This window comes from Antechinus flavipes, chromosome 1 (genome assembly GCF_016432865.1).
Source record: "Antechinus flavipes isolate AdamAnt ecotype Samford, QLD, Australia chromosome 1, AdamAnt_v2, whole genome shotgun sequence".
NCBI classification, from domain to species: Eukaryota; Metazoa; Chordata; class Mammalia; order Dasyuromorphia; family Dasyuridae; genus Antechinus; species Antechinus flavipes.
The window spans coordinates 451,257,482-451,745,068 of NC_067398.1; the positions used below are offsets into that span (position 1 = coordinate 451,257,482).

A 487,587-nucleotide genomic window follows, 5' to 3' on the forward strand; every position below is an offset into this window, starting at 1 on the left:
ATGAGAAAGAAAAAACAAGCAAGCAAACGACAACAACAAAAAGATGAAAATACTATGCTGTGATTCATATTCAGTGTCTGCAGTCCTCTCTCGGCAGGCAGATGGCTCTCTCCATCACAAGTCTACTGGAATTGGCTTGAATTACCTCATTGTTGAAAAGAAAGAAATCCAGGGGGCAGCTAGGTGGCGCAGTGGATAGAGTACCAGTTCTGAAGTTAGGAGGATCTGAGTTCAAATTTTACCTCAGACGCAGCCAAGTCTTCAAAATTGATCATCTTATAATTTTGTTGTGCAACTTAAATTCTTAGAGTTACCTGGGACATCAAATGTTAATAATTACCAGGATTACATAATGGTTATGGGTAATAGACCCTCTTTTTTCCCCCTATGTTATCTAATTTGATGCTCCCATGAGTTTGCAGGGGTTCAATTATTACCTGTATGTAAAGGATTCCCAGATCTACATACCCAGTCCCAAGCTATCTCCTAGTAGTAGTCACCAACTATTTGGACATATTTGGACATTACAGCTCTTTGTGCCATAGACATCTTAGACTCAGAACTCATTATCATTACCTGCACTGCACCTGCCTCTCCTCTACTATCAAGAATACCACCATCCTTCCAATCACCGTTGGTGTGGTCCCCAACTTTTCACTCTCCCTTGCCCCATGTATCCAATTGGTTGCCAAATGCTATTGTTTCTACCACCACAACATCTAATCTATGTAATACGTGCCCCCTTCTCTCCAGTTTCACAGCCCAAACCCTAGTTAAGGTACTATCACCTCTCACCTGGATTATTAGACTATCACCTTCTCACTCTTCTTCTCACCTGAAATCTCACTCTACTCCAATCTATTCTCTATTTAGCTGCCAACGAAATTTTTCTAAAGTTTCATCATCATCTCTCTCTTACACACACACATACACATTTTAACTTTGAGTTCTATTATATGCTTAAACTTCATTTAAAACTCTTTTTTACCTGATCAAGTTTTCTTATAGTTCATGCCCTCTCTGTAAGATACTAAACAATATACTGGCTTTCCATTCTTCAAATATGGTACTCCACTTTCAGTGCCTTTGAAGCTTCTATTTTCATGCCTGAAATCCTTCTTCTCTTCACTCCCTCCCTTTGGCTTCCCTGAATTTTTTTTTTTTTTTTTTTTGCTGAGGTAATTGGGGTTTAAGTGACTTGCCCAGGGTCACACATCCAGGAAGTATTAAGTGTCTGAGATCATATTTGAACTCAGGTCCTTCTGACTTCAGGGCTGATACTCTATCCACTGCTCCACCTAGCTGCCCCTAGTTATGAAAAGCCAGGTGAAGCATATCATCTCCAGTCCTATTTTCTGCAGGAAGTCTTTCTCAGTTTTCCCCCATCCCCATGCTCATATATTCCTTAGATATCTTTTCTCTATTTTGTTAATTACATATGGTCTCCATCATTAGAATGGGAGCTTTAGAAGGAGAACTGTGACTTTGTCATTATTAGTACTGATTTTCTTTGCAATGATAAAGCACCTGCTATGTGCTAGTCCCTGTACATAGTTTGGCACGTAGTAGGTGCTTAATCAAGGTTTGTTGACTTGAACCCAGATCTTCCTGGCTTTAAGGCCATCTCCCCATCCACTTCTCTACCCTTCAGATGTATAAATGCAAAGAAAGACAAATTCAAAAGAGCTGATGAAAGGGATGCAGCTTCCTTTATCCATTAGCAGGGAGGTCTGCAGAGTTCTCCCCCCTGCATCTCTCTGGCAAGCTTCCCTGATGTCTGCATGGAGGAAGCCCAGACTGTGAGACTCCTGGATGGCAGAAAGAACTGCATTAGCTTATTAGGTGATAAACTAGCTGACAGGTTTTACCCAGCATGAGTCTTGATTTGATTTGAAATTCACAAAATTGTTGCTGGCAAATCAGGGCCACTGAGAGGTTAAGTGCTGTGTACAGTGTCTTAAATGTGCTCAGTTCATCTTCCTTTGCTAGCCTCCACCGGGACAAAAAAGGTTCCAGGATCAAATTGTGTTTATACAGTTACAAATCATGGAGGAAAAAAAATCATCAAATGGCAACAATTTTATCTCTAATGAAATGAAATTATAGTGTTCAGAGTAGAAAATGAGCCTTTACAAGGTCACTGCATTCCCTCTATCTGCCTGGTCACTCCTAGAGGCGATGGCCAGACGTCAGCTCGGCAACAAAACTGATTATTGCCAAGGAGATGGCCCAACATCCCCAAAGTGGCTGCTGCTGGTGGGGAGTGACAAGCATGAACCGTGCGTCCCAGGCTCAGAGCGCTTTAACACTTTAGCAGCAGCAGCTCCCCCAACTCCCACAATTCTGGGCAGCTGTAATTAGTAGGTAGGTGTGGATTCTTACTCTCCCGTTGGACTGTGAGGTTCTTGATGGGGAGAAGGGATGATGGAAATGGTTCTCTTCTCGCTTTCTTCCTTCCCATAAGACTAGTGCAGCAATAAACTAGGAGCCACCAGGGATGCAGGAAATACTGATTAACCTGGAGAAATGGGGAAATCAAACTCCATGTTCTTTCCTCACCCCCATTCTCTTTCTTCCCTGCATTGAACTATACAGGTCTCCCATATTTTAAATGCCCTTATTTTTCTTTTCATCTCTCTTTTCCCCTCAAAAATTTGTGGGTTGAGAAGATTAGTGCAAACTAATAAAAAACTTAAATCTATTTCACATAATTATATACTTAGCTGTCTTTTCTATCCAAAAACTTGATGTATTTGTTTTTAAAAAGGAGGGTCAAATGGACTTAAATAAAGCTTCAGCTTTCCTCCAATTTTGAAAAACCCCTAAGGAAAAGTATAAGGAGTATATAGTGCACGCATAAAATGGATAGGGCACATTCAGCCCACACTCTATTCATGCAATGATGGATATCTTTAGTCTTTTTCCAGCCCTTTCCCTCCCCTTCAGACTTCTTAGTGTAGGTAACTAGGGCTGCATCCCATGGCTCATGTAGAGGACTGTGCTAATGCTACATAGAGTAAAGCTTCTTAAACTGTGGGTCATGACCCCACATGGGGTCATGTAACTGAATATGGAGGTCATGAAACATTTGGCAGTAGTAAAAGGTATCAAATACTGTGCCAAGATTTAATTCTTTATGTAAATATAAACTAGCATATCCATTTCATCCAAATGAAAATTTGCATTTTTTTATTATGGCTTTTTATTTACAAGATATTTGCATGGGTAATTTTTCAGCATTGACAGTCGCAAAATCTTTTGTTCCAACTTTTCCCCTCCTTCCCCTCACCCCCTCCCTCAGATGGCACGTTGACCAATACATGTTAAATATGTTAAAGTACATGTTAAATACAATATATTATACATGTCCATATGGTTATTTTGCTGTACAAAAAGAACATTTATTTTTAATAAATGGCAAAATTATATGAAACCAAAGAATTGTTTTAAAATAAACTTCTTTGTAATTTACTATCAGGAGATGTTTGATTTGTGTACTTATGTACTTGTAGACCTGGGGTCATGTAAAAATTTCTTGAGAAAAAAGGGGCTGAGAGTGGAAAAAGTTTAAGAAGCCCTGACCTAGAGTGTGCTGGAATTCACTGAACATTCTGTGGATATGTAGAATTCACCTCTTAATAGATTTTCCCAGGGGATCCCCTTCCTCCACTGTAGCTACATGTGTTGAAGAGTAGAGGAGTGATATGGGGAAGGGGGCAAGTGTGAGGTATAGAAGGAAGAATTTTATCCCAAGCATTTTAACGACTCTTCTAACAGCTTGTGTCTTTCTCAGATTATCTTGCAATTTACTAACTAGTTACTACATGTTGGTCTTCCTCATTAGGCATCTAAATGGTGAAATATATATAATATTGAAGTCAGGAAGATTTGAGTTCCTATCCTAACTCAGACAGTAGCAGTGTGACTCTGGCAAGTCACTTCCTCTTAAGTTCCAATTTCTTCATCTTTATTGGAATAAAAATAGCTGTTTCTCAAACTTGGAAAACATCTTCACAGTTAAAGGTTCTGATAAAGGCCTCATTTCCAAAATATATAGAGAACTGACCCTAATTTATAAGAAATCAAGCCATTCTCCAATTGATAAATGGTCAAAGGATATGAACAGACAATTTTCAGATGATGAAATTGAAACTATTACCACTCATATGAAAGAGTGTTCCAAATCACCATTGATCAGAGAAATGCAAATTAAGACAACTCTGATATACCACTACACACCTGTCAGATTGGCTAAGATGACAGGAAAAAATAATGATGAATGTTGGAGGAGATGCGGGAAAACTGGGACACTGATGCATTGTTGGTGGAGTTGTGAACGAATCCAACCACTCTGGAGAGCAATCTGGAATTATGCCCAAAAAGTTATCAAACTGTGCATACCCTTTGATCCAGCAGTGTTTCTACTGGGCTTATATCCCAAAGAGATACTAAAGAAGGGAAAGGGACCTGTATGTGCCAAAATGTTTGTGGCAGTCCTGTTTGTAGTGGCTAGAAACTGGAAATTGAATGGATGCCCATCAATTGGAGAATGGCTGGGTAAATTGTGGTATATGAATGTTATGGAATATTATTGTTCTGTAAGGAATGACCAGCAGGATGAATACAGAGAGGACTGGCGAGACTTACATGAACTGATGCTGAGTGAAATGAGCAGAACGAGGAGATCATTATACACTTCAACAGCGATACTGTATGAGGATGTATTCTTTTTTTTTTAATGTTTTAATAACTTTTTATTGATAGAACACATGCCAGTGTAATTTTTTACAGCATTATCCCTTGCACTCGCTTCTGTTCCGATTTTTCCCCTCCCTTCCTCCACCCCTTCCCCCAGATGGCAAGCAGTCCTTTACATGTTGAATGGGTTGCAGTATATCCTAGATACAATATATGTGTGCAGAACCGAACAGTTTTCTTGTTGCACAGGGAGAATTGAATTCAGAAGGTATAAATAACCCGGGAAGAAAAACAAAAATGCAAGCAGTTTATATTCATTTCCCAGTGTTCTTTCTCTGGGTGTAGCTGCTTCTGTCCATCTTTGATCAATTAAGGCTCTCTTTATCAAAGAGGTCCACTTCCATTAGAATTGTATGAGGATGTATTCTGATGGAAGTGGATTCCTTTGACAAAGAGACCTAACTCAGTTTCAATTGATAAATGATGGACAGAAGCAGCTACACCCAAAGAAAGAACACTGGGAAACGAATGTGAACTATTTGCATTTTTGTTTTTCTTCTCGGGTTATTTTTACCTTCTGAATCCAATTCTCCCTGTGCAATAAGAGAACTGCTAGGTTCTGCAAACATATATTGTATCTAGGATATACTGCAACATATCTAACATATATAGGACTGCTTGCCATCTAGGGAAGGGGGTGGAGGGAGGGAGGGAAAAAATTGGAACAGAAGCGAGTGCAAGGGATAATGTTGTAAAAAAAATTACCCTGGCATGGGTTCTGTCAATATAAAGTTATTATAAAATAAAATAAAATTTAAAAAAAATAGCTGTTTCTTCATAGGATTGTTGTCAAGATCAAGAGATGTCATTAGTAAAATGCTTTCCAAAACTTAAAGTGATATATCAATGATGCATATTATTATTAATTGGATATAAATTCCTTTAAAACATGGAATTGGTTTTGTACTTTTTTATTTCTAAGTGCTTAGCACAATGTCTGGACCCTTATAAGCATTTAATAAATGGAATAGCAACTAGATGAATTTCATTTCAATAATCATTTATTAAGTATCTATCGGCACACATATATTGTATCTAGGATATACTGCAACATATTTAACATATATAGGACTGCTTGCCATCTAGGGGAGGGGGTGGAGGGAGGGAGAGGAAAAATCGGAACAGAAGCGAGTGCAAGGGATAATGTTGTAAAAAAAAATTTACCCTGGCATGGATTCTGTCAATATAAAGTTATTATAAAATAAAATAAAATATTATAATAAAAAAGGGGGAAAAAGTATCTATCGTATGTCAAATATTAAATACAAAGACAAATGCATAAACTTTTGATTTCAAATTTATATTGTGCTATAAGAAATAATGTATAGGCAGCTAAAAAGATACAAACTACATAACATATAGTGATTTGAGTGAGGAGAAAGCTAAAAATCATAATCAAATCAGGGAATCAAAAAAGGCTTCTTTTTTTTGCTGTTCTGTAGTTCGTGATGTCCAACTCTTCATGACCTCATTTGGGGTTTTCTTGGTGAAGATACTGGAGCAACCTGCCATTTCCTTCTTTAGCTCATTTTAAAAAACGAGGAAACTGAGGCAAGTAGGGTTAAATGACTTGCTGAGGATAATATAGGTATTAAGTGTCTGAGGGCAGATTCGGACTTTCGTTCTGGCACTTAGCCTCTGGAGAAGGTAGCCCTTGAGGAGAGGATCTAGGTCTCCTCAGTTCTGACCACAACTCTCTTCCTCCATTTTTCCTATTACTGTTGTAGGGACTACCATCCTTTCAGTTCCTCAGGTTCACAATCTCAGTGTCATACAAGAATCCTTCTGTCATCTTCCTCCCCTCATCCTACATATACAATTAATTGCCAAATCTTGTTAATTCTTTCTCCATCACAGCTCTCAGATTTGTCTTCTTCTCTCCAACCACACAGGTACTGTACTAGTTAATGCCCTCATCTCTGACCTGGACTACTGCAGTAGACTTCTAATTGGTCTCCCTGCCTCAAGTCCTTTCTGCACTCTAATCAATCCCCCCCACCCCTCATGTGCCAAAGTGACAGTCAGTGGAAAATGAGAAAAAGACTGTGTCAAGCTCCCTACTTAAATGAGACCCAAAGCCCTGCCCTCTAGTCAGAAGGTGCAATCAGAGGGCGGAGGATACTGATGAGATATGATTGCTAGGCTTGTTCAGTCTCTCGGGATTTCCTAGTGATTCATTTCCTGGAGAAGAAAGGCACGACGACGGAGAGGTTCAAAGAGGTCCAAAAGCAATGGGAGATGGGGAGAAGATTGTTCTAAGTCCCCTTCTTAAATAGAAGCCCGGGAGCTCACAGGTTATGCCCATGTCCTGACACAGACTTAAACCTTAATAAATAAGTATTGATTGACTGACTGTTCTCATGAAGGGTCAGATAATCTTTGATGAAAACAGATGTTATTTCTGGGACCACCTTTTCAGATGCAGGCAATCTCCCATCAGAACCTGAAAGTGTTTTGAAATTCTCTTGATGTGATAAGCAACAAAGGTTGCCTTCTTGTTGGTTGTAGCCAATGTGAAATGCAGAACACATTTGAGAATCTTGTTACAGCATGTTCCAGAACAGGTTTTTACGCACTCAGTGATGCTCTTGAAATGGCATTTTGAAACATAGTTCCTATAATGAATTCAAACTGGGCATGATACATAGCACAAAGTACAAAGGTGAAGAGGAGCTAATAAAGAGATGATCACAGCTAACTTCTGGCACAATACTTTTATTTTTAAAATGTATTTTTCCTTGTTCCCTTTTAAATTTTTAAATAATAGCTTTTTATTTTGAAAATACATAGAAAGATAGTTTTCAGCATTCACCCTCACAAAACCTTGTGTTTCAAATTTTTTCCTTCCTTCTCTCCATCCACCTCTCCTAGACAGCAAGTAATCCAACATAGTTTAAACATGGGGCACAATACCTTTAAAAAATAAGTGAAACAGAGCAACCAAGTGGCATAGTGGATAGAGTGGTGAATTTGGTGTCAAGAGGACCTGAGTTTAAATCTGATCTTAGATATTTACTAGTTGTGTGACCCTGGACAAGTCACTCAACTCTAATTGCCTCCCCAAAAAGAAAAAAAAGATGATGATGATAATTAGGGAACAAGAATAAATAAAACGAACTATATTTAGTCCTTTCAGTATGATTTTCAGAGGAACTCTTATTCATAAAGGGAAATAATAGGCACTAGTAGGTTTTGTTTCAATCATGTCCTACTTTTTATGACCCTATTTGGGGGATTCTTGGTAAAGATGATGTAGTGGGTTTGCCATTTCCTTCTCCAGTTATTTTTTTTATAGATGAGGGAACTGAGGCAAATAGGATTAAGTGATTTGCCCAAGGTGCAAGGTTATAGAGTGGTGCAAGGTTGGCTTTGGACTCTGGATTTGAGCTTTGCCTCCTATACATGTTTTCTAGCTTTGTGAATCTGGCAAATAATTCCACCTCTCAGAACCCAATCAACTCTAAAAATCATTTAGTTGCAGAAAAAGTTACAATCTGCATTGGTGACACACTATGCATTCTAGGAGCTCCCCAAACTAATGAAATAACAGGTTCATACCAAAATATACTGTACAAAACTAAAAAGCAATAAAAGTTGTAGTACGAGAATAATGGTAATGCAGAGAGTGACAAGTGAAGTTTCTTCTTGGCATATATGAAAAGACAGCCTAATTAAAAAGATGTTTTCTGTTAATAATGGGGCAGCTATTTATTAACAATGAGTTGATTCAAGGCAATTCCAATAGACTTGTGATGGAAAGTGCCCTTCATATCCAGAGAGAGAACTATGAAGACTGAATGTGGATCAAAGTATAGTATTTTCACCCTTTGTTGTTGTTGTTATTGTTTGTTTGCTTATTTTTTTTCTTCCTCATTTTTTCCCCTTTTGATCTTTTTTTTTTCAGCATGATGACTATGGAAATATGTTTAGAAAAATTACACACATTTAGCCTAAATAGATTGCTTGCTGCCTTGGAGGAGCAGGGGAGAGAAGAAAGGGAGCAGGAGAGGGAGAAAAATCTGGAACACAAGGTTTGGGGAAAGTAAATGTTGAAAATTATCTTTCCATGTATTTGAAAAAAATTAAAAAAAAAAAGAATGGGGAAGCTAAGTGGCACAGTGAATAGAATGCCAGATCTGGACTCAGGAAGACTTTCTGAGTTCAAATCTGACCTCAGAAACTTACCAGCTGTGTGATCTTGGGCAAATCACTTAATCCTATTTACCTCAGTTTCCTCATCTATAAAAAAATAACTGGAGAAGGAAATGGCAAACTACTACATCATCTTTGCCAAGAATCCCCCAAATAGGGTCATAAAAAGTAGGACACGACTGAAACAAAACCTAAACAACAGCTCTTAAGAGTTATGTACTTGTGAATGTAGAGATAAAGAAATAGGCAGCATAGTGCAAAAGAATTGGATTTGGAATCAGTGGAGTCAGATCCAAATCCTGGCTCTCCCACCTACTTCTTAGGTGTTCATAGCAAATCATTTCATCTTTCTTGGGTTTTAGCTTTCTCACCTGTAAATGGAAGAATTAGGAAATAGTTACCCCTGCCACATCCTCATCATATGGAAAAAAAAATTTGGACCTCCCTTTGTATTAGAGAAGAAGTCTGATTTTTTTCTTTTCTTTTTACAGTGCCTTATCTTAAAATCTGGAGTAAGTATTTTGATATAAGTTCTATGTTGTCTGCTAGTCTTCACATGTCATCTACAGTTTCTGCAAAATTCTTCCCCAAAAGTCCCATTTAATTTTGTATGCCAACTTGTGATATATCAAAACCACAACAGGAAAAGTCATGAAGTGAAAGGGATTACTGTAGCTATAAACTATATGGTGTCTTGTAGCTTTAAATTTATAATCTTAAAGAATTGGGTTATAGGTGATTCCATGTCTGTAATTGTACATTCCCACCATTGGGGCAAATTCAGTTGATCAAGGTTGGGAGATGGGAGCCTACTATGTGACTATTCCTGAGTATGCTTGAGGAAGATTGGAGATGAAAGCCATAGGATCTCAGGAGGCTGAGGACCTGGAAGATCAGTTTATCAAAGGGGACAAGGGTGGAAATGGAGAAGACTGGGATTCAGTTACCAGACTTATTAGGATAGGGGATAATGACCTGGAGATCTATAGCTGACAGAGCCAAGAAGGAGTGTTCCTTAAAGGAAGAGAGTTGGTTGCAGGGTAGCCAAAATGAGTATCTGAAAGTAGCTCTGGGGAATGTAAAAAGTATGTCAACTTATCCTTCTAACCTTGATCAGGAGATTGAGAAAAGCAACTTGCTTGGAGAATGTGGCAAGAGCTGTGAGATTTTCTGAGGAAAGCAAACTTTCAGTGGGCATCAGAAGATGAAAGCAATATAAGAGGACAAGCTAGATTGTGTTCATGTCAGAAGAGCTCAGCGCTCCCTCACAGCCCTGCAAAGGTCTAAAAATGGACCCGAAGCAAAAATGATAATTAAAACTAAAGAAAAAAAAGCAATAACCTATTCTATCTACTCCATCTAAGAAACCTGCCATAAACTTGTAGAGACAAGCCAAAGGAGACGGAAGCCAGCTGAAAAAAGGATTAAACATCCACACCCACATCCAACGGTCCCCAACAAGATCGGCCCCTACTGCACACTTTCACACACTCAGACGAGTTTGATGTAAAATTACATTAAATTCATCAAGCAAACAGGCAACAAAATCAATGGAAGAATGGAGAGTTTAAGATGCAGGACAAAATCAGAGGGAGTAAGTTACATGTAAAACAAGCACCAGTTTTAAAAGGACAATTATAAAAGGAGACTATCAAGAAGGAAGGAAAATATAAGAACTTGACTTGGTAAAAATAAGGGGAGCAGAGGTATAGGCGTAGACCACTTCAGTTATAGATTGCCAATGCTAAGCAGATTCCTTCTTTTTCTTCTCTTCACTTGTTCCTACTTTATTCTGTGTGTCATGGATCCCACTGGCAGTCTGTTGAAACCTATGTTCACTTTCTTAGAATAATGTTTTTGAATGTAAAGGAAGCCATTTTCAGCTATCAAAATTTATTTTTTTTTAATTCCACACTCCAAATCTAAGACTTTTAATTTTTTCTTTGCAAAGAAAGGGTAAGAAGGAAAAAAAATAAGATAATATAATGAAAGTATAAATGGGATGAGCTCACCCATAAAACACAAAGAATGGCTTAGAAAGCATAATCCAGTATTTGTTGTTTGCAGATGTAATGTCTACATAGGATGACCCCACAGTATATCTCTTCACTCTGGGTATCTAGTTTCCTTCTTCCAGAATTTACTACTCCACCCAGCCTGTACTCTTATTGATAAGTATGAACCACCACCATGAGGCTACAACTCTGCACTCTTTTAGGTTGCTAGGGGTAACCTTGTTGTGATTTGGGGAAAATAAAATTCTATTTGCCACTGTATAGCTTCCTATTTACATGAAATCAATCATTCACAATGATGGAATCATTAACTATTAAATATAAAACATATACTAAACAATAATTAATTTATAAATATGTATCATACTTAACAATGCACATAGTTTCCATAACTGGGCAAAAATTTACAGAAAACTAGCAGGGAGGAGTCTTGGTAAATTTATTCTTTCACAGTTCTAGACCATAGGCCTTTATAATCTTTGTCTTTTGGGGAATAATCTTCCCCCTACAAAACATCTTGCTACTTCCTTTCTGGTCCTTACCTTTCTCCTGCTGGACAAATCAACTCTTCTACTCTTCAGGTCATAAAGAGGGCTCTTTTAATTCATAATCACTCTTAAAAGGATATTGATGAAGTATAAAGCTATTGAAATGATTAGCAGTTCCTTAAACCAGAGAACTGCAGTACTCCCAAAATCAGATATGTGAGCAATGCAAAAAAAAAAAAAAAAAAAAAATCCCAGACAACTGTTTTTACTAAAAGGATGGTAGTTTATCCAATCAGTTCTCAAATTTACTCTAATGGAAAAGAGAATGTATTGTTCACCTTCTGTTTCTACCTATCAAGTCAGAGATAGCAGTCGAAAGCAACTAGCACGTTGAAAGATTTCTCTCTCAAGAAATAAATGGTATTGTAGAGAAATAAGCACAATTAAGGTCTCTTCCAAAGAGCTTCAACTTTTCTCTAGCCAATAAGCAACTGCCAGAATCACAACTGAACTTTTCTTATCAAATGAAGCTCCTGCTGTCCTTCTAACTACCTCTTACTGGTTTCTCAATTCAGATCTTTCAAGTTAGTTCTTCCACTTTAAATGGCTCAAGTTAGTCTTCAGAAATAAAAGTTTTTTTCTTTTTTTCTTGCTGAGGCAGTTAGGATTAAGTGACTTGCCCAGGGTCACAGAGCTAGGAAGTGTTAAGTGTCTGAGGTCAAATTTGAATTCAGATCCTTCTAATTTCAAGTCTGGTGCTCTCAAAAGCAAAGCTTTAAAAATCCACATTTCTGTTCGTTTTGAAACCAAGAGTATTTTTTTAGCCATCAAATAGTCTCTAAACAGTTATTTGGTTTATTTGTTTTGTGAGTTTTAAACTCTCAGATTCTCAATGCAATATCATGTACAAATGAATTTAGAACACAGTTCTAGCCTCAAAGATGTCTTCTAAGTTTTCCATTCAGTCCTCCTAATCTTCTATTTGTCTCCTTTTATCCAAAAACTTCCCTCATACTTGAATTTTATTTTTAATAAATACAAATTGTTCTGTCTTTTTTTACAGCCAAACTAGTTATACATAAAAGAAGCTGACATTCTTCAGAAAATGATTTAATGCTTTTTCTTCATGCAAAAGTTAATTGTTGTCCCCAAAGTTCATTTCTTTTCCCTTTCAAAAATCAAATTGCTAGCACAGAAATGAGACAATAGTTTCTAAAAGAAACATAAGGAGTTAAAATGAGGAACTAGAAAAGAATGTATTAAGCTTCAGGCAATTTTTAAACTTAGGGGAAACAATCATGATTTTAGATAAGGCAACAGTAAAAATTTTTTAAAAGTGATTTAAAGAGATAAGCTAAGAAAATTACATTATGCTTAAAGGCACTATAGATAATGAAATAACATAACCCATATTATTATCCATATCCATATATGCATATGTACACATTATAACACATAAACATATATGCATATATTGGTACATATATATATGCACATCTATACATCAACATAGTACCTAAGTACTTAAAGGAAAAATTAGTTAAATCACAAGGTAAAATAAATAACAAAACTTGGATAATTGAAGACCTCAATATGTTCTTTCAGACCTAGACAAATTTTTAGAGGAAAGTAAAAAAAAGAAAGAGAAAGAGAGAGAGAAGGAGAAAGGGAGGGAAGGAAAGAAGGAGGGAGAGAGAAAGAGGGAAGGAAGAAAAGAGAAAAAGAGAGAGAAGAAAGAAGGAAAGGAGGAAAGGAGAGAGAAAGTTAAACCTACATTAAGAACCAGAATATTACTTTCAAAAAAATAGACATGATAAATCTTGGGTAATTATTCAATGAAAATAGAAAGGCTATGCATATTTTTCCTTTATGCATGGATTCTTTATAAAAATTAATTATATGTTAAAGAATAAAAATTTCATAAACAAAGGCAGCCATATTAAACATAATTAATCTTAAACACTGTACAATAAAATCTTAAACACAGTACAATAAAATTATAATTCATAAAGGGTCTACAAAAAAGTATTCAAACATTAATGAAGACAAAATAATTAAATTTAAAAGAATTTCTGGATCAAAAAACAAATCATAGAAATAACAGATAATTTCATCAAAGAAAATAGTAATGATTAGACAAAATTCCAAAATGTTTAGGTTACAACCAAAGCATTTCTTAGTACAGAGATATTAACTTGGGATTCATGAACTTGGTGCAATTTTAAATATTTCTATACCTATTTTAACATAATTGGTATCCTTTATAATGCTATGTATTTTATTTTGCATAAATTCCCTCTGAGGAGGGAATCTTTGAATTTTACCAGACTGCCAAAGGAGTCCATGATACAAAGAAAAAATCTTGGGGATTATCTTGGAGAAAATGTATATCTCTAGACACATTCATTTTTAAAAAATCCTATCAGTCAAAGAACAATTACTTCCAATAATACATAAATTATTTGTAAAAACAAAAGGTGAAAGGAACTACTTTTTCTTTGAGATAAATATAATTATGATATCTGAACCAGGGAAAGATGAAGCAGAGAAAGAAAACTCTAGACCAATGTGTTCTCTGATGAATTGTGATGCAAAAATGCTAAATTAAATATTAGCAAACAACCTTCAACAGCATATTTAAAAGCATATACAATTAGATGATCTTAGATTTTTATCAGGAATTTCACATTAGTTTAATACTAGTGAAGCTGTAATTATAATACACCATCTGGAAAATGAGGTAGAACTAGAGATTAAAGCTGTGATTTCATTGGTATAAAAACAAAAACAATGAAAATTGCATGGCTATATCAGTCTATTCAGGAAAAAAAAAACATTTTTACTAAAATAAAGACAGATAAATAGAGAGATTAATTGCTTTTGGCTGGATGCTATGTTAAAATAATAATCCGGAAACAGGATTTGTAAAGGAACAGCTAGATAGCACAGTGAATAGAGTGCTGACCTGGAGTCAAGAAGATCCATCTTTCTGAGTTTAAATTTGGTCTCAGATGCTAACTAGTTTACTGTGTGACCCTGTTTACCTTAGTTTCTTCATCTGTAGAATGAACTAAAAAAGAAAATGGCAAACCACTTTAGTAGCTCTACCAAGAAACCCCAAATAGGGTCATGAAGAATCAGATATAACTAAAAAATGACCAAAACAACAACAATTTGTGAAAAACATCAAGACTGAAAATGATCCAGGTAAACTCACAGAGTTTGAGGGTTCTAGAAAGGGTTTACATACCTACTATGTTCAATGCATTGTGCTAAGCCTAAGGCCAAAAATATAAAAAAGGCATGAATGCAAAAATGATAACAGAAAGAAAATAGCAAATCCTTAATAACTGGAAAAATTACAATTTTAATTTTTAAAAATAGAAGAAAACAAAAGTAATTGGACAGGAAGCCTGTAGCCAAATAATGGACATCAAAGAATCCTAGATTTAGGACTAGAAGGAATTTTAGAGGTCACTAAATCCACACTACTCATTGTATGATTGAGCATGTTGAAGCCAAGGGAAGTTGTGACTTGTCAAACATCACTCAGGCATTAATTAATAGAGTCAGAATTCAGACTCAGATCCAAAATCAGTACTAGGTGAGGGAAGGCCCTAAAGACAGGGTTAATAATGCTATGGGCAACAGAGAGGCAACTTGTCAGATCAGGAAGATCTGGCTTGAAACCCCACTTGTGACTGGTATTGTAACTCTGGGCACAACCCTAAATCTTTCAGAGACTCTGGCAACTCTGCAAAATTAAGTTTCAGAGAAGATGCTAATCTGCCTTAGGAAAAGGGGCTTTCTCGCTAGTGAATTCACTATACCAATGAAATCATAGGTCCAATCCTTATCTCTGATCCCCTTATATTTACTCATCTATCTACATATTGTATGTCTCCCCAGGAGGATGTATGCTCCTTGTAGGTAGGAATTGGTCCAGGGTCCAGCATATCCCATAATGGTTTATACTTGAGATACCTCTCCCCACTCAGTAGCCATCAGTAGTATGCAATCATAGAGAAGACGAGGATTTTCCTCAATTCTTTCTGTTCCCAGGTATCATCATTATCTTAAATGTACTTATTTTTGTTTGGCTTCAAACATCAGCTGTTCTACATAGTGATCAGATTGCTTCTGAAATTCTTGGTTTTATAGAGATCTAATTTTTTTTTCTTTCACTAAAGTTTCTTAAGATATTTGTTTCTCTACAGTTTCACACAATTGGAGAGCCTTTGACTATGTATCTATTGTGTAAATACTAGCCTACCTCAAAAAAAAAAAAAAAAAAAAAAAAGAGTGAGTAAGCATGAGTAAGTATATCCCATGGTGTGAAATTCTACAGTATAATTCAATACAGAAAGGAGAATTTCTTCATAATCCTGATCAAAGAGATCAGATACCCATGAAAGCATTTAAGCATAGATTCTGGTGATATACTTTCCCACATAATTAAATGCAATCTGTGCAGAAGATAACTAATGGCTACTTTATTTTCCCATCTGATTTTAGACTAGAGTCTCTTAATAAAACTACATCAACAGAACTTGAATTCGATAATGCAACTTTATTATTAACTTTAAGAGTAAAACTATTTCTAAACCAGCACTAATCTAGCACTAATCTCCTTCCATATGAGACTTTGTACACAGTCACCCATGTAATAATTTTTATTGTTGTTCAATTGTTTTCAGTCATGCCCTACTATTCATGATCTCACTTGGGGTTTTCTTGGCAGAGATATTGAAGTCATTTACTATTTTCTTCTGTAGCTCATTTTGCAGATAAGGAAACTGAAGCAAACAGGGTTAGGTGACTTGCTCAGGGTCACACAGCTAGTTAGTGTCTGAGATTGGATTTATATTTAGGAAGATGAGACTCTGTGATTCCAAGTTCAGTGCTCTATCTATTGCACTATCTAGTTGCCAATATAATAACATTAGCTGGCATTTATATAGCTCTTTAAGATCTGCAAAGTTCTTTATAAATGTTATATCATTTTATCCTCACAATAGTCAATTTAGAAGGTAGGTATTATTACTATCCCCTTTTTACAGGTTAGAAAACTAAGACAGACAAATGTTAACTGATATAGGTCATATAATTAGTGTCTGAGGTGGGATTTGAACTCAAGTCTTTCCAACTCCAATGCCCGGTCCATGGTGAGCTCTAGTCCTGCCTCTGACACATATTTAGGCTAGGTGACTCTGTCCAAGTCAGTTGGTGTCTCAGTGTTCTGAACAACTCTATAAGACAGGGAGAAAAGAGACCAATTTAGATTGGTTGACGGAGTTTCTTATATGAAAGAAATCACAGAGAGAGTTCCTATCTCTATCCCTATCCTAATAAGCAAAACAAGGAGGTACTGAGGTTTTCAAATATAGTGATGGCTGTCCAGTTTTTAAGAAGATTATTTTGACAGCTTAGTGAAAACCTAATTATGCAGGTCAATTAGCATGCTATTATAATAGTATAGTATTAATCCTGATGATTCTATCCTACTCCCAATCCTAACAATTGGGAGAATTATTAGGATATTGTTAAAATAATTTAGGGCAGAAGTAATCAGGATATTGACTGTATGAGTTAAAAAAAGATGCAAAAACTTATTATGGTATTAGGTGACTAAAAAGCTATATATAGGCAGTTCTGAATCACAAGCAATCTACAAATGAAAGATCATGTCACCTTAACTCTGTACCATGGAAATCAGATCATAGACCTAGAATTGGATTGTGGTTATTGTTGTTCTGTCCTTTGTTCTTAAAAAGGACCATGACATCAGGAAGGTGATACCATGACTTGCAATGAATTGAATTTAAATGAGATAGGGCTGTGCAAAGTCAACAGCCTTGCTCTCTCCTCTGAAGCTTTCTGGTGCAGTGGCATGACATCTATCAGGACAACTGGAGATGACTAGAACTGGAAGCAACCTTGGAGATGGCGTAGTCCAATCCCTTTATTTTACAGATGAAGAAACTAAGGAAATTAAGTCACTTGCCAAGGTCACACAGGTAATAATCATCAAAAATGGCTTTTGAAACCAGGTCTGCTTGGTTGTCTTGTTGCTAAAGTTTCCACTCTTTTCCCATTTTACCAGCCCTAATCTTTCTTCCTAATTCTAAGAACTAGTTGTCCAATTAGTAGTCAGGAAGAATCTGAGGTTCTAACTAGTATCAGTATTGTTACAATTACCATCAAAGCTGTATTACGGATTAAATAGGCATTTATGGACTAGCCTAGGAAGACAGCCATGATATTTTTTTTGTTTTGAAGTGTTTTTATGTAAATAGTATCTTATTTTTCCAATTACATGTAAAGATAGTTTTCAATATTCATTTTTATAAAATTTTGAGTTCCTAATTTTTCTCCTCCCCTTCCTCTTCTTTCCTCTGCCCATGATGGCATGCAATCAAATATAAGCTATACATATACAATTATGTTACATATATTTCCACATTAGTCATTATAACATTGTTTTTTATGATAGAATGCATTCTGAGACAATTGATTTAAGAATTTTGGAGATGTAAAATTATGAAAGGGAGGGATGACTTATATAGGATTCATTTTTTTTTAAATCTCAGTAACTACATAGTAAATTGGAATATATATATGTACAGATATATTTGTTACATGTGTACTTAGTGCAATAAATATATGTAACGCCCTTGCCTTTTTTCCCAGAGAGACAACCCTATTCTAATCTATTCAATTTCCTTGACTACTGAGATTTTTTGTGTGTGATCAGTATTTTGGTGAGAGGGAATGAAATTGATGATACAAAGTGAATTATTTTCTTTGTCTTGAGGACAATCAAGGAAAGGGGTATTTATCCTGGGCTCCAAAATATTGTACACCCTCGACTTATACAAAATATATTTGAAGTATGATGGATATATATAATTCTAGCCCATTACCTTCTTGTTTATAAATCAGTTAAGGAATTCCATCAAAGCCCTCCTGTTTCTCTCAATTTGTAGTCTTCCTTGAAGGGGGGGGGGGCAAATCTATCCATACCACATGTGAGTTAGCCATCTTATATATATTTATACAGCACATACATATATCCTAAGATATTATCAGTGAAGGTATATGTAATATGTACATATGTATAGGAAGTAAGTATATATCACAGAATCTTAGGAACTTAGGAGTTAGAAGGAAACATAAAAGTCTTCTCATTTTACTGATGAGAAAATTGAAGTACAGAGAAGTTGAATAACTTGCCTAGCAATGTCTAGGTAGTAAGTGTGAGAGCCAGAATTTAAACCTGGATCTTCTTTCTTTAAACTCCACTCTCTTTCCACTGCATTATGCTACTAAAAAAACAGATAGCCCATAATAACAGTGCCCTGCTGATATAGTTGTAATAACCTCTCTCTGTTGAATAATCTAAGTCTGGCATCTACAGTTTAAATGGAATTTAGAAAGTTTGGAGAGCATCCAAAGGAGAACCACAAAGATGATTAAAGGATTGGACAAAAATCCAATGTGGGTCTCCACAGATTAAGAAAATTTAGGCTCTCTCCCTGTAATAGTCACTCTTTATTGAAAAAGTACCTGATTGTGTACTGTTTGAAGAACGTGTCTCGCTTGCTAATTCACCATGAAACCAGAGAACTGAAAGAAATCTTAAGAAACTTAGTTGATCCTCCAGTCTTCTGGGAGGACTATAATCTTTACCAGTCAGTGGAAAGGCATCTAATTTTCAAAGTCATCCACACAAGAAGATTATGCAAGTTTTCTTCCCCTCACCTATTCCAGTTTTTGACAGTCCTCCCTTCTGTCTTATCTGTGGTGCTAGATCTATTTCCTCACATGTCCTTAATAGAAACAGAGAGTAAACAGTCCTTATGTTCTATATAAAGTCCACAAAGATCATGATTTGCTGATATTGAAGCAAAGAAAAGTCCCTAACAACCATAAGGCATTCACTGACTCACATGTCCTTTCTTTAAGATCATGCTTCTACCAGTTCATTAAATAAGGAAATTTGTCTTATTTCCCCGGTGAGTCAAAGGTCCTTTGTAGTTAGGATTTTTCTGATCCTTCATTATTAGTTGTAGTTGGAAAAGATTTGTAAGTGGTAGAAATGCAAGGAATATGGCGATTTTGTTATATTTTTAAAAATGCTTTGATACTCAGAGAGAATTTGGGTTTGGAAAGTAATTCTGTTCAATTATCCATGGTTTTTGTCATCTAAATAAAGGGGAAGAAGCCTGCCTCTCTATTTCTTATTTTTCAAGAAATTTTCAAGAAATTGTTTCAAAATTAAAACATATTGGTATGTTTTAAGTGAGTAGCTGGATTTTTATCCCATGTGCTCATGAGTTCCCCACAAGTCCAATAAAGGGATACCACCTTAATGTGTCACAAATCAATCAGGACATTATTTGATTCCCCCAAGTAATCATTAACTATGACAAATGAAAGGAATTTTCATAAAAGGATATTCTGGGTCAATGAGTGAAGTGAAATATTGCAACAAAATCCCTTAGTATCTGGGATGATGAGTTATAATGTCTTTTAGATTTTTATGCTACTAACAAAGTCAAAAATTCTTTTAAAATGTACAATTTCTTTCCTATTTATCTCATTCTCTAAATTTTTTCCCTTTTGTATATGTTTTATGATGATTATAATAAAAATTAGTGAAGGCACAAAATAATAAGCAATATGTAATTCAGAAACTTATTCAGATAAGAGGGTGTGGAGTGTTTTCTTCGTGCCTGAAAAGGGAATCAGAAACATCTGAAATGCTGATGTCTCATATGTTGTGATTTATAAATAAATATACAATTTTTTGGTTTTTTCTTTAGTTTTTTTGTTTGCTTCTTTGTTTTTTTACTCATGCATTCAAATATTTGGAGATCACTGGTTTGTGTCACTTGGTCCAGATTCTTTTTATTGCAATGTACCTGTCCTTCCCATTCCTTTCTAAAGAAGCTAAGTACTTGGCTCACAGGCTTCCTTTCCACTCCAATCCTTGCATTTATAAACAGTGACTTAAATACTTAGCCTAAGTGTAGCATCAATTATGAAGCTTATTTCTCCTCTCTCCCTTAACTCTCTCTGAGCTGTTTTACTTACTCCAGCCCACAATCATACTTGTATGTCTAAGAGATTTTCCCAGTGGTGAGGGCAAGTAGATGGTAAGTGATCAACCACAGCTATGACTATACTGCTCTGATTTATTCCTCAGTGTCCTAGAATTAACTCTGGCATGTTGGAAGATACATTCCTGCTGTTTGCCATTGTAGCTTCAGAGCCCACCTTTTAAACAAAATCTTTAGTCACAAAGATATCTTTGACTATTAAACATGAAATATTTATTTTTAATCTAAAGCTTAAAAAATTAGCAAAGGTGTTAAAAAAAAAAAAAAGCAAAATGTAATTCAGAAACTTTTTCAGATAAGGGGATGTAGAGCGTCTTCATTGTGCCTAAAAGGCAATGACAGGACATTCTGGAATAATAGAAAGAATAGGGGAGTAGATCTTAACAAACTTGGGAAGCTTCAAATTTAGGCTTTGTTCTTATCCTTTTTCTACTACTAAAAGCTGCTTTATCCTGGGAAAATTCTAAAATATGAAACATCCATTAAAGAGCAAGTCAAAAGCAATAATAAAGATCACATTTACTCAATAGATTATAAAAAGAAGAATAATAAAAATATAATGGTCTACCCATAAACCGAGGTCAAACTCTTCCACTAATACAAATAGTGACTGTGGGAAAGAATAACCACACCCTCATAGGAACTTGGCAGAAGAGGACTTTGAGTAAGGAAATCCATTTGTCTGGGACAACTGAAAACACTGGATTTAAGATCTTGATATCCTTAGCCTTTCAAAGAATTTTAGAAAACTGCTTGCATCACACATCACTTTGCTACCCAACATATCTTCTCTATTATCTGCTCCTTTTGTAATCCTTACAAATCTACTTCTTGTAAAGTGATAAAGTTGTAAAGTCTACTTGCTTCTCTGCTACTCTCAGTGTCTTTAAGGAGTATCAAACTCTTTTAAAACACAGTCATTCTTGTGGTGGCAATGAGACAGCATTATACTCTTTTAAAAATATATTTTTAATGTTTAAAATGGTTGTACATGTATAACCTATTTCAGATTGCTTGCTGTCTTGGGAAGGCGGAGGAAAGGAAGTAAAAAGAAAAAATTTGGAAGTTAATATCTTACATGAATGTTTAAAACTATCTTTACATATAATTAGAAAAATAAAATACTATTAAGAAAAAAAATTTTTAAACCTTATACTTCTAGGTGTTCTCCATGTTCTTGCTTGATCAATTCAATAGGGACCATTAAGATGCAAGCAAAATTATTTACCACTCACTCAAAAATAAAGGAAAAAAAGATGTTTTTAGCATCACTCCAGCAAACCTTTCTTTCTCTATATGCTTTCTCTTTCTTTTTTAAAATTTTATTGTATTTTTGGAGGTTTTTTAACCAAAGCTTTTTATTTTAAAATACATACAAAAATAATTTTCAACATTCACTCTGGAAAAATCTTGTGTTTCAAATTTTTCTCCCTACCTTCCTCCTATTCCCCTCCCCTAGACAGTAAATAATTCAATGTATGTTAAACATGTGCAATTCTTCTATAGTTATTTCCACATTTATCATGCTGCAAAAGAAAAATCAGATCAAAAAAAGGAAAAATGAGAAAGAAAAAGAAAACAAGCAAATGATGAAAATACTATATTGTGATCCACATTCAGTTTCAATAATCTTCTTTTTGGATACAGATGGCTCTTTCCATCACAAGTCTATTGGATTTGGCTTAAATCATCTCATTGTTGAAAAGAGCCATATGCTTTCTCTTTTTGAGCTTTGGAGAGTAGAAGAGGACAACACAGACATCCCTAAGAAGTCTCTCCTCTTAGAGATATGTAAAAAAGAAAATAAGCTCAGACAGTTCTTCAAATAGTAGAAAATTCTGTTTTCTTCCGATCAAATTTAGCAACTATAGTGTTTTCCTTCAATCAAATAGCTCCCTCAATCCACTATTAAATATGCCTGTTGGTTGTGCTGAACTCTTGTCCACTTCTTTATTCTGTCTTGTTTCTCATGAGCCTTTCTCATCACCTTCTGTATATTCCGTCCCCAATTTATAACTTCCCTTTCATTCAGTTTCTTCTCCAGCTTCATCTTCTACAGCCATCAATTCCCTTTTTATTAATCAAGGTCTGTCTATGTTTAGTAACTCATGTAAGTAATCTTTTAATATGAAACTCAAGAAAATCTTTTAAAATCTAAAATTATCTATCAGGTACAACTACAAGAGTCGTTATATCACCATCCTATAATCCACCATTATTTTATTATATAGTTTATATTATATTTATTATTGTATAGCTCTTATTTAGTTTAAAATAATTATTATTTAGTATAAACTATCATATCACTTATTATTATTATTGTATAATATACAATATATGTAATATATTATATTATGGTGGGTTTTTTTAGTTATAACCTTAAAAAACCTGAAAATAGTTATACATAAATGAGGTGATGGATAATTACTTTAAAGACATTCTCATATTCATTAGGAATTATTTTTTCTCTGAAAGTAACTCATTCAACAAAAACAGTTAGTTGATAAAGATTTAGGTATTGCTGGTGATTGCTCCAGTCACTATGCTAAGCCCTGGAGATACCATCCCCTCCATCCCCCAAAAAAAGGTAAAAACAAGATCCCTACCCCCAAAGAGCTAACAGTATGAGGGGGAGGTAATATATAAATTAAAATGTATATTTACATAAGAAACACCTTCCCAAGTGGAGGGAGATAAATCCTCTGAGGAGAAAGCTGCAGCTTGTTTTTATAAGGAATGACAATAATAATACCTAATATTTATATGGATGTTAAGGTTTCCAAAGCTCTTTACAAGTATTATCTCACTTTATCCTCATGAGAACCCTGGGAAGACGTTAACCCCATTTTAGAGTTGAGGACACTGAGCAGACAGAAGGTAAGTGAATTGTGTAGGGCTAGTAAGTATCTGAGGATTTGAACTCAGTCTTCCTGACTCCAAATCTAATGCTCTATCTATGGTGTCACCTAGCTGGGGTATGGTTCCACAGAAGAGGGATTAGGTGAGTCATTATCCAGTAAGCATCAGAAGAAAAAGAAAAACAAGTAGAGGACTCTATATTTAAGATAGAGGCAGCTGCAATGCAGGAGGCAGCTAAGGGTGCAGCTTAGGAATGAGGGGGACCTGAGCTGAAATCTAGCTTCAGGCACTTACTAACTGTGAGACCCTGGGGTTCTTTAACCTCATTTTCTCATCTGTAAAATGATCTGGAGAAGAAAATGGCAAACCACAAATGGAAATCCCAAAAGGGATGTGTAGAATCAGATATGACTGAAATAATTGAAGAAAGGATTTGATGATTCCCTGTGATTTTCAGGCATTATCCTAAATCAGAAGGGTCCTAACCCTATATGAATGACACCCTTCGTGTCTCTAGGTGACCAGGAAGTCACAGACAAGACCAACTGAAAACTATGTCTAGGGAAATACAGTTTGAACCTCGCCTAATGCCCCATGCCAATTAAATCCTGACTGCGGAATTCTCTTATTCCATATTGTGAGGAGAGGAGGGAACCCTCAGAGGTATTAAATCTATTACAATTTGGCTACAAAGATTCAGCTCAAATCCTATCCTTAATGTTAGTGCTTTCCCTCTGAGATTACCTACAATTTAATCTACATATATCTAGTATGAACATAGTTATTTGCATAGTCTCTCTCATTAGAATGTTAATTTTTTAAGGGCAGGGATGGTTTTTGCCTTTCTTTGTATCCCCCAGCATTTAGCATCATTCCAGACATATAGTAAGTGCTTAATAAATATTTGTTGACTTGAAATCTAGAGAGAATCTAAGTATTGTTGCAGATCCTGTTGTCCTGGGGATGGGTCATAGGGGAAATAATATGAAAACCTTAGGGACACAGGTAGTTTTAATTATTGGTTGTTATCTCAGGGAAACACTTCAGAAGATAAAAAGTAGAACAGCTAGTTAAGAAGATAGGATCTGAGATTACAAGTTGGATTTCTAGTTCTTAAGTGAGAGGTAGTTAGTTAAGTGAACAACTAGGTAAGAAGATAGGATCTGAGATCACAAGTTGGATTTGTAGTTCATAAGTGAGAGGTAGTTAAGTGAACAGCTAGTTAAGAAGATGGAGTATGAGATCACAAGTTGGATTTCTAGTTCTTAAGTGTTAAGTGAACAACTAGGTAAGAAGATAGGATCTGAGATCACAAGCTGGATTTCTAGTTCATAAGTGAGAGGTAGTTAAGTTAAACAGCTAGTTAAGAAGATGGGATCTGAGATCACAAGTTGGATTTCTAGTTCTAGTATTCTAGGTCAATAAGAATATTGGAGTCTTACAAAATTAATCAGGAGTGATTTTTAAAAACTAAAAAAATCAGGAAAGAGAGAAAACTGCCTATGTACATTCACTGAGCTAGATGTCAGAAAGAGCATCCACAATATGAGAATAGTATATAATTCAAAATGATAAAAAAAAAATCAGGGAGGAAATTCCACTAGCACCAATATATTTGCAGCAGGATTTTTTTGTGATAGCAAAAAAACAGGAAACAAAATAATTGCCATTGATTGGGAAATGACTGAACAAATAGAAATATAGGAATACAATGGAATATTATTACAGTGTAACAAATGATGAATATAAGGAATTCAGAAAAACATTGGAAGACTTGTTTGAAATGATGCATGGCAAAAATAAACAGAACAGAATAATAAGCACAATAACTAAATAACATAGAGGAAAACAACGCCTAAAAATACTAACATTCAGATCTATGCAATGACCAATTGTGATTCCATAGGACTGATGATGAAACAAGCCTTCTCTTGATAGAGAAGTTTTTGTCTTTGTAACGGTAAAAAAACTAGTCTTTTTTTGAGGACTCAGCTTTCCGAGCACCCACCCACTCAGATTTGCCCTTGGCATGGGCAATGTTCCCTATCTGATTCCAACCAAGTAGGTGAAGCCTATTTATCACCACAAAGGACTAAGGAGTTGGAATCCTGTAGTATCTTTGCATTGTGCCAAGCCTTGGAGAATCAAATAGAAAAATAAATAGTCTTCTGGCCATTTATAAATTGGTGAGTCACTTGTATTCTTGCAGATTTTACAAAGTTCTTTATATATTTGAGATGAGACCTTTTTTTCTGAAGATTGTCTATAAAAACTTTTCCTAATTTTCTGCTTTACCTCTGATGTTCCAGAGAAAGAACTGATAGATAGAAGGTTATACAGAATAATTTTACATATATATATATATATATATATATATATATATATATATATATATATACGCAAATAAATATTTGGGTCTAATGGCAGCCATCTTTTGGGCAGGGATGGAGGGAAGAAAAAAAGGAAAAAAAGTTAGATGATAATTTTATTATATATTTTAAAAGGAATAGCAAGTTGTACATAATAGATTTGCTGTTTCATGTGCAATCATTTTTATTTTCTTTTTTACTACATAATAGAGAAGCTTATTTTATTAAGTGTAGAGTAAAATAATACTTTTTATAAAAAGAAAAAGAAAAATCGATAGTCCCTGTCCTCAAGGAGGCACTTCAAAAAGGAAATTGAAAAGAGGGGTACAAAAACTAGCTCCCCAAACTTACTAATGTAACCCAAATTAGATTAAAATGTAATTGGGAAATATTTAGCAAAATAAATAAAATACAATATGATAGAGATAATGTTAATTTGTGGGTTTCCTAAAGCCAATACATGACTTGCAGGATTTCATTTGAAAGCATACAGAGGAGCAATGAGGTGGTACAGTGGATAGACCACTGGCTCTGGAATCAGGAGGATCTAAATTCAAATGTGACCTTGGGCACTTGACACTTACTATTTGTCGTCATTTAACCCTGTTTTGCCTCGCCAAGGAAAAAAAGCCCACTGGACTTTCAGGAGACCTGAGTTCTAGTTCTGTCCTTTCTACTAACTGTCCATTGGAGATGAGTTATTTCACCACTCTAGAGGACATTTTCTCATCTATTAGATTAAAGAGTTTGACTCTGGGATCAGTTAAGATTATTTGCAATGATAGCAATTTCCAAGTCTATAAGGTAAGATAATTTAATGGTACAGAAATTATACTGAACTTAAAGTCAGTAAACCTATCAGCAAACTTCAGCTGCAAATTGGAAATAATAATAATTTATTACCTCACAAGATTGTTGTAAGGAAAATACTTTATATACTTTAAAGCCCTACTGTGTAAATATGATTTATTATTATTATCTTCATTATTATTGTGACATGTGTCCTCTGGATATATCCATCACCCCTCTGAAAGACACTCTTGTGGGGAGGGGTTGAGGAGTAGGCTCAAAACTTAAAACTCTGGTCCTTCCAACTTCATGTTCACATGACCATGGCTACCAGGTGAGTCCACCTGGGCTGGGGTCCCAAAAGTTATTCCTTGTTCCCCAGAACATCAATGTTGTTCTGGCTACAAAATCTGATTCCAGGGCACCTTCTGGAGCTTTTGAATTCACAAGGTACTTTTTTCTTTTTCTTTTTTTTTTTTTTTTTTTTTTTTTGCTGAGGCAATTGGGTTTAAGGGTCACACAGACAGGAAGTGTTAAATGGCTGAGGTCAGATTTGAACTCAGGTCCTCCTTGACTTCAGGGTTGGTGCTCTATCCACTGCACCACCTAGCTGCCCCAGAGATTTACTATGGTTTTTGAATTTTTTTTGTGTGAAGCAATTGGGGTTAAGTAATTTACCCAGGGTCACACAGTTAAAATGTATTAAGTATCTGAGTGTTGATTTGAACTCAGGTCCTCCTGACACCAGGGCTGATGCTATACCCATTGTACCATCTAGCTGCCCTTGCAAAGGTACTTTTATGGACCTCTACCTATATAATGGAAAAGGACAAATAGAAATGCCAAAGCCTGAGCCAATGAGAGTTTGGGGGGAGGGAGGAAAAGATGGAGGAACTCAGTTGCTTCTCCTTTGCACATGATCTCTGAGGGAGTAGTTAAAAGCAGACTCAAGTATTCTGTCCATGAAAAAATGGCAGGACCTCACCATGTGAGAATCACAGAATGTCTACACAGGCCCCACAGGCTATCCAACTTTCCTTATACCTCATCCTGGTCCTCCTCTGAGCCTTCTCCCTAGCATCCAAACCGAGTGGTTCTATAAGCTGAGCAAGCTGACCGTTGGGCTGAGGGCCAGATTCATATTATGCAATTACTACTGGGTCATCTCTAAGGCTCCTTTTAGCTCTATGATTTCCAAAAATAACAAATATCTATAGAAATTCCAAGAAAGTAAGTTAATTACTTCAGAATAGTGTTGAACAGATTGAATATTAACAGGGTCCTGGGCTGACTAGGCAATGCTATGTGCTATAACTTGAGGGAAGTTCCTCTGACTCAATCCTCTGGAATGAACGTTTATAGACTTTGGAGGTAACAAGGATATCAGGTTGAATTATTCTAGTCTGGGGATGATGGGAAAATCTAAGTTCTCATACCTTTGTTAGAAAGGAAAGGGAGTTGGTTTTGTTTGAGTTTTTTTGGCTGAGGCAATTGAGGTTAAGTGACTTGCTCAGCGTCACCCAGCTAGGAAGTGTTAAGTATCTGAGATCACATTTGAACTCAGATTCTCCTGACTTCAGGGCTGGTGCTCTATCTACTTCGCTATCCAGCTGCCCAGAAAGTGAGCTTTTTATTAGCTAAATAATCATATGGATGGTTGGGTGATACAGTAACTAGAGAACAGGAAGTTAGGAAGGCTTGAGTTCAAGTCCAACTTAAGATAATTCCTAGTTGGGTGACCCTGCACAAGTCACTTAATTTTGTTTGCCTCAGTTTCTTCATCTATAAAATGAAACAAAAGAAAATGGCAAACCATTCCAATATATTTTCCAAGAAAACCCCAAATGGGGTCATGAAGCCAGAAATATCTGAATCAACTGAATAACAGCAAAATAATTATATATGAATATAGGAGGATTACTGAAAGCCTGATGTCAATCTCTGTGATTGCCTGAGATTATAGAATTATAAATGAGCTTGTTCTAGGAGCTTGGATAAAGTAGACCCAAATAGGCAAATTCCAATTCAACATTAGGCAATTATGTGTTATTATCATAAATAATTGGATTTATATGATTTATGTATGGATTTATTTCTGGATTATGTATAATTATCATAAAACAGCATTACAAATCAATGTCATATACAGTAAAACAAGTATATATATGTCATATGTAAACAACTAATATCTCTTAGAATAGTTTATGACATATAAAAGGTGCTGAAGAAATGCTAGTTGATTGAGTAACATTACTCCCAGGTTTACATAAAAAAGACCAAATATAGAGATTATTCCATTGTGAGCTTCTTGAGGGCAGGGACTGCTTCATTTTTATTTTTTTATATTCAGTGTTTGTCATAATCCCGAGAATATACTAAATGCTTAACAAATGCTTGTTGAATTAAATTGAATGAAATAGACAATACACAGCATCACATCACACATATGGAGATTAGATATAAAGTAAATTACACATATATATTACATATAGTCCACTAGAGGGCACATTCTAGTTATATGTGTTACTTTCCCTACACATTTGCACTATAGTAGAAAACTACTATGTGATTTTATATTTTATGTTTCTACATATGATTTATTTGCCAAGTCTAGTGTTGGCAATTATAATGTAAAGTTATATATTATGAACCTACATATGGCTTATGTATCTGAGATTATTGCCTGTGATTATGCTGTATGTGAATTAATGTTGTTTATGATGTGTGTCTAAGGATGTACCTATGTGCCTAATAAAATTTATGGGGACTTCAAATTTGTTTGCTGAAAGGAGGATGTTGTATGAACCAGCATTGCCTCTGCCCTTCTTAGAGCATGATTTTTAAGTGCCCAAAATGGAGAAGCAAGACTAGGATTCATTGGAATTCCATCAGTCTTACATCTACATGCAAAAACTGCATCAACTTGGAAAAGAAGATGGAAGTTTGCATCATCTGGGGAATCCTGGAGCATTCTTGGGCTGCCGTGGAATGAGGTTTATTGAGCAGAATATGCTAATGCTACAGCCTATATCCATACCACAGACCAAAGAGGACAAGAGATTAACCACTTGGGTAGAGATCTGGCAAGATAAATCCAGATGCAAGGAAATGGAGTAAGTTTCCATTTCAGCCTTGAAGAGCATATTGAGAGGAGATTGAGATGGGGGGAGGGGAGAGTTAAGGGAGGAAACAATCAAGTTTTTCCTCACTTAATTTATCCATATACAGGAGGGATAGTTTAATTATTCCCAAAAGAGGGTTTTTTTTCCCCCACCCATCTACCATCTTAGAGATCTAGGAATTATATCCACTTATGGAGGAGGGAGAAGAGAAGAGAATGGAGTTTTTTGTCTGATTATTTCTTCCTTGTTAATGAAATGTTTTCTTATTATATTAGATTTAGGGTTCTTAGAATATGGTCTAGGAATAGAGAATATGGTGATGATGGGACAATAATTAGCATACTTTGACCACCTAGAAACACTTCATATTCAACTTAGAATAAGTAGCAAAGGGTTCCATGCCCAGAGTTCTTAGGTAGAATACATGGTAACAATTTTATATATATTATCACATGTGATGCTTCATTTCCCATCTCTGTGCCTTTACACTGCATATTCCCAATGTCTAGAATGCCTTATCACTTTTCCTTTTTAGAATCTCTAGTTTTGTTTGTTTTTTTCCAGACTCAATCACTTCATTTTACATGAAGTCCTTCCTGCCCTCCCCCATATTTATTTTATATATACTTATATATAAATATATTGCAAATTTCTTAAGGGCAGGGACTGTTTCATTTTTATTTCTGTATTATCAGTATCTAACACAGTGCCTAGAATATAGTAGGCATTTAATAAATGTAGGCTGATTGCTGTGTAGTGTTTTGAATAGAATTCTTTGATATTTTAAATTCTTTATTGTTTCATCTGTGTGGGCACTCTTTCCAGAAATACAGATAACACCTCCATACCTTAGCAGACTGTCCTTGTTAATCATTGTGGTCAAAAATGATTCATTACCCGGTAGCCAACCTTCTGATGAGATTTTGTGGAGTAGAAGTATTCAGTGTTCTTTATAAGATTGTGGGGAGAGTTGGGAGTGAGAAGAAAGGAAGGAAAAATGACTTGAATTAGGTAATCCACATCAAAAGACACCAAAGTCAAACTGATCTCTTTCACCTTTTTTTGCCTAGCAGTGGCTAGGCAAACGTGGAATTATTTTCAGTTTATGTTCAGTGAACATGAGAAGAATTCAACTGAACAGCAATTTTCAGAGCACCTACTATGTGGCTAGTAATGAGCCAGACACTATAAGGGATACACATCAAACAAATCCACTACCATCTCTAAAGGATCTTATAGTCTTCTCTGGAGAAGAAAGGAAAGTATAAAGCAACAAAAGCCTGTTAACTTCCCCGATTACAAATTGTACAATTATATGCAATTGTTTTCATAGAAAAGACATCAGAATTCCTCAGATAAATTATTTACATGGACATTTTTACGAAACATTCACGTGAGCAGTTAGGTGGTACAGTGAATAATGTCTAGAGAACTTGGAGTCAGGAAAACTCATTTTTCTGAGTTCAAATCTGTCCTCAGACACTAGTTGTGTGACCCCTGACAAGTCACTTAACCCAATCTGCCTTAGTTTCTTCCTCTGTAAAATGAGCTGGAGAAGGAAATGGCAAATCATTCCAGTTTTCTGCCAAGAAAACCTCAAATGGGGTCTTGAAGAGTTATATATGACTGAAAACAACTAAATAATAACAACATTCACATAGCGTTTGCAAGATTGCAAAGATTTTTTACCAGAAATCTCATTTTCTCCTTACAAGAAGCTGGGGATTTAGGTGCTATTTTATAGATAACCTTTTATAGATGAGGAAACTGAGGCAGACTGTAAGTGACTTGCTCAGGCTCACTAAATGTCTAAAGCTGGGTTTGAGCACAGGTTTCCCTGATTCTGGAGTGCTTGATTTACTGCACACACACCCCCCTTTTTCTGATGCTATCTTCAGATGTTTATATATGTGATAGCAAGAAAAACTGGGATCCTCCCTATAGAAACAAAGGGACAAAAAGCCTTGAAAAGTGAGCTAGCTATATCACTAATATCTGCCTTAGAAAAGAGTTTAACTGACAAGTTCATTAATGTTACTTTCAATTACCAGAACTCAAATATGTGACCTGTACAGTCGGTCATGGCCATCATCACCATGAAAAATTGGTCCTCCCTGTGAATATACTTCTTGTTTAAACAAACTTTAGGAAAATGTGTAGTGCCAGATTCTTGGAGCCAGAGGCACAATGCATTTTTTTCTTAAATGTTTATGTTGCGGAGCCTGTAGAAAGTAGTGCAACAAAGATCTTTTAGTTGAAGGTAGCGACATGGATGAATGGGGTTTTTGTGTGCTTGTCAAATGTTGGCCCTCCAAAGAACAAATCAAAAATCCATTAGGAATAATTCTGCTTTACCCAGTGATGGACAGAAATCATGGAAAGAGAAAGGAGGAAATTATAGAGGACATTATTCTAAAGAAGTAATAGAATCAAATGTCAAGGAACTCTGTTAAACTAAAACCAAAACCAGATTAGTCTGATTTCAGCTGTGAGCTCCCCCGCCCCTCCTTCTCTCCACCCTACCCCATCCCCCTCTGCCACATCCACACATACATACATTTCATCCCAAGTGGAATTCATCCGTACAGTTAAAGCTGCTGCAGCCACATAACATTTTGAGTTAAGATTCTGTGAGCTGCAGTTCTTGAAGTTAACAAAAAAGAAAAAGAAAATTTCCCCAAATCTTTGGGATTAAATTCTAAAAATGCAAAGAAAATAAGCTTTGTTAAAACTTATGTCATGCATTAGTCATACAAGCTGAGAGGTGGGCTTTGTTTAAATTGGGGTGGGTGGAATTTCAGCATTTGCCATGTGGCTATTTTAGGTAATCCCTCTATGTTAATGCATTTTCCCTTCCTACCCTCAGACTGTACAACATAGGGATTGATGAGAGGCTACTTTAAAAAAGAAAAAAAAAGAAAAAAAAAAAAAAACAGAAACAACAAAAAACCTTATTTCCTCCTCACCTCCCACTCCCTCATTCCCTAGTGCACATTTAAGCCCAAGGAGTAGAAAAATGAATCCCAGATATCAAAGTTGTAGAAGGCCTTTAGCCAATCAGTATTCATCTGAGAACTTCATGCTAGTGAAAGGAATAAGGAGGAAAAAAACAAAACAAACAAACAAACAAACAATAGAAAGTGTTTCCCTAAGTATCAGCCTCAACCTCAGCTCTCTCCTCCTTAAAGCCAAACTAGGTTTTGAGAGGAGTGGCTCTTGGAGGGAGTGGTGATAGCCACAGCTGTACCACATAATCAGGGCTTGGGGACATGGGGGATTGCTGTTCTTTCTTTATTTTGCTACAAACCTGCAATTTTTTTTTTCTGAATTGAATTTCTCACTAAAATATAGTCTCTTTAAAATGTTGGTGAAGAGTTGATGTGTATCTCTGAGCTCAAGGAAAGCAGGATCAGTGTAAGAAATCTATCCCTATAAAATGGACAGTAACAAGAACCATAGTACCTACATCCATCCTACAATAGCTCTCACTCTTGTGCATACTTTACATTCCATCTCCATTTCTTTGTACTGACCAGTTTTCAATCTTCTACCTATACCCTGCCCCCCACTCCACCTTCCACCTTTATTAACCTCTCTTCCACATAACTGCCCCATCTTGTCCCAGAACGATGCAACAACAACAGCAAAATTATGTAAGTAAAAAGTAAAAGGATATTGAAAACCTAGTTCAGTAATGGATGCAACAGGTCCATTGAAACAGTCATATTTGGAAGTCAACTCTAAAAATAAACCTGTCCCTTTCCCTCTATTCTCTTCATTTTTTTTTCTCCTTTCCTCCTTCCTTCTTCTCTTACTCTCTTCTTTCCTCCCTTTTACTAATTTCTCTGTCTTCACCTTCTGTCTCTCCTTTCTTCTCCCCTCTCCTTTTCTTCTTCCTTTTCCTTATCCTCTTTGATTTGCCTTTCTTTTCTATCTTCATCCTCTCCTTTTGTTTTTTCTTTTTCTTTTTCTTTTTTTTGTTCTCTTTCCCCCTTTAAACCCTTTACTCTTACCAATATTTTATCAAGAAAATGTATTCCAATGAAAAATTCAATCTAATGTATGGAAACAGCTCATTAAATCAGTCAATTGTCCAAAACTCACATAAAGTTACCAAGAAAAGGCTCTAGTCCTGCTATCTTTTGTCAGATAAGAACACCTCTATTGATCAACCAATTGAATAATACAGCACATTGAACTAAGTGAAACAACCAAGTTAATCCAACTGGGAAGTAGAATGCTTCTAAGGGACAGCTATGTGGCACAGTAGATAGAATGTTGGTCTTGGGGTCAGGAAGATTCATCTTCTTAAATTCAAATCTGTCCTGGGATTAGCTGTCACTTAACCCAATTTGCCTCTCTTTCCTCATATGCAAAATAAACTAGAGCAGGAAATGGCAAACTATTCAGTATCTTTTTGTCAACCCCAACAGGAATTGAACAGGATTGGAAAATGATTGAACAACAATCAGAATGACTCTAAATAATTCTACCCAAAAAGCCTATTGGTATTGACAATTAGAGAGTTGGTCAATGACTTATGGGTTTAGCATAAAGCAGGAGGCCAGTTTGTAATCTGAGCATTCAAGTACTCAGACAGCTTGGTGATTGATAGGGATCATTCTAGCCAAGCCTTTGAAAGGAAGTCACTAGGAAAGTGGGGGGGGGGGGGGAAGTCTCTGTCTCTTCCCTCTCTCCTCTTGAACAAAGCAAAATCTTGTGAGCTCTGAAAGTTCCAGAAGAATTGCCTTAATCGGGTCCCTGGAATAGCAGATAACAGTTTCTGCCCTGGGAGGTAAGGATAAAGTAGCTAGTTACATCGAGGAAAGTCAGCTTTGGGTCTCCATAGAATGTGAACTCCTTGAGGGCACTCACTGTTTTTGTCTTTCTGTGTGTGTATCTCCAGCATTTAGCACAATGCCTGACACATAGTAAGTGCTTAGTGAATACTTGCTGATTAAATGAGAAAACCACTACACCAAACCTAAGGGGAATTTTATGAGGACTTCTTCAAGGAGAGTCAAGGACTTCCAACAAAAGGATGTCCAGGAACTGAATGTTCTAAATTTGTCACATGTGCTCTAAGTTTCAGCCCTAAACATTTCTTCTTGGACTGACTTTATCTGTCTCTGTCTGTTTGTCGGTCTCTGTCTGTTTCTGTCTCTGTCTCTCTATCTCTTTGTCTCTCTCTAATTGTATCCCACAATTGGGGAAGGAGGAAAAGAAAGAGGATGTTTACACATGATTTTAGCATATTCCCCTACAAAATCCCGCTAACTAAAAGTTAATTTAGTCAATTTATATCAATTGATGAACATAAGGGAAGCATACAAGTTGGGGTTTATTAATTTATAGTGCAGGAAAAACAAGCCTCCCCAATTTCTCAGTTAGTCCCTAGAAACTTGAGTGGAGAAGTAATAACCTCCTTCTGGGACCTACATGGAAATAGGGGTTTGAGAGAGTTAGCTCCAGAGTCTGAGCTACCCCAGAAATTCAGATCAGGAGCAAGGAGTATTAATAGCATTTCTGTGAATCACATTTTAGAATGTGACTATCACAATTTTACACTTTTCTAGCATGGGTGTGATTGTAATCAAGACAGAGCATGAAGAATAGGCCAGTAAGTTGCTGGAATCAATGGAAAACTCTGATGTGTTTAATAGAAAGCAATTGGGAAATGTTTTTTAAAAATAGAAATATAATACAACATTTATAAAAGACTCTGTGAATTGAAATGAAATCCTATTTCCTATAAGAGCAAGAAAAGGTACAACAAGAACCTAGCCTTTAAAAATACAGTTTGTGACTTTCTTTGTATGTATTGACTTCCTCTTAAGAAAAAGTTTCTCTAGATATTTCTTCCTATGCATAAAATATTGAATGTTGTGCAATGTAAAAATAGTTCAGACTACTGTCAGAGAAAGTCTTTTTCATTTTCAAACAATAGAGTTGAAGAAATATTAGGGTTCAAGTTTAGTACGCTAATTTACCAATTGAGTAAACTGAGGCCCACAGAGATTTTTTTTTTAAATGACTGAAGTCATTCAAATAAAATCAATAGGGAGTAAATCAGATCAACAAATAGTTTCAAGCACATAATGTTCATTTCACATTGTCCTGAGAATCCATATCCATTAATATTTAGTGTGGCTATCATCCTAAATTTAACCTTCATCTTAGAAAATTATCTAGGTGATCGATTAAATCCATAGCAATAGATTTCTATGATAAGATTAGGCAGAAAATGTTGATTATCATTTGAACTTTAACAATTATTATCTGCAAATTTATGACATTTCTCTTGTGGGGTTTTTTTGTCCTGAAACAGTTTCCTTTATTCCACTATTATCCTTTATTTAAAAAAAAAAAACAAAAAACTTTTTTTTCTTGATCAGACATTCTTCATTAGACTTAGGAGAAAGTATAATATAAAAAACAAGTGGCACAATAGATGGAGTACCAGTTCTGAAATCAGGAAGATGAGTCTTACTGAGTTCAAATCTGACTTCAGACTCTTTATTAGGTATGTGACCCTGGACAAGTAAGTCACTTACCCCTGTTTGCCTCAGTTTCCTCATTTGCAGAATGAGCTAGAGTAGGAAATGGTAAACCACTCCAATATCTTTGCCAAGAAAACCCCAGATGGATTCAAAAAGAGAAAGAGATGACTGAAAATAGCTGAACAGCAGCTCTATAAAGAAGAAATATTCTAGTCCCTATTCTGCTACTCCCTTATTTATTTCTTTGTAAATAATCTAACTGTCCCTTAGTTTCCTTACCTGGACATTAAAAGAATTGCATTACATTCTTCAATGTCTCTTCCAGTTTTAAGATTTTTATGAGTATGGGGAAGCTAGGTAGAGTAGTGGATGGAGCACCAGCCCTGAAGTTAAGAGGATCTGAGTTCAAATCTGATCTCAGACATTTAATACTTCCTAGCAGTGTGACACTGGGAAAGTCATTTAATTCCAATTGCCTCAGATTAAAAGAAAAAAAAAAAGATTCTACGAGTATATGAAACGTATATCACCCTTTTTTTTCATGAATTTTGACACTTAATTGTACCTTATAAGCCCTGAGGGGACTGTGTACAGCAAAACAGAAAGAGGTATATTGAGGATCCTCTAAATATTCTCATTGATTCTCAACACTTAAAATTTAGCCAGTACACTAAGAAAGAGAATTGTTGCACTGATGTGTTTAAGAGTTAAGTTTGTTGGGTCCTTAAAAATGTAAATGGAAAAAGAACTTTGTTTAAAGATAACCAGGAATCCTGATTCTTAGATATAAAAACATAAAGTGGTACTTAGAAAATCATTGCTATCTTAATTCTGCCATTAGCTTCCTTAGTTTTCAGTATTACTAAAATCATTATTTTGATACTTGGAAAGTCAGCATAAAGGCAACTCCCCCAGAACTGAAACATTTTTTAAAAAACTAACTCCCCTCTGAAATATAGTGAAACACAGAGAAATCATTCATAATGGTTCCTCAAGCAAAAATTCTTCAACTTTTCTGACACTTGGGGCAGGGGGAGGGGAACACAGAGAAACACTGTTCACTGTAGATTCCATCTAGCACTTGGTAGTTGAGTGTCACCACCAAAGCAACTAACAGGTCACAGGCTTCTCTGAATGGGTTTTTGTCCCAGTGGGGTGGTGGTATAGATGGGGGAGGGAGAGAGTTGGCCCCACCAAAATTCATTACGCTGACTTGTTCAATATCTGGGCAGCTGTGGTGAAAAATATAAGCTGTCCACATGGTCCCTTGAAGAAGCTGGTTAGAAGATAATAGAAAATAAAAATGGAAATACTAAAACATAGGTGTCTTCATGTTAGATGATCTAGACATAATGCAACAGCTGAATGTATGACAAAATGTCCTGTAGAAAAGGGATGCTCACGTAAATCTAAGATTGATCTAAGATCAATAATCATAATTAATAATAATAATGTAAGATCAAAATCAAACAAAGAACAGAGAACATTAAAAAAAAACAAGCCATAGTAAATAAAAAAGATGTTTTACACACACACATACACACAAACCAATTTTACTAAAATAAGAAGAGAAAGTATTGATCAGGAAAATACTTTTACATTAAATATTTCTGATAAAAGTCTAGGATATGTAACAAATTTATATATACATATGTATATACATATACATACAATGACATGTTGGTAAACATTTAATATACATATAGTGGCATTTTGGTAAATGTCTACACTTTTTTTTAAAAAAAGAATGTATGTATGACACATTTAGAACTTTAATCTTCATTACTAACATTTTTTTTTCCTTCACCTTAAGTCTAGACAATCAACAAAACAAAAAATCAAGGCCTGCTCTGTACAGCACTTTGTAGTATTTGCCAATTTCTGATGTGCTAATATTCCCACCAAAAATTCAATATCATGAACTAGTATGAGCTGGCTCTAGCACCTCTTGAATATATAAAAGCAAGAGCTATTCCCCCAGCAGATAAGTGGTCAAAGCATACTAGTGAAGCATTTTCAAAAGTAGAAATGGAAAATAAGAAAAAACCATACTGGATCATTAGTAAGAAGAGAAATGAAAACTAAAGCAGGAAGTGGCAGTTCCAATTCATCAAAAAGTTAATGTTAAAAAACAGAAATAGTTGTACTAATAGACCATTGAGTGACATTTTCTAGAAAACAATTTTATACCAGAAAAGTAATGGAATTGTTCATATCCTTTGATTCAGAATTTCCACTATTGGACATATACTCTAAGAAGATCAAATATAGCAACAAAAAAAAAAAGTCCCAAAATTTTCATAGCACCATTTTTGGTGAAAGCAAAAAAAAAAAAAAAATCAAATCAAATCAAAACAAAACAAAAAGAAAAAGACTGAAAAGTGTTTATCTTTCAATTAGGAAATAATTGAACAAATTATGGCATATGAATGTGATGTATTCTTTATTGTAGTGTGAGAAATGTAGAATTGAGAAATTCAAAAATATTTAAGAAAACTTGGTTGAACTGATAAAAAGTATAAATATAATGCAAGTAAGCAGCATCAAGAAAGGAACATATGTAGATATAAATATGTATATCTACATGGAAGTAATCACAGTAATAAAATCAAGAAAAATGATTGTAAAATCTATAAGAATTTATATCAATGCATTGAATTGTCTGGATTCCAAAAAAGGAATGCTAATATCTCTCTCATCTCAGCAAAGAAATGATAAACTTTGGATGCAGATCAAAGCGTTCTCAGTTATGGTCAATATATTGGTTTACTTTCTTTAATTATTTCTGTGTTTTAAGGGAAAGATCTATAGGAAGAAGAAAAATATTGAGAAGTGACTGCCATGTAAAATAAACTGCACTAATAAAACATTTTAAGAAGACAATGAAAGTCCAGGGAAAAGAGTTTCCATTTGGGGTGAGAAGAAAGAATATTCTTTGAGTCCAAGTGTGGTGGTAAAATAATGTTAAAAGAAAGAACATAATCCTGAATATTATTCCAGTTACAATAATCATGAATTATTTTGAAGAGAAAGTAGGTTAATATTTATTTATTTATAGAAAAAGAAAAAGGGACTTTTATTGGTGCCTTTTGTTTTCACATCTATCTATAACCCTGTTCATACGTACTATACCTCTCTCCACTCCAAAATTGAATTCTCCCTTGTAATTAAAAGCAAAACAAAACAATTAAACTGATGCCGTGATCATCTCTAAAAGTATGCAATGTTCTATAACCATAGTTCCCTATCTCCTTACTGAGAAGAAGGTAGTAGGTTTCATTGTTCTCTGATCAAAATTACAAGTACTATCTCTCAGATTGGCTAAGATGACAGGAAAAGATAATGACAAATGTTGGAGGGGATGTGGGAAAACTGGGACACTGATACATTGTTGGTGGAACTGTGAACGGATCCAACTATTCTGGAGAGCGATATGAAACTATGCCCAAAAGGTGAGCAAACTCACCATACCCTTTGATCCAGCAGTGAGTCTACTGGGCTTATATCCCAAAGAGATCTTAAAGGAGGAAAAGGGACCTGTACATGCAAGAATGTTTGTAGCAGGTCTCTTTGTAGTGGCCAGAAACTGGAAACTGAGTGGATGCCCAATAGTTGGAGAATGTTTGAATAAGTGATGGCATATGAATGTTATGGAATATTATTGTTCTGTAAGAAACAATCAACAGGATGATTTCAGAGAGACCTGAAGAGACTTATATGAACTGATGCTGAGTGAAATGAGCAGAATCAGGAGATCATTGTACACAGCAATATCAATATTATATGACAATCACTTCAGATGGATGTGACTCTTTTAGCAATGAGATGATTGATGCTAGTTTCAATGATCTTGTGATGAAGAGAGCCATCTACACCCAGAGAGAGGTTTGTGGGAACTGAGGGTAGACTATAATGTAGCATTTTCACTCTTTTTGTTATTATTTGTTTGCATTTTATTTTCTTTCTCATGTTTTTCCTTTTTGATCTGATTTTTCTTGTATAGCACAATAATTGTATAAATATGTATACATATATTGGATTTAACATATTTTTTAACATGTTAAACATATAGAATTATTTGTCCTGTAGGGGAAGGGGTAAGGGGAAGAGGGGAAAATTTTGTTAGGGTCAATATTGAAAAATTATCCATGCATGTGTTTTGAAAATAAAAAACTTTAATTTAAAAGGGGAAGAAAGAACAAAATTGTAAGCACTCTAGTTGTCAGTCAACATTTATTCAACATTCACTTTTTACAAAGTGCTGTATTAAGCTCTACAAAAAAATAGAAGATAGAACAAGATGATCCCACAGTTCTGAGCTTAGAATGGGGAAATGGATGTTTCAGAGGAAGAAAATAATGGAGTTATATAAAGCACATAGCCCAAGGAAATAGAAGAAAAGAAATAATAGCATTTAAATAAAGGATGGGAGAAAACTGGGTCTAGAGGAGAAATTAGACACAATAAATAGCATTTTCTGAAAAGACCACATACAATAAAAGTGCACACAACTTTTAAAAAATACTATTTATATAAAATTTTTTGTATCTTTAGTAGAAATGAATGAAGCTCTAAAATATAATCATATTTTAGGTCTTTTAAAGGATACAATCTCAGAATTTCAAAAGTCACCTAGCCTAAAAAACGCTTAACAGGAATTCTTTCCATACTATACTTAACATGGGATAATCTACTCTTTGATAAGGAAAAACCCACTTACAACCTCCCTAGGTAATCCATTCTAGTTTTAGAAAGCTACTTGGTAGAAAAATTTTCTTTACATCAAGTTTAAGTTTGTCACTTTGTATCTTTCACCTTAGTTCCTAGTTATACCCTGTGGAGTCAATGAGAACAAGTCTAATCATTTCTCTCCTACTTGATAGCCCATCAAATATAGGAAAACAGCTATTGTCTCTTTTTAAGTGTCCTGTTCTCCAACTGAAACATTGCAATTTTCTTCAGTCAATTCTTGTGCAGCATGATCTCAGGATACTTCAATACAATGGTCACTGTCCTCTGGGGATTCTGCAATTTCTCACTGTCTTTTCTAACATGTGGCACATGGAACTATACTTAATACTCCTGATATCTGTCCTTCCTATAGTCACAATGCTTCTCTTAATGGAGCCAAGGATTACATTTGTTTTTATGACCTTATGAAATACCCTTGATTCCCAATGAGATGAAAGAATCCTTTTTCATTTAAATTAGAACCCAGTCATGCCTTCCTTATCAGGATATTGATATTGTGGAGTAGATAATAGGAAGACAAGTGTGGGATTTTGATTTATCTCTACTAAACTTTACCTTATTTCTAATATTCTATCCCATTGAAATTTTTGTGGATCTTGACTCGTCAAGATCCTTTGAATTTCACGTTATCTGCAGGTCTCAAAAGTAAGCCATTTTTATTTTCGTCCAAGTCATTGCTTTTAAAAAATGTTAAATAATATAGAGCCAAGGATATATTCCTGTGTCATCCAGTCAATACATATTTATTATGTACCTAACATTGTGTAACGCAATGGGGATACAAGATAAAGCAAAAGACAGCCCTTATTCTCAAGAAATTAATAGCCTAATAGGGTAGATAGCATGCAAATGGATGTACATAAATCACATACACATATATTCATATACATACATATATGATAAATTGGAGATAATCAACAGAAAAACTGCATTAGCATTAAGGGGGAATGAGGAAAGGCTTTTCATAGAAGGTGGGATTTTAGCTGGAACTTAAAGAAAGCCATTGGAGCCAGGAGTCATAGATGAGGAGGGAGAGAATGTCAGGGTAAAGGCCAGGGTAGAGTGAAAACACTCCATGATTCAATATGAAAGGGGTAAAGCATAAAAAGACTGGAAAGGTAGAATGGAATTTTGAAGGACTTCAAACACTAAGCAAAGGATTTTGTATTTGATCTTGAGTCACTGGAGTTTGTTGAGGAAGAGGGCAACATGGTCAGATTAATGCTTTAAGAAGATCCTTTTTTTTTTTCAGAGAATGGAGGATGAACTGAAGTAGTTTTGTGGCAGATAGACTAACCAGGGTATTGCAATGGTACAAATGCAAGGAGATGAAGGCCTGTACCAAGGTGATAACAATGTCAGAAGACAGAAGGGAATTTCCGAGAAAGATATGACAAAGGCAAAATTGATGGGACTTAGCAACAGATTGGATGTGGGGCCATGTCAAGAATCAAGTATGATGACTATATGATGGTACTCTTTATAGTAATGGAAAAATCAGTAATAGGAAGAGGTTTGGGGTAAATAGAATGAGTTCAGTGTAGGACATGTTCAGTTTAAAATGTCTATGGGAACCCAACAAAGTTAAGCATAATCCTGAATGGGGAAAAAAACATTCAGTGAATTGCCAGATTATTAGGATTTTATTGCAAAAATTATAGAAAATTTGACATAAAATATCCAAGATAAATATCAAAGGCTAATTACAAAGAACTCAAAGACAAACTGTTTATGTTAATGCATGGAAATGTAAACTATATGTTCAAGATTGTCATTGGTATTTGGGTAGTTTGAAAGAAAAACTGAGGTAGAAGTGAGTATGATGTGATTCTAAAAAGCAAAACAACGTAGGAACCACAGAGGAATTAAATTCAGGGGAAGGGCTGGTACCTCTGGAACCCTCCTCTCATCAGGAAGGTTTAAAGATGGAATAATTAATTTATATTTAGAAGGGTATAAAAGTCTTCTAAATTCAGAAAGAACTAAGAGGATAAACGGATAAGGAACAGGGAGAAGATAAGGGAGGGATGCTGGGGGAGGGGGTGTGGGTAAGTTAAATAATATCAAGGCCAGGTAGCAGGTAGAACAAAAGCAGAGGAATCAGGAGGGATAGGAAATAAGTGATACACTTTACAAACATAACAATAATGATGATCAGAAGTAGAATTTATCAGGAAAAAAAGGCCAGGATAGTAATCATTGATTTATGTCAGACAAAGTTAAGCTAAAATAGATTGAATCAAAAGAGAAAAAATAAGAAAACTAAACTGTATGTCAGACATATTAATCAAAGTTGTTTTAGACTATTTAAAATAACTAGACAGCATAAGGTTGGAATATTGCTGTAGGAAATGACGAGTTGCTGGATCTAGAAAATGTGGAAAGACTTGGATGATATTTACCTTCAGAGAAACAGAGGACAAACAAGTAGAGTACAGCTTTACATAGATGTAAATGAATGTATGTGTGTGTGTGTGTGTGTATGTGTGCGTGTGTGTGTGTGTGTGTATGATTATAGATACTTATGGATATGTATGTGTGTATAAGTATATCCTTGTTTAATTCTATCTTTCTTGGGAGAGGTGAAGGAGAGGAAAGGGAAAAAAGAATAAAGTAAAAAGTATTAGAAGAGAACAAAAGAAAATCTATAAGAAGGCAAAGATGGCAGTTCTATACATAATATATAGAAATATAGTTCTTGAAATAAAAATATATTGTTTCATATTTTGAATCTACTCTTATGTTCTGCTATGTACATGGCAATGTTTTTTTCTATTTTTATTTAAGTTTTTTTAAATTAATTTTTAAAAGGATATCTATATAGCAAAAAAAAAAAAAAGTTGTACAAAAGGATATCCAATTGAGAGAGAGTACAACTGGATATACAAGTTTAGAAGTTGGGAGAGTGGTGAGTGCTAGATAATTGAGAATCATTAGCATAGAGATGATTTCATAATAAGAATTGAAAAGCTTGTGAAGTGAAAAAATATAAAGGAATAAAAGAAAAGGGCCCAGGACAGAGCTCTGTGGGGATACCCACAGTTAACTATCATTGACCTAGGTGAATTATCTAGCAAAGAATGAACAGTCAGAAGAAAAATGGAAAACTAGAGTAACATCACAAAAATGTGGGGAGAAGACAGTAACAAGTAGAAGAGGGTAATTGACTGTCAAAGGCTATGAAGACATCAAGAAAGATGATGATTGAGAAAAAACAATTTAACAATTATAATCATTTAGAGAGAGTAGTTTTGGTTTGAAGTCAGAAATCATACTATAGAGAGTTAAGAAGAAAGTGCAAGGAAAGGAAAAGCAGGTATCTATTGTATACAGTCTTTTCACAGAATTTATCTATAAGAGAGAGGAGACATAGGATGATAGCTAGAAGGAATAGATGGACCATATGAGGGGTTTTTAAGAATGGAATCACTGATGGAACTAGCTCTTTTCAACAATTAGGTGATTCAGGACAATTCCAATAGACTTCTGATGGAGAGAGCCATCTGCATCTAGAAAGAGGATTGTGGAGATTGTGTGTGAATCACAGCATAGTATTCTCACTTTTATTGTTGTTAGCTTGCTTTTTTTCTTTCTCATTTTTTCCTTTTTGATCTAATTTTTCTTGTGTAGCATGATAATTGTGGAAATATGTTTAGAAGAATTGCATATGTTTAACATATATTGGATTACTTGCTGCGTAGGAGAGGGGGAGAGGGAAGGGAGGGAGAAAAACTTGGAACACAAGTTTTTGCAAGAGTAAATGTTGAAAACTATCTTTGCATGTATTTTTGGAAATAAAAAACTGTTATTAAAAAAAGAATGGATTCAGACATGGGCATGTTAGAGAGGGAGAGATTAAAAGTAAATGAGACAATGGAGATGATGGTGGCCATAACAATCTGCTGATAAGATGGTGGAGTGGTATTATTTGTGGATTTTGAGGGTCTTGCCTTGGCAAGAGCAGCATCATTTTTTCATGAGGATGAAAAAGGAAAATGAGGAAGTGCTTGCCAAATAGCCTAATTTTTTTGAATGAAATATGAGGCAAAGTTGTTGGCTGAGAGGATGGGAAATGGGGGAGCTGTGAAGTTTTAGGACAAATCTAAATGTTTAGAAAGACCAGTGTTGTGAATGGAATAGTGAGTGGGACTATCCCACTCAATCAATTAGGGAGATATAAAAGTATTTCCTCATTTAATAAGACCTACAGTTACATAGCATACATTTATAGTAGATCCAGTCACTACAGTTTTGTGGGTTTTCTCCATTTTCATTTAGCCTCTCTTGAGTAATAGTAAGGACAGAAGATGGTAGGAGTAATTCAGGGTCAAGGCTTGTCAGGGCAAAATCAATGCTAGAGTAAAAAGACATGGGTCTCAAGAGAAGCAGAAGGTGTAAAGTTGAACTAGTTCACCAGTGGGTCAAGATGGGGAAGAAACGGGCATAACCAGGATAGGGCTGATGGTCTGAGAAAAAACTAAGGTGGGGTAAAGAGAATAGCAGTCATATTGAAGGGTTTGAAATTTCAAGGCAGAGAGAGATGGAATGAAAACAATGTAATCAGATAAGAACATTTCAGAGTTCATGAACATGGAAATTGTACATTTGTGGGTGATGGCAAGATCTTTTTTTTGCCATTTGGTATGGTGGTCTCTGCATGTATCTCAAGTGAAATGGAGGGGTAGGTCATGTGAAATGACTAAGTTGGGGAATTGTAAGGTAAGAAAATGTATGTTAAAGTCCCCTAATATGAGAGCAAAATTTAGGGAGAAAAAAAAAATTGTGAGGCAGTCACTGAATTCATTGATGAAAGAAGGGAAATGTCCAGAACTTTGATTGGGTAGTAGATAAGGATTGAGTGAAACTTCAAAGAAGGGGAGTTTATTGAGTGATGGTGGTGAAAGGAGAATCTACAAGAGGCAATGGAGAATGAATGTTCATACTTGTCCATTTCAACCAGTGAGTGGAAGAAAGGAATGAAAGGGCAACCAGAACAAGAAAGGATGGACAGAGAGATTGTGTCATCAGGAAGGAGCCAGTAAGAACCAAAAGATGAAGGGAAAGGAAAAGGAAAAAAAACTTAAGATGAAATCAAGTTTGTTACCTATGGAGAAGCATTCCAGAGGACATAGTAGAAGAGGTTGATAGAATGTTGGTAGAATTACATTTAGATGTGATATTAGGAGCTAGAGGAGGTTGAGGGAGATGGAAATAAGAGAGGGAGCAATGGGACATGTATATAAGATGTCATCTTCTAACCTGCTGTTGATCCTAACTAGTCATATAAACAATTCCAAATCTATCAGATTTGCTACCAATTAGACCACATCTTTTCATTCTTTCCTCAAAAACAGCATAAGAAGAAGGATAGTATATTGAAAAGAGGATTAGACGTAGATAGAGCAGAAAGGTTCATATTCTGTATTCAACTTTTATTCATCTTGTAACCATGGGCAAGTCTTTGCTCCTTCAAGTATAATATAAGCATAGTATTGTATGTAGTGTTTACTTCATAGGCGTATTATAAGCTCCAAATGAGCAAAAATGTGCAGAACACTTTACAAATCTTAAAACATCACACAAAGGTCAGCTATTATTATTGTTAAATCTTTGTCAAAATTTTAGTACTATGTCTACAATATTTTCCTACATTACTGGTCTTGTAACCCTGTCAAAAATTTAAAAAGGTTACAATGATATAGCCAGTTCTTGCTAAAGCCTTGTTAGTCCTTGATAGTCCCTAAATCTCTTTCTAAAAAGTAAAAAATCATTCTATATTTATTGCCTACTGAATCAAAATTTTGAGACTAGAATTCAAATCCTCCCACTATCTGGCCCAGCCTATCTTTCCTGCCCCTGGGCTATCTCCAACCATCCTAATTTTTGTCTTGCCCCTGGACTTCCAGGACAGGAAGAGACAATGAGACTGATGATTTTGCACAGCTCTGCCTCACTTCTCACTCAGGTTAAGACTTCACCTGTGATGTCACGGGTCCTCTTTGAAAATGGAAGACAACCATCACCACAACAAACCATTTCTTTAAAAATAAATAAGATACCAAATTTTGCGAGGCACCAAAGTCAAGTACACAGAACTATAGTTTTTAGACTCCAATCTCTTTCCTTATTTGGAAATTTACACATTTTTGACAAACAGAAATCAAAAAGCAGAGCCTCTATAAGACAGGTGGCCAGAAGTAGTTGTTCAGAAAGTTTCTAAATCAATTAAGGAAAAATTGGTTTAGGAAAGGAATGAGAAAGTGGGAGAAGGAATTAAAAATAAGTAAATCAGAAGAAGAATGAAGTAAAGTATTTTGTAAACTTTGAAGCCATTGGAATTGAACATAAGATCCAGAGAAAACCAAAAATGTTACCAGTTAGCTTGGTTCATCTAGCACAGTATGCTTTCTTTTGGCAGTGGACTTATTTCTAGTAACTAAATTCCAATAAATTAAAACAACAACAACAATAATGAGTTGTTGTTGTTGTGATTGTTTTTATCACAGACTTTAGAGTGGGTATGGAATTTAGAGATCCCTATTTTTGTAGCTTGAAACATTTAAATGACTTACCCTGATAGAAAAGAATTTGAATCCAGATTTTTGATTCTCAGTTCAGTAATCTTTCCATTCTATCACATAATTTTATTTGCTTTAGGCAAAAATTAGGAGATGGAGAAGAAATTAAGCCTTGAATATAGGATTAGTAACTTTTTTTTTTTGCAAGGATAACGATTCTTAAGCATTGAGCAAATTTAGCACTTGAGCTCTGATTACAAAATGATGAATAAGGATTAATTTGAGATTAGCCATGTTTGCAGGAAAATGTTTCTGTTCATTCCAGGTATTAAGGGACAAAGGTGGGAGATAGTTTAGTTGTTCTCTGAGAGACCTGTGAATTGAGCAAAAATGGAAGGCAAGTAGGTTTGAGTTCAATTTAGGTAAAGAGAAAAAACACTGAATGCAGAGCAAGATATGTTTCAAGTTTCCCTGACTCATTGCATGTTTCTGCAATTTATCAAGAAAATGCACAGATGAATATTTTGTCTGATAGGAACAAGGAGATACAGATACTATAACTATGATGGGTATCTAGCAGCCCTCAATGGGTTAATTAGAAAATTCATCGGTGAAGCCCTATGTGGTAAACTAGCATGTTTGCTATTTAGACAGGTGTAGAAAGGAAGTTTAAACTGAGAGCTGCTTATGCAGATGACATACCACTGTTTGTATGTGCTGATGAGACTACACAAGCCATCTCCTAAATTTATGAAACATATGTTAAAGCAGCTGGTTCTAAACTCAGAAGAAGAGTTGCTCTTGGGTTTGATTGAACTGATAAACGGGAACAGGTGATAATCTTGGAGGAGGCTGGTGGTAAAAAAAAAAAAAATCTCAGCAACTGTGATTCTAGGAGTCTTATTTTAGCATCAAAACAATGAAAAATTAAACAGAGAGAAAAATAGAAGCAAGCAAGAAGTTAGGGCCCCTCTGGCAGATTTGGAGGTTATTTTATTGGAATAGGAGTATTGTTAATTAAATCATTTTTTCATCTCCTAGAGCCATATGGAAATGATTTACTATATTTTTCTTGCTGTCCATTTACAAAATTATGTTAGAAGCTGGCAAAATGCCTACTTTTGGTTTTTGTTTTGTATATGTGTTTTTAAAGCTTATCTATATAAAGATGCTGTAACAAAACAGTAAAAGAGGAAGCTCTTAGCAGAGGTCCTGTGGAGGCTTTGGCAAAAAGAGAGAGAGAGGGAGAGAGAGAGAGAGAGAGAGAGAGAGAGAGAGAGAGAGAGAGAGAGAGAGAGAGAGAGAGAGAGAGAGAGAGAGAGTGTTTTATGAGGAAGAATCTAAGAAAACTTTCTTCTAGGCAATTCTGTTATTTAGCGACATATCTGGGAATAGCTGTGCATCAAATATACTGATTTCTTAATTTTTTTTGCAATATTACCTATCTACTCAATATAAACAGCAAGTAGGATTTTGATAGTCCTGTGAAAATTTTAATATAGAAGGTATAATGTTTGAAATGCAACTGTTAGAAGGAAAAGATCCATATGTATACCAATATTTATAGCAGCAATTTTTGTAGTAGCAAAGAACTGGGAGGAAAGTGAATGTACATTGATTAGAAAACAGTTAAACAAATTGTGGTATGTGAATATAATATAATATTATTGCATTGTAACAAATATGTGAAATTCAGAGAAACTTTGAGAACAGTGGTGCGAATTGATGCAAAACAAAATAAGAACCAAGATAACAATTTATATGATCACAACAGTAAGGTAAATGCAAATAACAATTGAAAGACTTCAGAACTCTGAAAAATGCAATGCAATTGTCATTTCAGAGAACTAACAGTCAATCAACAAATATTTACTTAGCAGTTACTCCAGGTCAAATTTACTATGCTGAGTGTTGGGGATAGAAAGAAAGTCAAAAACAGTTCCTGCTCTCAAAGAGCTCACATTCTAATGGGAGAGACAACATGCAAATAACTGTGCATGTGTGTGTGTGTATACATACAAAAAATATATACATATACACATATATAGCATGCATATATGTATATACAGTGTAAGTGGGATCCTAAGAACCTTAGAGTCACCAAGCCAGGCCCTTTTCTCTACAGGTGAGAAAATTGTGAACTAAGGCCACACAGTTAATAAGTGGCAGCGCTGAAATTTGAGCCATTATTTTCCCTATATTATATTGACACTGCAATTTAAATGCAGGAAAGGAAAAGATGGTTAATAACTTATTCAATAGGCATATTCATTATTTAATTAGAATTTCTTTCCCCCCCTCCATATTTAAAGCAGAGGAATGATAATAAGTATGACCAGTTTCTATGAAAATTGATTTTAAATCCTTCAACATTAAGATTTCTTGGATTATTATAAAGTTAATTTTAGGACAAAGTAATTTCTGCTTCTCCTAGATCAGGCTAACCTTGTTCAGTAGATTTGGATCATCATTGCCTTTATTTTTTGACATTTCTAAACTGAGTTGCCTTTGGACAACTTCAGTTCTAGTCAATGAACAACCCTCTCTTCCTGGTAAGCACAGATAACTAGAAGCAAAATTCTTTTAGTCATGGATAGGAATCTCTCCAAAGTCAAAGGGTTCTTCTCGTAGAGTTTTTGCCCTTTGGAAATTTCCATTGTCCTGAGTCTAAGCTTGTTTTCCTAAGAGTTGAAGCACATGGGAGCACATGGAGGGGGATGTCCATTATTTCTGTTGCTTTGTTCCATGCCTTTCCTAGCTCTTCACTTGAGGGTCAATTGGATAGCGAGCTCACCATTGAAGTTCACACCTATTTTTTGTTGTTCAGTAGTTTTTTTTAAATAGTATCTAACTCTTGGTGATCCCATTTGGGGTTTTCTTGGCAAAAAATAGTAGCATGGTTTGTCATTTCCTTCTCCAGCTCACTTTACAAAAAAGGGAAGGAAATTGAGGCAAACAGGGCTAAAGTGACAGCTAGTAAATGTCTGAAGTCAGATTTGAACTCAGGAAAACTAGCCTTCCTGACACCAGGCTCTATGCTCTATCTGCTGAGCCACCCCACTTACCTGTAATTTGAAATACCCATTTCTACAGATGCAAAATAAACCAACCTTCTGATTATTCCTCACTTGCAAATAAATATCTGAGGTGAGATTTGAACTCAGGTTTTCTTGATTCTATTTATTATACCACCCAGCATCCAATGTCCCCTTTCCACCATCCCATCCCCCATCTCTGTCCTATCTGACCCACTTATGGAATATGTTCTATTCACAATGACACAAACCAAATAAAAAGAGAGAATATCCATAATGACACTTGGCTGTAGCATTGTAAGAGCCAGGCTAACACTATGAAAACATAGACAGTTTATCCAACCCCCTCCCTCCTTCTCCCCTTCCCCCTTTCCCCATCCCCACCCCCTCCCATCTATCCTGTGATTTCATCATTTTAGAGAACTCTCAGTAAAGTACTCTATCTATAAAGGCAGATCACAGATTGGTACCTTCTTTTTAACCTACACTCTTAAAGAGAGGCATAAATAAATATACACTTTTGTTTGTTTATCTGATTCATTTAACCCTTGTAAAATTAGCATAATCCTCCTCAGGGTCAGTAACCTATGTAAATACATAATTGATTTGTGAATACTAAGTATAAAGTCAGATTCAATGCAGTCAGGAATTCCCTTCCAGAAGCCTTTAGATTGGGGGAAGGGTGTTGGAGGAGGGAGGAGATGATCATTTTCATTGTTTCTCTTTGGGAGGCTAAAGCAGATCTCCTACTTGTACCATTTGTGTTTCCACTTGGGTCTCTTCCTTGTCTTCATCACTCCACCTTTGGAGGGAAAATGATATAAGTAAAAGTCTGCCTCAGAATTGCCATCTATGAGTAAATGAGATGTCTAGCCTGGGAATATTCGAGAAATGTGGGCCAACTCTTCCAGGAGGGGGTTATTAGCTGCTCCCCAACCCACCCCCACAAAATCCTGACTTCTTCAAATAAACACTTTCTCCACAGGCTCCTAAACTCCTGCTGGAAGTGGGGAGGGGGGAATTGAGGGAGAGAGTGGAGGTGGGCAAGGAAGGGAGCTTGTTTTCTTTTTTAATGTGAGTCTTCCAGTCTATGACACATCCATGTTCCTGTTAAAATATTTTAAATAAATCTTCCCACTATATACAACGTTCTCCTGCAAGCCTTCTGTCTACACAAACCTCCTCATTAAAATGTACTACAATCCACAGAGCCTGTATTTATAGAATGCAGCCAGCATGCTCACTCCCTTCTCTTTTCCATGTACTTGGAAATATTTACAGTAAATTGGATTTTTTTAAGCTTAGTCTATACAACCTTCTCTCTAGTAAGTGGATATTTGTGGAGAAGATGGGCTAATGAGGTAGCAAGTGTTAGGAAGAGGCTTCAGTTTAAGCAGGGAGGTCTGGATCCTAGTTCTGCCTGGGTCCCTAACTAGTTGCGGCCACAGTTGCTGTCTTCTGTGAAAGGAAGGAAGCTAAAAATTGCTGGCCTACTTCCCTGAGATGAATCGAATGAGAAAGAAGGAATGAGGGCATTTTGCAAAAGTTAGCCTAAGGAATTAGTCTAATACACTGCCAAGTAAACAATCACAGACTGTGCCAAAATAACACCAAAATATCCATTTGGGATTCATGGGTGGGATCCCCAATCAGCTAACTAGGTGGTTTTGCTTCTTGAGGTCAAAAAATCAGTTTGACTAAATTTTTAACCCAATTAAATGAACCAATTAGATACTCTTGTCATGGAGACAAACACAATCTAAGTTTACTTCATATCTTCCCTTCTCAAATTTCTCACAGTACTTTGCCCTGGGCTTTCCTTCCCCCTCCCTCCCTGTATTATAATTAGGGGAGTACATGTCTGCCCCTCCTTTCTTAGAGCATAAACTGCTTGGGAACAGAATATCCCCAGCACCATGCCTCGCACATAGGCTGAGCTTAATAAATGTTAAATTTATCCAATTGTTACTGACTTGAATTGAAACTCAGCCCTTTGCCAGCAAGCAAAGTTAGAATCATAAACTACTTTTGCAAAACTCTAAGAACAGTGTAGCGTAATGAGAAGCACCCTGACTTTGCAAGGAAAAGCAGAAAATTTGTCTCTGCCCCTGCAGTAGCAGAACAATCTTGGCTGGGCATTTAAGCACTTTGAGCCTCAATTTTCCAATCTGTGTTAATCTCAAAGCCCGTTGGGGTAGGATTCTCCCCTCTTGGGTGGGGATGAATGTCCTTCCCTGTTGTGGGAGAACTCCAGCCTTCCTGAGACATCTTTGGAACTCTTCAAGCTTTGAGGTGCTTCAGGTGTTGCTGGCTTCCACCTTTGAGATGGTTAGATGGCTAACCTTATTTCCAGTTGTTGAATGAAAAGATTTTGAGAAGACATTAGAGGAGATGACAGTCACTATCACATTCCTGTCCCCAGCTATCTACACTAGAAACTGGGGAAGTTTCCCTTTGGGTTAGGTCTGAGACTCTGTCTCTCTCAGTTAAGCTGAACTTCCAGAGGTTATATTTTGTCTCCTGTTTATTTCTCCTGTGTATACCTTCTCTGATTTCTCTTTTTCTACCAATTTGAATAAACGTGTTTTGTTTTGTTTTTTGCTATTCACTATAAATATACATTGTGGAAATGGAATTTGATATTTGGGAAGAGAATCAAGCTTTGGGTATAAAGCTTGAGGTCATCCTCCTATTACAATAATAACATGGCAATCAAAAGTTAGCTTGAATCTGATCACACCCCATAGACTAATAATATTTAAGGGAACAGATAGAGTTCTAACTCAGCAATCCCTTTCTGAAGAGAGCAGAGTGGCCTCTGGCCCCAACTTCCTGCTTCCAGTCTTGGCTGGAATGAAAGTCTCTCTTGGAGAAGGGTGGGAGGAGAAGAGGTGAGACATGTCTATTCAGCCTCCCTTCAAGCCACATAATGACACCTTCCACATTCTATGTGAGGGACAGTCCTTCATTATAATTGCATTTACCTCACAGAGTTGCTAATGAGGAAAGTGGATGTAGAATTCCATTGTAGCAACAAGAATTAGCTTTGGGCTTGTGGGGCTGAGGCTTTTGCTCTCTTGTTCTCCACTAAAGATTCCCTCATTTCTCTGGTCCCCAAACATGGGGACCAGGTTCGGACCTGGGAAATCTGACTCTGAAGAGAGAGGGAAGGCTCTTTTTTTTTCCTTTTACTTTTTAGAACTTTACACCTTCACCCCAAAACTCCAGGAAAATTACTTAAAACTTGCATTGGCTCATTTCGAAGCTCTTCCCCACCCCCCAAAGAGAAAAGTAAAAAGGCCTTTTATTGCACAGTGTAAATAAATCATTTCTTCCCTCCACACAAAAGAAATACTTAACATAGGAGACTCACAAGGCAGCAGAAGTGACATAACTACTGGGATGCTCTCCTCTGATGTTAAGATTTAAAACCATCAAGCACAAAGCCATTTATAAGACTGCTGAATAGGCATTTTATATTTAACTTTGGCTCAGCACTGTCCAAACAATTCCCTTAAGAATGTCTCCTGTCGAGCTGGAGCAGAGGTGGAGCTCTTCCACCTGCTGGCGATTATCTTCTCGGAGGAGATTGCAGCTGCAGAACACGCCTGCTTGCCAGTCACATTTCTCAACCTCTTGTGCTTAGGAGGCTGCCTCCCAGGATGGATGGACACACGCCTTGGGATTTGGTCACTTATGTTTGGGAAAGGAACACAAAACAGAAGTGGCAGCCAGGGGCCCAGGGCCAAGGCTTGCCTAAGCCAACAAAGGTGCTATGGTTGCCATGTGCTCACTGTGAGTGTCACATTTCTGCCAGAGTCGAGGAGGGATAGAAGCTTGCTCCCCCAACCCTCCATTGAGAGGCTCCCAAGTTTAACAGATGGGGAAAAAAGATACAGAAGAAAGAGCTTTTCCCTTAGTAAGGTCCACTGAGTCAGCAGCTCATTCTGCTCAGTAGTGAATGAGGGGAATTGCCTAGTTATCTCAAAGTCCAAGCCCTTTCAATACTGAGTCACATAAGTGGCCTAAAGTTGCCAGGGGAATTGCACTGAACATTCAAAGGAACGGTCTCTATAAGTCCATCCCCACACATCCTTCAATGTACAATACCCCCACACCTCTCCCCTTTCCTCTCTATTTAAATACATACACATGAACATTGTCATTATCTACATTAAAGTAGATAATAGTTTATCTATTAAAATATATATGTAAGTATGTATATAAATTGTCCCCTTTATGTAATGTGAGATGCTGAGAATTGCTTAAAGGAAGGCACGACTATATATCTCTAGCATCTCCTCTCCCAATAATTCTTCCCTAGGAGAGACTTTGATTCCTCCCAGGAGGGGAAACAGGAAGCAAGGGGTTGGGACCAGGGGCTATCACTTTGCTTTCCTCAGAGAGAGGGAATACCAGTTTAGAATAATATCTATTTATTACCTTAAATATTATTAATCTAAGGCAAGGCTTCTTAAACTTTTCTCACTTATAATTTCCTTTCCCCCAAGAATTTTACCTATATACTCGAGGGGGTATATAAAATGGCATACAAACCATTTACTGATAATAAAATATAATTTTGTGACCCCTATATTCAGTTATAAAACCCCATATGGGATCAAAAGCCACAGTTGAAGAACTTGGGGTCTAAGGGATATAATTTTATGATTCAAGTTAATTTTCAGAACACTTCATTAATGGAGAAAGAGGATCCAAGCTCTAAATCTAGGACTTGACTCCCTTCCTAACAAATATCAGTTTCACGATGAACACACATAGCAAATAGGAAAGACTGATCCACATGTATAGCAAAACAGAAATCAAAGGGAATATATATATGCATATAAGCCAGACAAAACAAAGTGAAGGAGCTCTCCCATTGGAGTGAGTAAACTTAGATCAGTCAAGAGATTCCCAGATCTCACTCAGAAGAAAATTCCCCAAAGTCTCTTACATGAACATAATTCTTCATGTCAGCTTCTTTCCAAAATTTTTTTCTCTCCTCATGCTCCTGAAGAGAAATTGGAATCCCTCACATCTTCTTTCTGGAAACGCTAAGCCAGAAAAATATAAAGAGCCTGGATCTCTTTCTTTCTCCTCCTCTTTCCAACTTTGCCCCACCCTTCACACAAGCATGGGATGTTGATCTTCACCATTGAGGGGAGAGTCTCATTTCACTAGATCTGTGGGTACACACACACATAAATGTATATACATCTATCCATATATACACACGTATATGTGTTATTGAAACTAGAGGGGGACACAAGAAGGTACAGAAAACAAATTATTTAGTGATTTCATCTAACATGTCTCATATGAAGAGTAGCCATTCTCCATGATGTGTGCGTATTTCTATTAGTTTTGCTATAAACTATGACATCTTTTGCAAATGTGAACTGTGTAGATGTTTCTTTTAAGATGGGCTGGAAGCTGAATGATAGAAACAAGATGCCCTTTACAGCTCCCTGATATTGTGTGTCTGAAATGAATTATCTATGTTATAGATGGAGTGAAAAAAGTGGAAGTGAGTCCTAAGGGAAATGGGCTTCAAATGAGGAAGAAAACATGAACTTAATAAGAAAAAAGATGAGGGGATAAAAAAAAACCCAAGAGGAGGTAAAAACAAGTTGCTACAGAGAACAGAATAATTGATAGAGACTAAAAGAATCCAGACAATCAATGCTAGAGAGAAAACTTCTTGTATGAAAGTGACCTGGGGCAGTAGAAGAAAAAAAGACTAATTGAAAAGGCTATGATCATAATACAGGAGTACAGACCGTCAGCTCATAGCTCCAAAGTTCCAATTTCAAGATGGAATATAAGGTTGTATCTGGCTTTCAGGCAGAAAGGTCCTGGTTTTACCAGTACCTGGGTTCAGAAATAGCCAACCAGCCTAGAGGGTGAAACATGTTGAAACAAAAAAAGCCAGACATGTATTAAGCTGTGCCAAGAATCTATGAATAAGCTTAGTGCCTGCAATTTAACTATCTGTATATAGTTTATACACCTAAATTCCTCTTGTTGTGGTAAAGAATATTTTACCCTCTAAGTAGCTACCTTATTGTATCATAATGTACTATTTACTCACTCGAAATGATGGAGAGATTCACAATCCTAATACTATATAGTCTAAAAAAAATTTCTCAGTCTCTTGATTAAGTAGCATAGAATTAATCTGAGTCAATTGTAGTAGGCATGAGAGTTGGGGAATATATTTGAAAGTATCCTGAGTGATTTCAGCCTCCTTGGCTGGCTGAGAATCTGAAAATGGTTTTACTTTCAAAATTAAATAAATCCATGATAGGAATTTATTTCATTATCATTTCTGCATTCCTTTAAAAGAAATATTACCATATTACCCCTCAAAATGAAAAATTACAGGTAGTTGAAGATTCAAGTGAAACAAGATTTATTATGTAAAGTTTACAAGAGTATTTTGATATTATGCTAAGATGTAGGATGCCATCTTCTATTCTAGAAGGCTAGTTCTCAAAATAAGAAACATAAATTAACAACAACCATGTATATAAATATTCAGAATTTCTAATAATCAGGGAAATGCAAATCAAAATGATTTTGAGATTTTGTCTAACACCTATCAAAATGGCAAATCAATCTATTAATCACCAAGCATTTATTAAGTGCCATTTATCCACCAGACTATGCACCAGGTATTAGAGATTCAAATACAAAGAACAAAATAAGTCCTATTCTCAAGGGACTAATAACCAAGAGATTGAACCTCGGATTTTATTGGGAGGAAAAACTCTAGACTGAAGAAATTTCCTCTAGCAATGTACAAAGACATTTCTAAAATTTAAACATTTGACCACAACAGGGGGAAGCAAACTTTTTCTATAAAAGACCAGATGGTAAATATTTTAGGCTTTGTAGGCCAAAAGGCAAAACTGAAGGACATTATGTAGGTACTTATGTAATAAGAGAAAAAACAAATTTCCACAAATTTTTATTGACAAATTTCAAAATATAGTCATAATAATTGAATATCTTTTTTTGTAATATAGGTATACTAATGAGAAGAATGACATTCTATTTTTGAGAATAATATTTCACTTAATGTTTAAGTTTAAAGTTTAATATTCAGGAGCAGCTAGGTGGCCCCGTGGATAAAACACTATCCCTGAAATCAGGAGGATCTGAGTTCAAATGGAGCCTTAGATAATTAACACTAGTTGTGTGATACTTGGCAAATCACTTAACCTCAATTGCCTCCCCTTTCCTCTTCCTTCCTCCCCCAATATTAATATCATCCATGGGCTAAAACTGTAATTAAGCATATTCATTGCTTACAATACATTTACAGAATTCTGTTAGAATCTACTTTTGATATTTGTCTTTTAGCATGTTATTACATTGTAGATTAATCATTTCCAACTGAAGATTAGGTGGGAGCTCCTCAATTGTAGTATTAATTAGATTTTGAAATGTGGAGATTTTTTTAGAATTTGCATTGAGATTAAAAAAAAAATACTGCTGAAACTACAGTTTGAATTCAGAAAATAGATCTATTGCAAATGTATGGGAATCTTGTTGATGTTCAGTCCTGTCCAACTCTTTGGAATCCCATTTGGGGTTTTCTTGTCAAGAATACTAGAGGTTTCCCATTTTCTTCTCTAGCTCATTTCATAGGAAAAAGATTCTTCCTGATTTTGGTTCAGTCCTCTTCTATCAGTACTACCCAGATGACTATTGTATGAAAATATCTACTGCAAATTTATGTGAGAGATATCACTTATTATTTCAGCTTTCAGTAGCATGGGAAATCAAGTTTGATTCATTACTTGTGATTCAAACATATATTTTTTGCTACCCAATTAATGTTACTGCAATATAAATTTTGCATTTAAACATTGTTTTGCCTTGTAATTTTAGGCTGAATTCATTAAGATATATTATCGAATCCATAGCAAAAGCCAATTTCCAAAACTATTCAGTGGTCAATAATAATGACTGAAGGCAGTTCTAGTTCAGAAAAAAATCATATTAAGTTAAAAAAATCATATTAAAATTTTTTTCTCTTCTTTTCTTTTTTGACATGCCCTGGACTTTTAAAAAATGTCACAGTATGGCAATAAACTTAGCCTTTGAAACACTGTAGAGTTATAACCTTGACCTTCCTGAAATCACAGCAGTGCCAAGTGCCAAGAGTGCTCTCTACCCTGTCTTTCAAAAACTACCCAAGTCTGTCATTTGTCGTGTGAAAGCAACAAGAGACAATATCTAAACATGGCTGTGCTTCAACAAAATTTTATTTAAAAATATATTTTTAAAACTACCTATTCTTAGTTTACTTTACCCCAGAGCACCGCGAGTTTAAATGATTTTTTTTCTGGTCAATTCGTCGTGTCTGACTCTCCCTGACCCAAATGGTTTGTCGTTTCCTTCGCCAGCTCATTTTACAGGTGAGGAAACGGAGGCAAGTTAAGTGACTTACCCAGGGTCACATAGGTAGTAAAAATCCGAGGTTAGATTTGAACTCACATCCTTTTCACTCCAAACCCAGCACTCTATCCATTGTGTCACTTAGCTGCCCAGTTTTCTAGCATATATCAAAGATTAAAGCCCCTCCCGGAAAGGCAAGGGACAGTATCTTTATGGTTTGGGAATGACTTTTCTTCCTCATAGGAATCTAGATTGTTGTGCCTTCCAATTTAGCTCTGCTAGCAATTACTACTTGCACTCTGGTTGTCTTTGATGCATCCATCAATTGTCTTCAGATCTGGCTCATGCCCCATAAGGGTGCACAGGCTGTCTATTAAAGACTTAACATAAGTAAGCAGCTGGAGGGCATGAGCAGCTTGGCTCCATCCTGATCACTATTCTCTCACATTGCTATTAACCTTCAAAAGTTCCTGTGGGTTTTTTTGTTAATGACTCACGTTCTTTCAGGTCTGTCTGCACCTACCTGTAGCCACAAACAAGGAGAATGACATTGACATCAGCATCTCAGGAGTACTGCTGGGACTGTTATACTTGAGCCCAAGCAATCTACTTCATGAGGATGAGATGAGGGAAGCACAAAGCTTGACAGCAGCTCCTCCGAAAAAAGCTCCTGTGGTTTTAGTGGAATGCAAGCTCAATATGAGTCAACAGTATGGCATGGCACCCAAGAGAGTTTATGCAACTGGAAGCTGTATTAAGAAAGTCAGTGTCCCTGACAAAGGGGTGGTGGTTCTTCTGGTCCGAGCAAACAAACTACTTCTAGAGTATTGGGTTCAATTCAGTTTTTCAGGAAGGATATTGAAGGAGGGAATAAGCATTTATGTAGCACTAAATTAAATGTTTTGTGCAAAAACGATCTCATTTGATCTTTGCAGTGATTTTTGAAGAATGGGTTAGGTGCAATTAATACCCCCATTTTACAGTTAAGGAAACTGAAGCAAACAGATTAAATAACTCATCCAAGTTCATGTAACCACTAAGTGTCTGAGACAGGATTTGACCTCTAGGTCCAACATTTTATTCAGTGCACCACCAGCTCCCTCTGATAAACTAGTTTAGAAGGAAGGCTACAAGAATAGTGAAAGGTCCTAAAATCATATGTTATATGAGGATCTATTGATAGAATTGAAGATGGCAAATCCAGAGACTTAGATGGGACATGATAATTGTGTGGCACAGTGAAAAGAGACCTGACTCTGGAGTCAAAGGAACTGAATTCAAATCCTGCCCAGGTCCTTCCTACTTGGATGACTTTGTACAAAATCTTTTAGGCCTCCATTTCCTCATCTGTAAAACAATGGAATATAGTACTCTATGGCTCCTTCAGTCTCTTTGAGCTCTAGATCCAAGATATTATGGTGCCATAAAAGCTGTCTTCATTTTTAAGTTGGAGAGGAATTTAACTTGTTGAACTTGGCCCTACAAGACAGTCCAAGGAGCAATGAATGATAATTCCACCTCCCATGCTTACAAAATAAGAGGATTAGACAAGATGATTTTTTCAGTCTTTTCTATTTCTATAAATATGATCCTATGATCATTTAAAGTTGCAAAGCTTTAGTCTGATGTAAGGGAAAATGCCAACAATTAATCAATTTAATTCATTCCAATAAAGTTATTAAGTATGAACCATGAGCAATGTGCTGGGTTAAATGTTCAAGCTTATTCAAATAACTTACATTTATATATGCAGATAAATAAATATATAAATATGGGGAGAGAGAGAGAAACAGAGAGAGAGAGAGAGAAACAGAGAGAGAGAGAGAGAGAGAGAGAGAGAGAGAGAGAGAGAGAGAGAGAGAGAGAGAGAGAGAGAGAAAGAGAGAGAAAGAGAACTCAGAAAAGGATTCCTATAGGACTAGAGCCTGAATTAGACATGTAAGGGAGCCAAGGACTCTTATTTGGTGGAAAGAGAGATAAAGTGTATTCCAGATCTAGGCTCAGAGAGAGAGAGAGCAGCATGTAACTATGGTAACTGAACATCCCTGTTTGACCTTAACAGAGAGTACATTGAGGGAAGTAGTATAAAATAATACTGGAAAAGGAAGGAGGTATAATATTGTGAATAAATAAAACTACTATTGTGGGCATTATCTTATAGACAAAAGAGAATCACTGAAAGTTTGTGAATAGTGGTAGGACATGGTCAGATCTGTTTTAAGCATATTATTATAACAGCTATGAGGAGGATAGATTGGGAAAAAATAGATTAGGCATCTATTTTAATATTGTAGGTGAGAGATGATGATAGAGCAGCAACTATGTGACTGGAGAGGAACAGACATGGATGTTGTAGGTAGAATTAATAAAACTTGGCAACTGATTGGGCATAGAAATTGAGGAATTAGTAGTCCAGGGTGACTTTAGGATTTTGAATCTGGATGTTGGAGAGAACAGGGATATTTTTAGCAGATAAAAGGAAAGTTTTGAAGAATTGGTATGAGAAGAAATACACCAAATTTCATTTTGTTGAGTTGATGTGCCCTATGGTCCTTCCAAATGTAAATGTTCAACGAGCTGCTAATAATATGGGATTGTGTGTGTGTGTGTGTGTGTGTGTGTGTGTGTGTGTAGATAGATTTGAGTCTTTTGATTAGATATGACGATTGAACCTATAAAAATGGATGAGATCATGCAGGAGAGACAGAGAGAAAAAAAAAGGAAGAGGGCTCAGAGGAATAATCACATTTAGTAGGTGAGAGAAGGATGGTGAGATTGAGGAGGGGTAGTTAAAAAAAAAAAAAAAAAAGAACCAAGAAAATCCAGCAACATGGAAGTCAAGGGGAGTACTGGGAGTCAAAGGAGTACTATTCAAGAAAGATAGCAGTGTTGACAATATCAAAAGCTATGGAGTGGAATGAGCACTGAGGGGGAAAAATCACTAAGGTTAATAATTAAGAACTCATCAGTAACCTTGAAGAAACTAATTTCATTTAATTGTTGGAGTCATGGGAGCAAGTGGTTGAAAAGAGAGTAAGAGATGAGAGGATGGAGGCAATAAGTGTAGACAATCATTTTGGGGAGTTTGGCAAAGTTAAAAAGAAAAGATAAAGAAGGATATCCTGAGGGGAATAGCTCAGAACTATCCTACAGTGGATTGGGCTGCCAGAGGAGATAATGGTTTCTTTCTGTGTAGTAAGGGTCACTGCCCATTTCCCACCCCCACCCCCATCCAATTGATCACTCAGATCAATCAGAAAAGGCAAAAAGAAATTTATTGTTTTTTTCAACGAGAGAGGACATCCCCAGTATCGACTAAAACTGAGTCAGTTAAGGGAGGGCAAGGGTGAACAGTTCTCAGCAGGTTTATATAGACCCTAAAGTGGAGTCCCTCCCCCACCCCACCCCTGCCCTTTAGAGATTCTGTCAGGAATTTTCCCCAGCAATAAGAGTCCACAACAGAGATGTTTGCTTAACAGGTAGGGAGACATCAGTTTCGCCCTTCCCCCATCCCCAATGCATCAAGAAGTCTTTTACAGAGTAAAGAACAGAAAGGTTCCTCTTAAATCTCAGACCACACCCCCATCACAAAGCCCAATCCTTGCCTCCAAGGAGCTTGCATTCTTACATTCTTTTGAAAGAGATAATCTCCACTTCTATTACCTACCCATGTCCCTGTGGATCTCAGTTTTCTAATTTTAAGTTTCATTTTTCTGATTTAATTTTTATAATTGGGGAAACCAAACAAATATTCATCCATTTCTTATATTCCACATTAGAGATTTCTAGTAAATGTTGAATGACCCCCTTATTGGGGATTTTGTACAGGACAATCCTGTTTAGATAAAGGTTGGATTGAATAGCTTTTAATGTCATTTTAGAAATCATTTTTAATTGGAAACTTGCTAATTCATAGAAATATGGGAATACATATTAAGTGATATAGAGATTTTTCCTAAAAATTGGTCTGCTTTTGTAGGTGGGACCCTCTGTCATTGAAGACCACTAACAAAACCTTGGGGTATTTTAGATAGGATTTTTATTTGCGGGTACATTAGATTAGAACATATCTTAAAGTTTTCCACTCCTGTCTCCTTTTACCAAAAAATTTTTTACACAACCTTGGGTATACAGATATATTTACAGATAATAAATCATAATTAGTTTAAAACAATTCTTGGATATACAAATAATTTTATCATTTATTAAAGATGAAGGCAAATTTACATACTAATGTGATGATGTGCTTACTTATTTTTACATAAAAAATTAAATCTTGGCAGAATATTTGATACCTTTTACTATTGCCAAATTTTTCACGACCCCATTCAGTTACATGACCCCATATGGAGTCACAATTCAGTTTAAGAACTTTGGATTTGAGGATCTCTGAGAATTCTTCCAATTTTTAAAACCTGTTATTCTTTGCTTCTGTGAAGAAAATAGAATTTAAAAAAACATATATAATGACTATAGCTATGTAGTAAGGTCAACAGTGACAATAAATTATATACACTTACTATATTCCCCTGTTAGGAAAAAGTTCACCCAGCTATTATCAGATATAACCAATTCCCAGACTATTCTGTCTGTACTGAGTGATTGTGGTGATGGAATTCTTTTGTCTATCCCTCAAACCTTTGTGCATCTTTAAACAACCTTTGAGATATTAATTAACATATACTTAGACAAGTCTGGGACCTAGTCTGCAGGGTGCATCCCATCTGGCTCCTTGAATTCCCCTACCTTTGAACTCCCTGGTATTTCCTCTCTTCCTTGATTCCTCCCCCCCCCCCCTCCCGCCACTTCTTGAGTTCTAGTCTTTACATCTGGAAAACTCACAAGGCTATATTTCCCCTATAAAGAATCTGCTTATGATGAAGAACTTCGCTAAGTTTTTTTCAGAAGTAAATCCACCATGAGTTACTCTCTCTCTCTCTACCTCATAGTCCCTTTTCTTTAATGGTTCTTTTCTCCTTATTCTAGCTAACTGGTCAATCTAACTTCCCCATCAATGGCTTACTTCCATCTCACGGGAGTATTTCCTTTAATAATTGTGAGTTCCCCTGAGGAATTGTCTTTTTCCTTGCTAACTATATGGTCTCCCGACTTTATTTCATATTTGCCACTCCTGGTGTCTATTTTATTTTTTATTTTTATTTTTATTTTTATTTTTGTCTATGACCTAGTACCTTCAATAAACTTGCCTTTTGCCAAAGAGAATGACCATTGTGAATTTGTCACATGTTTATTTTGAATTAGGAATTGCTACCCTAACCTTATTATATATTACATGTATGTGTCTACATATGTGTACACATACACATATGTATGTCTCAGTATGCATATGTGCATATATGTTTGTGTACATATGTATCTATATCTATCTACCACTTATAGGAACATGGATATGTGTGTGTGTGTGTTTGTGTGTGTGTATATATTTATATATGGGATCCACAGTATGACCTCTTTATAGAAAAGGAAACCAAGAACCAATATAGGAGAAGTAACCTTAGAATCATAAAGAAATTGAAACCAAGAGAATCATGAGATCATGGATGTAGAACTTGAAGAGACCTTAGAGGCCATTGAATCCAAACATTTTATGTTTGATAAGATGAAGATTTGAAAGCCATGAGAAGTTAAATCAGCTCGCCCAGTATCACATAGCTAGCAAGTTTCTGAAGCAGGATTTGAAGCCAAGTCTTCCTAATACTAAATCAAGAACTTTATGAACAATCCCTTCATTACAAAGTGCTTTCTATAACTTCCTTCAGGGTATCATCAGCCCTCCCCATTTTACAGATGAGAAAACTGAAATTCTGAACTTCATGACACACATTTCATGATCACACAACTACTGAGAATCTGAAGTAGGATTTAAAACCTAAAGTCTAGCAAGCTTTCCATGATGGCATCCCATTTTTCATTTCTACCATTTCCAGCTTTGTGTCATCACATTTGGAATTATATTTCATATATAATGACTGCATGCTCCTACCATGCAAAGAAAAAGAAGAAATGTCTGAATGCATTTCAGTTTTTTGGTACAATAAAATGAGGGATTTGTAAGTGTATTATTGTTTCTGTAGTTTTCTAACCAGACTGGAAAAATTGAGTTGTAAGGCAAGTTCTTCACCTTCACTCAGTTTCTCAATTTCTAGTGGCCTCAGAAAAATAACATTGTTCAGCAAATATTCAAGAGGGCAATTTTCCTACCCATCATCTCATCTTCAGAATCTTCCCCATTTCTGTTTACAAAACAGGATTCTCAGGATACATGTTTTAAACCTGTCTTCAGAGCTTCTATTTAGGAGTGACAAATATCTCCTGCTCTTCAGAGTAAATGTGTGACTTGGGATATTAAAGTGAATTTCAATACTTTCCAACTCTCAGATGGCTTTTCTGCAGGTAGAAAACAGACATAGGAAATAACCACAAAGTTCATTATTTCTGATTTCCTGAGCTCTCTCTTCAGAATTTCATAGAACAGAGAAATGTGACTCTCATTCTTTAGTCTAAATGCTATAGATTTGAAATCCAATAAAAGGGATGTGAATATGTGACCACCTTTTCTTTTTAGGGACATAGACAATAGAAATCCAGAGCAACCTTATTCTTTTTTTTTTTAAGCATCAATAGTTTTTTTTTTTTTATTAAAGCTTTTTATTAACAAAACATATGCATTCTCAACATTGACCCTTGCAAAACCTTCTGTTCCAAATTTTCCCCTTCTTCTCCCCACTCCTTCCCCTAGATGGCATACAGTCCAATACATGTTAAATATGTTAAAATATATGTTAAATACAATATATTTATACATATTTTTACAGTTATCTTGCTGCAAAAGAAAAATCGAATCAAGAAGGAAAAAAAAACCTGAGAAGGAAAACAAAATGCAAGCAAACATCAACAGAAAGCGTGAAAATGCTATATTGTGGTCTACACTCGGTTCCCATAGTCCTTTTTCTGGATGTAGATGTCTCTTTTCATCACTGAACAATCGGAACTGGTTTGAATCATTTCATTGTTGAAGAAAGCCATGTTCATCAGACTTGATCATCATATAGTCTTATTGTTGCTGTGTACAATGATCTCCTGGTTCTGCTCATTTCACTTAGTATCAGATCATGTAAGTCTCTCCAGGCCTCTCTGAAATCATCCTGCTGGTCATTTCTTACAGGACAATAATATTCCATAATATTCATATGCCATAACTTATTCAGCCATTCTCCAATTGATGGGCATCAATTCAGCCTTATTCTTATTAAAAATTTCAATACAAGAATTAAAAATCTGTTCTACTATCTGAATAACCTTAGGCAAATCATTTAACCAGAGTTTTCTGAGCCTCAGTTTCTCATCTGTAAAGTAAAACAATTGGACAAGATGAATTCAACTCTAAAGGTGTATTCCTTTATCCTTCTAAGCATGTTTTATATGATTGCACATGTATAACCTTTATCAAATTGCTTACCATCTTAGGAAGAAGGAAGGTGAAGGAAAGAGGGAAAAAATTGGGAAACAATTTTTTTAAATGAATGTTAAAATTCATCTACGGCTCTACATTTATCTTTTTAGGTTTCTTTTGCTCCCATGTTCAAGAGGAAGTAGCCTTCTTACCCTTAAAGATCACTGTTCCTGTGATCCTTTCCTCTGACTGATCACTTCCAATCATCACCCTCCTCCCCATCACATCCCCATCTCCATTTCAAGGAAAATATCCAGGACAGCCTTCTGGCTTCACTCCTTCATTCCTCTTTAGATCTGCTCTTGCCTCGTTAGACTTTTTTCTCTCCTAAAGATAATTTCTTTGTTGGCCCCTCCTACCCTTTCCAGCTTCCTTGTCTTCTCCATTAGAATGAAAGTTCCCCAAGAGAAGTCTGCCTTTTTTATTATGTTTGTATATCCATCACTAAGCATATAATAAATGCTTGTCTTGATTAAATCTATGATAACATATTTCATTTTTTTTCTATTTTCCTTGAGGGGTAGGCAGAAATTTGAAAGAAGGAAGAACAAATCAAAAATAATAAATAACAGGCCAGTGACTTTATTTTGTAACATAAATGGACAGGTATGGTTTAGATCCACAACCTAGTATTTACAAAGAAAAATACCAGTAGACTAAACTCTTCATTTGTTGAGCCTCAGTTTCTCCATTTGTAAAATGAGGACAATAATAACACCTCTCCCATAGAATTTTTTGCATTAAATTATATGTATAAAATATTTGCAATATACAGTTAAACAGAGTTAAGATAAGAATTTTAAATCTGCAAGGGATGGGAGAAGACATCTCATTCAACAAGTAAATCTCAAAACCACCATCCAAGCTTGGGTTTTCTTTCTAGCTCTGAATTCAGTATATTTTCCTCTTTAGCACATTGCACATGCTAGATATTCAAAGTTTGCCAGTTGTTCAATTGTTTCAATTCTGCCCTCATTTTGGGTTTTCTTGGCAAAGATACCAGAGCGGTTTGTAATTTCTTTCTTTAGTTCATTTTACAGATGAGAAAACTGAGGCTAACAGGATAAGTAACTTGCTCAGGATCACATAGCTAGTGAGTATCTGAGGCTATTGTTGTTTGTCCTTTGTTCTTAAAGAGAAATATGACATCAGGGAGATGATATCATCACTTGCAAGTGAATTGGATTTAAGTGAGGGAGGGCTGTGCAAGGTCACCTGCCTCACTTTCTCTTCCAGAGCCATCTGGGTTCAATGGCAAGATCAAGACGACTAGAGATGGTTGGTATTAAATGAAAATGAATATTGCAGACTACAAGCCTAGTACTCCATCCACTTCCATTTTGCTTATGAGAAAAATCAAAACAAAACAAAAGAGAGATTACATTACATAGGATCAGTGAGTGGATCCTATGTGTTAGACCTGGAATTGGGAAAATCCAGCTTTAGACACTTAGTGGCTCATGTCACTCCCAGACAAGATAGTTAACCTCTATCTACCTGTTTCCTATTGTAAAATGGGGATAATGATTAATAGCAGCTCCCTCCCATGGTTGTTGGAAGGAGAAAATTATACAATGTTTGAAAAACATTCTGCAAATGCTATATAAATGATAGCTCCTGTTATTTTTATTATTATTGTTCCAAAGGATGGAATTCTTAGCCAGGTTTTAACATACGCAGCATCCTAGATTTGCCAGCAGGAGGAGTTAAATGTTCGTTTCAGTCTGAGTATGGGAGTAAAGACGAGAATGACTGCTAAGGCTTTCGTTTTCAGGCTTGGGTGTACTTATTATATTGCTTTGCGTCCATTTTCCCTTCATATTTGAAGGGAAAGGGGGAAAAAAGCTGTTACTGAATAAAGACAGATCACCTGAAGATGCAGCCAGCACTGGGCATATTTTATTTTCTTAGAATCTCCTCTCTCAAGTTCAAGGTATGTACTACATAGAAATCAAAAGGATTTCTTTTTTTAGCTAGTTCATCCATATAGTCCTATGTAAATTTTGTAGAGAACAGGATATTATTACTTGTATATGCATGAGAGCGCTGAAGCCAGATAACCCAAGAGTCCAAGGCCATATATGTCTATGGGAAAATCAAAGGGAACAGAATCTCTCTATAGTATTATCTCTATGAAGCTCTAGCATCGTACTTTGCACCTAGACGTGTTCTATAAATATTTGTTAAATGAATGAATGAATGAATCCCTCCTCGTTGTTAGCAATGAGAAAACAAATATAGAGAAAATAAGTGACATTCCTAGGGTTATTACCTAAACTAGAAAGTCTGAAATACGAGCTGAAAATAATATCTATTTCTTTTTTATAATTTATTATTTATAGCATTATAAACTCAAGGGCTTGAAGGAGTTTTAATGATTATCCAGCCTAGTACTTTTTCTCTTCTGTCCTCCCCAACCTACACACTTTGTTTATTTGAGTTTTTTAATGTTCCTTTTTTTGTATTTCCAGTACTTAATAAAATGCTTGGTACACAGTAGGGATTAATAAATATTTGTTGTCTAGACAGCTGACATAGGTAAGGAAATTTGAGACAAATTTGTCCAAGGTCACAACAATTAGGAAGTATCAGATCTCAGATTTGAATCCAGATCCTCTCATTCAAAATTCATTGCTTTACTAAGGACAGAAATTCATTGCTATGATCTAAAGTATCTGTAGTTCTGTTCATAGAAGATGGGAGACCCTTTTTCTTTTCTTTTCTTTTCTTTTCAGATCAAAAGTACTAAGCTAGTATGAGGAGGCAAATTTTGGCTTCAATTCAATAAATGTTTATTAATTTGGACTATGTACACTGTGCTAGGTTGTTAGGTCACTGGGGGAAAAATGGAAATAGTTCCTGCCCTGAAAAAGATTACATTCTAGTGTTAAAAAACAAAGGTAACATTTACTAATAATGTGGGCTGTGAAGAAAACAACCTAAGATAAAATTGTTGACTAGCCAAAGAAATTGGAGACCATTACCCCGTGAATTACAGAGAGTAATTTGCGGGGATACCAATAATAGCAACCAGAGAAATGAAATGTCCTCTTTAAATCATGGCACTTTAGTGTGACCTAGAAGAAAGCTGGAGATTCAAAGAGATATTACTGAAAAAGAGCATTGTAGATAGGGAGGACAGTCTTTGTAAAGACCTGGAGATAGGAAATGCGTTTTTGTGTATGATGAAAGGCAAGTAGGCTGGTTGGGCTGAGATGGAGAGTCCAAAGATAGGTATATCATGTGACATTATATTATAGACTTGAATGCCAACATAAGAGTCTGTATGTTTACTCTTGAAGCGAGAGAGCTGTGGAAATTTCATGGATAGAAGAGTGAGGTGGTGAGATCCGTGCTTTAGATATATCCATTTGTTGACTATGCGGAGGAGGAATTTGAGAGGGGAAAGACTGGAAGCAGAGATGGCTATTGAGGGCTATTGCAGGAGTCCAGATGGGAGGTGATGAGACCAGCAAGAGAATGATAACAATAGGCCTGGAAAGAAGGGTGGGTAAATGTGTAAAAGCTGTTGTGACCTTAGAAGCAACAAGATTTGAATGTTGATTAGATGTGGAGGGATAATGAGGAGAGAGAGTGGAAAGGAAGAGTAGAAAATGATTCCAAGGTTACAAACACTGGTTGGTGTTGCTCTTGAAAGAAAGAGGGAAGTGAAGATGAGAAATGGGTTAAGAGGAGGAAGGATAATGAATTGCATCTCATTCCCGTTTAGATTAAGATTCTTGTATAACACCTGGGTGGAGAGGTCTGACAGGCAGTTAGTGACAGGTAACTGGAGACCAGGAGAAAGATGAGGGGTAGGTTCAAATATTTGGTAGACTATGATATGTTGATATCATAATATGATATCATGAAATTATAATATGATATTAACATATCAGATATGAAATAATAACTGATCTAATTATCATCATAAACTTACTTGGAACAAAAGAGAAAAGGGGCTAAAAGAGAGCATAAAACCTTGAAATACACTCATATGTAGTGGACAGGAATAGATAAGGGAATGGTTTTGCGGTCAGGAAGAATTGGATTCAAATCTTGTCTCACACACTTACCAGCTGTGTGAATACTTAAGTTTCTTCATCTGTAAAATTAGGGAGTAGGACTTGTTGGTCTCTAAGGGATCACTTAGGTCTAAGTCTTTGGTCCTCTGATGATCCAGGAAAGGAGATTGAGTCAGACAAACAATAAATATGAATGTCAGAAACAGGAAAAGAGCAATGTCACTTAGAAATGAAGGGGAGGGATCAACAAAGTTGCAGACTGGCCAAGAAGCAAAAGATGAGAATATTGAAAAGGCCAGTGGACTTAGCATTTGAGAGATCATTGGTAGTTTTGGAGAAGACCACTTTGTTTAGACCTGGAGTTAGAAGTCAGATTAAAAAAGCCAGAAGTGAGGAGGGAGGCAGGAAGTGGCGGCAATCCAACATGGGCTGCTTTTTCCAGGAGTTTGGCCATGAAAAGATAGAGATAAAATATAATAACTCAAGGAGAAGGGAGATTCTCTAGAAAACAACTAAGGTGATGAAGAATTTTGAATCACTCCATAAAGCAGCAGCTCTCAAAAAGACATATGGAGACTCTTGAAGTTCCCAAGACCCCTTCAGAGAGGAATCTGTACTGTCAAAAATAATGCTAAGACTTTTTTTTTCATTCCAAATACAATCAATATCAGTAGCTATAATCCATGTAAACAAAAAACTCTTTCCCAGGAGGAGAGGTTGACTTCAGTAATTTTCAAGAGGGTTAAATAATCCTGAGAGCTAACATTTGAAAATTGTTGCCACAGAGAATCAGTTGAAGAAACTGGGTGATATTTGCCTAAGGAACAGAAGAGTTGGGAAGCTACAATAACTATAGTTATTGTTGTTCAGTCATTTTCAATCTCGCCAGACTCTATTATGTGATTTTTTTTTGGTGGTGGTGGTTGTTTTTGTTTGTTTGTTTTTTGGCAAAGGTACTAGATTGGTTTGCTATTTTCTTTTCTACTTCATTTTTACAGATGAGGAAATCTTTTTACAGGATTAAGTGAGATGGCCAGGGTCGCACAGTTAGCAATTGTCTGAGGTCACAAAAAGATGAGTCTTCCTGACTTCAGGCTGGATGCTCCATCCACTGCCAAAAATCTTAGGAACAATTTTAAACTGTAATAGTTTATGAGTTTACTAGCTTAAAATTGCCCTAAGACTTTTGGAACACCTTGTATGAAAAGAATGTGAATAGTTATAAATGTAAAGGATTAAATTTTCTCTCTTTGGTCCCATAGGACAGAACTCAAAGCAGTGGTCAAAGTTGCAAAGAATTTGATTTAGGCTTTATGGAAGAGAATACTTGCTAACAATAAGAGCTATCCCAAAGTAAGGCAGCTAGGTGTCTCAGTGGATAGTTCTGGAATCAGGGAAACCTCAGTTCAAAACCTTCCACACTTATTAGTTGTATGACTCTGAGCAAGTCATTTAACCCTGCTTGCTTCAGTTTCATGTTCTGTAAAATGAGCTAAAGAAGGAAATGGTAAATTATGTTAGTTTCTTTGCCAAGAAAACCTCATGCAGAGTCAGATGTCACTAAAACAACCAAAATGACTTGAGCAACAATGTGGACTAGGCTATCTAGGAAAGTGGTAGGTTTCCCTAATCTGTGGTTTTTCAAATGTAGATTAGATTGCCACTTAATGGGTATGTTGTAGAATGAATCCTTGCCAGATCCAGGTTGGACCAGCTGGTCTCTAAGGCACTTTAAGATTCTGAGACTTAGGACCATACAACCTGCTGTCTGCATCTTCATCCTTGGCAAAACCACGCTAAAGTTTCATAAACCTGACTTCTGACCATAATGGAACTGTGATGAATTCTTAGTAAGATAGTTCTTCCAGGCTGTGGTTTAGAAACTGAACATTTCTTGGCTAAAGCATTTGATTTGTTCAATATCACCCTTGCATAATGAGTGCATGAGCAGGTTGCAACACATAAATGAAGAGAGATTTAGAAAGAATGAAAACAGAAACAGGAGTCATCAGGAAAATGTGGCTAGAAAGTGAAAATGAGCTGGTCATAAAAGAGGAAAAAAAAGAAGAATTTACAGCATATTAAATAAATCTCTTGTGACAAAATTATAGAAAGCTATACACGAGTCACAAGATGGACAGGCATAGATAGATTTCCATCTGCACTGTTGGAGGGAGCATCTACATTGATAAGATTATGGATCCATTTGAGTATTTGAATATTTTTTATCATCATTTAATAGCACACTGAAGACAGTTAGATGTCTCAGTATATAGAGTGCTGGGCCTAGAGTCAGGAAGACCTAAGTTTAAAATCACCAACTTAATAGCTGTGTGAATCTGGGTAAGTCATTTAACTTCTGTTTCTCTCAGTTTCCTCATTTGTAAAATGATCTGAAGAAGGAAATAGCAATCTACTCCCTATCTTTGTTAGGAAAAAACCTATGATTTTTGCACAAACAATGCAACCAAAAATATAAGGAAAGCAAAAAGGAGAGAGGGAGAGGAATTTGCAACAATCTCTGATAAAGGCAGCATTTCTCAAATAGAGAACTATGTAAAATTTATAAAAATACAATAAAAAATTCCCCAATTGATATATGATCAAAGGATATGAACAAGCAATTTTCAGACAAAGAAAACAAAACAATCTATAGTCATCTGAAAAATGCTCTAAATCACTATTGATTAGAGAAGTGGAAATTTAAATAATTCTGAGGTTGTCTCACACCTATCAGAGTGGCTAATAAGACAAAAAGGGAAAATGTTAGATGTTGGAAGGTATGTGAAAAAACTGGGACACTAATGCACTATTGGTAGAGTTCTGAACTGATCCAACTATACTGGAAAATAATTTGTAGCTATGCTCAAAGGGCTGTAAAATTGTGCATACCCATTGATCCATTAATACCACTCCTAAATCTATATCTCAAAAATGTCAAAAAAAAAAAAAAAAGAAAGAAAGAAAGAAAAGAAAGGGACTTATTTATACAAAATATTTTAGAAGCTCCTTTTGTGGTGGTTAAGACGAAGATCAAAGGGATGTCCATCAATTGGGGAATGGCTAAACAAGCTGTGGCATGTGATTGTAATGGAATATTATTGTATTATAAGAAATGAAAAGCAGGATGATTTCAAAAAACCCTGGAAAAACTTACATGAACTAATATATAGTGAAGTGAACAGAATCAGGAGGATGTATACATTGTTAGATGAAAAATTGTGAATGACTTAGCTATTCTCTATGATTCAATGATCCAAGACAATTCCAAAAGACTAATGATGAAGCATACTATCTGCTTTCAGAGAAAGAAGTACAGATTGAATACAGACTGGAGCGTGATGTTTTTTCCTTTTTTTTTTATTCACATCTTTTTGTACAAAATGACTACTAACATGGATATGTTTTATATAATTGCACATGTATAATATATATCTGATCACTTACCATCTAAGGGAAGGGAAAAAAGGAAGAATAGAATTTAGGACAAAATTTTAAATAAAAATGCTTAAAAAATTAAAAATAGATTAATTAAATGAGATGGAAAAGGGAGAAAAAAAGAAAATTGTGGTATAGTCCATAAGGTCACGAAGAGTCAGAAATTAATGAACAAAAATAGTACAAAGATAAAATAAAAAACATAGAGAACCAGAATAGCATCTCGCTTCATATGTGCACAGAATAAAATTCTGGGAGATACAGTGGATTGTGCCAGGATTGGAGTCAGAAAGACTATCTTCCTGAGTTCAAATCTGGCCTCAGATGAATACTATTTGTGTGACTCTGGACAAATCATTTATCCTGTTTGCTTCAGTTTCCTCATCTATAAAATGATCTGGAAAAGGAAATGGCAAATCATCCTAATAGTTTTGTAAGAAAACTCCAAATGGGATCATGGAGAATTGAACATGATTGAAATGACTAAACAACAATAATAAAAAATAAGAGAAGTTCTTACCCAAAACGTAAAGATAATTTGGGTAAAATTGGTTTGAGGGCTTGGAAAATTTTTTCCACTCCCTATTTTCTTTTGCCCATTGTACAGTACTTTTCAAGGTCCATTCTTTTGTCCCAGAATCTTAGTTCCACTCAAATCAACAAACATTTATCCTAGATTTACTGGCATATAAGCACAAGGCATTGCCAAAGATTCCACTTAATTGTAATCCCTCAGACATTTTGTAGCTGAAAACTATTAAAAATCAGTTAACTCAAGAAAGCTTTAATAGTCAGGGCATAATTTCCATGAAGAAGAAGAAAAGGATCCCTTTGGAATGAACTTTTAATTGTATCTCCTTTTCAGTTTTAGACATTTTGTTTCTCTGGGGTCTACTCCATGATGGGCTGGAGAAGGGAGGAGGGGCTGGAGGGAGGAGCAGGCTCTTATAAACAAAGCAGGGGTGGGGAGCCCTACTTCAATCAAGGGTCACCAACCAGAGAGAAAAACTACTTCAGGGCTATATAAAAGGCAACTTTTGTTTGCAGTAGCTATTTCAAAAGTAAATATACAGAGTTGGAATACTTTTTATCTTCAAGTAACCTGCAACAGGATATGGTAACTGAAGAATAAATGGAAGGGGAGGAAGAGGAAGACCTGGGAAATTAAGACAGAGAACATGAAACAGAATCCAATAATGTTACAAATAGTATTTTAAAAACAAACAACAAAACAACTTCACTTCCATATTGTGCCTGGTTAAAGCCCCAAAAAGGGAAGGAAAAGGGGAAAATATGAAAATGAAGACAGTCTGAGGAAAAGGGAGGAAGAGACCAACAGAGAAAGTGAAAGGCCTGTAACCATTACCTGCCACCATCCCTAACCCCACCTCCACTTCTACTAGTCAGAAATCTGTTGCTTCCCTGGCTGGCATTGGATTGAGTACTGGGTGCCCCAGGCCCTCTCTTGGCCAGGACCCAAAACCACCCACTAGCAGGATCTCATTGTCATCTCACTTTGAAACTGCCTTAAGCAAGAGCCTTCCTCTTTCCTACCCTCAAAACTCTCTTTCCGGACTGCACAATCTTATTGGTTGATCTCTTCATTATTTATTTTTAGAAAAGAAGTAAAAGTTGTCTTATCATCCTGGACTTATACATGAAATACCCCTGATTAAAAAGCTTTATATTAAAATCCCCCCAAATCAACCCCCCTCAGCTAGAGGTTTGATAAATCCTGAAAGGCTCAAGTTTCTCTAGTAACTAACAACATACATAGAATGCAACAGAACCTCCTTCATTTCAGCTTCACCCAGAGAAATCCAGGATAAAACGACAGCTCTTGGTATAAAGAAAAACAATGAGACAATTATAAAGAGTTCATCAAAGCTATCACTAGCTTGGCTAAACTTTTAAGTATCTGGTGGGTGATTCCTGAGAATCTAAGCTAATATTTATGTAGCTCCAAAAGGTTTGTGAACTACTTTCCACAATATCTCAGTGAGTTCTCTCTACATCACTGTGTGGTGGGTGCTGTAATTTTCCATTTTATAAGAGGAAGCTTAAGCAGAGATAAATTGGGTCACACAGCTAATAAGAGCATAGAGCATCATTTGAACTCCAGTCTTCTAGATTCTAAGCCATGTGGCCCATCACCCTCCTCATAAAATAACTTCAAATACTTAATAAGAATATGCCAAAAAGAGGAGAAAAGTCATAACATGGTAAGTGTACTGGAAAGTGCACTTGGATAACCAAAATGTAGCTTAAATAAAGCATTTAGCTTACACCTAAAAGATTTCAGCTAACCCTGACCATTTTGAGCTAGACCTAGTCCTACATCTAACCATAGATAAAGGGAATGCTGTGGATAGGTTTTATCTAAATGTTTAACAAAGTTTTTGATAAAATAACATGCTATTCTTATAGAGGAGATGGAATATCACGAATTAGCTAATATAATTGAATGGACTCAGAATTAGATGGTTATTTGGTCATACTCAAAATGTATGTTGGTTACAACATACAACAAAAATGTATGTTAATGGTTCAGTGTCAATATTCCAGGCGAAATATTCCAAGAATCTGCGTCTAGACCTATACTGTTTTTTAATACTTTTATCAATGACTTGGATAAAGGTACACTCTGCTGATTTCATTTGCATATGACACAAAGGTGGGAAGAATAACTAACCTTGTAAATCACAGTTAAAATCAAAAAGGAGATTGACAGGCTAGAGTGTTTGATTGTATTATGATGAAATTCAATAGAGGTAAATTAAATTCTTACACTTTAGGACAAAAGCATAAAATGGAGGTACCATGAATAGATGCAAGTTGTTCTGAAAAAGATCTAGGGGTTTTAATGGACTTCAGTCTCTATGTCAGCACTATGATGGAGTAAACAATAAAAACTAATTTTATTTTGAACTGCATTACTTGGGACATAGGTTTCAAGAATATGGAAGTGATAGTCCCACTCTTCTCTGCCTTTGTCAGATCTCATATGAAGTGTTATGTCCAGTTCTGAGCCCCACGGTTTTAAGTACATTCATAAACTGGATAGTTTCCAGAGGAGAAGTAGCATAAAGAGAGGCGCTGAGTCCATGGTATATAAGGATCAATTGAAGGAACTGGGCATATTTATTTAGTCTAAAGAAAAGATCTGGAATGAAAGGAAGAAGAATGTGAAATCTGTCCTTAAGGATACGAAGGGCTAACACCTGAAGGAGGATTCCTCCCTTAGTGGGAAAAAAAAAAAAAAAAAAAGTTCTATTGTCTATCTTTGCCTGTCTATCTCAATGGATACAATTTCTCGATCAAAAAAATATTTATTGAGCCTCTATGTAGTAGGTACTGGACATCTGGGGAGTTAGGGAACAATTAAACCAGTTTCCTATTCTTAAGAGTTATACTAATTGCCAGAAGTTCCCAGAGTTTGTATCCTCCCCAGGGCCTCACACCAACTCCTACACATAGTCAGCTTTTAATAAGTGCTGATTTAAATTGACTAAATCAGATGAATTTATATTCTAGTTAAAAGAAAAACAAAACTAACACAGTTCTGCCCTGGAGCCCTGCTATTTTGATTGGTGAGAGTCTCACTCACATAGCAGCTGACTCAGCCGTCCTTCACTTGACTCATTAGCTTTGTTCTTGACTGTCTCCACTGTGTGCTCACACTCCAAAGACCTTCCTTCCCCATCCCTCTGCCACCCACCTTTCTACTTATGGAACCCTAATCAAATTAATCCTGCCTTATCTATGAAAAGGTGTATCAATTCATTGTCTAGAGCTCTACTCCTTAAACAGATGAAGAGCAACCCAAAATATCTTTCCAAGTCTCAAACTCCCCTATAATGTATTCTCCCCCAATTAGAATGTTTCAACCTGAAATAAAAAGAACCAGCAAAGTAGTAACAACAAGGTCTTTAATGGAGGCAAGGGAATTACAATTAGGGAAACCTCATGTCACCAGAGTTCACATGCTCCAAAAAAAGCAGCCGGCAGGGTTTAAATGCACATCCGCAGAAAGTTCTGAGAGGCAGCAAGAGGGAAGAGTTAAGGTATTTTGCAAAAGAGCCAAAGACTGCCGAATGATTGACAGTTGGTCAGAACTACAGGTCCAGGTGTATGGAGTTTCCAGAGATATCACAAGATCTGCTCCAATAAATTGGAAATTAGTATGGCAGAAATTAGGCATGGACCCACACTTAACACCATATACCAAGATAAGATCAAAATGGGTCCATGACCTAGGCATAAAGAACGAGATTATAAATAAATTAGAGGAACATAGAATAGTTTATCTCTCAGACTTGTGGAGGAGAAAGAAATTTGTGACCAAAGATGAACTAGAGACCATTACTGATCACAAAATAGAAAATTTTGATTACATCAAATTAAAAAGCCTTTGTACAAACAAAACTAATGCAAACAAGATTAGAAGGGAAGCAACAAACTGGGAAAACATCTTCACAGTTAAAGGTTCTGATAAAGGCCTCATTTCTAAAATATATAGAGAACTGACTCAAATTTATAAGAAATCAAGCCATTCTCCAATTGATAAATGGTCAAAGGATATGAGCAGACAATTTTCAGAGGATGAAATTGAAACTATTACCACTCATATGAAAGAGTGTTCCAAATCATTATTGATCAGAGAAATGCAAATTAAGACAACTCTGAGATACCACTACACACCTGTCAGATTGGCTAAGATGACAGGAAAAAATAATGATGAATGTTGGAGGGGATGCGGGAAAACTGGGACACTAATGCATTGTTGGTGGAGCTGTGAACGAATCCAACCATTCTGGAGAGCAATCTGGAATTATGCCCAAAAAATTATCAAATTGTGCATACCCTTTGATCCAGCAGTGTTTCTATTGGGCTTATATCCCAAAGAAATACTAAAGAAGGGAAAGGGACCTGTATGTGCCAAAATGTTTGTGGCAGCCCTATTTGTAGTGGCTAGAAACTGGAAAATGAATGGATGCCCATCAATTGGAGAATGGCTGGGTAAATTGTGGTATATGAATGTTATGGAATATTATTGTTCTGTAAGAAATGACCAGCAGGATGAATACAGAGAGGCTTGGATACACTTACATGAACTGATGCTAAGTGAAATGAGCAGAACCAGGAGATCATTATACACTTCGACAACGATATTGTATGAGGACATATTTTGATGGAAGTGGATTTCTTTGACAAAGACACCTGAGTTTCAATTGATAAATGACGGACAAAAGCAGCTACACCCAAAGAACAAACACTGGGAAACGAATGTGAACTATCTGCATTTTTGTTTTTCTTCCCGGGTTATTTATACCTTCTGAATCCAATTCTCCCTATGCAACAAGAGAACTGTTCGGTTCTGCAAACATATATTGTATCTAGGATATACTGCAACATATCCAACATATAAAGGACTGCTTGCCATATAGGGGAGGGGGTGGAGGGAGGGGGAAAAATCGGAAAAGAAACGAGTGCAAGGGATAATGTTGTCAATATAAAGTAATCATTAAATAAAAAAAAAAAAGATCTGCTCCAATCATGGGGTTAGTGAGGTGAAGGTAGCCCCTTCTGATGACTCCATTTAGCAAATGAAAGCTCTTTGAGAACAGAGATTGTCTTTTATTTGTATCCTCAGTGTTTAGTGTTTAATAAATCATTCATTCAATTTAATAAAATAGAATTCAAACAGGATGAATGTATGGTCTTACATTTTTCTTCAAAAAATAAATTTCTTAAATTTGGCAGAATTGTCATTAAACAGCACTTCCCTGAAGAAGATTTGGTGTTTTAGTGGATCACAAGCTTGCTAAAAATCAGCAATGTGACAGGCAACTCCCCACCTCCCTAACAGAAAAACAGCTAAAAGGAAAATTCATCATAATTACTCAGGCAAAATTCAAGAGAAGAGAAATAAAGGTGTTTATTCAAAAAATAATAATTCAAGGTAGCAACACATTGATAGGCTGATCATTAGAGATCATCAAGGGATAACTTTTCTAATAAGATAAAAATAATTCAGATAGATCCAGACAAGCCCTTCCCCAAGGGCCAGTATGTGAAGGCTAACAGGTAATAAGTGACCTGGTACTTGACAGATAGCAGGTAATACAAAAATTGCAGACTGGGTGATACCTCTCTAACCAAGTCCTCCTCCCTCCTCACCCCCCAGTATTTGACACAGGATTGGGAACTAAGGCAGTGTAACTTTCTTATTTTTTAATAGTATTTTATCTTTTTAAAAATAAGACAATTTAAAATACTCATTAAAAAAAATTCAAGTTCCCATTTTCTCCTTCTTCCCTAAAATTGTAAGCAATTTTATATAGGCTATATAATGCAATTGTGTAAAACATATTTTCATATTGGGCATATTGTGAAAAAAGAAACATAAACATACACACAATGAAAATAGTATACTTTGATCTTCATTCAGACTCCATCAATTCTTTCTCTGGATGTGGATAGCATTTTCTATCATGAGTCCTTAGGAATTGTCTTGAATCATTGTATCGCTGAGAAGAGCCAAGTTATACGTAGCAGATCATCATACAATATAGTTGTTACTTTGTAAAATGTTCTCCTGGTTCTGCTCACTTCACTCAGCAGCAGTTCATTTTGAAATTTAATCGTCAATCATTTCTTATAGCACATAGTATTCCATTACATTCATGGACCATAACTTGTTCAGCCATTCCCCAATTGCTGATCATTCCCTTAATTTCCAATTTTTTTCCCATCACATCAAAAAAAGCTGTTATAAGTATTTTTGTATATATAGATCCTTTCCCCCTTTTTTACAGTATAACTTTCTTCTTTTCAGATTCAACAAACATCATTTATTACATGCCTACTATATTTAAGGCATTGTACAAGACATAATGAATCACAGTAATCAATTTATAAATCACAATATAGAAATAAAATTAAACTGCTATACTATTATATCCATAACATGAATAATCCTTGAAAGAAAAATACTTACCAATGTCATATGACATTGTAGTGTATGCTGATGATATTTCACATGTCACAAAACAAAGAGTATGTAGAACAGAGGTGAATTTTTGACTCACTCTCACCTTCCTCTCTTTCTAATCATCATCTACTTTCCAAGAAAAAAAGTCACTGATCCAAATATGCCTTTTTTAAAACTACAAATGTTAAATTTTAAAATATCTCTTCCTTTTAAAAATTATTTGGCAATTGTAAATTAAAGAAAAGACAAACATCTGTTTAACACAATAGACCTCTTAATGCCTAAATTTTATAGTTATTAGATATATAAGACAGGATATTTCAGAATTTTCATTTATTAAGTACAATCACTGATTGGTCTGTGAGTAAAAGGCAAAAATCTTTTTCATAATATTGTCAAGTAGCATTATAGCACTTTTACCTGGGGGGGGGGATATATATATGGATTTTTTAATTTGTAAGAAAATATTGGAAATCCATTGGGGCACAACTCTTCTTGACTAAAAACTACGTACAACATAACTTTCAATAATGATCTTGGGTTATGTGGAGAAGCTATGCTTCTAGGAAAAAGGAGATAATAGTTTCTTCTTATTCCACCTTAACTATCTTTGTCAGACTTAGCTGGACTACTATGTTCAATTTTGAGTGACACAGTTTAGGAAAGACACTGATGAGCTAGAGTTTCCAGAGGAGAACAATTAAGATAGTAAAAGACTTTGATATTATGCCAAATTAGCATCTCGCTAAGGACTGTGAGGAAAAAAGAGTTTGAGAAGCTAGATAGCTGTCTTCAAGTGGATAAGGGACTGACGTGTGAAAATTGTATTAGTTTGGTTGAAGAGTCTATTCTGCTTAGCCTGAGGTCAGCAACATGTAGAAGATGCAGAAGGGCAAATTTTGTCTTGGCATCAGGAAGAACTTTTTCTTTTTAAGCAGAAATTGGATAAGCACTGGTCTGATAAATTATGTTGGAAGGAAGAGCAGGTTCTTTTTGTTTTATTGATTGGATTGAATGGCCATTGAGAATCTTTCCAACCCAGTATTCAAAGAAGACCAATGCCATCATGGGATGGTATCTTGTCTCTTGTGTGAATTGGATTTAAGTGAGGCAGCATTGCACTGTCATCAATCAAGAATTGATAATTAAAATTTAAGAGGAAAGAGAAGAGCTTCTTGGGAAGGTGAACAAAAAACAGAATAAAGCTTAAATGTCTCCTAAGGGATTTCATTATTTTGTTTCTTATCACCAAATTTCCCATTAGCCTTATCCACATACCTCTTTTTAAACCTGTAGACTTGTTTCTTTCATTCAGAGGCTGACTTCAGCATACAACTTTCACACTTTATTCTCCTAGAGTAGATTTCCACTTCAAGTCAAGCATCCTTCACAGCAGAATTTCCTTTCTTGAAAACCCTACTTAAAATGGGCTCTTTGGGCACATCCTTCTCCCCGGATTTCCTTATGACTAAATCACTTAAGAAGTTCTATGTTTATTAGGAGATTAGAAAGATAAGGCAAAAGAGGAGTTTTCTAACAAGTTTGGGTGAAACTTTTCAGCCCAGGGATGTTCCTCAGAAGCTAATTTGATCAGAATTCATTGTGTCCATTGTGGTATACTCCTGAGATAGAAAGACAAAAACTGCAACAGATCTTGACCCCAAGGAATTGATTCTGGTTGGGGTAGGAAAGTGATAAAAGAGGGGAGTTTATCATAAGTAATTTACATTGATGCAAAATAATACAAAGTCAATTCAATAGATTAAGTACTTGAGAAAGTTCAAGGGAAGATTGGTCTAAAGAATGCTGACAGCTAACATTGATAGAGAGGTTAAAGTTTGCAAAAGGCTTGACATATGTTATTTTTCATTTGACTTAATAATAACCAAAGAATAAAAGCTCTTTGAGACCAGGGACTGGTTTTGGTCTTTGTATTCCCTAGTTCTGAGGTAGCTGGGTGGCTCAGTAGATACAGCACTGAGTCTAGAATCAGGACAGACCTGAGTTTAAATCCACTCTCAGCCACCAGCTGTTTCACCTTGGACGAATTGTTTAACCTATCTGCCTTAATCCACTGGAGAAGGAAATGGCAAACCACTTCAGTGTCTTTGCCAAGAAAATCCCATATTGGAGTACTATGCTCCACAGGGTCATGAAGATTCAAACAACTAACAACAACAATCCAATAGTATAGAAAGCATTGTGCTTCATCGTCTTTTATTGAATTATTAGTTGAAGTGACCACCTTCGTTTTAAAATAGTGTTTAGGTTGTTAGGTTTTTAAATTACTTTTTCCCCCTATTTTTAAACTTGAATATTTTCTCTTGTCTAGTATGTTTTAGGTCATAGGTTGACAAAATATGATCTGAGAACTCCTCTCAGAGAATACACAAGGTGAAAATTATTTTTATAATAATACTATTATTAATAACGCTAATAAATAATACACTATTTGCCTACCAAAATATTCTTTTTTCAACTATATAGTTATAGGAGATTGAGTTTTATTCACATAATTCACACAAAACAACATATTGGAACAAATTGGATTCAGAAGCATATATGAAAATTCAATCATCTTTTATTAAGATAAACACTAACGAATACAAAAATATTAAAGTTTTCTCATTTTTTAATTTTGAAAAATATCTTTTTTCATTTAACATGCTACTTAATATGTAATAAATGTCATTGTTATGGTAATGAATTAGTAAATAAAAATTTTATCTGTTTTAATTTATAACAGTAAAGCTCAATAGCCAATAGTAAATTTCCAACAGAGTAAATATCAATAACCTATATTAACAAAAGATCTTTGCATTTCTTAATCATTTTCAAGAATGTTAAGGAAACATAAGTCCAAAAAGTTTGGGAATATGGTTGTTTTAGATGATTTTTCAAGGATTTAGACCACTGTTTTCTGATCTGCTGGGTAAACAGCAATTCTACTTCAAAAGGGAATTATCCTTGACCATCTTGCTCTCTTGACTCCACCAGATTAGGAAACAAGCAGAGATAAGTACAGATGTGGTAGAGCTTTGTAATACCGCAAGTGAGGCCTGAGCAATAAATGTTAGGTTAAGTACAATTCATCAAACAAAATGTTGTGGGGGAGAGAGAACAATCCTAAAAAAAATTATGGCTTACATTTCTGTGGTGCTTCAAAATCTACAAAGGACTTTTTCTCCCAATAACCACTACATTATTACCCCAATTTTACAGATGAAGTAATGAAGGCCCCAGGAAATTAAATTACTTGCTCTAAGTCATATAGCTACTAAGTAGCTTCTTATAGGAAAATTTCACATAAGTATCTTTTAACAACTGAAAAATGTTATAAGGGAATTTTATCTAATATTTGAAATGTTCTTTCTTACACTCCCCCCCCCCAACTATGTTTGTCTTATTTGGATCTAAAAAAAGGATTTTTTTTCACCTTTCTAATGCACTTCTCATTGACCCATATATATGTCAAATTCCCATTCTGAATTGAAAGTTTTGAGGTCCTATCTTAAATAAACTTTGCACTCTCCTACCCCTTCCTCGTGCCCCACACAGAGCCTCAGTACCCTACACGTGGTAACCATTCAATGTTTGTGTAATTAAATTGAACTGATTCCTGATTTTAAAAAATAAACTCGCTGCCAAATTGTTTCAATTTATTTTTAAGTTTGTGCTGAAACATTTTATATAGTCCAAGATGAAGTGCCTTGTGGTTCCCCATATTCTGCCCCAACTTGAATTGGAACAGGTTGTACTATATACTGTGTCTTGTTACAAGAAACAATTTGACATATAACTCAGAATTTTATCAAAGATATGGAGACTTTTTATTAAAATTCCATCTTTCATCCCTGGCTTCACATCTATTAGATTCTTGGAAGATCCATGAGAATTCAGAATCTCAGGTTAGCAATCTCTAATCACTAAATTGAAGCTACTGGGGAGAAAGGAACAGGAATTTTGCTTCAAATCTGGGTCAGAAATCTCAAATCTTCTCATTAATACTAATTGGTCACATTTATTTAGTGCTTTGCAATTTATAAAACCGTTTCCCTCACAACAACCTTCACACTGAACATTTACACCTTTACTAATTCTATCGAGGTTATTACTTACAGTGCCCACCTTCTCAGAACCAAGAAATAGGACACATAGACTGATAAAGGGTTTTTTTTTTCAGAACCTCATTAAAAGTCCATTTTCTTTTCTTGAAATCCTGGTTTCAGCAGACAAATGCACAAAGGAGCTTACCTCACTCACTGAGCCTATTTGGAAGAAATGGATTCTAACCTCAAAAGCACTGAATATATATAACATATGATCTACTATCTGTTCTTGCCACAGGAAACCTATTAATTGAACAAAAGGAGATTTTTTTGTTGTTTTGAAAAATTATATTTGGGGAATGGTTCAAGTGACTCCTAAATTCTCCTCAGACACATCAAATACCCCCACCTCATTAATTTCATGACTCCACAAAGTTGTCATTTCATCTTCTGATTTTCTTCAGTGAAAAATACAAAGGAATTAAAAAGTAAGGTAAGATGCCATATAATATGAAATTAAATTTTAATATAGCACATGTGTCTTGATTTAGTTTGAAAGGAGGCAGGAATAGATACATCTCTTCTTTACATCTTTCTCCAAGGGACACTTTCATTCTTGCCAAGAGGGGAAGCAGGAGATTGAAGCCAGAGAGCTAGAGTCCAGCAACTGCTTTGCTCTCCTCAGAGAGAAAGGGGGTACTGGACTGGAATAATATTTATCTATTCCCTTAAATATTATTAATCTAAGTAATGTAGTTTTAAGGTTCAAATTAAACTCCTAGTTACGATTTCTTAATGAGGAAAGAACTCCAAGCTCTATATCCAAGACTCGACTCACCTCCCAACAAATATTAGTTCCATAATGAACACACACATAGAAAATAGCAAAGAAACTCATTTATCCAAGTAAAAGGCAAAACAGAAATCTGAGAAAGTATGCATGGGAGAATATATAACAGCCAATAAAGAGTGAAGGAGTTCTTTATGTTGGGAGCAAGGTGACTGGCAAAAAGGTAACTGTGTTACATCTAACCTCTCAGAACTTTATTATCACCCAGAGTCTTAGAAGAGTCTAATTATAAAGAAGATCTAGGTGTGAGTATATTACATTTGGCAATCTCTGAAGAAGAATGTAAAGGTGGAGAAGATATATATATATATGGAAGGAGAGGAAAAATGAGAGAAATTACCTCACATAAATGGAATGAATAGTTTTTACAACAAATGGGGTGGGGGATGAAGGAAAGATACTTGAACTTCACTCTCATCTGAAGTGGGTAAATGAGGGAAGAATATACTTACACACATAATTAGGTACAGAAATTCATCTTACCTAAGAGGGAAGTAGGAGAGAAAGGGGTTAAGGGGAAGAGCAGGGTGGATAGATTAAGGGAGATAGTAGGCAGGAGCAAAGTAGATGTAAAGGAGAGACATTGGGGAAAAGTATGAAAGAATAATGTGAAGAGAAATATACAGCAATCATAACTAATTGTGAATGGAACGAACTCGCTCATAAAACAGAAAAGGATAGTGGAATGGATTAGAAACCAGAATTTAACAATATGTTGTTTATATCAGAGATGTTAAACATGTGGCCCACATGCAGCATAATATCATGTAATATTTCTTGTAATGTTCTAAACCAGATTAAAATATAATTAGGAAATATTTAACAAAATAAATAAAAATAAAATAAAACATTGATAATGATATGTGGATTTTAATAGAATTTTATTTTTCCAATTATATGTAAAGATAGATTTCAATATTCATTTTATTTTTTATTATAGCTTTTTATTTACTATATATATATTTTTTTTATTATAGCATATATGCATGGGTAATTTTTCAGCATTGACCCTTGCAAAACCTTCTATTACAACTTTTCCCCTCCTTCCCCCCACTCCCTCCCCTAGATGGCAGGCAGATCCATACATTCAACATTCATTTTTATAAAATTTTGAGTTTCAAATTTTTTCTTCCTCCATTACTTCCCCTCTCCCAAAGACAAGGAGTAATCTGATATATGTTATATATGTATGATAATTTTGAACATATTTCCAAATTTGCCATGTAGTAAAAGAAAAATCAGAACAAAGGGGAAAAAACAAAAGAAAGGAAAAGTAAACAACAACAAAAAAAGTTGAAAATGGTATGATTTAATTTGCATTCAGTCTCCATAGATCTCTCTCTGGATGCAGATGACATTTTCCATTCCCAGTCTATTGGTATTATCTTGGATCATCACATTGCTGAGAAAAACTAAATCTATCTTAGCTGATTGTCACATAATCTTGCAGGAAGTGTATACAATGTTCTCCTGGTTTTGCTCAGTTCACTCAACATTAATTCATTTAAGTCTTACCAGGCTTTTCTGACGTCAAACTGCTTAGCATTCCTTATAGAACAATAACATTACATTACATTCATATGCCATAATTTATTCATACATTCCCCCATTGATGGGCCTAGACTCAATCTCCAATTTCTTATCACCACAGAAAGAGCTGCTACAAATATTTTTGCACATGTGAGTTCTTTCCCCCTCTTTAAGATCTCTTTGATACAGACCCAATAATGACATTGCAGGACTAAAGGACATTAGTTTCAAATTGCTCTCCAGAATGCCTGGATCAGTTCAATAACCCAATCTACAATGAATTAGTGTCCCAGTTTTTCCACATCCCCTCCAACATTCATCATTATTTTTTCCTGTCATCTTAGCTAATCTGACAGGTGTGAGGTTTTACTTCAAGATATTTTAATTTGTATTTCTCTAATCAATTGTGATTTAGAACATTTTAAAATATGACTATAGAGGACTTTTAATATTTTTATCTGAAAATTGTCTGTTCATATCTTTTGGATATGTAGTTTTCTAAGTCACTATGTGACCACAGGGATCCTTAGGTATGGTTATTAGTGGCCCTTATGTCTATTTTAGTTTGACATTATTGCTTTACATAAAACATACTTGAAACAGAAACATACACACAGAGTTAAGATAATGGGTTGGAACTGAATCTCTAGTATGCTTTGGCTGAAGTAAAAACCACAGGGATAGCAATCATAAATCAATAACAATAATAACAACAACATGAAAATAGTATGCTTTGATCCACATTCAGTCCCCATAGATCTCTCTGAATGTGGATGGCATTTTCCATCACAAATCTATTAAAATTTCCTTGAATCATCTCACTGTTGAAAAGAACCAAGTCCATCACAGTTGATCATCACATAAACTTATTGCTGTGTACAATATTCTCATGGTTCTACTCAATTCACTTAGCACCAGTTCATATAAATCTTTACAGTCTTTTCTGAAATCAGTCTGCTCATCATTTCTTTTAGAGCAATAATATTCCACTACAGTCATATACCATAACTTATTCAGCTATTCCCCAACTGATGGCCATCCACTCAATTTCCAGTTCCTTGACACTACAAAAAGGGCTATATAATTTAAACTGTCCATAGTTATTTTAAATGGAATTGCTTTATCTTCTCCTGCTGGGTATTATTGGTATATTGGTAATAATATGCAAAAATGTGGGTGATTTTATGGGTTAATTTTATATTCTTTAATATGCAAAAAATGCGGGTGATTTTATGGGTTAATTTTATATTCTTTGATTTTTGCTGAAGATGTTGACTATTTCAATTATTTTTATTGACTCTATAGGCTTATCTAAGTAAGTCATCATATCATCCACAAAAATTGATAGTTTTATTTCTTCTTTGCCTGTGCTTATTCCAACAGTTTCTTTTTTTCCCTTGGTTTATTGCTTTAGCCAGTATATTTAGTCCAATATTGAATAGTAATAATACTGATAATGGACTTCCTTGCTTCACCCCGGATCTTATTGGAAAGGCTTCTAGCTTATCTTCATTACAGGTAATGCTTACTCTTGATTTTACATAGATTTTGCTTGTTAATTTAAGAAAACTTTCATTTATTACTATATTTAAAAAAACAAGAATGGCCTCTGTTTTTTTGCCAAAAGCTTTTTTCTTGCATTCTTTGAAATAATTATATTATTTTAATTGGTTTGGGTACAAAGCATGGCACATAGAAAGCTCTCTATAAATCTTAGTTTCTACCATTACCGTCACTACTAGTACTACCACTACTTTAACTATTTCCCAAGACATATGCTTCACATACACATGCATTATATGAGAACACATACAGAATATTCTTCACACAAATAAAGATTGATTTAAATAATGGAAAATATTAATTATTCATAGGTAGATTGAGCCAATATTAAAAAATGATACTATCCAAATGAATTTACTTATTCAGTGCCATACCAATAAAACTATCAAAAAATTACTTTTTAGAGCTAGAAAAAATAATAAAATTCATGTGGAAGAACAAAAAATTTAAAAGAAGGGGAATTAGCAATAACTAGTCTACAAATCTAACACAATTTGGTATTGCATAAGAAATAGGCTGATCTATGGATCAGCTTAAATACACAATATGCAGAAACAAATGAGCACTATAACCTAGAATTTGATTAATCCAAGATCTCAACTTTTGAGACAAGAGATTACCATTCAAGAAAAACTTACAAAAATTGGAAAGTAACCTGGAAGAAAAAAGCAAAATAACAAATGCTAGAGGAGATGTGGGAAAACAGCTACATTAATGCACTATTGGTGGAGTTGTAGATTCTATAGAGCAATTTGGAACTATTTCCCCAAAGCTACTAAACTGTATGTACCTTTTGGCCCAACAGTTCTGCTACTAGATCTGTACATCAAAAATATCAAAAAAGAGGAAATCATCATACAAAAAAATATTTATGGTAGTTCTTTTAGTAATGGAAAAGAACTGAAAAATGAAGAGATGCCTAATAGCTGAGGGATGATTGAAGAAGTTATGATATATGACTGTGGGGGAAGATTGAAAAACCCCACCCCCTATTGTTTCCTGATGCCAGGCTTAGTAGTGCTGATCAGAAGTGATCCCAGACTGTGGCTATGGGTGAGGAGGCTTAACACCCACAAAATATAGTATCACAGAGATCAAGAACAGTTTTGCGACAGTGTGCTAGGGACCATAACTATGGCTTAGGAGATGAGAGCAGTCTTGAGATTGAGCTCCAGACAAAATGCTGAAAATGGCATATTTGACACAGAAATATCACCACAAGGAATATTTTCAAAGATGATTATGTAAAAAGGAAAAGAACCTAAATGTTCTGAAATGTTTATTGATCCTCAATTTGTGTTGGCAAAGAACATGAAATTGCAGGGATGCCCATCAAGTGGGGAATGGCTGAACAAGTTGTGGTATATGATTCTGATGGAATTGTACTGTGCTATGAGAAATGATGAGTTTGATGATCTTAGAAAAACATGGAAAGACTTGTATGAAATAATGATGAGTGAAATGAGCAGACCCAAGAGAACATTATATATAGTAAAAGCAATATTGTTTTAAGAATAACTTTAAGCAAGTAAATTATTTTGACTATTACACTATCCACTTCCACATTAAGAATTGATGGACTCAGATTACACAATGAGATATTTCTTCTCTCTTTTCTAATTTTATTTTTGGACATGGATAATGTAGGAATTTATTTTGTATAACTATACACACTTGTAATGAGCTATATTTTCCTTGCATTCTCAATAGTTAAAGAAAAGAGAAATAGAAGGGAAATATTTTAGAACTTTAAAAATAAAATAAAAATGAACTTTTTTTAAATTTTAGAGGCAGCTAAGTGGTTCAGTAACTAGAAAATAACTTGGTTTCAGGAAACATTAATTCAGATTCAGTCTCAGATACTTTTTAGTTATGTAACTTTGGTCAAGTCTACTCAATCTCTCCATGACTCAGTTTTGTCATATGTAAAATGTGATAAGATTAACACCTTCCCCCCTCCAGGGTTATTGTGAAGACAAAAAATGATATCTGTAAAGGGCTTTGCATACTTTAAAGCATTGTATAAAGTTAGCTGTTATTATTTTTTTTAAATAATTTTACTGATATTTTATTTCTTACATTACCATGTATCCCAAGTTGAGGATGACAGTTATCCAACATGAAACAGTGGATTTTTTTAGAGGAAAAAAATGGTGAAATTGATTAATACTTTTTAAAAATCTGATAACATGTGAATTGTATAACACTTGTGGACTCTCACCTCCACCAAGTAGTGAGTGAAGGCATCTTCTCATATCTTTTCATTTAAGTCCCACTTGATTTTTACAATTTTGTTGCATTGATTCTTGATTTGTTAGTGTGTTCTTTCTGTTTACATTTCTATTTTAGGATTTCTATTTACATGCAGTTATCATATGTGTGTGTGTGTGTGTGTGTGTGTGTGTGTGTGTGTGGTGTTTTTCTTGGCTTGTTTATTTTACTTGGCATTGATTCATGTAGATCTTCCAGGCTTCTTTATATTCATTGCACATACAATTTCTTACAGCTTAGTAATATTCCATTATATTCATGTACCACAATTTGTTTCTAGAAATTACTCAGTTGGTGCTTTGTACTAGCTGTAACAAAAAGGTACTTATTATTATATTGTATTTTACTTACCTAAGAATCATTTTTATGGTTCTTTATTAATCTGAAAATCATTATCTTCCTTGATAGAGAAAACAAAAAGTAAATAAGACTTCTACCTCTAAATAGAAGTAGTTCTGCCTTCTTTCCATCTTCTGTGACTATTTTGCCATCAGCTTCAGGCAAGAGTTCTATCTTTTCCCTGATCTTCTTGCATTTAATAGATTTTTGAAAGCCCCTTTTGTTGTCCTTAGAATTTACTTCAAATCACAGATCATTTTAGGCTTTAGTCTTTCTGATATTAATTTATTTTAAGCTTACACATCAATATAAAGAAATAATATGAAATCAAACTTGTCAGTTGTAATCTTGATTATTGTCATTTGCTAAGCAATATCTGCATTTAAAGTTATAATGTTTCTTTTTTTCATCTTTTGGGGTTTTTTTGCAGTGGGGAGGGATTGGCCATCATTATAGACTTGGAGATGAATAGTGAAACTTCTAGGAATGTTACACATTGGAAATTTTCATTTCACAATCCTATGGATCTCATTTCTCTGTTTGTGTGGATATATGTGTGTTTTTTGTCAATTGTGAGAAACTTTCTCTGATGGTTTTTCAAATTTCAATTCCAATTAATTTGTTTTTTCAAAGTTCTATAGAATGTCAGAAGCTCTGAGATTATTGCACTAGGATCTATCATCCAAATTTACCACTTAGTTTTATATTGTTAACAATTTGGACAATTCACTGATTATTTTTTGAATTCATATTTCGTGCTGCTCTGCATTGTGTGTACTTCAATTTTCTGCTGTAGTAAGTCATCTGTCAATAACTTTAATGAATTTTGGAGGGTTTCCATTGTAATTGTATCTTGTTTTTTCCATTAATTCTTCCTGATATTTTATTTAGCATCCTTTTTTGTTTATGTTTGTTTGCAAAGGAACTGGGGTTAGGTAACTTACCCAGGGTCATATAGTTTATAAATGTTAAGAGTCTGAGGTCAAATTTGAACTCACATCCTTTTGACTTAAGACCAGTGTGCTATCCACTGCACTATCTAGCTGCCTCTATTTTTTTCTTTTTGGCCAGGCAATTGGGATTAAGTGATTTTCTCAGTGTCATACAGTTAATAAGTATTAATTGTCTAAGGCTGGATTTGAACTCAGGTCCTCCTGATTTCAGGGCTAGTGCTCTTATCTATTGTACCATCTAGCTGCCCCAACCTGTCCCTATTTAGCATCTTTTAATTCTAACTTGAGTTCTTCTTGTGATCTTTTACTTTCTTCAAGGTCCTTTATTATGTGGCTCTGTGAGTTTTCTAATCAATAACAATTCTTGCTTAGATTCTTGTAATGTATCATTTATCCATCATATGTCTCTTAGGATTGCTTATATACTTTCCTCATACCTTTTGCTTCTGATATTTTAGCTCATTCAGTTGTTCTATGGAATTTTAAAAATAGTATCAGAAGTCTATTTAATTCATTTAAAATTTTGGTTGACGCGTTTTCTTATGTGTATGTTTGTGTGTGTGAAAGAGAGAGAGAGAGAGAGAGAGAGAGAGAGAAGAGAGAGAGAGAGAGAGAGAAAGAGACAGAGAGAAAGAGAGAGAGAGAGAAACAAAGAGAGACAAAGAGAAAGAGAGAGAGAGAGACAGAGAGACAGAGAGAAAGAGAGAGAGAAAGAAAGAGAGAAAGAGAGAGAGAGACAGACACAGAGAGACAGAGAGAAAGAGAGAGAGAGAGAAAGAGAGAAAGAGACACAGAGAGAGAGAAACAAAGAGAGACAAAGAGAAAGAGAGAGAGAAAGAGAGAGAGACAAAGAGAGACAGAGAGAAAGAAAGAGAGAAAGAGAGAGAGACAGAGAGAGACAGAGAGAGAGAGACAGAGAGAGAGAGAGAGAGACAGAGAGAGAGAGAGAGAGAGAGAGAGAAGGAGAGGGAGAGGAAAAGGGAGGGGGAGGGAGGGAGAGAGAGAGAGAGAGAGAGAAGAGAGAGAGAGAGAGAGAGAGAGAGAGAGAAAGAGGGGGAGGGAGGGAGAGGGAGATGCTTTTCTTTTCTTTGTCATTTGTTTGTTTGTTTAATGGTGAGGTATATAAAGACCTTGAAATGAATCTTCTCTATCAATCTCCTGGTCTGAAGAAATGTCAGTAACTGTTGCACATGCAAGACATAATGACAGGGTTCCCTGACTTTTTAAAATTAAAATTTTATTATTTGAAATTTACAAAACTAAGTATAAAAGAAATTTAACTAAACTTTCAAGAGATGTTTATAAGTTTGTAACATTTATTCATATTTCTAAAGTTTAAAACTACATCAAGTATACTGGGACTCACATATTTGTATATATAATATGTATATATGAAAAATTAGCTGACCAGAATTAGTTCCAGATTATCTTCTCATGATCCATGGTCTTTCTAAAGCTTTTCTCTTACATATTTTTCCCATCTCTCTATAAAGCAACGTTTCCAATACCCACGTATGGGAAAGTTGCATCAGCCTTAAAGGCTGATGGACTTTTGGCATTCTTCAGACTGCATTACACATATTCTGTACAATCAGTAATCTGAAGCCATTAATAATATTATTGTCTCGCTTTATGAATTTCTTAGCCTTAAATTATTGGCATCTCCCTTGCTATTCTCTCTCTAAGTCATATCTATATGGGTAATTTTCTCCTTTCTCCTTCATTTTCAATTTGAATCATACAGATTTCAAGGCAAATATATTCTTCCTAACCCTTGTTAGATAACAATAATTAATATTAATAATAATTTTATGACTAATTAAAGGTTACAGTGAGTTTTGTTACAATCCTTTGAGATATTTAGTACAATAATTTCATACCTCCTTTTATAGAGAAGAAACTTGCTGAGGGATACATAGTTAGAAAGAGTCAAAAAATAGGTGCTCAACTTTAGTATTCCTGACTTCAGGTCAATTCTTTTTAAGATACTTTTACCAAGCTATGGTCAAGAATCCATCATTCCTTTATCTTAAGTTCTATAATCTCTTTTAACTTCCAAGGTCTACCTTCAGTGGGCAGCCATGGTTGACATATTACCATTTGAATTCAACAAACATTTATTATGTCTGACCTTTATGTCAAGGTATTGTACTTAGTTGATGATCATACAAAAAAAATGCTATGGTCTCCACCCTCTAAGAGCATATATTCTAGAGATGGCAGTACAACATGAACACAGGCAAATATAATGCAAGGTAGGAAGTATTGGGGATCAGAGAAAGATCCAGAGAGTGTGATCAAAGAATATTTGAAGAGGGAGACAGCATAATTTTAGTTGGGAATATCAGGGAAGACTGCATGGAAGAAATGGTCACTGAGTTGAGTCTTGAGCAAAGATGAAAATTCCAGAAGGTGGAGAGGAATAGGGACTGTATTTCAATCCTGGGGAGATGCTCAGAGGCTGAAGAGGCAATTCATTTGCCCAGTTTGGCTAGAAAGTAGAAGGTGTGGAGTATTCATGTGAACAAATCACAGAAAAGATAGATGAAAGCCAACTGAGCCTTAACATTCAGTTAAGGATGAATTTAATAGATATCAATAGAGATCAAGAGCTCTTAGGAATATTGTGCAAGATATATTTATGGGATTTGGGGAAGGAGAGGACCATTAAAAGGGAGCGCAAGGGTGCCAAAGACTAGTGTTACCCACAACAAAGTCTTGCTTATCAAGATTTTGTTTGATCTGCTAAGACCAATATAGAACTAGGCACGGAGGAGTCTTGTCCTGAGGAACTACAAAGGGTCAATGCTTTAACAAACTCTCTGAGCAAAGAAATCCTAACTACATGAATACAAGTGATAAAGGCTATAGAATTATCTGGGGGAAGTTTGGAAAATAACATTATTTCTCAAGAGCTCAGTTTGTGTTATTTTTTTCTTCAACCACAAATAGAAATTTTCTTCTTTAAGTTTTGGGACCTATGGACTTACAAAGAGAGGTAGCAACAATAATTTGGATAGGATCATATCAATGAATTTCCCAAATTTTTTATTTCTACTTTCTCCTCGTGTTCTATCACTCCTGGACAATTTTTTGGATTATTTCCTGAATTATTGTGTCAAGATTCTCTTTTTGGTCACAACTTTCTTACAATCCAATTATTCTTGTATTTTCTCTTCTTGCTCTGTTTTCCAGATCTGTCATTCTTATAAGATGTTTCACATTCTGTTCTATTTTCTTATTCTTTATAATCGCTTTTATTATATCTTGGTCTTTCATAACTTCACTGGCTTCCCCTTGTCCAATTCTGATTTTCAAAGAATTATTTTTATCTTTGAGACCCTGTATCTCCTCTTCTAATTGGTTAACTCTTTTTTCATAATCTTCTTGTTTTTCTTGTATGGTTTTTATTTTATTTTTAGTTTTTCTTCAATGTCTCTCATTTAATTTTAAAATTCTTTTTTGAGTTCTTCTATAAATTTTCTTTGGGTGGGGAGCCATTTCATGTTACTCTTTGAGGCAGAAATTTTTTCTGAAAATTCTTCCTCATTTCTTATGCCACAATAATATTCCATCACTATCATATGCCACAACTTGTTACTCATTCCTCAATTGATGAACATCCATTCAATTTTTAATTCTTTGCTATCACAAAAAAGCTGATATAAATTCATATATATATATATATATATATATATATATATATATATATATATATATATATATATATATGTTCTTTTTCTTTTATTTTGACCTCTTTGGGATGGTAGTGATATTGATGGGTCAAAGGGTATACACAATTTTATAGCCCTTTGGGCGTAGTTCCAAATTATTCTCCAGAATGGTTAAACCAATGTAAAACTCAGCCAACAGTTTATTATTGTACTTATTCTCCCTAATTCACTCCAGCTTTTGTTGTTTCTTATAGGTGTGAGGTAGTATCTTAGAGTTGTTTTAATTTCCTTTCTCTAATTAATAATAATCATTTCTTCTTTTAAAAACTGCTTGTTCGTATCCTTGACCACGGACAAATGGGAAATGGCTCATTTTTAAAAAAATAAATTTGACTCAGTTACCTATGTATCTGAGAAATGAGACCCAATCCAGAGTAATTTGCTCCTAAAATTTTTGATATTACTTCATTGTCTATGGTAGTTTTTAGCAAAATGTCATTTCCTTGATAATCTTTTTAAAATAGGTCTATTTGACTTTTGCTTTGTTTTATATGAGATTGCTACATTTAATTTTTTTTAGGTCAACTGAAGCATATTATATTCTGCTCCAGCCTTTTATTTCAATTTCGTGTATCTGTCTTTCTGTTTCAAGTGTTTCTTTTATAATTCTGGTTTCTGCTGTGTCCATTTTATGGATTAACTCATCCTATTCATATTCACAGTTATGATTTCATATATATATATATTTATATATACATATGCTATTTTCCTCCATTCTATTTTATCTTGTTTATCCTTCTTTCTCTTTTTATCTTGATCCTCCTTGAATGTTTATTTTATTTCTGATCACTGCCTTTCATAAGCTGCCCTCTCTTTTATCACCTCTCTCCCCTGTATCTCTAATCTATGTCTCCTCCTATTTCCACATTGCTAAGATAGATTTTTATAACAATTGTGTGTATATGTATGTATATGTAATGTATATATATATGTTCACGTGTGAATCTTCCCTTTTGAACTAATTCCGATGAAAGTTTTAAGAATGACTTTTCTCCCTCCAGTCTAAAAGCTCTTTTTTATGTACTTCTTTTATAGAGAAAATGTTCATTATTCTATCTCCCCCTTCCCCATTCTGATACATCCTTCTTTCTCATCCCCACTTTTTTTTTGAGATCATCCCATCACAATTAATTCATTCCCATTCCTTCTGATGATGTAGATTCTAACTGTCCTAATAATAATAAAGTTTTAAGAATTATATATATGTATATATATGTACACACACACATACAAAAAGATATATATGTGTATATATATATATATATACACATATATATCTTTTTCCCATTTAAGAATGCAAACAATTTAACTTTATTGAGTCCTTTATGACTATTCTTTCATGTTTACCATTTTATGTTTCTTTTGAAACTTGTGTTTGAATATCAAATTTTCTATTCAAATCTGGTTTTTTTTTTCATCATGAATGTTTAAATTCCCTCTATTTCATTAAAATATCCATTTTTCCCCCTTTTTGGACAGCTGGGTAGTGCAGTGGATAGAGCACCAGCCCTGGAGTCAGAAAGACCTGAGTTCAAATCTAGATTAAGAGGCTAGATACTTACTACCTATATGATCCCCAATTGCCTTGCTGAAAAAAATCAAATTCATTTTTTTCTGAATAATTATACTCAGCTTTGCTGAATAGATTATTCTTGATTGTAATCCTAGCTCCTTTGCCTTCTGAAATATCATATGCCAAAGCCCCCTTTCTTTTTAATATTAAAGCTGCTAAATCTGATCTATTGCTGACTATGCCTTCATGACATTTGAATTATTTGCTTATAACATTTTCTCCTTGTTCTGGGAACTCTGGAATTTGATTGTAATATTCTGAAGAATTTTTGTTTTGGAATCTCTCTCAAGAAATGATTGATGTATTCTTTTAATTGATCAAAGATATCAAGGCAGTTTTTCTTTAGAATTTCTTGAAATATGATGTCTACTTGTTTTTTTTTTCTTTGACTACAACTTTCAGGTCCAATAATTCTTAAATGATTTCTTGTCAATCTGTTTTCCAGACCAGTTGCTTTTTCAATAAGATGTTTCACATTTTCTTCTGTTTTCTCATGCTTTTGACTTTATTTTATTGTGCCTTGAAATCTCATGGAGTCATTAGCTTCCACTTGCTCAATTCTAATTTTTGAAAAATTATTTTCTATATAGTGAGTTTTGTACCTGTTTTTGTACTTGGCCTATTCTGCTTTTAAAAGAGTTCCTTTTTATTGTGATTTTTATGCCTCTTTTACAAGCTATTAATTCTCTTTTCATGGTTTTTTTTTTTTTTTTAGTATCACTCATTTCTTTCTCAATTTTTCTTCTGCTCATCTCTTTAATTCTTCCAGGAATTCTTGTTGGCATTGTACCTAATTGTCATTTTTTAAGACTTTAATTTTGATCTTTTCACATTGTTCTCTTCTTTTAAGTTTATTTCTTGGTCTTCCTTGATACTGTAGTAGCTTTTTATGGTCAAGTTCTGTCATTGTTGGTGTTGTTGCTGCTGCTGCTGCTGCTGCTGCTGTTGTTGTTGCTGGCTCATTTCCCACCCTATTTCTTCACTTTAAACTTAGTTGGGCTCTCTTCATGTAGGGGATGGAGAGGCACTGTCCAAAGCCTTAAGCTTTTTCATGCTGCTATTTTGGGGTGGAGTGGGAGGGATCTGCAATTTTTCAGGGCTTTCAAGATGGTATGATCCAAGGAGAAGTATGGTCACTACTCTCCTGGTATGTACTATGGTCTTTATTCAGAAAGGACCCTTGCTCTCCTGTAGTTGCAAACATCAGCACTCCTCTTGGCCGTGAAAGTGCATCCAAATCCCCTGCTCCCTTGTGATTGATCACAAGTGCTCCTCTCTGCCCTGCAACTTCAGCTCAGAACTTCTTATGGACAATAAGAGTTGCCAATCAACACCAGCTGCAGCAATGACAGTATATCAATGTAATCTCTTTCTAACCAGTTGTCTGACCCCTTATTATCTGTGGACTGAGGTCTTCTAAAGCTGCTGTTGTTGCTGTCTCCAGGAGTCACTTTGGTGCTGTTGCTATGCTCTGAACCAGAATCCACCGTGCTGGGTGCTGTGCATCTCCTAAATTGTCTTAAGCTAGAAAAATGTCTCTGACCTTTTGTTAGCTCTGTTGCTTCAAAATTTGATTTGAGGCATTATTGTACTGTTCTTTGGAGGGCAAGGTTGGGAAAGTTTAGCTGGATTCCAGCTTGCTCCATCATCCTCAAGAAATAATTGTAAATATTAAAATTTGGCATAGAAAGAGTGTTTTGGTTCTCGCTGAAATTTTAACAATTATCTTATCTGTTTTTTTGGAGTGTTCTCTTTTTTGAATAAGGAAAGAAAGAGAGAGAGAAAGAAAGAGAGAGAGAGAGAGAGAGAGAGAGAGAGAGAGAGAGAGAAAGGGAGAAATGGAGGAAGGGAGGAAGGAAGGAAGGGAGGAAGGAAGGAAGGAAGGAAGGAAGGAAGGAAGGAAGGAAGGAAGGAAGGAAGGAAGGAAGGAAGGAAGGAAGGACGAAAAAGTTAAGATAAAAAAAAAAAAGGTTACTTAGGGAGGAAGTGATGTCCCACAAAGCAGGAACAGAGATAAGTACTGAATTTGTGATTTCATTGTCCCAGAAAATTCATACATGAGGAAACTCTCTTTATAAATTTAGGTTTGCATCTCTTCTGCAACTTCATTTTAGGGAATTGCCAGTGACTAGCCCAAGATTTTGGGCTATTTTGCAAAAGCTGTCAGCCAAGGAAAGTTTCCTTAATTCTAACCAAGAACAACACATTTCCCTATTTGAGCTCTATTTCTTCAAGCAAAGAGGTGGATGAAATGACATTTTTACATCCTTCCTCCCACCCCCTCTCAAGATCAATAAAATTTAGGTTCCCTTTAATCTAAGAGTTATGAAAAAAAGATCTAACCAATAAATGAGGGGGGGGGTGTTGGTGGAGGAGTTTTAGAGCTCCTAAAACTAATTTCTGTCTCTTCTGTGCTGCTGACTCACTGTGTAATACTGAAGGAGCTACTAGTCAGCACAAGCAAAACTCCTGACCTACAACATTTCATGTAATCTGTATCTATGCAATACTAAAACTTCATATCAGTTTATAGAGAGTTTAGGTTATTTCTACTTTGTACCTTGTCATGTACAAATGTGGAAAAGGTTTATTACAAATCCAGATGCTTTGTGAACCTCTTGATATATATCAGTATTTGAAAGTATACAGATAATTGATTGCTTTTCAGTTTTTATCTAGTTGTTTAATATCAGAAGAAAAAACCCACAGATATTTCAACTTCAGTTCTTATCAGTTTTTTTTTAAGTTACTCAATTTGGGGTGTGAGTTTGGGGGGATGAAGAGGCTGGGGAGTTTAAGTATGTCATTGAATTAGCCCAGTCAACTTGAACTTATTTTGGAAAAGGAAAACTAACAGAGCAGATCTAGAGTAATGCTTACTCACCTTTATAGGACTCATTAAGATTTTAAAAGTACTTTATTCAGTGAGGTTAAGTGACCTGCCCTCTGCTAACAAGCTAGGCTTTCTGACTGCAAGTCCAAGGCCATTTCCACAATCACATGCTGGTTAAAAAGTCAGCTCTGTGACTGATTAAACTATGTCTACACACAACAGGAAAGAACTATTTTCCTGGACTTTTTAAAAAACAAAAGGTTGATGTCTATTTTGGGAAAAAAAAATGGCTTTGACATTTCTTTGTATTCTCACAGGTTAGCACATTGCCAGGTATAGAATAAGCATTTAATAAATTATTTTTGATTAATTAATTGATTGATTTTAAAATTTGAATTGGTAAGTTATTTTGACAGCAAATATCACTTATATTATGAATGTCATTTCTTATTAGTATAGTTATTTACATAAATAAAGAGTTCTTTACTATTTATTCGGTCTTAGAACAAATATTGTGCACACACACATATATACACATATATATAAGTCATTGTTGAGATTTTTCTCTGCTATTACCATCTAGATTCATATTTTATAGGCTATTGCCCTGTCTCAACTTTTATTTGCTGGCATACGGTAACTAGAAAGCCTCTCTTGTGTTTCCCCTACAAGAATAGACCAAAAGCTATTAGGAGCCACCATACTTACCTAAGAGGTTTCCCAAGAAAAAACAGGCACAATGTCCAGGCTAAGAATAATAATTTCCTTTTATTCTTTTTGTCTTGGGTTAAACTGAAGTCTCTTTTCCTAGGTAATTCTGGTTTTCAGTTAGCAATTTATAAGATTTTCTCATTTGTCATCAAAATAAGTCTGAATAAGAACAAAAGCTAAGCAAAGAAAACATCCTCATCATTCTTGCTTTTTTTGTAATATTTTACACTGTTGATTCCCCACTCTCCCTCACTTCCTCTCTGGGTTTTTATGAAGCCTCTTTGGGGTTTTCTCCTACATGTTTGATTAGTCTTCAGTCTCCTTCAGTTATAAGCTCCTTGAAGGCAGGGATTGTCATTTGGCTATTTTGTATGCCTAGCACTTAATCACAGTGCTGGCACATAGTGAACACTATACAAATGTTAGCTATTATTACTAGTATTATTAGTGCTATAATTTGTCCAGCAAAAACTTCAGTTTCCCTACATCTTTCTCCAAATATTGAATTCTCTATCCTAGAAAATTACATGAATTACACTAGAACATTTATGAACATGCATCATAACATGAACATAGCATATGATGCAATCATAGGTCATTCCAACTGCATAACACAATGTACTTGCAATAGTCATTTACATTAGAATTACATTCAGTTAACGGTGCATGCAACAGACCTAGCAATAGCATTTAATTAATAGCACATAAGACAAGAGCACATTGATTAAACAAAGACATAATTCTTGTGTAATGCATATGCTGAGCATACTTGGGACTCATTTGTAAAATGAGAATGTTGGTCTAGGTAGCCCCTGAGGTGTTTTCTGGCTTTACATCTATGATCTTATGAATAAAAAAAGAATTTCACATAATGAAATACATAGGTCACATACAGAAATACACTATATGTACATGTATCAAGTGTGCAATGTATTCAAGCATAAATAATAAAGAAGTGTAAAAGCAAGAAATGTATAATCATGCATAGGCTATGTCCAATACAAACTGGTAATAACACAAAAAACAAAAATTATATGCATTCCAACAGTAGTTATCTTTTGGCAACATGGGTAACCGTATCTTTCATTTTTTCTAAAGGCAAAATCATTTCTGTTTGGGCCAGAAAGACTGAGGATCTTCCCCTCCTAGATTTTTTATTTAGATTTTCTTTTTGATTAGGTGAAAGAGCCCTTTTTTTGTTTCAATTGCTACGTAGCCTTAATCACTGAATGAGTGTCAAACTGAGACCTGTTGAAGACCTTAGCTTAAAGAAGCCAAGGTCTTCCACTGCATCCAAAGCCATCTCCAGACATCTTGATCTACATCTTGCCACTGGACCCAGGTGATGCTAGAGGGGAAAGTGAGGCAGGTGATCTTGCACAGCCCTCCCCCACTTAAATCCATTCACTTGCATATCATAGCATCACCTCCCTGCTGTCATGGTCTTCTTCAAGAACAAAGGACAAAATAGCAACAACAAAGGTGTTCATTGGCCTAATCGATCTAGTACATATGTATTATGACCATTTCAACTTATGAATGGCTCAGGTCAACTATAACTATCTCCAGCCTGTATGATTGCTCCCTGTTCTCTCTTGTTTAAAAATTAGTTTGAAAAAAAGCTGCCGATGTCACAGTTGGAGTATTAGTCTGAAAAGAAATGGCCCTTAGGTTTAGTCTTTTTCTCTTCTACCCCATGTAAACAGAAAGCTTGGGATGGAACTATTCTATTGACTCCCTCAAACTCTGGGAGGGTACTAAAGCTCAATTTTTCCTTATCTGAGTCATTGTCTATTGATACTTTATCATGCTCAGGCAGTCTCTCTGTAACTTGTGAGCAACTGGACTCTGAGTCCATTTGGCTGACCTTCTTACACTCCTTTCTTCCTGCTTATCAGAAAGTCAACTATCTCTCCAATAGACAAAGTATTGTCTTTGCATGTTGTCAGTTCTCTGGTAAGTCACCAATGTTTCAATTATAGGGAAGTTTTTTATACATTTACTATCTTGTATGTTCTCCAAATACCAGTATTTCTTAGCAGAATTGTATCAAGATTTCTGAGTAAAATGATAAGTTATCACGAGGATATTGTTTATGTTTTGCTATCTCCATCTAGAAGTTAACAAGTCTATATACACAAGCGCTAAAGATTCTCCATGAATAGATACAGCATAAGTTTATAAAACTTTCCTTTGAACACATCAAGTACAAGTATCAAAATTCTTATAAACATCTGTGGTTATTTTTGCCTAATAAAATCTATTTCTTTCTAGCACAAGTATCCTCATAAGTTCTAAAGTCATTTTACAGTGATTTCATAGCCATAGAGCAAAATGCCTTGGATAATACCAACTGCTTCCTGATATCAGATGAGAGACCTTTAATGTAGCACAGAGAATTGAGTATTGGGTCTGGAGTAAGGAAGACTTGAGTTCCAATCCTGCCTCAGATACTCATTAGCTGTGTGACCCCAGACAAGTCACTTATTCCCTGTAAGCCTCAGTTTCCTCATCTGTAAAATGATGATAATAATAGTACCTACTTCCCAGAGTTATTGTGAGAATCAAATTAAATCAGATTTGTAAATGCTTCACAAATCTTAAAGTAGCATTATAAATGCTAGCTACTATTATTATTATTACAATTAGAAGAAATATAGCACTCTGTTTTGTAAATTATTCAGCTCTTTTCCATCATTAACATTAGCTATCCTCTAGGGAATGAAGTGTGAGTCTCTTGATATCATTCCATAATTTCTTGACTTGTATCACTTTTTGTTGTTCTTAGACACACTGTTACTCCTAATGCCTATCATTCATGAGCAAATGAAACAAAAAGAATTAGTACAATACAACAAAGTTTACAAAACCTGTCACATTCTGTGGCAGAAGTTTCAAATTCTGCATTGAATTTTCTTATTACAAAGACCCATCCTTCTGCATATTATATATAACCATCAATTTTTTTTCACCTGAAGATGATCCTAATTTTATATTTTCATGGTCTATGAGATGCAGCATCTGCCTCATATTAGTCTTTTTTGGTAAAAGATATTTATTGCTATTTTGTGATTAATAAGTTGTACACTTTCCCACAACTGAATACCAGTATTCTCTATTACCGAAGTTGGTACTTAACAAGACTGAGGAAACAAGGCAGAAAGAGCAGACATGTGAATATCACTGGTAACTCAATTTACATTCTTCATGTCTGTGTACTCCACATTATTCCCACCAAGGAAAAGTATCAAAACAGATTAGTGTGGCAATATGGCTTTCACAAGCTTTTTTGTAGCAAGCAGTTACAGAAGTGATAGAATTGAACTTCAGTATTTCCTATGATTTTGTTGGTCTGCACCCACTCACATTAGTTTTTATTCACCAATGGAACACAGTGAATTCATAAAGATTTAATTCTACTACCTATCTCTGGCAGACATCCTCAGATTTGACTCTGGTCAAAACAGATGGATAAATTATTGTCAGTCTATACTTGAAATTGAGCACTATCTTTATAATATAGGGATTTATTAGTGATGATCCACTTTAAAACCAAGAACCACAATTTGTATATAGAATAATCAATTTTACTGTCATTAAATCTTCCATTGGCAAATCCAATAGATTTGTCCTTTAAATTTTCCAGGCTGGCATCAATGTATCCCATAAAAGGCTTGTCTTTGTCTGCTTAAACCAGATTCATGGATCTAAAATGGATCAAATTCTTAAAATCTGTTCATACTTCTTGTTACAATGTTCTCCTTCAATGGAGGGTTTGTTCACTTTAGCTTTAGCCTTTCTTGGTTCTTCTTAACCATGAATATGAAAATGAGATCTTTACACAGTTTTAGCAATGACTTCATTGCTGTTTTTCATTGTTTCAAGGCTGTGAAACTCTAGAAACATATTTCTCTTTTTTAAATTAATTTTTTCAGTTTGCAAAAATCTACCTTTTCTTTCTTCTACCCCCTTCACCCCAAGTGAGAACAAAAGAAAAACAAAACTTCTGTTAACAAACATATATTGTAAAGGAAAAACAAGTTTCTGTATTGGCCATGTTAAAAAAAACACATTGTCTTATTCTAACGTTCTTCAGCAGGGGATTACTATCATGATTCATCATTGGTCCTCTAGAATTGTGATTAGTTATTATTCTGATCAGAATTCCTGTCTTTCTAAATTGTTTATCTTTACAATATTATTATTATATAAATTGTTCTTTTGATTTTGTTTAGTTTACTCTGTCATCAATTCATACATCTTCCCAATTTTCATTTGTATCATCATTTTGTATAGAATAATAGAGAATTCCATAGTATTTATATACCATAATTTCTTAAGTCATTTCCTTGTTCATAGGCACCTTCCTTAGTTCACAATTCTTTGTCATTGAAAAAAAAAAGGCATAAATATTTTTGTTTATCCTTACTTAGAATTTGTTTTGCATAGAACTTATCTCCTAGGACTAATAATCTTATTCTCCACTAATTTATTTTCCCTTTCCCCCCTTTCCTTCCTATTTTTCTGTTGAATGAAATGAATATCTATACCAAACTGTGTGTATGTGTGTTTTAATCTTCCCTCTTTTGAGGGATGTTCAGATGAGAGTGAGGTTCAAGTATGATCTACTCCCCCAATTTTTTCTTCTTATTTGTATAACCATCTGTTTTCACACCCTGTTTATGTGAGACAATGTCTTCTACTATTTCCTGCGCCTTTATATATCTTATTCTCTCTCTTCCCATTAATTTTTTTTCAAGATGTAACGGAACCACTTTTATATACCTAATAACACTCTCTTATGACCTCGACAATGATAGGGCTCAGAGGGAACACGGGTACATCTCCAAATATTAGAATATAAGGAGCTTATTTTTATTTAATCCTTTATAATTGTTCATTCATGTTTACTTTTCAATTTCTCTTGACCCCTGTGTTTGCACTTTGTAGTGTCTACACAGCTCTAATCTTTGTAGCAGATATGCTTAGAAGTCCTCTATTTCATTCAAGATCTATTTTTTCTTCTATAAGATTATACAAAGTTTTATTTATTTACATATAGATTACTACAGATCATATTTTAATTTTCATATATTATTGTTACATATGATTTACTTGGTTGTAAGCTTATATCTTTTGCTTTCTGGTGTATAATATTCTGAATTCTTTGCCTGTATATAGTGGTGGCTGCTAAATCATGTGTGATTCTTACTCCTGGTTCTCCTGTAAGCTTTTCTTTGGTTCTTTTTCTGGATGCTTGCAGTAGTTTTCCTTTTTTGATCAGGAAACTCTGAATTTTGTCTATAATATTCCTAGGAGCTGTCATTAAGGATTTTCTCTCAGGAGATGAACTAATAGGTTCTTTCTACTTCTACTCTACCATATGTTTCTAAGAGATTTAGATATTTTTCTTTTGTAATTTCTTGAAATATGATGTCTAAGTTTTATTTTTTATCATGATTTTCAGGCAATCTAATGAATTTAAAATTTTTCTCATTGATCCACATTCCTGGTTAGGTATTTTTTGTTTTTGTTTGTTTTGGGTATGAGATTTTACATTTTTTCCTATATCTTTTTAAGTGCTTTGACTTTGTTTTAATTTTGTTTGTTGCTTCATGGAATCATTGGCTTCTACTTGGTCCATTACAATTTTCAGGGAGTTTATTACTTGTATAAGCTTTTGTCCTTCTTGCCATACCATTAATTCTTTTTTCCAATTCTTTTCCCCCTATAACTTTATTTCTTTTCTAATTTCTCCCTAGTATTCTCATTTCATTAAAAAATTTTATCTCTTAATCTCTTTCAAGAATTTCAGTAGAATTTGTGACCAAATTGTATTTTTTTTGAAGCTTTAGTGATAGATGTTTTGAAACTGTTCTCCTAGATTTATGTCTTGAGCACTCTATCACCATAATAAGTTTTTATGATGAGATCCCTTTTTTGTTTGTTTGCTTATTCTTAGCCTACTTCCAAATTTCTAACTTTATTTTAGGACCAGGTCCAGTGTATTTATAGAGAAAATGTCTGGACTGGTCTTGCTGCTGCTTTTTTGGAATATTGAGTATTATTTCATTCTCAGAGATAGTTCATGCTGAGGACCTGCAAGCTTTCAGTGTTCCCAGAATGGTCTGATTCAGAACAAAGTCTGACAACCACTTGTTTATATGAGTTCCTTTCCTAAAACTTTTAGGTTTGAGCAGCAGGCCTATGAGCTTGACCCATTTGGAGTTTCAGTAAACTGTTGCTAGATTCAGTCTCTCTCGCTGCTAGCGGAAAAGCTCTCCTGGTTTTGAGTAATAGAACTGTAGGCTTTTCTTTGGTCTGAGCTTACTTTCCTAATAATTCCTCTGCTACTTCACATTGAGGCACCATTATACTCCTTGGGTCTGACCCACACAGCTGCTGCTTGCTTCTGAACTTACTCCTATTTAGTACATAGCCTAGGGCCTGCAAACACTCCTTACCCTGGAATGTCACCCTTAAGAACAGGTGTCTTCTTTAGTCTGTCTTGGATCTGTGACCTGTAACTGGGTGAGTAACAAATGGCACCTGTTCCTGTATCTTGTACTTTAGGTTCCTCTGTGCTATATCTGGGGCCTTTTCTTGCCCCTGGAACATAACCTCTCCCTACACTGAAATGTTCCTCATGTCGACTGATCAGACTCTGTCCCCAGTGTCCCCATACCTGTTTGCCTTGCTGTGATGACATGGACTGGAAAAATAAGACACTGGTTTTTTTTCCCTTGAATTTTCCAATCGGGAACCTGTTTTCTAGAAACATTTGGAGGAATTTGGATGAAGAGAGAAGGGAGGACACTGTAGTTTTTGTTTCTCTACCATCTTGACTCCACAATTTAGGAAAAAAAACACCTCAATTTCTCAAAAGTTCTTTGTATATGGGTAACTGATAAATCTTGTCTAGATGAGTGAACATTTCACACTGAAACACTGCAGTCCATATACTGGACAGAGGCTCTGCAAAACTAATCCTTGCTAATTGACAGTTTTAAACTACCACCTTTTTACTGATTCTTGTGCTTTTTTTCTAGTCTTTTCCCAACAATAACAAAGTTATTGAAGTACACCAGTATTGCTAAGTAGTATATAAACTTCAAATACCTTCTCTACCAGTCTTTTGAAAATGGTAGGTGCTCTCAAGGTTTCTCAGGCATATGATTCAGTTGGTAGGTTTCTGCTGGACAAATGAATTCTAGTTTCTTTTTTTATTCCTCTGACATTGGGATTTGAAAATACATATTGCATAAACCTTTGGGGCAGTTAGAAGGCTCAATGAATAAAGCACTGGGAGTCAGGAAAATCTGAGTTCAAATGTGGTCTCAGATACCTTCTAACTATGTGACCCTGTGCAAGTCACTTTTTCCTGTTGCCTCAGTCCACTTAGTCCACTTAAATCCACTGTATCTTTGCCAAGAAAACCCCACAGACAGTATTGGGATACTATGGTCCACAGACTTACAAAGAGTCAGACATGATTAAACAACAAAAAATTGCATAAATCCAATACTGAAAACTTCTATCTACAAAATAATACAGTTTTCAAATGTGGTCTGGTCCTTAGCACTAAGATTCTTTCAGGAGATTCTCGAGGTCAATACCCAAGGTGCTGTTTGCCTATTAAAATAGTCCTTCCTTTTCCAACTACATAGCTGTGAAGCCAGATTTTCTTCATATATTTCAACCAAAACAATATATAATAACAAATGAATGCAGGAATACATATGAGAATACAATTCTCTTCCATCAAGCTAGACATTAAAGAGATTTGCTAATATTCCATTTTTTGTTTTTAAAAATAACTTATTTATGTTAATATACATAAAATATCAGTTGCTATTTATTTTATTGTTTTAAAATAAATATATTAAAATGTATTGGTTTAAAATTTTAATTCTACAAATATTAATAAACATAACACATAAAAAAACAAAAGGTTTTAAGGAGTTTCAATCATTTTAAGAGTGCAAAAGGATCTGAAAAAGTTGTGAGAACTGTTGGTATAGGAAATCTTGAACTCCTGAAATGATATAATGTTTCACTTTAGTACAGTTGTTCAAAATTTGTGAATTTACAGGTATACAGATTTTCTTTGTCTTCTTTCTATATCTCCATGTAGACAATACATGTAGAACATAAGACTCTTTGGGTATTTTTTGAAGTCTTCTATCTCAGTGAGGGTAATCTTTTTTTCTTTTAAAAATCAAGAATTTAATAACATCAATGAACATTGCACGGTAGTAAGAAAATTGCTATCTTCTATTTATCATTGTAAACTTTTTGACTTCTTTATTTTGATGATGCTTTTATTTGGTATGGGTACCACTATCCATTTACACATACACATACACATACACACACACACACACACACACACACACACAATATTCAAAGATATAGTTATATCACATGTCTCACCATCCAAAGAGAACCTTTAACAGGTTTAATGCTAAGTATTTTCCATTCCTCAGGTACTAGAAGGTCACTAGAGTTAAACTTCTCTAGTTCTGCTTTTTTTTTTTTTTTTTTTTTTGCTGAGGCAATTGGGGTTAAGTGACTTGCCCAGGGTCAATGTTAAGTATCTGAGGTCAGATTTGAATTCAGGGCTTCCTGAGGATAGGCCTGGAACTCTGTCTACTAAGCCACTAGCTCCCTCCATGGTCTATAGAATAATCTTTTCAAATATCTTTTATAAAATAACCACAATATATGTATCATTTGGGATTACTGTGCAATACAGAAGAGTATGTTTTTGTTTTCAATCCTTACTGTCAATGCATTCCTCCCTTATTCCACATAAACAGCTGGGGTGCAGAGGATCAATATGTGTAAGAAGCCCTTTCTTCTTCAGATCTAGGTCCCCAGCAGAAATTGCATAATAGGCCTGGATTTCCCTTTTGTAGTTTCTGCCTCCTCCCAATCAGTAATACTGTTTTTTCATTTGGCTCTGGCAAGTGAGGAAACTGATCTGGTCTAGTCACCGCATGTGTTGGACATAATCTTGAAACATTTGACTCATTAGGGAGAGTTGAGATGAGAGCAGGGGTAATTGTTTGTGAGATGATTCCAACATCAGACTAAGTATGGGAAGTCAGAAAAGAGCTAGAACTATGTCACACCTCAGGATGTTCTCCTATATAACGCCCCATCAGTGATTTTCCAATGTATCCTGGTAGAAAGATTGATGAAAACTTGGGGATAAGATTGAGTCAGGTCTTTTGGGTCTTATGTATCCTTATTTCCTAAAATCAGATCAGCTTCATTCCAGTTTTGGTTTTCCTCTCAAGTGCATTCACTGTAAGAGTGGCTATGTAATCTACAGACATAGCCAAATATACCTCCTCAATTGTGATACATGTTTTATATTCTGTGTTCCTCCATGGTGTTCTTACAACAGTCACTCTGACATCTAGTCTTACTATTCTGTTTTTCCCAGATTTTTCTGTCTTACCAATTTTTCCATTCTTCATCAGGCTTTTCCTGGTCTCCTGCCCTTGAATTTGGATATCCAGAATTATTCTTCCTCTTGCTTATATAATGTATACATGAGAACCTATTTTGGTACCAGTCAAAGCATATAGGCTGACCTTTCAGGTCTTTGGCTTCCCCTCTAAAAACTTAACTTCCCACAGTAATTGCAGCATCCATTTGGGTTTCTAATTACCTTAAGGTGGGCCAAAGATTCCATTATATTAATTTCATTCTGCAACTCAAGAACCACCTAACATGGTCTAACATAATCCATCTATTCCACTTTTGACTGATCCTTTGAAACTCTCTTGCTATAGATAGTAAAAATTCCATTTTTTTCTTTTCCTTGATGTTAGGTAACTATAGACTGCTTCTGGAATCTCTAACTCACCAAATTATCCTTACAGACCTCACACACATTCTGATACTGTATTGATTTCAAATACGGTTACCTTGAGACTTTTCATTAAGCTCTTCTATGCTCCAACTTCATTTTCTTTTGTAGTAGATGAAAGTTTCTTGAGGCCAGAGACTGTTTTGTTTTTATCTTTATATTTATCTCCTCAGCACCATTATAGGATCCAAATGTTTTCCATTTATTCATGTTGTATTTAATATTCAAATTCTAAATCAGTTACTTTATACTAATGTTCTAATTCTTGGACAGACAACTATATTATTGACTGGTTTTTCATGCTTTCATAATTCTTCCCAATATTTTGGTAATCTGTAACTATAATTAGACAAAATGAATTACATCCTTTTATATTTACATGGGTTTTTTTTTCTTAGCTTGAAGTCTACCTAGTATGGTTATGCCTTAAAATGTGTTTTTTAAAAGAGCTAAATTGAAATGCTAATCTTATTACCAATTAAGATTATACCCCCTGATTACTTTCATGCTTCAGTTTTTTAATCTTTAAAATAAGAACAAGTGTGTGCAAAATGCATTGAGTTTCAGAGATAGAAGATATCATGAAACAAAATGTTCTTAGTAATGACAGAAGACTCTGGACTTAACTGTCTTAATTCTACATGCATTAGTAGGTCCTCAGAGTATGCATCTTCCCCTCAGGACTTTATGGATAATCTTAAAGAGTTTTGGGATCTTTCTAATGTTATTGTCTTGATTATCTATTCAGGTGTGTTTTCCCCAAGATAACTTCACCCAGTGCCAATTAATATATCTTCCAAATCATCAGTGATCATTAACTTAAATAGTTAATATCTCTTCAATATCATTGATAATCAGTTAACATCAGGTAGCTTTCACAAAAGGATTATTTACTGAAAAGTTATAGCAAGACCCAAAGTACAAAATGTCTTCCTGAATTGGGACACACTCTACCTTTCACACTTTAGTTTTTGAGGAAAGAGGGCTCAAATTTAAAGTGTTATAGACAAAAAACCATTTTCCCCATCAAGTGCATTTACAAATGAGTCAATAGACAAGTTGCTTCCTTGCTTGCACGATATGTCATCTCAGTTTCTGAATTTATCCATTAATAGGCTAGATGAAGTGGATCACTAATGTTCAGGACTACTGCTTTCCCAAGCTGGGCTGGGACCTCTGATGACTCTTCTGATCTTGAAGTCAAGGCCATGTACAAAAATAATGAAGACACAAATAGTAAGCAGCCCCATGTCAAACACTAGCTAATTTTAAAAGACATATATTTAAAGGCAGCCATGGTAAAGAGCACAATCCTCCCCTGATCCTTTGGAGCACAAAGAGTTTGTCACTGTACTTTGTGACTAGCAGATCTGGTTTATTGGTGCCTTATGTATGCACACTCAGTTTTGGCTTTACAGTCAATTGAAAAGCTTTCATGCAGTAAGCCAATAGGACACAGTAACAGAATTCTTATACATTTTCTGAAGTGGAGGGGAGGACTTTTCATCCTACTTTTCTGGAAAAAGGTTTCTCATGAATTTATGCAAGTAAACTGCCAGGAAGAACAAATTGTACATTTTCAAAAGACTAGTCTTCTATTGACTAGTCCCCTATAATAGTAGATTTTCTATCTTGGGAATGTGTTTTTGAGTTGTTTTTAATTCTGAAATTCTTTACCTAAAGAAAATGAGGTAGAAATAACATAAATGGTGTCTTCAACCAAATCTCAGTAAAAATATGGGTATACAAAGCAATTGTTCATGATTTTGAAATTTTTACAGCATAGAAAACAAGATCAGAAAATGTATCTCCTACCTTTTGTTTGAATTTGGAGTAGTAATATGCTGTCTGACTTATTTAAAGGTTTGTTTATTTTTGTTAATTAAAAAACACTTTTACAAGGGAGGTTTACTGAATAGAGGAGGAGGGTATATTTATAAAATTAATATAGAAGTAAAACACATCAATAAACCCTTTTTTTTAAAAAATTGGGAAGCACAAGCAGAAGATCTAACTATTTAAATCTTAAGTGATAAAGAATGGAGAGTTGTTAGCAAAATCTTAGGTATGAAAACCAAAAATTGTAAAACAAAAGAAATAACAGTATTATATACAATCATCTTTTTTTCTTTTCTTTTCAGTCTCTGTATAGAATAAACAAAATAGAAGCAACCATGATTTATTTGAGTATCACTGATAGGCAGCTGTTGTTTGTCTGTAAGGAGCTATAAAATAAACAGCATTTAAAATAAAGAACAACAGTGTACTTTTATTTTAATGTTATTTATATAATCAGCACAAACAAACTAAGCTCTATACTTATTTCATTTGGTGAGCTCATTAGCCTTCATGGATTCAATTATGATTTCTATATAGATGATTTTCACATCTATTTATTTACTCCTAACATTTCTTCTAACCTCCAGTCTCACATCTCCAACATCCTATTGGCCATTTCAAACTGGATTTCCCATAGACATCTTACATACAACATGTCCAAAACTGAACTCATTATCTTTCCTCCCAAACATTCCCTTATTCTGAACTTTCCTATCACTGTCAAGGATACCACTATCCACCTAGTCACCTAGGCTCACAACCTATGTCTCATCTTTAAGTCCTCATTCTCTTTCACCTCTCTCAATGTCTTTCCTTTCCTGCATCATTCATATATATATGTATGTATGTATGTATGTATGTATATATATATATATATTGTTTTTCCCCCTCTTCTCTTATACTACCACTAGTCTGGTATATTCCTTTATCACTTCTCAATCTATTGCAAGAGTCTATTTGTTGGGTTGCCTACCATAAGTCTGTCCTCTCTCTAGTCTATTCTCCACTTAGATACTGATCTTCATAAACTCAGATCTGACCATGTTATTCCTCTATTCAATAAACTCCATTAGTTCCCTATCAACTTCAGGATCAAATATAAAATTCTCTCTTTAGCCTTTACAGATTATTATAATTTTGTCCCTCCCCACCTTTCCAATCATTGCACACTTTTCTTCCCTCCCTTTCATCAATCCCATTTCTATCTACAATCCTTGCTGTTTCCTAAAACAAGGCACTGTAGCTTCCAATTCAGTGCATTTTCACTAGCTGTCTCCCTTCCTGTAATGCCTTTCCTCTTCATCTTGAACTCCTACTTTCTCTGGCTTTTTTTCAGGTCTCAACTAAAATCTCATCATCTATAAAAAGTCTCCTGGTCTTCCTTAATATTAGCACCTTCCTTTGAAGTTATCTCTAATGTATCCTGTATATATGTTGTTTGTACATAGTTGTTTGGTCAGTACCAAGAATTATAAGGGGAGAGAAGCAATGGATTGGCTCAGTCAGAAATGACTTATATACCAATTTACTTATATATATACTTATACATATATATATATACAAATATACTTATATATATACCAGAAATGGTATAAGTCAAAATTCCTATGTCCATCAGTAGTGGGATTAGACACATTAGTGACCACTGTATTTTCAACTAAGCAAGATAGAAAGACAGTCTAAGTTTTGAAAAATTAAATAGTTCTTTGTATGTTGTTCCCCTGCCATTGGATTGTGGGCTCTTTAAAGAAAAGAACTATTTGTTTTTTTCCTTTTCTTTAAATCCTCAATACTTTGCATAGGACCTAGCTCATAATGGATATTTGATAAATATTTGTTGATTTGACTTGACTAGAAATATGCAATGGATTTCCCTTTTGGATGGCCTTCATGTCCCATAATTTAAGAAGCATCAGTTGTTCCCATGGATGTCAGAATTCTTTCTGGTCTTTCCAAACAAAGTATAACACTAAAAGAAAAGCAAACAAAGAAAAAAGGAAAAATTAAAGCAGTTTTAGCTATTGTGTATGAATCTAGAGAGATTACTATCCTTCTGTGTTTTCCTCTGGTCAGGACAAATCTGGAATGTATAAATTCTGTTTAAGACATCATATATTACAAAGGTCAATTATAAATCTAAAAAATGTCTCAAGGAGGTCATGCCGAATAGTGAAAGATATCAAACTGGTGCTATCTAAAGATCAGCTGAAAAAACTAGACCTGCTTAGCCTGGGGAAGAGAAGTTCTAGCAAAGACATGATACCTATCTTTAAGTATTTAGGGCTTTCATATGGAAGAAATATTCAATCTGATCTGCCTGGGCCCATAGGAAAGAAGAGGAGCAAAAGGTAAAAGTTGCAAAGAGATAAGTTTAGTCTGATATAGGAAAAAGTTCTTAACTATTGAAACCATCCAGAATCAGTGTGATTATGAGGGAGGAGATAGTGGGCTCCCTTCCACTATCTTCAAGCTAATCAATTCATAACATGTATAATGTAGTGAATGGCCATCCAATATGCCAATGATAGCCTTGATGAGTGACAAGAATAGGAAGACATCTAATCTACTAACTCAATTACCCCATTTCCAAGGGAGACAGTTCTTCCCAGTTTTCTGAGAAGAAGGGAACCTTGCATGACTACTCACTTCTTAATTCACCTGTTTCCAAGATAAAGCAAAAAATATAAATTACCTGGGAAAGAACTGTTTTTTTTTATTAAAAACTGCTGAGAAAACTGTAAAGCAATCTGGCAGAAATTAAACTTAGACCAATACTTTACACCATATTCCACAGTATATTCAAAATAGATACATGATCTTAATATTATAGATTATACTATTTTTTTAAAAAGTCAGAAATGAAGCAGTTCATGTACTTCTCACAACTATGGGTAAGAAACACATTCTTTTAAAATTATTATTTGCTTCTTTTCTACAAGCTTTAATTTTTTCCAATAGTATTTTATTTTTCCAATTATATACAAAGATAGTTTTCAACTTTAACCTTTGCAAAATCTTGTGTTAAGAGGTATATTCTTAACCAAACAAGGGATAGAGACAGTTCTAAAAGATAAAAGACAACTTTGATTATAGGAACTGAAAAACTTGTACACAAACAAAACATTATATTAATGCACTTAAGACAAAAAAAAGAAAGAAGTGGAATGGGGGAAAACCCTTTCTATCAAATTTCTCTGATAACGGTTTGATCATCTAAGATATAAAAATAATTAACATAATTGTATGTGAATATTTATATTAATATGATCAATAGTTGTTTCCCCTTAGATAAGTGGTCAAAAATATAAACAAATAATTCTCAAAAGGAGAATTGAAAAGTCTTAACAAGCATATAAAATAATAATAATTGAAATATAAATCAAAACAAGTTTGAGGTTTTACCTTACACCCTGCAAATTTTGGCAAAGATGACACCAAAAATGTCAATAATCGATGTTGGAAGAGTTGTAGGACATATTGATGTGTTTTTAGTAGAATTGTGAATTGGCACCCATTTTATAAAGCAATTTGGAATAATGCAAAAAAAGTAACTAAAATGTTCATGTTATATGGATTACAAAATTCCATTATGACTTATACCTCAAATAAGTCATTAATAAGAAGAAAGTCCTCAAACACACCAAAATATATATAGCAGTCCTCTTTGCGATAGCTAAGAATTAGAAACAAAGTAGATGCTCATCAATTGGGAAATGACTAAACAAATTGTGCCACACAAATCTAATGGAACATTACTATACTATAAAAAATGATGAATGTGATCATAGAGAGACATGGGAATCTTTATATGAACTGATGCAAAGTGAAATAAGTATAGTCAAGAAAACAATATGCACTTGTAGATGTTTAACATATATTGAATTACTTGTTGTCTAGGAGAGGGAGTAGTGGAAGGGAGGAAGAAAAAATTTGGAGCACAAGGTTTTGCAGAGCTGAGGGTTGAAAACTATCTTTACATATATTTTGAAAATAAAAAGCTATTATTTAACAGAAAAAAGATAACAATATGCACAAAGACTTGTTGTTGTTGTTCAGTAATATCTGACTCTTTGTGACCCTTTCTGGGGAAAGATACTTGACTAGTTTACCGGCTCTTTCTCCAGCTCATTTCAGAGATGAGGAAATTGAAGCAATCAGCATTAAGTGATTTGTCCAGGGCCACACAACTAGTAAATGTCTGAAGCCAAATTTGAACTCGAGTCTTCCTAACCCCAGGCTCAATGCTCTATCCATTATGCTACCTGGCTACCCTATCCAATGACTACAACAATGTAATTGTAAAGAACAATAACACACACACAAATTAACAATGAGTGCTGCAAAATTATAAAGAATAAGTATGGGTCAAAAAAAAAAAAAAAAAAGAAACACAAGAGGATGCTTCAACTTTGCCCTTTGCAAAGGTATTTCACACTGTACATATTTTGGTACATTTTCAATGTATTGACCAGTTTGTTGATTTTTTTTTTCTTTTAAAAATACTACTTATTATAGAGGATGGTTCTCTGGAGAGATAAAGGGAAGAAATACCAGTGAAAACTATGATAATGCTGTTGGGTTGTTTTTTTTTAAATTATTATTTGTAAAAACTTAGGCCATTTTTTCTGGATTTTTGTAAAGAATATTCTTCTTCAGGCATGTTTAGATAAGATGGCCTTTCAGCTTTCTTTCAATTTTGAGATGTTGTGGTATAAACAGTTTAAGGTATAGGGCCTCAGGGAGTATAGAGCCCGAGGCATGTATGACCTGTCCAACAAACCCCTGCAGAGCTATTCCTTAGAAACATTTCCACATAATAAATTCATGAGAAACAGGGGGTCAGCCTGTTCTGGATACTCTCTAACTTTTAATACATCTAGGGTTTTTTGGTTGCTTAAATCACAACCATTATGAAAAGCAGGAAGTTAATCTTTAAATACTTTGTCTCCTCAAGATTTTCAACTTCTCTTTAAAAAAAAAACAAAACAACCAACACTCTTTATGAACTATGGCTTCATGCCAACAGCCTACTAGTCGTCAAGCTCATTACTACCGACTACTTCTGTAACACTTTCTATTTTCAAAGCATTTCACCATCATTAACTTCATGTCAGTGAAGTAGGAGATTGAACTTGATGGAAAAATGACCTAATCCAGGATGGAAAATTTTGTTCCTACACCCTGCACCTGAGACTGGAGAACTTTCTTTTTCTGTGTGAGAACTTTAAAAAAGAAAGTGGGGGGGGGGATTGAGTTCATTTGTCTGTCCTCACCCTACAGATTTTATATATGAAGCTCACTTTGCACATTCCTGAAGTCAATTCAAAGTGCAGGGAACATGGAGAATTTGGGTGCATTGGAAGTGTTTTGTTTTGGTTTTTTTCCCCCAGAAAGAAAAAAAAAGTCCTGGTCAAAGTGCAGCACTTGGCTAACTGAGAACCACAGCCTGCCAGAATTCTGAAATAATTTAGCTGGTAGCTTAATACTCCCTTAGAACTGAAAGCAGAGTCTTATTAGGAATGAAGGGAAGGAAGTAGTAGGGATTACAAGGCCAGTGGTCTCCCAGATGAAGGTCAGACACACTCAAGTAAATCCATTAATAAAGGAAAGCTTAAAAATCATGCTTTGATTTAGTGAGTAGATCGGTTATTTGTACCATTTCTGTTTTGTGACTCTTATCATTTGCTTTCTTCTCAAAACTAGCTCAGCAATGCTGAGCTGTCATGAGAATGTCCTGGTTCTTAGGAACTGACTGTATTCCAAAACCTCATTATTAGAAATTTTGTATCTTATATAAGCAATGTATTAAGCAGAGTTATAACTAGGACAGGGCAATCAGAGCCTTGCTTCAGGGCACCAAAATTTAGAGGGCAAAAAATCTTTAACACATGCAATTCCTTTAGCACATAGAAGCTACTATAATAACTATTCCCTTCAAGTGATTTTTTAAAATTAGTTCTTTAATTTTACCATTAAGAATTGTGAAACAGATGACATGTTTCATGATGCTTGGTTCAGGTGTCAAAGTTGATAATTCTGGTGTTAAAGATAAAATCCAACTTACATAAATGCTAAGAGGTTCTTTCTCTGTGTCTCTCTTTCTGTCTGATTCAATCTTTATAGTTGTACTGAAATTATTTTTTGTGGGTCAAATGTCAGTATAAGAAAAAAAAATTTTCCTTCCAGTCCTAGTAAGGGACCCCTTATTTTATTCAGTTAACAAGCATTTATTAAGCACTTTATATTTGATAGCCACTGTTAAGTGTCAGAGATATAAAGAAAGGCAAAACCAGACTGCTGCCTATATTCTCAGGGCAATTGTGTAGATACAGGATATATTTAGTATATATGGAAAATAATCTGAAAGTGAAGATACTGACAGTAAGGAGATTTCGTATAGAAAAGGCCTCCCACAGTAGGTGGAATTTGAAATGAGTCTTATAGGAAGCTGGGAGTTAAGGTGAAGGAGGAAGAGCATTCTGAGTATGGAGGGCAATCAGTGAAGATGCCCTACATTAGGAGATCGATTATCATGTGAGAAGAAAAACAAGAAAATCCATGTCACTGGATTGTAAATTAAGTAGATATAAGTGAATGAAAGACAAGAAGGCTAGAAAGGTGGGGAGGGCTTAAGTTATGAAGAGCTTTAAAGAACAAAGGACTTTATATTTTTTCTTAGAAGTAACCTGGAGCCATTGACCTTATGGAGAAGGAAGGGGTGATGATAACATGATCAGACTGACATGATTAGATATGCTCTATAGGAAAATTATTTTTGTTGTTACTTAGAGGATTGATTGATCAAGGCAAGGAGATTATTTGGTAGCTTATAATAGATGGACACACTGAGCACTGGTTTAGAAGCAAACTGGAGGATTTAGAAGCAAAAGTTTATTATTCACAATTTAGAAGGCATGTTGGCCCCTCTGCCCAGTTCAGTCCCACTGGACAACCATGTGAACTTTGGGAGCATCTAGATGTAGAGTAGGATGAGTATGGTCAAGTTAAGATTCCCTTCTGATGCTTGGGCTGGGCTTTATAGGCCAGAGAACAGGGAACAGGATTGGCTTAACCTAATGTAAACCAAACAGCAAAGGAAATTGTCCTCACACCACATATAGAGAATTTTAACAGCAATCCACCAAATGAGGAAGTTACAGCATATTGGGTTTAGCTCTGCCTTAGACAAAAATGCACATATGCAGTGCTTTACATGCTAGAGGAGAAAGTACCAGGGTTAACCCAGGGTCTATGGCTACTCAGAGATCAACCAGCAGGCTATTGCAATACTCCTGACAGGAAATGATGACGGTCCACACCAGAGTTTTAGCTATGTGAGCAGAGAGAAGGGAATGTAATTGAGAAACATTATGAAGATAGAAACAGTAAAACATGACAAGTTGTATGTGTGGAGAGAGTGCCAATGAGGAATGGAAAAAGATACCAGTACAAGAAACTGCCAATACAAAAATTTAAAAATTATCTTGAAGTTCACTACAATGGAAGATAACTTGCATTGAGTTTGGTTTGAGTGGCAGCTAGATGGCTTAGTGAACAGAGCATCCTGGAGACAGGAGAACCTGAATTCAAATTCAGCTTCAAATTCTTGCCACTAACTATCTTTGTGGTCCTGGACAAATCATTTAACTCCAATTATCTCATTTAAAAAAATTGATTTGAAATATTGAGCTTAGATAAATGGTAGCATAACAGTATCCTGGACAGTAATAAGAAAATTCAGAAGAGGAGAGAATTTGGGAGATAATGAATTCAGTTTTAGACATGCTGAGAATATCCAATTCAAAATGTCCAGTAGGTATCAATTATTAGGACTGAGATCAGAGAAGAAATTAGGGCTGGATATTACAGAGTAAGGATTCATCTTCATAGAAATGAACATTATACTCATGGAAATCACTAAGATAGTATAAAAAAAGAAGAAAAGAGGGTTCAGGACAGAGTTTTCAGAGATATACACAGTTAATGGGTATACATGGATGAAGAACCAGAAAAAAAGACTGCAAAGAAGAGACCAGGTAAGTATGTACAGTTTGACTGCCCTATGGCCATATTTCTAAACTCCTCTTCAGAATGGTTGGATTAGTTCATAATTGCACCAACAATGCATTGGTATCTCAACTTTCCCCCCAACATTCCTTCCAGCATTTATCATTTACTTTTTCCACCATGTTAGTCAATCTAATTGACATGAGGTAATACCTCAGAGTTATTTCAACTTGCTTTTCTCTAATCATTAATGATTTAGAACATTATAGATGATTTCTTCATCTGAAAATTGCCTCTTCATTTCCTTTGAACATTTATCAATTGAAAAATGACTAGTATTCTTTTTACCTCAATAGTATTTTATTTTTCCAAATACATGTAAAGATAATTTTCCACATTCATTTTTTATAAGATTTGTGTTCTAAATTTTTTTTCTTCCTCCTCTTATCTCCCTCTTCCCAAGACAGAAACCAATGTGATGTAGATTATACATGTACAATTCTTTTAAGCATATTTCCATATTTGTCATATAAAAGAAAAACCAGACCAAGGGGAGTAAGCCATGAGAAAGAAAAAGCAAGAAAATAAAATAAAAATAGTGTGTTTCAATCTATATTCAGTCTCCATAATTCTCTCTCTGGGTATGATGGCATTTTCCATCCTCCATCTATTGGAATTGTCTTAGATCACTGCATCTGAGAAAAGCTGAGTCTATCATATATGATCATCACTTAATCTTGCTATTATGGTGCATAATGTTCTCTGGGTTTTGCTCACTTCACTCAGTATAAGTTTATATATGTCTTTCCAGGCTTTTCTGAAATCAGTCTTCTCATAATTTCTTAAAGAACAATAATATTTCATTACTTTCATATACCATAACTCATTCAGCCATTCCTCAATTGATGGACATCCATTTATTTTCCAATTTCTTGTCACTACAAAAAGATCTGCTCCAAAAGTTTTTGCACATGTGGTTCTTTTCTCTTTTTTAAGATCTCTTTGGACTATAGACTCAGTAGTGATTCTGTCAGACCAAAGGATAAGGACACACTTAAAATCTTTTGGGCATAGTTCCAAATTGCTCTCCAGAATGGATGGATCACTTCACAACTCTACCAACAATGCATTAATATGACTTGTATGCTTATAAATTTTACTCAGTTCTCTATATGTTATAAGAAATGAGGCTTTTATCAGAAAAGGTGTTAGCAGAAACACCTAATATAAAAACTGTTTTCCAGTTTCTGATTTCTGCCAAGGTTACAAACCTAAGAAGCTGGAAGAATGGTGATGTCTTCAACAGAAAAATAAGGAAATCTAAAAGAATCTTAAGTTTTAGGGGGAAATATATATATATTTGTTTTTGAACATGTTGAAGTCGAGATGTTTCTGGGACATCCAGTTTAAAATGTACAAAAGGCAAAATAGTGATATTCAGTTGAAACTCAAACATTTAGAAAATAGAGATAGATATATAGATCTAAGAATCAGCAGTAAGAGATAATTACCATAAGAAGTGATAAAGTCACTAAAAGAGATTCTAGGGAGATAATCATACAGAGTCTAAGAGCAAGTTATGGGGAATACATACAGTTAGGAGGTGGGAATCAACAAAGGAGATTAAGAATGATTAGACTGTAGGAGAACCGAGAGAGTAGTGTCATGAAAGAAAAGAGAATAGAGAGTATCCAGGAAGAAGGTTGGCCAACAGCGTCAAAAGCAAAAGAAATTTGAGAAGGATTAGAATTAAAGAAAAACCTTCAAATTTGGCCATTTTTGGAAACAACACTTCCTGTTGAGTAAGTCAGAATGCAGAATTGAGGAATCATTAAGAGCAAAGAGGAGGCAGTAACTTTAAACAGCTTTTTTTTTCAGTCTAAAAATGAGAAGAAAATAAGAGGACAATTTCTTGAAATGATGTAACTCTAGTGAAGATTTTTTTTAATTGTAAGGATGGATTTTTCAAAGCCCATCCCAATTAATTTTAACATAGAAGGGCTATATTTCTTAATTGAGCCTATCATCAATCAATCAAAGGTATAAACCAAAGGCATAAATCAAATGCATTCAAGTCCTTAATCCATTCCTTTAATCATTGGATCTCATAGAAAATATCTCAGTAGTTGGTTAAAGATAATTAGTCATGCTCTGTGAATCTGCAAATACAAGAGCAAACCTATTTGGAACCCTGTGTTCCAACAGCAAGTCAATATAACTTTGGAGCATTTGGATCCAAGAAGAGCATTCTCCCCAAAGGGAATTTTTTTGGAGAGGGGAAGGGAAGGAAAAGGAAGAGACAAATATAATCTCTGTCTTTTTTCCTCCTTACTGTCTCCCTTGCCCCAGATACTGTGAGTTGAGGAGATCTACCAGAGAATATTTGGAGAGGTGCCATCAGCAACTGGAGCTGGTAATAGTGTTCTTGAAGCAGTAGGGTCTGATAGCAGTATCTGCTTTGGAAGCATGGACACATTTAAGGCAAATTGGATGCACTAAAGAATAGCTTCAGTACTCTAAAAAGACACTTCAGATCCTGCAGACCTAAGGGGAACTATTTGAGGATTTCATGAAAGGAGAGATTTCCTATAATCAGGAACCATGGTCCCTTTCTCATCTGTATTCTCTTTACCATTTTAGTACTTTCAGCTTGTACTACTCTTCTCAGGAAAAAGTATTTGTGGGACAATGTGTCCCTAGTTTGGGATGTTTATATTAAGTATTATTACTATACCTTATTGGTAAAGCTTACCCAAAAAAGCTAATTATGTCTGGTTAACTGATAATCTACAGAGAGCACAGGATTTGATTTAATACTGACCCTAGATGCTAGAAAGCATTAACCCTAGAACCTAGAAAGTCAATCCCTATCTAGTATCCATACTAGATATGAGGAAAATAAGAGGAAATTGGAAAAATAGCCTAAAAGGGATCCTGGCATAAGGATTTAGAAAGATAGGCATTTTTGAAGGCAGTAGGAAAGGAACTATTATACAGACAGACATTGGAAATGGGGACTGTAGGAAATACGTGAGGTTTCCGTCTCTTGACTAACAGAAAGAGAAAGAGAGAAAGTATGAAAGACTTGTGGAGAGAAGATAAGCTTTAGAAAAGTCTTTCTGGGAAGTGAGCTAGGCAATCAATTAAAAAAGAATCAAAGGATTGTGTATAGCAAGAGCCCAAGTGAAGTTGGACTTCATGAATTCATAATGGGTCCAATCAGTTTGATTGCTCAACTTTCCCTAACTACATTAAGCAGCATCTGAGTAGGAATGGAGGAGATGAATGATAGACATAATCCAGATTTGAATTTTGGCCAGGGAATGAGTGAACTTTAAAAGAAGATTTCTACAGATTGATAAAGGCCGAAAAAAATTAAGCCAGAAAAATAATACACACAGTCGTGGACTCATAGAATTTTAGCATTATAAGAGACATTAGGATTTGTCACTTGATCCAACTCACCCCTGAAAAAGAATTTCTTTCACAATATACCCAACAAAAGATTTCTTCTTGTGCCCTTCACCTCTTGAAAAAGAGTGACTAGACAGGCAGAGGAAAACTAGAAGAAAATAGTGTCATAAAAGCCCAAAGAGGATATCTATTTGTGTATACTAAATATCAGAAAGTTTTTTGTGTCATATATATGTATTTTTTCAGAAAGTCAGACAAGTACATATAACTCAGGAAATACAGTAGAACAGTAATAAAGTTTCATTTTAATAATCCCTTTTCAAACCAAAGTCATATGCTATGAATTTTTTGTACTTCATGTCTAAGTGATTTGTTTCCTTCATTATCTTTTTTAAAAAGAGAGAGAAGAAAAATAAATATAAATAAAATGCATGCAAATGATGAAATGGACCCTTACTTTTTTATTTTTATTTGGCTTTTCTTTTGTAATTTTCTTCTTGGTCACTGTCCCAACTTCTTCCCCATCACTTGTCACACTGAATGCTTCTGATCACAGGATGGTATTTTAGCAAAAGCCCTGAGGATAGAGCAAACTAAATGTTATCTTTAACTTTATCTCTTTGTACTTTGCCTCTGCTTTGCCCACTCTCTTATTTATAGCAAAATTGCATTTAATTTTTTTTGAAGTAAGCTTCTTACCTATAATCATATCTGTCCAGATACACATCTCACAGACTAATTATCAGTCTTCAGAGTAATAGCTTTACTTATACGTGGTCTATAAGGACCAACAAAACTTTGTCTATCCCCATGGTTACTTCTCTCAGTCCCCTTATTTCCTTCAGATTAAGAATAAAGTACAAAAATATTTGTCTCATCTTTATCCCTCTATGCCACAATTGTATATTGAGTTGGAAAAATCATCTTTCTAAGAAGCGTTTTCTTGGCAACTAGTATCTGCTTTAAGTCACAAAAAAATGCCTATGTATTTCATCCTAAATATTTTTTGTGAAGAGGAAAAAGTCCTGTGTTACCAATCTCTAGTTTAAAGTCTGAGAGGGAGCTTAAAATGTAACAAAAAATTAAATTAAAAAAAAAGAAAAAACTATAAAAAATTAAATAAAAGCCGAGAAGCAGCCAATAAAAGAGAAACAACTTGGGGTAGGGGGGAAGCAAGGAAAGCAATCACTTCAATCCAAGTGGTCAGTTCAGTCCATCAAACATTAAGTCTTACAATGTACAAATCACTATACTAAACTCTGAATAATGGAGATAATGATGACTGGCACTTACATATGCTATCTCATTTGCCCCTTAAAACACTAGGATTTAGGATTTAGGTACTATTGTTACCATCTTACAGGTACCCTGGGAAGTAGATACTGTTTTATCACCATTTTATAAGTGAGTAAAGTGAGGCTGAGATTTAAAGACTTGCCCAGAATCACATCGCTGGTTAGTGTCTGAGATTAAATTTGAAAAGGCAAATATTAATCATGATCCTATTCTTGTAGCATTTTACAATTTCAAAAGAACTTTCCTTATAACCACCTCCCCATTTTAGAGAAGAGGGAACGAGCTCAGAGAGATGGAGGAACTTGCCCATAACCACACTAAAGTGAACGGCCAAAAAAGGGACTAAAATCTATTTTCTCTCTCTTTTATAAAAATTAATTAATTAATTAATTGACAAAGCATATGCATGGGTAATTTTTCCAACACTGACCCTTGCAAAATCTTCAGTTCCAAATTTTCCCCTCCTTCCCCCTATCCTCTACCCTAGCTGGCAGGTAGTCTAATACATGTTAAATATGTTGAAATACATGTTAAATTATATATATCTATATATGTGTGTGTGTGTATACATATTTATACAGTTATCTTGCTGCACAAGAAAAATCAGATCAAGAGGGAAAGAAAAGAAAAACTGAGAAAGAAAATAAAATGCAAGCAAATAACAACAGAGAATGCGAATGCTATGTTGTGTTCCATACTCTGTTCCCATGGTTCTCTCTCTAGCTGTAGATGGCTCTCTTCATCACTGAACAAGTGGAATTGGTTTGAATCCTCTCATTGTTGAAGAGAATCACGTCCATCAGAATTGGTCGTCCTATAGTCTCATTGTTGCTATGTATGATGATCTCCTGGTTCTGCTCATTTCACTTAGCATCAGTTCATGTAAGTCTCTTCAAGTCTCTTTGAAATCATCCTGCTGGTCATTTTTTACAGAACAACAGTATTCCATAGCATTCATATGCCCATAATTGATTAAACCATTCCCCCTGATGGGCATCCACTGAGTTTCCAGTTTCTTGCCACTACAAAGAGGGCTGCCAAAAACATTTTTGCACATGTGGGTCCCTTTCCTTCTTTAAGATCTCTTTGGGGTATAAGTCCAGTAGAAATACTGCTGGATCAAAGGGTATGCACAGTTTGATAGTTTTTGAGCATAGTTCCAAATCATTCTCCAGAATGGTTGGATCTGTTCACAGTTCCACAAACAATGTATCAGTGTCTCAGTTTTCCCAACATCCCTTCCCCATTTTAGAGAAGAGGAAACCACCTCAGAGAGATGGAGGGACTTGCCCATAACCACACTTCAGTGAATGGCCAAAAAAGGGACTAGAATCCAGTGATGAATAAGATACATACCGATTATCACAATAAAAGTCAGAGAGAGAGGTACAAAAGAGAGGAAGGAAGTATTTTGAAAAGGTTAAAGACCCTTTGATTAAAGATCCTGGGAAGATTAGGGAAGTCTTCATGAAGAAGGTAACTCCTAAATTCCAACTTCAAGGAAGGAAGAGGTTTTACTAGGGGGAGGTGAATGGAGTCCATTCCAGGTATGAGAGACAGCTTGAGCAGCAACCAGATGATGAGTGAAGGTAGGGTAAGAATGCTGAGAGATTTACTGAAATAAAGAATAAATGTGAAGGGAAGCAATAATCACAGGAATCAGAAAGACTACTGAATTCTGTTCTTTTCTAGGCTCCTTTTCTGTCTCCCTTGACTTTCTCTAAAATGCCAAGTAGCCTTTTCTTGTAAGTACACTTTGTCCCTTGAGACCTTCCTTTGGTTGGTTACTCCTTGATTCTCCCGATCAGCCACATTTTCTTTCTTTTTCCAGGCTCCACAGCTGATTTTCCATATTTTTTCCATCGTGCCTTTCCCTGATTCCTTCCTTCCATTCTCCTTCCCATTCTTTTTAAAATTTTCTTACCTCATTAGAATGTAAGTTCCTTAAAGTCAGTGGCTAACTTTTTATTTGTATTGCTATCTCCAGCTCTTAGCACAACATCTGGTATATAGTAAGCATTTAATAACTGCTCATTGATTTGTTGAATTTTGAGTTAGAGAGCCTGAGTTCAAATTCTTGTTCTACTGTTTATCATCTTTGTGACACTGAGCAAATCCAATTTCAGATTATAAATTCTTATAAACAGTTATGAGCAGCCAACTCTTTATCCAAGAGCCAGGCTCTCCCTGATGAATTAGTATACAATTAGAAATCAGCAACAAATCAAAAGAAAAGATAAAGATGAAAAAAATTGCAGACAATTGTAACAACTTTAGATTGTTCTAGTCAAACAAATTATTGAGGACCAAAATTAGAATTTAGAAAAAACCAAAAACAAAGATATTGACTTTGAATATCAGCATTTCTTGCAGAATTTTAATCAGATAAAGTAGTAATCAATGCAGAGGTTAAAATAAAAAAAGATAAAAGATTTTTTAAAAATCACCTTAAGCCAGCAAACACCTAATCTTCTCCTTGCCAAGTAGAGAGACTAGGCAATCAAGCGTAAAAACAGTTTATAATACAAACTTTTTTTTTAAAAGAAGGCACTACAAAGGAATACCATGAACTGAATTGCCACATAAAAAATGAAAACAAATCTTCAGATAATTTGGAATGAATCCAAATAGAGTCATATTATCCCAAGAGCATTCATACATGAAAATGGTAGAATGAAGACAGATAGAAAATAGAAAAGATATGTCATCATTTCTAAAATAACCTATTTTTGTTATCTGTGAAGGCACAGAACCTTATGCATAGAAGGTACTTTGTAAATGAATATTTCCTGAATTAATTTGAATCATTGACAGTGGAAACATTGCAAGTGTATCTGACACCAAAATTCATGATGTGCTATATAATGAAGCAGAAACAGAAGTAGAAAAGATGGCGTCAGGAAGAATGGCAAGGCCAGATCAAATATCCACTTAGGGAATCTGCCCAGGAGATGACATGATCTTAAATATGTTGAGGGACCACCTTACAACATATCAGGAAGGGAGAAATACTAAAAAAAAAAAATAGACACCTTACTGTCCCCAAAGAATAACTGAAAGGATATGAATAACTACTAACCCATAGGCTTACTTTTTCATCTTTATTGATTCTTTATATGAATAGTCTACACATGCATTCTTGATGAAAAGATGAGAAGGGAACAGGTAATTTTTTGCAAATTATTTTCTATAGGAGAACATATCTTTAAAGTTGCACAACTGACTGAAAAGTACAGAGAAAACAAAATCCCAGTGTTTAATGTTTAATTACCAAAAAGAATGAAGGCATTTTAAGTGGTACAGCAAAATGGGAGAGGGAGAAAGGAAAGGGTAAGGGAGAAAGAGAGATTCCTTGATAAACTCATTCACAGAAAATTCTATTCAATTATCTTTTTGTAACTGACATAAAGAAAGCATAGAACATCAAGAAACTGCTTCTAACATGAAGGATGCCCTATACCAGGTCCAAATGAAAAAGAGATTCTCTTCTGGGAATCTCATGAGGTGATTTTTTGGATAAATAACATTTTGTTGTCTACATCATTGCAGAATATTATCGGTCCTTCTCAGTTAGAGCCATGCTTGTTTAAAAGAACCTAAGAGTTTATCCAGGAAAAAAAAAATGAATGGGTTGCTCACATGCAGTTGCATAGCTAGTATAATGAATTAGGACAGTCATTGTAGATAGATGAATGATGATCTGTGACTAAAACCAAAAAGGAGGAAGAAAAAATGTTGAATGGTATTTGGAAAGTTATGTCCTGGTTTTTAGAGTGGTATAATAGTAATCATTTGTAGCGAGTAGACCACATTACAATACTAACTGCCAATTATTATCTATATAATCTAAGTAATTCACGTTTTTGGACCTCAGTTTCCTAAAATGATAGAGTTGGATTAGATGACATCTATGGTCTCTTCTAACTCTAAGCCTATAAATGAACCAAACTACTTCCCAGTAATGAGAGTAATAATGTTTGTAGGTAATGCTACATGTTTACAAATCTTGGAATACCCTTATCTCTGAATGTCCAGGTATCCCAAAAGGCAATGATGAGAATATGTAGCACATTTCCAACATGGACCACCCTGTACAAGAGTGGTGTGGAGAAATATTATCTTGGAAATATATGACTGGAAAAGAAGTTATGCCTGTCATATGACAGGGTCAAAGGATAAAAATTTTAAAAAAAGATGGTACTATACTGGAACTCATGAAATTTAAAAACAAATGGAAAGAAATCTTTAGTCTAAAAGATATATGAGAGAATATAAACTGGAGTCAAAGAATTGCAAAACATGAGACTTGAGAAGGACTTCAGTCACCCTCTATTCCAAGTTATAGGATAAGGAACTATGGTTGGGTCATAGGTTAGATCAATGGAGGGAATATCCATATTATTGAATATGTACAGATTGCTGCCTCACTGATAACTGAAGAATAATAACTGATATGCCTTTAGGTTTTTAAGTGTACAAAGAATTTTTTCACAACAATTTTGTATGCAAGGCAGTACATATCTGGCTCTTCCCATTTTACAAAAAGGAAAACTGAAGTTCAAAAAAGTTAAGTGATCAGGTTAATAATATAATTACATCAAGTATCAGAGGTTATATTAGAATCCAAATCTCTACAGATTCAGGTCTCTTTTCTATCCTGACCCTCTTAGCAGTGCAAAATAAGACTATAAATAAAGGGGACAGAAAATATAAAATCTTAATACATCAAATGTGATTTTGTTGATATGAGAACATGGTAAGATCATAAACTGTTTAAACATATAGTCTACGAAAGATCAGACAGTCTGCCCATGGTCACACAGGCACTAAGTGATAGGATTGGAAGAATCCATATCGTCTGAATTGCTAAGTCTATCATCCTATCCATTAGGTGCCACACTCTTTTAAAACATCCAAATCAAGGAAAAGTTTTATTGAATAAATCTACTAGGACACAGTGCCTATCCAGTGAGGAAATATTACTATCTCTGTTGCAATCTCTTACATATCAATATACCTTTGATGCCCACTTACTTCCAAATGTTGCTCTTATTGGGGGAAATATATCAGTGAGTTAGTCAACAAATATTTAGCAAACATGTTCCTGGCACTATGCTAAACCCTGGGAATATAAAGCAAGGCAAAAAACACAAAACAAAACAAAAAAGTCCAGTCCCTGATTTCAGGAATTCAGTCTAATGAGGGAGAGATAAATATGTTCAAATGAAATGTCAATATATGTGTGTATTATGTACATATATATGACATATATAACATAAATATGTATGTGATATGTGTGTGATTGTAGAGAGAGTGAATAAATAGTTAATTGGAGATATCAAAGCAAATTGATACTATCATTGCTAAATGATAATATTCCTATTATTATCTTCATATATACATCGATCTCCTTTGTAAAATGTTAACTTCTTAAATGCCAAGGGTCATCTCAGTTTTACAGTCAAATCCCAATACTTATTTCAGTGTTTAGAATAAATGCACACTGAATAATAGTTTGATCTTAGGATACAGCACAAATATTTGAGTCAGATGCCTATAGTCTTTGTTAAACGTTCCACTCTCAGGTGTCAGATACTGTGTTAAGCTCTGTGGATTCAAAAAAAGCACAGAGACTGCTTTCCAAGAACCGTAGTCTAATGTAAGGTTATAACATGTGTAGGATTTAACAGGATCAAAGAAAAGACCAAAGCTCCTCCCTGAAGCCTTTACTTGTCCTCCTCCTTTGGGGTGTTTCTTCACCCTTAATTTCCCTTGAATTTAGGGATGTGTGTGTGTGTGTGTGTGTGTGTGTGTGTGTGTGTCTGTGTGTGTGTGTGTTCTCTATCCCCTTAAGGAGCAGAAAACAAGGTTTCATTTGTTTGTATATCTCCAGTTTCTTGCATATATAGGTACTTGTTAAATGACTGTGGAATTGAATTGAACTTATTTACTGAAACAAACAAACCCAGAACACTCTGCTCTGTAGAGAAGGCTTGATGATTGCTCCAGTGAAGCACAAAATAAAGAATGCCTTAAATTTATTTTATTGGTTCTTTTTGTTTTTTACATCATAGACATTTCCCAAATATCACCTCATTCTATGCAGCACTTCTTTTGTTACAAAAAAAAAAATAGCTAAGCAAAATCAACCAAAGTAGCAATTGCTATGACAGCATGTACAACATTAAGGACTCATAGTCCCCCACCTTTCCACCAAGGGTCCAGGGACTGCTTCATTATCTGTCTTTTAAACACAATGCTTATTATTGTCTTTGTCTTTCAATTTGAGTTCATTTTAATGTTGTTTTCATAAGCAGAATTTTTATACAAATTTCAGCATATGTATCCAAACTCCAAAAATGTCAGTTATAGAAAAGGACATTATACTTTTCCCCCACAATTTTGTTTCATATGCTTTGAAACATGTCATGAAGGAAAAAAAAACCTTTCCTTTAGGAGACTAATTTAAACGAACTATCCCTACAGATGGAAAAAACTAACTAAGCTAGGTAGGAAAATAGCTAAGTTAATTAGAATATTTCCTGAAGAATCTCTGGGGAAAGACAAGGAGAAAGAAACTAGGAAATTTTCCATGGATTTAGAAGGAAATAAAAAAAACGTAATGTGATGATAATCAAGGATTTAGGAATGATAGATATTAGGTAGAAAGTGATGGAGGGAAAATATTTATAAGAGGGGAAAGGACTAAAATTATCTTATAGAAATAAATGATCACCAAGATGAGGCAGATATTCTTTGCATATTTTCTAGGTCAAGCAGTCAGAACAATTTTATTAGCTCTATGCTTTTCTAGAAACCTCTGTAAAGCTCTTAATGGGTTAAGCTAAGAATAAAACTCTATGGAGAAAATCAAATTTTGCCTTTCCAATGCCAAAGCTACTACAGGGGTGCATTGTAATGTGTTTAATTCTGATGCAGAATCTCTTGATCCACAATTCCGCCAAACTGTAAACCTGAAGGAGACCCTTTGGAGTGAGGAGCAAAAATAACCTTGAAGGGAAGGGGCTTTTTGCTCAGAAGAGCTTTTTGTCTGGTAATCTTGTGACTAAAGATAATCTTTGTTTATCTTGTATGTTTAACTTGTGTCTCCTATATCCAAAGGGCTAAAAAAAAAAAAGTGAAGTTACAAGTAAGTTAGTGAGCAAACTCGTTGTATAGGCTATAATTTTTCTTCATGGGAAAGACAGGAAGAGCAAAATCAGTAGTTAGGGTAGAATGTATTTTTTCTGTGTTCACTCCAAACCTTTCAGCAGGATAATTTTACAATGAAAGTACTGATTTTCAGCAGCACTTGATACAAACTTGTTACATCGCTCATGCAAAAGCAACCTTATTTGAAACACGTTTTTGATAACTGTACATTCTTTGCAGAATTGACTGATAAAACTTCAGGGGAATTCAAGGGCTGGTAAGCCCAAGGCTGCAGAAGACCGAGAAGGATTTAAATATTTAGCGTCATCCAATCAGTGAAATCCGATTAACGAAGCTCAGGGAGTACACTGGCTTTTATGAGAAAAAGAGGGGCTGCTAGAAAAGTTCTTGGGGGCGACACATTCTGGCTCTTTAATGATAAAAGGTCCAACAAAATTCCCAGAGCCAAAACTGTATGCTCTATCCCAGTCCCTTATTTCTCCTGAGTGAGATCCAGTCCTCCCATTTCTCTCGTTACAGGCTCGATATTATTGAAGTCAAGCCAACAGCAAGTTAGCAAACCAGCAGGGGAGCAAATTGATTATACAGTTAACTGTGGAAAAAACTGAAATTCTTTATTAAGGGAAAATGAAATACAGCTAATTTATATTTCACCCCAGCCCCTCCCCACGTGGCATTTACTCTGCTTGCTCACTGACTTGACTCCAAAACTGTAAGCCAGCCAAAAAATGACAGGCACTTTACTGATGTAAAAATAAGGCAGGTTTTGAGCTTTTTTCCCCCTTGCATGATGATTTTTCCAGCTACAATTACTGTAACTCACTCATTATAGAGGATAACATGGCAGGCAAACAGGCAAGAGGGGGGGGAAAAGTGTGGTAAAACAGTTGGCAGGATGTAAATTGAAAGACTTTGCCATCTAATTTTAAGCAGTATTTATATAGAGAGCCCATAATATAGCATTCAACGTCTGACACAAATCTTTTAGATTCTTGAGGAAGCATTTGCTGAAGTTGTTAACAGAACTAGTGGACACTCATATGGAAATGAGTAAAAAACTCAACTGCTCCAAATTAAAAAATATATAGAGATGTGAACAAGTTTATGTTACATGCATTCATTATAATTTGGGGTGAAAAAAACTTCTGCTTTAAGAGCTGTAAGAAGACTGATATCTTGCATTCATAAAGTATTATTTTCAGAGAGCTGGATGGCAGAAATTATCTAATCCTCATGTAACAACTATTCAGTCAAGCAATGCTCATAAACTCCTTTTTGAGGGGATGACAATTGCTGTTTCTATATAATAAAATGTAGCATTTGGCAGCATACTAATAATGATATAATATATTCCATTCCACTCAACTGAAAGGTATTGTAGTAAAGTGGAAAGAACACAGAATTTGGATTAAGAAGGCCTAAGCTCAAACCCTGACTATGTTATTAATTACCTGTGGGACAAATCATTAAAATCCTTTGCTGGTCTCAGTTTCCTTATCTGTAAAATGGGGCTAGCGGTTTTGAATTGGACTAGATGATCTCTAAGGGAGTTTTCGTCTCTGAATTCTATGAGTTTAAGAATGACCTAAGTGTCCAAGATTTTGCCAAGGAAACAATTACTTTTGAGAAATCATAGTACCTCAGAGTTGGAAAGGACCTCAGAGGGCATCCAGTCTGATACCTATCTCCAGTAAGAAGTTTCTGAACCATATGCCCTATAAGTTTGAATCCTGATGGTCCTTGAAGACATTCATTAAAGGGCACTTGAAGACCTCCAATAAACAGTAATCCACTATATAACAAGGCAACCTATTTCATGTGAGCCTAAGAAGCATTGCCTTATGCAGAATAGAAATCTAACTTTGTGATTTGCAATACAGGCAGAGCAAACCTAATCCTTCTTCCATGTGACAACTCTTTGAATACTTCTCAACAGGTATTATCCCAATCCTGATTCCAGGTCTTTTCCTCTGCATAAAAAAACCAAAAAACCAAAAAACAACCACAGTTTCTCCAACCCCTTACTGTATATAATTAATATGAAGCCCTTTTTGATTTCCATAGCTGTTAGGGCTCTAATTGGTATTTTTATTGCATTAGTTTTCTATGTTCATGTTGTTTCCTTCTAGTAGAATGTAAACTTCTTGAAGACAGGGATTATTTAATTTTGTATTTGCATCTCTACTACCTCTGGCACACATTCTTGCCATTTCCTTTAACTTTCTGGTCACTCTCCTCTTCTTCAGTGTGTCAATAGCTTTGGATTTTATTCCTTTCCTAATGCAGCCCAAAATTTTTTCACTTTTTGGGGGGCTCCTATATCATATTATTGACTCATCAAGTTTTCAATACACAAAAATTCCAGATATTTTTCACATGAATTAGGATCAGGTTATGCTTTCTTCACCCTAAACTTGTTTTGTTTTGTTTTTTAATTCTCAAGTGGGACTTTTTCACTTTTAAATTTCATCTTATTAGGTTTAACTAATCATTCTAGTTTATCCAAATCTTTTTGGATCCTGGCTTCTGTCATTTAGCTGATTAGGTATTCCTACCTAGCTTCAAAGTATCAGCAAATTTGATAAGCATGCCATTTATGACTTCATACATTTCACTGCTACAAATGTTGCGCAACACAGGTTCAAGGTTGCATTTCTGAGGCCTCCCACTAGATACCTCCTTTTACATTTTATTGATTTATTAAAGAGTAATCTTTGGGCCAAGTCAAGAATTAATTCAAAACCTACCAAATTGTACTATGATGCATAGTTCTTCTTCTCATCTTGTCCACAAGGGTAGTGAGGTTTTTCCATTTATTTCACTAAAATACAAGATACTGAAATAAATCAAGTGCTGGATTTATAACGTGGGGGATTTCTTGCAAATCATTCTCTTTGACTTGGGACACCACTGAGAATTTCCCCTGGAAATATCAGAAATTAGTTTATATCAGAACTCCAAGAAAAGAGAAAAGTACCTTTAACTATTATGCAAGTACTCAGGCTAACGATTCATCAAATGTAAAGTCAGCTTTATTTAACCTAATTTTTTAAAAAATGTATTCACAAACCTATGAATAGTCAAAACAACTCTCTTTCTCAGCTTCCTCAGGGACATATACAACCCTCCATCCTTTGATAATAGTTTTCTAGATTATAAACTTATAAAGGCAAGAAGTTTCTTTTGCCTTTTTTTGTGTCCTTGATATTTAGTACAGTGTCTAGCATATACCACCAGGCACTTAATAAATATTTATTGAATAAATGAAAAGACTGAAGTTTCCTTGGAATGCAAAATAAAATATAATAAAATAAATGAAATTGAAATTCCTAGGCAAGCAATAACCTTCTCTTCTTTCAATAAGACACCTCTCTAGGGACCTATAATCCTCCAGATTTAAAGTCAAAGGTCAAAGTCTGTCATTATTGAAAAGGGACAGCTAGGTGGTATAGTACATAGAGCAGCCAGTGTGGAGTCAGGAAGACCTCAGTTTAAATATCACCTTAGAAACTTACTAGCTGTGTGATCCAGGACAAGTCAATTAACTGTGTTTTCCTTGATTTTCCCATTTATAAAATGAACTGAAAAAGAAAATGGCAGACCCTTTTAGTGTCTTCACCAAGATAATCTCAAATAAGGTCCCAAAGATTCAGATAGGTTTAACAACAATATTCTTGAAAATAACAGGAATTCACTAGAAAATTGTCCCATTTTCTTTTTGTCTACTGCTGTCATCCATAGCCGTCTAGGGGAATTTTTTTCCCTTGGGGCCATATGATTACCTGATGTGGACAGTTTTCTGATTCACATAGTTCTCAAAAGAGAGAACCACAGGGCCACACAGGGACTTGCAAGTTTATATGTTTGTGTATGACTACTTCAGGTTCTTTCCATGCTCCTTTTAAAAGTCAAGTACAAGGATGTGGCTCAATAGTGAGGTGTTAACTGGCTGGTAAATACCCATGAACTTCATCATTAAGATGGGGCTAAATCCTTTATACCCAGGGTAAGGCAAGTTCACACCTTGTCAAAAAAAGTGTCCTAACTGCCAGAACAAAGGCTTCAATTATGTTAACCTAGTTAACAAGGACTAGCTCCAAACCAGAAGTTAATCTTGTCACAGGCATAACACTCCCTTAGAGAGATAAAAGAGATTTACCCCATTATATGTGTTTGGGGCATTACCCTAATTTACCAATCTGATAGTCCTGAAAAAAAGTACATGAAATCATTCTGACATGACCTCTACTTGTTGAAACTATATTGGTCTTTAGTAGTCATCATTTCGTTTTCCAAATGCTCATAAACTATGCCTTTAATACTACTTTTTTTTCTGGGAATCAAAATCAAAGTCATTAGCTAACAGGTATATAGTGGGCATTTAATTAATGATTTTTCCCTTCTCTTTCCCCCCTTCCCTTCTCTTTATGAAAATTGGGACATTCGTTTATTTCTTGTCTGGTAGCAATTCTCCTGTTTTTTCCCAAATCTTCATAGATCTCTGACAGAGTTCCAGCAAATATTGGTTCTTTCAGACAAATATGTTAAAGGAACAAAGGAGTACAAAGAGTAATTTTTCCTAGGACCAAGACTGGTTCTGGTTTTAGAGGCAGCACATGGTTTAACAGAAACAACAGTGGATTTGAAGTCAGAGCTATTGTTGTTCGGTCATTTTTCCAATCCTGTCTGACTCTTCATGACCCCATTTAGGGTTTTCTTGGTTTGTCATTTCTTTCTCTAGCTCATTTTACAGATGAAGAACAAAAGCAAATAGATTTAAGTGATTTGCCCAAGATTACACAGCTAGTGAGTGTTTGAGGCTGGATTTGAACTCAGGAAAGGACTTCCGTCCAATGAGCTACCTAGCTGTCTATATGAAGAGTCTTCAGTGCATAATCAATGTCCATACAAGTGCCTCACCCCTTTAAAGCCAAGGAGTTGAGCAGGTAACCAGGGTTAGAATTCTGAATAACTTGGGCAACTTCACTTATAGATCTCAGTTTCCACAACTGTGAAATAAGGGTTTTGAATTATATAGTCTCTAAAAGTCTCTTTTTAGCTTTAAATCTGTGCTCCTATAATCCTAAAGTACTTTCTATTCTCAAAGAGTTTGTAATTTATCTGCTGAGCAGATAAGTAAAAGATTTACAAAAAGATAATTTACTGAATATGACACAATACATGTTGCTGATATTATTAATATTGATATAGTGTTTTAAAATTCACAAAGCATTTTAAATATATGATTGAAAATATGATGCTTTCATTGTCCCTATGAAGTAGGTCCTATAGTTTCATTCTCCCCATTTTACAGACTAGTAAACTGAGGGTAAATAGAAAGCTATTGAGGTCTTTAGAGTTGACTTAAGGAAGAGATTCCAGAATTCCCTGTCCTTGTTCTATCACTATTCTTAGCTACAAATATTTTTTTGAGAAATTATCACTAGGTATTGGAGATATCATGAGAAATAAAAAGTGAAATCTCATCCTTAAGGAGACTACAGCATTAACTATATGTAACTCTTACATCTGCCCATGACTTTTAGTATGTAAAAATCACTTTGGCTAAAATACAGCCTGAGATGTATATTTAAATCTATCAATTAATTAACATGACTAGTAAAATATACTCAGATGTTGCACACACAAAAAAAGCCTTATTGTTCTAAGAATTTATGCTGTTTATCAAACAAGAGGAACCCAAGCACCCACATAAAATGATGAGAATAACATAAGGCTAATGAATGTCAGGGCATGGAATAGGCACTCAGTGCTTCTTATAGGAGGCTATGATCAGAGTGCGGTGAGACAAGGTGGGATGTGCCTGGTAGGAATGAGGAGGCTTAATCAAGAGGACAGCAAAAAGTATCAAGGCAGGAATGTACATAGCCTGTTCCAAGAACAACTAGTACATCAATTTGGTCACAGGAGAAAAGTTTCTATTTTTTATGTTATCCAAAAAAAAAAAAATGAGAAGAAACAGAATTAGTAACAGAATTTGAGCTTAGCCTATCAGGGCTTTGAGAAACATTTTCATAAGAAGTTATGTTTTCTTCCTGATCCAGTAGTATGAGTGTAGGGTTGATCAGGAGAACCTGCTCAACTCCTTGGCTTTAAAGTTCCATCCACTTGTATGGGACATTGATTATGAACTGAAGACTCTTCACATGCCTCTAAGAGGGAACGATTCTCAGCACTGAGGTGATTTAACAAGCTCAGGCTCCTGGGCATTGAAGGTAGGTGTCTTTTGTACCTGGTCTATAAAAGAGAGTGGTCAGAGCTGCCATCAGCTTGAGAGAGCTATATTTGAAAGGAGATCTGAGCACTTGGGAGGTGAAATTGATCCTTCCATATAATCTCCAAAGAGAATATCACAAAAGGAATATCCAGTACCTTTATCTCAGCTCCAGAGAACTGAGTTCTGGCTGAGTGATGGGAATTCCTAGAGTTTAATACAGTGTCTGGCCAAAAGTTGGCACTTAATAACTGCTTTTTGAATTTAATTTGATTCTAGAAGAATAGTGAAAGTTCCTGAATGTGAGTTTTCTGGAGGAGTGTTGAATTTCGGGACCTACGACAGAGCTTGTGGACCAGGTACTGGAGGAACAAGGAAATGACTCATGATGTCTAGAAGTCGCACCTTGCCTTTTTCCTCTGCTACTATTGTGAGTTTTTCTGATAATTTGATTCTAATGGAAATAGATAGCCTCTCTAGAAATCCCCAGTGAGTTCCTTTCTAAAAAGAGTGAACTTCTTAAGAAGTACCATAAAGTGAGAGGCCTGTGTAGTTAGGAGTGGGGAGTAGGGAGGGCAGCAGGAGGGAATTGGAATATACAGAAATGTGAGGGATAGCCCCTCCAGCAACTCCAAGTATGTTTCCCTTCTGAGACAGTTCCAACCCATAGGGAAATATTATAAAATGAGGCTAGTATCCTATGGCAGAAAGTGAGTTTTCTCAGAGAAAGGTACTCTGATTGTTATGGGCTCTGGTGAATTCTTTGTATTTTTTGCATTTTCTCTGTGGGATGGGAAAAAAAAGCTGTCCTATATCCAATATTATTACTGTGAGCATGGAAGGCTGAGGTTCTTTTACTCAATTCTGTGGAGACCTCAGTAAGAATTATATTCTGAGGTTCCCAGAGGAAATTCTGGATGATAACAAAATGAGGCAAAGTTATATGACTCAGGGGCAGTTCCCCAAGATTGAACCTGATCCCTGTAACTTCAGAGTTTGAGATCTTGAATTCTCAGGAACATATAATTTCCACAAAACTAAATAGTTCTCTTTTCAAAAACCATATTTTTCTAGAATTCTTTATGTTGAAATTTCAGTCTGGTTGATTTCTCCCCCCTTGATTTGCTATGATTTAGATTTACTTTTATATGAGGTAAGCCTGATTACAATCAAGGATGCAACTTTATTTGGAAATTGAGTAAGTGGGGTGTTCCAAGCAGATAATTATACATTACTGCAACTATAACCATGATTAACTTACACACACAGACATACACAAAAGACTCATCACACACACACACACACACACACACACACACACACACACACACACACAAAACCTATCAGATTATCTTGAGAACCTTTGTGGCATGGCAAAGTGGATAGTGTTCTGGACTTTGAGTCAGGAGATTTGGGTTGAAAACCTGCCTTTGATAATATCAAAGACCCTATGCAAGTCATGCATCTCACTGAATTTAGTATCACCCAACTAAAGTGGGGAAAATACAATCTACTTCACAAAGTGGTTGAAGATCAAATGAGAACATAGAAAAAATAATTTGCAATTCTTAAAGATTATGTAAATATCAGCTAACTCATTATTATTACATACACCATTAAGTGAATTATCACACTTCTATTTTGTTAAAAAGCTTTGTGCAAGTTGAGAAAAAGAAAGTAGATAAGAAAGTGGCAGAGGATAATGAAGATAGATAAAAGACAGAAGAATTAGTAAATTCAGCCAAATAGGAAAAAGGCCTTTAGGGTGGAAGTAGTTTCATTTCATTTCATTTGTTTTAAATTTAATTTTTTTCACTTAAATTCTCTTTTCTCTCTTTCCTACTTCCTCTCCATTAAAAAAGAAAAAACAAAAACAAAAATTTCATAACAAATCTGCATAGTCAAGCAAAATAAATTCCTACATTGATCTTGTCCAAAAAATCCATTTTATGTTACACCTTTGTCCCTGGAATCATGGTTGATCATTGCATTAGTCTGAAATTTGAACATTATTTATCTTTATAATGTTATTGTTATTGTATGACTTATCCTCCTGGTTTTGTTTCTTTTACTTTATACCAATTCACACAAGTACTTTCTAGGTTTACAATCATCCATTTTATTTTTTAAAAAAATACAATAGAATTCTTTCACATTCATATACTATAATTTGTACAAATTTCCCAATTGATAGGTACTTCTTTAGTTTCTAATTCTTTGTCACTATAAAAAAAAGCTTCTATAAATATTGTTTTCACACAAGTCCTTTTCTTTGATCTCTTTGGGTATGGGTATTAGTAATAAGTATCATTGGGTAAAAGAATATGCACATATAGTGACTTCTAAGACACAGTTCTAAACTGCATTCCAGAGTTGTTTGCTCATTAACATTTCATTAGTGTGCTTATTTTCTCACAGTCTTCCAACATGTAATTTTCCTTTTTTGCCAACTTTACCAAACTGATGGGTATTAAGAACTTCAGAGTTGCTTTAATTTGCATTTCCCTAATTATTAGTGAAGCAGAACATTTTTTTTCAAATGATTATGGATAGTTGGATTTCTTCCACTGAAAACTTCATATCTTTTTGTTACTTATTATTTGAGGAGAGGCTATTGTTCTTGTAAATCTGAATCAATTCCTTACACATTTTGGAAATGAGACATTTATCAAAGAAATTTGTTACAAAATATTTCTCCAGTTACCTACTTCTCTTTTAATTTTAGCTATATTGATTTTGTTTGAAACCTTTTCAATTTTATGTAATTAAAATTGTCTATCTTCTTTGATCCTCTTAATTCTTTAGTTATGAATTGTGAAGGAATTTTCATTTTAATGGAACACAATGAAGGTAACTCTCAAAACTTTGAGAAAAAATGGTAAGGTTAACTTTTAGACCATTTTGACTTTATTTCTGTGACTGATTCCACTATTGAAACATTGGTTCTAAGAGGGGATCTTTGTAAAGAAAAAGCAAATGGTTTCTCTAAAAACATGTATAGGGGACGGTTAGTTGGCACAATGGACAGAACACAGGCTCTGCAGTCAGTCAAATCTGACCTCAGACATTTAACATTTCCTAGTTCCTAGTGACTAACTGAGCAAGTCACTTAACCCCAATTTCCTCACTGTGCCCTAAAAAAATTAAAATTAAAAAAAAATAAAAATAAAAACATGTACAAAACTGCTTAAGAATTGAAATCCAGGCTTCTTGACTTTCCACATAGTACTCTTTGCATTTTTCCACAGAATATAGGTAATTATATTTGTAAAATTATAGTATAAATTATATAAAAATAACTTTTAAAATCCATTTGTGTCATAGAAAGCCAAAAATATTCAGGGACTTTCCTGGACTTTACCAAGTGCCTGGCATATAGTAGGTATTTAATAAATTCATATTTACTGAATTTAGGCATGAATGTTACCCTATGATATTCACTTTTTGGCAAATAACTAATAGATAAATACTTAAAACAGAAAAGTAGCTAAGCAGTATAAGAGAAAGGGATTATATTTAAACAGAACAGCATTTTCATTTTAATGGAACACAATGAAGGTAACTCTCAAAACTATGGGAAAAAATGGCCGAAAAAGCTAGTATACCATAATACCTGAGATCAAAAACAAAAACATAATTTATACATTAGATTAAATGAAAATGATATAGCAATATCTTAAAGAATAAAGTGAAGCAAACTTGAACTTATAAAAATAGCAGTACTATACATTTATATAATCTGAGAATCTTACAGTACTTCAGTACAAATTCTCACAAAATCTTTTTGTACTCTTTTTATTGATGAGCAAGCTGAGGAAGAGAAGATCACACTTAAATAGAAAGCAAAATTCCTAGGTAAAAATTGCAAACTGATGTTAACCATTTTATGAAAAGGAAGCATTTTTCTAATAATGCTTTTCACAAGAAATAGTCTTTGTTAACCAATTCATCCAAAATTTTAATATGAAAAAATATGTGGCCATTTTTTATGACTTTAAAATCATAATTTAGCACTGAAATGGACTTGAGAAGTCAGTTAAGTCCTTTCTTTTCACAAATAAGGAAAATGAGGATCAGAAAGATGAAATAATTTGTCCCAAGTCACACAAGAAGTATGTGGCACCAGTAGGATTAAATCTCAAGACATTTGACTACAAATCCATCTCTTTCCATTCTTTCTGAAGGAAGTGAGTGAGCTGCATAATAGGGGACATTCTGCAATTTTTTTCATGATAATATAATTATTCTCAGAAATGATGACAATTTCCCTTTAAAGGCTAAATAACTACAAATCATGAAATAACAAAAGCTCCAAATAATCACAATCATGGGTAAGTCCAGAAGACAATGGACAGAAGTATACAGAGCCCAAGAAAACCATAACATACTGTATTACCAATAATGATTTGCATGAAAAAAAATGGCATGAAGAAAATCATCCAGGAAACGTATAATTGGAAAAATAAGTAGGTAGGGCATGAAATGAAAGTAATAACTGATATACAGCCTTAGTGCTGCACTGGTACCTATAAAATATTAAAAATTGGACAAATGATCCTAATGTGTTGGATCCTCTGGAAATGATTTGTGGAAGGATGTAGACAAGAATCACAGAGGACCAGAAGGCCTGAATACATTATTGTCTGCCCCTAGATAGGAAATACCCACATCAATAAAATCATGCATTCTGAAATATTGAAATATCTATCAGATCATTAGTAGATCTTGAAACAGCAACCTAATGGACTGAAATTTTCATTTTTTTCATACAGATATTTGATGTCGCATAAATATAGCCTAAATTATTTGACCAAAGCCTAAATAATTTGACCAAAGTTTAAATGATTTGACCATTAATAAATGACAAGGGTAGAGAAGAAACTCATGCATCTTGGATCCTCAAAGCTGCTTTGTTCAATACTACAGCATAGTCCTGTCCAAAGTCGATGTAATTATTTTAAAAATGTAACCTCAATGAAAATTGACTTCTCTGTATGCAGCTTCCCAATCATGCCAAGTTAATCTCTTAAAATTTTCTCAACTACGACAATTTATAAAACACCTACGCCAAATGAAATAAATCAAATAAATAGAATTGCATAATGGAGAGTTAAATATAGACTAAGAAAAATGAGTGAGATTCAATTAAGTAAATGCTATATGTGTGTCTAGCTTTGGTGGGTTAGAATAATACATTTTGAGTTATTTTAGTATAAGGCTGAATTGGATAGTCTCATAGCACAGTTAAAAAAACAGAATAAAGGAAAAGACTAGAAGTAATAACTTAGAAAAATATAATGGATAATAATTTCTTTGTCAAAATTAAAACTTGAGTTATAGAGTGTTAATGAAATTGAAAATGAAAGATCTGAGTTTAAATTCTAGTCCTGGTATTTATAGGCTATGTGACCCTGGAAAAGTCACTTTGGATATACATTCATAAATGTATTTATGTCAGTCTATATATCATGGTATGTTTCATGATTTTATAATAACTTAATAGAATGTGAAAATTTCTCCTAGGTTTCATCTATACACATTATGTTCTCTACTTCAGGATCAAATATCTATTGATATTGATATCGAAAGACAAATAGCCTTTCATGATGTACTTCCTTTCAGTCATCCCTCCAAACCTTTCTGATCTTCTTACATTTTCCATTCCCCTCTACACTCTTCCATCTAGTAATACTGGCTTCCTGGCCATTCTACGCAAAAGATACTTACTCCACCTTTCTGCTCCAGTCATTTTCTCTACCTGTCCCCATATCTGAGATATTTCCTTCTTCATTTCTTCAAGTTCCAGATAAAATCCCACATGCTATAGGAAGCCTTTCCCATTCCTTCATTCCAATGCCTTCTTTCTATTGATTATTTCCCATTTATCCTGCACACACCTTAAATATCTACATGCTTAGTTTGCATATTGTCTACCTCGTTAAATTGCTATCTCCCCAAGGCCAGGGATTATTTGTTTGCTTTTCTTTGTAACCCCAGCTCTTAACACAGTGACTGGCACATCGTAGGTAGTTAATAAATGCTTATTGACTGATTCTACATTGATAAATATTTTAGATTTTCAGAATCATCTGAATAATATTCTAAAGTTTTCACTTCTCATATCGATGTTTGTATCGTGTAGTTTCATTCTGATTTTTGGTATCACTTCTCACATTTTTTCAATAGAATTTACACTTTTAGTGATGAATGTCCATGATGTTCATTGGACTGGGTGATATGGGGAATTACAAAGGAAATAGAAGGCATGCCCTCTGGCTTTGTGATGCTTAACATTTATTAATATAAATTGCAATGGCTTCACATGAAAATGTGCAATTTTATTGGGAACACTTTAGGGTTGCATGTCTATGTCTATGACTAAATCAAATTTTCCTTTAGAATTGTAGTTCTATGCCAAAATGATGGCAACTAGTAAAGTTCTTTTATTTTTCTGGTTGTATATATATCATGAAAAACTTTAGGGGGCAAATCCAGATATAGGATGCATACAGCAGTTTTTAACTATATTCATTATATAATTAGTTATATAATGTTAGCTTGATATGACTTCTTTGTGATCATTGTGATGATTCTCAAGAAATACTGATTCTCTAAGTATTCACAAATCATCTTATATAGTTCTTTATATTTAGACAGCCTAAGCCATGCTTTCCTTCATTCTTCCCCCTTATTTTCTTTCCAGTTGTCTTGATGTCACATCTAACCTATGTTTTTCTTCCTCCCTCCCCTTCCCTCCCATGCTCATCCTCCTACCTTTAATTTCCAGTTCTGGAATTAGGATCAAATAAATAGTAGCATTGATATTCTAACAGCTTCTCTGTTGCTGCACTCACCGTCTTTGTTATTTTCTAAACCAAAATAAATTTCCCTGACCACTTCCCTAAATATATTATCTCTCCTTTTTAGAATGTAAGCTTCTTGAGAGAAGGGGCTAGTTTTCTTTTTGCATTTGCATTCTCAGTGTTTAACACACTACTTGGAATGTAGTAAGCATTTATTAAATGCTTTTTTATTCCTTCATAATATTCTGTTTAGAATTTTGTCATGGGTTGGAAGTCATTTAGTAATCTTAAACCTAATTTCCTCCTCTCCCCCACCTAAAAAAAGAAGAACATTAGCCCATCCTTCTGGTTTTTTTCATTCTCCATGGTCACAATCTCTAGAGATTTTGCTCCTATTTTTCCATGGGTTCTTTACCATTAGATCTTGTTAAATCTAGAGGAACTATTACACTTATGCTTATTATTTTCTGAAGTATCTCATGCTTTTAATTAAGATGTTTTTAAAGCTTAGACTAAAAATAAAAGAATCACAGCCTTCATGTCACATAAAAATCCAGCATCAAAAAGAATATAAAGATACTAAAAATATAAAAATGCTGATGTCTAGGGAAAAAATAGCAATAAATAAAATATGTGTACTATAATCTCTAAGGAGTTGAATTTCATTATAACCTTGTGTTCTACAAAAGCCTGGGGTAGTTTTCCTCAGGGACAGTTCTTTGATGTATATTGTATTTAAAGGAATGTGACTTCTGATAGAACACTGAGCCTCAGTCCTAAGAGTGGAGAAGGTACTTCAGTTGATTGGACACACAGTTTGGAAGAGGATCTCAAGAGAGACAAAATTTAAACTTTCTTTTTTTATTTAACTTTGGAGGGAGGCAAATAGGGTTAGGCGACTTGCCCAGGATCACACAGCTAGTAGTGCCTGAGGCCTGATCTGAAATGAAGCCCTCCTGACTCCTGAACCGATACACCACTTAGCTATCCCAATTTAAACTTTTCAATGGCTAATGGGAGCCTTGGGAGCCATAGACATGTGGGAAAGCTAACCTACAGAGTTGGATTTCCTTTGGTGAGATAATCTCCTTTCTTGGTTGAGCTGTACTGTTTTAGTTTGATCTACAATGAAAGAGCTTCTTTTCTATTTGATCTAATCAGTAAAAATACTTTGATTTCTATTGTTGTGTTCTTTGATAAAATGGTTAGTTTTATTATATTATTTATATATTATATACATTTATATTATGTATTATTATAATGTTATGTTAATAATGACTATATTATGTATGATATATTACATATCCTACATATAATATATTCTATATCATAATTGTAATATATTATTTTATAAATATTATATTATTTCTTCATTTTATATATATATTTACATTGGTGAGGGTCTTTTATGAAAAATCATTTGGTGGGAAGTAGTGAAGCTGGAGAGAGTAAGCTAAAGTCTACCTTTTCTCTTTGAGAGAGATTAAAGTTAGCAGTTTATATTCTAGACCCAAAGGCTATTTACGTGATAGCCTAGTGGATAGTGCATAGATTATTAGCCTTGGAGTCAGAAGGACCTGAATTCAAATGTGACTTCAGTCACTTACTAGCTGTGTGTTCCTAGGCAAGTCACTTAACCCTATTTGCTTCAATTCCTCATCTATAAAAATGAGCTGGAGAAGGAAATAGCAAACCACTCTAATGTCCCTGCCAAGAAAACACCAAAAGTTGTTATGTAGAGTTAGACATCACTGAAATGACTCAACAACAATAATTCTGAACCCAGACTCATATCTTTAAATTAGAAATGTTTGAAGAGTAGTGATTTCCTCTACTTTCTTCTGCAAATGTGGGCCAAATCCCCGATCATATCTACTGATGTTGGAAGTTATGTTTATATATTAGACAGCTGCATGTATGCACATAACTAACATAGAAAACAAACACAAAGTAAGTAGACTATGTAAAATACAAACCCAGAGTTATTGTTCTAACCTTTTTCAGATAAAATGTGAGTTGTGTGTATTTTCAAGAGGAAAAAAATAATCCAGGGTAACAGAAGGAAATTCAGGGCAAAAGAAAATATACAAAGAAGAAAAGGAAGAAGGACTACTGAACTTTTAGAATTTTTTATTGGGTTCATAGATCATTTCATAGAGAATAGAGCTATATTCTCTGATTAGAAAGAAGGAGGAGAACAAGGAGCAGGAGAAGGAAGTGTAGAAGGACCAGGAGGAGGAGGAAGAAGAAGAAGAGGAGAAGGAGGAAGAAGAAAAGAAGGAAGAGAAGGCGATAGAGAGGAGAAGGAGAAGGAGAAGAAAGAGGAAGATGAAGTGAAGGGGGAGGAAAAGGGGAAAAGGAGGAGGAGGAGGGTAGGAGGAGAAAGAAAAGGAAGAGAAGGAGAAAAAAGGGGGGAGGAGATGAAGGAGGAGAAAAAGAAGAAGGAGGAAGAGGAGAAGTAGAAGAAGAAAAGGATGATGATGATGATCCTATTGGCCATCAGATCTCTGTTGAGAGATAAATCAGAAATATCCAGAAAAGAATAATCAAGAGAAATGCTTTCTTCCTTGTGTGCATATTTGGACCATAACAGAAATTGTTCTAAGACTTGTCAAATAACCAGTGATCACTGATCCCCTTCTGGTGGTTCAGATGGGGATAAGTGACATTATTGCTAAAAGAAACCTAGAAAGCCTCTCTAAGGATTGCAAAGTCCTAGGCAAGTCCTATTTTCATTACAATTACCAATTAAAAATAGAAACAAAAGGAAAGTGGAAATAAAAGGGGTGAGAAGGGTAGTATTTTATATTATGAAGGTTTACCTCCTCACTTTTCTGTGAAAAGGCATGAACTAGATGGGTGGAGTATGGTTAGAACATCTGGGGAAAAACCAGAAATAGGAGAAACAGAAGCAATATTGTGGTGGGAGTATACGACAAACTTCCTGGTTAAAATAAGGAAATGAATTAGGAGTTTAAAAAGCAGATTATAATATTGGCACAGAATTGTTATGGGGACTTCAACTCCTCTGGTACCTGCTCAAAGTTTCTCTGCAGAGCAGAACAGTTGAAAAATTCTTTATTTGCCCAGCTGATCATAATTTCATCCTCCAGAAGGGAGAGGAAATGACTATGAAGACTATGCTTCTTGAATCTCATTCATAAACAAGAACAGGTTATAAAAGTAGAAATAACAGAAACTTTGAGAAGTGACTACACTATCTTACAATTACTGATAGTGACATTGGGAAAGCAATGATTTTGGTGAGTCAGGAATGTAGGGAAAAAGTTACTATCTCCACTCTGCTCTCTCCAGTATTGATTGCTAATTGACTGGTCCATGGTAATTTGTATGATCCAGAAGCTAATAGTTAAGGGAATTTGAAGGGAATTTTTTCAACCTACTCATATCACAGGAAAATAAAGAGAAGAAGGAAGAGGAGTAGGAAAAGGAGGAGAAAAAAAAAGAAAAACAGGATGAGGAGGAGGAAGAGAAGAAGGATGAGAGGGAGATGGAAAAAGAAAAGAAGGATGAGGAAGAAAAGAAAGAGGAGATCTAGAAAACTGAGTGCTAAAGTACAAGCAAAGCATTTCAAAACATTACCTTAAACTAAGGGTTTTTCTCCACTTTGGGGATGTCACATAAGAGCCAAAATAGCTCTAATACTTTGGGCTAAATACAGCAAAAAAAAAAAAAAATATATATATATATATATATAAAACCACCTCCTACAGAGAAGAAGCCACATAGTACCTGTAATTCAGAAGAAAACCAGGAGATATGACAGCTCAATAGAAAAACAGCAGTGGACAACCAGCAGTTCACAGCTCGACCTTGGTTTGGTAGAGAAAGCAGACCAGCAGGTGACATCAGCAGAAAACAGCTTTAGAAGCAAAGAAGGATTCCATTTTAGAGGCAGCCCTAAGAACATGAGTTGCACTGGGTTAAGTATTTTCCTTGCATATGTTCCCTAGCTACATGTGTTCCCTATTCATGTTCCTTTTCCTAATGGTGACATGGAAATCTGTGGGAGGGTGTGCTTCTATTTACATGACAAAGATTTTTCTTATTACTTTGTCATGCTATTTAATTAAGTGTCTTTTGCTTTGAATTAATATTTCTTCTGGTTTGATCTAGTAAAGGAGAAATATCAGCAGGCTCCTGAGCTGTGGGGTCTTTTTAAAAATATAAATTCCTTTTTATTTTTATTCAGAATTTAACAAATGCCAAAAAGAATAGGCATTTGCATATGCCTAGTAGAACAGAAAATGAGGATTGGATCTGAAGTGTAGGTCTCTATTATGTACAGCTTGCTTTTATTTTTAAATACAAAATAAGATAAAAACCTAAAGCTTTCAAAGCTTTGTGTGTGTCTAGTCTTCTTCCTATCCTTTTGTTCTTTTCTTCTTATTTTGGAAAAAAAATCTTCCATGAACCTCTTTTTTTCTTCCTTTCTCTTTCTCTCTCTCTCTCTCTCTCTCTCTCTCTCTCTCTCTCTCTCTCTCTCTCTCTCTCTCTCTTTCTCTCTCTCTCTTCTTTCGTTCTTTCTGTTTTTTTTTCCTTTCCTGTTCCTATTTCTCTCTGCCTTTCTAACACTGTCCCCTTTGGGAAATAGAAAAAGAATATTGTTCGATCAGATCATAATGTAATTGTATAAATTGTTCATTTCATTTTGTATCAATTTAAACGTCTTCCCAGATTTCTCTGAGACAGTTCAATTCATCAATTCTTGTGATATAATGATATTCTATTATATTCATAGTATATACATACATACATTCCACAATTTGTTTAGACATTCCCTAATAGATATGTATTCCTTTGGTCTTCAGTTAATTCAAAACTTGCCTTAAAGCCAAGGCTGAGGGAATCCATGGTTAAGGGGGTTCTGAGCTCTATTAATAAATATGTATAATGCTAAACCTATTTTGACACACAACTTAAATTTTGAAAGATTAGATTTCAGAGCAGGTAGAATTCTTTTTTAAAAAATTCAACAGAAAACATATGCCCAAGAAAAATACCCTGATAACATAAATTATTTCAATCGTGAAGAAAAGTAGCAACTTTTTATAGAGACAAATGTGAATTCGTAGAGAACTTATTGGCCACGTTGATTTATTTAAAATCTATTTAAATATTTTTTAAAATGAAATTTTAAAATACATGAACAGAAAGTAGAAATAGAGATAACTGAGAATAAATACCAAAGGTAGCTTAGTATTATTAAAAGAATGTCAGGAACAAGGAATGACTACATGAGATGAAGTTTGCAATGAATGCTTAGGAAAACACATAGATCTTTTTTTTGGTACCCTGGTTCTATCATTCAACCTATTTTAGTGTACTGAGGACAAGAAGATAGCCAAAGAAGGGATAGAAGTACAATTTGAAGTGTCATGGACAATGGAAAAAAACAAAACTATCCACCTCCTATTTTCTTTCTGGTTTTACTACCAAGGAGAATGATATTCTGTTATAGAACAGAATGATGAAAAGATAATGAAATAAGTGAAAAGTGTGAAATATTCTGATACATGCTGGGGATATAAATAGGGGGAAAATGAGACAACATCTGCTCTCAAGGAGCTCATTTCTAATTGGGGGGAAAGAAAATTTATGGAAAAAAACTTTAGATGGGAAGGCTTCCATAGCAGGATAAATGGCAAGTCTCTGGGGTGCTTAGGTTACAATGAAAACCAATATAAAAAAAAAAAACAAGGTAAGAGAATAACTAAATGTGCCTAGTGAGTTTAAATCACTAGTACCAAACAAATTACATCACAGGATTACTTTGGGAAGTTCTTCAGTCCATTTGAGAAATGGAAATGCTCAACTTTGCATTCCTCTTGATGTCTCTCACTATACATTGCACACAAATACTTGTTGAATGAATAACTCGAGTGTAGAAATGTTTATTGTATAAGTAATTTCATTGATATGTTTTTATCCAGCAGAAATTAAAGGTAAAATTGACCATTTTTGTTTCACAATATGGTGTTCTGGTGAAAATTTATACTTGTTTTCTGAGAGAAAAAATGATGATATACTAAGTTTAATCTGCTTCATTAATACTTTATCACTTGCTTAGATCTAGACAATCTATAAAACAATAAATTATAGCCTGATTTGCAATGTTTACCCATTTCAAAGATATAAATGCTCACACTGAAAATTTAACAATCAACTGTTGTGATGGCATGAACTGGCTTGAGTACATCCCTAAATTCAAGTCAAAGTAAATTTGTGATTGTAAATTAATCTTTAGAAAAATTTTAATCTTTGAGTTAACAGCATGCTATGAAAGTTAATATGATCTTAGGCTGTATTCTGAGACACAAAGTTTCCAAGAATCAGAAAATAGAAACCCAATGTTACTCTACTCTGGTTAGACCATATCTAGAGTATTTCCTTCACTTCTAGATACCAAATTTTAGGAAGGAATGGCGAATTGTCCATAGGAGTATGACCAGGATGATGAAGGACCTTGAGTTTATTCCATATGTAAATCAGCTCAAGGAAATAGGAATAGTTAGACTTGAAAAAAAGGCAGCTAGGGTAGAGAAAGATGATAAAGCAGTTGTGTGAAAGTATTTGAAGGGCTAATTTTTCAAAGAAAAATTAGACAATCTGCTCAACCCCCAAGAGCAGAATTGTAGCAATGGGTGGAAATTACCAAGAGGCAGAATAAATTTGATGTAAGGAAAAGAAACTCAAACTGTCCAATGGTGGAAGGAGCTGCCTAGAGAAGTAGAGGGTTTTTTCCTTTGGGAGGACTTCTGGCAAAACCTGGATGACCACTTGGTATACTGTAAAAAATGTCTTTACTTGGTAATGAGTTGAATTAAAATGTAGAAGTTCTCAACCTGGAGTCCATAAACTCTTTTAAAAAATATTTTTGTGATTATTTCAATATAATTGGTTTCCTTTGAAATCATATGTATTTTATTTTGAGCATTTATAAATAATATTCTGAGGAGTTCATGTTATACCAGTTTTTCCAAAGGAATGTATGACATACAAAAAATCTCAAGAGTCCCTGAACAAGATGCCCTCTCATACTCTTCCAACTCTGTGAGTCAGTTATTTAGTTTGACTATTTGCCTAATTATCTTAACTGCCAAATCTCCCATCTGATTAGACTCTGTAAATTCAATTTTTATCTCTATTTATATTTAGTGTTTATTTATTCAAATACATTTACCTACAGCCAGGGCCAGGCCAAGGTAAAGTTATAAAATACAAAAAAGTATTTTCTTAGCACTTTTTTTTCTTCCTGGGATTCCTCACTGAATGCTATACTGAATTTTTATCAGCATCTTATAGTAATTGCCCATATTTCTACTGAGGTTTTATCACCATCCTCCTAGTAATGTAAGTAACTTTCTTTATGATAACTCCTTGTGTCCAATCAGCTTTCAAGTCTTTTTTTATTCTACTATTTTTTCTATCTCTCCCCTTCTCTCCACTTCCAGAACCACCATTCTAATTCAAAACCTCATAACCTGTTTCCTGGGCTATCATATTGACCTCCTAATGGTCTCCCTGCTTCCAATCTATATTCCATGGCCCTGGTAAAGGAGTCTTATTAAGCACTTATTAAAGGATACTGCTATGGCTGTCACTGGTCTGTTCAAAAAATCTTCAATGGCTGTTGTCTCTAGGATAAAATAGAAAGCCTTCAAGGCTTTTGAGGTCTGCTAACTATTACCAGCATCCTGGTTCCCATTTTTGATCTCCATGCATTAGCACAGACATTCCCCCATGCTAAAAATGCTTTTCCACTCTCACCTCTCTCCCCTATTACTTCTACCTATCATTCTCCTTATTCTTTTAAGAATCAACTAAAAACACCTCTTATGAAGCTTTTCCTGAATCCACAATTGTTACAGTCTTTCGCTTTTCAAATTGTGTCATATTTATTATACCTTAGCTATGTAAATTATGCCTTTCTAGGGGGAAAATATTCTCTTTGAGGGTAGGGACTTTTTCATTTTTGTCTTTGTGTTCCCAGGACTTAGTCCTAATTTATTTAAATTCAAATCCCTAAAAAACATTTAGATGTGTAAGGAAACTCAGGGAGTCTTGGGCAGGACCATAGAACTTGTTAGGCTGGTTTATGGGTCTAACTATGGACGAGTTGACTTGTTACACCTGTTCCCTGAGTCAGTCATTCTCTTGTAGGGAAACAATCTGCTCTCAGAAGCAGCTTTTTTCTCCCAAGGTATATCCAGACTGATAGTGAAGAAAAGCACTATCTCACGCTGCTGAAATGCCCGAAAGCCAGCAGCCAGGTCTCAATCATTCATAGACAACTGAAGGAAAGAATTCAAATATGTTGTCTTCTGCTGTGAAGGTATAGGGATGAGACTGGTATAAGTACATTAGCTCGAGACAAGTCAAGTTCCTGGAAAATGAATTGATTAAAGGCAAACCGGCAATGGGAACCACTGAGGCTGCAGAGGAGAAAGCAAGTCAGGTTACTAGCAGTATTAGGGGCCAAGGAGCCAACACCTCAACACTATGTTGGTATTATAGTCTTTTACTCTGGGGCTATTTGGTGGCAATTCTTCCCCATCCTCTGACACCCTACCAGAGTCCCTGACATGACTCACAGGATCTCCTGTGTGACTGATCATTATTGACGGAGAACTTGTCTTCTGAATTTTCTCCTAGACATGAATTTGCATTGGTACTTGGGCTTAGCATTCTCTCCATATCACTAAAATACACTAATCTCCTAAAAGAGTTGGTTTTTATTTTACTTTCTTAAGAGTCATGGTCATCATTACACTTTTTTTTAATTTGAAGACTTTCCCCCACCTACCCACACACAGATTGTTTTTTTTTTTAAAGAATGCTGAATTCAGAGCATTTGCCATAGAAATACAAAGGATCTGTTATGCTTATTATAAAGAACTGTAGATATATCCTTCAATTTTGTCTTATACATATAATTGTGAAGTTATTTCCCCCCAATTTTTTTTGAAATTTTTCAAAAAAAAAAAAAAAAGGTTGCAATCTCTTTGCAGGAAAATTTCTTGAAATGTCAAACTTCTGCCTCCCTTTCATAATGCTCACTTCAGTGCTCTGCATACTGTTTCTACTCAATTAAAAATTAACATATACATATAAATACATATATTTTCATGGCCTGATTAATAGCGAATCCATTTGTTACAGTCCAAGTTATATCTGTCACCTAACAGGAAAAGAGCACTTCCAGACTGTATATTATATAATAAAGCAGTGTTTGTCAAAGCTATTTAATGTTAGAAAATAGAAAATAGAAAATTAGATCAATGGAATAAAGTAAAGATAAATCATAAACAATAAAGCTTGATGGCTCAGTGTTTGATAAGTCTGAGAACATAAATTATTTGTGGAAAATTTCCTATTTGATGAGTTGGAAAAACTAGAAATCAGTTAGGCATAAACTAAATTTAGACATGCATCTTATATCTTATATCAAAATGATCTGAAAATAGATGTATCCTGAATACTAAAGGTCATGTATTTTTGAAGAGAACCACATCACAGACTCTTCACAAGTATGGCTAGAAGGAAAATTTGTAGTGAAACAAAAGATAAGGGTGACTATTTCCTTCTCCTAATAAATGATTTTAATTGTATATAATTGAAAAAAACTTTTGTATCCACAAAGTCAAAACTAGGATAAGAAGAGAATCTGTTGAGGGAGAAAACTTTATGTAAAATATCTCTGACAAGGGCTTAATATGCACAATGTACAGGAAACTATATATATATATATATATATATATATATATATATATATATATATATATATATATATATAACCAAAACCCATTTCCCAGTGAGTTCATAGTCAAAAGATATGAACAAATAGTTTCAAAGAAAGAAATACAATTAACAACCATATTTATGATTTCTTCAAATCATTAATGAAAGACATGCAAATCAAAATAACTAGCCTCACAATCAACAAACTCACAACAGTGATGTAAGATGAAAATAGTCAATGGTAGAGTGCCTATAGAAAGATCAGATAAGAGTTCATCTGATTCCTGTTCTCCCCTACTTCCTCCTACATGTTTGTATACTCTTCTTGTCATGTGCCCCAATTAAGAGAAATAGAAAGTTCCACCCCTTCTTCCTCCTTTCTACACTAGTGTATTTCTCTTTTCATGCTTCCTTTTCTTTCCTCTCTTGAAACCTTCATAGCTGAACCAATCCACCCCCAGATCCTTTGTTTTTATTGAACTTCCTCAATACTCTTTTAATTAAACTTAGGAAGTATATTTGTTTATTCTCCCACTATTAGAATGTTAGGATTATATCATCACACAACTTCTTCCAAATAAATGGACTTTTCTGGGATTTGCTAGATTTGGGGGGTTGTTATTGCAAAGTTCCTTCTCAGGTCTAGTCTATTCATGAGAAATGGTTAAAAATCTTTTGATCTTTAACATCTATTTTCCTCCCACTCTCCTGAAGCAGGATTACATTCATCATTGCAGAGTAACTTATCTAAGGTTTTTAAGAAATAATTTTTGCTTTTTGATATAGTATATATTCCAAAATCTCCTCCATTTAATAATAGAAGCTTCCAGAGCTTGTGTGAACTTAATAAGTAAAGTTGCTTGGTATATAAACTGCTTTCTAGCTCCTTGTAGTATTTTCTGCTTTGATAATGGCAGTTTTCGATATCAGCACTGACATTCCAGAGATTTTTCCTTTTGGGATTTAAGTAGATGAACAATATATTCTTTCAAATTTAAATTGATCCTCTGGTTCTAATAGATTTGGGTGATTTTTCAGTTGTGATTTCTTGAAGTATAACATCCAGGCTTTAAAAAAAAAAATCACAAAAAAAACCCCATGGTTGTCAGAGAGTATCTCTTGGCTGATTGGCCAAATCAATTGCTTTTGATAATAGATATTTTACATTTTCTTCATTTTTAAAAAATTTTGTTTTTCTTTTACTATTTCTCACTGTTTCATGGAACCATTGACTTCTACTTCTTTTATGCATCTTTTCAGGGAGTCTATTATTAGTACAGAGTTTACTACTTTCTCTCTTAAACTATTTATTCCCCTTTCAATTCTTTTTCTTTCACTTTTAAAATTTTCTTGTTCTATTTCTTTCAAGTATTTATGCAATTCTTGTGGAAATTCAATTTTTTGCCTTTAATATCTTTCATTTGCTATAGAGTTTTTTAGGTTGAAGTTTGGGGCATCCTAGATCTGTAATAACTTTTTTATACTGCTAAGTATCTTCTTTGATTTATTCATCTCTAGCTTTAATTACTGAATTGAGGGTTTGGGATAGGGCCAGATTGTATTCCCCGCAAAGCTTTTTGCATTGGATGTGTGATATCACACATGAACAAAAGTAGTATCAGATGAGACAATGCTGATAAATTACAATCTTTATTGACAGAGAAAGCACCTATGACATCACAGATTGATCAGACTATCAATTAATCAACAATTACCAGATCAATCAATAAACCATCATTTATTTAGTACTTATGTTGTGGTAGATTCTCTGATAAAATGTTAGGGATACAAACACAAAAGTGAAATAATCCTTGCTTCCAAAGAATTTATCATCTTATCAGAAAGATAACACAAATAGGCATTTATTAGAGTAATGAGGAGTAATTCAACTAGTGTCCATTCTTAGATACAAGGTGACATGTGGATGTTTAGAGAACATACTTCCAGATTGTTTCCAGGCCACTTATGTGTTCCTTTTGACTGACTGCTGAGCTTTATCTGGATATGTATACAAAAGATTACCACAGGAGCAAATCAGTCTCTTTCTTGCCTGTCTGGATTTGAGTAAGGAGGATGAACTGCTGTTGGCATCCAGATGGGGAAGGGCTTTAGCAACTTTTTACTCAAGTTTTGCTCCATGAGTCTAAGGCTAGTCTTTTATTATATAAGGTATTTTTAAAAAGACATAAGGTAATTTTAGAAGAAAAGGTACCAGGAACTGGGAGGGGAGACAGTCTAACTTTCAATAGATGATTCTTGAGCTGAAGTTTGACTGAAACAAGGGATTTTAAGAGGAAGAGATAGAGAAGGAAAATTATCCTGAAGAATTGTTCTTAAAAAGGCAGAGAGATAGGAACTTGGTGTGGACATGCTTGAGTTAAAACAAGTAGGTCAAATAGGTCAGACCACAGAAAGCTTGGAAAGGAATAATATACAATAAGACTAGAAATGTGGGAAGAGGCCAGATTATAACAAGCTTTAAATTTCAAATGGAAGAAGATCACTTCTTTGATATTATTCTCTCTAGATATTTTAAGTCTTGAGAAAGAAGAAAATATTCAACTATATAGTCATTTCTTTAACTCTTAGAAGTCTCCTTTATTTTGTCTTAATTATCTTTGTATGTTTCTCAGAGTCCAGTGTATTATATTGTATGTTGTTGTTGTTCAGTCATTTTTCACTCATGTCTTTGTGACCCCATTTGAAGTTTTCCTGGCAAGATGCTGGAGTGGTTTGGCATTTTCTTCTCCAGTTCATTTATAGAGGAGGAAACTGAAGCAAATAGAATTAAGTGATTCATCCAGGGTCATGAATACAGCTAGTAAGTCTTTGAAACTGGATTTGAATTCAGATCTTCTTGACTAGGTGTTCATCCTCTATGCCACCTAGTCATCATTTTATTTACAGTATGTACTTAATCAACAATTATTAAATTGAATGAACGCACAAAAACAGAAAACAGAAATCACTACCATCATATCTTAAAATTATCCATTGTAGCTGTCTCTATAAGGTGATGTCTACTTATTGTGAATTGGACAATCTCTATTAAAATGGAAGTCTTTTAAGATAGGGAGGAAGAACATCAAAGTGAAAATTTGATTTTAGTAACCTTTCTATACTCACTCAAATTAAAATAATTAAAACAGTTACAAAAAAGTAATTCAAAATTGATCTCCCTCTGCTTCTAATATTCTTATTCTGATAATGAAAAAACATCACATCAAAAAATATATAGGAGCTACATACAAGCAACTAGATAATATAGCTGATACAGTGTTGCATTTGAGTAAGGAAGACCTAAATTCAAATCTTCTCTTAGCCATTTACTAGCTGTGTTGTCCTGGGCAAATAATTTAAATTCTCTCAATATCAGTTTTCTCATCTATAAGATAGAGATAATAATAGCACTTATTTCATAGAACCATTGTAAGGTTCAAATGAGATTATGTGTGTATATATCACATATGATAATTTTGATGTATTATATATGTATGAGTGTATGTATATATATATTTTTTTCATTCACTTGAACATAGCACATTCAGCAACTCATAGCAGCTCACAGACTAGATGATAGAAAACATTCCTTGCTCCTAAGCTGATAAATGGTATGCCTGATAACAGAGTAACTATTCTATCATGCCTCAGATGAATCAATAAAGTGGATAATCCTCTGATTATCTTTATTGAAAGCAAACCAGATAGAAATTAAAGCTCTAAAGGTATGTTTTACATATAGAATTTTCTTTTAAAAAGTATTCCTTCTTCTTTTATTGAAATAATCCAATTTTGACAGTTTTTAGTCTTTAAATCTGTTATTTAGTGGAGCAAAGGAAAAAGAAACAGCTTTGTAGTAGAGAGGACTTGGATTTGTATCTTGGTACTTCAACTTAATAATTGATAAGTTTGGGCAATTCAAAACCTCTCTCATCCTCAGTTTACTCTTCTGTAAAAGAGAAAGTTGGACTAGCTTTTCTCTGGGATGTATTCCAGAGAAATAAACAAATAAACTTATGATTTTTTGGCTACAAAATCTCAATTACACCCTTTCTTCGAATAATCCTTTCTTGGGATAGCCCTCTATAACAAATTTACATGAATTGGTGATGAAATTTCATGCAATGTTTTATGAGATTGAATGTCCAAACCCAGAGTCTAGTGGAAGTCCCATCAAGGACAAGCTTTCTGCCTTAATACAGTACATTGTTTCTGTGAATTGCTATTGTTCCAAAACAGCTCCACCACTCAGGTTTTTCCATAAAAGAATATTCCTTGTTATTAAGAAAGCCAGCAGCTACCTCACTGACATTAAGAAAAGGCCAAAGTTTTGCTCCCCATGAATGCGCAGGAGTATCATCTATAGATTTCTTTGTGCTACATGGACATATACTCAAAGACAAATTTAATTCTATGTTTTGATATAATTTCAATATGTACTTTTTAAAAGAAATAATACAAAATTGCATATAAGTTCAAAAGAACCCAAGTTAAATTTTAATTTGTTATTTTTAGATGTCTCAGGTTTTATCTTTGTGAAATATAATTTTTTTCACCTGATGACTCCAGCAATGTGTTTTTAAATTTCTTCCAGAACTTTGAAAGTCTAAAGTAAGCTAAAGTTAAAGCTATAACATTTTACAATTTTTAGACTTCCCTGTTTTTCAATATTGTCAAGAGCTAAAATAATCTAGTTAATAGAGAGAAACCATGAATATCACATAAAGTTGATCAGTCTTCAAAGAATTAGGTTACCATAATATACAAAATAATACCAAACATATTTTAATTTTTCTCTTATGAATCAAAAACAGTTCAGTGTGTTGAAAACTCAAACAGGGTCATCACTGTATATATCAATGTTCAGGGTATAGGTGAAGCATGAAAGCATTAATAATTAGAGATTTCTAGAACACTTGATAATTGAAATTTACAATATACGTTTCCCTATAGGTTACAACATAACTATTTCTTCAGAATAGCCAGCCTTTCAGTTAGTTTTTAGTTTACATGACAGTGCTCATATCTAAGTCAATTTAAATTGATTTAGCAAGGGAAATATCATGTAAGTGTATTGAATGCTTTACTAAAATTAGAACATATAAAAACTAATGCATTTGCTTCATCTACTAATCTTGTAACTCCATTAAAAACTAATCAATTTTGCCCAACATAATTTTTAATGTATTACAAATGATTCTTATTGCTCAGGAGTCTAGTATAGCATTTATACATTTGGTTTATCTTAACATCTATTTCATTCTTTTAGTAGAGTATAGCATCTAAGTGTGTATTGGGATCAGAGTCATCAATCCATTTTTGACATCTTTTATTTCCCACTAGGAAGTGCTAGGTAATTTTTTTTTTTCTCGTAGGGCATAAATTCCCTAAGAGTAAAGGAGGAAAGAGCTTCCTGGGTCAATCAAGTTCCTAAATATTCTCTTCCACTTAGATTTACTACTAGATGGAGGAGGTAGTTAATGAGACACCTTTGTGACCCTTACACCTGACTGAGCAGAAGATTACCCTAAGCAAATTTTTCATTAATAGGAACAATATATTTCCAAGGGTCAATGGCACAAAAAAGGATGCTCCAGAGAATTGTGGATGAGCACATTCCTTAGTGTCATTCCCACCTATTTTTCAGGCTTTGTCTCTAGGAACCATAAAGTTTCAGTAACTCTAAGGTACTGAACCATCTGGACCTACAACAGAGAGTAATTCTTATTTCCCTCCAAAGTTTAGAATGACCACATTAAAATGTGCTCCCACTAACTTGGTAGGACAAATCAAAGTCACTATTTAGTAAGTTTCACTCCCTCCAGGACCTAAGTAATTCCTCTGAAGAAAGCTAAAAGCAAATTAACTATTTCAGGTCACTAAGGTATCACTTATTACAATGAATATTTCATTTTACTATTATTTGTTTACTTCCAAGATAGATCCCATTAGAAACTAGAAAGAGGAAATAGACTTCTCAGGGAGTTAGGTAAAGGAAATGTGGAAATTATCTGAATAAAGGTTTCTAGTCCGATACTGAGACAGAAGAAGCATTAGCAAGAGTTCTTTCCTAAACTGCACAAAACTGAATTCTGTGTCTAGCTCATAGATGTATATTTACATACCCTAACATACTTTTTTTTCTTTTCTTTTTTCTTTTTTATAGTAGCTTTTTATTTTTCCTAACATATTTTGTTTTCTTATGTAAGGCTGAAGTTGAGAATTAGCTTGATAACTAATAAACCTATAAGGCCAAAGTACTTCTCCAAATAGAGTCAAATAGTCAGTAGTTAAATATATAGCCAAAGGATATGAACAACCATTCAAAAAACAGGAATTGCAAACTATTAACAACAAGATAAAAGATTACTCTAAATCACTAATAGTAAAAAGAGCAAATCAAATCAAATCAACTCTGAGGTTTCATTCACAGCAAGCAAATTGGCGAAGATGACAACAGATGGGGATAGTCAATTTTAGAGAAATATTAATGCCCTGTTGGTAGAACCATGAATTGGTCCAACTGAATTGGAAAACAATTTGAAATTATTCTACTAAAGAAATTAAAGTTTTCATTCCCTTTGATTCAGAGATTCCATTGCTAGACATATGCTCTGAGGAGGTCAATGATAAAAAGAGCCCACAGATACCAAAATTTTTTTAGTAGCATTTTTGTAGTAGCAAAGAATTGGAAAGAAAGTAGGTATCTATTAATTGGGAAAATGTCTCAAGAAGTTGTGGCACATGAATATAATGGAATATCATTGTGCCATAAAAAATAATAAATATAAAGAAGCATGAGATACAAGAACTAATACAAAGTAAAGCAAGCAGAACAAGAAAAACATGATTATAAATGGAAAGAAAAGCAATTCAAACTGCTTTCTATGAAACTAGAATGATGATGCTTGGCCATAAAGAAAAGATATGAAAAGGTACCTCCTCATTTACTTTGCAGAGGTGGAATGCTATATGTAATGTCAGACTTGTAAAACATGTTCATTAGTTTTGTTGAATTTACATTATTTTCCTCTCTTTATTCTTTATTATAAAGAGTAGTTCTCTGGAAGACTGAGAGAAGGAATATAGTGGAAAATATAGGTGATATAAAAGAAAAAACTACAAATAAAGTTTTATTTTAAAAATTAAAAAAGAATTGAGAATATGGTTGCTATAGCAAGGAGGGAAACAGATAAAGAGGAATATCATATTCCTAGGATTATAGAAAAGATTCTCCAAATCTTGGATGCTGCTACAGTATTCTAAATGTCTACCATGCCAAATATTGCCCTAAGTGGATCTAGGAATTTCAATGAATCTATTAACTAGAATTTAAATTTTGTTTCTGAATTTTGGTTCACCTTAGTTGATCTATGTAAATCTATAATCTGGAATCTATGTAGATCTATGAATCTGGGATTTTTAGTCACCACAAGCAATCTAGAGACTTAAATTTTCAAATTTTACCCTACATTAACTATACACTTAAAAAAAATCTATGTAACCTGACTTTATTAGGAAGGAAAGGGGAATTCTCATTAAGGAAACATTATGATAAGGTTAGTGTTACTGACCTACTTAAGAAAGATTCTGGAGGAGGGGAGAAGAGAAAGATAACTTGAGGTGAGAGGGATGGCAGCAGCCAAAAGAGGATCCACACAATTATTTCTGTCTTCATGTCTCTGCAGTGTCACAGTTTTCTTTGGGGGCTACAACTTAGAACTCTTCAATTGCTCTTATTTCTAAGCAGATTAAAGTGGAACAGCCCCACTTTCTCCACACCTCTTTCCCCTTTTAAAGGAAATCTGACTGGCTATGATCTTTACTTGCTACTTTTTAATGCATATCTACAAATATTATTTCTCACTTCTTAGCTCAACATGGAACATTAAGGCAATGGCTTTTTTTTTATACTAATCGGAAGTGAAATATTTTTAGATCAAACAGTGATAAACTTTTTTCCATCAAAAAATTTAAAAATTACCTCTTTTAGGATAATATGATAGGGACTACCAGAGCTGAAACTAGATTTATTGAACCTCAAAGACAAATTTAGATAGGGTTTGGGAAATAGGGAGGGAGGAAGAACACAAAGACAGTCATTCTTGGAAGATAGGATGTTCCATCCCCAGAGAATCAACCACATGTTCCTGTAGCAGTCAATGGTCACTAATTCCTTAACCTCTCCCCCCACATCCATCTCCTACCAGGACCTGGCCAGGGTAGGCGAAGTAGGAGAAGAGAAGGACAGGATCTTTTCCTTCTTTTCCAGGAAAAATAACCTCTGGGAGAGAGTCAACAAGGCTAGAACCCTGGAGGTCACTGTTTGGACCAGGTGAGAGTGCAACAGGTGGTCTCGTCATCTTCTAGGGCCAGTAGAATATCATAAGGTATGAGATCAATACTCTTAAGGGCTATCAAGAGAAGAAGATAGAGTCAGTGAATGATGGCATCTTGTTGAAAAGCCCCTGTCACCATGTCCTAATTATAGCATTGGGTACTACTTGATGCTGATATGGAGACTTCTAATGTCAGAATGAAATATCTAGGTCTGCCATTATCTGGCAGTCCTTTATTAAAGAGTCATTTTTGGAACATTAAGGTATTCAGTGTCTAGTATTCCCTAGTTAATGTTGAAATTTTAGGTAGCTTATTAAATCATTAACACCTGAGAATCAGTTAATTTCTGAGATTAGTTTCTAAGACATATCTGAAAACAGGATCTTGAAGAAATGAAGTAATCAGGAAAGTGGATCTTGATGAGAGGATGGGGAATAGAAATGATTTCTTAAGTGAGGGATAACAATTTTAGATGAGTTGTTATGAGGTGACAAGGATATGTGGACAATGGGGAAAAAATTTTGGGAGAGATAGTAAAGAAGTACTTCTCATACTGTCTGGGAAAGGGCATGCCAGAAGAAAAAAGGAAAGAATAAAAATTAAAGAGCTTTGCCTGTTACACACTTTCGGTTGTTCTAATCCCTAGGAGCCCCTTTATAGTAGGAAATGTTTTTTCTTGTGCTGTCAGTTAGTGACAACTAAGTATTTTTTAACAGTTATAACAAAAAGCTCTTTAAAAGATGTTTATATAAATAATGATAGCATGCAGGTTTTCAATGAATACAAGGACAGAATGAAAGTTAGTAATACTATTTCATTATGAGATTTAGCCTACATAAAACAGCATTTTTTATTAAAAAATAAACGGTTTTCTGCCTGTGAAAAGTTATATTACCCTTTTTTGGAAGCAAAAAATAATGCTAGTTAGCCAAAAAAAATTCTCTGCTTGCAAATTTCTGAATTCTAGGTCATTCTTTAACTTATAATTAACTTTTCTTGCAAATAAAGACCTTGAATACTTTGATAGATCTATGATTTTGGCAATGGGGATACTGCCTCCAACACAGTACAGATAGAAGAGATGACCCATTGATAAATCTTAAATATAAATATTAAATATTTCTTATTACTTCAGTTCTAATCTCTTAGATGAGAGTATCCCTTCCATTGAGGTAGATCTCAAGCATCCATGTCTATGTAGTTTGTATTCTCTTATCCCTGACTTCTTATACATCTTCCATAGGGGATACAGTTAACCTTCTGGGGACCTTCTTCTATCTTTTGACCCTGCAAGTAAATTTATTTTGCAAGACATCCTGTGGAGACTCAAGCAAATACTCTCTTAGAGTTCACCAGTCGGTGACATATTTGAACCTGTATTACTGGGATTGTGTTTTGGGAGAGCTTCTAAAAGAAAGAAGCCAGAGGAAAAGAACCATTCTTCCTGTTCAGCACGTGAAGGGAAAAGCAGAAAGCATCAAGTAGGGGCCCTAATTTCTGGGTTCTGGCTCATTTTCTCCCTCTGAAACCCAATAAACCCAATAGAAATCAGATGCTGAAGAACAAAGGGAGCTCTTCCCCCTTCTCCATTAGCCTAGAGCTGATGAGCATACATTGGTGAGATTATAGAGTGGTCAGAAGGAACTACCGATTTCTTCTTGCTGGTGGAACTGCCTCAAAGTTCTTATCTCTATTGAATTGATAACTTTTCTCTCTTTTAGGGATGGGGCTGAAGTCTGTAGGAAAAACTAATTCAGCCTCTAAAGCCAGAGACAAGTTCTTCACTATTTTTCTAACCAAATAAAAGTCCTTTCAAATATTCACTGTTCTCATCCAGCCATTCTGGAGAGCAATTTGGAACTATGCTCAAAAAGTTAGCAAAATGTGCATACCCTTTGATCCAGCACTGTTTCTACTGGGCTTATACCCCAAAGAGATACTAAAGAAAGGAAAGGGACCTATATGTGCCAAAATGTTTGTGGCAGCCCTGTTTGTAGTGGCCAGAAGCTGGAAAATGAAAGGATGCCCATCAATTGGAGAATGGTTGAGTAAATTGTGATATATGAATGTTATGGAATATTATTGTTCTGTAAGGAACGACCAGCAGGATGAATACAGAGAGGCTTGGAGAGACTTACATGAACTGATGCTAAGTGAAATGAGCAGAACCAAGAGATCATTATATACCTCAATAACAATACTGTTTGAGGATGTATTCTGATGGAAGTGGATCTCTTCGATAAAGAGAGCCTTAATTGATCAAAGATGGACAGAAGCAGCTACACCCAGAGAAAGAACACTGGGAAATGAATATAAACTGCTTGCATTTTTGTTTTTCTTCCCGGGTTATTTATACCTTCTGAATTCAATTCTCCCTGTGCAACAAGAAAACTGTTCGGTTCTGCACACGTATATGGTATCTAAGATATACTGTAACCTATTCAACATGTAAAGGACTGCTTGCCATCTGGGGAAGGGGGTGGAGGGAGGTAGGGAGGGGAAAAATCGGAACAGAAGTGAATGCAAGGGATAATGCTGTAAAAAATTACCCTGGCATGTGTTCTATCAAAAAAAAAGTTATTAAAAACAAAAACAAAAACAAAAAAAAACCAACAAAAAAACCCAAATATTCACTGTTCTTTCATTGCAGTTGATTTATTCAACTCTTTGTACAAAAGAAAATCTAATGGCTGCTAATCTATATTTATACATTCAATGAAGGCAAAGGTAGTAAAAATAATAAGAATGATAAAATAATAATAGCTAGCATTTACATATCACTTTGAGGTTTGCAAAGCACTTTACAAATATTATTTCATTTGATCTTCACAATCCTGAGAGGTATTTGCTACTCTTAACCTATTTTATGAGTAAGGAAACTAAGGTAGACAGAGTTTAAGTGCCTTGCCCAGTTACGAAAATAATCTGAGATAATATTTGAATTTAGGTCTTCCTGATGCCATGTCCAATTCTCTATTCCATCTACCATATTAATCATGTTCATTTTGGTGACAATGGAATTATCAGAACCTAACTAGTGGCTGTCTAGGGTCACATAGCTAAGAAAGTGTCTGCAGCAGGATTTGAAATCAAATCTTCTTAACTTCAGATGTGTGTGTCTGAAGACGAAACAGCCTGCTTCAGCACAGCTGAGGCATAAGGGACTAGGAGCATAAAGTGATTCCCTTCAGAAGTCCCAAATTCAATGGAAGCTTATTGAAATAATTATGTTTTTATGAATGAGGGCTAACCAGAAGTTTAAGTTTGAGATTAGAATGAAATGAGACACTGGTAGTCCACCTAACAGTTAACAAAGAGAGATTTACTTAACCAAAGTAAGACAGAATATTCAGCAAGTATATATAGTGAGGACATAGTGTTCGTTCAGCTGAGTTCAGCACCCTTACCTCTGAGCTTCCCAAGGTGCTCCAGTGGTCATGCATCTGGGAGGGGTTTTCCTCTAAGCTTTTCCAGGAAACATCAGTGGCCTTAGGCAGATTGAGTTTCAAGGATTGTTCTAATACCTTAGAAGGAAGAGGAGTAGGCCAGCCACTACACCGGACTCTGGGAGATATTCCTCCTGTTGCAATCCCTTAGAAAGTACAAGTTTCCATAAACAGGAAAGTCTATAAGCAAAGAGAGATTAATAATATAAATGTAAATGTACGACCTAGTAGAGTCTAGACAAAAAGGCAAACGCTAACAAAGCCTGCAAACGAGGCTACCTGTTGCACCCACTTTCTAATCACTTTAAATGGGAGATATCCCTATTTAGATGTGTATATCTTACACCTGGGGACCCCCATCTATTATTTATACAGGGATGCCAGAGGACAAACTCTTTCCCATCAGCTATTTCACGCTCTTTCTGTGAGAGTGCCTCATGTTCTCCCCTGTTGCTTCTCTCTGATGACATCCTTTTTATCTTTTATCTTTTTTTTTAATAACTTTTTATTGACAGAACCCATGCCAGGGTAATTTTTTACAACATTATCCCTTGACTCACTTCTGTTCCTATTTTTCCCCTCCCTTCCTCCACCTCCTCCCCGAGATGGCAAGCAGTCCTTTACATGTTGAATAGGTTACAGTATATCCTAGATACCATATATGTGTGCAGAACCGAACAGTTTTCTTGTTGCACAGGGAGAATTGGATTCAGAAGTATAAATAACCTGGGAAGAAAAACAAAAATGCAAGCAGTTTATATTCATTTCCCAGGGTTCTTTCTTTGGGTGTAGCTGCTTCTGTCCATCCTTGATCAATTGAAACTGAATTAGCTCTCTTAATCAAAGAGATCCACTTCCATCAGAATACATCCTCAAACAGTATCGTTGTTGAGGTATATAATGATCTCCTGGTTCTGCTCATTTCACTCAGCATCAGTTCCTGTAAGTCTCTCCATGCCTCTCTGTATTCATCCTGCTGGTCATTTCTTACAGAACAATAATATTCTATAACATTCATATACCACAATTTACCCAGCCATTCTCCAATTGATGGGCATCCATTCAATTTCCAGTTTCTAGCCACTACAAACAGGGCTGCCACAAACATTTTGGCACATACAGGTCCCTTTCCCTTCTTTGTATCTCTTTGGGGTATAAGCCCAGTAGTAGCACTGCTGGATCAAAGGGTATGCATAGTTTGATAACTTTTTGGGCATAATTCCAGATTGCTCTCCAGAATGGTTGGATTCGTTCACAACTCCACCAACAATGCATCAGTGTCCCAGTTTTCCCTCATCCCCTCCAACATTCATCATTCTTTTTTCCTGTTATCTTAGCCAATTTGACAGGTGTGTAGTGGTATCTCAGAGTTGTCTTAATTTGCAGTTCTGTGATCAAGAGTGATTTGGAACAATCTTTCGTATGAGTGGTAATAGTTTCAATTTCATCATCTGAAAATTGTCTGTTCATATCCTTTGACCATTTATCAATTGGAGAATGGCTTGATTTCTTATAAATTTGAGTCAGTTCTCTATATATTTTGGAAATGAGGCCTTTATCAGAACCTTTAACTGTGAAGATGTTTTCCCAGTTTGCTTCCCTTCTAATCTTGTTTGCATTACTTTTGTTTGTACAAAGGCTTTTTAATTTGATGTAATCAAAATTTTCTATTTTGTGATAAGTAATGATCTCTAGTTCATCTTTGGTCACAAATTTCTTTCTCCTCCACAAGTCTAAGAGATAAACTATCCTATGTTCCTCTAATTTATTTATAATCTCATTCTTTATACCTAGGTCATGGACCCATTTTGATCTTATCTTGGTATATGGTGTTAAGTGTGGGTCCATGCCTAATTTCTGCCATACTAATTTCCAGTTATCCCAGCAGTTTTTATCAAATAATGAATTCTTATCCCAAAAGTAAGGATCTTTGGGTTTGTCAAACACTAGATTGCTATAGTTGACTATTCTATCTTGTGAACCTAACCTTTTCCACTGATCAACTAATCTATTTCTTAGCCAATACCAAATGATTTTGGTGACTGTTGCTTTATAATATAATTTTAAATCAGGTACAGCTACTGCCTAAACTTCTTAAGAATGCCTTGAATTAAGGAGAGTCTTTAGTGTTCTAGGTTTTGATATAATCAGTAAAACATCATCCATAAACATCCTTACTATCTATAGAGAATCTCTCTTTCATTTGGATAAATGTTCTGGGCTTGCTCCAAAACAGGTCCAACACATTTGTTAAGCTTGTCCCTTGCTTTGTAACCCCCTTGCTATTTGGAGACCTTTTTCTTTCTTCTTTTCTTTTTCTTGATCATGTCATAGGATCATAGATTTAAATTAGGCACCTTAGGAGAACAGCTAAATGGTGAAGTGGATAGATTACTGGGCTTGGAGTCTGGAAGATCTAAGGCCAAATGCAGTCTCAGACACTCAGCAACTGTGTCACCCCTGGTAATCACTTAACCCTGTTTGCCTTAGTTTCCATATCTATAAATGAGCTAGAGAAGGAAAAAGCAAACCACTATAGTATCTTCGCCAAGGAAACCCTAAATGAGGTCATGAAAAGTTAGATATGACTGAACAATAACAGCACCTTAGAAATCATTTAGTTAAATCCTTTCATTTTACAAATGAGGAAACTGAGACTCAGAGAGTTTAAATGATCTGCCTAAGGTCATACATCTAGTAAATAGTAGAAGGAGATATTAATTATTTAATGCCAAATACTGCACTGTTTCCATTACATCATGCTATTCTCATATGAGAGAATGAATCTCTTTTAGCATGAATTTTAAAGACATTTAGTATTAATGTTTATATATAAATAGTATTCTTAAAAAAAAATAAAAGAGCAGTTCAGGGGATCCTTTCTTAGAGTCTACAAATTTGCCTATGTCAGCATTCCTGACCACCATTTTCTATATTTAGTGACGATTCTCATACTATTTATTTAAATTATTTTTTATCCAAAGCTTACCTTTTTAGAGTAACTTCATAATAGCCTCTCTATTCTTGCCTTTGCAGTCTCCTTTTAGCATACTTGTGATGTCCTTTTCTTTTTTTTCTCATGTTCACACTGTGTCACTGCGTCTCCTGGTACTCTATACCATAACATTTTTTGTTTTTTCTTTTTTGAATGAATTTATATTTTATTAATTGCAATAGCCACTATGTGGATTAGAAAAATAATGCACAGATGCCAAATGAGATTTTATTTAATTAACCTGCAGAAAGTATATTTGCTTACTTACCATAGTGAGCCATACTATATAATGTTTCAGTTTGATCTAAATGACAGTGTTTAGATTCCCTGGTAGATCTTTTGCAGAAGAAATTACTCATGTCTTAGGCTCTGTAGCACACAGTTAGTAAGTACTTTTCTAGGTCATTATTTAATACCAATTATCATTCTGATGTCATGAAAATTGCTGAGGTGCTATTTTGAGGAGCGACAAAGAAGCTGGACACATTTAACAACTGACTGAAAAAATATACACATAACACATCTTTTAGTTTCACTTGTATCATTAACATTTTTTCAATCATAAAGTCCAAGCCTTGGCTTGTAACATTTGATAATTTCTGAGGTGTAAGTACTCATGCTGTAAATTTAACACTCAGTTCTCAAAAGCAAGTCTGAGCTGACTCTAAAACAATCCTGGCTCAGGAAGCACTTTTATATTTTCCATCATATGTTTTAGAGAGAAAACAATCTTTTTTCACTAACTTAACAGACTAATTTCTGTCTCAGAAGAATTGGTTGTCTTTTACTGGGGCATTGAGGTGGTACAATGTATAGAGCACAGGGCCTGGAGTCAGAAGAACCTGAGTTCAAATTCCTCTTTAAATATTAGCTATGTGACCCTGTGCAATCATATAACTCTATTTGCCTCAGTGTAAAATGAAAAGGAAATGGCAAACCACTCCAATGTCTTTGCCAAGAAAATCCCAAATGGGGTCACAAAGAATCAGACCACAAGTAAACAATGTATTATCACATGTATATGTCACATAATATGTGATTTGTTGCTAAACAAACAACTCCATAAGATCATAGCTCATAACATTATAGATTTAGAATTGGAAGAGATCTAGTCTATCTCCTTCATTGTACTAAAGCCCATTCAGATTCAATGACTTGCCCAAGGTTATACATTCACTTCATATACAACATCTTTGCAGGAGTAGGTACTCCCACAAAAATGATTTTTTTTTCTCACAAGGATGATATTACAAACGAAATATACAATCTAGGGTAAATGAGATTTGCCCTTTCTGTAGTAGCTCTAAAGGAAACTGGAAACAAAGCATTACCCATAGGACTGGCTGAACAGATTTAATTATATGAATGCCATGGAATTGTTTTGTGCAAAATAAATGACAAATAGGAGGAATCCAATAAAATATGGGAATACTATGAATTGAAGCAGAGTGAAGGAAGCAGATCCAGGAGAAAGATCTATTCAATGATTATAATGACGTAAATGAAAAGAAAACTAAAATAAAGGTATGGAAATTATTAATCTGAGTTTATTCTCATATTATAATAATGTACACATCAAAATCAAATTACTTAAGTATTCTATGGTTCAAATTAGAAACTCAGCACAGCATAATAATATCTCATTTTGTGTAATTCTCAAATTACAAAGTAACTTAATATTAATTTTCTCATTTATTTCATAACCACAGTGTGAGATAGTTGAAACAGATAAGAAATTTGAACTGAAAAAGGTTAAGTGACATATACAACCTCATATAGAATGGGCAGATTCAGGGATCTAGTGAAGAAGAAAATTTGGACTTTTATTCAGGAGACTAAAATTCACATCTGAGTTCTGATGGGTATCAATACCAAAATATTAGAATCATAATCATAGATGGCCTACATGATAATGGAAAGATGCATGATGAATATTAGCAGGCTGTATCAACTGAACAATGATTTCCAATTGAATTCCAATACAAAGAATTCCAACTGAAAAATTTTGCAAGGAATTGGCAAAATAAACTTGCATATGAACAGAATATATGGGATATAATTTTGTTTTGAGATGTTGAATACAAGGAATTCAGAGATATATACAAACACATGAATTAATTCAGAGTTAAGTAAGCAGAACTTGAAACATAAGTAAACACAATATCAACACAAATGAAAAGAACAATAAAAAGAAATACTTCTGTTTAATTACTGTGATCAGCCTTGGTTCCAAGGCCAAGGAATTGCAACCATCTTCTTTCATTAGAAAGGTGCACTATAAATGTGAAATGTTCGTTTGTCCAACAGATTGATATATAGTTGATTTTGGTTAATTGATTGTTTCTCTTTTATCATAAGAAAATATTGCTGCTGGGCAGAAAGCAGTAGTGGTAATATTGTGGGGGAAGAGGAGCATATCCAGAAGTGTCTATGATATAAAAACAAAAGCCCCTTAGGATTATCCCTAGAACACTAAGAAGAGTAGTCACCTACTCTTAGGGGATGGGTGTACCAATTTATTTAAATGGAAGTCCTGGAAGAGGTATTAAAATAGGCTTTTAGAGTTGAAATAAGAAGAGATCTCAGAGGGATCAAACCCAATGCCTATACTGCTGGGAAAATGAGACCTGGTGAACTTGCTTAAGTTCAGAGAGATAATAAACATCAGATTCAGTATCTGAATTCAGGTACTCTGACTCTGTTCTTTCTTTTTAGGGGGAATATGATTGGGAATATGATTATTCAATATCTTATTTTATTACTTTACATGCAAATTTATTTCCTGAACAGAGTGTTGTGTAACATTTTGTAACTCCTTCCTTTTTCCCCCTACAAGAATATTACAAATAAAAATATATGTTAGGATAGTTTCAACTTACTTTTACCCCCTCCTAATCATTCATAATGTTCTTTTGTATTATTAACTCCTAGGTTCTCTTCTAAAACAGGAACAACATTTATATTATAGTTTTAAATTGGATTATTGCTTTAGATTTCTGAGTCTTTGAAAAGCTTTAGTATGTCTTGTGAAATATTTTTAGGTTTTGGATAAAAGCCATTAAGAAGTAATATTAGCAGTTCACTAAAACAATCTAATTTTATACAAACCTCCTGAACAAGTTGGTGTATTTTATATGGTAATATGCTTAAATAATCTCTATCTTGGAAGATTTGGGAGATGTGTTGGGGTGTTATGTTATCAGGTCAAAGAAATTTCTCAAGTTACTGTTTTAACTTATACTTTGTAATAATTTAGGAGCACAATACTAGGGGCTTAGGCATTTAATAAAAGAAGTTGAAAATGATGATCATAAATACCAACGCAGACAAGGTATAATGTGGGTTCACCCTGTAAACATTTTCTATAAAAACAGGGCCTTTCTATTTTAAAGCTTAGGAAATACTGCTAGTATGAGTTCTCTGAACTGAATAGAAATGTTTGTCAAGTGGTTTACAAAGGCCTATTACATTAATTTCATAGAAAGCAAAGAGTGTATTAATCTTCAGAAACCAAATCTTCCATTGGGGGAAAAAAGGCTCCAGAAATATTTATTCAGACTGCATGTTTGTTTTGTGAAGACAGCTCCTTTACTCTGGCTACAATTGAGAGAGGGAATTTTACACAAACCTTGAATTATAGCATAAATGTTCTTTTCCACTTCTAGCAGAATTTAGCTACATATTATACAATCACAAAATGTTATTGCTGGAGGAGACCCTATAGATCACCTAATCTAACTCCCTCATTTCTAAGGTAAAGAAAATGTGACCCACAGAGAGGACTTAAGAGAGATGGTCGAGATCACCAAGTTAGCTAGTGGTGGAGCTGGGACTAAAAGTGTCAAAAGGCCTTTATTTCTTGTCCTTTGCTCTGATCAGTCAGGGTTTTAATAATTAGTGGGAGGATTTCCTTCTTTTAGTGAACAAGGACTATATTTAACCTTGTTAATTAATATTACGTTTGCCATTCTATTAACATTTGCTGACTGGGGGCATGGCATGTCAAAGTTTTTGGTTTAGTAATGTAATTCGATTCTGGGCAAGTCACTGAGCCTCAGTTTCATTTGTAAAATCTGGTTGATCTTGGAAAATCTCACATGAAGTGATGTGAAGTGAGCAGAACCAGGAGAACATTGTACATAGAAACAGCAATGCTATACCATAATCAACTGTGAATGATTTAGCTAATCTCAGCAATACAATGATCTAAGACAATTCCAAAGGACTCATGATAAAAAATGCTGTCCACCTTCAAAGAATTGATGAAATCTGAATACAGATCTAAGCATACTATTTTTCTTTTTTTTTCCTTTGGGTCTGTATCTTCTTTCACATTATGATGAATATGGTAATATGTTTTACATGATTGAATATGTATAACCTATATCAAATTGCTTATGGGGGAAAGGGAGAGTAGGGTAGTAGAGAAAGAGAAAAGGCAGAGAGGAAGGGAAGGAAAGGAAAAAGGAGAAAAGGAAAGAAAAATTGGAACTCAAAATTTTAAAAAATGAATATTAAAATTGTCTTTACATGTACTTGGGGAAAATAAAATACTTAAAAAATAAACTTCTGCCAAAAAATAATAAAACATAGTTTAAAATATTTGTATACCTACTTCAGAGTTATGAGGAAAGTCCATTGTAAACCATAATGTTTATATAATTTGCATTGTTATTAATGATATTTTTGTAGTTTAAAAACATCACTACTTCAATAAAGTATAATTTCGCAGATCTGCATATTTCTTCTAGTGATGTTACATCTCTCTATAATTTAGAGATCTCTCTATAATTTAGTAGATCATCCTTAAGAACTGCTATTGCTAAAAAAATATACTATCTAAAGCCAACCTGGAGATGAGACATTTTGTACTTAATTCTTACCTAGACTGCTAGAATGGCATCCTAATATGTTTCTCTGCTTTAAGTCTCTTCCCTATATGATCCATCCTGAGCACAGTTAACTGCCAGTGATATTTTAAAAACACAGATTATTCACTAGAAGAGTCCCAGTGTCTCCTCTTGATTAAGATAAAGCACTAATTTCTCCTTTGGCTTTTAAAGCCCTTCATAATTTGACTAGGGGCAGCTAGTGGATAGAGTCCTTGGCTTGGAGTCAGCAAAAGCTAAGTTCAGGGGCAGCTGGTTGGTGTAGTGGATAGAGCACCAGTCTTGAAGTCAGGCAGACCTGAGTTCAAATGTGACCTCACACACTTACCACTTCCTAGCTGTGTGACCCTGGGCAAGTCACTTAACTCCAATTGCTTCAGCAAAAAAACCAAAAAAACAAAAAACAAAAAAAACCTGAGTTCAAATTTGAAGACAGACTATTACTGGCTGTAGGACTCTAGGCAAGTCACTTAACTCTGCCTCAGTTTCCTTATCTGTAAAATGAGCTGGAGAAAGAACTAGCAAACCACCCAGAACTGAAAAATACCATGCAACAATAGAAAAGATATGATAAAATGTGATTAACTGTGGTTAACTGGTACATTGAAAACAACAGCTGTTATTTGGAGTCAAAGGATGCTGGTTCAAATCCTTCTTAAGTTTCTATGTGACTTTTGGTAAACCAAAGCTTTTTTGGACCTTGGTTTCCTCATTTGTAAAATGATGTGGTTGATGATGATGTCTGAGGTCCCTTACAATAGAGATCAGGTTTCTCTATTTATCACATTCATTGGCTTATTAATGAAACTCTCATGCCAATATCCAGAGAAAATATTAATATGGAAAATGAAATTATAGCTCACATCTAGGGAACTTAAAAAGGGGAAAGTAACAAAGGTACTCAATATATCCTATTAATCAAGCATTTGGGCAGGTGATTTATTCTTACAAAAAATGTTAAATATAAAAATAAACATTATATAATATTAGAATGATCATAACAAAATTCATTAATTTAATTTACAATCAACTGAGGCTAATATTCACACCTTATCAGAACATAACTCAGTTTTGTAATACTGCTAGTTAGCCAGGTTGCATTTCACTTAGGCTTGGCTTTGTCCAAAACATTCCTAATACTTGTCTTCTGATAAAAGTCCAGTTTGCAATGTATAAGCTTCCTTGCCTTTGGCCTGAGTACTCCAGAGTTGCCATACTCAACAAGCTCACCAGACCATTCAGACTGACAAGATAACCTGCTTAGGAGAGGAAATATACAGAAGAAAAGTTGAGTCTACATTTCTATGTGGAACTGGCATCTTGATGAGGAAAACAAACCACAGCCTAGAGCCTACCTTTAGGTCTTAGCACTATTTACTAAGTGAAAAAATTCAAGTCCAGAGGTCCTCTTTTAAGAGATATAGTTTCTTGTCTTTTTCTGCTGTCACTGGGCAAGGGGAAGACTAAGGTACTATATTTTTTCCATGTCATTCTAAAATATCAAGCCCTTTCAGCACTGGGCTACCACATGGCCAGAAGTAGCCAGGAAGTTAGTCATCCACCAAAGGCTCAAGCAATGAGTCACTATATCTTTAGAGTTCCCAGAAGTTTCTGGAAGAGTTTTGGATTATGCTTCATGGAATAGCCTCTATAGACCCATTCAACTTCCATTACATTACTGAACTTACAAACTATTAAAATACTTTGCAGAATGGAGATTATGTTACATTGGTAGGGACAGAAAAAACTTTAAAGATTTGAATAGAAATCTGTTCATGAGAAGACAGATTAGCAACATATTCTCCTCTCCTCCCATAGTCTCTCAATCTAAAAGATATCATCTAAATGTGGAAATATGTATAGAAGAATTGCACATGTTTAACATATATTGATTTACTTGCTATCTAGGGAAGGGGATGGTAGGAAGGAAGGGAAAAGATTTTGAACACAAAGTTTTGCAAAAATGAATGTTGAAAAATATCTTTGCATATATTTTGAAAAAAAAGTTATTTAAAAAGATATCTACTCGTACACAAGCAAAAGGGTAAGGAGTCTGGAGATGGAGTAAAACAGTTTATAAAGGTATAAGGTTCTTTTCCAGGAAGAGTAGATGATGTTGGAAAAGTAGGTCTGGACCAGTCTGCCAAGAGCCTTAATCATGTTATTTAGACTGTCCTGTAGGCAACAACAGTGATTCTAAGCTGTTCTATTGAGTAGGGAAGGAAACAAGATAAAAATGAAGTTTCAGGAAGATTAATTTGGCAGGGTTGTGAAGGATGGATTGGATCCAGAAAAAAATGAAAACATGGAGATCAGTTTGGAGGCTACTGAAGTGCCAATAAGGGGCTAACCGGCATCAGCCTAGGTTGGTGATTTGGGGAATGGAGCTATAGGATTTTGTGACTAATTGGATTATAGGGAAGAGTTAGAGGATGAAGCAGCCAAAGTAGGAAGTAATTCAAAAGTTTTAAGACTTGGATAATAATAAAACATACCATTTACATTGCTGTTGTTGAGTTAAGAACAATTCTTCATGATGCCATTTGGGTCATGATATTGGAATGGTTTGCTATTTCCTTCTCCAGCCCATTTTACAGATGAAAAAAACTGAGCCAGAGTTGCATAGTGTCTGAGACTGATTTAAAAAAAATTTAGGAAAAACAGTCTTCCTGACTACAAGCCAGTTACTCTATTAAGCTAGTCAGTTAGTTGGTCTTACCATATACATACCACTTTATGTAAACCTTTCTTTTGTTCTTACAAGTCTTATAACGAAGATACTACAAATATTATGGTCCCCATTGTAGGGTTCAAAGAAGTTATGGAATTTGCCCGTGGACATGCATCTAGTGTCAGAGGTGAAATTTAAACAAGTGACTATGACCCAAAATCCAACATTCTACTATACCAAACTATTTCCTGATCTAGTTTTTAAAAATTAATTGAAAAAATAGAGCAATCAGGAGAGACATTTAAGTTTTAAAAAGTAGTTTGCTTTTAGAGCTACTAAATTTCAGGTACTTGGAGTACCTGCAAACAAATAACCATTTGAAATATGGAACTAGAGCTAGAGATTAGAGCTGAAAATATAGATTTTGAAGTAATCTATAAAAAAAATGAAACTTGAAAGTATAAGAGTAGATATTTTCCAGATGGAGAGAAGAAAGGAGAAGAGAGAAAAGGGGAGGGAGAGAAAGAAAAGAAGGGAGGACAGGGGCAGAAGAGAGAAAGAAAGAGAGAGAGAAAAAGAGAGAGAGAAAGAGAGAGAGAGAGAGAGAGAGAGAATTAGATACAACTGAAAAATGAATAGTGGAAAATGAAAAAACCACAGTGTTTTTATTAGAAAGATGCCAAATAATTGATTTGATAAATTATGTAAGTGAATTTTTGAATGAAAAGACTGGTGTTTTGTGTCAAAGCAGATACAGCCAAAGGAGAAAAGCTTATGATAGAAAATACTATACAGGACAGAATTTATTTTAAATGAATTTATAAATGATTTTCTAATAGCACATTTTCTAATATTGTCCTCCCTATTTATTAGGAAAAGATGGGCATGAGAATACAGGAATAAGACTAAGATTTTTTCAACTCTGATAATGAGAATGTCCTGTTTTCTTCTTGCTAGTTTTTGTATATATAATCTTCTAGGTCATTTCACTGACTCAATTATGTTTCATTACTGTCTGTCAATATATTTCTCCTTTACTAGTTTGTCTCTTTGTACTCTTGTTTCATAGTTATTCACTTTTCTGTTTCTCATTAATTGCAAAAAAATTCCTTCCACTTTATGGTTAGTCAGTTAGACAGGCAATAAATATTAATTGCTTAGTATGTGCCAGGTACAATGCTAAACATTGGAGATTCAAAAATTTAAAAAAAGGCAAAGGACAATCCCTACTCTCAAGTAGTTTACAATCTAATGGAGAAAGACAAGATAGAAAATAGAAGCAGGAAAGGAAAGGAGGAACACTCCATATGGGTCAGGAGGGAAAATTCCAGAAAACTGTAGCCACAAGGGAAAGGAAAAGATGATTGTCCTTGACTCCTTTGTTAAATGGAGACTCTGGAAGGAGCCAATAACAAAGAGGGGGTAGAGTAAAGAAAGTATTGATGCAGTGTCAGAAGATTGAAGTGCTCTTGAATAGAGGAAGAGGTTCTTGGGCATGATGGAGAAGAACAGAGAAGGGATAATCTCCTTGTGCTACACATCCGGTCAATATTCAAAGCCCTGTTTTTTCTTTTTTCTTTTTTTTTTTCTTTTTACTGCCATCACTATCGATAATAATATATCACATTTTGCCCATCACCTTCCTCTCACCAATTCTGTGAGATAGGTTAATTTGACTAAAATACTGAGGGTTGAAAATTGAGCTACATGCCAAGTGTCTCACAGGAAATAGTTGTGCTGGAAATATCTGCGCTGCCAAAACTCAAACCCAGGACTTCTGGTTCCAATTCTAATATTTTTTTTCTACACCATTGGTCAAAATTTTGACTATTGCTAGATGAGTGTTCTTGCATTGATCACATACAGCTAGGCCACAATGGAAATAATGAATTTTTTTAGTTGATTACATTATTTGAATTTGCATTGCCTATGTCCATTAGATTGAAACCAGTTAACATATTACAACTTCCAACTGTATGGATTTTTATACCTGGTGGATATGGCTGTATTTCCCATTTACTTTGTCACATTTTCTCCTGAAGAATTGTTTTTCCTCATTTCTTGACTGTGCTTATTGAGCACTGGCGCAATTCTTCATCAGTGATATTGATAATCATGGCTAGGACTTGTAAAATTACTGTAGATTTGTTAAATTTATGTTTTAGGGTTTGTGTGGATGTGTGTGTATATCATATTATCCTACAAGGAGTAGGGACTAATGAATAAGAATTAAAAAGGAAGGGAAAAATATTTAGCATTAGAAAAGACAAGCAAAAAGTAATAATACAGAAGGAAAAAATAAAGAGGAACAAGTCATAGCCTACTGTGCCTAATAATTCTCCTACGAGGCAGGTAAGTAAGAGGTAGCTCAATGAATAGAGCATTGGGGCTGGAGTCAGAAAGATCAGAATTCAAATTTGATTTCAGACATTTACTAGCTTAATCCCTTAGAGAAGGAAATGGTAAATCTTTAGCAAGAAAACACCATGGAGAGTGTGGTTCATGGGGTCATGAAGAGTTATATATGACAAAACAAATATGTTTATAGTTTCATAGCTCACTTAGCATTTTCAATATTTTATTTTTATTAAAATAAAATTTTAAAATAATTTTAATATTTTAATTATTGCTGTCACTTTCTAGCACGCTATCCTAACAGAACCCTTCTGTATAACAAATATAGCTGAGCAAAACAAATCCACATTGGCCACTTCTGACATATTTTGCCTTCTTGTGTACCTATCAAAAAGCAGGAGACATGCTTTACCATTTGATCTCTGAAGTAATATTTAGTCACTTCATTGATCAGTTCTGAAGTTTTTTTGTGCTGTTTTCCTTTAAAGACACAGATCTAAAGCTGAACAGGATCTCAGAGGCCATCTAGTACAAACTTCTCTTTTCATAGATAAAGATACCAGGGCATTTGAAAGTAAAATAATTTGCCCTAGGTCATACTCTAGCAGCAGATGTACTAAGGAACTTTACTTCGCTGACCTTAAAGCCTGTGTTCTTTCCCTTAGATGGGATATATTACCAGTGGTAACTGTTACCCTGCTTTGGTGGTTCATCCATTCACATTAGACAGGTCTTTGCCAGTTATTACTCTATTTTACAGATGAAAAAACTAAAGTACTGAAGTTACATGACTTCCCAGGATTATGAAGCAAATCAATACCTGAATTAGACTCACTTCCCCTGAATCTCACCAAATCACACTGTATCCAAGCTACTTCTTAAAAATAAAGGACTGATGCCTTTTGAGACAAAAAATCAAAAAGTTATTTCCCTGTAGCTTTTCCTCCATAGTATATTCCCTTAAAGACAGTAGAAAAACAGCAAAATCATCCATTTGTCCTGTGACTAATAATTCTCATAGGAGGCAGCTAGGTAGCTCTGTGAATAAAAGCATTGGGCTTAGAGTCAGAAAGACCTGAGTTCAAAATACCTTGGTACAGGATATTCAACATCCATAGGCCCCCCACCTCTGCATGAAAGAGCTGTGTCTTGCATTGCTTGTGGAGTCAATTTCATTTTTGTAGCTGCCTATTTTAATATTTTTAATTTATACGACTGCTGTTATGTTTAACGTTCTTCTTGTTCTTTCTTCACTCTAAATCAATCCTTATTGAAGATTTCTCTTTATTCCTCATATTGTCTTGTGACACAATATTCTATTTAATGTACCATGATTTATTCAGCCACTCACCTGTTAATGAGGATTTACTTTGTTTCCAATTTTTAACCACAGAAAAGAATGATATTGTATATGGGCACATTTAGTTGTGGTATTAGTCAATTTTTAAAAAGTCATTTATATGTACCCAGAACATGTAAATTGAGTATTTTCTTAAATATGGGCATTCAATTAATCACCATTAGCTAATATTGACCCCAAAAAAGTTCAGAATATAGCAAAATGTCAGGATCCAGAATCACCACTACCCTTTTTCATGGGTTGTTATGAATTTTTTAAAAATCACCAGGTGGCCAGGCTATTGGTACTTAGGTAAGTCCTCTGAAAACAGACTCCATCTGTTACCAGAGAGGTTTCAGCATGGTAGGACCTGCCAGAGCTTACATTCTTCTGGCACAGCCTTTGAGAACTAAGGGTCACCTCCAGGCCAAAATGAGGCACTGGAGAATGTAGGATTACCTCAGGACTAGGATTGCTGGAAGTAGGTAAGCTCTATGTGGGAAGGATGAAGTATTTATTTTTGTGTTATGTCCCCTTTGGCAAGCTGGGTGGTTTACCAACTCAAGAATATTTGTAACCTGCATTTGTTCATATTAAGGATGGAAATTTAAAACAAAAACTTGCCTCTTGTTCCACTCTGACCTACCCTAGTCACCTCCTCCTCCTCCTCCCTAGTCAGTCAAGACTATTTGATAAACTAAGATTTAAATTAAAGGGTACCTGCTCTTTCACAGCACCATGAAAACTATGAGGTACCCATTGCCCCTTCTAGTTCTTCCTTAACCTCTCTCTACTTATGTTATTTTCAGTTTCTTTTTCTTTACCTTTTTTGCTACTGTTAGATCAAGAAGTAGGATTTCCATATAAAAATCCTCTTGATGGTTCTAACAACGTTCAGACTCTAAAAATTCTAGAAGAGCTCAGTTTTTGTTTTGTTTTTGCTTTACCCTAATCTGGTGGGATGAACTTCTATTGCAGCTGGCCTTGCCTTTGCTTCTTTTCCCAGCTTTTTCAGTTAAAATACACGTGCAATAGGAAAAACTCTTGGAAGATATGGGAAAAGGGTAGTGGCAACATAGGGATGTATGGAAGAAGGATCGTGGGGGCACCGTGTGGTTTGGATAAAGGAATGGAGGCAGAAGTCTGGCACAAAAGTGATGTAGCCGCCCTTCTAAAATTGCCAAACCTAATGTTTTCTCCTTGGGTTGTAGCAACTCCCCAACTAAACAGCAGCCCTAAGTTGCCCATTGTCTCCCCTCTGCTGTATAGGCCCTTCCTCTGCTCATCCTTTCTCTTTTTTTGACATTGCCCTTTGCCTGGCCGCAGAGTCATCTGTTTACTCTCTTTACACTTCCAATCGCCCACAGAATCGGACACCCTTCCTCTCCCCGTTTTGCGACCCCTCCCCCCCTTTTCCCTTCTTCCCTCCCCCACAATCCCCGAGCCGCTTTTGCGCTCCCCACCTCCCCTTGGAAGTCTTGGCTGCTTCAGACTCAACCTCTTCTCGAACCACGACCCCGACCCCCCCCTCCCGCCTCGCTCTGCGGTCCCGGTGCCCCTTCTGCCACCTTTGCCCCCTCGCAGGGGCGATGTTGCGGAGCAATGGGAGGAGGGAGGGGAGTGGGAGGGAAGTTTCCTCCTCTCGTCCTTCCCCCAGTGACAGGACTTGGCTGCTGCTCCTGCGCCTGTAGTGAGGGGGAGGAGGAGGAGGAGGGGGAGGAGGAGGAGGGAAGAGGAGGAGGGAGGGAGGGGCTGGCGGCCTCACGGTGCCCCCTCCTCGGCTCGCTCGCTCGCTCGCTCTGTCTCCCTCTCTTTAAGTGAGGCGAGGAGGAGGAGGAGGGAGTCGGGGGGAGGATCTCCATTGAAATAAACAACCAGGCAGCAGTTATTAACACGGGAACATGGCGGCCACAGCCTCCGCTCCAGCTTCAGCCGGGAAGGTCAGCGCCGTCGACAGCCGCCACTTGACAAACTGACCAACCCACCGATTTCCCGGTAAATGCACCTTCCCGGCGCGGGGGAGGGGGAGGTGCACTATCCCCAACCCCCAGCAGCGGCAGCTGGGGAGCCCGGGGGAGAGCCGCCCGGCGGCCGCGCGTCCCCTGCTCTCCTCTCCCCTGCTTGCCTTGTCTGGGCGGGTGCCGTGCGTGGGGCCCCCGCGGGGATGTTGCATCCCGGGGAGTCGCGGAGTTGGGGAGTTTTTGTTTTTGGTTGGAGACCAGGGAGGGGGGAGTTTCTGGTAGAGAAAGGAAGGTTCTCCCCACCCCCTTGCACACACACACACACACACACACACATACACGCGCGCGCGCACGCACACACATGCACTCCCACATATGCACACACGCGCACCTCCCTCCTGTGAACTGGGACAGCGAGTCCCGAAGTGAAAGGCGGGGGGAGAGGCCCCAGCCCCGGGGAGGGGGCGGCTGTGGGGCTGCGAGGGGGAAGCCGCAGCTTGGGGGGAGGAGGGAAAGAGGCTCACGCCCGAGAGGAGGTGCGGGGCATAACCGCAAGCCGTGGTTGGTGGGCAGAGGGAGCTTGAAGAGACGGGAGCCTCGGGGGATGAGGGAGGTGAGATCGCGTAAGGGGCCGGCTAGTCGGCTGTGGGGGAGCCGTCGGGGCGCTGGCAATCTCGGGAGAAATGCATGGGCTGTGAAGGGGAAGCCGCGGGTCGGGTTGGTAAGCAAGGCCGGGAGGCTCCGTTCTCGGGTGGAGCGGAGGGAAGGTGAGGCAAGGTTACGAGAGGAAGTTGCACCCCGGGGTGAGGGGGAGGCGGGGAACCTGGAACCCCGGGAGGAGAGAAGGGGGAGTGGGTTGGGCTGGGCGGGGAAGCTCTCCTGATGTACGCAGGCTGCGGAGAAGGAGGGAGGCCGGGGCGGCGGCGGCGGGAGGCAGATGCTCCGTGCACGCACCGGAGCCCAGCTCATGCCTCACACTTAACTTTCTGGGTCGGGACTGGTGGGCCGGCAGCGGGCGCGCCGGGGCCGGGGGCGACGGCGGCGGCCAGAGAAGGTTCCGGGTTGGCTCGCCAGCGCCCCTCTCCCCCCGGTCCCTAGCTTCCCTCCCTTCTCCCCGCCCCTGGAGTGACTGGCCTCCGGGCCCCAGGCGGGAAGCGGGGAGGGGCTCTTACCCATACCCCGCCCAGCGCCGGGGGCTCGGCTCCCTCCCTAGGTCGGGTCTGGGGAGGGGCCTGAGCCGCCGGTCCGGTGCTCCCGCCCCCTGGCCATCCCTCTTCCCCCTCCCCCTCCCCAAGTCCCGGAGGCGCCTCTCCGCGGATCGGGGGCGGGGCCGGTCACTGGGTTGATGGTCCCGCCCTCTTTCCCCCCGCCCTCCGGTTTCCGGGGCCTGTGGGATGCGGGTACCGGAGCCGCCGGCGGCACTGTATGTAGCTCAATCCTTTGAGCCTGGGGACTGAGCTGCAACTGGCTTCCCCAGTTTACAGCCCCATCGCCGGGGAAACTTTGCCATTCCGGAGACTCAGATTTGGCGCACCAATTGACAAATTGCCCCACCAATCTCCCAATCTTCCTCCCTTCTCCCTCAATCTCAATCCCACTCCACCTCCTTCGCTGCCTTCCCCTCCCATCGACCCGGATCGCGCTGCGTCTGACTGATGGGACAGTAAGCCACTCGGAAAAGGGGAGTTTGACTGACCGGGTTTTGGTAAGCCAATAGTAGGAGGGGGAGGGGAAAGGGGTGGGGCTTCTTCTGAGCCAGTCAAAGAAGAGTTGCCTTGGGGCGGGGAGCCATGGAGACGCCAGCTAGAGCCTTCTTGCTCCTCTGCATGCCTAGGACTCTATCCTCGCTCTTGTGTTCTAAGGCTTTAGCTATAGAGCCCTCTTGTCTTGGGAAGAAGAGTTCGCGTGTACAATGCTCAGTTTTCTGCTCTTGGTTAAAGGCATGAATTCCATACACACGGATGAAATCTTAAATTCTTCGGGATGTAACATCAGTTAAAGAAGAATAATGTCAAAAGTGGCATGTTATAGGGATGCTCTAGGGAGTAGGGGATTTTGGACTTCCTTTTATTTCCAGTGAGGATTCTCAAAGGCTCTGTATATCACCTCTGCCTTTTAGTTTTTAGATGTGAAACCAATCTTTTAAGGGTATCTTGATGTTGAAAAGTCACTTGAATATAGTTTTGGGTCGAGGTTGTTTTAGAAATGCAAAGTGGAAAGTATTGGTACTTTTCTTGAATCTTTCCTCGTTCCTTGTTTAATTAAGCTGTCACTTTCCAAAATTTACCTGAATGTTGGGTGTGTGGGGATAAAACAGAAAAAATAGAAGGTTATGGTTTATGGTATGCATTTTATTTGACTCCTTCTTGGATAAACAAAATGTAGTTAGAAACTAAAGCACCACTGTGAAACATAAAGCTTTGGTATTTAAGGAGCAAAGCTGGTCAAAGAATTTTTGTGTGTAGGGGGAGTTTTGAATGAAATGTATTTTGCCAAATTACTCCCACACTAAAGACTCTTAAAAATAAATCATTTAAAATAGCTTTCTCCTTAAACGTTGTTAAAATGTAGATCGAGTGGGTGTTTCCTTAGCTTAAACAAGGTAAGAGGCAAATTTCATGTTGAGGTTGTTTGTTGTATAAATGATTTAGCGAGTTTTTAAGGGAGGCTAAGAATAGTTCTTATTCTCTATACATAACACAGGTTACCCTATAAGAATAACAGCTGCTACAGTGCTTGGTCTCTTGTGCTCTTGTTCTTTGTTGGTGAGGTTAGTGGCGCATTGACTGAAGCTGTGTTCTTATTCTCAGCTAGAATTCTCACCTACAGTTTGTGAAGACTTTTAATCCCAAATTTCGAGACTTCAGAGGGCGAATGGAATTAGATCAAGAATTAACCCATTCATTTTGTAATTAGGCTACTTTAAATTTAATTGAAGAAAATTTTTTAAAGTTCTGTCTTCATGAACTTTTCTTTATCATGAACTCTTCATAATGAAAGAATTGAAGCAAAGCTACAGCAAAAATTAGGAAAAAATAATTGTTAAATTCTATTAATGTCTTCATTTTATAAGTCCAGTTCCAAATGCAGAGTAAATCGCCTGGTGAAGTTTTTACATGTATGTGGAAAAGGATAGGTGGATTTTGTTACAGTTTGTTACCTTACATTATATTAATATAAGTTTATTTTCTCTCTCTGGTTTATACTTTTATTTGCCAGCTACTTAACAATCGTAGACAGCAGTCTATATTGTTGTTTCAAATTTGCCCACAATCTCCCCTGCCCTTCTCATAGTTAATTTAGTTACAGATGGTTGCTGACATGTACCCTTTTCTTCTTATTCTTTGGTGGTATGCTCAGTCATAATACACTATTTATGTTTGGTTCTTTACAACAATTCTTGAAAATGTTCTCATATTCCTGGTGACAGATAGTGGCAAGTAAGTCCCTTAATGCTTAGTTGGGGGGAAGGAACTCTTGAACATATGGAGACATCTAGAAAAGATGTGCATCGTCAGCTGTGATTCCATTGTGTGCTCTCACACAGAATCTGAACCTTTTTTTCTCCAGGGAGTTTGAGTCTTAACAGGAGTTCTTTGACTTAAGATGTCAATATACTGAAGCGCAGAGGGTAGGAATAGCTCACAAATTCTACTTTTAATATTTTTCTGAATGTTTTGCATTATTAACCTTTTTGCTCAGAAAATGATACTTTTGCATTGCATTGGATAGCATCTACTGAAATGGAAACATATTGTCAAATTGTACTATGTGCAAATAGTTAAGTGTGGATAAAGGGATAATATTTGTTGGTTTCAACTAGTATTTTTACAACTGTCTACTATCCTCAGTACTTTTGATGTGCTTCAGGAGTATTTTTTACTATGTATCCCATATTTAAGGATTCACAGTCATATCAGCTTGAAATGTGAAATAATTTGACTAATTTTTTTTTAATTGGGTATATATGGGATTCAATGTCATTTCTTAGTTTTGGGGAAAAAAGGCTGTCTAAAGCAATTTTTGTTAGGAGTTTGCTAAAAGATTAAAAAAAATTAAGGTTTTAGTGAAATTGCTCCTTTTTGATATTTAGAACTTTATTTTGATATAACAGAAATTTGAAACACCAGATGCTGAAAATTGTGATTAGCAACTTTCAATGACTACAATGACTACTTTTTTCCTTTCAGTATTAGGTATATTATGTGACTTTTTTGTTTTGTATGTCAATTTATATCTTCATTGCATGCTTTATTAATTTAGAAAATGTGGCCTATTTTCATTGTTATTTTAGCACTGAAAATAACTAGTTTGATGGGTTAATTTTTATTATGAAATAATCACATAATGTTTTATAACATAAGTCTACAAATATACTAAGATTATGAGTAAAATCTTTTCCCCTAGTGGTGTAATGATAAGATTGTATTTACATGTCAATTATGGAAGCCATTTCAGGAAAAGCAGGACAAAATCCTCCCTTTTTTCTCTTACCTTCTAATATGATCTCAAGCTGATTTGACTGCTTTACTCATTTTACCTTTTCTGAATGATAGAAAATGCCCTTCCCCTTCAGTTTCTTCAAAAAAAACAACAAAAAATTATTTTATTAGTTTGCTTTTATTTTTTAAAGGGTTTTGGTTTTTGTTTTTTGCTATGTAATATGCAATATCAAGTCATTTATTATATTACTTTCAAATACCTTCTAAAGTGAATCAATCTGTGGAGCCCTACAAATTATTTTGTTTTGAATTTTAAAATTTAGAAAATGTACAGATGGGGAATATTTTACAGGGTTCAGAAATACAATTTAGCTGTCTTTGTATCTAGAGTTATTTTACATTATCTTGCAACCAGCTGTAACACTGAAAACTGATTGTGGGAAACTGTGACAAAATATCTTTTGATATTAAGACTGCTGGTTGAAAGTATAGTATACTTTACACCATTAGGCTAAAGATCGTCTGGTTTTGGTTGATAAATGACAGAAGGATTTTTGCTTCTCATTGTATTATTTTAATTAAATCATTGATATTCCTAGTACCTGGATTGGAAATTCCTGAAGGGAAGCCAAGAATTGAATGGGTACAGAGGCTGTAGTATTGAATTCCCTTTTACATACTTTTGAATTTTAAGGAAAATAAATCAACTCAAAGTTCATAGTCAGAAGCAACCTACTATTATATATTGACTTTGGAGGAAAAAGAAAAAAAAGCTATTTTTTGATCAGGTTTCAGCTGATAAAATATAGTAGAGAACTGAGCAGAATTTTGCAGAAAAGTCAGGCAAAATTTTTCTTGTTACTTTGGATATGGGATTTTTCTGGAATACTGTTTTTCCTCTTGAATCTTTGAATTTCTCTCTTGATCCTTTAAAACCTGAGTGAAAATGGCAGCCACTTTCTTGATCTTTGAACTTCTTCATAACTATTCTTCTGTAAAGTGCTTACTACCCTCATGCAAGCACAAAACAATTTTACAACTTTCTAGTGGGCTTGTTATGTAATGTTATATATTTGTCATTTATATATTAACATTTAGTCCATTAAAGCAAAAATTATGTTATTGAAACTGTGCCTTGCACAGGCCCTTGTTAGTACAGTTGCTTTGCATATAGTTAGACCTTATCTGAATAAGAAAAGTAAACAGTCCATTTGGGCTTTGTTAGCCAGTTGTCTCCAAAGGGGAAATCGTGGGGTTGACCCCTAGCAATATGTGAACAACTAATTGGAGTGTAGGATGTTGAAGGAATCTCCCCTTCGATAGGCTGTCATGGAGCTTGGTTCCAACACATGCATACATATCCAATGTAGTCTTACATTCCTTGTCTTCTTCCTACTAATCTTAACCTGAGTAGCATTGGAAAAATACTGTCTTTTCTATCCTCTATCTCCTTTCCTGTTTCCTATCCCTAACCCCAGACACTTATCAGGATTTTTTTTTTTTTTAATGATAGGGATGTTATTCAGTTATTTCAGTCACATTCGACTCTTCTTGGCCTTTTTATAGTTTTCTTGGCAAAGATGTTGGAGTGACTTGCTATTCTTTCTTCAGCTTGTTTTATAGATGAGAAGTGGGGGCAAACAGGGCTAAGTGACTTGTCCAGGGTCACACACTAGATTTGAACTCAGGTCTTTCTGATTCCAAGCATGGCACTCTATCCACTGTACCATCTTGATACCCCAAATGATAGGGTTTGGAGACTGTAGAAACCTTTTTTGTCCATTTGTTTTTGCTTGAATTAACTTGTATTATCTCAGTTTTTAAAGTTGTTTTACTTTGCTATTCTTGTCCTAGAACTGTACTAGCTTGATTATGCAGAACCCATCATGACTAGCTAGGTTGACACCCTCTGTAATGCTTGATCCTGACCATTTTCCTGCCTTACTGCTCTGCCCCATTCACTCTCTTGCAGCCATTAAGTATATCCCACCATTGGTTTTAGAAAGGCCTTGTCAGTATTGTTGCTCTACTAGTTATTTCTGTGACTTTCCAGACCAAAACAATTCTTCACTGGCTACCCTTCCATATATGATTTTTCTCTCTCTTATTTTTTCATCAGAGATTAGCCCAATTCCTGCTGTATAGCAAGAATTTGGTGTTTAATCATAACTATCTGGCTATATGATGGATGATTACATAGGAGAAACAATGTAATTGACAATTTTGTTTTCCTCGATTCATTTGGGTAAATGAATGAAATAATGAATTCAAAGTCATGGAAAAGCATTTATGGTATAAGGCAGAACAGAACATGAGACAAAGCTTGCTGTCAAGGAGCTCATATTCTATGGAAAGATAAAATATAAAAGAGTTCAGTTCCCGAACAAATGGATAAGAACAGAGAAAGTTAGAACACTGGGGTAGATAGTCCTATTCGGTGTGAGCAGTCATTGTTATCCTTCCCTATAGAATATCAGAGAGTAAAGAAGAGAATGAAAAGAAGGCAGAGGCCAAGGCTATTTCCTTGGTTCCAGAATTTGTTTTTCAATGAAAAGTACAATCTATTAAATCTATTTTAATTGTGTAATAAAAAAGCTTTGATTTAGATTCAAGGTGTGGTATGTTTTCTAAAGAATTACAGTTCTCCCTCCCATGGCATCTTAGAATTAGACTCACATCTGAACAGAGATCCCCTTTAAATTTAAATTGTACAATTTTTGCTGCAATTTTATATAAAATATTCTCTTGATACCTTATTCTGGATTGCTGTGGACAAGATGGTTTTTTGGATGTCGCTTTCACAGATCCCATAGCTTTAAGAGGCTATCCTTTCATGAATCTACAATCTTTTAAGGGTTACCTGTGACTTTTTACCTATTGATTTGATCCCATAGTCTACACCAAAATGAGGTGCAAATAAGACTGGCCCATCAGCAACCTTTTCTCATGAGTATCAACCTTCCTGGTGTATTTTGTTTATCTGTTTTCTGGTCCTGAGCAGTGTTTAGTACCTATAAGAGGCCTGGAAAATAATAGTAGTCAGTTTTACTGGATACTTCTTCTTGAAAGGACTCTTCCCAGTAAGAACAGTCTTACGAGCACAGCTTAGGGGGAAAAAGTCATAACTGTGACTAGTGAAGAAGTACAAAAATCTAAAAGATTGTTGAATTTTACCAGTTCCCTCAGGAAGAAAAGAACTAAGTAAATGCAGGAAGAATTAAATAAGGTCTTCAGTCTATTTGTACAATGCATAAGACTGATGAATAGATACAGATTCTTACAGTTCTGTTAGTGGATGATTATATTCAGTTGGCAAAGTTATCTCCTGAGTTCTTATCTCTCTTTAGCCAGGACAACACTTGAACAGATTCATCTTTAAAAAAAACTGAAATAATAGGCTATCCCCTTAAATCTTTTATAATCCAGTAACATTTAGGAAGTTCTTCCTTGCACTTTTGACATTGAAAAATTAAAATCAGAATCATAGTATATTAATTTGGTCTTTTGCAGTGAATTGATAGGTTTAAAAATTATATTATGTTTATAATAGTTTAGTTATCTTTTGGCAGCACAATTATAGAAGTAGGTAAAGATTTCTTTAATAATTGTTTTGCAGCTTGGGGGCAATCGTATAGTTTTTTCCTTAGTGGAGAATAGATAATTTGGTATTGGGATAGTTGTACTCTCAAAAAAAGAATGGTGATCAGTCATCTGACTTCTGTTATTTATGGAATTCCTTTGCCTAGTCTGTTTTTTGCAGTGAGCTGCTAGTGAACTGCTTGACTTAAGCATACATGTAGGAATCACTTCACTATTTTGATGTTCAAATTTCAGAAATCAAAGACCTTTTGCTGTAGGTGAAAATAGATTAAATTATTATTGCTTATTTCATTAGAGCCATATTTATGCAGTCTTTTTGGCAAGGTTAACAGACTATTGATGATAGCTGCTCATGCTGATGACCAGTCAAAGGATTGTCTTTTCTGGTTTACTCTGACATCATTAGAGCTAATAAAATAAATCCATTTCCCTCAGTGCCTTGTTCCAGATGTGTTTGGAAGCTAGAGTCTATACTTTCTGGTTCTCACTTTTCTCATCTATAACATGGAGATTATAATATTGGTTCTGCCTTCCTCTCAAGTTTTGCGAAGCTCAGTTGAAGTAACTAATTAGTATTTTCTAAACCTTAGGTACTATGTAAATATCAGTTATTACTAACTATATGAGATTTAATTGTTTTGTTATTGTCAGATAAAAATAGTAATGTATCATAAGTAGAACCCAATAATTCTTATGTAAGAGAAATGTTTCAGGTTTCTGGAGTTAAATACAAATTTAGACAATTATTTGGATAATGAAAGTTATGTGTAAGTTAAGTTATTCACCTTTCATCAATTTCAGTTTGAAAGCATGATTTCTATAGTATACTTTGAGAATGATACATTGTTTGAAGGCATTGATTCTGTTTCTTTCCTTTCTTAGTGAAAAGCTTTCTTTTTTCTTCCTTTTTTCCCTTTCTTCCCCTCTGTCCCCAAGATTGTATTTCTGTTCCCTTTTTGTTATTTCCACCAAGCCTTATCAAAGCTGATAAAGACCCAATCTTTGGCTATCTCATCAGATAATTTTGGAACATGATAAGGTTTTATTCGGCTAATCACCACCCATTAAATAAGTCTTTAGGTTAAGAAGAGAAAGCTAACGTAGGTATAATCTATTAATTTCCTGATTATTATTGGTTGCTAGACAGTTATGTTCTAGTAGATATTGGCATTGATGTTCATTCCTAAAGTGCCTCATGTTCATCTCTTTTATTTAACGATATGATTACAAACTGCAGAGTTATTCCTGGACAAAAGCTATCTGGGAAAGTGGTTTCAAATTAAAAGAACAATAGAAAAATAAGTAAAACAGGAAGTTAGCAATGTGGAAGTAGTTTTAGGCTGGTGAATATTATAGGAATTCCCTGCCTTCTACAGAGTTTTTGGCAATGTGTTATATTTTATCTTTCTGTAATTTTGAGGCTATGTTTCCATGATCCATAGACATAGAGCTGGAAGGAAACCTAGAGGTCCTAGGGGGGTAATACCCCTCCCTTCTCTCATTTCACAGCATCAAGGAGACTAAAATGTTACTTCACTGAAGCGTTAAGTTAGTGTTACAATTTTAAATAACATCATTGTTAAGTCTTTTTTTTTTTTTAAAGAAAACAATTTTCCTTAAAAGTAATTTAAGAGACTGTGCTTTTTTTAAAAGTTCATTTTATTATGTCTAGGGCCCTAAATGTTTCCTAGAATAACCAAAATTTTCTTATTCAATAGGAAGAACAAGATTACTTCCATAGACTTTTGTTTTATATTGGACTTTAATTCAGTGCTTCTTTTAGTTTTGTGCTAAAACATCATCACTGGATGCATGTGTTGGTAATTATATGGTAATAGATTAAGGACAATAAATTCTACTTAGGGAAATGATGATTTTCAGGAATACAGAATCATTGATTTAAGAGTTTTAAGGGACTATCGTCATTTGATCCAAACCCATTCATAAGGAAATTGAAGTCCAGAGAGGTTGTTATTTGCCTGGGTCATATAAACAGGAGTAAATTGATCAGGGAATAAAATTCTGGTTTTTTGATTCTATGTCTAGCACTCTTTCCCATTGTACCCACCCCTGAAGTCAGAAGATATCTTTGTGTTATTAATGGTAACTAAAAAGGGCAACAGCATAGTTGGGAGATCATGGATTTGGAGTGATAAGACTTGAATTATGTCTTTACTTTGTCACTTTGCTATGTGGACAAGGCAATTAATTTCCAAGCCTCAGTTTTCTCATTTATAAAAATAGGGGCAGTTGTACTTTCTACATAATGCGATTGTTTTAAGGCTTAAGATGAAATAATGTATGTAAAGAGCTTTTTAAACTTCTAAGCCATCATCATCATTTGCAAGGTTAGTATTACAAACAAAAATCAGACTTTGCCCCATTCTGGTACAAAAATCCAGGTTTAGTCATGTCTGGAATATTGTGTACTTCTTTTGATTTCACCTCAAAAAATTCTTGAAGAATCAAAATAAAAATTTTAAAGGGACAGGGAATCCCCATATGAGCTCAGAAGGTTCATTTAAATTATTGGATGATGAATTGTCAGAGGGTTAGGTCAGCAATAGAAACAGTATTTCAGGGGGAATATCTTTCGAAGTTTCACTTAAGGAAAATAATTAAGCCCTTTCATTAATATTTCTTGATGCAAACTGTCAGAAGCATTCTATTGCTAAATCGAGAGTGGCCAGTTATATAAACAGAGTTATTATCATGGAACAGTTTATTGAACATTATTATTGCAGTTTAGTTTCATGATGATATAGTGAATATATATACATTTTAAAGCCTGTAAGCAAACAAAGGAAAAATTGGAGCATAGTAGAATGAGTTGGGGATTTGAAATCTGAGAACCTGCCTTTTTAAAATTCAGTAACAACAATAACTACCTCATGTTGCTTTAAGGCTTGTCATTTATTTTATATAGGTTTTATTTCATTTGACAGTCATAACATAAGATGTTCATCGTAAGATCTCATAATTTATGAGGAAAGTATTAAAATGTTAGTATTTACTTATTATAGATGAGGAAACTAAGGCTCAGGGATTAAATGATGATTATTTGAGTCCATGTATTCCTGATTTTAAAGACATCATTTTATCCATTTGTAATAAGCTTTGTGACCTTGGACAAATAAATTGAATTATTAGCATCAGTGTCCTTACCTGAAAAAAAAAAAAAAACTAAATAATTTTGAGGTTTCTTCTAGTTCAAAATCTATGCTCATGTGAAATGGTGAAAACCTGGAAATCTTATTAAAAGTTACAGTATCAAGGTAAATAGTATATGAATAACTTTAAAATGTTAGATAGGGAGTTACCTTTGCCAAGGACATGGAGTATATGTATGTATGTATGTATGTGTAGGGAAAGTGGTGATATAAAGCAGTTAAAAGTTGCATATGAGTATAGTGGGCAGGGAGCCAGATCTACTTGTTATTTCCTCTTGTCTTCCTTCTCTGTGGCTTTGCCTGAGATGGTACTCATTTTGTTATATTGAAATTCTTTCTTTCTTTCCTTTAAGCTCAATTCAGATGCTGTTTCTTTAATGAAGTCTTTCATCTCCTCTTTACTCCCCATCTTTCCTTTCTCAACTTTTATTTTCTCCTTTGTACTCATTTTGCATTGCATCTCAGCATTTGGGTTAGATCTTTGTATCCTCCAAGTCTAGTTAAAGTACCTTTTATAAAATAGATGTAATATTTATTGAATTGCATGGCTTCATCATGCTGGGAAAGGTGGTGGTAGTGGTGTTCATAGTGGCTCTGATTTAGTGTTTTCTGGGAGGAGAAAACTCAGGGCAAAGTTATAAAGAGCTGCCATTTTGGTGATTCTTCAGCTTAATTGAAATGATCATATCTTGGAGCACCTTCTTTATTCATCTGATCATTCCTTCAGTATTTGATAACTAAGGGGGCCCATTTCTTCCCTGCTTTTCCAGTGGATTGACTTTTCAATCATTGTTGTGATCTTTAACATGCTTCTTTTTAATGGCTTCAAAATGTCCAGTTCCCCCATTCTGAAAAAATCCTTTGCCAGACCCTACCATACCACCTTCTTCTTAGCTGAACCCCTAGAAGGAGGACACTAAATGGGTTGTCTCCTTATACCCCAATCTTTGCAATCTAACTTTTACTTCTTCACTTCTCCCCTCCCTCCCCCCCCCCCACCTCCTTTTTACTCAATGATCTTTTAATTGCTAAATATGCTGGCCTTTTTTTCAGTTGTCTTCCTTCTTGACTGATGTATTTATACTTCCTCACTGCTTTTGGTACTGTTGACCACCCAGGGGTTTTCTTGACATTTTTCTTGTGGTTGTCCTGTTTATAATATCATGATCCTTTCCTTGACTGTGAGTTTCCCAAGAGTTTTTCCTCCATCTTTTGTCTTCCCCCTTCTATCTCTATCCTTCTCTTCCCTCCTGATTTCTATAACAGAGATTTTTCCTAATTGTTCTATATATCTAACTTCTCGGTCTCCTTTTCAGGATCATTTATATTACTCCTTTCTCCTTTTAGCTATGCATTTTCCCAAATTTCTTTTTTGGCCTTCTTTCTCTTTCTCTTTTCTTTTTATATCCCTTTTCTTTTCTTTTCCTTTCTTTCTCCCTCTTCTTTCCCTCCTTCCTCATTAGCTCTTATGCAGATGATTCATAGATAAAAAATAATAAAAATAGATAACACTTATGTAGCATTTACTATATAGCAGGCACTGTATTAAGTACTTTCTATGATTATTGTCTCATTTGATCCTTACAGCCATCCCAGAGGTAGTTGGTATTATCATACCCATTTTACAGATTGGAAAACTAAGACAAATAGAAGTTAAGTGACTTGCCCACATTCACACAACTAGTAAATGTTTGAGGCCTAACTTGAATTCAGGTCTTCCTGACTCCAGATCCCAATATCTGGAGCTGTATATATTCAGCTCTAGTTTTTCCACTAAGCTTCCATCTCCAATTACTAACTTTCTTTAGACATTTCAAACCAAATATTTTGGAGATAGCTCAAACTCAGCATGTCTAAAACAGAATTCATTTATCTTTCCCTTAAAATTCCCATCTCATTTAGATTTTCCATATTTCTTTTTGAAGCACCACCATTTTTCAGTTTCTGAAGTTTGTAACTTTGCTGTTATCACTGACTTTTCCTTTCTCTGTTATTCCATATCTAGTCTTTCTGTTTCTATCTTTACAACCTCTTTTGTATATGATCTTTCTCACAGAGTGATCACTCTAGTTTCAATCCTCATCTCTTCTTATCTAAGTGGCTTCCAATTTGTAGGCCTTCCTTAGAGTTTCTTCCTACCCCAAACCATCTTCCATGTTGCTGCCAAAATTAAATTCATATTTGACTATCTTATTCCTTACTCATTCTGCTCTGCTGTCTGTCCTTTGTCTCTGTGATAAAATAGAAATTATAATTTAACTTTAAAAGCCCTTCTCAACTTGACTCACACCTTATCTTTCCTACTCTTTCTTGCATCCTTGGTCAGCTTGAATTACCATCCATTTTATACCTCATATATGTGCTCCATTTCTTTTATTTGGGCTTTCACATTGACTGTCCTTCATGCTTTGCCTCATAAAAACTCTGGCTTCCTTCAGGATGCTTTTCAAGCACCACCTTCTTCTGCATGAAGTTCTTTCTAATCTTCCCACACTTCATGAACCTTTCCTCCTTAATTTCTTTGTATTTATCATCTGTCTTTTATCTATTTATGTAATTATTGTTCTGTCCTTCAGTAGAACTTAACTTTTGAGGGTAGAGATTGTTTTTGGTTTTGGGGTGTTTGGGTTTTTTTTTTTTTAATCCCCAGTGCCTGGCATAGAGTAGGAACTATATAAATACTTGTTGACTGATTGAAATGTATCTAAAGGGTCTGGCATGTTATTTGAATTATTTAAGTAATTTCATTATTTATCTCCACTTAGATTTTGGAGATTTGTTATTAATGAATGTAGTAGCTTTTAACTTGTGGTTTGTGGTCTTATTTCTAAAAAAAAAATACCTTGGTAACTATTTTAATATAATTGGTTTTCTTTGAAATCAGTGTATTTTATCTTGTGCATTTTTTTATTTTCTAAGAGGGAATTCATGTCATCAAAAATGATTACCCCCTGATTTAATGTTTGGAATATTTTGTTTTCTTAGCACTGTGACATCATTCAGTTTTCCATTTTTAAATGTTATTTTAGATTGACACTTTTGAATCATTATTGATTCACATTCTGGTACCTACTTTGGTATTTGGGATCTTTAAAAATGTGATTCTGACCTTGATTATTTTAATTTTAAAAATTTGTCCCTATTTTTCAAGTTCCCCTAGTAGTTACATTTAATCCCAGCCAAAGAAGTCCACCCTCAACCTCTACTACACAAACATACACACACACACACACACACACACACACACACACACACATCTTTGTGGCTTGACTTTTGTATTCTTTACATTGTCAGAATTGATCTTTCTTTCTTGCTCAAGAATCTTTTATGGCTTCCTATTGCCTTTAGGCTAAATTTCGAACTTCTAATCCCTCATTTTCAGATTTAAATCACATTTTTGTTCTTAATGTAGTCTACATTTGAGACAAAATGATCTACTTTTTGTTCTCTTGAACTTGGAATTCTATTTCCTACCTTGGTGTTTTTCCTGGGCAAATAACCATTTCTTGGTTTGGATTTCTTCCCCTCCTTTGCCTTTTAGAATCCTTAGCTTCTTTCACCAATCAGTGATATCTCACACTGGAAGACCTTTCTAGGTCATCTAGTTGTTCTTTCCATGATTAAATTATCTTTTATTTATTTATATAGTTAGTATCTTTAGTTTTTGAGGGCAGTTTATTTTGAGTTTATTTCCAGGATCCAAAATAGTGTTTCACAAAGAATAGATAAGACCTTAACAAATGTTTATTGCATTGAAATGGTATCTCCTAACTTGCTTCTTTACCTATTAAGCTCTTACCCATACTCCAAGCCCCTGCTTAAATCTCACTATTCATAATAATTCTTATAATGCACTGCCTAGAATTGCAGTTACTTGTATGCATTTCTTATATTTCCCAATAGATAATAAATGCTTAAAGTGCAGGAACTATTGCCATTTTCTACAGTTTTGTGTAATACACAGTACTTTTGATATAGAAAGATAAACTATTTGCCAAATTAATTCTATTAAATAGAGAATTTTTTATCTTGGGAAAATGCCATAGAGAAAGATGTCAAGTTCAAAAGGTTTTTTTACATTGGAGATGTAGAAGAAATTACCTTTTTGGATATGTCTTCTGCTAACGCAATTTATTTTCTGATTTACATTCTTTGTTGTGAAAAGTAGAATGGGCAAAGAATACATTAGAATCAAAATCACATACGGACCAAATTTCATGTTAAGAAAACGGATGAATAATGGGATTCACAGAGTTGCAATTGGCAGTAGGCAAGATAGGTACTTCCATGGTCTACCTTTCATTTGATAGCACTAGTTTTTATAAAACATTTTCAATATTAAAAAATTCTCCTTAAGTAAATTAAGTCAGCACAAGGAATATGATAGATAGTATCACACAATTTCAAATCTTTTGTAGGACATATAAATGCTTTGTCCTAGTTCTAAAATTGAAGGGTGTGTGTGTGTGTGTGTGTGTATGTGTGTGTGTATGTATGTAATCAAATGATGTCTAATAGGACTTCATTGTGTACTGTGCTGGGCAGTAAGGTGGTATAGTGCAAAGCTTCTTAAACTGTGGGTCACAAGGTTGTGCAACTGATTGTGGAGATAGTGAAAAATTTGGCAACTGCACATGGTTTCTGGATGCAGCCAACAAAAAATTAATTCAAAATCAAACATGTAATTCATCCAAGGTGTTCCTGGCAGTGCTTGCCCAGTTGTCACAACTTCACTGCAGCCTTGGTTCTGAACACACAACACTTTACACTGAACAACTCACTTTACACTATGCATGCACAAATGCTATCAGAAACACCTTGGGTAGGATTCAAGACAAGGTTATGAAAATTTCTGTGAAAAGGGGTTGTGAGTAGAAAACATTGAAGAAACATTGATGTAATGGATGGTTTGCTGGGCCTTGGGTCAGGCAGATTCATCTTTATGTGTTCAAACTGACTTCAGACACCTATTACTTGTGTAACCATGGGCAGATTCCTTAACCCTGTTTGTATCTGTTTCCTCAACTGTAAAATGAGCTGGAGATGGAAAGGGCAAGCTATTCTATTATCTTTTCAAAAAAAAAGAAAAATACAAAACATAAATGCAGTCATGAACAGTCACACACAACTGAAACAGCTGAACAACAACAGATACAACTTCATTGTGTGTATCATACTGAACCCTGTTCAAGTGATTACTGTAGCCATCTATGAATCATGATCTTTAGGAGTTCATGATTTCTTTCTGCCACATTAAATAGTATCTTCTGGTAGCAGTTATGATACAATCCAGGATTTGTATCCTAATATAATCCATTATATAAAATTTATGAATAAATTTTTCAATATGACGAATCAAGTCTTTGAAACAAAATTCCAAGTAAAAGGAAGTCAGTTTCTGTGACATTCACTAATCCCAAAACATGAAGATTTAGCCTTTAGCTTTTGCCTCTTTACTAAAAATTAAGTATGCTTTGGGTTCAGGTCTATTAGGAATACCATATTTTCCCCAGCAGCCTATTTTGACATTGTAGGAAAAAGAGTGATTAACAATCTCAGTTTACAGTGGAAAGGGAAGAAAAGGGCAAAGAAAATCTTGGGGAAATACAGTAGCTCTGGAAAGGTAATAGCTTCTGAAGAAACTATACTAGGCTTGGCACTTTAAATGCTCCCATTAAAGAGGTGATAAAAGAAGAAGAAGAAGAAGAATGAAAGCATCACTTGAAGGGCAGATATCTCAATGGGCAAATAATGAAATTCTACAAATATCCAAAGAACAAAGGCTTTTACAATACACATATAATACAAATGTGGCAGTAATTATTAAAAAATACCGTAAGCCAACCTCTAAATTACTATTGCTAAGAAAAACTTCTTTTTGTACGATTGTTTTATTTGCAAAATAAGACAGCTGCAGAATAAAAGTGTTTTATTTTGTCACCAACCATATTTTCTCATTTGTTCAATGAAACAGTTGGAGTAAATGATTTCCAAAATATGACTCTATTATATGATTGTTAAGAATTATATCAGACGATAGAAGTCCCCATTAGATTGCAAGTTAATTGTTTTCCAGTTGTTAGGGGAGTATGATGTCCTGTCTCTCTAGCCCTTAGTTGATTTTAGCTTCATTAATATGACGCAGAAATTATATGGTATTCCTAATCTTTTAAAGAAAGAAATTACTTTTGTGTTAAATGAGTTTTATTGACGGGAACATTGGTTCCTAGGTTATTTTGACCAAGGACACTCTTGACATGTTACTAAATTGTTTATCCATTCTATTTATATACTAGCGTTTTTCCAAAGGTATTAGGTAATGGTCTGTAAATCTGTAAGTTCTAAACATATACCACAATATCATTAATAATGATTATTATGTGGTAAAATTGTTAGTATTTTATAACACTTTAAGATTAACTTAGTTTTTTGTAGAGCTTTTGTAGTCTGCTAAACTATTTTCCTCCAAACAGACTGTAGTGAAGTTATTTTCATTTTACAAATTGAGATTCAGAAAAGTTAAATGACTTTCTTAGAATCACATGTGTAGGAAGTAGAACCAAGATTTGAATTTAAATTATCCCTCTCTAATTCCACTGCTTTTTAAAGGTTCACTTATAAAATGGAATCATACTTTAAATAAAAACATTTTTTTACTCATAGTTTGTGTTTTTCTACCACCTACATTTCCCAATGTATTTTATCTTCCCCACCCACCCAAATATGTTCATTATCTTAAAAAAAAAAAACAAAAAAAATTTTAAAAGTCTCAATTTATGTGTATTCTGTTACAATTATCCTCCATCTCTTGAAAATACTAAGGAGAGATGCTTTCTTTTATTGTTTCTTTCTAGCTGAGCTTGGTCATTATAATTTCATACCTTTCAATTTCAATTATTTTGCTACTTTCACTTACTTTGTTGGCCTTAGGTAATGAAGAGGTGTCATACTTGTCCCTAGAGTATAGCTTGAACCAGATTAAATGTAATTAGGAAATATTCAATAAACATATAGTAAATGTTGATAATGTTAATTTTTATTTTTTTAAGTTAGTATGTACCTGCAGGGACCTATTTCTGTTTGAGTTTGACACCATTGGTATAATGCTTTCTCTTTTTCTACATAGTCAACATTTCTCTCAGTAATTTTCCATTGCATTCATGCTCAGTTTAGTCCTGGATTAGTATTAGTACTTAACACAATGCCTGGCACATAATGAGTGCTATGTAAATGTAACCTGTTATTATTAGTGTGAATAATGAATCCCCAAAGTGGTGCATTATTAGAATTCTTACTGCCTATTTCCATTGGGCTAGAGCCAATAACCATATTTCACATAATAATTTTAAACACAACAATTTCAGAATTCTTTATTCACACTTTGGGCTGTAGCTGTTTCTCAGTTTGTGTAACTGTTTCCCCAAATACTGATCATTTTCTTTGCTTCCAGTTCTTTGCTACTAAATGTGATCAGCTTTGTTTTTATTATGGAAAAGCAAAACCTTTAAAAGAACATAAGATGTAGATAATAGCATTCTTGAAAATTTTCCTGTTACACTTGTAGGTATCTTATGCTTCCTCATTCTTCCATTTGACTTAATTTGCAACTTTAATTTAGACCTCTTTTTAGAGGAATAGTGTGAACAGAACATCAAGATTACAGACGACCATGGGAAGTTTAGCTTGTGTGAAAAATGCACTTTGCTTTCTTAGGAGAAATGTGAGAGATCCAGAATTTATATTTTCTGTTCAGTTTTAGCAAAATCTTGTAATAACTATTGGTCATAAATAATACAAATAATTTTTTTTTATAGAATTAGTATTTTAAACTAAAAATTTAGATGTATCTGAAAGCAGAACAAAAACATCTGGAACACACAAAAATTTTTAGGGTGTCTAATATAATGACAGTAGTTTTGTATCTAAAAATTTGGAGGACTTGATGTACTTTAAAATGTAGAACAAGTTGATTAGGAAAGAGTGGAATTATTAGAGAAAATATTTAAGAATATAACATAATTTTATTTTAGAATGTTTTCCAGTGTTAATTGATGACATTCTTTTTACTTTTAGAAAGGGGAGGAGGGACATAAAGGGTAGACTGTCAGTAAACATTTATTAAATGTTTGGCATTCTGTTACTATGTGCTTACTAGATGCCAGGTGCTGTGCTAAATTTTGAAGATTTAAAAAAAAAGGCAAAAGACAGTCCCTTCAGGGAGTTTACATTGTTGTGGTGGAGGCAACATGCAAACAAATACTTTTTTTAAAAGCTATATTCAGGATAAATAGGAAATAATTAACAGAAGGAAAGCACTGGAATCAAGAGAAGTTGGGAAAGTCTTCCTATAAAAGATCGGATTTTAGTTGGGGCTTTAAGGAAGCCAAGAAAGTCAGTAAGCAGAGTTGAGGAGGGAAGAGTATTTTAGACATGGAGTACAGTCAGAAAATTCCTTGGAAGTAAGAGATGAAGTGTCTTATTTGTCAAAAGGTGATGGTTAGTGTCTCAAGATTGAAGAGAATGTGTCAGGGAGTAAAGCTGTAAGAAGACTGAAAAGATAAGAGGGGACTAGGTTAAGAAGAGTTTTTAATGTCAAATAGATCCTGCAAACTGATCCTGGATGTGACAGGAAACTGTTGTTATTTCACTCGTGTCTGACTTGGTGAACCCATTTGAAGTTTTCTTGACAAAGCTACAGGAATGATATGCCATTTTCTTCAAACTTATTTTACAGATGAGGAAACTGAGGCAAACAGAGTTAAGTGATTTGCCCAGGATGATACATCTATTAAGTATCTGAGATCAGATTTGAATTTAGGAAGAGGAGTCTTCCTGACTCCAGGCCTGACACTCTATCCCTTGCACGACTGAACTGCCCTTAATGGGGAGCCACTGAAATTTAATTTAGTAGGGGAATGACATTGTCAGATCTTTGCTTTAGGAAAATCATTTTGGTGGCTGAATAGCAGATGGATTGGAGTGGGGATAGATTTGAAAGCAGGCAGGTATACAAGCAGACAAAAAAAAAAAACAACAACTTATTTTTAAAACCTGAGGATCAGTGAAAATAATTTTAATTGGGAAGAGTCTTAAGGTCCTTGAAAATGTAACTAAAAATAAAGATCACTGGGAATAATGTAGGGTTAGGAAAAGTCCAATAATTTAGAGTTGTAGAAAGTGACATCAGTAAAACCTCAGCTATCCATGTTCAAGAACTCTGGAATTCTCTCATTCATCACTATTATGATTCCATTTTTCCTTCTCCTTTGTATCCCTTACCTGTATTGGCACTCTTTTCCCTTCCATGCCTCAGTTCTGTCCCAGCTCATATCATCACTCCTGTCACTGATTTTGCCCCACTAAGCCTCAACTACCATCATCCCTTGCCTTTGCTTCTATTCATGGTGCATCTGAACAGAAATGGAGAAAATATTGAAGCCATACCAGATCCACTACAGATTTCTGTTTTATAATCTCAATTGGATCCTTAATGGTAGTAATGGTAGTAAGACAGTCCTTTTACACTTTGCTAATTAGATCATTTTTCTCCCTCTCCCATTTTCCAAACTTTATAATCCTTCCTCAAACATCCTATGTCTTCTTCTCAAACATACCCTCTTACCTTAAATGCATTTTTCATTGAAAAAAAAATGAAGGTTTTGTCTGGAGTTCCCTCTTCTCTTTGCCTCACTAAATTGCCTTCTGTTATAATTTTCTCTTATCCCTGCTTCACATGAATAGGTTGAGACAAATAGAACAAATCTGCTCCACATGACAGTCCTTCAGATACTTGGAGGCAACTGTCATGTTTCTCCTGAGTGTCTTTTCTCCCTGCTAAACATGTCCAATTCCTTCAGCTGATCCTCATGTGACTTGAATTCAAACTTTTCAACATCCCAACTGCCTTCTTCTCCCTCTCTTCCTTTCTCTCCCAGATCTGTTAAAGCCCCTACACTGTTTTGCTCCGAACATTATAGTGCAGATTAGGTTTGATGAGGGTAGATATTTGACAGATATGAAGTTGTGGCAGATGCAGGGAAAGGAATACTTCATGTCGAGTATGAAGGTCATATTTAATTGGATACTAAAGGATAGGTGAGAAATCACTATTGAAGAGGGCATACTAATTATAGGATATAGCCTCTATATATAAAAGAAGACTGTTTTTGGGGAGACTGAAAATAGACTAGTTTGACTGGAGTTTCAAAGTGGGGTAAGACTTGACAAGGTGAGTTAGTTGTAGGTTGTAAAAGGCTTTGAATGTTAATCAGAGAAGTTTGAATTTTTCACTCAGGTAGTTAGGGGTCCTTGAACATCTGTGACTTGACCAGATCTCTGTGTTAAAGATGACTAGTATGGTTGTGGTATGACAAAGGAATTTGAGGGATGAGAGAAAGTTTTCAGAATCTCTTCTTTGCTCTGTGATTCTTTGATTTTTGCATAATAAGACATTATTTGAACCCTCTCAAGTTAACCTTTCCAATGCAGTATTACTTTCGAAGTTTTTTCTTTATTTTTTAAAGATAAGAATATGAGGATTTTTCTGTACTTCTCCTACACACTGTTTCTGGAAGAGTAAGAGAGGTAGTGTTGATAGAATAGTCCTTTGCAGAGCATTGGAAGGTAGTAGTAGTGGAGTGGAGACTTGTAACATTAGACCATTAGAATATTTCCCTCTCTTCTGGGAATCACAATAATGGAGGATGAAGGGAAAATAGTGATCAAATAAGATGGGTAAATGATCAGTGAATGCTATCTATAAAAGTGAAAGGTATTTAATAGCAGATTGCTTGTGTCTTGGGGAAGGGGGAAGGGAGAAAGTGAGGAAAGAAAATTTGAAATTCAAAATCTTACAAAAATCAGTGTTGAAAGCTATATTTATATGTATTTGGAAACATAAAATACTATTGAATTAAAAAATGTAATAAGTGAAATTTGTTAGACAAGATGGTGTCTAATATGTCTAGTAACTACAAATCCATGAACTGGGATATTAGGGCAGGAAAGTAAGAAATCAGCCAAAAGCAATATAAGTTGGGAGAGAGTTATCAACAGACTGACTGGTGCTAGAATAGAAACAGAGGTAGCTTGCTAAAGCATGAAGAGAAATTTGTTGGGAGATGGCCAGCATAGACACCTAAAGAAAAGAGTCAAATAATGGAATAGATTTGGATAACTCTTTTTTAAAAAGTGAATTGTGCAATATTAGAATAAGTTCTTGAAGTAAAGTGATAGTCTTTCTTTGGAGTTCTTTAAATATAAAGCTTTCTAGTTATAAGCATGTAGACAGAAACAGAGTTAGACCACATGATCTATTTTATATTATTTTGAGATAGGAAAGTTTGAGATAATTTTAAAGTATTCTGTTTAATACCTTGATTTTCTTTTTATTGGCATACCTTGTCCTCAGGTTAATAATAGTTTATTCAAAATTATTTTTCTTAACTAATAAAACAGTTCAAGAATGCAAAAAAGTGAAAGGTCTGTGAAAGACGTTTGAAATAATCTGTGCAAATCATAATTTATAGAACCAGAGACATCTCAGGTGGGGTAAGATGTTGTATGGAGTGCAAAAGAATCTCAACTGCTGATGGAAAGTAGGAACTTAACCTTGAAAAGTTTAAATTTCAGCGCTTTTTAAAGGAAGGCTTTGGGAGGAGTTTACTGCTCCAATATCCTCCAACATTTCAGTCAGTCATACAGAAGAAGCAACTGAGGTGGTTAAAAGGTGTTGAGCATCAAAAACTGAGACGATCAACATGTTGATGAAATTTCTGGTGACCAGCATGTCCTGATGGATCATGATATTCCCAAACTAAGCAAATCTGCTAAAAGTGAAGAGTTACCAAATCGTTATTCATTTCATATCAAGGACATAAAATTCAAAAGACTTTGGAGGTCTCATTTAACTCCTTCTGTTTACATATGAGGAAAATAGCCCAGAGAAGTTGAATGACTTGCTTACTTTTCATCAATAAAGATAGAGAGCATAACTGCTCTATTACTAGAATCCAGATCTTATTCCTTTCTAATTTAATTATACTCTTAGTTCTGTATCACATGATAACATGGTCTACCAGAATCAGGTTACTTGAGTATTCTTGAAATTAAAATCATTCCACAAAACTTCTAAAGAAAGTAAAAAATTTTACTCATTCTGCAATGAAATGGTTCTCAGAGTTTTTTGTTTTTTAAAAGAATCTAGTAATTTGGTATATAAAAAATTCTTCTAAAGCGTTCAATGAAGTTTGGGTGAAACTCTGAATTTTTAAGGAATTTACTTAACCAGTAGTTAGTTTGACCCACTTTAGAAGGCAGCTTTAGAAGGTTCTGTGTACCAACTTTTACAGCATAAATAAAATGATAGATACTGTTAAAACTGAAACCTGGTCTATATTGTTGATGTGAGTGGGAGCTCCTGGATTCAAATTCTAGCATATATTTTACTTGCTTAGCTTTTTATTATAAATAGATCAAGTAAACTCTGTGGGCCATGTTTTCCTCATTTCTTAAAGGAGAGACTGGATGAAATGAATTCTATAGATTTCTTCAACTGATAAGTTCCAATTAATCTGAGGTACAATCACTCTTGGTTTTATAAACTATAACAAAAATTCCTGGATAATTGCATTTTCATTTTGGAATAGAAAAGCAATATATTTAGAGATGATGTTGGAAGCCCATATCCAACATAGAGGAAAGTTTCACATTAAGTTTAGCTACTTGAGCAAAAGTTAAGGAAAGGAAATTTAGAAAATATGTAGTTCATCTACAGCCATTAACATCATTATTTTATAGTACTCTATCAAGATTAGCCTCGCTAACACAAGTGACAACATTTAAATTCCATTTATCTTGTGTTTAAATCCTAATTCTGCCTATATATTTCAAATGAATTAAAACCAAGTCAAATAGAAAAACAGTTCTTAATTTTTAGGGCTTTCTTGATGTAAACATTTTTTTGTGCTTTCTTTTCTAATTTAAAATTATTGCCTTGGTAGAGTTATATGGAAAATCTTGCTTTCTTCTGAACCAGCTGACCCATTGAATGGCAGCACAATGATGGGAAAGGCACACACATGAGTGTTACCATGAATGGTTGCCCTTTTTTTTTTATGATGCTTATGCAGAATTTATGTAATTCAGGCTTTTAGATGCCAGTAACCTGGGTTCAATCAGTGATTTGGATTTGAATACTCTGTGTATCGCTTTCATGCATTTTCCATATTAATTTTTGTCTCAAAATGGGAACATTTATTAGTAAGTCAGATGAGCTATTCAGTCAGAATTGTGGAAACTGTGGAGTACCACTTGTATAGATCTGTGACATGCCATAACAATGCATATTTGAGTTCTTAGCCTGAGAAGTGATAGAATAGTGCAAAGTATTATTAACATAGTTGATCCTAAGTCAGAGTGTGAAAATGAGTCTCTGAGAATAAACTGCTTTTACATGTAAATTATATGAGTTCTTCTGTCCTATATGATAACTATTTAATAATTTACCTTTTCTGGGGCACTAATTATTTTAAAATTTATCATCACAGAATTTTTTAATATACAAATATGGTTATTTTATTAAAACCCTTATAATCTTTGAGCTGAAAGGGATATTAAAAGATCACTACCCTGCTAAAGATAGAAACTCATTACATATATTGAAATTACTCTTTAAATAACTCTGACTCTTCACAATAAGTTAATTGGTAATCATTTATTTAGAACCTACTATGTTCCAAGTACTCAGTAGCATTAGAAAAAGAGGTACTCTTCCAAAGTGTTGTAGAAAGATATCACTTGCAGTCATATACATTTCTTCCGAGCCTGATTTATTCTAGATCGCAACCTATAGGTAGCCCCTCTTTTTCCTTTACAGCCACATGTAGTTGCCTGATTCACTGAAATCTAGGGACGAACCCTTGTGCAAAATGTTAACTTACTTGAATTCAGTTCTTAATAATTAACGAGCTTCCATCTTGTCATACCTTTCCTACTCCAATAATTCTGAATCTTCGACTAGAGTTCAAACCTTTTTCACTGTATCCAGTAACTACTTTTTTATTCCTATCATCCTTAACCTTCCCTTTTCACCATGTCTCACTTTAAAGCTACCTACTTCTGGCCTTGTGCTTTCTCCAGTTCTATAATTCACAAACTAGCTTTAATTTTAAACCTTTTCTCTCTCTCCTTTTTTTTTTTTTTTTTTTTTTTCATTAACTGAACTCTGGCTTCTTCTGATGACACAGCTTTCCTGCTACTCTTTGCTGCAATGCTTGCACATTTATTCATTCACCCAGATTTCTCTGGTCATGGTGGGGGGAGTTGGAATACTCCTTGCTTCCCATTGCTACTTTTAGACTCCTCCTCTAAAACTATCACTTAGTAATCTCTCCTTTGAATTTCATTTTAACACCCAATCAAGATTCTAGTTTAGATATCTCCAGGATATTCTCCCTTCCTCCCTTCAGCTATTCTCCCTTCCTCAGTCTTTCAGCTCCTTTCTTCATAGTTGAACATATATATTGATACTTCTTCAAATAATCTCACTTTCCAATTGCTGAGTTTAATAATTTCCCAAGTCCTACTCCTCTAAACCATCTCTAGTTTCAGTAGTTATCTCTCACTTTCAGGGTCAAATATATACAATTCTGTTTGGCAAGAAAAGTCATTTGCAACTTGACCTCTTCCTACCTTTGTAAACCTTACCTCTCTTCTGTAAATTGTCAGATTCAGCTACACTAGCATTCACTGTTACAGACACCCAACATTTTCCCCCATAGCTATCTAGCTATCTCCTATATCTAGAACACATTACCTACTTATCTCTGCCTCTGATTTTGTCTATAAAACTCAATTAAAATATCAGGTTTTGTAGGTTTTTTCTGCTTGTGTCTTTCCCTTCACAGATTACTGTCTGTTACTCTGTATATATCTTGTACAAACAAGATATATATATATATAACCTTGTTGTTTACCATTAGAATGTAAGCTCTTGAAGGAAAGGACTGTTTTTGCTTTTCTTTATATACCCAGGGCTTTCATGATGCCTTGGCATAAAGGAAGCTCTTAAATGCTATTTGTACAACTAATTGTGTCAAGGCAGAACTTGCATGGTGAAGTGGTAGGTAGAAAGTGTACATCTGAGCTTTGACAAAGCTTCTCCAAGCATTTAGAGAATTCACTAGACCAATTCCCAGTGGAGAAATCCAGAAAAAAGTCAGTGAGTCATTTGTACAATCCATGTTGGCATAGGGTGGCAGAGAGGTTCTGTTGACACTGGCAATGAAATCAGGCCAGGAGCATGCCCATGTATAAGTACACCAATGCCCAGCAGTGTATTAGGACAAAAGAAGATTATAGATCAATAATGTGCAATTATGATTTCCATACTGGGGAACCATGAGGAGACAAGAATCAATTGACAGCGTTGTGGCCCACTACCTAGTTCTGATTCACAGATCTACAATGGACTGAGAAAACAATCTGCCCTCATGGTAATGGTGTTATAGTTAAGAAGGCCCTGGATATATCAGGTGTATCAAGAAAGGAGCAAGTTCAGTAGCTAGCAATAGACCTCAGGAACCAAAAAAGATAAGATTTCTAGTATCTTGATCAGTTTGCAGAAGAATAACCAGGACAATAATCCCAAACCAAAACAGACCAAACCTACTATCCTGTCACTCTTGATTCAACATTGCTTTTTCAGCTGGCTGATAGGAACTGATTCTAGGAGTAAGTCTACTTTTGCTTAGACCCAAACCCAGTCAGGAGTTAGCAAAACTCAAGTCAAGGAGGGTAACAAGCAAACTTTACCCTGGAACCATGCTCTGGGAGCCCTGAAAGTTTATAAGTTCTCAGCCTATCCCTGAGATCCTACAATAACACAACACACAGGACCAGCTTAGATATTAGCTCCAGAAGTATAGTCGAACTCGGCCCTATCATGAGGTCTTAAGTCAGGAAGTGGACTAATAGAATGAATAAACAAACAAAAAAGAACCCTAGCATAAAAGAGCTATTATGGTCACCAGGAATTTCAAATCACAAATCCAGAAAAAAGACAATTACTCTAAAGCATCTATAAAAAAGCCTCCTAAGAAACATCCCTCCTAAGAAACATCAACTAGTTTTGAGATTTCAACTCTAAGGAATTGAAACAAGGATTAAAAGGGTTTTAAAAAATGTTTTATAAATAGAATGAGTGAAAAAATAATTGAAAAAGAAAAATGAGAGTTTTGGAATAAAGGATTGGGAAGTGAATTAATAGCTTGCCCCATTAGTTACAAAATCTTACTCAAGCAACAACTTCTAGAAAATTAGAAAGTTAGCTCTACTACCTAATGACCCCACAAGGCTACAAGCACAAATCCAGAAAAATAGATTGAAAAGAAAAAAAAAATTAAGAATTGTTGCCATGACCAAAAAGAGAGAGATCCTAGACATCATAGCTCAAGAAATCACAAAAGAAGACTGCTCGGATCTCTTAGAATCATAGGGAAGTAGAAAGAATTTACTAGTCACCTTCTGGAAGAAACCTTGAAATGAAAACATTCAGGAGTTATAATCAGTATAGAGTTTCCAGATTAAAAACAAAAAATTACTTCAAGCAGCCAGAAAGAATGAATTCAAGTACCAACGGCTATAGTCAGCATTACAAAGGAATATTCCAGAACGCCAAGGAGTAAGCTTATAAACAGATATAATTTGCTCATTAAGTCTGAGTATTATGTTTAATGCTACAGAAGAAAAAGAATGAATCTTTTATTAAATAGAAGACTTAGAACATTTCTGATGAAAAGACCAGAGTTATAAAAAATTTGGAAGTTCAGTTAAAAGAGTGAAGAGAAACATTAAAAGGTTAGATATGAATGGGTGATGTGGGCTAAATAAGGATAAACTATTTAGTATATTCAAATAAGAGGTATTACACGTGTTCCCTCTGAACCCTATCACTGCCATCAGCATCATTACTTATAGGAGTCCAATTAAATCCGTCCTTGAATTGGTTTTTGTTATGGTTTAACCATCTCAAGAGAATAATGGAGAGAAAGGAGTAGAGGAATACAATAGGGTAGGAAGTCAGATCTTGACTGATAAAAACAAAATACTTTTAAAATGCACTGAGCATGAAATGAAGCATATGTAAAAAGGACAGAAAGGCAGTTTTGTTGGAACATAAAATGTGTGAATTAAAGTAGTAGTAGTACTGGCAATAATAATGATAATAGCTAACATTTATTTATATAGTACTGTAAGTTACAAAAACACTAAATATATATATATACACATGCATATATATGTATATATGTATATATATATATGTATATATATATAATCTCATTTAATCCTCATTATAACGCTGGCAGGGAGGTGCTGTTATTATTTCCATTATACAGATGAAGAAAGAGGCCCAGAAAGCTAAGTCTCCCTTTTGCTGCAGGGTTATTATTTAGTATCTGAGACAGTATTTGAACTTAATTTTTCTTAAAAGCTCCCTGCTTTATTTAATACTCTACCTAGTTATAATAAATTTTAAAAGGCAGAGAAAAGCTAGAATATAAAGAATTTTCTAAGTCAAAGACTTTTTTTTATAAATCTTTGAGGCAAGTAGTAGCCATTGTAACTTATTGAGTGGGGGACATGATCACATCTCTGTTATTAGGAAAATCTGTTTTTCTTCTTGTGAAGAAGGGATTGATAGGCAGGGAAGCAAATTACAGGTTATTATCATTGTTTAGGTAAGAGGTGATTTAAGCCTGAACCAGTATGGTTATGTTAGTAGTGGAAAGAAAAGGGCATATATAGGAGATGTGAAGGTAAAATGACTATACTAACTAGCTGGTTGTACATGGGGTTAAGGGAGAAGAAAAAATAGTAGATAACCATTCAACAGAAATGGGAAAGTTTGAAAGAGATATGGGTTTTTGGTGATGAGAATTTATAAGATCACAAATTTGAACAGTAGTTCCTCAGTTTCTTTCTAGCATACCTGCTGCCTCCCAGACAGTCTGATCTATTTTTGATAAGTTGAGTTTCAAATGACTATGAAACATCTAGGCAGAAATGTCCAGCATGTATGTGATATGAAAGGGGCTACATGGCAGAGAAACTGGTTGTTTATATATGTCTAAGAGTTATCTGCATGGAAATATGATAAATTATAGAAATTTTTCTTTTTCCACAAGTTCTGTAATGGTCCATTTGACCTTATTGACTTTCTTGGTAAACGTTAGTAAAGAAGTTCCTCTTGTTGAATCCTTTACTATTTTCAGGACAATGTTATTAAAACAAATCAAATAATTATTAGTTAATGCTGCTAACATGACCTAGAATGTCATTGAGGGCATAGAATCATGGACCAAAACAGTCCTCTCTCCTCATCTTATAGATGAGAAAACTGTTACCCTTAAAGGTTATGCATATTACATAGGTAATGAGTGTTATAGGTAGAATTTGATCCTAGGTTCCCTGGCTTCAGATTTATTTCCTTTTCACTCTACCACACTGCCACATATTACTTTATATTATGCATTTCTATTAGGCTTGTGGTCTTTTTCTGAATTTTATAATTTTTTTTCCTATTCAGAGTAGTCTGTAGCATAATGCTTCTGTTTATGTGTCTGTTTTTTTATTTTTACTTTTTAGCCACATGTTCCTAATTAGATTTTACCCACTTGGTTTCCAGGTTTCTTTGCCATTATAATACAGACTACTCTGAAGAGGGGGAGGGAAAAAAAAAGATAAAATTCAGACAAATTGAGATTACTTGATGTCCTTTGTTCTTATGTCCTTTATTTTCAATTTATGCTTTACCATCTCTGCTATTGCTTTCTCTTGCTCAGGCTGAAGATGTGCTCCCTCTCTCTTATTTACTTCCTAATTTTTCTCTATTGAATTTTCTCAAGACATTGAAAATGAGGTATCATCAATCATTTACAAAACTTTCTGATCTATCCTCCAAGTGAAAATTCTTTTTCCTTAGTAATTATTTTGTAATATTTTCAGTATACTGTTGGTGGAACTGTGAATTGAATTAGCTATTAGGAAAGCAGTTTAGATGTATACCCAGAAAGAATCACCAGACTGTACTTTGACTCAGCTACATGACTGGATGCCTATGACCCAAAGACGTTAAAGAAAGAAGGGGAAAAAAAATCTATGCATGCAAAAAATATTTATGGTATTTTTTCATGGTAGCTAACATGTAGAAGTTTAAGGACTGTCTGATTGGGGAATGACTAAACAATTAGTGTAAATGAATATAATGAAATATTGTACTAAAGGAAATTGATGAAATGGGCAGTTTTGGAGATAATTTGGAAAATCTTTATGAACTGATGCGGAGCAAAGTGAACAGAACTAGATTGATCTAAATATATTTATATGTGTGTGTGTAAAAAGAGAAAGACAGACAGAGAGAAAGAGAGACAGACACAGAGAGAGAGAGAGAGAGAGAGAGAGAGAGAGAGAGAGAGAAAGAATATAATTTAGAGACCCCATTTTAGAATTCTGATTAGTGCAGTAAGAAACCAAGAGCCCAAACAAAGAACATGAAACATGCTACTCACTTCCTGACAGTGGGGGGATGAACTTGAAATGCACAAAGAAACATATTTTTAGACATGGTTTATTAGGGAATTTATTTTGCCAGACTGTGTTAATTATATTTTGAGGAATTTTTTTTTCAAATGAACTTTATATCTTTGAATTTTTACTATACCAATTCCATATTTTTCTTCTTTAACAGCAAATATTATGTTGCCATAGTAATTTCCACATTACACTTTTGATCACACTGGCCACCCAGAATTCAGGATTGCACACTTAAAGTCAGTCTTCTTCAATTCCTTTACTTGCCTCTGATCACCTGTCAGCTATCACTCCATGAGCCATACTCTCTGGGACACTCTTGCTTTCCTGGGAGTTTTGGTATTTACATTTTTAAAAAATTTCTATAATAGGAAGAGTTAGAATGATAGCTTAATTAAAAATACTTTCTTGAAAATTTAAAGAGAAAAAACAAGGAGACATCAAAGGCAAGATATGTCATTTAAATACAGAGATTTTTAAACGTATAGAAGAATGTTCATTAAAAATTTGGCTAAGTCAAGAAACTAAAAACTGAGTGGATCCCTTTCAGATGGAGAATGGCTGAATAAGTTTTGGTTTATGAATGATATGGAATATTATTGTTCTATAAGAAATGGTCGGCAGTATAATTTCAGAGATGCCTAGAGAGACTTATATGAACTGATGCTGAGTGAAATGAGCAGAACCAGAAGATCATTGTACACGGCAACAAAAAGATTACACAATGATCAAATCTGGTGGACGTGGCTCTTGTCAACAATGAGATGATTCAGGCCAGTTCCAATGACCTTGTGATGAAGAGAGCCATTTGTATACCCAGAGAGAGGACAATGGGAACTGAATGTAGATCACAACATAGGATTTTTACTTTTTTTATGTTGTTTGCTTACATTTTGTTTTCTTTCTGATCTGATTTTTCTTGTGCAGCATGATAATTGTGGAAATATGTATAGAAGAATTGCAGTTGTTTAAAGTATATTGGATTGCTTGCTATCTAGGAGAGGGTGTGGTGAGAAGAGAGAGGAAAAAATTTGGAATACAAAGATTTTACAAGAGTGAATGTTGAAAATTATCTCTGCATATGTTTTGAAAATAAAAAAAACTTAATAATAATTAAAAACCAAAATAAAAAAAATAAAGAAAGCAATTTAGCCAAGTGAATGACAACATAAGCAGTAAACCCTAATCCCTTTCTGCCTTTTGATGTGTTGTCTAAGGTGGAATTTTTGTCAAAGTTTTCTACATATGTTCAGTAAAAGATTATGAGATATAAGACAATTCCTACAATTCTACCAAGTGAACTGAGAACAACAGATAGTTTCTTAAATGCCTAAGTTTAATCAGTAATTCAGGCATTAAAAATTGTTGTACTATAGCATTATTAATGCTTTTCATTCATTTTTCATTTTTACATTATAAAGTTGCTTATATGACTTGTTTTCTGTCTTATTTATAGGAGACTTGAAATGTATCAAAGTACTGAGGATTATGCACTAACAACTGGTAAAACTGATCTGACAACTTATTTGAATCTTGGTGAGTTATCTATAATTTTATATTCAGTTTGTACTTATACAAATTTCCTTCCTTCCATAGATAAATAAAGCTGGAAAATAAAAGTAGAAATGTTTCAATCTAGATCCAACAAATAGTTACTTTTCACTTAATTTTTAATTGACATGTACAGTTAGCTGATTTGCAAGCTAATAATTAGGCAAAGGGAATTTAAAAAAAAATAATCACAGGTTTATTGCTTGTTTAAAATAATGTGTGTGGGTAAAAAAATACCTACTAATGTACTTTTGCTAATTTCTCGTATCATGGACTATGTAATAGTTAATGTATTAACATCCTTAACAAGCATTTACAGGAATTTTCAGTTAAGTGTAGGTTGTATACAGCAAATTTGTCTAATGCAAGTTATTTTTTGTGTGTGTGTTCTATGAAAATTATAAATTTAAATTGTTGCTGAAATGATTCTATAATGGTTCTGAAAGCTTAAGCAATTTCTGTTTGTCTAGTATTGGAAGACTCTTGGCTCCTTTAGGCTGTGATAAGCCTGTCTTAAGTCCATTCATGAGAAAAGATACTTCTTCCTTAGACTAATTGATTAGGGACTTCCTGTATTTTGAATGAGATTCAGAATACCAGTAGTTCATTTTAATAGGCAAAGTAAAGTTATATTAAAGGTTGAGAACATTAAACAGATATGTTAAGATTTTGTAGTTTTATAAGCATTTTTTTTTCTGGAAATTTACTTTCAGAACATTTATATTTGCCATATTTCATATTTACTATTACCACATAGTAAATTACCATATTTATTGTACTTGAATCTTGCTAAGCTGTGCCTTTTTTCTTACCCCCTTTTCTATTTAAAATATATTTCTAAAACTGGTATTTTTAAAATAGTATATGCTATTTAAATAATAATAACTGGCATTTCTCTACTACTTTTTAAAAGTTTCTTAAGACACTTTACATATATGATCTTAATGGAGGCTCATAATCGTCCCCCCCAGTATACATTCTTAGGTACTGATATTATCCCCACTGGATTGGAGTAGATGTAACTGTTGAAAATAAATAATTTTTTTTCTTGGAACTCTTTAATACTTAAAAAGTTTCTGACATATTGTACATTAAATCATGAATAACCACCTTGAGTATAATTAATTTATTATTTTTAGAGTGAAAACATTTTATCTGAATATTTAAAAACAGATATTTAAAAATATCACACTAGTTAAGCTTCTCAATATTTATAGGAACAGAATAAAATTTAAACCATTAAAGAGCTAAACTGATAAAGAATCCAAGATCTATTCAGCAAATATTTACTAAGTATTACTATATTTTTAATAAAGGATTTTTATCATCCCTCTTCATTTTATCTTGCTATTTTAGTTATAGCATCATCTTGTTATTAGACCTTTTTAAAAAAAATAGTTGAGAGTCCTTCTTTTGTATTAAATTATGCATTAAGAATAACTTCCTTCATTTTTCAACATTTTTTCCCTCCCTTTGAGAAAGTTTTGTTTTAATCCTTCCTTAAAATTTTTTTTTGATAATTTTTAATTTTTAGGATATTATCAGTATGCTTTTTAAGAATATAATAATATTTGGGAAAATTTGAAGGGCAACTTCACAAGTCAGTAGTGGGACAATTAATTAGATTGTGAGCAGAGGATCATGGTAACTTAGTGATTAAAATAATAGCTCACCAGAGAAGCCACCATTTTGTCTGATCTCTGGGATCTGTGCCCCAGTTTCAACTTAGGGCTAAACTCCTTATTTATTCTAGTCTAAATTGTCAATGTGGCATAGCTAATTGATCCAAAATTAGTGCATGAATTTTAGCCTCAGGCTCGTCTTAATCTAAAAAAGTTTGTTTCAAGACTTTTTGGTATTTTGTTTGCTTAGAAAATAGAAGACCAGTTCTTATTTTTTTGCCTAATTTATTTAACTTAGATTTATAAGCTTCCTGCTAATGAGGATTTTTTAATGTTTTTGGGTAATAAGGCACTTTTTTGATATATATATAGATTTGCTTTTTAATTCAAAGATGTCATTATTGTTGAAAATATGTAAAGAAAAATATTATTTGCAGTATTTCGCAAATTGGAAAGTTCTTTTATTTTCATGCAAGGCAGTCTGTTCTGCATTAAAATTTTTCAATAGAGTGGCTTTGATAAGTCGTATATATTTGATAAGTCGTATATATTAATTTTTAATGTAGATCAAATTAGATAAAATGCAGTGAAATTTAGATAACACACAACATCTTTTATTATTATTATTATACATGATCACTGGGGGTAAGGAAAAAGGATGGTTCATGAAATTTGAATCCAGATCATTTGACTTCCAAGATTTTCCTACACTTCATTGATGAGCCAAGTGTATGAAAAAGTGTGGTGTTTTCGAAATCTTATGAACAGCCCTTAGAAAAAAAGGTTGAATTAATTACATAATCTATAAATTCTAGCTATTAGCTATTAAATTATTTAGTCAAATATCTGTTGTTAGTCTTCCCTTGTGGAGCAATGAGAGACTTGGTAATAACTTATAAAACAACTATTAGTTGAATAAATTCCAACTGAATAGTTATTTTTACATAGTAATAAAAATACAAATTTTCTTAATTTGTGGGTTGCAATATGGGAAGGTTGTGAAATTATGATTTATTTATCAGCAAATGTTTGATTTATATACTTTATATATCTATAGGCACAAAAGAGATCATGAGTGGAAAAAGTTTAAGAAGTCTTGTTTTGTAGAATGTTTTTCTACCTGATAAAATTTTTTTCTTTGGAAAAGTATAAATGGCATACTTAATGCCAAGGACTGAAGAAATCAATAATATTTGTGGAATAAATTTCTCCAATTTATACTCCAAATCACCAGAAATTTAAGACTGATTTTAATGAGTTTTATACCCCAAATCACCAGAAATTTAAGACTGATTTTAATGAGTTTTGAAAAAGAATATTTGCAAAACTAATGCAAACAAGATTAGAAGGGAAGCAACAAACTGGGAAAACATTTTCACAGTTAAAGATTCTGATAAAGGCCTCATTTCCAAAATATATAGAGAACTGACTCAAATTTATAAGAAATCAAGCCATTCTCCAATTGATAAATGGTCAAAGGATATGAACAGACAATTTTCAGAGGATGAGATTGAAACTATTACCACTCATATGAAAGAGTGTTCCAAATCATTATTGATCAGAGAAATGCAAATTAAGACAACTCTGAGATACCACTACACACCTGTCAGATTGGCTAAGATGACAGGAAAAAATAATGATGAATGTTGGAGGGGATGCGGGAAAACTGGGACACTAATGCATTGTTGGTGGAGTTGTGAACGAATCCAACCATTCTGGAGAGCAATCTGGAATTATGCCCAAAAAATTATCAAATTGTGCATACCCTTTGATCCAGCAGTGTTTCTATTGGGCTTATATCCCAAAGAAATACTAAAGAAGGGAAAGGGACCTGTATGTGCCAAAATGTTTGTAGCAGCCCTGTTTGTAGTGGCTAGAAACTGGAAAATGAATGGATGCCCATCAATTGGAGAATGGCTGGGTAAATTGTGGTATATGAATGTTATGGAATATTATTGTTCTGTAAGAAATGACCAGCAGGATGAATACAGAGAGGACTGGCGAGACTTACATGAACTGATGCTAAGTGAAATGAGCAGAACCAGGAGATCATTATACACTTCGACAACGATATTGTATGAGGACATATTTTGATGGAAGTGGATTTCTTTGACAAAGAGACCTGAGTTTCAATTGATAAATGACGGACAAAAGCAGCTACACCCAAAGAAAGAACACTGGGAAACAAATGTAAACTATCTGCATTTTTGTTTTTCTTCCCGGATTATTTATACCTTCTGAATCCAATTCTCCCTACGCAATAAGAGAACTGTTCGGTTCTGCAAACATATATTGTACCTAGATATACTGCAACATATCCAACATATAAAGGACTGCTTGCCATCTAGGGGAGGGGGTGGAGGGAGGGAGGGGGAAAAAAATCGGAACAGAAACGAGTGTCAATATAATGTAATTATTAAATAAAAAATTTAAAAAAAAAAGAAAAAGAATATTTGCAATACTTTCAATTTTTCATTCCATTTCTTTTTTTATAATGATCTTGACAACACAATATATGAATATATTTATTGCAGGAAACTTTAGCTGTGGAAAATCTTTTTTATCTTTCTATCTTTCTGTTATATAATTTCGATTGATGATATGACAGCTTCAATGCTAGTCAGATCAGAGAAGTGCTAGAAAGTTCCAAGACCAGGACAGCTAAAGAGTTATCAGTAAGGATTATTTATTTTTGTGACTGCTTGTCCTGAGCTCTCTTAGAAGAATCAGAGATAGACATAGATAAAATTTTGATGGTAAGTGATTATCAGTTAAATACTGACAATAACATTGATACTTTAGACAAGAGGTGTCAGTCTTTAGATAAGAAGGATAACCAGGTTAAAATGTACTTGGGAATATTTAGCAAAATAAATAAAGATACAATAGATAATGTTAGCTTCTTGTTTTTCTAAGTCAGAATGCAATTTGCAGAGATCTCTGAGTTTATAACCCCAACTTTCAACTAAGGCCATCATATACTGTTTTCTTTCTTCTATTAAAAGTTTAATTTTAATGTTCTGGTTTTTTAATGGAAGGTTATAGTAAAGTTGAAAAAAAATCCAAACAAATTTCCTTCCTTCTGTCACAGAGATTCTTGAATACTATGCCAGCAGAGTATAATCTATTGAAGTTTCTATCATAGTGAAATTGCTTTAAGTATGATGCCAATAATAGAAGAAATATGAGAGGCCAAAAAATTGTAGATTACACAGAAGCCTAAAGTCATTCAGCATACATTTTATTAAGTCCTTAAAATATGTTAGTTTCGGCTCTTGCTATAAAGAGGAGGGAAAAAATCCCGCTATCAAAGAGCTCACAATCTAATGGGTAGAAAATCTGCAAACAACTATGGACAAGCAAACCATGTATAGAATATATTGTGTGAGAATCAACAAAAGAGAAAGGTACGAGAAGGCACTGGGAATGGGGAAAGGCTCTTATAGATGAGATTTTAGCTAGGACTTGGAAAAAAATGCAGTAAACTAGGTGGCAGAGATTAGAAGAAGATGAGTATTCTGAAATATTCTCTGAGTCAGAAAAAGGAGTGTTTTATTAGAAGAACAATAAGGAGGGTAGTGTCATTAGATTGAAGAAATAGATTGAGAGAGGACCAAGTTATGAAAAGCGTTTGACCTGTATTTTAGGAGTATTGTTTTGGTAATAGATTATGGACTGTAATTGGGAAATAATTTAGGGAAGAAGACCAGCTGGCTCGTTTTTGAAATAGTGCAGTCATGAGGGCCTACACCAAAATGGTATTAATATCAAAGGAGTGAAGGAGAGATGCTACATAGGTTAAACAGATAAGACTTGGCAACAGATTGAATATGGGGAGATGAGGATAAAGAGATGTGGATGACATTTTGCTTGGGAGCCTGAATGACTGGGAATATGATGGTAGCTTCAACATTATCAGGAAAGTTAAGAAGAGGGGAAGCTTTGGGGTAAAAATAACATTGATATTTTGAACACAATGAGTTTAAGGATGTCTATGGGGGCATTCTGTTTGAGGTGTTGAATAGTCAATTGGAGAAGTGAATTTGGAGTAGGCTGGCTAAGTAGGTTTGAGAATCATTAGTATAGAGGTGTTAACTGAATACATAATATCTGGATGAGAGCATTAATCTAGAATTTTTCTATTGCAGAAATAGTTTTGTTTTGACTGTTGATTTTTTATTTTGCTGAGAATTTTACTCCTTCCTTCTTTAGTTTCTGGCTTCTATAAAGGTTATTTGCCATTTCTTTTATTGATTATTTCATTTTTCTCCATTTATAAGCCCTGCTATCTAAATATTATATCTTGACTGGCTTATTCAATCAGCAGAATTAATTTTTCCTTTTTCAAATAGGCCCCCACTTGGTTCTATCCTTCCCTTAGTTGCCAAAGTGATTTTCCTATGGTACAAATTAAAATAGTAAAACCCTGTGGCTTTCTATGAGGTATAGATGCCTCTGCTTGGCATTTAAAACTTTTTATAACCTGACCCCTTCCTACTTTTCTAGTATCTTAAAATGCAATCACTTCCATGTTACAGTGACCTACTTGGCTTTTATTTGTACTAGTGAACTCCATCTCCCATTTCTATGCTTCTGTACTAGTTGTGCCACAACCTGGAATGCTCTTCTTTGTTTCCTCTTTAGATTCACCGATTTTCTTCAGAGTTCAGCTCAGTAGCCTAACTGCTACAGCTAGTCCTTTCCACTTTTAGATTTCTTCCCATTTGCTCTGTTAAGTAATTTTTATGTATTGAAGTAGTTACATATTCTACCTATTAGAATGTGACCTCATTTGATGGGAAGGACCGTTTTTAGCTTTCCTTGAATCCCCACTTCTTAGTACAATCCAGGATATAAAGTTAACCCTTCATAAATGCTCTGTGACATCAAGTATTTTCTTTAATCTCTTCCATTATTAAAGAGTATAAGAATCAGATTCATATTACAGAATTTATGTAAATGTGCTGTAAATATCCATTTTTTACTCCAGCATATTGCATTGAATCTTTGATTTCATTGATGGATGTATTTCCCCATACTTGTTCATTGAATTTCAGTGATGTGGATATTCCTGTCCATAATACAAGGATGTAACTCATCAGTGCCAATTTGTCTTCTCCAACTCTTTTTATGTACCCTCCCATATATTTTTAGTGTTTTTTTCATCAGTGTTTGATTTTCATCAAATGTGTTCTCAAGTTTCCAGCAGTTTCTGGGATTCAAATACAAAATCTTGTCATTTAAGTCCCTATACTGTATGGTTTGAGGCTACTTTTCCAGACTTATTATGTCCAGCAAAAACTGGTTCAATCATAATCTTAATCATATAGGACAGTCCATCTCCTGGCTCTGAGGCTTTATAGAGATAGTCCTCATCTTTGGTATGTATGTATACCTGACCTCTCCTCTACTTTGAGCTTCCTTTTGTGTATTTTCTTCCTCTTGAGAGAGAAACTTTTTTTTATTTGTCCTCTAGTTTTGAGCACTGTGCCTATGGATGTCAAAGAAGGTCGTTGTCTTTATCACTCAAGTAATCTTGCATGTTTGACATGTACAGGGAGCACAGGTTATAAGAGCTAGTATTATGATATTTTGTTTGACTTAGAAATATTTACATATTTCTTTTCTAGAATAAAATTAATTTTTTGGCATGTTAAACTAAATATAGGATTTGGGTTTTGGGGGGGGTTGTTGTTTTTTTACATTATTAGACTATCTCTAAATGAAGCAGTCCTTGATTTTAAAACTAGAGCCCTAATTAAATGATGGCATTTGATTAACAATTTTTCCTGTTGCCTAAGTAACATAGATACTTAAGGAAGTGCATAGATTTTTTTTTTCCTGTTTACTGGTTGATTACTGTTCAAAAATAAAAGCCACTTTTGTTGGAGAGAAACACAGTGGCATGCTAGGACCAAGAATCTTGGATACCTGGAAAGTACTACATATAGGCTTAGAGATTCACCACTATGCAATAGAATGAATTACTTTAAATTTTCCCACACATCCCAAGAATTCATAGAGGGATCTCCTGGAGTCTTGGGGAATATTCCCTGGGTTAGAGAGCAGAATATAAGTACAAACAGAAACTTACACTTGCAGGGGGCTTCAGAAATCATAAAAATTGATAAAATGAACAATTTTAGAGGAAACTGTGAATTCTTTTGTGAAAGAATGCAGAGTAGAGTAGAACCAGGCAAACAATCTAATCTATATATAACATCAATTTTTTATTAAAGCTTTTTATTTTCAGAACATATGCTTAGATAATTTTAAACATTCACTCTTGTAAAGCCTTTGTGTTCCAAAAATTATTTCCCTCTCTTTCCATCATCCCCTTCCCTAGGAGGCAAGTAATCTGATATATGTTTAGCATATGCAATTCTTTTATACATATTTCTATAATCATCATGCTGCTCAAGAAAAATCAAATCAAAAAGAAAACAAAATGCAAGCAAACAACAATAAAAAGTGAAAATACAATGTTGTGATTCACACTCAGTCCCCACTCTCTCTCAGTGCAGATGGCTCTTTCTCCATCACAAGATGATTGGAACTGAATCACCATGCTGTTGAAAATAGCCACATCTGTCAGAATTGATTATTGTGTAATCTTACTCTTTCTGTGTTACAATGTTCTCTTGGTTCTACTTACTTCACTTAGTATCAATTCATGTAAGTCTCTCCAATCCTCTCTGAAATCATCCTGCTGATTGTTTCTTAGAGAAAAATAATAAAATAGAACAAACTATCAATCAACTCCCTGAGAAAAATAATATTTCATAACATTCGTATACCATAACTTATTGAACCATTCTCCAACTGATGAGAATCCACACAGCTTCTAGTTCCTTGCCTCTACAAAAAGGGCTGCCACAAATATTTTTGCACACATAGAATCCTTTCCTTCCTTTAAGATCTCTTTGGAATATAGATAGAGACACTGCTGAATCCAAGGGTATACACATTTTGATAGCCCTTTGGGCATAGTTCCAAATTGCTCTCCAAAATGGTTGAATCATCAGCTCACAACTCCACCAATCATGTATTAATGTCCCAGTTTTCCCACATCCCCTCCAACATTCATCATTATCTTTTCTTGTCATTTTAGCCAATCTGAGTGGTATGTCTCTGATCAGTAATGATTTAGAGCATTTTTTCATATGGGTTGTAAATGATTTCAATTTCTTCATCTGAAAATTGTCTGAATAACAGCCTCATTGAGAAAAAAGACCTTGAAAGACTTTAGAATTATGATCAATACAATGATAAAACAGACTGAAAGAATGGAGATGAAACATGACATTTCCTAATAGGGTGATGATGAATTTAAAATGCTGAAAGAGACATAGCTTTAGGGATGACTAACACAGGATCTTGTTTTGTTGGACTATGCAGTCATGTATTGAGGGATTTTTCATGTTTTAATTTAGATAATTTGAGGGGGAGAGAATGAGAGAGATTAGTTTTTTTTAAAATTGTTACTTTACAAACAATATGGGATGGGTGTGTGAATGTACTTTTTTAAAAAATAGGATAGGATACATTTTCTCTATTTGCAATATAGGTAGAAGTTATTCAGAATTCATACCATAAAATGCTTTTTTGGCTTTTTACATTTTCTACAAATCATAGTTTTTTCAAAATTGCTTTATTAAAGTCTTAATACTTCTGGTCTCATCTGTAGTATTGTATTTTAGTTCTAGGCATTGTTGTTTGAGAAAGATGCTGAGAAGCTGGAAAGGATCCAGGAAAAGGAGCAGAAGATGGTGAAGTGCTTTCAGTTTATATCACTAGGATCATTGAAGGAAATGAGCATATTTAGTTTGAATAAGAGAAGACTTTGAAATATATTATAGCTCAAGTGTCAAATATCAGTAAGGCTTTCATGGAGAAAAGGGATTAGATTTGTTGTGTTTGACCCATTAAGGCAGAATTGAAAGCCATGGCTAAAAAAAGAAACCATTTAGGGTTGTAGAGGAAAACTTCCTAAAACTTAGATATGTTCAGAAGTGGTGTGGCTTACTCACTCCTCTTGGGACTTCTTTACCCAGAGGCTCTGTGAACACTTATGAGCAAAATTAAAGCGACAAACATTTATTAAATAACTGGCTTTGTGCTAGGCACTGAATGTAGAAATAAAGTAGATGAAACAATCTCTATTCTCAAAGAATTTACATTCTGTGTAGGATATAATAAATACACAGAGTATATAAACAATAAATACAAACAAAAACAAAGTGGGTCATTGCAAAGGATTTTGGTAAAGGAAGGCATGAAACATTGGAGGAATCAAGAAGGGCTTCACTCAAAGGGTGGTGTCTCAGTTAATGTTTAGAAGCACTAGGGTTTTTATGAAGCACTGACTTTTCATTTGTGAGGGGAACAGAAGATACTAATTTGGTTGAAATGTAGAGTAGTCTAGGGAAAATGATGTACAATAATGTCCTTTGGGGTCAAGTTGTATAGAGTTGTAAAAGTTAAATGAGGAGTTACATTCCATCCTAGAGGCAATTTGAAGCCCCTGGATTTTACTGAGTAAGAGAGTGACATGATCAGATCTGATTTAAGGAAAATTACTTTGTAGCACTATGGATAACAGAAGGGTATGAAGAGAGACTTGAGGCAGGGAGAACAATTACGAAGCTTTAGCATTTGTCTAGTGGAGGCAGCTAGATTGTACAATGGATAGAATATTGGATTTGGAATCAGAAATACTCATCTTCATGAGTTTAAATGTGGCCTCAGACATTAGCTAGCTATTCACCCTGAGTAAGCCACTTTGCCTCAGTTTCCTCATTTGTAAAATGATTGGAGAAGGAAATGGCAAACCACTCCAGTATCTTTTGCTAAACAAACTCCAAAAGGGTTGGATGTGACTGAAATGACTCAATAACAAAAGGATAAAGGATAAAAATCTGAAGTAAATTGAGATAACACCCTCATCTTCTCCCATGGGTTTAATTGTTCTCTTTTTTTCAGATGACTCCCAGGTTTGTATATCCAGTCCCTTATGTCTCCCCTGAATTTCAGTCTCTCTATTATATCCTATTAGACATTCCAAACTGCATATCCTTGATAAATCTCACATTCAACATGGAAAAGACAGAACATACTGTTCTGTTCTTTTTTTCCCTTTTTCAATTTTTTGTTTTTCTATTTCCATGACTTTGCTGTGAGATGTGTTCTAAACCTAATCCCCCCCTTTCACTTACTTGTTCAGTTGATTTTTTTAACCTGAATTTAGCATTTACATATCTCTATTAAATTTAATGTTATCCTCAATTCACCATTATAGTTTACCCCAAATATTTTTAAGTTACAGTTCTGTGTCTCTCTCACTATCTCTTTCTCTGTCTTCCTTTTGATAGTAACATTGTCTTATACAAAATTGATCAGCATTGTAAGACTTATTTTCATTTCTATCATTTATTGTTTTTATATTATCTTCATTTCCCATTCTACTTCTCTTCCAAAGCCATTCTTTACAATAAAGAGGTTAAAAAAAAAGTTCAGCAAAACTAACAAGCATATCAAAAATGTCTGAGGTAATGTACATATATTCTATAACCACATTTTTCTACAGCAAAGAAGATGGGAAAGGTATCTTTTCAGCCTTTTTTGGCGGAGAGGAGAAACTTGGTCAATATTTCACAACATTCACTTTTAATTGTTTCAGTTTTCATGGTTAACTTTCATTAAGAGATAGTAATTCTCAATGGATCAAGCACTGACTGGCCTTTAACCATGTTTAAATCCTACTTTAGACTTTTATTTCATTTAACCTTTTTTCTGAATCTTGACTGTAAGGTTCCTCATCTGCAAAATTGATGCCCTTTTAGTGTCTTCTGGCTTTAAATCATTGTTCTGTGATTCTTTGAAATTATTTAACTATCTATTATCATCTTGTCTGTCACATACACACATATATATATATATATATCTGTATCTATCTAAATATCTATCTATCTACTTATTTATTTATATATCTATCTATGCTTCTGCTGTTAATGTTGCATTTAACATAGTGCTTGGCACCTGGTAAGCACTCAATAAATGTTTACTGATTGATTAATACGCTAATATATTTGTAATTTCATCAATGTGGGTACATTCACCAGTGATAAAATAGAAATTTATCCTTGCCTCTTTATCCTGTGAAATTTGTTTCTGACCTCCTACAAATCCATCATACAGAGACATTTTAGTATGTTAGGAACCTTTGTCTCGTTGTTTTGATAGCATGGATACCAGAGCTTTCCATTAGTAATACCTTGTTCATGATGTATGACTTACCCTCTCTCACCCCATCATACCTTTATGTAATGACATCATTCTTACCCCTCCCTCTACAGCTCAATTGTGCTTTAGTTTTCTCATCCTTACCATGCACTGACTTCCCTTGAGTGCCCTTTGGATAATCCTTAGTTTCAAGTTTCTATATATAACTATAGCATTCCATATCTTGCAGTGATACAGTATCATTTTTCCTCAAAAAGTGTGCCTTTTTTTCAGGAAAGGCTTCTGGCTTTCAAAATAACTACACCTTTTTTTCTAACTCTAAAGTTTTCAAAGTGTTTTACATACATTCTCTTACATGAATTTTGTAGCAACTCTGCAGAAGGTATTACATGTTATCATTATCCTCAACTTAATAGAGGAGGAAATCAAAGCCACTTGATTTCTGACTTGATTTCTTGATGACTTGATAACTAAGGTCAGTGGTAAAATTTGGTCATCGCTCTTCCTCTCTTTTTTGTACATCATATATGAACAGTGGTTAACAAAGAAAATAACAATTAGCAAATAGCTTACATTGTCCTGAGAGTTGAGTAAGATTGCATTTGAAATCTTTTCTCCCCTTTTGTTTAACATTAGTTATTTAGTATTGTTTTGAAAGGACTTGCATGCCTTTTCTGCTAGAATAAAGTATCTTAAGGTACAGCACTATTTGTTTTTTTGGGTTTTTTTTTCAGATTTACATTCTATATGATGTAATGTATTGTGTGCATACACAATATATTACACATTTTACATGATATGGAATGTATACAATACATATTGTAATATTGTATGTGTGTATAGATAAAATATATACACACACATACATTTTATCTCTTCCCCATAGAGGAGTAAGTTAAATTGCTTACTGGGGTGGAAATGGAATGAGACTGCATTGAACTCTTCATTAATGCCATCAACTTGCTTTTAAGTATATTTGTTCCAACAATGCCTTAAATGGCTGACTGGTGACCTTTAAAAAAAATCTGTGCAATCTCTAAGAGTGAGTTCTCATTTTCACTGACTCAGACTAAATGTACTAATTGCATTTTAGTGGGTCATCAAATTGTCAGCTATTCAATGGTTTTTGTATAGACGTAGGTAATAATGCCATTTAAATATAAATTAATGTATTAAAAATTTCATTGGAATAAGTGATTTTAATTGCATGTAAACTAATTTTATAGGCAAGTAGGTGTGGGAAATGGAGCAGTTACTTGATAAATTTGAATAATGGGCATGTCTGATTGGAATTATTTAGTTCAGAACTTTTTTTTCTTTCTTTGAATTAGTTGAGTATTTACTTAGAACTTCCTTTACTTTGAATCCTTGGATATTATCTTAGCTTTCCTCAGCTTCCCTCTATTCTTCCCCAGCTCTGTAAGCCATGTTACTTGCCACCATCGTTGCAACAGGATTGCAACTGCCTGATATCTTGCATAAACTACTAGGCCTTCAGGTAGGGAGACCTGAGTTCAAATCCAGCCTCAGCCTTTTTTTGCCTCAGTTTCTTTTATTGTAAGATGGAGATGATAATAGCATTTATTAAGGCTTTTATGAGGACCAAATAAGATAATATTTGTATAGTGCTTAGCACAGGACCTGGCATATAGTAAGTACTATATAAATAGACTCAGAAGTCTGAGGTTCTCTTTTGGATATAGTTTTTTGTTGCACTCTATTATAGCATATTTCTGTATGGATGGCCAGCATTTCTCACTTGTCATGAGGAAATCATTCACTTCTTAGAGAGCTTTGTTAGATTTTACTTGTGTTTCTTATTAGCCCATATTAATATGCTGTTTTTCTCTGGATTCCAACACTTAGTGTTTATAGCACTCTTTTGCCAGTTAATCATATGCTGATTTTATGAGTTGTTGTATTGCTACCTAATTTGCTATGTCTTATTTTCCTGTTATAATTTTTTTTAGGCTTTGATCCTTATACTTTTACTTTTGTAATAGGATCACATTACTGTACCTTCCATGTATATATAGTTACTAGATTAATTGAGTCTGCATGTTGACTTTCAGTTAATAGTTCAAATCATAGAATTGGAAGGATCTGGTCTGATCTTTTCATTAGATGAAGATACTGAAGCATACAGATTGATTGTGGACACACTCCTTAAAAATCATCATAACTTGGAAAGATTTTATTGTTATTTTTCTATTATTTTATTTTAGTATCAGATTTGTTATCTGCCAACATTATGCATAATTCTTTTAGCTTTCTTGTTTTTAAATTAGAAATTTTAAGATATTTAAAGTTAAGTAGAAACTTAAAAGAAAAAATTATTTAAAACTTGAAAAATGAGATTACATAATACATAGAAACTGATGATCAAACATTTACTTCACAGCTGTTTGTATTTGAGGACTGACCTTACCAAATATAGGAGGAGGACTGCGTTTATTGGTTCTTCTGTGTAATAACTTCAGAATCTATGTAATACTCTCAGCACTGCTGTTTTTATGTTATTAGTGTAATTATTATCCTGTTGGTAGACTTTTTAGTGTATTTGGAAATGTAGTCCACCTCCTGAGGACCAAAGCGAAAAATGGAAGCACTTAATACCATTATTCCCACAGAGCCTCAGAAATATGGACAAAAGTTTTTCAAGGCAATCTCACAACTGCTATTATTTTGAATTTATTTTATTTCAAAACAAGGTTTGATGTCTGCTTTGGTAAAGTGTGGAAGCTGAAATAAGGTCAGGCTTTTAGAAGAAAAAACGGAGATTTGTCTTAATAATTTTTACTGGTTGGAGATTGTCACTATTGGAAGGGATATTTGGGATAACAATATAGATAGCTCCCATTAATTTTTGAAATTGAAAAAATTTTTTATCTGTTTCTTATTATTGCTTTAAAAAAAACCAAAAAGAACAGTCATTGTTAGGCTTCTACTTAGTTTTCATAATAAGAGGCTCAGAGAAGATTATTATTGTATTCTGTTAATTAAAGGTTATCTGTGTTTAGATTTACTCTTTATTCCTCTGAGAATTTAATTTAGCCAGTGGTAAAAGCTATCTATGTCTCTATGTTTGTTTGTTTGTTTGTTTTTCAGTATTGAATCTCAGAATTTTGTGCCAACTGGGTAAATTATAACCATTTACTAATTTCTCTTAGTGCTTAGTTCAAACTTCTAGAAAAGAATACATTCAGTACTCTAAAATCTTAATTTTTAAATAGTCTTTTGATTTTTACAAATTGTTGTTTTAAATGAGTAAAGTTTTTCTTGCCAAATATTTGAGTTTTGTCAACTTCTATCTATCTTTATGGATACTGTTGTACGTCCCCAGGCATAGGGATACATTCTGAATAGATAACTATCAGAAAAATCCAGAACAATGAATCATTAAGAACTTCATCCCCAAATTTTTTTTTCCCTTCCAAAATTTGCTTTAATATTTGACTGATTTGGTTATCATCTCTCACATTTCAAGTTGTAACTAAGGCCATTGTAGAAGCCAAGCTTATAAGTGAGAAATGGTAATTATTATTATTATTACTCTTCTTTTAAATGTCTTGAGCTTGTGTTCTACACATTATGTGTTACTATATACTTTATGGAACATAGAAATTGATGAATCCCTGCTCTCTAATCTAAATATTTTTCCTATCCCTTTTCATTATCCTTTCATTGGGCTTCTTTCCTTTTAAGGAAATTTTTAAAAATCTAGCTCATTCCCTCATATCTTACTGCATCACTGTTGGGATACCACTCTCCAAAAACATAGAAAACTCATTCTTAGACTTAGTTGAATAATAGTAGTAACAAGAATTCTAGTGAAATTTATGTAATGATAATGTCTTTGTATTTGTATAGCACTTGTACAATTTTTTTTAAATTTTGTTTTGATATTGTCACTTCTCAAAAACTAGTCATTTTCCCCTCAAAAAACAACTTTTTTTTGTAAAAAAATTCAATTTTGCAAAAATAATTCAATAAATAAATTAACTTGTTGACCATGCCTGATAATATATACCTCATTATGCACCAGTATGCCATCTCCATTCTTGTAAGAGTTTGAACAATTTTCAGAATACTTTTACATTCATTATCTTATCAAACCAAATGTTGTAGAGGAAATACATAATCAGTCTTTGTTTCTTTTAAGACAAAGTAAGTTTCTCTAAGCATTACTTACTTGCTCATAGTCTTAAAATGATGGTTGATGCTTTAGTTATCACCTTGGCTTCCAAGTTGGCCAAATTACTTTCTCCTGTTATCTTATTTTGCTTCTACTTCCTATTTTGAATGATAATGCAAAGAAATTTTTTTGTCCAATTCCCCACTATTTTCCTTCTCTGTCTACCCATACTTTTTTTGCGCCTTTGAAATAAGTATTTCACTGCCAACAGAGACTTATCTAAGCAGAATTAATTGTTCTTTCCAGAAAAAGCATCTTGTTATAATGGAGTGTTCAGTTTGTAGTGCAGAAATTAGGATTAGAATTTTGACCGTAGCTCTATAGCTATGCAATTATAAGCAAATCATGGCATTTAATTTTTTAGTCTGTAATTTTTTTCATCTTTTTATCATCTGTGAAAGGTGAATAATAGTTATTAGCATTTATATAGCGATTTAAATTTTGCAAAGCTCTTCATATTGTTGATTTTTCCCAACTATCTATAAAATAGATGTTACAGGTCTTATCCCCATTTTACAGAAGAAGAAATAGGACTTCAGAATTCAAAAATATAACCCATTAAACTAGTGTTTGTGCCATAAATATTCTTTTTATTTGAAAAGGAAAAGACAGGGTTTTTTGAAGTGTTATTTTCTTATTTTGTGAGTTTCTGACTTATTTTATCATTTACTTTGAGAAGGTTTTTCTTTTTATTTTTTTTGGTAGGGACATATCCTACTTTTTATTAATATTATAAGGATTTTTAGTAAGATACTTTAATATATTTTGGCTAATTTTTATAATATTTTCCAATTCTGGAAGTATGCATTATTACTCCTTTTTTGTTAATTGCTATAAAGATATTCTTTCCATTTGGCTTTGATTTCAGGATGCCATTAAGTTTCTTGAAATATCAGCCAGAGGTTTCTCTTTGATAGATTTATGCTTACTATGTCTTGCCTGGAGAAGACCAAGGTACTTATTTATAAGTTTTACCTAATTATGTTGCTTTAATTTGAACTTCTGGATGGATTCAAACTCAAAATATTTAATCTGTCCTTCCTTGCCTATGTTCAGAATTTAATACAGACACATCTTATTTTATTGCACTTCATTGTATTGTACAGTATAGATACCACATTTTTAAAAAATGTGCCATTTTTCCAGTATCATGTGTTCACATAGTGTATCTGTATCACATTTTGGTAATTCTTGCAATTTTTCAAACTTTTTCATTATTAAGTCTTTTACGGTGATTTGTGGTCAGTGATCTTTAATATAATTGTTTTAGGATACCATGAACTGCATCCATATAAAACATTGAACATAGTGAATGTTGCATGTATTTGCCTGTCTTTCTCCCTTTTCTTAGGCTTTTCTGATTCTGTGAGACACAATATTGAAATTAGGCCAATTAATAACTCCACAATGGAATTTTAAGTTTTCAGATAAAAGGAAGAATCAATTAGTGCAACAAACTTCATTGTTTGTCTTTAAAAAAAATTTTCCACAGCCACCTCGACCTTGAGCAGTCAGCATCCTTGTCAGTCAGTAGCCATCAACATGCCTTCCACTGGCAAAAAAACAACAATACTACAACTCACTGAAGGCTCAGATAATAGTGTTTTTTAGCAATAAAATATTTTTAGTTAAGGTATGTACATTGTTATTTTAGACATAATTCTGTTATGTACTCAATATACTACAATATAGTGTCACCATAAGTTTTATGTTCACTAGGAAATTAAAAAGAAAAAGTGATATTCACTTTGTTGCAATTTTTGCTTTATTTTGATGATGTGGAGCCAAACCCAAAATATCTCTGAGGTAGGATGGTATTGTTGAATACAGATGACATTTTAATATTATTAGAGAAAGATTCTATGTGAAGAAAGAACTTTTTTTTTTGATGGAGCTAATAGCTTGATATTATCAAATTTATAAAATGTTTTGATTTGTTTTTAATTTGAAAACCACTTTTTATTATTCTTAGGATATTTATTATATTGGATATAAGATTAGACAGAACTATGGTGGGCTTAAAATATCTTCCAAAAAACTCACCATATTTTATATACTTGTTCTTAATATTACTGTATTGGTGGCATGTTTTTTAAAAAGGTGGATTTTCCACATGGATATCAAATTCACTGGAATTCTCATTGTACTTTTCAGTTTGTCTATTTACACTATATGAATAAGTCATGAATATGGAACTGAGTCAAAGAATAATAATATGTTAAAAGCAGTTTAGATGTTGTGAAACTTTTATTGTGACTTCTTCAATAATTACTGAATTAATAATACTTTATACATCTGGGACTTTCTAGTCCGCTTTTTGTGGAGTGTGTGTGTGTGTGTGTGTGTGTGTGTGTGTGTGTAGCCCTGGCCACTATATTGTTTTCTTTTAAATATTTATAGATTTATAAAAAAACCAATACAATCTGTAAGTGCTTTATATAAAACAAATATGTAATTGTCCTGTATTTGGAGGAATTTCTGTTTTTTTGTTGTTTTCAGGTTTTTTTGACAGTAGATATATAAGACCTTCTGTTAAGAAAGATAGAATTAGATTTGAATCTGAGAGGATCCTCTTAAAGTGCTAATAATTCATACATCACTCTGAAGCATTTGATTCAATAATTATGGATTTTTATCTGCCTCTCTTCTTGGTTTTATGGTTACTCAAGTGTTTTGTCACCTTCCTTAAAAATCATATCATTTGTTACAGATACTTTCGCTTTCTATTTCTTATTCTGTTCAACTTGTATTTTTGTTGTGTCACTCTCATTATATGATAACCAGAAATTCTTTGCGTCCTTTTCCTTTGGGGTTTCTCTCCTTGCTATGATTACTTTGCTTTTCAACTTTTTGTAGAAGGTTTTGGATTGCCGTTTCAGCTCCTTTTGTATTTTCTGAATTTTTCTTTTGATGTTCATTAAAGGGAAACTAGAATTTTTAATGGGGCAGGTTGGTGGTAAAGTGGATTGAGTACCAGGTCTGGAATCAGGTAGATTCCATTTCCAAAGTTCAAATCTGGTCTCAGACATTCACTAGCTGTGTGACTGAGCAAGTCACTTAACTGTTTTCCTCAGTTTCCTCAACCTGTAAAATGAGCTAAGGAAGGAAATGATAAACCACTCCAATATCTTTGCCAAGAAAACCTCAGATGGGTGTCACAGAGTCAAATATGACTGAAAAACAACCAAACTATGCTTTTGTCCTCTGCATTCTGTTTAGCACATTTTTTTTTCCTGTTGCCTTTAATTGAACAATGTAAAATGGTTTTCTACCGGGTATTCCAGCTAGAAAGTTATTTTGTTCTTCTCTTTGCTGAGATCTCTGAGTTCTCTAGCTGCTTCTGCCATTCTGGTGTTTGACACCTGCTCTTCCAGATATTGGCTTGATAGTTCTACCTTTTTTTTATTATTATTATTTAATCTTATTGTTGAAGTGGTCTCTGCATATCTTGTTGAGTGCAGGTCCTGAAATATTTATATATTTTTGTCAGATACTGTGTTTATGTCAGCTTTTTTGCATAACTGGTGTGTGTGTGTGTGTGTGTGTGTGTGTGTGTGTGTGTATAAAAGTTGTCTTCTTTTGGGTTTAATGCTTTGAGAATTTAAAAATCCAGTGTCAATTATTTCTATTTTATTATGGATTGGGAAAATTTTTGTGAAATAGTCTAGGAATGAAAAATGATAGAAATTAATATTGCTATATAATTAAACAATAAACAAAAGCAATAAGAAAGTGTTTTGTTTATCTTTTAACCATTGTTGCTTGAGAAGGAGGAGCCAGTGTTCTTGTTCTAAAAAGATGAAAATGAATAGCTTTTTGAAGGTGATTTTCTGTGTATTTTCAATGATTTTGTTTTGTTTTGGCTGCAGTGACACTGATTCTTTGGCTTAATTTCTCTAAACTTTTTTGCTTTTTAAAAAAAGATAAAAATGTATTACTAGTATTGTTCTTTTGCATATCTGACATGAATGTGAGCCATTCTTTGATTTATAAAGGGAATAGAAGATAGAAAAATAAAAGTGGAGAGATTTTCTGAGGTAACTGAGCAAGGTCTAGAAGAGAATGAGGAAGGAGGATGGTTTTTAAAGAGGATGTGAATATATTTATGAAAATGAGATTGTCTGATATTTAACTGACTTGTGAGTTGTGAAAAAGAAGGGAAGAGTACTTAGCATATGCTTGATTCTTTTGAGGAGAGAAAGGAGGCAGTTGTTCATGTTGCTTGTAAGTTGCTGCTGTTGGCCATATAGCTGGGTGGCAGATTGGGGATGAAATGTCAGGTAGGATTGATTAACAAACTGAGTGAAGGTTTAGGAAGGAGTTTGGTAGGAAAGGAGGCATCCTGTGACTATAGTCATATAGAAGATTTTGATAGTTTAATTAAACATTTGTTAGATTCCTACTATGTCCCCACCACTGTACTTGGTTCTGGGGATGCAGAGATAAAAATGAAAAAAATCTCTGCCTTCAAAGAGTTTACACTCTAATGGGAAAGTAGGTTGGGGGAAGGAAAGGCATCTTGAAGGATACATACAGGAGTAAAAAGAAAATTCAATTAATAAGTAATTTGATAGAGAAGTGTTAACAATTGGAGATTAGAAGAGTAGTACTGTAGGATTTGACATTTGAACTGAGCTTTGAATGAAGTCTTAAGAGTATTAGCTAGTCTCACAGTTCCCTATGTTGGATGATTCAGGTGTAGAGTCTTAGTAAGCCATTGTCTCAGACATTGCCCTATTGTACAGTGTTTATCTGACTATCTGTGCTAGTTGCCTCAGCAGATAATAGTATAATGACTATCTTATTGTCTCAATAGGCTGAACAGACAAGTGAGAGTTCCCGTGAGGGAGATGGAGAAGGAATGGAAAAGGTCCCCAAGTGAGTCCTATTCTTCCTAAGATACAGAAAAGACAGCTTTGTATAGCAGCTAGGAGTTGAGCCCTAAGTACTGACTAGGACATGCATTTCATGATTCAGGAAGATGTGAGCTGGGTTAGGAAAAATTTTGTCTATTTCACAAAAGGCTATTCTAAGATTACAGTTGGATGCTAAATGCATAGATACTAGAAAAGCTCTGGGAACTTCTAATATTTGAAATGGATATCACAGAAGTATGAAAATCATTTTGTTTTGGTGTTTATACTTATAGAATGCTTATATTCCAAATCATTCATTCTCTCAATATAAATTTGTTTTTCAGAAAGTTATTGAAACATGGCTTTTGACATAAATTTATGTTCTAAACCTATTTTGAGAATTTCTTAAAATAACAAATCAACAACCTTACAACTAGGCGAAGCTTTAAGAATTTGGATATACAAGTATCTTATCTGTCTTCCTTGATTTTATAGACTTTGATTCAATTCATTTCCACATATATTTAAAAGTTAATATTGAAGGAAAGCATTAGTCATACCTCCTTATTACCTTTGTCTTTACAGCTATAGGTGTCCCAAGTTTTTTCAAGTGTTTATGTACAGCAGACTCTTCTCTTTAATTAACCCTTCATCTCTCCAAACTCTCCTAACCCCCTTTTGGTTACTTTAATTTCATTTTCTGGCCTGGTTTTATTAAATCTGTGTGTGTGTGTGTGTGTGTGTGTGTGTGTGTGTGTGTGTGTGTACGTGCACGCACACATGTTATATATGTGCACATGCAGTCATAAAGTATTTCAGGTATTTATAAAACCAAAATTTTCTTAATAGATCAGATGATTTTTGCTGCTGCTTCCTGATAATGGCAAATATTTTCTTGGCCACTATTGATGGAGTAGTAAATATTGGACCAGTGTCTTTACTACATTATGACTCCAGTGCACTTTTGCCTTATCTTTCAAAATGGGGCAGAGGAGATAGCTGGCTAGAAAAGAAAGCATTTAAAAATTTTGAAGCTCTATGACTTCTTACTCCATAAAGTTGAGAAATAGAAAATTTTGGATTCTTTTTGAGAGAAATCCAAACTCTTCAGTGTATAAACAACAGTTCAATTACTCTATTTGCCTTCCTTTTTTGATCTAGTCTCTCTTATGAGATATCTAAATCTAATTTCCATATATGTATACATGCATATAAATCTCATTTCCTTATGTATATATGTTTATGCATATACATATATATGCATAGACATACATGTATGTGTATTTATTTCTGATCAAATCCATTTGTGATGATGATACTGCAGATTTCTAGGTTGTAAAAGTATAGCCTGTCATAATGATACTTAACAGATTTGAAATTGTATAGCTGTACAAGGGAAATGAATTGTTTTCTCTCATTGCTGTAAAAGAGTTTGTTTTAACAGTTATTAAAGATGGAAATATTTATGCTTTAATATGTAACTTGTTAAAATCAAAAATATCTGTATTAATAATGATGAGATTTCCCAAATTTTATTATCCTCTTGATGTTGTAATGCTGGGCTTATTAAATACTCTTCTGAAAATGTTTTAAATTGTTCACTTAATATATAAGAATTATATGGTATTAGATCTGGAAGTGCACTAGATCTGGAAGTACCTACCTGGGTTCAAATCCTGTCCTTCCTATTTAACAATTATATAACCTTATCCAAATCACTTTGTTTTTCTTAGTTTTAATATGATAACCAATAAATTGAAGGTATTGATCTAGATAACTTCTGAATCCCTTCCAGATCTAAATTTGATACCTTGTGATCTTAAAGTCAGTTTGTAGATTTAGAAATGGAAGAAAACTCAGAGATTGTTTAGTTGCTTAACAAATATTTATGATTTCATAATAAAGTGATAGAACATTAGACTTGTAATAATATTCAACAAGAATATGTCACAAGAAGTACAGTTTCATTTTTTAGGGAAAAGACTGAACTCAAGATCTTTCTAAAGAAAAGCTTTCTAGAAAACTGAAAATGTGCACTTCTAAGAATTTTAAGTTTAAATTTTTCTTCCTCATGGAAAGTATACTACTCCCTGTGGACTACCCACCCACCTTCCCCATTCTTCACCCCTGGGTTCCTTGTATAATAAATTTGAATATAAGGAAATTCACATACTATAATATAAAAAATACACGTATATTCATATCTTATATACCAGTTTATTTAATTATTTATTTGTTTGTTTTTATAACTTTTTATTGACAGAACATATGCCTGGGTAATTTTTAATTATTCCTTGAACTCACTTCTGTTCTGACTTTTCCCTTCCTTCCTTTCACCCCCCCTCCCCTAGATGGCAAAGCAGTCTTATACATGTTAAATATGTTATAGTGTATCCTAGATACAATATATGTGTGCAGAACCAAACAGTTCTCTTGTTGCACAGGAAGAATTGGATTCAGAAGGTAAAAATAACTTGGGAAGAAAAACAAAAATGCAAACAGTTTACACTCATTTCCCAGTGTTCCTTCTCTGGGTGTAGCTGCTTCTGTCCATCATTGATCAATTGAATCTGAATTAGATCTTCTCTTTGTCGAAGATAACCACTTCCATCAGAATACATCCTCATACAGTATCGTTGTTGAAGTATATAATGAATTCCTGTATACCAATTTATTTAATAAAATAGCATTGTAATAATATTTAAAATGTATTATTTTACTATATTAAGATGACCATTGGAAAGTCCTTATGAACTCAAGCAAAGTGAAATGTATTGTGTACAAAGTAATACCATACTCTGGGATGACTAGCTATAAATGACTTTGCTATTCTCAGTAGTACAATCATCCATGACTATTCTGAAGCACTTATGATGAAAAATCCTATTCATATCCAGAGAAATAACTGATTATGTGTGAATACAGATTGAAGCATTTTCTCTTTCTCTTTTTAACTTTGCTTGAGGATTTTTATTTTTATAAGGGTGGGAGGTCTAGTTTTGATGCTCTCTTCTCTAGATTTTCATGATATTTCTATGTCTTGATTTTCCTGCTTACTTCTCTGACCACTCCTCATTAGTCTCTTTTGCTAGGTTTTCATCCAGATCATGCCCTTTATAAACAGGTCTTTGAAGTTTTTGTCCTGGGCCTTCTACTGTCTTATACCAGTGTACTGTTCTGTAATATCTTTTAGTCTTTATCTAAAATTGAACTCTTCTTTTCCCTAAAGTCCTGTCCTCTACTTTTCCTATTACCATTGAGAAATATTTCTTTTCTTCCCAATCACTCGTTTTCAAAGGTGTCATCCGTCACTCCTTCCTCTCTCTTATCACCCTCTATGTCTAATTTGTTGCCCGATTCTTTTGATTTTACCTCTTTAATATCTTTCCTGTACTTTTCATCCTTTCTTCTGTGTTACTGCCTCTGTTTTGATACAAGATTTCTTCACTTTATGCCTAAATTATTGCCAGTTGGTCTTTCTGCCTTAGGTCTCTCCTCATTTTAATGTATTTGTACTAAACTATCATATTGATCTTCCTAAAACACAGGTCAAACATATTACCTTCTTATTCAGTAAACTCCAGTGGTTCCTAGTTAGCTTCTGGGTCAAATATAGACCTGTTTAGATTTTTGAGCCTTTTTGTTCCTCCAACAGAATATACAAGATTTTCCCAAGTTTTCACCAATTGACTCCCATGCCCAGAACTCTTACCTCCTCGTCTGCATATCCTAGTTCCCCTTCAATTCCCTTAAGTTTCATCCAGTACCATCTTTTCTCTGAAATTACCTGTAAATTATTTTACAAATATTTTGTTTGTACATAGAAACTTCTTCTCCTTCAGACTCTCATACACTCCTCTTCATTCCCTTTATACCATTTGATTTCGTGACACTCACCTCCTTCCTCTTCTTTCCACAGACTCTGGAAATTTTCATTGGTTATCTCACATGCCTGGAGATGCTTCTTTATCTGTCTCTTGGCTTCCTTGCTTTCCTTCAAATTTCAATTTAATTTCCATCTAGAAGAAGCCTTTCCTGACCCTCCCTCCTCCAATGCTGGTGTCTTCTTTTGTTAATTATCTCTCATTTTTCTTGTACATAGCTGTTTGCATGTTGTCTTTCCTATTCAACTCAGTTTCTTGAGAGCAGGGTAAGGGTGTGTGCATGCATGTGTGAGTTTGTGCATGCATGTGTGAGTGAGTGTGTGTGTGTGTGTGTGTATGTGTTGGGGGGAAGGGAAGCATTTTTATTTTGTAGAACCAAATATAGTCGACACTAATAAATACTTGTCAACTGACTGTTCTGCCTTCCTCTTAAAGTTTTTGAAAACATCAAATGAGATAATATAGATGAAGTGCTTTGGTCTGAACCTATGATTTCATTAATATGGCAATTCCCAATGTAGAAGCTTATTCTAATAGGGGCTAGCTGAGAATTTTAGTGCTTTGTCCAAAGTTTCACCCAGCTTAGTAAGTGCCAAGAGGTGAATCTTCAACCTAGGTTTTCCTGACTCCAAGTTTGGCTCTCTATCTTATACTACACTACACCTCTCCCTCTGTCTGTCTGTCTCTCTGTGTGTCTCTAAATTGTTAGTAGTAATTGATATAAGCAGAATTTTTATTTAACAAAATGCTTATTTAGTGGGCAGTGGTAAAGTTATTTAAAACCTTTGATGGGGGTGGGGAGGTGGGGAGAAGACTGTTTTTGTACGTTCAACATTTCACCTAGCATAATAAATGTTTTATAAATAGTCTTTGTGTAACTATTTTCTAAAGCTTTTTCAGCATTATCAACCCTGATTTAAGTAAGGGAGTCTTTTTTATAGCATAATTGAAATTCAACAAAAATACTAGTAGGACAATTTTTGACTATGTATCATCTTTTGGGAGGACTTAATGCTTTGGGGGTAATGATTTAATTTTTATCTTTTCATGAAATTTTAATTTTGCTTTGACCCAAATGTGTTTCTATGGGGCTTGTATCCCAAAGAGAGCTTTAAGGAGGGAAAGGGACCCACATATGCAAAAATGTTTGTAGCAGCCCTTTTTGTGGTGGCTAGAAACTGGAAACTTGAGTGGATGTCCATCAATGGAACAATGGCTGAATAAATTATGGTATATGAATGTTATGGAATATTATTGTTCTGTAAAAAATGATCAACAGGATGATTTCAGAGAGGCCTGGAAAGACTTACATGAACTGATGCTGAGTGAAATGAGTGAAATCATGAATTATACACAGCAATCACAACACTATATGAGGATCAATTCTGATGGACATGATTCTCTTCAACAATGAGATGATTCAAACCACTTGAGTGTTCAGTGATGAAGAAAGCCATATACACCCAGAGAGAGGCCTGTGGAAATTGAGTGTGGACCACAACATAGCATTTTCATGCTTTCTGTTGATGTTTGCTTGCATTTTGTTTTCCGGAAGGTTTTTTCTTTCTTGAGCTGATTTTTTTTTTTTTTTTGTGCAGCAAGATAACTGTATAAGTATATATACATATATTGGATTTTATATATATATATATATATATATATAGTTTTTTTTTTTATGGTCCAGAAGATACTTCTTTATTTTTTTTCTCTATTTTTTTAAATTTTATTTTATTTAATAATAACTTTATATTGACAATCCATGCCAGGGTAATTTTTTACAACATTATCCCTTACACTCACTTCTGTTTCGATTTTTCTCCTCCCTCCCTCTACCCCCTCCCCTAGATGGCAAGCAGTCCTATATATGTTAGATATAACATATATTTTAACACATTTAATATGTATTGGACTACCTGCCACTTAAGGGAGGGGGGTGGGGGAAGAAGGGAAAAATTTGGAACAGAAAGTTTTGCAAGGGTCAATTGAAGGTGAACCTTCAGTTTTGCAAGATTGAAAAATTACCCATACATATGTTGTGTAAATAAAAAGCTTTAATTAAAAAATAATAATTTAAAAAAGAAATTTTAATTTTAAAAGGAGGACAGAAATCTGAGATTATAATCAAAACATCTGTAAATCATGCCTTTTGGCTAAAAGTTCCAAACAATATATATAATTCTTACTGCATTTATATAATTGTTTGATTAGGGGACTTGAATTATTTCAGGGTGGGCTGTTTATTCACAATGAAAATGCATGTGTTTAGTTTTTCAGTCATCTGATAGACTGCTGGTGATATCTTAAAAATTTATAGTCTTTTCAGATCTCATATTTGTTACTGTCTATTAAGATTTGCAAGTAAAGAATACTGGCAGAGAAAAGAAAGGGGCTATCAGACATAAAATTAAGGTGTGTTTTAGATATTCAGGATAAATTTCTTGTAAGTAGGTATTCTTTTGTTTTTTATGTCTTCTTCCAGGGTCTAGCACAGAGATTGGCACCTAGTAGACATGTAATAAAGTGTTATTGATTGATTGGTTTGAAGTTAAGAAGACTGGATATGTAATACTGAGATAAAAATAGTTTTTGTAGATTTAGTTGCCTTTCCATAGCACCCTTGAAATATGTGGTCAGTAAATTTTGATCAGAGTATAAGGAGAAAAAATAGAGATGGTTGGGAAGACAAGTAACAGATCTGTATTCCTTGATTCTGTAAAACATACAGATTTTTATCATCTAAGCTAAGTGTCTCTGTTCAGTTACCTTAATAATGCTTAATCATCTTTTTGTTGGCTACTGTAGCAGGGTTCTGTTCATATGGATAGTGGCTTTAGGGAAGCAATAGGAAAGAGGAGGTGTTCTCTGTCAGTTAATTTTTAAAAATACATCTCTAGATAGCTCACAAACCTCTACACTGTATAAGAAACACAGTGATATACACTTCTCCCCCATATTTAATGCCAAGTCATATCAAATCTGCTTCCATAGTATCTCTTACTTCTGTCACTTTTTCTCAGCTCACATTCATGACTTGTACAGACCTTTGTTATCTTTCTCCTAAATTGTTACAATGACTTCCTACTCATTCTCACTATCTCAAGTCTTTCCATGTCCAATCTGTTTTCTATTCTTTTGCCAGAATACTTTTCCTGAAGTGCATTTCTGACCATATGGCATCCCTATTGCTCAAAAATTAGATATCCTCTGTTTGACATCCAACACCACTAGGGGCTATATCCTAACCTGTAGTAAGTATTTTAAACATTACTCTTCATCCAGGACTCCAGGGTTAGCCAAATTAACCTTTTTAGTATTCTGTACATCTTCTGTTTCTGTGCCTTTGCTGTGACTGTCCACCATACTTAGAAATACACTCTATTCTCACTTTTCTTCTAAATGTTTCCTGATTCCAGCCTCCCTCCTTATCTCAGAAGTACAATGTCATTTATTTTTGAGACTTCTGCACAAGCTAAAAGCAGAAATATTGAAAAGTAAATGGAAAGCCTTCAAATGGAAAATAGACATTCCCCATTTCTCCAAAAGGTAGGAGGAGCTAATACTTTTATAGTAGTAGTAATCATGAGAACAGTAGCAACTAGCACTTTAAGGTTTGCATATTGCTTTACAAATGTTATTTTATTTTTATCTTTACAATCTGGCAAGAGGCAGAGGTAGCTTGGGAGAATTATTATCCTAATTTTATAGATGAGGAAACTGAGGAAGAAAGAGGTTAAGTAACTTGCTAGGATTATACCATCTAGTAAGTGTCTGAATTGGGATAGGCTCTAGATTCAGAACTCCTGTTTGTTAGTACCCTAATTGTCCTTGATTGCATATGAAGAGACCAGAAAAATCTATGTAAAATTCTTTAAAGGCACATGGGAAGTGAAAATGAACTGAAACTTATCACCCTGAGGTCACATAAAGTAGCCATAGAAGGAAAAGACTTTTGATCAAGAAAGAATTTCTTGAAAAACTAAGAGTTCTTGCTACTATAGAAAGAGCTGGATAAAATTCCAGTTGAAGAAATGATGATACCTCCCATCCTTCCACTCCTCTAAACAGCGGCTGAGGTTAGACAAGACTTCAACTACGCAAAAATGAGCCTAGGAAACTAGCAAATCCATTTCTCCAGCAAAAATGTATCTTGGGGGCAGCTAGATGGCGCAGTGGAGAGAGTACCAGCCCTGAAGTCAGGAGGACCGGAGTTCAAATTTGCCCTCAGACATTTAACTGCTTCTGCCTGTGTTTCCCTGAGCAAGTCACTTAGCTCCAATTGCCTCAGCAAAAAAAAAAAAAAAAAAAAAAAAAAAAAAAAAAGTATCCTGAGAAGAGCATAGTTGCTGACCATGCTTCATGGCTCAGGCCACAGTAATAGTTACCTAGTAGGAGTCTTTGTGTGCATACAAAGCAGGTATCGTATGCATTCAAAAAATGTTTATTTTTCCACTATGTGGGTGACTGCTTGTCCTTTATTATGTCATAGCAGCATAACTATGTGTAGTCACTGATCTAACATGCCTGGTACTTCTGTCATGATTCCTTGAACTTGAAGATGGCCCAGCCTCTCTATCAGTACCCACACTTCAACCAGTTTATAAATCTGCTTCTAAGATGAGGCTGCTAAATGGTCTTGACTCTCTTTAGGGCCTCTGTTCCCTTGCTAGATCTATTATTGAAGTCATTTGCTTGGAAAGGAGTTGTCCCTGGGATCAGACTTTCCTTCAATCTCACTTTGGCACATGATAACTCTTTCTACCCTCTGCTTGGTTGATATTGATCTCTTGGGAGTCATAGCATGATTCCCTATTTTGAAAACTCCTGGTGAAACTTAAGTTTTGAGAATCATGTAGTTTCTGCTTGGTTTCTATCACTTTTTATAGATTCCAGTATAATTATGCAAGGACAACTGTAGTAAAATTTTTCTATTCCTTTGTTCTGTAATATTGATTAAATTTGTATTTATCTTTCTAGGAATCATTTTTTCCTCTTTTATTGTGAGTATTACTTGTCCAAATGAGTAGGTGTCCCATAGTCCCATACTCCTTGTTTGCCTTGGGAATCCTGTGAAATGAACTCTACCAACTTCTTTATTCACCTTCTTGAGAAAAACTTGTGAGTTAATCTTTATAGAGCTGGTTATCTAGATGGTTAGTTAATAGCTAATTACTAAATTTATATAGTGTTTTAAGATTTGCAAAGCACTTTATGCATTACATTATTTGAGTCTTACAATCTTACCCTGTGAGATAGATGCAACTAGTAGTCCCAATTTACAAATGGGAAAACCAAGGCCCAGAGATGTTAAATGCTCAGGGTCACACAGCTATTGAGTATTAGAGCCAGAATTCAAACTTGGGGCTTCCTTGCTCCCAAGTTCCAGGATCTCTCTGCTATACTGCCTCTCTCTTAGTATTGATAATAGAAAGTAAGAATCTTTACCCTCAAGGAACTTAAATTCTGATAGGGAAAGACAAAACATAAGTAAGAGTGAGATAGTAGAGGGATGGAAGGAGAAAAGCTCTGAGAGATGGAGCAGTCCAGAGTTAGGTAAACTAAGAGTAAAGAGAGCATGGGTGGGTCACAATGAGAACTTAGTTGCAGTGTAGAGGGGAAATTTAATTTGAGGAATTTTAGTGTTACCATTATGTCAACCTATATAAAACATGTCTAAAATTTTAAATTTTAGATTAGATGACTTGGAGGAAAAAATTGCATTAATTGAAATGAAGGTTTGCTAGATATGTCCTATATGTATAGGAAAGTAACATTTTTCAAGTTGAATGGCTACTAAGGTTTAATAGGAAGCCAAAGAGGCATCCATGAAATCCTCATGAAACAGGGAGAAATCCTCTTTACTTTAATTATTTTGTTTCATTTTTTAGTTTCCTCCTCTCACTCTTCCTTAGTCTGTTTTCTCTTGTTAGACTCTACAGTCTCGTTAGTAAGGATTGTCTTGCTTTAATTTGGATGTCCAGCTCTTAGTGTAGTGCCTGGCACATTGTTAGCTCCTAATAAAAATTCTGCCTGCGGACCTGCCTAACCAGCTCCACAGATAATGTATTTTGCATTCAGTCTTGGATAAATTTGGTTTTTGGGATGCCCCAGAAGGATTTCTCAGCCTGTAGATGGAGTACTAAATCTTAGTGATTAACTCACCAGTTGGGAGGGATCAGGGATCAGATTCTGGGGGTCTTGGTGAAAAAGACTGCAGTAACATATTCCTAACACACTCCCAAATTAAGAGTTTACAGTGGTTTGCATTCTCCTTTATGATAAAATACAAATTGCTCAGCTTGGCCTTCAGCATCCTTTATAATCTGGCTGCCCCCTCTATCTTTGCACGTATTACTCTCTTTCATGAATACCACATGATAGCTCATGTTTATGTAGTTAGTGTTATTTAAATTGTACAGAACATTTCATATCATTTTTCTCATCCCTGTGAGGTAGCACATTACCTCTAAATCTTAATTCTCAGAAGAGAAATGGCCCAAAGGGGGACACACTATTGTCCCACAATTAGTAAGTATTAAAAGTGGAGCTGAACTACAAATTCTGTTTGTAATACAAAGAAATACGAAACTGAACAATTAGGTATAATGCTAAATTGTGAGCACTTTAAGCTAAAAGTACTATAGGGTTTCAGAGAAATGCTGGGTGTTTTTTGTTTGTTTTTAAATATAGAGGACTCGATATAATGAATTTCAGAGAACTCTTACGGGAATGTTACTAGCTCTGTCATTTAACTAGTTGTATGATTTTGGGATAACCTACTGAATTTTACATGTCTGGTCTGTTATTAGAAGTTTCATCTTGTTACATTAGGGAGTTAAGTTTATGGTTACTCATGTCATTTTCAGCTCTAAAATCAAATTCAACATATTTGTCATCAATGTCTGGCACAGGACAGGTACTTAATACATACTTATAGATTTATTATGTCAATCAATTTTTTTCATTATGTTATAGCTTAAAATACTAAAATATACTCATTGCAGCTACAAAAATAACTAAAAATTTACATGCCTAATTTTAATAAGCCTGCTATTTTAAAAATAATAGAAATTCATAGTTTAGGACAATTAATTTCCTCACAAACAAAATGACCATTTATTGTTTGCTTAAAATGACTTGTCATTGCTTAATTATGATTTACAAATGGAAATTAGCAAGGATGATATGAACAAATGCAGGACAGTCCAGCTACAAAAGTTCAAGAAGAACAAGAATGATCAGGCTATCCAGACACTGTGTTAAGAACTAGGGACACAACATAATGCAGTCCAGAATGTTATTTTGTTGTTCTTCAAATGGACAATACTAAATATAACCAAATGTCTCAGTACATAATGACCTGAGTGTAGTAGGTGGAAACAACCATTAGATGTTAACAAAAAAAAAAAAAATTGAACTTTATCTCCTGCAGTATATTTTATCTGTAGTGAGATGTGATTATTTTTCTCAGTCTACCTGTATTTAGTGTACTACAGAGATTTCAGAATTGCCTCCTTATAATATAGGCTGTCAGTTAATTGTAACTATTAAGTTAGCCCCATTGACTCTTTTATGTTGTGATGTGTGAGCTAGTTCTTCAGAAAAAAGTTATGTAAACTTTCCATCTGCAGTCTACCCTAAAATTGAAAGTACATTTTTATGCTTTGTTTCTTAATCTAATTATAGTATAAGAGAAATAAATATTTTTATGTAATGAAAGTGGCTGTCTTGTGGAGACCAAAATCTATATCCCAGGTCTCTATTCTCTATATTACAGAATTTCCTTTTCTGTTTTTGGCTATGTATAGGACAAATATTTCCAAACTGTACTGTACTATTTGGCCCAAAGCTCAGGCTACCTTACTATTTAGAACAGAGAAGTTGACTACAGACTTATCTAAATTGGAAAGTAAAATACAGACTAGACTGTAAGTACCTTGAAGGTACAGATTTAGATCAAATTTTAACTCCCTTACTGCTTCAAGAATCAATACAGACCCCTTACTAAATGCTTACTAAATTTAGCTAACATCAGTGGCTGACTTAAAAAGAATAACAGACCAGTTCCAGTGATCTTGTGAAGAGAGCCATCTGCGCCCACAGGAAGGACAGTGGAAACTGAATGTGGACCCCAACATAGTATTTTCACTTTTTTTGTTGTTTGCTTGCATTTTGTTTTCTTTCTCATTTTTTTTTTCCTTTTTGATCTGATTTTTCTGGAGTAGCATGATATTTGTGGAAATAAGTATAAAGGAATTGCATATGTTCAACATATTTTGGATCACATGCTGACTGGGAGAAAGGGTGAGTGGAGGGAGAGAAAAAAATTAGAACACAGAGTTTTGAATGTCAAAAATTATCCATGTATATATTTTGAAAATAAAAAGTTTTAATTAAAAAACAAAACAAAACTCACTTCTGGATAGAAAAGTATTTTTAATATTGAACAAATCATAGGAATTGGCTTAATGAGTGGTCTTATTTCACATTTTAATAATTTAAACAAAAAAGTGTTGTGTAGTATGTAAAACTGTTAGGCATTGAGGAAAATAGATAAATAAATAAAACAAAGTAGCTTACTTAGAGAAGTTTCTTTCCTAATAAATGATGTGAAAAGGGTAACCTATCATTTTCCAGGGATGCTTGGTCTAGAATACAAGTGGAGAGCTTTTTTTTTTCCTGTAAGGACCATTTGGATATTTATAAAATAATATGTGGGCCATATGAACTTAAAAACTCAAGCAGTGGAACCTAGATTTCAGCTTATCATCACCTGCAGTTGCCTTGGCAAGACCAGACCAAATGATTTCATGGATCTTATATGGTCTGTGGGCTGGACATTCCCCACTTCTATTTTAAACTAATGAAACACAGACTCAATCATGATGGACTTCTTGAAAGTCTCAGAAGGCTCAATGAATGGTGAGTTAACAAGTATAATATGAGGAAATTAGATGTACTGTTGCCTCCACAGCCATGCTCACAGCTACAACTTCAAAAAGTCCTTTTGCTTCTAAAGGTTTTCTTGTACTTTTTAAATATTAGGGTTTTTTCCCCTGCAATTAAATACTTATCCCAAATAAGCATTTCCACATTCATACCAGGAAACCAAAAAAAAATTTTTAAAGAGCATGACAAATGAAGCATGAGTCTGTGTTACACTCCCAGTTTTCTTGAAAAGTATACACTATATATTTATTCTATACATTACTTTCCATTTGTAAAATAAAATTTTCTTTTCTTTTTTTTCCCTCTATTTTTAATTTTTAAAAAAATTTTATTAAAGCCTTTTATTTATAAAAACATATGCATGGATAATTTTTCAACATTGACCCTTACAAAGCCTTCTGTTCTAAATTATCCCCTTCTTCTCCCCACCCTCTTCCCTAAATGGCAGGTAGTCCAATACATGTTAAATCCAATATATGTATCCATATTTATACAGTTATTTTGCTCACAAGAAAAATCAGATGAAGAGGGAAGGAAAAAAAAAACTAGGAAAGAAAATGCTATGTTGCTCTGTTCCCACAGTCCTTTCTCTGGGTATAGATGGCTCTCTTCATCACTGAACAATTGGAATTGGTTTGAATCATCTCATTATTGAGGATAGCCACTTCCATCAGAATTGATCCTCATATAGTATTGTTGAAGTGTATAATGATCTCCTGGTTCTGCTCATTTCACTCAGCATCAGTTCATGTAAGTCTCTCTAAGCCTCTCTGTATTCATCCTGTTGGTCGTTTCTTACAGAACAATAATATTCCATAACATTCATATATTATAATTTATTTAGCCATTCTTCAATTGATGGGCATTCATTCAGTTTCCAGTTTCTTGCCACTACAAAGAGGGCTGCCACAAACATTTTTGCACATGGGGTCTCTTTCCCTCCTTTAAGATCTCTTTGGGACATAAAACCAGTAGAAACACTGCTGGATCAAAGGGTATGCACATTTTGATAGCCCTTTGAGCATAGTCCCAAATTGCTTTGCAGAATAGTTGGATCCGTTCACAGTTCCTCCAACAATGTATCAGTGTCCCAGTTATCCACAATCCCTCCAACATTCATCATTATCTTTTCTTGTCATCTTAGCTAATCTGAGAGGTGTTTTGTGGTATCTTAGAGTTGCCTTAATTTGGATTTCTCTGATCAATAGTGATTTTTTTCTTTTCTTTTTTTTTTTTAATAGCTTTTTATTTACAAGTTATATGTATGGGTAATTTTACAGCCTTGATAATTGCCAAACCTTTTGTTCCAATTTTTCCCCTCCTTCCCCCCACCCTCTCCCCTAGAAGGCAGGATGACCAGTAGATGTTAAATATATTAAAGTATAAATTAGATACACAATAAGTATATATGACCAAACCGTTATCTTGCTGTACAAAAAGAATTGGACTCTGAAATATTGTACAATTAGCCTGTGAAGGAAATCCAAAATTCAGGCAGGCTAAAATATAAGGATTGGGAATTCAATGTAATGGTTCTTAGTCATCTCCCAGAGTTCTTTCGCTGGGCATAGCTGGTTCAGTTCATTACTGCTCCATTGGAACTGATTTGCTTCATCTCATTGCTGAAGATGGCCAGGTCCGTCAGAATTGGTCATCATATAGTATTGTTGTTCAAGTATATAACTATCTCCTGGCCCTGCTCGTTTCACTCAGCATCAGTTCGTGTAAGTCTCTCCAGGCCTTTCTGAAATCATCCTCTTGGTCATTTCTTACCGAACAATAATATTCCATAATATTCATATACCACATTTATTCAGCCATTCTCCAATTGATGGGCATCTACTCAGTTTCCAGTTTTTGGCCACTACAAAGAGTGCTGCCACAAACATTCGTGCACAAACTGATCCCTTTCCCTTCTTTATGATCTTTTTGGGATATAAGCCCAGTAAAAACACTGCTGGATCAAAGGGTATGCACAGTTTGATAACTTTTTGAGCATAGTTCCAAATTGCTCTCCAGCATGGTTGGATGTATTCACAATTCCACCAACAATGTATTAGTGTCCTGATTTTCCCAAATCCCCTCCAACATTCCACATTATCTTTCCCTGTCATTCTAACCAGTCTAACAGGTGTGTAGTGGTATCTCAGAGTTGTCTTAATTTGCATTTCTCTGTCAATAGTAATTTTTATATGACTATAAATAGTTTCAATTTCTTCATCTGAAAATTGTCTGTTCATATCCTTTGACCATTTACCAATTGGGGAATGGTTTGAATTCTTACAAATTTGAGTCATTTATATATTTTAGAATTAAGGCCTTTATCAGAACTTTTGAATGTAAAAATGTTTTCCCAGTTTATTGCTTCCCTTTTAATTTTATCTGCATTAATTTTATTTGTACAAAAACTTTTAAACTTAATATAATCAAAATTATCTATTTTGTGATCAATAATGATCTCTAGTTCTTCTTTGGTCACAAATTCCTTCCTTCTCCACATATCTGACAGATAAACTATCCTATGTTCTTCCAATTTGTTTATAATATCATTCTTTATGTCTAGATCATAAACCCATTTCGATCTTATCTTGGTATATAGTATTATGTGTGGGTCAGTGCCTACTTTCTGCCATGCAAGTTTCCAGTTTTCCCAATAGTTTTTGTCAAATAGTTAATTCTAATCCCAAAAGTTGGGATTAAAATTTTGTTTTCAAACGAAGATCCATTTTATTCCCCTCTCAACTTCCCTTCTCCCCATATACAGTGGGAAAGGAAGAAAAACAAAATCCCTTTTTATAAACATGTATCATCAAGCAAAACAAATTCTTAGATTGCTCAAGTTGTGTATATGTACATATATGCATTCATAAGTGCCCCCTCCATTCTGTTCTTGGAGTCCATCATCTATTAGGAGGTGATTAATGTTTCGTCATGAATTCCCTACAACTGTTATTGCTTCTTGTGTTTATCAGAGTTCCTAAATCTTTCAAAGTTGCTTGTCTTTACAATATAATTATTGTCACATATCACGTTTCCAGCTGTTCAGCATGTCACGGCTTCCTTCTGAACTTCTGATCTTTTCCTTAAAATAATGTTTCAATGACTTTTTTTGGTGGGAATCGCTATTGCAAATTCCCCCTACAACCCTTGTAATTGATATGCATAATCAAGTAAAAATATCCACACACAGTGATCCTTTGGTTTTTTCAGGGGATCTTATCAGATTTTCTGTGGAGAAAGTGGAAATAAAAGTTCTGATGAAAGAGAGGATGCCTGTGCTGACTTATTTGCCTGCTAGATCCTTTAGGAGTTTCTCTCAAAACAAGTATAAGGCCTTTGTTTGTGAAAGTAGAATGTGGATTCCAACAGAAAAAGGGAAATCCCTGTTCCCACCGAAGGGATGTATTCCTGACATCCTGTATTGCAACTCAGGATACATATTTCATCATCATATGTATCATATGTATCAGGATACATATTAAATCAGTTTGATTTAATGCTTTTTGATTTTAATTTTATTAATGCCTTTTGGAATTAAAAACCACAGTCATTTTCTGATGTTCTTCCTTTCTCCTCCTCCTCTGCTAATTCCTCACACAGCCCTTTTAACAAAGAAAAGCAGTTAAGTAATACTAATGTAGGGACCTAGTCTTAGCATTTGATTATATTTTCTCATAGAATATCAGAAATAATGGTTAGATTCTAATACTATCACTGAAGTTCAGCTATTCTTTGGGTTCAATAAACTTCTAAGTGGCAATCTTTAAGATATACAACATCTAAGCAATACATAATGAAACCTATTGAGAAGTTGGTAATGGCATATTTAAGCAAAATGGCCTGATATTGAAACTATTAACTTGAGAGTTTGAATGCCTTTTTTTTTGGGCCAAGCCAGTGATTAGCTATGGTAGTCTTGTGTATATCAGTTTGTCGTCTCTATGTCTTAGATTCCCCAAGTGTAAAATGGAAATGACGATATGTGATTCTCTTCTACTTCCCAAGATTATTCTCTGTAGAAGTGGGTTGATTATATATGAAGTACTTTGTGCCCCTTCTATAAAAGGAACTCTGTAAAATTGAAGGTGTTATTATATGAGCTGAAGCCATTGATTCCTACCTTAGGGATTGTGCTGGTTTTTAACCCCTTTTCTTCATGATATAAGATAGAAGAAGTTTGTGTTTCTTCCTTTGTGATAGAGCTTTGTGAAATAGCTTAACATACTCATTAATGTACTACAATTTGTTTTGCCATTCCAAAATTTAATGGGATTTTTTCTGTTTTGTTTCTTGTTCTTTGCTATCTGCAATAGGTGCTTATTAAATATATTGGTATATATGAGGACTTTTTCCTTCTCAGTGGCTTTGCTTGGGATTTAAACCAAGTAATAGAATCTCATGTACCATTTATGATGCGATATCATTAGAGCCTATTCTTGTTCAGCTCTGATTTATGCAAGAAGCATTGTTTTCTAGATAGTTTATTTTGGTTATTTTGTTAATATGACTTCACATAGAGTGCATTGACCTAATTTTTAGTTTCATTCCTTGTTTGTTGTTCTTTTAATGTCTATAATTGATAAACCAATTATTTTCATGTAATATAGACACCTATTTAGTTTTGTTTGACTGTTGTATTGTTGGAATTTAGAAATTCTAGAATACAAAACTACTTTTCAGGACTAACATTTATGTAAAAGCTATGATAGGGATAAAAACTTGACTCTGTAACGAGGGATGAGTATAATACAGCACTTTAACAAAGTTTCCACAAGGATTATTAAAATGAAGGTTAGAAGATATTTGTGTAGAAGGGCTTCTCCCCACATTTTCAGATTTTCTTGCTTATATTAGAGAAAGAATCTTGTAAATTTCCCATGTGCACACTGTCCATTTGTATCTTAGGTTTCATTCTTAAAAGACAGAAAGAAAAGCAATTGTTTCTGACACGGCAGAAAACAACTTTAACTTTCAATCCCAATTTAAATTTCATTTATGTGGGCTTAGTCATTAAGTTTAGAATTCTGTTTTTTTGTTTTGTTTTGTTTTGTTTTTTAAAGTAATCAGATTATCTAATAAAATTTAAAGACAAATTAATAAATGTTTCTGGAATTAATTTAGTTTCTTTAACTTTGATACTTGTGTTTGGTTATCTCACATTTATTGAAATTATCTGATAAGGGAATAAGATAGGGTTTTTTAAGACATCAGTAGTATCACAAGTGAAGGGACATCTTGTTATTTTTATTTATTTATTTATTGAAGAACTTTTTTTGTTTGACAGGAATCTTGTTATTTTTAGAGACATGTTGGGTTAAGTGACTTGTAGTTATATTGAAAAGAATACTCTAATAAGACACCATGACTGAGGAAAACCATTATTAGTTCTGATTTCAATATCATTTGCATGCTCTCTTTACATTATAAATTATAGAATGATTACAAATGATCATATAGGCACATTTAAGGGAGAAAGAAATACGCAGTATAAGCAATTTAGAGAAATTTGTTCTGTTTTGGGCTTGTGAATTTCTATAGGTATAAAAAACTTCCAGCAATGAAACTAATTGTACAAATTAGCAAGTCTGTTGCAAAAACCCCACACAGTAGCACCCTCTTACTTCCAGAATCAAATATAAATGCTTTTGTTGTGCATTTGGAGCTATTTACAAACTGTCCCTGTCCAGTCTTTCCAGTGTGATTACACTTTACTTCTTTCATCAGTGTGTTTTATGATCTACCAATGTGCTGGCATACTAATTGGTCTTCACATGACATGCCATCTGAGACCTAAGATTTTGTTCTAGGTCTTCTGCTTATCTGAAATGCTTTCCCTCCCTACTTTTGCCTCCTGGCTTCCCTGGTTTCTTTCAAGATTCAACTCAAATTATATCTTTGTAGAAGATTTTTAAAATTTTGTTTGGTTTTGTTTTTGACAAGGAAATGACTTGTTCAGCACCACACACAGCTAGTAGTAAGTATCTGAGGCTGGATTTGAACTCAGGTCCTCCTGACTTCAGGGCAAGTGCTATATCCACTGTACCATCTAGCTGCCCCAAAAGATTTTTTTTAAAACTGGCCCTTTTATTAGGTTTCTTTTTGGCATTGATTTCTTTGTAAGATTATTAGTGATTATCAACAGCTATAACTGGCAATCGTTTTACTAATTCTACCTTATTTATCTTTTTTTGATGAATTTTAAAGGCTCTCCATGGATTATTACATATTCATAGAATCTAAAATTTAGAGGGACTTGAGAAGATATCTATCTAGGCTACCCATTTCATTTTATTGATAAGAAAACCGAGACTTAGAGTTTGAATGACTTGCTGGGTTTTCCAAGATCCTCTGCCTTTGTTAATGTATTAATGACCAATAGGAAGGGAATTCAGTATTAAAATTAAAAAGGATAGATATTTTTAATGTAAGCTGTCTTAACTGGTTTTGTGTAATGGATCTTTAACGTTCTGGTGAAGTTCTATAGACCTACCTCTTCTCAAAATGTTTTTAAATTCATAAAAGAAGATAATTAGATTTTCAAAGGAAACCAATTATATTGAAATAGTTTTCAAATTAATAAATTAATTAATGTACTACAAGTTGAGAAGTCTCTGATTAGAGTCTGGGTGAATATGGAACCAGTCTGGAATTATGCAGACTCAGAATTCAGATTAGAGAAACTTTTCAAAGACCTCAGTGTGATTACTTTATTCAGTCTGTCACTAGCACTCCAAGCTAAAAATGTTTACCTGGCTCTCTTTTTGTTACCATTTTATTTTGTATCAACTCTTATAATCTTATTATCTTTGAAGAGACAAAGACATGGTTGTAACCTATAAGTTTTAAAACCAGATTGATATTAAGTCTGGTGTCTGATTCCACACTGGTAAAAGTCTTAAGTTAAATGGAGAAAAAATTGGATTGTATTTTGTTTTTTCTACCATAAAGAAATTTTAAGTCCATTTAAAATAACATTATCAATTCTCTTTCTAAGGTAACCTCCCTGTTTGTTTTTATCATTGTAACTACATGGAGTGAAAATTAGGAAACAGCAAAATTGTTACCATCTTGATATGCCAGTGCACCAGATACTCATTGTTGCTGGTATTCATTTTCATTTTTAAGCACTTATATTTTCTAATGAGGGTTCATATAACCAGTAAAGGTTATTGTAGCAATTTAAGGTGTATCTCTACAGATGATTTCCAGATTAATTAGTCTTAACTGCTCTCCTAATTTATATGGTCTTGTGTCACCAGCTGCCTATTGAACATTTTGAATTGTATATCCTGTTGCCACTTCAATTTCAGCATGCCCCTATCAAACTCATCACCTTTCCCCACGCAAAATTATGTCTAAATATTTTTTAACAAGAATATCCCACCCCTCCTATTCCAACCTCTAGGTCCAAGGTTTACAACCCTTTGAATTATCTACTCTCTTGCCTACCCCAACATTTCCAGTCTGTTAAATATTATCCTTTCCACCTTCACACCTTCTGTCAGATATATGTGCCCTTCTTTCCAGTTAAACAGCCATTGCCATAGAATAGGTTCTTATTAGCTTCTTGCCTGAACTTGCTTACACACAAGTCTTTCTCATTGGACTTCTTATGTCTCCCTCCACTGTATGTATTCGTTGCATCCTTGCCAAAGTGCATTTTTTAAAGCACTGGGTCTGATCATGTTACTTCCACTCATAATCTTTGATGATTTCCATTTACTTCAAGAAGCAATTATAAATTTCTCAGTATGGTATTTAAAATTTTTCAGTATTTTTAATACATTTTTGGTCTCCAGACACTCTAGGATCCAACTACACTTACCCACTTGCTTTTGCCTGCACATAACATCCTATCTTCTTCTGCCTTTGCTTTAGTTGTTCTAAATGCCTAGACTGTTCTTTCTTCTCCCCTTAGAATCTGTCTATATTTCATCTACTCTTTATTTATCTTACCTTTGTTTTAAATGAAGAAAGGCACTATATGTAAGTTTATTTTCCTTAAGTACAATGTTAATGTCATAATTCAAGTGAAAATATCAGATGTCATTAAAGTTACAGGCAGACAATCAATTTCTATTTTTGTCTAGGTTTTCTCCTCTGTAAGTTAGGATGCCATTGATATCTTGTGAGAAATAATTATTGTTTATCAGACATTTCAAGAGGCAGGCTCCAAAGCTGTAAATAGTCATTAAAAAGTCATTGCATCAGTTAGTCTGACTGGTTCACACTGACCCAAAGTGGATGAATGAACACCAGCAAAGAAAGGATCTGGCAGATATGAAGGAGAGTTATATAGGGTTTTTTTGTTTTGTTTTGTTTTTAAGCTATACACATGATTTAACATCTGAGATTAGATTTGAATTCAGGGCTAATTTAGGACTGGTATTTTATTGACTGTGCCACCTAGCTGCCCCTATAGGTAGTAATTTAATGTGACATCAGTTATCTTTAGCACCAAATTCTCTTAATTATTTTATTTGAAAAGACCAAGGCACTGAAATTCAGCATAACTCCTCTAATACACCATGATCGCATCGGTGTACTTCTTGAATTTATGAAGATCACTGCTCAGCCATTTCTTTCTTTCTTCCTCTTATCCATGTTCTTTTAAATCAGCCACTGGGGAATCAGACAGTAGGCTGTCATATCTCTCTGGGCACTAATATTGTTACTACTCCTTTTCGTCCTTCTTCCCTCCCTCCCTCCTTCCTTTATTTCCTTCTTCCCTCTGAAATAAATTTTCATTTATTTTATTAAATATTTCCCAATTAGATATAAAATTTTTTAAATTTTTTTTAAAAAGTGAATTATTTTGTTTTTCATTCTATATTCAGACTCCATTAGTTCTTTCTTTGGATGTGTATAACATTTTTCATTACGAGTCCTTTGGAATTGACTAAGATCATTGAATTGCCAAGAACAGCTAAATCACTCGCAGTTGAACAACATTACAATCATTATACATTATTACTTTTAGTGTGTAAAATGTACTTGTTTTGCTCACTTCACTTTGCATCAGTTCATGCAAAGTCTTTCTAGGTTTTTCTAAAATCAGCTGGTTTTTATTCCTTATAGTTTAATAATCATCCATTACTATAATATACCACAGCTTGTTTAGTCATATCTCAGTTGATGAGCATCCTCTCAATTTTCAATTTTTTGTCACCATAAAAAAGAGCACTATGAATATTTTAGTGGTATTGCTGGATCAAAGACTTTGATTACCCTTTGGGAATAATCTCAAATTGTTCTCCATAGTTCCAAATTGGATCAGTTCACAGCTCCACCAACAATGCATTAGTGTTCCAATTGATCTTTTTCTGTCATATTAGCCAATCTGGTACCTCAGAGTTGTTTTAATTTACATTCTCTAATAAATATTAACGCACGTATTTGAGATATTAGATGTTTGTCAGACATACTTGTAAAAATTGTTTCCCAACTTTCTGCTTTTTCTTCTATTTTTTTGTGCAAACCCATTTTGATTTAGCACTATCAAGAATTATCCGTTTTATAGCTAGTAATACTCTCTATCTCTTGTTTGATCATAAAGTCTTCCTTTCTCCATAGATATGACTGGTAAACTATTACTACTCTTCTAATTTGTTTATGGCATTATCTTTTATCTAAATCATATACTTATTTTGACTTTATCTTGGTATACAATGTAAGTTATTTATCTAAATCTAGTTTCTGACACACTTTTCTAACTTTCCCAGCAGTTTTTGTCAAAGAGTGAGTTCTTGTCCCCAAAATTTTTCAAATGCTAGATCATTTTGGCCATTTACTACAATGTACTGTGTGGCTCTAATCTATTCCACTGATCCACCATTTTTATTTTTTAGCCAGTTATGAGTATTTTTGATGATTACTGCTTTATAATACATCTTAAGGTCTGATATGGCTAGTCCATTTTTTTTTTTTTTTGCATTTTCCCTCCATTAAGTCCCTTGCCATTCTTGAACTTTTATTCTTTTAGATGAATTTTGTTATTATTTTTTCCTAACGCTATAAAATTATTTTTGTTAGTTTGGTATGACACTTAATAAGTAGATTAATTTATGTTGAATTCTCATTTTTATTATATTGCTTGACCTACTTATGAACAATTAATATTTTTCCAGTTTTTTAGATCTGACTTTATGTGAAAAGTGTTATGTAAGTGTATTCATGTAGTTCCTGGGCTTCTATTGACTGGTAGATTTCCAAATATTTTATAATTGTTCGCAGTTATTTTAAATGGAGTTCTTTCTATTTCTTGCAGCTAGGATTTGTTGGTAATATATAGAAATACATAGAAATGTTGATTTATGTGGGTTTATTTTATATCTGTAATTATGCTTAAAGTTTTAACATTAATTTTTTTAAAAATTGAGTTTCAAGTTTTTTCCCTGATCTTACCTTAGCCACATCCCTTGAAAAGGCAAGCAATATGATATTGATTATACATGTGAAATCATGTAAAACCTATTTCCATATTTGTCATGTTACAAAACAAAAAATAAAAAATAAAGTAAAACAAAGTATGCTTTCAATTCTTTCTCTGGAGGTGGTTTGTGTAAGCATTTCTTAAATAAGAGCCTACAAATTGATTAACTTCATCTTTGGTAGATATATACAGAGAAAAGGGAGGTTTTCCCCCAGCCAGTCAAGCTTTTTAGAAATTTACCCTTCTCAAGGATTTTAAAACATTAAAAATAATGTTAAGAGAACAAACAACACAAAGGTGACTTTTTTTAAAGCAAATTTGTTTATAAGACAACTTTATAAAAAGTCTTTTAGAAAAATAAACACAAATTGGAATCTACATTCTCATTTTTAGATGAAAAACTAGGGAAAACTACATCAAGTATAGCATTCATTTTATTATATCATGCTGTTTACTTAAATCCCTGGTTACCTTCAAATTTTACCTTAGTGCCATCTTGTACTCAAGCCCTTACTGATTCCCTAGTGCTGTTGCACTCCTTCCACAAACTATCTTGAATTCATTTAGTATCTCTTGTTCATGTGTACATGTGTCTGTGTCTCTGTGTATGTATGCACACATGTGAGGTAGTTCTTTTGCATTTAGGCTTCTTGAGGAAGTAATTCACTTTTGAGACAGATAGGTGGTACAGGGAATCAAGTGCTGGACCTAGAGTCAGAAATATTGGAATTCAGATTTGACCTCAGATATTTAATAATGGGCAAGTCAAATAATCTGCCTGTGCTTTACTTTCCTCAGCTGTAAAATGGGGATAATAATAGTGCCTACCTCCTAGTGAGGTTATAAGGTCCTTAAGGCAGTGTTGGACAGATAGCAAATAATGCTACATAGATGCCTACTGGTGCTGGTAATGGCAGTGATGATGATGATGGCAATGGTGGTGGTGTTTCTATGTTCAGAGCTCATTACAGAGCCTAGCATATATTGTAGTAGATTTTAATGCTCGTTGATGAATTGTGAATCGATTAAACTTCGAAGTTTATTTTTCATTTATTAAATTGGATTAATAATACTATGTAACCCAAAGGTTGTTTTAAAGAAAAGTGTTTTGTATACCTTAATACTATGTAAGTATGCTATTGTTATTACTATGTTAAGCAAATGCTTTTAAAAAAGTAAATGACTTCATTGATTCAAAATTATTAGCTTATACCCAGTCGTACAATTTGATGGTTCTTGGAAAGATATATGATCTCCTTAGTATATATGTGATTGATTGTAGTTATGGTGATCAGAACCTAAAGTATGCTTGTTCTTTTAAATGGTCTCTTTAAAGCAACCCCACCCCCAGTTGTTCAGCCTCCTTTCTCAAGATCTCTGGAGGTTGTTCTGCTTTTATTACATGACTAGCAGAGTAATAAAACTTAACTAATATCTGATGTTTTGCCTAGCTTTGCTTCAAAGCTAGCAAAGTAATGTTTTTACTGATTTTTTAAAATTGCCTTATTTTATTCAAGAATAGAGTTGTAGAAAGAACACTAGATTAAGAGGGATTCTTATTCACTAACCCAGTGCCTTGTCCTTTGCAAGTTATTTTGTCTTTGGGTATCAGTTTCCTCATCTGTAAAATGAGAGAAATTAGAGATTCCTATTTTCTTTTACTTATAACTGGAGAATTTAACATTTGCTCTGTATTTTGGATTTAATAATGAAAATCAGTTGTAGAATTAAGTACTTTGTAATTTTCAGAGTTGAAAATAAATAACATTGAATTGGGGGGGGCTTGTGGCTTAATTGAAATATATTTTGGATATTTTATGTCTGGAGCATAAAAGCAAATACGGTCTTCTCTTAACATTTATGTAATTCCTTGTTTAGTAATGGGAAGGGGTGTAAAATACATTCACCTTAATAGAAATTCCTTTTATAAATTTTTTTACAGTTGAAAAATTAAAATTTTCTAATGTCAAAAACCATTGTGAGCAGAACAAGTTTGCATGTAACTTGTCAGGTTTGTTTTACAAGTCCTGCCAAGGTTTTAGTATGCCTGGTTAGTTCTGTTTTTATTTCCATATGTCACCCATTGCCTTGAAATAGCAATTTCCCCCCTTGGGGGTAGCTGTCTTACGCCATGCTGTGTTCTTTTTAAATTGCATGAAATAATAATTTGAATTTTGCACATGTATCTAATCTTCAGGCCCTGTTTCTTAAGCATTCACATATATGGCATGGCAGCCCTAAATGTTTCCAGGTGTGACCATAGACATTAAATTGTTCTTAGATCATCATGGCCCCAAACAATTACTACAGAATTTGAGATTTAGTGTCAGTTATGGAAAAAAAGGATGTTTATGCTAACCCAGTTTTGTGTATATCCTCCCTCACTCTTAGAGTTTTCAAATACATACATACACACACACACACACACACACACACACACACACACACACACACACACACACTAAATGTTACCTTAAATTTTGATTAAGCAACTTGAATGTTTGATTAAGCAACTTGAATGCTTGAAAGAAAGTTTCTATATTCTTTTGGAACTTTTTTTTTTGAGATAGTTTTCTTTTTTCTCCATTTTTGTCTCATTAATTGTGAAGCAAAAGTGGTCCTTTAGATGCTTCTGGTTACTTAGTAAAAGATGTTGCAAAACCTCTGCATAAAATTTCTTATCAATTGTAAAGTGGTTGGTCTTTTGGACTTCCTTTGAAACTTCACAGAGGAATAGTGGCTTTCTAGTATTACCAGCGTCAAAGGAAATCCTAGAAAGGAAATTAATATAGGAGAACATCACTTTCTCTGTTAGCAAAATTCCTGAAAACAAAAGAAAGAATGGCAAGAAAAGTAGAAATATTAAGCTAATAAACTCCATGAAGAATGGAACTTTTGATCTTCCTACAGAGATAATCTTTGTAAGTTATCAATAAATATGTGCTACGGTTATTCATGGAGGCAGTTGGGGTTAAGTTACTTGCCCAAGGTCACACCACTAGGAAGTATTAACTGTCTGAAGCCAAATTTGAACTCAAGTCCTCCTGACTTCAGGGCCAGTGCTCTATCCACTGTGCTATCTAGCTGCCCCTATATTTTCTTACAGAACAGATTGTTAATCTGTAGTAAAAAAGTCCCTATGATGCTAGTGTATTTTTTTAAGCAGTATTGTTTATTTTATTATTTTTTTTAATAACTTTTTATTGACAGGATCCATGCCAGGGTGATTTTTTACAATATTATCCCTTGCACTCTCTTCTGTTCCGATTTTTCCCCTTCCTCCCTCCCTCCACCCCCTCTTCCAGATGGCAAGCAGTCCTATACATGTTAAATAGGTTATAGTATATCCTAGATACAATATATGTGTGCAGAACCGAAAAGTTCTCTTGTTGCACAGAGAGAATTGGATTCAGAAGGTAAAAATAATCCGGGAAGAAAAACAAAAATGCAAGCAGTTTATGTTCATTTCCCAGTGTCCTTTCTTTGGGTGTAGCTGTTTCTGTCCATCGTTGATCAATTGAAACTGAGTTAGATCTCTTTGTCGAAGAGATCCACTTCCATTAGAATATATCCTCATACAGTATCATTGTTGAGGTATATAATGATCTCCTGGTTTTGCTCATTTCGCTTAGCATCAGTTCATGTAAGTCTCTCCAAGCCTCTCTGTATTCATCCTGCTGGTGATTTCTTACAGAACAATAATATTCCATAACATTCATATACCACAATTTACTCAACCATTCTCCAGTTGATGGGCATCCATTCATTTTCTAGTTTCTAGCCACTACAAACAGGGCTGCCACAAACATTTTGGCACATACAGGTCCCTTTCCCCTCTTTAGTATCTCTTTGGGGTATAAGCCCAGTAGAAACACTGCTGGATCAAAGGGTATGCATAGTTTGATAACTTTTTGAGCATAGTTCCAAATTGCTCTCCAGAATGGCTGGATGTATTCACAATTCCACCAACAATGTATCAGTGGCTAATGACATTCTTTTGAAAATTTTAGTGAACTTCTGTAGAATTCTTAATTGTTGACTATTTTCATAACATTTGTTATGTTAATTTAAATAAAGGGTGTGTGTGTGTGTGTGTGTGTGTGTGTGTGTGTGTGTGTGGTGTTACTACTATAGAATTTATATGTAAGTAGTAATTCTGAGTTGCACCAGATTTCAATCTTTTAAAGCCCACAAATATCTAAGCAAAGATTTGGAATTCATTTTTAATGTATGACAATAGAAGGCTTCATAAATAAAATGTTTATAAATTTTATAAAGTACAAAGAGAGTATTTGAAATTTATTCCCTGTGATAGATAAATATCATAGTTATTTATGAAGTCTAGAAGGATAGGAGGCACAATGATACTGGACTTGGAGCCAGACCCCAGATACAGCCCCAGAAACTTAATATTAGTTTGAGTCCTAGACAAGTCATTTGGCCTTTATCTACTTCAGTTTCTTCAACTGTACAATTAAGAAAATGCACTTACTTCTCAGGTTTATTGTGAGGATCAAAGGAGTTAATATTTGTAAAGTATCTGACAGTATAGTAGGTGCTTAATAAGTACTTTATTTCCTTCCTTCTGTGAATATTTGATGTTTTAATTGACTCATGATCAGATAATAGTTCAGTCTCTAATCACCCTAAAGAGTTTCCACTCTTTTTTTTTTCAATAACTTTTTATTGATAGAACCCATGCCAGGGTAATTTTTTATAGCATTATCCCTTGTACTCACTTCTGTTCCAATTTTTCCCCTCCTTCCCTCCACCCCCTCCCCCAGATGGCAAGCAGTCCTTTACATGTTGAATAGGTTACAGTATATCCTAGATACAATATATGTGTGCAGAACCGAACAGTTTTCTTGTTGCTCAGGGAGAATTGGATTCAGAAGGTATAAATAATCCGGGAAGAAAAACTAAAATGCAAGCAGTTTATGTTCATTTCCCAGTGTCTTTCTTTGGGTGTAGCTGCTTCTGTCCATCCTTGATCAATTGAAACTGAATTAGCTTTCTTTATTGAAGAGATCCACTTCCATCAGAATACATCCTCAAACAGTATCATTGTTGAGGTATATAATGATCTCCTGGTTCTGCTCATTTCACTTAGCATCAGTTCATGTAAGTCTTGCCAGTCAAGAGTTTCCACTCTTGAAAGGAGGTCTTAGACTTCTACTAATGACTTGGTTAAAAACAGATGCTATGTGCATCAAATTTGCAAATTTTGCTCGTGATACAAAACTAGTACGTGTAACTAATACTAGCAACAGGAATTAAGGCTAAAAAATAATTTTAAAAAACCCATGTCGTGTTTAGAATGCTGGTTGTCAGGTCTAATAAAGTGAAATTTTATAGGCATGATTGTTGAAGTCATGCATGATTTTTAAAAAGCTTGTAAGGTAAGATAAGGAAAAGATGATTAGACTTCAGTTGTTTTGGTGAATAGAACTTAGTATTAATGAAGAAATGGCTCTCAGTTATTGTAATCATAGCTTTCATTTATAGAGGAAGTTAGTTTTAGGGAGCTATGATAGATATGATTGTATTCCTTCCTGATTACATCACATCTGGAGTATTGTGTTCAAGTTCTGGGCAACTCATTTTATAGAAGAACATTTATGGATAATATGGGAAATGTCAAAAGATGATGACCAGAATGTTGAAGGTGCTCAAATTTATGCCATATGGTGATTGGCTGAAAGAAATGAAAATGTGTAGCATAGAAATTAGAAGACTTAAAGACAGAAGATGAGAGCTTCCTAGGCTAAGAAGTATTTGAAGGACTTTTTCTCCTAGTAAGAGGAATTAGACTTACTCTGCTTGACCTTAGATGGCAGAACTAGGAACTAACTATAAGTTGCAAAAAGGTAAATTTAGGCTTGTTGTTTAAGTCAGAAACTTCCCTGTGATTTCAAACCATCCAGAATTGGAATTGACATCACTTGGAAGGGTAGTAGGTTCCCCTTTCTTAAAGTTTTAAGCCTACATTTGGAGGTATAAATTGAACTCGATGGATAACTAAAAGATACCTCCCAGGTCCAAGCTTCTTTGATTCTCTGAAATGTAATGCATAATTAATACTGTAAAATCTTGTGATTTTTATATTTTAAAAAATACAAGGAATGTGGTCTTAAGTCATTTAGAAATGGCTGTGATAAATAATTATTCTTATTTGCTTCCACCACATGAAAATACTATTTACCACTGAGTTCTATTGTATATAATTGTTTTGATAGTTCTGTGATCTCATTGCTGTAACCTCTTTCATAGGAATTCTGTCTCAGAACATTCAGGGCCTTTCTCTACCTGTTCTAATGTAATATTGCTCCCAGAGGAACAGGTGAATTCTCATCAGTTACCTGTTTTTCTACTTGTGTGACTAACTCCCATGTTCTTTTCTAGTCATGCTCCTTTGTGATGATGTCAGCAAGGTGTCTAATGTTCAATTCTTTATTAGTTATGTGCTGTAGCCTTTTTATACTACTTCATCCATCTCCATTGTTATCATTTTAGAGATAAAGAAACTGAGTCCCAGTGTGGTTAAATGACAGCCATGTTCTAGATTACACAGATAATAAGTAATAGAAGTAGGAGAGTGAAAGTTTTAATCTCAAGTACCCTGACTTCCAAATTTCTTATCCCTCACCATCTAATATGTCCACAAGATATACATTCTCGGGGCAGCTAGGTGGCACAGTGGATAGAGCACTGGCTCTGAAGTCAGGAGGACTTAGACATTTAACACTAAGCTGTGTGACTCTGGGCAAGTCATTTAACAACAGTTGCCTCAGCAAAAAAGCAAAAAATTAAAATATACATATATCCACACACACACATTCTATTAAATGTAATCAATATGGTTGTTTGCTTTTCATTATTGACATTACTCTAAATATGATTTCATTTTTCTACCTATCTTTTAAAATGAATTTTCTGTAAGTATCCCCTGTCATGTTAAAATATTAATAGTGTAAAAAATTCTTTCTGAATTCAAATATATTTTTAATTTTATTTTATTATTATTATTATTTTTAATAACTTTTTATTGACAGAACCCATGCCAGGGTAATTTTTTACATTATCCCTTGCACTCACTTCTGTTCTGATTTTTCCCCTCCCTCCCTCCACCCCCTCCACCAAATGACAAGCAGTCCTATACATGTTAAATTTGGAAATTGGAATGCAAATCAATTGAAGAATGGCTAAATAAGTTGTAATGTATCAATGTGTAATGAAATATTATTGTTTTCAAAAATATGATGAGCAATCACGTGTCAGAAAAACCTGGAAAAAATTCTGTGGACTGATCCTGAGTGAGGTGAACAAAACCAGGAGAATATTGTACGCAGTAATAACAACATTGTGCAATGATCAACTATGATAGACTTGACTCTTTTCAGCAATATAATGATCTAAGACAGTTCCCAAAGACAAAAAGATGGAAAATGCCATCTGTATCTGGAGAAAGAACTATGGAGTTTGAATGCAGAGAGAATCATACTATTGTCACTTTTTTCTTTTGTTTTATTTTTTCTTGCTCATGATGTTCCCTTTTTGTTTTGATTCTTCTTTTATAAAATGACTAATGTGGGAATGTATTTAATGTGGGAATACATGTGAAACCTGTATCAGATTACTTGTCATCTTGGGGGTGGGGGGGAAATAGAGGGAAAAAATTTGGATCTCAAAATTTCATAGAAATGAATATTGAAACAATCTTTACATGTCATTGGAAAAAACAAAATACTATTAAATGGATAAAATTTTTAAATATGTTCCTAATTATATGTAAAAACAAATTTTGACATTCATTTTTAAAATTGAATTCAAATTAGTTCCCTCCTTTCCCCTCTTCTTAAAAGGGCAAACAATTTGATATAAATTGTATATGTGGTCATGCAAGATATATTTTCATATTAATCATGTTGTGGGGGGAAAAAAAAGACAGGACCTCCCACCAAAAAAACCAAATAAACAAGAAAAATAAAATTTAAAAAAGTATTCTTCAGTCTGCATTCAGACTTCATAGTTCTTTTTCTGGAAGTGAATAACAGTTTTCAGCATGAATCTTTTAGAATTGTCTTCAATCAGTTATATTGCTTAAAAAAAAAAAAAAAAGGTAAATCCTTCATGATCATCATACTGTATTGCTATTACTGTATACAATATTCTCCTGATTCTGCTTATTTCACTTTGCATTAATCCATGTCAGTCCTTCCAGGTTTTTCCAAAATCCTCCTGCACATCATTTTTTATAACACAATCGTATTCTTGTTCATTCATTTCCCAATTGAGAGGTATCGCTTCAATTTACAATTATTTGCCACCACAGAAGGAGTTGATAAAATATATTTACATTTATATGTAAATAAAAATATTTAAGTCCTTTTCTGTTTTCTTTGATATTTTTGGGATACAAATCTAGTAGTATTACTACTACTGGGTCAGAGTTAGTTGGGTCAAAGGTTATAAGTTTTATAGCCTTTTGGGCATAGTTACAATTGATCTCCTTAACAGTTGGAGTTAACAACTTCACCAACAGCTTGCTGACGTCCCAATTTCCAATATTGGATCTCCTCCAATCATTTCTGTCATATTAGCCATTCTGTAGGTTTGAGGTATTTCCTTAGAGTTGTTTTTATTTGCACTTCTCTAATCAGTAATGATTTAGAAAATCTTTTAATATAACTATAGATAGCATTGACTTCTGGAAAGTCTGGAAAGCCATTCATATCTTTTGACCATTTATCAATTGGGCAATGACTCATATTCCAATAAATTTGGCTCAAGTTTCTATAATTTGGAAAATCAGAAATTCATTGGAGAAATGCTATAAAATTCGTCCAGTTTTCCACTTTTTTTCTAATCTTGGCTGCATTGATTTTGTTTGTACAAAACTTTAAAAAATTTAATGTTATCAAAATTATGCATTTTACATCTTATAATGCTGTCACATTTGGTGATAAAGTCTTCCCTTATTCATAAATCTGACTAATAAACAATTCAGTGGCTCCCAATTTGCTTAAGGTATCTAATAACATTTTATGTCTAAATCATGTACCCATTTGAACCTTATCTTTAGACAATGAGATGTTGGTCTATCCCTAGTTTCTACCAAACTACTTTCTCCCAGCAATTTTTGACAAATAGTGAGTTCTTGTCTCAAAATCTTGGATCTTTGGGTTTGTCAATAACTACTGTGTATTGATTGTTCCACTACTCTATTTCTTAGCTAATACAAGATTATTTTAATAATTAATATTGAAATATAGTTTGAAATCTGATAGCTAGGCCATCTTCCTTCCCATATTTTTTTCATTAATTCTCTTGATATTCTTGATCTTTTGTTCTTCCAAATGAATTTTGTTACTATTTCTTCTCTTTCTCTTATTACTATTCCTAACTTTTTTTTTTTCTAACTAAAAAATAACTTTTTGGTAGTTTGATTGGCATAGCACTGAATAAGTAAATTAGTTTAGGTAAGTTGTCACTTTTATTATATTTCTTGGCCTGTCCATGAGCTGTTAATATTCTTCCATTTGTTTGGGTCTGACATATATATTTGTATGAAAAATAATTTGTAATTGTATTCATAGGGTTCCTGGGTTTGTCTTGGGAGGTAGACTCCCAAATACTTTTTATCTGCAATTTTGCTGAAGTGGTTAATTATTTCAACTAATTCTAAAGTTGATTTCCTAAGTACATCATTATATCATTTACAGAGTGTTAGTTTTGTTTCTTCACTGTCTATCCTAATTTGTTGTTTCTTTTTTATTTCTTACAGCTAGAATTTCTAATACAATGTTGAATAATAGTGTTGATAAAGAGCTTCCTACTTCATTACTAATCTTATTTAGAAGGTGTCTAGCTTATCCCCATTGCAGGTAATTCTTGCTAAAGCTAGACAACTTATAATTTTAAGAAAAGCTCCATTTTTTCCTTTGCTTTCTAGTATTTTTAATAGGAATGAGTGGTATATTTTATCAAAACCTTTTTATGTGTTTATTGAGATAATCATGATTTTTATTGGATTTGTTATTCATATGGTTAATTATGTGGATAGAGTTCCTAATGTTGAACCAGCCCTGTACTCCTGATATAAATCTCATCTAGTCATAGTGTATGGTCTTTCCAATATATTATTGCTGTAGTGTCCTTGCTAGTATTTTATTTAAGAATGCTTTGATATTCATTAGGGAAATTGTTCTGTAATTTTCTTGTTCTGTTTTTGTTCTTCCTAGGTTTAAGTATCACTACCATATTTGTGTTGTAAAGGGAATTTGATAGGACTCTTTCTTTGCCTATTTTTCCAAATAGTTTATATAGTATTGGAATTAATGTTTTTTTAAATGCTTCACTTGTGAATCCATCTGGTTCTGGTGATTTTTTTCATAGGGTACTCATTGAGTTTTTATTCAATTTTGTTTTCTAAGATAATGTTTATTTTTTTCTTTTGTTTATTTGGGCAAGTTATATTTTCGCATCCATAGATTGTTAGGAGCTATTTTGCCCAATGATATACTGCCCAATCCAGTAAGCCCTGTTACTTGCATGAATTTCCTCGTCATTTATGGTGAATTTACCTTTTCCCTTTTTTATGCTGGTAATTTAGTTCTTTCTTTTTTATAATCAAATTAACCAGTAACTTATCAATTTTGCTGTTTTTTCCCCCATAAATGCAGGTCCTAGTTTTATTTCTTAGTTGATTTTATTACTCTTTCCTTTCATTTTCAGGATTTTGTGTTTAATTAGGAATTTTTAATCTGTTCTTTTTCTAGGCTTTTCAATTGCATGATCAATTCATCCTTCTCTATTTTATTGATTTCAGAGTTTAGAAGTATAGCATTTCCCCTAAATACTGCTTTGGATGCTTCTTATAAATTTTGTTTTGTTTTCTCTTCTCGTTATCATTCTCTTTAATGAAAGTACTAAAAGTGAATTATGTAAAACTCATTTTCCCCTTGTATATTCAAGGTATACTATGATTTGTTCATTGACACACTTACTCTTTAGGATTAGATTATCTAGTTCCCAATTAATTTTTAGTCTAAGCTTCAGAGTTCTTTATTAAATGTAATTTTTATTCTATTATGATCTATAAAGGATACATTTAATATTTCTACTTTTCTACATTTGGTTGTAAGGTTTTTATTCTCTAGTATAGGTCAGTTTTGGGTAAATGCCATGAGCCACTGGAAAAAAAAGCATATTTCTTTTTATTTTCATTCAGTTTTTTACAGTTTATCATATCCAATTTTTCTAAAATTCTATTCACCTCCTTAACTTGTTTCTTGTTGATTTTTTGGTTATATTTATCTAGTTTTCTAAGAGAGGAAAGTTGAAGTCCATTTCCTCTTTCCATTTCCTCTTATAACTCATTTAATTTTTTTAAAGAATTTGAATGTTATGCAACTTGATTTATAAATATTTAATATTAATAATATTTCAATGTCTATTTTTGTTTTTAAGCAAAGTATAATTTCCCTGCTTATTTCTTACTTAGATCTATTTCTACTTTTGCCTTTGTCTTGAGTTTGAGGGCTATCCCTGCTTTTTATTTATTTATTTATTTATTTATTTATTTATTTATTTTTAGCTTCCCCCCGAAATGCAAACATTTCTGCTCTAGTCTCTTACTTTTAATCTGTGTGTGTTGTATGTCTCTGCTTCAAGTGTGTTTCTTGTAAACAGTATATGATAATATAATGGTATTTAATCCATTTTATGCACTTCATTTTATGGGTGAGTTCATCCCATTCACATTAGAAATATCTAGCAAAGAGAAGGGGAAAGGAGAGAAAGAAGGTGAAAAAAAGAAAGAGCCGTTGAGTTATATATGTCATGTAACCAGGTCAAGGACAAATTGTTAGGAATTGATGTTGAGTACTATTAAGTTTTTGCAAAGATTTCATAGATAAGGTAATTTCAGTAACTGAAATTTATTTGCCAGCTTTGGGGAGCTTAAAAAAGGAATTGGGTACAATGTAGCAATAAAGGAAGAGGCTAGTAGTGAAAGAAGGAATGTGAGAGGTTAAAAAAGACTAAGTTTCTGATTGCACTGTAACTTATGATCATTATACATATTAAAACAATTTGTATGCCTAACTAATAATCCAAGGAATAACCACATAAGTCTGTAGCACCCACATTGGGTTCCCTCTTTCAACATTCAGTTCCACTGGGTCCTGACTACTCCTTACTGCAGAATTTTAAAAATACTGGGTTGATGCATCTAATGCTATTCCTTCTGAGTCCCCATTTGATGTTCTCTTTATTATCAACTAGTAATCACTATTGTTTTTAGTAAAGAGTATTTACTGAGAAGGGAGAGCCAAAACAATAGGTACAAAAACATTCCCTTTATTCTGGGACACATTCTTTCCTTATACAAGATTTCTGGAGAATGGACTCAAACTTAAATGTATAGTGGTAATGAGAGCTGTGTAATGAACATATGTGTCTAACATGTAGGTAGAGTCGCTGGTGGTGAAGTGTGTGGAACCCTGGGCCTGAGGTTAAGACCTGAGTTCAAATCTGGTCTCAGACATTTATTAACTTGTGATCCTCAGGCTTCTCAACTGTAAAATGGGAAGGATAATATCTATCTTCCAGTGTTGTTGTGAAATAATATTTGTAAAGTACCTGGCACATAGTAGGTCCTATATAAATAGTAGGTCTTATATAAATATTAGCTATTATTATCACTTCCTGTCTTCTGGTCCCAGAAGAGCTTTTGTTTCTTTGTTTATTTTTTTTATGAAGTTCCCATTAAGTTAGAACTCTCAGTTTTAGTATCTTTCTGTGTGAATTGTTAGTATTTTTTTCTGTTAGGAGAAGTCATTGACTTCTTTTGGGGGTGAGAGGAGGGAGATTGTTTTTCTTCATTTGCAGATACTTCGTCTGTTATTTGTCTCCATTTTGACAAACTGCTACTGTGTAGCCCCTTTGGCTTTGGTGGAAGTTGCAATCAATTATTCCTTCACAACTTAAAATTATAATTATTGGTGCTGAATGTTGTAATTAAAACAAGCCAGTGAACAAACTCTTGTAGTGTAGTATCATGGGATTGAAAGTAATGTGTCCAAAGTGTCCGGGCGCATATGCACCACTAGACCTATCATGTTATGGATTGTTTTCTGCATATTTTTTATCATGCCTGTATCAAACACTTGCATCTTAATTTTTCAAAAGCATTTGTTTCTGTGGACTATGGACTTGTGAAGTTTGAACTTTAAAAATGAGACAGGTTATGAGTAATCAAAACATGAAACCATACAGACTTTAGTTATCAAAGGATTGTTAAATAGTACTTTGTATCACTGAAACTGGTAATTAAATCTATTTCAACTGTGACATAAGCCGTAAAACGTGTCTAAAATTTATGGCATCTAAAAAAGTTACTTGTGGGTTTAAATTTTCAGGAAAATTTGCCTAGATATTTGCTTTTACTTTCAAACCAGCAACTTTAAAAGAGCAAGGATAAATTTTTCAGAGGCAGAAACACTTGAAACCAGCCATGAAAAATAAAAAATATTGTAATCTTTTGGAATAAATATATTCATATGTAGATGATTTTCTTTAATTATTAGGACTAGCTTAAAATTTTCATAGAAATGTTTCATATACATTTTAATTTACAGTGGCCTGAACTTGGCACTAATGTCCTGCTGAAACAAGTTTTGTTTCTTAAATGGAAAAAAAAAATACTTAAGACAGTTTTCTTCATTTCTACAAGATTAAAAAATCAGAGCATATTTATTTTGTGTGTGTCACTATATATATATATAGTGACATACAATTGAGTTGACTTTTCCCTCAACCTCTATTAATTCCACTTAGTTTTTACAATGTACTTGTGTTTTCAGTTAAATATTTGATTTTATTTGTCTATAAAATAGTTTCCATTCAAACAGCTATTTTATATATATATATATACATATATGTATATGTGTGTGTGTGTGTGTATACACACACACACACACACACACACATATACGAATGAAATATATTCAGTACAAATGTGGGAATAATCCTATTGACCTTAGTGGCGCTCTGTGCTCTAAAATTTTCTGCACCTTTATTCAGGTCACATCTATTGTTTCAAAATGAAGTTTATCACTGTGCATGAAGATTGCAATTCACATCCTCTCTTGCTTTTGCCAGGCTTTTTACATCTTATTGGCTTAATTCATCTTATATTTTATGACTGCTTTTTTGGATTCATGATTTTACAATAGATGTTATAAAATTTCTTGTTATCATTGTGTAATAAGAATAGAAGAATAATCTTTGCTTGAAATTATCTTGGCTTCAGTTTTCTATTTTAATGTGGGGTTCTGAAAACATGCACCTGTGCATTCTGTAGGAAGAACAAAACCATAGAAATAAAGTAAGGGAATATATTTCAGATAATTGCTGCAAATCAAAATGTGGTAAAATATAGGACATTCTGGTAGCTGAGTTAAAGCATGTTAAGCAGTTGTGGATTTTTTGTGAAATAAAAAGACCCTGTTTTAAAACTTGTGCTTTGCATAATTTTCAGACTACAGTTCTGTATAAATAAAAATTCATAGCTAGGGATAGCTTTATGTAGCTAGGTTATATTCTTTATATCTTCATACATGCATGCGTACATATGTATCTAACAATGTATCTATTTGGTGTTTCCTCTTAATATAAAATTTGATTGGCATATTAGCGTAAATTTAAGTCTGTTATTGATTATATTTTGGACTATTCTAGGAAAGAATATTGTGTAAACTATTTTGAAAAGTGGCATGTTTATTATTTAAATTACAAAATGGGAACAAGATTCTTTTACTTTTTTAGCCCTAAAAGCTATGTTGCTGTTATAGTTCAACTAGTAAGCTTGTTTTATTGGCCAAATTGAGTTGGTTTTTTAAATGACAGCTCACATATGTGTAACATACAAGATTTACAAAGCATTTTTTCTTTGGACAACTTTCTGTGATAGGGTGGGTAAATATTATTGTTCTTGTTTTATAGGTAAAGAAGCTAAACCAATTAATTGAATTTCCAATGATCATATAACTAAAAGCTAATAATTTTTTGTCAGTTAACTAATCAATTTGCACCACAATTTATAGCATTTTTGGCCTTCTTTAAGAAAAAAATGAGAGAAAAAGGCATTTTTATTTATTACAGTAATTTAGCTAACATTAGAAAAATAAGTGTTTTCTCCATTAGTAAATTTTTCAAGTGCTTTAAAATAGCACTTTTAGATGATGATGAAAATTTTTAGTTTTCCTTTCTTTCCTTTCCTTCTATTGTTTCCTTTTTTTTTTCCTGTTATACAAACTTGTTGTATGGTGGGGACTTTATTTTTTTCAGTGACTACTTTACAGTATATATCTAGAAGTGGAATGGTATGGACATTTTAGTCACTTCATTTGAATAATTCCAAATTGCTTTCCCAGGTGGGTGTACTAATTAACAGTTTCACCAACAACACATTAGTATGCCTATCTTGCTATAGCTCTTCCGGTATTAACTTCTGATCCCATGCTAGAAACTTGGTTTCACATCTTATGTCGTTCTATGTTGATTTGTTATACTATACTCCAAGGGCCTATCAAGCCATTTATTATCCTTATGGTACCTTAAATCCTCCCATGCTTTTGGTATGCTTTTTAGCATATGTCTTGGTTTTTCTACAGATTTTCTTATAGTAAGTATGGTTGCTTCTTATTGTGACATATTAGACTTGAGTTTATAATATGAGTGGAAAGGCCTGAGGGGCTTTCCTAAATGTCCTAAATGTAAAGCCAATAAGCTTTATTTAATTTAATGACTTTGCATTATCTATTTTGACTGCTCAGAGGCCTTTTGTCAGTTTAATTAAATCTTAAATTTCTTATTCCTTTGATTTTTGTGTATGATGTAAGTCTTAGGTTAATATATAGAATATAAAATTACTTCATTAAGTAAAAGATGATTTTTTATATATATATACTTATATATCATATAATATCTCTGTAGATAGATAAATACTAAGACCTATATGTATAGTCAGACTCTCTTACATAAAGATTTTCTTACTCTTAAAGTTTATTTGTTGATCTCAGTTGTTTAATCCTTAATCACAGGCATTAATAATGTTCTTTGTGTAGCAAACATTCTAGTGTTTGATTTTAGAATTAAGTACTGTCATTCATTGATAATATCTTAACTTGAGAGGTTAAGATATTTTATATAAAATATAGGTGTTATTTTGAATAGTCTTGAATATTTGAGGAATAAAGTTCAGAAGTGAAATCTACAGAAGAAAATTAAACACACAGACACACTCACTCATTCACTCACTCTTGGATATCAGGAACTTTGAGCTAGTTTTTGCATTAAAGAATTTTATGATGATTTTGAAAAAGCATCTTATTTTTTTCATTGAATTTCAAGTCATGTACAATCAACAGAATTTGGAATTTTGTTGTTGTTGTTGCTGTTGTAAAGCATGTAGAACCTGATGGCAAACCATTCTTCTGAATAATTGAAGTTATTTTTTCCAAGTTCAAATTAAATTTCATATACTGTATTAGATTTTTTTTCCCCCATGCCTAAGGTACGCCGATTAGTCAGGCAGGCTTATTTGAAACTAATGGATAATAGCTTTTAAGTTGTGCAACTTGCCATACCAGTTTTACAGTGTTTTTGTTTTGCTTGAAGTAGATGAAAGGTTTATTTAAGTGTGGCCACACTAGTACTGCATTCCTGATGATCTTGGTAGGTTAATGACAATCTTTGTCATAGAAATCAGGAAATGTGGGTTGAGTCTCTTAGATGCTTATATGGTTGGTTCATTTAAATGCTACTTACAGAAGGACAGGGATTGTTGGAAGAACTTGATATAGGTAATGCTACCTTTTATGTGTCTTAACTTGATTCTGATTTATGTTTATTTGATCTTTTAACACTAAAATGTTTTCTGATATTCTCTGAGGTTCTACATTTTTAGGAAAAAAACCTCAGTAAATTTACATTTGTCTAAGTTTTAGATTGTTTTGATGTGGGTGTTTTGGCTTGGTATTAACTTTGTTACATTGTCATGTTGTGTACTTTCTTTTCTGGTATCATTATTTGACTGGTCTATCTTGACTTAAATGAAGCATCTTTGTTAAGCATTCTTATTGTTAATTAAGTTGTTCATTTTTATGAAGGTTGAGTTGAAAAATTGCCAAAAATGAAAGAAATGTTAGCAATTTGAGTATTAAAAGCAACATCTTTTAATCTGAAGCATCTGAAACCCAGATAAGATTCTTTAAAAAAAAAAAAAAAGTATAAATTTGTTGGTTTCCCAATCATTCTTGAAGAGCATATATGATTTCTATATATGATCATATATGGAAGAAGAGCTATGTATCAGCAATACTCTGTTCTGGGACTTCATTTAGCATGCATCTGAAATTTACTAAAAATGTGGGTGCCTTACTCATTTTAAGGCAAAATTATGATTCATATAAAGAAATGTATCAAAGATAGTAAAGACATAAAAGGAAACATTATAGCAGAGTTATACATATACTCGTAAGAATTCAGTAGAATAAAAGATAAGGTAAACAAACTGTGATTTGGCAAGCAAGTCTTAAAGAAAGAACTGAGAAAAAGTATCTTTTCAGCAAAGGATGAGTGAAAGGAGGTAACTGGTTGATGATTAGAAGTATTTATTTTTCTGCTTAAGCATCTAGTAGTTGATATTAGTGCTATACTACTTTGAATCTAATCTTACACTTAAGTTGCTAATTTAAAATTTTCATTTCATTGTTATTGTTTCTAAGGTATTATTAAGAGTTGAATTTATATAGCATTTAAAGTTTTGGTTTTGAGGAACTTTATACATATTTTCTCATTTGACACCTAAAATAAGCTTATGAGGTGATTAGTGCAGATAGCCCATTTGAATGATGAAGACTTAAGATCTAGAAAGGTTTTCTATAGTTATTACTTAGCTAATTAATTATCATCTATGTTAATTCTCCTCTGTAGTATCTTTTCCATTTTTCTATAAAGCTAATACATTATTTAGAATATTGAATGAGGTAAAGGCGCTGTTTGGATAGCTGCACTCCTTTTATGGCATTGGTACGTGCTACTTATATATTAATTCTTATGGTATTATGGAGTTAAGAATTATCTCAAAAGGGAGAGATAATATAATCTTTTTTGGCTAGAAGTAAACTACCTAATGGGCTTAATAGACAGCTTTGGAATAGTTAATTTATTTATTACTGTAGTATTTAGTAGTTCATCGTGATTGAATAACATAGAAGTATGAAAAATCAACAATATAGCTTCCAATTAGCACTTCTCCCCTTATGTGTACTGTATTTCCCTTTAAAAATACAATTAAAGAAAAAATTTTACAGTTTCCATTTTTGTAATTTTAAAAATCAGCCCTAGTTTTTTCCTATATTGTTTTTTGTTATCTTCATGATTTTTATATTGGCAATATAGTTTTGCTTTGTCTATTCATGTTTATAATGAGATTGAAATATGTATCCTTCTAGATAGAAATATGCTATTGACTATGCTATTAGTATCTTATCAAAAGTACTAACCACAGTTGCTTTTGAGTATTTCTCTAGGAATTTCTATGGAAAGATCTAATGTCTTATACTATTAGTATCCTTCTCTGGTTATAGCTAAATGATCACAACAGAAGGGATCAAGGATGAGTTATGACAAAATACAAAATTTCTGAAGTGGACCTATTTCAAATGTAGTATATTCCAGACCAGAGATCAACTTTTGTGTTGCCTGCCATTTTTGTATGCCTAAGCTAAGAATGTTTTTTACAGTTTTAAATAAAGGATCTCAATTTACTCATCTTTGGTCTAGGCAAAGAGGCTTGAATTCTCAAGTAATATGAACAAAGCAATATTGACATTGCTGGAACTTCATAAAGGTAAAAGTTATAAACCTTAGAACTAAGTAAATTATCTACATAGGTATGTTCATATACATGTGTAACATAATGTATATGATGAAATACTGATTTTTTTTTTTGGACTAAGAAACTAAAGAATTAATCTCTGAGGTAGTCTGGGAGGAGGGTCTGATAGAAATCAGTTTAGCTTTATGGTTCCACTCTTTGGAGAGGTAACCCAGTCTAAAATCCAAGTTACATAAAACTCCTGGGACCCATCTTCTGTAGAAGTCTCGGAGCAGTCTCACCTTGCCATGACTGAACCCCATCTTTTGGTGCCTGCCATCATTTGGTGACAAATCCCACACCATAGATTACATCAGAATATATTTTATTTATATTCACATTTCTGTGTGTATATGCATATATCCACATATGTGTGTGTGCTTTGCAAACTTTAAAGCACCATATAAATTTTAGCTACTTTATTTACAATTCTATATATACATTGGCTTCTGTGCCATGAAAATTTACTATGTGTTAAGATACTGACTATGGATTATATTCTGAATACATAGGTGCCAAAGAAGTTACTTTATTTCAGCGTGGAAGGTCTCTGAAGCTGATACAAGTTTTGGACATTTGCTATATACTTAGCTTTCTTGGCCTTTCCGTATGTAGCCTTTGGCTCTGTTGATCATCATCTCTTCCTCTGTGCTGAATATTCTCTGCTAATTCTCCTCATACCTGTCTGACTACTCCTTTTGAGTCTCCTTTGCTGGTTCCTGTATATTGTGGGTGTCCCCAAGACTCTGTCCTGGATATTCCTCTTTTTTGTCTATACTTTCTCACTTGCTGATTATATTAACTCCCATAGTTTGATTTTCAAATCCATGTAAGTGATTTGTATCTCTATCCCTAATCTCTCATTTTCCCTCCAGAGCCAGCTGGGTCCAGTGGTCAGATACGGATTAAGACAACTAGTGATAACCCCTGATGATGTGGGAAACCTTGGCCTTTTTAAGCTAAAGTCTTCAACAAGTCAGTTTGACTGAGGCTGTACCCATTCAATGATTAAGACTAGGTAGAATATGAGGCAAAGAATCTCCTCTTTCACCTAGTCCAGGAAAAAAAAATCTAAACAAATAAATCTGGGAGGGGAAGACTCTTGGGGTTTCTGGACAGAGCAGGAATGACTGCTACTTACATTCAATCTGAGTCAGTCTGGACCCAAACAATGACCAAATGGGGCTTGGCCTAGGATTTATTAATAGTTGATGAAAAATCAGAAACACAAGATGTCCAAAATAGAATTAATTCTCTTTCTCTCTAAAATGCCGTTTCAAGTTTTCATTTTCCAATCCGTGGCACCTTCATCCTATCACTAAAGCTTACAACCTGATTATATCAGCTTCTATTTCTCATTCTCATTCAACCTATGTATCCAGTTTGGGGGGAAGGGGAGATTCATATCTTTTCTACTTTCACAATACATTCAGGATATATAGTTAATCTATCCATTTACAGAGCCGCCTCTCTTCTCCCATCACAAATCCTGATCACTTTTCACCTAGAGAAATGGCTTGTCCATCTTATCTCCATTCTGCAAGTGTTCTCTCCAACTCTGCCTTACCCTCTATTCAGATCAGTAGTTTAGGTGAGACTACCTCCTCCAGGATCTTCTCATTCTCCCTCCTATCCTTCCTTTTTTCTTTTCTTCCATTCCTTCCCTCTCTTCCTCTGCCACATACCCTTATATGAGGGTTCTCTACCTAAAGGAATATAAATTTAGATTGCTGAAACCTCACAGAATATTGGAGTTTTTTAAAGGCTAGATTTCTTTTTTAAAGACCATGCTTTTAGCACCAGCCCTGAAGTGTGGAGGGTCTGAGTTCAAATCTAGTTTCAGACACATAAGACTTACTTTTGTGAACCTGGGCAAATCATTTAACCCTAATAGCCTCAGGGGAAAAAACTAAAGACCATGTTTTAAACCCAAAGAAATTTGTGTTTTCATTGGCCACTGGTTCCAGCCCAATCCTCATTTGGTTTTTGTTTGGGCTCTATGTTCATAATGAATAGGAATAACAATTATATCTGTTTTGGCCAGAACCCCTGAGGGTCTTTCCATCCTAGATTGATTTTTTTTTTTTGACCAGATAAAAGAAGCCATTCTTTGCCTAATTTCTTACGAATTGCACTTTAGAAGATCAATTTTACTGCTGAGTTAGAGGATAGCCTGCAGTTAAGGGAGTAGAGTAGACCAACCAGCAAATGATTATAGTAGTCTAGGTGTGAATGATGAGGGCCCATACCAAAGTGGTGGTAGGGTTTGAGGAGAAAACTCTACAAAGAAATGTTAAGATCTAACAGCAGATTGAATATGAAAGAGTGAGAAAGAATGAGAAGTAGGTATTGAGAGCCAGCATCTAGATGGATGGTGTTATCATTAGTAGTGATAGAAAAGTTAGGAATAGGAGAAGATTTTAGAGGTAAGATAATGAGTCTTGGACATACTGGGTTTAAGATGACTACAACACATTCAGTTTGATAGTACATAGGAGATACTGAGTGTGGGTCTGGAAGTTGAGAGGTTATAGGAGTAAAAAAATAAATCTGAGAATCACTTCCATAGAAATAATAGTTGGATATATGGGATCTAATAAGGTCACTAAGTGAATTGGTATTTATAAAGAAGACAGGATCCAAGACAGCTTTGGAGAATACCTACAATTAGCATTTATATCCTGGATAGAGATACAGTAAAGGAGACTGTGAGGAAATAGACAGGTAAGAAGAGTATCAGAAGAGAGAAGTCGATTAGTTGTCATGAAAGCCCAGGAGGGGAAAAGAATATCAAAGAGAAGATGTTGATCTACAGTGTCAAAGCCTTCAAAGAGGTTAAGAAGGAAGGGGGTGGGAGAAAATATGTTAAATTTGGCAATTAGGAGATCTTTGGGAGGGAGCTGTTTCAGTCGAAAGATGATGTTGGAAGCAAGACTTCAGATAATGAAAGGAAAGATAATGGAGGTATTAAGAATAGACAGCCTTCTCAAAGCATAACTACAAAAGGAAAACGACATATAGGACTTTAACTAACAAAGATGGATGAATTGGGTGAGAGTATTGTGAGAATGAAGGAAACAGAAAAATGTTTTTTGGCAAACTGTTAGAGTTTGAAGATAAGTGAAAGAGTGGGAAAGATAGAGGGAGCAATTTGTTGGAAAAGATGGGAAGGAATGGTATCATTTGTGCATGTGTAGGATCACTTCTTTGTGTGAAATAGATATGAAAGGAGAAAATGGCAGGTGTTATCTTAGTGGTGTTAGCTGAAGAAGAGGGGAAAAGAAAGTGTTCTCAGCACATGGCCTTAATATTTTCAACAAGCTATTTTTTTTAACAGCTTTTTATATGCATGGGTAATTTTACAGCATTGACACTTGCCAAACCTTTTGTTCTAATTTTTCCCCTCCTTTCCCTCATTCCCTCCCCCCAATGGCAGGTTGATCAATACATGTTAAATATGTTAAAGTATAAATTAAATACAATATAAGTATACGTGTCTTAACAGTTATTTTGCTGTACAGAAAGAATCAGACTTTGAAATAGTGTACAGTTAGCCGGTGAAGGACAAAAATAGAGGGATTGGGAATTCTATGTAGTGGTTCATAATCATCTCCCAGAGTTCTTTCACTGGGTGCAGCTGGTCAAATTCATTCATTACTGCTCTATTGGAACTGATTTGGTTCATCTCATTGTTGAAGAGGGCCACTTCCATCAGAATTGATCACCATATAGTATTCAACAAGCTATTAAAGGTAAGATTCTCAGCTGAAAGGATGAGGTTCAAGGTTGCTGTGGAAAGCTTGAAATTGGATGAGATGAAAAAATTTGGGAAATCCATTGTGATGGTTAAGAGGTAGTGAGTAAATTGAAAGTATTTTAAAAATACTGCTTTGCTGCAGTGAGGGTCCAGTTGTGATTATATAACATAAAATTTTAGTGAATTCAATTATCATAATTTTATGATCTTCAAATTCATTTTATAGTAGTGGTTGAGTAGGAAGGAATGTCTGCAGCAGATGGTGGTAATATTTCAAGAATGAGATTTGGCAGAGTTAAGTCAGGCAACAGGTTATGGGTTTAAGGGATTCTAGAGAAGAGGACTTTATGGAACTGAACCAGTTTATCAAGGAGATTATTGTCTGCAGGATCTGGGAAACAACTAATGGCTTGAATATTAAAGGTTACAATGAGGAGGAAGAACAGGGTTTGTCTTTGCAAGGAAGAGGATTAGGCATGATGATCACAGATTTTGATCAGATAAAGGAATTTCAGAGTTTATGAGTATGGAGTTGGCACACTTATGATGAGGACAAAATCCCAGTGTGTAATTGAGAAAGAGAAATATGTCATTGGAAATAAATAAATTGAAGAACACCAGTTAGGGTATTTGAAAGAATATTTCTTTCTCGAACTTTATTGATAATAAAAATTTCTTGTCTGGAGGGAGGAATTGGGGAAGAGAAAGACTGTGAACCAGGTACTGAAGTTACTAAGGAAGGACTCAGAGTGCCCTGGAGGTTGGTAGAAACAGTTGCCAGAATCTTGATTGAGTTTCAAGTCTTTCCTACTTCAATTCATCCTTCATTTATCAAATTGTTCTTCCAAAAGCACAAATTTCACTATGTCATTCCCTCCATTTCAGTAACCTTCAGTGGCTCCTTAGTATTTTCCAGAGGAAGTATTATATTTGGCTTTTTAAGTTTTCCATATCCTATACTATTCCAGTCTTATTACTCCTCAATCCTCTTCATTTATTCTTCAATCTAGTGTCCCTGGCTTCCTTACTGTTTTTCTACCAGATACTACAGCTTTCTCTTTTTTTTCTTACTAAAGTTTTATTTATGTAGTCTTGTTATTTTTACATTGCATATATTTATGGAGTACTCTCAGAAATATGAATAATCATGCAAAACAAATTTCTTCAATGTCTTTCTATGAAAAATACATATTTCATTATCCCATTAAATTCTTTACTTTTCATTATTGGATAGAATGTTTCTTCATTGCTATTGATATAAAATGCAATGGTCATTGTATTCTTATAAAAACATAAGAAGAAGTAAAAAAAGAAGAGGAAAAGCAGCATAGATCAATACATTGAAAACATCAGAAAACATGTGAAATGGGAAGCAAATGTGGACCTCCCAACCCCACGAAAGGATAGTTTAGGAGTGTCCTTTTTATATTTCCTTTTTTCCAAGTTATGCTTGGCCATTATAATTTTGTAATTTTCATGATTCATTTTGTGTAATTTTCTATTTGCATTGTTATTATCATGTATATAGTTTTCTTGACTTTTACTTTATACCCTGCATCACTTTATTTAGATCTTTCCATATCTCAATCCTTAATTGCCCTGAAGTAATCCCTTACATTCATTTGCCACAACTTGGTAAATCATTACCCAATTGATGGACATTTATTTTACCCAAATATTTGGAGTATAAGTCTTGCAGTGGCATCTCTGGGTCAAAGAGTATGGACATTTTGTCTCATTATTTGCATAATTCCAAATTGCCTTCCAAAATTCTCATATCAGTTCATAACTCTACTAACAGTCCATCAATGTGACTGTGTTCCCACAACCTTTATAACATTGATTGTGATACTTTTTTATCCTTACATATTTGTAGTATGTAAAATGAAAGAATTATTTGATTTCAAATTTTCTTAGTATTAGTGTTTTGGAACATTCTTTCATATGATTGCTAATGCTTTGCAATTCTTCTTTTGAAAACTGTTTATATTCTTCTGACCTTTCATCTATGGGGGAATGGTTTTTAGTCTCACATATATCTCCCTTGGATACCAAACTCTTGTCAGGGAAATTTGCTACAGATTTTTTCACTTTTGATTGCTTTCCTTCTTTTCCTAGGTAGATGAAGTAGATTTTTTTGTTGAAATTTTTCAGTTTCATGTAGTGAAAGTATTCTTCTATATCTTGTTTAATTAATTAGGAATACATCTACTATGTGACTCTTCAGAGCTTTTAAAGCATATGTATTGTACATATGCATTATTCTAATTCTACTTACTTCATACTTCATTTTGTGTCCTCAAAATTGTTCTCTTTTGATAATATTTGCTATAGTATAAATTCTTTTTTTGATTTTTGAATCAGTTCTTATAAGTCCTTTCATATCTTTTGAAATCATATATTTCTGACTACACAGTAGTACTCATCACACTCATATACTGTATACCAGAACTCATTCAAACATCCCTCAATTGATGAACATTCCTTTTATTTGCAATTTTTTGCCACCACAAAAAGAGCTATTATAAATGATGTTGTACATAGAAGAGCTTTTTCTTTTTGATGTCTTTTGATTACTTGGTATTTTCACTTCTTTTCTTCCTACTTGGAATGTTCTCCCTCCTCACCTTGACCTCCTAGTTTCCTTCAAATCTTAAATACAATCCTATCTTCTGCAAGAAGCTTTCCCAGTCTTCATTACCCTTATTGTCTTCCCTCTGAGACTAATTTTACTTATATCTTCTTCTTTGTATAAGGTTGTTAGCATGTTGCCTTCTTTATTAGAATGTGGTCAATCTGAGAGAGCAGGGACCTTTTTTTTTTTAACTCTTTCCCCCCCCCCCAGTATTTAATAGAGTACATATTTCACAGTAACATAATTACTTTTTAATAAATGCTTTTTGGATTTTCTTGACTATCAAGATACAAGTCTGACAGAACATATAAATCTTAAGAAATTGGTTGGCTTGGATATGGGAGAAACTACTATATAGGCTTCTGGGAACTTGAAAATTAAAGCTTTTTAGAAATATCTCATTTTTTTAAATGTCAAAAATAGGTTAGATGTCTTTGCCTAGTTTGATGGATATTTCTTACTTTTCTCTCTAGTTTTGAGGGTATTTAGAGATACAATTGTATAAATTTTAAGTATTGTTGTCTATAATTTGTTGATGAGCTTTTACAAATATTTTAATAGCTCATATTAATAGTAGTTATTACCTAGTGTTTTTTCAGGTTTACAATATTATTTATTTGGTTGTGTCAGCAGTTTTCCTTCCGTTATGTAGATGAGGAGTTTGCAATTTTAGATAGTTTTTGACCATAATCCTAAATGTCAGTGGTGTAACATGAACTTGAGTCTATCTTGACCACACCCAAAACACTTTACAGTACTGGTAAATACATATTCTTTTAAAATTAATAGTATTATTTATGTTTATAGAACATGATGTCTAGTTCTTATACCTATAAATTATAGAAGCCTGCAATTTTCCAACTTGGAATGGGTAATAACTGCTTACTCCTTCAATATAGCCCCAATACTTGTCACTTCACATAGATGGAATCACCTTAAATATAAGCCATTCTTCATATGACAACTTGATCCACCTTATCAGAGTGCCGATTTAAATTTAAGGCCATTCTGTCATTTTTAAGGAAGCAATAGGCAAGATTTCAGACTCTACTGTTATCAGATTTGACAGTAGCTTGGATACTTCAGGGTGCAGTAAAATTTAATCTTTACCCAAGTAATGAAATGTCCCTAAAGTACTGAAAGTTAAAATTTTAAATTAAAAATATGTAACTGAATGATTGTTCACCTGTTTGTTTTTTAATAGATGATTCTGATTTGAGTGCACTTACATTTTTTTTTTCTTCATGATTTAGAACTCTATTTGGACAATTTGGGAAAGCAACAACTTAGGTCAAAGAATATTTATTATAGTGATACAGTCTCTGAAATTCAATAAGTTAAGTAAAACATGAGTATATGGTTTAGTCTTAAGGTGTTAATCCCTGCCCTCAATGAGCTTACCTTCTTTTAGAACCAATTAGATAACTGTCTTTGTATAACTTACTGGAAAAGAAGTTATTGCTTGCTCATTTGAGAACAATGAATCCTCTGCTAAGTTGATCAAATCCTGAAAAAAATTTTTTTTGTCTACTTAGGATGTTAAATAAATACAAGTAAAAATATAATTATACGCGCTACAGTTTGAGAAGAAGCACTGCCAAATTGGGGAGTGTACCTAGTTGTACAGGAGCAAAGCCGTTAAAGGAGCTCACAATTTTAAGAGGAAGAGTTGATGAAGAAAACTCCCAAGTGTGGGAGTCAGTTTCTTCAAAAGCATGAGTGAGACATTCAGCCATTCTGGAGAGCAATTTGGAACTATGCTCAAAAAGTTATCAAACTGTGCACACCCTTTGATCCAGCAGTGTTTCTACTGGGCTTATACCCCAAAGAGATACTGAAGAAGGGAAAGGGACCTGTATGTGCCAAAATGTTTGTGGCAGCCCTGTTTGTAGTGGCTAGAAGCTGGAAAATGAAAGGATGCCCATCAACTGGAGAATGGTTGAGTAAATTGTGGTATATGAATGTTATGGAATATTATTGTTCTGTAAGGAATGACCAGCAGGATGAATACAGAGAGGACTGGCGAGACTTACATGAATTGATGCTAAGTGAAACGAGCAGAACCAGGAGATCATTATATACCTCAACAATAATACTGTTTGAGGATGTATTCGGATGGAAGTGGATCTCTTCGATAAAGAGAGCTTTAATTGATCAAAGATGGACAGAAGCAGCTACACCCAAAGAAAGAACACTGGGAAATGAATATAAACTGTTTGCATTTTGGTTTTTCTTCCCCGGTTATTTATACCTTCTGAATCCAATTCTCCCTGTGCTACAAGAAAACTGTTTGGTTCTGCACACATATATTGTATCTAAGATATACTGTAACCTATTCAACATGTAATTGCTTGCCATCTTGGGGAGGGGAAAAATCAGAACAGAAGTGAATGCAAGGGATAATGCTGTAAAAAATTACCCTGGCATGGGTTCTATCAATAAAAAGTTATTAAAAAAAAAAAAAAGCATGAGTGAGAGATTGGATTCTTTACAGTAAATAGATGAGGCTTTTCCTTAGTTTATTAAAAGTTTTAATTCAGAACTTAACTAGTAACATAAAATGAACATTTATATATACATATACATATGTGTGTATATTAGAAAGAAAAATATTTTCTATGAAGTTGTATATCTTAATTATTTATCTCGATTAAAAATATCTTTTAAGTATATTATGCATTCACTCTAACTTTCTAGGCTTATCGATTTTTGCTTTTTTCTGGATTTTCTTTTATTTCTCTATCTGAAGTTTTAAAAAAATACTCTGGTCACTCTTCTGTCCCTCTTTACTTTCTCTTTTGTGTCCCTCCTCTTTCTGTTCCCATGGATCCTTTTCCTATAAATATTGAATGTATTTTAAAAAATAAGCATAACCAGGCAAAACCAATTCAAATCTTAGGAGACAGCTGTCTTTTGTTTAAAGGTTTGAAATAAAGAATCTAGCAAAATATAGGCTGGTAAATATAATATTTTCTTATAAAATTGTGAATATTTTTGAAGTTGAATTTTTCTTACTTTTTAAATATGTGATTGATGTGTATCCTGAAACTTTTATAGATTTTTAAATTACCTTTAAAATATACGAAAATGTAAAAAAAACAAACAAACAAACAAAAAAACTAGAAGAAACCATAACAGGAAATAGCATAGATGTCAATTATCTTCTACATAGCCCTTGGACTTCCAGGGAAATAAAGAGACTCAGTCTTTCAGAGGTATGGTGGAGAAAAAAATGGGCAAAACATATTAATTTGGCAATTTTTTAATTGGATTTAAGTTTTACCACAGTTTAGTTTCTTCATTGTTTTAATTTTCCATTCCCATGAAGATTATTTTTCCACTGAATAGTTGAATAGCATAAAAGGGTGTTTTTTAACCTGAACTAAGAGTTTCTTAATAGTGTATAAAAAAAGGTTTAGAAATGTGTTAGTACTGTCATCCTTTGCTTAAATAAAGTAAATTATGTAAAATCAGGGAGACAAGAATATGCTTTGTACTTCTGTATTAACACAATTATAGGGGTTTAGTTATATGATTTGCCTAAGATTTTCCCTCTCATGCAACAGATGGTATTAATTCTTATCTTCCTATACTGTTTTCATAGATTCCAGTAACATCCCTAGATTTATAAAGTGATCACCTCTCTGTTGAGTATTCATGTCTTTTCATCATCTTTTCAAAAAAACATCTATATCTGCCACTTCCTCATAGATATTAGTTCCGATTTGGAATATCTGGCTTTGATTTTGTTTTAAAACAGTATCATTCATATCACCAAAAGTATAAAAGAATTTTTTTAAGTTAGGTGATGTGTGGTTACTTTTGCATAACTGTTCCTCCCACCTCCACTCTCTCCCCCTTTCCTTTTTGATGTTTATTACCAGAGATGAATTGCAGAGTAAGGAAAGGAGAAAAGAAATATTCAGAAACAATAGCTCATATCTAAGTAATGCTTTAAGGTTTATAGCTTTACGTGTACTATCATCTCTTTTGATTCTCAACTCTGTGAGTTAGGTGCTGTTAACATATCCCCCCTCTATTTTACAGCTAAGGTAACCAAGGCTTGCCCAAGGTCACACACAGTAAGATGTTAAGATTGAAACTCAGGTCATCTTGCCTCCTAAGTACAGTGGGCTATCCATTGGACTATTTTGCTGTTTCTAATAGACAAATTGGATATATTTTTTTAATAATTTAAAAACTAATTTACTGATATCTTATTTTTATGTCACTTAAATTTGTCACTTTAAACTCTGCACATTAGCCTTTCAGAGTGAATTCTCATATGATAAAGATTAATTTTTTTAAGGGGAAAAAAAGAAGATGAGGAAAAAGAAAAAAAGAAAATAGTTGATCAATACATTGATAAAAGTCTGATATGATCTGCTTCTCTTCTAATTTTTATATCAAATAGGGTTTAATATTCAGTTCATGTTTCTATTTTGAATTGATTGTGGTATTTGACATAAGAAGTGGGTCTGAGCCTAAATCTTACAGAATACTTTTCAATTTTCCTAGAAGTTTTATTGAACATTGGATTATTGAATCTATTACATCTAATTGTCTCTTGATTACAAAGTCTGTTGCCATTGATCTTAGTTAACCAATACTGAATGGTGGTGAGATAGGGAAGAAAAAGGAATAAACATTTTCATAGAGTACCTACTTTGTATCAGGGCTTTCCAAACATCTTAATTTATGTTTTTGATAACTAGTGTTTATAACATATTATTCTTCCTTCATTTCTGCCTTTTTCATTATTTCCTTATTATATTTTTAGATGTGAAATGAATTTTCTTATTATTTTATTTATATGATGGTTTGGTATAGCTTTAAAACTATAAATTAGCTTTGATAGTATTGTCATCTTGATTATATTGGCATGGCTTAACCATGATCACTGAATATTTCTTCAGGTATTTAAAGTCTTCTTTATTTCTTTAAGGAACATTTTGTAATTGAACCTATACCAATATTTTACTTGCTTTGGTAGATTAATCTAGAGGTTTTATGCATTTTGTAGTCATTTTGAGTGTTATTTAATTTCTCTTACTGCCTTTTAAGATTTTGTTGTTATACTGAAATGCTGTTCTTTTTTGTGGGCTTATGTTGCAGTCTGAAATTTTATTAAAGCAATTAATTGTCTTGATAGCCAATGCTAATTCCTTGTCATAAGTGATTGATACTTTTGTCATCTTTTTGCCTATCTTTGCATATATAAATAGTTTAAATAAAACTTATACAGTAAATTAATCTATCTTGTCCTTTCCCTATATGCCTAGGAGATGACCATTTAAAATTATTAAAAATTGTTTTGATAGCATTTTCAGATTTGCAGAATATTTATACTAAGAATTACCTGAAAATATTTCTATACATGCATATGCATATGTTTATATTTTCCTAAGAAAACTGGAATATTATTATGGAAAAGTAAGAGTATATAGATTTATAAATTGGTTTTTATTTCCTTCTAATTATTGAATTTAAAAATTTTTTTGCTTCATTCATTAAAAAAACCACAAACACTTGGTTAAGTACTAATCAGAGGTCAGTTAGACATATATCTTCTACTTCCATCCCTGTATTTTATTAGCTGTGCTACTTGGAGGCCGATTATTTATCCATTTAAAATTTGGTTCTTTATCTCTAAAGATGGGGTATTATTCATTTCTTTTCTCCAAGAGCAACTTTAAAAAAAAAAAAAGAGTTTTTTTCCTGATAGTACCTAAATTTGCCTCTTTACCACTTCTACTCTTTGGTCCTGATTAAATTTTCTGGGATTAGATACAACAGATCTAATTAATACTTCTTTAATTTGACCCCCATTCACTCACTTAAAGATAGTATATCCTACTTAAGTTCTTATCTCCAAACTTAACACATCCCAGTTCCTTTTAACTAATCCTTATATGATATGGATTCAAAGACTTTGCTGTCTGATGATCTTTCCTCTGGACTCTTCAATATATTAGATTCTTTTAAAAATTTTGCCCCTCAAATTGAACATGATACTGTAGACAAAATTTCTAAAATATTAGACTGTAGCCATATGTGAAGTAAAAAACAAAATAAAGTTTATTGTGGCCCCTTGGTAGTTGCTTAATTAATATTTGGTCATAGCTTGACAAAATATGATTGAGATAAATCTTTATTGAAAAACACCAGGAAAATAGACCTGTACGGGCTGACATAATTGTAGGTTCTATCTGAATAATACAGGTCTCCCCCTAGTAAATATCACAGCTATACAACTTAGTGCTCACTCTTTCTCTCAGTCTAGTTCTACACCAAAATCTGAACTATAAAAAGGTAGCTACTTCTAGGACTATAATAGCAAGTTTGCAACACTGTACAACAAATAGGTAGGTTTTCTTAGGTATGACTTCCAGCTATTCAGAACTTAGTAACTTTAAATAAAATTTAGTTTCTATATACATTTTAAGATGAATGCGGTTAGATTGTATTGTATGGATTTTTTTTTTTGAGGAAGAACCTTGTAATTCTCTTATCTTCCATCTAACCAACTATTAAGAAGTAAGATATATATTATAAATATGCCAAGTAAAGCAAAAAAAAAGTTTTCACATTCAAAAATTCACAGTTCAAAAATATATGTCTCATTCTGCATCTTAAATCTATCACTTATCAAAAATGGGTTGTCATGCTTTGTCATTGGTATTTTGGAAAATATGGTTGGTATTTATTTTGACCAGTGTTCTTAAGTCTTTCAGTTATGTTTCTTTACATTGTTATTATCCCAGAAACAGTTTTTTGTTCTATTCATTTCATTCTATATAAGTTCATATTTGTTTTCCTAGGTTTGTCCAGAAGTGCCTTTTTAGATTTGGGGATGAGGGATGGGGGACTTTACAATAATTCTTGATAGCATTCACTATTGTTGTTGAGTCTAGTTCTACGTGACTCTAAGGATTTTTGTCTATGGGATTTTCTTGTCAAAGATAGTGGAATGGTTTCCTATTTCCTTCTCCAGTGTATCTTCATTTTTTATAGATGAGGAATGGCAGCAACTAGGGGTGTAATGAATTGTCCAAAGTCACCCAATATTCTATTCATTGTACCATCTAGTCACCCCCTTTACATTCTTATGTCATACTTTACCTCTTCCCCATATTATTGCTATTTGACTTTCATCCACTATAAATATATCCATTAAAACTGTTCTTTCCAGTTAATAATGATTTCATGCCCTCAAACTTAACTATAAGGGGTAGCTAGTTGGTGCAGTGGTCAGGAGGACCTGAGTTCAAATTTAGTCTCACGTAACACTTCTTGACTATGTGACCCTGGGCAAGTCACTTAACCCCAATTGCCTCAGCAAAACAAAACAAACAAACAAAGCAAAAAACTTTACTATATCACCCTAGTATATTCTGTCTACCTATTGTGAGAATTATCACTTTTCAGGAGAAGTCTTTGTTTTTCACAGAAGTCTTCTATTTATATGCCACAATTATTTAAGGCCAGTGAAAGAACATTATATGCACAGTTAGGAAATATGATAAAGGTATGGATCAAGAGATCAAGAAGGAGAAGTCTGATCAGGTTCAAGAGAAGAATTAGGAGGTCTCAAGAAAGCCCAGAATAGAAAGTTCCTAGAAGTTAGAGGGTTGTCAGCAGTGCCAGCAGATAGGTCACAAAGAAAAGACCATTAAATGTGACCATTTAAGATATCATTGTTAACTGGAAAGAACAGTTTTAATGGATGTATTTATAATGGATGAAAGTCAATTTAGTTTTGTTACTTTCTTTGTTCCCACTCCAGTTTGCCTATATATTTTTTATTAACCATGTCTTAGAATAGATTTCTACAGACTTCTGGCATATATTCACAAATATTCATTAATAAAGTTTCATTTAATTTAAAACAGATGAAGGCGCTTGTTGTTCCTACTAATTCTCATGTTTTTCTTTACAGTTTTATAGTTTAATTATGCACATTGTTATAGTCCTTGAACAAGAAAATTGTCTCTTGAGAATATATGCTTTCTAGTCTTATCATAATGCATAATTGGCTCCCTGATAATGGTGAAAATAAGTGGATCCTATTTTATAAAAGATTATTGAACCACTTCAATGACATTTGATTGGAAATTGTTTTTTTTTTAAGTTATTTATTTAAAAGCTATTTTAAAAGATTTGCATTTGCATATATTTTGTTTTGTTTTTTCACGAATCAATTTTTTATTTCAATAACAATTTTATTTCAATAATAATAATTCTTTTTTAAAAATTAACTTTTTTATCTCATTCCCCTTCTACTTATTGAACAAAGCCCTGTGGTATTAAATTTGAAATAATTGTTTATCATGTTTAGGACATTAAGCAAATAAATACCATAATGGTGTTCTGGAAGAAGTAAATTTTTAAAAGAACCCATTAAAATCTGGGGAGTGTAAGTAATGGTACAAATATTTAATATTTGACGTCTTCGATCTTGTTGGATTATTCTCCTATGTAAGTAGAAGTCTTGTAGCCTAAGGATACGAAAAAAAGTATAATTGATGAAAAACTTCATTCTAATATCTTTGGAGGTATAAGTAAGGTTTTAAGTTTGTAAATGTTGTAAGAACAAGGTCACCTCAAAGCTATTTATGAGATAAGCTCACAGAAAAACCCCATTTCCCTTTATCTACTTCTCAGGATTGTTATGAAGTACATAAGAAATAATGCGTATCAGACATTTTACAATCCTGAAAATTATGTAAATATCAGGTATTACTTTTCTTTATAGATCTAAAAGGAGAATGTTTTGCTTTTTTGATGTATTTTATATATATAAATGTATAATCACATTTTGTTTTATGTCAACAAATTAGATTTGACCATTTTGGTTAAAATTACTTTCTATCCATCCTAAAAAGAAATAAATATCAATATTAATTTAAAAATTTTATACAGAAAAACTATTCATCAAGTTTTGTTATGGTTTCTGTTTTCTTATGTAAATAGAAATGGTTCAAAGAGTCTCTGCTCTTGGTTTAATATTAAAACAGTATGAGAAGGAGGGTTAAGTGCAATTTGTGTATGTATGTATATGTATGCATATATATGTCACATCTGTAGAGGAATTCAACCTGCCTTGACAGATTTTTAGAAACTTTCTTCTTTGTTTTACAGCTTTCTCTTGTACCTTGCGACAGATTTACGGATCTTTTACACAGTGTACTGAATCAGGTAAGTTAAAGAAAATATGTTGCAATATCCAATTTTGAATAAAGTCATATATTTGACACTTTTTCATAAAAGGCTATTTTTGGATAAAATAAAACTTGAAAATATCAAATGCTGTTCTTAAAGGTTGTGAGTGTTAGTCTTCCCTTTCCTATATTTTTACAACAGCTTAATTTTAGAATAGAAGATTGTTACACAATTTTCACTATTGTGAAGACATGTGGAGAACAAACTGAAAGACTATGAGTTAAATGCCAAATAGCATTTAACATAATTTTAAAGCAGACTACATGTGTTGGACTTATATTTGGACATATTGTGCCATTGATTATTATATGATTTGCTGCTAATATTTATTTTTTAAAATCTTTGTCAGATTGTAGAAACCTTTATAGAAATCACTAGTTTGAGAAAAATTGTCAAAAAAAATTTAAGTATGTAAACAAGGATGGAAAAATTATTTATTCCACTAGATTTTGAATCATAATACTTGTATTTGATTCCATGTTTTGCTATTTCCTGCCTTTATGATCCTCAATAAGCTTTATCCTTTTCTGTACTTCAATTTCTTCTTTTACAAAATGATGGAGTCAAACTAAGTGGTATTTTAAAATTCTTTGCAACTAAAAACTTATGTTCTAATGAAATGTGTGTTGAAAAAAGTTTTAGGGAATTTTTTGTGGTGGGGCTTATGACACAGGAGAAGATGGGAGGAAGAAGGCAGCAAATCTTTGGGGAGGGAGGTGAATTAAAAAGAAGATCTTATCAAGATTAAATCCTAAAATTATAAGGTAAGGGGGGAAAAAGAAAATAATTTAATACTAAATAACATCAAATAGCTTTTGTTAGTACTATAGATAGGCTCTTAGAACATAAACTGACACTGGCTTATTGACTAATAGAATAGTTTTGATATTAAGCCAAAGAAGTAGATTTGAGCTCTAGGCAGAAAAGGAGCATGCTCCTTAAAAACAGCAACAACAACAACAACAACAACAAAAATTGCAGTGAGAAAGCCTAGTTGTAAGCTCCAATTCTGCTACTAATCAGCTCTGTGACTTTGTGCAAATTAATTTTTTTAACCATCAATTTCCTCATCTGTCAAGGAGAAGAAGGTTTCACTAAATTGTTAAGATTACTTTCTATTATTCTGAAAATTAGTCTGTCTTTAGGTTGAGGAGTTTAAGGAGGAAGAAATGGCAGGAAAAAAAAATAAGATTTTGGTCTTTAATAATATATCTTTAGAAACTACATCTTTAACTCACTTAGCTTTCCTTATGTTTGTATCCTAACATTCCCTGCAATTTTTAGTAAAGATAGTTGTATACTTTTGACTGTGTGTTCTAAATAAGACGAAAGGCCATGAATAGTCTGAATCTTGGAAAGAAAGATTCCCTTCTGAGAAAAGTAGATTACCTATCCAGAGAAAAGGTAGAAGGAATCTTGCTGAAAAAAATTTTTTTTCTTCTTTTTTTTGGGGGGAAGAGGAAAGACTATCTTCATAATAATACCATTTTTGTAATTCTTGAGTAGAATAGTGATATAAGAAAGAATGCTTCACAATTTCTTGATATTTGTTGAATTCTGTTCTGCTTAATTTTGAGAAGAGAGTCTTGAGTTAAATTGGAATGGAAGAACTTTTTTTGATGTTTGTATTCTGAAAATAATTCCATATGAATTACATTTGTAGTGTTTTGTATATTAAGTATTATTGTATTTAGTAGCTAGTTTGACTAGGAAACATTGTTTTTAGGGAATAAAACAAATTTAATAGTTGCCTAAGGAAAAAAAAATTGTTATTAGAAAGGTAAATCAGTTAGAGCTAGAGCGCACTCCAACGCCAAATGTTCATGACATCTAGATTATTTGCTATTTTCAGTTTTTTCCATTAGTTTAGAGAGTAGAAAATGAACAGATGTATGTATCACATTCAATGGTTAAATTTTTGAATCTCTGAAATAGAAAGAGCATAGATATATTAAAAGAAGCTTGTACATATATTTTTAAAGTTATAGACATTCAAGAGTTGGAAATGATATCTTATGCTGTATTGTTCATACCTGTGCTGTAACAAATTTCCCTTTTTGGATAAATCTCTCCAGTTTCCTTTAACTAGCCCAACACCAATATAAATTTTTTTCTTATTAACATCCTTTAAAAAATATGTTACCTAGAATTGAACACAGTTTTCCACGTGTGGGTAAAATACAGAAGGACTATCATTGATTATTCTTGAAAACTGTATTCTCTTATTGTGGCCTAAGATGACATTAACTTTCTTGATTTATTGTTATATTAATCTTTTTTTTCACATGAACTATTATTTATCCATATCCCCCATGGACTTAAGATTTTTTTAATGAAAGAGTAAGAATTTCATATTTATCTTTATTAAATAATATTATATTCTATTTAGCCTAACAGTTTAGCCCATTAAGACCATTCTGAATACTGATTCAAAATTCTACTTTATTAGTTAGCTTTTTCAGTTTACTATGTTAGAAAGTTTTATAAATGTATCTTTATGCAAGTCATTAATAAAGGTGTTAAGTAGCATAAAACCAAAAACAGAGCCCAAGTATCCTCACTGATCGATCATTCCTTCTATCTTAGTTGTACCACCATCTAGTCAAAATTTCCCTTTTCTACAAGATAAACTTGTGGATAGATGGATGGATGGACCATCATCTAGTCAAAATTTTTCTTATCTTTTCCACAAGATAATCTTGTGGATAAATGGATAGATAGAGTGATAGGTAGGTTAATCTTTCTAAAATCTATATTAACTTGTATTAATAACATTCTTCCTTTCCTTAAAAGAAATAAAATTGGGCTGTTATTTCTAAGGAAGTCATTGCTATTTCTTTATGATCGTCTTTCTTTTTCAAATTTTTTATGAACCATCTCTATGTTATAAATATTCATCAACATAATTTATATTTAATATAATGCATTAATCAGGAATTGAAGTCAAGCTCCAGATATAAAATAAATGGATAAAGTATACATTTAATATTTATAAAATTGGTAGAAATTAGGGTATTAACCATTATAAATATTTATGTACTTCAAATTCACAAAATATTTCTTTTCCACATAACTACTCATATTTTGTTATAATTCCAAAGGGAACATGTTATCTTCTGAGAAAAAACCTGAAATGTGTTAGTTTTTCATATATTCAAAATATATGGTAAAATAAGACTCACTATTAATTTTTCCAGTACGTTTTTTTTCAACAAGCTATTTTGTGTCTCCTTGAACCCTAGTGGAAAATATTTCTGCTGCCTGACATTAGATGCAAAATATTCTCTACCTAACTCGATATCCATTTTTATACTGGGAAAAAGTAGTTTTCTTGCCTCATTACTACGGGGTTGTGAGAAAAAAGTAGTTAAGTTGAGTACTTTTACTTTATGCCTTTATGAATCATGTTCTGAAGAGAGGCAAAGTCTTCTTTTCTTGGTTTTAGTGGCTACTATTTGTTTAAGAATTCTTTGCTTAATGGATCATAAGCTCTTTAAGGACAGAAAGTTTTTCAAATTGCTTCTTTAAAAAAATCCTTAGTCGTCTAGCCCATTACAGATTATTACCATTTTTTTCCTGTACGGGACTGTATTTGGTTCTAGCTTAGAGTTTTGATTATAGGGTTTCTTTTTTTTTTTTTTTTAAGTTTTTTTAATTAAACCTTTTTATTTTCAAAACATATGCATAGATAATTTCCAGCATTCATTCTTGCAAAAACCTTGTGCAAAAATTTTTTCCCTTCCCTAGATGGCTAGCAATCTAATATGTTTAACATGTGCAATTCTTCTATACGTAGTTCCATAATTATCATGCTGCACAAGAAAAATCAAATCAGAAAGAAAAAAAATAAGAAAAAAAATAAAATGTAAGCAAAGAAAATTTTTTTAAAAAGTGAAAATACTGTGTTATGATCCACAGTCAGTTCTCACAGCTCTCTCTCTCTCTCTGGGTACAGATGGCTCTTTTCATCACAAGACTATTGGAACTGACGAATCACCTTAACAGTTGAAAAGAGCTACGGCTACAGGATTGATCATCATATAATCTTGTTGCTGTGTACAATGATCTCCTGGTCTTACCCACTTCACTGAGCATCAGTTCATGTAGGTCTCTCCAAGCCTCTCTGAAATCATTCTGCTGATCATTTTTATAAACAATAATATTCCATAATATTCATATACTATATAACTTATTCAGTCATTCTGCAACTGATGGATATCCACTCAGTTTCCAGTTCCTTGCCATTACAAAAAGAGCAGCTACAAACATTTTTAATGTACACATGAGTCCTTGTCCCACTTTTATGATCTCTTTGGCATACAGACCCAGTAGAGACACTGGTGAATCTAAGGGTATGCATAGTTCAATTGGGGCATTTGGGCATAGTTCCAAATTGTCCTCCCAAATAGTTGAATTAGTTCATAATATCTCCAGTAATATATCATCAGTATCCTAGTTTTTCTATATCCCCTCCAACATTCATTGTTATTTTTTCCTTTCATCTTAGCCAATCTGAGAGATGATTTCAGGGTTTCTATCCCAGCTTTTTGATAATTGAGATTAAAGCTTGATTGACCTACAAGTTTTTAATATAAATTTGTGTCATGGATAATTGATCTCTGTGATTTGGAGAAAGCCATTTCATTTCCTTGAGCCTTAGCTTACCAAGCCTCTGTAAATTCAGGGGTTGGGAGAAGAGAGTTGAAATAGATGACTTTTGAAAAACACTCCACTTAACAATTGATGATCCTATGTTTTCTTTGAAATATAACAATGATTTTAATGTTAATAGAAAGAAATATAAATCCTCAGAATTAACTTTTGTCCCACAATTTGGACTTTAATAGTTGTATCTTTGGTTTGCTGAATGAATTATTTTCTTAGGACAAGTTTTATAAAATCCTTTATCATAAAAATATTTAAAATCTTTGCTGCTGAGATAAGATCTACTTTATATTTCTTCTGGACAATTTTTTTCCCTCTTGTTTGAAGTAGTAGAATATTTAAACAGTCTAGATTTGGAGGAAATTGGACTGTACCTTTTCTTGTTTATATTGTTGAATGTATTAAGACTTACTCTGATTTGAATATTTAGAAGAACTAATTCAAATTATCCTATAATTTTAAAAAAAGAGTATATGCATATCTGATATTTTTTATTGCAATCGGTAAAATTATCAGTCTATGTTTTTACGTATAACAAAGTTTTATTTATATTTTTTCATCATATATTATTGTTAATAATTTGTATATCCAGTATCTTTTTAACTGTTGGAGATTACGGTCTTTAATATTCAAAAAGATAGGATCTCATGAGGGAAAAGGTTTCTCTAGTTTTAAAATAAATAATATTTAATAAACTAAGGTGGGAATTCTGAGCCAGGAATAGTGACAGGAGAGTTTGTAACTTTGTTTGTCATCCCATAATTTTGTTGCTTAGATATAAGTAGACTAGATTTATTTAGCAAATCTTACTATTCTTTTTAATCCATTGTAGTGTTAGCATTTCTTTTCAACTTTTACATGAGAAGTACTTAAAGCAAGCCACCGTGAAGTATTTGGGTGAATAGTCAAAAGTTCAACTATATGTTAGAATCTTGATTTAACAGCGTCTACACTGTTATTTATTGGGTTGTTTTATTCTTTGTATTTAAAAGAGTTTAAAAGTTGAGCCTTACGTATTTTACATGCTTTTTCAAGGCAGGACAAGAGAGGAATTTTCTTGTGAATTCCATTCTCAGATTCAGTTTTGGCCATTTTTAATTGAACCAAAACCTTTATGAACACATAACTCTGAACAAGGGCTAGTGCCTTAATCATTTAGTGCTCCAGGGAAACTCAAGATAGGATACTAGGCTGGATTTTAAGAAAAGTGTATATCTTGTTGCATTTTTCATTTTCCTGATTGTGTCAGTGTCCTAGCCAGGTCATTAGTGTTCTGTAACTCTATCCGTCAGTTGTAGAATGATTGAATAAGTTATATAGTATATGTTATGGAATATTATTGTTCTATAATTTTCCTGTTCCCAGAGATGGGTTATTTGGCTGTTATGTAATACATCTTCTCATTATCATTGGGTTTTGTTTTTTTTTTGTCTATATGGTACTTTTATTTTCAAATATAGGAACTTAAACTTTTTTGTTTATAAAGTAGCTTGAATGGATACACTTTAGAAATATTTTTCCCAGTTAGTACACATTTCTTCACCTTGAGCAATTGAGGCTTTTTAAAGTGAGAAAAAATGATGATTTCATGTTTTTTTTCCAAGATAAGATTAGTGGGCTTTCAATTATAATAGATAGACTGTGTGATGCACTGAATAATAAAATGAATAATGAGTTTGCTAGTGTAACTTCTCTGAGTTTTAGTTTTCTTGTCATGGAACATGAAGATTCTTAGAAGAGGGATTAGATTTGCTCTACTTCACCCCAAAGATTAGTACTAGAAAAAATTGGTGTATTTTGCAAAGAAGTACATTTTAGAGAATTAACCAAAAGTGGAGTAGGCTACTTAAGGAATCAGGTCTCTTCCTTTTAGATCATTAAAAAGGTGATAATCTATGCATTCCCCTCTAACATTTCATGATCCTAATGAAGAAGAAAAAAAGAATACACATAAATGTCGAGATTTCGACTGATAGAAAATTTTTCCACCCTAAAAATTCTTCATACCAATTAAATCACAGTTCTAGACTAAAAAAGCCAAAACAGAATGGTAACAGAAAAGTACAAACACCCCTGACCTCAAGGAACTTGCCTTCATTAGTGGAATATGGCATATATCTGAATATTTTACAGTTCTTATATTTCTCTACTATCTATGCAGATTTCCAACTCCTTATTAACTCAGTAGATGGTACTGAAGTTGTTATAAGACCGTTAATAATGCACTTATCAATTTGAACCTTCGATAAACTTGGTCCTTGGATCTCTGATATACAGTTCATTACCAAACTCAAAACTTTTCCAGTTCTTTTAACTTTTAACTTTTAGTCTTTTAACTTTCCATAACCTTAAGCAACTCAGTATTGCTACTACCATTGACACCATCATGGGGCATCAGAATAGTACTTTATTTCTCATCACCTCCTTCTCTCTAGTCTTCTCAGTTAAAGTTTTTCTCTTTTTTCACGTTAAAACTTTGATGCTACTTCTTTCATGACCTTTCTCCTGAAACTTGTACTCAAAAGTTCATTCCCTTTTCTTTTCTTTTTTTTTTTCATTATGATGTTCTCAAAGGACCTCTCTGTTGGATCTATTGCCATCTTGGTTTTATTATTCAGACAGTAATATTTTCTATGTGCTAGACAAGTTCTGAAAAATAGAAAGAAAGGCAAATAAAACCTCTGTCTTCTAAGAGACAGCTCACATTTTAATAGGAGAGATAGAATGAAAATAAATTGGCATATAAACGTTACATAGTGATAATAGCTAACTTTCATATTTCACTTTAAGATTTTCAAAATTCTTTATATATGTTTTCTCATTTGATGCCTAGTAGTTGAAAATCAAGCTTAGAGTGCAAGGCCAGTACTTGTGGGACCAGAAAAGGTTTCCTGAGGAATATATCTTAAGCATTTTTATATATATCCTTTCCCCATTACTAGATTGAAAACTGGAAAATCAAGGTCTGTTGACATATTGATCTTTATTTCTCTAAGTACACATTTTTACAACATGAACATTTCAAACACTTAAATGCTTATTCAGTTGATTCATCTTAACATTAATGTTGTGGTCCAATTACATGCTTTCCTCACCAGAAATGATTAGTGATGTATCTGTGAAGAGTTGTGCTTTTTTTCATTTTTGTTATTGATATTTGGAATTTTTTCAAATGTGGATTTTTCATTTGTGGATGTGAGTAACATTAACAGATAGAAATTCATATAAAAACAAACAACTTTACATATTATGACTGCCAAATGTTCATCATTTTTTCTTTTTTTTCCCCCAGTATTTTTTTATTTATTTAAAGAAACAGAATAAGAAAAAAGAGAAACAAAAAAGGAATACAAAATAAAATAAAACAAAAAGATAACATTTTTAAATGCCCAACAGAACATCAGCAAGAATTCAAAATATATTACAACAAATACCATTTCAAGAAATTATATATATATACATATATATGTAGAAGAAATTGTTCATGAATGCTCTTTTTTTTTCTTTATTTCCTTGTAATTTGTTCTTTTGTTCTCTTCTGTATACCTTTTTTACTTTATTTTTCCCTCCCTTTCATCCCTACCCCCAACCACATGCAGGTTGTAGGTAAGAAAGGACATATTTATATATACATATGTAGACATACACACACTGTCTGTCTCTCTCTCTTTCTCTCTCTCTCTCTCTTTCTCTCTCTCCTAACCCTGTAGACTCTTTGCTTTAACTCTGCTTCTAACTTGCCTTGCTATTATTTAATCTTTCCCCAACCATCGATCTGTCCCTTGTTTTCTCCCCATACCCTTTGTTTCCCTGTCCACCCATTCCTCCTTCCTTATTTCTTTATAGATTTTGGAGGGTGCTATACCCTTCGTAGTATATATGTAGTGTTGCCTATTTAACCCATTCCTGATGTAACTAGGTTTTCAGAATTATGGGCCCTCTCTCCCCCTTCAATATCTCTGTGTCTCTTCTTCCTTTGCAGCTCATTTGTGTACCATAATTACTATTTTTACCTTAGCTCTGTGCCAGTCTTTCTTTTGAACTTCCCTCTTATTGATGTCAATCTTAAACATAATGTTATACATTTCCCATGTAAATAAAAAATATATATATTTTGTACATATTGAGTTCCTTGAAATTAATCTTTGATATTGGCTCTTGTGTGTTAAATTAAGTTCAAGGTTTGTTGATGGACATTCAGTAAACTTGAAGAATTTCTATTTTTTTCTCATTCACTATTATAGATAATTTTGCTGGATATGATATTTTTGGTTGCAGGCCTAGTTCTTTTGATTGTCAGTAGATATGATTACAAAACTAGTGGTCTTTTATTGTGACTGCTGAAAAATCCTGTACAATTCTAACTGTAGCTCCAGCATATTTGAATTGGCTTTTTCTTGTTTGTTATAAAATTTTCTCTTTGACCTGGGGGTTTTGAAAATTTGGCAATAATATTCCTATGTGTTTTCCACAAAGGATCTCATTGAGAATCGGTGCATTTTTTCTATTTCTACTTTCCCCTCTTGTTATATTACTCCAAGACAATTTTCTTGGATTATTTCTTGTGATATTATGTCAAAGTCTGTTTTTTTGTTGTCACAATTTTCAGGCAGTTCAATTATTCTTATATTTTCTCTTCTTGATCTGTTCTGGATCTGTTGTTTTTCTTAGATGTTTCACATTCTGGTCTATTTTTTCATTCATTATAATCTGTTTTGTTATTTCTTGGTCTCTCATAGTTCTACTGGCTCCCCTTTGCCCAATTCTAATTTTCAAAAAGTTATTCTTGTATTTGAGACACTCTATATCTCCTTTTCTAGTTGGTTAACTTTTTTTTTCATAATCTTATTTTTCTTGTCTGGTCTTTATTAGTTTTTCCTCAATGTCTCTCATTCAATTTTTAAATTCTTTTTTGAGTTTTATAAATTCTCTTTGGGCAGAGAGTCATTTCATGGTACTCTTTGGGGTAGAAGTTTTTTTGTTTGTTTTTTTAACCTCAATGTCCTCCTTTAAAAATGAATCCTGGTCTTTCTTGTTCCCATAGTATGTTTCCACAGTAGAGTTTTTTCTTCTTTGTTGGTCCAAATTTTTTTTTTTGGAGGATTAGTGTAAGCACTTCTAATCCTGGTGTAGGGGTGGGGGGATAGTGCCTATGCAAATTCAGCTCTCCCCTCTGACTAGGAACCCCAAACCAAGAACTCTCCCCTCCAGCAAGTGCCTGCAGCCAGCATCATTCCTGCCTGACTGCTCACTGGGCATACTGGTTCCCTCTAGCCCGGTGCTGGGTCTCTGTAGCACAGCTAGACCTAATGTTCCTAATCAGCAGAGGTTCCTTCAGTCTACCCAGAATCAGACCCCTCTCCACAAATGGTCCTGGAGGTGAAAGTTTCTGCAGTTCCTGTTCTGGCTCCAACAAAACACAGCTAGCCCCAGGACTCCCCATTTGGTGTTTCTGCTGGGCTAGTCCAGAGGTATTTGCACTTCACTTGGGTTAACTCCTGGTCCCAGGTCTTTCTTTGGATCTGCTGGGGTTGTATATGGGGGAACCCTGTTCTGCTCCAATTCTTCTTGATTTTTCAAGAAAAATGTCTTCTTGATTTGTTTGCCCTGAGACGCAAATTTGTTTTATTTGTGGTGAAATCGGAAGAGCTTGAAATTCACCAATCTACTCCACCATCTTTCCAGACTCCTTCCCCATTTGTTCTGCATTTTTAAATAAGCTTACTTTGTCAATTATTTGTTTACCTATTAGCTATTCATTTAAGAATATCTTTAAGTAGAGAAGTTTGATTTGGAAGTATACACATTTTTCTTTGAGCCTGCATGCATGTGAGTATGGATATGTGGGAAGGGACCACATATACTAAGTTTTGATCATCTTAGCCTCAGCAAAGTACACTTATGACTGAAACAGCAAGAAATTTCATATTGATGCCATTACTATTTCATTTGTCTAACTTATAATGATTGGCATGGGATCAAAGTCCGTGGTCTTTAGGAGGAGAAGTGAAGAATGTAGGCAAGCTTCCATATGGCTTATTAAAGATGGATCCTGGTTTCTGGAGTCGAACCGGAAGTCTTCCCTGCTGAGCAAGCTGTGGCAGAGAGACTCTGACTCTCTCCTTCAGCCCTCCAATCCTTTCCTATTATTAACTCACCACAACACATTCAGTAAGCACTAATCCTGAGGAGAGCTGTCACATCACCATATCATCTAAGTATATATTTATGGAACCATTATCTCACATGGAGTAGATAATTAGCCTCAAGTACTCTGCTGTCTTAGATTCAAGTACACTTTTCAGAGTTCGAGCCCTATGCAATGGTTCCAGCCCTCAACATCCATAGACATTTTCCACTTTGTAACAAATACCTAGACACAGCAGGATGAAGCTTGATTAGTAATATTACTTTATTTCTTTACTTCCAGGAGACAGATTTCTCCCAGTATGATGTCCATTGTTAGTTACAAACTCAGTGTCACTACAGGGAAAATAGGGAGGTACTACGAACTTCAAGGCCTGGGTCCAGTTAAGCTTATTGTTATTTTATCTTGTTTTTCATATTAAGTAATCATCTTAGTACTAGATTATATTTTTGAATGTATCATGGGGGTTCATAGGCAGGGAGGTTTTTGTGTTAGGTCTTATTGAATTGACTTCTTATTGATTTTTGCAGAAAAACTGAGCAGAATGTAATATTTAACAATTGCTAAATGTGAATTAAACATATGGTATGAATGTTCATAGTTTCCTTATAGTTAAATAAATGAGGATATCAAGTACTTGGATGAAAGGCTTCTTTTGTGGCAATGTTGCCTATAGAGCTAAGTGTTGCTGTTTTCTAGATAAGCAGAATTATTTAATTTGAGTACTTCCTCTTTAAAATCACAAATTTCTGGTGTTGGGAGCTAAATGTCCTCTTGGGTGTTTGCCATAAAGCACTGGGAATTATGATGTAATTGAACCAATATAGAGGTCTACATTGCAAAATCATGTCACAATTTACTTTGCCTATTCAGGAAAGGTGAGATATTAGAATTATCAGGAATGTGATCGGCCAGATTAAGTTCTTTGCCGCAGCTTAGCTTTTGGACAGAACGGTTCACTGGAAGTCAGACCTAGTTTCTGGTCCCTTCTCTGCTACTAATGCTGTTTGAGAGAATTGAGGAGAATCACTTAATTCCTTAAATCTCATATAATACTGTAAAACAGCAATTAAACACAACAATTTGGTACTAGTTAGAAATAGAAAAGTATGCCAACTACTTAATAGACAAGCATTTATTAGGCCACTGTCAGTACATATCATACCATACACTGTAATTGACACTGGTTATACATAGGCCAAAGTAAATAATCACTGCTCACAAGGGACTTAAAGAGATAAAGAAAAAGCAGAAAATCTGAGTTTAAATTCAGTGTTTGATGAACCCAAAAATATAAATTACTTTGGTAGAATTATTAAATGTAAGTGAGGTAAGGAAATTGTACTTGGCTTTTAAGACTTTTAGTGTTTCATGTATTTGCAAAAATTTTAAAAATATTTTCTAAAAAAAATTCCAGTTATGATATTATTGAATTGGGAATTTAGGTTGGTATCAAGAGGCCATAGAAAACAAATGAAAATTCAATTTTATTGAATTCTGGGTCATGGAAAAACTATTTAAACCAGATACTTAATCCTTCATTTTGATGGCAGTTTTATTATAGTTCAGAAATTGGTTTTTGTTGCCTAACTATAAGGTGGAAAGTGGAATAGAAGGTAATTTTAAGCTAATGTATTTTCAGAACTGTTTCCTACATAATAATTATTCATGCTTTTACATTATTAGAGTAGAATAGAAATGCAATATTCCCTTGGGGTTAACTCAACATCTGTTGGACAAATTGGTTCAGTGTAACAAGTCTGTTATTAATATCCAACAGAAGATACCATTTTATAAACCCACTGGAATCTAGATTTTAGTGCCCTTGTTTTCTTTTTTAACTGTAAACTCTGGTGCCTCTCAACTTGCACCTCATCCCTAAACTATTATAATGGTTAATATTCCTACTGCTTCAAATTTTTTATTAAGTTTCTTATTATCTTTCTGAAACACTAAGTGATTCTTTCTCTCATCTTCTTCCCCATTATTCATTCCTATTCTAATCCTTGAGCATTATATCCTAGGTATTTCTTAAAGATGTTGAGAAAAACCTAAATTAATAAGACAGCATTTTGAATTTTTAACTCGTGCACATGTATCTTTTTAGTAATATAAATTGCTATTTATTGAAGACAACTAAAGTGGCTTGTAGTAGATGATTCCTGTGGTAAAGGTCCTGATAACTGGTGATTACAGAGCATTTCTTTCAAAGGACTGCCCCAGTTGCTAGTCTTGGCATAGTCTTTGGAGTTTAGTGCCACTGGAATTTGTTACATTACTTTTAATGGGAGGAATTAGAGAATCTTATTTTATAGGGTAAATATCTACAATAGCAATAATATTATTTAAATTAATAGTGAATTAACATTTTTCTGATGATAGTAATAAAGAGGACCTGCATTAATTCAGATTTTCCAGAATTCTGCTCATACTTCTCATACTTCATTTTCTAGGATGATGATAATATGAGTAGCTTGTTTATAAATAAAACACAATAAATCTTTTATGTGTCTAAAAGGAAAAGTAACTCTAAATTAACTGCTTCTTTACGAGAAGGTGAAGTATGCTGATAATATGTCTGATTTCACTCGGTTACATAGCCAAAATTAAATGTTTTTATTCCCAAAACTTTCAAGTTTTTATGATTGGGGTTCATTTTACATTAAAGTTTGGTTATCATCGCCCATATGCTTTTAATTAAACTAACAATGGAAAACTCTTCCCCTAGCCAGGTGGGAAAATTATTGTTATTGCAGACAAGGAACTCATTTATTAATTAGTTGCATCAGATTTTATTAAATGAACTTTATATAATCCAGGGAAATTTTGAAGGAAGGTATCTATGTAATTCTTAAATTTCTTTTCCCCTTAACATTCTTCTTGAGTTTCTTCTGACTTTTTATTTCTGTGTAAGAATTTCAGTTTTTTTTTGTTTGTTTGTTTTATTTGTTTGTTTTTTTAGCACAGTGGTTGTTTACAAAGCCACATACAGCTTTTTGTACATTACAATAATGTAAAACTACTTTTTACAAAACTTTTTTGTCAAGAAAGCATTTTGGGCTTTGATATATATTATGGGACTCCATGGTCACATTGTCACTGAGGACTTTGTGCATTAATGTTATGAGGACAGATAGTTATGAGGACAAATAGTATTTCTGAAAGTAAGTAGTAAGAAAATAAGAGAGTTGTCACTGTAGCTTTCTTTCTGTCTCCACATGTTCCATTTCTTTTCTTTAAGAAGAATGACTTCTCTTGGAGAATAATAGTAAGGTGAAAGGAGGATGAGGAGCAGTTTGTATTGCAATAGAAGTGTGTATAATTTTTTTGTTCCTGGAAGAAAACTTAAATCATGAAGTTGCATGAAATCTGGGCTGAGAGTTACAGTCTGTGAGTCCTCGATTTGCTCAATTGTCCACATTGTGTTTAGAGAACCTGATTTGTAATGGGTCAGTTTTTAAAAGCACAAATTCATTTTATTATAACGTGGCATCATTATTAGTTTATTATCAGTTAGTAATAGTAGTCAGAATGACACATGACTCTTTGAAGGCTTGTATATGATGTAGGAAGCATTTATATAAATTTTATTCTCTTTAGTAATTTAATGTTTCAAACACTGATACTTAGTATAATCAGTATACTTACTGCAAATGAAAATCATTTCAGTTACAAATAGAATTTTACAGTGCTAGAGCTTGAGGGATCATCTAATACAATTATGTCCAATTTTTTAAAATAGTGAGCTATATGATCATAAATCCATACATATATGGTGACTGCATATGCATGAATTTAATTATAAAAGTATATTGGTTTCAGTTTCAATTTCTAATTCATCAGGATAAGCTATTGTGATATAATCATAATACAAGTCAATTACAAGATCAACGTCTATTTTTTTTTTCCCTTCCTTGTTTTCTGGGTTTTTTTTTAATTCTAAAAAAATTAATTTTAGTGTTTTAAATATATTATTAGAATACTTTAATTAGCATGATGATTTTAAACAAATGTAAGTAGACACAATGTTAAGTATCTCCAAAATAGTTTCCTTTCTAAAACAAATTGTTCATCTTTAATAACCTAGTTTGATTCTTTTTAAAAATAAATGTTATTGATTTTTGTTTTTCCATTAGTTTCCCAATGAATCTTTCTCTTGTCCATCTTTCAATTAACAATTCCTTATAATAGAAAGAAAAAAGTTTTAAGGAAGGGAAGTTCAACAAAACTAATAATTCTTTGAAATTTTTTGACAATTTATTCTGTAAGCTACACTCATAATCCTTTACCTTCACAAAGAACAGATAGCGTTGACTTTTGGGATCAGTTTTGGCATGCAGTTTTGATGTTTTTGTTTGTGACACCGTTACTGTCACTAATCATGACACTTCCTGTATTCTCCATAATTGTTATACTCATTGTTTCCTTAAGCACAATGATACTTGTATTACTGTGTACTGCATTTTGCACTACAACTTATTTAATTGCCTCCAGTGGGTGGACATCTAGTTGTGTGATCTTAGTTCAAATCCATCCCAAGACACTTAACTGTATGACCCTGGACAAGGCATTTAACCCCATTTGCCTTAGTTTCCTCATCAGTATAATGAATATAATGGCAAACCATTCCAGTATCTTTGCCCCCCCCCAAAAAAAAAAACAAAAAAAACCCAAAGTAGTCTCAAAAGATAGACATGATTGAAATAATTGAATAGCAAAGTCCTTGGACATCCACTTTGTTTCAACTTGTTTGCTATTTCAAAAAAAAAAAAAGGCAATATAAATGATTTGGTGTATCTGTGACTTTTCTTTTGTCATTGTCATTGATGCCTAGCACTCAAATCCTCTAGATCAAAAGGTATTAACATTTTAGTTACTCTTTTCTCATTAAAAATTTAAAAAGTGCTTTTTTTCCCCTGAGGCAATTGGGATTAAGACTTGCCCAAGGTCATAAGCTTGGTAGTGTTTAGTGACTGAGGCCAGATTTGAATTGAGGTCCTCCTGACTTCAGAATAGTACTATAAATAAATAGATAGATAGATAGATAAGTAAATGAATGAATGAATGAATGAATGGTTTTTAAAATTAGCAAGCATTTCTTTTCCTGTAAACTCCCAATGTGTCCCTTTCCTCTATATTACAATTTAGAGAGGGGAGAGGGAATAAGTTCTTATAACAAATATGCCTGGTCTAGCAAAACAAATTCCCACACTGATTTGTCTGAAAGTGTAATTCTACATGTTAAAAAGTCTACTCCTGATTTCTCTGTCAGGCGATATATATAAGCATTTTACTTTTTGTTCTTATACACACATTCACACCCCTTCTCCATGGCAAAACAAATAGTTTATAAAGCCTTTAAAATTTATCATTTCTCTATGAAGTTATTTTCATTATATGACTTTTCCCTCCTAGTTCTATTTTGGTCTGCTTGTCAAGTTTCTTCTTAAACTGTCCCATTTCTCATTGCAGAATAATAATATTTCATTTTATTCATATACTACATTTTCTTTAGACTCTCCCTGATAGGAGTATAACTCCTTAGTTTCCAATTTTTGACAATCAGGAAAAGACCTCTCATAAGTATTTTGAAAATAAATAGATTTTTTTATTTGATTTTAGGGGGATTAATATAGGAGTGATATTAATGGACCAAAATGTATGTACAGTGTAGTAATTTGGAGGGTATAGTTCCAGTTTGCTTTGTAATTTAGAAGTAAATCTAGAAGTGATATTACTGGGTCAAAATGAATGTACAGTGTATTAATTTGAAGAAGGTAGCTCCAGTTTGCTCTCTTTAAAGACTGGGCCAAAATCAATTTGATCAGTGCTCCTGTTCTCCTTCAATCTCTTTGATACCTATTAAAAATTATCTTATTATTTTTATGTATTAATATATTTTATTATATTTGTTGTCTTCCTTATGTTGCACCATCCCTGTATTCCTGGTATAAACCCAGCCTGATGATAGTGTATTGTTGTGATCTAGTTCAGATGGATCTGAATCGGTCCCTGTTTGGGTGCCAAAATGTGGTGAGCTTTTTCTTCCCAAAACACAGCCAGGTGATAAAAGTTCAGATCTTTTATTATCTCCAATATAGTCCGGTTAGCTTAGAGGCCTATCTCTCTGCTTGGTTCCAAGAGCTCTTGCCCCTTTGTCCTTTGCTTCTGCCACCAAGTTGAATCTGTCTTGCCTTGAAGAGAGGGCTTCTGGCGTAATTCTGCTGAAATCCCGACTTGTAGCTTCTTCACTCTGAAGAACTTCGACTGGCCCATTGAAGCTCTATTTATGCTCAAGAGAGGGATTGTGGGTTTTCTCCCATAGTGCTCTCTGGCCCAAAGAGCTTCAAGGGAGGTGTGAACTCATTGAACTCCAATGAGTAAAGGTGTGAACACAAGCCTTGTATTAATTAGTTCTGCTTAGTACCTTGTTTCAGGTTCTGCCCAAAACATCTTCTTGTAAGATTAGATCAACTCTAATTAGTTAGCAGTTAGTAAGGATTCCAACAGTGTATAAACTTTCTAGCAAAATGTGTTTTAGAAAAAGAGTAATTTCTTTTTCTAATAATAGGTTTTTAAAATATCTTTATTTGCATAACTACCTCTTCAATTCTGGATCATAGTATACAAACCCATACACTCAGTGCCTATAGATATGATACAGTCTGGACAATGTGTGGTTTTCATCAATTAAAATTTTTATATAATGATATATTTTGATTTAAGCATGAATCTTATTGAGGAAGATTCCCCATAATATCCATAACATACATAAATAGGAGCATGTGGAAAGCCCTAACTATTAAAAATTTGTTGACTAATTTCTCTCTCTCTCTGTGTGTCTCTCTCTCTTGTCTCTCTCTCTATCTCTTCCCCTTTCCCTCTCCCCTCCCTCCTTTTTTTCCTTCCCTCCTCATACTAATCCATGTATTAGAGATAACATCTTAAGATTGTTCTTTTGTTTTATATACTCATGCACAGCAATGGGTTGAGGGTAATAAAAAATATTTTGAACTACAATATTATTTGGAAAGGTTATCTGTTTCCTTCTCATTCTCATTGAAGATGCCTTAGATATGAATATAGATTATTCTCACAAAGGTTCTTATAAATATATTAATTAGGCTCATTTTTATCTTTTTATAAAGATAAATAAATATTTATCTATTTATAAAGAAATTAAAGTAGGACCTATTCTCCCAATTTGCCTCTTTGTATATGTATCCCACTCTCTACCTTAAGTTAAAGCTAATTGCTTTTAGTTTATTGGTAATAACTAAACAACACATTTTAGCGAGATCTGGGAAGATTTAGATGAGATAATGTAAAGTAAAATGAGCACAAACAGGGAAATGATGCTATGACAACAGTATTGTAAAGCCAACTCTAAAAGACTTAAGAACTCTTGTCACTGTAGTAACCAACCATAGTTCAGCTCCGTCAAGATGAGATATGCTGCCTATCTACTGATGGAAAAGAGGTAGACTCAAAATACAAATTGAGGTCTATTTTTTATACATGGTCATTGTGGGAATTTGACTATAAATGTATGCAATAAAGTTTTTTGGATTTGTTTTTTCTTTCTTGAGAAAGGTATTCATGTAGAATTCAAGTAGAAGGGAGAAATTGTATCCTTGAAAATGAAATGAAATATATTTATAGGCTTACATTCTGCCTTTATGTTATTCTTCCTGACTGAAGTGATGATTGTATTCTTTTGGAATTGGCTGTGAGTAACTACTGAGAGCAGAGTCTGGCAAAAAGCCATAATAATTTTAAAATTCAAGAGTTCAGATGATAATATGGTGGACATATGTTTGTCTAAATAAAATGTAAAATGATTTTACATAAATGGTCTCATTTCTGGAACTGATTTTTATTCATTGTTATAAGATAGCCTTTAAAAATTTATATCATTTTGTCTAAAGAAAATTATTAAGCACCTGCTATGTGTACAACATGATAGGTCTCATTCATATAGACAAAAATTAAACAGTCTCTGTTGTCCAAGAGCTTATATTCTATCAGAAGAAACAGTATGTGTACTAGATAGATAGATATTATGATAAAGGGGAACGTAGCAGATGGAAGAAACAAGAAAGGCCTCAAATAGTTTAAAAAAAAAAAAAAACCTGAAATAGCTTTAGGGAAGTTGATGTCAGAGGATGAGAAATTTAGAATTTGACTCATTTGACAAGATATTTAAATAATGTTCAATATTAGCTTAACTCCCAGAAAAATCTATCAACTAATGGTAAAAAGAATGCAGTGTTCCAGTACTAATATAATACATTTTGGCATTACCCCCCAAAAATTAGTGATTGATAATGAATGATGGAAAATACTGTAAACTTTTGACCATATTTCATAAAGCATAAAGTAAAGCATATATATACAGATAGCAAGATCTAATATATAATGTATTTTCATCTCAAAAGCATTTAAAGTTTTGCATATCAGGTCTTCATTGGTAAAGCCATTTTTAAAAATGTGATGCACATACACGGATAAGACTTCAGAGATGCTGGTCAGACTTATTTTGGGCTAACTATATAATTAGTTTTAGTAATAGTTTTTGTGTGTATGTGTGTTCACATTTTGTGTGATTTTGTGACCAGTTTAAAAAAAAAAAAGAAAGCAAACCAGGAGTGGGGAGGAAATTTCTTATATTTTGGTGATTTGCTAATACTAATTTATTTCTACTTATATCTTACTATATAATTTTTATCATATTAAAGTATTGATGGCATATTTTAACAAATGGAATAAGAACAATATTCATTGACAGAATATGAATATCAACCATGAGTAAATTATTTTAAAAGTAATTTTAAGTGATAATTTATTAAGTTTTTAACACAAATAAGCAGAAAACTGAGTAAATAATGCTTTAGGCCTTGCATTTTTGATTTCCTTCACAGGCTAATGCTACACTATTTCAAAGTCCGATTCTTTTTGAACAGCAAAATTACTCTTTGGATATGTATACTAATATTGTACTTAATTTATACTTTAACATATTTAATATATATTGGTCAACCTGCCATCTGGGGGAGGGGGTGGGAGAAAGGAGGGGAAAAATTGGAACAAAAGGTTTGGCAATTGTCAATGCTGTAAAATTACCCATGCATATAACTTGTAAATAAAAAGCTATAATAAATTAAAATAATAATAACAATAATACTTTAGGCTTGATTTTGACAATAACCATAGCTATATATACCATTTTCAGTTGTAAATTTTTCTCTCATTTAGTATAATCATTATCTGATACTCCAAAATAATATAATAGTCTTATGTTCAGAATAAGAATTTTCTTCCCTTGATATGATAAATTTACATAAAAGTATAATCATTTAGGAATGATATTTTATAATTATAAAAAGTATTTTAGTTAACTAGCCAGTCAGTTTAATGTATCCCTATTCTCTTTTCATCAAATAAAGAAAAAATAATTTCCTATTTGCTGTTTGGAGATCTAATCACTATTCTTTCCTTCTCCTTTCACTTTTACCTCTCTCCCTTCCATTTGCTGATTTGTAATCCGACTGTTGTACCAGGTGTTTGGGGGTGGAGATTAGGAGATTCTGACTTATAGAGTCTGTTATATTGAGAGACTTCTATATTAAATCTATGATTCAGGTTTTTTTTAAGTCCTTATTTGTCCACAATTAGTCTTATCACAGACAAAAATAAAAATTCATGATAAAATTAGCAATCATTTCTGACAGAAAATTTGAATAAAGAATCCTGTGGACAAAATAAGTCAGATATTACTTATGATTTGGAAAGAGTGGAAGAGGTTAATATTTAATCATGTGCTTTGTTTTTATTGAATTTTGCTTAATTTTATGAATAGTCCTCCAAAGATGAAGCAAAAATGAAACTTTTATATTTGTGTAAGGAAAATTTTAAAAGCTTGAATGAATCTAGTTTTTATTGATCAATTAATATTTATTAAATAGCTCCTAATTGTCACTTGTGTTAAGCTCTAAAAGAGTTTACATTCAGGAGCATGAAGAAGTGTGTGTGTGTGTTATATGGGGGGGGGAATTATACATATGTGTGTGTGTATGTATACCCACACACACGGGTATAAAGAAAATAAATATAAAGTAATTTAAGAGAAAGAAATGTTAAATTTGATTGTGGAACTAAGAAAGACTTCATGTAGAAGGTAATGTTCAGGGATTTTTAGAGCAGAGGGTAGAGAGAGAGTAAATTATAAGTAAAGGGAGATGACCCATGCAAGGGAATGGAAATGGTAAATGAAAAATGAGTATTGTGTGTTAGGAACAGCTATGCCAAATTAGATAGCATCTGAGATGGGAAGAAATGTTCAACACATTTGGAAGGGTATATTAAGGCCAAGTTATAGAAGATTTCAAATGCCAATTATAGGGGTTTATAGTTTATTTCAGAGGCAATAGAATTATTAAAGAAATGATCGTGTAGCCTGTCAGATTGGCTAAGATGACAGGAAAAAATAATGATGAATGTTGGAAGGGATGCGGGAAACCTGGGACACTAATGCATTGTTGGTGGAGTTGTGAACGAATCCAACCATTCTGGAGAGCAATCTGGAATTATGCCCAAAAAGTTATCAAACTGTGCATACCCTTTGATCCAGCAGTGTTACTTCTAGGCTTATATACCAAAGAAATACTAAAGAAGGGAAAGGGACCTGTATGTGCCAAAATGTTTGTGGCAGCCCTGTTTGTAGTGGCTAGAAACTGGAAATTGAATAGATGCCCATCAATTGGAGAATGGCTGGGTAAATTGTGGTATATGAATGTTATGGAATGTTATTGTTCTGTAAGAAATGACCAGCAGGATGAATACAGAGAGGCTTGGAGAGACTTACATGAACTGATGCTAAGTAAAATGAGCAGAACCAGGAGATCATTATACACTTCAACAATGATATTGTATGAGGATGTATTCTGATGGAAGTGGATTTCATTGACAAAGAGACCTAACTCAGTTTCTTTTTTTTTTTAAATTTTATTTTATTTAATAATCACTTTATATTGACAGAATCCATGCCAGGGCAATTTTTTACAACATTATCCCTTGCGCTTGCTTATGTTTCGGTTTTTCCCCTCCCTCCCTCCACCCCCTCCCCAAGATGGCAAGCAATCCTATATATCTAACTCAGTTTCAATTGATAAATGATGGACAGAAGCAGCTACGTCCAAAGAAAGAACACAGGGAAATGAATGCGAACTATTTGCATTTTTGTTTTTCTTCCCGGGTTATTTTTACCTTCTAAATCCAATTCTCCCTATGCAACAAGAGAACTGTTCTGCAAACATATATTGTATCTAGGATATATTGCGCTCTCTCTCTCTCTCTCTCTCTCTCTCTCTCTCTCTCTATATATATATATATATATATATATATATATATATATGTATGTAAAATTGGAACAGAAGCGAGTGCAAGGGATAATGTTATAAAAAAATTACTCTGGCATGGATTCTGTCAATAAAAAATTATTATAAAATTAAAAAAAAAAAGAAATGATCGTGTAAATAAAACCTATGCTTTAAACTGAGATTCTACCTCAACATCCAAGAAAATGGCAGGTATTGGAGGGGCTATGAAAATGAGTATATTAATGATTGTTGATAATGATTGATGATTGTGAATTGGTATGGGCATTCTCAAAAGCAATTTGTAACTATGCTCTAAGTCATTACATTATATAGTAATCTAGTGATATCACTCTAAGATCTTTACCCAAAAGAAATCAAAGAAAGAGGAAGAGGACTCCTATGTATAAAAATATTTATGATAGTTCTTTTGTTTTTATAAAATATTCAAATCCAGGAAATAATTTTATATAGTAACAACATTGTAAAAATGAACAACTTTGGAATCTTATCAATTACATGACTAACTATAACTTCAGGATGATATTCTGAAATATGTTAAAGTATGCTACTCACTTCTTGACAGAGAAGTGCTAAGCTCAAAATGCCCAATATGGTGTTGAAAATGTAAGAGGAAATTTATTTTTATAGACTATTTGTAATTGTTTTAAGAATTTCCTTTTTCCTCTGTGTTCTTTGAAGCTCAGAAAGTTAAAAGACTGGTACTCTCAACAGAAATAAAGGTGTTTGGTAGAGACAACTTTCTCCAACTCTTCACTTATCATCTGTCTCCATGAGAATAGCCTTCTTTTGTCTCCCCTATGTTCTTGGAATATAATAAAATAAGAATTTTTCAATTAAAATGATGAATCTTGTTTTCATGGGACTTTGGCCTTCACTAAAGAAGCCTTTCCATTTCAGTCTAACATGTTACTCTTTGCTCAAACATTACTCTAACATGTTATCTTTGCTCAACTCTTGGTCCCAGGTTAGTATCCATTTGTAGTGATATTCTGAGATTAAAAACATTTTTGATGAGCTTTTATTGGTTATCTATTTAAATGCATTTCATAATCTGAGCATTAGCTGTATTTGATTTTTCCTCTTAATTGATACTCTGGAGATGGTTTGGGCAAACCAGTTGGAGTGGTTGCAGAACTTTTCCAGGTACTTTTGAAAAACAGTACATCTAGCTCTATCATCTGCTCACAGGAATTTTTTGAAAAATTTACCATTATAGATTATAGGTATTAGTGATAATATTATGTTACTATTAATAACAAAAAATCATAGCAGAATATATAGGGATTCTAGTCTACTTTCATATGTTATTTCATTTGATCCTCACCATGAGATAGTGAAGTCCTATTGTTTATTATCCCCATTTTATAGATAAGGAAACTATAAGACTGAGAGATTAAGTGATTTACTCCAGGTCACATGATTAATAAAGAGGTTCTAGCAAAATTTAGACCCAAGTCTTCATGATTCCAGTCCAACGCTGTCCACTTTTTTTATTTTTCTGTATTACATTGCTGAATATTTTTGCTGAGTACTTAATCTGATGTTTAAAGTCCCCTTTGTTGTCTTTCAGGGAATCTTCATCTGTTTTGTTGTGTACATGAGATATTGTTATTAGAAAATCGCCTTTATGATGGAGTTTTATTTTTCTGATTCAAGTCCTTTTTTATAATCACCAAACAGTAGACAAAATAGAATGTTATGTTTTCTTTTAGTTTTGAGATAGTGATGCATTTTTTAATCTTGCTTTTCAAAGGCTGCTTTTTCCATACTAAAATACTTCATTGAGGATTCATATATAGATTGTTCCCATAAAGATTTTATAAGAAAATGGGTACATACGTTACTAGTTGTTTATGTAATCTTCAGAGATTTTTTCCTATCCTTTTTAATCTTAAAACTTTCCCTCTGAGGTTATCTCATTTTTCCTATTTACATTTTTATTTGCATATAAGTAAAAATATTTATACTTATTTTTACATAATTTGTTTGCATGTTATACTTCCCTGTTAGACTGTATGGTCTCTTTTTTGCTTTTTTCTGTATTCCCAGCATTTTGCATAGTGACTAGCACATAGTAGTTGCTTAAATAATGTTTTGATTTATTAGTCACCTTTTGTGCCGGGGGTAGGGAGGGTGGGAAAAGTGGGGGGGGGGGGAGAGTAATAATTGGACTTCAGATTATCCCTTTTCTGGCCCCACACCCTTTTAGTATTCCTTTTTTGTCATTTAATATATCTAACTTTTGGTGCTCTCACAAGCAGGTCTTCATTAAGAAACTGCATTTTTTCCCAATATAATTGCCTTTCTCCTGTTTGTTCTTTTACATCATTTGTCATTTACTTCAGATATCTAGGATTGTGATGCTAGAATCCAACTACTACTGCCTTTTATGATGGTGCAACCACTTTATCTTAATCTTTATAAACCTTTTCCACTTTTCTTCTCTATTTGTTGTTCTCTTTTCATTTTTACTTTTAAATGCCTAAATGCCTTTGGAATTGCTTTATTTGGATTTCTTGCTAAGTTTTTATTTTATTTAAACAAATTTTACCCTCAATACTTTCTGACATGAAAGTTATTATCATCATCTTTTTGTTATTTAAAAACAAACAGATTTTGGGAGGGATCTTTTGGGGTTTTTTCGGTTTGGTGGGGTTGGAATAGGTTTTATATCATCTAAACTTCTGTTTACAGTTGTAACCATACCATTTTGGATATTCCCATTTCTTAATCCTGTATACTTGTTTAATAGTTCAGAATTGAGTTAAGTTCTATGCCATATCATCTTATCATTTTCTCATTCTTTGTTAAATAAATTGGTAGTCTAGGCAGTGGGTTCAGGCATAACATCTCTCTACTTTAATAAAATGTATGTTCTCGTCTTAAAATATAATCTTCAAAAAAATTCAGTTTATTTGTTGCTTACCATGATCAAGACCTTCCATATCTTTTCTTGAAAAAAAAATTTATAATGCAAATGTTTGAGGCTTCTGTGTACTCTCATTTCTTTTTCTTGAACCATGCTTTGCTGTTTATTTCTTCCCTTAATTGTCTACACTTTCATTGAAATCACTGTGCATTAAAATGGGATATTGAGTTATTTGAAAAGCTTTATTGTATTCCTTTTAGAATTTCTCTTTTTTAATGAATATCACTTGATTTTGATGATTGTTATTTTGTAATCTATATTGAAGTCTGCCATTATTATTATATCTTATTCCCCTCAGGCCTTCCCTTTTTTTATTATTTTGTTTAAATTCATAACTTTTTTGTACTTCTAGATGAAGCTTATAGTTTTTTTCCTAGTTCTATAAAATAAGCCTTTGATATTTGGATTGTTATGGCATTGCATAAGTAAATTAACTTAGGAAATATTTTTATTATGTCATTTTAATTATGTGTTTTAAGCTTTTCATGAGTAATGTTTATCCAATTAGTTAGATTTGACCTTGTTTTTGTAAAGATTATTTTGTCATTATATTCATATATTTTCTGTGAATTTCTTAATGGATAGACTCAAGTATTTTATATAGTCTGTATTTTGAAAGAAATTTTGCTTTCTCTTCCTTTTCTTTGTGTTGATGATGTTCAGAAATTCTGGTTTTATGTGGATATATTTTATATTCTATAGTGTTGCTGATGTTTTTATTTTACTTAATTTTTTACTTGACTCTAAATGTCCTTTCATATAGCATCATGTGATTTGCAAAAAAGCCATTATTTTGTTTCCTTTTTTTATTTGTTTATTCTCTTGGTTTATCTTATTTTATCATTATAGATAACTTTTTTTTTTAATACCAAATCAATTCTTATTGGTAATACAAACATTCTTGTACTACTTCTGATCTTATAAAAAGTCTTCCAGTATTTTTCAGGTATAATTTTTGCTTTTTTGGTTCAGGTACTTCCCATGTTAAGGAAAAGTCCATTTATTCCTATGCTTTCTAATGTTTTATTATGAGTTTTTCTTTTCTTTCTTTTCTTTTTTTTTTTTTGAAAGAAAAAATAGCTGCTGCATTTTGTCAGAAAGCCTTTTCATTATTTTTGGATCTAAAAAAGTGAGGGCTTTTTAAATCTTTGTTATACTTTGGTATCTTTCTGTAGCCCCTTGGGTAATATTTTATTTCATATTTTTTGTTTCAGTGTTGAATAGGAATGTTGATCCTGAGGTTTGTCTCTTCCTGGTTTGGATATCATGATTACATTTGTATCATAGAAAGATACTTCAGTGATCCGTTTTCCTATTTTCAGAAAATAGTGTGTAATATTCAGGTTAATTGTTCTTCAAATGTTTGAGAGAATATACTTATAAATTCATTTTATTTTGTAGTTGTTTTATTTGGAGATTCCTTTATTTGATTTCTTTCTGTGCTATTGTGTTATTTAAATATTGTTTCTTCTATATTTTTATAAGTAAACTGACTCATTGTTTTGGAATATTTTTAACTTGTTTCTTTGATCTTCAGAATTGCTGCTTTGTTTAGTTGCAAGGTTCTTATGATTTTTTTAAATTGTGTGTCCAATTCATTGATTTGTTTTTTCTCCATTTCATTGCTGAGAAGCATTTAAATATATAAAATTTTCTCTAAAGTCTTCTTTATCAGGATCTTATGAGTTTTGGTACATTATCTCATTATTCTGATTTACTTTGGTGAAATTTTCAGTTTTTTGCATTTTTTATGATATGCCAGTTCTTTAGTACTGTTTTTGTTCTCCATTTTAAAAAAAAAAAATTCTTCAAAGGCTTTTTATTATGGTTCAGTAAAGGATATATTGAACACATTTCTTATTTATTTTAGAGGATTTTATATATCTAAGTACATTGTTAATTTCTTTTTTACGTTCCATGAATAATTGAGAAACATGTGGACTCTTTTCTGTTCCCATTCAGTAGTTGTCAGGGATCTATCATCTTTAATTAAAAAAAAAAAAAGCTTTATTGAAGTCAGAAAAGAGTACTTTGAGGTCTTTCACTAATTTTTTCTATTTTTTTGAGGTATTAATAAAATTGAGGTAATTGTATTCTCTTACTGTATTTTTACATGGTATTATTTTTATGTGCTATCATTATTGGTATTTAAAACTATTAAAATTTTCATGGTTTCTTCTCCCTGACATTCAATGATGTTTTCATTATTCTGATGCTGTGCTGTTTTTGCTGCATTTAAATAATTGATATTACTTAATCATCTGTTGATGTTTTGTTTTTAAGCATTATGTAGTTTTCCTGTTTATGTAATTTTGTTCTCTTTCTCTGACAATTTTTATAGTTTTTTGTTTAGCTCAAGCATTAAAATGTTTGGTTCATCTCATTTTAACTCTAAGTGAATCTTTTATGTATCTAGTATGCTTTTTCAAATAACATGTTGAATTGTATTTTCTAATCCACTCTGCTACCTCTTCCTTTTTTTTTTTTTAGTGGTTTCTTTGCAGTTTTATTAATTTTGCATTTGTCACTAACTTGTCCTCTCATTCATTCTCCCCTCCCTTACCACTTATTTCTGTATTTCTCACCCCATTCCCTTGATTGGAAGAAGACATTGAAATGGGAGTTTACCTAACACTTAAACTCTATAAATAACTCAATATGTGTGCATTTAAGGTTATTCAACCATTCTCTCTTCCCCTTATTCCACTCCTTTCAGAGAGTTTTTCAAAAAGAAAATCTTAACCTAGCCATACCCCATCCATCACATTTGGGTTTGTTTTTATTATTGTTATTCCTTAACTATTCTGCCCTCTTTTTTTTTTTTCCCTTGGATATTAAAAAAAATTTTTTTTGCAGATTTTAAGTTTGTTTCCCTTCTTCCTTCTTTCGTTGCCCTTTCTACCCTCTTCCCCCTCTTCCCTCCTCCTATCAACATTTTCTCATACACATACAAACACATGCACATGTAAATATACACACATATATGTATACATATGTGCACACTCATACATATATAACCATACTTTTATTTATCTGTTCTTTCTCTAGCTATGAGTAATATCTTCCTTCATAAGTCTTCTCCAGCCCCTTTTCTTAACCACCCCTCCCATTTCCCCATATCCATATATTTCTTCTTGAATTTAATGTATTTCCAAACTGTGTACTTTGTGAGTGAGTGTGTGTGTGTGTGTGTGTATAGATGTGTGTCTGAATGTTTTCAACTTTCCCTTCTCTAGACAAATAGAGGTGAGTTTCTTGGAATACTCCTTCCTTTCTCTATGCTTTTACTTTCATCATCTCATTTAACTTTATTAGTTAATATGGTTGGTTGATTGCCCTTCCTCTTCTTTTGTTCCCTATTATAGGTCCCTATCTATTTCCTTCTCTTAAGACCTCAGAGGAGATTTTTGAATACATTAGGATTCTTAAAAGATATTTGTTTCTTCTCTTTTTCTATTAGTATATAAATAATTTATCTTTATCTAGTCCCCTCAAGTTGATTATTATATGGGTATACCTTTCTGTGTGTTCCATTAAATTGATTAAATTTGCTCATCATTCTCTTGTCTTTTAGAATAGATCCCTCCCTTTATCATATAAAGTCTCTTATCTTCAGCCTCTCCCAGACTCATACTTACTGCCTATAAACATGTCCATGTCATTTTGGTTCTTAATAAATCGTTACTTGATCTATCCATGGCTAACCTCCTTGGAAAAGATATATAATTAGTGCTTCCACTTCCTTTCTCCCCACAATCTTCTTATTTTTCTGAAGTTTGACTTTTAACTAAGAGTTTGTGTTATATTCTGCTGCTTTCTCTAAAGTTCCTAGTGATCTCTAAATCAAATCCAATGGTCTTTTCTTAATCCTCATCTTTCCTAAGCAGTTTACAGTCTTTGACACTTTCAGTTATCCTTTTCTCTCTTACTTTTTCTGACATGGCTTTTTTCTGATTTTCCTGTCAAACTCTCACCACTCCTCAATTTCTTTTGTTGGAACTTTACCTATTTCATTAATGGGACCATTAACTGTGGTTGTCCCTAAAAGTTTTTGTTCTCATCAGCTTCAAAGATTTCGGTGATCATATCTCTATGTTGAAGATTTTAAAATTTATTTATCTAGTCCTATCTTATTTAAAAAAAAAAAAAGTCTTGTATTTCCAACTGCTTTTTGAACATGTCATACTGGATGTCCCATAGATATCTTAAACCTAACAAGTCTCAAACTAATATTATCTGTCCACCTAATCCCCTTTCTTCCTTACATCTCTTCCCTATTACAGTCCAACCCGCATTGACACATTATATTGGTCTTCCTCATATATTTCCCCACTCCCTTCTTTCCCCAGAATCATATATAAAATCCTCTATTTGGCTTTTAAAACACTTTTGTCATTACTTTGTTCCTTCCTGCTTTTCCTTTTCTTTTTCCATTCTCTTTTCTCACCTACTCAATGATCTTTTCATACTGGTCCCCTTTTTATTATCACATATTCAGAGCCTGGTCATTTGTTCTGACTATTGATCATGCGTGGAAATACCTTTCTTTCATCCCTTGTCGCTACACTTCCCTGACTTCTTTCAAAATAGTCAGCTTATTTTATTTTATGTTATTCATATATTATATTAACAATTTGTATTATAATAATACTTACAGCATGATGATTTAGTAATAACATAATTACATGACAAATATTCCTATGATAATTATATATGTGTCATATACTTATATAGCTTATATTGTTATATGCCAGACACTGTGCTCTCAAGCCTATGTTTGTACCTATGTACAAACACACTATATATAAGATAAAGAGTGTAAATAATTAAGAGAGGGAAAACCTTGGAATTAAGTGGGGCCAGGAAAGGTTTCCTGTAGAAGTTTTGAGATAGGACTTGAAGGAAGCTAGGAAAGCCAGCGGGGAAAATAGTTTAAGCACTTGAGAGGAACAGCAGAGATGTCACTGTTGTTGAATCTATGCAAGTTGTTGACGTTATAAAGGTCTTTGAACACAAAATAGATGAGTTTATTTTTGATGCTAGAGGTGATGAGGAAGAGCCATTTGAGTTTATGGAGGTGAGAAAGACTGACATGGCCAGCCTTGCACTTAGAATACAGTGAAGGTTGGACTGGAGAAGAAGGAGCTTATGGCTTTGAGACCGACAGGGTAGAGGTCCTCCTCTTTTGATTATAGCTTGTTTGCATTTTAATTGTTTATTTTGGTGGTGTCTTCTCCTATTAGAACATGAGTTTTCTTAGAAAAGGAACTGTCTTTTGCACTTTTCTTACATTTGCTTTTGAACACCTTAGACTTCAGCCTAGTAAGAGGCATATAGAAAGTGCTTAATTAATTGATTATTGCTCATTTCCAAAATTGCTCCTTGATTCCTTTGCTTCCTTATTCCAAGTACTATGGTTGTACATGTCATGCCAATCCTGATCAAATGACTTCCACAGTTTTTGTATCCCTAGCAATTGGGAGGTTGCCTAGTACTTTTAGGAGATTGATGATAGTGATGGTGATGGTGGTAGTGATGCAGCACTTTACAATTATCATCTCATTTGATCTTCACGGCAACCTTAGAAGGTGGGTCCTATTGTTATCCCCATTTTAGGGAGATTAGATGACTTGCACAAGGTCACACAATTAGTAAGTTGTCTGAGGTAGATTTTAACTCAGGTCTTCCTGATTCCAGATGTAGCACTCTTATCTACTACCAGCTACTGCCATGTTCCCTACGTTTCTGTTTCAAAGTGTCTGAATAGTTCTGATCTTTTCATCAGAAATATTTGGAGAGCTCTCTTTTATTAAAGGTTCATTTTTTCATGATTGGATTACTTATCTTTTTGCCAATTGATTATATTTTGTTTGAAACCTTTATATTTTGCCTTTTGTAATACTGTATTCCCCTCTTTACTTTTATTTATTATTTTTTGTTTGTTTGTGACTGCTTGCCAGATCTTTTGTGATCTTACCATAATTCCTCAATACTTAAACAATTTCTTTATTGCTTTTTGCATCATCATGTAATTCAATTCAATGATGTCTCAAAGTTCTAAATTTTATCTAATCATATTTCTGGAATTTCTTTTGATCTTTATGTATTTCTTTCTAATTGCAATAAATTTGAGCAGTCCTTGTTTGTGATTTCTTGAAACATGATGTTCAAATTTTGGTTTTGACATAGTTTTCAAATAATCATAAACCTATTAAATACTAGACTGTGCAGTAAGGGTTTTACAAATATTATCTCATTTTAACTTCACAACAGCCCTAGGATGTAGATACTATTTTATCTTCTTTTTACAGTTGAGGAAATTGAAACAGAAAAGGTTAAAGTGGGAAGACTCCAGGGTCACAGCTTGGAAATACTCTAAACAAAATTTAAATTCTGATCTTCCCAGCTCAAGGCCCATTTTATCACTGCCTCACTGGCTCTGGGTTCAATGGATGGCTTTTTCGGCCTGTGATTCCTCATGATTCTGACCTTTTTGGGGAGGGGAGGCATTTAGAAGTGGAATGGGGAACATAATTTTTTTATTTGTTTTTTTTTTATTATCATTCCTCTGGTGCATTATGAGAGTTTTTTGGGAAAGTTTGAGAGGTACTTGCTGCACTTTATCAAAACATACTGTAAGCTCTTTATAAGCCTTGCATTAACTGTATTTTAAAAGTTTACTTCTTTTTTCCTATAAAGCATATTTTTATTGCCTTTAAAATTAATTTATTGCTAAGTTAATTGCATTGGCTTTTTAACTATAGTTTTCATAATCTTTGCTTTTCATATATTAATGCTTTAAATTTATAGTTGCATTTTGCATTCATTTTATTATCCTCAGTTTTACAGAATGGTGTGTGTTGAGATGTACTCCTCCCCCCTCTCCTTCCATGCCTTCTTCCCACATATAATCAATAAACATTTTTTAAGCACTTTTTAAGCACCAGGTACAGTCAGGCACTGTACTAAGCACTGGGGATACAAGACAATCCCAGCCCTCAAGGATATTACAAACGAATAAAAATATATAATATGCAAATAAATATTTACAGAGCAAACTATCAAGCCATGTGCAGGCTGAACAAGTAATCAAGAGCAAGAAGGCACTAAAATTAAGAGCGTTTAGGGGAAGACTTTGAATTAAAGATGGGATTTTAGTTGGGATTTTTAAAAAAGACAGAGAAGTCAGTAGTCTGAGTGGTAGAGGGAAGAGTATTTTGGACCAGGGTGACAGCCAGAGAGAATGCCTGCAGCAAAGAGATGGAGTGTCTTATTCCTGGAATAGGCAAGAGGCCAGGGTCATTGAGTAGAATAATAGGTATGTGTGGTGTCTACACACAGACACACAAAATAATAATATAATGAGGACTATAATGATGATAATAGCTAACATTTCTATAGTGCCCACTCTTTACCAGGCACCAAGCTTTAAGCACTTTATAATTATCAGCTTGTTTGATCTTGACAACAACCCTCAAAAGTAAGTGCTATTATTAACAAGTATGTGTGTCTGTCTGTCCGTCCATTTACACTTTTAGAAGCTCACTCATTGTTATATGTATCACCTCACTGCTGTATTGGTCATTTTAGAATCTGTTCGATGTTTCTACCCACTTTGTACTTCTTTTCAATTTTGTATTATCTGCCAATTTGATATCAGCTCTTTAAAAAAAATTTTTTTGAGACATTCTCTATCTAAACTATAAAACAGCATGCCCAGAACAAAAAAAAATTCTGTATGAAACTGAATATCCATTTCATACCTATTGCATTTTTAAAATAAAAACTATTTAATGAAGTAAACGTAATACTTTCCAAACTTGTCTTGGTTGTGTGCTTCTAAACGTTTCTGCCTTCTATTTCTCACTTTGCCACTACTCCACCGTGCACCTGGATATTTCCTATTAAAAACCTCTAAAAAGAAGGAAGGAGGGACCCTTGTTCATCACATTTAATCCTGAAGATTTTTTTTTAATATAATACTACTGCCCTTGTATAGATTGTTTTCCTGATTCTTCTCCCTTTACTATGTGTCACTTGATATTACCCAGGATTATCTTAAGACTGCCCCTTGAGAATTAATGAAAAAAAAAATCAAATGAAGGTGGTCTAGCTGTACCTGATCTAAAATTATATTATAAAGCAGTAGTCACCAAAACCATTTGGTATTGGCTAAGAAATAGATTAGTTGATCAGTGGAAAAGGTTAGGTTCACAAGACAGAATAGTCAACTATAGCAATCTAGTGTTTGACAAACCCAAAGATTCTAACTTTTGGGATAAAATTTCATTATTTGATAAAAACTGCTGGGATAACTGGAAATTAGTATGGCAGAAATTAGGCAAGGACCCACACTTAACACCATATACCAAGATAAGATCAAAATGGGACCATGACCTAGGCATAAAGAACAAGATTATAAATAAATTAGAGGAACATAGAATAGTTTATCTCTCAGACTTGTGGAGGAGAAAGAAATTTGTGACCAAAGATGAACTAGAGACCATTACCGATCACAAAATAGAAAATTTTGATTATATCAAATTAAAAAGCCTTTGTACAAACAGAACGAATGCAAACAAGATTAGTAGGGAAGCAACAAACTGGGAAAACATCTTTACAATTAAAGGTTCTGATAAAGGCCTCATTTCCAAAACATATAGAGAACTGACTCAAATTTATAAGAAATCAAGCCATTCTCCAATTGATAAATGGTCAAAGGATATGAACAGACAATTTTCAGATGATGAAATTGAAACTATTACCACTCACATGAAAGAGTGTTCCAAATCACTATTGATCAGAGAAATGCAAATTAAGACAACTCTGAGATATCACTACACACCTGTCAGATTGGCTAAGATGACAGGAAAAAAGAATGATGAATGTTGGAGGGGATGCGGGAAAACTGGGACACTGATGCATTGTTGGTGGAGTTGTGAATGAATCCAACCATTCTGGAGAGCAATCTGGAATTATGCCCAAAAAGTTATCAAACTGTGCATACCCTTTGATCCATCAGTGTTACTTCTGGGCTTATATCCCAAAGAGATACTAAAAAAGGGAAAGGGACCTGTATGTGCCAAAATGTTTGTAGCAGCCCTGTTTGTAGTGGCTAGAAACTGGAAAATGAATGGATGCCCGTCAATTGGAGAATGGCTGGGTAAATTGTGGTATATGAATGTTATGGAATATTATTGCTCTGTAAGGAATGACCAGCAGGATGAATACAGAGAGGCTTGGAGAGACCTACATGGACTGATGCTAAGTGAGATGAGCAGAACCAGGAGATCATTATACACTTCAACAACAATATTGTATGAGGATGTATTCTGATGGAAGTGGATTTCTATGACAAAGAGACCTAACTGAGTTTCAATGGATAAATGATGGACAGAAACAGCTACACCCAAAGAAGGAACACTGGAAACGAATGTGAACTATTTGCATTTTTGATTTTCTTCCCGAGTTATTTTTACCTTCTGAACCCAATTCTCCCTGTGCAACAGGAGAACTGTTCAGTTCTGCAAATATGTATTGTATCTAGGATATACTGCAACATATTTAACATATATAGGACTGCTTGCCATCTTGGGGGGGGGGGTGGAGGGAGGGAGGGGAAAAAACGAAACATAAGCGAGTACAAGGGATAATGTTGTAAAAAATTACCCTGGCATGGATTCTGTCAATACAAAGTTATTATTAAATAAAATAAAATTTAAATTAAAAATAAAAAATTTAAAAATAAAATTAAAAAAAAAAAAAAAAAGACTGCCCCTTGAGGCATCTAAATGGTGTAGTGGATGGAATGTCAGCCCTGAAGTTAGGAGGACCCAATGTGACTTTAGACACTTAATTCTTATTAGCTGTGTGACCTTGGGCAAGTCACTTAGCCCCAATTGTCTCCCCTGTTCCCCAAAAAAAAGCATGTTAAAAAAAAGATTTGTCCCTCTGAAAATTTCTTACAACTAACCTCTTTTATATATTACAATTTCTTTAGTTATTTCTCAATTGCCTCAGAAACAGTTCTAGCATTGCCTTCTTTCCCCCTTAGATCCTAGGTCTTTGTCATTCCTTTCCCCTTCAATCCTATCCTATACTTTTTCCCATCAGATTAGTATTTTCCCTCCCATATATTATCCTCCCTCTTAACTATCCACACCTTCTCACCTTATGTACCTGTGCATTTCTCTGTATTTTGACACCAAATTTTGTGCCTTTATGTTCAATCTTCCTTTGTCCATTTCATATAAGAATGAGCTTCATCTGATACCCACTCTAATTCCCCTTTCCATATTTGTATAAGAAAAAAAGCAAGTCCTCTTTAACAACTAGGTATTCTTTATTTTACCACTTTTTTTCCTCTATTTTTCACTCTCTATCCTTTTTTTTTTTTTTTTTTTTTTTTTTGAGAACCAAATCCAGCCTCCAGGATCTCTGATTTTTTTTGTTTTTATTTGTTAGGGTTTTGTTGTTGTTTTTAAAGTTAATTCTTTTAATACTCTTTTAGGATATTAAAGTTAGGTATAATGCTTCTTTGCATTATGTTATCAGCTTCTTTCAGTTATTAAATGCATTTACCTTTTTAAGTTTCAATGGACTATTGAATTTGTATTTAAGAATTTCTACCCTGCTGTATGTAGTCTCTTGTCAGGTATGCTCGACAGTTTTCCTCCATTAAAAGTCTGGTTTTTATCTGTTTTTTATTAGAAACTGACATATCTTTTGTGAGCCTAATTATAGTTCCCTGGGACTTGAACTGTTTCTTTCTAGATACTTCTAGTATTAGTTCTTTGTCTTGGGCGGTCTGGATTTTCACTATAACAATCCTTTTGCAATTCTTATCAGCACATGAACTGTGGGTTCCTTCTGTCTTCATTTTTCCTAATAGACCAAATTTATCTGATTTCATTTACAGTTTTCAGGGTGTCTAATGATTCTGAAATTATCTTTCCTTGGCCTGTTTTTCAAATCATCTTTTGAGAGCAGATCTCTCAAATTCTTTTTTATAATGTTTGATTTAGTTCTAATATTACCTACCATCTGGAGTCACTGATTTGTTTGGTATAATCTAGATTTCATGGAATCCATTTCTTGAGTAAAGTTTACCACATATCTCTTCTAAACTATTTATTCTTATTCCAACTTTGCTAGTTTTTGTAGAAAATTAATTCTTTATCTTGTTAGCCATTCCTTTTCTGTGATTTTTAGGTTGACAACAATTTTTGATATTGATTACTGTTTTCTTTGATTTGCTTATCTCAACAGTTTGAATTAGTCCTTTTATAAGAGTCAGATTTGCGAGCTTACCCTGTCTTTCTTGCTCTACCCTCCATCTCTTGGGTTTTAGCACCTCTGTATCATTGAGATTCTTAGCACTTGGTCTTAACTCTGGTGTCTATGCAAGGCACTTCCTCGCCTGATGCTAGTCTCCAGAGCTTCCAAAGTTTCCATTCTGGGGTATTTTTTGCTCTTTTATCTCTGACAACAGTTTTGCAAGCTAAATTTCTTGGTTCTCTCTGTTTTTTGTTAAGGAAATATCCTGCCCTAACAGTGGCTTTCTTTATTTTTTCCTTCTTCTCTTCCCATTTCCCATTTCTAGGTGGATGAAATCAGTTGCCATAGGTGTGTTTATTTGATCAGTAATTTGATTCAGTCTGATATGAACTTTGAAGTTTTTTTGGAATAGATATATGCCTTACCACCCATTTAGCAAGCCATTTTATTTTATTGAAATTCATTTAATGTTTTGTTTTTCCCAGTTACATGTAATAACAATTTTTAATATTCTTTTTTAAAACTTTGAGTTCCAAATTCTTTCCCTTCTTCCCTCTCACCTCTACCCAAGACCAACGCTTGCCTTGAGAGGGCAAGCAGTTTGATATTCGTTTTACATATATGTAGTCATGCAAAATGTCTCCATATTAGTCATATTGTTAAAGTATCCTTCGATCTGTATTTGGACACCAGTTTTTTTCATCTGAGTATAAATAGCATTTTTCATATTAAGTCCTTCAGACTTGTCTTGGATCATTGTATTCAGTAAGCCATTTTAAACAAAAATCTTTATGCCAATTATCAACCTTTGCCTTGTATTGTGAATTATGTTGAGGATCAGTAGAACTAGATTAAGGCAAAGAAATTCAATCATTGATTTTAAATATATCTTCATTTACATCTGAAATATTAGAAAGGGTCTCAGTCACACTGAGCACATTTTACATTTTCATTTATTCTTTTTATTGGCTTTTCTGGTTCTCCTGGATGATAAGGTTAATTATTCTACATTTATTAAGCACTTTTTCTATGTTAAGCATATGCCAAGTGTTGAGAATAGAAAGGCAAAACAGAACAAAACACACCATAATACCCAGTCATTACTTTCAAGGAGTTCACAGCCTTAATTGTTGGTTCCCTACAGTAATGAAGTTGGCTTTAAATTTCTTTATTCTCCAAATAATGCATTCTCTATAAATTGATTTTTGACATGTTGTGCTTTTATTTTACTTCGTTGAAATTGAAATGATTTTTTGGAACCTTATAAATATTAGTCCTTTGAGGGGGGAATGTCCTGGAAACTTATGAGAAAAAAATTAAAATGACCAAAAATAAGAGTAAATAATTCATTTTTGTTGAATTCATAGCAATAGAATGCTTAATCTTTTTCTCAAGACTGCCCTGCACATTGAACTCTAAAGGCTTTATGTTTGTGATTTTAACTTGTAATGTTCCCACCTAGACACACTTTTAATTAGTCACTCTCAGCTTATCTTCCCAAAGTGCCTACTTTCTGTGTTGAATTGGGAAATGAAAGGAAATTTCTGCATTACACAAAACATAAATGGGAAATTAACCAAAGTACATAATACAATATTGTAATCATTTAAAACTGTGAGACTAGAAAGTTAATATGGCTTAACTTTTTTTTAATGTGTGATATCTATTGTTAAATCTATAGTTTCTATTTCCTTTAGACTAATTATCCATAGTACTCTACCAATCTTCCTAGACTTTAGTAGAGTAAGCTAGTGGTGATTTGAGTAGAATACTGGGCTAGGCTCAGAAAGACCTGAGTTTGAATCAGTACCCGTCATTCACTAGCTATGTGAATAACCTCTATTTGCCTCAATTTCATCAATTTCAAAATGAAGATAATATTAGTACCTACTTCTCAGGGTTATAGTGATGATCAAATGATATAGTATTTTTAAAGTGCTTAGCCCCATGCCTGTCATATAATAGCCACTATGCAAATTGCAGCTACTATTATTACTTCCTAATTCCTGGCCTATGAATATATTACAATAATAGAGGGAGTAGGTGTTAATCAACTATCTGTAAGAGTCTACATTGTGTTCAAAATGTTGGCATATCAAAATTTATATGAGTAGAGACAATCTCAAGAGAACAAGATAAAAAACATGTTTCTTGTAACCACACTTAAGGTTACGTTTCTTAAGAAAATGTTAAAAAAAAACAAAAAAAAAAAAGAAAAAAAAAATGTTTATAGCCAGTATACTGTTCCCTGGTACGAGGAAGACAGTGCATCAGAATGTTTGTTTTGAGTAGTTATTTTTAGCAGCAGCACCAGGAATTGTTTACATTTTAATTTTAATTTTAAGCTATACTATTGCATAATAATTCCCAAAAAGAGTAAATTATTTTAGAGAGAGTGTATGTGCGCGTGCATGCATGTGTCTGTGCACATGTGAGTGTGTGTGTGTGTGTGTGTGTGTGTGTGTGTGTGTGTGTGTGTAAATCCTTAATAGCAGGCGGGTAGAGAAAGGCTTACTCAGTCTATTATCATAAAGCTCTGCTAATGTAGCTTCTGAGTCATGTGACTGCAGAAAAGGCTATTATCTCAATGAAAAGGAAACTGCTTTTTAGAGCAAGCAGTTGAACAGAAGCAGGAGGAATTTTCGAGTGCTCCACCATGCTGGATTGTCAAAGGAGATCTGTGTGATCAGCAGCTAGAAAAGGATTTGTGTGGCTAGTTTTGTCAGCTCTGGTTAGTTACAGATGATAGAGGAAATAAGCGCCTGTGTCCTCAGCATGTGCTTAGGTTTACATCAAGATGTAATGGTGATTTACTTTAATAGAGGGTATTTATCCTGAGAGCAATAAACTTATTGCTAATTTGTATTTTTGATTATTTGAAGAATGATGTATTTTTATTTACATTATTGTCTGAAGATAAAGAAAACCTGCAGAAATCTGACTTGAACTGCAAAGACTGGAAGATTACAAGGTGTGTGTTTTAGAAGTGTTCTGACTTAATATTTGAGATTGTTATTAGAATTCTGTGTGTGCATATACAAGCTTGTGTGTGTGTGTGAAACAGGGCTATAGTAATACTCTCAAGTAACAAACATGTGGGATTTGGTCCAAACCAATTCCTCTGAGATCAGTATCATTTATTTATCTTTGTTTTGTGATTATAGATATATTTATAGTTGCTTTAAGTGCCCAAATCTCATGTGCTTTTAGTAGTAAGCATTTTCTAATGTTCAGAAATAAAACTGTGTAACTTAGAATCTTGAAGAAAGAACTGCACATGTAAGCTTCATTTTTTTTTGTACTCTTTTTCAGTATCATGATTCTAAATTAATGTTGTTGGGTTGTAGCCTTAAAATTCTTTAAATTTTGGATTAAGGATAAATGAAGCTTTTTGTGAAGAGCAAGGCCTCAAATAATGAAAATCTAAAATGAATGTGTTAATGTTTTGTGTTAAAATATAATTACAGAACTTTCTTTGATTTTTAATTTTCTTTATATCTTGTGGTACTATAAATACAAAAAATTTGAATGACATTTTATCTACCGTGCTTGTCCGCTGTTTTTTATTTTAATGCTGTTAATTCTTTTAGCAGTCTGTATGTATCTTTCTTTTAACCTTGGAGGAGGATGCCATAGTGGGGAAAAAAAAAATCTCAGATTCATAAGCTTATTTGAAAAGGATTTGCTAGTTTTCAAAACATACCTTTCAGCATATCCTGTCCATAATATTTTTCTCTTGAATTCTAGAGCATTTGGTTCCAAACTCCTTTCCTCAAAAGTTTATTGTGGTATCTGTATATGTATAGACAATTATACAGTGTTCATAGAAACTGTACTAAAGTTGAGTATGTTTTCTCTTTGAATAGATATTATAGGAGATTTGAGGCCTTTCAGACTTTTAACTACAATATATAAGTATCTTGCAGAAAATTAGTTCATATTGTTCTAATAGCAGGCAATGAAAGCAGTTCTAATAATTAGAATTTTTAATTCAACAAAGTATAGTAAATTTTTTGCCTCCCTTTTAATATCATTTAATATCATTTCTATATTACATTTTTGAAATAGATATTTCTTAAGTATTGTATGAAGTTTTATGATTTATGGGTATCATTCATCCTTGTATTTTGATATCAACTTCTATAATTGCACAGTTATTTATTCAACCACTGATTATTTTCTGCATTTTTACTCTAGGCCTTTCAGGCTTCTTATTTGGTCTTTGTGTTTTCTGTTTTATTTTTAAATTTTGTTACTATATAAAGTAACCTACAGATGTTCTAAGGAATTTCGTAAAACCTGAATGTATTTGATCTAGAAAGATATTTGTAACTAGCATGTTAAATATGGTCTCAATAAATACAATTGTTCTTTATATGTCATCTTACGGAAATAATAACAAATGAAAATAAATCTGAACACCAAGATACATGTCAGGTAGCATTTTCCTCTTGATTTCCTATATATGTTCTTTCAGATGAACACATCTGAATGTAATTGTCATTGGTGTACATCTGGTGTGTATTACCTATTAATACCAATCAAAATACTTTATTCACAAAGTATTGTTACTGAACAATAAGAAGAGTTGATTAGGAACTGATAGGGATCTTAGAAAACCACTTTCTAATTTTTGGAGATTAGGAAAGTGAGGTACAGGAAGTTCTAGGAATTATTTACCTTCACACAGATATAGGTCAACATGAGAATCAAGTTTTTTATTCCAGTAATGTTTAGTGATTTTTAAAAATCTATATTGTAATATGCTTTAAAAATGAAAAATACCTTTGTAAAATGATGCCTGCATTTTATTACTTAAGGATTTATTGCAATTATATCTCCATTTCTTTTTACAAAAAACTTCCATATTATATTTAGGGATTGGGGAGTAAGATGCAGATTTTAGAATTATTGTTAAAAGGCAAAGTTTTATGGTCAGTATGGAATCTAAACAAGCCAAATGACTAGCTTTCAAATCCTGCTATACTCTAGAATTACGACCATAGTAATTAACCAGAAATATTAATCAGGTCTGATCTTGTCAGGTTGTTTTAAGAGTTTGTCCCCAAAAACAGTTTGTCATTTTTAAGAAAGACAAGATGTAAGAAAAAAAGCTTGAAAGCAGAGTTAATATTTTAATTTTAAAACTCAGTGAAAGTTTTCCTAGGCTTTTTGGCTTTGGTTTGGTTCTATAGCCGACTTTAGTTTTGGGTAGACTAAGGGAATGGAGAATTTAAAAGTTGCAAATCTGTGTAACAAATTGAAATTTGGCTATATCCTTTCCTCTCCCCTTTTCAGAAGTGACTTTTTTTTAAAGCATTCTCAAATGTTTCAGAAGTTTAAAAAACAAAAAACCACAAACATTTGCTCATATCCATCATAATTTCTCTGCAGTCTTGGTTTTGGTTAGTGTTAGGTATATGCTAATTTCTAACAGTTATTATACATGCATTTATCATTCAAACATCGCTTACAGTGTAGTCATTCCAACCTTTTAAATAATGTAACATGAAGAAAAATACATTTACTTTTTATCTAAATTAGCTGATTTGGAATAATTTTCATTTTCTGAAAAATTTCTACATTTTCCTTTAAACCATGTACTAAACAGCAGACAATCTTTTTTTTTTTTAAGTCATTCTTTTTTTCCCCCTCATTTCTTTTCTTTCTTTTTTCCTTTTTTTTAAATAGCTTTTTATTTACAAGATATATGCACGAGTAATTTTTCAGCATTGACCCTTGCAAAACCTTTTGCTCCAATTTTTCCCCTCCTTCCCTCCACTTCCTCCCTCAGATGACAGGTAGACCAATACATGTTCAATATGTTAAAGTATATGTTAAGCAGCAAACAATCTTTTGGTATTAAATCACCACCAATTATGTATTGTCCATACATCAGCTTGATTGGAAAATAAAATGATCTTGAGACTTCATAATTAAAATACATGTTTTATTTTGTTATCCTGTAAATTTTTTGTTTTTAATTCAATCACATACCTATTATATAAAAACTTAATCACACAATACTATTCAAAATTGTCATCATTCTGTCATTTATTAATTGTTGTTTTCAAATTTGTTACATATAAAAATGCTAAATTTTCCCCCAACATCATTTTTTCCCATGCTTCCCATGGATGTAAAAGAAACAGAAGTCTTTAAGGTCTTTACTTTTCGTTTTATTTGTGAGTGTGTGTGTGTGTGTGTGTGTGTGTGTGTGTGTGTGTGTGTGTGTGTGTGTGTGTCCTGTTGCATTTGTTTTGTTTTAAATAAGTTTGGATAAAGCTATAATAGTAAATTTCCTAGGATACAGATGCAGTTGCTATCTAATCATGACTAAATATAAATAAATAGTATAAAAGTAAGGCTTTCTAAAAGTAGCTGCTAAGTGGCTAAAGGTTATTAGATATAGTTACTTTATGAGAGTATTTATCATTGGGGTGATATATTCTAGAAGACTTTCATTCATTTCATTTCCATTCAAAACAACTTTGTAGGAAATTTTTAATTTTTTTTTCAAGAAATTCAAGCTTATGAAATAGAACTCAGTCCTAACGTTCAGTTTTCTAACTGAGTTTTTAAGAAGGATAAATGGAGAACATAAACTCAATTGGGATCTAGTAAAGAATGTGGGAGGGGAAATGTACTAATGTGATGTGGGAGGGGAAAATATTTTACATAACTTCATGCTGTAGACTCTGCTCCTATATTGTTATATTAAAAAAAAAAAAAAACACCACCACCACCACCTAAATTAAAAATCTCCCAGAGCTGTTATTGATTATATTTCTTTGGCATAATTTTCAGTTATGCTAGCAATGTAAATCTAAATTAAGCCTTATAGCAGTAATAATTATGAATATTCATAGAATGCAAACTACTAATAAGCTAGGACTTTCTGTAAAGACAGTGAAATGTCTATATTAGAGATGAATGTTCCATTTATTTTCCAAACAAATGACAATTTTTAGTGAATTATTCTCAGAGATATGATATTTGACATTTTAAGGAGTGATATGTTTATTGAGAAGCAGATGAAAAGATCTGGAGGAACAGTTCATAGATTTGGCTTCTCATTGGTGAGAACAAATGAATCAAACTCAAAAAGTAAAATTTAATAAGGATGAGATGTAAAACTTTGAATTTGAGTTTGTTTTTTTTTTTAAATAATTATATAAAGCATGGATTGAATTGACAAATAGGACTATGTAACACTATATGTGGGGGAAAAATCAGGAAATTTTAGTGTGTTACAAACTCAATGAGACTATTGTGATATAAAAGCTGCAAAGTGCCAGTGTAAGGAAGACCTAAGTTCATATATGGGCTCAACTTCCTTGCCTGTAAATGATCTGGAGGACAAAATGGCAAACTATTCCAACACATTTATCAAGAAAATCCAAAAGGTGTCACAGAGAGTTGTACACAATTGAAATGGCTGAACAATAAAATCCAGAGAACAGGAGAGGTGAGAATTCCACTTTTTTGTTATATTAGATGGACTGTGTTCACGTACTTCTTTTTTGAAAAATTGCCAAGCTTGAACGAATCCAGAGCAAAAACATCTGGATTATGAAGGGATTGGAATAGATGCTTCTGAAGTATTGATCTGAGAAAATAGAGATGTTTGACTTAAGAGAAGAAAAGACCTCATAGTAAGATGTTAAATCAGATATTTGCCCTCTTCTCTTCTTTTCCTATCCTACTTCACCAAGTCATCTCGACACATCCCATGGATTTGCAATTCTTAAATCTACCTATCCTACACTGACCTTGTCAGCAAACAGTGCAGTTCAACTGCCTTTTAGACATCTCAAATTGGATATCCAATAGACAAGTATAAAATTGAATTTATCATTTTCATCAACTCCCTTTGCTCCTATAGCTACTCTTTTGACAAGGCCTTTGCAACATCTCTCTGATATTCCATGCCTTCTCTCATTCACCATTCTGGTACAAGCCCTCATCAATTCATACCTGGACTAATGAAAAAGTCAACTTGTGAATCAAGTATCTCCCTACTCCTATGGCCATCTTCCATATAGCCACCAAAGTGATTTTTATAAAATGCAGATTCAACCATGTAAACCCCCCCATATAATAAACTCCAGTGGTGCTCTATTGCTTTCATGAGCAAGTACAAAATTCAAATAATTGAAGGATTTGGAGTCAAAACCCTTCCTAACCTCTTTCCTCTACTCCTATGGCCATTTTCCATATAGCCACCAAAGTGATTTTTACAAAATGCAGATTCAACCATGTAAAAACCCCCATATAATAAACTCCAGTGGTGCTCTGTTGCTTTCATGAGCAAGTACAAAATACAAATAATTGAAGGATTTGGAGTCAAAACCCTTCCTAACCTCTTTCCTCCAATTTGTTTGCTTGTTGTCTCGACCATTAAATTGGGAATAGGGACTATCTCTTGGTTCTTTTTTCTTATCCCCAATGCTTAGTACAGTGCCCAGTACAGTAGGCACTTAATAAATTTTTGACTGATAGTGAGGGAAGAGGGGGAATGATCCCGTACAGGAAAGATTAAAGTTTTTCTAATTGACCTCTAAAGAAAGAACTGGACAACCAGAGTTATAAATTGAAGAAATATACTTAGGCTTATTGTTAAGAAAAACTCTTCCTAATAACAGTTTCCAACAGTAAACTTGAATGTTCTGAGAAATATTGGCTTCTTCACTTCTTGGGTTTACCATTCCAGAATAACATGATAAAAGTGAGAGCATTTTATCACTCTTATCGCATTCCCTTTCTATTTTCTTTCAGAATAAAGATAGATTTTTATGTCCATATTGAGTATGTATATTATTTCCTCTTTGAGCCATTTCTGATGAGAGTAAGGTTCATTCACTCACCCTCTCCTCCCCATGTCCCTCTCTACTGAAAAAGCTTTTCCTTGCCTCTTTCTTTATGGCATATAATTTATCCCATTCCACTTCTCTCTTTTCCTTTCTCTTAGTACATTCCTCTCTCATCCTTTAATTTCATCATTTTTAAAAAGATATTCGTATTCAACTCATACCTGTGCCCTCTGTCTGTATATACTTCAACTGTCATAATAATGAGAAAGTTCTAAGAAATTATAAGACTTATTCTACCACATAGGAATGTAAACAGATAAACCTTATTAAGTCCTTTATGATATGACTTTCCTTATTACCTCCTTTTGCTTCTCCTGAGTACTGTATTTGAAACTCAAATTTTCCATTCAGCTCTGGCATTTTCATCAAGAATGCTTGAAAATCCTTTATTTCATTGAATGTCCACCTTTTCCCCTGAAGAATTATACTCAGTTTTGCTGGATAGGTGATTCTTTGGTTGTAATCCTAGCTCCATTGCTCTCTGGAATATCATATTCCAAACCCTATGGTCCTTTAATGTAGAAGCTGCTAAATTTTGTGTTATCCTGACTGGCTCCACTATACTTGATTTCTTTCTTTCTGAATGCTTGCAATATTTTCTTCTTGCTCTGGGAGTTTTGGAATTTGGCTAGAATATTCCTGGAAGTTTTAATTTAGGGATCTCTTTTAAGAGTGGATTGGTGATTCTTTAAAATTTTTATTTTGCCCTCTGCTTTTAGACTATCAGGACAGCTTTCCTTGATAATTTCTTAAAAGATGATATCCAGACTTTTTTTGATCATGACTTTCAGATAGATCAGTAATTTTAAAATTCTCTCTCCTGGATCTATTTTCTAGGCCAGTTGTTTTTCCAATGAGATATTTCACATTTTTTCCTTTTTTTTTTTTTTTTCTTGATTTCTCATAAAGTCATTAACTTGCATTTGCTCAATTCTAATTTTTAAGTAGTTATTTTTCTTAATGAACTTTTGTACCTCCTTTCCCAACTGGCCAATTTTGCTTTTTTAGGCTTTCTCCTCGTTACTTTTTTGTATTTCCTTTTGCAACTCTCTCAATTCTTTTCTTAATTTTTCCCCTATTTTTTATTTAATTTCAAAATCCCTTTTGAGCTCTTCCATGGCCTGAGATCAATTCTTATTTTTCTTGGAGGCTTTGGATGTAGGAGCTTTGATTTTGTCATCATTTGAGTGTGTGTTTTGATATTTCTTTTCACCATAGTAACTTTCTATGGTTGGAAACTTTTGTTGTTATCTGCTCGTTTTCCTAACCTATTTCTCAGCATTTTAACTTTTTGTTAAAATAGGTCTCTGTTTCCAGGATGGAGGGTGCACTGTCCCAAGCTTGAAGGATTTTGTACATCTATTTTCAAAGGTCATTTTAGGAACCTGACCCTGAGCCTTCTTTTCTGTCCTGGAATTATTGAGATTGTTCCTGTCCACAGACCAAGTGTGCTAAAGCAACAGAGTCTTGCTTTGCTGAAATTGGGGCCAAGGCTGCTGGTGTGGCCAGTCTTGGAATTACGCACAGGACTCCCACCTCATTGCCACAGATCTTTTCTACTAACCTTCCAGCTCCTTTTTGGTATCTCTGAGCTGAGAGTTCTGGAAGCCACCAGTACTGATGCTGATTCAGAAGTCCCTAGACTCATTTCTGCTTTGCTGGTGTGGGGCTAGGCTGCTCTGGCCTGCACCAGGACTGCACACTGGATTGCCACACTGGTGTCACAGACCTTTTCTACTAATCTTCTAAGTTGCATTTGGCAGGACAGTGTTCTACTCTGGTTTTTTTTTGGGGGGGAGGGGTGTATTTTGATTCTCCAAAACTTGTTTAGAGTCATTATGCAAGTAAATTTGGAGTAATTTGGAGGAGAGGTTGGGTGGATTCCTGCCTTTACTGTACTATCTTGATGCTACATTCCTCCTTCCATGTTTCTTTTATCTAAGAATTAAATTTTTGTTAATGTAAGTAAAAACAATTTGCTAAACTATTCAGATTTATTGTGGCAAGTTAGTGCCAGAAGATCTCCAGATTACTAAAGTTTTGTATTTGTAGTAGGAAGTATTTACATTTGGTGTTTTTTTTCCAGTTACTTTTGTGATTGCTGCAAAAATTGGGCTTTCACAACCACTTGACACAATGTTAGTCTTGTCTATTTTTCTCTATGGATATATAGCTTCTACCTTTATCCCAGCATTTCTTTTAGCATTATGATTGTCTTCCATATACATTTTTCAAATTAATTTTCTTATAGCATAGTTTGAAAGGGTCCAACTTGCCATTGTTTTCCAGAAATGTTGTCTTGAACTGAATGTGATTCTCAGGATAAATCATATAGAACTGAAGAGGTAGAGAGCAGCCAATTAGTGTAGTGGTTAGAGCATCAGCCCTGAAGTCAAGAGGACCTGAGTTCAAATGTGGCTCCAGCCATTTACTTTCTGGCTGTGTGACCCTAGGCAAAAAAAAAAAAAAAGTTGAAGAGGTAGAAGAAAACTTAAACATAATCTAAATCCCACTCTAATTTAGTGAACTGTCAGATTGGATATCTTCATGGAATAGAAACTTATTAAGCCCCAAAGAAATGCATTCCACTTTTGTCCTTTAGTGGTTTAGATTTAGTAAAACAGTATAGATGGTGTTTGAATCTTTTTTATCATAAATCCATAAGATACTTGGGAGCCAGTTGTAATTCTCTCCTCCCCTGCTATCTCTAAAAGTCATCTTTCTAAGCTGAGCATATGTTCTTCCTTTGGAAGTTAAAGTTCATTCTAATCTTGTCTGTTATCCTTAGCCTGTGGTCCTTCCTGATCTTTAGATAATGTGTTTTCCAGATTCATTAGCTATTTGTTCTCTTGAATATGTTGAAGTTTTCTAAATGTCCTTTGTAAAATGTGCTTTATGGAACTAAACAGTACTTTGGGTATATGATCTGACAAGGGTGGACTATAATGGGACTGTCGACTCCAATATTATAGATATTATAACTCAATAATTCAGCCTGAGATCCTTCTAACATTTTTGTGTACTACTTTGTATTGTGACAATTTGGATTGAGATTCCACTAAATCTCAGTTTTTATCATATGAATTGTAGTCATGAAGTTAGTTTTGTCTTTTAATAAGGAATGCTTTAGAGATTGCTGTGGTATAGCAGATAAAATGGTCTTCAATGTCTGGTCAAGCTCGGTGTGCTCTACAGCACCTACTTTAGCCATCTTCATGGCTGTTGGAACAAATTGTTCTTATTCTCCCATTCCATCAGGGGAGGTATTCACATGCTTGGGGTAGACAACCCACCTCAGTTACCTTCAACCTGATTTGGCCTGTCTAACTGGACAGTTTTATTGGGGCGTGGCTGGCTGATGTAAGCTGAGTGTTGGATGAGAGGTAGAAGCCAAGGGTGGATAAGCAGCCCGGAAAAGGCTTGAAACCTCATCCAACTCTGTAGAATAAATAGGAAATAATTTAAAAAGAAAAGGCACTAGAATTAAAAGAATTTGGGAAAGGCTTCCTATAGAGGAATGACATTGTGGGTACTATCTTTCAGAAAAATTATTTTGACAGTTTTCTGGAGGATGGACTGCAGTGGGAAGAGAGTAATGGCAAGTAAATCAACCAGCAGACTATTGCAGTAATTCAGACTTAAGGAGATGAGGACTTGCACCTGGGCAATGGGAGTATCAGAGGAAAGCAAAGGGACGTAAAAGATGTTACAAATTGAGAGGCCTTGCCAGTAAATTAGATATTTGGAATGAGAGATAGCAAAGAGTCATGAGCAACAGCTGGTTTTTGAACCTTGAGAATTGGGAAAATGATGGTGTTCTTTGTAATGGAAAGAGCCATCTGCATCCAGAGAGAGGATTATGGAGAATGATTGTGGAACACAACATAGTATTTTCACCTTTTTGGTGGAGGTAGTTGTTTGCTTGCTTTTTTTTTTTCTTCTCATTCTACCTCCCACGCCTGATTGTTCTTGTGCAGCATAATAAATGTGGAAATTTGTTTAGAAATATTGCACATGTTTAACATATTGGATTACTTGGTATTTACAGGAGGGAGGGAAAAAAAATTGGGACACAAGATTTTGCAAGGGTGAATATTGAAAATTTGCAGGTATTTTGAAAAATAAAAAGCTGTTATTTTTTAAAAGATAGTATTCTTAGAAGTAATAGGAAAATTTGGATGTGGAGAATATTTGGAGGGAAATATAGTGAATTCATTTGTGGACTTCTTGAGACTAAGATGTGTAGAAAGCTGGAGATGTAAAATTGTAAGGTCAGTGGAGAGATCCTTGTGAAGACAGGATCTTGTAGCTGTCCTGCCAGTGTTGTAGCTCAGCTACTTTTAATGGCATTAGGGATAAGATAGTTTTTGCTGAAAAAGTTTTTGGCACCATCAAATGATTCAGCATCAGAAATCAATAGGGTTTTATTCATTGAAGAAGCAACTTTACAGTGTTCTTTGCTGTGTCCTATTATGATTGTCTTCCATATACATTTTTCAAATTAATTTTCTTATAGCATGGTTTGAAGGGGTCCAACTTTACAGTGTTCTTTGCTGTGTCCTAAAGATTATGGGGCTTTTTTTAATCCGCCTTGGAGCTGGAATTCCAAAGTTAGTTTCCTTGAGACCAGAAACTCTATTACTTTTTATTTCTGTTTATATCTCCACTATTTATGAAATCCTTTATAATTCTAATATTAGAGCCTTCCCTTTGTGATTATTTCCGTTTTATCATATACATACATATCTTATTTGTACAAAATGCCATTTGCCTGTCATCTTTCCCATTAGATTGTGAGCTCCTTGGGTGCTAGAACTGATTTTGCTTTGTATCTTCATCACATACCATTTCCTGATAGAGTGAGCACTTTAAAAATGCTTGTGGACTTAAGTTGACTAAGTGCCTTTTTTCTTCATTTATTAATTCATTAATTTTCTTAAAACATTGCTTTAGCCATTTTATTGTCCTACATTGTGTTTGAATCCTTTGATTGCAAATTTATTGTTTTTGCCTTTCTGACATACTACCTCTTTTCAGACTTATGAAGTAGAATCTAAGTTTCTCAACCTGGGGGATTGTGTTTTCTTTGTTCTCCATAATATTTAGTACAATGTTGAACCCACAATAGAATTATTGCATTTTAGTCTTGAATGCCACCAGTAATGGAATGTACTCCTATTAACAGTAGATGTTAATTTATATTTATTTTTAAGACTCTATTATCTAGGAGTGTCTTAAGAGAAATTCAGTTTTTTAACTAGTTGAATTGTCCAGTTAATTGGGTTTTGGGGTTCTTCATAAAACAAGAAGGTTGAATTAAAAGACTTAAGGCCCTGTTTTAAAATTGTGATCCTTTGGATTTTTTGATAGAACTTTATAGATGAGGAAACAGGGAAACTTATTTACCTAGGTGATTGCTTAGTTAAGTGGCATATTTGACATTTGAGCTGAAGTTTTCTAATTTCTCAATCGTCCCTTAAAGCCTACTTGCTTACTGTTTTTATTTTCGTTTTCTTCAATTACCATCTTAACAGCTTTCTAAAATGCATTCACATGTTTTCCTACATTCATACTTAGAGTATTCTAAGCATAATTTAATCTTTTTAAACCTATATCCTGATCTTTTAGTTCTCAGAATCAACTTTAACACCATTAATACCGAAATGTAAATGGGAAAGCAGCAAGTAATTATATTTACTCATTGATGTATTTATGAAATTTCTGTGTCTCATGGCTATATTTTGGTCAAGGCTATTTTTCTACTTGTTTCATTGTTTGCCTCTATATTGTGGAGTAGGAAAAAATTTGGACTTTAGACTCCAAATAATCATAATTCACATGAAATATTTTTAGAATAAAGATTATTTCTCTACTACCTGCTCTACAGAGCTATCTATAGGTAAATATATGAGAAAGTAAAAAATTATTTGATATAAATTACATAGTTTGGGACTAAAGGAATTTAGAATAAAGAAAATATGTAATAGAATATTATTTGCATGAGAAATTTCCATGAAGTTAGTAATTCTTTTGGTATAAAATTTGAGAAGATGGAAACACAGATTTTCTAGAATGGACAAGAATTTTTAGCAAGAACTTGATTGCCATGGGATATAAATAGACCAGCCTGATTGAAACAAAATATGAGAAGTGAATAAGCCTGAATAGATTATGTTTGGACCAAATTGTAAGAATTTAATAGTAGGAAATGAAAGACACAATCTAAAAGTATCTATTTTGAGTTGTCTTTTCTTTATATCAACAAAAATTTGATGTTAATTAAGGACTTAAACTCACATAAAACTTAATTGTTCAAAGCACAAATGTGTTTTTGCCCTAAGGAATAAGTACTATGCTTTGTTTTGAAATACTAACTTAAAAGAAAGCACTAAATAGAAGTAATTATATGTCTCTGTGTATATGAACATGTGTTAGTATGTAAGTTTTCAAACTGGTTTAGTGTGTATGTATCATCTCTGACACATCTAGAATCATAGTTTCTAAGCAATAACTTGTCTCTTTGACTTGTTTACAAAAGAAATATAATTTAACTGCTTGAGAGTCTCTAAAGTGTCATGTAACTACCTTAAAAAGGTGAGAACGTTTTCCTTCTTAGGTTGCTTATCTGCACTGATTTGTTATATTGGTAGCAAATACCAAAATTGTTTATTCTTAAAAAGTCATTTTGTGAACATTTTGTTAATAAAAAAAATTTGTTAATAAAAAAAAACAGAACTTGAAAGAAACTTTAAAAACTGAATTATCTATCGGATAAATGATTCTAAAATGCTATGTTTCCATATTAGCAATGTTTTCAGAAAGTTTTGTGACATTTTCCTTTGAATCTATAGAGGTATATGAAAGATAGAAAAAACATGTAGTTGGAGGGGAGTGAAAGAGAACTTAGAATGGTTTAAAATATCATTTTTATAAGATTTTTCTAATCTTTTAATGTTTTAGCTTAGTAATTGGCAAGCTATAGACCCAAGAAGACCCACAAGATAAAAAAAAAATTACATTTTTAAATGCAGCAAAGGTCAGTAGTTTGACAACCCTGATTTTCAGTGAAGCAGGTCTGATTTGACTCATACTTTCCTAAAATGCAATTAGAAAAACTGGTTGAACATAATGTAACTGAAGGCAACAGAAAATATAGTAGTATAGTTTAACTTCATGCAAATAATCTAGCTTTTTCCTGAACAATCTTTGTTATGTTTCTTATTTTAGGCAATTTTTATTTCTAATTTTATCAACAATATCAACTTGAGAAAAGTTTAAATGGATATATTTTCACATTGTAAGATCCTATAGAGATATCTAGTGCAACTTCCTTGTTTTATAGAGCAGTAAAACTATCAAGGGAGGCTAAGTGGTTTATGCTTAAGGTCACACATGTAGTGAGAAGTATTGAATTTGTATACATTTTTATAATTCTAAATCCATTGCTCTTTATAATCACTGTACCACAGCGTCTTCCTGTCCATGACTGAGTTGCCATTGTAGAGGTAGTACTGATTATAACTTCATAAGTACTATGAATGTATTCCTAAATGGGTTTTATTTATTGAATTTTTGTTCATCAAAGTATATTTAAGTGGGCATGGGGAGCTGATTTGGTGGTGTTTTTTTTTTGTTTTTTTTTTTTGGGGGGGGGGTTAAGGAACCTACCTATAAATTCTTTTGTGAAGTGAAGAATTCTCTTGTAATTAATGATTTTTATGTTTTATATAAATTAAGTTTTTAATAGATAGCATTTAATCTAAACAAATTATGTTTATCTTAGATATACTAGAAATATTTAATAGCTGGTTTTGTGATTTCAACAACATTCGATTTTTTAGTTTAAAAATGATTCTGATGTATTATATCTAGGATATACTGCAACATATTTAACATATATAGGACTGCTTGCCATCTTGGGGTGGGGGGTGGAGGGAGGGAGGGGAAAAAAACGAAACATAAGCGAGTGCAAGGGATAATGTTGTAAAAAATTACCCTGGCATGGATTCTGTCAATACAAAGTTATTATTAAATAAAATAAAATTTTAAGAAATAATAATAAATAAATAAAATAAAATAAAATAAAAAAATAGAAGAGAAATACATCATATATTTTCCATTGCTATTGACAGAAATATATTTTTCAATGGATAAAGAATATAATATCATTTTATGCATGCAAAATAAATATTTTAAAATAAAAAAATGATTCTGATTCAGTCATGTATTTTGCTTAAACAAAGAATTATCTTATAACTATAGATTTATATTTCCTAATTTTAAAAAGTGAATTTTAATTGCAGCAATCATTCAGTTTTAGGTAAATAATTAGAAATATTAAAAATGCTAATTTCTGTGGCATACAGCAGGATATACACATTAAGAATGTAAACTGTTCCCTTTCTGATGAGTGCATGTACCTTAATGCCACTATTGTTAGGAGGGAAAAATGTGCTATACTATAGAAGAAATTATGTGTATGTTTATTTTTCAAATAGATTTACAATTGCTATAAATTGTGAATGTAAAAATAATTTGTTCATAGGAAAAACTGCTTGCCTGTGGGATTTCAACAAGATTTTCCTTGTAAATTAATTTAGACTGTAATTTTTTATTCTAATAATTGAAATGCTAATTAATTCCTCAAATGAGAATAAAATTGTTTGAGAAGCTTTGATATTAAATAACATACATAACACAGTTCTCATTTTGATAATCATTTTTTTCCCAGGAATGCTAAGCTTTCTGCTTTGCAGAATGAATAAGTACACAGAGGTGAAGGATAGGGGTGGGGAATCACTTAAATTATACAAAGAGTGCTCCTTTTTCCCCCAAGATGTTTTCTCATCTGAAATTTTGCTATGCTAGGGCATATTAGAGCAAGCTGATGTAATCTGATATGTAAGCAGTTCAGTGATTGGTTATATTTTATATTAAGTGACTTAGACTGTGGCAATACAGAAATTAGCAGCCATCTTATTATTGATGTCAGATTAAAGGTTTTTCCCAGTTTGTAATGATAGTTTAAAACAAACTCTTTACTTTTTTATATACTAAGCTTTTAAGTTTGGTCAAAGTAATATTTAAAAAGGCAATTTTTGCCATTTAAAATACAGGTAGATAATAGATGTGGTAGAATGAAATAGCTGTGTAACCATTGAACATGGATTTTAGCTATTGATTTGATTGCTGCAGCATGTGTTAAAGAGCTGTGCCTTCCCATTTGCAGGCTAATGTGTTTATTACAGTCTTCCCAGTGGCATCTTGAAGTATATTTCACCTAAAAAATTCATGAGTATTTTCTTTCAGTCAGAAAATGAAATACGACTTCTAGCTACTGCCTGATACTCCACTGTTAGATAATTATACAAAAGCAAATCTAAGGGAAAAGTATAATGAGGGGAAGGGAACTTTTAGGTTAAACATTTGTTTGTGGTCTGAACATTTGAGGGATGTGCTGGAACCAGCATAAAGAATTGACCAGAAAAGAAAAATGTAATTTAGGGCATTACAATCCTGTAGTCACCTTTAGACTTTACATAGCTTTATTTGCAGATTAAGTTTTTGTTAGTTTATTCTTGTTTTATAAACAAATAAATGGGATCAGAGCTTTAGAGTGGAGTTGAATTTTGTCCTCTAGTATTAAAGTGTTTTTAAAATCAAAAGGATCAGGCTTAGATTTAGGAAATGTATCCTGCTCTGTGTGATTTTATGTAAAAGTAAATCCCTCTTTAAAAATTTCATTACCTCACTCTGATGAATTTCTGACTTAAGGTCACATATATATCTAAACATCTGTACATCCTTTGTAACAAGAAAAGCAGCTTAAAATGTTTCTCTAGGAAAAGTGAGAGACAATAGAGTTATATAAAAACAAGTGTCTGATTAAAACTTCTTTGTAATTCTGGTGAGAATAATAAAAATTTTGCTACAACATTTTTTTTATTGAGTAAAATAATTTTATTTCTATAATGTGGTATAGTGCTATTGAATATACTTTTTGTCAGGAAAAATTTGTTTTCTGTTGTCTTATAATGAACAGAAAATGTCTAAAAGTGTTAAATTTATTTCATGTGCAAATGTACATAGTAACTTTTTTTGTTTGTTTTCACAAAGGACATACTTTGTGGTACAAAAACCTTATTTTCTTACATATCAATGTTACTCTGCTACAGAAATATATAGTTCATTATCATACTATAAAAATACTATTGAGAGAGGGAAAAAAGGAATTACATGATTTGATTCCTGAGTAGTTAAATAATTAGTCAGTATGAGATAACTTGTATATTCCCTTTTAAATTTTAAAAATAATACACAGATTGATGAGGGAGTAGGGCACTTATTCTCATTTCCTCCTTTTTGAACCAAGTTACCTACCTAAATCTAAAATAAAGATCAGCAGTTAAATTAAATATTCTCACTGAGCAGTTGAAGAGAACTTTTTTGAAGAAAGTTATTTAATCTTGAGCTAGTTATTAACTTGCTTTGCTCATTTGCAATACAGAAGAGTTGCACTAGGTAACCTCTGGTTCTTTCCTATTCTGAATCTATTTCTGTGATGTTATTTTTTTCCTCATCTTTTAAAAATATTGAACCCTACAGAAAATAAAATGAGCATTTCCATACACAAAGTAAAATAGAAAAGATTGTAACTTTATATTATGAACAGCTTGCTTTTTTTTTTCTTATAGTATCTGTATAAATACAGCATGTTATTTTCAAAACTAGAACAATGTATACAGTAAGAACATTATAAAGAAAAAATTTTGGATGACTCAAGAATTCTGATAATGAAGTGATGAGCATGATTTCTGATAACTGAAGATAGGCAAGCTATCCACCTTCTTGATAGAAAGCTAGGATGTAGACTTAGGATGCAAAATAAGGATGCCATTGCTGAAGTGGTGATTTGTTTTGTTTGCCTATGCCTATTTCTTGAAAAGGACTCCTCTCTTCCTCTTTCTTTATCTCACTTCCACTTTCTCTCCTTCTGTTCTTAATTTGAGGGTAGGTGGGAAGAAGAGGGAGCTTGGGACTGGGTAACCAGAAAGGACGGTTGGAAACATTTTTTAAATTTGCCAGACAGAAAGCCAAAAAAAAAAAAATCAAGACAAAAAGGACAATTGAAAGTTAAATGTTGGATTTATTACATATTTTAAAAGAAAGGAAATCTATGTATTATATTGTATTCAATCAATTAATAAAAATATTTATTAAGTACCTATTTTGCCATATAGCTACTAAGCACTGGGGATACAAAAAGGCACAAAAGATGTGTCTCCAAGGAGCTTAGATCATCTGCTTACTTAGAAAATTTTCTTTTATTTTAAAAATCTTAAAGTTTCAGTGGTCTCTTATCTCATTTGTTTAAAATGCCTTCAAATTACTTTCCAAGAATAACTGACAGGTATCAAGATAGAGTAAAATTTACTGGCGAATTTCAACTTAAACCTGTGCATAATTGGTGGGTGATATTGAAAAAGTGACTGGCATATATTAGCAAGTATAACCAGTGATTCATTTTTTTTCTATTAATATTAAGGCATAAGGTATCGTTTTTATGTATTCTTTGTCATTAAAACTAAATATCAAACCAAATTCATCTTTTTTCAAGTGTTAAATTGAGATATTTTAAAAACTAGTAAAGCATTTAATCATCTTATTCTCACTAAAATATTATTGGTAATTTATTGAGCAAAAGTTTTCATGCCATTATAAATGAAGTAAAATGATTTTTAAAATAATGTTTACTTTTCAAATTGATGTTTTAAAATGTTTTTTACATGTTTTATGATGCTCATTATATGTTAGTATTAGTTGATAAGATGATAAATGAATTAGTAATATATTTGACATATTCAAACATGAGATACTCAAATTTTTTTTTGCTGTTGAGTCATTTGATAGAAAAGTTTGAAAATCACAGATCTGAGAGTACTACATACAGTTCCTTAAAGAACTTTAGTGAAGTCTTTTAGAGAAAACTTTGCATAAAATTCAGACGTCTGAATACACAATCTTTATACCCCTTTCCCCAGGCCAAGGTGGGAGAAAGTAAAAATGAGAATGAACTCCTACTTATTTCTGTAATACTAACATAACAGCCTCTTTCTCCTCCCCTTCTCCCCCATCTCTTCTTGACTTTTAATGTTCTGCTTAACTAGATGTGATCTATATATAGAAACTGTTATTGCTTAGGGGTGAATGTTGAGGAACAAAATTAGATCTTATATTTGAAGATTTGGTTCATCTCTGTTTGGGAAGCCTCTCCATGTTTTTAGGGCACATAGCTATACAGTTGCCCAAAGTCAATTAGCTTTAAATGCTACTTAACTAAAAACATTCATTTTGCCAATAATTTAGCACCACTGTCCTCTTGAAAAATGTGTGTGTGTGTGTGTGTGTGTGTGTGTGTGTGTGTGTGTGTGTGTGATTATTTAACGTATACCAGGAAAAAAGTCCTGTTACCTTGGAATGATTGTGGGGATGTGTGTAATAAATAGTAAGAAAAAATAGCAATAAAATATGTTTGTGAACCTGCAGTTATAAATTTCCAGGAAATGTGTGTTTTAGGTACCATTACATTATGATGAAAAAAAAAACAGCTTGGCACTTAATAAGTCTTGAGTAGTGCAAATCAAATGCAAACAATCTGTTCAATTATATTATTATACTTAGATCTAAAGATGCTGCCTCCTTTCTTATACCATTTATCCCCATTTATTCTTTTTGAGGAAATATGTCAGTGATACTAGTCAGAGGAAGATATAATTATCGTGATGATGCATTTTTTAAAAATAACTTACTGACAAAAACATAAATCTCTTTTCTTAGGTTACAGAGAAAGCATCTGGCTACATCATTTTAGTTAACTAGTACTTGAAAAGTTTTCTTTAGGGATGATACCTTATCTTAAATGTGAACCACTAGAGTGTGAAGGAGATTATAACATATTCTAAAGGCACTGACTTTCATGTTGGATCCTTAGCAGTCAGAGTAGAAGTAAACAGCTTGGATCAGGATAGTACCTTAGCTGAGTAGTGGACTTAAAGTAAAAGTTTCTCAAATTGAATAAAGCAGCATTTCCCATTTTTCTTAAGTCTAAGAATGGTCTCCAAAATTGGGCTACCATAATATATAACATTGCCTTAGGGAAATGGTTTGCTCCAAATTGTCTAACTTTTTGTTCATACCTTTTAGTTTTTCCTGAATACCCTTCCACCCTCCCGCATTGATACTTTGTATCTATGAGTTTTCAACTTCTAAGTATTTCCTAAATGCCAAGCCTAGTGCTAGATGTTAAGGACAAAAAGTTAGAAATAAAATAATTCCAAACTCATTCACTTCATTGAGAGACACAATGTATTATGCATATAAAAATACATAAAATGTATATTATAAAGAAACATGATGCAAAAAATAAAAGGAATTTGCATAAAAGGCAAGTAGCATCTATTGAGTCTGGTCATACTTTATATAAGAACTAGCCCTTGAGCTAAAGAGATGGTAATGGGAAGGAGTGCATTTCCAAGCATTGGGGGGGCATTTTCCAGGCATTCCTGCACAAAGGGGACTAAGATGGGAAATGGAGTGATATGTGAGGAACAGCAGAAGGACAATTTTGTTTGGAGTTTAGAGTGGTTAAAAGGAAGTCATAGCTTGGCTTATAAAGGATGATGCTATCCACTTTCAAAGAATGAGAAAAACAAATGTAGGATGGTCTGTATCAGTGTGTATGTATGCGAATGTATAAGTGTATGTATGTGAATGTATAAGTGTATGTATGTATATTGTTGTAGGTATATATTATACATGTAAATATGTGGATGTGCTTAATTGGAGCCTGATTTGAGGAGGTAGGGGGAGGATGAGAAAAAAAGAATAAAAAGTAAAAAAAAAAAAAAAAAAAAACACAGCAGAGAACAAAGAAAACCTATATGGAAGCAAAGATAGTATAGACTTTTTTTGGAAATAGAAATTTATTATCTCATATTTTGAATCCTCTCATGTTCTATGAATATGGAAATTTTTTTTTCCTTTTTCTATTTGGTATCTGAGTTTCAAATAACATTTTTTTAAACGGAAGTCTGGAAAGATAGCTTAGAATTAAATTATGAAGGACTTTTCAGTATCAAACTGAAGATTTTATATTTTCTTCTTAACCCCAAGGAGTTTATATTTGGTTCTAGAGGTCATAAGAAGCCAGAAGCAGAATGGGAAACAATCACTATCCATACCCCTCCTAATTCTTTTGGACACAAAGACTGCCTGCCCCTATTATCCATTGCCCTTCATTGCCTGATGATATCATCCAGCAATGGTCATCTCTGTTTCTTAACTCAGCATTTTGGTTAATAAATAACATTCACTAATCATTCTTGGGTTAACAAAGAACTTTATACTTTAACTCATTTATCCCTATGAAATAGCAGAATAGCTATTATTATACTCTTGTTACAGACAAGGATACTTGTCAAAGAAAAATTATTGGCTTTTTCAAGATTATATATAGTAAAAAGCGGGCTGAGAATTTGAATCTAAGACTCCTCTGATTCCCACATGTCACATTTTCCACTAGACCATGATGACATAGTAACAACATTAAGAAATCCAATGTGATTCTCAAATAATATTTATACAAAATCTGTATCAACCTTATCTATTTAGTATCATCAAAGTGAACAGCTTTGCCTCTCTATGTCTCAACTCTACTAGATTTTCAGCACTTTCAGTTCCAAAAGCCTAAGAAAATACAATATTGTTCTCTGCTCTCCTTGTCTTTTCATGTATTAGTTATTTCTTAATCTTCCTATACATTTCATTTATCATCAATCTGAAGATGACATCTAGATCTATATCATATATCCTTTCTCCTTCTCATTGTGCATCATCAACTAAAACTAGATATTTTGGAGCCATTTTAAACTTGATATGTCTAGCACACAAACTTTCCAGTATCCCTTCTTCTAGTCATTCTGATTGCTAGCCTTGTCATCACTCTCAGTCATACCATGTCTCATCACTTAACATTTCAACCCTCACAACATCTCTTAACATAAATTTTTTTTCAGCATACACAGCCATCACTCTAATTCAGGTCCTTCATCACTTTTTTCCTGAACTATTGTATTAGCTTCCTAATTGATCTTCCCACAGTGCTAAAAATGATTTTCCTACAGTCCAAGTCAGGTTAAATCACCTTCTTCACAGCTAGTAGCTTCTACTAGCCTCCTATTGCCTCTAGGATCTAATGTAAACTCTTCTTTTTTGGCATTTAAGGTTCATCACATAATCCTTTCCTTGTTTTCTAGTCTTGTCCCACATTATTCCTATCTTCCATTCTAAAGTTTAGTCATACTGATCAGTTGCTAACAAGATGCTCCAGCCTTTATACCTACTATCTCCATTGTCTGAAATATTCTTTTTCTTCACCTCTAGCACTTGCAATCTGTGGGTGTCTTTAAAATTTAGCTCAGATGACTTCTACTGGAGACTTTTTCTACTACCCTGAGCAATTAGAGTCTTTTCTTTTATACTGTCTTATAAACATACATACAGCAACTGTGAAAATGTAAATTTTTTGAGACCCAGGTCTATTTTTGCCTTTTCTTTGAATCCCTAGCATTTTACTTAGCATCTGATACATTATAAGCCCTTTTAAAAATTCTTCTTTGCTTGATTGATTTCTGTTAACTAACAGGCCTTCTTCCTATCGCTGTCAGATAAGAACTTGGACTTGGTGACAGTGTTACCCCATACTTCCAACACATCATTACCCTATCATGACTGTGTCATTCCACTTGGCCTCTTGAACTCAATGTACAATTGTTTTCATTTTCCTTGAATAATAATATTTATTGATCCACTTTATGTGGACCTTTAACAAAAATCTGGATTTGCAGCAGAGGCAACAGCTGTATGTAGACATCTAGCATTATGCCAAATGAAGCAGTATGCCTTTTTAGCCATTAAGGCAAAAATGACAACTGATGGACTCTTTGATATTAGTATTCATATTTTGGAGATATGTCATCTGTTAAATTATAAAAAATGTAAAATTTATAAAAATGTATAACAAAATTTATAAATAAGGAGTTTCTTATGTATTTTATATATGTAACATTTTAAAGTTTACAAAAGTTTTTTTAAGGTTTGTTATTTTATCTTCAAAATAACACATTTATATAGTTAGATATCCTCATTTTACAGATAAAGAAATCAGGAAAGAAAAAGGTTAAATGATTTGCTCAGGGTCACATAGTTGAGTGTCTGAAACAAGATTTAAACTTGGATTTTCTTGACTCCAGACCCTGTATGCCATCCCCTGAACTTTATATCTAGTCCAATTTCCTTGGTATTTTGTAGATGTTGGATTTTTGCAAGCCACAGTGATGTGTTCTTCGATTTTCTGTTACTTCATTACACAGTCTGCATCACTTGAAGTGCAATCTCTTTGAGGATAACCTTTCAGTAGTTTATAGTGTCAGTGATCTGATTATGAATCATTATACTAAACCCCATCTTTTCTATTAACATATTTGTATGATTCAATTATTTGTTCATTGCCTCTTTGATGCCATATTATTGGTTGAGTTATTGTGGATATCACCTATGAAGTGCCTTTTACTCTTAGATTTTAGGCATTTAATTGACTCTTGGGAGAAATAAACCATTTTTTGGTCCATAAGATAAATTCATTGGTATATACCTGTTATTAAGTTTCTTTTAAAAATATTTCTGTAAATTTTAAAATCTTGTATCTTGTGTTCTGAGAATATCTTATTAATCTTCATTCTTTTCTTTGGTAAAGAAAATCTTGCTATAAGAATTTTGTTTTTCTTTTTTACCATGGTTGGTTTGGGAGGGAGAAAAAAAATACATTTATGTTAATTGAAAAAATAAGATTAAATTTTAAAACAATTAAAAATTTTTCCATTTAAAAGACTTATTGTGTAAATAGGTATCATTTGCACTAAAATGTGTTTTTTTCTGTTAAATAGTGATTTTAGGAAAGTAGTGAGTCTCTTATTACCTTCAGATTTCACCTTGTTAACTATATGTAATTAAGGTAATTTACAATGTAACTTCTTATCCACTGGTTCAATTCGGTATTGTTAGTTACAGTTAGTCCCTATTCTTGCTTGACATAAATTGAGAATTTGTTGAAAAAAATTTCTAGGGGATGAAGTAGCTATTTAATTGTACTTTCATTGGAATCATACAACTTGATCATCTTGTGTATATCACATGATAAGACATTTGGTTACACCTATTGGTTAGTAGGCTTAAGCTGTTTCCTTGGAAAATTCTCAATTTTTCATAACTTTTTCCTAATCTTATAGTATATGTACTGTTTTAATTTTATAATAGTTTTTCATATGAACATCAAATTCTCTAATGGCTCCACTATGCTTCTATCCCTTTTATTGTATTTGCAGTACCTTACTGAGTTACAGGTATGGAACTAATAGAAAGGCATTTTAGTAGTCAATAATGTCAGTGTTAAATATTAGTGCTCTTAGGTATTTTGTTTAGTAATTATTGAATCTATAAGTTGTACATGATGCCCCTGGCAATTTTTGGCATGCCCTTTCTATGTCCTCGCTGATTTATTCTAAGTGTGTGGATAGTTGTTTTGGGGAATCAGTATAAGCTATTTATAAGGATATAATTATATTTAGGGTGATTCCTATCGTTCTCAACTTTTGATAAAATTGTTGTGACAAATAAGTTAAGGTTTTATGTTCTTTTAGTTTTCAAAACACTAATATTTTATTTTTGTTTCAACAATCTGAAATTGTCAGGATGAATTATCTGTGTTTCATAGATATGGATAAATGACTCAGCTCGTGTCATTCAGGTCGCCATTGTCAGAGCCAGAATTAGCACCCAAGTCTGATAGTTCCTACTCTTATGTACTATGCTGGGGGTTCCATATATATATATATTAAGATTTTATTGGTCTGAAATTGTATTCTCTTTTTTTATTGTTTTTTGAAAGTGGATACTGAATAGATCTTTAGATTGTTGTTATTCCATTGTTTTTCGGTTTTATCTGACACTTTATTGACCCAATTTACGGTTCTCTTGGCAGAGATACTGGAGTGATTTTCTATTTCCTTCTCTAGTTCATTTTACAGATGAAGAAACAGGCAGACAGTGTTAAGTGACTTGGCTAGAGTCACACAGCTAGTATGAGTCTGAGGCCAGATTTGAACTAAAGAAAATGAGTCTTCCTGACTCTTGAATCTGATTTTCTATACACTGAGCCACCTAGATGCCCAACTGTTTAGATACTAATAATTAAAATGAATGTCAACACACTGGTTCTACCTGTTTGTCTTGTATCTTTTCATTTTTCTGATTTGAAATTATCTCACATCAGGATACAGTTCATTTTCCTAAGAGTGAAGAAAAAAAGCCCATCTCTAGAGTTTGGATTTGTTAGGGAAGGGATAAAGTCATCACAAAGTTGGATATAATAAGTGACAGTGTGTGACATAGGAAAAACTGCATTTGAGTGCAGGAAGAGGATGTAGAGAATGTGACAAACTTCCATAGAGGGTACTACAAAGTAAAGGGCGAGGGGAGGCCAGTGAAAACCCCAACTACTGAGGCAGGAGAAAACTTTTATAGATTTACTTGGGGGAGAAAACAAAGGAAAAGAGTTTAATGTCTGTCTGACTAAAAGCTTTTGGAATAATTAAACTTGGTTGTTCATCACTATGTCATGGGGCACTTCTGCAGAGATTGGCCTTCATATTGACTGAACCAGAACAGACTGGGAAGAGCCCAATTGCATCACCTTGTAAGTTTCTACAATGTCAAAATTACTGCTAAAACTAGAACAATTGTAGTGACAGTGTTAATCAGAAGGACATAGTTCCATTTGAAGCTGGGGTGCAGTTTGACCTGAGAGGTTTTGTATTGATAAAAGACATTTTTTGGTTTATTTCTTAAAATTATTTCACTCCCTATTAATTTTTTTTTTAATGTGAGCCTCAAATGTCAGTTGAGGGTATATGGGCTTATTAAAGTCAACCTATTGATTTGTACTCAATCTATGATATATACCAAATCAAGAATATATTATTGTTCTGATACATTATCTTTACCTGCTGTTTTTCTTTCATTATAGTTGCTGATATGTGTTCAAGATGAGTGGGATGGGAGAAAATACCTCTGACCCATCTAGGGCAGAGACAAGAAAGCGCAAGGAATGTCCTGATCAGCTTGGCCCCAGGTTTGATTCATTCCAAGGAAAAAAAATATTATTGAGAAAGTCATATACTTTGATACTTTGCAGGTTCCTGTCACCTCTAAAAGAGTTATTCTAGAACTTCCAGTGAAGACTATACTTCAAATACAAATATATTATTAATTAGTTTGTTAGTTAATTTGTTAGTTAATTAACTAATTAGTTAATAAACCTTTATGATCTTAAGCAAAATATGCACACATTTTATATTCTGAAGATTCAGAAAAATGCCAGAGTTTTCTAATAATCTCAAGAGAGTTGAATTTATTTCTTCTGAATCTTCCTGTCTAGTAACTACTAAAACTAATCAATCCTTGGTTTTTACGTGTTTTTTTGGTTTTGGAGTAACAGAATGTCAAGAGATTTAGAGTACCAAATAAGGAGTTATATAACATTAGCTTTAATGTTGGGATTGGAATATATACACACAATTTTTTTTTGAGAGAAAAAAGTTAGATAGTATATAGTTTATTGACTTGGAATAGAATTTAAAAAAAACTTTTCAGTGAATATTACTAATATTATAAAATTTGACCTAAATTGTAGGAAGTTAAAAGAAAGGAGGAAAAAAAAAAAAGTAAGAGTGACTAAAGGATTTAGAGAAAAGGATTGATAAAATAGAATGTGATTAACTTCTATTAGTACAAATCTCTGCTTCATTGAAAATGTACCCTCCCCTTTTAGATAGTGTTTGATTAGTTAACCTCTTCCTTTTTAGCTCCAGCTTTCAATTCTAATCTGACACTTTCTAACTTTCTGGTTATCTAAAATTTCTTAATTGTTCAACCATATCTGGGAAAAATTGGGAATCTCAGTTTTTCATTATCTGAAAATTTAGATGTTTGGTGTAAATATCTTTACCAGCTTTAAAATGATACCACATAGATAAACTTAAATAGTGGTAGAGACTTGATTATTTCAGTGTTTTAGATCAGATTTTAAAGGTCCATATGTACATAAAGATATTTTTATTATAATCTCAAAGAGAATAAATATTTTGATTTGTTTGCCACTTAAGGATTGATAACTCCATTGTGTTTTGAAAAGGAATGATATTATTTCATAAAACAGTTACCGATATACACAAGAAAATTCAACTACATTTCATATTTTTATTTTAATTCCTAAAAACCTAAGAATTGAACATGCTTTATTTACATTTCATTTATCATTTGGCTTGGATGATTAGCATTTATTCTGATTCAGTTTCACTTTTATTTTTAGCTTTGCTCATTGTTCTATGGTTTTTATCCACTTGTCCCAAAAGTTTTTCTGATTAATTATTTAACACTACAAGGCAGTGTATAAAAATTACTTTTTGTTTTCATTCATTTGACATTAAGACATTTTCTTTTTGTTGTATTAACTTAACAATTTCCTCCTCTCCTTCCACCCCCCCAATAAATGTTTCTATACAAGTTCAGGTTTTAATGTTTTTTTTCAGAGTTTCTATGTTTTGTGTATTTGTGTGAGTTGAGTGCATATGCATATATGTATATGTATTATATATGCACAAGCAACTTGTAATATCTTTAATAACTTCTGTTGTATAAAATATTTATCATGATATATTTAAAGTCAATATTTATTTCCATTTTAGCCCTAAAAGGAGCACAGAGAAACGCAACCGTGAACAGGAAAATAAATACATCGAAGAACTTGCTGAGCTGATTTTTGCAAATTTCAATGATATTGACAATTTTAATTTTAAACCTGACAAATGTGCAATCTTAAAAGAAACTGTGAAGCAAATTCGTCAGATTAAAGAGCAAGGTAAGAGTTTTAGATAACTATTTTGGAGAGTTTTAGTTTTGTTTAGTCTGATAGGCACTTCAAACTATCCAATTTTTATGTTTAAATCACTAATGAAGTCGTGTTGTCATGGTACAGGATAAAATGTAAATATCATTTGCTGGAGTTTATATGCAAACCATTCTCATAGGTTTAGGTGTGGGTAAATTCCATAATTTGGGCAGAAGCCAATTTAATGGAAACCAGAATTGTAGAACACAAAGTAACTTCTTTTTCAACTATTTAGCCCATTTGATTTAAGTCTTTGAGCCTCAACTGTAGGTGTCACTTAGGGTTAAAACTTCATGTGACAATAGATTTGAAAGACCCTAATCTCTAGTTAGAATTCTTTTGTGAAGTTTACATATAGTATATGACAGCTTTCTTCCTGCTTTGGGTTTTTTAGTTTTTTAGGAGTTGTGATTTTTTTTTGTTGTTGTTGTTTTTTGTTTTTTTGGTCTGAGACCAGTTTTCTGTCTTCTTTTCCTTTGATATTTCTGCCTATGGAAAAAAGTAAAGAAAATATTTTTTAAAAATACTTTTGACTTTGTAGTGCCAAAAAGACTTATTTGGGCAGGCATAAACAGTGTCTCAGTGCTTAGGGCTAATACATGCTTATAAAGTATGAGTGTAGTGTTTTACTTCAGGGCTAAAAAGATTATTATCTTCTTGTAATTTGTTTTTGAAGGTATCCTCTTAGATTCCATACTCTTTCATCTAAAACCTTTCATATAATATTCCAGGAGTAAATCCTTTAGAAAGGTAATATTCCTCTTTGTACGTTATATTAACCTGAAACCCTTATGTGACCCATCAACCCCCAAATTTCTGTCTCCCTGCTAATATCATTAACACAGGGAGATAGAAATTTTTAGGTATGTACTTTTCTTCTAGATTGTGATTTAAAGCAAGTGACCAAGTGTAGGAAAATAGAAATCTAAAGCTAGTATGAAATTGAGAGAATATCTAATCCCCAACCCTCTCCTTTTCTGAAGGTGAGGTCCACAAAAAGTTAAGTGATATGCCTAAAGATGTAACGAAAGCCAGATGGGGCAAAGTTTGAACCAGAAATAAATGCCCTGTTTGTGTTGTTATTGGGGATATGTCACTTGAGCACTATCTTCTTTTGCCTCTTCCTATGGGTTTCCTCTCCCTCCACAGATTTTAAAATGTCTGTGTTCACTCTAAATTTTTATATTCTCTTGATTGTCTTTGCAAAGGTTAAAATATTCTTTCTACCTCAGTTTCTCTACATGGAATTGTTAGCAGTGCTTAGCTCACAAGATTAAGATGAGATTTAAATGGTTGAAGTTTATAATGTTTTAAAGATGAAAATAGCTTGCAGATTGTTTTGGTTATAACTGATTCATTCAAGTGAAGAAACTATTAAGTTTGCTCAGATTTCTTAAAGTCTAAAAGAGACTATTTTCTATATACTATAGATATTGAATAGGAATCTTACATTTTAAAACAATTAAGTATTTTCAACTGTCGTGTACTTACAAGAAAGTTTTATAGAACACTGTTGATTCCTCTTGAAAACAAAAGACATGTTAAGATCTGTTGTGCTGGGACTTTGCCATTATTTTACTATGTTTTGAGTCAAAAAAGATACACACTACAACCACCCAAGAAGCTGTAACAATAAATAACTTGTTATTTCTTATTGTTCTAAATAATACGCCAACTGATTTTAAAGTAAATTGCATTTGAATATACAAAATAAACCTGAAAAGCAAACTGAAATAATTGAAATGCATAAATTAAACTCATTTTCAAGCTATTTTAGACATTTATTCCATGTTTCATAAAATGCTTCTTGAACAGATAGAAGGGAAGCCATTAGTTAAAATTCTTTACTACTTCATTTACCACTTCAATTATATAATGTATTTGGACAGCCACATGACACCTATGCTGAAAAAGGCATGTATATTTCCTCTCTGTAACCTAAGATATTCAGATATGTTACCTATATTACCTGAGATTCACATTGGACTGTGAAAGAGTGTCCCCAAAACAATAACTCTCTAGACTAAAAGTAAGGCTGACTGGCTAGCCAGTTCTTCCTACAATAAGAATTTTGACACATATAACCCTAAACTTAGCTAGATTTTCATTCAGTTTTATAAATTACATAGGATAAGTAAAGGTGCAGGTAAAATGGTTTGAAGAGTTGGAGGAGAGTATCACTATAATAAACTTCCTCTTGCACCCAGTATTTTGCAGAATCTTAAAGTAACTTTGTTCAAACATAAGTCATCCAAAAATTCAAACACTGAAATAGATAACATAAATGGATTGTATATATACAGGAACTTTGCTGTAGAATAACTTGTAGGAGCACAGAATGTCCTCCAACACAATTGTTCTTTCTGAATCTAAGCAAACTTTGTTATCAGGAATGAAAGAGAAACTTTGCTCATGTCCTCCATGATGTTATAAGTATTCTCAAAGTCAGAGGCTGTATCATAAGAGTTTAATTTATTAAATAAACTTGTTTGCTGATTGATTTTTCATATTAATGAAATGTGATTAGTTTATATATGTGTTGACTAGAATTCTGAATCTTTATTTTATTATCAATTGAGATAGATGGTGGGAATGCGCTTTCTTTGTTTTTAGACTCAATTATAGGGAAAATTAAACCATTATCCATTCCATATCAGAACTTTTCCCATTGAGGTTCAATATCATGGGTTAGCATAAGAAATTAAATGGAAATTTTGGAGGAGTTTTGCAGAAGTTGTAATTGACATGTGAAGGGCAGCAGAGAACACAAAAAAAGTTAAAAACTCAGAAATGCATAAGTTATATATATGTGTGTATGTATATATAGTATTGTATAATATCAAAATATTTTGTCTTTTAATACTATAATAACTTAGACTTTTTCTCTGGTACGAAGGAGGACCAAAAAAATTTTACATAGATTTTTTTAGATCATAGGGGTGCTGTGCCACTAACCCATATGATATGGAAAGGAAACTGTTTTGGGAAGAAATTTTTTTTAAATTTCAAATAGAAATCGGTTCAGATGCTATATTCAGCAAATTATCATTAGCCATAATTTCTGTGAAATTTTAATACCATATGGTGAAGGGCAGAAGGAAAAGTTTGAACTTCTTATTAAAAAAATTAAAATTGAATGGGAAGGAATTAAAATTCTATTAGGAAAAGGTGAAAAAAATGATGAATTTCTGTCAATCCTGTATCATTGCTCTATATTAAGTAGTGCCTCTTGTTTCATAGAAGTTGGAATACTTTTTGTTGATTTTTAAAATTAGTAAAAGCTCTTTACCACAGCTATGTAATTTATTTGAACAGCAAAATGCATGCAATTAACTTAGAGAAAATTGGTTAAACACTTGAAATGCTATAGAGAAAAATGTGGTTTGTCTAGTTGGTAGCCATGAAGCTACTCTGTTTTAAGAATTGTTCTCCATTGGAATAAGCTAGTGAAATAGAGTCACTGGTGTCCCTATATGATCTAAATATATTATTTTTTTTAATGCTTTTGGTTCTAGTAAATTTTGATATATGCTAGTATGCCAGAATTCTGATTTGATTCATACAATGCAGAATTTTTTTGTCCTTTTAAAAAGTTGGCTCAAAACCATTATTAGTAAATATTTATTTTTGTGGTTATTTTTCTACTGATATGATTTTTAAAGAATCAATATCGTTTCAGCAAGTACAATTTGTGAATGTCCCAAATAGTAATTGACTGTGCTAATGCTTAGACCAAGTATATGAGTTCCATTTTAATCTTTATGTACCCAATGCCTTCAACAGTTAATAATTGCTTGTTATTTGCTTAATTGTAGGGTGCGGGAGTAGGGGTTTATTGCAGGAGATAGAAGTAGCTGCAGAACTAATTCTTAATCAGTATAACAAATCATGAACGGGAAGTTAAAATTTCCTTTGTGAAATTTTCTGTTTGTTGGGATGACTTTGTATGTTTGCTAGAACAAAGACTAGTGTTTTCTATGTCTTGTACTTAGGCACTTGGTAAGAATCACTACAATGGAAATAAGTAAGTGGGTAGAATCCAAGAGTCAAATAAAATTTTTATTTTTTTACTGATCTAGTTGTTTTAAGAGTACTTTGTAAAACTTGTTACTTCATTTATTTTTTTTTCCTCTCTCTCTCTCTTTTTTTAAAGTATTTGAAACTCTTTGAAATAATTATTGAAGGATTTTTTTCTTAACAGATCATTTTAAACAGCAAATCTCCTATCATAGTCTAGTTTTCTTCAGGTAATGATTGATAGTTTCAGCCCTCTTCTACCCAGGCTCCCCACTACTATTTTGGCATTCTCATATACTGTTGGATGGATTTGTTCCATGAGGAAGCAAAGTATCAAGCTGGCTGTCAGGGCAGAATAGTTTTTATTACCTTGAAACATAATAGTTTTATATTAATATTGTTAAATTTTTAAGTACTAATTTTTAGATGCCATTTCAGATAACTGGAATGACAGTTTAAAATTTTCCTGTGCCACTATTAAAGAATAATGTTTTTAAATTATATGGAAAAGTAGCATAAATGAGAAAATAGAGGTCACCAGTTCTCTTAAGGGCAGCTAGATGGTGCAATGGAAAGGATGGATGAATGAATGAATAAATCTTTTAGAACAGCCTAACTTTGAAAGTTGAATGTATGCAAGTAGTATCACTATCATAAATAAACCACTTCAGAAAATGTAGTATTCTAGAATAAATCATTTTTGTTAAATGAACAATCGTTACTAATAAAATACATACTTCATGTTTAGGATGATAGGTTACTATTAAAGTCATCTAGTTTAGGTCTCATTTTACTAATTAAAAAAAAAAAAACTCTGATATTCCAAGAAGTCACAGACCTTGCCCAATATCACATAAATTTAAGGGTGTTTTTTTGGTTTTTGATTTGTTTGTTTGTTTGTTTGTTTGTTTGTTTTAATATACCTACAGTGTATCAGATGGTGGGAACTATATGGACAAAAAGGCAGTAATCTCAACTCCAAAGGAAATATATGTAGGGCTCCATATGTAGAAATCATTCTATTCAAAGATAGAGGTGAAAGATGAACTATTGTATTTCAAAAAACTTCAGGGAGTTCATATTTTTTTTTTGATATTTCAGAGTATGTGAAAAAGGAATAATATATATTAAGCCTACACTGGTAACCAGGACTCAGATTTTAAAGGGCTTTAGAGTATGTTATTTGTATTTTATCATAGAAGCAATAAAGAAGTTTTGGAAGTTTTTGCGCCAAAGCATGTGATAATCAGAACTATAATATTATCAATTTGGCATTTATCTGGAGAATTTATTGTCTCCAAGAAACTCATAAAAGGACCCCTCTTTTAAAAAAGTTATTCATCACCTCTTGCATCAGCTTCCCTAATATGTCTCCCTGCTTCAAATTTCTCTCCACTTCATTCCTAAATATTGCTACCAAAATAATTTTTTTTTAAGTAGCTCTGACCATGTGATTCCACTACTCACTCAACTTTGGTAGTTGCTTCTTGCCTCTAGGATAAATATGTATTTCTCTGTTTAGCTTATAAAATTCTTGATAATAAAGATTCACTATTGTTTTTCTGCCTCATTGGACATTATTCCTACTCTGATACATAATCCAGCCCAACTGCCCTTTTCTTCTTTCCTGAAATAACATATCCATGTCCCATCTCTGTGCCTTTGAACTGAACATCCACTCCCACCCCACTCCCCCTTTCAGGCATTTCCTGTGCCTCATAAGACTCCTTTACTTCCTTCCTTTACTATCTTTTACATGAAGATTTCCTTATTCTTGCTGTTCCCCACCACCACCACCATTGCTAATGCCTACCTAACCTTCCAAACTACTTTGTATATATTTATATTTATTAATTTATATATGCTTTATATGTTTTTCTCTGGATTTACCTCTCCCATAAGAATGTAAACTCCTTGGGAGTAAAGATTATTTCATTCTTTATATTTGTATCTCTAATGTGTAGTTCAATGCCTGGCATATAGTAAGCGCTTAATACTTATTGATTGAAAAAGTATTTTTTAAGCCCCTACCATGAGCCAGACAATGTGATAGGTTCTTTGGTTACAAAGGACAAAATGAACATGTCCCTTCCTTTTATAGAACTCATATTCTAATGGGGAAGGAACATCATGCACACAAATATATAACTTTGAAAAAAATTTGATGAGAAGGCACTAACAACAATGATCAAAAAAAGCTTTTTTGCAGCAGATAGCCTTTAACTTATGTTTAAAGATTTTGTGATTTTCTTGGTGCTGGTACCTCCCCCTCCTCCCCCCCATTCACATATTTTATAATCCTTCTCTGAATGTATAAGCTGTGCTCCTATCTTAACTACTTATTCCCTATATTAGAATCCTATCCTTTTTTTCCCCTCTCCTGTATATGATGTCTGAGTCCAGCATAACTCTGAAATATTAATTTACATTTTTTTGCCACAAAACTAAGTGTCATATTTAACCTATATCAGGGATTGTTTGCTATCTTGGAGGGGGCCAAGAAGAGATAAAAAAAATCTGGAAGGTTTTGCAAAGGTGAATGTTGAAAAGTGTCTTTGCATGTATTTGGAAAAAATAAAATACTATTAAAAGGGTGGAAAAAAGAAACTAAGCACCACTCCCATATCTAAATAAGTTATGAATCTAAAAAGCAATTTACTGTTACCTTTTGTTTTGTTTTATTTTTCCTAAAAACATTTCATTAATATGTTTTATTTTTATTTTCATTATCAACCATTTGTGTTGTACCTCCCCTCTTCTCAGCCATCCCTTAGAATAAAAAAAAATTTTTTTTTTAAATTAGCACCACCAGACAACATATCACAGATCCTGATTCTGCAAAAGAAGCAAGGAGCAATGTCTTCTACTGTCTCTTTTTTAGGGCTAAACAATCATAATAATTTGTTGGATTTGGTTTCTCTTGTTTGGTTGTTGACATTTTTGGTGAAAAAAAATTATGATAGAGATTGATTGGTTGATTCTCTGTATTTGGGGGGGGGGAGCAGTAGCTCTTTCTGTGGTCATGCCAGTCTTTTAAAGTTTTGTTGTCATTTTATAGAGACATTAAATTTCTTTCTAATTTTCAGAGTCTATTGCTTCAGTAAGATTTTTACTTCTTAGATAATTGATTTTACAATTCTTTCTTCCAGACCACTCATTTACAGGTTTTCCCCCAGAGTTCACACTTCTCTTCTATTTGCTTCTTTATAGTGTTCTCATTTCAGTTTTAAAATCAGTTTTAGCTTTTTTTTTTTTTTAATTTTTTTTTTATTTTGCTGAGGCACTTGGGGTTAAGTTACTTGCCCATGGTCACACAGCTGAGACGTATTAAGTGTCTGAGTTCAGATTTGAATTCAGGTCCTCAATTTTAGCTCTTTCTTAAAGCTTCACTTTTTGTAAATAAAAAAGCTATTAATAAAAATATATATTAAAAAAAAGTTTCACTTTTTGCAGGTATTTTATTTGAGCTTGTCCTCCTCCCCCCGACTGTGATTTTTCCTTACAGTTTTGCTTGCAGATTTTTAAATCCAGTTTGGAATTATGGCTGCACAACTGTTAACCTTTTGTACTTCTTCCTTACTCAGTAAGCTGTGTAATAGGAACTCCAGTTGATCCTTCCCCTTAGACAACTGGATCTAGGCAGAAGTCCCCCTCCTCATCCCTCATAGAATTTCTCACCTTACATTTGATAGGTCAAGAAGTTCTATGCTTTTTGTCTTATGCCATAGCCACAGCCCCGTGTTCATGTAGTCCCTGCATTGCTATGTTCTGCAGCACAATTCCTGACTAAATCTCATCCCATGCATATCCTCTCCCCCTTTTAGGTTTATACCACATAGATCTTTATCTCTGACTTCATTTGGGGGGAGAATGGCTCCTTATGATTTTTTCGCTTGGATCTCCTAATCACAGCTCAGTCTAGTACATTTCCTAGAAATTTGCAGTCTTGAGGGAAAGCTCAGATGGTCTATTGTTGTTTTTCAGTTGTGTCCAACTCTTTGTGATCCCATTTGAAGTTTTCTTGGCAGAAATATTGAAGTGGTTTACCATTTCCTTCTCCAGTTCATTTTACAGATGAGGAACTGAAACAAACAGGGTTTAATGATTTGTCCAGGGTCATATAGCTAGTAAATGTCTCAGGCTGGGCTTGAACCCAATAACTTGAGTTGTCTTGACTCCAGGCCTGGCACCACCAACTGCATTTAGGTGGGATTTGTGATTTTATTTTCATCTCATGTCTGCTTTTCTCTGCCTACCTCCTTTTGAAAGTACTAATTTGTAAAAGGTTAAAAGGTAGTTAAATAAGGGAATAAAAGACATAGATCACCCATTGAATATATCGTATTTATGTATTATACTAGTATAAGTCTTTAGAATCTAATTTACCACTATATCTAAATGGATAGTGTCATCCAATCTTCCTAATAAAAGTTTTTTTCTTCCTAATGTTTCAAAAAGAATGTTTATTTTTATATCTTTTGAATTTTTCCCATTTTACACCTTTTTCATACTTAGAGTTATAATTTTCTAGTTTTTCATTGTAATTCAGTTATGAAGGGGCATCAGAGCTCCCTCTCTCTTTTCAGTCACAGGCAGAAATGAACATTTGATGCATTTGTGCCTGAGCAGTTCACATGAACAACACCTCTCCTGCTGCCCTCTTCTTGTCTATAGCAGCATACATGAGAATTAAAGATGAATTGGATTGAAAACAAGAATCTTTCAAATTTTATTTTATCTCCATACACTTTGGGGAAAGGGGGGGATTGGTAGAAGTGTGTCTATGATAGAAATAAGAATCTGAAGCTTATTTTACTGTTGAAAACCCAAAATTGGAATATTTCTTCCTAGATAAAATAAGAGCCACATAAACTTTTGAAATGCCAGCAGGGCATCAGAGGGAGAGAATGGTGACAGGAGAGAAGTTAGGGACTAGAGTCAAATAACAGATTAGGAATGTGAAGAAGCAAAGATCATTTTCAACTGTCAGAAATCAGGGAAGGATTTGTGGAGGTGTAGTTTGTCTTGAGATATGATGGATAGGGGGCAGCTAGGTGGTGCAGTGGATAGAGCACCAGCCCGGAAGTCAGAAGGATACAAGTTCAAATATGACTTTAAACACTATACACCTTAGCTGTGTGACCCTGGACAAGTCACTTAACCCTAATTGCCTCAACAACAACAAGAAATAAATAAATGAATGGATGGATAGATAGATAGATAAATGAATGGAAGGAAGGAAGGAATGATGGATGGTTGGGGGCAGCTAGGTGGCACAGTGGTGGATAGAAAAGCATGTCAGCAGCTAGGAGAAGGGAGGCAAGGACATTTCAAACATAAAAATAGAGGTGCTAGTAGTAATAGCTAAGGTATGTCATTTTAAGGTGCGCTATAACTATGGAAAATAGTGTGGGGCTTTGGAGTACAAGTTAGTAAAGAAGTTTCTGGGAGCTTCTGCCCCTTCTGTCTCTTCATCTTCCTGAGACATCTCTGGAAAGCTTTGTCAGCCCACCCACTGTTGGTTGTGGCACATGCCCCTGAGAATTTTCAGGGAGCCCTGTCTTAGCCCAAGGTCCTGCTGGCTGTAAGATAATCTTCCTAATATTCAAAAGTCAGGACATCATCATAGGCCCTGAACAGTCTAATCAGCTCCATCACTCAATGAACTTCTCTTTATCCACTGATAATATACCTGGACTCATTCTTCAATGGTTTTGCATGCTTCTATCCTATCATATTTCCTCTAGCTCTTGTATATGCTTGTTTCTTCATCTCTTACTCTTCATTCCCTTACTCTCACTCCCCTCTCACCTACCTTTCTATTGTGCCATTCCCCTCTAGCTACCCTTTTCTCTGGAATGCCTGCTTTCATCTTCAGTCTTTTCTTGGCTTCCTTCTAATGACTGCATCCCTGGCCATCCTTTCTAGTTTGATTTGCACTTTCACTTATATCTCCCTCAACAGCTTGTTGTGGTGAGAATGTTGAAATACTCTTTGCTTAATATGTATTGTATCTAGGATATACTGCAACATATTTAACATATATAGGACTGCTTGCCATCCTGGGGGGGGGGGGGGAGGGAGGGGAAAAAACGAAACATAAGTGATTGCAAGGGATAATGTCGTGTAAAAATTATCCTGGCATGGATTCTGTCAATACAAAGTTATTATTAAATAAAATAAAATTTAAAAAAAAATACAAAAAAAAAAAAAAAAAAGAAATACTCTTTGCTTCACTATCATTCAGTAAATTCTCTGAGCTGCATTCAGGCCACATTGATCACTCTCCCAAGATTCCAGCAGGTATTATCTATTGATCCCCAGGATACTCCTTTTGTCCTCCATGAATTTAGAGCCTCCCTCCTGGTTTTTCTGTATACCCCCATGCCTTCTTTCAGTCTGGGAAATGTCAACATATATGGTGCTGTTCATTCCTAACAACCTAATGTCTCAGCATTCAATTTGATAATATCACGTGACTTTTTTTAATCCGCCTCATCTGCACATAGAAGTCATATCTTTGACTTTGTCACTGTCCACAAGTATTCAATTTGATATTCTTGACCTCTCTTTTAACATATCTTCCCCTCTGCTTGATAACTCAGTTACTCCCAAAATTTGCAGCCTTCCCTTCCTGTTTTCCTGATGCTGAATAGAACTAGAGAAAATCATGAAATTGTGTTTTGGGATCCCTATTCAACATCTATGCTATTTGATACCTTTTTCCCCCACAATCTCAGCTGAAAACCTTCCCTCATTTCAGTTTTTAAAAAACGAAGCCATTTAATGAGAGCTCCCTCTTTTTTTTTTTTTTAAACATTATCTCAAATCACTGAAATGGCTTAAGGTAACTTGGTGGACAGTGGATAAAGAAGTGACCTGGGTCTGGCAACCTGAATTCAAATTTGACCTCAAACACTTAACTAATAATGTTGGCTCTAGGCAAATCACTTAACCTCTGTAAAACGAGATAATATAAGCAGATTCTTTATGAGGATCAAATGAGATATTAATTGTAAAGAGTTGAGCACAATATCTGGCAAATAGTTGTAACTATATAAATATTCCCTTCTTTCCTCCCTTCTTCTTTCACCTCTGTCTCACATGAAAAGATGGCTCGTCTCATCCACATAAATCCCTCTACATGCATAAGAGAAATCATTCTATTCCATTTTCTCTAACAGACTATCCCCTCTATCCTTCCCATATAGTAATCTTCAGTTTATCTATTCATTCCTTCCCTGCTGCCTATACATATACTCATGTTTTTCCCCATGTGTTAAAAAAAAAAAAAATGCGATCTGACTATCCCTGCTAGCCATCAGTTTTGCCATTCTAATAGATTTGAGGCAAAACTTCAAGGGTTACCATAACTTACATTTTTTGGTAATTATTAGTAGTTTGAAGCATTTTTTTGTTATGACATCAGTTTCTTCCCTTTTTTTTTTTTAAGAGACAAACACAATTATTATATTTAAACCGATTTGTGGCTATGTTCCAAATCAAATTTACATTGCAAAAGTATTTCTTCTTGTTGCTTAACATATGTTCAAATCACAGATGGACCAAGAAATGTAAAATGCCACAGTAACACAACATCCATTAAGCTCTTTTGTTGTGACTGCTTTCTGCAATTCAGTTTCTCTCATACCAATCAAAGATAGAATATAGTATCCACTTGTGACAAATTTTCAACTCTTTGAGAAAGAGCTATAACTCTAATTCTTTTGTCCCAAAAAGACTTAATCGGTGAATTGTGATATACTCAGATTTTTACCTGTGATATCTATCAATATTTACCTGAGACAATTGGTTAATTCTGCATGATGCCTTCTTCAGTTCTTAGAAAGAATAATGACTTCATCTGTGTGAGCCCTCACTGCATTGATACACTTCTCTCACGGTGAACACCTGAGCATATTTTCTTTTTCTTTTTTTTTTTTAAATAACTTTTTATTGATAGAACTCATGCCAGGGTAATTTTTTACAGCATTATCCCTTGCATTCACTTCTGTTCCGATTTTTCTCCTCCCTCCCTCCACCCCCTCCCCCAGATGGCAAGCAGTCCTTTACATGTTGAATAGGTTACAGTATATCCTAGATACAATATATGTTTGCAGAACCGAACAGTTTTTTGTTGCACAGGGAGAATTGAATTCAGAAGGTATAAATAATTCGGGAAGAAAAACAAAAATGCAAGTAGTTTATATTCATTTCCCAGTGTTCTTTCTTTGGGTGTAGCTGCTTCTGCCCATCATTTATCAATTGAAACTGAATTAGCTCTCTTTATTGAAGAGATCCACTTCCATCAAAATACATCCTCAAACAGTATCGTTGTTGAAGTATATAATGATCTCCTGGTTCTGCTCATTTCACTTAGCATCAGTTCATGTAAGTCTCCCCAGTCCTCTCTGTATTCATCCTGCTGGTCATTCCTTACAGAACAATAACATTCCATAACGTTCATATACCACAATTTGCTCAACCATTCTCCAATTGACGGGCATCCTTTCATTTTCCAGCTTCTAGCCACTACAAACAGGGCTGCCACAAACATTTTGGCACATACAGGTCCCTTTCCCTTCTTTAGTATCTCTTTGGGGTATAAGCCTAGTAGAAACACTGCTGGATCAAAGGGTATGCACAGTTTGATAACTTTTTGAGCATAGTTCCAAATTGCTCTCCAGAATGGCTGGATGTATTCACAATTCCACCAACAATGTATCAGTGTCCCTGTTTTCCCACATCCCCTCCAACATTCCACATTACCTTTCCCTGTCACTCTAGCCAATCTGACAGGTGTGTAGTGGTATCTCAGGGTTGTCTTAATTTGCATCTCTCTGATTAATAATGATTTGGAGAATGGTATCTCAGAGTTGTCTTAATTTGCATTTCTCTGATTAATAATGATTTGGAGCATATTTTCATATGTCTATAGATAGTTTCAATTTCTTCGTCTGAGAATTGTCTGTTCATATCCTTTGACTATTTATCAATTGGAGAATGGTTTGATTTCTTATAAATTAGAATCAATTCTCTATATATTTTGGAAATGAGGCCTTTATCAGAACTTTTGATTGTAAAAATGTTTTCCCAGTTTATTGTTTCCCTTCTAATCTTGTCTGCATTTGTTTTGTTTGTACAAAAACTTTTCAGTTTGATATAATCAAAATTTTCTATTTTGTGGTCAATAGTGATCTCTAGTTCTTTGGTCATAAATTCCTTCCTCTTCCACAGGTCTGAGAGGTAAACTATCCTATGCTCTTCCAATTTATTTATAATCTCATTCTTTATGCCTAGGTCATGAACCCATTTTGACTTTATCTTGGTGTACGGTGTTAAGTGTGGGTCAATGCCTAGTTTCTGCCATACTAATTTCCAATTTTCCCAGCAATTTTTGTCAAATAGTGCATTCTTATCCCAGAAACTGGGGTCTTTGGGTTTGTCAAACACTAGATTATTAAAGTTATTGGCTGTTTTGTCCTTTGAACCTAACCTATTCCATTGATCAACTAGTCTGTTTCTTAGCCAATACAAGATGGGTTTAGTAACTGCTGCTTTATAATATAATTTTAGATCTGGTACAGCTAGGCCACCTTCATTTGATTTTTTTTCCATTAATTCCCTTGAAATTCTTGACCTTTTTTTTTTCCATATGAACTTTGTTGTTATTTTTTCTAGTTCATCAAAGTGGTTTTTTGGGAGTCTGATTGGTATAGCGCTAAATAAATAGATTAATTTAGGTAGTATTGTCATCTTTATTATATTTGCTCACCCAATCCAAGAGCATTTAATATTTTTCAGTTGGTTAGATCAGACTTAATTTGTGTGGAAAGTGTTTTGTAGTTTTGCTCATAAAGTTTCTGATTTTCCCTTGGCAGATAGATTCCTAAATATTTTATACAATCTTTAAATGGAATTTCTTTTTGTAACTCTAACTAGTTTCTTCCCTTGAAAGCTTTTTCTTCTAATTTTTTTCATCATGTATCAATTGGAGAATGGTTCTTATTTTTATCATTTAAATCAGTTTCTTATGTATTTTGGAATTTAAGTTTTTAATCAGAGAAACTTGCTGCAGAGATTCCCTCCCCTTTCTCCCCCTCCCCATCATTAGCTGTTTCCTTTCTTGTTTTTACATGCATTGATTTTGTTTTAGTGCTACAAAATTTTTAATTTTGTATACTCAAAATGTCTATATAGTCCATATCCCTCTCAGTATGTAGTATTTTAAAATGGTGATTTATATAGCTCACTATTTCTGATGTAATAGGTACTTATAAAGTTAAATATTCAGAGACCTTTCAGAAATTTTTAAAAATCAGAAAAGTTATCAGAAGAGGAAGCTTCCCATGGGAAACTGATTCTCACTCTTCATTAAGGTGTCTCACTTCATTTGCTATATGAATTGGTGTAGCCATCCTAGAAAGCTTTTAGGTTTAGTAACTTAGTAAATTTTTATACCTTTTCACTACAGTGCTTCTCTTAGGCACTAAAAAGAGAATTAAAGAATGGTAGGTTAAAAAAAATAAGAATTTTTATTATAACATGGTCCAGAAATGGAAGCTAAGAAAGCTTCAATCAAACAAAGAATGGCTGAACAAATTTAAAGTATATGGATGTGATGGTATGTTGTTATTCAGTCTTATCCTACGCTACATGAACCCATTTGGGGTTTCCTTGGCAAAGATACTAGAGTATTTTGCCACTTCCTCCAGCTCATTTTACAGATGAAACTAAGGCAAACAGTTAAGTGACTTGTCCAGGGTCATACAGCTAATAAGTGTTTGAGGCTGGATTTGAACTCTTCCTCACTCCAGGCCTGGTGTTCTATCTATGCCACCCAGCTATATTGTAGTAGTATGCTATTATACTATAAGAAATAATGAAAGGTGATTTCAGAGAAACCTGGGAACACATGGATGAACTGATATAGATTGAAGTGAGCAGAATCAGAGGAACAATTTATCTTAACAACAAAATTGTAAAAAAGAACCATTTTAATAGATTACAACTTTTAACCAATTCACTGATCAACAGCTTCCCAAAAAAGCTGATAAAGAATGCCATCTACCTCTTGATAGAGAGATAGTAGACTAAGTAATACAAAATAACACCTAGTTTGGGAGATGGCTAGAGAATAAATTTTACTTGATGTCATATTTATTACAATAGTGTGGGGTTTTTGTTTCTAGTGGAAGAGAATGGATAGAAGGGATATAGGAAGAGACATATGATAATTATAGATTTTTTTAAAAGAGAATACTATAAAAATATCCAAAAGAAAGCATAAGGTAGTTTAAAATGAGACAGAGAAGAACAACTTTGACATATTGAATTTATCATATACTTTTTAATGTATACATATAGGGGGGCAGCTAGATAGCACAGTAGATAGAACACCAGCCCTAAAGTCAGAAGGACCTGAGTTCAAATCTGGCCTCAGACACTTAACACTTCCTAGCTGTATGACCCTGGGCAAGTCACTTAACTCCAATTACCTCGGGGGGGGGGGGAATCCAAAGGAACAGATTTACATATAGGTATTTGTTGTATACCTTAAAAAAAAATAAGGTATACATAAATGATTCTTAGTTTTCTATCCAGTCTTTTTCTGTTTGTTTTTTTAAATATGAAAATGTTCTTTGGGGGGGTAGGGTGGCTGTTTCTTGCATTTTGAATGAATGAATGAATGAACTAATAAAGAGTTGGGGTGAGGTAAGAGATTATTGTAGTTGCTCATTCTAGAGATGATAGGTATCTTGTATTAGGGGAGTGGTTTTGTGAGTGCAGGCATTATGAGGTTCATCAACTACCTGTTAAATATTTAAAATTGGTTGATTGAGAGACTTTTCAAACTCAATGTGTTCAAAAGAGAGTTCATCATCTTCTACAGAAACCCCATAGATCTTCCTTCTTTCTATTGAGAAATTAATGTAATAGAATAGTATAATGCTATTCAAAAAAATAGGAGAAAGATGCTTTCAAAGAGACATAGACTTTCACGAAATGATGCCAACTGAAGTGAGTGTAACAAAAGAACAATTTATACTGTGACATCAGTATTATGAAAATGAACAATTTTGAAAAGACTTAAAATCTCTGATAAACCAAATTATGAACCAGATTTCACAGGACCAGTAATGAATACTACCCACCTCATGACAAAGTTGATGGTCTAATATGCAGAATAAGAAATGCATTTTTGGATATGACTAATGTGAGAATAAGGGTTGCTTACCTGTGCTTATATTACATTTCCTGGTGGTGTAGAGATAATAGATGTTGAAAAGGAGAAAAGGTCCTCTCCTTGAGAAAATTCATTCTTTTTTTACTGCTCCCTTCCCTACTGCAGATAATAATCTCCCTCCCCTTTATTAGTCCGTTGTAGTCAAAATAGGTATAAATTAAAATGTTATCTCCAAAATATTATATTTTCTAACCCTGATCCTTTATATTCTTGACAATTATGCACTAAATACAGGGCTTCTGTAGTATGAAAATTTGCTAGGAAACATCTTTCAAAGTTTGCTCTGAAATTCAAAGGTACCTTATTCTTTCATCTAATAGAGATATCCAAGGATAGAAGGTTCTTTAGGAAATTTAAATACTTCTCATATTATTAAGTAATAAAAATCTACAAAGAAAAAAAGGTTCATTATTATACAAATTCTACCATATAGTGGTAGACAACATTTATATGGTTTCTTTTCAGTAAAATAGAAAGTATAGTTTTTCTTTCATCTGATATAGAATATAGTGAAAAATAAAAGGATATCCTCTGAAATAGAAAAGCATTGATGTTTTATCTCTGCCATCACTACCATAATTGGTGCAAAATATTTTTAATTCAGTTAAAAATAAACTACTTAGTTTACATAAGGCAGTGTGATACTATGGTGTCAGGAGTCAGTCCCTCTAGTAATACTTTATACTCAAGTGAGGTGTTAACATAAGTAAATATAATAAAAAGAAAGATGTTTCATAAGGAAGTTATTACCAAATACCATAATGATTAAAAATAGGAAGAAATGACATCCTTTTGGATGTCAAGAGGTGGAGCCAAGAATGGCATCATAAAAAAGGTATTCTTTTATCCAGGGTGAGTAGGCCAACATGAAATGTTGAAATAGTATGGCCAAAGATACAGAAGTGGTAAACTTGGGAATGATAAATAATTCCATAAAAGACAGGTTAGAATTGAATTCCAGAAGGAAGATTTTGTACTTTATTACATAGGAGTATGTTGTTGCTTCTATGGAATTCAGTTTTCAAATCATGAATGCTTCTTTTACACTGTATAAGGTAAAGAATGATTTTAATAATGATCATTCACAATGCATCTTGGCAAATTTAAATATTTAACTGTTTTTTCCCCTGAAATATTTGTTTTCTATGATAAATTAAGAATCTCCTACACACACGCACACACACACACGCACACACACACACACACACACACACACACACCTCTGAAATGAAATAACTCTTGTTGTTAAAGAAAAATAAAATAAATGATATCTATGTTGGGTATAGTACTGTGGTAGCATAGTAAAAACTTCCTATATACTAAAGAAATTAATTGGTAACATCCTGAATTTTTCACTCTCACCTTCAGCTATTGAACATTTCAAAGGATGTCCATCCAGCCTACTATGGAGATATTTTGTGCTCTAACTTTTTAGGGTTTAAGTGCTTTCCATTCCATATGGAAACAAATTTACATATAACACACAAGTAACTTAGGCAGACACATACACTAATTATTTTGATATGTTTTGATATGGCTTCAATTGCAGGAGTTTGAATTTACCTCCCCTAAATCTGAAAAGATTCTTTGTGAGTACAAATTTAATTCTAGTCCAAAGTTAGGAAATGAATACAAAACTCTTTATATTCAATATTATTGAAGCACTAAAATTATCAAGAGAAAAACAATTTTTAAAAATATTTTCTTGATTGATAGTTCTTATAATATTCCTCTTTCACTTTGGGACTTGGGTCTAATTTTGGTTTTGATTATCATCCTTTCTTAAGAAATATAGGTAATTACCCCCATCTTAACAACTATTTAGGTGGCAGGACTTGTCTGTGGAATAGTCATAGAATGGAATAAAATGGAATAGTAATAGTAGGCTAGTGTCACCGCAACTCAAGAGTATGTCACTGGAAGTAAGATTTAAGAAGACTAGAAAACTGGGGTGGAGGGATGAAAGAAAAAAGCCATGAGGGGCTTTGAATACCAAAAAGAGGATTTTATTTCTCATCCTGAAAGCAATAGATAGCCACTGGAATTTATTGAGTAGGAGATTGTCATTATTAGTTCTGTACTTTAGGAAAATCTCCTTAATGACTGGATGGAGGGACTTGAGACAGGCAGAGCCATTTGCAGAATAATCAGAGCACCTCCAGAGTAGTGGAATTAGCAGAGGAGAGAAGGGAGCAAATATGAGAGATGTTGCAAAGGTCCTCCCAGACCTTGGCAACAGATTAGATTTGAGGAATGGACAATAATTAGGAATCAAGGATAACACCTAGATTGTACACCAGAAGATCTGAGAGGAAGGTGATTTTCTCAGGTTATGAGAGTTGAGGAAGAAGTCATTTTGGACATATTGAATTTAAGACCTAGTTTGGGATGTTTGAGAAACATTTGGAGTTATGAGATTGTAAACTAGCAGAGAATTTAGGTCAGGAGAGGTAGATTTGAGAAACATCATCTTAGAGAAAGTAATGAAATTCTGGACATCTGATGAGATGACCAAGTGGATAGTAGAAAGGAAGAAGAGAAAAGGGCCCAGGACAGAACTGTGTAGGACATCTCTAGGAGACTGAGAAAGAGCAGTCTTGATAAATAGATGGAGATAAGAGATTATTAAGGAGTGTCAGAAACTGCAAAAGGGTGAAGAAAGATGAGCCTTGCAAAAGACTGTTGGATTTACCTGTTAAGAAATAATTGCTAATTCTGTAGAGAATGGTTTCAGTGGGATGATGAACTCAGAAGCCAGATTAAGAAGAGAATGAGAGGAAGTAAAGCCGAGGCACCTATTGAAAATGGCCTTCTTACAGAGTTTAACAAGAAGCAGAAAAGAGGTATTCAGTAATGAATAGAACTAGCTACATCCAGCGAAAGAACTCTGGGGAATGAGTGTGAACCACAACATAGCATTTCCACTTCCTCTGTTTTTGTCTGCTTGCATTTTTGAGATTGAAGAGTATCAAGCTAAGTTTTTTTCAGGGTGGGCAAGACATGGGCGTGTTTGTAGGCAGTGGAAAAAGAGCCAGTAGAAGAGAATGAAGGTAATTTATAGAGAAAGTGATTGGAGACAGAATAGAATGGAATTGCTTGTTCAGATAGGAGGAACTATTGCTTGTTAAGAAGTAAGGCCGCCTCTTCATGTGAGATAGGTGAAGGGGGAGATGGTGGTAGAAGACATCACTAATAGAGGATGAAGAAGAGGGGGAAAGTGGGAGCTCATTGATTATCCTCAATTTTTGCTGTAAAATGAGGCAAGGTTCTCAGCTAAAAGGATTGAGTAAAGGAGAGGATTAAAAATTTTGGAAAAGCTACTATGAAGAGTAGGATAGTGTTGGTGGGGGTTGAAGGATTGTCTAACAGCAGCAGTGAGGACCCTGTTATAGTTATATAACGTAAATTTGTAATGGACACAATCAGAATGGTTGTGTGATTTTTTTTCACTCATTCAGTTGCATAAATGTAGGAATGAAGGCAGTGGATGGTGGAAATCATACAAAAACTTCTGTGGTAGATATGCAGGTATTATTGACTGTTTTTTTTAATATATATATATTTAGCTTTTTATTTACAAGATACATGCATTAGTAATTTTCAGCATTGACCCTTGTAAAACTTTCTGTTCCAACTTTTCCCCTCCTTCCCCCCAACCCCTCCCCTAAATGGTAAGTAGACCAATACATATTAAATATGTTAAAGTATATGTTAAATACAATATATGTATACATATGCATACAGTTATTTTGCTGCACAAGAAAAATTGGTCTTAGAAATAAGGTTAAATTAACCTGAGAAGGAAATCAAAAATGCAAGCAGACAAAAACAGAGGAAGTGGAAATGCTATGTTGTGGTTCACACTCATTTCCCAGAGTTCTTTCGCTGGATGTAGCTGGTTCTATTCAATATTGAACAAATGGAACTGATTTGGTTCATCTCATTACTGAAGATGGCCAAGTCCATCAGAATTGATCATCATATAGTATTGTTGTTGAAGATCTCCTGGTCGTGCTCATTTCACTCAGCATCAGTTCATGTAAGTCTCTCCAGGCCTCTCTGAAATCATCCTGCTGGTCATTTCTTACAGAATAATATTATTCCATTAACATTCATATACCACATTTTCTTCAGCCATTCTCCAATTGATGGGCATCCATTCAATTTCTAGTTTCTAGCCACTACAAAAAGGTGCCACAAACATTTTTGCATGCACAGGTCCCTTTCCCTTCTTTAAGATCTCTTTGGGATATAAGCCCAGTAGTAACACTGCTGGATCAAAGGATACCCCAGGAACCAGCTTTTTTTTTTCTTTATTTTATGTCTTCATTAACCTCTGGAGACATTATGGTTCTAATATGGCATTTCTTCCTTTCTTTCCATTAAAATACCAGTATTATATCAACCTAAAACTCACATAAATGTATTTTTCTAAGTTTCTCAGAATTTCTGAGTTTGTATTTCAAAGTCCATATTCATCTTTGTTTTGGGGTGGGTGGGTAAGAAGTGTTTTAAATCATTCCATTCCATTAAATATCTGTTTTTCCTCTTGGCAGAATTATGCTTAGTTTTTGAGGGCTCTTTATCTTTTCCCTTTTGGAATTTCAAAAGTTTATGTGACAGAGAAGCTGCTAGGTCTTGTTTGATCTTGACATTGTTTCTTTGATAGTACATCTTCATATTTTTTCTTTGATTTAGGAACTCTAAATTTTGGCTGTGTTTTTTTTTTTTTTTTTTTTTTTGCTGAGACAATTGGGGATAAGTGATTTGCCCAGGATGTATTAAGTATATGAGGTCAAATTTGAATCAGATCCTCCTGACTTCAGAGCTAGTGCTCTATCCACTGCACCCCCTAGCTGTCCATTGGCTATGATTCTTGATACTTTTCCTTTTGGGGTTCCTTTCAGGAAGTAATGGGTAGATTACCTTCATTCTCCCCCTCTGTTTCCGATAAAACAGGGCTGGTTTTATTTGTAATTTCCTGAAATGGTGTCCAGGATTTAAAAAAAAGAAAAATCACAGTTCTTAGGAAGTCTGAAATTACCTCTCCTTGACTTGTTTTCCATGTCAATTTTTTGCAATTTAAGGGGTTTTGTTTCATTTTGTTTTATCATAACATTTCTGTCTCATGGAGTCATTGATTTCTTTTAGGTCTGACCTTGTTTTTAGAAGATCTATTTATTTTTTAAGCTTTCTATTTTTTCTTTTAAGATAACTTAATTCTCCTAATTATTTTCTCCAGAACTTTTATTCCATTTTCAATATTTCTTACTTCATTTTTTCCAAGTATTCAAATGTCCTCATAGAAAATCAGTTTTTTTTTCCTTTTAGTCTCTGCATAAAGTTATTATGAATCTAGATTTACAATATTTTTAAAATTCTGGTTTGGGTTTTCTTTGATTTATTGATCTCTGAAGGTATAAAGTCTGAACTTTCAGATGGGGTGATAGATCCTACTTGTTTTCCTGGGTTCTTGCTGTGACTTCTTCCCATCTTTAGGGTTCAGCGAGTTTGACCATTATAACTCTCTGTGGTATCTTGGCATATTCGAGGCTCTCAGAATCCCTAAGCCTTACTACTGTGGTCTGTAATTTTTTATTGTTTTAGTGCACATGTTGCTTGAAGTCCTTCTTTTCCCTTTTCTATTGTCTATTAGGTTTGGGGCAGTGAGATAAAAGACCCATTGCTGCATTTTTAATGACCAGTGTGTTAAATGAATCTTTCTTCCTAAAGATTATATACTTCTTTTTGGAAAGTGTATATCCTAAAATTCTTTATCCAAATTGCATGTGTGTAGCTAGAAAATATTTCATTTTCTCTGTACTTCTTTTTAAATTCCAGAATCAGCTTATTTTCCAAAATTCTCAACTATAATATTTCAGAGAACTAATTAGGCCCCTTTACTATCATGAGGTATATTCATTGTTTCTGGTATGTTGATAGAAATTTATTTTGAATTAAATAATCAAATTTTGTCACATTCATTGTCTACTGAAAGCAGTTAGTCAAATTCTTTGAATAAAAGTCTTTCACCGTTCAACATCCAGTCTAATGCTATTTCCTGTTCTGAATTCTCAAAACAGAAGCTTCTATTTAAATAAATAAATATCCCCTTATATTTGTACATTTAATATTTAAATTTCAGAACTACATTTTTGGGGGTAGCATTTCAAAGAGATGTCATACTGAATCTTAATCTAATACTCTTTTTTAAAAGATATTATTTTCTATTGTATTTAATTTATACTTTAACATATTTAACGTGTATTGGTCAACCTGCCATCTGGGGGAGGGGATGGGGGGAAGGAGGGGAAAAATTGGAACAGAAGATTTGGCAGTTGTCAATGCTGTAAAATTATCCATGCACATAACTTGTAAATAAAAAGCCATAATAAATAAATAAATAAAAACATCTTAAAACTTTAAAAGAATATATTATTTTCCCTTATTTACTTCTGTTATAATTTTTCTTCTTTTATTGAAACGAGGGTAGTAACCCTGCCCTCCTCTCCTCAAGATAAATTTAGCCACTTATCCCTCTCTGGTACTCTGAGAGGAATTTTAGTACTCTGTAGTTAAGACAGCCTTTTTGTCTTGCTTTTCTGGGTATTTTGTGAGCAGGGCCAATTGTCCCTATGCAGTTAATTTGGTGAACTTTATTTTTTTTGGTTCTTATTACTTTATGTGCTATATAGTACTATTAGATTGTAGCCAAAATTGAGCCCACATTAAAAATTCTGGGTGAGTCACTCTTAGCAAACTCTTGCCAAAAAACCCAATGCTGCTATTTAAACCCATTTAGTCTCTATAAGAGTGATTCTGGGGGGAGGAGGATTCTAGGAAGATGGTAGAGTAGATCGGTAAATTTCAAGCTCTTCAGGACTTCCGGTTAAGATGGCGGAGAGGAGGCTCACAGTTGCATAAGCTCCGCGCTTTCTCTCACTATCCACTTCATTACAAGCCTCTGAATCAATGCTTGACTGAAAAAAACCCACAAATAGTTACCAAGAGAAGCCATCCTTGAGATCCGCCAAGAAAGGTCTGTCTTTACTGGAGGGCTGGGGCGGTTTTAGATCGGGCGCAGGCGGCGGGCAGCGGCAGTGAGAGCACGGGAGCAGACTGGAGAGGGGGTGGGGAGTGATCGCAGCTGTCTCTGCGGGGAGAGCTTCGCTACAGGTTTGGAACCTGCAGCAAGTCAACAGCCCAGCAGAGAAGCTAAAAACACCGGGGCTGAAGAACACAACCGCAAACAGCTGGAGTCTCTCAGGACCTGGCCGCCCCCCCCCCTTCCCCCCCTCAGTGACTCAGCACGCTTTGGGATCTCAGAGCGCAGGCGCAGCACAGTCCTGCTAGTGCCTCACTGCTGCCACCTGCAGTCTATAGAGGAAGCTCGATAACACACCCAGCCCCCCCCCAAAGAAAGACTCCAGTTTTTTCTGTTTTTCTTTGGTAGTTTGTCTCTGATTAATAGACAGAATGAGCAAGAAGCTGAAGAGGACTTTAACCCTAGACAGCTTCTACACAGATAGAGAGCAGACTCTAAATCCTGAGGAGACTAAAAACAGGCAGTCCCCAGGTGATTCCCCAAAGGAGGAGATCGTCTGTTCCTCAGCACAGATGAACCTCATAGAAGTGATTAAAAAGGCTCTCACAAGGGAGCTAGAAGAAAAATGGGGAAAGCAGAGTGAGGCTTGGCAAAAGGAGAAGGAAGCTTGGGAAAAGGAGAGGGAGGCTTGGCAAAAGAGCCTGGAGAAGTCAGTTAAAGAGAGAGTGGATAAAGAAGTAAAATCCTTGAAAAATAGGATTAGTGAACTGGAAAACAAAATTGGCGAAATGGAAAAAAATTCCACAGAACAAAAGAACTCAATTGGACAATTAGAGAAAGATTTTAAAAAAGTGAGTGAAGAGAATACTTCACTGAAAATCAGAATTGAACAAGTGGAATTGAATGACTCGAGGAGACAAGAAGAATCAGTCAAGCAAATCCAAAAAAATCAAACAATGGAGAAAAATGTGAAATCCCTTCTGGGAAAGACAACAGACCTGGAAAACAGATCCAGGAGAGACAATCTGAGAATCATTGGACTCCCAGAAAAACATGATGAAAAAAAGAGCCTGGACACTGTCTTCCAGGAAATTATCAAAGAGAACTGCCCAGAAGTCATAGGAACAGAGGAAAAAATAAACATTGAAAGGATTCATCGATCACCCACTGAAAGGGATCCTAAAATCAAAACACCAAGGAATATAGTGGCCAAATGCCAGAACCCTCAGATGAAAGAAAAAATATTGCAAGCGGCTAGAAAAACCCAACTCAAGTATCAAGGAGCCACAATAAGGATCACCCAGGATCTGGCAGCATCCACATTAAAAGATCGAAGGGCCTGGAATATGATATTCCGAAAGGCTAAGGAACTTGGTATGCAACCAAAAATAACTTACCCAGCGAGAATGAGCATCTTTTTCCAGGGAAGAAGATGGACATTCAACGAAGTAAGCGAATTTCATCTATTTCTGATGAAAAAACCAGAACTTAACAAAAAGTTTGATCTACAAATATAGAACTCAAGAGAAATCTAAAAAGGTAAAGATTAATCTTGGGAACTATATTTTGACTATATAGATGCATAAAGAATACATGTATACCTTGTTCTAGAAATTGATGTGGAAAGGACATTGTACCAGAAAAAGGGTAAAGTGGGGGTAGTACATCTCATGAAGAGGCATAGGAAACCTATTATATCTGAGAGAAAGAATGGAGGGGGATGAATATAGTGGGTATCTTACTGCCTTCAGAATTGGCTTTAAGTGAAAAATCTTAAGACATATTCAATCTATGGTGAAACTTCTCCCATCTCATTGAAAAGTGAGAAGGGAAAAGTGGAAAGGGAAGGAATAAGCTAAGCGGAAGGGAATACGGGAACTGGGAGGGAAAGGGGTAAGATAGGGGGAGGAACTCTAAGGCGGGGGAGGGACACTAAAAAGGGAGGGCTGTGAGAAACAAGGGGTGCTCACAAGCTTAATAATTGGAAGGGGGGAAAGGGGAAAGAAGGGAGGAAAGCATAAACCGGGGTTAACAAGATGGCAAGTAATACAGAATTGGTCATTCTAACCATAAATGTGAACGGGGTAAACTCCCCCATAAAGAGGAAGCGGTTAGCAGAATGGATTAAAAGCCAGAATCCTACAATATGTTGTTTACAGGAAACACACCTGAAGTGGGGAGATACATGCAGGTTAAAGGTAAAAGGTTGGAGCAAAATCTACTATGCTTCAGGTGAAGTCAAAAAAGCAGGGGTAGCCATCCTGATCTCAGATCAAGCTAAAGCAAAAATTGACCTAATTAAAAGAGATAAGGAAGGACACTATATCTTGCTAAAGGGTAGCATGGATAATGAAGCACTATCTATATTAAACATATATGCACCAAGTGGGGTAGCATCTAAATTCTTAAAAGAGAAACTAAGAGAGCTGCAAGAAGAAATAGACAGTAAAACTATAATAGTGGGAGATCTTAACCTTGCACTCTCAGAATTAGATAAATCAAACCAGAAAATAAATAAGAAAGAAGTCAAAGAGGTAAACAGAATACTAGAAAAGCTAGATATGATAGATCTCTGGAGAAAATGTAATGGAGACAGAAAGGAATACACTTTCTTTTCAGCAGTTCATGGAACCTATACAAAAATTGACCATATATTAGGACATAAAAACCTCAAACTCAAATGTAGTAAGGCAGAAATAGTAAATGCATCCTTTTCAGACCACGATGCAATGAAAATTACATTCAACAAAAAAGCAGGGGGAAGTAGACCAAAAAATAATTGGAAACTAAATAATCTCATACTAAAGAATGATTGGGTAAAACAGCAAATCATAGACATAATTAATAACTTCACCCAAGAAAACGATAATAATGAGACATCATACCAAAATGTATGGGATGCAGCCAAAGCGGTAATAAGGGGAAATTTCATATCTCTAGAGGCCTATTTGTATAAAATAGAGAAAGAGAAGGTCAATGAATTGGGTTTGCAATTAAAAATGCTAGAAAAGGAACAAATTAAAAACCCCCAGTCAAACACTAAACTTGAAATTCTAAAAGTAAAAGGTGAGATCAATAAAATTGAAAGTAAAAAAACTATTGAATTGATTAATAAAACTAAGAGTTGGTTCTATGAAAAAACCAACAAAATAGACAAACCCTTAGTAAATCTGATTAAAAAAAGGAAAGAGGAAAATCAAATTGTTAGTCTTAAAAATGAAAAGGGAGAACTCACCACTAACGAAGAGGAAATTAGAGCAATAATTAGGAGTTACTTTGCCCAACTTTATGCCAATAAATTCGACAACTTAAATGAAATAGAAAAATACCTCCAAAAATACAGCTTGCCCAAACTAACAGAGGAAGAAGTAAATATCCTAAACAGTCCCATCTCAGAAAAAGAAATAGAACAAACTATCAATCAACTCCCTAAGAAAAAATCCCCAGGACCAGATGGATTTACATGTGAATTCTACCAAACATTTAAAGAACAATTAACTCCAATGTTATATAAACTATTTGAAAAAATAGGGATTGAAGGAGTCCTACCAAACTCCTTTTATGACACAGATATGGTACTGATACCTAAACCAGGTAGGCTGAAAACAGAGAAAGAAAATTATAGACCAATCTCCCTAATGAATATTGATGCTAAAATCTTAAATAAAATATTAGCAAAAAGATTACAGAAAATTGTCACCAGGATAATACACTATGACCAAGTAGGATTTATACCAGGAATGCAGGGCTGGTTCAATATTAGGAAAACTATTAGCATAATTGACTATATCAATAACCAAACAAACAAAAACCACATGATCATCTCAATAGATGCAGAAAAAGCATTTGATAAAATCCAACATCCATTCCTAATAAAAACACTTGAGAGCATAGGAATAAATGGACTTTTCCTTAAAATAGTCAGGAGCATATATTTAAAACCATCAGTAAGCATCATATGCAATGGGGAAAAACTGGAACCCTTCCCAGTAAGATCTGGAGTGAAGCAAGGTTGCCCACTATCACCATTATTATTTAATATCGTATTAGAAACACTAGCCTCGGCAATAAGAGTCGAGAAAGATATAAAAGGAATTAGAGTAGGCAATGAGGAAACCAAACTATCACTCTTTGCAGATGATATGATGGTATACCTAGAGAACCCCAGAGATTCTACCAAAAAGCTATTGGAAATAATTCATAATTTTAGCAAAGTAGCTGGCTACAAAATAAATCCCCATAAATCCTCAGCATTTTTATACATCACCAACAAAACCCAACAGCAAGAGATACAAAGAGAAATTCCATTCAGAATAACTGTTGATACCATAAAATATTTGGGAATCTATCTACCAAAGGAAAGTCAGGAATTATATGAGCAAAATTATAAAAAAGTCTCCACACAAATAAAGTCAGACTTAAATAATTGGAAAAATATCAAGTGCTCTTGGATTGGCCGAGCGAACATAATAAAGATGACAATACTCCCTAAACTAATCTATTTATTTAGTGCTATACCAATCAGACTTCCAAGAAAATATTTTATTGATCTAGAAAAAATAACAACAAAATTCATATGGAACAATAAAAAGTCGAGAATCTCAAGGGAACTAATGAAAAAAAAATCAAATGAAGGTGGCCTAGCTGTACCTGATCTAAAATTATATTATAAAGCAGCAGTCACCAAAACCATTTGGTATTGGCTAAGAAATAGATTAGTGGATCAGTGGAAAAGGCTAGGCTCACAAGACAGAATAGTCAATTATAGCAATCTAGTGTTTGACAAACCCAAAGCCCCTAACTTCTGGGAAAAGAATTCAATATTTGATAAAAACTGCTGGGATAATTGGAAATTAGTATGGCAGAAATTAGGCATGGACCCACACTTAACACCATATACCAAGATAAGATCAAAATGGGTCTATGACCTAGGCATAAAGAATGAGACTATAAATAAATTAGAGGAACATAGAATAGTTTATCTCTCAGACTTGTGGAGGAGAAAGAAATTTGTGACCAAAGATGAACTAGAGACCATTACTGATCACAGAATAGAAAATTTCGATTACATCAAATTAAAAAGCCTTTGTACAAATAAAACTAATGCAAACAAGATTAGAAGGGAAGCAACAAACTGGGAAAACATTTTCACAGTTAAAGGTTCTGATAAAGGCCTCATTTCCAAAATATATAGAGAACTGACTCAAATTTATAAGAAATCAAGCCATTCTCCAATTGATAAATGGTCAAAGGATATGAACAGACAATTTTCAGAGGATGAGATTGAAACTATTACCACTCATATGAAAGAGTGTTCCAAATCATTATTGATCAGAGAAATGCAAATTAAGACAACTCTGAGATACCACTACACACCTGTCAGATTGGCTAAGATGACAGGAAAAAATAATGATGAATGTTGGAGGGGATGCGGGAAAACTGGGACACTAATGCATTGTTGGTGGAGTTGTGAACGAATCCAACCATTCTGGAGAGCAATCTGGAATTATGCCCAAAAAATTATCAAAATGTGCATATCCTTTGATCCAGCAGTGTTTCTATTGGGCTTATATCCCAAAGAAATACTAAAGAAGGGAAAGGGACCTGTATGTGCCAAAATGTTTGTAGCAGCCCTGTTTGTAGTGGCTAGAAACTGGAAAATGAATGGATGCCCATCAATTGGAGAATGGCTGGGTAAATTGTGGTATATGAATGTTATGGAATATTATTGTTCTGTAAGAAATGACCAGCAGGATGAATACAGAGAGGCTTGGAGAGACCTTCATGAACTGATGCTAAGTGAAATGAGCAGAACCAGGAGATCATTATACACTTCGACAACGATATTGTATGAGGACATATTTTGATGGAAGTGGATTTCTTTGACAAAGAGACCTGAGTTTCAATTGATAAATGACGGACAAAAGCAGCTACACCCAAAGAAAGAACACTGGGAAACGAATGTGAACTATCTGCAATTTTGTTTTTCTTCCCGGATTATTTATACCTTCTGAATCCAATTCTCCCTACGCAACAAGAGAACTGTTCGGTTCTGCAAACATATATTGTATCTAGGATATACTGCAACATATCCAACATATAAAGGACTGCTTGCCATCTAGGGGAGGGGGTGGAGGGAGGGAGGGGAAAAAAATCGGAACAGAAATGAGTGTCAATATAATGTAATTATTAAATAAAAAATTTAAAAAAAAAAAAAAAATTTCAAGCTCTTCAGAATTCTCTCACAAATAGAACAAATTTGCGCCTTAAGGTAAACATAGACTATTGAAAAATCAAGAAGACTTGGGCACAGAATATGGACCTTCCAGATACAACTGAAGAAGATACAAAGAAAGACCTGAGACCAGCAATGAACCATTGTGAAGGGCAAATGCCAAGTGGATACCTTTAGGGTGAGCTGGATTTGTCTAGAGCCTCAGCAGGAACCACAGAAACTTTTCTCCTCTTTGTATTTGGAGTTGGGGGGGTTAAGTCCCAGAAGACTGAGGGAACCCCACACCAGGCCCATCTGTGCTGCAGAGAAGGCATCAGCACAACCACTGAGTGCAGAAGTAATGGGGCAGGAATGCTACTGGCCGCCAGCACTTACAAGAGGAGATAGGAGTTTTGATTTGAGATTCCAGGTCATAGGGGAGACGTGAAGTGAAGCTAGAAGTGCCATCCTTCTACTCCACAATTAGAGATTTTTACATTAATATTTCTCCATAAATAACAACAACAATAAAAATGAACTTGCAAAGAAGAAAGAATACAACCATAGAAATTTACTATGGGAACAGAAAAGACAGGGGTTAATCTTCAGAGGAGGACACTGAAGTAAAAAAAAGCTTCATCTACTCCAAAGAGTAATGAGAAATGACGCCCTACCCAGAGAGAGTATGTAAAAGAACTCAAAAAAATTTTTGAGATCAAATGAGAGACATTAAGGAAAAACCTAAACAACAACATCAACAACAACAAACCGTATCTGAGACAAGCATAAAGATTATGAAAAAAATTTCTAACTAACTAGAAAAGGGGCTACTGAGTCTTAAATATGAAAATAATTCTTTGAAAATTAGAATTGGTCAAGGGGAACCCAGTGAAACTGTAAGAGACCAAGAAATACAAAACAGAAAATGAAAAATGAAAAAATACAACATAATATGGAACATCTTATGAAAAAAAAAAAACATCCGGAGAATAGATCAAGAAGAGAAAAATATAAGAATAAACTGTGACCAAAAAAGAACCCTAACACAATATGCAAGTAATAATCGAAGAGAATAGTTCTAGAGTGATAGAATAGAATATAGAAATATAGAATATAGAATCCACTGATCACCACCTCAAAGAGATCTTTGTGGAAAATATATAGGAATATTATTGCCAAATTTTGAACCCCCAGATCAAAGAAAAAAAATTTCAAGAAACAAGGAAAAAACAATTCAGATATGCTGGAACTGCAGTTAAAATTGTACAAGACTTATAAGCAGCCACCATAAAAGACCATAGGTCTTGGGATCTTATATACCAGCAATCAAAAGAATTAGGCCTATGGCCAAAAATGTCATATCTAGCAAAATTATCTGTAATATTGAATGGGAAAAATGAACATTCAACAAACTTGGGAGAATGGGCCAGAACTCTATACTTGAAACAAAGATTCTTACAAGGTGCTAACTCAGTGGAATTGATAAAACAATGGTTATCTAGTCTAGTATAGTGATTAATAGTTCAGTATGATTGAATTAATCTTACAACAAATAATGGTTCCTAGTGATATAATAATTGGCTTATACTCAGTATAATGAATGGATTTAACTGTAATAGAGCATAAAAACTGGGACAAACTCAGCTGGAGACAGACTCAGAGAAGACAAAGGGCTGGAGGCTGGAGCTCAAGTTCTCGAAACCAAAGAGAGACATTCATTCCATCTCACACCATCGTGGTGGCTCTCCTCCTTCACTTCTCCGCTGAAACCAAGACTCCAGGGGATTGGAACAGATTGGAGAAAGATAGAGGACTGGAGGCTGGAGCACAAGCTCCCGATCTCAGGGAGACTTCCAAGACAAAAACTGTTGTGGTGGTCCTCCTGCCTTCCCCACAGAAACCAAGATACATTCCAGAGGACCTCCAGACTGGTCCGGGCCCCAGGCAAGGAGACAAGACTGTGAAGGAGATAATAAAAGTGTTTTGGACTTTATCTCTGACTGTTCTCATGGTGATTACTCAGGTGAAGCTAAGGCTGGTTCAGAGACCTCCAGAAAACCAACCAGAACACTACAGAGGACTTTCTTTCAACCAAACCCAAACTCAGTAGAAAATATATAACAGCCAATATCCAGCATCAAATTCAAGGAACCATGGCTGAATTGTTTGTTTTTTTACATGGAAATGTTTACCACATGTTTAAGATTGGTATCAGCAATCTTAAGATTGGCAAGTTAAGGTAAAGAAAAGATTGGCAAAGTTAAGGTAAAAATAGTAATTATGTTATACAAATAAAATGCAGAGCAATAATACATACAGAAGCATTAGAGGGGGGAGGAGGGCTTACAGTTCTGAAAACCTACTAACATTGGGAATGGGTAAAATAGGCAGTACTACATATAAACCATAAAGGATAAAGCACCCTCTAAAATCTATAAAGAAATAAGGAGGGAGAGATGGGCAAGGGGAAAGCAAAGGGTGGAAGAAGAAATCATGAGAAGGGGAGGTTAAGTAATAGCAGCTTGGCAAGTTAAGGGGCAGAATTAAAGCAAAGAGTTAGTAGGGATAGGAAGGATATGTATATGGGGGTGGGGGTGTATGTATGTTGTGTGTATGTATGCATTTATCTATATATGTATACATAAATATATCCTTGCTTAACTATATCCTGTTTAGGGAAAGTGGGGGGATGAAAGGGGAAAGAAAGAACAAAATAAAAAAGGTGCACAGCAGAGAACAAAAGAACAACCTACAAGGAAGTAAAGGTGGACATTTGTGAATATAATTTTTTTCTACTATTGTATATCCTTTCTTGAACTTGCTATTTATCGTTATGTATTTTGATGTTCTGCTGGGCACTTGACATTATTCTTTTTTATTTTGTTTTGTCTTTTTTTTTCTGCTTTTCTTTTTATTTTTTTAAATAAAATGTTTTAAAATACTTTTTAAAGTATTTTTAATTATTTAATATTAATAATAATTATAACTTATAATATAATTTTATATTATATAATATATAAATAAATTGAATTATAAAAATAAAATAATAATTAATAACATTGATAATTTAATAACAAAAAAGTAATTTAATTAAATAATTCTGGAAACAAAAAAATTGAAATGGGCTTTAATGTTATATGCTGTTCTGTTTTGATTTGTTTGTGCAGATAGAGCTTCTATTTATAGTCTAAGTGGACAAATATGTAGAAAATTTGGTAATTAACAGAAATCAACCACTTCATTCTTATGGTAATAAAATGGGGAAGGGTAATTATAATTAACTGGGAAGGAAAATTTTGTTTTATCTATTTTTAATATTTTCCAAATTTTCAGTTTCAGAATTGATAAACCAAGAGGGGGAAAAAATTTCATTGTACTTTTAATATAGGCCTTGATTTTAAATGTTGGTTTTTTATTTGGTATAGAAAACTGTAAAAATGTTGATGAATTTAAATGATAAGTATCAGTGTCTCAAAACAGTTGTATACTCTACTTCCTTACCCACAACAGTTATCTTTTTTTCTTTTCTGAGAGACAGTAGGGTGAATGATTAGAAAGCCAAAATTTGAATCAGGAAGAATTGTGTTCAAATTCCAGCTAAGGTTGCTACTGCCCTAATCACTTAATTTCAGTGCCACTGTATAAAACTGCAAACTGCATATCATTCGTAGAGTTTTCTTCACTTGCATTCCTCTAACACCAAAAAAATGAGAGTTCCAGCAGAAAAAAACTTTTTTTCCCTCATTTGATTAAAATGGTGCCTCCTTTAGCTTTGTCTATTTGCTGCACTCTAGAATGTCTCTGACGCGGAGTCTGAATTCTAATTTTTGTTTAATATTAACTATTCCTGAGTTTAATCTTTACAGAAAGTTATTCCTTTTGGTTTCTCTTTAAGACTGGTGGTATTAAGACCCTTAATATTTAAATTTGTTTATGATTATAAATGCAAGGTAGCATTTTTTCTCTGTAAAACTCAACATGCTTAACCTGTATTATCTCTATATCTAATACTACTGTGAGGGATGCCCATAACTTGGAAGATTATGGATGTCTTTGCTGATTCAGCATAGTCCAGTGTCATTATGATAAGCTTAAAAAAGATTGAGGTCATGTACCAACTGTGCTATAGAACTGCTGTAGGTAGTCAAATATTTTTCTTGGTCATAAAGAGCCAGTGACTGGTGTTAGTTTTATGCCATCTGGGAAACACATTTTCCAGTGATTCACTGATACAACATAAAAGCAGAAAAGCAAACCAGTTCTTTTGGAAAGGCAGCAAGTATTCTATTTCATAAGTATAGTATTAGTCTTCAGTTTTTGAGTTTTGGTCTTTTGCCTTTCCCAACTTTTTCAGTGACTGAGAGAATGGGGCATATCAGCAATTTTTTTTTAAAGTTTTATTTTAACAAGAAGATGCAGAATACATACAAAATAAATATAAAGTATTTTGGGGAGAAAATATTCCAATAATTGGGAAGGAAAGTCAAGAAATGTTTCATGAAGAATGTGACACATCTATATCATAGGGTTTCTATGTATTTCACTATTGTACTAGTCCTTGAAAGAAACCAAGAGTTCCAAAAGGCAGAGATCAGGAAATAATGAATTTAGAATATGGAGAACAGCTAGTGCAAAATCACAAAGACTGGTGATGAAGCAGTATGGGGGCAAGATACCTAATAGGCCAGTTTGGTGATGCACAGAATGCATGAGGAGGAGTAAAGTAGAAGACTGGAAAGATGGAAAGGAAGCAGATTGTGAAGAACCAACCCTAAATGCCAAGCAGTGAAGTGTGTAATTAATTCTAAGGGCAGTAGGGAATCACTGAAATATCTAAAAGGAATTGTTGTTGAAGTATTGAATAAGATAAAGGTGCCATGTTCAAATTTTTTTATTTCTCAAAAATTTACTTTAGCAGCTAAGTGCATGGGATGGATTAGAGTTGGAAGAATGTTGAGGCAAGGAGCCTGAAAAATGGAGACTCATTCACTTGTCAGGCTGAGAGGTCATAAGATAAGTAGGGTGGTGGAGAGAGGATGTTGTGAGAGAGCTTGTAGAAACCGAGATGACCATGTCTAGTAGATGATGGAACATGTGGGGTTGAGAGTGAGAAGTCAGGTATGACACCTAGGTGGCAAACTGTCACTAGAAAGATGGTGGAGCCCTTGATAATAATAGAGAAGCTTTGAAGATAGATGGGCTGGTAACTGAGAAGAGGGGAATGTTTTGGCTTTGGGTATACTGAGTTAGAGATGCTTCCAGTACTTGCTATTTGAAATATGGAGTGGACAGAGCTCAGTCAAGAAACTGTAGATATGTTTGTGAGGTGTATATGGATTCATAGGCCTAGAAAGAATCTGTATTTTAGAAATTTAAAAGAAAGATTCACCATTCACCAGAAGTGACTGTAGAGAGAAAAGAATGTTTGTCTGACAGTACCTTGCATCCTACTTCTTGTTGGCACTTGTTATGGCTGGTAGATCAACAAAGAAGACTGAGAGGAAGTGGTAAGCCAGGAGCAACCTTATCAGATATCACAGTGAGATCAATAAAGATGAGAAGTCAAGAGTATCAGAGTTCAGATCCTAATTTAGGACCTTAATGTCTGCAACTCTGGGCAAGCCACCCAATCTGTCTTTGACTCAGATTTCTCATCTGCAAAATCGAGATAACAGGATCTATCTGGTAGAGTTGCTTTGAGAATCAAGATAGTGTGAAAAAAATTTTAAACCCTTAATTTCCTAATTTCTTTACCTTAACTAAAATAACTATTGTTATTTTGGGCTTAATATTTTTTGGAAACTAGTGCAACACTTAAAACTGCCTCAGTGATTGGCCCTGTTCTTTTCCAATCATACATTCAGTGTCTCTTCTACCCAGGGTCCCACGATCAGATTATTGATAATATGTTACCACTCCACTTATTGCCTCTACTTTTTCTCCTTTCATTCCTCAAACCTTTGCACCCTGGATTCTGAAGTCATTAACAGTTGACTGAAAGTGTTCTCTCCTAAGTTATCACTGAGTTCTAATTATATGGTCTGACAGTCTTTTCTCAAACCTCACCATTCTTGACCTCTCTAGCACATTTCATACCACTGGCCACCTCTCCTCTTAGATTCTCTTTTTCTTTTCTCTTGGTATTTGTGAATGACTTTGGAGGGGAAAGTGAGGCAGGTGATCTTGCCCAGTCTCCCTCACTTAAATCCAATTCACTTGTGTGTCATGGCATCTCTTCCTTGATGCCATGGTCCTCTTCTAGAACGAAGGACAAACAACCACCACCAGTGAGTGGTTAAAATGAAACTGAGTCTATTTACAGAGAGTATTGGAAATTCTGCCGGGAATAGAGTTAAAAGATTCTGGTGCAAATGTAGATATGGGATTGGTTCATTTTTCTGTTTCTTTGCAGTGAAAGGGAAACCATGATTTGCTAACAGGAGGCTGTAGAAAGCTAGAAGAAAAGTAATGCAAGGGTTTTACTCTTAGACATCTTTCACTACTAAAGAAAAAATGCAGCTGTGCTTTTTAAATATGCACAGCAGGAGATTTCAGCAGCTTGATGATATATAGTACATTAATGTTGAAAAGATAAACACATTTTGAGAGTCCAGGATGGGTCTTGTGTTTTTATGTTAGCAGAATGCTTCCTAATGAATAAGAATGTGCTGCGGGCTTCATAGAACCATATGGCAGCTCTTCTAATTTTAGTTGGGTGTAGATGTGTAATTTTTTTCTGTTCTACATCCTAAAACCACTCTGAGGCTATTGAACTGTCCCTGTAATAGTTGATTTAAAATACCTGTCCATAAATTGCCTATTATCATTTCAGTGATTTCCTGGCTTTGTGTGGATCCATAAATTTGTGTTTGATAATCATGACACCGGGACTCATTAATTTCCTCAATATATAAAAGATTTTTTAAATTGTGTTAGTAGTATTATCTCAATACAATTTGTTATGGAGGAGGTAATTAGAATTGTATTTTGTCTCCTGAAAAATTTATAGTTTTCAAAATGAGTTGACTTCATTAATTTTGAAGCAACAGAGTTAATTATAAAACTAGCACAAAAAGTATGTTTCATTTTAGTCAAAAACTTTAGTACTTGGAATAATACAGCTAAAAGAAAATACTTACCTTCATGCTTGACCAAATATGAGAGTAATTGATTCATTATGACTTTGCTTTACTTGTTTCATGTAACATCTGATGGATAAAATCGTGAAGTATGTTAGTATCATGTTATTCTATTCACATCCCTGGTATTTTTTTTTTTTTTAGTAGATGTAGAACACATTGCATTATGACTTTTAAAAATGCAACTTCTTTTCACTTAGTTTTCTAGAGCTGGTATATGTGATCCACAGAACTGTTTTAAAAAAAATGCATTTGAACTGTAATGGTTTCTTTCCTTTTAAGAGGCAAAGAGGAGGACTATGTTGCATAGAATTTTTTAAATCTTTCAAATAATCAGTGGCAGTTCATACTGCTGCTGTGACAGAACAATTAAAAAGGATTTCCCTTGAGCTTTGACCGATGTGCTTCCATTCTGATACATTTTTGAAAGAAAAGCCCCTGGGTTTATGTTCTCATTTCATAGTTACTTAATAAACAAATAAACAAGGCTTTCAGATGTTGTGCAATTAAATAACAGGTATAAAAATTGCTATTAGTTAACTTAATATGTAAAAGGGAATATGAATGGCTTTCTCTCTATCCCTATGAACATGATTTCTTGTAGGGTTGTTTTTTTTTTTAAGAAATCCCTTTTCTTTAGTTATTTTTTTTTTTTTTGCTAGAGGCCCAGATTCTGATCTGCTATTCACATCAAAAAAGAAACTGAAATTTTACTTTCAAATTTATACACAGACATGCCAGTGATATAGAGCAATTTAAACCAGATGCTTTAACAATGCCATTGTCTGTTTTTCCTTGAATTTTTAATTCATTTGTACTGCTAGATCACTAATGCTTTTTATTCACCTCTCCTGGGGAAGGAAGAAAGGAGGCATAATAATTACTTGTATAAAAAAATAAACATATGGAATATAATATTAATGCTTTTTTCCCGTTTGTGGTGTGACTCATCTCAACATGTTCCCTGAAGAAATTGGGTTTTGTACTTTGCGTTGAAACTGGAAATCTAATTAATTTGTATTAGATTTCTGGATTATAGGTAGAGAGAGAGGTCAAGGAGGTACTGTTTCTTTAAGGAAGGGACAGGCTAAAGAACACAATAGAGGCACCCTTGACTACTTCTTCCAATCTTGGTCTTTTTTTGGAAAAATATGCAAGTTTAAAAAAAAGGGGGATGGGAATCTCTACAGTCATTTGGTGGTTGTTTTACATATATATATGTATATGTATATATATATATATATATTTGGTTAGGGGGGAATACCTGAAGAAAATAATAAAAAGGAATTAGAAACAAAGAAAAAATTAAGAGGAGGAAGAAGGCACAGAGATGAAAATTCTTTTCTTTGCACTAAGAATTCAATTTTATTTTCCCTTTCTTTGAGTTCAGATTTCCATCTATAATATAATAATGTGGTTTCATGGCAGTTTGAATCTCATGGATAAGCTATCCTTTTATGACTCAGATATTCTTGCAAAAACAACAAGGAAAGATTCATGAATGTAAAATACAGAAAAGTAAATAAAGTTTATGATTATGAGAATAAATGCTTGCTTTAAAATTATTAAATACTGTTTTGGTCATAGTATTATTATTCCTGGGAAAGAATAAGCTTATCTCAGAATTTAAAACTATATCTGATAAATGAATATAGCACATGCTATATTAAAATGCCACATGATATAACTATGAATGCACATTTAGTTAATGTAACAGTAACTCTCAAAGGGACCCTTTTTTCTTTGTAAATTTCCAGCCTAACCTCAGCATTGAAGAGATAGTAATTACCTATGTAAAATATCCAGATAACATAAATTCAATGTAAGTTTAATTTAAATACAGTTACATTGGTGAGGCAGTATTTCTCTTTGTTGTGTCATGTTTCAATTTTATTAAATACAATAAAAGCAACAAACCTCAGTCAATATAAAATTATATTAAGTTATAAATCAAGTGGAAGTGTAGATATGTGTAATACAGCAAATTATAGTCAGAGCAGTTATGAGGAGCTTGGAATTCTTGAATGCTCTTTTCCATAACTACCATTTATTTACTGTATCAGTATTACAAGTCAATTTATTCTTGATAAAGTAAAATCAGTACATCTAGGGTCTTGTCCCATTTTTGCCACCAATTATCTATATGACCTCTCAAAGTCATATTACCTCTGGGATTCTGGAACAATTACCATGCATGTAAAATAAAGAGATTAAACCAAATTATCCATATTATTAATTCTAGCTCCAAGATTCTATGAATCTAAGGCACATTTATCTTCAGGTTATCCTTTAATTAATATTTTAGCATTTTTAAATATCCATATTTCTAGCATACCAAATGTAACATAGGAAATATTCCTTCTTAAGGCATCTCTTGAATTTTTTTTCAAATCATTTAGACTATAGTTCATCTACCAGTTTTTTTCACACATACTATTATATATAAAGAAAGTTTTTAAGTGATCTCTCTAATTTTTTGTAAACATTGTTACATAATGCAAATTTCTTAGGAAATATGCTTTGATATGTTAGGCTAGATAGGATACTACCTCTTTTGGGCTATCTTATTTCTTACACTTCTCCAGCTCCCTCTTTGTCCAAACAGATGCGCCCCCCCCCATCAAGAACTTTACTTTCTCTGTATTTGATGACAATTTCAGCTCCTGTTAGCTTAGTTAACATTTCTATTCAGATTATTCCCATATTTCTATATTCCATTGTAATCTATCCCAAGTGTCTGTCTTGCACCACTTTGCCTATGTGGCACATGAAAGATGAAACATAAATAAATAAATAAGTAAGTAAGTAAGTAAGTAAGTAAGTTCAATCTTCTGAGCATATTGGTTTATTAAGTAATGCATATCAATTGCTCAACAAACCAAAAACAAATCTCCTCAGCTTAAGGCCTCAACCCCCAATACAGGCAGACAGATTTTTATGTATTTAAAACAATTAAATGAGAAATTAATTAAAAGGAAACAATCAGGATATATTAGGTAATCTGATTTCTCTTTGGAGGAAAGATTAGTCAGAAAAAGAAGTGTCCCACTCCTCCAAGAGTCTACTCTGTAAATGATCAAAGGAACATGGAAACAACTGATTGATCGGCACAGGACTAGTTTTCATTTAATAAGACAAATGGGTTGCTTGAGATGTACAACTGTGAGAAAATTCAGTCTTTAGGTCTGACTGGATTTCTGATCAGCAAAACCTAGATCCTTGATTAAGGTTTTCTCTCAATTTCCACAATTGAATAAAGTTTCCCCATAGGATTGAAAGTGAACTAGACCCATAAATGAATAGAAAGATCCAGAATTAAGTCACAAGATGGAGTTAGTCTCTGTCCCTCAATTCCCACAATTAACCACTTGCTGTTTTAATCCCTTAAAGTTCCTAACCTACTGGGCATTTTGAACTGGATATCTCATGGATATCTCAAACTCAATGCATACAAATTTATCATCTTTCCCTCCTCCAAAGCCCTTCTCTCTTATGAACTACTTTATTTCTCTCAAAAACACTGGTTATTCATATTTACAACTTTATTCATCTTTATCTCCCCAGTTACCAACACTCCACATTTCCAGTCAGTTGCCAAATATTGTTTTTACATCTGTGATATCTTTCCCTAACATCTCCAGTCGTACAGCTGTCATCTCCTTTTCCTGTCACCTAATTGACTTCTCTTGTCTGGAGTCTCTTCCTCTTTTATCCATTATGCAGATAACTATCAAAGTGATCTTACCAAAGAGTTGCCTCTCTTTTCCATAAACCCCAGTGGCTCCCTTATGTTTCTGCATAAAGTACAATCTACTTATTAGGCATTGAAGTCTTTTGCAATCTGGTTATTTCTGCCTTTTAATTATATATTGCACATTATTCCCATTTACCCATTCTCCAGTCTGGCTCTCCTAATTTTCTTGCTGTCACCTATACACAATCCTCCACCCTGATCTGCACGTTATATTGCCTGCCTGGAAGATACTTAACACCCTTCTTATCTCCAACCCTTAGAATTTCTGCTTTCCTTCACCTTTCCTGTCACTTTCTACAAGAATCCTTTGCTTATGTCCCAAGTTTATTTTCCTCCTAACCTCTTCCCCATTATCTTGTCTTTATTTACATGTTTTCTTTCTCTTTTACATAAGCTCTTTGAAGGCAGTGATTGTCTAACTTGTTTGTATTTTTATGCCAACATTTAGCCTAGGTTGCACATAATAAAGGTTTAATGAATACTTTTTAACTTGTATTCCAAACCTTCTTTCCCATTCTTCAAGATTGAGTTTTAATTTCACTTATTTGAAACTTGCTGATAGTCCATATTGATATGCAGAGTAGACCTCTAATCACTTGCTTTATTGATTATGTGTTTTAGCACCTTATTATTCTTTAAATTGTTTCAGTTTTCTTAGTTTGCTCTCAAGAATCTTATTCTACTTTTATATTCTTCCCATGTAATGTGTGCATGGGAAGCCTGGGATGGACCACCCACTCTCTTTCTCAAAGTAGGCTTGCTCACCTCAGTTTGCCTTCACAATAGCAGGATTGGGTTCTAAGAAAAGTACCACATTGCAATCTTCATTTTCTTATGGTACAAGGAAAATCTTATTGTGAAGGAATATGCTTCTCCCCACTCCCCAGTATAAATCTCAAGTTTTTCCTCAGAATGATGCCATCATTATATTTTAAATATAAACATATAAAGAAAAAGCCAATGAATAAAGCATTCTAGATGCTGAAAACATACTGGACAAGACATCACAATCCACACATAAAGATTCTCCCACCAATGTACTCATTTTCCATTGGCAAGAATGGGTAAACACAAAAATCTGGACAGGCAGCATCTGAGTAAGAGTAATTCTCAACTCTAGGCTACAGACTTTGATATCTTTATGACATCTCTGGAGCCACACCACACAAAATCATTTCTACTATTGTCTAGTGTTCTTCACTGCTCTTCTGTCATTTTTTCTACTGTTCTTAAAGTTATGAAACTTTTACTATTTTCTTAACTTACAAGGGGCCTAAAGTAGTTAGTGGTTTTTTTGGCTTTACATATAGACTGAGTACAGAAGGATTCTGTATCATTCAATCATCTCTCTGTTAATCCCACTGTGTGGATATATGAGACAATACACCTTCTTTTTGCTTTTCCTCTCATGCCTGAGAGATCAGCAAAGAACAGCAGGCCTTTCTGAAAGGCAGTATTCCCTCAATCCAGAGAGCTTAATGGCTTTCTCTTTCTCTCTCTCTTTCTCTCTCTCTCTCTCTCTCTCTCTCTCTCTCTCTCACACACACACACACACACACACACACACACACACACACACACCTCCCTTTGTGGCAGTGACTGATTTCTTCCTTCAGTTTTATCCCGCCCACTCCTCCCCCCCCCTTCCACCTAGCTCAGTTCTTCCTTTTTCCCCCTCTATTCTTACTCCATCCATTGTCTTCACCGCTTTCCAGTAGTTCAAATCAGAAATTCTTGCTTTGCCTGTACTTTATGCAATTAAAAAAACAAAAATCTCCTGGATATCCCTTTCTGATTAGTTATAAACCAACCAGTTCTTATTTGATCATGATTTCTGAGTGGTTTTTCAAGAAGTACCCATAACATGTCTTAAAAGTTCTTCAGTATTATTTCATTTAAATTCTTGGTTCTTATACTCAGAGATTTTATTCAATTTTATCATATCTATCTTACCATTGATTAGGATTTGGTTCTTATCATGATTTCTATGCAGTTATTTATTTTCTTTATTTGATTGTTTCTTTTAAAATGTCAACCTGGTTTCTTCTACTAATTCTATTGTGTCACCTTAAGAAAGTTACTTTGTAATTTTTTCACCAAAAAATGAAGGGATTGAGTTGTGTGGTCCAAATTCAATAAATATTTTAGACAAGCAGTAATTGATGTTCATATTCTTTGTAAAGCACAATACTTAGTAATGGAGAAACAGATTTTAGGTAAAATGGTGATTGCAAGATTAAATAGGAGATAGATATATAAGCAAAATATGAAATAGTTTGAATTTTGTAAGAGATTTCCACACCACATGCCATAGAAATCTTAGTGGGCAAAGTCATTACTAACTGCTTAATCTAAACTTGGACCTGTACCTGTTCATGATTCTATTATAACTATTTAAAGTTTTTTCATCTTTAACCTAAGTATCCCTACTTTCTTAAGATAGCATAATTTCTGTTTCTCCCTAAAGAAATTTAGTAGACAGAAAGTAAGAGGAAAAACCTACCAAGGATAAGGAATATTGTTAACTACTAATATTAATGAGTGTTATAAAAAGTATGTATTAGATAATGAGTCATCTTACTTGACTGAGGCAAGGAATATTTTAAAGAGGCCATTCATAATAATAATAACTGATATTTTTACATTGTCTCATCTGGGTCTTACAATAACACCAAGGCATTTCCTAACTCCCAGAATAGCTTTCTATACATTCTTTATTTCAGTATGTGAACATCTTTTGATCAGCTGTTGTAAAACGCTCAGATATACTGCAAGATTCATTCATTGAGACAGCTAGATGGTGCAATGGTTAGAACACTAACCTTGAAGTCAAGAGGATCCTGAGCTCAAATATGGCCTTAAGACACTTAACACTATCAGTGTGACCCTCGACAAGTCACGGAACCCCAAGTGCCTTCCTTCCTTACCCCCTCCCCAAAAAAGATTCATTCATGGATTCAAAGATTATGACTTAAATAGATTCACCATCTTCAAGGAATTTGCAATCCAAGGGAAAGAAAATAGGTGCATGAATACAAAGTGTGAAAAAGATAAAGAAATTGCTGTGGTCCCTGATGCAATGATTAGAGCAATAGGCCTGGACTCAAAAGACCTGAGTTCTTATCTAGGTTCAGATACTACCTGGGTATCTGATTTGGAGCCTCTCATTGTTGAAGAGAGCCACTTCCATCAGAATTGATCATCATGTAGTATTGTTGAAGTGTATAATGATCTCCTAGTTCTACTCATTTCACTTAACATCAGTTTACGTATGTCTCTCCAAGCCTCTCTGTATTCATCATTTCTTATAGAACAATAATATTCCATAACGTTCATATACCACAATTTACTCACCCATTCTCCAATTGATGGGCATCAATTTCCACTTTCTAGCCACTATGAAAAGGGCTGCCACAAACATTTTTGCACATACGGGTCTCTTTCTCTTCTTTAATATCTCTTTGGGATACAAGCCCAGTAGTAACACTGCTGGATCAGAGTATACAGTTTGATAACTTTTTGAGCATAGTTTTGGACTTGATTTTAAAGACAACCTCTTTGTGTACTTCTGGAGGGAAGGTGTAAGCTGGTCCTGGTGCTTTTTTCTTGTAGTATTGAGTGTTATTCAGGATATCAGAGACTGCTTTGACTACTCCCTCCCAGTAAATTTTTGGTGTTCCCACAGTGGTCTGATTCCAGGCAAACTCTGATTGCCTTCCCTCTCTGGTCTGAACTCTATATAAATCTTTGGTCTGGATTTGGGTAAGAGTAAACTGCTGTTAGATTCTGCCACTATTAGTTAACTGGAAAATTCTGTTGCTCCATTGACAGTAGAGGCTCCTCTTAGGTCTGGAATTCCAGATTTGGTTATTCCTGTGTATTCTTCAGGGCCACATTGCTGCTGCTATTTTCTTCTGAACCTGTTCTTTTTTTTGGCACAGCACCCAGGATCTCCCTTCCTGGGAACACCAGCTTTGGGAAAGAATTTCTTCAATCTGCCTTGGATTAGTAAACAGGAACGGAACAGTTGAGATAAAGCTGACTGTTAGCACCTTGGTTTGCCCTGGGAAGGATGTAGGATCTCTGCGATTCTGGTCAACAATCTCTCCCAGAACCAGCTTCTTTTTCGCCAATATCCACAGATATTTCTGTCTTCCTATGCCAATCTGGGTTGGAAAATAACTTATTGTGACTTTGACTTGGATTTTTACATTAGAATTTAGTCTGACATATTTTTTAAGATTCTTTTTTTGGAGGAATTTTGCTGATAATCTCATTGTACAGTTTTCTTCTATTTCACTATCTTTTCTTAGCTATAATAGACTAATTTTAAAGTTCTTTGAATAGCTGCATTTAGCACAGGCAAAAAGATATGTACTCAATACAGTTATTTTAAAGTTATAATAAAGTTATATTTAAACTCAATAAAGTTATATTTAAAATATCAGGTTTATAACCTCATCATAACTCCTCACACTCATATGTTTAGTCATTTGTCAAATATTGATTGTTTCTGCTTTTACAATATGTCTAGCATTGAATTCCCTCCTTCAATTAATACAACTACCACCTTAGTTTAAGTCATTTTCACTTCTGTCTAGAACATTGCATTAATTTTCTAATTAGTATCTATGCCTTGAGTCCCTCCTTAGTCTAATCCACTCTCCAACTGCTGCCAAAGTGATTCTTTAGCATGGGTCTAACAGTATCACTCATTAAAATTCATTACCTTCTTCTTGCCTCTAGATTCAAATAAAAACTTCTTTGCTTAGCTTCTAAAGTCTTTCACAATGTGGCCCCAACTTAATTTTCCAGTTTTATTATACATTGCTTTCTCCTCCCCACACCCTCCCTCCATTCTAAAATAGAACCAAACTGGTATTCTCTTGTTTCTCAAAAGCAGCATTCTAACTGAGTTCTAATGGCTCCCTGTTCTAATGGCTCCCTGTAACCTCTAGGATCAAATGTAAAAAAAAAAAAATTGACATTTAAACTCATTCATAACTTGGCCTCATCTGTCCTTTCCAGTCTTCTTATCCTGTACTCCTCAACACACTTTGTCGTCTAGTCATACAACCCACCTTGTTGATCTTCACCTTCTGACTGTTCTTCGGGTTCTTCAAGGATACATTCCTTTTTCAATTCTATGTCATAGACTGTCTCTTCTTTTAAGACTCAGCTTTCTAGTATTCATAAACTTTTGCAACCCAACATGTGCAAACATTATCTTTTTGCCCCAGTCTTCCACATTTTCTTACTTCCCAATATTCAATATGTTGTGGTTTCACTATCTCCCACTTACCCAGGCTTGTGACTTAGGTCACAGCCTCAATTCTTCATACTCTCTCATTCCTTATCCAGTCTATGTCTAAGTGCTGTCAATTTTACTTCTATAACCTTTGTCATATACATGCCATTACTCTGCTTCAGACTCCCATCATCTGTGTGCTGGATTGTTGCAGTAGTTTTCTGAATGGTCTCCACTTTCTCAAAGAAATCTTCTAAAGTGAAGGTTTAATCCCCTACCCTTTTCGGTAAACTAGTGACTCCCTGTTACCTCCAGGAATAAATATAAAGTATTCCCTTGGGTTTTTTAAACTCTTTATAACCTAGCCCATTTCTGCCTTTTCAGTTGTTGTACACCTTGCTCCCCTTTGTGCACTCTACAATCTAGTAATACTGGCCTCCTTGTTGGTTCTTGTATGAAAATTTTCATCTCTCAACTGGGCATTTTCCACTGTCTTTGTTCTGTACCTGGAATTCTCTCCATTCTCACACCTTCCACCTGGCTTCCCTGGCTTCTTTTAATTTTCAGATAAAATCTTGCCTTCTTCAGGAAGCCTTTCAAACTTCGCAATGATCATACTTTCCCTTTGGGATTTATCCTGTATATGTTCTTTTTGTCTATTATTGTTTGTACATTATTCTCTCCCTTTCTTTTCATACTCTTCTCCCACCCCCATCAGATTGTAAGTTATTTAAGAGCAAGAACTCTGTGTGTGTTTGTGTGTGTGTATGTGTGTCTATAGCACTTAGTACAATGCCTAGCATAAGAGTAGGTTCTTCAAAAATGCATCTTGACATCTCACCTTTCCTGCTTTAGCTGCTAATATCTTATGTTTCAAACTACTTTGTATTTGAAGTTGTCATATAAATTGTTCTTCTGATTCTAGTCTTTTCATTCTTCATTGGCTCATATTGTCCCTTCCTGTTAGAGGCATCTTAGTGATACTTACCTCCTAAACTAGCCTTCCCATAACTTCCTTATCTCTTTCAAGGATACCCAGGTCCTTTTATATATTTAGATTCTCAACATCAAAATCATTCTAGCTTGTTTCCCCCTGTGCCTATCAACCACCTTGTCCATATTAAATTTCTTTTTGTGTCTTTTCCGTTTTCTCACCTCTGTTCCCTTCTCTTACATAGTCATTTTCGAGAATGAAAGGCAAAAATAACTTATATAGTCACTACCCTCGTTCATATCTTCATGACTTTTAAACTATTCAGAAGTTTCCCAATGGATCTCATTGCTTTCAGTCTATAATATAACCTATTTTATACACAACTGCTAAGTTGACATTCTTAAGGCAAAGTTCTGATGATGTCATCCTATTATACTTACTTAAAAACCTTCAGTGACTTCCTTTGCCTCAACATCAATTATAAACCCATCTGACAGGCTCTTCACAATATAAATCTATATTCTTGCCAAAATGGCCTGCTTGCTCTTATCTCATTGTGTCTCTCTTGAAATAGCAACTATCCTTCAAAGCCTGGCTCATGGGACCCCTTCTAAGCAAGGCCTTTTATGATTCTTTCCCCTAGTTGTTATTGTTCTCTTTTTCTCTCTCCCCCAATTTTGAGTTTACCTCTCTGTTTACTTTTGTAAATGTAACACCCTTGAGGGCAAGACTATTTCATCTTTGTCTTTTCACCCCCAATTTCTACTTGGGACCTCAAACATGGTTTTTATCTAATAAAGTCCATGTTGAATAACCATACTGACTGTTATGATTGACCATTGATATTTTTTGAACTAAATGAAAGGAAAAAAATATTTTTTTCCCTTCATAATAACTTCCATGTAGGGACATAAGAGATTCACCTTCCTGTGAGGTAGCAATAGTGACATTGCATTCTTTGAGGGCTTAGAAATGACAAAAGTCAGACCCCTTTTTACTAGAAATCATTAGGGAGTTGGATCATAGGGAATCAGATCTCTTCCATATTATTCTAAATGTGACTAGAAATAGGAAAGGAATATGGCATTTTCAAGTAACAATTAGTATATAAATTCTGTACACTTTGGTGTAGCACTTTCTGCCTTTTAAATGTGACCTTATGTACTCCCAGAAGTACTATTCACTTCAAAACAGCACATCTTCAGTTTAGATGCCTCTTGAGTAAAGACTAATTGTGGCAAGATATATAAAGTTTTTGCTACCTAGAGGGATTCCGAGGAAGAACTAAATAGGTTGAAATCTCCAAACTCATTTTATCTGTGACCTAAAATGGGATTTTTGTACCATAGTCCAGAGATAAAAAGTTAATGCACCAGCTCTGCTTCTAGTACACTTGTCCCAATTCAGTAATAGTGATGGTATGCTTTTATTTTTCAAATAACTTTACAGATCCACTCAAGATTTGAAAAATCATTACAATAAAATATTAACTGTCATTTTATCCTTGTAAGAACATTGTCATTTAATTCATACTTGTGTTTGTTGCAGAGAAAGCAGCGGCTGCCAATGTAGATGAAGTACAAAAGTCAGATGTCTCATCTACAGGTCAAAGTGTTATTGATAAGGATGCACTTGGACCAATGATGCTTGAGGTAAAACATATACATTTTATTTCTTTTTTAATAGCTTGAATGTAATGTTATTAAATTTAATTTCCAGATGAAAGGAACTAAAGTAAAATGTACACATTTAAATTAACTTTGTTATTTAGTAAGAACACTGCACTTTTGAAACCTTTGGATCTACTGTCCTATTTCTAGTGATATACAGATCTGTTTTTTAAAAATTGTTTTTTTAGAGTGTTTTTTAAATTTTTAAAGTAAATTAAAAAGCAATACATAAGTTGTTCCACAGTTCTCAAACTTTTTAGTCTACAAATTATTAAGTTATGTTAAGATAGGTTATAGTTATTAATATTTACTGTATTAGAAAATTAAAACATTGTAAGAGTATTGTGAAAATAGTTCCGACTTTATGAACCCCTAAATTTGTCTCCTATTCATACATCAGAAACAGGTGAATATAGAGAATAGAGTTCCTAGAAGTCAGGAAGATCCATTTCAAGTCTTGCCTCTAAATACACTAACTGCTTAGTATGACTGATTTACAATGAGAGATGAATGTTTATCTGTGTTGTGGAAGAATTTCCATATTGAGTACACCTTGACTTTCATGAACTCACAGTTCAAAAGTCCATGACCCCATATCCTACCCCCCTCCAAAAAAAACTAAAGCTAGCAGACATGGATTCCACAATAATAAAAGCACTGAATTATGGGTGTATGATTGAGCAAGGTTTTTTGTTTTTATTTTTGTTTATTTATTTTAGACTTGTGCAATCTTGTAGGTTATGTAGATTGTTTGGTTTTCAGAGAAGCACCAAATTAACATTTATTTTGGAATTCCTTGTTCAAAATGATTTTACATTAACTGCAGTGATAGAGGGTATTTTGATTAATTTTCTCTGATTGTCTTGCATTTTATGTATATTATGTATTTGATTACATTCATGTGTGGATGTGCTTAGGTGGATGGGGATAAAGACAAAATCAAAGCAAAGCATTATGTTTTTCTATACTTCAAAAGTTTTTACTTTGGTAGCTCTCAGAAAAAGATCAAGAATGAACTGCAACCATTCCCAATAAGATCAGGAGTGAAAGAAGGTTGCCCACTATCACCGTTACTATTTAATATTGTATTGAAATGCTAGCTTTGGCAATAAGAGTTGAGAAAGAGATTAAACGAATAAGAATAGGCAATGAGGAAACCAAATTATCACTCTTTGCTGATGATATGATCGTATACTTAGAGAACCCCAGAGATTCTACTAAAAAGTTATTAGAAAAGATCAACAATGAAATACTGAACATAAAAAAAATCTTCTTAGATAAGAATTATCAAAGCAGTGTTTGACCTCATCTGCTTGGTTCTTTATTAACATTAGTGTTGTTTAATTAAAATTTTTTCCTGTAAATCCTAAAATATCACCTTTCAAATCATTAACTAGTATAATATTAATTAGCCTTCTCTAGTAGCTTGTGTTACCTTTTCCCAAATTAAAATTTACCTGAAATATAGGCCATTGATGAGGTGATAGGAAAAATGTGTTTCAGAAACAGAAGGCTAAACTGAATTTTGAAAACAGTGATTTGGATAGATAAATTTTGCCATTATTCAAGAAAACATATATGGTTAATTTATTTGATATTCAGATAAAATTTTCTACTGCACCTTATTTTCCAGTCTATTTATATGATGACTTTTATTTTTAGCAATAAAATGGTTAATTGTTGTATTCTTCAGAAACAAAATCAGAATTTTGAGCTAAAAAAACTTTTGTATCATATTCGGCCCCCTAATTTCACAAAAACTAAGGCTTACAGTGGTTAAATAATTTTTTTTCAATATTATAGTTAAACAGTAACAACTTGGTCTAAAAGCCATGAGGAAATATTTCTTATGATATATCTATCCAGTATTTTCTTCTGAACAATATTTTGCAGCAGCAGTATTTTAAGAGTGATTTCTATTAAGGAGGAAAAAATAAATACTTGAACCTCCCTTTCACTGGCCAATAAAAGCAGTGCAAGAGTAAAGTCAGCCCAACTTTTATTAATCTCTTCAATGCGACTTTTTTAATCTATCTTGCTGTTATAATTACTATGTAGTTAGTGGACATTAAAAAAAATTGCAAAACTGAGTCAAATAATTTTAGAGATATTTCTGTATAGTATAAAATATTTTTTCAAATTAAAATAAATCGCCAATTGTTGATTGTCATAATTTAGAGCATTCCCTATAGCTTTAATTTTTTGAGAGGGTAGTTTACTATTTACCACATACTTTTTTTAAAAAATATTTTATTTTTTCCTATTACATAAGTGGTCAACATTCATTTTTATAAAATTTTTGAGTTCCCAATTTTTCTCCCTCCTCTTGCCCGAGATAGTAAGCAATCGAGTATATTGCCTTCACAAATAAAAGCCATCTCCAACCGAGGAAAAGGAGAAATCTTTCTCCTGAGATTCGTCTCACATTACCTACTGCCTATTGACATTTTAAACTGGCTATTCTGGAGACCTCTTACATTTTCTGTGTCCAAAATAGGTTTATTATCTTTTCCACCAAACCCACTCATCTTCCAAATAGACGTTTTTTTGGTAGAGGGCACCAACATCCTTCTGGTTTCTCAGGTTCCTAAACTTGATGTCCTCTCAGTTCTCACTCATCCTACCCACATTTACAGTCAGAGATCCCATGCTGCCTTTGCAGCATCTAGCACCTTATGTAGTTTCAACCTTCTCTCCTCTCCTAGCTATCAACTTGTTTTAAGCCCTCATCACTTACCTGTAGAATGGCAGCAACCTCTCTAAATTGGTCTACCAATCTCATTCATGTCCCTTCCCATTCCAGTCCATCTTTCACAGAACTGCCAGAATATTAAGCATAAATCTGACTATTTCATTCCTTTTCATGTACACCATTGATTCTCCCTATTGCCTCTAAAATCAAATGTAAACTATCTTTTAAAGTCCTTCACAATGTGTTCCCAGCCTGTCCTTCTATCCTCATGAAAGGTTATTACTTATTTGTCTAGTACAGTGGTTCGCAAACTTTTGTTCTCAGTATCTTCATGTTGTTAAAAAAAACTATCGAAGATCTGTTCAAAGAGTTTTTGTTCACATGGGTTATATTTATAGCTATTTATTATATTAGAAATAAAAAATAATTTTGAATTTGTAGACTCTCTGAAAGGGTTTCAGAGACCCCAACAATTCTTTGGACTACACTTTGAGGCCCACTAGTCTAGATTCTTCTTTGTTTGGCACACATAATAATCCATTTTGTGTGCTTTGCAGTCTAACTATCCCGTATGAGTGGAGTAAGCTCTCATTCCTACCTCATAGAATTCTTCCTTCAAAATGAAGCTGAAGCACCTTCTTCAACATGAAGATTTTCAGTTTTTAGTGTAGTATCCTCCCTCATTACCGTGTACAAGATTACATTTTAATTTTTCTTTATTAATTCATATGTGCTTTTATATATACATGTCTCTTCCTTTAAAATGTTAAGTCCCTTAAAAGAAGCAATTGTTTTCATTTTTTGGGTTTCTCTTCATTAACAATATCTTACCCACAGTTGATGCTTAATAATGGTTGTTTCTTGATTGATGGACTGACCATGATGCTTTAAGTCACTCCTTAGTAGAGTTGAGTTCATTAATTAAATAAATCAGATTTCAAGATTATAATTTCTGTTATCATGTAAAATCAACCCAGGACTTATTATTTCATCTTTTATCTTTTTTTTTTTTTTTTTGGCTCTTTCTCAATTGTCTTCTGAGAATTTAACCCAAGTACCTGCAATAGCAGGAGTTCCATACAGATTAAATTTAAAAACTTAATGCTTGACTCCCATGACTTATAGTTCAAATTTAAATCTTTCCCCCCCTTTACATGTCATAAATTGAACAGAGAAAAGACTTGTTCTTGGTAAGCTATTTCCAGGCATAGATGCACAATCATACTTGCATTATTAGCATTGTTGTTGCTAAGCAACAAAACTGAACGTCAGCTGTGGGTTGGGTTTTTTTTTTTTTTTTTTTTTAGAATATCTTAGTGAGCTTTTTAAAACAAATGCTGTTTCTGAAAATTGTGTAACACATGCTTTCAAAAGTAAACTACAGAATTTTAATTGTGAAAACCTTTTTAGTACATGTTTATAGCAACAAGTATGAAAAGGATGCTTGCTATATAACTGACTAGCCAGTTTTCCTTTCTGTATCTTCATCTTCCATATCACACATAAAAAATTCCATTCATTAAGCTTCTTGCTTCTCTTTTGACTACAGGATTGCCATTCCTACCTCCCATATGCTATCTCCTTATAGATTCACTCTGAATAATAAGAAATACTAGCATAAAGCCCCTCAGTTAGCAAACGTAGGGACATATAATTATTAGGCATACTAGGATTCTTGTTGAGGCAGTGTTGCTCCAACTGTGGCAGCAGTTCTTCCTACATGTTAAGTAACTTGCCATAACTCCAGTACCCAGCAAGAAAGAAAAAAGTTTCTTATAAATACAGTAAATTTTCCAACGACTTGTAACCAAAATTCATCATGAATATGTTTAGCTATGGATCTTCAGGCTGTAATATTAGTTAATTTATTTTTTTCAAATTATGGAGCTTATGAAGACTGCAACCTTGTATCATATTGGTTTGGAAATGAATAAGTTATTAATTGCTCATGGAAATACATGAATCTCATTTCAAAAATACAAATAAACACTTGAATATGAAGCTGACATTCTTGATTTTGTGGAAGATTAGAAAAATTAATATTAATCAAGGAGCCCAGAATAAGAAAAGCCTCAGTTAATTCCTCTCCCACTTTAGTTTAGGGTTTTGTTTTGTTTTGTTTTTTTAATGGAATCTGTATAGTTTAATCTGTAACTAGTAAAAATGTGTTAATAAAAATTAAAAGACCTAGGAGATAGTTAAAGGAAATGTACCTCTTCTATGAAAGCATGAATTGAGTATTTCACTTGAAGTACAGTTGCACATTTCTTAAGTGCATGTGAGTTTACAATGCATTTTTTATTAACAATTTGTCCTTTCTCTTTTAGGCCCTTGATGGCTTCTTCTTTGTAGTGAACCTGGAAGGTAATGTTGTATTTGTTTCTGAAAATGTGACACAATACCTACGATATAACCAAGAAGAGCTGATGAACACAAGTGTATACAGCATCCTACATGTAGGGGACCACGCGGAATTTGTAAAAAACCTGTTACCAAAGTCTTTAGGTAAAGTCTGTCCTTTTTTTCTTTTTAATTACATTTTTGTTGACTATAGTTAAATGAAAATATTTGCAATGTCAATTTGTAAAAGAACAATCATATTGCTTTTAAAGTATATGCTTTAGCGCTTAAAAATTATCCTTGCATGTTCTATATATTATAATTTAGAACTTGTACTTTATTCAGGGAAGCTAAGGAGTGCCATAGATAAGAGTCCTGAGCCTATCATCAGGGAGATGATTCAGATTCAGCTCCACTTACTAGTTGTGTGATCCTAGACAAGTTACTTAACCCCTATTTACCTCAGTTCATCATCTTTAGAATGGAGACACATTGGAGAAGGAAATGGCAAACCACCCCAATATCTTTGCCAGGAAAACCCCCAAGACTTTGTCAAAGAACTGAACCTCAAGAACTTCATTGAGATTCATCAAAACTTTTTAACATGCTCACAGTAATGTTCATGTATATCATCTGAGCATTAATGAGTTAGATTTTTTTGTTTGCTGGGTGGTTGTGGGGTGGAGGAGTTGAGTTAATCATCAAATTATTTATCCTTCAGGGCAAATAGTTAATGGAGCATTTTTTGCTTTTCCTTTGTCCACTTTAAAAGTCATCCAAAAGAGAGTTTGGGGCTTAGAGCTACATCTGAAATCTTACTCCTGTTTGAACCATAAATATAGATGTTTATTTGTCGAGTTCCCCCACCATAGGGTCTTTAAAGGCAAGTCATGTTTATTTACCATGAACCTTCTAACTCTTAAACAAATTATTTGATCTTAGCTCCTTCAGATCTTGTTGAGTGCCCCAAGTATCACTTCAGTTGTCCCTCTCTGCTCCCTGTGATTCATTCTGCTATTCTTTCTAAGCTGCTCTTCAATAGATACATGATTTTTAAAAGCGCTGTTTAAAAGTGAGTGTTACAGGTATAATGGCAAAATGACAACATTACTGGTCCAACTTACAGAATGTTTTTTTTTCTCTTCTTTTCACCTACACTGGTGATGCTAAGAACTTATTCACAGCTTCAAAAGTAGTCTCTGTTTTAATATAGAATAAGATCAAGATTCCTGAGTTGTCAAATGCTGCTATTTTGAGGCTATTATTTTGTCTTTTTGATTGCTATATAGTATGTACAAAGAAATTCCTTTTCAATTCCTCAATTTGTTAACATTTTCTTTGTATCATAACTCTTTCTTCATTGTGACTAAAATAAATATTGCAACAAACAAAATAATTTTGGTGAAATTTCATCTATCTTTTAATAATTGAATAGGGAATTAAGCTTGCTAGTTTTCTAATAATAGTTTCTAGTGTCTACAATTATTTCTTCAATTTATCTCAGGGCTTAAGCATGTTAGTTCACCCCTGTAAATGTGCTTCTTTCAAGCTATCTTTCTTATCTCTTTTTTTCTTAATAAAAATAACACTGAAGAAGGTTACATATAGAACTTCTTTTTATATATATAGCTTCTTTTTAAAAATTTAACATAATATCAACAATTTCCTTATTTTTAACATCGCTATCACTACTTGACCACTTCCCTCTAAAAAATAAAAGCTCTCCCCAGGAGCAAATCTTGCTTTTTCTTGTAGCTTTTTAATTATTCAGTGATGCAATAGCTTGGCCAGAATTCTTCTATCTCTTCCCTTTGGTCCCTCTTTACAACCCTTATACATACCTAAGCTCTTCAATGCTTATGATGACAAGAATTCAAAAAATAAAGAACACTAAAATTATTTCCTTATTCAGATTAAAAGTAATTTCCCCTCGCTTACGTTCATATTTATATTCTTCCTAGGGTTTTGGTTCTTTTCCTATTTCTCTTTAAAACAGTAGCAGTGGTTTTAATATTTGGATCACTTCACATGGCTGTTTAAGTGTTTTGGAGCAGATGATCAGAATGTATTTTCTTTTCTAGCTTGATTATGGGATCTCATTGTCTTGGATGACATTTCTATTTCTCTATTTCTCAGAACAAAAAGTAATAGGAAATGCACAAAACTAGCCATAAAGAGCCCTAAGTTCTAAGGTCTAGCTTAGCCATTAACTAAGTGTAGTTTTGGACAAATCCTAACATTATCAAGTTGGGTTTTGAAATTATAACAGTGAGAACTATAAAATATAATATCTATTCAATTTGTTGATCACATAAAGTGTTATGTGCCTACTCTAATCTCATTCTATGCTGGATCAAAAGATTCTTTAAGGTTACAAATTTGGCTAAAAGTGCAGGAAGAAGGGGTTGAGGAATACTAAGGACAAGAGGACCCTAGGTAAAATAGAAGAGCAAATTTTCAGTCATTTTGTACAGATTATAAGTTTTATATGAGTTCAGAGGAAAAAAGAGGTGATTATAACCTAGTGATGAGCAAAAGAAAACATTTTTTAATATGCAGTAAGGAAAGACCAAGAGCCAGTGATAAATGTAAGGAAGCTATATAGGACTCTAGAAAAGAAATGATAGGCCTAGGATAATATGAAAAAATAAAATAGAGAAAAGAATCCAAGAAAAATTTTATGTGGCTTTCTACCACTTCTTTAGCTACTTAAAAATGCTATCATGAGAATAGAGAGGAAAAGGAAAGATGTTAATACAGATACTTTGAAAAAACTATTGTGTATTCATATTTAATTAATATTTGTTTCACTAATTAAATAACTGAATACTCATTTAGTGTCTTTTATTAACTTTGATGTTTTGGTTTTTCTGGCTTTGTTTTTTGGTCTTATAGTTAATGGGGGACCTTGGTCTAATGAAGCTCCTAGACGGAACAGCCATACCTTTAATTGTCGGATGCTTGTAAAACCTCTTACTGATTCTGAAGAAGAAAGTCATGATAACCAAGAAGCACATCAGAAATATGAAACTATGCAGTGCTTTGCTGTTTCTCAACCAAAGTCCATCAAGGAAGAAGGGGAAGGTAGGGCAAAATGTTACAGAAAGCTTATATTGTGTATATATGTTTGTGTGTTGTACTGTTTTTATATCCCCAATAGTCTAAAATTAACATACAAGCAAAAAAAAAAAAAAAGAAAGAAAGAAATTAAGAGGATTTCCTCATTTGCTTTTTTCTTCTAGTCTCCCTCATATTACAGCATTAAGATGGAATTTTATATATAAAGCTTACAAGAATATTTTCAAATCACTTTTCCACAAGTTGAAAATTTGATGTTTCTTGCTAATATTTTTATAGGTGAAACTTAGCTTTAGGTATACTGTGTTTAAAAATGAAAAAAATTTCACTTAGCAAGGAATAGGAAAAATGGAAATTTATCTTTGTATAATATTTATGCTGCTTTAAAAATTAAATAATGTAGACTAACATTTTTTCTGTTTAACATTAATTTAAATAATCACTACTTTTCCCCTCTTTTAATTATAGAAAGGCAACAAAACAACCTATTTATTTATTTATTTGTTTGTTTGTTTGTTTGTTTGCTTGTTTTACTGAGGCAATTGGGGTTAAGTGACTTGCCCAGGGTCACAGCTAGGAAGTAAGTGTTAAGTGTCTGAGATCACATTTGAACTCAGGTCCTCCTGACTTCAAGGCTGGTGATCTATCCACTGTGCTACCTAAACGTCCCAAAACAACCAATTTTTAATTGAGGTTTTAAACATAAATATTTTCTTTTTGAAACTCCCAAAGTAACAATAATTCAATTGTCTCGCATTCTCATAACTTTTATGTGTTGTAAACCCTTTTAGCAGTCTGGTGAAACCCATGAAACCCCTCTCAGAATAATGCATTTAAATGTGTAAAATAAAATATATGAGATTATAATAGAAACCAAATTATTTAACTTTCAGAATATTAAAGAAAAAAGAAATTCATATACCCCAAGTTAGGAACTCCTGGTCACACCATTGTAATGCTATGTAATTATACTTATTTCTGATCAGTTGTGTTCTAGTCATTTCACAGGGATGTAAAAAGAAATGTTATTTTCATTCCCCTAATTTAAAATGCATACTGCAGTCTAACATAATCAAATGTTACAGAAGGAAATGAAAAGATGCTGTAGGCACCATTACTTTTGTCAGATGGGCCTTGTGAATCTACATTACATGGAAGTATGTTCTTAGTCTGGAAAACAAATTATTTGTTTCCAAACTAGTCATTTTTATATGGCTCAAAAATTTTTCCATGAGTCATTTTTTTAAATCAGTATAAAACTTAAGTAATTTTCTGTTCTTTTTGAGACAAATAATATTGAGCATTTTGATTAACCAGTTAAATAAGAAAAAACTCCTCTTCTTTAAAAAGAAATTCTTAATCAGTGTGACCATCCTTACATTAATGAAAAGATCCAACAGTAACACATTTCATTTCCCATCCTCTACTGTCCCCTCCCCCCCAAAAGTCTTTTTAGTCAGGCCTTTCCTGTTTCCTGCTTTTGGAAGGGGAGAAAGAATATTAGTTGATGAAAATGATAAGCTTTTTATCACTTTTTACTTCACTAATTTAGATGGTTGTATATTCATTAGTGTAGCTATTGTTATCTATCTTACCAAAAATAAATAAATAAATACTGATAGAAGAAGCATATATTTGTTTGATTCAAGATTTGCACTCCTGCTTGATTTGTGTGGCAAGAAGAGTTCCTATGAAGGAAAGGCCAGTTCTTCCCTCATCGGAAAGCTTTACTACTCGCCAAGATCTCCAAGGTATTTAACTATCATGTATGGTTTTAGAATATCTGTTTTCCTTTAGGGGCTTGCATTGATGACACTAGTGTATTTGCATATAGGCAAGATCACTTCACTGGATACTAGCACCATGCGTGCAGCCATGAAACCAGGCTGGGAGGATTTGGTAAGAAGATGTATTCAGAAGTTCCATGCCCAGCATGAAGGAGAATCTGTATCATATGCCAAGAGGCATCATCATGAAGGTAAGCCTCTTTAATTCACATCATTTTCTTGAATTTTACTCTGCTTTATGTACTTTTAAAAAGTGAGATCACCAAAGAAATAGAATTCCTTTGCAAACAACGATTCACAAAGTAAAATTCAGGGCTATTTCTGATTGTTCTCCATAATTTATATTTGTGTGAGATCCTCAAAACAAAACCAAAAACTATAAGCAGTAAAAAATTTATTAGGTTATGATTGGTTATCAATATTAGCAGAGTTTGGGAAGGAATGAATTAGAAGGTGTTATATAGAAAAGTTAAAGAGGAGTTAAATTCAGTGTTGACTTAGAGGAAAGGAGTCAGCACAGACATAATACACTACTAGAATCTTTTGTATCTGAAAGTACACCATGAGGAAATTCAGAAATACTAAGTGAAATGTTCATAAATTTAGATAAAATGCCAAAAGGAGATCAGTAACTTTGATCCTCAGACCTAGATTCAAAACCTGCGTTAGTGCAGTTTCTTTACTAACAGAGCATAGAAATGTTTTTAGTTACTTTCATCAGTTTCATGTTATATATTTAATTTTATGAGATCAAAGCATAGGAGAGGGTAGGGGTGGAATGGGAATAAACATTTCTTGCGTATTTATTATACGCCAGACACTGTGCTGAGCACTTTACAAATAGTATTTTATTTGATCCTTACAACAAGTATATTATCCTCATTTTACATTTAAGGAAACTGAGTCAAATAAAAGTTGCATGACTTGCCCAGAGTCACAGTTGGGAAATGTACAAAATAAGATTTCAACTCAGGTCTTCCTGACTCCAGGCTCAGTTCCCTATCACTAATATTCTTCTGGACATGGACATAACCATAACCACAAGTACCAGCAAAATATGACTAGTTTAAAAGACATTTAAGTAGATGGTCATCTACTTATCTATAAGACTATCCTCTTAATAGTTTTGCAAAACTTAATTTATCTTATTTCCATTTAAAAACAAATTTTCTCAATGACTAAAGTATTACATATAAAAGTAAAATACTATTTCTTTTTTCAGTAGATAAAGTCAGATTTTACAGTTAATCTTTTTTATCAAGTGCATTTATGTTTTAGACTAAACTTAACTCATACTTCCATGAGGGGATAATGAATTTCAAAGAATATACATACAATAAAAATAGCATGCATTTTTTCTTTTTTAAAATTTAAGGGAAAATCTTACAGCCTTCTGTTTTTCCTTTCTTAGAAATTTTTTGAATAGGTAGACTGAATAGGTAATATTTGTCTCAAAGAATCCTGCACTGGCTGAATCTCTAGAACTTTGTCATTGTGCTTCACAACTGAAGCCTTGATAATTTAATTAAATTGAAGTTTTGATAATTGTTGCAAATTTAACTTGTCTTGATAGGTGCCTGTATAATTAGATACTCTACTTTTTTAGATCATTTGTCAAGATATAAATGCCATATAAATCCCCCCCTTTTCCTTTCTTTTTTGCCATTCTACATGTATAATATTTCCAAGAAATATATAAAAGGTTGACAGAACCTTTAAGTTCATGTGAATGATTAGGCAAAATTAAAGGAATTTCAGTTTGCAGAGAACTAAAATAAAATGGGAATCCTAATATTCAGCATTTCATAAAAACTTTTTTACAATTTAGAAAATCACCTTAACCACTGGGAAATGATGTTACTTTCATTCTGAATGTACATGGATTAATATGATATCAGCTTCATGTTCCTCCTCAGTTTTATTATATGACTCCTTTCATTTCAAAGATGCCACTGATTTGACCAGTTTTTCTCTTCACAGAACTCCATAAGCAGAAATAAAGATCAGATTATTTTCTTTTCAAAAATGATTTACTGGGACAGCTAGGTGGTGCAATGGATAGTGCACCAGTCCTGAAGTCAAGAGGACCTGAGTTCAAATTTGATCTCAGACACTTAATACTGTCTAGCTGTGTGACTCTGGGCAAGTCACTTAACCCCAATTGCCAGGGGGAGGATGGTATTTAATAGATTCCTCCTTAGGTATGGAACTTCTGTTATGTACTTAAATATATGTTTAAAAATAGTATGAATTTAGCAGAAATATTTGGAAGAGAAAAAGTAAAGAAACTAAAATTTGGGGACACTATTCTATTGAATCAGAGTATAAGAAAACCCAGAATTACAAAAATTAATGAGAAATATTTCAGTTCCAAAAAAGTATACTAGCATCAACTTTTGGAGAATATTAACTATTATATAGGGATTTGAAACAACCAATTCGATAATGTCTGTTCCTATTCTCATCAATTATTTTATATAGTGTATATTCATAAAACAAAATAATTCTATTATGCTTTCTTGAAACAAAGTATCTTTCATGATATATAGACCAACTTTTAGGACAGTACATGGATAACTTAATACAGTAATTTAGAGCAGGATGTAGTCCCAAAATATCACATTCCATTGAAATTATTGAAAAAAATTAATTAAGATAATTACCCAGAATAGAATTTTGTATTATATGAGGCAGAATTCAAACTCAAGTCTTGCTAATTGTAAGTCAGTAATGGCAAAATGGGAAAGAAGTCAAAGCTGTATTTGTAAAGTACTTGAACATTATTTACAAGTCCTAAGTATTTTACAAATGCTTCAATTATGACTTCTCATTTTGTCCCCTCTGACTTGAAATTAGGAATACTTGAATTTGAATCCTACATCAGATACTTCAGAACTAGTGTGATCCTGGGCAAGCACTTAAACTTCTGAGTCTCCTTTTCCTCATCAGTAAAAATGAAAATTGGAATTAAATGGTCTCAGGTTCCTTTCAGCTGTAAAGCTATAATTTTATGACAGTATTATGTAAACATGCTTAAATCATTTGGTCCATGTAATCTGATAAATATGTGTGAAAAAAAAAAGACTAGCTCTGAAAAAGACTAGATGGTAAAGATATTTCTGGATTGAAATACACTTTTTTCTTTAGATGTCATGGTTGTAATTATTTTTAAAAGAGTTTCTTTGTTAATATAAGACTTTTCAAAAAGACATTTATCATGATAGTGAAAGCACTAGATTAAGAGTCAAAACATAAAAATAAATATGTATGTTCCATAATAGTTTTCCCTCTATTTTAATAGCTTTCTATTTAGATTTTTCTTTTCTTTAAGGAGGTTCTTATAAATATTTAATTTTTAACTTTCTCATCTTCTAACAATAAAAGCAATATTCTTAGCATGGACAAAAATTAGGGCTGTTATGAATTAAAAGAACTTGCTATTAAGTAGTTAACAGACACTTAATAAATGCCTACCATATGCCAGAAGTTGGTGAGGAAATGGTAAACCACTCCAGTACCTTTACAAAGAAAACCTCAAATGGGGTTAAAAAGAGTCTGATACAACTTAGAGTGACTGAATATATGCCAGCAGCTATGCTAGAAGCTAGAGAATAATCAAGATAAAGTGTTTGGTTTTTTTTTAATGCCTGCCCTTAAAGAATACCAACTATACCTGATACCAATCATTTGAAAGACTGATAGATTACTATTTGTCTTGGGAGGCAAAGGCCAAAAGAAAAAAACAAGAGACTAGAAAATACTTTCTGATTCAGGAATAGATTAAAGTCATGAAACTACATTTTTCAAAAAGAAAAATTAATGAAAAAAACTTTTTTTTTTTTTAATGTTTGGTCCTAAGGATATTTTTAGTCAAACATAGGGCAAGTGCCCATATTACCAGATAATTCAGAAGCTGAGCTGAGTGGATTTCTTGGTTTCTGAGCTAGGCCTTTTGGATGTCCAAACTAAGTTCGACATTAATATTATGACGCCCTTTAGGAATCTGGGGGAGGGGTGGGAGTGAGATAGGGATTTATGAGAACAAGTTTGTAGGAGGATGGTATACTGTCCCAAGTAGCAAGTAGAATGGGTTGAAGTTTCTGTCCTGATCAGTAGAGGAATTGGACCTGTGAACAGCCCCTGCACTTCTATCCTGAGTGAGATAAGGAGACATAAATTTTAAATAATAATATTTTTTAGGGAAAAAAGTTGTTCTAAGCTCCTTTACGACACAGTTATCATACAATATAGGACAGCTAGAATTATTTCATTCTTCTTGTTCTACTTGAAATGTAAGATACTGTCATTTATTAGCACACTAGATACAAAGTAAATTTTCTTTTAAAATTTTATTTTAAATAGCACTTTATAGCATTTTATATTTAATATAAATATATATAGCATTTCTGTAGCATTATTTCAAAACTCAGATTTTAAAGTCTTCATATTGATCCTTAAGTAGTTATTAGTGACCTGTGTACCAGGCATTATTCTAGGTGCTGGCAACCTAGAAAATACAAATTCTGAAAGATTCCCTACTCACAATGAGTGTGTTAATGTCACATATGTATTGTTCTCTTTTTGTTTTCTAAATCTACTTTTTGTTTGCTTGCCTGCTTACAGTGCTGAGACAAGGACTGGCATTCAGTCAGATCTACCGTTTTTCCTTGTCTGATGGCACTCTCGTTGCTGCCCAAACGAAGAGCAAGCTCATTCGTTCCCAGACTACTAATGAACCTCAGCTTGTAATATCCTTGCATATGCTTCACAGGTAATCATTGTTCTAAGAATTGCCCTTCCTTCCCAGGCTATTGAGAGGTATTACAAAGAAGAAAATCATCTCAGTGCTTGTCTAATGTAATAGACACATTAGCTAATCAGCACCATAGTGTAACAAAGTAAAATACAGTTGTTAAGATATTTTCATTTGTATCAGGAATATCTTTGCTTGCTTGCTAATTGTCATTATTTCTTTTTACCTTAAAGTCTTCAATTAAATTTCAAGATTTATTTTGTATTTGTCTTCTTAATTTTATTTTATTATTACTTCTACTTCAGTAAAGGAGTACCCATATTGATGAAATTAGGGATTTTTGAAGTCCTAAAGTGTTCTTTTAATCCATCTAAAGGAACTTGACCCATAGAAATTAATTTTGCTCTAACATGAGTATTTAAATTAAAGAAAGAAATTTTGGCCTTTAACAGTTGGATAACAGGCAAGGCAGTATATAGAAATAGACAATATTGATACTGCCTTCTATATGTTCAAACCAACAAATTCCCAATTAGCATTCATAGAAAGAACTTTCTAAAGGAATTCCATGGCTCTGGCTCTTAATCCAAGGGATTGTAAACATTTCATAGTCTAAAGTAAAAGTCAATAGAGCTTAATATCACAGATTCTTTTAGAAGCAAAAACATTACTCATATTCTAGTTCATTTAGATTTCTTTGTACATGTGTTAAAAGAACTTTTTGGGAAGCTGTCAGAAGGTATGTAATGTAGCTGTAATTAAAGGGTCCTACTCTAAAATTTTTCTCAATTATATGGTTTTTATTTAGGAAAAACTAGTATCAGGAAATCCTCTTTGCCAGCTAATAGTAAATCAGATGTACCAAACTGAAAACATCTAAGAGTGATTACAGATGTGTCAAATTGCACCTAAATCAAAGCTACTGTTTCACAATTTGTAAGATGTGTTTTATTTGGATTGGTGAATACATTTAGTAACTCACAAGGAGCTGCCAAAGCTTTAAAATAAAAGCTTTGGCGCTAAAGAAACCATCTAGCTTAGAAAACCTATTTGAGGCAAGTAGGGAGGATTAAAGGCTATCTAAGGCATTGGGGAAAATTTGCAAAATGAACTGTTGTTTGTGAAGCGCACTTTCCATATTGTCTGTCTATTGCACTCAAGCTTTGACTTGTACAGGAAAAAATGTTCAGAATTAGATTATTGAATAGATAGTCTCGTTCTGAATATGTTTTCAGTAGTTTTCTTGACTCTAGTACTTAAATGGGTTTGGTTTTCTACATCTCAGATCCAAGGGTTTTTGTTTGTTTGTTTGGTTGGTTTTTGAAATTTGCTTTTCATCATGAGCCTAATGGTCAAATACCAGAAAAATCTTTAAGCTAATGGATATCTCTTCTGAGAAATTAGAATTTCTGACAAATAGCTGGCGATAGTTGTACTGTAAAATGTATACTTATTTGAGTCATTTTTAAATTATTGATTATAGCATTCTTTTAATGGAAGAAATATATAATGTAAGTGTGTAGCTTGCTGTTTTACATAACTGACCTGTTTTATATAATGTCTGCAATTTAAAACAGATGGTTGTTTCATTCTCTCCCTGTTCCCTTCAAGGTCCAAAACCGCAGACATGTTAAGTAGTTCTACTGAAAAACATAACTATTGGTCCCAAATTCTACATGTTCACTCATGTTGATAATTGTCAGTGGCTTTCATCAAAAGCATTATCTTGTCTTTTAAATGTTAGCTTGTTCTTTTAAAGGAAAAAAAATACCACATCATTTTAAAACATTATGATTAATAGCCTGCTAGATATTTTTTCCTTTTAACTAATATGTTGTATCTTTGCTCATTATGCAGAGAACAGAACGTGTGTGTAATGAATCAGGATCTGACTGGACAAGCTATGGGGAAACCATTGAACCCAATTAGCTCTAGCAGCCCTGCCCATCAGGCTATATGCAGTGGGAACCCAGGTCAAGACATGACCATCAGTAGCAATATAAATTTTGCCATAAATGGCCCAAAGGAACAAATGGGCATGCCAGTGGGTAGGTTTGGTGGTTCAGGGGGAATGAACCATGTGTCAAGCATGCAGGCATCGACTCCTCAGGGTAGTAACTATGCACTCAAAATGAATAGTCCCTCACAAAGCAGCCCTGGCATGAATCCAGGACAGCCAAACTCTATGCTTTCACCAAGGCATCGTATGAGTCCTGGAGTGGCAGGAAGTCCTCGGATCCCACCCAGTCAGTTTTCCCCAGCAGGAAGCTTACATTCACCTGTGGGCGTTTGCAGCAGCACAGGAAATAGCCATAGTTATACCAACAGTTCCCTAAATGCACTACAAGCCCTCAGTGAGGGGCATGGAGTCTCTTTAGGGTCATCGTTGGCTTCACCTGACCTAAAAATGGGTAATTTGCAAAATTCCCCTGTGAATATGAATCCTCCCCCACTAAATAAGTTGGGAAGCCTGGACTCTAAAGATTGCTTTGGACTATATGGGGAGCCATCTGAAGGTACAACTGGACAAGCAGAGAGCAGCTGCCATTCTGGAGAACAGAAAGAAAACAATGATAACAACATACCCCCTGTTGTCAGTGGTGAAAGGTCTGATGGACAGAACAGACTCCATGACAGCAAAGGACAGACTAAACTTTTGCAGCTCTTGACCACCAAGTCTGATCAAATGGAGCCTTCACCTTTGTCAGGCTCCATAGGAGAAACTAATAAGGACTCCACAGGTGGCTTGGCTGGTTCTGTATCAACACATGGAACCTCACTCAAGGAGAAGCATAAAATTTTGCACAGACTTTTGCAGGACAGCAGTTCTCCTGTGGACTTAGCAAAGCTTACAGCAGAAGCCACAGGTAAAGAGCTGAACCAGGAGTCCAGCAGCACAGGTCCTGGTTCAGAGGTGACTATCAAACAAGAACCAGTGAGCCCCAAGAAGAAAGAGAATGCACTACTTCGCTATTTGCTAGACAAAGATGATACTAAAGATATTGGTTTACCAGAAATAACCCCAAAACTTGAGCGACTGGACAGTAAAACAGATCCTGCCAGTAGCACAAAGTTGATAGCTATGAAAACAGAGAAGGAAGAGATGACTTTTGAGCCTAATGAACAGGTAAGGCTTTTCAAAGAAGAATTTTTATTTAATATTTGTCCTAAATATTATGATTCAGCTTTAAAATGTTTTTTTTTTCTGTAGTGATGATACAAATGGTATTTGCATGAGTAGTTACTACTTATGCATCTGAACTAGTACAAAGATAAAGTAATGGAACATGCCTGCAGTGCTGTACCTAAGAAAGTCAAAATTGCAAGATTATCAGTTCCCTGGGGGAACTCTTATGTAAAAATACTGGAAAGATCAGATGAAGCTAGGTTACAAAGAGCTTGAAATGCTAAAAACCCTAATAATAGCTAATAAAGTGCCATTAGAGTTTATTTTGGAGTGGGAGGGCGGGGAGTACAACAAAACCAGACTTCCTTTTGGGAAAATCATTTTGGCAGACTATGAAGGATAAATAGAGGTAGGAAGATCAGTCAGGAGGCAATTACAAGACCATGAATGATAGAAGATTAGCAAATGAATTAGTATGGTAGTTGTCTGATTAGAGAGAAAGAGAAGTTTGTAAAAATCAAAAAATTGTAGATGTAGAAATAGTAAAATTTGTTAAAACTGATTGGATGTGTAGAAAAACCAAGAAAGAGGCATTGAAGATAGCACAGAGATCGTAACTGAGAGGATGGTGGTATCTTCAGCAGTAATAGGCAAGCTTAGAAAAGGAATGAGTTGGGGAAAGTTAAGAATGTACTAAGTTTGTCACACCTGTGAGATATCCCATTGGAAATAGCTCAGTGGCCATTTTTGGTGATGCAGAACAGGAGTTCTGGAGAAAGATTAGAAATGAATCTATCTCAGTATATAATGAGTCATCTGAACATAAAAAGTCATCTCTATAGAAATGACAGTTGAGTGTGCAGAACTTGATGAGATCACCAGCTATGAAGGTGTATCTTAAATAAAGAGAAGAGGGTCTAGGAAAGAACCTTAAGGAAGATCAGTAGTTAAGAGGTATAATATAGATCCAACAAAGAGTCTGAGAAGAAAGGGTCATAAAAACAGGAAGAGACTCAAGGGAGAGAAGTGTCATGAAAATTCAGAGAAGAGGGAAGAGTCAGCAATGTTAAATGATGCAGAGTCAAAGTAAGATGAATATTGAAAATAATAGATTTGACAATTTAGAAAATCATTGGTGACTGTAGAGAGCAAGGTCAATTGAGTGATAAATTTTGAAGCCAAACTGCAGGGGGTGTAAAAGAAAGTAATAATGAAAGTAAAGATATAAATTGTTGACAGCCTATTCAAGGAGTTTGGCTGAGAGAAGAGAGGTATGGGACGATATTTGGCAAAGAAGGCATATCTAGTGTGTTTTAAGGAGACAGGAGAAACAACAATTCTCTTTATAGATAGCAGGGAAGGAACTAGTAGATAAGTAGAGGTTGACATTCATAGAAAGGGAATAATATTGAGAACAGTGAAACAGAGAATTAGAAGGGGACATGATCCTTTGTGAGAAAACTACTTCAGAGACTGGAATAAAGAAGATAATGGAAGGGGATGTGATGTGTCTGGAGGTATGAGGAGCAAAGAGATTTGGAACAATAATTGTGCTGAGTAAGGTAGTCAATTGGGGACAAGTAAAAGTGTTGCATTGATGAAGCTTATTATTCAAATCATAGATGATAAACTTTTAAAAAACACAGTGAGTTGTTTAATTAAAGAAGTATACACTAAGACTATAAATTATTAGTATGATACATTTAAATGCCAAATTAAATGAGAGGATTTGATTGGCTATTTTATAGTGTTGAAGGCTATAATTCCTGGAAAAGTAGCCCAAATGATGCCATTCAAAATGATCTTCCTGCAGTGCTCTGAGAGGATAATGACACCATAGGAAAAAGTAAACCATGTAATGTTTTTCTTTATTTAAAAAAAAAAAAAAAAAAAAAAAAAAAGGTTAGTACTACAATAACGACCTTGGCACAAAGCATTTCCTGGGGAATTAATGACTAGCTGGGGTTAATGATCCAAGACTTCACCCTGCAGCATCAACTCTCCCTGCTAGTCATTAATCCCTATAAATTGTCCCTTATTTCAGATCCTTCTTAAGTTTTGATTGGTTAGGAAATTGTATAGTAGTTTGTAGCTATTTTATAGCAGTACCTTACCACTACTCAAATATTTCAATAACTTATTTTTAGGATTTGCTTTGCATGAGGGTATTTCAGTTTTTTCTACTCTAGATGAGTTATGGAGAAGAGAATGTAAGCATCATAGCCTGATTATAACCTTAAATCACTGCCCCAGGGTTTCTTAATTCTGCTTTGTCAGCAGAATCTAAGCCATAGGCAGTTCTCAGATTGAAAGCAATAATCGTGGAAGCAGAGGCCAAACATGCTATTAGAGTTTTGCACCATCCCACAATTCCAAGCATTCACAGCAAAGCATTTTCTTGGGCTTTTTTATTTCTCTCATTCAAATAAGTCTTGACAGCTGCTGCCATTCCTAAGGGATAACTACAGTTTTTCAATTCTTCATACCCTTCAGGAGAGAAATTGAGCCAAATTATACTAATTTCTTTAGTGATTAATCTTTAAACTTAGATAATAATGCAGTTTTCTATAAAGCTAATATTCTGACTACCTTAAATATAGCAAGACTCTGGAAGCAGTGACTGAGTCACATTCTCAGTGGAAAGTTAATAGTGAGAATTGGCAGAAATAGATGAACTAGAGTGCAAAACCATATTGGTAAAAATGATTTTTCAGTCTATTAAAATTCATCTTCACTATAATGTAGGAAAGAACAAGATTATGACTCATAGGACCCATGACAATGTAGTATCTCTTTCCACACATAAAATTTATTTTTTTACATTAAGCTTTGTGGTCCAGAGGATTTCCAGAATAAGGGAAGTGAGACAGTGTTGTATTTAAATATTTAAATGTGTAATTACTCTAAGTTTTAAACAAGAAACTAAAGTTTTCTTAGTTGGGGGGGAGAAAAAATTTATACTCTCTTAAATAGATGCATGTATTTTTTAATTGTTTTGTATTTCTAATTATATCATGTAAATAATTGTTATATTTCTAATTGTTTCTCAAGAAAGAGTGGTATATAAAGATTCCATTTGTCATAATCATTAAATGAAGTAAGATATTATCATCACCACATATCTGATTTGTGGAATTGGGTTGGACATAGTCATATATAGTTATAGTGGCTTAAGGAAAGTCACGTTTTTGCTTCATCCATATACCCCATTTCAAATTCTTTGGACATATTGCTTAGACACAATCTTAACATTAAAAACATGATAAATATGGGAAAAAATTTATCCACTCTATGTGACCACACTTAAACTTTTAATTCAAATTTAATTGAATGGATGAATAAATGATAAAGCATTTATTAAGCACTAATTATATGCCAAGCAATATGTTGAATACTGGGCTTGGAGATGCAGATAGGAGGATAAATGGTACCCACAACTAGCTGTATCTAATTATCTCATTTTAACTAATATAGAGCAAATCTGTAGTAAGATTGAACTCCACATAAAGAATTTTTTGTTATTTTAATGGAGAAAGAGGAGCCAATGAGTTGATGAATATGATACACATAACCTGATACTTAACTTTTCCTGAAGAGGAAGTGCTCTGGTGTGAAAATATACTAAAAAAGAATAGCATTCTTATAGAATACTTAAAGACCATGTGCTTTTACAGGACTTTGAAACTCACAGGAAACATTTCTTAAATAGCAAAAACTAATTCCATTATATTTACCTGCTTCGTATTCTGTTTGTTCTTCTATTTTCCCAATAAAACATGCATTGAATGCCATTAAATTCATGTGTCTGCAGTTTTAATAGAGGAAGAATTAGAGAAGGAACAAGGGAAATAGATTTCTTTGTTTAAGTTGGCCACATTCAAAGCATTCTAAATTTTTCAACAAGAAAATGGGAAGGAAGTTCTAGGTATATCATTTAAGCAAGTATTGATTTTAGTATTAAAATTATCTTTGTTCAAAATTCTTTGAAAGGCTGTTTTGTAATTCATCCTACTGATATATATGTATACACACACACCATTAAAATTGAGAGAATTATCTTTACTTTCAAAGTAAATTTACTGCAAAGAACAAGCTGATTTGACACATGACATTCTCAGAAACACAAAAAGGGGAAAATTAAAAGAATTAAGTCAAATTTTAATTTTGTAGACATTTCATTTTACAAGAAATAGTCTTTATTCATTTTCTTCCTGAAATAGCATGATCATCTAACTTCTCAAAATTATGTAGATAATTTGAGCATCCAAATAGATGCCTAAGCATATGTTTAAGCAACTTTGCAAAGCATTTCCAAGGAAGACAAATCCATCTGTGGTATCATAGAGAAATCATGATCTAGCAAAACATGGGTGAAGACTAGGACTGAAATCTTGGTGTGCAGATTAAATATTTTTAAACTACTTCTGCCATTTTATGATGACGAATTCACCAATCTATAGTATAAACTAACTTCATCTTCTCTACCACTAGCAGATATAGAAAAAAATCATTTGAATGTTAAAATAGTTTGAGGGTAAATAGGATCTAGGAAAAAGAACTGCACTTTCACAGATGAAGCTATTTTGACATGAATTAAGTGCCAATTTAAAATGTTTATAGAAAACCTCACGAAGAGGGGGGGAAAAAAACCCAGAGCCATATATTACCTGTAATAATAAATCTCATTTTGAACTTTGCAGGTTGTGAACTTACAGAACATAATTTCTGTCCGTAAATTATAATTCTTAAAGAAGCTATTTATATAGTTATTTACTTTTTGAGGTGTAGCTCCTAGAGTTCCATGAGTTTTCTTTCATGACACAAAATGTGATTACATTATTTCTAGAAGCATGTAGTGTTGACTCAATCTTAAAATAGCAAATATACTAGGTAAATGGTAAAAAATATATATATTTTTTATTATAGCTATTCTATTTTAGTAGTATAAATATTTCTTTAATTAGTTATCCTTAAAATCATTTAGAAGGCACTGAAAGAAAAAAACTATCAAACACATTAAAATCTTCTAAATTTGTTAAAGTATGCAAACTTATGTATTTATCTATCACTTAGACTTATTAAATATAGGAATAGATTATAGAGGAAAGGTGTTGAATTCCATCATTAGTTTTTGAAGTTAAAATAGCTATTTGTCCAGAGGAGTTAATGTCTAATCTTTTTTGTAACAGTGTGGGAAAGGATGACTTCAGGATTCATTTACTTTATACATTAATACTGTCCTTGAGAATGGGGGAAGAAATGTTTTTTAAAAAAAAGAAAGAAAGAAAGAAGGAAAAAGAAAATGTTCATTGACTGATGCTTATAATATAAAAGTGATCATTTAGGGGCAATTCTACTCCTAGATAGTACAAAACTTTCTCAAGGGACAAATTATTTTATCCCCTTTCTCAATGTAAGCTTGAGCCAAAAGCACATATTAACATATTATATATATAATTTGGAAAATTATATTAGGACTATATACATCTCTAAAAATGGTTTATAAAGGAACTTCTATATAATCTTTAGCATACAGTAGAGATACAATAGAAATTTATAGTATTCCTGAGAAAATCTAGATTACCATTTAATGGAAGAAAATGGATTCCTTAAATATAATGTAGCTTATATAGATCTTAGTGTTCATGCAGAATGTATTAAATATAAAGCCTATTTAAAAGGCACTAACTGATTGACAGATTCAGTTCCACAAGAAGTAGATAATCACTGTTAATTGTACCTTTCATTTTGCCTTATCACCCCTGCATTCTTTGTTCTCATTGGCACCTTCAGTCCCTTTACCATTCAATTCTTTCCCCAGACCATTACCCCTGCGTTGGTTATACTCTCTTCTCTTCCCTATCTTAGACCCTTGACAAACCAATTTAATTCTACATTGTCCTCTCTCTCATGTCTTCTTGATCCCTTATCCTGTCGCCAATCTTGCCCTGACAAACCTCAGCTTCAGATTACTCCACTTCCACCTGTTCCATTTGCTGCTTTCTCTCCTTTTCATGTGCTGTTGCACAAAGTTGTTGAAACAAAAATCACAAAAATATGCCAACTGGGTCCAATCTCAACTGGGTCCTGAATGCAGCAAGGCAATCTTTTTACACATTGCTAATTGATTAATTTCATTCCTCCTTAAGCCTCTAATTACCCCATCTCACACACATACCCCCTCCAAGAATCTTGCCTCATGTTTCACTGAAGAAAATCATTTCCCCCAAAGCTGTTTTTTCTCCCCTCCTCATTTGATATCATTCAGATATCTTCTTCCACTATTTTCTCCATCATCCCCATCTCCCATGAAGACATGGGCTTTCTCCTTGGCAAGGCCAATCACGTTAGAGACAAAAGTGAACTCTTTCTACTCCCACAGCATGTCCCCTCTATCATCTCTGCTTTATTAGTAATCTCCAATTTCTCTCCATCCACTGGTTGCTTCCCTACTTATAAACACTACTATCTTCTAAGGGAAAAAAAAAACTTAAATCCATCCATCACTATTAGTTATCATCCCATGTCTCTTCTTTTCTGTGGCTCTCCCTTGAAGAAGTTATCTGCATTCGGTGCCTCTGCTTCCTTTTTTTTTCCTCATTCTCTTCTTAAATCTTGTAGTCTGCTTTCAGATTTCATTATTAAGCTGAATCTGTGCTCTCCTGTGGTCAGTCAATCAATCTCTCTCTCTCTCTCTCTCTCTCTCTCTCTCTCTCTCTCTCTCTCTCTCTCTCTCTCTCTTTCTCTCTCTCTCTCTCTCTCTTTTTTCCCTCCCTCTCTCCCTCCTCCCTTTCCCCTCCCTCCCTCTCTTTCTCCTTCTCCTTCCTCTCCCCTCTCCCTTTCTCTTTCTCTTTTCCACCTCCCCCCCCAATTATTAATGATCTCTTTATCACAAATCTAATGGTCTTTTTCTCAGCTTTTCTTTCTTCATGACCTTTTTTTCAGTTTTTGACATTGTTAATCATCTCTTCTCTTTGACAACTCTCATCTCTAGGCTTTTGTAACAGTATTTTCTCCTAATTCTCCTCCTACCTCTCAGTGTTTTTTGCTGGATCTTCTTCCAAGTTACTCTTCTATCCAGTCTGTCATCTTAAATAGTCTATTGGACATCTTGAATTGAACTCTTTTTCCCCTGGCTCTTCCCTCTTCTTTGCCTCTCTATTACTTTAGAAACTTTATCACTATCCTCCCAGTGATGACCTAGGTTTACAACTCAGGTGTCATCTTTGAATCCTCCTCTTATCCAGGAGACCTAATCTTTGGCCAAGTTTTATCCTGTATATTTTGAAAACATGTCTTGTAGGTCCCACCCCAAATTCTGCCACTACCCTGGTATAGGTACTCATTGCCTCATACCTGGACTGTTGCAATGTCTTCACTCTAGTCTCTCTTCCAATCAGTTGTCCAAGTGATCTTAAATCCTGTCTCTCTCATTGTTGCTCTTTTTCTATTCTTTACACAAGAGGCATAAGTAAAATGTGCCACTCAAGCTGAAAAAGAAATGTTTAGATAGTAATCTTGAAGTCACTAGAATTACTCTGATGACAAAATAGTGTCTTTCTTTTGATGTAAAATATTGGAACTATTGGAATTGAAAAGTATTTTCTTTGGTAAAAGATATTAGAAAAAAATTTAATTAAAAGAAAAGGGGGGGGGGGGAAGCACAGCTAGTTGGTACAGTGGATAGAGCAACCAGCCCTGAAGTCAGGAGGACCTGAGTTCAAATTTGGTCTCAGACACTTAACACTTCTGAGCTGTGTGACCCTGGGCAAGTCACTTAACCCCAACTGCCTCAGCAAAAAAAAAAAAAAAGGAATATTGTGTATATTGTGTATTTTCTCTAACATATCAACTTTAGGAAATAGTTTTAAAATAACTGCATTTCAAAGTAGAGAAACTAACCAATAAAAGTTGAAATCTACCTGTTCATGTCAGAGCATCAGCCAGAGTTAATGAGGAGTGAAAGTACAACTTCAATTCTTATATCCAAGCGATATGATTAGTCTTCTCTGCCTTCAAGGAGTTTACATTTTATTGGGAAGACAAAATCTAGACAGAAAAGTTGAATACCAAATGATTTGAAAGAGGAAGAAAACAACAAGTCTTGTGTTGGCTCTTGAGCTATAAATTGAAGAAATCAGTGGGTTCCAAGGGAGTAAAAGAAGGGAAAATGTTATAGACTGAGGGCTTTGTGCAAGGATACAGTCAGACAATGAAAAAAATAATTTTTTTTAAAAATAAAAGCTATCTTCTTCAATTACAAACTTCTAATTTCCCCTTGCAATATAGAATTACTTCTCTAAAGTATAATTGCAATGTTAAAATCTCCTTTCAATCCCAAATAAAGCACTTGAAATTAACAAGGAAATCTTTATAGATTTTACTGGAAGCATTCTACTTTCCTATATTTAAGATTTAATTATTGAAAACAAAAATTTTTAATGATAATTTCTCAAACTCTAAAACAAAATTTTCACCAGATTTGATATGCTTCTGTATGGAAGATTTCTATATATAAAAAGCTTATCATATATTTTCTCTTATTCCACATAAGTAATTTTCCTTTAGATGCTTAGAAAATGTACAATGTATATTTTTCATTTAACTTCAATGGATAAAATAAAAAATAAGTACAACTTTATATAGTATGCGTTACTTAGCAGTTGGGAAGAAGAAAAAAGGCTTCATGTGGTAGATGGTGCTTGAACTGAGTTTTTAAAGGTTGCGAAGTCTAAACGTGAGAGACAATGATGCAAAAAGCTGGAAAATACTAGTGATGAAAGACCATGAAAAAGCAGGTTTGTAGATTATAGAATTTGGGAAATATAGTAATGACAGACTGGAAGAGTATTGGGGGGCCAAAGTGTGAGGGGCTTTAAAAACCAAACAAAGGAACGTCTGTTTTATCCTGGACTTGACGGAGCTATGGGAGTTTACTGAGAAGAAGAATATGGTCAGATCTGTAGGTCAGATCTGTATTTGAGGAAAATCACCCAGGTTGGGCATATAGGATGGAGTAAAGAGAAACTTAACAAAGTCAGATAAATTAGGAGGCTACTGCAATAGTTCAAGGAGAGTGCGAGAGCCTGAATTAAAGTGGTTGGTTGTGAGAAAATGACAAGATGATTTTATCCTGGACTTGATGGAGCTATGGGAGTTTACTGAGAAGAAGAATATGGTCAGATCTGTATTTGAGGAAAATCACCCAGGTTGGGCATATAGGATGGAGTAAAGAGAAACTTAACAAAGTCAGATAAATTAAGAGGCTACTGCAATAGTTCAAGGAGAGTGTGAGAGCCTGAATTAAAGTGGTTGGTTGTGAGAGAATGACAAGATGATTTTATCCTGGACTTGACAGAGCTATGGGAGTTTACTGAGAAGAAGAATATGGTCAGATCTGTATTTGAGGAAAATCACCCAGGTTGGGCATATAGGATGGAGTAAAGAGAAACTTAACAAAGTCAGATAAATTAGGAGGCTACTGCAATAGTTCAAGGAGAGTGCGAGAGCCTGAATTAAAGTGCTTGGTTGTGAGAGAATGACAAGATGATCTACCTAGGAAATTAAGTGCATTGTTTATATTAGCTTACTCCTTCTTGGATATGAAAGATATGGAGGTAAAAATAACAAGATTTAGCAGCTGATTGGACTGGTGTGGTAACAGTGAGGAGTTAAGGTACAGACTACGAACCTTTCTGACTGGACGTTTGTCCAGAACTTAAAACAAAAATAGGAAGCTTCTAAGGGTAATTTGAATGTGCTGAGTTTAAGATATCTCTGTGAACAGTTTGTTTTGACTGGTCGCAGACTGTAGGTGATGAGGAACTAGTGCTCAGGAAAAAACCTGGAGATACAAATTTAGATCAGAAGGTTATCAGCATGAAAATTAAAACTTTTGTTATTGATACATTCATCTAGTGAAAGAGCATAGACAAAGTAAATAAATAGAGCATTTACGTGCTTAATATATTCCAGGAATTGTGTGCTAAGTATTAGAAGTAGAAAAACAGGCAAGGCAATTCTTGACTTCAAGCTTTTAATGGGGGAATACACAAATAGAAGGGCATTGAAAGATGAGAGAAAGGTGGGATTGTATAATATGGAAAATAGCATAAAGGTCCTGAGCCCTGGAAAGGAAAGATTCTTGGGTTACACCCAGTTAGGAGGACATGATATAGTTGGTGATCCAGAAAAGGAGTCTGAAGAAGGAATGGTCAACTATGTAAGAGCAAAACCAAGTGTACCAAAACTTATGAAAAGAGAGAGTGTTTGGAAGAGAGCTTTTAATCTTTAGCCACAAATGTTGTTTTGAAGTGTTAGATAAATAGATAAAGATAAATATAAATCTGAATCCTTTGTGTCTGTATTCCTTGTAGGTGGGTTTTTAATTTATAGTACTATTGTGGGTTTTTTGGAATGTTATTGAATAAATTCTGCTGATAATTAATATAGCCTGGCAGTGAGCTGGACAACTTGGAAGAGATTTTGGATGATTTGCAGAACAGTCAGTTACCACAGCTTTTCCCAGACACACGGCCAGGTGCCCCCGCTGGATCAGTTGACAAGCAAGCCATCATCAATGACCTCATGCAACTCACAGCTGAAAACAGTCCTGTTGCACCTGTTGGAGCCCAGAAACCAGCATTGCGGATCTCACAAAGCAGTGAGTTTGGTCAATTTCTGTTCAAACTGAGAAATTTACATATTAGCATTATCAGAAATAGTTTTGGCAAGAATGCTCTTGGGATTGTAAAGACTTCGTTACTGTGATCAGACAGCACCATCTACTGTGCTTAATCATTCAAAACAGCAGTTTGAAATTAGTTGTAGTTAATAGTATTCTCTTCTGGGATTAGGGAAGGAAGAATTAAATTCACCAACATAAATAAACTACTGAATTTTCTTTCTAGACCATCTAAATTAAATTACTTCTGAGATAAATTATTGGATCTCTAGTTCACTTTATGCTACATTGACACAATCTTTAGAAGTTAAAATTTTATTTTTATGTTAGAAATCAATGTGCCATTGATATAGATTGATAGTGATTAAAATCATCAGAATTAAAATTGGAGAAGTTTGTCATGTTGAATTGAACAAATAAAATAGTTTCATTAAAAATAAAATACTTGTTTAATTTATAATGTTTTCCTAAATTAAAATAATTATTTTAGAATTAGAAACCCATTTTTGATAGGTTTTATTTGTTATATAAATCTAAACTTACTTGGTAAAGTAAGTATCCATATGAATTCTTTCTCATCTATTTAATCTAAGATCTGAAACATTCTGTTCCTACATAAAACTTCCTTAATTATTACCTTGAGGTGCTGAAGAATTTAGCTAATATATGACTGTGGTAAGAATGACAAGGGCTGGAATTCATAGATGGGTGATAGATAACATCACTGTTCCCTTGTATTCTTTAATAATATCCCTACAACTACATATTCACTACATACATATGTAGTTATTCTCCATGGATAGGGATTTGGGATTTGGGGGAGTGGAACACTGGATTATAACTATCAGGTTAATTATTTGAAAGTTTTACTTACTAAGACTATTACTCAAGTGAGGCCTAATTATTTCTGAAAAGAAAAAAGGTTCCTGTCATTTTTTGGAGAGCTGGAAAACCATGGCATTCCTTTTTTTTTTTTTTTTTTTAAGAGAGGGGAAGAGAGAAAAGCAGCAGAGATTCATAGAGTTACAGGGTGAAAATTCTAGAGAAGTGGCAAAATGAATTTAAGGATTGTTTTTTCAAGCAGTTGATAATTGTTTAATAAAAGGGAAATAAGGGGCTACAAAGTAATATAATTCTTGGAACTTCTGGCCTCTTCTGTACACATAAGAAGTAAGGTACAGATGTTAAATAATGAAGTAATGAAAACTAGAAAGAAATGAATCATTCTTATTATTTCACAAATAGTAAAACCATCTTAAAAATTAATAATTTCTGTTTTCATCACTGATTATGATGAAAATTCTATTTGTACCAATGGTTGTTAATAATTTATATTTCCTTTAACATGATACTCTTACATATTATGAAATAATTCAGTTAATTTTATGAATTCTAATAGCCAGGCTCTCACATTTATTTGCCATGCTGAATTATCAGGTATTGCTGTCCATATTGAACTAATCAAGCTTTTTGAGGAAATACTATTCTATACTGAATATAGTACTTTCCACATAATAAACCCCTAATAAATGCTTGATAATTTAGACAGATAATCTCAGATTAGACCTGCAAATTAATTAATATAGTGACTGAATTCAGTGAATTAAATGGCATTTCATCTCAGCATTTCCATTAATAAGCCAGTTAAAATCTTAAGTCCTTTGTTTTCAACCCAGTGATAACCATTTAACATTTAAAGTCATTCCTTTAGATGCCAGATTGAAAAATTTTTATATGCTAAATCTGTAGGTATGTGAGATTTAGACGCATTACGAAGAAAGAACGTGTGTATGCGTGTGCGTGCAAATTTTTTAAGCAAATCATTGATCCTTATCTTTTATGTTTCAGAAGGTTTCACCTAATCCATTCTATAACTATCATTTTTCATTTTCTTATTTTAACTTTGCTTTTATTTGTTTTCTCTTTAGCTTTTAATAACCCTCGACCAGGACAACTGGGCCGGTTATTGCCAAATCAGAATTTACCACTCGACATAACATTGCAAAGCCCAACAAGTGCTGGACCTTTCCCACCAATAAGAAACAGTAGCCCATATTCAGTGATACCTCAGCCAGGAATGATGGGTAATCAAGGGATGATAGGAAACCAAGGAAATTTAGGGAACAATAGTACAGGTAAGGGCTTAAATGCACTATTTTTTCACTAAATTACTTAACTGGCTATGATATCATATGCTACATTAAATGCATTTTTTAAAAATTTAAATGAATTCTTCCTTGTGGATGTAAGATTTTTAACTATTTAGACATATTTGAACATCCAAAGACTCTCTGAAATTCCTAAGAATGGTGCTTGAAAGATTAAAAATAAATAGACTGTCATAACTGATCATTTTTGCTGTTTGACATTTTAATTGAATTTCTAATCAGTACTATGATTTTTTAATCCCATAACATGAATGTAATTGCTTGATATCCATTCTAGTTAAAACTCTAGTTAGTTATTTTCAAAAAGTACTTCTGGGACCCTATGTGAAACTAACAGATAGTGGCTTTTTCCAAGCGAATGTCTATGATATGCTTAAACTTTCCCAATAATTGGTAGTAACATCTGTGTAGGAAGTTATAAAATAGAAGTTAAGAACTAAACTAATTTAGCACTTAATATCCAACTAGGACAATGAAAATGTAAAATCATTGTCAACTACAAAATTTTTAAAGTGTGTAAAAGTATAGCCTTTAGGGCTAACTAAAATTTCTTTGTTATTAAATGTATATTAAGATTTTAGTCATCCAGTTTGGATTTGCATGTAATAGAACATGAAATATCTGTACCATTATCTTAACCTCTTTGATGTGTCTAGGACTAAAAACAAGTACTGTTCTTTTAGCTGTTGCTATCCTATTCCAGCATGTAGATTTATATTATTTATAACAATACATCATTGTCCCTAAAATTCTCTGTTACAAAATGAAGAGTTAATGAATGTTGAAAACTAACTTTATATGTAATTGGGAAAAAAATGAAATACTATTAAATAAGAGGAAAAAATGAAAGGTGATAGACAAATCCTTGGTTTCTGCAAACAGGATATTTGAGGTTGTCATATAAGAAAAAAGAACTCAAACAATGATTATCTTACCTGCATTTGTGATATTGTTGTAGGGGAGGAAAGTTTTAAACAAAAGTTTTTAAAAGGTTGACTGAGGAGGCAAGATTCAAGAGAAATGGGCTGTAGCCTTTCCACTTTCATTATCAGTGTGATGACAGGCAAGTTACTTTCCTCCCCAGTACAATGCTTCAATTTCTTCATCTTTAAAATGATTGAACTGGATGGAACTTAAGCTCTAAAATTTTTTGTCACACAAGAAATACTACAAACATAGTTGAATACTATAAATGTAGCTTCTTTGATACAATTTTAACATTTACTTTAAAAGAAAATAAGTATTTCTTATTATAGTACAACAAATATATACCTAAATGGTTTATATTTTCAGTGTGGGTAAAGTATGTAGCATTATTAGCAATAGTAGCATTCTGATTACAAATATATTCCAGGGGGAAAAAAAACACCACCAAAAACATGACACCAGTTTAAACTAATCATTCAGCTATGCCATTTCTCTGAAGGAAAAGAGTAAAGCATCAAGATTTATAAATGATACTTAGAATTGTCTCCTCTCCTCCTCCACAGTTTTTGTGAATCCAGACACATCTAATATCTTAAATGATAATCTTAATGAACCAGAATGGAAAAATTAGAGAATGCTCATGACTTCATATAGTTGAAAAACAATTTATAGCTAGTTCCCAGTTAGTGTGAAGCACTGATATTATCAGCTTTTTAGCTGATCTTCTCTAAAAATATATTTATTAGTACATAACCCCTTTTTTTAAATTATCATACTTTGCAGTGGACTATCATGGCCTGCATATATGTACACAACACAACAAATTTGGTTTTGGGTTATTTCCTCCTTTTAAGATATCTGATACGTGGCCAGTGCCAAAAACCAGAGCCAGATGAGATAGATCGGGAACTTGATCTCACTTGGCAAATCTTAAATTCTTTTATGTGTAGTAAAAATTATTCCTAATATCTTAATTACAAAGAGATAATTTCTCTAATTATAGTGAGATGCCATATTATTTCTACAGATGCACAATCAGATGTAAATAGGTAGCTCAGAATTGTAACAACAGCAGCACTTTCCCTGGCCTTAAGTATAATGAACTGGAATAAATATTGGAAAGCTTCAATGAGTAATTTCCCCATAGTTTGTACAAACAGCCTAAGTAGAGTTTTGAGAAAGAAGCCAGTATTTCCATGTTTAACATTGATTTGGTAGAGTCTTCTTTGAGTTTTTACTTTATAAGAAAATATTCATTATTAGTTGACACCTAGTTCTTAGTCTTATCCTAACCTTTTTTGGAAAGTGAAGCATTGATATGTATCAGCAGATGTGATTCACTTCCTGAGGAAGGAAGTCAAGGTTATCCACACACCCTCAGCACCTGTTGTAGAGTACATATGGGAACAGTTTTCTTAGTTTCTCAAAACAATAGCCAGCAACAACTCTATGTCATGAAAAATTTGTAATGATCACCAGTTATAACTGAACAACTAAGGACACAAGTCACTCCTGAGACATTTGATCTAATTCTATATACTAGTAGTCTCCTATGAAGAATAAGATTATTTTGTGATAATTATGTGATAAAGATGTTAGCAAGGGATATATTTCTCTACTTTCCTTAACTTTATCACAGGAATGATTGGTGGAAATACTTCCCGACCTGCAATACCTTCAGGAGATTGGGGATCCCCGGGCTCTGCAGTGAGGGTCACCTGTCCTGCCACAACCAGTGCCATGAATAGGCCAATCCAAGGAGGTATGATTCGTAACCCAACTGCCAGCATTCCTATGAGACCTAGCAGCCAGCCTGGCCAAAGACAGATGCTTCAGTCTCAGGTCATGAATATGGGTAAGCTAGCTTCTGACACTCTCAGTCTTCTGTGACTTCTTAAAGGGAGTGACATTTCTCTCAGTACGTTCAAGACTTGCCCATAGCTGCAATTAAGTATTCTCCCTGTGATGAGTTAGTGTGAATAGCAATTAATAAAAATGAATGTAAGGTTTTCTTTTAACTGTGTTAACAAAGTTTAAATTCTTTGTAGGAAAATTTACCTTAAATAAATATATCAAATGATTATTATATAAATAAATTAATACTCTTTAATGAGAGTGCTCTAAGACCCCAAAGAGAAAATATAAGCACTATAGTTGGATTTGGCCAGGTGTTAAATAAACTAATAGTAGACTAATCTATGATAGTCAGACCTAAGGTTTCAAATTCCCTCCTTTCCCCCCAGGCAATTGTCACACATCTAGGAAGTGTCAAGTGTCTGAGACCAGACTTGAACTCAGGACCTCCTGACTTCAGGGTTGGTGCTCTATCCACTGCATCACCTAGCTTCCCCTTTTTAAATTATGTGTTTCTCTATAGTTACATTATTCAGTATCCATCATCCATCATAGCATGGTACAAATCCATTTATGTTCGTGCATTTTTTATATACTGTATTAGATATTTCAAGATTGGTAAGAGTCTAATAATAAAAAAGACTTAAGGATCATTTAACAAAAGAACCCAAAGTTTTGCAGAACTCATTTTCATTTGCTATAGAATTGGAAGAGACTTTGGAGATTGTTTAATTCAATCTTAGGAAGCTAGGGCCATTTGAGTGACTTGACCTGAAGTTACTCCACATGTAGTAAAGAGCAGAGATGGAATATGAATCCAGCTTCTCTGTCTCAGAACCCATTGCTCTTTCCATTACAACTGCAACGTCTCCATAGTTTTAAACCTTAGGCAAGGACTTCCAGAAAGTTATAAAATGAATGATTCAAGTCTTTACTTTAGCCATGCTTATCTCCATCTCCTAATAATAGGTCGTAATGGAAAATGAAATGATTAGGAAGTGGGCAGGCAGAGGAAGGAGGAAGAAAAGCAGAGAATCCAACAATCCATGGTCTGAATGATCATCTCCTGTGTATATTTTTTTAATCAGAGAAAATGCTTTATTATTTCATTTTCCTCCAGAGAATTTCTCTTCTTCCTCTCACACTCCCAATCTTTTCAATTTTTTTCTTGATCAAAAAGTTCACTTGGATATGATAATCCTTCCTTTTTTCTGTTTAGGGCCATCTGAATTAGAGATGAATATGGGAGGACCCCAGTACAGTCAACAACAAGCTCCTCCAAATCAGACTGCCCCATGGCCTGAGAGCATCCTGCCTATAGAACAGGCCTCTTTTGCCAGTCAGAACAGGTAAGTCTCAACGGAAGAGAAATTTTAAGATAATAATTGTCATTTTTATGGCTGTACTGTATAGATAACATAGTCTTTTTTGTTTTGGGAGCAGTTTCTCTATGAGGAAAAAGGATAGATTTGCAGATACATAACTAAAAGTGGCCAGGCAGTTTTCTTTGAGTCATCCATATTTATTCTCTACATATTTGATAAGAGGTTATGTGAGACACCATCTCCTTCTGCAGAGAACTTTTAGACTAGTTGGCCTTGAATACAATAAGTACAATAACATTGCAAACAGTTTGTTAAAATTGTTCATAGGAGAGAAAAATCATTTTGTCTGGAGTAACCATAAGATTTGTGGGAGAATTTGAGAGCACTATGAATATAAATAGAATTCAGCTAGAAGATTCAGTATATAGTCACTAAAGTACATGCAATTTTTAGTGCTCTGATTTCATTGATTTCAAATTAAACCAAAAAGAAAGAAATTATAAAAGTCTATCTGAATGAATGTTGTCAGGAACAAGCACAAGGTTGTACTCTTACAGACCAAAAATAATTTTAAAAGTTAATATTAATAAGATGTGAAATGAGTACTGCTTAGATAACTTGTACAACAAAAAGTTCCTCAGAATGGTAAACCCTAAATTAAGTTGTAATTAAAATCAAAGTAATCTTTGATGTTAGACCACTAATTAAAACATTTTATTTGTTAGCCTTATATAATCCCCTTATTTTTAAAAATCAAGAGAGTAAAAAAAAATTAAATTAAATTAAGTGAGTATTGTAAAAATATTATTATACGTTAGTGGGAAATAGTTTTTCTGCTATACTTCATATTGTTTAGTTTCTGAATATAATACATGGTTCAGTTTTGATCTTGATTTCCTAATGAGACTATGAATAAATTGTAGAACATTTAAAGAAAAGTAACTAATCAGTAAAGGCAATGATAAGAAAAAAAGTTTAAAGGAATTGTATTTAGTCTAGAAGAAGGAGATGGGATCGGTTGAGTTCAGCCAACAATCCATGATACTCAGTACTTGACAACTTAATTGTCTTCTAGTATGTGACAGTTATAAGAAGGATGCATGCTAGGCTTTTTTTTCTTCCTCTCTTACTACAGAGGGGAAAAAATAGTGAATATGTGCTTGCTTAGCACTTTATGTTATAGTATGTTGTAGTAGGTTGCATTGGCAAGGTTGAACTAAATGAATTTTTTTTTTAAGATAATTCATTGGTGTCATTTAATGCATTACCCGTTTGCAAAATAATTTCACTTTGGTTCTTTTTAACTAAACCCACTGCTAAGTGAACATGCAAACTTAAAAAGCAGCATGATAGTTGAATCTAACAAATGATAAAATTCATCAGAATAAAGAAAATACAAGGTAATTCCAATAGAATTATGGCATAGAAAATGGCATCCATATCCAGAGAGAAAATTATGGAAGCTGAATGTGGATTGAAAAATAGAATTTTCACCTTTTTGTTTATTTATTTGTTTTCTTGTGGTTTTTTCCCTTTTGGTCTGAGTTTTCTTGCACAATTTGACAAATATAAAAATATGTTTAAAAGCATTGCACATATTTAACCTGTATCAGATTGGTTGATATTTTGGGGAAGGAAGGAAAAAAAATTTAAAACACAAAACCTTACGAAAATGAATGTTGAACATCCAGCCATTCTGGAGAGCAATTTGGAACTATGCTCAAAAAGTTATCAAACTGTCCATACCCTTTGATTCAGCAGTGTTTCTACTGGGCTTATACCCCAAAGAGATACTAAAGAAGGGAAAAGGACCTGTATGTGCCAAAATGTTTATGGCAGCCCTGTTTGTAATGGCTAGAAGCTGGGAAATGAATGGATGCCCATCAATTGGAGAATGGTTGAGTAAATTGTGGTATATGAACGTTATGGAATGTTATTGTTCTGTAAGGAATGACCAGCAGGATGAATACAGAGAGGACTGGCGAGACTTACATGAACTGATACTAAGTGAAATGAGCAGAACCAGGAGATCATTATATACCTCAACAATGATACTGTTTGAGGAGGTATTCTGATGGAAGTGGATCTCTTCGATAAAGAGAGCTAATTCAGTTTCAATTGATCAAAGATGGGCAGAAGCAGCTACACCCAAAGAAAGAACACTGGGAGATGAACATAAACTGCTTGCAGTTTTGTTTTTCTTCCCGGATTATTTATACCTTCTGAATTTAATTCTCCCTGTGCAACAAGAAAACTGTTCGGTTCTGCACACGTATATTATATCCAGGATATACTGTAACCTATTCAACATGTAAAGGATTGCTTGCCATCTGGGGGAGGGGGTGGAGGGAGGGAGGAGAAAAATCGGAACAGAAGTGAATGCAAGGGATAATGCTGTAAAAAATTACCCTGGCATGAGTTCTATCAATAAAAAGTTATTTAAAAAAAGAAAAGAAAAGAAAATGAATGTTGAAAGTTATTTTTACATGTATTTGGAAAAAAACAAATATTAGTAAGGGGGGGGGGAAGAAGAAAGGAAATATTAGTCATTGAGGAGAAAAGAACCCTTAAAATTAAGATTTGTATTTTGACTGTAACAAATTAGAGTTCTGAACCTGGAATTCTGTGTTTTAACTATAAAGCCTCCCTGCATATCTTTACATTTTATCTGTGTTCTAGCTGCTCCCATTTTTACTCATTTTCATGAATTACAAAGAATTCCTCTTGGGAATTAGAAATAATATCATAGGAATCTATACAATGGAAAAAGAAGTTCAGAATTCTCTATTCTTTGTTGGCATAGAAGTAGATCAAAAAGCATTTATTTCATAGTTCATGGATGATGGCTAATAAAGATCCCATTTATGCCAACTATCTGTGAAGCCCTAATATTTCCCCCATACATTTAATTTTCTTCAGGCTTGTAATCATTCTAAAAAGATACTACTAAACTATTCGGAAATAGTTTCTTCATTAAATAGCTTGCTGTTCTTCTCAAGCACAGATTTTCTTCCATGTATCTCTTCAAAGCTGCAGAGCACATGTTAGCACACAATAATGTAGATTCAGAATGATCATAAAATAAGCCAGTAAAAATTATAAAGGACCTTAGAAATTATCTATTTCAACCCTCAACACAGACAAGGAGAATTGATCTGGACAAGTTACATGATTTGTTTATTTGTTGCACAGCTAGTTACTAAAATTTAAATTTCTGTTGCTAGCTCACCTTCCATACTTTTGATACAAACTAAATTTAAAATGCCTTCCAGGACATATTATCTAAGAATTCCCCCACATGTAACATAGTAACTGTTTTTCTTGTGCTTATTTCTTCTAATACTTAATATCTAATCTAATCTAATTTAATATCTAATATCTAAATGTGTGACCTATGGGTAATCCATAAAAAATGTGATAAGACAGATCTCGAGCTAGAGAGAGAACTTCAGAAGTCAATCTTTATTTAAAAGGATATTAGACAATGTTACTAATTTTGAATTTAAATCCCCACTTCAGTGCTTTTTGTTTTTGAAAGTGCTTTATAGACCCTAATATGTGTCAGATCAAGAGCATTCTTTTTTGTTTTACATCAAGGACTTTTTTTTACATTAGCTTAAAAGGAAATCAGAGTCACTTGAATATGATCAATTTGAAAACGATGTAAAAGTAAAAATTGTTTTCTCATTTTTTTTATCACATTGACCAATTCTTTCAAAACATTAAAGATGTTGCAAATACTTTGTTAGTACTTACTATAGTATAGTAAGAAAATAAAATATGAGTTTGATATTTAAAGCTTCAGCTCAAAATTTGACCTCCTCCCATTTCTATATTCATCCTAAGTGTTATTTTACTTTGTAAAGAAAACTTTGAATAGATATTTATATTCATGTTGGTTCAGGCTTCAGGCTTCTGACTGTTCTGTTAAATTAGGGTTTTGTTTTTTTCACGACTTGTGTTCTTTTAATTAATTATCCTTCTGATCAACATTCTTGAGTTTTTGTTAAAATTACCTATTGTTCAATAGTCAGCATTTATATAATGCTTTCAGGTTTACCTAATACTTTATAAGCATTATTTCATTTGATCCACACAATAATAGAAGTAGGTACTACTATTATTGTAGTTTTACAGATAAGGAAACTAAAGCATAAAGATGTTAAGTGACTTGTTCAAGGTCACACAACTAATAAGTATTTCTGGCCAGATGTGAAATTAAGTTTTCCTGATTCCAAGTCTAGTATCCTGTCCATTCTGCTCTTTAAATTATTACTTCAGATAATTGACTCAAAGTTTAAGTTCAAAAAATGATTTCTAAACTTTGGAAAGCAACTTGATTTCCCCCTTCTAATATTATTGTCTAAATTTAGTAAAAAAACAAAACAAAACAAACAGAGAATCTTCAATCTGTCTCTGACCTAATCATTCAAATGTAGCTGTTTTCTTCAAAGTTACTTGTGGTATCTTAAGTGCGGTATTTATTCTAAATTGTGCTGGTGCAGGATCAAGCAATTACTGAAATGTTTCTGTGCACACTACTGTTACTGGACCCCTAAAATTTTCTTTGTAAAATACTGCTAGTTGTGAGTTATTATTTACAGGGTTATTTTTGCTTTCTTTTTTCTGATTTCTTATTGGTTTATCTACCAACATTAGGTTGATCCAGTCAGGTCAGGTGATCTTGACAGCTTGTTAAGAATGAAGCACTCTTTTTACTTTCAAACTGACGGGAAGGTGATGATTGGCTGGAGCCACTGTGCTTCTAGAGTCATCTAGAAACAGAAACATGAAATTAAGTGAGATAGACTCAAAGCCTGGGAAAAGAAAAACTACATGTTCATAATGACTAATAATGTAAATATTCTGATAAAATTGTACAAATTTTTTTCATTGGGAATATTAATATATATTAGATAGATAGATGGCCAAAAACAAATAAATTCTAGTGTTGTACAGTAGTTAGGTTATGTAAACATTTTCTTTACTACTCAAAGCAATAGTAAGTCCATGGAATTATTTAAAGAAAAATTAGAAGGAATATTAATTGCTTAATATAATAGACTTTTCTTGGTTCTGATCTTCATTAAACTGTCTTCAGCTTCTGACTCTTACACATTCTCTTTTCCTATATAGTCACTCTGTCTTTCTGCTTTTTCTTCTCCTATCTTTCTGATCACTCTCTTCCACCTTCTTTGCTTCATCTTCAAGTCATGGCACACCCTAGTGGTTCCTTTCAATTCTTCCTACATCTAGCACATCTTCTGAGAAAAGTTGACAAGGAGTAGACTTAGCATCTTCTACCTGCCCCAAAACAAGGACATCTCTCTGCCAGCACAAAGCATATTCATGTTCTCTCATTCTTTCTTTCTCTGTCTCTGTCTCTGTCTCTGTCTCTGTCTCTCTCTCTCTCTCTCTCTCTCTCTCCTTCTCTTTCTCTTTCTCTCTCTCTGTTTCTCTCTCTCTCTCTTCTCCTTCCTCTTCCTCTCCCTCTCCCTCTTCCTCTCTCTCTCTCCCCCTCTCTCTCTCTGTCTTCCTCGCTACCTGTATATCCAAGTTGTTGCCAAAGCCTGCCAGTTTCAACTTTGCAACATCTCTTCAATACATCTCCTTCCCTCTTCTGACACTGCCACCATTTTGGTGCAACCCCCTATTATCTCACATCTGGGTCATTGCAATAGCCTATTGATGTGTTGGCCTACCTAGTCTCTCCCCATTCCAATCCATTATTTTCTCAGCCACTAAAGTAATTTTCCTAAAAACCAGGTCTAATTATGAACCCTTTCAGTAAATTCTTCTGGCTTCCTATTGTCTTCAGGATCCAGTACATAATGTTCTTTTCAGTATTCACTGCCCTTCATAAATTCACTGCCCTTCATAACCTATAGCCCCTTTCTATTTTTTTTTTAGTCCTCTTTTAATTTTTTTTATTTTATTCCAAACTTAAGGAATAAAATAAGCATTTTCATAACATAGTAGAAGAGAAAAAAAAAGATTGTATATGAAATTGCATATCTATTGTGTCTGTTATGTTCTATTCCTTTTAAATATACAATAAAGTTATCATATTAAACTTCTTTCCTTTTTACTTCCTATCCCCCTTTCCCAGAAATGGCTACCATTAAACGTGTGTGTGTGTGTGTGTGTGTGTGTGTGTGTGTGTGTGTGTGTGTGACAGACAGACAAAGAAGAGAGATGTGTGTATACATATGTGTAAAACTATTCTATGCATACCTTTATATATTAATTCTTTCTCTGGATGCAGATAGCATCTTTTATCTTGCATCATATTCCCTGACATTTACTATTTCATCTAGTAACACTAGCCTTCTGGCTGTTCTGGCAGTACCTCGCACATGGTAGGCACTTAATAAATATTGTCTTTTGATTGATAAAAACCACTACCCTCATTTAGTTTGGTTTTTTTGTTTGTTTTTGTGTTGTGGGTTTTTGTTTTTGTTTTTTTGCTGAGGCACTTGGGGTTAAATGACTTGTCCAGGGTCACACAGTCTCATATAGGTTTTTATTTGCTCTCACATGACAATTTCATTGGATTTGTAATTTATCTCTTTGTGTCAAGATCTCTTCATATTCAAATCCTTACTTTTCTCTGCTGCCAAATTGCATAGTTTTGACCAGGTCACTCAGTAACCACCAATGATTCCTTGTTATCTATAAGGTATCATATTTCAAATCTTTTGTCATTTAAATCCTTCATAACTTGATCAACTGCTGTTTTCCTAATTTTTTTTATGTTTTACTTCCTTCCATGTTCTCTATAATCTTGCTCCACAGATTTACCTGACACCTCTTCTCCTGGCTCTCTGCCTTTGTACTATCTAGTCTTCATGCCTAGAATATGCTGCTTCTTCCCACTTTCACCTCTCAGCTTTCCTGGCTTGCTTTAAAATTTACTTCCTTTATTTCTTCCCACACCACTCCATCCTCCCCACCTTTCCCCTCCAAAAAAAAAAATGACTTAATCCTACTTTCTACAGAAAGCTTTTCCCTGGCTCGGTTTCTTCCCATCCAACTAGTTCCAATGCCTTCTTTCTGAGATTACCTTCCATCTCCTTTTTATCTAGCTAGTTAAATGTTCTCTCCCCCATTTGAATGTAAGCTCCTGAATGACAAGGACATTGTTTCCCAATAGTTAGCAATGTGCTTGGCATATGTTGAGGGATTGTAAGTGCCAAATAAATGACATGTTTAGCCATGTCTTCAGGTAAAGAAGTGGCTCCTGAGGGCAGATGTGTCTATGAGTGAAATGAACTGAAAGAAATCATGGCGCAAAGACACATATAAGAGGCATGGGACTTCAGTAAGGATAAAGGCATAAACAAAAGCATAGAAATGGAAATGTAATCAACATACACAAAGCAGTGAATAAATCTGGTTGAAATAGATTATTCCTTCAGCAGATTATCCCAAGGATGACTAACCTTGATTCTGAGATGTTGTGGCTAGGAGAAATGAGAAAGTTTGTAGTAGAAGCTGGTTTGGGTTCAGAGAGAATAATTGATTTTAGATTAATTTCAGATAGATTTCATCTAAAGTGCTAACAGAAGAAGAAAACAGATGTACAAAAGGCAGTTAAAAGTATAATCATCAAAACTTAAGAGAGTTTCTTAAATCTTAGAGTTGCATCAAAAGAAAATACAGTTGTCATTTTCTTTTCAAATAATCCAGTAGAAAAAGAAGGAAATCTGTCTGTCACACACACACACACACACACACACACACACACACATACATACTTTTTTTAATGTGAGAGATTGAGATTTGTTGATTATTTCAGTATTTATTATGTTTGACTTCCTTACTATTATCTCATATCACTTTGCTTTGCTGTTGACACTCAAGAGATCTAAAATTCACACCAACAAATATTTATTAAGTATCAGGTACTATGTCAGTCTCTAGGAATGAAAAGACCAAAGAATTCTTGCTTTCAAGATCTTTATGTTCTACTGAAGATAATTTGATTTACTTAGGCTTACATTTTAAATTTTTGATGTTTATCATATATATGTTTCACAATGTCTAAATTAGATTCTTAGCTTCATATCTTGATTCTTATATCCTTGATTTTTTTTGTTACTTAGAACCTGTTATAAATATTAGGATTTGTTGTAAAGCACTGTTGATGCAGCAGTGTGACAAATTGTTTATGAAAACTCAAGTTATCATTACTTAAGTCATTAGCATTGCACTGATCTGGAATCTTTTTTAAAAGCCTTTTCCGGAGAATTTTATTTTCTATGTGATTTTGGTTTTGGAACAATTAATTTTTCACCTTTTAGTTCTTAGTATCAAATATGATTAGTATATTTAATGGATTATTTTTCCTTAACATGTAACCCAGGAATTCCAAAGTAGAACTTCTTATAGTAAACATTTAATTGTCAATAGATGTATAATATCCTTCTTTTTTTCAATAATAACCCTCCATTTTTCATTCCCATCTAGGTCATCATTGCTCTAGGCTGAATCATTTAGGTTAAATAAGCCTTTTAGATTAGATAGTTTCATTTCTCACAGTTCAAAGAAGTTGTTGCATTTTATTTCAGTAACAAAACGTATATTATTAAAAGACATAAGTTAAAAACAAACTCTAAGCTGTCTTTCTAATCTACATCTACTGATGAAACTATTTAGAACAGTTGGTTGCCTTGAAGATAACTTGATTCACTGGCACTTTTGCTTCTGATAGTCATTACCCACTATGCAGTAGATGCTGTCCTTCAAGCTGTTCTTGATCAAGGTTGTATTTGACCCTTTGTAGGCAACCATTTGGTACTTCTCCAGATGACTTGCTGTGTCCACATCCTGCTTCAGAATCACCAAGTGATGAAGGAACTCTCCTGGATCAACTCTATTTGGCATTACGAAATTTTGATGGCCTTGAAGAAATTGACCGAGCTTTGGGAATACCTGAACTAGTTAGCCAGGTATGTGCATTGACTTTAATTGCTTGAGAAGGTATCCTGATGTGTAGTCTAAATTATTCATTTTACTTTGATTCAAGTACTTTTCAGTTCACCTTTTCAAATCAGTTTTAAGTGGAAATGATCTCTTGAAATTCATCCTTCTCTTTTTGTCCCTTAGCATAATTGAAGACAAGAAAAGATATTTATTATAAGAAGAATTTCCAAAAAAAAGTTACCCCTTCATTCTTTATTAAAAAGTATTTTATTGAAATATTTCTTTTTCCATTGCTGTCATTTTCTGGTACCTAACCCTTTGTCACGAAGTATTGTTAAGCAAAGCAAACTGGCATATGAAAGTATATCAGCATATGCCTCACTCTGTAGTTGTAGAGGAACATCTTTCCACATAGTCCACAGGAAACAAAATCATTACATAATTGTGGTAATTTTGCATATCTTGTTTTGTTACACTTTTTTGCGCTTCATACAGTTTTCCCAAGTTTCACTGACTTATTCATTGTCATCATTTATTATAAAACAAAAACATTCCATGACTTTGTTTGGTTAGCTACTGGGACCTAAATTTTTTCCCTTCCAGTTTTTTACTATTTAAAAAAAAAGGCTACTACAAGTAAGTGATATGTATAGACTTTTCCTTCTTTCTTTGACCTCTTGGTATATATGCTTGACCAAAGGATATAGAAATTTGCTCATTTTTCTAGCATAGCTACAAATTTTTTTCAGAAATATTAGAACAGATCATAGTTCTACCAATAGTGTTTTAGAGTGCCTGTCTTCCCATAGCCTTTCCAACACTGACTATATCCATCATGTTAGCTGGAACATTGGAACAGTCCTTCTGGAGATGGAAAAGTATAGTGAATACTTATCAACCCCAGAAAGTGATGTACTTTTTGTGTTCCCTGCCCATACTTTTGACCTTATATCATTTTTAAGTGTTTAGTGGGAGAAAAAAATGTTTCTTTAAAGGAAAGCAAATTTTCTATAAATTATACAGTCTTCACAATCAATAGTTTATATTTAGTTATTACCTAGTGTGGTGGTATGGACATAGCAGATTTTTTTTTTTTTGCATTTATTGAAGCAGGTTGGCATTGTGGAATATATTGCTGAATTTAGAGTTGAAAAGATCTAAGTTTAAATCCTGCTTGTGTGTAAACTAGGGCAAATCACTTAACCTCTCCGACCCCTGTAAAACCAGAATAGCAAGAGCTGTATACAGCTCTATAGTATTTTCCTCATAGATATGTTATGTAGCTCATTAAATAAGATTGTATTAGTAAAGCACTGAGTTCTCATAAGTATTATTAAAAATGTCAGTCATCATTATTATTACTCTGCCCAGGAATGAGTTATAAAGTCCTTGAAAGTCCTATTTAGTTTATTGTGTAATAAGATATGTTGAAAACAACAACAACTTTTAGTTTATTATAGAAAAGGCTAGGGGAAAACACACTACCCTTTTTTGTCACTATCACCTTCTCCTCTTCAATCTGTCTGCATGAATTATTTTTATTTCCAGAGATATTAACTATCACCAAAAAAAAATGCCACCTGGTGTGTAATCCATTTTCTAGACTTAAAAAGTCCAAGTTCCTCTTCCTATCATTGGTGTCTGTTAGGTGATGCACAGTTGTACAAGACTTCTGAAACTTTCAAAAAACATATTTTTATCATAACTCCCAGCGATCACCAAAAATAAGGACTTAAGACATAGCAGTTCATATTGAGAACATCAGGTTAGAAAAAAATTATTATAGATTTAAAGTTAGACCTAAAATAAATCAAGAGAGGAAAAATGAAAACTAAATGTTTCCTATATGACTAATTTGTTTTGCTTTTAGCTAAAATTTTAAATGATTCAGCATATGGAATTGCTATCTTGATATTCATAATTTTTACTTTAGAATATCTGATTTTCTCTTCTGATAAATGACATGATTATCTCATCAGAACTAATGTCACTTTATCAGGTGCTATTTTAGTCCCCTTTTTCTCTCTTATTTGTATTATTTCTCACTTGAGTTGATCAAACTTGATATATTTTTTCTAATTATAAAAAAAATTTCAACTATATTTTGAATTAAATTACAGAAACATTACTAACAATAACTTCAGAAAATGAGGTCTCCTTTGTCTACTTCATTGGGAGAAATTATATGCTATAGAATTTACTAGATGAAAATGCCTAGTCTTTTCTGTTATTACTATTCTAAGATGGTGGCACTTGAAGTTCATTCCAGTTTCTGGGGAAGAGGCATGTAAAAAAAATGTGGCACAGGACACAGACAGAAAACTGAGACTCCAGTGCCAGGGACCACAGTGCTTTGGAGGCCATTGTGTACTTCTATGTAATGGTTGCTCAGTATAGCTACTCTGTAAAGGGGCCTAAAGACATAGAGTCCAGAAAGGAGATACCCTGGACATTCTCTCTGAAGTGAATGACAAGTGGCTGGAGGGCCAGCCAGGAAAATTGGCATTTTCCCCAAGTATTTTGCTCAGTTGGCGAGTGTGACCAAAGAAGATCCTCCTATTAAACTGTCCATAACGTACTGCTTTTAAAGTCCTCCCCAGGTAAACCAGAACCAGGGAATACACAACGACCAGACTTCTTACCATTATTGGAGTTCCAATTTCCCCAGCCAGAATGTTCCCCAGCAATTTCATCTAGATAAAGATTACCCCAAGAAAAAACTTCACCTTTTTTTTTTTTAATCTCTGTACTTTAAGTTTCAATAACTCAAAACTGCACCAAGACCATTGGAACACCCTATATATGCAATCACAACGATATTAACAACCCAGTTTTTGCAACAATGAAAAGAGTGTATAATAGCACAGTAAAAAAATTCACAAGAGATTTCCCAGGACATATTTTGGAATCTTTTTTGTTTATAAACAATCGGCCAGATTCCTACTCTAACATTCTATGAGAAGGAAAGGAATTTATTGGACCTGTGATTTCACTGGCATAGGGGACTCTTAGGTAAGGAAACTCCCGCTATCCTGGCTATAATTTGTGGTCTTAGAAAGTTGCCTTAGTTCTTTGATAAAGAGATCTAACTCAGTTTCAATTGATCAATGATGGACAAAAGCAGCTACACCCAAAGAAAGAACACTGGGAAATGAATGTAAACAGCTTGCATTTTTGTTTTTCTTCCCGGGTTATTTTTACCTTCTGAATCCAATTCTCCCTGGAACAAGAGATCTATTCGGTTCTGCACACATATATAGCATCTAGGATATATTGCGACATATTTAACATATACAGGACTGTTTGCCATCTAAGGGAGGGAGTGGAGGGAGAGAGGGAGAGTCGGAACAGAAGTGAGTGCAAGGGATAATTTGTAAAATAAAATTACCCTGGCATGGGTTCTGTCAATAAAAAGTTATTATTAAAAAAAAAGAAAGAAAGAAAGAAAGTTGCCTTAACACTGAGAATTTGAATTACGTGGCCAGGGTCATACAACCAGCTTGTCCCACTTCCTTTAGAAGAGCCAGGCCCATAACAGAAATATAGTTCTCAAGCGTTCTTTTCTTTTTACCTTTTTTATGCTTCTCTTGAGTTCTATATTTAGAGGTCATATTTTTTGTTTAGCTCTGGTCTTTTCATCAGAAATTAGATTGAACCATTCAGGAGAGCAATCTAGAACTATGCTTAAAAAGTTATCAAACTGTGTGTAGCCTTTGACTCAGCAGTGTTTCTACTGGGAGATCTTAAAAAAGATAAATTTTTGTCTTTGGGAAAAATCTTTCCTTACCAATTTCATAAATTAAGAATTCATTTGGATTTACATTATTTAAGTTGAACTTATTTCTTGGAAGAAAAGAGATCTTAACGGAGGGAAAGGGACCCACATATGCAAAAATGTTTGTGGCAGCCTCTTTGTAGTGGCCAGAAACTGGAAACTGAGTGGATGCCCATCAGTTGGAGAATGGCTGAATAAATTATGGTATATGAATGTTATGGAATATTATTGTTCTGTAAGAAATGACCAGCAAGATGATTTCAGAAAAGCCTGGAGAGACTTACATGAACTGATGCTGACTGAAATGAGCAGAAACAGGAGATCAATTTACACTGCAGCAATACTATAAAATGATCAGTTCTGATGGACATGGCTCTCTTTGACAATGACAGGATTCAAACCAATTCCATTTGTTCAGTGAAGAAGAGAGCCATCTACAGCCAGAGAGGACCATGGGAGCTGAGTGTAGACCACAACATAGCAGTCTCACTCAGTCTTTCTGTTATTGTTTGCTTGCATTTTGTTTTCTTTCCCCGTTTTTTTTAATTGATCCAATTTTTCTTGGGCAGCAAGATAACTGTATAAGTATATATACATATATTGGATTTAACATATATTTTAACACATTTAACATGTATGTATTGGACTACCTGCCATCTAGGGGAGGGGGCAGGGGGAAAGAGGGGAAAATTTGAAACAGAAGGCTTTGCAAGAATCAATGTTGAAAAATTACCCATAAAATTTGTCTAGTTCCATATGATGTTTAAAGGGAGTTCTAAGAGAACAGGTTTGTTCTTATCTGGTATTATTTGTATGGTTTGATTTACCAAGACTGTTTGCATACATTGAGCAGTGCAATTCTAAAGTGGTTTTGTCAGTATATTGTATAATTGGTTATAACCCTGCAGCAGTTTAAGTTAAAGCATCCCATTTCTTAAAAAAAGAAAGAAAGAAAAGAAAAAGGAAAAATTATCCATGCATATTTTCTATAAATAAAAAGCGTTAATAAAAAATATATCATTAAAAAAATAAATAGAAGAGTCAGGCCTCTAGCTTCTGAGGACATTGGACATCAGCTTCCTGACTAATGGGATCATATAATTTGGAAATGGAAAAAGGGACCTGAGAGATCACTGAACACAATTTCTTCATTTTATTAAGGGAGAAAACGAGATTCCATGGTCACAAAGCTAAAAAATAGCAGAAAAGGGATGTAAATCTGAGTCTTTTTCCTCCAAATGCAGTGCTTTTTCCATTGTGTCCAATAATCCTTGAGATAGAGAGAAACTAGAGAGCAGCCAGATCATTCCTGACTACCAACCTTAGAACCCAGGATTCCAGACCCTTAGCCCATGGCTTTAGATGTGTTCTAGTCCTAACTTTTCATTTTTCCTTTATTTTCATTTATTTATTTATTTATTTTGGCAGGGCAATTGGGATTGGGTGATTTGCCCAGGGTCATATAACTAGTGGTGGAGTGTCTGAGGTCAGATTTGAATTCAGTTTCTCTTTGAATTCAGGACTTGTGAGTCTGTGGTCACAGATGCCCCAGACCTCTTCACTTTTCAGATCAGGTCCAGAGAAGAGGCTTGCTTAAGGTCAAATAGTGGCAGAACCCAAATTGTGCTTCTTCATAGTATAAATACCTTATACAATTGTTATCTATCATCTGGAAAGAAAATCTAGTTCATTATCCAAGTCAGATTATGAGTTAATGAAATAGCAATGCTCTTGTGGTATTGTTTTTTTTTTTTTTTTTAAATAAAAAAGGGGGGGGAACAAAACAGATACGCATTGATTCAGGGAATGGCTAAACAAATTGTAAATCAATTTAGTAGAATTTTCCTATGCTGTGTGAAATTACAGACATGAAAAATCAGGAAAATGTAACAAAGGGAATGGATCTGTGAATCGTCTCAACACAGAACTGGAGGATTTGTACTTTAGGATGATAGCAGACCCTTAAAAGACCTTGTAATTGAGAGCTTTGTCAAAAAGGACTGGCAAGTGAGCCAGGCAGAAGCCCTTACTCAGTAGGTTGTAAAAACAAAAAAGGACTAGAAGCATCTTTAACCCTATCTGGTTTAGAACACAGATCTTCATTGGGCCTCTGGCAGTTAGGAGAAGGAAATTGGGAAATAATTTCTCCTCTGCCTTTCTCCCTCTCTCCCTTTCTCTCTGCATTTATTTTTGTGTTGACAAAAAACTAGAAAATAGAAAAAGATATGAATCTTAATGCAGTACTTTAATTTACTCTCTTCTCTCCCTTTCTCTCTCTCTCTCTCTCTCTCTCTCTCTCTTTCTCTCTCTCTCTTTTTCTTTCTTCCTCTCTTTCTTTTTCTCTCTTCCTCTCTTTCTCCCTTCCAGCCCTTAGCAGACATAGCTAGAGGCACAAGACAGAGGAATATGTGTTTGCTTAGGTGAGCCAGAGACCGATTATTAAGGACCTAACTATCTCTTCTGTTTTGAATTTTTTCTTGTGAACAGATAACCATGCAGAGATCCTAAGAGATGAGCATTTCCCCTCCTTAGGGTCTACTTCTTGAGTTTGAGAGATTAGGAGTAATTGAATTAGTTGCCAGGAGATGACCACTGAGGGGAAGGGCACTACTATCAGAATTCCACAGTGAAAGGACAAAAGCCAGAAGCCTTCTTAGATAGATCACAGTTAAACAATATAGGCTTGAGGTAAAAGTGAAATGTTTGTTTAGCAATACCACAAATACCTTTCTCTTTAGGGAAAGTATAATATATATATATATAATAGTTATATTGTTTCTATTTTAAGTATTTGTTAACATACTTATGAGTCTTGTTTTAACTATTTCTTTTGTAATTGGAAAAAATATCTGTTCTATATCTGGTATCTACTTTTTATATTGAATACTTTTACTAAAAATATCAATGTTAATCCTTTTTAGGGTATACTCTAGACATGAGCTTTATACCCAAGTGTTGTTGGAGAAATTTTCCTTAGCCTTTCAGGGTGGGTATATAATAAGCAAGAGAAAAATGTAAATCCCTGGAGCGAGGGTATATATGCTCAGCTCTAACACCTGTTAGAAAAACATGGCAAGAGTTATATGAGTAAATATTGATTGGCGTAATAAGAACCAGGAAAACAATATTCACAATGATAACAGTCTAAGGAGCAGCTAGGTGGTGCAGTGGATAGAGTATTGGCCCTGACTCAGAAGGAACTCAGTTCAAATATGGCCTCAGACACTTAATACTTCTAGCTGTGTAACCCTGGGCAAATCTCTTAACCCCAAGTGCCTCAGTTTAAAAAAAAAAAAAAAGTAAATAGAAATAACAAGAAAAGAAACAACTATAATTGTGACCAAGCTTAAGCCCAGTGAAGAACTGTATTTTCCTTTTTTGCAAAGTTGGCAAACTATGAGGATGGAATAATACAGTGCCTGGAACACAAGAGGTACTATTTAAGAGATTATTTCTTTCCTTTTCCACCTTTTGACTGATATTAGCTATCTTCTCTGTTATGTATTTCTTTCTCTTTGAGAACACATGAGGAGAGGAATATATTCAGAAATTAAGTTAGCATATAAAAAAGATTATCAATAAGAAAATGTTTAAATTAACAGAATCCTAGCAGTACTTTTTATAATGACAAAAAACTAGAAACAAAGTGAGTGATCACCAATTGAAAAATGACTGGATTGTGGTATATTAGTACCATTGTACTTTTAAGGAATGAAGAATATAAGGAATTCAGAAAAACTTGGGGAAACTTGTATGAATTGGTGCAGAACAAGAATACAGTGACTAAATAAATAAATGAATGTGACACTAAAAGGCAGCCAAATTCAATTTAATTGCAGTGTTGTCCAGTGTTATTCCCTAGAAACTAGGTGATGAAATACTTGTTTCTTTTTTAAATATAGAGGCAGAAAGTTTTGTGAACAGTATTGTATGTATTGTCAGATACAATCTTTTTGTCTGCCATTTTTACTTAGCTGTTTTTATTACTAAGAAGTAAAGTTAATGAAAGACACCTCCTCTCTAAGTATAGTCAGACTAATAATTCAGCAAAAAGGGCAATATTTTTTTTTAAATGTTCATCTCCAAGTTTTCACAAGCACATGAGGCCCCCTGTGAGGTCTTATCAGTGGAAGTGACCTAGGAAACCAGAAGCTATAGTAACAAACCAGCTCTGGTAATTCTAAAACTTCATTTATGAAGTGTTCTTTTGGTATTCTCAGAAGGTAAAAGAGACATGAAGTCAAGTGAAAAGAATTTGAGTTTGAATCCTTGTCACTTCTTTCTAGGTCTATAGAATGAAGGATTTGGACTAGATGATCTAGAAGATCATTTCTCATTCTAAATCCTTGGAATAGGGCTATGATTCCTGTTCAGCCCCAAAACCTGAGTGCTACTTCTAGACAAATTAAAACTATCTTTTGGTTGGGTATGGGGGGAATATCTTAGGCCAAAAATATTTGCATTGCTAACTTATATGAGTTAATACCTCTACTAGGTGTATACAAAAGAAAAGGGAAAAAGGTCTACATAAAGAAAAATATCTATTGCATTTATTTTTGTGGTGACAAAAAACTAGAAACTAGAAAAAGATATGAATCTTAGTGCAGTATTTTAATGCTATAAGAAATGGTGAAGAAGATGGTTTCGGAGAAGCCTTGGAAGAGTGATATGATACACAGAGATGTAAGCAGAAATAATAAATTCATTTCTATAATATTCTAAAAATAAACTTTGAAAGATCTTTGAATTCTGAGCAATAGAATGACCAACTCTGGTTGAAACATGCCACCTTCCTGAGAGATATTAGTTTGAAGTCTTATTTTTGTTTGTTTTTTATAGCAATAGTTGGTCAGTTCTTGATATTTTTTGTTTTCAGTCATACTTTTCCTTTGCCTTTTACTTAGTATGACAGATCCTGTTTCATTGTGACCTTTAATTATCCTGAAAGGATTGACTTCCACATAACAAAAATTGCTACTTAAAGTATGTTTTTTAGCAGTTACAACTTTTTTGTACATTTCCTTAGAGTAATACCTATTCTGAAAATCCTGTCATTCACATATCTCACACTGGATGTCCAGTAGATATATGAAATTCAGTATGTCCAAAATGGAACTCATTATCTTTCTGCTTAAACCCTCCCTACCTCCTACTTTCCCTATTACTGTAGAGGATAGCACCAGTCTTTTGCCAAGACCTGTCATTTTCATATTTGAAACATCTCCTTTCATATTTGAATATATTACCTTCTCTCCTTTGACCCTGCCCCACCATTCTAGTGGAGGCCTTTATTATTTCATATGCTTGGATTATTTACAGCAATCTCCTGGTAGGTCTGCCTGCTTCAAGTCTCTCCCTACTTCTGTCCTTCGTGCATTCATCTACCAAAGTGATTTTTTCTAAAAGTTCAGGTCCTACCATATTACCCTCCCACTCAAGAAACTCTAGTGGATCTCTGCTATCTAGAGGATCAAATACCAAAAAACCCAAATTTGACAATCAAAGTCCTTCATAACCTAGCCTTCTCCTACTTTTCTAATCTTCTTATACCTTAGTACCTTTCACATGCTCTGTGATCCAATGACACTGACTTCTAATATGTTCTATTAACAAGACATTCCATCTTCTAGCCCCTAAGCATTTTCTCTGGCTTTTCCTCATGCCTGGAATTCTCTCCTACTCCTTATAAGCCAACTACCTTCCTTGACTTTCTTTAAATCCCAACTAAAATTTCATCTCCAGAAGCCTTTCTCAACTCTCTTAATTCTAATAATATATACTCTCACTCATAATTTTTTCCTAGTTTTATTGTTTGTACATGTATGTAGCTTTTTAAAATATATATTTTTGCTGCTTGTTGGCTCCTTCATTACACTGTGAGCTTCTTTGAGGATAGGGACTATCCTTTTTCTTTTTTGTATCCCTAGCCCCTTTACACATTGTTTGGCACATAGTGGGCACTTAACAAGTGTTTATTAAGTGAATGCCTGTCTTTGCATCTTTAATTTCTTTCTCTTATCCTACATTTACTATGTGTCAAATAATAGCAGGATAGAAAGGGCATCCTTGCTTTACTCCCATATTTATTGGGAATATTTCTAATATCCCCATTGCAAATGATGTTTGACTTAGTTTTAGATCTTTTTATAATATTAAAAAGAGCTGTTTATACCTGTAATTTGTAGGTAAATCAGAAGTATTTTCTGAATCTTTTGAGATAAACATTTGGATTTTTAAAATAAACATTCATTAATTTTGACCTTTAATTTTTCTGTGCTTTATGTTTCTTTGGTTTACATATTTGCACTGTATTTATCTTTTAAAAGGAGTTTGTTAAAGTGCTTTATCATTTTGTGGTTGGTACTAACTGTTCTTTAAAAGTGAATCTATCAGAATCAAAAGTATTTCTTCCCTTCCCTTTCTCATTTACCCACTCCTTCCCTTTAGTTCTTTTACAGCTAGTTCTTTCTTTTTCTCTTATTTTACTAATCAAGATTCTGTTTGGGAACCTGTATTTTCTTTTGTGTCCTCAGTTTTGATAGCTTAAAACAGCTTGGGTTCTGATATATTTTTATATAGATACAGTGATTTCATCTTATTTAGCTACATATTTATGTTCTGCCATTTTCTTAATTAGGTTGGTTTCAGACAGCACACTCAAGCCTCTCAAAATCAAAGTTTTTCTAAAATGGTAGAATCTGCCAGAATTTGTTTCTCCTTTGGAAAAAATCTTTAAGAATGAAAAGTCATCTCTATACCATGATGAGTCTACAGTTTGGGCTGTCACAAAATAAATTAGATGATGCTTTATTATCATTATCATTAAAATATTAAGAAATAGTAGGACAGTAATTTTATATAGCCCAAAAGAAATCTAGCTTCCATTGACAAAAATATTACCTGCCTCTGGAAATTTTGACTTAAGATGCATAAATCATGTACTGACTGGAACGAAGCTAAAGAAGTTCTTGCTTTGTTCTTTATTACCAAAATATATAAAGATCTTTGTGTCAATTTCAAATAAAATTAACCACAGCACATAAAGAAAGTGTACAACATAGCTACAAAGAGAGGCTTTACAAAAGAATTAATGCTTTATTTAAAAAAAAACCCTTTGTTGAAGTTAAAAACTATATCCATGTTTTTGATTCAAAAAATGCTAGACATTGAATCTTGGAGTTATACATTATGTTCCTATGATAGAAAATAAGGGTAGTATAGATACCACCATTCTTTTTTCTTTTTGGCAAGTACAGACAGGGTAGTCAGATCAGACAGATAATTTTGATTGGCTCTCCAGCAGTTTTGACCATAGAGCCCTAGGAAAAATTGCAAAATAAACATTGCACATAACTCCCCTTCCCTCTAGAAACCCATTATTCTGCTCTGGCTATCTAGAAGTCCTCGCCTGATGCAATTAAATTTTGTTCTAGACTTCCCATTGAATTTTGGCTGTACTACTTCTTCCAAGGAATAAGTTCAACTTATATAATGTAAATCCAAATGAATTTTTAATTTATGAAATTGGGAAGGAAAGATTTTTCCAAAAGACAAAAATTTATCTCTTGGAAAGAGATTAGATTTAACTCAAAACATCACCTGGAGCAAATATTGTACTTAAGCACTGAATTAGATCCATTATTTAGCAACATAACTTCATGAATGGCTATGGCTAAAAAAATTAATTACCAGCCTTGTAATCAGCTTTCTTTAAGACCTTCTACTCCAATTATTTCGGGTAAGACCTGCCAGAACTTGCTTTCTGCTTGGTCTTGCCTTTCAGAACATAGATGATCACCATATATAAATAAGGCTTGGAAGATTGTATGAATATCTCAGAGTCAATAGCATCAAGAAGAAATGTGCTTAAGTTATTTGGCTTTTGTTTTTAGACGCTTTAAAAAAATTATCATTTGGATTTCTTCATAGAGCCAGGCTGTAGATCCAGAGCCATTTTCAACTCAAGAATCTAGTCTCATCATTGAACAGAAACCTCCAGTTTTTCCTCAACAATATGCGTCTCAGGCTCAAATGGCACCGGGTAGTTATACACCCATGCAAGATCCCAACTTTCACACACTTGGACAGCGACCAAGTTATGCCACACTACGTATGCAACCTAGACCAGGCCTTAGGCCAACTGGCATAGTACAAAACCAGCCCAATCAGCTGAGGCTTCAACTCCAGCATAGGCTCCAAGCACAGCAGGTATGTGATTTTATTTTGTGTATGTGTAATATATCTGGACTTGAAGTAGCTGGTATTGAAGGGCCTCAGTATCAGTTCACTTCTTCTAAAAAAGTGAAAACTACTCCAGTGAACCCTAACAGTTCCCCATCTTCTACCCACTTTGCTTTTTTCTCTTCTCTCTTTTCCATCTTTTCCTTTCTGGCTTAGTCCCAGTTCATGGCATAGTCGAGGCTTAGGAGAAGGTGTTTGTCTTCAAAAAAAAAAAAAAAAAAACCCACGTCAGGATTCATATGGCCACTGTTTGCTGATAGATAATAGGATATGCCGCACATTAAAACAAATGTGTATATATAACTTCACATGCTACTTAGAACAGGGAATAACTCTTTTTACTGTATATACTTTATATACTAGTATATATATTTGTTATATATACCATGTATATACATATACATAATTTTTTTCTAAATTCTTACTACTTACTGTCAAAATAACATTAAGAATTTTCTGTAGCAGAGTAAAATTTAAGTCTCATTTTTAATGTATTTGTTAGATCTTATCTTCTTCCCTTGGCCACATTTTCTAATCATCTTCTTCCCCTCCTACTCGAATACTTTGAATTATTGAATATTTCTAATCTTCAAATATTCCAAAATACTTTCTGAATTATAAGCAGTGTGGAAACTCAAGGATTAAGAATCCTAAGATAGAGAGTTCAGCTGCCAATAATATGATTTTAATTTTAGACCCTATCTTAAAGCTTGCACCCTGACTGCAGCTTATAAATTTTTTACTGGGGCTGAAATAAAATGTATTCTTTCCAACTTTTTATGTTTGGTATATGTGTGCATTTAGAATCGCCAGCCACTTATGAATCAAATCAGCAATGTCTCCAATATGAACCTGACCCTGAGGCCTGGAGTACCAACACAGGTGAGGGAGCGGAAGCTACAAAATTCTTCTGTTTTAATTCTTATCTATTTTGTCCCTATGTTGATCAATTCTTCCTCTTTGATATCCTGGGCATAGTAACCTGTTAAGTCATGGGATATGAAAATTGACCACACTGGATGTGTAATATCATCTGGTAATCCTCCCGTTAACTTCCTTTCCCATTCTCCTAATTGCTACAGAATTTATCTAAAAATCCCCAAAGCCATAGTTAGGACCCATTTAGCTGCCTACACCTATTCCTTATGCCTCATTCCTCCTCTGGCTATCATCATTTGTTCTACTCCCTTTCTATTTCATCCTAATTTCTTTCCTTATGTTTGTCCCTCCTGTCATCTTCTCTCTTCTCACCCCTCCTCCCTCTGTCTCACCTCTGCTTTTAGGGACCTGTCTAGGAGAATATTAGTATTAAAGGCCTGATTATTCACTTTTTTGAAACCTTACAGTATTAGTATTTCTGGTGAGGCACTAAAACTGTTATTATTAGGTTTCATTGGAGAAATTCTAATTATCCAAGAGACCATGTTAAGTTGAGGTTCATGTGGTACTTCTGGAAACTGCTCTGTTCTGTAGCAGAGCATATTATACAAGACTTCACTATAATCATTATTTCTGTGGCATTTGAATCAGAATGCTGGCTTTCTTTACCATTTCTGTGATTTGACTGGACATAGTTTAGAAGATGTGCTTCATATCTAGTGTCTGAAATATATGGATTTTTACATTTTTGTGCCTGTCTTCAGTCTTTACCACCTCCCTTGTTTTAGGGACCTATTAATGCACAGATGCTGGCCCAAAGACAGAGAGAGATCCTGAACCAACACCTACGACAAAGACAAATGCATCAGCAACAACAAGTTCAGCAACGAACTCTGATGATGCGAGGACAAGGGTTGAATATGACACCAAGTATGGTAGCTTCTGGTGGCATACCAGCAACTATGAGCAACCCCAGGATTCCCCAGGCAAATGCCCAGCAGTTTCCATTTCCTCCAAACTACGGTACTGGACTTACATCCCCACCACCTCTCACCAGTCCTTTCTCCCCAGTGTCCCCCAGTCCTGGGTCACAGCTCCTCTCTCACAGCTCCTTGCATGGCTCCCAGATGAATCTGGCTAACCAGGGAATGATGGGAAACATGGGAGGACAGTTTGGGCCTGTCATGAGTCCCCAAATGCAGCACAATACCTTCCAGTTTCCCAGCTCAGGTACCACCTTTTCTCTGAGTGCAGGTCTTACTTAAGAATGACCGAAGTAAGTGTGTGTGTGTGGTGTGTGTGTGTGTGTGTGTGTGTGTGTGTGTGTGTGTGCCTGTGTGCATGTATGCAAGCATGTGCGTGTGTGTGTAAATAAAGTATTTATAATTTATATGTCTGGCTGTGTCTTTACCTACACTTGTACATGTTTATAGTCTCTGGGTCTGACTCAAGCAAATCAATATAGTTCTACAACCATATGCAACAGAGAAAGAAAGAAATTAATTTCTCATAAATAAGGTTATCAAGGGTATACTCAAATCTTAATAAGCAAGAGTTACTGGGTGTTATCAAATATAAACACTACAGAAGGCCTTAATATTGATTTGTTTTTGAGCTTCATTCTCAAGAGATTAGTTCTCAGATATGTAATGTTATGAATATTAATACTTTGTATGCATGTATCAATGTTAAATTAACAGTATAATGATTAATGAATTAGCTGATTATATTGACTTCATTACAAGAACAAAAGGACTTTTTTAAGCTTTTGTTTTTACTGTTTTAGTTTTTATAGCATCCTATAAATGGTTTAATTACTAATTATAAGTGCATGTTGTACTAATGTGCTAGGCATGAATTTGATTAATCTAATATTAAAACTTTTCCTATTTCCCTTTTTACATATTGTCCTTGGCCCCTTGTTCTTAGGACCCCAACTTTCTTCCTTGTATAATGATTTTGTAGTGTCTAGTGAATTTAAAACTGAACAAAAACATTTTTTTCAGTTCAGTTGTAGCTATTGTAGCTATATAGCTATGTATTTAAATTTTAAGAATAATAATAATAGTAGTAGTAGTAGGTAGTAGTAATGTAAGATTGCACCTACTGCTATTCTCAAATGTTGTCTTTGACATTTGGTAGTTATGTGATCCTGGGTCAGTCAGTTAATTTGTATGCTCTAGGAAACTACCCCAGAACATCAGCAAGTTGAGATCTGCATTGGTGGAAAAATTTTCTGCATCTGCAGTTCCCAAAACTGATAAAATTATAAATCCTTTTCATAACTAATAACAGTAGTAATTTTAAATGGTGCTTCACAATTAATAAAGAAGAGTTTAACTTCAGCATATGGAGAGAAATGTACATATTATTGTATGCACATATTTCTTGGATTAACTTTTAGAAGTAATTTTCTTTTTTTCTCCATGGTTACAAATAAATAGACACTGTAGTGCCTAAGATTTGAGTATTAATTTAATGCAAGGCAGCCTGAATCTTTCTAAATACATATTATGACAATACCACTTTGGCTCTAGTATCCACAAGTTAACTACAGTCTTAAAACAAGATGAAACAAGGAAAATTGCAAGGAATTATTTTGTTTTCCTTTGTGAAAATTTGGCCTTTGTGATTAATGTTATAAATTTAGTATTGCTGCTTTAACTTACACCAAACAAAAATATCAGAGAATTGGGTTTTTTGGTTTATTGATGTCAGTCTTCAATCTTTTATTAAGTATATATAATTAGCCACAGTATCATTGGATACTTGAAAGTAATTACGTATAAGCATTTAATTGGAAATGTGTGTTTTGTTTTTTCCATCTAACCTAGCATTACTAACTATTTGCTTTCATTCTTTTCATTTTCAGGAATGAGTCAGCAGCCTGATCCAGGCTTCACTGGGGCAACAACTCCCCAGAGTCCCTTGATGTCCCCTAGAATGGCACATACCCAGAGTCCCATGATCCAGCAGTCTCAGGCCAACCCTGCCTATCAGTCTTCTTCAGAGATGAATGGCTGGGCACAGGGAAATATGGGTGGAAACAGGTAAAAGTTCTGTCTCTGTAAGCATCATATAGTTTAAACTGTATAGAAAATAGTTGATCACAAGGTATCTAGTCTTATTTATTGTTATTTTTAGTTATGCTTAAGTCATAATTTGTCCACCATAATTTTCTTTTCTCTTCACTTTATGCTGCTTTCTTTAGAGCAAAAAGAATTTTAGACAAATCTGAACTCAGCCAGAGAAGATCGTTTATATTATAGTCTTCTTCACTATTAATTTTATTTATTTGATAGCATTTTACGTGGAGCAAATTTGAGAAAATCAGAAACTTGTAAAATGTAAAAGCATAAACTGCTTATAATTGAGGCTTATAATTATAGAAAAGGAAGATCTGGACGTCAGTTCTTTTGCATTTTTTTAAATACTCCAGTGCAGATGTGAAAATAGATAAAACCTATATAGTTACAGAAAATTCTACTCTGTGGTCACTCCTAATCCCCAAGGAAGGTCTATGACTCTGCCTTGCTCTTCATAAAGTTCCCTCACAGCACCTTATGTGTGTTCCTCAGCCCAAATTCTACTCCCTGATTATCCCCCTCTCCCTTCTCACTGAATAAGTCATTGAGTCACTTTTTCTGCAAAAGTGTATTTAAAAAAATCTTGTAGCTAAATGTCTAATTGAGCTTTTATTTTTGAGTGTGTTTGTGTATGTATATATAATCTCAGTCTTTCTCCTATTTTCAGCATGTTTTCACAACAGTCCCCACCACACTTTGGACAACAAGCAAACACCAGCATGTACAATAACAATATGAACATCAGTGTCTCCATGGCGACCAATACAAGTGGTATGAACAACATGAATCAGATGACAGGACAGATCAGCATGACCTCAGTGACCTCTGTGCCTACATCAGGGTTGTCCTCCATGGGTCCTGAGCAGGTGAGTACTGAAGGAGAAATAGCAGCAGAGTCTCATTCTAAAGTTATCTTTATCTAGTTTTTGTATAAGTACATCTGTCTTATAGACCTACAGTGTCTCCTGTTGACTTCCAAATTTATTTGAAGAGATTTGAAGAGATGTGTTTTAACTTTCAGTGAGACTAATAGAAATATTTGTTAATAATTAAATGAACATAAACAAATCTCCTGTGTCTGCTGAACATAAACAAATCTCCTATGTCTGCTGAAGAGTCTTTTAAAAACTGTGCTTATTTGTTACTTTTATTAATATTTTAGGAAATTCCCTAACAGAGTGCTTTCAGTTAAGAAAGTGAATTTTCCAAACATGTCAGTTGTTCTCTTTTTCTTTGTATCTTCATGTTCTATTTTACATTTTTAAAATTAATTTTGTAATGTAGTTTTTGCAAACATTTATTATTTTTTTTCAAAGGAGGAGATGAAGAATGAGACATATATATATATATATATATATGTCTCATTCTTCATTTTAAAGCCATTTCTCTGACAGGAGATAGGGGACATGATTAATCTTCAGCCTTCTCTGGATTGATGATTCAGTGCTGCATTAATCTAAAGTCTTTCAAAGTTGTTTTTCTGTATAATGTTAATGTTTTCATATAAATTGTTTTCCTAGTTCTGTTCCCTTCACTTTGTATTAGTTCAGTGATAAAAACAGCGGTACAGATAATACAAAAACATTTCAATTTGACTTTGAAGTAACTAATATTTTTCATTTCAGCAAATGTCTGCTTATAATTATGTTTTGCTTAGTTAAACATTAGATTTACTTTGCCTTACCTAGACACAAAATTATTGACATATTGGCAAGGAGACATTCTGAAGAGCAAGGAAAACAGTTGGAATTAGAAATCTGCTGCAGACCATTCACAATTTTACAACCAATATAATTTAAAAAAAAAAAACTTGCACTTCATTCAGCAATTATTGAGTGCCTACTATATGCAGAGCATCTTGTTAGATCCTGATAGAAATAATAAAATTTAAATGAGACAATTAATTCCTGCCTTCATTGAACTTGCCTAATTTTAAGTATATTTTTTGTTAATTATGTTACAATTCACTACATAGTACTATGTGATAATTATATCATAGAGTTTCATATTTGTGCTTTGTTAAGTATGATAAGGATATTTTTGATCAGGGAAACCTTATTAGAGGAAAATGGTTTTAAAGGTTTGGTTTGGAATTCAGCAGGCAAAGAGGAAACTAGTGTTCTGCTTTTAGAAAATATATTTCTAAAAAATGAAACAAAAAAGTAATTTATAAAAACATGAAATTTTTTATATTATGTCACTTAGTCTCACACTATTCACATGACAAGGACTTATTTTCATTTCATACATGGAAAAAATGAGTTGTGAAGTCATGTTGCAATGCATGTGTCCCCTAGCCCAACATGCTCCATTAGAAACTCCTTGAGAAGGGGAGGGAGGGGAAAAAAAACGAAACATAAGCGAGTGCAAGGGATAATGTTGTAAAAAATTACCCTGGCATGGATTCTGTCAATACAAAGTTATTATTAAATAAAATAAAATTTAAAAAAAAAAAAAAGAGAGAGAGAGAACAAGGGATATGTTTGCCTAATGCTGTGCTACATGTACTTAATAAATATTTATTGACTTGGATGATGAATTTATTTAGATAAATAATTTAAACAAATAACTTGAAGAAATATGAATATCTAAGGGGTAGGTCTTTGGGTAATACTCCCTAAAGCAAAGCAGCATATAGGTAGTTCAAAAAGGAATTTAAAAGCTTGTCAATGGACAAAGTGGTTTTAAATCCCCATTCATTTAAATGCCACTCACAATCAAAAGTTAGTGTGAGTGCCATGAAAGTTAGCAAACTGTGAGTATTCTTTGGCATTTAGAAGGCTTTTACATATGCTAATAGATAAATCATTTTGTCAGAATAGTCTTAGGAATAATTTTTAGTTGTATGGTTTGTTAGTTTTGGTTTGTTTGTTTGTTTGATATTCACACTTACTGGTACTTGCTAATGAATATTTTCCATAAGTGTTGCAAGACCCAACTGATAATTGTAGGATCTCAGACATGAATCACCAATTTCATTAGAGCCATCTGAAAACTGAACTTCATATAGCATAAAAATTATTCTTTTCTGTCTAGACTTCATTCCCACCTCTTCTACTAACTAGATTTCTTGTCTACAGTCAAGTCATTTCTAATCCCTGATTATAAATTGGAAGTAAAAAAATACCTGCTCCACCTACCTAACAGGACTATTGTGAGGATCAAATAAGATGACTGTGAAATTGTATTTTACTATATAAGCATAAGTCATTAATTTGATATTTTATTGTTAGAACTTTAAGTTGAATTCCTTTAGAGGCATGTGTGTGTAATAAAAAGAGTCATAGAAGATTTTTATATATTTCATTTTGATATTCATATTCTGGAGAAGAAAGTTCTGTAAAATCCTGACACACATATACCCATCTCCTTTACTGTCTTGTTGCCATTAGGTTAATGACCCTGCCATGAGGGGAGGCAATCTTTTTCCAAACCAGCTGCCTGGGATGGATATGATTAAGCAGGAGGGAGATGCATCACGGGTAAGAAACAACGAAGAATATGTTAGTAAAGTGAGCTATAAATGTTTGAAAGATTGTCATCCCCCAATCCAACTTTGCATTTTTTTCATAATTTGGACTTTTTTATGACATACCATGATTTAAATATGTAACAAATTTAGTTTTTTTTAACTGATTGTAACACATAATTTAATCTAGTTTTAACTCAGAATGGCAAATATGACCTCTTTTATTAGTTTTCATTTCATAGCAGAGGACTTGTTATGTTAGGAAGATATATTTATCTGCTTTTAGTAGCTCATGTTAGTTTTTTTTCCTCTTTTTTTTTAATTAAAGCTTTTATTTTTCAAAACATATACATGGATAATTCTGCTATATTAACCCTTGCAAACCTGGTGTTCCAATTTCCCCCCCTTCTCCACCTACCCCCTCTCCTAGATGGCAGGTAATCCAGTATATTTTAAACATGATAGAAATATTTCATGTTAGTTTTTAAAGAAGCTAAGTAGACACTTGATATTACTTAGGATTTTTTCCAGAAACAGTATATTACTTGAAACCAAACCAATTTATATTCTAGCTATCAAATCATTAAATGGGGAAGTGTCTGTGGATTGCTTGGCTATATCCAAATAAGCAAGAGTTGTGACTTATTTAAAAAGAAAGAGAGAATTTGCCATTTTTGCAACTGATAAGTGGTCAAAAGCTATGATGATAAGCAATTTGCAGAAGAAATCCAAACTTAAAGTAATGCTATGAAAAAATGCTCTTAATCACAGAATAATTAGAGAAATACAAATTAAAATAATTCTGAGATAGCACTTCATACATTTAATGTTGTTCATTTTATAAATTTGTTTTATAAAGAAAAACAATGACATAATTAAAGGCATATGGGAAAATAGGTACATTAATGTACTGTTAGTGAAGTTGTAAACCAGTATATTATTTCTGGAAAACAATTTGGAACTGTGCCCAAAATATCCTTTGACTCAGCTATACCATTGCTTGATCTACATCCCAAAGAGATCAAAAAAGAAAGAATGGACCCATGACTACAAAAATATTTATAGCAGTTCTTTTTATGGTGGCAAAGATTGGAAACTAGATATGGAGGGGATAAAGGAATGAGCCCATCATTTGGCATGGATGATCAAGTTATGGTTTTTTGAAGGTGATAGAATGTACTAAAAGAAATGATAAAGGAGATGGTTTCAGAGAATCCTGAGAAGATTTGTATGAATTGATGCAAGATAAAATAAGCAAAACCAAGAGAAAAATGTATACTACATTACAAACAAATTTTAAAAACTTAGGAGCTCTGATACAAAACAGTGACAAGCTACAATTCAAAGAGCTCTCAATAAAACAAACATACTATCCACCTCCAGATAGAGAGCTGATAATTTTAGAGTGCAGATTGAAGTAACTTTTTTCTTTTTATATATATATATATATATATATATATATATATATAGTGTAGGAATGTGTTTTATCCAACTAAGCATCTCATAATGACAAGATGATTAGTTTTATTTTCCTTGCCTGTTCAATGAGTGGGGCAAGTAGGAGGGAGAGAATTCAGAAATGAGAATAGAATAAAATTGAAATTAAAAAACTAAACAAAAGATGGTAACCTTCCCTTCCCAAAAAGGTTTTTGGGTTTTGTTTATTTGTTTTAAAGAATTGTCTGTAAATTTCTTGAACACTTTTGGATTGGGTGGAGAGTTTTGTTTTTGTTTTTGTTTTTTTGCCAAGGCACAGGATCTTGGGAGTGGGGAGCATTCTTTTTTGGAAACCTAATGATAAAGAGATCTGTACCAAACTTTAGTAGCTTATCCTATGATTTTAGTTTCTGTGTAAGAAAGAAAGAAAACTACTATTCATAGAAAATATTCTAAATATGTTTTTTGTTTATGCTTTACAAATATTCTCTATGTGTTTTATGTATTATACATGTCCATATAATGTTTGATCCTGACTTGTGATTTCATCAGTATTTCTCCACTGATACACATCAGCAATTACTTTGTAATTTCGAGTCTTAGAGAGGTGGCTAAAACACTGTGAGGTATCTCCTCATCCATGGTCACATAGTCACATGGTAAGAGGCAGGGTGTGGGCTATGTCTTCCTCCACCGCCATTATATCTTTTACTGTCTACATATCTGCATCCACATAAATACATATATGTGTAAATGTGTGTACAAATATATAATTATATATAGATAGACATTTGCCCTATTCTGATATTTGGCTATCATGACATGGAGATGACCTGGATTTTCCATGCCAAAATATGACCTTATAGGCCCTACAACAGGGACTCCCCCTAGCTAACTTCAGTGAAGATCATTAATGTGACTTTAGAATCATGAATTTTTCAGGTTTAACAACTCTTACAAAAGCTCTGTAAGTTATAAAGAATTTCAGAAATCTCTTGATTAAGAGAGTATCCATATTAACAAAGTACATGTGTGATTAAATATGTATGTATAAATGTTCTGGTGCATAACTTCAGCCTTTGGGAGGCAGCCTAGTGAAAAGAGTAGAAAGTTAGATTTAGAGTCAGAAAAAACATGGGTTCTTCTTCTTATCTTAAAACACTTAAAAGCTATGTGACCATGGACAAATAATTTTTCTGAGCTTCAGTTTGCTAATATGGAAAAGATTGGTGTGAGGCTGGTAAGGGCTCATGAAGAAATTACCCTTCTCCTCAACAAAGCAAGACCTTCTATATGTGTCCTTATTCCTATCCCATCTACTCCAACAGATTTTCTTCTTTATCATCCTTACTCTCTCCAGACTTCAGTCTCTCCTTAATTACGTGTTCCTTCTCTATAGTTTACAAATGCACCTGTGATCTTCCTCATCATTAAAAAAAAAAAAGAAAGAAAGAAATCCTTATGTGATCTCACCATTCCTGCTAGATATTGTCCTATATCATTTCCTCTTCTTGACTGACTTGTCCAAGAAAGACATCTATAATCAATGCCTTTATTTCCTCTCCTCTCACTTCTACATTCTGTACAATCTGGCTTCCAGCCTCATCATGCCACTAAAATTCCTCTGTCCAAAGTTACCAGTGATTCTTTAATCCTTTTCTTAATCTTCCTTCTTGACCTCTTTGCAGCCTTTGACACTAATATATTTTACTCCCACACACAAGCTCCATCTCCAGACCTGCCATACTCTTCCTCCTTGATTCTACGCTTTAGTTTTCTTGACTTTCTTCCAAGAGGCCTTTCCCAGTAGTTCCCCTTCTCCCACCACTTAAGTAATTTTCCTAAAGCATAGGTCCTACCAAGTCACTACTTTGCTCAAGAAACTCCAGTGGTTTCCCTGTCACCTCTAGGATCAAATATAAAATGCTCTGTTTAACATTCAAAGCCTTTCAAAGAATTAGAAATTGAGAATTAGAATTGGATGTCTTACCAATTGGGAAATGGCTGAACAAGTTATTGTATATGATTGTTGGAATATTATTGTGCTTTAAGAAATGATGAGCAGCAGTTTCAATTGATCCATGATGGACAGAAGCAGCTACACCCAAAGAAAGAACACTGGGAAATGAATGTAAACTGTTTGCATTTTTGTTTTTCTTCCTGGATTATTTTTACCTTCTGAATCCAATTCTTCCTGTGCAACAAGAGAACTGTTCGGTTCTGCACACATATATTGTATCTAAGATATACTGTGACATATTTAATATGTATAGGACTGCTTGCCATCTGGGGAAGGGGATAGAGGGAAGAAGGGGATAAATCAGAACAGAAGTGAGTGCAAGGGATAATGTAAAAAATTACCCTGGTGTGGGTTCTATCAATAAAAAATTGTAATTATTTTTTAAAAAAAGAAAGAAAAGAAATGATGAGCAGGATGCTCTCAGAAAAACAGGAACTGATCAAAAGTGAAATGAGCAGAACCTGAAGAACATTGTACACAGTAAAAACAATACTGTTAATGATTTTCTCTGAATAATTTAGCTATTCTCAGCAATTCAATGATGCAAAACAGTTTGTAAGACTTATGATAAAAGGTGCAGTCCATCTCTAGAGAAAAAACTGATAGAGCCTGAATACAGATCAAAGATAACTTTTCTTTCCTTATTTTTCTTGGGATTTATTTTGTCTGTATTTCCTTTCACAGAATGACGTATATGGAAATGTGATTTGCATGACAACACATGTATAACCTATATCAAATTGCTTACCTTCTCAATGGGGAGCAAGGAAGGAGAGAGTTTGGGATTCAAAATTTGAAGAAGGGGAAAAAAGAATATTTTTTTTAATTTACATGTATTTGAGAAAAATATTAACTAATGAAAAAAGAATGTTTAAAATTGTCTTTACATAAAATTTTAAAAAATAAAAACTATTTTTTAAAAGAGGCATTCAAAGCCCTTTATAATCTAGCCCTCTCATACCTTTCTAGTCTTCTTCCACCTTATCTGTACCATATGTTCTTTGATTAAGTGGCATTGGTCTCCTGGCTATTGCACATACAAGACTCTCCATCTCTTGGTTCTGGGCATTTTTCTCAGGCTGTTCCCCATGCCTAGAATGTTCTCCCTCTGCAATTTCACATACTGACTTTACTGGCTTTATTTTAAATACCAACTAAAATCCCATCTTTTACTTGGAAAACTTTCTCACCACTTCTTAATTCTAATAGTATATTTTGTCTCTTAATTATTTCCTATTTCCTGTATATAGCTTGTTTTATTTATATTTGTCTCCATGTCTTTTCCATTCTATTGTGAGCTCTTTGAGGGCAGTTATTGTCTTTTTATATTCCCAGAGTTCAGCACAGTGTTTTGCACATAATTAGTGCTTAATGAATGTTTTTTGACGGGTGATTGAATTAATATGGATGAAGAATATAATGAACTTTTGCATGAATACAAAAGGCTGGCTGAACCTAACCTAAACAACATTTGGGAGTTCAAAATCAAAATATTATTTCAGATTTGCCATCATTTACTGTAAATTAAACACTGAAGCATCCTGTAGTGGTTGTAGTAAATTTTTTTTTTGTATTTGTTAAGCTTTTCTTCTCACATTTACTTCGGTCCATGAAGGGCCTATATACACACATTATATGTATGCTTCTTTAAAGAAAATTATAAGTGCTTATGTTTAGACAACAAGAAGAAACTTCTTTTTTTTAATTTTATTTTATTTAATAATAACTTTACATTGACAGAACCCATGCCAGGGTAATTTTTTTTACAGCATTATCCCTTGCACTCACTTCTGTTCCGATTTTTCCCCTCCCTCCCTCCACCCCCTCCCCTAGATGGCAAGCTGTCCTATATATGTTAGATATATTGCAGTATATCCTAGATACAATATATGTTTGCAGAACCGAACAGTTTTCTTGTTGCGCAGGGAGAATTGGATTCAGAAGGTAAAAATAACTCGGGAAGAAAATCAAAAATGCAAATAGTTCATATTCATTTCCCAGTGTTCTTTCTTTGGGTGTAGCTGCTTCTGTCCATCATTTATCAATTGAAACTCAGGTCTCTTTGTCAAAGAAATCCATTTCCATCAGAATACATCCTCATACAATATCGTTGTCAAAGTGTGTAATGATCTCCTGGTTCTGCTCATTTCACTTAGCATCAGTTCATGTAAGTCTCTCCAAGCCTCTCTGTATTCATTCTGCTGGTCATTCCTTACAGAACAATAATATTCCATAACATTCATATACCACAATTTACCCAGCCATTCTCCAATTGATGGGCATCCATTTATTTTCCAATTTCTAGCCACTACAAACAGGGCTGCCACAAACATTTTGGCACATACAGGTCCCTTTCCCTTCTCTAGTATCTCTTTGGGGTATAAGCCCAGTAGTAACACTGCTGGATCAAAGTTTGATAACTTTTTGGGCATAATTCCAGATTGCTCTCCAGAATGGTTGGATTCATTCACAACTCCACCAACAATGCATCAGTGTCCCAGTTTTCCCGCATCCCCTCCAACATTCATCATTATTTTTTCCTGTCATCTTAGCCAATCTGACAGGTGTGTAGTGATATCTCAGAGTTGTCTTAATTTGCATTTCTCTGATCAATAGTGATTTGGAACACTCTTTCATATGAGTGGTGATAGTTTCAATTTCATCATCTGAAAATTGTCTGTTTATATTTTTTGACCATTGGAGAATGGCTTGATTTCTTATAAATTAGGGTCAGTTCTCTATATATTTTGGAAAGAGGCCTTTATCAGAATCTTTAACTGTAAAGATGTTTTCCCAGTTTGTTGCTTCCCTTCTAATCTTGTTTGCATTAGTTTTGTTTGTACAAAGACTTTTTAATTTGATATAATCAAAATTTTCTATTTTGTGATCAGTAATGGTCTCTAGTTCATCTTTGGTCACAAATTTCTTTCTCCTCCACAAGTCTGAGAGATAAACTATCCTATGTTCCTCTAATTTATTTATAATCTCATTCTTTATGCCTAGATCATGGACCCATTTTGATCTTATCTTGGTATATGGTGTTAAGTGTGGGTCCATGCCTAATTTCAAGCAGAAACTTCTAATAGTGAGAATTGGTATGTTGTGGTTAAAGAGCTACACATGGTGTCAAAAAAAAAAAAAAAAAAAAGGGTCAAACCCTACCTATGACACCTACCTCTCAGAGTCACCATTTCTTCATTTTAGTAAAGGAAGAAGTTGATCTCTAGAGTTCCTTTCCACTCTAAACTTGATTTTAGTGAATGTATTACAATTTAAGATTTCTTACTTTTGCAAAAGAACTAAGTTAATTGTATTTTACTGAGTGCTATCACTTAATTTTACCCAGGTCTGGATTGTATCAATCTCATTTTCTTTTCTATCTTATGTTCTTCTGACTATTCCTTCCATCATCTATACTTCATTTTAAAGTTGATTGTTATGGCTCTGATAGTCTCATAATGAAATGTATTCTATATTTCTCATCTTACCTCTCTGATATATGAACAAGTCCTCCTATGCAACTTTCTCCTTGTCATCCTTCTACTGACATCTGTGCATTATATATTGGCAGCAGAGATTTTATTCAGTAGCCTTCATCATCTGTATCTTCAAAGCATAATATTGTACTGATATGAATATTGGCATTCTAATGCTGATAAGTTATTTTAGATTATTCTAGTTATCCTAGATTTTGCTAAAACCTTGACTGTTATTCATTGAATAATGTGATCATTAATAAAATTAAATCAAGTATGTGTAGATAAACATAAATATAAACGAATATGTGTGTATAGATTTACAATAGGAAAGTTACTATTCACTTTTACAAAAAAAAGATTCTGTAATTTTAAAATTATTTCAACACATTATTGCTTTAAGTGACAATTTTTATGTTAAAGTATAAATTCTGTTTAGCATTAATTATCCATTCATATTTAATTGCATTACATAAAGAAGGCATATTTTTGTCAGTCACCTGAGGATTATAGAATCACTACCCAAGAATTCAAATGTGCTTTATTATCAGTCATGTTAGAATAAAATGATGTGCTAATTGCTTTTTCCTTAGCTTTATCTAATTATTAGAGAATATAGCAGTTGAACTTTTTAACCACAGTAAAGTTTTGGGACATGGAGCAGGTCAAGACCTCTAATTTTATTGATATAAAGCACTCCTGGTAAGGAAACTCCCTTTACCATGCAGTCCCAACCTCAGTGCATAGTTCCAGCCCTCTACAGAATAGCACTTGTTCCTCAGGGTTTCTTTGAGGATCAAATAAAATTGTATTTATAAAAGCTCTTGGCACAGAGTAATTGTAGGTGATGTGTATATGTTTATAAATGCCTTATGCACATTGTCTCATTTGGTGTTCACAACAACTTTGTAACATGATTACTACAGGAACTCTCTCATTTTTTACATAAGGAAACTGTAATAAGCTTATGTGTGTGGCCTGCTCATTCAGAAGCAGATTTTGAATCTAGGTCTTGTCTCATTCCAAGTCTGAGTACTCTTCTGACTATACAACATTGCCTCTAAATTGCTGTCTAAAAATAATTACAGTAAAGACAGTTTCAAGAAACTCATATTTTTCCTAGCAATCACTAGAAACAAGCCTTTTGGTTGGTAGACTTGAATCAACCCTGTCAGCCATTTTTCTGTTTTTTAATCTTTTACAGTAATCCTTGAACTGTTTCATATATAGCTAGCTTCTATGTTTATGGAGCACATAACTCAGGAATACTCCCATTTGTCTCCCATCTGTTCATGTTAGTTTTTTGCCATGGTGTTCATTTGTATTGGGGAAAATAACCTCTTATTTGACTATCTTTGTCTTGAACTTGATGCTTTTGTTTACAAAAAAAAAAAGTCAGTATTATTTCATGAATCAATCTCTCTCTCTCTCTCTCTCTCTCTCTCTCTCTCTCTCTCTCTCTCTCTCTCTCTCTCTCTCTCTCTCTCTCTCTTATTTTACAGAAATATTGCTGACCCTGAAAGCTGCTGGTGGCTCTTTCTTCACTTATCTGGGCTCTTACCAGTTTGAAGAGCTGGCTGCCTTTGTTTTGACCCAGCTGACCTGCAAGCCAGTTTTGCTGGAGCAAACTCAGCTTCATCCTAACTACAGACAGGACTCAGCTGATTCCCAAAGTGGAGTCAAAACGGCTGTTGCAGGAGGAGCAGCCTCTTCTTTGACAGTCTGAAGCTCGCATACAGACATTGCTCAGTCTGTTCACTGCATTCACCTTAGTGCAACTTAGATCTCTCCTGCGAAGTAAATGTTGACAGGCAGTTTTCATAACCATGTCAGATTGAATGTATTTAAATGTATGTATTTAAGGAAAACAACCATGCTCTTGTTCTGTTCCTGTTTGGTTCTAGACACTGGTTTCTCACTTGATTTTCCCTGGCTAATCAGTCTGGTGCAAAGAATTGTGGTTTCATTTGAAAAACCACGTTTTAAGCTGGAGTCTGCAATTTGGGAAAGAAGCAGGGCAGTCACTGGGATGGAATTGTATGCACAGAGATGCCTGTTAAGTTGATCAATTTACAAAAGGTCTTAGAAGATAGCTGGACCTTTTTGAAAGCGCTAAGGCTCCTTCCGGAATGGGTTTCCATTCACCCATCAGGCAGCAATGAGCCTATGGCCAGGCTCTTCATATTTAGAAATACTTTCCTTTTTTTCTATAATAGAAAACCAGCCATCTCACAGAAATCATGAAGCCAGAAGAAATGTCTTTGTTTTTCTCTTCTGCTCCCTGACCCCACCCAATTAAGTTATCTGTAGACTTGGTTTAGAGATTTTTTAAATCCACTCTAATTAATATGCATTACTTCTGGCTTGAGATCTTCTTTACCCCAGAAGACCCCAATCCCACTGTAAGGAAGAAACCAAGTCAGCCCTTACATGTCATTAGGTGTTTGATAGGTGTCAGCAACCTATCATGTGCCCACCCAATGCTGAATCCTGAATTTCAGAAAACTGGGACAGGCACTGTCTGTGAAGTGTAGTCATTCCTCTTTTCACACTCCCCTGGCCTACAGTATTAGGGGAGATGTAGGGTGGGAAGTAGAGGTTGGGGGTTGGGGGGAAGACAAGGAAGGTAAAAAACTGTTCAGAATTTATGGCAGAGATCACTACAAATTTAGCCGTCATCATCATGTGTTTTTATTTTGTTTCTTAGCCGCGCTGATAAGCTGAAATTTTGTAAGGTACATGAAATCCAGTTTATATGTAAACAAGCAATAATTTAAGTTGAGAACTTAAGCGTTTTAATTGTATGATTTTTTTGTGAGGTATACATGTTGTGGAATTGATTCAAAATGAGGTACTTCAGTATTAAATTAGAGATCTTCATAGCAATGTGTCTCCTAAAGGTGTTTTGTAAAGGATCCCAATGCCTTGAATAGACCTAATTTGTAGGCTTAAGACTTTTTATTTTCTAAACCTTGTGATTCTGCTCATAAATCATTTATCTAATCTATATGATATGCAGCCACTGTAGGAACCAATTCTTGATTTTTATATGTTTATAATTCTTTCTTAATAAATCTTAGAGAAACTATGTTACTAAAGCCAACCACTTTTAAGGTGGTTTTTCTTGCCCACTGTGGTGCATGAATAACCTTTTACTAACTGGCTTCAGTTTCTGAGAACTGAATACCAAGAAACTGGAGGCTTTTGGGGAGCTATTTCCCAGTCCCTGACACAAATACTTTCTTATTTCACCTTCAGAATGATGTCTTTTTTTGATGTCTAAAATGCAGTGCATTTTATAACCAATTAGCCAGACCTTTTAGGAACAAAGGAGTTTTTCCCTGCAATCTGATTATCTGGCCAGGTGAAAATTATCCCTATTATATTTATATCTCTCTATATATTATAATGTGAAAATAGGGAAAATATATAGTGAGATATAAGCCCAAAGAGATGATACAGTCCCAAAGTGTTGGTCCACACTGAGGAAATTTTCTGGAATTCTGCATTTCAATACATTTGTTTCTGATTGAGAGAGATGTAATAATACAGGGAGATAGCTAGGGATCAGTACCTTGGAGAGGTCACACTTCATATGTCCCCCTAGAAAGGCTGAGCTTAGTCAAAGCCATTGGATTGTCTAGCTGAGGTAAGAAAGTAAGCAGCTGTTGACCCTGAACTCCATGACCTCTTTGATATAACGAGATTTGTAGTACATCTTTGTTAATGTAACCAGTTTAAAACTTTATTTATAGAATGAGAAGAATTTTGGTTTCACACAACCCAAAAGAAAATGGGGTTTTGAAATTTTTTTCTTTGGTGGGTGGGGTATACAATTCCTTTTTCAGTTTTTGCCGTCCATGAGAGGCTCTCTTTTTTGCTAATTAACAAATCACCAACCTTGTTATATTGGTTCCAATCCTGATGAACCTATGGACTTGTTTTGTTTGTAAATTAGGCTGTTTCATAACCATTACTCTTTTCAAGGTTAACAATATTATATGTAATCTTCTGGCTCAGATCAAGTAATGGAGCTTTGCTTTCCGTGGAATTAAGGAGGAAAAAATTGAGAGAAGGAATCATCTGATCATATTGATCATACTCAAACGGGAAAATTAAAGCCAAATCAAATCCCTTCGTTATCAGTATTTCCCATTCTATACACAGTAAATTTGTTTGACAGAGTACTTGGTTTTTGTTTAATAGAACAAATAATCAGTGTTCTACTATATTACTAAATGTGAAGGACACATAATGTGAAAAGTATACATACATAAACTTGGTTGTTTGACCCATTTAAGTGTTCATGTAATGTGGTGAGTTTAAAAAGTGAAGTGAGCTGTTTTACTACAATGAATTAATTTGTTTGCACTCAAAGTTGAAAATATTGACCCCACCCCCTCTTCTGCTATCTTTTTTGGCCTGTATTAAATGAAAGCAATGTTTTTGCCGTTTATATAATACAATTTTTAATCTGTGTTTAAAAATGGAGTTCGTCTGGGCTTAACAATGAAATGGGTGGCACAGTTAGTTCCACTTGCAGAACCCAAAGATACACAATCAGTTTTGAAATGCAACTTAAGCCATTAATTAATTGTTGGTGTGAATTTAAAGTTTTCTAGTATTTGTATGGTAGTGTGCTGCCTAAGAGCAAAAGCATTCTGTGCACAGAATAAAATTACTGTAGTGGCTTTGATTTGAATTAGAATTTTCTCCCTGGTGTTTCTTTATAGACTAAAACAAAACCTTTTAAGTTTCATACTACAGGTAAAAGCTATGTGCAAGAACCTCAAAATGCTAAAATCTAGCATAATGCCTTAGATCTGTTTTTAAGTCTTGTATATTCCTACATAGCTGTCTGATGTATTATATTTGTATAGTGAATTGTGTACAATTTTGGAATAAGTGCATCATCACTTATCTTTATGTTGTGAAACAGTGATGATGACACATTTCTTCAAACATTTAACTGTCCTTTTTTTTTTTCTTTGTCATTTGTGGGTTTTATTTGTACAGTTCCTCATGAAGTTGCATCTGAAATGTGTGTATATGAAAAGATTATACAAGGGTAAAATTAAGCAATATATTAACTATGGTTCTTCAGGAGAAAGCTTACAATGTTTGGGTTGTGATTTACTTTCAAAACGGAGTTGACTCTGAACATCACCTTGTTCACCTGCATCGATGTTTGTATTTCTAGTGTGAGCAGTTTATGCAAAGGTAGATATATTCAGAGAAATTTTAAATACATTTATGCAAGTTAATATTGCTTTGCTGATGCTATTTGCTTATTTGATGTTAAATAATGCTATTGTAAATAAAGACTGTTGTTATTGCATCATTTAATAAATTTTAATGCCTTCGGGTTTTACATGGCTTTAGAGATTGCATTGTGTTTATATTCATTTATTTCAATATACTTGAAGTTAAATAGATAAACAAAAATGCTGTCTGCATGTTGTATTAGAAGGAGTTATGGATTTGGAATCAGAAGAAAACTAGTTTCCAATCCTGGGTCTTCTGCCTACTGGCTTTGTGATTATGAGCATATAATTAACCTTTCTGAATTACAGTTTCTTCTTTTGTACAGTGGGGATGAAAATACCTATAGTTTTTATCTCACTAGGCACATTATAAGGATGAAATGAGATAAGGTATGTTAAACAATTTGTAGACCTCTGTCATTGTAAGTCACTTATCTTCCATTTGTCTAGTGCTTTATACTTTTCAAAGCATTATTCTATATGATAAAACGAATCTGTAAGGTACTTGACTAAGGCATAGAAGAGTTTAAATGCTGGCATTGGCAGGGCCTGGAACTAGAACCAAGGCCACAGACTTCTAATCCAGTGCCTTTTCTCCCAAAATATGCCCCTGTCCACCACAGAGAATTACTTAAATCATTAGGCTTTATAAGAATATCAACAGGAGAAATTTGTAGTCATACATGGCATTAAATGATTGATTGATAGGTGTTAGAGAATTAGTTGACAACATTGATAGGAAGATCCAGTTTCTTTTCACCTTTAAATTATATAATTGAAAGTGATCCTGGTTAAATAGCAATCAAAAGCCATTCTTATTGGCATTTAAGAAAAAAAAGTTCAGGGGCAGCTAGGTGGCACAATGGATAGAACACAGGCCCGAGGAGTTCAAACCCAGCCTCAGACATTTAACAGTCACTACTTGAGTGACCATAGGCAAGAATCTTAACCTCATTTGCCTTGCCAAAAAAAAAAAAAAAAATCAGTCAAGATGCTGTACATAAAGAAATAAAAGAAGGTAGAGGTAAAAGTCTCTCAGTTTCTTGTCCCGTTCCACTGACTAGCCTTGAAACCATCATTTCACATCTTCCTCTCTGTCTTGAACAGTCATATGTCATTTATCATAATAACAACTTTAAATTCTGCTCTGCTAACCTCATTATGAGGATACCTCATAACTCCTGAAAACTAGGAAAGAAAGTGTAAAAATTCCTGATGTACATCCTTAATATCTGCATAACTGGAGACAAGTCATTTTATTGCCATCTCATCTCTAAATTGAGATTGGATTATATAGTGAGCTGAAGTCATCTGCATAAACAAATAATAGGATAATTATGTTTTTTTAAATAATGACCAAGAATAAAATTTAAGCATTACCTTTCTTAAAAATCTTAATTTGTCTTGTTTTTAGATCACTTTCATTTTCAAATATACTCTTTTCTACCTACACTCTTACCGTCCAGCCATCCCTTGCCATCAAGATTTTTAGCAAAACCAATCAAACATATTAACTGGCAGTATTTGCAACATTCCATATCTAATTCTTCATCTCTTCAAGGAAGAAAAAACATGAAAAATAATTTTGAATTCCAATTTAGATTTAATTTTCTTCTGGGTAACAAAAACAACAACTGTATTATCTAAAATTGAAATAGAAATTAAGCACTTTTTCTCAGTCTGAAATTTAGGAAGTAGCTACAAACTCTTCATTGAAAAATTGAGAAAACTATAAAATACTTTTTGAACTTGGATTAATGAAAAGTCAGATTTATACACAAGTTTTACCAATTCTGCATTTGACATGCATATTATAACTAACTTTGAAAAATCACCTATAAACTTAACCTTTCTAAAGGCCTTCACAGTTTTTCTAAGTTTATTTTGCATTAAGATGATACATATTTGGCATAAGCCTAAAGTTTTGCTACAAGACTGGTAAAAGCTAACATTCTTGTAGTACTTTATGTATAATTACTTCACTTGATATTCACAATCACCCTGTGAGAAAGGTGCTATTGATATTTTTTTGATAAAGAAACTAAAACTGAAAGGTAAATGACTTTCTCAGGCTCACACATCTAGTGTCAGAGAGAACCCATTTCCAATTGATAACAACTCTATCGCCATTATATTGTTGTTTGTCCTTTATTCTTGAAGATCATGACATGCTATTCTTGCAAGTGGTTTGGATTTAACTGAGGGAGGACCATGGAAAATCATCAGGCACTCTCTCCTCTAAAGCCATCTGGATCCAGTGGCAAATTATAGATCAGGACAACTGAAGATGGCTCACCACTTGACTATCCTAAAGAAGGACTAAGCACAATTAATTTTTTTTTAATAATTGCCATTAAGCTCTATTGTTGTTGAGTCCAACTCATGACCTCATTTGGGATTTTCTTGGCAAAGATATTGGAATAGTTTGCCATTTTCTTTTCTTAAGTCATTTTACAGATGAGGAAACTGAGGCAATAAGGGTTGCCCAAGGTCACATAGAGATAGTAAGCATCTGGGATCAGATTTTAACTATGGAGTCTCTTGACTTTTTCCAGTACTCTATACACTATACCACTAGCTGTCCTAAGCCTTATTATGATAACACAGATCAGATCTCCCTAAACTACAAGAGACTCAGCAAAATTATTGGGTTTTCTAGAATTACTCTTGTATAGAAAATTAGTTTACCGTTTCAGTCAAATTTAATAGTGTGTTTATGAAAGGATAGAGAAGAAATTCTTTCATATACAAAGATGGTGGCTGCTAAGTTGTTATTACAAATGATGCACTACCTTATTTTATTAGTGGCATAAATGAAACACACAGGACCTGGAATGAATCTTTATCTTTTTTTTTTTAATTTTATTTTATTTAATAATAACTTTGTATTGACAGAATCCATGCCAGGATAATTTTTATACAACATTATCCCTTGCA

The 487,587-nt window shown here is 33.9% G+C and overlaps 1 protein-coding gene across 4 annotated transcripts; it reads left to right on the forward strand.

Annotated features, from left to right (window-relative positions):
• The first annotated feature begins 182,139 nt into the window (after positions 1–182,139).
• Positions 182,140–484,767, forward strand: NCOA2 (nuclear receptor coactivator 2). 4 transcript variants are annotated; one of them, XM_051970062.1, is made up of 24 exons: positions 182,142–183,664; positions 215,889–215,968; positions 294,640–294,696; positions 359,153–359,257; positions 360,873–361,045; positions 409,222–409,325; positions 414,363–414,540; positions 417,271–417,459; positions 419,103–419,204; positions 419,288–419,431; positions 423,864–424,011; positions 425,851–427,120; positions 437,573–437,783; positions 439,733–439,939; positions 442,539–442,754; positions 443,973–444,102; positions 452,864–453,029; positions 464,708–464,986; positions 465,824–465,901; positions 466,687–467,128; positions 468,771–468,948; positions 469,652–469,850; positions 472,377–472,466; positions 480,889–484,767. In XM_051970062.1, exons 4-24 carry the CDS (start codon positions 359,172–359,174, stop codon positions 480,898–480,900), a joined length of 4,602 nt encoding a protein of 1,533 aa, XP_051826022.1. In that variant the 5' UTR covers positions 182,142–183,664; positions 215,889–215,968; positions 294,640–294,696; positions 359,153–359,171; the 3' UTR covers positions 480,901–484,767. The 4 variants fall into 4 exon arrangements, with proteins under 4 accessions (XP_051826023.1, XP_051826022.1, XP_051826024.1 ...); XM_051970064.1 differs by having other exon boundaries at positions 182,143–183,664; positions 442,539–442,661; XM_051970065.1 differs by having other exon boundaries at positions 183,374–183,664; positions 466,687–466,921.
• The last annotated feature ends 2,820 nt before the right edge of the window (positions 484,768–487,587 follow it).

Excerpts from the sequence above, each read along its gene's own strand:
- NCOA2 (XM_051970062.1), top strand. The coding sequence starts at position 359,172 with ATGAGTGGGATGGGAGAAAATACCTCTGACCCATCTAGGGCAGAGACA. Across the intron at positions 417,460-419,102 it reads CATCAAGGAAGAAGGGGAAG|ATTTGCACTCCTGCTTGATT; the intron begins GTAGGGCAAAAT and ends GTTTGATTCAAG. Across the intron at positions 419,205-419,287 it reads TACTCGCCAAGATCTCCAAG|GCAAGATCACTTCACTGGAT; the intron begins GTATTTAACTAT and ends ATTTGCATATAG.